Raw genomic sequence first — 576716 nt, 5'->3', positions numbered from 1 at the left:
TTCTAGCAAAAAATGATAAAAATGTGTAAATTTTTTGTTATATTTATGTTCAAAATGTTTATTTTTATGTCAATTGTTAAAAATTATTGTTTTTTAGAAACAATTATTTGATGTGCATTGAAAAATTAATTAACAATATATAAATATGTAGAATATCGAAACTTTAAAATATTGACCTTCTTCTTTAACTATGCAAAAAAATAAAGACCTCACTAATATATATATATATATATATATGAAGAAGAAGATCACTTCAAAAATTGTTAAATATAAAAAATAATTATTCACATTTAGTACATTAGAAAATTTAAAGTAAAAAAAAAAAGTCTTTTAAAAAAACTGCTTTAATGCAGAATCAACACTTTTTAAAATCAGCATGCAAATCACTAACATTCTAAAAACTAATGTACTTAAAAAAATTTAAAGTGCCCAAAACTATGCTAAAAATATATATATATATGTATTCTGCATCACCACTTTTCAAAATCGGTTGATTTTTTTCCTACCTCAACAAAACGGGTAATCGTATCAGTTCCTGTTTTAAAGTTTACATTGTTAAGATTTGAGGATTTCTATGGAAAACTATGTATTGTGTTCTAATATTATGCTTCAGATATGGCTAATGTGGATGTTGTTTTGGGATACCCTTAGATGAAATATTTTGGTACTATAACTATTAATGGGCAGAAGAAATTCTTTAAACTCTGGTATAAAAAGACGAAAATTACATTACAGGATATTTCCATCAATAAACAAGTAGAGTCCAAGGAGGCTGAAGTAGAAACTATTGCAGGTATTGACACATCATATGAGGAGTACGTGGTTGAAGTAATACTAGAAGATAAGAAACAACCACAGGCACCACAATAGGTACCAGAAATCAATCAGGCTCTATTAGGTGGTGAATAAAAGAAAGATACACCTTTGGCTAAAACTTCAGCGTATCACCACCCACATCACCCAACAAGAAAGCAACCAACAAGATGGCAACGGATTAGCAACAAGGATAACAACCCCTACACGACAGATAGAGAAGTGCAACGATCCACCCACAACACATCAACACAGAGGAACCACCAGGATCAACTCCCATCTCAAGCAAGCAAGGCACCAGCTCGATTGAGTAATCAGTTGTCTCTAGGATGGCTAAATGCACGTGCATGGTACCAATGGACTACTCTTTTGAGTAGATCTTATTATTTGTGTTATTCTTATGTTTCGGGGACGAAAAATGTTTAAGTGGGGTGGAATGTAGGATTTTTTTTCTTTGAATCCACAAGCGATATGCTTGCTAATACAATAATCCTTCACATCTTCTGTAAAAATAAAGCAAGGGTTTTGCAGAAAATCACTTACTTTGGCGAAAATTTAAAATGGTGACAACTCGGTCAATATTGTTCAAAATCCTTATTATAACCTATTTTCAGAAATGGAATGGCCTTTTTGCATCTTCTTGTGTGATAAAAATCTCGATATGGACTCCTGGAAACTCATATTCACGTTGCAACTGTCCCGCCCTCATAAAAAAAATTTAAAGAGTTGATTTTATACCAACGATATCTCCCTCATATGAACTTCAATTCGACCGATTTTTTGTCTTTAAATTGGGTAATTTTTCAAAAGGAACTCAGATATGCAAATTGTTTTCTGAAATTCTACACAAAAACTCTGAAAAATTATAGGAGAGTCGTCGTCCATGAATTTTTGTCAGAAAAAATTCTACAACACAGCTGATTTTAAATCAGAGATATCTTCGTCATCTTGACTCCAATTTGACCGAATTTTTTATTTTTTATTTTTTTATTTTTTTATTTTGGTATTTTTCCACAAAGAATCCAGATATGCTATTTGTTTTTTCAAATTTAGCACCAAAAGTTTCAAATCTGATCTGCGAACTCGCCGCCCCAAAGAATTCCTGCAACAATTAAAAAAATATCCCCACTTTGCCTAAGAAAGTGCTCTGATACCACTTGTAATATATCTAAATTGTGGTTTATGGGCCCACCATGCTTCCGCTGCACCACTCTGATACCACTCATAGTAGATCTGACGTACAAATATATGAAAATAGAAAATATGCCCAAAAATAACAAGATTGAAATATAGAAATGCTTCTCTTTATTAATCAAAACCCTTGAGGTAGGGTAACACCATACAATCACTCCTTAAGGAAGGAGAACACTCAACAAGCCATATGCTTGCCAATACAATAATCCTTGACATCCTCAATGGGGTGTCTCTAATCTCTATATAGGCTTCATACATAAAATACCATGGATCATTACCATGGGTCTCTCAACACCATATATACATTACCATGGTCTTATCGCATTATTCCTAACTACTTATGGTCCCTTACATGATGCGGGTTAACCACTTTATTTATTAACTATGGCACATCACATTATTACAGTATTCCCTTAGGTAGCTCCCTCTGTTAATAAGTCAAGAAGATTGGAGATGTGACTGATGATAGGGAATTGAGAGCGGATGGGGGCAAGAGTCGGGCAATATAAAAGGAAGTGTTTTTCATCTTCCACCTTCTTATTATCACATATCTGATAAATTCTATCATCCCAAAGAGTCTTGGCAGTAGACCACTGTCTGGTCTCACTTCAAAGCTCATGAGAGTTAGTTCTAATCCTAGCGATGTTCATTTTCTTCTTAGTGTTAGTCAAGATAGAGAGATAATTTTGGTTATCGAAGGTGGGGTTGATCACCTCCTTATAGTACCTTAGCTTATTTTACCCTCCAAATCCTTAGCGTCCTACATCTTGTCTTTAAAATTGGAGGTTATAGTATCTTTGATATTTTCCTTGCTTACCATGATGACCTCCTCCTTAATCCCCAAAAGGTTGAACCAAGACTGAGCATCCTAATGCCACCCACACTTAAGGCACAAGTGGGGGTTTTGACTAAAGTTAGAAGTAATTTTTGGGAGCCTCTTGGATTCCATATTGTGAAGTTGCTTCTTATACATCATATATCTAAACATGGTCGCACTTTCAATGGGGGACATGCCAACTTTGATCAAGAGGATAGGATAGGGAGTATTTCCCCTGATCTTGAGGTTATATGTTATGACTTACTTCTAGATCATCTCAATATTTCTCCACGACTCCCTAGATATACTGCACCCCCAAACTACAGATCTGTATAAGATAATAGGGGTGACGAGAGTCTCAAAGAGGAACCGTTTTTTACTCCAAATGTAAATATCAACTAACCTACAATTGTTTTCAAGATCATAATAAGCTTTCCAACCTCCAATAACTATTTTCTCAATGTTATAATTCCAATTAAGTTGATGAGGAAAGTCAATACCCAAATATTTATAAGAAGCCTGCTCAAGACAATGGTTATCATAGACGAAAATACCATGGGTGATCTTTTTGGATTTAATGATCATGATTGCAGTCTTGTTGGTATTAACTATCATACCCATCTTGGAGTAGTAGACATGGAGAGTCTTAAGTTTCTTGTCTAGTTCATCGTGGCTCCTTGCAAGAAGAACGATATCATTAACATAAAGGAGAAGAGTAATGATAATATCAGTGAGCTTGGTGCCTTTGCAACCCACAATTTCCAGACACTCCTCTAGTTTATCGATGTAAATACCAAAAAGGGTAGGGGAAAGGGAACAACCTTTCTTAACCCCGATATTACACTTAACATCTTTAGACCACCCTTCATTGGTATTAAGCTTGGCAATGACAATCTCGTAGAGGCGAATCACAACAATCCTCAGTTCATGAGGAACCATGATCTCTTCAATCCTCTCCGAGAGCTTATCTTGGGGGATAATCTCGAAAGGTTTTCTAAAGTCCATAAAACAACAAAAGAGATCGGTTTTATTATTGCAACATTCCTCCGTGATGATCCTAAGGGTGACAAGGTGGTTGATGGTCGAGTGATATCTCCTAAAACCAGTTTGCCCTTTATCTCTTTTACCCTGGTTCTCAAGCCAAAGGCTAAGATCTTTTTCCAAAATAAGCACATAAAGCTTGGCTAGGATGTGGCTAATCATAATGGTCCTATAATAAGAGGAAATCGTTGTTTTTGTTGTTGTTGTTGTTGTTTTTTTTTTTTTTTTTTTTTTTTTTGGGCAGGGTTTGTGTCTATGCTCATCTAGCAACCCGATCCCATTATGTGAAATTTGATATCTGATTTGAAAAATTTGTTATAATGAATCGATTTTGCCCCCACAATGTATCAATTGATGGTTGGTCTTTAAGTTTTCATTACGATGGGTTGAGTTCACCTACACTGTGTGTCAATTTGATGGTTGATTTTTAAATTTTTGTTGCAATGTATCAAGTTGTCTTAGGCTAAGATTTTAAAATCGTTATACATTTAGCATTTAAAAAATAAATTTCTCTTGGTATAATAACTCTTTCATTCAAGTGTTCATTTTTAAAGTTTTTTTAGTCATAAAATTTTTCCATAATGTCATGCTTGAAATATTTTGAAAACTTAAGATTTTTTTGTAGTCATAATCTTTGGTTTTAATTCCATGGTTGAAAAATTGTCGAGATTTTAATGTTTTTCTAAGTCATGATATTTTATCTTTAATGCTATGGTTGAAAACAATGATAAGTATTTTTTCTTAGCACCATGCCTGAAAATTGTTGGAATTTTAAGGTTTTTCAAAGACGTGATATTTTAAATTTAATGTCATGCCTAAAAATCGTTGGAATTTTAAGGCTTTTCAAAGACATGATATTTTATCTTTAATTTCATGCTTGAAAATCATTGGAAATTCATGATATTTTATTTTTAGCGTCATTATTAAACAATGTTGAAAAATTACCCTAAAAAAATAAAAATTAAAAAAGTTATTCCAACATCAACACTTTTCGTTTTAGAATGTTTTTTCATATTTTTTTGGATTTTTTTGCTAGAGTACCTGTTTTGAGGTAATAGTTCCCCTTTGATCAGTAACTATGTTTTCATAGGACTGTGAATAGCCACTTATTATTTATCAATGGGAGGAATATGGATCTTGACTTATTGAGAGCAAAGGAGGTTGCTCCTTTAGAGATAAGTTTTAGACCTCTTATGCTTTGATCGCTAAAAGATTTCCTCGTTTCTTACTCTACACAAATAGATAAGCAAGAGCACATATTTATAACATTACTGGGCATAGGAATGGGAATCCTAAATAGATGTGGGATTCATGGTTTGCTTACGGCTTTCCGACTAAAGGATCGTATTTTCCATCAAAAAATTATCGACTTGAAGGTGATGTAAACCAAAACAAAGAAGAGGGTGATAGATAAGCCAAGGGTTGTGTGTTACTATAACTTGTCATTCACAAATATTAGCCACATCATCTCAAAGCTCAAAATTTACTTTATTAAAAAAAAGGAAAACCAAAATAATAAAATCAAAACATGAAGGATGAAGATACACAACAAGAATGCAATGCATATAACTACATGCAACCTATCCTAACCTAACCTAGACAAGAGGGGGGTTGGGTCACATGAAGTGAAACTTCCAATGCATGCATAGAATCTACTCCTGACCTTTAAAGCATAAGATGTGATCGTGGAGGATCAAAACAAAAAACAGTGCAGTGAACAAATGAAATCATGCAAACATTTGCACAAACAGGAAGTGCAACCACAATGGTGGGTTTCGCTCAACTACTCTTCTAAGAAATAAACTTCACAATAGTAAAAACTACCCAGTTCATGACCATACAATATTTTACGAAGAGCCTGTAAGTGCAGGCCACGAAATATGGATCTGGATTGATAAAAATCTTCTAATGTGTCCACCACGAGATCATGGAAACAACCACTAGGAAAATATAAACAAGAAAGAGTGAATAAGGACATATATGTGTCATAAGCCATGTTATTAGTTTGACCACAATCCATACTATCATGCATGTGATATTCTTTGATAGATGACATAATGGATTCGTTAAGATTCTTCTTTACTTCTACATTACAGATCAAGGATTTCCTTGAGATGGGATGTAGCGATGGAAGATCAATAGTAAAATTAAATTTCCTCCCCTAAGGATTGAAGAATTATATGTGAATAAAATAAGCATCCCTCAGGAGAGAGTCAACATCCCATGTGGTGACCTGAATGATAAAACTTTGTAAAAGAATCATAAACTAACTAAACTCACAATTATCATCATGGTGACAAGAACTTTACATAAACCATCAGCGGAGGCTAAAGTGTCCTACTCATCTTAATTATCATTGAAACCTAGTAAGATTGATAATCAATTTGGGAAAACAAGGGTAACTTCTTATCAAAACAAGATTCGTTGACTAAATCATGAGATTCAGAAGAAGATAGATTTTCAGGATTATTGCAAAAAAAAAACAATGATAATCATATCATTCTCTTGATCAATTGAAGATATACCTAAAAGAAAATGATCAATAATTGTCTCAAACTCCATTCAAAATTACCGCAAATTCAAATCTTCATGTAAGAACAAAGATTCATCTGTATTAATTGAACAATCATCGTCATATAATTCAAAGAGAAGAAAATTATTGGGGTCATGATCATCCAAGGGTTCAATTTGATCAATGGGGAAAAGATCACAGGTGGAATATCAATATCAGAAGGTGGTTAAATGATAAAATCAGGTGTATCACCATCTGTGGAAAGATGTGAAAGAAAAATTAGTTCTTCATCTGCTAGTTGATCTTCCTTTTTAATGATCGGCTGAGGTTTGAAACATGGAACATCAAAACGAGGAGGGCATGGGACAAAAGGCATGTCTAATTCTTCGTCAAGATGCTGAAATTCTTATGGATCAGGAGGACATGAGGAATCAGATTCAGAAGATTTCCTTGACATCCAGACTAAGAAACGAAATTTCTCATCTAAGAACTGTCAGTCCACATCCTCGTCTAGGAACTCACAACAAAGAAGAAGGAATTAATCAACAAAATGTTAAAGAGATTCATTGTGTTCCATTCTGAGTTGATCGATTTCATTAAGAACATCTTGATACTCGTACTTGTCAAAGATGTGACAAGCTTTACTAACCAAATGCTTGAAAGATGTGATAGAAGTAGTGGGTAGAGAATAGCACCATTGCTTCGCACGACCATCCAATGTAAGGGTAAACAACCGCACAAGAATTTCTTTAGAATAAATTCCACTTGAAAAAAAAAATTGAATAAATTCAATCACGTAATCAAGGATGGTTGTCATACCCTTGCCATCAAATTTAATATGTGACAAGTTATGTAAAAATTCTGTGGGGATTGAAAGATTTAAAGCTTCAGTAAAACACCTCGGGATTATGATTTGGGATGAATCCATTAAAGATAACATATTCAAATAGACTTTGCAGGTTCACCTTGTCATATTGCCCTCCTTCTAGTGCCAAAAATGTTGACGATGTTGGATGCTACCAACATTATAAGGGGATCTCCCCAATATGAAGTCCCAATTAGACCTCACACTGTTTGGTGTAGGAGTCCCATCCGGTCGTATGGTCTGACCACCATTAGAATGATTTAAAGATATGCATTGGGTACCAACCAACATAAGAGAACACACACTACTTTGGGACAGCAAGAATGTGAACTTTGTGACACATCGAGTGTAAGGTATATAAGGGAGAATTCCACGGCTATTGAGGGAAACTAGCCAACAATTATAAAATTAATAGTACTATTCTAAGGGGGGACCTGATAATAAGGAGAAAAACTTTTTGAATAACTACAAATTAGTCCATATAGCAAACAAAAAATGTTAAAGCGTAACAGCATTCATTCAATAATACTCATAGATAAGCAACGAATTAGTTCATTAACTTAGTATGTAAATAAAGAAACATATACCATAAACATAAACAAAATAGTCAAACTATATCTACGATAGATGTATGAAGGAATTCTTGATCATGGAGCTTCTTATTAAAAGTGTAAGGTCCCAAGTACATTATTACATGAATGAAACATTGTATCCAATAATGGAACATGAAGCCACAACTTGCTCCTCCAAATAATGATTTGTCTCACATGTCTTACAAGAGAAGCCAAGGCAAGACCTCTAGAATCTAAAGCCTTCCAAAAGCCTGTTGCTTGAGTTATGAGGAGCTATTTACAAAAAAATACCATGACCTTTGAGCTTCCTTATGACTCTTCAATTCCTATGACTCTTCATATTCTATATATGACTCATTACATTCTAATGTATGGCTTTTCATATTCCACTTTTGTCCTTTGGACTCCATTACATCACATTTATTACATAAGACAATTTACAAATGAGACAATGGCATGATAAGTCAAAACTGATAATATGACAAGATACATCAAATGGATAATCATTTACTTCCTCATGGAGTTCACTTGTAATGTAATTGTGCCATGCTCTGCACTCCTTCGTGATGGCTTCGACCTGGGTTGGCAAGTTCCCTTTGTAGCGTATCTTCACCTCCAATGCCTCCATTAGTATGTTCTTGGAGCTTGATTATACATTATTGCACAGCCATGAGATATTCATGGGCGTTTTGACTAGTGCAAAGGCATACTGTTGAATAGTGTCTTTGGCTACCTCCAAGCCTTCCCATTCTATTGCCTGTTTGGTTTGCTCAATAAATTCTCAGATCTCCTAGAAGATGATCTCCTTTCCTCTAATTGCTTCAAGAGATTCGATGGTGGGCATCTTGTGCTTCTGTGTAAGAGACTCAAGCCCATTATGTAGTTAGTTTTAGGTAGCCATAGTGATAACTGACTATGCTCCAAGAGGCGAGTAGTTTTGTAGTTGGAGCCTCAACTGGAATCTATCAATTTTTGCAGCAATCTTATCCGTCTTTTCCAAATGTTGTGGGGCACCCGGATATTGAGCAGTCCACTCCTGCATCTAATCAACTGCTATGTTTGCTATCTTTAGGAGCTTCACCACTTCTTGTGCATTATTTGAATGTCAATGGGAGGAGCCATGACCTACTGTATAAGTATCATCTCATCATATAGTCATGCCACAGTATCCTCCATTGGCCCTACCTCTTATTGCATGGCTTACTTCCATTCTGCGCCATTGAAGTTCTGTGATGATAGTTGTTGGTTCTCCATCATAAGATGTTCTACTTTTTGCTTCATTGTGGCAAGTTATCTTCTCAACTGGGAATTCTCATTCAACAAGTATTTTGAGTTATCTTATGTCATTGTAGCGAATGCAACATTTTCCGCCATAACTTCCATCATATTTCTTCTAGTGTTGGAAAACATCACCTTCTTTGCGGACACTGAGACTGGATTACGAGGATCCTTTACGAAATATCTAAGCCTTCGTTGCATGATCCTCTTCTTCAACTACATACATCCGTGACTCTGTCTGCTGGTGGAGATGTGATCCCCATCTCTCCAAATGGAAGATGATCGCCTGCGAGAGGATGCTCTCCTGGAATACCCAGTTCTTCCTCTCTTGTTTGGATGGTAGCTTCTTCCTCAAACTGCTCCTCTTCCACATCATAAGTAAATTGTTATGCTTCCAATATGTGTGTTGCTTCCTTCTCTTAGGACTACCTCTATTGCTCTTCTTCTATCCTCCTCCTCTCTTCTTCTTCTTCTTCTTGTTCTTCAGGAAACTCATCCTAGAGACTTTTGCTCTCCTCTTCTTCTATTTATCCTCTCACTTGGTCTTCTTGAATAACTTATGGGTTTAAAGGATCAACCTTCCATTTCTTATTGCTTTCGCTTGTCGAGGGATATCTGATCATTTTCTTGGGAGCTAGTTTCCTTACTTTAGGTGTTATCTCCTCCTCCTCCTTCTCTTGCAAATCTTTAGTTGGCAGATCATGGGGTGAATTGGCTTCCATTAGTGGATGTATCTTCATGTTGCTATTGTACCGGTTCTTTATCTTCTCATTTTTTGTTGTGGACATACATGAGTACCTCATATTGTGAAGGATCCTTTGACAATGTTGCTTGACAATTCGCCTAAGATCATATCCATGGAAATTTGTAGTAGCGAAGTGTAGGCAGTTCATCTCATGTATCTCTATTGTCATAGCCTTGAATCTTTAATTGATACAATCTAATCCTTAATGGAAAGATAGGTCAAGCGGATTTTTTCCTCCTGTGAAGAATCCCTGATAATCCCTTGTCCTGTTGATGTGCAACTTCTTGCATGACCACTTTGTTGGTCACATATGGTGGTATAAGATGAGGGGATATCTGACAACTGAAACACCTCATGTATGTACCCTTTGGAGTTGCAAACCAGTTCATGATATCTCGAAGTAACTCCACCTGATCTATCGTGCAAGGAGGATCGATGTCAAAAATCATGTGAAAGATGACTGCAAAGAAGTGTTCATCTAATTTTTCATATACGCCTTTGAAGCTTGCTTCTGATAACATTATGTAGTGGAAATAAATTGATAACTTCCCCTCAGGGGTCTAGTTCCAGTTCATTTATGGGAATGCATACTATGCACAAATTCCATCTAAGAGAAATGTAAACATGTAGAATTATGGTGCCTAGTTCTCCGATAAAGATGCTTTTTCTTTCTCGATTTGACATTGTAACTCAAATGATAAGATATCCACCCGATTGAAAACCTTCCCACAGGTCACTACTTATTGAGCGTGTATATCCAGTTCTCTTGGAACACCTTAAGTGTTCTTAAGCCCATATAACCGACAATACATTGTTATCAAGTACTGATAGACATCTCTGAGGATCCTTGTCAGATAAAATGCAGATGGGAAATGGAAAAACTTGGTAGGTTCTCAACACCATGTTTTGATAACATTAGTAATGGCAAGTGTTGCCCATCTTATGTAAAAAATTTCATTTGCATATTTCATGGGCTTTAGCATCTTGTAACATGTCTACATGTCTTCACTGTAATAGGTGGTGAGTTGTCTTACGCTCTCACTGCGAAGCATAAGGTGAGAGTTATCCATATGCGTAATGATCCATTCAATGACTTCTGTGCATGGCATGACCTAGAATCTGCATGCAATATGTGCATCCTGGACTTCTTGATGTTGATATATGCATGCAAATCTTCTAATTCTCTAGGAAACCTCTTCTACTTGAATTTGTTATATATTTTGCTCCAAGTAACTTATGTATCTTTATCAATGAAGCACTGATTATCTGTGCATATGGGAACATTGGCCATTGTATCTTCTACGGGTTCATCAATGCTTGCTTCTAAAAATTCTTTGAAGATCACTTTGCAAGGCAGCATGTCTCCAATAGATGACGACAAAGTGGTAAAACTTACGACACCAACACCTATTTGGGGCAACACACTCATAGTGATAGTATTAGCTTAAAACAGCCTAACTATGCAACAATACTTGTAAATCACATTCAAAGATCCATTATAGATGATAGATCACAAAAAATTATGAACGACAACCTAAAATAAATTTCATGCAAGAGAAAATAGGCATGCAAACTAGGAGGGCGCACTCTCTAAGCACGAAGGGCACGTGCAAGGTCATTCAGGGCTTCATAGTGCGCTCATGCACTCAAACAAGGGGAGAGGATCCACTAGGGCACATTGTCACACCCTGAAGGATCAAAGGGATGGGAAATGGGCCTTCAGGTCTTCCCTATGTGCCTATGCACTGAAGGAGACAAGGAGGATGCATTATCGCACTTCGAATGGACGAAGGATGAGGTTAACAAGGCTTCGGCCCTTCATCATGTTCCCATGTGCTCAAGGCAAAGGAGGATGCACTATCACATGTTGAAGGGATAAATGATGAGGCTTCGTGATGTGCTTATTCACTCTAAGGAAGACAGGGTGCACTGCAGCACTCTGAAGGGCTAAAGGAAAATTATTCATGCCTTCGTGATGCACTCATGCACTCAGGAAGAAAATTTTATCAAACATGGCACAATTTTTTAGGTTGATGGGGTTTCAAGCTTAAATAGTGCGCTTTGCCTATTGGAAGCTCAAATATGATTTCAATCGATAGGGTTCGATGATAACATGAGGAAGAGGATTTGCAAAGTTTTATAGTGGTTGTTGCATGCATGGTGGAAGATGAAGGGTTTCAATAATGTGAAGAGATTTTACATATTACGGTGGATTTACACTTGCAATGTGAAGATTGATAATAAATGCCAGCAAGAAAACTGAAAAACAAGTGATCGACAGCAAAAAAATCAAGATTTGACAGTCAAATCATGAAAATAAAATAGAAGGATATGACATGCAAAACTTACTTGCAACACTCGTTGATGAAGAGCTTCTTGATTCCCCAGTTGTGCACTCAACTCAGATGAAATGATTATGCAAAGAATTATTAATTGATTATAAGAAGAAATATTTCGGCGTAAATCACATTCAGAAAATCATTTTCGACGTGTTTCGAACCAACCAATGTGGTTCATTATTAATTGAGTTCATTTAAAGGAATTAACATGAAAAATTGATTCATGCATGAGTGCCACTTATCGTTGCATGAAAGGGTTAGTTAAGAGGTGTTAAGGGGGCTCCTATTTTCTAGGAGTACACCTTCATGCAACAAGTTGGCTCATGCATGCAACTAGACAAGGCGCATGTCTTCAACGCAAAGGAGTGTGCCCAGATAGGGCACACTTGCTCAGCATGAAGGTGTGTGCTCAAGTAGGGCGCACTCCTTCAACCCGAGTGCGCTCAACTCAAGTTCATGTGTTTGTCAACTCAAATTGTGCTTTTTCTTTTTGTTAGAAATTTTCTTGCTTATGTTTACTTCTTCGTGATTTTAAGCATTTTTCGAGTCTGTGCATGGCAATAAGGCAAGTTTCTAAGTCTAAAAGTAATATGAGTTCATTAAACCATGGACTCATTCACTCAAGCACTTCTAATGGTTAAGTGACAATGCTTATGAAACATTGACTTACGGGGGTTCGACATTAGGAGAAAACAGATAAATAAGAAATCAAACAACATGACAACTCAAGGGGGCTTGAAACAATAGCTATAGTAGGCTCCAAAATTGACAGAGGAAAAAAATTTGGAGGGTCATTGTTGCAGCAACAACAGTACATTATACCATTGTGATTACAATGTGTCAAGAGCCAATGAAGGGAGAGGTTTTGTGTCATTAACCCATAATTATGTTTGTGGATTACCCATAACCATCATGATTAGAACATGTTGAATACCAATAGAGAGAATGGTTTTGCATGGTTAACACATAACCATAAGTTTGGTGATGAAACATAACCATCATGATTACAATTTTTCAAGTGGCAATGAAGAAAAGGGTTTTGTGCGGTTAACACATAACCATGGGTTTGTGGATGACCCATAACCGAGTTGCCAATGGCAAGCTTGGAGAAGGGCTTTTTGTGGTTCGCTCATAGCCATGGTATCTGTGGTTTTGCAGGTGACCCACAACCAAGTTTGAAATGGAAATCTTGGAAAGGGGTTTGGTGTGGTTAACCAATAATTGTGGGTTTGTGGATGACCCATAACCTTGGTTCCTCCTTTTCTGGCAATGGACCTCTACCTACAATTTTGTTTGTATCTTTTGTTATAGTTATGAAATTAAATTCTATTGAAGACCCATTTGAGGTATCAAACAAGATCTTTCGATTGATATAAGAGACTTCCTCTATTGTATCCCATGGAGAGAGGAAATCCTTCTTGCAACTCAAGGTATACATGACCAATGTTTTTTATAAAATTGTGTTTATTCAATCGATACTATCTCTTAAACTAGGAGACAAACGGAAATTTCAAAAAACCCATTTGATCCAACATATAATCCTTTAAAATGAGCATCATGCACCATTTCAAATAATCTATGGAATTTGTGACACATATGAAGTTTGTTGAAGATGGATTCCTACAATCTGTCCATTGTTGTACTTCAATGGTGGTTGTATAGTTGCAGGTAAGCTGAGAAAGGGTTGAATTGGGATCACCCAAGATTTCAAACATTGCATGAGGCTGCCATGGAGTGATAATGTACTATAATACCAATGTTATAGATCTATGGGATAAGACCATAAGGTTTGAATGTTGAGTGGGGGAGAAGATAAAACATACAAGTCTGCCATGAAACTAATCACAAGAACATTGATGGAATGCATGAATTGAATACACCATGAAAGTATGAAAAGAGAGAGAAAGAGAGAGAGAGAGAGACTTGGATAAGAAAGAGTCCATTTAGTTTGAGACCTCTCCTTCACGAACTTCACTCTATTACTATTTCTTTCTTACAAAGTGTCTTTGTAACATTCATGTAAAAATACATATAAGACCACTATTGATGGGATGCGTATTCCAAGCTGAATGTTGGGCAAGACATCCTAGTATGGGCATTCATTTCGGTTATTATGGCTAAAGGAAATTGGAAAATGAAATGGTAAAGGCTTTGGAAAGGCAAAATGGCATTTTGGCACATTTATTTATGAAAAATAAAGGAAATCAGGAGAAAAGGGAGGTGAAAGGTCATAGGTTGCATGTATGGAGGAAAATGAAGGAAAATAATGGAAAATGAAGAAAATAGAGGCCTCATTAATAAAAAGGCTTCTGAGGATCAATTGGTAGCCTTTTGCCAGTTTAGTTTTGGAGCTCTCTCATTATTCTCTGTCTCTCTCACTCTTGGACACTTAGAGTTTTCTTGGAGCACTTTGGCACTGGAGCAAGAAAGGCAAAGAAGGCAAGAGGAAGCAAAGATCATGCAAGGAAAGGCAAGATCAAGCAACTACAACATGATTCTTTGTAGGTATCGATTTGCATGTGTATTTTCCTTGCTAGATTTGGAATGCATGGTGTTGCATGTGGTTGTTTTCTGTCATGGCATGGGTTTTGCTAGGTGTGTCAATGTTTTCAACCTAGCCTTTCCATTTCCTTATAGCCTTGATGAGATGGGTTCTCATACTTCGATTGAGCTGAATTGCTGGATGGATTCAAAGCTGAGTGGGATGGATATCTAAAATGAAAAATACATGGCCTAGTGGTCCCTGAACCAGATTTTGGATCACGGTAAAGCCACTAGCCTAGTAACCCCCGAGCCAAACTGTGGGTTGTGGTAAAGTCAGGATTGTGTGCCTCGGTGGGCCTAAGAATCCTTGTCAGTGAATGGCGTGATATACGGTAAAGCCAAGAGGTGGATTTCTCTCCGTTGGGCCTATTAGTCCCAGGATCGGATGTACAGTAAAGCCTAGAGAGTGGGTCTCAGTATAGGGCATAGTGATCCCTGGATTAGACTGTGGATTACAATAAAACCTGAGAGACTAGGAGGCACTCAAATTCCTCATGGTGTAGGTGGAGAACTGCGGTAGCATCCATGCTTGTTTGGTTCTTTTTAGTTATTTATGAGTCCCACATTCATGCTTTGAATATGGCATGGGGATGATTGGTTGAAGAGATACTTGGCTCAGCCGACCTATGGTTGGGTGGAACGTGGTAGTCCCATTTCCAGTTGGTTTTTGCATTCATTAATGAGAAATTCATTCCCTTGGTTTTCTTGTGTAAATGTACTGGTTTATAGGTGGATTTTATGGCTGATGTATTTATCGTATTTTTATTGTTACTATGTTGGTTATATGTATGTTTTATGACAACAACTATGTATGGCTCTCGGTATGTTTTTTCTTGTAAATGAATAGACAATGTATATATGACCTAATAGATGATAATGCAATAAAAGACATGAGGGAACAACGGTTCTTAGCGATTCTCAGATAAGTATGAGATTGTTATGCTTAATTATATTGTTTACCCCCAATAGGTTACATGTTGGTGATATGTTTGACGAAATGTCTGTCATGGCTAGTAGGGGTGTCGTTAAGGGCTTGTTTAACTAATTGCTTTTCCATCATTTTTTCCCTATTATTTTACTTCTCTTAAGATGTAATTCCATTCTGTGCAGTGACCTGGGCTCTGGACTTGAAAAAGTGGCTCAAATCCTGGGGACGCTGGCACAGAACTTGACAAATTGGTCCCTGGACACTGGGATGCAGGCATGTGAGAGTGTCAAGAGGTCCCTGGACACTGGCATGCCCATAGCATGAGAGCATCCACATGGAAAGTGATCATAATTTTTAGTGGGACCCAGGGGCAATTTATCTGAAGTGTTGGCATGGTTCTCTGGGGTCCTGTATCTGATGCAGAAGTTTGTTTGTTGTGTTTCCATCGATTCCATTTCCTTAAGGTCACATAGGAGCTTGAATCCAACCATAATAGCCTCTCATCACATGTTTACCCTAGTTGGTCGATTACGTTGGTAGATGTGGGAGGAGGGTGTTATAGTCTTGTTGATGAAGTCAACTTTGATTAGGTTTGACTCCATCAATTACATGTATATCAAGTTCCCTTTTACATAAAATATGAATTTATGACTTATGCATCCAAACTTAGACTATATAGTGAGGAAATCCTTCCTAAAACTCAAGGTTCACATGACCAAGTTTATTTATAGACGTGTGTTACTTCAATTGATGATATCTCTTAAAATAGGAAAAAAACTAAAATTTCATAAACAAAAACCCATTTGAGCCAACAAATAATCCTTTAAAAATGAGCATCATGCACCCTTTCAAACAATCTATGGAATTTGTGATACGTAACAAGTTTTTTGAAGATGGATTCCCTATAATTTGTCCATGATTGTGCTTCAATGGTGTTTGTATAGTTGTAGGTAAGTTGAGAAAGGGTTGAAATGAGATCACCCAAGTTTTCAAATGTTACATGAGGCTCCCATGGAGTGATAACCTACTATGATACCAATGTTATAGATATGGGGGAATAAGATCCAGAAGGTTTGATTGCCAAGAGGGCAAGAGATAAAACATACAAATTTTCCATGAAGCTAATGAATAACTTTGATGAAATGCATGAATTGTATACACCATAAAAATATGAAAAGAGAGAGAGAGTTGGAGAAGAAGGATTCCATTAAGTTTGATACCTCTCCTTCACAACCTTCACCCTATTCTTATTTCTTTATTATAAAGTGTCTTGTTGATGAAGTCAAGCTTTTATTAGGTTTGACTCCATCATTACATGTCTATCAAGTTCCCTTAATACAGCTTTATGACTTATACATCCAAACTTAGACTATAATTCACCTCAAGATTTAGATCATTTTGAACAATATTTCTCGGACGGATACATGCCAACTTCTCTCCCTAAGGGATGGCTAGAGGGATATACATAATCAAAAAAAGTTGAAAAGAAATTGCAATAGTTGCAAAAGAGGAATTGTCCATTTTGGTAGATCAAGTAACATGTTTGTCAACCTGGGAGATTATGGGACACATATAACCTACCATCTCCATGTGGACCTTAACTTAGAGGTTCCTTTTAAATTCTCTCCCATAAATTTCACAGACGAAACTGAACTAGGAAAGGCCTTTCAAAACCTCAAGGGTGATATAAAATTGAGAGATAGTAACCTCAGATGGCTCATAACAATTTACATATATACCACTCATCAGCTCACCGTGTTCACTCAAAGTTCACAGTAGGTTAGGGAACCTACTCAAAGAAGTGAGACATCTAAGAAAAGGAAGAAACAAAAATATCAAAATAACAATATATGGTTCATCTCACATGTGCAACCCTAATTTGTAGCATTATCAATATGCCATGCATTGAATTCATTCTTTCATTCAAAATTTAGGTTATTTTGGGTTAATTAATGGATCAAAAAGTGGGCCTACTTGGACTACAAAGAGGATTTTTAACAATAGAGAAAGGTATCAAGAACTGTGGTATTGTAAAGCTATAGGAATTTATCTAGGATTTTGTGAATCACAGTCTCCAACATTGTTTCCATCCTTTCTTTTTTCTTATTCTCTGTTTGTAAGCACTACTAGGATCCCCATATTGTGAGACGGAAGACAATAGGTTTGTGGTTGAGACTTTATAGTCTCCTTGTAGACTTTATCTTCAATGGTAGACATCAAGGATGTATTGAATTACAAAAAAGTTATTTTAAACAATGGAGTAAATAAAAGTTTTGGGATATTTTAAAAAAGGCAATATCTTGATGAGGTAATGTGTCGAGCTTTTTAACTCTCTACGGCAAAGTTGCACGCACTCCCGGCCCTGGTGAGCTCGAGGAATTCAGTCGCCCTCCCCTGTTGCGACCTCCTGTTGCGCCGATGGAATTGTCGGATCCACCAGAGGATGGTGATCCACACCCAAGTATTAAGTCTGAGCAAGAAGAAATGACAAACGCCTTTGCGTCATTAATCTCCGCTATTGGTCCTCCAAAAACCAGGCCGTCAATATCTAAGTTGTGAAGAAACTTGCAGATATTCCAAAGATATCTCTCCCTCTGTCTCTTCCCCATCGGGAAGCTCTATCTCTAGCTAAAAGGGGATTGGTTGACCAGTTTACAGGACTATGGCCATCCCCTCATTCGGTTCAGAAATGGGTCGAAAGAAACTGGACATCTTCAATAAGTGGAAAAATCTCTATAAGATTTTGTGGAAGAGGCTATTACACTTTTCACTTTCAAACAAAGGAAGATCGAGATTTAATCCTCAGAAACAACCCATACTTCATGGACATGCGAGGGTTACTCTTAAACAGATGGACCCCTGATTTTGATCCCGAAATGGATGTTCCTAGCACAGTGTCGGTATGGGTAAGACTACCACATCTCCCTCTCCATTGTTGGGGAGATGAATCAATCAAAGCCATCGGGAATGCGATGGGGAAGTATATTGATAGATGTGAACCCAAAGAGAAAACGCATGCTTGTGTGAGGATTTGTGTCTAAGTGGATCTAGGTAAAGGACTTCTAGAGGTAGTAAATATCAAAGTAGATCAATGGACGCACATAAGACAGCTGGACTACGAACATATACCGTTCAAATGCAAGGTATGTCATGAATACGTTCATTTTCCAAATAGATGTCCAAAAAACAATAAAGTGAAAATATAGAAGAGTCTGAAGCTAAATGGGAACAAGTCAGAAAGAAAAAATTATCAAATAAACAACCCATCCCCTCATCAAGCCATCCACAAGCTCCCTAGAACCTTCCCCATCTTCTCCCATCTTAGGTAACCCCACCCTGATTCCTTCATCTCTCATCAATCCCAATCCTTTTAGACCCCTTGATGAACCTTCTATCCTTCCTTCCCCCCCCTCCTCCCCCTCTCATCCTTCCCCTTCCCATATTCTCACGCCTTCAATCCCTATAATACATCATAGCCCCCCTCCTCCCTCAGTGGACAGAATACTGACAAGAAACCAATCAAAGGAATCTCTCCAAACTCTAGAACACCAAAAGAAAGCAGGAAGAAAATCTAACAAAGAGCTTAGAGATGAAGCAACAACAAAAGAGATGGCTTTAGGAATGCAACAGCCTATGGATTCCTTCTTTGGGAAAAGTTCTGAGAACAATGAGAAAAATCAAAATCAACAAAGAGGAAAAGGTTCCTCATCCAACCAAATAAATAAGTGATGATTGTGGTCTCCTGGAATTTTCATGGTCTGGGAACACCCTTTAAATTAAATGCAGCAAGATATATTTTAGTAAAGGAAAACCAAGATATCCTTATGCTTCAAGAGACCAAAACAAGTTGCCAAGAATTAGAAAAAATGATTAAAAAAAATTAAAAAATTATGAAGGAATAGCTCAACAAGCCATAGGGGCCTCAGGGGGAATTTTCACACTATGGAGGAAAGGAAAATGGGAAATGCTACAGCAGAAAAAGGAACAATATTGGATCCGAACAGATCTAAAAGAGACACTACTAATGAGAAAATTTGCATCATCAACATATATGCCCCTAATCACTACAGGGAAAAAGAGCAATGTTGGAATATTCAAGAAACCTTAAATGAAACTCACAGCAGAAAATTAATCTTGGGAGGGGATCTCAATCTTGTCCTAAATATAGAGGAGAAATTTGGAGAACCTACCATGCAGACCCATCAAGGGATGCCATTGAAACCATTATGGAAAAAGTTAAGCTAATAGAAATACCTCCAAATAATGGTAAGTACATGTGGATTAACAAAAGGCTAGGAAAAAGCAATATAAAAGAAAGATTGGATCGAATTTTGGTTCAGGACAACATCATCTCCAATTATAATTCAGCAAGATCAAGAATCATTCATTCTATGACTTCTGATCATAAGCCTGTTGTAATCACTTTAGGGTTGATGGACAACCAAAGACCACTACCATTCATATACTACTCAATATGGAACAACAACGAAGAATTCAAAAAAATCATATCGGAAGTATGGTCTCAGAAGGTCACGGGGTCGCCCTACTATGTGTGGGAAACCAAGATTAAAAATCTGAGAAGGGAATTGAAAATATGGGCTAAAGAAAATGAAAAGCAAAAAAAAAAAAAAAGACAGAGCTATTAAAAAAGATGGAGAAATTAGAAGAGGAAAAAGAAAACAAGGAGGAGGACAAAGAGGGTCGTCTTCAGGAAAATGAACTTTTTTGGGAAATATATAGAGAAAACCAGAAAGAAGAGGCGAGACTAAAGTCAAGAAGCCTATGGTTAAAAGCGGGGGATAAAAACACAACATTTTTTCATAACTCTATGAAAATTAGAAGAGCTAGAAATCATATTGATAAAATTCAAGTAGATGGACAGGAAATTAGAGGAGTAGTGGAATTAAAAAAAGAGGCACACAAACATTTTAAAAATCTTCTAACAGCAAACGGAGAAGTAGAAGATTATGACAATTTTTTGTAGCATATCCCAAACAAGATAAATGAAGGGAAAAATGCAGAAATCATGCAAGAAATCTCAGAAGAAGAAATAGAGGTAGCAGTTTGGAGCCTTCATCCGGATAAGGCACTGGGCCCAGAAGGCTTTACAATAGCATTCTATAGGCAGCATTGGCAGATAATAAAAAAGGATTTAGTAAGAATGATAAGAAATGTGTTCAAAAACAAAATATGGGAGGCTCGACCAAATCCTCTTATCTGGCATTAATTCCAAAGGATGTTAGTCCCTCCACTTTCAATAGATTTTGGCCAATTTCCTTATGCAACTCTTCTTATAAAATAGTAACGAAGATCATAGCCAATCGAATAAAGAAAGTTCTCCCAAATATTATTTCAAAAAATCAAGGAGGTTTTGTACCAAACAGACAGATTATAGATAATGTTCTGGTGGTCCAGGAAGCTCTCCATTCAAGCATGCTAAAAAAAGAAAAAGGAATCATTGTAAAATTAGATATGGCCAATGCCTTTGACAGGGTAAGTCTCCCCTATCTCATGGTTGTTTTAAAGAAATTTGGTTTCTCAAGTGAATTCATTGAGGTTATTAGTGCTTGCATAATGGGCCCGTGGATAGCACCGTTGATAAATGGAAGACCTAGCGATTTCTTTCAAAGCTCCAGAGGGTTGAGGCAGGGATGCCCCCTTTCTCCTTTTTTATATATAATAATGGTTGATTCGTTAAGTAGAACTCTGGAAAAGAGAAGGAGAGAAAGAACTTTAACCAGCTTGCAAATCTCTCATGGAGTTAAAAGCATCAATCATTCCCTGTTTGTTGATGATACTTTGTTGTTGGGAGGTGCTTCATGCATAATTTCTCAAAGATTTAAAAAAATCCTTGATAACTTTATGGAGGTCTCTGGTGGCCTCTTAAACAATGCAAAGTGAAGAATATATGGTTGGAACACTACACCCCGCACCATGCAAAGAATATCTCAGATTCTTGAGATTCCTATACAGGCAAGTTGGAACCATTTCTTCTATCTTGGGCTACCCATATCCAAAGAAAATCTTAAGGCTGAGTTGTGGAGCACACAAACTGAAAAAATGAAAGAAAAAATTCAAAATTGGGGAATGATGTGGTTGAACATGGTAGGCAGGGTGACTCTAATTAAAGCTATGCTCACTGCGCTACCAATTTACCAATATGCCACTATTCTGGCTTCGGCCAGTATTCACAAGCAAATGGAATTAATTATCAGAGGTTTTCTTTGGTAGGGAGGGAAAAAAGAGACCAAAAAATTTAGTTTGGTAAAATGGGATCAAGTAACCCTGCCCTATGAGAAAGGAGGTTTATCTATAAGGCTACCCAGTTTGATGAATGTTGCCCTAGGGGCTAAAATCATTTGGAGAATGATAACCAGAAAGGACAGCTGGTGGAAAAAAACCTTGGCTTCGAAGTATATGAACCATCAAAGAACACAATTGTTGGTTGAAAGTGTTCCAATAAGGTCGTGCACGCAAATTTGGAAGCTTGTTAAGAAAATGATACCTACTATCAGCAAACACACCTCGAATATGCCAAACAATGGTAAAAATATCAAGGTATGGGAAGATAGAATCATGGGAAGGAACCTTTAAATTACCTTCCAGGCTGTGAAGAGATAAAAGATTGGATGCAGGACAAAGGGATAACTACTCTACACTCTATATCTCGTTGGGAAAACAGGAATTGGCAAGACTGGTATATACCAAATCTCCCTCCAAACTTAAAAAGTCAATGGGACATCTTAGTGCACCACCTCAAAGGATCAGCCCCAACAAGCATGGAGGAGGAAGATACAATAATATGGGATCCAAGTGGAGGTAGCTACACAGTCAAGTCCGGATATAATGCTCTACAAGCTCAACAAAATGAACAAGATTGGGCACCATGGAAATCCATATGGAAAACAAAAAGTCTCCCTAAAGTTAAAATCTTCAGCTGGACCCTATTAAAAGGAAAAATCCTCACTGCTGAAAACCTCAAAAGAAAAGGATTCTCCAGCCCGTCAAGGTGTCCAATGTGCCTAAATGAAGAAGAATCTATTCAACACCTTTTTTTGGATTGCATATTCACTAGAGAATGCTGGAAGTAGCTATCTAGTCCCCTAGAAGTGGAACTCAATTTTTCCAAGACCTTCAATGATTTCTTTATCGAATGGAAAAAAATATATCCATACTCAATGAAGAATAAGCAAACCATTAAAAGGTTTTGGGAAGGCCTCCCATCTATACTATGTTAGTAGATAAGGCTCTCAAGAAATAAAAGCATTTTCAAAGACCAAGTTCCAAAAATAGGAACAGTCCGATCAAAAACTTGGGGACTCACCTCAGAATTCTTAAATATGAAAGGATTAAAAACAATTGACAATAGTCTTCTACAGCAAGAAGAAAGGAACTAGATCAACAAGGCAACGATAAGAAATAATGGAAATATTAATCCCAGGGATAGGCCTCCAATCCAGAAATGGAAAAACAAACTAAACAAGGAAGAATTTATAAACTGGAAAGGAAACCTGAATAGGTTTTGTCTATTTTTAATGGGGCCTCCAAAAATAATCTTGGCAGAGCAGGAGCTGGAGGGAACATCACTAAGCGGGGGGGGGAATGTTGGTCTCCTATGAGTGGGGTCTGGGGAAAACCTCCAACAATAAGGTAGAGGCATATAGTTTCCTAATGGAATCCAAGATCCTTAAAAAAAAACGAGATTAGAGGCCCAATAATTATGGGGGATTCAACAATTATAATTGAAACCATGGTCAATAGTAGAAACTCCTCAAATGTTGCCATGAACCGAATTTTTAAAAGAATAAGGCACAATCTGGAAGGTTTAGGAAACATTACATTCAAGCACATTCTGTGGGAAAACAATAGCACAGCAGATCACTTTGCAAATATGGCAGTGTCCAGGCCAGAAGGAGAAACAAGAGAAGAGGTGGAGGTGTATCACACAACGATTCCCTAGTGTTTGATCCTTCATGAACATCATGAAAAAAATCACAATTTCCCATGAAAATCTGAAGCCCAAAACAAAGCAGATTCGAAGTATCATTATAAATCTCTGCAAAGATATTTTCCCAGCTAAAAAAGCATGGAAGTCCCGTGATCTCAATCAAAATCTCCTGTGCAAATCATGTCTCAGCCATAGCTCGAAGATCAATGTTGTAAATCCAATAGTGCCTCCCTAGGTATGCACAATTTCTAAGTGGCATGATCCTTACTTTGCTCCCTCCTCGCCTTTATATCTCGAGTCTTCCTTATCCTTTCGCATTCTCAGATTGATCATCGCTCATTCCGCAGACCCTGTCTCTCATCATTCTCCTTGCCTCTCTGATGCTATCATCCATCAAAACAGTCTGGGCACTTCTCTTATTTTCATTCTGGATTTTTTTCAGTGTGATTCCTCTCCTCCTCCTTGCACTCAGATAGTTGATCGATTCCTTCCAATTGCATTCAATTTGTTGGTCAGTCATTCTCCTTTGTTCTGTCTGTATCCAGAGTGCCTGAGCTTCATAAATCTTGATTCTGGTCCCCTCTTTTCCTTCCAATATTTAGCTATCCGTGCAGACAAGTTCCTTTCCCTTTGCTTGTTTATGTTCCTTCCTTCAGGCTATAAAGGGAAGGCAAAATAGCAAGCAGAATCAAAGGTGTCATTCTTACAAGGGCAAGGGAAGCTTAGCAGGGTTTTTTACAAGAAGAAATCTCAGGAAGCATCATCACAACACAGAGAACCAAATTGTGTTTCTCAAGAAATCTGAAGACCCTACAGAAATGGAGTTCAATCTAGTTGAGAGAGCCTCCCAAAACGATAGTTGTGCCACCTGCAGAGCCAATAAGTTTATGATCAGCAAGATAAAAGAAACAATACAAGATCTGAGGTTTGAAATGAAGGTTGAGAATGGCTATCTGAAGAGACAGTTGGAGAGCCAGAAGGCAGAAATTACTTCACTCAAAAACAAATGTACTCACCCGGAGGAGACGGTTACCTATCTCAAAAACATCACGCTGAACCAAGAGGGAGAAAATTCAACTTATCAGAGCAGCAAGCAGAGGTCTTAGCAAGACCATTCAGTGAACCAATACTAATCAGTCTTTAAGTGTTTTAGAAGTATTTTAGAAGTATGTTATGCAAATGTATTTTACTGTTGTCTCAGTTTGTAAGGAAATATGCTAGAGTAGTAATAGGAATCTCTGGAATTTTGGGAATCATGTCTAAAGGCTTCAGGGATTGCGTTCCCATCCTTCTATCCTTTGGCATGAATCTAGTCAGCATCAAATGTAATAGGAGCTTGCTCCTTTTTTTGGAAATATAAAAATATAACCAATCTTGTTAAAAAAAATAATATCTTCAATGGTAGTTATGATTTATCCATAAGTATGCCAAGTTTCCTTGAAAATGGCAGCACTCCATCGAAATAAGTGATCTATTGTCACCGTATATGAACTAAATTCCCAAAATAAGAAAATTATGTAGGCCTCTCCTACCAATAATTTAATGAACACCCCAAGAATGAAAAATGATGGATAAGGTTGTAATAGAAAAACATAGGTCGTTATAACAAACTCTTCAATGATGGAGTAACCTCAAAGTGTGTGTCAGTAGCATTAATTAATGTACAAACAACCAACTCTCCTCAAACTAAGAGTCCAAGATAGGATGACTTAGGAGAATGTGCGTCAAGGGTGCAACATCCCACTATTTCAATATTAATAAAACCCAAAACCATTTGCTACAACATGAAACCTCATACTAATGCCATGGGCTCGAGAAAAGGGTGCTCTAGAAATATGTGAACAAGTGTGGTCACTCCTAAAAATATGTGCCAATATATGTGGATTGACCAACTTTAACCATGAAAGAAACATGAAACAAAGCACTCCCCTAAAACCATGTGCATGGGTGGACATCTCTCACTAAATGACTAACACCCAAAGAATTTTCCAACATACATAGATGTTATAAGGGAGGCATGCTCAGAATGTGTGCCAAGTGTGACACCCTGCAAGAGATGCTTCCTCTCCCCGTCCAAATCATCAAAGATACCAAGTCAACATCCTAGGAAAATGTACCATGGTGAGTGTGCACTTTCTCAAGCAACTATCAATCAAATTGTGAAGCAATAATTTGAATAATATGGTGAGTGTTCACTTTCTCAAGAAGCTATCAATCAAATTGTGAAGAAAAAATTTGAATAATATGCCATGAACCTTAGCAACTCATGTAGACATGTCAGGTAATAAATATGATACATCAAGGAGTAACAAGTACCAATAATGCTCAAGGAATATCTTATTTGATGGCTATCTCTTTTCAAGAATGTGTTGTGAGGCAATGAAGATCTGTGATAATGTATGCATGACCCTTGTCAAGAAATCAATCACCCCCCAAACTTCATACATATTATGTAAGCCTCCACATATGAAATGGTGATGTCCAAAAAGGTTGTAGTCCATGAACAAAATGCAACAAAGCCACAAAAATATGCCCCCCAAGCCAAGATCCTCCAAACACACACTTGATTAGGAAAGGTATTCAACCTAGGACAATCCTTATGCTAAATGAGGGGTGACATGCCTCTTAATTTTGACTACTATGTGAATATATTTCCATCTTTATTTTCTAAACTCTGATAATCGTTCACATACATAGTCATTTATAATTTTAAATATTACTAAGAATGATGTTTTGTTTTCCCTTTATTTTTTTGCCAAAAAGACAACTCGTAATTTGGTAAATCCATCACATAAAGGATAGATAATCTAGCTTATTTTATTAAAGAGATGCAACATTTAAAACAATTTGGAAAACTTCTACCCAATGGGTTTTTACTAGACATAGGTAGTTTTGAATTAACCTCCAACTTTTTTGTAAATATAAAATTCTTGAAATTTTAATACATATCTATAGTTTATTTATTAAAAAGCATACCTCTAACATTCACAATAGTCTCGTAATATGGGTACATGTCATTCCCACTCATGACTTATCAAGCCCTTAGATAGAAACCGTTTGTAAATTATGTCCACATCAATTGTCACAAAAAATGCATATTTGAAAACATAAAACTCATGGATTTAAAAGTTATATGCATTGGTGGTGTGAATATGAGACACTTGGCGATGTTACATTAGAGACACGAACTTTGATACCATTCCACACAATATATCTCTTCTTCTATTTAATACAAACTGAAGCATAGCGTCACAATGGGGGGCACACACCATATTTTGGCACTTCAAGGTCTTAAAATATCGTGCACTAACCTCCAAAAAAAACCAACTAATTCAAGAACGATGTAAAGTATGCAATGGACAATTCTTGTCTTGAACTTCCAAACTCTACACATTTAGAAATCAACTAATTTTTAAGAGCAATATGAAACTACATGACATAAGTACTAGGAATTCGTTGCTTTTACTCTAAATCCTCTATATGTGTGAAATTTCAACCACTATAAAATAAAACCCCTTTGCCATAGAAATTGGTTGCAGAATGGCAAGTCCCATAGCTAGCCAAACATCCCAAGGCATGTGCAAAAGTTTCACAATATACTCAAAATTGGGAGGACACCTCTCCTACATTCCCCTCTCCTCTCATGGCCCAACGTTATGAGGCTTTCGCTACCAACCCACCTTTTTATAATTGTTATGCCTTTAAAATGGCCACATTACCTTGATTAAATATGACACTAGCAATGCTTTGGTTTATGGATACATGACAAAACATGTTGTAGATATTGAACATAAACATGTTCAATTTATCCTCTAGATATTTAATCGCTTTCATCACTTCATTTACGTCATCTTTGTAGAGTTTATCCAATGTTTATAGTATCAACTCAATGTTTCAGAGTATTACAAAGACTTAGTCTCATGTTCTTATGTTAAATTCGATGTCCCTCTCACTTTCATTGTTGTTGGTCTCTATTTCAAATAAATATGACCCAACATTATCCCTTAAAGCCTTATTTTTTTTGTAAGCTTGGTAGGTCATTTTCATTAATTTTCTAACAAAAATCAAGTTATATCCATATGTTTGAAGGTTAGGTAGCCTCAACCTACCCTGTGGGAAACCAGGTATGTTGGCCACCTAACCGCAAAGTATGCCATACAGAAACAAAAAATAATAAGTCGAACAAACCACGCTATATATGTCTGAGAGTCTTTGTTCTTCCTACTTGCTAGATACCTATAAACATAACTGATCATATGCCTAAAATTTTGAAACTGCTTCATACAAAACTATAACTAGGGGTGCACTTCCACTATTCATCATCAATTAAGTCCACCGGAGCAAGGTCCTTCACAGTGGAACATGGCAGCTCCATGTGGGGAATACAAGGGATGTGCTGCTCTATGCGGCTAAGATGCCCCTCTGCTACTACAATTGGGATTAGATCTTTTGAAACTCTTTAGTATAATCTGAATGTCCATGTGAGGACAAATGAATATTAGGTGGAAACTGCTCCAAGGCTTTAGCCAAAATACTCTTCATGATCCAAAATAGGTGGATTGTTTGTTTATATTGGGAGGATCTACCATGGGTATGTCCACAGTCAGGAATCAAATTTTTCCACTCATCAAAATCAATATCCAAACTCTCCTCAGTCTATTGTATCTCTTCTTCCCAATTTGCGATGAGTTGCTTGACTGGAGTCGAACTGCCTGACTGATATGCCTGAGCGACTTCCTAAATAATTTGGGATGTCGATTTATGCCCACGCACTATCCCCTGGGATGAACTGGGTTGGCTAGACTGGGCAGGTGAGGTTATCCTATGTTTCTCACGGCCACAGCCTCCTCAGCCATTCCTTCCTTTACTAGAAGCTCGAACCATATTTCTGCACCTACAAAACAAATATTGGTCTGTGTCGAGATCTGCAGGTCGACCCAAATAGATTCTAAGATTAAAATCATGACGCTGGCGAGGGTCGCTCCAGCCCTGAAGACCTGCCAATGAAATTACAAAATAAACCAACCAAATAAGGAACCAATTTCAAAGCTTGTTGTCAATCGGCACCTAGCACGACGTTACGGTCCCACTTCTACCATTGTTCCACTAGTGCTCACTAACATGCCTAAACTGACATTCAACACCATCAATAGGAAAAACCCCAGAATGGTCCGGGAGAGTTTCATGTTTAATCGAAACAACCAACAAAACTGTGTGTTGAAGAAAGAAAGAACATTTGAGCTGTGAGTTTCCCCTTGGCCAAAACCCACATACAACCTTTTATCGAAACCAAATGTAGTATGCCCTAGTCGTAAAGATGAGACTGTAATGCCCATAGTCAGGCCTATACTGACATAATTTGAGTCGACAGCTGCCCCTTGACCAAGACCCACACACAACCATGTGGAAGAACCAGATACAACATACCCTAGCCTCTAGGGCTGGACTGACACTAAATATTTCCCATAATTTTCCCCAGACCACAACATTGTACCGATTAAGGCCATACTAGTGTTTACAGACAACAGTGGCCCTGTTTCGAACCCATAGATAATCAAAATACCCAATAACTATGCAGAATTGGCTAGAAACCAAAACCATCACAATTCCACAATAATCAAGACAGGGAGTACAACGACACCTAGAGCAGCCTGCGGGCCAAACCCCACATGAGCCCATACACAATAGCCAAATCTCATAGACCATAGACATAGGGACATAGAAAACTAGCGACTCGACACATAGAAATGACCAAACCATGCCACACTCCAGAGACATGTTATTCCAATCTCGCCAACCTACCATAGTACCATGCATCCCAAAGACCGGAGGGCAGAGACAAAGAGCCATATATGCAGAGGAAGCAAAATTAAAAGTGGGGACATACCAGTGACCGAGTCTGAGACAAGAAGGAGACTGAACCAACGTTTTCCCCATAACAAACAACCCAAACCAGATCCACAGCGAACGGAGCACACAGACCAAATTACCCAGTGCAATGGAGGAGGAACTCACCTTCTCGCCTGACTTAATGGCTTTGCCACCTTCCGAGTTGGAAATTAACCTTCGTATGTGCACCACCACCTCTCTAAGTGTTGCATGCATGTGTAGGGTGGCCATAGATTTCTTTGAGATTTGCATTAATTTGTGGGTCGGGGCGTGCCCATTGGGTCCAACTCAACCTTGATCAGGGAGCCCTTAAAGCCTTATGTCAATCTTAAAGGCCCTTTTGATTTATTCATATATGTTTGGATGAAGTGTTAGAGTTAATGGCACCTCTCCATCTCCTACCTCTACTTCGAGTTAATGGCACCTCTCCATATCCTACCTCTACTTCTTCTTGACGAGGAACATATAATCAAACTTAGACAAGGTAATGAAATCTCAATGCAAGACAACACAATGATGTCATCGTCTTCAAGATCAAGCCAACTCCTTGAGGTAAAAATTGCTTCTCTCCACCTACATCTAATTAAAAAAAGGGCTCTAAAAATGGTAAAAAGAATTATCATTACATATAAAATCATAATTATTGAAAGAATGGGGGGCTAATTATTTGGGCCAAACTCTCCCCTTGAAATTTAGTGTCTTTGACTAGAATAGCTAGTTTGGATAATAACATTCCTTCTTATTTTCCATTATTTGGTTAGCTCATGAATCAACTTGTTTGCCAATATTTTGAAGTTTTTGAATTAATATCTTGATCTTCAGTTGTTATTTGTCCCTAATGAACATATATGAGATCTATATTTTCTTAATAAAATGTTAATCATAAGTTTTGAGTCTCCTTCGATCTTCGCTTAGTGGAAACTTTGGAGAAATAAATCTTTATTACTTTGACAAGTGTTATTTCCCTTGTTGGGTTGTTTGACACCTTATCAATATATTGAAGGGATTGCCCATGGTTTTTGAACCCACCTTATATTGCTCATGGAAAACCCATCGAAGTTAAGCTTATGAATTTTATTTTTAGGTGAACCACCCATAGGAGAAAAAATTTCTCCTATTTGTTCAATGTTTATTTCTTTGACAAGTGTTATTTCCCTTGTTTGGTTATTGACACCTTATCAATATATTAAAGTGAAAAATAAATAAATAAATTATATGTGTGTGTCAGTGTGTTACATAAGTCAATCTTCAATATTCCCATGGCTTTTAGCCCACCTTATATTGCTCATGGAAAACCCATCAAAGCCAAGCTTATGAAATTTATTTTTGGGTGAATCCTATTTCCCACCCCATGTGGATCACCCCTATGAGAAAAAAATTATCCTATTTGTTCAATTGGCTAGTCAACACCCGTAGGATGATCCATATATTCTAATCTCAATGGATTTCCATCCATCCTTTGGTCAATGCTTTATTACATCTAGCTTACTCATCAAATGAAGATGGGTCATCTATTATAATGTACACTAACCATCTTTGTATTCAATTTCTTTCATTTAATGTTTAATAACATTTTAGCATGGACCATGGGTTGAATTGGATGATAGATCAATTTGATTGTATCCTTTTTCCCATGCTTCGCCTTGGTGGCTATCCCTTGCCCCTAGTCCAGTGTAACTTTCCTTGAGACCTTTCTTTCTACTATTCAGGAGGGGCACAAGTAGCATTGATTGATGTTGCATGTCCATGGTAATATATACTCAACACTTTCCAATGAACTCATTGCTTTTACTCTAAATCCTCTGTATGTGTGAAATTTCAACCACTATAAAGTAAAACCTGTTTGCCACAAAAATTGGTTGCATAATTGAAACTCCCATAATCAGCGAAACATCCCAATGCATGTACAAAAGTTTCATAGTATACTCAAAATTGGGAGGATGCCTCTCCTATATTCCCCTCTCCTCTCATGGCCCAACATTATGAGGTTTTCGCTACCAACCCGCCTTTTTATAATTTTTATGTCTTTAAAATGACCACATTACCCTGATTAAAGATGGCACTGCCAATGCTTTGGTTTATGGATACATGATAAAATATGTTGTAGATATTCAACATAAACATGTTTAATTTATCATCTAGATCTTTAACCTCTTTCATCACTTCATTTACATCCTATTTGTAGAGTTTATCCAATGTTTATTGTTTCAAATCAATGTTTCAGAGGACTACAAAGACTTAGTCTCATGTTCTTCCGTTAAACTCGATGTCCCTCTCACTTTCATTTTTGTTGATCTCTATTTCAAATAAATATGACCCAACATTATCCCTTAAGGCCTTATTTCAATCTTAAAGGCGCTTTTGATTTATTCATGTATGTTTGGATGAAGTGCTAGAGTTCATGGCACCTCTCCATCTCCTACCCTAGTTCTTCTTGACAAGGAACATATAATCAAACTTCGACAAGGTAATGAAATAGCAATGCAAGACAACACAATGATTTCATCGCCTTCAAGATCAAACCAACTCCTTGAGGTACAAATTTCTCCTCTCCACCTACATCTAATTTAACAAAGGGATCTAAGAATGGTAAAAAAAACTATCATTACATAAAAAATCATAATTATTCAAAGAATGGGGGGCTAATGATTTGGGCCAAACTCTCCCCTTGACATTAAGTGTCTTTAACTAGAATACCTAGCTTGGATAATAACATTCCTTCTCACTTTCCATTGTTTGGTTAGCCCGTGAATCAACTCATTTTCCAATATTTTGGAGTTGTTGAATTAGTATCTTGATCTTAAGTTGTTATTCGTCCCTAATGAACATATATGAGCTTTATGTTTTCTTAATAAAATGTTAATCATAAGTTTTGAGTCTCCTTCGATCTTCGCTTAGTGGAAACTTGGGAGATATAAATATTTATTCCTTCGACGAGTGTTGTTGCCCTTGTTAGGTTGTTTGACACCTTACCAATACATTAAAGGAGTTATCTGTGGTTCTTAACCCACCTTATATTTCTCATGGAAAACCCATCAAAGTCAAGATTATGAATTTTATTTTAGGTGAACCACCCATACGAGAATTTTTTTATATTATTTGTTCAATGTTTATTCCATTGACAAGTGTTATTGCCCTTGCTTGGTTGTTTGACACCTTATCAATATATTGAAGTGAAAAATAAATATATAAATTATGTGTGTGTGAGTGTGTTACATAAGTCAAACCTCAATATTCCCATGGCTTTTAACCAACCTTATATTGCTCATGGAAAACCCATCAAAGTCAAGGCTATGAAAATTATTTTTGGGTGAACCTTGTTACCCACCCATGTGGATCACCCCTATGAGAAAAAAATTATCATATTTTTTCAACTAGCTAGCCAACACCCTTAGGATGATCCATAGATAACTAACCTAAATGGTCTTCCATCCATACTTTGGTCAATTCTTTATTACATCTAGCTTACTCATCAAATGAAGAAGAGTCATCTATTATAAGGTACATTAGTAGGCAGGACAACTTGATTTGCTGGAATTTTGGGCTGAACATTAGAGGGTTTGCGCTAGGGTGATTCAAGGCCTGTGGAAAGCTGGGTGGTCGACTTGCTTTCTAGAGGTAGTTAGGTGCCAAGATTGTTCGGAGAGAGGATAAAATCCATTAGTATATTTTTTCCAATGTTTCTCTTCGATAGAATTTCCAATTTTGCGACATTTTACTGTATTGAAAAATTATCTTGCCGCATCATAATAAAAACCCTCACTGCTGCACTGATTTTCCCACATTGGCTTTTTCCGGAGACAATTGTCCAAAAATAATGGAGTTATAATTTTCTTTTGTGTGCTAGCATTTAGATTTCCACAATATTTATTTTGTCAAGTTTGCAGTGTGATTAATTCATTGTTTCCGGAACAATAAACTACTAAATTAAATTTACAATTAGAAGAATTAATTCCATTTGTTGCAATAAAATTTAAGTAATGAAATTTCCACATGGTATCAGAGCGAGGTTAATCAAAGAAGGAATCTCAGAAGCGAAAGAAGAAAATTTGCAATTATGAGGGAACAACTAGTCAGCTTTTATGAGGGTTGTGCAGTGCCTAGCTAAGCAGTGTGAATTGTTGGGCAGTTCAATTTTTCACTGCAGAGTTGTAGAAAATCTAGCTTGCTAGATTTATGATTCTAGTAGGTAGAGGGAGCACCAGTAGCTCAAATTTTCACTTGGACGATTCCTCGTTTGGGCACAAAATGGTTTTACAACAGTTGCTAGAGAAAATCAATGTTGGGTGGAAGAGGAATAGCACATAAATTTTCCTTAAGTAAATTCTCCAGTAAATCCATGGAAAAAAATTATATTCAGGAGGCTTTAGAATTGTTTTCAAGGTTCGAGGACAAATTTTCTTGTTTATTAGGCTCAAATTCATAGAGTGACTGGTAATATAGATAGTGGAGCATCGACTCACATGACAAGGGTTAGAGAATATTTCTCTAGCGACAGTGAGGAGCAGATGGACTTCTAGATTACAATGGGAAACATAATGAAGTGTACCCCAGTGGTGAGAGGCACCATTGATTTTCAAAGGGATTTAGGAGCAAGAACCAGCGCTACAGATGTTCTATGAACCCAATTTTAGTATCTCAACTACAGGATTAGGGATATGATGTCCACTTCGTATGGGAAGAAGATGTTTGTCAAAACCCAAGCTGGAAGAAGGTGAGGAAGATTGTAGTTTAAAGCAACAACTTGTACAGGTTGTAGCTCGACTCTCCAATGGAACTGATAAGTAGTGACAGTAGCAATGAGAAGGAACTGAATGAGCTATGGTAGAAGAGAATGGGACGTTTACACCATGGAGCACTCAAGATTCTTATGGAGACAGTAACATGGGTTCTAGAACTTGGCACGAAACACAATGATGTGTGCAGAGGGTGCATGCTTAGGAAATATTTTAAGGCAACATTCCCAAGAAGTGACAAGAGAGCAGATGGCGTGATAGGACTTATACACTTAGACATTTGTGGCATGATGTCGAGTAGAGCTCTTAGTGCGGCCAAATACTTCGTCACCTGATCCGGGTGGATATTGGTGGCCACCAGCAAATTCCAATTGGATCCCCACCATTGTTTCTTTCAATTTTTTTAGTTTCCTTAATTGTAGCACAGTTTACTATTTTTAGCAATTTTTCGGGTCCTAAACTTCCGGAGCCATTTTGAGGCCCTAAATAACATTTTTTTGGCAATCTACCGCCAGTGGTTTCCAATAAAAATCATCTTTTCCATCATATTCCTTGAAGATATCTTTCCAACGGTTTATCATGCACGTCAAATGAAGATAATATGACCAAGTCGCGACCTCGGGAAGTTGGCTGTCCAACTCACCCCAATGGGGTCCATAAACTCTTAGTGTTACATCTCCTCGGGTTAGGGTTTTGGTTGTTTGGGGTTTGCCCTTATCGTTCAATAATAAAAAGACCCTTAAGCCTCATTGTAATGCAGTTCAAAGGCATGTAGCTACCACATCTCTTCTCAGATATAAGCTACCATCGCCCGAGCTAGTCTTATTTCCATTTTGTTTGTAAGGATATTTCAGTATTTGATATTAATGAAATGAAGTGTTATTTCTACTACATCTTTGTATTTATGGTTATATTTGTAATTTTTTGCGTTCCTGTTTAAATCTGGATCATCACCTTTATTGATGACCATTCCAGGAAAACCTGGATCTACTTCTTGAAGACCAAAGATGAGGTCTTCGACCGTTTTAGGGAGTTTTAGGCTCTCGTGGAGAATATGATAGCGAAGAAGAACAAGGTGCTTCACTCAGATAATGGTGGAAAGTACATTGATAAAGACTTCACAGATTTTTGTGCGAAGGAAGGCATCATAAGAGAATGGGCAACTTCATACAATCCTCAGCAGAATGGCATAGCGAAGCAAAAAAAATAAAACTATAGTTGGGGTTGCAAAGGTAATGTTATATGACCATGATTTTCCCTAGTTTCTATGGGCATAGGCATGTAACACAACAGTGTATATTCATAACATGACTCCTCATAGAATATTGGGGAATAAACTTCTAGAAGGATTCGTCACAGGGAAGAAGCAAGAAATTAGTCACTTCAAGATCTTCGACAACATTGCTTATTGCCATGTGTCAGATGAGAAGCACACCAAATTTGATCAAACTGCAGAGAAGGGGTTCCTCATTGGATATAGTGAAACCTCAAAGGTATATAGGACCTACATTCCTAGCAATAGGTATATTGCAGTGAGACGAGACGTAAAGTTCATGGAGGATCGAGCTTTCAAGAGATCATGTGAGATGCCTGTAGGTGATTAGAATCAACCAGCTGAAACTCCATTGGTCCAGCAACAGAAACAACCACAGAGGTAGCCAGTGGGACAGTCACAGGGATCTAGTATAGCAACTAGTACTAGAATTTCTTCAGGTGCAGGGGATCTAGTGAGATAACAGCAGATGGAGCAGCAAAGACAAGATGAGGAGGATTTGGTTAAACCTCCCACCAATAGTAGTCAAACCAATAGTGAAATTCATCATTGAGAGATGAAGAGGAGTTCTTTGGAGCTCCTAGGATGGATGAGAGAGAGCATAGACAACCTGACATGTATCAAGCATTGGCGGCTCAGGTTGTTGAACCTTCCAACTTTCAGGAGGTCGCACAACATCAGGTGTGGGTAGATAATGGTACAGGAGTACAACTCTATCATGACAAATTATGTTTGGGAGGTGATGTCGAGGCATAAGGACATGTCATTTGTAGGTTCTCGTTGGATCTACAAGATAAAGTATGTTTCAAATGGTAGCGTGGAGAAGTACAAGGCTAAATTCGTGGCAACGAAGTATGCACAAAAAGAAGGGATATATTATGAGGAGACCTTCACCCCAATTTCTAGATACACTAATATCAGGTTAGATATATCCCTAACAGCTTAGATGGGGTGACAGATTCACCAGATGGACGTCAAGACAACATTCTTGAACAAGGTGATAGAGCAGGAAGTGTACATAGAACATCCAGAGAGCTTTGTGACTCATGAGAGGTGCAATCGTGTGTGAAGACTAAATAAATCTCTATATGGGCTTAATCAGGTTCTTGAGGCATGGTATGGTCAGATTGACAAATACTTGCAACAGATGGGATTTGTTAAGAGTGACTCATATCCCAACCTTTACTATTTGATGGTAGAGGATGAGCCACTCATCTTGGTATTATATGTGGATGATCTCTTCTTGACAGGGTCATCAGGGCTCATAGAGGACTGCAAGAGGAACCTGGTACCAAAGTTTGATATGAATGATTTGGGGTTGATGCACTATTTCATAGGATTGGAAGTGTGGCAGAAGGATAGGGAGATCTTCCTTGGCCAAGGAAGATATGCTACACATATTCCAAATATATTCATAATGCAGGATTGTAGACCCATGTCTACGCCCATGATCACAAACTAGAAGAAAATAGATGCATCAGATGACAAGGATGTTGACCCCACCTTGTAAAGACATCTCATCAGTTCTCTCATGTATCTAGTCAACATTGGGCCAGATATCTGCTTCACGGTCAATACCCTCAGTCACTTTATGGTGGAACTGAAGAGGGTATGTTGGACAACAACGAGGCACATTTTAAGGTATGTGCATGACACAATAAAGTATGGGTTGAAATATACCCGAGGGGATGGCATTAGACTATGTGAGTTCACATATGAAAATTGGTCAGGCAGTTCAGTGGACAAGAAAAGTACCTTTGGTTACTGCTTTAACATTGGATTAGGGATGATTTCTTGATGCAGGAGGAAGTAGAAGTCAATAGCATTGAGCTCTACAGAGGCAGATTATATGGAAGTGAGCATAGCTACATGCGAAGCTATATGGATTCAGAAGTTGTTGGTAATCTTGTTCAGGTAGAGGTTGGAGGTGACCAATGTCTATTGTGATAATCAGAGTCGCATCAATCTCTTTGAGAATCCTATGTTTCATGATAGGTCGAAACACATAGATATTAGATGTCATTTCATAAAAGACTATGTGTAGCGTGGAGCAATCCAACTACAATATGTTCCCACATATGAGAAGGTTTCAAATAAACTCACAAAATCTCTAAGTATAGTTAAGTTCCTTTATTTCAGAGAACATATGGGTACAGTGGATGTTAGGTCCCTATAATACTAGTGATGCCCCCATTGATATTTTAGTTGTATCCCTTATTAATATTGTTGTGCCCCTATTGTCCCCATATTGTTATTACTGTGCCTCATAGAATCTCTCTATTGTTATTTTTGTGCCTTTATATTATTATTGTTAGGTCGGCTTGATTATATTGTGACACCTTAGACTCTTATATATAGAAAGGAGGTTTTTTCATTTGAATCATCCAAGAATTATTCATTTGTGTAATATAAAGGAGGTTGCCCCCTTGAAGAGGTTGAATTCTAAGGCATTCAACTATCTTTTCTATCTTTTTGTGAGCTGGTTTCATAACATTTGGTATCAGAGCTTTGGATTCTAGGGTTTCGCTGCTCCAAATAGGTCATCGTGGCATTTTTGCTATAACTTTTTTTTTCCTGCGACGTTTCAGAAGAAAAAAAAAAAAACCATTTGAGGTGAAATCTCATTGAACCTGGGGTCCAAGTTTCAGAGCTTTTCATGCTATATTTTCGGAGATATGATCTGAGGAAGTTGGTCTTTTTGCAGACTCCTGAATTACATTCCAAACAAGTGACCTAGGTAAAATCGTCATAACTTTCTCTCTGAGCATCAGATTTAAATTTTGTAAGAAGTCACAGAAAGAGGACGGACTGTAGTTTCTTGTATATGTTTTTTAGAGCCAAAGGTTGAAACAGTGACACGTGGCACTTCATACAAGTTCACTCTTCTGGAAAGGTCTATAATCAGGTCATCTTGGGAGATTGTGCATAACTCTTCCTTGGAGAATCCAATTTGGGTCAAACTAGTGGCATTTGAAAGAGGACGCAGAGGGCTACTATAGATCGCAATTTCAGAACCGGATGATTTGATATTATAGAGATACATCAAATTCAATATCAAGCTCCTACAAAGTGAAAAAAGGTGGGTAGTTTTTGTTTTTATTTTTATTTTTGCATAAGCTTGGTTTGAAAAATTAGTTTGAAGGAATTCAAAGGGCATAGTAAGCATTATTATCAGTAATTGATGCCCCTAGGAAAGAAAATGCAAACACCTAGTAAGCAACTTGAAAGCTCTAGCATGACTCATGAAGAAGAGGAAGAAATGCAACATGATATATCAAAATTACGAGACCAAGTGCAACACGTGTCACTTACACAAAAAGATGTAGAAGCTAAGATGGATGGTTTAAATAAAGGCATGGAAGCTAAGATGAATGGCATGGACACTAAAATGGATGGCATGGATGATAAGATGGAAGAATTGAGGATAAAATTGAATAAGTTGCTACAAGAAATGGTCACTGATGGTGAAAGGGTAGTAAAGGAAACTCATGATGAGAACAAAAGAAATGTTAATCATGATTCCATAGACTCTAATATTGGATCGAAGACCCACCATATTCCAAAAATCGATATGAGGAATTTTGATGGCAAGGATCCCGCAACATGGATATTATAGATGGAGCAATTTTTCGATCTCAATAATGTGCAAAACACACAAAAGGTACGTATTGCAACTTTATATTTGGAACCAAACTAGTTTGTATGGTATCAATGGCTTTGCTCTCGTAAACAAATTATCACTTGGGCAATTTTTATAGAAGAATTGATAGCACATTATGAGGATACAAAAAGCAACACTTTTTTTAGCCAATTGATAAGTCTCAAACAAAAGGGTTCAATAATGGAGCACATTGAGGAGTTCCAAAAATTGAACATAAGGGTAAAAAATATTCCAGAGGAGCATAGGATTGATGTGTTCATAGGGACTTTAAAGGATAATATCCAATATGATGTTCGCCTTTGGGAACGTGATTCATTAGAGAAGGCATTCAGGTTAGCAGGAAAAATGGAAAGCAAAATTATGGCAACCAGGAAGCATACCACTCACAACTATAAATATGGAAGTGTTGTTGCCGCTAGCCTTCCAAAACCTATAAGGTTGACACTACAACAATTGGGAGAAAAAAAGAGCAAAAGGGCTTTGTTATAGTTGTGATAGCAAATACACTAAAGGTCATAAGTTTGCTGAGAATAAATTATTCTACATAGATTGTGAAGAGGAAGAAGAAAAAGAGCAAGAAAGGTCAAAAGAAGAGGATATACTCCAGGAACAAAGCCTAGATAAAGAATAAATGAATCCGACCATATCTTGTAATGCATTGGCTGGAATTACCACTCCTCAAACCATCAAGATAGAAGGACAAATCTAGAAGAAAAAGGTAATAGTGTTAATTGATTCAAGAAGTACCCACAATTTTATTCATTGTAAGGTAGCAAAAGAATTGAATTGCTTCCTATATCCAGCACCAAAGTTTCAAGTGATGGTTGCAAATGGAGGAATGATAAATTGCTCTAGGAAGTGCCATAATATCAAGCTATCCATGGGAGAATATGTATTGAAATTCCCAATGCTTTCCATTCCAATGGGAGGTGCTGATGTTGTACTAGGAGTCCAATGGCTACAATCTTTGGGTACAATAGCTTTTAACTTTCAATAATTTTTCATGAAATTTTATGCGGAAGGAAAGGAAGTTGAATTAAGGGGTATTGCAGGGAAACCGGGAAAGATAATAAGATCTAATGGTATGACAAAGCTTCTAAAAAAGGAACAACAAGGTATAATTGCACAATTATGTTCGCTAGATGTTTCCACATCGAAATCATCTATTTCTCCAGATCTCCAAAAAGTCTTGGACAATCATTCCAAGGTATTTGAGACTCCCAAAGTTCTCCCACCTATTCGTGATCATGATCATGCTATTCATTTGATTCCAGGAAGTGTTCCTCCAAACATCAGGCCGTACAGATATCCCTATGCCCAAAAGTGTGAAATTGAACGTATGGTTGCAGAAATGCTTGAGGCCGGTATAATTCAACCTAGCCAAAGTTCTTTCTTTACTCCAGTAGTATTGGTGCACAAGAAGGATGGATCATGGTGCATATGTCCGGATTATAGGGAGCTCAACAAGCTCACTATTAAAGATAAGTTTCTCATTCCTGTCATTGATGAATTATTGGATGAATTACATGGATCAATTTACTTCACCAAGTTAGATCTTCATTCAGGATATCGTCAAATCAGAATGAAGACTCAAGACATTCCGAAAACAGTATTTAGAACTCATGAGGGTCACTGTGAGTTTTTGGTCATGCCTTTTGGCCTTACCAATGCATCTTCTACATTTCAAGGTTTGAGGAATTCCATTTTCAAACCCTTCCTTAGAAAATTTGTGTTAGAATTTTTTGATGATATACTAATCTACAGCAAGTCTTGGAAAGATCATGTTGAACACGTTGACAGGGTGCTACAACTGTTGGAGGAGAAACAATTATATGCAAAAAGATCCAAATGTTTCTTTGGAGTACAAGAGGTGGAATATCTGGGTCATATTGTATCTCATGAAGGAGTTAAGGTAGACCCTAGCAAAATTAAAGCCATTAAGGAATGGGAAATCCCCACATCCATAAAGCATTTGTGAGGATTTCTCGGGTTGACAGGGTATTATCGCAAGTTTGTTAAGAATTATGGGAAAATAGCAGCACCTCTAACAACATTGTTGAATAAAGATGCATTTTCATGGACTCCAGAAGCAACAAAGGCCTTCGAATATCTTAAAGAGGCAATGTGCCAAGCACCGGTCTTAGCTACACCAGACTTCACAAAAACCTTTATTGTGGAATGTGATGCTTTCGGAAATGGAATTGGTGTTGTTTTAATGCAAGATGAAAGACCCATTGCTTTTGAAAGTCGTCCAATCAAGGGAAAGTATTTACACAAAGCTATTTATGAGAAGGAAATATTGGCAATACTACATGCACTTAAGAAATGGCGACCCACCAAATGGGAAGACACTTCAAGGTAAAAACGGATCATGATAGCCTTAAATACTTTTTAGAACAAAGATAATCCTCTGAAGAACAACAAAAATGGGTCACAAAGATGTTGGGTTATGGCTTCGAAATCATATACATTAAAGGGAAGCAAAATGTTGTGGCAGATGCACTCTCAAGAAAGGATGAGGATGTGGAAGCATTGTTGTGCGCCATTTCTATTATCCAACCAGATTGGATAAACGAAGCAAGGGAGGAATGGAAGAATGAAAAATAAGTGTGGGAACTTATTCGAAAGTTACAACAAGATTCCAATACATCTGATACATTTAGCTGGAAAAATGATTCGTTATGGTACAAAGATCGCTTATACCTCTGTAAGAATTCCCAACTCAAACAAAAGATTCTTCTGGAATCGCACGCTTCTCCCTTAGGAGGGCACTCAAGATTTTTAAAAACTTACCACAGGGTTAAGAAGGAATTTTTTTGGGATGGCCTTAAATTGGATATTCAAAAGTTTGTGGCAGAATGTTTGGTATGCCAACAAAATAAAGCTGAAACAATTAAGACACCAAGTCTATTACAACCTTTATCCATTCCAAGCCAACATTAGGAGGAGGTTTCAATGGATTTTATCACAGGTGTACGCAAGTCTGAGGGAAAGAGTTTCATCATGGTGGTAGTTGACAGACTTACCAAGTATGCACACTTTTGTGCATTATCACATCCATTAAAAGCCAGTACAATTTCTACGGCATTTATGGAAACAATTCAAAATCTACATGGAAACCCAAAGATTATTGTAAGTGACAGAGATCCCATTTTTACATGAAATTTTTGGACAGAATTGTTTTCTTGTCTTGGTACTCAATTAGCTCATAGCTCATCTTATCATCCGCAATCTGATGGGCAAACGGAGATAGTAAACAAATGTTTGGAAAGATATCTTTGTTGCTTTGTATCTGATAAACAGACACAATGGGTCAAATGGTTGCCTTTGGTTGAATGGTGGTATAACACTTCCTTCCATACTGCAACAAAAATGACCCCATTTATGGCACTTTATGGATATCAGCCACCATCCATCACATCATATTTAAGAGAAAATTCTAAGGTTCAAGCAGTGGAACATCACATCGAGCATCAACAAAAAGTCTCCAACTCTTAAAGGATAACCTCGTGTTGGCACAGAATAGAATGAAACAACAGGCAAATCAACATCTTAGTGAAAGAAGTTTTGATGTAGGTGATTGGGTATTCCTACGGCTACAACCATATAATGAAATGTCCCTCAAGCAAGCTAAGAAGGATAACAAATTGTCACCAAAGTATTATGGTCCATACAAGGTGTTGCAAAAGATTGGTACTATGGCATACAAATTGGAGCTTCCTGCAACTTCTCGAGTGCACCCAGTTTTCCATGTTTCATGTTTAAAGAAGGTTATAGGCGACAAGCTCCCAGATCAAACAATATTGCCAGAACTTGATGAAAAATCAGTCATAGAAACAAGAACTCGACAACTACGAAATTGATCCATTTCAGAGTATCTCATCAAGTGGAAGAACTTATCCGCTGAAGATTCCACATGGGAGGATGATAATTTTATACAGAAGCATCCAGAACTACTCAAGCGTTGAGGACAACACTTTTTTGAAGGAGAGGGGCATGTTAAGTCCCTATAATACTAGTGATGCCCCCATTAATATTGTAATTGTATCCCTTATTAATATTGTTGTGCCCCTATTGCCCCCATATTGTTATTATTGTGCCCCATAGAATCTCTCTATTGTTATTTTGTGCTTTTATATTATTATTGTTAGGTCGGCTTGGTTATATTGTGACACCTTAGACTCCTATATATAGAAAGGATGTTTTGTCATTTGAATCATCTAAGAATTACTCATTTGTGTAATGCAAAGGAGATTGCCCCCTCGAAGAGGCTGAAGTCTAAGGCGTTCAACTATCTTTTCTATCTTTTTGTGAGCTGGTTTCATAACAGTGGATAACCCGTTTTAGTAGAAGGGACATAATATTTTAGATACTTATCAGTTGTAGTAGTTGCAGTAGCAACAACAAAAATTGAGAGAGAGAGTTGCAATAACAACAACAACAATTGAGAAGGACTTGCAGTGCAGATGCAAAGTTGGAAACAATATAGTAGTGTCATACATCAACAATGTGTATGGGAGGATGATGCAGAGACAAGGTGTTGTGGTAGTACAACACAAGAACACCTTCCTCACTAAGAGGGAGTGTTAGTTTTTGTAGCATCAAATGGTGTTCTAGTATTGAGACTTTGTGGAGAGGTTAAAACACAAGAGTTCTCCCAAACCCATAAATTATTTTTTGAAATTCCATTTAGAGATCGTTCAATTAAATTAACTTACCATAATTAAAAATTTCCTAAGTATAACTTAGGAAAAGTGGTTGATTAATAGGAATTAATTGAGAAAGATATGAATCATCTAGAAACTCGCATGAATTGACCTGGATATGATCTCAACCATCAATTAAGTTTTAATCGTGGCCATTGGAGTCCCAACTGGAGATTATAAGAAGAGGTTGATGGGTAGATGGAGAACACACCAATACAGATACTCAGTGATCTTAGCAATTCGATTTTCCTAGTGCAGGTGATTCTGTAGGATAAATCAAGCTAGTAGATTGAGTAACAAGCAGTAGAGCAATATTCCATAGGAGATTTCAGTTCCAAAGAGTCAAAAAGAGGAGGCTGAAATTATTCTCCAGGAGGTTGCACAAATGCAATGCAGAGCCTCAAGTGAGTAATTCGATTCAACTGAGGAGAAACTCGTTTTCAGTTCTAGAGGTAGGGAATGTTTTCCAGAGTGTCGAAGGGACAATTTCCCAAAAAGAAGCAGGTAGGGTGACTTGATTTGCAGGAGTTTCGGGTTGAGCATGAGAGGGTCTATGCTAGGGTGATGTAGGGCTCGCACAGAGCTAGGTGGACAACTTGCTTTTCAGAGGCAATTAGGTGTCGAGATTTCTCGGAGAGAGAGTAAAATCTCTCAGTATATTTTTGCTAGTGTTTCTCTTGGGTAGAATCGCCAATTTGGTGAAATTTTTACTGTATTATGAAATTCTATTGTTGCATAATAATAAAAAGCCTCATTGATGCACCGATTTTCCCACATAAGGTTTTTTTAGGACAATTGTCCAAAACTAATTGTTAACGGGAAAAGTGTCTATTCAGAACGACCCTATCCCACTGAGGTGTGACAGTGACCTCAGAAACAAACAGGGAAAACTACTTTCGTATTCTTCTTTATGAACTATAAATGAAGAGGAATAGGATGAACCAACCTGTGTCTTGCGCTAGTCCTTTGATCCAATCTCTCTCCTCTTTGACAGCTTCCAGCTACCTGCTCCCTTACTTGCCCAGCGTCACCAAGTTCCTGCAAGATCACAGAAGAAGGAAACTACACAAAGACATGGATTTATATTCATAAATAGCTTAGGATCAGATTTAAGCTAAACATACAAATGTAACAAACATCAATGATACACAAGCATGTAGGAGAAACTCAAATAGTTTTATTGATAAAACAAGAAGATCCAGAGGAGTTACAACCGATGATTCCCGATCCAGCATCAACCTCCCAGCATAGAATCCCCTCTTCACCTCCAACAAAGCATAAATCACCCAATAATCTAATATCTATCTCAAAACCAACAGCAATTCTCTGCAATGTACAAAATTCTAGCCTCTGGATCTCTTGGTGAGGGATCCATATATAGATGTATGCAAAGAGGATGAGTCAGCTCATGAATTGATTAGTGGCTTCTCTCTATCAGTTCTTGCTTCCACTTGGAGACTGAGAGCCCCTTACTCATCACTGGTCGAATTCAGTGAAGCAAGTGTCATTGGGGAAGATTCTGGAAGCTTCCATTGTCTCTCCACCTCGTGGAATGACTCTGCCACTTGTCATTTCCCGCTCAACGCACCCTGGTAGTGCATTTAGGTGCGTTGAAACGCACCTAGCTAGTGTATTTGGGTGATTTGCAACGCAGCTAGCTAGTGGAGCAGCTGAAATGATCCTGATTTGACTAGTTCTGAGCAGTTTCTGGTGGAGAACTTCTAGGAGAAGTTGTAATTTGTTGACCTTGTTTCTTTAGGAGCTGGAACAACACTTTTAGGGACTTAGGATCCCTTGGTTTATGGACATTTCATGCTTAGAGTTGTAAGGCACAAAAATGTCTATAACAGTTGCCCCCTAAAGTATGAGGCCGTTTATCGGGTGAAATGCTTTATTAGGAGGATCCGAAGTTCTTTCAATGCTGGGAGGAGACTTGTAATAAGATACAATACAATACATTATCTTCATACTGTTTTCATGATCTAGCTGAGGCGGGCATTCCCATGCTCAGCTTTATAAATTCATTTTCATGTACATAGGACAGACAATCGTCTGATGGTAGACTGATGATTCTGATGGAGTCATCATCCTTTTGGTAGGGCGATAATCTGTGCTGCAATGTTGTACATTTCAATGTCTTTATTTTTCTTGAATATATATCGCAGCCCGGATGGATGAAACTAGATCCGGGGTCTTCAATCTCGTCTAATTTTCACTCAAAGTACAAGTCGATCCATGTGAGAAATTCTTTGAAGTCGAACATGGAAAGACATCGCTTGATTACCAGTAAATGATGTAAACTGTTAACAAGCGCGAGAGGAATCACCGATAATGATAATGACCCTCAAGGTACTGTAGTACAATTCACGTGGTGTGAATAAAGGACTTGGCGTCGAACACCACGCAAAATCTTTCGGTCGAAGGTCATTGATGTATACCTGTCGCCGGAAGTGAGAAACTTGCCATTGAGGCATGCAAGCTTTAAAGTACTGAATGGGGTGTTCCTAGATCAACTTCTTGGATAATGAGCTGATGTCGACAAGAAGCGATCCGTCAAAGGAGGGCCTTAATGAATCCCACATCAATGACACGGAACGGAGCAAATGATTTTGATGGAGGTGAAAACGATCTGATGATATATGGTTCAGGGTGGCGGTCATGAAAGAATGAAGTATAATGTATGGTAGTGGATGGGACACAGGTGACTTCTCTGGATGACTTCTCTTGAACATGTCGGCGACACTTATGTGATGGATTGGTAGCATTTACCCCAAATATGGATGGTGTGGCGTGACCATGGTGATGTGACCGGTGAATGGAACAACCCAACCTGACTCAGGCATGGAGTGGAAGTGTCATGTTCAAGAGCGACTTGCTACCATTAAAGTTTCTTTGAGTTTTCTTCCCAATTTTTCCCCAGTCATTGATGACCAGTACCTCTTTATTTTTGTCAAGCTTGAGGAGGATAACATATGCTTGTTCTATAATTTGCCCTTCGGGCAAACCCATCGCTATGTTTTAACGAGCCTAGCGATAGTGAAACTCGTTCTCGCCTAAAGACAAGTTTGTCACTATTAATCTTTTTAACAAGTCTAATGACAAATATAACTCGGGTCCTTTTCATTTTTAGAGAGTCTGAAAAGGTACGTAAAGGTAACTCCGAAGTTCCTTTTTCGTCATCTAATCCCTTAAGTCCGAAAAAGTATAAAACAATACAGAAGGGATGAGTTTTCGATAGTTTTAACGAGCCGAACAAAACAAGCGCTCGATCTTTTTATGCAATAATCCCTCAGGTCCAAAAAGATTAAAATCTAGAGGAGTGATAGCACTTCCTATCGCTTTAACGAGCTAGAAGGCCAAAACTCGGCAATCTTTTCATATTTTACGAGTCAGTTGAAAAGAGCTTAAAGAAGACTCGTCTTTTGAGGAACGAGTGATAAAAAAGGGTAGCAGCTGATTCCAGGTAAGGTTTGGAATTTTCCAATCACGGAAGTGTTACAAGGATGGCTAGTGAAATCACTCTTCGCAGCTGTTCCTCAAAATGGGTAAACAATCAAATGGAGGTGAATGATCGGCCAATGGAAAAGTGGAGGTTGACACGAGATAAGAACCATCCTCGAAATCCAAATCCATTAGATATAGAAGGTTTCATATTCCACTGTGGCCACTTCCGCCAGATTACTCGGAGGCGGTAGGGCAAAAGTACCCATTAGGGCAGGGTCTTTTAGGAGACCTACTCCGATATTTTGGAGCGAATGATTGCTTCCATGGATCATTGGAATGCTTGCCGTAACTTGTGAACTGTTGGGGAGAAATGTTTGTTGGTCAACGATTGTAATACCTCCTTGGAAGGGAAATGCAATCTTCCTGAAGTAGGTCGACACAACTGCGGACATGGCATATATCCAGGGCCTTCCTAGTAGGATGTTGTAATCGAGGTTTCCGTCGATTACTTCAACATCAATTTCTACTGTTTTACCCCCCAGTTCAACGTGCAAGTTACTTAAAATCCCGTATGGAGTGTATGATCGTCCATCAAATGCTTTTAACATTGTTGACGATCGCGACAAGGGTGGTGACCCTAAATTTTTTCAGCAACTCATCGACATAATACATGTGGATGCCCCCTCATCAATAATTGTTCGATTAACAATTTTGTTGAGGGCTTTCACTTGAATAAGGAAAGCTAGTTGAGCTGGTAACTGAGGGTCATATCCTTTATGATCAAAGGCCACAAGATTGGAATCCATTGGGTCAATCCCACCTATTGCTGATAATAAAGCTTGCTCTTGGGAGAGGCAATTTTGTGGTACCTCAAGTGTCGACATAGCGGATGGCGATTGGGCCAGGTCCTCTACTATATTATAATTCTGTGCTATTTTTGCACGAGGATTAAATGTCGATTTGTGTACTACTCCCTTTGGCGACTTTATCATTTGTTCAGGAATGATGGGTGGCACAAATTCGGTCAAAGTTGTTGTCGAACTACTGGGTTGTTCATTAGCCTTGTTATTCGACAGTTGTGGATTCCCGTAATCTTTATTCCTTGTCAAAGCATTATTTTGCTGCTTTGAGATAGACAACATAAGCACTTGGGATCGGGAAGCATTTTGATTAGCAACCAGCTTGGTTCCCGGGTTTGGAAACGGATCAGTCAATACTGCTGAGGTTTTTGAACTCTTAAAAAGTTTCTTAACTTCAGCTTTATGCGGACAATCTCTCGTCCGATGATCCTCATCGCATATATGACACCCCGCAGGGGGTTTCCTTTGCCCAGAAGGGTTTGTAGAAGGTTTTCCAGGAGATGACTCATCCTGCTTCTTTTTTCTCCCTTTTTTTTTCTTCTTGTCCCCTGGTTGCTTCAGTTGTTTGCCCTTGTCAGCCGACATGGCATTTACTTCCGAGGCAAGAAGTTCCTCATTTGCATTATGACTAGAAATCTTACAGGCCTTTTTAGATGTAGCCTTTGTCGATTTCATGTCTATTGCGCCAATCACGCCATCGCCGGCATGAGAGTCATTGTTTGATTTAGGAGGAGGAGGAACTGAGAATTCCGGTCTAGGGGCGTCAGGTATTTTATCGTAGAGCGTGCCGGACTGAGTGTAAATCAAGTCCAAATATTGTGCACGAGCGATAACTTGCTCTTCTGTGACGACTCCCCCTTTTGCCACATCTTCCGTGATGGAAGGCAGTAATGACTTAATAAACCATTCAGCTAAAAGTTGATCGGGAACATACATTTTCACCATTCTACGACGACGTCGCCATTCATGTATATGATCAGATATGTGAGTGGCCGTCGTTTGTTAGAAGTTGGAAAGAAGTTCGGTTCCCGTTTCGTACCTTATCGGTAACTGAAAATGGGTTAAAAAGGTTGTGGCTAGGGTACTGAAGTTTTCGAATGAAGCTCTAGGCAATTCGATATACCATTTTGTTTTCGGACCAGTTAACGTCCTCTGAAAAAGGCGAAGCCTAATCGAATCATTGTTTAGGGTGTTTGATGAACACCACAGATGAAAGGTCATCACATGATTCGACGGATCTTCACCCAGATTTCCATTAAATTTAGGAATATCTGATGGAAGTTTATGCAGAATCGCTGGCCACCAAGCGGCATAAGCAATTGGATCATTCGTCAGCCGGTTTAGATCTGGTAATTCTAGAGTTGCTACAAAGGGCAGCTGTTGATTCAGGTTAGGCGAAGCATACCCAGGATAAGATGGAATCGCCTGAGCAGTGGGTCTTTGCATACCAGCATAATGTATTTGATGCTGGCAACTTTGACAAGGTTGATGGGCATAACCATTATAGTATGGTTGTTGATAACCGCTTTGGAAATGTAGTTGCCCATTACTTACAAAGACTTGTTGCTCAGGTCCTTGATATGATTGCTGGAATTGCGGTTGTCGAGATTGAACCAGCCCTCATTGTTGGACCATTTGTTGTTGTCCAATACTGGATGATTGACCAAGATGAGGAGTCATAGTACTTGTTTGAGCCTGAGTCGCTCCAGATAAGGAGGCACTAACCTGAGGTTGTGATTGAGTTGTTGAGACAAGAGGTTGTTGTATTGCAACCTGAGAAATTTGGGGTTGACATACAACAGGTAGCACTTGTACTTGCGACGCAATCACCATACCAGGTATAGTGGGAATATTCGACACAGGGTGGACTGGTTGCATTGAATATGCAACCCTTGGTTGCTGAGGCAGTATTGGTACCCAACCGCTGGATGTAATTCCAGTTTGACCTGAACTTTGTTGTAAACTCCCATATGGTTGTTCTCCGGGAGGGAACAATGAAAAGGCATACTGCCCTCCATATGGTGGAAATCCAGTACTTAAAGGGTATATTGGCCTTTGAAGACACATTGGATTGATTTGTTGATTTCAACATAAGAAATACCAGATGATAATCCGGATGAAGAAATAGGAACTGACCATGTCGTCGAAACAGTCCCTGATTGGACTCCGGCTTGTTGTTGATAACTTGCCGGCACATATGATATACCATCGAACATCGTTGGAGTAGCAGCAGGAGGCTCTGCCGCTGCTATGTCGGATGACACAGTCCTGGATGTCGACGGTTGTTCAGACATATCTAGTCTATCCAAAAGATTTTCTAGCGATTCTACAAGAACTTGCGATGAAAAGAGACTAACTTCGAAGACCAACGAGGGAATGGTGATGATTATTCCGTTTAAAATAAATTTTAGACGCTTTGACACAACTTGTTTTTTCAATTTTTAAGAGTCGAGAAAAAACAAAAGATGACTCTATACTCCTTCGATTTTTAATGAGCCTGAAGTGACAAGTGCTCAGATGGACCTTTTCCGTTAAGGAGTCTGAAAAGGAACGAAAGGGACTGCTCTGGAGGTCTAGGTAGAGGGAGTACCAAACCAATCGCAAAACTGCAGAATACTTTTTATGGTATGGCAGTCAATCTTCCCAAATGCTGTGTTCGGTGCATTGCGATCAGTAGGGCGGCCGACACGGCTTCCTATGGATAAAGGTTTTATGCCTATAGGGGTCTCCCAATATATACTCGACGGTACGTGGGAGCACAAGTCCGTACTGGCACTTATCGTCTCAAAGTGGAGGAATCACCAAACCATCAGTGAGGACAACAGTTACCAGGCTTTACGACGCCGGAATACGTCTCTAGCCTAGACCTCTAAATGTTGTGCGTTAAGTTACAAAGCGTTGTTAAGTTCATTGGATTTATTTTAAGTTGATATTTCTTATGAAGTTTGCCTTTTGGGATCACCATGAGATGTATATGTAATTCCTAAAATGCAATCTAAAGATGATAAACAAGTTTTTATCTCTTTTCAGCAATGAAAATCCTAGCTACAAGGGAAAAGAAAGACACAATCTTTTCGCAAAGAGCAAAGAGCACACTGTAAATGCACTTTTCCTAAATCAAGCCAAACAGACTGTCAATATGCAAATGCACGTGCATGTGTTTTGTTTTTCACTTTCTTAATATTGATGCCTAAAAAGAAAGTTGTTGTACAAATCTGAATTCGCTTTCAAGTGAAAAACACAAACAAGCTTCTTTTCGAAATCAAAAGGTAGAGACGATTACGACACTTTATGATTTTGAAATAAACACTCGTTTCGACACTAGAAATTCACAAATTCAAGCCAAAGGCAAAAGTAAAAGCATAATCGACTGTCAACAGCAAATAAACTTTCTCCTATGATCAAAATCGACACTTGCGACAGATCTAAATCAAAGGACGACAGTATGACTATTCTACTTTTGCAATGGAAAACTGTAAATGACGTAACAAACACAAAAAAACATCTACAGTTTCTTTTATACAACTGAGGCGAAATATCAGCAAAGAAAAGGGGTTTTTAAACAGAAACACACACTGATCACAGGCTGCAAAAATCAGAGACAAAACTGAAAAAATTGAGCAAAGAACCTCAGCTGCACAAGGTCAGGCTGATCAACGCACCTGCTACACAGAGAAACTGGATTGCAACGCAGGTTGCCCTCTTGGGAACTGCGCTGAAATGCAGGAACTCTTCACAGTACCTGCGCTGGGGCAGAAACGAGAATTCTATCCGGGTTCTCGGTCACGGTTTGCAGTTTAATCTATGGTTTTTGGCAGAGTAAAAGCACTCAGTAATGCACAATCAGAGGGTAGATTTAAGAGCTATCACAGAGGGCAATCAGATCATTTGTGGATCAGTTGTTCAAATCATAAACAGATCTAGTGAATGGATTGAAGCAGCAGATGTCTACTTTGCATTTGTTAATGGCAAATGCAGTTCGATTCGCTACTTCTAAGTTTATGAAACAAACAACAAGAGAAACACAAACAAACCAACTAGACGATCGTCCCCAGTGGAGTCACCATTTTGTTAACGGGAAAAGTGTCTATTCATAACGACCCTATCCCACTGAGGTGTGACAGTGACCTCAGAAACAAACAGGGAAAACTACTTTCGTATTCTTCTTTATGAACTATAAACGAAGAGGAATAGGATGAACCAACCTGTGTCTTGCGCTAGTCCTTTGATCCAATCTCTCTCCTCTTTGACAGCTTCCAACTACCTCCTCCCTTACTTTCCCAGTGTCACCAAGTTCCTGCAAGATCACAGAAGAAGGAAACTACACAAAGACATGGATTTATATTCATAAAAAGCTTAGGATCATATTTAAGCTAAACATACAAATGTAACAAACATCAATGATACACAAGCATGTAGGAGAAACTCAAATAGTTTTATTGATAAAACAAGAAGATCCAGGAGGAGTTACAACTGATGATTCCTGATCCAGCATCAACCTCCCAGCATAGAATCCCCTCTTCACCTCCAACAAAGCATAAATCACCCAATACTCTGATATCTATCTCAAAACCAACAGCAATTCTTTGCAATGTACAAAATTCCAACCTCTGGATCTCTTGGTGAGGGATCCATATATAGATGTATGCAAAGAGGATGAGTCAGCTCATGAATTGATTAGTGGCTTCTCTCTGTCAGTTCTTGCTTCCACTTCGAGACTGAGAGCCCCTTACTCATCACTGGTCGAATTCAGTGAGGCAAGTGTCATTGGGGAAGATTCTGGAAGCTTCCATTGTCTCTCCACCTCGTGGAATGACTCTGCCACTTGTCATTTCCCGTTCAACGCACCCTGGTAGTGCATTTAGGTGCATTGCAACGCACCTAGCTAGTGTATTTGGGTGCTTTGCAACGCAGCTAGCTAGTGGAGCAGCTGAAATGATCCTGATTTGACTAGTTCTGAGCAGTTTCTGGTGGAGAACTTATGGGAGAAGCTGTAATTTGTTGACCTTGTTTCTTTAGGAGCTGGAACAACACTTTTAGGGACTTAGGATCCCTTGGTTTATGGACATTTCACGCTTAGAGCTGTAAGGCACAAAAATGTCTATAACACTAATGATGTCATAATTGTCATGTGTCTTCTAGCATTTATATTTCCGTAGTATTTATTTTGTGAAGTACCTCCTCTTCCTTTATTGGTTTTTTTTTGGCCCCCTGAACTTCATAGCCCTCCTCCTACCTTGCTTCTAGTTGCTTCTTCTTCTTCTTCTTCTTCTTCTTCTTCTTCTTCTTCTTCTTCTTCTTCTTCTTCTTCTTCTTCTTCTTCTTCTTCTTCTTCTTCTTCTTCTTCTTCTTCTTCTTCTTCTTCTTCTTCTTCTTCTTCTTCTTCTTCTTCTTCTTCTTCTTCTTCTTCTTCTTCTTCTTCTTCTTCTTCTTCTTCTTCTTTGCATTTATATTCACCACCTACGAAGCACCGATATCCTCCCTCTTCTTCTTCTTCTTCTTCTTCTTCTTCTTCTTCTTTTTTGCATTTATATTCACCACCTACGAAGCACCGATATCCTCCCTCTGTCTCTTATGGATGGGAAATACTTGTCTTAATTTTCGACACCCTCCAATTGACACCCAATCTCAGATTTTGAACCTTCATCACAAAATCCAGTAGCAAGTCAATACCATCTTACACCTAAAAAAGGAATTGCAAAGTTTGAAATTTGAAACGAGTTGGATAGAAGATGAAGTTGGAGCCATTAAAAGCCAACTGACAGAGCCCCAAACTCAGTGGAACACTAGCGATCAACACAAACAAGCTAGCATCACCTCTAGAACTCAGTTTGATAACATGTCTCTTGATCCTTCACCTGAGCAGTGATCTCTTTTTGCGAAATTATATTTATGTATGGTGGATTTTTTTAGATCTATTGTAGTATTTTGGTTAGTAGTATGTACGTTGATTGAAGTTTCATATATGACAAATTTGAATCTCCTCTCATGTACCTCTTTGAAGAACCAACATTTGGGAGCTCATTGTAATTATTTCCCATGTACATTTTTGCGTTCGAGCACATAATTAATACAAAATTTTCTCATTCCTGTAAAAAAAGGTCAAGGAAAGGGGTCACTCGAGTTCCAAAATTGCTCCCTCTTGACATCATAATGCTCAAAGATGATGAAACTTCATAGCTAGTACAAATATTGTGGCATCCTCCATGAAGCAAAACCCTACCATATCAATAACCACTTACACTTGTTGATTAATTGGTTGGCCTAGAAATTGTTCCTTCCCTGGATATTAGAAGCACCTACTAGGGCCTTTTGATAACCCTGCCATATCTAAGAATGGTAACTTGTTTGAAAATCATAAGCTAGAAATACATTTGAAGATGATGCTTGTGTGGATTACATTAGTGGATTTGCATTAGATAGGGCCCACTGTGATCCTCTTATGGTTATTATACCCATGATGATGATCTCACTTGATTTTGAGGGTATGTTTTAGATGCTTACTCCCAAGTACAATGTTCATCCTTTGAGAGATTGTACAACGCTTCTCTAACACTTTAGAGAGGCAATCCAACCTAATTTGATGACCACTGTGGGCACCAAAGTTGGGATGTTGATAAATTTCTAAGGAGCATTGACATTGGAATGTATCTAGCATTGTTGATGACCCTCTCCTCTTGCTCCAAAGTTTGAAACATTGCACATTTGAATGAGGATGTTGCCTGGGAAATCCTAATAGAAGAGTTGCAAAGCTTGAAAGTTCAAGTGAGCATGATAGAAGACAAATTTGGAGCCATTAGAAGCCAACTAATAGAGCCCCAAACTCAATGGAACACTAGTGAGCAACACAAATTAGCTAGCAACGCCTCTAGAACCCATTTTGATAACATGTCTCTCGATCCTCCGCCCAAGAAATGATCTCTTTTTGTGAAATTATATTTCTTTCTGGTCAATTTTGTGAGATCTATTGTAGTAGTTTGGTTAGTAGTGTGTACGTTGATCGAAGTTTCATATATGACAATTTTGAATCTCCTCTCGTGTACCTCTTTGAAGAATTAACATTTGGGAGCTCATTGTAATTATTTCCCGTGTACTTTACTATGTTCAGGCACAAAATTAATGCAAATATTTCTCATTCCTGGAAAAAAAAATGGTCGAGGAAAGGGGTAACTCAATTTCCACCATTTCTCCCTCTTAACATTATAACACTCAAAGATGATGAAATTCATAGCTAGTACAAAGATTGTGGCATCCTCCATGAAGCAAAACCATACCATATGAATAACCACTTGCACTTATTAATTGATGGATTGGCCTACAAATTGTTCCTTCCCTTGGAATTAGAAGCACCTACTAGGGCCTTTTGATAACCCTACTATATCTAAGCATGGTAACATGTTTACAAATCATAAGCTAGAAAGACATTTGAAGATGATGCTTGTGTGGAGTACATTGGTAGATTTTGCATTAGATATGGACCATTATGCTCTTCTTATAGTTATTATACACATGATGATGATTGCACTTGATTTTGGGGGTATGTTTTAGATGCTTACTCCCAAGTCTAGTGGTCATCCTTTGAGAGATCTCAAATTTGACTGGCACAACCAAATAACCCTTGGGTTGTAACAACCTCCTCCCACATCTACCCAAGTAAATGGCCAACCAGGGTAAACATGTGTCGAAAAATTACTATGATATGATTCGACCTCCTAATTCGCCTTAAGGAAGTGGAACCGACAGAAACACACCATACAGACCTTCCACATCAAAACTAGGACTCCCAAGAACCATCCAACCACTCAGGTAACTAGCCACTGGTTCCCACTGAGATTTTAGACCATTAAACCCTTGATATGGAAAAGCATGTGTCCAGGAGGCTCTAGACGCTCCCACAACATGGGTATGCATGCATCCAGGGACTTTTCTGCCCAGTGTTATGCCTACGTCTATGAAATTTGAGCCATTTTTTCAAGCCCAAAGCCCAAGTCACTACCCAAAACTAAATGAAACTTTTAGATCTGAAAGATAACAACAAAACAATGATAAAATTGAAATTACTTGAACAAGGGATTGACTGGTTCCCTACTAGTCATGACAAACATTTCATCAACACATGTCACAATTATGTAATCTACGGGTTTAAACAACAGACTTGAGCATATGGGTCTCATACTCATCTGAGAATTTCTAAGAAGCATTGATGCCTCAACACATTAGCTGCAATTGCATCTATTAGGCCATAGATACATTGTACATCCATTTAAAAGTAAAAACATGATAAGATCCATACATAGCCATCGTCACAATTCATGTGCATAACCAGCATAATAACAACATAAATACCAAGGAAACAACAACCATATACTCCACATATGAGCCAATATAATACTCATGAAATAACAATGAGAAATAACCTCATATTAATGAGGCAAAGGGCAACCAGTTGTGGTACATCGACGAACCACCTAACAATAGACATGGTTGAGCCAAATCTCTCTTCAACCAGACACCCCCGTGCCATATTCCAAGCATGAATGTGGGATCTCATAAAACACATCAATCAAAACCATCAAGGGCTTCCAGAGGACAAATTACCTCAACCCATCAAATAATGATTCCACCTCACGGTCGGACATCTCAAAACCATCATCAGATTTGTCTCTACCCAAGCCTTCCAGAGCTCTAGAGAGTTTGTTCCAACCAAGGTTTCCAGGACTAGTAACTCAACCCACAACTGCCATCGGGCTTCGAGAGCGTTTGTACAACCAAGGCTTCCAAGACTAGTAACTCAACCCACCAAGTGCTTCTAGAGCGTTTGTCCAACCAAGGCTTCCAGAACCAGTAACTCAACCCAAACTGTTACAGGGATTCCAAAGCATTTGTCCAACCAGGGCTTCCAGGAACTAGTAACTCAACCCAAGCTAAAGGAAACAAGAGAACCAACCAGGAAAAAAAATCAAACCATAACACCATGGCTATCCAGGAAATGGCAAGGCTAGGAAAATCCATTGTCAATCCAGGCAATCCTCCATGCTAATGACAGATCATTACCAGTAAACCACATGCATGCCAAAACTAGTGAGGAAGACATACATGCAACTTGGTACCTGCAAGCAAAACCCATTGTAGTTGTTGATCCCGATGTCCACTTGCGCTTTCCTGCTCTTCTTTTGCCTTCTTGCTTCAAGCAGTATGCCACACTCTCCAAGAGTTCTCCAAGGAACTCTAAGTCTCCAAGATAATGAGAGAGAGAGACTAGAATGAGAGCTCTAAAACTAAACTGACAGAAGCTACACTAACCAAGCCTGCCCATTGATCCTCAAAATCCTTTTTATCAATGAGGCCTCTATTTTCTTCATTTTCCTCTTCACATGCAACCTATGACCTTTTGTTGGGTCCCTATAATACTAGTGATTACCCCATTACTATTGTAGTTATACCCCTTATTTATATTGTTGTGCCCCTATTACCCCCATATTGTTATTTCTGTGCCCCATAGAATCCCTCTATTGTTATTTTTGTGGCTTTATATTATTATTGTTAGGTCGGCTGGATTATATTGTGACTCCTTAGACTCCTATATATAGAAAGGAGGTTTTGTCATTTGTATCATCCAAGAATTGTTCATTTATGTAATGTAAAGGAGGTTGGCCCCTCGAAGAGGCTGAATTCTAAGGCGTTGATCTATCTTTTCTATCTTTTCTTGAGCTGGTTTCATAACATTTGGTATCAGAGCTTTGGATTCTAGGGTTTCGCTGCTCCAAACAGGTCATCGTGGAATTTTCGCTATAACTTTTTTTCTGTGACGTTTCAGAAGTCGCAAAAAAAACCCATTTGAGAAGAAATCGCGCTAAACCTTGGGTCCTAATTTCAGATCTTTTGCGCAATATTTGCGGAGATATGATCTGAGGAAGTTGGTCTTTTTGCAGACTCCTGAATTACATTCAAAACAGGTGACGTGGGGGAAATCGTCATAACTCTGGGGATCGGATTGAAATTTCGTAAGAAGGTACAGAAAGAGGATGGACTGTAGTTTCTTGTATCTATGTTTCAGATTCAAAGGTTGAAACAGTGACTCGTGGCACGTCATACAAGTTCGCTCTACTGAACCAGTCTAAAAACAGGTCACTGTGGGAGATTTCACATAACTCTTCCTTGGAGAATCCAATTTGGCTCAGACTTGTGGCATTGGAAAGAGGACGGAGAAGGCTACTACAGGTAGCAATTTCAGAATTGGATGATCCGAAATTACAGAGATACATCAGATTCAATATCAGGCTTCTATAAAGTGAAAAAAGGTGTGTAGTTTTTTTTTTTTTTTTTTTTTTTTTTGTAAGCTTGGTTTAACGAAATTCAAAGGGCATAGTAAAGCATTATTATCGGTAACTGATGCCCCGAGGAAAGAAAATGCAAACACCTAGTAAGGAACCTGAAAGCTCTAGCATGACTCATGAAGAAGAGGAAGAAATGCTACATGATATATCAAAATTACAAGAACAAGTGCAACAAATGTCACGCTCACAAAAGCTAACAGAAGCTAAGATAAGTGGCGTGGAATCTAAGATAAATGGCGTGGAATCTAAGATAAAGGGCATGGAAGCTAAGATGGATGATTCGAAGACAGATTTGAAGAGAGACATGGCAGATTTGAAGATAGATATGAAGACAGACATGGAAGAATTGAAGAAGTTGCTACAAGAAAGGGTCACTAATGGTGAAAAGGTAGTAAAGGAAACTCATGATGAGAACAAAAGAAATGTTAATCATGATTCCATAGACGCTAATGTTGGATCGAAGAATCACCATATTCCAAAAATCGATATGAGGAAGTTTGATGGCAAGGATCCCGCCACATGGATATTACAGATGGAGCAATTCTTCGATCTCAATAATGTGCAAAACACACAAAAGGTACGTATGGCAACTGTATATTTGGAACCAAATCAGTTTGTATGGTATCAATGGCTTTGCTCTCGTAAACAATTTATCACTTGGGCAATTTTTACGGAAGAATTGATAGCACATTATGAAGATACAAAAAGCAACACTTTTTTTAGCCAATTGATAAGTCTCAAACAAAAGGGTTCAATAATGGAGCACATTGAGGAGTTCCAAAAATTGAACATAAGGGTAAAAGATATTCCAGAGGAGCATAGGATTGATGTGTTCATAGGGTCTTTAAAGGATAATATCCAACATGATGTTCGCCTTTGGGAACCTGATTCATTAGAGAAGGCATTCAGGTTAGCAAGAAAAATGGAAAGCAAAATTATGGCAACCAGGAAGCATACCACTCACAACTATAAAGACGGAAGTGTTGTTGCCCCTAGTCTTCCACAACCTATAAGGTTGACACCACAACAATTGGAAGAAAAAAGAGCAAAAGGGCTTTGTTACAGTTGTGATAGCAAATACACTAAAGGTCATAAGTGTGCTGAGAAGAAATTATTCTACATAGATTGTGAAGAGGAAGAAGAAAAGGAGCAAGAAAGGTCAAAAGAAGAAGATATACTCCAGGAACAAAGCCTAGATGAAGAACAAATAAATCCGACCATATCTTGTAATGCATTGGCGGGAATTACCACTCCTCAAACCATCAAGATAGAAGGACAAATCAAGAAGAAAAAGGTAATAGTGTTGATTGATTCAGGAAGCACCCACAATTTTATTCATTGTAGGGTAGCAAAAGAATTGAATTGCTTCCTATATCCAGCACCAGAGTGTCAAGTGATGATTGCAAATGGAGGAACAATAAATTGCTCTGGAAAGTGCCATAATATCAAGCTATCCATGGGAGAATATGTATTGACTAGCCCAATGCTTTCCATTCCAATGGGAGGTGCTGATGTTGTACTAGGAGTCCAATGGCTACAATCCTTGGGTACAATAGCTTTTAATTTTCAAGAACTTTTCATCAAATTTTCTACGGAAGGAAAGGAAGTTGAATTAAGGGGTATTGCAGGGAAACCAGGAAAGATAATCAGCTCTAATGGTATGACAAAGCTTCTAAAAAAGGAGCAAAGAGGTGTAATTGCACAATTATGTTCGCTAGATGTTTCCACATTGGAATCATCTATTTCTCCAGATCTCCAAAAAGTCCTGGACAATCATTCCAAGGTATTTGAGACTCCCAAAGGTCTCCCACCTATGCGTGATCATGATCATGCTATTCATCTGATTCCAGGAAGTGTTCCTCCAAACATCAGGCCGTACAGATATCCCTATGTCCAAAAAAGTGAAATTGAACGTATGGTTGCAGAAATGCTAGAGGCTGGTATAATTCAACCGAGTCAAAGTTCTTTCTCAGCTCCAGTAGTATTGGTGCACAAGAAGGATGGATCATGGCGCATGTGTCCGGATTATAGGGAGCTCAACAAGCTCACTATTAAAGATAAGTTCCCCATTCCTGTCATTGATGAATTACTGGATGAATTGCATGGATCAATTTACTTCACCAAGTTGGATCTTCGTTCGGGATATCATCAAATCAGAATGAAGATTGAAGACATTCCGAAAACGGCATTTAGAACTCATGAGGGTCATTATGAATTTTTGGTCATGCCTTTTGGCCTTACCAATGCACCTTCAACATTTCAAGGTTTGATGAATTCAATTTTCAAACCATTCCTTAGAAAATTTGTGTTAGTATTTTTTGATGATATACTAATCTACAGCAAGTCTTGGAAGGATCATGTTGAACATGTTGACAGGGTGCTACAACTATTGGAGGAGAAACAATTATATGCAAAAAGATCCAAATGTTTCTTTGGAGTCCAGGAGGTGGAATATTTGGGTCATATTGTATCTCATGAAGGAGTTAAGGTAGACCCTAGCAAAATTAAAGCCATTAAGGAATGGAAAATCCCCACATCCATAAAGCATCTGCGAGGATTTCTTGGGTTGACAGGGTATTATCGCAAGTTTGTTAAGAATTATGGGAGAATAGCAGCACCTCTAACAACATTATTGAAGAAAGATTCATTTTCATGGACTCCGGAAGCAACAAAGGCCTTTGAACATCTTAAAGAGGCAATGTGCCAAGCACCGGTCTTAGCTACACCGGACTTCACAAAAACCTTTATTGTGGAATGTGATGCTTCAGGAAATGGAATTGGTGTGTTCTAATGCAAGATGAAAGACCCATTGCTTTTGAAAGTCGTCCAATCAAGGGAAAGTTTTTAAGCAAAGCTATTTATGAGAAGGAAATGTTGGCAATACTCCATGCACTTAAGAAATGGCGACCCTACCTAATGGGAAGACACTTCAAGGTAAAAACGGATCATGATAGCCTTAAATACTTTTTAGAACAAAGATTATCCTCTGAAGAGCAACAAAAGTGGGTCACAAAGATGTTGGGTTATGACTTTGAAATCATCTACAAAAAAGGGAAGCAAAATGTGGTGGCAGATGCACTCTCAAGAAAGGATGAGGATGTGGAAGCATTGTTGTGTGCCATTTCTATTATCCAACCAGATTGGATAAACGAAGCAAGGGAGGAATGGAAGAATGACGAAGAAGTGTGGGCACTTATTCGAAAGCTACAACAAGATTCCAGTACTTCTGATACATTTAGCTGGCAAAATGATTCGTTATGGTACAAAGATCGCTTATACCTCTGTAAGAATTCCCAGCTAAAACAAAAGATTCTTATGGAATTGCACACTTCTCCCTTAGGAGGGCACTCAGGATTTTTAAAAACTTACCACAGGGTTAAGAAGGAATTTTTTTGGGATGGCCTTAAATCAGATATTCAAAAGTTTGTGGCGGAATGTTTGGTTTGCCAACAAAATAAAGTTGAAACAATTAAGACACCGGGTCTATTACAACCTTTATCCATTCCAAGCCAACGTTGGGAGGAGGTTTCAATGGATTTTATCACAGGTTTACCCAAGTCTGAGGGAAAGAGTGTCATCATGGTGGTAGTTGACAGACTTACCAAGTATGCACACTTTTGTGCATTATCACATCCATTTAAAGCCAGTACAGTTTCTACTGCATTTATGGAAACAGTTCAAAAGCTACATGGAAACCCAAAGATTATTGTAAGTGACAGAGATCCCATTTTCACTGGAAATTTTTGGACAGAATTATTTTCTTGTCTTGGTACTCAGTTAGCTCATAGCTCATCTTATCATCCTCAATCTGATGGGCAAACTGAGATAGTAAACAAATGTTTGGAAGGATATCTTCGTTGCTTTGTATCTGATAAACAGACACAATGGGTCAAATGGTTGCCTCTGGCTGAATGGTGGTATAACACTTCCTTCCATACAGCAACAAAAATGACCCCATTTATGGCACTTTATGGGTATCAACCACCATCCATCACATCATATTTAAGAGAAAATTCTAAGGTTCAGGCAGTGGAACATCACATCGAACATCAACAACAAGTCCTCCAACTCTTAAAGGATAACCTCGTGTTGGCACAAAATAGAATGAAACAACAGGCAGATCAACATCGCAGTGAAAGAAGTTTTGATGTAGGTGATTGGGTATTCCTACGGCTACAACCATATAAGCAAATGTCCCTAAAGCAAGCTAAGAAGGATAATAAATTATCACCAAAGTATTATGGTCCGTACAAGGTGTTGCAAAAGATTGGTACTATGGCATACAAATTGGAGCTTCCTGCAGCTTCTCGATTGCACCCAGTTTTCCATGTTTCATGTTTAAAGAAGGTTATAGGTGACAAGCTCCCAATTCAAACAATATTGCCAGAACTTGACGAGGAAGGAAAAATTATATTGGAACCGGAAGCAGTCACAGAAACAAGAACTCGACAGCTACGAAATCGATCAATTTCAGAGTATCTTATCAAGTGGAAGAACTTATCCGCTGAAGATTCCACATGGGAGGATGAGAATTTTATGCAGAAGTATCCAGAACTACTCAAGCGTTGAGGACAACACTTTTTTGAAGGAGAGGGGCATGTTGGGTCCCTATAATAATAGTGATTACCCCATTACTATTGTAGTTATACCCCTTATTTATATTGTTGTGCCCCTATTACCCCCATATTGTTATTTCTGTGCCCCATAGAATCCCTCTATTGTTATTTTTGTGGCTTTATATTATTATTGTTAGGTCGGCTGGATTATATTGTGACTCCCTAGACTCCTATATATAGAAAGGAGGTTTTGTCATTTGTATCATCCAAGAATTGTTCATTTATGTAATGTAAAGGAGGTTGCCCCCTCGAAGAGGCTGAATTCTAAGGCGTTGATCTATCTTTTCTATCTTTTCTTGAGCTGGTTTCATAACACCTTTCACCTTCCTTTTCTCATAATTTCCATCATTTTCATAAATAAATGTACCAAAAAATGCCTCATGCCTTTCCAAAGCCTTTGCCAATTTCCTTAGCAATAATAAACCGAAGTGACACCCCACTAGGATGTTTTTTCCCACCTTTCAGCTTGGAATATGTGTCCCATGGTCATGGTCTTATATAGTTTTCCATCGATTTTTAACTAGGGTTGTTACAAAACCCTCTCCCTTGGGGGATCACCATCCTCAGTGTTCAATGACACTTATAACCAGCAAGACTGCTGAAAACAAAACATATAGCCCATGGAGCTTTATAACATAGCTTGTTGCAGTATTTACAATGACCATATGTTAAAACATGACAAACACACCATTTACTGGAGCTTTATAACACAACTCATTACGATATTTACAATAATAACCACATATACGCACGTACACATTTTCTTCACCCAACAAATAATCATATTGTCTATGGATCTTTATAAATATAGCTCAATACAATATTTATAATAATACACACATATGCACATTTGCACATTTTCTCAACCAACAAATAAAGATGCTTGCATCCGTAACAAGGGAGTCCAGAGGCTCATACCTCCATCCTCAAAGTAAAATCGGGATTCACATCCTTCCCAGGAAGTCCAAAATCCATTGCAAGTTCAAATATGCATCAATGTGCAGCGCTATAATCCTACGCCACTTGTCCTCTCAGTGAACAATTATCAGCTCATTGTTCCAGGGCCCACTCTCAATGTGAATTTGATTCCATCTGGAAATGCTAATGACAAAAACAAATATATCCCAGACCTTCCCTTCTCTGCTACACAGTCCCTCAAGCAATATAATCACCCCCTTCCGTGTAGTCACACAGCTTGCAAGTTTCACTGACACCCCCATCCCGGGCAATCCATCCCTCAGCAAGGTTTCCTCGCATTGGAAGGTCAAAAAAGCAAAGCATATCCCTACATTAAAACCATCATACTGGTCATAACATGCTCATGGAAATCAATGGACACTATTGGGTACCAATGTCCCACAATGGCCTTGCTCTTAAGGTGCTTTACCATCATACTACTGCATGCTCCAGTTGTTGCCAATGCTTGCCATTAATTTTGACCACCCAACCGGGCATTTCATGATTTCCTATACCAAGCACATAATTTCCATTAGATTAAAATTAAAATTAAATAACTGTAGGAATTTACAGGGTAAGTTCCTCAGACAAAACACCAAAGGACACCGCTCACAACCAGATTGCAGATCAATACACCAGTATTTTTGACGCGGTTAAAACCCTCAAAGAGGGAAACAGTCCACGGCCTGAGCCAACGCGGCCACTTCAGGAAATTTATTAATAAAAGAATGAAAATTTACATATGCTTCTCTCATGCATGGATTACCCTACAAATGACCCTCCATGCGCTTTAAATAGAAATCATGGACCAATCGGGTGTCAAGCCACGGATCAAGTGTCGGTAATACCGAGGAGAGAATGAACCGTCGGATCACTACATATCGTGACCATCAGATTGTAAGTTACAAAATGTACAAGGTAAAGAAACACACTTTACCTAACTCTATACTAGACCAAGTTGTACTTAACTATTTCCTATGTGTCGGAATATCCTAACATCCCCCCTTAAGAACAACTTGGGATAAGATTGAAGGATTACAAATATGACACAATAGGAGAAGGAAGGAGGCACTAGAGCCTATCCCCCCCTTAGTGACAACTTCCTGAACTCCAACCATAAATCGAAGTTTAGTGAACTTCGCCTCTGTGAGAGCCTTTGTGAAGATGTCTGCAACTTGATCATCTGTTGAACAATATTGCACTTCAAGAACATGGTCGTTAATGAGCTTTCTGATGAAGTGCATGTGCAGTTCAATGTGTTTGTTGCGCTGATGTTGGACTGGATCTTTGCATAGTTGAATGGCACTTTGATTATCACACCAAAGTGTAGTCGGATGCTGCTGCCGAAAGCCAAACTCAGACAGGATCTGACGAAGCCACAAGGCTTCCTTACTAGCTTCTACGGCACCACGATACTCTGCTTCTGCTGATGAAAGAGAAATGGCACCTTGTTTCTTGCAAGCCCATGTAATAGGTCCTGAACCAAGAGTGAACACATAACTGGTAGTAGACTTCCGATCATCAGGGTCACCAGCCCAATCAGAATCAGTGAAACCAACTAATAGAGGAGCTGCTTCGGCACTGTAATGAATCCCAAACTGAACTGTACCTCGAACATAACGAAGTATTCTTTTAGCTGTTTTCCAATGACTTTCATGCGGGTTTTGCATAAACCGAGCAACAAGGCCAATGGCAAAGGAAAGGTCAGGACGAGTATGGGTTAGATACAAAAGTTTTCCTACAAGTTGACGGTATAAGGTAGCATCAACTTCAGGAGAAGTACAAGTGACTGAAAGTTTGACTCCAGACTGAAAGGGAGAAGGGTCTGGCTTACAGTCTTCCATGTGAAAGTGGCGTAGAATATCACAGGCATACGTGGACTGAGAAAGGGAAATACCCTCCTTGGATTGCAAGACTTGAAGACCGAGAAAATAATGTAAGTGTCCTAAGTCTGTCATTTCAAACTTCTTTTTAAGGCTAGACTTCACATGGTTTATAAGGTTGGGATCACTACCAGTTAGGATAAGATCATCAACATAAAGAACAAGAATGATAAAAGATTTGCCCACTTTCTTGGTGTAGACAGTATTGTCAGAATGACACCTAGAGAAGCCAGATTCTAAAAGAAAGTTATCCATTTTGGCATACCGGGCTCGAGGAGCTTGCTTGAGACCATAAAGGGATTTCTTAAGCCGACATACAAGGCTAGAGTATGTTTGTATAAAGCCAATAGGTTGTTCCATATAGATTTCTTCATGCAAGTCCCCATGCAAGAAGGCGGATTTAACATCCATCTGATGGGCTTCCCATTTGAAAGAAGCAACAAGGGAAAGAACAAGGCGGATATAGTTCATTTTGGTCTCAAATTTGACTGGCACAACCAAATAACCCTTGGGTTGTAACAACCTCCTCCCACATCTACCCAAGTAAATGGCCAACCAGGGTAAACATGTGTCGAAAAATTACTATGATATGATTCGACCTCCTAATTCGCCTTAAGGAAGTGGAACCGACAGAAACACACCATACAGACCTTCCACATCAAAACTAGGACTCCCAAGAACCATCCAACCACTCAGGTAACTAGCCACTGGTTCCCACTGAGATTTTAGACCATTAAACCCTTGATATGGAAAAGCATGTGTCCAGGAGGCTCTAGACGCTCCCACAACATGGGTATGCATGCATCCAGGGACTTTTCTGCCCAGTGTTATGCCTACGTCTATGAAATTTGAGCCATTTTTTCAAGCCCAAAGCCCAAGTCACTACCCAAAACTAAATGAAACTTTTAGATCTGAAAGATAACAACAAAACAATGATAAAATTGAAATTACTTGAACAAGGGATTGACTGGTTCCCTACTAGTCATGACAAACATTTCATCAACACATGTCACAATTATGTAATCTACGGGTTTAAACAACAGACTTGAGCATATGGGTCTCATACTCATCTGAGAATTTCTAAGAAGCATTGATGCCTCAACACATTAGCTGCAATTGCATCTATTAGGCCATAGATACATTGTACATCCATTTAAAAGTAAAAACATGATAAGATCCATACATAGCCATCGTCACAATTCATGTGCATAACCAGCATAATAACAACATAAATACCAAGGAAACAACAACCATATACTCCACATATGAGCCAATATAATACTCATGAAATAACAATGAGAAATAACCTCATATTAATGAGGCAAAGGGCAACCAGTTGTGGTACATCGACGAACCACCTAACAATAGACATGGTTGAGCCAAATCTCTCTTCAACCAGACACCCCCGTGCCATATTCCAAGCATGAATGTGGGATCTCATAAAACACATCAATCAAAACCATCAAGGGCTTCCAGAGGACAAATTACCTCAACCCATCAAATAATGATTCCACCTCACGGTCGGACATCTCAAAACCATCATCAGATTTGTCTCTACCCAAGCCTTCCAGGGCTCTAGAGAGTTTGTTCCAACCAAGGTTTCCAGGACTAGTAACTCAACCCACAACTGCCGTCGGGCTTCGAGAGCGTTTGTACAACCAAGGCTTCCAAGACTAGTAACTCAACCCACCAAGTGCTTCTAGAGCATTTTTCCAACCAAGGCTTCCAGAACCAGTAACTCAACCCAAACTGTTACAGGGATTCCAAAGCATTTGTCCAACCAGGGCTTCCAGGAACTAGTAACTCAACCCAAGCTAAAGGAAACATGAGAACCAACCAGGAAAAAAAATGAAACCATAACACCATGGCTATCCAGGAAATGGCAAGGCTAGGAAAATCCATTGTCAATCCAGGCAATCCTCCATGCTAATGACAGATCATTACCAGTAAACCACATGCATGCCAAAACTAGTGAGGAAGACATACATGCAACTTGGTACCTGCAAGCAAAACCATTGTAGTTGTTGATCCCGATGTCCACTTGCGCTTTCCTGCTCTTCTTTTGCCTTCTTGCTTCAAGCAGTATGCCACACTCTCCAAGAGTTCTCCAAGGAACTCTAAGTCTCCAAGATAATGAGAGAGAGAGACTAGAATGAGAGCTCTAAAACTAAACTGACAGAAGCTACACTAACCAAGCCTGCCCATTGATCCTCAAAATCCTTTTTATCAATGAGGCCTCTATTTTCTTCATTTTTCCTCTTCACATGCAACCTATGACCTTTTGTTGGGTCCCTATAATACTAGTGATTACCCCATTACTATTGTAGTTATACCCCTTATTTATATTGTTGTGCCCCTATTACCCCCATATTGTTATTTCTGTGCCCCATAGAATCCCTCTATTGTTATTTTTGTGGCTTTATATTATTATTGTTAGGTCGGCTGGATTATATTGTGACTCCTTAGACTCCTATATATAGAAAGGAGGTTTTGTCATTTGTATCATCCAAGAATTGTTCATTTATGTAATGTAAAGGAGGTTGCCCCTCGAAGAGGCTGAATTCTAAGGCGTTGATCTATCTTTTCTATCTTTTCTTGAGCTGGTTTCATAACATTTGGTATCAGAGCTTTGGATTCTAGGGTTTCGCTGCTCCAAACAGGTCATCGTGGAATTTTCGCTATAACTTTTTTTCTGTGACGTTTCAGAAGTCGCAAAAAAAACCCATTTGAGAAGAAATCGCGCTGAACCTTGGGTCCGAATTTCAGAGCTTTTGCGCGATATTTGCGGAGATATGATCTGAGGAAGTTGGTCTTTTTGCAGACTCCTGAATTACATTCAAAACAGGTGACCTGGGGAAAATCGTCATAACTCTGGGGATCGGATTGAAATTTCGTAAGAAGGTACAGAAAGAGGACGGACTGTAGTTTCTTGTATGTATGTTTCAGATTCAAAGGTTGAAACAGTGACTCGTGGCACGTCGTACAAGTTCGCTCTACTGAACCAGTCTAAAAGCAAGTCACTGTGGGAGATTTCACATAACTCTTCCTTGGAGAATCCAATTTGGCTCAGACTTGTGGCATTGGAAAGAGGACGCAGAAGGCTACTACAGGTAGCAATTTCAGAATTGGATGATCCGAAATTACAGAGATACATCAGATTCAATATCAGGCTTCTATAAAGTGAAAAAAGGTGTGTAGTTTTTTTTTTTTTTTTTTTTTTTGTAAGCTTGGTTTAACGAAATTCAAAGGGCATAGTAAAGCATTATTATCGGTAACTGATGCCCCGAGGAAAGAAAATGCAAACACCTAGTAAGGAACCTGAAAGCTCTAGCATGACTCATGAAGAAGAGGAAGAAATGCTACATGATATATCAAAATTACAAGAACAAGTGCAACAAATGTCACGCTCACAAAAGCTAACAGAAGCTAAGATAAGTGGCGTGGAATCTAAGATAAATGGCGTGGAATCTAAGATAAAGGGCATGGAAGCTAAGATGGATGATTCGAAGACAGATTTGAAGAGAGACATGGCAGATTTGAAGATAGATTTGAAGACAGACATGGAAGAATTGAAGAAGTTGCTACAAGAAAGGGTCACTAATGGTGAAAAGGTAGTAAAGGAAACTCATGATGAGAACAAAAGAAATGTTAATCATGATTCCATAGACGCTAATGTTGGATCGAAGAATCACCATATTCCAAAAATCGATATGAGGAAGTTTGATGGCAAGGATCCCGCCACATGGATATTACAGATGGAGCAATTCTTCGATCTCAATAATGTGCAAAACACACAAAAGGTACGTATGGCAACTTTATATTTGGAACCAAATCAGTTTGTATGGTATCAATGGCTTTGCTCTCGTAAACAATTTATCACTTGGGCAATTTTTACGGAAGAATTGATAGCACATTATGAGGATACAAAAAGCAACACTTTTTTTAGCCAATTGATAAGTCTCAAACAAAAGGGTTCAATAATGGAGCACATTGAGGAGTTCCAAAAATTGAACATAAGGGTAAAAGATATTCCAGAGGAGCATAGGATTGATGTGTTCATAGGGTCTTTAAAGGATAATATCCAACATGATGTTCGCCTTTGGGAACCTGATTCATTAGAGAAGGCATTCAGGTTAGCAAGAAAAATGGAAAGCAAAATTATGGCAACCAGGAAGCATACCACTCACAACTATAAAGACGGAAGTGTTGTTGCCCCTAGTCTTCCACAACCTATAAGGTTGACACCACAACAATTGGAAGAAAAAAGAGCAAAAGGGCTTTGTTACAGTTGTGATAGCAAATACACTAAAGGTCATAAGTGTGCTGAGAAGAAATTATTCTACATAGATTGTGAAGAGGAAGAAGAAAAGGAGCAAGAAAGGTCAAAAGAAGAAGATATACTTCAGGAACAAAGCCTAGATGAAGAACAAATAAATCCGACCATATCTTGTAATGCATTGGCGGGAATTACCACTCCTCAAACCATCAAGATAGAAGGACAAATCAAGAAGAAAAAGGTAATAGTGTTGATTGATTCAGGAAGCACCCACAATTTTATTCATTGTAGGGTAGCAAAAGAATTGAATTGCTTCCTATATCCAGCACCAGAGTGTCAAGTGATGATTGCAAATGGAGGAACAATAAATTGCTCTGGAAAGTGCCATAATATCAAGCTATCCATGGGAGAATATGTATTGACTAGCCCAATGCTTTCCATTCCAATGGGAGGTGCTGATGTTGTACTAGGAGTCCAATGGCTACAATCCTTGGGTACAATAGCTTTTAATTTTCAAGAACTTTTCATCAAATTTTCTACGGAAGGAAAGGAAGTTGAATTAAGGGGTATTGCAGGGAAACCAGGAAAGATAATCAGCTCTAATGGTATGACAAAGCTTCTAAAAAAGGAGCAAAGAGGTGTAATTGCACAATTATGTTCGCTAGATGTTTCCACATTGGAATCATCTATTTCTCCAGATCTCCAAAAAGTCTTGGACAATCATTCCAAGGTATTTGAGACTCCCAAAGGTCTCCCACCTATGCGTGATCATGATCATGCTATTCATCTGATTCCAGGAAGTGTTCCTCCAAACATCAGGCCGTACAGATATCCCTATGTCCAAAAAAGTGAAATTGAACGTATGGTTGCAGAAATGCTAGAGGCTGGTATAATTCAACCGAGTCAAAGTTCTTTCTCAGCTCCAGTAGTATTGGTGCACAAGAAGGATGGATCATGGCGCATGTGTCCGGATTATAGGGAGCTCAACAAGCTCACTATTAAAGATAAGTTCCCCATTCCTGTTATTGATGAATTACTGGATGAATTGCATGGATCAATTTACTTCACCAAGTTGGATCTTCGTTCGGGATATCATCAAATCAGAATGAAGATTGAAGACATTCCGAAAACGGCATTTAGAACTCATGAGGGTCATTATGAATTTTTGGTCATGCCTTTTGGCCTTACCAATGCACCTTCAACATTTCAAGGTTTGATGAATTCAATTTTCAAACCATTCCTTAGAAAATTTGTGTTAGTATTTTTTGATGATATACTAATCTACAGCAAGTCTTGGAAGGATCATGTTGAACATGTTGACAGGGTGCTACAACTATTGGAGGAGAAACAATTATATGCAAAAAGATCCAAATGTTTCTTTGGAGTCCAGGAGGTGGAATATTTGGGTCATATTGTATCTCATGAAGGAGTTAAGGTAGACCCTAGCAAAATTAAAGCCATTAAGGAATGGAAAATCCCCACATCCATAAAGCATCTGCGAGGATTTCTTGGGTTGACAGGGTATTATCGCAAGTTTGTTAAGAATTATGGGAGAATAGCAGCACCTCTAACAACATTATTGAAGAAAGATTCATTTTCATGGACTTCGGAAGCAACAAAGGCCTTTGAACATCTTAAAGAGGCAATGTGCCAAGCACCGGTCTTAGCTACACCGGACTTCACAAAAACCTTTATTGTGGAATGTGATGCTTCAGGAAATGGAATTGGTGTTGTTCTAATGCAAGATGAAAGACCCATTGCTTTTGAAAGTCGTCCAATCAAGGGAAAGTTTTTAAGCAAAGCTATTTATGAGAAGGAAATGTTGGCAATACTCCATGCACTTAAGAAATGGCGACCCTACCTAATGGGAAGACACTTCAAGGTAAAAACGGATCATGATAGCCTTAAATACTTTTTAGAACAAAGATTATCCTCTGAAGAGCAACAAAAGTGGGTCACAAAGATGTTGGGTTATGACTTTGAAATCATCTACAAAAAAGGGAAGCAAAATGTGGTGGCAGATGCACTCTCAAGAAAGGATGAGGATGTGGAAGCATTGTTGTGTGCCATTTCTATTATCCAACCAGATTGGATAAACGAAGCAAGGGAGGAATGGAAGAATGACGAAGAAGTGTGGGCACTTATTCGAAAGCTACAACAAGATTCCAGTACTTCTGATACATTTAGCTGGCAAAATGATTCGTTATGGTACAAAGATCGCTTATACCTCTGTAAGAATTCCCAGCTAAAACAAAAGATTCTTATGGAATTGCACACTTCTCCCTTAGGAGGGCACTCAGGATTTTTAAAAACTTACCACAGGGTTAAGAAGGAATTTTTTTGGGATGGCCTTAAATCAGATATTCAAAAGTTTGTGGCGGAATGTTTGGTTTGCCAGCAAAATAAAGTTGAAACAATTAAGACACCAGGTCTATTACAACCTTTATCCATTCCAAGCCAACGTTGGGAGGAGGTTTCAATGGATTTTATCACAGGTTTACCCAAGTCTGAGGGAAAGAGTGTCATCATGGTGGTAGTTGACAGACTTACCAAGTATGCACACTTTTGTGCATTATCACATCCATTTAAAGCCAGTACAGTTTCTACTGCATTTATGGAAACAGTTCAAAAGCTACATGGAAACCCAAAGATTATTGTAAGTGACAGAGATCCCATTTTCACTGGAAATTTTTGGACAGAATTATTTTCTTGTCTTGGTACTCAGTTAGCTCATAGCTCATCTTATCATCCTCAATCTGATGGGCAAACTGAGATAGTAAACAAATGTTTGGAAGGATATCTTCGTTGCTTTGTATCTGATAAACAGACACAATGGGTCAAATGGTTGCCTCTGGCTGAATGGTGGTATAACACTTCCTTCCATACAGCAACAAAAATGACCCCATTTATGGCACTTTATGGGTATCAACCACCATCCATCACATCATATTTAAGAGAAAATTCTAAGGTTCAGGCAGTGGAACATCACATCGAACATCAACAACAAGTCCTCCAACTCTTAAAGGATAACCTCGTGTTGGCACAAAATAGAATGAAACAACAGGCAGATCAACATCGCAGTGAAAGAAGTTTTGATGTAGGTGATTGGGTATTCCTACGGCTACAACCATATAAGCAAATGTCCCTAAAGCAAGCTAAGAAGGATAATAAATTATCACCAAAGTATTATGGTCCGTACAAGGTGTTGCAAAAGATTGGTACTATGGCATACAAATTGGAGCTTCCTGCAGCTTCTCGATTGCACCCAGTTTTCCATGTTTCATGTTTAAAGAAGGTTATAGGTGACAAGCTCCCAATTCAAACAATATTGCCAGAACTTGACGAGGAAGGAAAAATTATATTGGAACCGGAAGCAGTCACAGAAACAAGAACTCGACAGCTACGAAATCGATCAATTTCAGAGTATCTTATCAAGTGGAAGAACTTATCCGCTGAAGATTCCACATGGGAGGATGAGAATTTTATGCAGAAGTATCCAGAACTACTCAAGCGTTGAGGACAACACTTTTTTGAAGGAGAGGGGCATGTTGGGTCCCTATAATACTAGTGATTACCCCATTACTATTGTAGTTATACCCCTTATTTATATTGTTGTGCCCCTATTACCCCCATATTGTTATTTCTGTGCCCCATAGAATCCCTCTATTGTTATTTTTGTGGCTTTATATTATTATTGTTAGGTCGGCTGGATTATATTGTGACTCCTTAGACTCCTATATATAGAAAGGAGGTTTTGTCATTTGTATCATCCAAGAATTGTTCATTTATGTAATGTAAAGGAGGTTGCCCCCTCGAAGAGGCTGAATTCTAAGGCGTTGATCTATCTTTTCTATCTTTTCTTGAGCTGGTTTCATAACACCTTTCACCTTCCTTTTCTCATAATTTCCATCATTTTCATAAATAAATGTACCAAAAAATGCCTCATGCCTTTCCAAAGCCTTTGCCAATTTCCTTAGCAATAATAAACCGAAGTGACACCCCACTAGGATGTTTTTTCCCACCTTTCAGCTTGGAATATGTGTCCCATGGTCATGGTCTTATATAGTTTTCCATCGATTTTTAACTAGGGTTGTTACAAAACCCTCTCCCTTGGGGGATCACCATCCTCAGTGTTCAATGACACTTATAACCAGCAAGACTGCTGAAAACAAAACATATAGCCCATGGAGCTTTATAACATAGCTTGTTGCAGTATTTACAATGACCATATGTTAAAACATGACAAACACACCATTTACTGGAGCTTTATAACACAACTCATTACGATATTTACAATAATAACCACATATACGCACGTACACATTTTCTTCACCCAACAAATAATCATATTGTCTATGGATCTTTATAAATATAGCTCAATACAATATTTATAATAATACACACATATGCACATTTGCACATTTTCTCAACCAACAAATAAAGATGCTTGCATCCGTAACAAGGGAGTCCAGAGGCTCATACCTCCATCCTCAAAGTAAAATCGGGATTCACATCCTTCCCAGGAAGTCCAAAATCCATTGCAAGTTCAAATATGCATCAATGTGCAGCGCTATAATCCTACGCCACTTGTCCTCTCAGTGAACAATTATCAGCTCATTGTTCCAGGGCCCACTCTCAATGTGAATTTGATTCCATCTGGAAATGCTAATGACAAAAACAAATATATCCCAGACCTTCCCTTCTCTGCTACACAGTCCCTCAAGCAATATAATCACCCCCTTCCGTGTAGTCACACAGCTTGCAAGTTTCACTGACACCCCCATCCCGGGCAATCCATCCCTCAGCAAGGTTTCCTCGCATTGGAAGGTCAAAAAAGCAAAGCATATCCCTACATTAAAACCATCATACTGGTCATAACATGCTCATGGAAATCAATGGACACTATTGGGTACCAATGTCCCACAATGGCCTTGCTCTTAAGGTGCTTTACCATCATACTACTGCATGCTCCAGTTGTTGCCAATGCTTGCCATTAATTTTGACCACCCAACCGGGCATTTCATGATTTCCTATACCAAGCACATAATTTCCATTAGATTAAAATTAAAATTAAATAACTGTAGGAATTTACAGGGTAAGTTCCTCAGACAAAACACCAAAGGACACCGCTCACAACCAGATTGCAGATCAATACACCAGTATTTTTGACGCGGTTAAAACCCTCAAAGAGGGAAACAGTCCACGGCCTGAGCCAACGCGGCCACTTCAGGAAATTTATTAATAAAAGAATGAAAATTTACATATGCTTCTCTCATGCATGGATTACCCTACAAATGACCCTCCATGCGCTTTAAATAGAAATCATGGACCAATCGGGTGTCAAGCCACGGATCAAGTGTCGGTAATACCGAGGAGAGAATGAACCGTCGGATCACTACATATCGTGACCATCAGATTGTAAGTTACAAAATGTACAAGGTAAAGAAACACACTTTACCTAACTCTATACTAGACCAAGTTGTACTTAACTATTTCCTATGTGTCGGAATATCCTAACATCCCCCCTTAAGAACAACTTGGGATAAGATTGAAGGATTACAAATATGACACAATAGGAGAAGGAAGGAGGCACTAGAGCCTATCCCCCCTTAGTGACAACTTCCTGAACTCCAACCATAAATCGAAGTTTAGTGAACTTCGCCTCTGTGAGAGCCTTTGTGAAGATGTCTGCAACTTGATCATCTGTTGAACAATATTGCACTTCAAGAACATGGTCGTTAATGAGCTTTCTGATGAAGTGCATGTGCAGTTCAATGTGTTTGTTGCGCTGATGTTGGACTGGATCTTTGCATAGTTGAATGGCACTTTGATTATCACACCAAAGTGTAGTCGGATGCTGCTGCCGAAAGCCAAACTCAGACAGGATCTGACGAAGCCACAAGGCTTCCTTACTAGCTTCTACGGCACCACGATACTCTGCTTCTGCTGATGAAAGAGAAATGGCACCTTGTTTCTTGCAAGCCCATGTAATAGGTCCTGAACCAAGAGTGAACACATAACTGGTAGTAGACTTCCGATCATCAGGGTCACCAGCCCAATCAGAATCAGTGAAACCAACCAATAGAGGAGCTGCTTCGGCACTGTAATGAATCCCAAACTGAACTGTACCTCGAACATAACGAAGTATTCTTTTAGCTGCTTTCCAATGACTTTCATGCGGGTTTTGCATAAACCGAGCAACAAGGCCAATGGCAAAGGAAAGGTCAGGACGAGTATGGGTTAGATACAAAAGTTTTCCTACAAGTTGACGGTATAAGGTAGCATCAACTTCAGGAGAAGTACAAGTGACTGAAAGTTTGACTCCAGACTGAAAGGGAGAAGGGTGTGGCTTACAGTCTTCCATGTGAAAGTGGCGTAGAATATCACAGGCATACGTGGACTGAGAAAGGGAAATACCCTCCTTGGATTGCAAGACTTGAAGACCGAGAAAATAATGTAAGTGTCCTAAGTCTGTCATTTCAAACTTCTTTTTAAGGCTAGACTTCACATGGTTTATAAGGTTGGGATCACTACCAGTTAGGATAAGATCATCAACATAAAGAACAAGAATGATAAAAGATTTGCCCACTTTCTTGGTGTAGACAGTATTGTCAGAATGACACCTAGAGAAGCCAGATTCTAAAAGAAAGTTATCCATTTTGGCATACCGGGCTCGAGGAGCTTGCTTGAGACCATAAAGGGATTTCTTAAGCCGACATACAAGGCTAGAGTATGTTTGTATAAAGCCAATAGGTTGTTCCATATAGATTTCTTCATGCAAGTCCCCATGCAAGAAGGCGGATTTAACATCCATCTGATGGGCTTCCCATTTGAAAGAAGCAACAAGGGAAAGAACAAGGCGGATAGAGTTCATTTTGGCAACAGGGGAGAAGGTTTCAGTGTAGTCAATGCCTTCAACCTGTGAAAAACCTTTAGCAACAAGACGAGCTTTATGTTTATCAACTTTCCCATCTGGTCCATACTTGGTTCTGTAAACCCATTTGCATCTAACAAGTTTTCGTCCCTTTGGTAGAGGAACAAGATCCCATGTATCATTTGCCAATAATGAATGATATTCTTCATTCATAGCTGCTTCCCAATCTGGATGGCCTGAAGCTTCTGCAAAGGTGTCAGGATCATAATTTACTGGAGCTTGAGCTAGTAAAGAAGAGGCTCTCTCGAACTGAGAACGTGTACGTCGTTGATTTGTAGGATCACCGGCAAGATCACCTGCTGCATCTCGAGTTGCACGAATCCATTTTGGAAGCTGAGGAGCTGAAGGAGGATCCTGAGATGGTGGGGGAGGATTGTCATCCTCACTTTCATCATCTGAAGAAGAAATGTTTTCAAAAGTAGAAGAGATAGGGAAAGGTGGCACATCCGCCGGACTAGGCTCGCAGGCCGATATATTTTCATCAAATTTTACATCTCTTCTAGTGATAGCATTTTTGGACTTAAATGGAATAAGTCTATAGCCTTTGACATCTTCAGAATATCCAACAAAAGTACATTTTTCACTCTTAGGTTCTAAAGCTTTATGCTTTTCATTTGGAATATGTGCCCACGCTTCACTTCCAAAAACACGAAAGTGACTTACATATGGTTTGATTGAGCTCCATGCTTCTTTTGGAGTGATATTCTTTAAAGCCTTAGTAGGAGTGCGATTTATTATGTAATTTGCACAGTTAATTGCTTCTACCCAAAAACTAAGACCAAGTCCTTTAGATTGTAGCATACAATTAGCCATTTCCTTTAAGGTGCGATTCTTCCTTTCAGTTACACCATTTTGTTGTGGAGTATATGGAACAGTATGTTGCATTTGAATTCCATTCTCAATGCAAAAGTTGATGAATGTGTTTTTAACATATTCTCCACCATTATCAGATCTTAGCTTAAGAATTTGATGTCCAGATTGTTTTTCAACAAAGGCCTTGAAGGCCAAAAATGTGTTAAATACTTCACTCTTGAGTTTTAAGAAGTATACCCAAGTGCGTCTGGAGAAATCATCAATGAAAGTTAAGAAATACTTGCAGCCAGAGAATGACACAACTGGAAGTGGACCACATAAATCACTATGCACAAGCTGTAAAGGGGTTGAGGCGTGCCAAGAGGCACGTTTTTCAAAACTGTCCCGATGATGTTTTCTGAGTACACATCCGGAACAAACACCATCTCTGCAAGATACCATAGGAAGACCTGTCACCATATTTTCTTTACATAGATGCTGAAGGGAGCGTAGTTTAAGTGACCAAATCGCTCATGCCAAAGTTTGCTCACTTCATCGTTATGAGCAACAAATACTGAGGGAAGATTTGATGACCCAAAGTTGTAAAACTTATACAACCTTGTAGAATCATCAACAATGCTAGTAGCTAAAATATTTTTAGGATCTCTTAGGTCCTTGATTACAACATCATGAGGTGAAAATTCAACGATTTTACCTTCACCTGAATGAGTTATCTGATATACAGATAGAAGGTTGCAGGATAAGGTTGGAACACATAATACATCATTAAACTGACCATTGTCTAGATGAACAGTTCCAGTCCCTACAACACTAAGAGATCTATCATCACCAACATATATATTTTTGGTGTTACAATCATTTAAAGAAGAAAACATGGCTTTGTTTTTGGCCATGTGATAAGAAGCTCCAGAATCAATGAGCCACTCATGAGAATGAGAAGAAGAAGATACATTTAGTGCATAGCTAGACCGAGATGCTTGACAACCACATGCAGAAAGTGCCATTCCTTAAGATGAAGTTGAAGTTGAAGATTGCTCCAAATGGATGTTATGTTTCTTCATTGCTGCTTCCAAGACTTCCATCTTCTTAAAGCATTTGGATTCTAAGTGGCCATCTCGATTACAAAAGTTGCAATGTCTATCAGTCTTCTTCCATTTGTTTTTATTTTTCTTATCATTTTGTTGAAATGATTTTTCATTTTGAGGCTGAGATTGCTTAGGACCCTTGTTTGGTTTAGGACCATTCTTTTTAGGATATGACTTCTTAGGATTCTTTGAATTTGGTTGCTGCTGGGCGACTAACGCTTTCTTGGAAGAGTTTCCAAGATTAAGAAGACCAAGGTGTAAGAGTTTTTCTTGTTCTCTTATTAAAGAATCACAAAAAGAGTCAAAGGAAGGGGACTTGTAGTCTGTTCCTTGAGAAATGAAGGCTTCTCTTGTAGAATGGAAGGTGGAAACAAACACAGAGTAGGCTGGTCCCAACTTAGTAAGAATGGAATAGATAAGGTCACTATCTTCTTTCTTAACTTTAACACCTTCCAAGAGATATCTAAGGGTCTTGAACTTGGACAAGAAATCTTCAATGCAAGAAAAATTATTAGGGTCCAATGTAAGCAACTCATTTTCAAGTTGATGGGCTCTAAGTTCATTTTTAATCCCAAAAACTTTATTGATTTGTTTCATTGCTTCATCAGGAGTATCAAGTTCTGCAATATGGAATCTAAGATCTGGAGAAATAGACATCTCTATCAATCCACGTGCTTGATCTTGCCTATTTTCCCATTTAGCAGCCTTATCTTCATCCTTCGGTTTCTTTTCTTGGCCTGAGGCTATTCTGTAGAGACCTTTATTTCTAAGTAAATCCTCAATGTAGGACAACCATTGGAAGTAGTTGGTGCTGTCAAGAGTAACTTGGTATTGACTTTCCATTTCAACGGAAACTGAAGCTAAAGAGGGGGGGTGCTTTGGGTTGCGTGCTTGCTTTGAGAAAGCTCTTTTTCCCTACATAACAAAAAACACAAAACCCAACATGGACATGCAAAGAAAACAAACCTTACGGCTCGAAGTTAGCTTTAGCCGAAAAACTAAATATTTTCAAAAATGAACCTTGCGGCTCAAAGTTAGCTTTAGCCGGAAACTAAATATTTTCCTCAATGTTTCTGATTTTCCGAGATCACACTAAGGCGCAGGGAAAAGAGCATATGCATGAGAAAAATCCTTCCTTTCTGTTTCTGATTTGCCCAGATCGCACAGAGTCGCAGGGCAAAGAGCATACGCAGAAATGAAAGGTATAGATCCGGTAATAAAAAAAGCTAAATAAACCGAAACCGAAATAAATAGAGAGAAAATAACTGTAAACTGCAAATAAACACTGTATACCTCCAGATCTTAAAAATGACGCAGCTAGGGCTACCGGAAACCTTTTCGCGTGAAACGAAAGGGGTTCCTCACTGGAACAGATGATCCCAACACAACAGAGCAGTCCTCTCGGCCCGAAAGCAGCCAGAAACAGTAGATCTAGGAAACGGCAGTCAGATGCAGTTCTACCGGCTTCAGATTTGGATCACCAACGGACGCGGCCCTCAAATAGCTCTGATACCATGTAGGAATTTACAGGGTAAGTTCCTCAGACAGAACACCAAAGGACACCGCTCACAACCAGATCGCAGATCAATACACCAGTATTTTTGACGTGGTTAAAACCCTCAAAGATGGAAACAGTCCACGACCTGAGCCAATGCGGCCACTTCAGGCAATTTATCAATAAAAGAATGAAAATTTACATATGCTTCTCTCATGCACGGATTACCCTACAAATGAACCTCCATGCGCTTTAAATGGAAATCATGGACCAATCGGGTGTCAAGCCACGAATCAAGTGTCGGTAATACCGAGGAGAGAATGAACCGTTGGATCACTACATGTCGTGACCGTCGGATTGTAAGTTACAAAATGTACAAGGTAAAGAAACACACTTTACCTAACTCTATACCTAACTCTATACTAGACCAAGTTGTACTTAACTATTTCCTATGTGTCGAAATATCCTAACAATATCTTCAAAACATACCTCATTGGTGTCCTGTTAACAAGGTACACTTGTAATTTTGTTCTCTTCGTGTCACAACAATTCAAACTAGCATCTTTGACCAAATCATCATGTATAAACATATCACATCAGGTTATAACACAACCATCATAACTTAAAATCATGAATCACGTGTAACCCTCATAAACCAGAATTATAAATCACATGTAATCATCATGGACCAGAATCATAAATCACATGCATAATAAAACTGAAATAAAATATTGATACTTATCCTTTATCGATCCTTACTACTGCCTTTGTTCTTTTTGTACACACACACCGGATCGGTTGCCACACCTAGCAAACACCCAGTGCATTTTCTTTTCTTCAATCACATACACATACACAATGCATACACCTACACCTGATATACAACACAACGCATACAACTATACCCGATGTACAACGCCACACAATACATGTACCTACACCTAGCGTACAACTCAACACAATACATGTACTACATAGAGTACAACACAACGAGTACACATGTCACGATACCACAACTACATAATGCACATACATAGCACCGCATGCCTGCAACACAACATGTATGACATGCACACAACACCACATGTACACCAGTACCATATGTACAACATGTACACAGTACCACCTGTACACAACACCACCTCCATAGTGTGTGCACAACATTACATGTACACAGCACCACCTGCACAACATGTACACAATGCCACATGTACATTGTACCACCTGTACAACATGTACACAACACCAGACGTACACAACACCACATGTACACAACAACATATGCATGACATGTACACAACAACACCTGCACACAACACCATATGTACAACATGTACATGACACCACAGGTTCACAACACCACTTGCACAATTATGCACACAACACCATATGTACATAGCACCATATGTACAACATGCACCCAACACCATATGTACATAGCATTGTATATACAACATGTAGATAACACCTTATGTACACAACACTGCATATCCAACATGTACATAACACCATCTATACCTAGCATTGCATATGCAATATTCGCACAACACTATTTGTACCAGCCTATACATAGCATTGCATAAACAACATGTACACACACTATATATACACAACACCACATGCGCACAACATCACAGATGCAACATGTACAAAATATACAACATATACAACATATGCACAATAGTAGTACCACACATCCAAAACCACACTACCTCTACCAAGCAAACTTGCTTCCAGTGTCTTATCCATGCTTGTTCCAACATGCCACGGACTACACTGCATTCATTTTGTTGATGTGTCCCTCAGAGTTACTTGTCATAACATAAACATAGGCATAATACAAGCATACAATATCAATTCATATCCAGATGACACTGAACTCGTATATTTGTCATGACTACTCTCCCCACTTGATTCTGCATAAGACCAAGAACCTTGTCATGCCATTCACCTGCATAAGCAATCATTCCTACACAAGAATGACACCCTGTTGACCCTGTTAGACAGTGACTAAGATACATGGACACATACATACATATACATAAACATTAGCATAAAACGATCATGATCCTGTCAGACAACGACATACACATACACACATATATACACATATGAAGATTAGCATTAAACAACCATGATCCATGGTGACCTTGTCATACATGACATACATACACACTTATATGTATACATATATAAACATTAGCATAATCATGATCATGACATAATTACCAAATAACATAAGGTCAAGGTTAAGAGAACTCTCTTTATCTATGCACACCATGCACGACATGAGAACAATCGTTTCTAACCTATCCTAGGAATTTGATGCCTCATATCCATTTACTCCACCTTCCTTGATACCTTTCTCATGATTGTCTTGCCATTGTCCATTTACCCGAATGGATCCAACTAATCCAACTGACTGTCATACTCTTGCCTTCTGCTGCCCTTATACATGAACTGAGCTTCATCCAGGCCTTACATCACATGTTGGGTTTCATTTATCTATTCTTGAGCTCCATTAACTTTCCTCTTTCCAAACCAATTCCCAAGACCCTCAAGCATAAAAGGCAAGAACAAGAAACAAACAAGAAGCAAACCATGGAAACCAATAACAATATGACACCACAAATAAAGTGGCATGGCCATGCACAAGGCGCAAACAAAACCACAATCAAGCGCAATAAATCACAAAAGACCAAAAACACCAGACCAACAATAGACACCATGACTTAATCCTCATGGTTCCCAGTGCTTCCAAGGGAAAGCTCAACCTGAGCCTTCTTCAATATTTCACGGCAGTCTCTTTTGCCATGCAATCCCTATCATACTGCCATAAACACATAATTGTCAATGAATAAATAAATATAACAATATGCCAATTAGCTTACCTTGTTATGCCAACACATTTCCTTGTAGCTAAACACATATATGTCGTGTCTCAAGGGACTCCAATTCCCTTGACAGATCTAGCTATAACTAGACACCAACTGTTATACCTATCAAATACATGTCCATGAATATAGAACATATCCACATAATTTCAGAAAAATTAGGGTTAAGAAGACTTCTTGTATGCAAAGCACTCATTCATTTGGAATTGCGGTTTCCAAACATAGCCAAAGGAATTCTCACCCAATTCCTTTCTTGTACCTTTACCTTGTTGCAATTGAGTCTTACGACGTACTGTCACATCACCCAATGGATAGTTATATAAAATAATCAACTATTACCTTGTCATGCTAATACCAAGCATGTTTCCTGTAACTGTTCACACGTGACAATTACATGTTCCAAAGATCAAGACAACATATCTATTACTTGGAAATCAACTTTCACCAAGTCTAACAACCATGTCATAATTAAAATCAACTCACATTCATTAGTCATAATACATAATGTTACACTCAAGTACATATCAGTTGTCTCAACACATATGTGTTAGCATGACCATCTTAAAACAAAATCATTTCTTCATGCAATCTTACAGACACATACTCATATCATGTAATTAATCAAACATTCAAACAAACTATAAATGTACCATGTTAGATGAATCAACTAGACAACATCTAGACGCCAAACACTCAAACACCAAATGTACAACATAAGAAAACTCATACCTTAATGTATCTCAGGAGAGGCTATCTTTTCTACACAATCAAGCTAGATATAACTTCACAACACATCAACTCAACCATAAATAAGGTCATGATATCACTAACATTAACTAGCTAACATGTTCACATCATAAACTCATAAACAATTATCATTCATACAAAATAATCACATCTGCATGGTCGGTCTAGATTAGTATGACATAATATCACAACATATTAACTCATACCAGTATGTCATAACCCTAACCATTTACATAGACCAATCCAAATTAGTATGATACGTATAACACCAAGATCTTAATGAAATAACCCTAATCATCAAGTTACTAACATATAAAAACAAGTTATATATCATGCTCATCAAGAACATATAACCTAATCATCAAGCTAACTATCATATAACAACAACAAGTTAACCTATGACATACTCATCAACAACATATAACATAATTATCAAGTTATCTAACACAAAACAACAATAGCAATGCATACAACCACATGTTATTATCATTCATGACTATCTGACACATGTGCATATGGCTACACTAATAAACTAGCATTTATCATATATGTAACCATAATATTGATAGAATGACAAACATATAAGTAATCCTAATGCTTATAACAACCATTGACCACATACTTGCATGCCAAACATACAATACATGCATGACAGTATGCTCTTACCCCAAGGTCTAATGTGGCAACCTCATTATGATGATTTGCATCTCCTGCTCTATTTCAACCAACACATCAACATCATAACAACCAACAACATCATGATGACCTAAAATGCATACAATTACCTCACAATGCATGTTTCACCTACTATACATGCATAATTATAATCATGACAATGCATGCATAATAACATATGGACACTGACATGCATAACAAATGCATATACAACTAACACGAATTCATGACTAAAGCATCCCAACAACAACATCATCAACCTTCACATGGCAACATAACTACAACTGTAACAACCTCGTAAAAACTCCATGTAATAAAAGTTAAAAACGATAACCACGGTTGATGGGACACTTATTCTAAGCTAAATGTTGGGCAAGACATCCTAGTGTGGGGTGTTCAATTGATTATTTATGACTAAGGAAATTGGCAAAGGCAATGGCTAAGGCTTTGGAAAGGCAAAATGGCATTTTTGGCACATTTATTATGAAAACAATGGAAATTAGGAGAAAAGGGAGGTGAAAGGTCACAGGTTTCATGTGAGGAGAAAATTGAAGGAAAATAACAGAAAATGAATAAAATAGAGGCCTCATTCATAAAAGGGCTTATGAGGATCAGTTGGTAACCTTTTGTCACTTGAGTTTTGGAGCTCTCTCATTATTCTCTCTCTCTTCTCGCTTTTGGACACTTGGAGTTTTCTTGGAGCATTTTGGCGTTGGAGCAAGAAAGGCAAAGAAGGCAAGAGGAAGCAAAGATCAAGCAAGGAAAGGCAAGATCAAGCAGCTACAACAGGCTTCATTGCACATATCGACTTTCATGTGTATTTTCCTTGCTATTTGGCATGCATGGTATTGCATGTGGTTCTTTTCTATCATGGCATGGGTTTTTCCAAGTGTAACAATATTTTCATCCTAGCCTTGCCATTTCCAGATAGCCATTGTGTGATGGGGTTCTCATGTTTTGGTTAAGCTGGATTGTTGGATGGATTCCAAGTTGAGTGAGGTGGATCTCCGAATGATAGAGTACATGGCCTAATGGTCCCTGAACTGGAATGTGGGTCACGGTAAAGCAAATGACCTAATGATCCCTGAGTCGGACTGTGGGTTGCGGTAAAGCCAAGATTGTGTTGCCTCGGTGGGCCTAGGAATCCTTGCCGATGAATGGAAGGATATACGACAAAGCCAAGAGGTGGTTTGCTCTCCATTGGGCCTAGTAATCCCAAGTTTGGGATATGCAGTAGAGCCTGGAGAATGGGTATTGATTTAGGGCCTAGTGATCCGAGTTGGGATTGCGGTAAAGCCTGAGAGACTAGGAGACAAGAAAATTCCTCACGGTGTAGGTGGAGAAATCCGATGGAATTCATGATTGTTTGGCCTAGTGATCAGGTGGAGATCACAGTAAAGCCTGTTATGATGTGTTCATTGTGTTGGCCTAATGATTCGGGATGGATTATGGTAAAGCTTCGTTTCTATTGATGAGGGCAAGGTGGTTTAGCCTCAGTATGCCCTGGTTGGTTCCTTTGGTTTGAATACCACATTCATGCTTGGAATATGGCACAAGGGTGAATGGATGAAGAGAGATTTAGCTCAGCCATTCTATGGTCAGGTGGAACGTGGTAGTCCCATCTCTAGTTGGTTTATTGCATTCATTAATGAGAAATTCATTCCCTTGATTTTCATGTGTAAATGTACTAATGTATATGTGGATTTCATGTCTAATATTCTTATGATATTTATGTCTGTATTATGTTGGTTATATGTATGTTTTATGACAACAACTATGTATGGCTCTCAGCATATTTGTACTTGTGAATGAATGGATAATGTATCTATGGCCTAATAGATGATATTGCGGCAAATGACATGAGGGAACAATGGTTCATAACAATTCTGAGATAAATATGAGATCCCTACACTAAATTTTGTTGTTTACACCTATAGGTTACATGTTGATGATATGTCTGACAAAATGCTTGCCATGCCTAGTAGGGGTCTGGTTAAGGTCTTTTTCAAATTATTTCTTTCACGTCATTATTTCCCTGTACTTTTACAAATTTTAAGCTATCACTCCATTTTGGGCAATGGCATGGACTCTGGATTTGAAAAAGTGGCTTAAATCTTGGGGTCGTTGGCATAGAACTGGCAATTTTAGTCTTTGGTTTTTGGTAGGCAAGTCTGTGAGAGAGGCTTTGGGTTTCTGGACACTTTCTTGCCCATAACATGGGAGTGACTAAAACCTAATACGTCCAGAACATCAGTGGTACCTAGGGACAGGCTGTCTGAGTGGCTGACTTGTATCCTGAGGATTTTGAAGATGATGTTGGATGACTGTGTGTGATGTTTCTGTTGATTCCACTTCCTTAAAGTCACATAGGAGGTCGAATCCAATCATAGTAGCCTCTCGTCTCATGTTTACCCCGATTGGCTAGTTACTTGGGTAGATGTGGGAGGAGGGTGTTATAGAGTGGTATTAGAGCATGGTTCTCCCCTTGGACTAGATGGGCGGTGTGTGTTGGTCATGCATGCATGTCAGTTGCATGTGTGTTTCTTACTCTTGCATTTCATGTGCTTGTTACATTTGTTGTATGATTGATTATGGTTGTAGTACAGTTGCCATGTTGAATTGGATATTGATTTTGTGGAATGCATTTGTCATGAGTATATGACTGGTTACATATTGTTACATGTCACTTACATGTTGATTTTATTTCACTTACTTACATCCTTGTATGTTAGGTTACATTCTTGAATATTTTGATTACTTGTATCAATTTTGTAGGTTGATTACAAGAATTGATTGCTAATACTCGACTACCTGCGCTTATGGGTATGTGTAGTTGATTAGGCATTGCTTATGCATGTTGATAGTTGCATGTGGAAATGGGTACAATGGAGTAATGGTTGTTGTCAAGCATGAGGTCATAGCATGCATGGTTGATATGGTCTTGCAATGATGACTGGATCCTAACTAGAGTGATGTTTTGTGTTGATACATTTATTTGCGTATTCCTATATGCTATTATGTTTATGTTATACATGTATCACATTGATTGTTGATCTTGCAGACAAGGTATCCTCCTCGAATTATGCTAAGGTATGTTGATTTATTGTGATTTGGTTTATCTCACATATTATGCATTACAGGAAAGAGATCAAATGGATAGCAAGGTGGTATACTACATAGGATCTCCCTATGCATCAAATGAGTAACGTGGTGTGGGGCACTCTTCTGATTTGGCAAATACATTGAGAAGCTTGGAGGAAGAGATAAGGAGTTGTAAGGTAGATAATGATCGGATCATACAAGCACAAGAGAAACAAGAAAAGGTTAATGCTATACTCCTTCAGAGTTTGTGAGAATTGCAATGACAAGGGCCGCTTCAGATCAGTCATGGACATGAGGATAGAATTATTGGGGCATATGGTAGTAGACCTCCTGGTAGACACAGGTCGGATAAATCTGATACGGTAAGGGATGGTAGGTTGTTGGACACTCTGGATAGAAGGGGTGATGAGCACAAGTATTATTCTAGTTCTGGTTCTTATAAACATCATGGTCATCATCGTTATCATCCTTACAGGAGGAATGATAGGGGATACTTGCTAGATGAGTTCAAGAAAGAAAAACCACCTAGTTTTGATGGAGATGTGAAGAATCCGGAAAATGCAGAGGCTTGGATACTTGGGATGAACAAATTCTTTGAGTTGCATGAGTACATAAATAAAATGAAGGCTAGAGTAGCTATCTTCAGCTTGAAAAATAAAGCAGACATCTGGTGGGAAGATGTTAAGTGGGTCAGAGACATCAAGACAAATGACTTGAGTTGGTGGGAGTTCAAGAGGCTTTTCAGGAAGAAGTACTTGTCAAAGAGGTACTACAATAGTAAGGCCAAGGAATTATATGAGCTAAAGATGGGATTAATGACAAATGAAGAGTATATGACCAAGTTTCTGGAGCTATTGAGGTATATACCGTATCTTACTGATGAGAAGGCTAAAGTTCAGTGCTTTTTTAGTGGTTTGCCATTAACATTTAGAGATCGGATTGAGTATGACAAGCCTTAGTCACTTGAGAAGTTATTGGGAAATTGAAGTATTGATATGAACAATCAAAGTGTAAGAATGAATCTCAGTAAGGATGGAAGGGAAAAGACAAAGGTAGAGGTAAATGGAAACCTAAGAGGACAAGGCCTCAGCATGCAGATGAAAAAGAGAATGTGGCACCACAAAAGAAGTTTAATGTAGCTAGACAGGGACATGAGTCACAATAATAACATAGAGGTGTGGGTACTAGTCGGTTGGAGTGTTGGACATATGGAAAGGAACATCCTAAGAGATATTGTCCACATAATCAAGGTGGTAGGCCTTAGATATACAATGCATAGGAGGCCTAAATTGTTGGGGATGTTAGGCAGAGCATTCCTCATATCTATGTAGCAGTGGACAATAGATAGGCAGAACAACATGCATCTATCATTGAGATGGACGGTAAGCTTTGTGATCAAGTTATTTCTATTTTGATTTACCCTAGATCTAATTATAGCTATGTTACTCCTGACTTGGTGGATAAGTGTGGTTTGAGTAAAGAGTTGCATGTAGATGACTTGGTCAGTGCAGTTGATTAAAAGTACAAAGAAGCGAGTTTATCATTGGGTAAGAGCTTGTGAATTTGATTTGAATGGTATGCCTACCACAACACATCTAAATGTATTACCGTTGGGATCATACAATATGTTGTTGGGAATGGATTAGTTATATCTTTATAGAACCAAGGTAGACTATTATGATAAAGATATTGAGTGTGTTGATGACAATGGGGAACCAAGAGTCTTGCAGGGTAAGAAGAAAGCCACGTCAATTAGGATGGTGACAACTATGCAAGCAAAGCGTAGCCGTAGGAAAGGGTGTATGCTATTTTCAATACAGATTTCTAGTGATAGGGGTAAGGAGGTTGAGGATGAAGATGTGTTGAGAAGGTACCCAATTTTGCAACAATTTCAAGATGTATTTCCTTAGGACATTAGAGAGTTTCCACCTCACAGGGAGGTAGACTTTTTTATTGAGTTAGTGCCAGGGGCAGCTCTAGCATCAAAAGCACCTTACAGGATGAACACACCTGAGTTGGTTGAGTTAAAGTTGCAACTAAAGGAAATGTTGGACAAGGGGTACATTAGGCCAAGTGTATCACTTTAGGGTGCAACAGTCTTGTTTGTGAAGAAGAAAGACGAAACCCTCAGATTATGCATTAACTACACACAGTTGAACAAAGTGACTATCAAGAACAGGTACCATTTTCTGAGGATTGATGACTTGTTCGATCAGCTGAAGGGAGCAGCAATGTTCTCGAAGATTGATCTGAGATCCAGATACCATCAGGTACACATCAAAGAGGAGGACATTTACAAGATTACGTTCAAGACTAGGTATGGACATTATGAGTTCGTTGTTGTTCCATTTGGCTTGACTAATGCTCCAGCTACATTTATGTGTTTGATGAATAGTGTGTTGCTTCCATATTTGGATAAGTTTGTTATTGTGTTTATTGATGATATATTGGTATATTCTAAAAATGAGGAAGAGCATGTTGAGCATTTAGCAGTAGTGTTGAGGTTGTTGAGATAGCATTAGTTGTATTCTAAGCTCAACAAGTGTAGTTTCTTTCAAACTGAGGTATATTACTTGGGGCATGTTGTCTCCAAGGAGGGTATTGTAGTAGATCCAGCGAAGATAAGGGCCATCATGAAATGGGTAGCTCCGAAGAGTGTGGATGAGGTGAGATCTTTCTTGGGTTTGGTAGGCTATTATCGAAGGTTCATCAGGAACTTCTCGCAAATTTCTTATCCTATCACATCATTGCAGAGGAGAGGTAAGAAGTTTTAATGGACAAAGGAGTGCGAAGCTAGCTTTGAGTAACTTAAGCAGTTGTTGACACATGCACCAATGCTATAGATTGCAGATCCAAACAAAGATTTTGTGGTATGCACATATGCATGCAAGAGAGGGTTTGGTGGAGTCCTTATGCAACATGGACAAGTGGTACGCTACGAGTCTCGGAAACTAAACGAGCATGAGCAGAATTACCTGACACATGATCTTGAGTTAGTAGCGATCATACATGCATTAAAGATAAGGAGGCACTATCTTCTTGGAAGGAGGTTTGTACTTATGAGTGATCACATTAGGTTGAGGTATTTGTTTGACCAACCGAATCTGAATGCTAGGCAGGCTATATGGTTGGCCATGATCAATGAGTTTGATTTCTAGATCAGGTACATCAAAGTTAAGGAGGACAAGGTGGCAGATGTTCTCAACATATGGGTATAAGTAAATCACTTGGCAACTATGAGCTCCTATGGGATAGATCTATAGGATAGGTTCCTGGAGGCAGGTCAGTAGGATGTTAGATATATGGATATTGTGCACAGGTACAGGTACAGGTGATGGTATAGGTTGAGGTACATGTACAAGTGATATTACATGTACATGTACATGTGATGGTACAAGTACATGTATAGGTACACATGATAATGATTATTGTCTTAAGGCAGATGGACTGGTCAGGTTTCGAGACAAGATATATGTGCCAAATAAAAATGAGCTCAAGAAGGTGATCTTGATGGAGTTTCATGCGAAACCATATTCAAGTACCTAGGGTATCAAAAGACACTAACAACAATGAAGAAATTTTATTATTTGTCGAATTTGAAGAGGGATGTAGTAGAGTTTGTGGCTAGATGTTTTGATTGTCAGTGAGTGAAAGCAGAATGTAAGCATCCAGTTGGACTGCTACAGCTGATTGCGATTCCAGAATGGAAATGGGAGGTCATTTCCATGGACTTCATCACAAGGTTTCCAAAGACAGTGAGACAGAATGGTTCTATTATGGTTATTGTGGACAGGTTGACGAAGGTTGCACATTTCATTTCAGTGAAGTCTACATTCTCAGTTAGCGATGTAGCATAGGTATTCATCAGAGATGTGTTCAAATTGCATGGTGTTTTAAAGAAGATTGTGTTAGACAGGGATGTGAAGTTCACTTCCAAGTCTTGGAAGGAATTGTTTGCAGGTTTAGGCACAAATTTGACCTTCAGCACAGCTGATCATCCACTGACGAATGGACAGACAAAGAGGGTCAACAGGATATTGGAGGACACATTGAGGATGTATGTGATGCATCAACAACAGAAATGGGAAGAGTATCTCCCCTTGGTAGAGTTTGCGTACAACAATGGGTATCAGTAATCATTGAGAATGAGTCCTTTTGAGGCATTGTATGGGCATAGTTGTAACACTCCCATTAGTTGGAGTGATTCGGTTAGCAGGGTGTTGATTGGACTAGATATGTTGGCAGACATGGAATAGGAAATGCAAGTTATAAAGAGGAATCTAAAGGCAACATAGGATAGGTAGAAGAGCTATGCAGATCAGAACAGGTTGTTCAAGAAGTTCCAGGTTGGGGAACAAGTGTACTTGCGCATCAAACCGAAGAAGAGCTCCTTGCGGATTGGATCATGTGTCAAGCTAGCACCACAATTTTGTGGACCCTTCAGTATCATTGAGAGGATTGGGCCAGTAACCTATCGACTTGCACTGCCTCCAACAATGAAAGTCCATGATGTTTTCCATGTATCTTTGCTTAAGAAGTATGTTAAGGATGTTGATCATGTGATTGATTGGGCTATATTGTAAGTGGAACCAGATGGAGAATTCCAGCTGAAGGCTCAGTGTATATTGCAGGAAAAGGTGCTCATGCTTTGGAACCGAGAAATCAAGCAATTTAAAGTGCATTGGAAGCACTTTGGGACCGATCAAGCTCATGGGAGATGGTGGATCAGATGTGGGCTATGTATCCTTCCTTGTTTGTCGGTTGAGGCAAAACAACTTTGATATGGTGTTTTGGTATATGATTTGATATGGTGTTTTAGGATATGTTTTGCTACGTTGTTCTGGTATATGGTTTGGTACATGTTTTTGGTACATACTTTGGTGATATTTCTATATGTACATATGTATATGGACGTAAATATCGCCATGAGCTATGTTATAAAGCTCCACTAAGTGGTCTAGGTGTCATGTCATTATGATTATGTTGTCATGTTACTAGGCTATCATGTGGTTATGTAATCATGATGTTATGATGTCATGTGGGTTGGCACTCAGCACGATGATCATTGTAAATACCATAATGAGCTATGTTATAAAGCTCCATGAGCAGTATGTCTTCTTTCAGCGGGTTGCTAAGGTATATGTGTGATTGAACATCGAGGATGGTGTCCTCCAAGGGGGAGGGTTCTGTAACAATCTTGGTAAAATTTCCATGTAATAAAAGTTAAAAACAATAACCATGGTTGATGGGACACTTATTCCAAGCTGAATGTTGGGCAAGAGATCCTAGTGTGGGGTGTTCATTTGATTGTTTATGGCTAAGGGAATTGGCAAAGGCAATGGCTAAGGCTTTGGAAAGGCAAAATGACATTTTTGGCACATTCATTTATGAAAATAATGGAAATTGGGAGAAAAGGTAGGTAAAATGTCACAGGTTGCATGTGAGGAGTAAATTGAAGGAAAATAATGGAAAATGAAGAAAATAGAGGCCTCATTCATAAAAACGCTTATGAGGATCAGTTGGTAACATTTTGTCAGTTAATTTTTGGATCTCTCTCATTATTCTCTCTCTCACTCACTATTGGACACTTAGAGTTTTCTTGGAGCAAGAAAGGTAAAGAAAGCAAGAGGAAGCAAAGATCAAGTAGGGGAAGGCAGGATCAAGCAACTACAACAGGCTTCATTACAGGTATCGACTTCCATGTGTATTTTCCTTGCTAGATTTGGAATGCATGGTATTGCATGTGGTTCTTTTCTATCATGGCATGGATTTTTCCAGGTGTAACAATGTTTTCAGCCCAGCCTTTCCATTTTCAGATAGCCATGGTGTGATGAGGTTCTCACATTTTAGTTGAGCTGGATTGCCGGATGGACTCGAAGTTGAGTGGGGTGGAGCTCCGAATGATATAGCACATGGCCTAGTGGTCCCTAAACCAGACTGTAGATCACGATAAAGCCACTGGCCTAGTGATCCTTGAGCCAGACTGTGGGTTACGGTAAAGCCAGGATTGTGTTGCCTAGGTGGGCCTAGGAATCCTTGCCGGTGAATGGTAGGATATACGGTAAATCCAAGAGGTGGTTTGCTCTTCGTTGGGCCTAGTAATCCAGAGTTTGGGATATGTGGTAAAACCTAGAGAGTGGGTCTCAGTTTAGGGCCTATTGATTCGGGTTGGGATTGTGGTAAAGCCTGAGAGACTAGGAGACAGGAAAATTCCTCAAGGTGTAGGTGGAGAAATATGGTGGCATCCATGCATGTTTGTCTTAGTGATCAGGTGGAGATCACGATAAAGCCTATTATGATGTGTTCATTGTGTTGGCCTAGTGATTCGGGATGGATTATGGTAAAGCCTAGTTTCTGTTGATGAGGGCGAGGTGGTTTAGCCTTGGTATGCCCTGGTTGTTCTTTTGGTTTGAGTCCCACATTCATGCTTGGAATATGGCACGGGGGTGAATGGATGAAGAGAGATTTTGCTTAGCCATTCTATGGACGTGTGGAATGTGGTAGTCCCATCTCAGGTTGTTTTATTACATTCATTAATGAGAAATTCATTCCCTTTATTTTCATGTGTAAATGTATTGGTGTATATGTGGATTTCATGGCTGATATGCTTATGATATTTATGTCCCTATTATGTTGGTTATATGTACGTTTTATGAGAATAGCTATTTATTGCTCTCTGCACGTTTTTACTTGTGAATTAATAGATAATGTATCTATGGTCTAATAGATGATAATGCAATAAATGACATGAGGGAAAAATGGTTCATAGTGATTCTCATATAAGTATGAGATCCCTACACTAAATTTTGTTATTTACACCTGTAGGTTACGTGTTGGTGATATGTTTGATGAAATGCTTGTCATGGATAGTAGCTGTCTGATTAAGGTCTTGTTCAACTTATTGCTTTGGCATCATTATTTCCCTGTACTTTTACTGATTTTAAGCTATCACTCCATTCTGGTCAGTGACTTGGGCTCTGGGCATGAAAAAGTGGCTTAAATACTCCTGTCGCTGGCAAAGAAATGGAAATTTTAGTCTTTGGTCATTGGCAGGCAAGCCTATGAGAGTGACTTTGGGTTTCTGGAAGCTCTCTTGCCAATAACATGGGAGCGACTAAGACCTAAGATGTCCAAAACATTAGTGGGACCCAGGGACAGGCTGTCTGAGTGGTTAAATAGTCTCTTGAGGATTTTGAAGCTAATGTTGGATGACTGTGTGTGATGTTTCCATTGATTCCACTTCCTTAAGGTCACATAGGAGGTTGAATCTAATCATAGTAGCCTCTTGTCTCATGTTTACCCCAATTGGCTAGTTACTTGGGTAGATGTGGGAGGAGGTAACCGGCCAACCAGTGGAAACATGTGACGAGAAGTTACTATGATATGATTCGACCTCCTAAGTCACCTTAAAGAAGTAGAACCAATGAAAACACACCAAACAAACCTTCCACGTCAGCAACATGACTCCCAAGAACCATCCCAACCACTCAAGTAACCAGCCCTTGTATCCCCCTGAGTTTTTAGACCATTAAACCCCTGAATGCTCCCTTGATATGGACAAGCATGCGTCAAGGAGGCTCCAAATTCTCCCACAACATGGGTATGCATGCGTCCAGGGACTTTTCTGCCTAGTGTTATGTCCGCGTCTCTGGGATTTGAGCCACTTTTTCAGACCCAGAGCCGAGGTCACTACCCAGAACTCGATGACACTTTCATAATTGTAAGATAACAAAAAAATAATGATACACATGGAATTACTTGAACAAGGACTTGACTGGACCCCTACTAGCCATGACAGACATTTTGTCAAACATGTCACAAACATGTAATCTACAAGTTTAAACAACAAAACTGAGCATAGGGGTCTCATATTTGTCTGAGAATCGCTAAGAAGCATTGATGCCTCAACACATTAGCTACAATTTAATCTGTTAGGCCACAAATACATTGTTCATCCATTTACAAGTAAAAACATGATGAGATCCATACAAATCCACTGTCATAATACATGTGTATAACCAACATAATAACAACAGAAATACCAAGGAAACAACAAAAATATACTCCACATATAAGCCAATATAATACTCATGAAATAACAAGGAGAAATAACCTCATATTAATGTTGCAAAGGGCAATGAATTGTGGGACTTCCACGAACCACCCGACCATAGACATGGGTGAGCCAAATCTCTCTTCATCCAGTCACCCTTGTGCCATATTTCAAGCATGAATGTGGGATCTCATCAAACACATCAATCAAAACCATCCAAGGCTTCTAGAGGCTGAACCACCTCAACCCATCAAACAGTGATTCCACCTCATGGTCAGACATCACAAAACCATCATTAGATTGGTCTCTACCCAAGCCTTCCAGGGCTCCAGAGAATTTATTCCAACCAAGGCTTCCAAGACTAGTAACTCAACCCACAACTGTCGCCGGGCTTCCAGAGCTTTTGTCCAACCAACGCTTCTGGGACTAGTGACTCAACCCACCAAGGGCTTCCAGAGCGTTATTCTAACTAAGGCTTCTAGGACTAATAACTCAACCCAAGTTGTTACAGGGCTTCCAGAGCGTTTGTCCAACCAGGGTTTCCAGGTACTAGTAACTCAACCTAAGCTAAAGGAAACATGAGAACCAACCAAAAAAACAAATAAATGAACCCACAACACCATGGCTATCCATGAAATGGCAAGGCTAGGCAAATCCACTGTCAATCCAAGTAATCCTCCATGCCAATGACAGACCATGACCATGTAACAACCCTGGTGAAAATTCCATGTAATAAAAAGTAAATAAAGACAAAATAATAACCATAGATGATGACACTTATTCCAAGTTGAATGTTGGGCAAGACATCCTAGGGGGTGTTCATTTGGTTGTTTATGGCTAAGGAAATTGACAAAGGCAATGACTGAGGCTTTGGAAAGGCAAAATGGCATTTTTAGCACATTTATTTATGAAAATAATGGAAATTAGGAGAAAAAGGAGGTGAAAGGTCACAGGTTGCATGTGAGGAGGAAATTGAAGGAAAATAATGGAAAATGAAGAAAATAGAGGCTTCATTCATAAAAAGGCTTTGAGGATCAGTTGGTAACCTTTTGTCAGTTCAGTTTTGGAGCTCTCCCATTATTCTCTCTCTCTCATACTCTTAGAGACTTAGAGTTTTCTTGGAGCACTCTTGGAGGGTGTGGCATACTTGGATTTTTGGAGCAAGAAGGCAAAGGAAGAGCAAGAAAGCACAAGAGGGCATCGGGATCAACAATTACATTAGATTTGCTTTCAGGTACCGATTTGCATGCATGTTTCCTTCACTAGTTTTGGCATGCATGACATATACATGTGGATTTTTGGTTGTGATCTGTCATTGGCATGGAAGATGGTCGAGATTGACAGTGGATTGCTTAGCCTTGCCATTTCCTAGATAACCATGGTGATTGTGGGTTTACTTTCATTATTTTGTTTTTGTTGGTTCTCTTGTTTTCTTAGCTTGGGTTGAATTATTAGTCCTGGAACCTATAATATATATGATCTGCAAAGATATGATAAAGCAAATATACCCATAAATAACAAAATCAACCCAATAATATAACATGAAATTGCTTCTTTATTGATCAAAACCCTTAAGGTAGGATAACACCATACAATCACTCCTTAAGGAAGAGAACACTCTATAAGCCACATGCTTGTCCATACAATATTCATTGACATCTCTTCGAAGGGAGTCTCTAGCCTCTATATAGGCCTCATACATATAATACCATGGGCCATTACCATGGTTCTCTCAATACCATATATCTAATACAATGGGCTTATTACATTATTGCTAACTACTTGTGGTCCCTTACATGATGCGGGTTAACCACTTTATTTATTAACTACGACCCATCCCATTATTACATTATTCCCTTGGGTACCTCCCATTGTACCCCATAATATCCCCCCTACGTATACTACATTCTACCCCCCTTAAACATGTTTCATTCTCGAAACATAAGAAGAGCACAAATAATAAGATCTACTCAAAAGAGTAGTCCATTGGTACCATGCACGTGCATCTAGCCATCCAAGAGAAAGGTGAACCCTCGATCTAGCTCGTGCCTCGCTCGCTTGAGATGGAAGTTGATACTGGTGGTTCCTCTGTGTTGATGTGCTATGGTTGGATCTTCGCACCTCTCTATCTGTCGTGCAGGGGTTGTTGTCCTTGTTGCTAAATTGTTGCCATCGTGTTGGTTGTTTTCTTGCTGGGTGATGTGGGTGGTGATATGCTGAAGTTTTAACCAATGGTGTATCTTTCTTGAATTCACCACCTAATGGAGCCTGATGGGTATCTGGTACATGTTGTGGTGCCTGCAATTGTTGCTTATCTTCCAGTATTACTTCGACCATGGACTCCTCATCTTATGTATCAATACCTATAACATTTTCTGTTTCAGCCTCCTTGGACTCTCCTTGTTTATTGATGGAAATATCTTGTAATGTAATTTTCTTCTTTTTATACCAAAGCTTCAGGAATTTCTTCTACACATTAATATTGATAGTACCAATAGAGTCCATCCAAGGGTATCCCAAAACAACATCCACATTCACCATATCTGAAGCATAAAAATCAGAATGCAATACACACTTATCCATAGAAATATTCAAATCTTTATAAACTTGCACCTGCTCATTATTAACCTGTGTGTGCTCCATTTGTTTGGCTGGGATTTGCAATCTTTTTGTCAAATTAACATTTATAAAATTTTGCTTGCAATTAGGATTTATAGACATAATGATCTTCTCCTTTTGAATACATCCATGAACCTGTAATAAGGAGATACCAGTAGAAAATAACCCCTTACATGCCTCATTCCCCTGTTTTCTAGCATGAGACCATTTGTCCAAAAGGAGTTTTTCAAAATTTTCATCCGAAAGTTTAGACTACTGTTTGTTGTCAAGTGAGTTCCACCATATGGCAGCCTCATCTTTCACATCAAGTCATGCTAAACTTTTCCAATGTTTTGGCCATAATCACTTTTATCTTTCTATGAATTATTCAATAGTAGGACCATTATCTTTCCCTGTAAAATATTTCTTGCTAGAAGCCATGGAGAGGGTTTTGAAAAAAGTCACTTACTTGGCGAAAATTTAAAATGGCCATAGTTCGGTCAATATTTCTTAGAATCCTTATTATGACCTATTTTCGGAAATAGAACGACCATTCTTCATCTTCTCATGTGATAGAAATCATGATCTAGGCACTCTGGAATTTTAGATTTGCGCTGCAACTGTCCCGCCGTCACAAAAATTTCTGGAAAAAAAATAAAAATAAAAATAAAAAAATTCTAATTTTAAATCAACTATATCTCCCTCATCCGGAATCCGATTTTGTCAATTTTTTTTTTTGAAATTGGGTATTTTTTCACAAATAATCCAAATCTGCAATTTAATTATGCAAATTTTGCACTAGAAGTTTCATATATGATCTACAAACTCGCCGCCCCAAAAAATTCCTTCAAAAAATTAAAAAAAAAAATTCTCCTCGCTTTGCCCAAGAAAGTGCTCCGATCCCACTTGTAATATATATCCGATCTGCAAATATATGATAAAGAAAATATACCCAGAAATAATAAGATCAACCCAATAATATAACATGAAACTACTTCTTTATTGATCAAAACCCTTAAGGTACGGTAACACCATACAATCACTCCTTAAGGAAGGAAAACACTCCATAAGCCATATGTTTGTCCATACAATATTCATTGACATCTCTCCAAGGGGAGTCTCTAGCCTCTATATAGGCCTCATACATACAATACCGTGGGTCATTACCATGGTTCTCTCAATACCATATATCTAATACAATGGAATTATTGCATTATTGCTAACAACTTGTGGTCCCTTACATGATGTGGGTTAACCACTTTATTTATTAACTACGACCCATCCCATTATTACATTATTCCCTTGGGTACCTTCCTCTGTACTTCGTAATATCCCCCTAGGTATACTACAGAAGCCCTGGTTGGACAAACGCTCTGAAAACCCTGTAACAGCTTGGGTTGAGTTACTAATCTTGGAAGCCTTGGTTGGAAAAATGCTTTGGAAGCCCTTGGTGGGTTGAGTTACTAGTCCTAGAAGCCCTGGTTGGACAAACGCTATGGAAGCCCTGAATAAGCTGTGGGTTTAGCTACTATTCCTGGAAGCCTTGGTTAGACAAACACTGAGGAAACCCTGGAAATCTTGGATGGAGACCAATCTGATGATGGTTTTGTGATGTTCGAACATGAGCTGGAATCATTGTTTGATGGGTTGAGGTGGATGGCCTATGGAAGCCCTAGATGAGTTTTGATTGATGTGTTCTATGAGATCCCACATTCATGCTTGGAATATGGCACGGGGGTGAATGGTTGAAGAGAGATTTGGCTCAGCCATTCTATGGTCGGGTGGAATGTGGAAGTCCCATCTCGGGTTTGGATTTTTCATCATTAATGAAAGGTTATTTCTCCTTGTATTTCTATGAGCATTTTGATGGATGGTATGTGGTCTATATCGCTGTAATTTCATGAGTATTTATGTCCCTATTATGCTGGTTATGTATGTGTTTTATGACAGCAACCATGTATGCCTTTCCTCATGTTTTTTGCTTGTAATTGAATGATCAATGTATCTATGACCTAATGGATGGAATGATAGTTGATATGTTGAGGCATCAATGGTTCTTAGCAATTCTCAACTAAGTATGAGACCCCTATGCTCATAACTATTAATTACACATGTAGATTACACATTTGCAATATGTTTGACGAAATGCCTGTCATGGCTAGTAGGGTTCCAGTCAAGGTCTTGAACAAGTATTTGCTTTAGTACTATCATTTCCATGTTATTTTACTGATTTGAAGATATGGTTCAATTATGGGCAGTGACCTTGGCTTTGGGCCTGAAAAAGTGGCTTAAAACCTAGAGTCGCTGGCATAACACTAACAATTTTGGTCTCTTGTCGCTGGTAAACAAGCTTGTGAGAGTGACTTTAGGTTGCTAGTCACAACATGCTTATAGCATGGGAGTGACTAAGCCTTAAATTGTCCAAAAGCTCAGTGGGACCCCAAGGCAAGCTGTCTAAAGTATTGGATTGGTTCCTGAGGGTCCTGTAGCTGATGATTAATGTCTGTATGGTGTGTTTCCATTGGTTCCACTTCCTTAACGTGACTTAGGAGGTTGAATCATATCATAATGGCCTCTCGTCGCATGTTTACCTCGACTACTCGGTTGCTTGGGTAGATGTGGGATGAGGGTGTTACAGATCAATAAACCACATGCATGCCAAAACTAGCGAGGAAGACATACATGCAACTTGGTCCCTGCAAACAGCCCGTTGTAGCTGCTGATCTCAATGTCCGATTGCACTTTCCTACTCTTCCTTTGCCTTCTTGCTGCAAGCATCAAAGTATGCCACACTCTCCAAGAGTGCTCCAAGAAATTCTAAGTGTCCAAGAGTATGAGAGAGAGAAAATATAATGAGAGATCCAAAACTGAACTGACAAAAGCTACACTAACCAAGCCTTCCCACTGATCCTCAAAATCCTTTTTATCAATGAGGCCTCTATTTTCTTCATTTTCCTCCTCACATGCAACCTGTGACCTTTCACCTTCCTTTTCTCCCAATTTCCATTCTTTTCATAAATAAATTTGCCAAAAAATGCCTCATGCCTTTCCAAAGCCATTGTCATTGTCTTTGTCAATGTCCTTAGCCATAATAAACCGAAGTGACACCCCGCTAGGATGTTTGTTCCCACCATTTAGCTTGGAATACGTGTTCCATGACTATGGTCTTACATATTTTTACATGGATTCTTAACGAGGGTTGTTACATGGGCACTAATGCATGTGCTCAATTGTTACCGTATGACATCACACCCATCCTTGTTATGGACAATCTTATCCAATTTTGCATTTAACCACTTTGAACATATGGATCCATGTGCAGTTTTCTTTCGACCTTGCCGCTAGGCATTACTACTTCCACCATGATGTAGAATATTTTTTTGGTGTGAGGACACATGCCAAGGCATGGAGTAGAATGTTTAGCTCTAATCACTAAATTTCCACCTTTATACAAGCTTATTCATATAAGTTCACATCTATGAGCTTGACAATGTCTTCATTTTATCCTAACATGGTGTCCCACCTCACCACTATGTGTTGATTCTTCCAACCATGATGCAAAACACTATTTCTCTTATGCCTATTCAATTCTTGCCATACGAGTTCACATCTCTAGATTTAATAATGTCCCTAGTTTGGTCTAACATGATGTCCATTTGTTCATACACCTCCCGATGATTGATTGATTCAAACTTTCAAATCTAATGTTATAAATTGGCTTGGTGAGCTATAACACATACTTAAACCTTTGTACAAAAATGAGGATCAACAATGGTACCTTGCAATGCATAAAAATTATGTATCCTTGACTTTCCCATAAATCACTCACCACCATATTAGTTGATGGTTGTCTTACCTTCAATAGGTGCCTAAAGTTGAGGCAATAACTACTAAATCTAGGTATTGTGAGCTTAAGTGTTTGCAAGTTAGAGTGAACTTAGTAAATGTAGTGGACAATAATATGCCCTATGATAGATTTCCCTTTCTTGTTCAATGCATTGATATAGTCACACTCTCTATGCTTTGCCAATATCAGGAATCAAAGTATTCAATGTATGAACCAAACAAATAGATCATGCTTAATGATTTTTCTTTCTCCCTTGGAAATAGTTGAATTAATTGCAATCACTCAATTCACATTGGATGACCAATCTCATTAATTGTTTTTAGTAGGAGCTCTGTAATGTTTTAAGAAGATGCAATAAATGATGAGGCACCATGGGTTTTAAGGAAAACTGCATGACCAATTGATGAACCAAGAACATTGATCAAATGTTAGTTGTTAACATTTATCCAATCATCAAATATAGTCAAATCCCATTTTCTAACCATTCATATTTGAATTGTGTGAGAGCGTTGTGGGCTTTGGAATTGTGCCAAAACCTTCTCATATATGGGGCTCTCATAGCCTTTAGGGACATTATGGTGGCCTCAATTGTTTATAGGGGGCAAAGAACATTGAATGGTATTCCACATGCATAAATAAACCCTATCACTCTTGCATCCACCTCATTCCTATCACCACCACCAAGGAGATCTTTTATTGTTCTACTTCCACTTTCATCCCTTGTATGTGACTCCTCGTGCTGCTAGCATGAAAGGAAATAGACGTGGCAAAGTTTGAATGACCAAACACTTTTGATGTGGCATTAATTGAAACTTTTATTTTTCATTGCACTTTCTTTATGTCACTCCCTCCAATGTATTATACTATGTCTTCATTTGATATTAGGGGGGAAACTTTGATTCCACTAACAATGGCCTTGTTACATGACACTATCCCAAAAATATGTTTTTTATGCAAGAATACAAATTACTGCATGGTTTTCCCTTGTGACAATTTTTTTGTGCATAAAATTTATGGTTCCAACTCCTCACACCCCTCATGTTTTCTCATGTACCTCCATAAGGGAGTTGACTTAGGTTTGGTTGTGTCTTCACAACAATTTCCACCTTCATTTCTTTCACCCCCCTCCAAATCTTCATCATCTTCAAAGACTGGGTCACTATGAATATCATCCTCTTCTTAGCTATCATAACTATCCCCAATAACACCATGAGAATTAAGAATGAAAACATACACCACATTAAGACATTTTTGATGGAGAAGAGAACATATCCATACCGAACAATACAAAAAATAATAATATTTGTAAAGAACAACGTTTGAGCTTATCTCTTTAGCATTCTAATTGTTAACAATAGTGCAATATGACTATGATATCATTTGTTGTCTTTTACACTTTCATCAACGTCCTTTCCCAAGAATAACAAGCTCCTTTCTCAAAAGGTTAGGATTATAGGCATGTAGATGAGAATGAAGGGGGTTAATGCTTCGAAAGCTTTTGCCCTAACCTCCAATTCCTACCATGGTCTTCCTATGAGCGCCACAACGTCTTAAAAAGGAACTCCCTCTTTGGGATTGTGTATGAGTGTAGGGAAGCATTCCTAATTGAGGCTCTTATAGTGACCCAAGATAATCTTTAAAAGGTATGAAGCACAATTCAAGACCTCTCTTGCAACAAATTCCCATGAAGCATGCCTATGGAGTATATCTCCATCCTCAAGAGATGATTACAATGACTTTATCTATAACACATTATTTTATGGTGTGTTTTTTGATATGCTTTCCACTAAAATTTGGTGGTTGAATGTTGTTCCACCTTGAAAACATGATTTGTTGACTACATTCACTTGTCCAAAACATTTTCACGTGACAAACTCACAATTCTAAATAGGTGTGATTATTATTGGATATACTTGAGCACAAAATATGTGTTTTCCATTGAAATTCGATAGTCAATTGTTGCTCCACCATAGAAACATGATATGCATACACTTCGTTGTCTTTAGTGCGACTTTTTGAAAGCTTTTCTGATATAATTTCTCTAAAATCTGGTAAAATTTATTAAAATCGCAAATTTTTGAACACTTTCTTTTCTTACATCCCCAACTGAAATAAAATGCTTACCGAATAAAAACATAAGTAAATTACAACACAGGTAACTCGCCAAAGAAAAAATTGACCAAAAACCACCTACGTGAAGCTCAAAACACTAAACCGTTCAAGCCAAACATATGTTGGCCATAAAGCAATTGTGAAGCCGCCCAAAGTCTGTATATGAATGGTTTTCGTAATTATCACACACTTTCAATTTAAAACGGGCAGCAACTGGCTTTAGAGTCGTATTGAATTTCGGGAGCTCATTCAACCATATAAAAAATAGTAGGAATTGACAAGGAAAAGAGTAGCAGATTAAACAGAGAGCCTTGCAGATCTCGTCTGCGAGGATGGATTCAGAACTTGCGGAATTGCAGAGGCAATTTCAGGCAGCACAGGAAGCAAAGTCCAGCGTGAGATTGTCGGAGAGAAATGTCGTGGAACTTGTCAATACTCTTCAGCAGCTGGAGCTGCTCGACTCTGATTTGCTCCATACCGTCTCCGGCAAAGAATATATCACTCAGGTTTTCCTCATCTCTAATGGCTTATGCATACGCTAAACAGTCACGGCAGAATAAATCTCGAATGACCTGGTTTTACTTATATCACGCCAATTGTTATGCTGCTTATAAATAATGGTTGCATTGCTTAATTGGGCTGCTGCCAATCGAAGAAATTAGTATAATGAATCTCTTCAATTAATGCCGGGAAATGTTCATTCATGGATACTATCTCAGGTCGAAATCAAGGTCAACACATAAATCCTAATTTAGCCTTCCCTTGCCAAATCGAGTTAGGGCAAGATAAGTTGCATCTGTTTCAAGACATTTAGATGCAGTTACTGTCATTTGATCGTAGGAATTAGGGCAAATTAGAGTGATAAATGAATTAAAATAATTTGAAATTGCGATCATCTTTTGAAATTGTGTCTTCAGTGAGCAATTCGTTAAGCATGCTGCAAGGGTCAAGTCGAAATGTCTGGGTTAAAATAAACTAAAATTTAGTGTAGAGGGCATGGAACTGCATATAAGATCTGCTTGATATTCATGCCATCTTTGGTTAAAAGCGACGGGAATCTGATCTATCAAAGTCACCCAGTACGTGCACCTCTTATCTGTAACGAAGATCATGTTGGCACTGGCAGCAAGCCCACCAGGTTTTCAACCTTTCAAACGCTCCAGCTTGCTGGCAGACCACAGACCGAGGGCCATAATAGAAGTGACTAACATATCCGCTAGTTGGAAGTGGCTCTTGGGTCGTCTTTTCTCCAATCGATCAATTACGATGAATTGAAAAGAAAATATAAATGCATATATCGTTTTGGAGTGCAATTTCTTGATGTTCTAGGTTAAGGTACTAAAAGATACTTGACAGCAGCTGCCTTCTGTACCTTCAGCTGGATGCGGAGTTTATCAATAAGAAAGTTTCCATTGAAGGGTGGAATGTTGACTTTGGCCTCTACTTCAAAGGGATTACTCCTAGCTGGCACGAATGTTTGTCAGTCGGGTTACGAGGATTGAACCACAAATGGAACAAACTGTTGCTATATTGCTTTTAGCCATCCAAGAACTAACTTTAAAGCCGAACAGCCACTAGAACTCGTTGACATCAGTTGCATTAATAAGTTGAACTTTTCTCCAAAAAGGGCTCGCAGGACAATAAACTTCTGTTCTTTTACAAGAAGAGTTTTTCTATCAGTATTCAATAATTTACAGCAGACCAGCTATATTTGTCCACTGTCAGAAAACAAAACTGTTTCAGGCATGTTAAATTTCCATGAAACTCTGCAACTATTTAGTGAATCACTGAAAACAAGGCAACTGAAAAATGAAACCTAATTTACTTTCACCAAGATACAGAGTCTCTTAACAATTTATAAGCAGCGGAATAAAATACCAGTGATAAAAACACATGCACACAAATTGACATGCTTGTTACCCAGGAAACCCAAAAGGAAAACCTGCTTTCTTTGTTGTGTATTTAATTAGTTCTTGAACAATTGGATCTCTTACAAGCAATCTGTCTCTGAGAAAGCATTCTGCAATTGTTCAGTGTTTGATCACAGCCCTCTAGCATGCAACTGTTCCCCTGCTTGAAGCCTTGACTTGCCCTGCCTCTTGCCTGAACCCAGCACCTATTCTCTTGTGCACTGGAGCCCCTATTTCCTTGCACACTTTCTCCTATTTTCTAGCGCACACGAGCTCCTAATTCCTTGGGCAAATCTGCCCCTATTTCCTAGCACACAACTCCCTATTTCCTTGCACACTTGAGGCTCCTATTCTCTCACGCGCTTGTGACTTCCTATTTTTTAGGACAAAAGCTTCTCAAATCTATGCACTCCACAATCAAAGAATGATCTCAGAAAACTTGTGAACAAACTTATGATTTCCTGTGCCGTCCTCCTCCTCTTTATATACCCAATTTGAGCATGCAAGGAAGACCCAATTCAATTTTAGAAGTTGACTTCTAATAGCGAGTTAACTGAGAGTGATAATCTCTCTCCAATCAACACTTGGAGTCTTAGCTCGTTCTTCCTTCAATCAAGATTGAAGACTAACTCGCTTTAACTAAACTTGTAATTGCCACCTCGTACTGTAGTCAAATTGATGAAGACTCCACTTAACTAAAGCTCCAACTCTACGCATGCCATCTTGATTATCATTCTAGTAAACTGGAAATAAACTCATCCTAATTGAAGTTTAACTCATGAGCTCACACTCATGTTCGAGAAAGACAAACCAAGGTTTTCATTGGCTAAGGCACAAGCCAAAAGACTTTTACTCGCTACATTTTCAACATTCCTTCTTAGCGAGGAAGGTACTTTTCTAAGAACCTCCTCCACCTGAATCTGTCTCCAACACCACCACGTTATCTGTTGTTGTAGCTACTCCCTCTGAACTAGAAGAATTCCCTGCTTCCTGCTGCAGAATCTGATTTGAAGACATCCTCCTTCCAACCATGCTCCTAGATCTTGATCCCGTGCATCTAACAATGTCATAGCATACCAACTGAGGCTCCTGACAGTACCTGAAGAATCACTCTTTGTTAATTACATTTACATCATTATTCACCATTTACATATTGAACTCACCCCATAGCTTTAAACGTTATTAGCAATTATATAGAAAGAACAATAACTTCAACATTGCAGTGGAATAAAGGAACACGAGAAGAAAAGCATGCGTACGAGACACCGGGATTTTGGTCAGAGACTAGGGCGAAACCCCACAAGGTGGGAAACCCATCCAAGTTCTTCTTCTTCTATTAGATTGTCATCGAAAGTTCAGTGGACAGGTATAAGGTACAAATATCATAGGCTTGTTCACAACTTCATTTGTGAACAAGTTGTATCGATAATACATCTATTGTCATCATAACTTCATCATGAACTGCATCTATTGTCATCATATATATAACACTGTGATACCAATGATGTGTAATGCGAAGCAATTGTGACTGTGATGCCATGCATACTATAATGCAAAGATGCCATATATGTGATGCTAATATGATGCCAGCTGTGGTGCCCTATATATATATATATATATGCAGAGAAACGAAGCCGTGATGCCATATTCAGAGGTGTCATGTAACCGAGAGACCATACATTGAACAACTATGAATACAACTGTGATTGCCACTTGTAAACAATACAATTGGAACAAACCATATAGAGCAAACACTGAGATGCCAAGGTAGAGATACTAGGCACAAAGATACCATAGTGAACGATGACGTTGTCATATGCTAGCAGACAATGATCATAACAATGCATGATGCCGAAATAGAGATACCATCGAGAAACCAGAATAGTCACCATATAACATATGTGAACTATAGAACAGAGACGCCATAGAGCAAGCTTCAGAATAGAGATATAGGAGCCATCACAGAGATAGAGAGTTATTGTAGATACTAGAGATATAGAAAGCCATTGCAGAGATACAGAGAGCCATCGCACAGATAGAGAGAGCCATTGCAAATATAGATAGAACCATCACAGATATATAGAAAGCCATCGCAAAGATGCAGAGATACATATTACATATGACTAAACACCATCGAATCGTCATACTATAGAGAGACATAGTTTGCACCATCATCCACACCTAAACAAAAATAGAATTCACATCATATTGAGATATGACTTCTGCACTGTAACTGAGAGCAAGTTCTTTGAGATAGAATTGCGAGACACTGTTATTACAAAGGTGTGTGACTGAGATCAAAACAGAGAGATGCCGGACCTTAGAACAATGCCATATGAAATTACCATTTGAGTTAAACCTAACGGGGTATTTATACTTGTTTCCATGGGTGAAAAGTCATGACTCTTGGGAGCGCCGACTTCTACAAATTTGAATTTTCAAATTAACCCTCCAAGTAAAGTGAAGCCCTCTTGATGTCCTTAAAGTAATTTCGTTTATTTGATTCACATTTCATAATTTCAATGTGGGCTAGGGGATTTCTCCCTAGACGCCAAATATAACACTCAGCTAGGGAGGAATTATCATCAACATCGTAAGCTTCGTCTAAGATATCCATCATAGCAGCATCCTGACGAAACTCGAATGAACATCTTTCAATCATAAGGAAGATAGGCAACTATATTACTGATAAGACCCATCTCATATCATCACATAAAATAAGAGGCATTCATAACCAATGGTAGGGGAGATCAACCCTCCAAACCCTACTAGTATCGAAGACATATCCACAGCTATATCAATAAGACATCCATCATATCATATCTCAACATAACTCGATCATCAGCTGAACAAGAAGAAGAATCATCATAGAGAAGCATCCGACTTCCATCCTATATCTAATAATCAACTTGTTCATTTATCACTGACATTAAGCCATATCTTTTGCTCATCTCCATCTACTGAACAATCTCAAGTCTAAAGAAGAACAAGGATCTAACATCATAGGGTAGCCCAACTCAACCCACAACAACATTGGGGAACTTGGCTCAATCCGGAACAACATTAGGGAGCCCTTCTCAACTTGGAACCACATCGGGGAGCCCAGCTGAACCCGAAACATAGGGGAGTCAATCTCAACCCTCAACATCATCAGGGAGCCCAACTCAACCCGAAACATAGGGGAATCAATCTCAACCCTCAATCCAATAGGTGAGATCAACTTACCGCAAGGGCAAGGATCAAACTCTGAGGATCGAAGGAGGGCAACTCACAAGACCGTGCCACCCTCACCAGGAATGACATATGCAAGTCCTCATGTCTGGGGGTAGAACCCCTAGCAGGCTTGATCCCTAGTGATCAAGCTGTTGAACATCATGCATCCTAGTCATAGGAATATAGTAGTACTAGACGCGTCCGTTGGTAGTACTAATTAACCCTAACCACTTTTCCCAAGTCATTGGCCAGATGAGAGGTACTTCCTAGGAGTCCCAAACTGTAAGGGTAGGATGTATGCTAGGGTATCCACAGCGGAAGGTGAACCACTCACCCTATGTTCACATGTTGGTTCCACAGGGGAAGGTGAACCACTCACCCTGTGCTCATATAGCTCCAAGAAGTACCCCAGGCCTGCCCCAGAAGCTCTCCCAGAGCTCAATATTCAACTGGTACCCTCAGGGGAGGGTCTTCCCACGACTCGAAGTCACTCTCTGAATGCTAAGAACTTGGCCTTCCCCAAAGGCTTTGAGAGGATGTTAGCAACCTATTTATTCTTCATGATGTAATGGAGCCTTATTGCTTCTTGTCGTACCATATCTCAGATAAAATGGTACCTGATATCAATATGCTTGGATCGGTCGTGTAACACAGGGTTCTTTGAATGGTGAATCTCACTTTGATTATCTCAATAGATGATGGTGGTATCCAACATGTGCTCAAGTAACTTGTTGGAGAGCTTCCTTAACCAAATGGCTTCACAACAAGCCATGCTAGCTACAATATATTCAACATCAATGGTGCTTAGAGCAACAAACTTTTGTTTTTGGCTCATCCAAGAAATTGAAGCGGACCCCAAAGAGAAGCAACACCTGGATGTACTTTTTCTATCCACCACACTGCCAGCCCAATTGACATTAGTATATCCATTTAGTCTCAGATCCTAGGTAGTGTACCTCAATCCATGGTTGATAGGATTATGAAGATATCTCAGAAGATTCTTTGTAGCAACCCAATGTATATGATGAGGCTCAAGCATAAATTGATTCAATGTATTATCAACAAAGCATATGTTAGGTTGGGTGTTCACCAGGAACTTCAAAGCTCCCACAAGTTGTCTATATTCAGAAGTATTTGCTAAATCCAGACCAACATCTCCACATAACCTAACTTTTGCTAGACTTCTAAGCCTAGGAAGTAGTGCATCAATCCTAGGTCCTTCATCTCAAATTCAAAAGTCAACTCCTTACGTTGATGAATGAGAGGGTTTGCACCATTGTTTTAAGATTTGGTCAGCTCGGAACCAACTCGGCCGAGTTGGTCCGCGCTGGGAAAAAAATTTCAACCTGGCAGAAAATTCGGTTCAGTCGGCCGAGTTATGACTGACCCGGCCAAGTCATAGCATGACTTGGCCGAGTCAGTCATAACTCGGCCGACTCGACTGGATCCGTAACTACTCGGCTGAGTAACTGACAGTGGCCAGTGAACCATAAAAATACGCCTTTTTTTGATTTTTTTTAAATTTTTTTCTAGGTGTGGGGGACTCCAAAGGGGTTTATGAATTAGTTTGCTGGTCTTTGGGGTCAATTCCCCTCTCCCAAACCCTAGTATTTGATCATATTGCCCTACTAAGGCTATGCTCTTCATGGTAATGTTAAATTCTTAAAGTAAAAGTGACATTCTCCTTAATCTTCATTTTCATCCTCTTACTTAAATTTTTAACATTACCATGAAATGACTCAGGATGTTTGAGAGTGGTTCCGGCCTCATTGGATTTCATATGGAGAAAGTAGAATTTTAGATTTCATTCAAAATCCAGCAGACTTATCGGTTTTTTAGGATTTCAGGATTGGGGGATTGCAATGTTTCCATTGAATTTTGTCATGTATTAGGGTATGGAACTCGTATGTAATCAAGAGCACCAATCCCTCTATGTACCTTGATGTTAGTGACATTGGTTGTCGAACTCCACCGGGATTCGCTCCCAAATCGGGAGCTTTCGAAAATGTCGCTCCTGCTCCCGTTTTCGCTCCTGCTCCCAAGTAACACTGAGCCAGATAATGTTGGCAACTCTAGCAGTAGCCAATAGTACTAGTCACAAACTTTTGTTGTAGAGGCCATTTCTAGCCTCATTGGTTATGTGTTTTTGTTTTGATCTCTATATCATCATCGTGTATGTATTGGACAGTGCATTGGGTGCCATTTTGATATAATGGATATATTCATGAGCCTACTTTGATCATATGTTGTCTTCTATCTATATTCTAATGCTGTGTGTTTGGAAACATGAATGAAAATCTTTAAAATTATGTGTTTTTATAAAAAATAAATATTTAATGTATTTTTACAACGATCGAGTCATTGAAATCGAGTCGGCCGAGTCGATATCGAGTCTGAGTCGGAGTCGGAGTAGACCCTCAGTCGAGTCGGAGTTTTAAAACATTGGTCTTCACCAGTCAGAAATAGATCATCAACATATAAGAGCAAAATAACAATATCAGATGATCATTGATCCATGTCCTGAAGAATTGTTTCATTCTGCAATCAAGGGTGACTTATTCATCCATTGCAAATAGGTGTTGGGATCTCATCAAGGGTCTGTCCCTTTGAATGGGAAGCTTCTTTAGTCATTATCAATGTTACTATCATGCATTTAGAAGGCTCTATCAGATCATGGAGTCAAACTATACATATATATATCCTTGTCATGACAAGTCATCATCAACTTATTCAATGTATAAGTCATTAACCATTCATAAGGGTTATACAATATACAATATCAACTCATCAAAGTCTAACATCATCAAGTCAAGGCATCCACAATGTCAAAATTTACAATGTTGTTAAGTTGCCGCATCAGCTTTAACTTATCAAAGCCTTATCAAGATCAACAAGAAGATAGTCAAACATATCCTAAGTATCAATCTCTCAATCATACTATTGCCATCAGGGTTACCATACTCATTACAAGCATTGCCGATAGTAACAACTGTTACTTCTATTATATCACATATACCAGAAATCAAACTCACTCACATATGTATGTGACTGATATGTATCACACAAGAATGTGAATCAAAACTTTACTAAAGGTTTCTTGTCATACTCCATGGCTCAACTTGCCATCTCAATATTACTGCTAAATCGAAACATAACAATTATACATACCTCGTAATATTCATATACCTTTATAGCACATACACTTTGTCATCTTGCAATAAATTAACATCAGGGTGTTGCTTTAGCTTCCTCCTTCCTGTACCATACTACCAACTTCCTTCCTGCACTAGCTCTCATTTCTTGCACCTTTTAGTATTCATATGATCCTTAAGAAGGATCTGCTTATCACATCTTCATCAAGAAGTTAGAACTTAGAAGTATACAACTACTCAAGTATTCGTGCGGGAACAACAATCAAAATGATAAACCTAAACATGAGCGATGTCATAAAGAAATAGGTTTAGAAGATACTTATATTTAATAAGGGTTGAAGGAAGACATCAACTCCCTCTTAGACCTGTCGCTAAGGGTCTTCAGAAGCGATGCAATCATTCACAGAATCCCTGTTCTAAGTCCTTCCCTTTTTAAACACGAGGTAGCACAGTTCATCAACCATATATCACAGATTTCATCAAAGGAGGAGACGTCTCAACTGCCAACAGCCAATCCAAACATGCTATCTCTCTAGAGTGAATCTAGGGTTACACTAAATTTATCATAGATGCTTGTTTAATTTTTCACTAATCATGCTAGGGTTTCAAGACTTCAAGTCTTCATCATATCTAGGTTATACTTCTTCCAAGGGTTTTTTCCAAACCCTAACCCTAATTCCTCTTACTATAACAAGGGTGCTTAGGGTTTCCTTCAAATCCTAGCATTCTTTTAGGTCTCTGCCATTCCTTTCACTTATTCATAGGTGTCCTTACAAGGGTGATCTCAATAACTTTTCTTCAACCCGACTCAGATTCCGTGTTAATTTTCTTAGGGCTTCATTGTTTTTTGTTTTTATAATTGCATTTACATCATTATTCACCATTTACATATTGAATTCATCCCATAGCATTAAACATTATTAACAATTATATAGAAATAACAATAACTCCAACATTGCAGCGGAATAAAAGGAACACAAGAAGAAAATCATGTAGAAGGGACACCAAGATTTTGGTCAAAGACCAGGACAAAACCCCATCCAAGTTCTTTTTCTTTTATTAGATTGTCATTGAAAGTTCAAGAGAGAGGTACAAGGTACAAATAAGGCTTGTTCACAACTTTGTTTGTGAACGATTTGTATCGATATTACATCTATTGTCATCATAACTTCATCATGAACTGCAATGCTACCATATATATAAAACTATGGTACCTATTGTAGCCCAAATTGTACAGGTAAGACGCAACAACGCTCAGGGCGGGGGTTGTCACTATGATCCCCGCCCTCTCCATTCTAGCTGTCTCCCTACAACAAACTATGGGGGTTAGTCCCTATGAAATGTGAAGATGAGAGAGTTGTTGGCAACCAAAAAATCCGGGAGACACAACTGAATGTCCTAGCAACCTGGTTGAATTAACAAGTTAAACTATTGGATTAGATTATCGTGGAATACCAGTGCCTTAAATGGAGTCAATTACTTGTTGAGATTATTTACCAAGTTACCGGATGAACAATTGTTGCTTGAGGATGCTCCACTGTCCTATATGAAATGCAAATCCTACACTCTAGGTGAGATGCAAAATCTTGGTTAATTTTAGATTATATGCCTATTCTAAATGTGCCCTTCCTCTTAATTGTTTTGAAGCTAGTCTCTAGAGTGAGTTGTGAAATAGAAACCGGGGAGAAACCTAGCTGAGGCTTGGTTAACGATATTTCCCCCGGGGTTCTAACCACTTGATGCCTCCAACGCTGTAGAGACTGTGGCTTTAACAACTGCAAGGTCACTGTGTTAACTACTAAAAAGGTGCTGGACTCCTCAAGCTAGATGAGAAAGGTGGGCCTATCTTTGTATCGACCAAACTTATGCTTGGAAGTTAATTTATTAATGCAATAGACTAATCCTAGTATGCAAGTGCAAGAGATGGATGAGTGCTCTTAAGGTGAGATTACTTAATGTTCTTAAGTACTTAGTTATAATGATTTTCAATTAAGAACAATAAGGTACTTAATCAATAATGAAATGACAATCTCAACCGCAAGAGGAAAAATGCTTAAACTTAACGGTGTCAGAAAATGTTGACGGTAAAACCAATAGACAATTTGCTCAAACGATAACTAAGATAAGATCAATGCTAAATAATGATGCCAACTATGATTAAACTTGATCCTCAAGAGATAATCAATTCAACAATGATCAATGTATCCAATTATCCAACAATGTTAATTAGAGCAATTAGCCAATCTTATTAAACACTTATCCACTTGATCACAGCAATTATGTGTGTAAATGAAAGAGTGCAACTAGATGCCAATGGTGCAGAAAGAAATATGGATCAGCCAATAACATATGATTGCAGCAATAAGAAAATCACCCAACTACTCAATTTAACACTTATCTAAGATCCACAAAATGCAAGGAACAAGAGCTAAATGAGATTAGATGACTTTTAACCACTTTATATCACCGCTGTAATTTTTATATCAGACCTTATGCAGTAAATTTCAGACCCTGAAATATTATTACAGCCTTCAGAAAATGATCAAATATGCATAGAGGAGAAAGCCCAATGAGTGCAAGTGACAATATAATGACAAAATATGATCACCAATGAGTTATTATGCCACCTTTATGAAATTTAATCACTGCTGTAGGTATTTTTTATGTGGCTGTAGCAAACATATCAGATCTGAAATTTATCAATCAACCCACAAGAAAACCTCTTATGCACTCAAATTTACGTAGGCTTACTTCTTAATGCTCTAGGTGAATTATTGATGAATTTAGGTTTATTAAAAATGTGTTTAAGGCCTTAAATATGCTGCTGTCATAAAATACTTCATAATTCAAATTTAGAACAGTGGTGAAATTAGAGGGTTGGAGAGAAAACCAAGAGGCCTTAAGGCCTTGTAGATGGATAATGAAGTTCCCAATGGACTTGGCTACTTGCAATCTCCAAGTTAGCTCTAATATTGCTGCAAAATCACAATGTTAGGTCACTAAAATCATACAAAAATCAGAAATGACTGAATACAAGACTAGGGCAAGGGCTAGAAAACCTAAAGACTAATGCTAGAAAGGGCAAATGAAAGGCTAGAAGGGCCAAGCAACGGTTGAATGAGGGAAAGGAAGGCCTTATAAGACCACGACCAAGGAGGAGAAGCCCACAAGGGCTGACGTAGGGCAAGGAAAGGCCCTTTTAGGGCCTGCAACTAAGGGTTAAGCCACTTAGGGGCTGCAGCCAAGGCAAAGGAAGGGGTCTGAGGCCCCTTAAGGCATGCGGCCTAAGGCTACGACCCTAAAAAGGGCTACTGCAAAGCCTAGAGGGTTAGCGGCCTAAGGGAAACCCCCTTAGGGGGCTGTGACTACGCAAAGGAGGGGGGTTGAGGGCCTAGAAAGGCCACTAAGGCTCACAGCTAGGCCCTAGGGCCTAAAAAATTTGAAACCCCCGCAAACACAAAAATTTTGCCACAAAATGCTAATATTAAGCTCAAACTGATGGACGACTTCCCTTCTTTAACTGGGCGTTGAGTTGCTGGAAGTTGGGGAGGTTAGATCTTACTCTCAAGGGCCTAGAACAACCTTCCTTGCTTGGATGAATAGCTCAGAAAAAATTGTTGCTTCAAACCCTTGAACTATTTGTTGGACATTGGATAAACCAACACTCCCCGTGTGTTTCGAGACATAAACTAACCGCTTCTCGTGGATCCTTATCTCTAGTGATGCGATCGTTGACCAACACTTGCGGGTTTTGGCCTAACAACAATCGTGATTCCCAACAAGTGGTATCAGAGCGTAGCTCACGAGTTCGATACACACCTGGCTTGTGTTGGGGGGAGATTGTTGGACATTGGATAAACCAACGCTCCCTGTGTGTTTCGGGACATGGACTAACCGCCTCTCGTGGATCCTTATTTCTGGCGATGCGATCGTTGACTAACACCTGCGGGTTTTGGTCTAATGGAAATCGTGATTCCCAACACTATCACCTGTAAAATGAATAATAGAATTCCAAACCCTAGATATATATACAAAATTATAAAACCCCAAATACCCAAATGTTGCAAAATAACAAGGGTTAGAGAAATAATTTACAAATATTTATAATATTTGCAAATTTAATTTACAAGCTCTCATTAGCAAATTAATTCTTTTTAGCCCCAAAACAAATAATAATTTTGAAAAATATTTTGTTTAGAATAAATGCCAATGGACGAATAATTTCAAAAGATAGATATTGGCCAGAACCCTTTTGCAAAATTAATTACCACAACGAAATCTCAGAGCCCAAACATAGTCGACTCTTCCCCACAGTGTGTGAACTTGGAGCCCAAGGGTTAGCGTACCTGGAAATCTCTATAATTTTTTCAAAATAAAATTGTTAGCTCATATGGTGAATAAAATCACCTAAGATAGCATGTACCAATAGAATGTTCCTATCATCGACAAATGAAATAACAAATTTAAAAATATTCAGCACAATATAGGATAACACATAGCTAACACATACCACAGATTAGCAGAAGAAGAACACCATGAACTAAACACCAAAGTCTTTCTATTATGATATAAAATGTTCCCAACAGAGTAGCAGCTCAATACCAGCGTTACAAATTTTTTCTAATCTAGGGATCATCCAAAGATATTGAATAGAAGCAAAATGATTTCCTTATATAGAGAAACCCCTTCATGTGGAAAATAACGACTAGTTGGCTTGATCCTCATCAAAATAATCTCAATTGTTGAAAATAGTTTGATCATATTTTAATCTCCACTGCTGAATTTTTAATTTTGAGATAAAATCGAATGTTTCTTAAAACCCACGTTTAATTAATCCAAAAATTAATATTTTGGATTAATTTCCTCAAAAAATTGACTTTGACTTAACCACCAAGGTCCAAGGGCTCAAATTTTTTAAAAATATCCATTTTTCCCTTGGTAAGGGACCTCCAAAAATTGATTTTCCTTTGACCCACGAATTTTTTATTTAATTTTCTACTTGGAGAGAAATTAATTTCTTTATAATTATTTTTGACTCAAAATTAATTAATTTTCTGGCTTAGGATTTTAATTTAATATAGTCAGAAAAATTACTTAATTGACACTAGAGGGGATTAATAAATTTTCCACCCTCAAATATTTTAGCCATGACGTCTAAGTATGAGGGACTATGCACTAAAATATTTTTTACATCAAGATATTACAATTAATTCAACCCTCAAAAGGGGAATACACCTTTACACATAGACCCTTATGACATTACCCAATTTTGCGACACAATATGATCTAGTATAAATCAAGTGGTTTGTAATAAAATGATTTAGCCAAATGTGCTTAAATTATTTCCAAACACACTATGACAAAGACTCGACATAACACTAGGTCTCACCTAAAACTTTGTCAAGGAATTCCACCCTAGCTTTGGGGTTTAAGTTGGAAGAAAAAGTTTGCTGATTATCTGTGTTTAGAAACACACATTATTCGGGGAGGTTAAAAAACTTCCTAGGATGAAATCCTTTGCCAAAATGAGAGGCTTACCTAGGTGTTGTTACATAATTAAACGATCATACTAGCATCGTTTACAATATAACTTGCAGAAGTTGGGTTTACAATGATACAATAGTGCTGCCTAATGACTTTGAACTTTGAAAAAATTCTTCATGTCTTCGCATTCTTCTTCCTTGGACTGTTGACAAAGTGTGTTCAACAATACCAATGATGTGTAATGCTAAACAATTGTGACTGTGATGCCAATTGTGGTGACATATATATATATGCAGATGAACGAAGCCATGATGCCATATACAGAGGTGCCATGTAACCGAGAGACCATACATTGAACAATGATGAATACAACTGTGATTGCCACCTGTAAAAAATACAACTAGAACGAACCATATAAAGCGAACACTTAGATGCCACGACAAAGATACTAGGCCCAAAGATACCATAGTGAACGATGAAGTTGTCATATGTGAGCAGACAACGATCATAGCAATGCCATGATGTCGAAACAAAGATACCATCGAGAAACCAAAACAGAGTTACCATATAACATACACAACCTATAGAACAAAGACGACATAGAACAAGCTTTAGAATAGAGATATAGAGAGCCATCCCAGAGATAGATAGTTATCGCAGAGATATAGAAAGCCATCGCAGAGATAGAGAGAGCCATCGCAGAGATATAGAAGGCCATTGCAGAGATAGAGAGAGCCATCGCAGAGATAGAGAGAGCCATCACAGATATTGATAGAACCATCGCAGAGATGCAAATATACATATGACTAAACACTAGCAAATCATCATACTACAAAGAGACATAGTCCATACCATCATCCGCACCTAAACATAAATAGAATTCGCACCATACTGAGATATGGTTTCTGTACTGTAACTGAGAGCAAGACTTGAGTGAGTTTTCTAAGACAGAATTGCAAGAGACTGTTATCACAAAGGTGTGCGGTCGAGATCAAAATAGAGAGATGTTGAACCTCAGAAAAATGCCATCGAACCTCAGAACAATGCCATATGAAATTACCATTTGAGTGAAACCCAGAGGGGTATTTATACTTGCTTCCATGGGTGAAAAGTTGTGACTCTTAAGAGAGCCGACATAACCATTTGAGGTCGACTTCTACAAATTTGAATTTTCAAATTAACATTTTTCGCTCCAAGTAAAGTGAAGCCTTCTTGATGACCTTAATGTAATTTCTTTTATTTGATTCACATTTCATAATTTAAATGCGGGCTAGGGGATTTCTCCCTAGTTGCCAAAATTAACACTCTTCCTTGCCACTTGCCCCCTCTCAGCAACTGACACTGTTCCTGCATCCAAGACACTAGCCTTGTACTTCTCCACACTTCCATCTGCTCCATGCTTCACCTTGTACACCCATCGTGAGCCTACTACTGATTTGCTCTCTTGGCATGGCACAATCTCCCAGACATCATTCTTCATGATGGAGGAAGCTTCCTCCACCATGGCATCCCACGAAACCTGCTAAGAGGCTATCTCCTCATAACAAGAAGGCTTTGAGTCTATCAACTCAGTCATTAGTGCCATATACACGATGTACCTTTGTGGTTGTTTACTTTGTCTGAATGTGGTACTGGGAGGGCCAACTCTCTCATGATCCTCCCTAAACAACTCGTCTACCCACCTGGCTTGAACTCTCCTTGTACTGGAAGTCACTATTGAGTGGTTGCCTCCACTTGTCTTGGTCTTTCCAACTGAGCGACCCTCTTGCCACCTGACTGAGACTCAATTTGTGAAACTGGCTAAGGCTCCTGCTTGGGAGCGAGTAGCTCTTCCTCAGGTACTCTAACATGCTCTTGCTCTAAGGACTACCTCAAAGCTGTACTCTCCTCAAACCCCATGTCTCTACTTTGCGCACTTCTTGCCTTGCTGCTCAAGGTTGCGCTTGTCTCAACCTGCAACCTGTACAAATTCTTTATCCTCACACCTATTTGCTTCATACATCCAGAAGCTAAGTGCTTGAGGTAAGCCTTACCTTTCTTGAAGATGACATCATAACCTTTGTCCTCTAGGGTAGCCATTGAAACAAGGTTCTTCTTTAGGCTTGGAACATAGAGGACATCTTTGAGATGGAGAGAGCTACTTGAATCCCTCTCAAAACTGACAGTATCAACTCCCCTAGTCATGTACTTGCCATCATCTCCTAGCTCAATATGAAACTGCATGTCCTTCTCCTTTAGGTGGCTGAAATTTTCCTTGTTCCTTGTCATATGGAAGGATGCTCCTTAATCGATGTACCATACATTGTTGCTTACTAAGCTTTCCATGCAAGCTATCAATGAGAAATCTTTCTCGAACAGAGAAGAATACTCATCTATCTCAGTTGATGCAGCCACATGGTCCTTACTGGACTCCTTTTGATTAGGACACTTAGTAGCATAGTGCCCAAACTCATGGCAATGGAAGCAGTTGATCTTGCTCAGATCCTTCTTCTTCTTCTCGCCCTTCTAACTGGACTTGGCCTCTCCTTGGTCCTTCTTGCCCTTGGCTTTTCTACCTTTGCCTGCCAGGGCAAAGTTCTCCTCATCCTCTATCGTAGCTGAGCTCCCATCTCTTGTCCCTCTTCGAATTTCTTCTTGTACACAATCTTACCACAACCTTTCCCATCTGGGAATATTCTCTTTGCCAATGATTGCATCTTGAAAATTCTCCCAAGACTTATGAAGTCCCAGAAGTGCAGGACTCACAAGGTCACTGTTTGCTACAGTCACGCCACTCCACCTAGCTCATCCCGAACCTGAGTGAACTTGGAAAGATATGTGATGATGGGCTCTCCTTTGCTCATTTAGATATTTCTTAGCTTGTCCTTAAGAGTAAGCTTCCTGGAATAGCTGGAACCCTAATACAAACCTAATATGACTTTCCACATCTCATATGTTGTCTTCTTCCCATGGAGATGAGGGATAATATGGTCTCTGACCCCCTTGAGAATGATCCTCCTAGCCTTGGTGTCATTCTTGTTATGCTGGATCAACTGTTGGGCATCTTGAGGTGGAGTTATTTTTTGCTTCACAAATTCTAGCACCCCATTATCTTCCAACACCACTGAGATCTGCTCCTTCCATGAGAAGTTCGAGGCTCCCTCTAAATAGCGATATGCCCTTAGTCCTTAGAACGCCATACTGTGATCCAAAGAACTGCTCTTCAAAACTCTAGCGCAAGCTTTCCTAACTGATTTACGCTCTTCACTAACTGATCAACTTGGTGTTGGTCTTTATGCTAATCACTTCTCTGATACCATGTTAAATTTCCATGAAAATTTGCAACTACTTAGTGAATCACTGAAAACAAGGCAATTGAAAACTGAAACCTAATTTACTTTCACCATGATAGAGAGTCTCTTAACAATTGATAAGCAGTGGAATAAAACACCAGAGATAACACATGCACACAAATTGACATGCTTGTTTACCTAGGAAACCTAAAGGGGAAACCTGTTTTTTGTTGTTGTGGTATTTTATTATTTGTTCTTGTGCAATTGGATCTATTACAAAGTAATTTGTCTTTGAGAAAGAATTCTGCTTCTTCTCACTAATCTTAGCTGATACAATTGATCTTGGCCTGCCTTGATCACTACTTGATTTCGACCCTCTGGTATGCAGTTGTTCCCTTGTTGAAGCCCTTGACTTGGCCTGCTCTTGCCTGATCCTAGCTCCTATTCTCTTGTGCATTGGAGCCCCTATTTCCTTGCACACTTTCTCCTATTTTATGGCGCACATCAACTCCTAATTCCTTGCGCAAATCTACCCCTATTTCCTAGCGCACAGGTACCTATTTTCTTGCGCACTTGAGGCTCCTATTCTCTTTCACACTTGTGACTTCCTATTTCTTAGGACACAAGCTTCTCAAATCTGTGCACTCCACAACAAAAGAATGATCTCACAAAACTTGTGAACAAACTTGTGATTTCCTGTGCCTTCGTCTTTCCTCTTTATAGACCCAATTCGAGCATGCAAGACCCAATTTAATTTTAGAAGTCGAGTTCTGATAGCGAGTTAACTGACAGTGATAGTATTTCTCTCTCCAATCAATACTTGGAGTCTTAACTCGTTCTTCCTTCAATCAAGATTGAAGACTAACTCACTCTAACTGAACTTGTAACTGCGACCTCATACTGTAGTCAAATTGATGAAGAGTCCACTTAATTGAAGCTCCAACTGTACACATGCCATCTTGATGATCATTCTAGTGAACTAGAAATAAACTCATCCTAATTGAAGTCTAACTCATGAGTTGGCACTCATGCTCGAGAAAGACAAACCTAGGTCTTCATTGGCTAAGGCACAAGCCAGAAGACTTTTACTTGCTACATTTTCAACAGGCCAAGCAAAAACGTGAATAAAATTTACAAAATTTTGGCCAAGAATACCATCCTCATGAGGGCCTAGTTATGAGATCATTTTCCGTTGTGTTCATAGCCAAGTTTTTGTGCCAAGTTTCCAAATAATTTTTATTAGAAATGAAAGTTGATTTGTACTGTTGCAATAAACACCATGACTGCTAAAACACTGAGGAAAATGGGATAAATACTTTATCATCTAGACCAAAACATTGAGACCATTCCATCATTTATGGGAGCAAGCATTGTGCTCCAAAGGAGCTCTAGCAACCTGATCGAAGCTTCTAATGCTTTGGGTGGAGTCATAATCCATTTGAATACAAGAGTGTTTGGAGGCGGGGAGATAGAGTGAGAGTCAACTGACATCAGAGAGCTTACCATTCTTGGGGTGGAGGAAATTGAAGCAATTTTCCATTCTTTTCTCCATTCTTGTAATCATTTCTTCTAGCTTTGAAAGAGTATGAAGAGTTGATTTGATTGAAGATGATTTCTCTTCCACGCGAGGCTTAAGCACTGTAACTTCTACAGTGATTTTATCGAGGGTGGGCTTAGCACACACTGCTTTTTCCATCTTTTTATTTTTCCTTGGAGCACAAATTGTGACATTGCTCTCTAATTAGGCGGGTTTAGATAACAATGTACTCCTCTTATAGGTATCCACATCATCATCATCAGACTATTTGGGCAACATCATATCTTACCATCTTTGTTAACAAGGTTGATCTGTGAGTGCATGATGAGTGTATTGGAAACCACAAAAGGTATGTTGGCACCCACAAAAATATTTTGTTTCTAAACAGAGGGTGATCATGAGAGTTCACATCATTTTTTGGATGATCCATACATTTAATAAACCCACTTCTAGTCATGATTAGTTGGGACAGATGGTAATGGCTCTCCACATTGGCCATGTTGACTTGGAGGAGCCACCACTGTCCACCTTGACCCAAATAGGTGCCATTTTAGTAGTGATGGGATGTTGCTTCCAAGGTAGAATGTGACAACCTTGTTTTTCTTGTCAAGGGGCGATATAAAACACGACATGGACATGGCGTCTTCATCTTATTGAAATGGGACCGTGATGGATATTGGGACAATGCAAGTTGATTATCGGAAAGCCATGCTGGTCTTACTAGTGTCAGAGTGATTACCCTTATCCTCCTCTTCCCAGTCCTTGTGAATTCCCCTTTTATTACACTTTAGTATATATTATAGTTTTTATACATCTTGCTGCTCGAGAGAGGGGGCCTACAATGTGACATGAGTTGGTGATAGTGGAAGTGGAGTTAGAAGTTTCCCATGTCTTTCCCATTTTTGCCCTTACACTTAGTCACAACTTATCTCAAGACTTCTCCTTGGCACTTAATAATGCCCTAACGAAACTTTGCTTTGTAGCTTGAGGAGGAGAACCCATCTTTTTCTTGGAGAGGTTTTTTAGTGCCTTGACAATCCTCTTAAGTTTCATAGAATTCTTGTTATTTCCATAGTAATACTTGGGCTTGGAATTTCCATGAACAATGGGGGTTCAAGTTGTAAATGGACAAAGGAGTGATCCTGCTTTTGGATTCCTTCTTTAGTGGTTATTGTTAGCATTCCCTAGGAAATGAGGCCTTTCATTTAATTTAGAGTTAGCACCACCATTATACTTCTTGCAGATATGGGTGAGCACAAAAGTTTGAAAGGAGAGAGGCTTCTTTGCTTTAGATATCACTTAGGAGGTTTTGTGATTGCTTAGTTTGGAGAGTCCACTTTGTGTATAATCGATAAGGGAGGAATCATTAATATAGACAACAAGGAGGTAAGGGTAATTATTTGTAGCCCTTCCTAAAGTGCCAAAGCTTTTATGTGATTATTTGTTGTCTTGTCAATGCTTAACACATATTTTATCTTTTTTTTTTTTCCCTTGAGTTATAGATTAGCCCTCCGAATCCTACTGAGCTAGAATGCCCTTTAGTTGTTCCCTCAAAGAAAATATTGTGTTTTATTTTTAAGTAATTCAATTTTTAATACCAACAAGTTTGGAGTTGTTTCATAGTGCAATAAGCCCCATCCTCTCAACTAGTCCCCTTCTTGTGCTTCAATGTTTGTTGTGGATCATTCTCCTTAGTAGGGAGCTATTATGCTTTCTTTCACCAAATTTATTATGGATTCTTTGACTTTGACTTTGTGTTTTTCTCTACCATTGAAATGAAATTGCTACAGGTTACTTGGATTTTCTAGCAAGCAACTCTTGGCAACATGTCCTAGATTTTCTTGAGCAAAGGATTCCTTTTAAAAGTTTTTAGGGTATTTTGAGGATTATTTGCTAAATATTGAGTTCCAACTCAATAGCTCTTGAGTTCTTTGTATTCCAGGCCTATGTCAAGGGAAACCTAGATGTCTCTTACAAGTTTTTATGTTGAGAATGTTGAGAAACCTATAGGGCTGCAATTAGGATGATTTCTCTTATACTTGATCACCGGTTGTGATGTATTTTTACTTTTTCTTACTTATTAGCTTCTTCTTTTATTATTATGTTGTTCTTATCATCAAACAATTACCAAAAACATGAAGATCAATAGTACACAAGAACATAGGATGTATGCTGCAAGCCAGGGCCAAAACCTCTCCACTTGAGAGGAAAAACCCACAAATCCCTTCTCTTCTTATAGATTCTTCAAATGACGAATTCCAAGACCCCAAGACATCTAGACCAAGACCAATACCCTTCCAAGACCAAGCCAAACCTTCCAAATGATGTGCTTCTTTTTGTTGAGAAATCTATAAGGCTACAATTAGAATGATTTCACTTAAACTTGATAACTACTTGTGATGTTATTTTACTTTTCCTTCATTATTAGCTTCTTCTCTTATTATTATGTTGTTTTTGTCGTCAAACAACTACCAAAACAAGAAGATTAACAATACATAAGAACACAGGTTGTAGGCTGCAAGCCAGGGCCAAAACCTCTCCATGTGAGGGGAATACCCACAAATCTCTTCTCGTCTTATAGATTCTTCAAATGACTAATTCCAAGACATCTAGACCAAGATCAATATCCGTTCTAGACCAAGCCAAGCCTTCTTGATGATGTGCTTCCTCTATTCAAGTCAAACCCAGTCACATCTCTTCTAGTTGCACAACTCCGACCCCCAACTACAAAATTTCGGCCTCTACTACAGGTCTGAAATTTTCGGCCCCTACAATAGTTATTGTTTCCACACTTGTGAGCAATTTTGAGGCTTCCAAGGCTTCTTTTGACCTTTACTTGGTTGCTTCTCCTTCTAGGGCTTGTTAGTGACCTAATAGACCATCCTTTGTCCTTCTTTTGGCAACTTCCTTGACTTCGGCCTTGCAATTGCAAAACCCTAGCCTTCTTTTTGCACGTGAGAGAGAGAGAGAGAGAAATAACCCAAACACTTTGTCCTTTGTCCTTCCATCCTTCTTTTCTTGCCTTTCTTCTACTTTTCCTTCGCTTAGATCATGAAAAGAGTGAATGTGTCCATAGGAGGTCGAGTTCCTTCCTATATATAGGCTGACTTGGTCTTGGAGGGTATTTTGACACTTTTAAATACAAAAATAATTCTTTTGACATGTTACAATGTGCCCAATGGGGCCTTCTTCATATGACAATGACTCTAATGACTTCTTGACACTACGACAAACCCTAGAAGCACTCAATGGGTGCTTGCCATCTAAATAAAAGGACCTTGAGCATGAAACCCATGCTACAAAGAAATAACAATAATAGTTTTGCTTTCTTTTTACAATATACAAGAATCAAGAGTACATTTCATATTTATGCCATATGCCTTTGAAGTGTTACTATAGCCAACAAATATTCCATTCTGTTGAAATTTCTAAGTCCATCCGTTAGAAATTTAATCTGTATTCTTCTGGTTTATTTCTTCTAATTGTTAAATATGAACAAGTTATGTAAAACATATAAATAATCGAAATAAACACAATACAATCTCAACCATCTATAGATCAACAGCTGAAAGAAAACAAACACACAAGTGACACCATTATTTTTGGACAACTCGTCCCCGGAAAAACCCAATGCGGGAAAATCGGTGCAACAATTCTGAGGGTTTATTATTATGTAGTATATCCTTGAGTACAACTGGGTGCCAAACTAGCTCACCTGACAAAGAAAAACAACCGACAATAATACCTCTCTATTCGGAAGCAAGTATTCAGAAAATTTGCCCCACGAAACCCTCTCCAGCAACATTGAAGCACTACATTAGCCCTCCTGGCCTCTGTGTCAGCCTCAGAACCCTTTGCGTCAACCCTCTGAGGCACTGTGCAGCCTTTGGGACCCTCTGTGTCACTGCTGTTGCTCTTTGCGTGGATGACGCAGGCCCTCTGGCCTCTGCCCCGTCTCTGCTGGGCTCTGTGTGCCCTGCTTTGGCTTCTGCATCTGCCTCTCTGCCTCTGTGCTGGTCTCTCAGCTCTATCTTTGCCTCTCTGTCCAATACTCACTGCCCCTCGCTGCTGATCACTGATTCGACTTTACTTAGCAAACCCCGCTCTAGTAAATCGAATCACTGATCACTCTGGTGTGTTCTCCAACTGACCCTCAAGCCTCCTCTTATACTTTTCTTGTTGGTCCTTCAACGACCGAGATTACATCTCTAATCAATGACTAAGATTAGATTTGGCTTGATCCATGTCTTTTGCAACCTTCTAACCCAGTTTATATTAAGACCCATTAATATTTTATTTTTCCTAAGTTTAGACTTAGGAACTCCATTAAAAATATTAGTTATTTTAATATCTCCTAAACGGGTAGAATCTACCCAAACCATTTTTGGGTCTTGGAGATTTCATGTGCTTTAGCCTCTCCAGCAATTTTCATGGCTAGAGCAAATCCGATGCTACCCCAAATCAACACTCCCTCTTAGCGAGGACTGTGCTCTAGTAATACTCCACATTGAGCATCCCTTTGATTATACGACACCGATACCTGTGTTGATGCTAGGCCTCCCCGCCCAACATCCTCTGCACTGCTGCATCCTGTACTATTGCCCATGGCTCTGCCACTGCCACTGCTACGTCCGTACATCAACTCCTTTTGCATTTGTGTTGCTGTTGGTCCTTTCTCCCAACACTGCATCTACACTGCAACCCCTTCTCATCATGCTGCATCGTGCTACTGCTAATTGCTACTATACTGCAACTCAGTTATTGAGAAGTAAGTAACTGATCCGCCCAACTATTGACACCCCGGTCAGGCTAGAAACACTCCTGATGCTGAAGCTCTCTCTGCTACTCTCGAGTGCTCCCTCTACCGTCTCTGCGTTGCTGCAACAACTCCCTGCCTCTCGCACCGCTGCAAACCTCTCTGTGCCATCCTACACTGTTGCAACCTCCTCCGCGCCTCTCACACTGCTGTAGCCTGTTAGCTTTGTGCTGACCGAGACTTCTGCACTTCTAGCACTCTCTGCCACTTCATCCGAATCTATTTCTACCAACATTCCCCATCCTGCTACTCTCACTTCGGGGCTCCCGTAGCCAGGTATAATTCGAGAGTTTGGGTATCTCAAGGATCCTGCCCCTCATCGCCTGTAGTCCTCCTGACTATAGCTCGATGTCTCCCCACCTCTTCTCTAGAGGTACATGAGCACTCATGGCACAATCGTCATTCTCTTCTATCTCCTTCTTCACCTTTGCTGGCACTGCCTTGGAGTCAGATGCCTCTCCCTTGTTCTTCTTCCTCGGACACTGATTCGCATAATGAATCAGTTCCCCATAGTTGAAGCATTTGACCTTGGAGAGGTCCTTTTTCTTCCTCTTCTCCTGCTTTCCTGCAGATGCCAGAACTGCATCCTCTTCCTCTTCCTTCTTGATCTAGACTCCTTTGCTGCTACTTCCCGCCTTGCTCAGCCGTCTGATCTCCTCTTGGCGAAGAGCCACCCACAATTCTTCCCAATCTGGAAGATCTGCCCTACCTAGTATGCTCTGGACAAATGTCTCCCACTTCTCAGAGACTGCATTTAGTGCGGTCCTCACCAACATCTCCTCATCCTGCGTGGCCCCTATGGAAGTCAGTTGGTCACAGATCTCCTTCAACCGACCGAGGAAGTGATCTATCTGCTCCCCTTTCTGCATTTGGTATGACCGCAATTGATTCTCAAGTAACATCTTCCTCTGCACAAAAGTATGATGGTACAATTTCTTCAGGGCATCCCACATTTCCTTTGCCGTCTCCTTCTCAGCAATATGTTGGACCACATGATCCTTGACCCCATCAAGGATGATGCATTTTGCCTTGGCCATTGCCTCCTCGTACTTCTCATTATCAGCCGGGTCAACTGGGATCGCCACTGTTCTCAAGGCGAAGGCCTTGATGCGATGTCTATCTAGAATGGACAGGATCTTGGCCTTCCAGACCATAAAGTTGGATGCCTCGTCCAGCCTGTCTTGATCCCTCAGTCCATTCATGGCCATCTCTCTGCTCTTCTTGTCGACTCCTCCGAGTCTCTCTACTTCCCTCTAGAAGTTCTCTCCTCGGCTCTTGTTGAGTCTCTTTACTTCTTGCCTGGAAGTTCTCTGGTAGACTCCCTCTGAGTCACAATTTCCCTTCTGGAAATCCTCCTAACAATCGTCAAGTCGCACCTCTCCGATCTTCTGTGCACCTGCAACATTGATCCAGATTCCTTGGCTAGAAATCCGCCTCGGTAGCGACTCCCTCTACCTTGGTTTTGCCCTGTTAGGTACTGTTTTGCCCACAGTACCCCACCAGCTGTACTCCCGCAAACTGCCCACAGCGTCTTATGCCCCAGTAACTGAAGGATTGAGCCTCTATGCTCTGCGCAATCCCGACACTGTCAAAAGTGCCCCTTCAGCCCACTGTGTCAACCCTCCTGGTCTCTGCGTGGCTCTGCGTGAGCCTTTTTCTGCCCTCCTCAGCCTCTGCGTTGGCCTCTCTCTGGCTCGGATTGATGACGCAATCCCTCTGCGTGAACCCTTCTTTTGTCGCTTTCTGCAAGGATGAACTTCTGTCACTCGGGAGAGTCGATTCCGCTGCAAATGCTCTGCTTTAGCTGATGCCTTCAACTCTCTTGTGATCTGCAACCATGCTCTGATACCATGTTGAAATTTCTAAGCCTATCCGTTAGAAATTTAATCTGTATTCTTCTGGTTTATTTCTTCTACTAGTTAATTACAAACAAGTTATTTAAAACAAATAAATAACGAAATAAACGCAATACAGTCTCAACCATCTACAGATCAACAACTGAAAGAAAACAAACACACAAGTGACACCGTTATTTTTGGACAACTCGTCCCCGGAAAAACCCAATACGGGAAAACCGGTGCAACAGTTCTGAGGGATTATTATTATGCAGTATATCCTTAAGTACAATTGGGTGCCAAACTGCCTCACTCGACAAAGAAAAACAACCGGCAGTAATACCTCTCTATTCGGAAGCAGGTATTCAAAAAACCTGCCCCACGAAACCCTCTCCAGCAACACCAAAGCATTGCGTCAGCCCTCCTGGCCTCTGCGTCAACCTTAGAACCCTTTGCGTCAACCCTCTGAGACACTACGCAGCCTGTGGGACCCTCTGTGTCACTCCTGTTGCTCTCTGCGTGGATGACGCAGGCCCTCTGGTCTCTGCGCTGTCTTTGCTGGGCTCTGCGTGGCCTGCTTTGGCTTCTGCGTCTGCCTCTCTGCCTTTGTGCCGGTCTCTCGGCACTAGCTCTGCCTCTCTGTCCAGTGCTCATTGCCCCTCACTACTGATCACTGATTCGACTTTACTTAGCAAACCCCGCTCTAGTAAATCGAATGACTGATCACTCTAGTGTGTTCTCCAACTGACTCACAAGCCTCCTCTTATACTTTTCTTGTTCTAATCAACGACAAAGATTAGATTTGGCTTGATCCATGTCTTTTGGAACTTTCTAACCCAATTTTATATTAATACCCATTAATACTTTATTTTTCCTAAGTTTAGACTTAGGAACTCCATTAAAAATATTAATTATTTTAGTATCTCCTAAACAGGGTAGAATTTGCCCAAACCATTTCTGGGCCTCGAAGATCTCATGTGCTTTAGCGTTTCCACAAATTTCATGGCTAGAGGACATCCGATGCTACCCCAAATGAACACCTTCATGTGTGTAGGATCCAACTTCTTTCTCTTATCTTTTGGAATGTGAATGTAGACAGGACATCCAAATATTTAGAGATGGTCTACACTTGGTTTCTCCCTAGTGAATGCTTCTTTAGGAGTCATGTTGTCTAGTGATCTGTGAGGACTTCGATTTTGAATGTAGACAATAGTCTTTGTTGCTTCACCCCATAGAAATTTGGGCAAGTCTTGATCATGTAACATGGCCCTAACACTTTCCTCAATCGAGTGATGCTTTCGTTATGCTATTCCATTTTGCTCTGGATTATATGGAACTATCAACTCCCTCTTAATTCTAGCCTCCTTACAGAGAGCTATGATCTCTTTTGAAGTGTATTCCCCTTCATTATTAGATCTTAGTACCTTTGTTCTCCTTTCTGTAAGATTTCCTACTTCTGATTTGAATTCTTGAAATTTTTCGAATACTTTTCTCTTGGACTTCAACAAATAGATCCAAGTTTCCTTGAGTGATCATCAATGAAAGTTACATAATATAAATGACTTCCAAGAGACTTTGTAGACATAGGACCACAAACATCAGAGTGAATGAGATCTAGGATTTCTTTTGATCTTGAAGCACTGCTTCCAAATGGTTTCTTAGCATTTTTTCCTATTGCACATCCCTTACACACACCTTCATGATCCTCCGTGAGTTTGGGGATGCCTTTCACCATTGAATTTAGAGTTGGTAAGATTTTGTAGTGAAGGTGTCCAAACCTTCTATGCCAAAATCCACATGGACTCACTTCAATGTGAACCAAAGCTTGAGATAGAGGTGTGAACAACCTGTAGAGCCTTCCTTCACGAATCCCAATGATTTTTGTATTGTCGATGCTAGAGCCTTTATCCCATACCACAACTTTTCCATCTATAAAAGCGACTCTATCACCCTTATCTTCTAGACATGAAATAGAAAGTAAATCCTTTTGCAAACCTGGTACGAATAGAATGTTATTGAGATGAATGTTTCCTCCATTCTCCGACTCCAACGAGGTTGATCCAATTCCTCTTACAAGATAGCTCTTCTTGTCACCAAGTTCAACAAAGTGGGAAGACTTTCCTTTTGATAACGTTTTTAGTTGTTTGTGCTCACCTATCATATGTTTGGATGCTCCATTGTAAATTACGCATATATTTTCATCTTCACATGTACCTGTAAGTGTTGAGAATAGCCCTTTGTCCCTTAAATAATTCTTAGTCATACAATTCTTGATAGATAATAGGAGATTCCAAAATGCTTTGATGCCGTGCTTGAGATGACTTGCCACCATGACTTCTTCAAAGGTGTAGTGATCTTCATCATGTCCTTAGTCAACCTTAGCTCTGATACCATGTTGAGAAATCTAGAGGGCTACAATTAGGATGATTTCTCTTAAACTTGATAATTGCTTGTGATGTATTTTTACTTTTCCTTGATTATTAGCTTCTTCTCTTATTATTATGTTGTTCTTATCATCAAACAACTACCAAAACAAGAAGATCAACAATACACAAGAACACAGGATGTAGGTTGCAAGCCAGGGCCAAAACCTCTCCACTTGAGAGGAAAACCCACAAATCTCTTCTCTTCTTATAGATTCTTCAAATGACGAATTCCAAGACCTTTAGACCACGACCAATACCCTTCCAGGTCCAAGCCAAGCCTTCTTGATGATGTGCTTCCTCTATTCAAGTCAAACCTAGTCAAATCTCTTCCAACTGCACAACTTTGACCCGCGGCTACAAAATTTCGGCCTCTATTGCAAGCCTGAAATTTTCGGCCCCTGCAACAGTTACCGCTTCCACACGTGTGAGCAATTCTAGGGATTTCAAGGCTTCCTTTGACCTTTGCTTGGGTTGCTTCTCCTTCTAGGGCTTGTGAATGACCTAATAGACCTTCCTTTGTCCTTCTTTCTGTAACTTTTTCAACTTTGATCTTGCGGCTACAAAACCTAGCCTTCTTTTTGCACGAGAGAGAGAGAACCCAAACACTTTGTCCTTTTTCCCTTTATCCTTCTTTGCTTACCTTTCTTTTGCTTCTCCTTACTTAGATGATGAGAAGAGTGAATGTGTCCATAAGAGGTCGATTTTCTTCCTATATATAGGCTTCCAAGGAGGGTGACATGCCTTAAATGAGGCAGAATTCTTAGCTGCCAAACCAACTTGGTCTTGGAGGTTATTTTGACATTTTTAAATACAAAAATAATTCTCTTGACATGTTACAGTGTGCCCAATGGGGTATTCATAGACAATGACTCTATTGACTTCTTGACATTAGTACAAACCCTAGAAGCACTCAAGGGGTGCTTGACATCTAAATAAAAGGACCTTGAGCATGAAGTCCATGCTACAAAAAAATAACAGTAATTTTTCTTTTTACAATATACAAGAATCAGGAGTACGTTTCATATTTATGAAGACTGAACCTAGTTATACATTTCAATACTTTTATCCAAGACAAACCCAGTGAAATCTCTTCCAGCGGCACAATTTTGACCCCTAGCTACAAAATTTCGGCCTCCACTGCAGGTCTGCAATTTTCGGCTCCTGCAACAGTTGATGCTTCCACACTTATGAGCAAATTTAGGGCTTCCAAGGCTTCCTTTGACCTTCACTTGGGTTACTTTTCCTTCTAGGGCTTGTAGGTGACCTAATAGTCCTTTCTTCGACCTTGATTCTGCAATTTTCACAACTTTGACCTTGCAGCTGCAAAACCTTGGCCTTCTCTTCACATGTGTGTGTGTGTGAGAGAAAGAAATAACCCAAACACTTCGTCCTTCGTCCTTCTATCCTTTTTTCGCTTGCCTTTATAAGTTTATTCTGCCTCTTCTTAGCTTGGATGACGAGGAATGAGTGTGTGTCCATAGGAGGTCGAGTTCCCTCCTATATATAGGCTTCCAAGGAGGATGACATGCCCTAATGAGGCCGACTTCTTAGCTGCCAGGTCGACTTGGTCTTGGAGGGTATTTTGACACTTTTAAATACAAAAACAATTCTTTTGACATGTTACAATATGCCCAATGGTGTCTTCTTCATATGACAATGACTTTATTGACTTCTTGAATGTAGACAAGACAACCAAATATCTGGAGATGGTCTACACACGGTTTGTTCCCAGTGAATGTTTCTTCAGGAGTCATGCTGTCTAATGATCTATGAAGACTTCGATTTTGAATGTAAACAACAATTTTGGTTGCTTCACCTCACAAAAATTTAGGCAAGTCTTGATCATGTAACATGGCTCTAACACTTTCTTCAATCGAGTGATTCTTTCGTTCTGCTACTCCATTTTGCTCTGGATTATATGGAACTATCAACTCCCTCTTAATTCCAACCTCTTTACAGAAAGCTATGACCTCCTTTGAAGTGTATTCTCCTCCATTATCAGATCTTAGTACCTTTATCTTTCTTTTTATAAGATTTTCTACTTCTGCTTTGAATTCTTGAAATTTTTCGAATACTTCATCCTTGGATTTCAACAAATAGATCCAAGTTTTCTTGAGTGATCATCAATGAAAGTCACATAATGTAGATGACCTCCAAGAGACTTCGTAGACATAGGACCATAGATATTAGAGTGAATAAGATCCAGGATTTCTTTTGATCTCGAAAAACTGCTTCCAAATGGTTTCTTAACATTTTTACCTAATGCACAACCCTTGCATACTCCTTCATGATCCTCCTTAAGTTTAGGGATGCCATTCACCATTGAATTTAGAGTTGGTAAGATTTTGTAGTGAAGGTGTCCAAACCTTCTATGCAAGTTCACATGGACTAACTTCAACGTGAATCAAAGTTTGAGAGAGATGTGTCAGTACCCTGTAGAGTCTTCCTTCACAATTCCCAATGACATTTGCATTATTGATGCTAGAGCCTTTATCCCATACCATAACCTTTCCATCAATAAAAGTGACTCTATCTCCCTTATCTTCTAGACATCAAATAGAAAGTAAGTTCTTTTGTAAACTTGGTACGAATAAATGTTGTTGAGATGTATGTTTCCTCCATTCTTTGGCGCCAACAAAGTTGATCCAATTCCTCTTATAGGATAGCTCTTATCTCCAAGTTCAACAAAGTAGGGAGTTTTTCCTCTAGATAGGGCCTTTAGTTGTTTGTGCTCACTTGTCATATGTCTGGATGCTCTACTGCTACTTACCCGTATATTTTCATCTTCAAACGTACTTGTTAGTGCTGAGAATAACCCTTTGCCTTTTGTGGGAGAAGTCTTGGTCATATGGTTCTTCATAGATAATAGGAGATTCAAAAATGATTTGATGCCTTGCTTGAGGTGACTTGCCATCATAGAAAACTGCTTCAATGACTTCTTCAACGATGTAGTGATCTTCATCATGCCCTTTGTCAACCTTAGCTCTGATACCATGTTGAGAAATCTATAGGGTTGCAATTAGGATGATTTCTCTTATATTTGATAACAGTTTGTGATGTTTTTTCTTACTTATTAGATTCTTTTATTATTATGTTGTTCTTATCATCAAACAACTACCAAAAACATGAAGATCAATAGTACACAAGAACACAAGATGTATGTTTCAAACCAAGGCCAAAACCTCTCCACTTGAGAAGAAAAACCCACAAATATCTTCTCTTCTTATAAATTCTTCAAATGATGAATTCCAAGACCTCTAGACTAAGACCAATACCCTTCCAAGACCAAGCCAAACCTTCCAAATGATGTGCTTCTTTTATCCATGACAAACCCAGTCAAATCTCTTCTAGCTGCATAATTTTAACCCCTAGCTACAGAATTTCGGCCTTCATTGCAGGTCTGAAATTTTCGGCCCCTGCAACAGTGGCTGCTTCCACACGTGTGAGCAAATTTAGGGCTTCCAAGGCTTCCTTTGACCTTCGCTTGGGTTGCTTCTCCTTCTAGGGCTTGTAGGTGACCTAGTAGTCCTTTCTTCGACCTTATTTTTGCAATTTTCACAACTTCGACCTTGCAGCTGCAAAACCCTAGCCTTGTATTCGCACGTGTGTGAGAGAGATAGAAATAATCCAAACACTTTGTCCTTCACCCTTGTATCCTTCTTTGCTTGCCTTTTTTTTGCCTCTTCTTTGCTTGGATGATGAGGAATGAGTGTCTGTCCATAGGAGGTCGAGTTCCCTCCTATATATAGGCTTCCATGGAGGACGACATCACCTAATGAGGCCGACTTGGTCTTGAAGGGTATTTTGATACTTTTAATACAAAAATAATTCTTTTGACATGTTACAATGTGCCCAATGGGGTCTTTTTCAGATGATAATGACTCTATTGACTTCTTCACACTATGACAAACCCTAGAAGCACTCAATGGGTGCTTGACCTCTAAATAAAATGACCTTGAGCATGAAACCCATGCTACAAAAATAACAATAATAATTTATCTTTCTTTTTATAATATACAAAAATCATGAGTACATTTCACATTTATGAAGACCGAACCTAGTTACACATTTCAACAGAGAAGAAATGAAAGTTGCTTTCTTCATTCTTTGTTCATACAACATAGATCAAGGGGCATGAATGCCTTTCTTTGCTAAATTTCCCATTGTTAATAATTTGTTGTGAGTTAAGACCTAGTAAAAAGCATTCACATTTGGCAAGGATTTTTCGTCAATACAAATTTCACATTTAGAACCATAGATTTGAATTTGGTCGAAGGATCTTGGAGGAGAGAATAGCCTTCATTAACAAAGTATTATGTACTCAAATTTCCCCATATGAAGCGGTCATCAAGCCCAGATTGTGTGGGTTCCAAACCCTTGATGACTCAAATGATAGGTAGATATTCCTGAGAAAAGTAGTGCCTACAATAAGGGAAGTCTTCGGCAAATTTCCATCAAATCTGGTTGAAGGGTTGGTTATTCCTCCATGTTGAGAGGCTAAATGAGGTTCTATTCTTAGTGGATAACTAGTATTTATAGATCTTCTCTAGTCCCTAAAGGGTTGTTGGCCATAATGTTGTGATCCCACAATATGATTTGGGGGCCACTTCTTCAATACCAAGAAGGGTGGCTTTTAATTAGATTATAGGAGTTTTGAATAACTTTTCATATAAGAGATTCTTTAGGGGAGCGACTACAATCCAAAATTCTTTTCTTACCTCCTGTACTTTAGTGCTTTCTAACTAAAGTTGTTTTCTAATAGGAGTTCCCTCTACTCATTAGGTGCTCGAGAAGTAGAGCTTTAAGGGTTGCATTCTTACAAGTCAATTTTCTTATCTATATATCCTCAATGGGAGGATGAAGTTTGGATTTCAATGAGTATTGCTGATAGAATTGAGGTATAGAGGATTGATTGTCCTCCTTTGTGCAAAAGGCTCTTAAGGATGCTCCATTTCATTTAAAAGATGCTTGCAAGGGTGACAAGAATTGAATGAAGGTGAAGTGCAAGAGAGCAGGCGATTGTTTTGATTAAAATCCTTCTGGCATGGACGTTCAACCAATGGGAACTCCATGTCACCTCTCTCTTCTTAATATTGTATGCTATTAGCTACCATCCTACAGTTGTAGTGTAATCCACATAAAACATAGTGCAAAACCCAAGAACACAAGAGAAAAGAGAGATAAAACCTACGAAAGATCTCTTTGATAGTAAAAATTAGAGAGTTATGTTCACTTATCTCTTCAAGGGGGCAACCTCCTAGAGCAATGCTCCAAATACAATATCAATTTTTCACAAAAAATTACATAGCTTTCTACTCAACATTTAGCTATTCATAGAGAATCTTAACTACCTGTGGGCCCATTTATACTGAGAACCCTAAATAATTTGGGCTTTATTAACAAAGAAGACCCTTTTTACAATGAGTGACTATTAGCTAACTTTTTAATGGGCCTTATTCAATGAAGGTGGTTAGGGTAGGACCCTAACATGCCTTCCCCGATCAAAAGTAGCATTGTCCTCAATGTTGAAGGTGAGGAAATTGTTGTAGAATTGTTATTGTTTTGTGACATCTTTTGGTTTCATATCTTTCCATTAGATCAATACTTCCCTAATTGTGGGTCGGTGCAATTGGCACTCTTTGGTATCTAATACTGCTTTTGGATGGAGTTAAATCTAACCTTATTCAACAAGTTCTGGTAGGCTGGTTTGCACTTTGCAATTTGATCCCACGACCTTCTTGAAACAAGACACATTAAAAATGAATCTTGGAGTGGGCTGGGAGAGCCAACTTGTTGGTGACTTGGCCAATGTGTTGTATGATCTGATAGGGATTATAAAACTTAGGAGATAGCTTTTGGGGAAAATTTATATTTGAGTGATGTCTGTTTATAAATATGTAGATGAAGGAAGATTCAATCCTCTTCGACAAAAAGAATGTTCGGATCTTTATTGATGAGCTTGTTTCATTCCATTTTACGTGATTACCAAGCTGTGTGTGAGGATACAGATAATGACTTCTCTAGTGTGAAGCATTCTATTTATCGCATGAATTTTGGATGTGCTTGGTACAGAGGATTCCACTGACAGGGTTTTTGGCCATAAACAACATCATATGGTGTTGTTTTGGTAGCTCCATGATAAGTGATATTATACCACCATTTGGCAAGGGGAAGCCCATGTGCCCATTGGTGTGTACCAACTCCTACCTTAGACACTCTCACTTTGTATCACCTTACCTATGCTATTGTTGTATACACTTACTTTTCTGTCTTAGATAGTCTTCGTGGTTAGCCTTATCAAATATCTACCTAGTTTGTACTTTCAATATTTTTGTATCTTTCTTTTTCTAACTATATATGAGTTGCTTTTGCACTATTACATTGTATACACAATGGATGTATCCTTTAGTCTCATTGCCCTATATTTGTTGTCATTTGTTGGACATTCTTATCTTATCTTATCTTATCTATCAATGCTCAAGCCATCCTACTCAACACCACAACATCCAAAGCTTGTATTATCCTCAATAGATTCATGAAAGTGAGGAAATAACTACCAGATTTGATGTTTGCTATTTTAAGTAGCTACAACCTAGAGTAAGTGCCATAAAAGAAATGGACCCCTATTCTCGGTGACAAATCTGATGAGTTTATTTATCTTTTGTATAAGTTATCAACCCATCGATAGTTTCTATGCTTGACAATATCATATGTCAAAGGTTCAATGTGTGCACCAAACACTTAGACCGAAAGATGTGAGGATGCACTTTTGTAAATGATTTTTTTGCTCCCTTACAATTTATTGCATTATCAGTGTTCACCGGAATCGATATCATTAATGGTTTTTTGTAAGAGGTCTGAAATGTTTTGAGCAAATGTATTGATAGATGAGGAGTCATGCGTTGCAAGAAACACTATAGCACTCGCAGAAACACTGAGGACATTATCAAATGATGGTTTCTAACATTTACATTTGTTAGATATACTGGATGTCTAAATATCCACCCAATCATCTATAAACCATGACAAAGGTTTTTGTTTTTTTCTCTTTATTTATCTAGTAACATGATTCTAGCTTTCTCATGCTCGGGGCTCTTGTATCATTAGGGGGATTTGTTGATGGCCTGAACCATATCATGCCAATAGGGGGAGCAAAGAAAATTGAATTGTATACCACATGCCTAGAGAAAGTGTACCTTTTTTACATCCACCTCATCCCCATCACCAACATCATGGAAATGTGCTATTGGTCTTCTAGATCCACCTCTTGCATGCTTTGTGTTTCAGCTAGCATGAGTGCATGCAAATGTGGTGCCACCAGATCTGGATGATGCATCAAATTGAACATTTTGTTTTTTTACCATGCATTCTTTGTGTAATTTCTTGTATTTTGATGTATTTTCTTTCTATCTTCCTTTGATACATTTGGGCAAATTGAAATTCCAATGGCCCCTTTATTATCATCACTCTCCAATTCCCCACAAATATGCCTCCTTGCATGGGTATATTGTGAAAAACTATTGCAGCAACTGGAAATTATTCTTCTAACTGTAAATTAATAGTTTATTTGCCCACACAAACAACGAATAATTCACAACTACACTTTTCACCAAATTAAATTCTGTGGAAGATAAACTAGAAACTGAGAAAATACGGGTGCGCGCACACAATTAATTTGACACAGTTATTTTTGGACAAAAGTCCCCGAAAAAACCTAACTTGGGCAAACTGGTGCAACAACTCAAGGTTTTTATTATCAAGCAACAGTGAAATAATCCAGTGTTCGACAGGGACGCATCCCCCAGGGTGGTGACACGCCTCAATGCTCTCCCACTCTCCGGGGACAGGGAAACTCCTGGGGAAATGTTTCCCCCACGATCCCTTTTTGGGGAAACTCTGGGGGTACGTTTTTTTGGTGACGAAACGCGACTCCTTTGCAGGGAAGGGGGTCGGGGGGACACATATTTTTTTGTCTAATAATTTTTATAAAACATTAAAATAAAAAAAAAATACAAATTTAAATATATGAAAAAAATTAAAGAAAACAAAAAATAAAAGAAGGAAACTATATTAAAACTTTAAACTTGTTAAATCTTATTAAATTTTTTTTATATTAATATTTAAAACTTAAAAATAAAATAAAAACCATAACAAAAATAAAAAACTTAAAGTATATTAAAACTTAAGACTTAGTATTTATTAATATTATTTAGTACTTTTTGAGAATTTTATTAGTATTTAACTGCTCAGTGCTTTCCATGTTTACTTTTAGTTTAGTATTCTATGGCTATTTTAGACTTCAACATAATGTCAATGTCATTGTCATATGATGAATTTACTTTTTATTGTTTTGAAAATTTGATGTGCATTGCATAATTTCAATTGTTAAATGATGAATTTATTAATTTAATTTAGATGTACCTTGCATCATGACAAATGATGAATTTAGAAGGAACATTGCATAATGTCAAATGATGGATTCAATTTAGTAATTTACTTTTAGATTTACAATGCAGAAATGTCAAATGATAATTCATAAATGATCATATTTAGTCTTTAGATGTACATTTCATAATTATTAAGGCTTTCTATTTAGTTATTGACATATTTTTGGGATTTTTTTTTGTTTTTGTTTTTGTTTTTGTTTTTGTTGTTGTATATATATATATTAAATTTTTAATAATTTATAATTTTTATGACTATGACGTCCCCCCGTTTCCCCGAAAATTCCCTAAATTTTGGGATTGCTTATATACGCCCCCCTTGTGCGTATCCCCGCTCCTGCGTTTCCCCGTCCTGGAAACATAGTGGAACATTGAAATAATTCGAGTACAATCTATGGATCCCTAGCTGGCTATCCAATCAACAAGTATCTGACAAAAGTAGAGAGAAAATTTTCTCACTCCATAAGCAATCTTGACATTGGCTCCAAAAAAACTGGCCGTCCAAACCCTTGTACAGCGGCACACGTGCCTCTGTTCAGCCTCTAATTAAGCTGCCCTGTTTGTCTCTGCTGTTGGAAGTGACTCTTTGGGCCTCTGGAAAACTTTTTCGGTCTCTGGAAGACTTTCCTGGCCTTAGGAACCTGAGTCGATTTTCGCTTCTGCTTCTGCTATCCCGTTGATGCTAGAGCAACGTTCTCCTCCTCCTCCTTGGTCTTTGTGCCACTCCCACTGTTGCCATTGAGGTTGACCTTTACCAGGCCCCTCCTTAATTCTTCCTGTTGAAGAGCTGCCCGCATCTCCTCCCGTGAAGGTAGTCTTTCCCTGCTCAATATGCTTTGGACGAAGACTTGCCATTCATTTGAGACTCCATTCAGGGCCATCCTTACCATCGCGGTAGACTGAGGAGTGGACTCCACTGCAGCAAGTTGGTCTCTGGTGTCCTGAAGACATTGAAGATACGAGTTGACTCCTTCTCCCTTCTGCATCAATGTTCGCTGCGATTTTTGTTCTAGGTACATCTTCCGCTATTTGGAAGAGCCTTTATATAGAGAAGACAAAGCTTCCCACATCACTCGGGTTGTATCTTTGCCCTGCAAGTGTGAGACCACATGATCTCGAACTCCATCGAGTATGAACCTCTTCGCCTTCCCCTGCTCGGCCTTGTACTTCTTCTTTTGATCATTGTTAGTAGGAACAACCACAACACTCTTGACGTAGGCTTCGAGATCGTATTCCTCCAAAATAACTAAGATTTTGGTCTTCCCAGTGTTACTTGGGAGCGGGAGCGACATTTTCAGAAGCTCCTTGTTTGGGAGCGAATCCCAGAGTGATTTTTTAAAAATATATATATATATTTTTATTTATTTTTATATTTTGATAAATATATGTCAACAAAAACATATAGAATGATTAATTAGATATAAAAAACATAAAAAAACATAGATTGATCATTGAACCATATCACATCAATCATCTAGAAGTTATAATCTTCATCAACCATGTCCACAAGTTAGTAACATACATATTACAACTGCAACATATTGAGTCTCGTAAATCATGATTCATCAAATTCAATCTTAAAGTTTCAACTTCAAGCTTTCAAAATTGAAAATTCAATATATAACATTTATCATCATTGATCACCAAAGTTGTACTTGTAAGCTAAGTTTAACCATTACAAGAAATAATATCTAAGTTTCTCACTGTTAACAAGAAATGAAATGTTATAAAATGAATTATGAATTGAAATGAAACAACTTTAGTCTTTCACAAAGCATCATATTCATAATTCACAATCATTACCAATGAGTTATAATTGCCAACTTCAAACTTTCATTGTCACAGTCATATATTGTTTACAGAAAATATCATTATGATATGAAAGAGTCAAGAGTCAAGAGTCAAGGACTCAAGACTCAATAGTTATGAAAACTAATAGAAACTAGAAAAGACAAGTAAACTGTAAATCTATTATCTACTACTGCATGTGGCCCTTGCCATGAGAGTCTATTGCATGAGCAGGTCGTGGTGGTCTTCTAGGAGTCTCCCGCACAGACCGACGACCAGAACTAGAAGGCACATGCCCTCCACGTGAGGGTGTAGATGGAGGTGGCGACAGCAAAGGAACACGACTCAAAACTCGAGCACTGCTACTGGATGGTGGAGGTGGCATGGCTGCTACTGCTGCTTCATCTTCATCCCTTATAAGTTCCTCTTCCAGTTCTTCAAGATGTATAGTGCCATCCTCCAAATTGTCATCCTCTGGGTGGTTGTCCCAAATTTTATATGTTGGATCCTCATAAGCCCGATCACAGTAATGACTCAACAACCTCAAGTTGTAGTGCACATAAACCAAGTGCCCTCCACGTGAGGGTGTAGATGGAGGTGGCGACAGCAAAGGAACACGACTCAAAACTCGAGCACTGCTATTGGATGGTGGAGGTGGCATGGTTGCTGCTGCTGCTTCATCTTCATCCCTTATAACTTCCTCTTCCAGTTCTTCAAGATGTATAGTTCCATCCTCCAAATTGTCATCCTCTAGGTGGTTGTCCCAAATTTTATATGTTGGATCCTCATAAGCCCGATCACAGTAATGACTCAACAACCTCAAGTTGTAGTGCACATAAACCAAGTTTTCTTCTCGGTTTTCATTGAGTCCATTTCTTTTCACATTATGTATGAAGCTGTAGGTGCTCCAACACCTCTCTGTAGAAGAAGTATTTACAACCTGTGATAGAACTTTTTTTGCCAATTTTGGCAAAAGTCCTTGGCCTCCATATGATTCCCACCATGTGAGAGCATCAAATCTGTCTCTGTCTTCCATTGCATGGAAGGTACCAAACAAACTAGTGCCACTGAAGTATCTGCCTATTTCAAGGCGCACACTAGCACATTCCTCCCTGTCAAGTATCAACTTTTCTAATGCATCCAAATATCCTCTAGTTACCTCTTCATCTAAATGGGGTTTGGTCCTAACCCCACCCCCTAGTGCAGGTTGGCCCAACCAAGATGTAGAGTAGTATTTTGGCGTAAGGATATACGCCAAGCAATGTAGTGGAAGATTAAATTTATTCCACTGTACACACACACAATCATGAATCAGTTTGTACAAGTTGGGATCATTGTTATGAACAATATCTTTTATTTGCCCCAACATGGTATCCATCTGCTCATACACCTTGCGAATCACTGGTTTATCTGTATCTGCAAACCAAATCATGTGATAAATGGGCTTGGTGAAATCTAATACTTGCCTCACACTTGCCCAAAACATACCATCAAGAGCGGCCTCCTCCACTAGTTCAAAACCTCGCCTGTCAGCTGCATTTGTAGCCCTTTCCTTTAATACCTGCCAGTGTGGACTTGATACCATGCTAGCCAATGACTCTCTTACCTTCAAAAGGCGCCTGAAGGTGAGGTAATAGCTACCAAATCTAGTCCTCAATCTTCAACAACTTCAATCTTGAGTGACTGCGGAAAAGGCCATGGGTATTGCTATGATTTGTAATAAATTTTATCATTTGTTTGCCTTTCTTGTACAAATCACCAATCCATTTGTATTGTTCATTTTTGTTCTTAACAACATCATGCATCAAAAGGTTCAATGTGTGAACCAAACACCAGACCAAAATATGTTGGGGTATTTATCCTCAATAATTGCTCTCGCTGACTTACAATTAGGAGCATTATCAGTGATGACTTGGATGACATTGTATGGCCCAATACGGTCAATTGTTTCAAGTAATGCTTCTGCAATGTTGATGCCGGTCTTGAACTTCTCTGTGTAATCATATGCATTTAGAAATATGGCACCACTAACAGACACAGCAAGAACACTTATCAATGGCTTGCCTTTTACATTTGTTCATCCATCAGATACAATGGACACCCCATGGTTAGTCCAAGAACTTGTCATTCTATTCAAAGAATGTGATATTTTTGCTTTTTCATGATCAAGTCCAACGGTTCTTGCCTTGTCATACCCAGGGCTCTTGTATCCTTTAGGGGCATCATTTATGGAAGAAACCATTTCGTGCCAATAAGGTGAGCGAAGAACATTGAATGGTATCCCACATGCATAGAGAAACCCGTAAACTTTTGAATCCACATCATTCCTACACCCCTCATCAAGGAAATTTGATATGGTTCTATGCCTTAAAGCTGGTGATCCTATGCCTCCATATCCACTGCCTTGGGAGGATGCTGAAGGAGTTCTTTGTGCTTGTGATTGTGAGCTTGGTTCAAAGAAACCCCTTGATTTTTTAGATTTGTATTGGGCTTTCTCCTCTTCCCTTATGTATTTGGCTCTATTTGCTGCTGACATAGCTACACAAGTTTTGATTCCTATTTGTTTATTTCCATCCCATGGCCTTTTCCCACAGAGGTGTTTTCTGGCATGGGTGTATGAACCTGTGTAATTATTGTTGCAATGGGGGCAATGAAATTTAGTGGTTCCACCACCTTGCCCTGCTTCAGGCTTGTTAACATATTTCCACAATGGGATTTGGTCTTGTTTAGTTTTTTTCAGTTCTTGAATCATGTTCACCCTCCTCCAGCTCCTCCTCACCGGGGTTTTCATCAAATCCACTTTGTCCCCCTTCTTCATCCCCCTCTTCATTTTGACCCCTCCTTTCTTACTCTCCAGCACCATAATAGCTAGAAAAGGAACCAAGAAGAAGAAAATGCCAAGAAATATAACCAAGTCCATGATGTTTGAAATTTGTAGTTTTGAATATGCAAAATTTAATGAGAATGGGAATGAGAAAATTAAAATTGTATTTACTATTTATTAATTTTATTTATTTAGATTCATCATTCTAGAAATAAGTTACTAAGTTATTAATACTAAGTTACTAACCTATTAAATTACTAAGTTGCTAACCTACCTCAAATCCAAGACTCTTTACAGGCTTGCTCCTTGCTCCTCGGTGCTTGCTCCTCGCTCCTCCTCGCTCCTTGGCACAAGCTTCTTGGCTCTCCTCCAACTCTCTCAAGTCACAATGAAGTTACAAAAGCCCTCCAAGCCTTTATATAACAAAAAATTTCTTAAAACAATTTATTTATTTATTTATGTTATCTTATTTTATTTTATTTATTTATTTATTTTTTTCCACTAGTTTTGCTCCCGGCGGCAGCCCGTCGCTCTGGGAGCGAAAAATAAAGCCCGGGAGCGATCGCTCCCTGATCACTCCCGGGATTTATTTTTTGCTCTCGGAGCGACGCTCCTAATTTTTTTTCTTGGGAGTGCGCTCCCGACCCGCTCCCCCCCGGAGCGCGGATTGGGAGCGGGTTCGGGGGGGGGGGGGCTCCCCCGCAACACTGGGTCTTCCATATGACATAGTTGGAAGCTCCTTCCAACCTATCTTGATCTCTGAGCCCATGCGATGCTAGCTCACCCAAATGTCGAACTGACTCCTCTAGTCACTGTTTAGCACTGCTGCCCGGCAAGTGAGAAATTCAAACTTTTTGGCAAAAGTTTCTTTGAGGATAAAATTCCCCTTCTACGTGGCTTCGCTCTTTTCCGACGGATTCTGCCCCGACAGAAACTGTGCCCTTCAAGCACTGTGTTGAGGCTTTGTGTCACTCCCTTTGCCTCTGCAAACTCACGAACCGGATATCGTACCTCTCGTCAACTCTCTTAGAGATAGATTTCCTCCGAATCTCTGCTCCCTGGTAAGGACTGCGCAGAGGCTCTGCGTCACTCCCTTTGCCTCTGCAAACTCATGGATCGGAAATCGTACCTCTCTGTTAACTCTCTCGGAGAGATTTTCTTAGAATCTCTGCTTCCTAGCAAGGACTAGGCAATCCCTTCAAGGGTATTCGAATTGCTGCCAAATGCAGCTATTGGCCTCTCTACTCAACGTTGGATCTACTATTCTTGTTTCAAAATCAATGCTCTGATACCATGTGAAAATTCCTAATCCTCAAGGAACCCCTACTGTAGCAAATTTGAATCTACTTCACCTACTTGATTTTAATGTACATTCATCAAGTTATTCTCTGAATACTTGAGCAAATTACTTCTGCAACCTACACTACTTTAAAAATATTTTATTTGATGAAACAGAGAACTGAGCAAAGAACAAGATACATAGGACACACTTATTTTTGGACAAAAGTCTCCGAAAAAACCGGTGCAGTAGCTCTAAGGGTTTTCTATTATTAAGCTGTAATTCTGAATACAAATGCTGGTTGCCTTCCCGACAAACCTGTGACAGAAAAATACAATGGCGGAAAAACATAGTGAGTTTTACCTCACTTCACTCGGCAAATTCCGGTTGATTCGACAACAAAACTGGCTAACCCCGACTACCTCTGCGCTGGCCCTGCGTTAGCCGTACAGGCTCTGCGTCAGCTCTGCGCTGTCTCTTCTGCCCATTGCGTCAGCTTTCCCGGCTATTCCGGCAGTTCCGACTCTCTGCATGGAGGGAAACTTTAGCTTCTGCGCTGGCCCTTATGGCTTTGTGTCAGGCCTGCGTGGGCCCAGATTGGCCCAACGTTAGTCCTCCTGGCTGTTGCGCTGCCTCCACAAGCTTCTCTCCGCCTCTTTGTCAGTACTCCCAAACTATCCTTGTCCCTCTGCTGCAACTGATCACCTAGTTCGAATTTCTCAGCTTCCTAGCCCCAGAAATCGAACTTCAGATCAATCTGTTCTCTTCGTGTGTTTCTAAATGAACCCAAGCCTCCTTCTTATACTTTTCTCGTTGAGACTTCAAGGACCGAGATTAAGTCTATAATCAATGGCTAAGATTAAAACTTGACTTGATTAGCCTTCTAGATCATTCTCACCCATATTTTGATTAATACCCATTAATATTTTAATTTTCCTAAGTTTAGGCTTTTAGGAGCGCCACTAAAAATATGAATTATTTTAATAAAATACAATCCGGGTGGAATTTCACTTCTGGGTTCTTTAGAACTCACGTGCCTTAGACTCTCCACCAATTTTCATGGCTAGAGCACATCCGATGCTACCAAAAACTAACATTGTGAACACTGTTGAACGCACCTCAGCACATGACTGCAACTAGTTTGCAACTATCATGCCGGAATCTGAGTGCATCAACAGACACTGATTCATCCTACCACTAAATACCATGGGACCCTGTAGCAAGGTAATGATCCATGAAGAAGACACCTCAGTGGACCTTGTACAAATCTATGCAACTCTGGGACTATAGCTCCATATCGCCCCATCTCACTTCTCGAGGTATAATTGCAAACATAGCGAAATATTCCTCTAACCTAGAGGACAACTTATCTATTTTTGCGGACGCTGCTGCCTGGTCCTGCTTCTCCTGCTTGTCCTTCTTCTTGAGAGGACACTATGTATTGTAGTGGCCAAACTCGCCACACATGAAGCACTTCACTTTAGGTACGTCCTTTTTCTTCTCCCATTGTCCTTGACTGGGACCCTTTGATATTAGAGCCACATTCTCCTCTTCCTTCTCAGCCTTTACGCCCTTGCGGTTGCTTTCACTGATGGTGCTCTTTAATAGAGCTCGCCTCAACTCCTCCTATTGTAGGTCTGACCACATCCTGTCCCGTCTAGACAAGTTGTTGCGACCCAAGATACTTTGGACAAAGACTTGCCACTCCTCTGAGACGTTCAGTGCCAACCGTACAAGCTCTGATGGTTGAGGTGCCTCCCCAACGGTTGCAAGATGATCACGAACCTCCTGAATCATGGTGAGGAAGGGATCTATACCTTCACCCTTTTGCATCCTGATGCTTCTCAACTTCTCCTGCATGAACATATACTGTTGCTCTAAAGTATTCTGATATAGCTGGTCGAGAGCATTCCACATCTCCTTGGTAGTGCCTTTGCCAGAGATATGTGAAACTATATGGTCTCGGACTCCATCCAAGATCAATTGGTTTGCCTTCACCATCTCTTTCCTATATTCCTTCAACTGATCAATATCCTAGGGAACTGCCACTACATTATTTACATAGGCTTTCAGGCTATGTTCATCCAGAAGGAAGGGCATCATCGCCTTCCAAATGATAATGTTGGAGGCTCCCTCCAACCTATCCTGATCTCCAAGCCCAACTGTGGCCATCTCTGAATCTGATCGAATTTGCTACTCGCACTCCCTCTTGGAGTGAGAAAAACTGCCTATAGCAACTGCCGACTGCAACAGGAAAAATCAGATTTCTAGGCTAGAAACCCTTTGAGAGAAATTCTTTGTGTGTGCCTTTCTCTTCCACCCAACATTGGTTCTGCTATTGCAAACCGCTGCAAAACCGTCCTGCAACCAAACAAGGAATTTGCCCAACGAAAACACTGGACTACTGCTCCCTCTGTCTATTGGAATCACTTAATATGGCAAGTCTATTTTTTCTGCCCACTTGCACTAAAAAATTGAATTTCTCAACTAATTCGCACTCCTGGCTAGGCATTGCGCAACCCCCAGAAAAATGTCCTGCTGCTGTCCCTGCCTCTGCTTCTGAGCTTCCCCATCTAACAGTGTATTTTCCCACACAAACAACGAATAATTCACAACTGCAATTTTCACCAAATTAAATTTTGGGGAAGATAAACTGGAAACTGAGAAAATACTGGCACACACACAATAAATTTGACATAGTTATTTTTGGACAAAAGTCCCTAGAAAAACCCAACTTGGGAAAACCGGTTTATCAATTGAGTGATTTTATTATTAAGCAACAATGAAGTAATCTGAGTACAATCTATGGATGCCCAGTTGGCTATCCAATCAACAAGTATCTGACAAAAGTAATTAGAGAGAAAATTCTCTCACTCACTAAGCAATCCCAACACTGGTTCCTCCAGAAAAACTGGCTGTCCAAACCCTTGCGTAGGCCCTCTACGTAGTCCTTGCGTCATCTCTCGCACATGTGGCTCTGTTTAGCCTCTGATTAAGCTGTCCTGCTTGTCTCTGCTGCTGGAAGTGACTTTCCGAGCCTCTGGAAGACTTTCCTGTCTTCTGGAAGCTGAATCGACTTCCTCTCCAGCTAAATCGAATTGCTCTGCTGAAGCTTTTGCGCAACCCTTGCGCAACTTTTGCGTGGATTACTTTGTCACTTGCTGCTACCTCTCCGGATCATTGTCCCTGCCCCTCTTTGTCTCTGCGTCCCTTCTCTGGCTCGAACTCTTCCAGCAACTGCTATGTCTCTCTAGAAAATCTAACTGCCCAAGGAAATCGATCTCAAGTGTGTGTTCTCCATCTACCCATCGAACTCCTCTTATAATCTCCAGTTGGGACTTCAACGACCAAGATTAAAATATAATCAATGGCTGAAATCATATTTGGATCAATCTGTGCGAGTTTCTAGATGATTCACACTTTTTTCAATTAATACTGATTAATTAACCCCTTTTCCTAAGTTTAGACTTAGGAAATATTTAAAAATAGGCTAATAATCTAATTGAGACACTTCTAGGTGGAATTTCCAGAAACAATTTTTGGGTTATGGAGAACTCTTGTGTTTTAGCCTCTCCACAAAATTTCGAGACTAGAACACCTCTGATGCTACAAAAACTAGCATATATGATTGGTGTAAGGTGTTCCTTAATGACAATCATGCCTACATAAAAATTTAGTGGTTCCATCCCCTCTCTTGCCCTCATGTTTTGTTAGATGCTTTGACAAAGGTGTTAAGTTGTTAATGAAATTCATCTCTTTCCAAATTTTTTTCATGTTCATATAATGGGTAACTGTGAGTATGACATTTGTCCTCATCTTCTTTTTCATGCCTATTCCCCACCAACACCATTATAATCAAAATGAGAAGCATAAACCATAAGAACACTTTCTTCAAGCCTTACATTCGATTCCCATATGCAGTTTATTTCTTTCCCTTTCTTTCTCCAATTCTATCTTTATGCATTACTACCCACCTTTTGCTTAAGGCATTGTGGAGGGTCACCCCCCTTTGAACGTCTTCCTTTATGTAATGATCAATAGTTCATATATGAGAAAATATCCAACTTAAGGTGGTTGCAAAATTGAAATCCATACAAGATGTAAATATTAGCATAATTGATAATGATTGAATGAGATAATACAATGAGCCTTTTGATGCTACACTCATATGCATTGACTAATCATGATGGTGAAGGGTTGCATCTCTTAGCTTATTAACTATTATTATGATGTAATGTTTAGGGACATGTTCTTTACCCACTTTATCCTCTTTTGCATTATGGGCTTACACTTGTTTATTTGTTGCTAATTAGGAGATGTAAGCCTATTTTAGAATAAGGGAGAAGAAGGAATGGGATAGAATAGGAGAAGAAAAAAAAATCAACAAATGAACAATGCAATGATGTTACAAAAAACTACAACGAATGGGCTTTAGGATCACCTCTCTAGCTCTCTAGCTATTTGTAGTAGTAGAATGTGACTATTGTGCCTTCTTTCTCTCCTCCAAGCTCTCACAAATTTGCCTTCCTAAAAGATTAGCAAGAAGACTAAGACTCCAAACTCGATAACACAGAGATGAATAAAATGAGGAACGTAGAGAGGGAGAAGTGTTTTTGTTTCTCCCTTGTGTTTACCCTAAACCCTAAACTTACCCAAAGGTTCCACCTTTAAAAAATGTCTTTTTCCTGATTTCCTTGTGATGCACATAAACTTTGAGTGTTCAATAAAATAAATTATTTTATAAAAGAATGAATAATGAAAAATGAATGAATGATGTTACAATGAATGGGGCCTGGCTCAATATAGCCCAAGGCACCCTTACGAATAGTCATGACCATTTAGACATGACCCTTTAATTAATATTCGTTATATTTAATTATTATTATTGTTAGTTTTACTATTTATTTATTATTTATTACGTCGATAGGCGTGTCTATTTTGGAATAGGGCTTCTAGAATTTTAATTTAATTATAAAAAAATGTTAAGTGGATGGTAGGGATTTAACCTCCACGGAATATTCTAGAATATCCATAGTAGTATACACAAATCAAAGGTTGAGATTCATCTTCAAAGTAGTTATGCTATTTTTTCTCTAAATTGATTAATTAAAGAAAATGTCATATGAACAAGCGTCATATGAAGTGAGTTGTGGTTTTTTGGGCATGTGGTATTAATAAGACATGGTATTGACCCATGAAATTGTAACAAAACCTATTTATAGATTAAGAATCTCCATGGTAAAGTGGGTGTAAATCTTCACGATTAAGAAACTTGTTCCATGTTTTTTAAATGTATATATGTTTAACTTGTATAATAATAATAAAGTTATTATGTAGTTAGTTTTTATGATTTTTTAAATTTTAACAACATGAGACATATCAAGAAGTAAGTGTTTTTGCTTATTATGGATTGATGCCTATCGACTTTTATATGGATGTGCTAGTTATTAGGTGGATGGTAAAGATTTACTCCATTGAATAATATAGAATATTCTTAATTGTATGGACAAATCAAAGGTTCAGATCTATCTCCAAAGTAGTTATGCCATTTTTTGTGTTTTAACTTTTAATTAAATTGATTAATTAAAAAAATATCAAAAGAAAAAGTGTTACATGAAATGAATTATGGTTTTTTGGGTGTGTTGTATTGATAAGTCATGGTATTGCAACAAAGCCTATTTACAAATTAAGAATCACCATGGTGAAGTTTGGGTGAATCTCCATGGTTAAGAATCTCGTTACATGTTTACTTAAATTTATATATTATTATTATTATTTTTTATTTTTTAATTAATAATAATAATAATTTAAAATAAAGTTATAATTTAGTTAATTTTTATGGTTTTTTAAATTTTAGCAATGTGACATGTATCATGAAGTGTTTTGATGTTTATTATGGATTGATGCCTATCGGCGTTTATCAGTGATTTAATTTATATGGCTGTAGTAGTTTTATATATAACCTCAGGGGTGCACGTGTGGGGTTTGGGAGTGCTTAAAAGTGACAGGAGCATGGGGAGAGTGTGCGAGAGTGGGGGGAGTGTGGGGCATAGTGGGCTGCTCAGAATAGTGGCAGGGAGTGATATCTTAGTTGAAGGATCTTCTGTCAGTTGTGAGATATACTTGTTTCGTTGCACTAAATTACTACATCGGGGAAGGATATGTTGAATGGAAGCATTTATCATCTTTTTCTTAAAGAGATTGAATCAAGTCCCTTTCTGTGGACCGAAGGGAGACTTTTCAACTCCAAGGTAGTTAATTAGTTCCAAGTTCTTTCATTTACAAGAAACCAATTTCAATTACACATAACTACTGCGTTTGCCACTGCAACTAATGCATATCACTGTCACATGTTCACAACAGTTGCGCTTTGCACTAGTTGAAGGCTGCCTTGATTTAGTTGAATTGCAAAGTCAATGTCAAGTTGTTGAGTCACCAAGTCGAGTGAAATTTCTCGAAGGTATTGAAGTCACCAATCTGAATCAAAGTCGGCCTGGGTGTTGGGTCAGCTTGTCGGCATCAATGTTGATCCAGGATTGACTTGAGACAGATCACAACTAATGGATGTTGTATCCATTGTAGACAAGCTGAACCTATAGACTGCACAGAGAACAAAAACATGTAGACTGTTTCACTGTTCTAGATCGAAATGCTAACAAGCTTGCGGGTTGCAGTGACAGCATTGAAACTATATCATTTTCAGTTGTCCATACTGTGATTAACATCTTTCCAATGCTTAGAAGGATAGGTCCCTGTTGTCATGACCAGAAGAATCAGGACACTAAAAATATCGGACTTCTAGTTTACAGGGAATGAAATAAGTCAGCAATAACTGATTGAGAATCAATACATGTCTTATAGTTATAGGCCATGTTTTAAGAACAACAATTCATCAATTCCCTCTTGAATTTTCTTTCTGTTTAAAGATTGATATTAGTTTTGTTGAAGCCTGAAGGGGCTCGTATCCTGTTGAAATGCTGCTACCAGCTTAAAACATTTTGCGAGATCTGCTGATCATGCTAAAGTGAAAGCCATATTAACATCAAACCTGCTTTGACTGTGGGTCTTTCGAAATTATTATGCTTTCTGATACCATGAACAGTTAATGACGTGCAGGATTCAAGGCAAGAGATTGCCCAAAGAAGTATTTATGCTTCTGTTTCTACAGAATTAAATTTTGTAACAATGTTTGGGTGATGTTTTATATGAATTATGTTTGTTGACCCTTATGGGTACAACATATGTTCAGTAAATGCTGTAATTTGTTTTTCAAATATTGCATCTTTTTGTTACAAAGTCCTGATGTCCAATTTTGCAGGATCGTCTGAGAACTGAAATGGAGGCAGAAATAGGCAGATTGGGACGAGTGTCCTTAATTGAGCTTGCAGATATATTAGGAGTGGACTTATATCATGTGGAGAGACAGGCTGAATATATTGTTGCAAAGAATGCAGAACTAATGCTAGTGCAGGGAGAGATATTGTCAATTGTCTATTGGGACTCTGTAGCTGAGGAAATCAACGAAAGATTGCAAGAGTCTAGCCAAATCTCTTTGGCAGAACTTGCTTCCCAACTGCATGTTAGCTCAGAATTGCTAACTAGTATTTTGGAGCCTCGCCTTGGAACAATTGTAAGGCATTCTGTACTTGCATTCTTATTAGATATGAAAACATTAATCAATGACTAAATTAATTTTGCTGCGTATTGTTCTTCAAAAATGTTAATTATGTGCTTTTGCAGAGGAAGTATGTATTGCAGTAGAAGTATCTGTTTGGCAATTTACAGTACTTTGTACAAAGCCTCTATTCAGTTTAATAATATTCATTGGTATTTCTTCAAAATTGGAGGGCCATTTTTGTATTATTTTAAAATGTATTCAAGAAAGTTATGTAAATGCACCAGCGTTTGAATTCATTGACATTATTTGAAAGAAGGGTTTAGCTAGTGCTTGGCTACTGTTACCACTTTTTCTTAACAGATAAATGATTTTTATTAAATCTGAAGAGTGACCACATTAAGTAGGTTGATGGGATTTAAAAAGTATATCCAATGTAAATACATAGTAAGTACATCCAATTTAAATACATAGTGGGAGTTTAAAAGCAGCACTAGTTGCTACTTTATTAAAAGTAGAGAAATATCTAAAGTATCTATCTTAAAGAAGTATAAAAGGACATAAACAGTTCCAAAAAAAAAGTTATAATTTATAACAAGTACAAAGATAGGATGTCAAGGCATGCTGGAACTAGAGGTCAAGGCTGAATGAGGGGAAAGAGAAAGTGGCTCCTCTGTCAAGTCATCAACCACTGTGAATGGGCCATTGCACTCTTCGAGAATGACATCTAGACAATATCAAGGCTGAGGGGTTTGACCAGGGTTGCAGGAATCGCCCCCCCCCGGATCCTAACCCGGAACCGCGACCCGTGCGGAAGCGTTCCGGAATCTCCAAAGGAATCGCGATTCCGAATTTGAGGTGGCGCGCTTCCATGTTTTAAAAACGATTCCTGCCAATAAGGTTGCGTTGCCCCCGGAATCGCGCTTCGGAAGGCGATTCGGGCAAGAGGTGGCGCCACGCAACCTGCCCGGAAGCGCAACCCGCACGCCACCCGGGCGCAACCCGCACGCAACCCGCGGGGCAGCAAAATAAACATATATTTTTTTTAATTTCATTTAAAATTTAACTTAACTAAGCATGAGGGGGTGGGTTAGGGGTGGGTTAGGGTCACTTTAGGGTGAGTTTAGAAAAGAATAAAGCCCCCATTCTCTTCTCATTTTCTCACTTTGAGTTTATGAGAGTTGGAGAAGAGAAGAGAGGAGAGGAGAAGAGAAGAGAGGAAAGGAGAGGAGAAGAGAGGAGAAGAGAGGAGAGCTTGGAGGAGTGAAGAAGGAGGAGCTAGGAGAAGGAGGAGGAGCTTGGAGCAAGAGCTTGGAGGACTTCATCTACAAGAGCTAAAGAGGTAAGTTCAAACCCCAAACTCCCTTGTTTTTTTGAAAAAAAAATTGTATTTTTCTCCTCCCTCTCCTACTCTTTCCCATTGTTTCTACTTGCTCCTTTATTTACAGGTTGTCCACCACCTATATCCATATTCCAAGATGGTGTTCTTTTGGCTTCTATGTATCATTCCACTCTTGGTTTTAATGATGGCAAGGGTGAGGAATAGAGGGGAAGAGGAAGGGGATGAACTTGGTCCTAATAGTAGTGACCCAATGTATGATGAGGAGGAAGGGTTTGAAGAGGAAGGGGATGAACTTGAAGGGGACACTGAAGCACAAGATGGGAAAGGTACATCAAATCCCTTGTGGAACTATGTGACCAAACTTGAAGGGGGAAAGGGTGGTGGATCTTACAAATTTTTGTGCCCTCATGGTTGTCATGGAGGAAAACCATATACGGGTTCATATACCCGTCTGAGGAGGCATCTTTGTGGGGTGCTGGAGAGTGATGAAAAAAAGGGTTCTGTGGGGGTAACCATTTGCCCAAACATTTCAACTGAACAAAGACAAAAATACATCCAAATAGAGATGGCTGCACAACGAAAAAACAAGAAACAAAAAACTCATTCTGAATCAAGTGCAACCTCTAAATTTGGTAGTTGCCCATCTCCTCATGGTACTTTTGCAACCTCTGGAGGTAGAAAAACAATAGGGGATTTCCTTAATGTTGCTGGGAGGGATGATGTGGATGGAAAGATAGTCCGTTTTCTTTGTGCTTGCGGTGTACCATTCAATGTGCTTCGCTCTCCCTATTGGCATGAAATGGTAAAGGCCATCAATGAAGCCCCAAAATGATACAAGGCCCCCAACTATGAGAAAGCTAGAACAGTGTTATTAGAAAGAGAAAAAGCTAAGGTTCAAAGAGCTTTGACACGTTTTACACATGAGTGGGTGGATTCTGGGGTATCCATTGTATCAGATGGGTGGACAAATATTAAAAACCAACATTTGATAAATGTTCTTGGTGTTTCTTCTAGTGGTGCAGTATTTATTGCATCTCATGACTCCTCCTCCATCAGTGCAACTGCACAAAACATTGCAGATCTCCTATTGAAATCAATCAAAGATGTTGGTCCGAATAATGTGGTTCAAGTGATCACAGATAATGCAGCAAATTGTAAGTTAGCAGGAAAAATTATTGAGCGTACTCATCCACACATCTTTTGGTCTGGGTGCCTGGTTCACACATTGAACCTTTTGATGCATGATATTGTGAAACACAAAGATTGTGGGTGGATTGCTGAGGTTTACAGGAAAGGGAAACAGCTCATTAAATTCATCACAGGGCATACAGGGTAAACTACTTCTATGGCACTTACTCCAAGTTGCAATTGCTTAAAATTGCAAAGACAAGATTTGCTAGTTATTACCTCACCTTTAGGCGGCTAGTGAGGGTGAGACAAGCTTTAACTAATCTGGTGTGTGCTGAAACATGGGATGAAATTAACACTGACACAGATGGTGCTAATGAAGTCAAGGACACTGTTCTTGACAGTTACTTTTGGTCACAGGTTAAATATGTTTTGCAATTCACCAAACCAATTTATTACATGATCAAGTTTGCAGATTCAGATCGACCAGTAATTGGGGAGGTGTATGAGCAAATGGATAGCATGTTGGGGCAGATTAAAGACATTGTTGAGCCTAGAGATACCACCTTGTACAATTATATTCGTGAAGAGGTGGAAAACCGATGGGATATGCTAAATGTTCCATTGCATGCATTAGCATATGTTTTGACACCTAAATACTATCATCCATCATGGCTTTCAAAACCAGCACCTGGGGGGGGGAAGCAGGAAAAAACCACACCAAGATAAAGAGGTTCACGAAAAATATATGGCTGCATTGAGTAGATTAATCCCTGATAATGAGGAGGCTACATTGGTACGGAGACAGGTGAGCAACTATACGAGCAACACTGGTCCATTTGGGAGCATGCATGCAATTCAAGATCGAGAGCATTTTTCTGCTCTTGAGTGGTGGAACATGCATGGAGGGCCTACTCCACTTCTACAGAGTTTGGCATTGCGGGTGCTATCACAGGTGGTAAACACTTCTTCTGCAGAGAGGTGTTGGAGCTCTTATTCTTTCATCCACAGTGTTAAAAGGAACAGGTTGAATTTAGACCGGGCAGAGAGCTTGGTTTATGTTCATTACAACTTGCGATTGTTGTCCCATTACTGTGAAGATGCAAAGTCTAATAAAGACTTGTTGACTTGGGACAAGAATCCAGAGGAGCCCAATTTGGAGGATGGAGTGTTGCGACTAGAGCAATTAGAGGATTCTCTTATCCAGGTATGTCCATTGTGGTATGAATTTTCCAATTTTCCCTTATAAAGCATTTCTCTAATTCATGTTTTTAATTTTTTTGTTAACTAGTGTTTTTTTTTTTGCATGAATTTTTTGAGCGATTCTAGGATGATGACACGGGTGTTGATATGCCACAACCCCCACCCCCATCTGGTCCCTTGGTTTCTAGGTTCCATGGTTCAACACCAACGGCAGGGGGTTCTTCTTCATCAGTTCCAGTGCCACGACTTACACAGGGACCATCTTCTTCATTGCCACCACGTGGAGGCCCGCCATCACGTTCTATTCGTGGTGGAAGGAGGAGAGATTAGTAGATATATTCACAATCTACTTCTTTTTGTCATAGATTACTCATTAGACTTGTAGACTTGTGAATTTGAATTTTGAACCTTTTTGGCTTGGCGGTGACCAAGTGACATATTTTGTAAACATTATTATTTGAATTTTGGACATGACAAATGTTGACAGTTGCTCACTTGCTAGATAAATCATAATATGCTCTATGTTTTATGTTTTATAATATGCTTAAATGTTTTATGTTTTATAATATGCTTAAAAATTTGATGTATGTTTGTAATAGCTAGAATATAGATGATTGTTGTACATACTAGTAACTACAATGGAATCATGGATGCCATATCTATCTTGATTTATGCAAAAATATGCATGTTTTCATGTCTTCTACAATTAATTTGGTATTTGGGATGTTTGTTTTGAGTATAAATGCAAAAAAATATAAAAATATATATATATATAGCAGACGCTTCCGTGGACGCTTCGCTTCCTAGATTTTTGGAAAATGACGCTTCCGCGCTCCGCGCTTCCGCTTCGCTCCCGCTTCGTGCAACATTGGGTTTGACTATGTGATCCTAGGAGCACTTGAGAGAGGAGGTACATCATTCCCGACTTCCAATATCGGGGGAAAGAAACTCTGAATGGGGAAGTGGCTGCTTGATTGAACATGGAGATTAGTACTCCATGAGGTGGGACTATAATTTTGGGACCTCCTAGAGATGATATGTTTTATTGTTTGCTGGTGTTTGTATTAGGGTTTGGAGCCAGAGCTCCATAGAAGTCTTGAGAAGGTTAGTTGATCCACTTTGGGGGTTTGAGGGGGATGGTGGGTGAGAGGAGACTTGAGTTCTCACTAATTTGGTTTTTGCAGTGGCATGGTCCTCAATCTACTCTTTGCTACCTTGAGTGGACAAAACAATGACGAAGCAAAAGGTGATTGCCTTGATTGCTTTGGCTAGGGCAATATATGTAGGCATTGCGTTCAATGCCTGGAAGTCTCCCTCATGAAGAGCGTCAAGTATCGTTGGTCTTGATAAAGAAACAATATGGAAAAGGCCTCTTGAGTCCCAGTAAAGGAAGTAATACCCCGCTTTGATCTCATCATATAAGAAACTTGAGAATGAGATGTTCACCCAACTTAGTCTATTGTAGTTTGTAAGCTAAGTCACATGACACGAGGAAACGAAAATACAAGTATCCAACATGTGATGCGGTGATCCCCCGGAACATGACACGAAGGACATGCTATATGCTATATATTAAAAAAATAGTGAATTACACATAAAATATGAAATATATAAAATGTTTACATGATGATGATATAAATTCAATCACACAACTAATGCATATAAGTTTATAACCAAAATTGCATTAAGTCCAATCCATCTCTGAACAAAGAATACATCACTAAAGAGGCCCTAAAAGCCTTGTATAGTACCAAAAAAGTCATGCTACAACAATTAAATAGTACTGCATATCATCAAAATCATTGCCTATATGTAATGTTCCCTTATATTTAATTGCCCCAGAGAGGACGAAGTAGCCTATCCAACCCTGTAAGCTATAGTCATTGATAAAGGGGGAAACCCATTATCCAATGTTTTGGGGCAACATTGGGTACATTTGGGGTAATTGGTGCAAATCTTGTGGAGGAACTGAGAATTGGGGACAAGTGAAGGGAAACTTGTAACCCCTCACACTAAAATAAGGAGAAGAAACCCCATAAGAAATCTATAAATAAGAGAGATGAAATCATTTCATCATCATTGATTGATTGGATATATCTGTCATGTGAGCGGAGGCTCTGAGGGTTTTAAGGCCCCTGCTTCTCTTGATTAGTTTCGGTGGTGATGATTCCACCCTAGCTAATCTTCTCTATCTCTCCAAAATTGTTTGACATAATTCTTTGAGGCTTTTTTTCATTTGGTTTTTGGTGAAGAATAATTTGGTGGGTTATACATTGCAGTATAATACCTTGAGACGTCTCTCATCTGGTTGTGGCAAGCAAGAACATTTTGTGGAGGTTATCCGAGGCATATTTCTTATCTGCGACAATACAAGGGTTTTGAAAAAGACCTTTTTTGTGGCTTGGATAGGGCAGTTTGGAGATTGCTTGTGATTGCATTGAAGGAGGAGCGAGGATTGTCCCTCCCCAAAGCAGATCGAAACTCGGATTTGGGCCTACAACCAACCCTAAAGGGTATGTTTCTGAGGCAACAAGTTATTCATTTCAGCCACAAAACCTTCAAAAGCCAAGATGAGATTATTCCGGGATAACGATCCCTTATCCACTTATAAGTTAGCCTATTCTGTGGCACCAAGAGCTAACCTAGAGTAATCTGGGGCAGTGAGGACCCTCTCTAGGGTTTATCTCTATCTGCATGAGGGTTTGGAAGGGTTGTGAGCAGTATAGAAAGTTCTTGGGGTCCCTTTAGGGCTACAAATCATTACATGGAGGTAGCGGATCTCGTCAACTTACGTGGCTCTTCCAAGCACATCATAGGGTAGCAAAGGGTTGTCTCAAGTAGCTAAAGGGGCGACTCACATCTTGTGGATTAGGAGGTTGGTTGGGACAACAGGTCAAGTCTAACAACTAGTGACAAGTCACAACTAGGAGACAATAAGATGATTGATTTCTGAAGCTGGGTACAAGGTCAGGACGAATTAGTAGGCTAGTAGAATAGCTAGTAATTTAGCAGTTATATGCATGTCAATTGTAGTGTGAATATTGAAGGATTGTGGGCTAAATCCCATATGTATGTAGCCCTAGTTTCATGTTCATGATTTGTGGCTGGTTTGAAATGCAATCTCCGGTATACTACTGCCCCTAGTTGTCCAGTGCTATCACTGCATTAGGGAGTAAACCTGTGAGAGCTATAAATTGGTGTATTCTATTGATGTTGCTTATATATTCATTAGGGAAAATTGTAAATGATGCTATAATTTTAGAGCAATATTCTCTTATGTTCTTAAATCCCTAAGGGAAAAAATTCCCTAAGAACATTGTAGTGGTGCATCCTGTTAGCTTGTGAGCATATGAGCTTTGTATGCTTCCAAAAGATAGGAGTAATGTTACAATAAGGAGGAAAAAGGTTACCCACAGTTCATCCATGGAGGACAAAGGAGATAAAGATCCTACTAACCTCTTGCATGTACTAATTCAAGGGTAGCAACAAATAGCCCAACTGTTAACATAGGGGCAACAACAGATAGCCCAAGGACAACAACAAATGACTTAGTATTTTGCCTAGTTCATGGGAAATCTAAACAACCTAGGTAACAATGCTGCTAATGGAATGAATGTTGGTAATAAGATTGGTGTTGAAAGGAGAAACGACCATAATTCTAGCTCTTTTAATATCTTTGCACAATATAATGTAGGGACAAACAATGGAAGGATTCATAGACCCTTAATTCCCTAATTTTTAGATGGTTAGAGGACGACAACCTAAGGAGAAGCAAAACATAATGGAAATTTTGATTAATGTTTTTTAGGTGTATGCAACACTAGGAGAAAATGTACGGGTAGCCATGACGTTTCAAGAGTTTAGCAACATCAAATACAAGAATAGACCTAGGGCACAACAAAATCATGATCTGATGCGTAAGGTAGGTAAACTGGCCGTCCCCTCTTTCGATGGATCATCCAAGTGCTCAACAAGGGCTTGGGTGCAAAAGCTAGACACCAAAATCCAAATTAATCCAATGTTGGAAGAAAATATTATCAAATTTGCCACATTTCATTTGGAGGAGGGAGCACATGAATGGTGGTACCATGGATTGGTCACCTTAGTGCACTCCAACGTAACCTCATATGTGCACTTTACTCAAATTTTGATTGATTGTTTCGACCAGAAGGATCTTGATATACATTTCAGAGAGCTAGCACAACTGAAGTAGACTGGGACACCAAAGTCCTACATCTTAGAATTCTAGTAGTTAGCAGTCATGGTGACCGATATTTTTGAGCAAAGGTCGATTATGCTCTTCATGGGCTGAACCACTACGTGGGTGGGTCAAGGCTTTCCAAACCCACCACATTGCATGACCGATATTTTTGAGCAAAGGTTGATTATGCTCTTCATGGGCTGAACCACTACATGGGTGGGTCAACGCTTTCAAACCCACCACATTGCATGATGACGTCATCAAGGCACGAGATATAGGAGATGCGACACCAAAGGTGAAACCACTAATCCCTTCAAAGTGATGATTTTTGTAGCATTGAGAGGTATTCCCGCATCCCAAAGAGGTCTCCAATTCGGCCTAAGAATTTTTTTTTTTTTTTTTTTTGGGGCACCATGTTGGCACAAGTAGACAAGTCGGCCCAGTTCATGAAAGGGTGTGTCCCTTGGTTTAATTTACCCCCATTCGACTAGTATATGTAGATGATGTACCTCATTTTATCCACCATGCAAGTGAGTTTCTTCTTCAACTTTATGAGGTCTCTTGGATAGCCGCACGTGTGGAGAAAATGGGGATGAGTTGACTGTTTGACAGAGTTTGACCCGAGCTGATTGAACTATTTTGGGCCAAGTTTGACCAGAGTTGATTGAGTTGAAGGAGGGTCAAACATGTGCAAGAATTTGAATGTAGTTGACAACAGGAGCTGTAGGGCCAAAGTTTGACCGCAAGCTGACTATTTGACTAGCGTTGACTTCTGAGCATTTTGGTTGGTTTGACTAGTCTTAACTTGTTGCTACTTTAACCAGGTTTTGACTATTATTTGGATTTGTACTTGGCACAAAATTCTAGAAAAATTATTGACTTGTATACTTTGCTGAAGAATAATTTCTTCTAAGAAAAGTTGTTGGGTTTTCTCCCAAGGTTGGGTTTTGTAGGATAAAAATATTGTCTCTATTGCGCATGGCTGTCTTTCTATGATATTTATTGTTTCTGCTGCATTTACTATTGATATTTTTTTTAAGTGTAATTGCTTGATGATATCAGTGGCATAAGAACTGTTGTCGCGCAAATTGACACGACAACGCTCAGACCGGGGGCTGTCACTCTGATCCCCGATCCCTCCGTTTAAGCCTGTCTCCCGCGGCTAAGGGGGGTAGTCCCTGTGAGATGATGAGACCAACTGTCGACCAGTTGGTTGGGAGACACGAGATACGATATAAAAAGGACTCGATGGATTTGATTAATTTAGCAGACCAGTGCCTTAAGAGATTATTATTGCAATGATTACTTGTTAAATGATAAGAAAGAATGATCGTGAACAACAATCATTTGTCATCAAAAGGTATCAGCGAAGTCACATAACCAAAACAATATCCAGCGACTGAGAAATGCTTAAAACCACCATGAGAATCATGAATTATTAACCAGACATCATATTCGTATCTCGACTTGAAAAATTTCAGATCTCAGCATGAGAGATATAACATGAAAAACCAGTCGACAGTTGGTCTCATCATCTCACAGGGACTACCCCCCTTAGCCGCGGGAGACAGGCTTAAACGGAGGGATCGGGGATCAGAGTGACAGCCCCCGGTCTGAGGGTTGTCGTGTCAATCCGCGCGACAACAAGAACACTGTGTGAAAATCATTAAGTAGTAATTATTTGGCAGAAAATAGTATTTTGTTGTGCTTTTGTAGAAAAGTTAACATGATTTCAGAGCTTTGTTGAAAGAGCATTCATTGAAGTCATCTTGATTGTTTTTTGGATCTCTTGTCAAAATGGCACCAAGTCTCAGAGTTGAAGACAGGTTAGATGGTGCCATCAACTTCAGATCTTGGAAGACCAGGATACTCCTTATCTTGGAAGAAAATGAGCTTCAGGATCATGTGGAGAAAGTTATTCTAGAGCCAGAGTGAGCCAAGGAGATAAGCAAGTATAAGCATGAAGCCAAGGCAAAGAGATTCTTGGTAGATTCCATAAAGGACCACTTGATTGCTCATGTTGCTACAATGAAGACTGCCAAGGAAGTATATGATGCTCTGTTAGGGTTGTATGAAAGCAACGACACTAATAGGGAGTTAACCTTGAGATATCATCTTTGTAATGTCATGATGACTAGATCAGATTTTGTTGTCTCGTATCTTATGAGAGTCTCCTAGATCAAAGATAAGCTTGTAACTATTGGAGATAACATTGATGATATAGAGCTAGCTATAATGATTGACTCTCAATGGATTTCCTTCCTCATGGGAGCCATTTATTCAGAAAATTTGTGCGCGAGAAAATCTGCCTTCATTTGATAAGTTGTGGACTGATTGTGTCCAAGAGGAGACTAGATTGCTCCTCTAGGAATAACTTGCAGAATCCGCAGGATGAAGAAACTCAAGCTCTTGCAACTCATACAAGGAAAGGAAAAGGAAGAAGGAACTTTGGAAAGTTTGATAAGAAGAATACAGGTAGAAGACCCACTCTTGTTTAGGATCAAAAGAAGAAGGATATGTCAAAGATCAAGTACTTCATTTGTCATGATTTTGGACATTATGCCTCCCAGTGTCTTGAGAAGAAAAGGAAGGGAAAGCAACATGCAACAAAAAATGTTGATTGATGATGATGATGAGCATCCACCTCAGAAGAAGTCAAAGGAATTCTTCCTTTAGGAACTGCTACCAGTAATGTTTGTGGACAGTTGTGCCTCTAGGCACATGACAGGTTTTCGAGTTTCTCTTATAGATTTGTCAGAGAGGGAGTTGACAATTTCTTAGCAGTTTCTTCCTTAATCAAGAGATAAGTACTTCATATTTTTCTCCCTTGATTATTATTATTATTTTTTATTTTTGGTCAACCTCTTGTCTTTGTATTTTTCTTGGTATGATCTTTTCTTCCATGGCCTCTTGAATGGAGTTTGTAGAAAGGAAGAATAGGTACATTGTGGAGGCTTCCAAGGCGATGATTCACGCAACATATGGCAACATAGAAGTGAGTTTTTTTGGCAAGAGGGTTCTCCCAGAAAGGGAGTGGACTATGAGGATATTTTTTCTGCTCCAGTCACCAGATGGTCAGGTTTTTGGGCTCGAGCATAGACGCAACAAGAGTGATTGATGCTCGAAAGGGAGGATTGTATAGATTGTTAAGACATCCAAGATCATGCCAGGTGACCAAAAGAGCTTCCAGTTCCGAGGGAGCAAACAATTAGGTAGAATTGAAGGAGCAACCTTCCAAGAGGATGTCATGGGTTGAGATTGTCAGACTAGATGCTCAAAGACAAGAGGTCTCTAGGAGCAGTATGTCTTCTATGAGGAGACCATGCCAGAGAATAGGATATGCTTCAGTGACAAAGGGAGTAGTGGTGGCAGAGGGGGCAACCACGATTACCACAGGAGGATCTGCTTTAGTGTCAGAGAGAGCACCCAGTTAGGGTGACTCGAAAGCAACTATGGTCATGGATCTAGTAAAAGGAAGCTAGCCAGTTTATGGTTGAGCCAAGACATGCGGTGAAATATTTGTTGAGGTCCCATCGTGGTACAATTGGATATGGTTTGAGATATGTCTCGGGTGGTGAAGTGAGGCTGCAGGGATATAAAGATTCAGATTGGGCCAGAAGTGCAGAGGATAGAAAATGCATCTTGGGGTGCTGCTTTAGCTTGGGATCGATTATGATATCTTGGTTTAGGAAGGAAGCAAACAGTTGTCGCACTTAGTACAATAGAGGCGAGGTATATTGCTGCCAGTGTTGCAGGTTGTGAAGCAATGTGGCTTTGAAGGCTTCTTGCAACAACAAGACTATTTGATTAGGTCAGTTCATCCGAGACATGGTGCAGAGGGAAGTAGTGAAGCTATAGTACATATCCACAGATGAGCAGATTACAGACATTCTCACCAAGCCTCTATCTAGAGCGAAGTTTGTATACTTCAGAGACAAGCTTCGCGTGATGCAAAATGTCTCCCTTGTTGAGAGGGACAGTTGATGTCTTCGCAGGATCCGGCAAACCATCTCCTGAGAATCAAAAATGTGTTGGAAATCAGGAGGTTTTGATTTATTATCAGATTTCCATTACATGATAATTACTTGTGAGACTGTTAGCAATTTAATTATTAAGTTTTTCTTCCTTCATCAAGCAATTACCATAAAACATAAAGATCACAAAAGACAATAGAACACAAAATATAGGCTCCAAGCTAGGGCAAATTCCCTCCAAGCGGAAAACCCATAAAATCTCTTCTTATAGAATCAAATCAATTGAGAAATCCAATGCCCAACACCGCAAAAAATTCCTCCTCTAGATGCCAAGTTAAACCTTCCTTTCTTCTAGCAGAATCATCAACAAGAGACCAACAACAAGAGGCAGCCCGAGACAAATTTTCCACAAACCCTAGCTTCAAGAAGAGATCCATTCTCTCAGACTTAGTCCTCCACTTCTTCGCTGCCCTTCTCTGTGATATTTCAGATCAAAATCCATCCAAGTGTGTCCAAATGAGCTCCATCTACCCCTTATTTATATAGATTAGAGGGGGTGTGAATAAACACGTCCATTGGGGCGGAGCCAACTTGTCATGTAGGGCTGACTTGGCATCTAGAGGGGTTTCTGTCCCAAAATTTACATTTAAAAATTCTTTTTCTTTTTCTTTTACAGTAGGTCCAAAATAGGACTTTGACTCTTTACCTTGGAAACCTAGAAGCATGAAGAACATGCTTGTCTAGAAAAATAATAATAATTTCCTTTTTCTTTCTACATAATGGTACAAATTATGAAGGCTGAACTAGTTACATTCTCCAACAAGACGGACTTGGCTGGGTCATGTGCATTTGACCAGGGACATGGATACATTCACCTGAGTAGCCATGAAGGACTTTGGTTGGGCCATGCTGATTTGGCCAGGGGTGAATGGTCTAGGGGCAGATCCTCTCTTGAGAAGCCATGAAGGACTTTGGCTAGGTCATGTTGATTTGACTAGAGGAGATTGATACATTTACCTAAGGAGCCATAAAGGACTTTGGCTGGGCCATGTTGATTTGGCTCGTGGTAAATGGCCCAAGATACCCACATTCCCTACTTCAGGATGGAATGATTTATAGACATGCATCAACATAGCAAGCTCATGGACTTATCTTATAAAGGAGAAATTTCAGCAAAGGGAAAATCTATTACAGCTAAGGAGAATACCTCCTTCGCTAAGAGGAAGTGTTGATTTTTGTAGCATCAGGAGGTATTCTCGCATGTCAAAGAGGTCTCCTAGTAGGCCTAAGAAAATTAAAATTAAAATTTATTTTTGAAGCACCAAGTCAGTCCAACTCATTAAAGGTGGTGCCCCTTGGGTTAATTTACCCTCATTCGATTAGTATATATAGATGATGTGACATCTTATTTTCTCCACCATGCAAGTGATTTTCTTCTTCACCTTTCTGAGGCCTCTTGGACGATCACATGTGTGGAGAAAGGAGTTGACTGTTTGATGGAGCTGTTTCTCTTTCTATTTGCTTGAGTTTGATTGAATTGTTTTTGGTCGAGTTTGACCAGAGTTGACAGAGCTAGAGGAGGGCCGCATGCGCGCATGAATTTGATTGTAGTTGATCACAAGAGGCGCATGGTTGAGGTTTGACTACATGCTGACTGCTTGACCAGTGTTGAATTCCAAGCTTTTTGGCTAGTTTGACCAATGTTGACTTGGTGCTATTTTGACCAGGTTTTGACTGGTATTTGGATTTGTACTTGGCACATATTTCTAGACAAATTGCTGATTTATAAGCCTTGCTGAAGAGTGATTTCTCCTATGAAAAGTTGTTGGTTTTCTCCAAAGGTTGAGTTTCCCAAGGTAAAATATTTTCTCTATTGTGCATGGCGGTTTTTCTATGTTCTTTACTGTTTTTGCTACATTTACTATTGGTATTTTTTGAAGTGTAATTGCTCGATGATATCAATGGTATAAGAATATTGTGTGAAAATCATTAGGTAGTGATTATTTGGCAGAAAATAGTAGTCTATTGTTCTCTTGTAGAAAAATCAACACAAAGGACAAGGACAAGAAGTCATTTTAGAAAGATGGAACCAGGAAGGATTGGTTGGATGAAGAGACTCGAAATGAATTAAGGAGGAAAAAAATCTGTTTCACTTGCAAGGAACCATGGGAACTTGGTCATAGATGTTTGGGAAAGGGAAAGATTCACTACATTGAAGTGGTGTACAACAGTGACAATGAAGATGATACAACACTGACACCAAGCAAGGAGTCTAGTAGTTCCGGAGAAGAACCATCCCTTGAGGATGCTAAGGGAGACAAGAAGCCACGTACAAGAGTTGAAGTAGGTGTTATCGCCTCTCTCTCTAGAGTTCCTAAATATTACACCTTCAAAATCAAGGGTGTCATATGAGGACAACAAATCATAGCGTCGGTTGATGATGGACTTACTTACAACTTCATTGATGCAACTGTGGTGGTAAGGAGAGGCATTCCTACAAAGGAATTCAGGGGCTTCGAAATAAGGGCAACTGATGGGTATAACATGACATGCACATAGTGTTAGTTTCTATAGCATCGAATGTGTTCTAGCCACAAAATTTGGTGGAGAGGCTAGAATAAATAAGATCTCCAAAACCCAGAAATCGTTTCTCACAATTCCACCCAGAAGAATCTCAATTAGATTAGTAACCGATTTTTAAATATTTCCTAATTCTAAACTCAGGGAATATGGTTAATTAATCAATATTAATTGAGATAAGGTGAGAATAGTCTAGAAACTCACACATATCGACTTCAAGATGATTGTAGCCCTTGATTAAGATTTAATCTTGGCCGTTGGAGACCCAACAGAGGATTATACGAAGAAGTCGATGGGCACTTGGAGAAAATACATCAACAATTTGATTTCCTTGGCAGATCGATTTGCAGAGAGCAACAGTAGTTGTCAGAGAGCCGAAGATTGAAGCAAAGACAATGAGGATTAGAGACAGTGGGCGGGAGGAAGCTTTCTAGATCCGACGAGTGCATTGCAGAGAAGCAGAAAGAGCCACAACGAGGCTGACGCAGAAGCCACTAGAGGGCATTTCGATTTAGTTGGAGGAAGGGTCATTTCAGGTGCTAATGGCTGAAAGAATTTCTAGAGAGCCAAGCCAGAGGATTCCAGACCAGTGATAGTTAGTCAAAAGCAGATTAGAGGTTGTTCCCAGAAAAGCATATTTTAGGCTTGCGTAGAGGTTGACGTAGGGCCCACGAAGAGGCAGTTGGGAAGCTAATTCAATTGGCTTGATTGAGACAGGATTGCCTGTGGGTGTGAGAAAATTTTCTCGCAATATTTCTACTAGTATTTTTCTCTGTTTGGATTGCCAATTGGGCATCCATAGATTGTACTCAAAATTCACTACTGGATAATAATAAAAACCCTGAGCTACTACACCGGTTTTCCCAAGTCGTGTTTTTCAGGGGACATTTGTCCAAAAATAACTGTGTCATTTTTATTGTGTGTGTGTGCTAGAATTTTCTCAGTTTCCAATACTCTTATTTCCGCAATATTTTATTTGTGAAGGTTGCAGTGTAATTTATTTGATATTTTCTATAGCAGATAAATTGTTTTAATAATTAACAATTAGAAGAATAAATCCCAGTTGCTGCAACAAGATTCCAGTTTTGGAATTTTCACATGGTATCAGAGCGTGATTGATCAACTAGGAAACTCAGAATTGGAGGAAAAAATTTCACTGCTAAGTGGGAGGAGCAAGCCGAAATTCTTGAGGCAATGCAATTCCTTGACAGGGAGGCAGAGTTGTTGGGGCAGGAATTCGATTTTCAGTTGCAAGGGTGTAGAAAAGTCTAATTGCCCGAGATTGTGATTCCAACAGTTAGAGGGAGCAGCTGCAACTCATATTTTTCGCTGAGCAGATTTCTAGTTGGATGCAGAGGGTTTTGCAGCAGTAGAACCAGCGTTGGGTGGAAGAGAAAAACACACACAATAGAGGGGAAATTTCTCTCCGGGAACTTCGAGTCTTAGAAGTTCGATTTTTCCAGGCAGATTGGCAGGAGCAACTAGCAGATTTGCGCATTCCAGAAGGGAGTGTGAGTAGCAGAGCAAGCAGAAGGAAAGCGGGGGTTTTCGACAATTTTTGAGATGTAGGGCTTAGAGATTAGGATTGATTGGAGGGTTCCTCCAACTATGTCATTTGGAAGGTCAGGAAGTCCTTTTTGGATTAATATGGCCTGAAGCTCTACATAGATAGTGTTGTGGCAGTTCCCCAGGATGCGGATCAGCTAAAGGAATACATGAAGGAAATGGCGAAGGCATAGCAATTGATATTGGATGGAGCTCGAGACCATATAGTCTCACACATAACTGGCAAGGATATTGCCAAAGAGATGTGGGATGCTCTCTCCATGCTATATCAGGGCACTTCTGAGCAACAGAAGATGTTCTTGGAAGAAATGCTGAGATGCATAAGGATGCGGAAGCGGGAAGACATAGATCCCTTCCTCACCAGGATTTAGGAGGTTTGAGACCAACTTGCAGCTGTTGGGGCAATGCCTCAACCAACAGAGCTTGTGAGATTGGCATTGAACAATGTCTTTGAGGAGTGGCAAGTTTTTGTCCAAAGTATATTGGGCAGAGACAAGCTACCAGAATGGGACAGGATGTGGTCAAACTTGTAGCAGGAGGAGTTGAGGTGAGCTCTGTTAAAGAGCTCCATCAATGGCAGCAGTAGTAGCGGATCGAAGGTGGTGAAGGAGGAGGAGAATGTGGCCCTCGCATCAAAGGGTCCCAGTCAAGGGCAGGGGGAACAAAGAAGGAAGGACCTGTCAAAGGTCAAGTGCTTCAGATGTGGTGAGCCCGATCACTACAACACACAATGTCCTCTCAGGAAGAAGGACAAGTCAGAGAAATAGGACCTGCAGGTAGTGTCAACTGAGATCGACAAGTTGTCCTCTAGGTTGGAGGAAGACTTCGCGATGTTGGCAGACACACCTCCAGGAGATAGGTGGGTTGACTTGGAGTTGTAGCCCCTAGAGAGCTACAGATTTGGGTAGGGTCCTTGAGGAGTCCACCTCATGGATCATTACCTGGCTACTGGGGCCCACAATATTCAGTAGCAAGATGGATCAGTGGCAGTTGATGCAGTCAATATCAGGGTGACAGTTGTAGACTAGTAGCAGTTAGAAGCGGAGGAGCGCAGTGCAGTGTTGACAACAAAGTAGGTGGTTCAGTGCAGAGTTGGCAACAACGCAGATTCTTTAGTGACAGTGTAGATGCTAGTAGCAGTTAGAGGCTCGGGAGACAAATGCATCATACTCAACATAGTTGATTCAATATTTGGATGCTTCTCAGTTGCAGTTGTAGCAATAACAGATGAGAGGTAGTTGCATTGTAGATGCAGTGTTGGTAGTAGTATAGCAGTGTCAACAACAACACAGATACAACATCAGAGTTGCGCAGTAGTTGGTGGGCAGCAGCAGTCAAACATCCATAGCGTGACAAAGGTGATACAAAGACAGGGTGTTTTGGTAGGATGTGTAGCACTAGAGAGAGAACATAGTCCTTGCTAAGAGGGTGTGTTAGTTTCTCTAGTATCGGATATGTTCTAGCCATGAAATTTTTTGGAGAGCCTAAAATACATGAGATCTCCAAAACCCAGAAATTGTTTCTCGCAATTCCACCTAGAAGAATATCAATTAGATTAGTAACCGATTTTTAAATATTTCTTAAGTCTAAACTTAGGGAATATGGTTAATTAATTATTATTAATTGAGATAAAATGAGAATAGTCTAGAAACTCACACGAATTGACTTCAAAATGATCCTAGCCCTTGATTAAGATTTAATCTTGGCTGTTGGAGACCCAACAAAGGATTACAAGAAGAAGTCGATGGGCACTTAGAGAAAATACACTAGCAGTTTGATTTCTAGAGAGCAACAGTAGTTGTCGGAGAGCCAGAGATCGAAGCAGAGACAGTGAGGGGCAGAGATAGTGAGTTGGAGGAAGTTTTCCAGATCCGGCAAGTGCATTGTAGAGAGGCAGAAAGAGCCATAGTGAGGCTGATGCAGAAGCCTCTAGTGGGCATTTCGGTTGAGCTGGAGGAAGGGTAATTTTAGGTGCTAGTGGTTGGGAGAATTTCCAGAGAGCCAAGCCAGAGGATTCTAGACCAACGATAGTCAATTAAAAGCAAATTAGAGTATGTTCCCGGACAAGCATATTTCAATCCTGCGTAGAGGTTGACGCAGGGCCCATGCAGAGGCAGTTGGGGAGCCAGTTCGATTGGCTTGATTGAGCTAGGATTACCTATGGGCGTGAGAAAATTTTCTCACAATATTTCTGCTAGTATTTTTCTCTGTTTGGATTGCGAGTTGGGCATCCATAGATTGTATTTAGAATTCATTGCTGCATAATAATACAAAATCCATAGATTGTACTCAGAATTCATTGCTGCATAATAATAAAAAAACCTCAGCTGCTGCACTGATTTTTCTAAGTTGCGTTTTTTTGGGGACATTTGTCCAAAAATAACGGTGTCATTTTTATTGTGTGCGCTAGAATTTTCTCATTTTCCAACGCTATTATTTCCGCAGTATTTTATTTGTGAAGGTTGCAGTGTGATTTATTTGATATTTTCCATAGCAAATAAATTGTTAAAATAAATAACAATTAGAAAAATAAATTCTAGTTGCTGCAATAGTATTCCAGTTTTGGAATTTTCACACAGGTGGTTCCTTGTTTGAGTGTCACATTGGCTAATTATGCATTCATCAATGATTTTTATGTGATAAAACTGGTAGATACCAATGTTGTGCTAGGAGTATAATGGTTGTACTTGATAGGAAGATTTGCAATGAACTACCAAGTGATGGAAATGGAGTTTTGGGACCCAAATGGGAGCAAGGTAGTATTGAGAGGCATGACCAACGGTGGCATCAAATTATAACAACCAAGAAAATCGAAGTCATACTTAAGTATGAAGATGTAACTTGTAGAGAAACACGTAAGGTTGCAAATCACCAATCACGCTAGCTATAATTCGAGGTGCGTTAAATCTGACAGGGGACCTACGAAAACTCTGTTAATAGCCAGATTTTATTTTTCTCTAATGTTTGATTTAATAAGCACTTAAATTTTCCTAAGTGGGCAACAAATCAATCTTAGACCTTGGATCTTTTGATTCTCAACCATTGAGATCAATTGTGAGGCCCAGGTTGATTTGAGAGAGAAAAAGGGCAGAGCGGGGTTAGTTCGCATCAGATTGTTTTGGTGAACCTACAGAAAATTAGGGCAACACACTACAACAAAGGAAAGCTTCAACAACACAAAAATATCAAAGAAAAATAGCGTGACAACTATGGGAGAGCAGCAAAAGTGCCTAACACTCAACACTTGTGCAAAACAGACATGCGGAGGAAGCTGTATAGCTTGTACACACTGTTACAGGCTTACAGCTCAGCCTACGCAGGAGGGCCATGAGATGGGTTGATTTCCAGTGTGGTTGAGTAGATTTCAAGGAAGAAAAATATTTTTTCTATTATAAGGATGGTCTTCCTTCTAGATGTAATTTTTTTGCTAAAATTTTTCTAATTGATGAGGCCACCCTTATAGAAGCCACCAAACAAGCGAGGTTTCTTGGGTAAATTTTGTGTTTTTAGGGTGATGTGATTGTGTTTTTTTATTTTTGGGGTTCTTGTTAAATTTTTGCTACATGTTGAGTTAGAAATACTCAACTTATTTTTGGAAGAAGTTAAATTTCAGTTTCAGTCATTTACTTGTAGGTTTTAGAAATTAGTTAGCTAGGTTTTGAGAGAAACTAACATGGTATCAGAGGCAAGTTTCTGTATAAAGACCAGTAACAAGTGGAAGAGGAAGCAATGCTGTTGAGATTTGTAGCTTGGGAGGTACTCCAAACCCTAGGGTACAAGGTTGTGGAGGAATTTGACCCAAGTGGGCCTTGTAGGCAAGAGTACCCATGTTGTGGGCTTTGCACCCAAAGTTGTGGGTGTGAATCCAAGATGAATTTTGTTGATTTGACCGTTGGAGCATGTGTGGCACCCTTAGTGGAGCAAGGGGATGCTAAGAAACCCATGGGAGGCTTTGTCAAAATGAGGAAAAGAATTATTTATTTATGTGCAGTGGGTTATTTTGTAAAAGTTGAGGTCGACTTTGCATTAGGAGAGCCACAAAAGAGGGCTACGCATTGAACCTTAAGAGCATATAAATAGAAGATGGATGTTGAAATTTGGTACCGGAGGACAGGTGGTTCCCTTAGGCTTTGATCTTTGGCCTAGGGAAAAGTGTCCAAAAGAATTTAATTTTTCTCCTAAAGTGACTTTATAATTTTATATAGTTAAATCTAAATTAAAAGTGACTTTAAGTGATAAAGTTACTAAGTTTAATTTTAAAGTGACTTTTATAAAGTCAATGAAAAATTAGAAAGGAAAAGTGACTTTGGAAATAAATGACTAAGTGGGTCTTTATTAAAGTGGGGTGAATTAAAAAATAAAAAGTGAGATTTAAATGAGCATTTAATCTCAGCCATTGATCTAAATCTATTTCAGCCATTGGATTTAGAGATCACCCAAAAGTCACTTGGGTCACCCAAAAGTCATTTGGAGTTATATTAAGGGAGGAAAAGGAGGAAAATATCACATTCGATTCAATTCTTTCATGAACAGATTGGGAAAAGGAGAGCAAGAGAGCAAGAGAGATTTCTGAGCAGGGAGGAGAAGGAGACAACAGCTTGGCACACATTCCAAGGCAGCAGTTGAGCAGATTTGTATAGCTGATTCAACACACAGTGAAAGGCAGATTTTGGCACGATTTTCGAGGAGGTTTGCACAAAAATCGAGGAGCAGTTTGCTGGTTTTTCTGCACGCAAAACGAGGGCCATACAGCAGCATTTAATGCTGAAAGTGGGCACGAAATTCGAGGAGACCGTACAACATTTATTGCTGCCCTGTTTGCTGTGAAGCATGGGAAAAGAGATAAGTTGTAAATTTGCTTGCTGATTTTTTTGCTGAAAATTTCTCACTGTAAAAGGCAATTTTCAGAAATAAAGAAGAGCTCTCAAACTGGTTTTCCCCAAGAGTTGTAGGGGGTTTTTCCAGGGTCACATTGACCAAAAATCTCAGTGTTTAAATGTGTTTTAATGGCTGTTTATTATCGCTGATTTTTATTTCTGCAATTTTCAGCATTCTGTAAAATTTTCAGAATTTGTGTTTTCAGCAAATTTTTTTTTTTTAGCTTGTTAAATGTATGGTTATAACTTATGGGAAAGGGCATTTAACTATATGGGAGAAATAAGGAGAAACTAAAAACCGGGGTGGGAAAACAGAAATTTCTACAATGGATGAGATCTCATTTGGAACATCCAAGAGCACAACATCATTGGAGAAGGAGGTCTGAGACAACCGTAGCCTAAGAACCCTAACTGAAGTTGAGAAAATGTATGGTTTTTGGTCTTCTTTCTTGTGATAGGTCTAGGTGTAAGAGTAGATGTTGGCCACAGTTAAGGAGAGCATTTTTGGATGGTTCTGGACGGTTTCTCTGCTAATTTCATGGGCTAACTCCTTGGAGATCAGGCCACAAATCTCTGTGCAGGAGGCCGAGCTCTTGTAGCATAGTTTGGGTGGGCCGTAAAGCCTAATAAGAGGTAGGAAACAAGGCTAGAGTAGCCTCAAATTACAACGTAGAAGTGGGATTGCTAGAGGAAGGAGTGAAGGTATTGTAGCTGATTAAGGTCAACTTTGAAGGGCTGTAGTAGCTGCTACAACAACCCTAACGACAACCGAAGTTGTAGGTCTAAAGTGAAGCACAAGTCTAGAAGAATTGGGACATGAAGATGACATCTCAGGTATGAAGATTTTGCTCCAAGTTTGATGTTGTTTGCTAGGTGATGGTGTCCAGATTTGGATAGATTTGATTGGGCATCTTTAGATTAGATTGGAGGACTATAGTAGGTGTCCAAAGGAGCCCTAAGTGCAGACTTCTGAAGGGCAATAATTCTGCTAGGAGTGGCAAAGGTATTGGCCTAAGTATTGGCTCATTGAAGGACAAAAGATGGCAACCAAGTGGGTTAGTGTATGAGGCCTAGTTCATTGTTGGAGAAGGACATCTTCAGTGACAAGAAGGGCAACCTCTGTGCCCTAGATTTGTCATCATTACAGTGGTAGAGGAAGGCAGAAGTGGGCAGCTAAGGAGCTGTTCACAAACGGCGTTGTGAATAGCTAATATAGGTCCCCCCTATGTGGTGCATCCTTGGTGGACAAAGGAGCAACTAGAGGGAAAAGTTGTTGGAGCCGTGTTCAGTGACCTAAAGGACGTGTGATCATTGATAGAGGCAGATTGGAAGAGCTGTAGATTGGAAGCATACATACTAGCAGTTGTGCTCAAGTTACATGGACTAAAAGGAGCTGAGGAGCTAGCTACATCAACAAGTAAGTCAATGGTACTTTGTGCAAGGTAGATTGGTTGTTAAAGGATTGACACCAAACCCTAGTTGTATTCTTGTATCAGTGATTGTATGAGGGTCATGATCCTTGGTACAGGAGCCCTAGACAGTTGTATTAAAGATTGTTAATATAATGAAGTTGGGTTGAAAAATTAAAAAGTTGTCTATTGTGCACTAGTTGATTTACTATTGTGTTTATTCCGCTGTGCAAAATAGTCTTGTTGTGGCATTTGAGTTGGTTGTGTTAGAGATTGTAAGACCCAAACCTAGATTCTCTAGTGCCATGGAAATTCAATATGGTATCAAAGTGTGCAGAGCGAGTACAGTTCAATAGGGAGTTGGTTCCATTATTGTTGAAGGACTAATAGCAATGACAAAGTTGTTAGTTGGTCTGCAATACGAGGACATGTTAGATGGGTTGTTTAACTACAGTCTGTGGAAGTAGAAGATCTAGTTGGTCATGATGGTCGACAAGATCTATGACATTCTCGACATAGAGGTCAAAAAGCCGACTGGCCTTAAGACCCAAGCTACATGGACTGAAAGTGGCTGAGGAGCTAGCTACATACAATGGCCAAGTTGATCATCCTAGATGGTGTCAAGGATCATTTGATACCTCATATGTTGGGGAAGAGCAATGCCCATCAGATGTGGAAACCTCTTCAGGATCTATTCCAAAACAAGAACGAGAATCGACTGCTGGTATTGAAGGACAAGTTGAAGAGCACCAAGATGATTGATGGAGAAGCGGTGGCGTCATATATGACAATATTGTCTCAGGTTCGAGATGAGCTTGCCACCATCGGTGAGACTACTATAGATTCTGAGGTGGTGGGCATTGCTTTGAAGGGGTTTACTCTAGAATAGAAACCATTCATCAAAGGGATCATTGCGAAAGAGAAGCTACCAGACTGGAACAGGTTGTGGGATAACTTCATTCGGGAAAAATTGCGAGACAAGGATCTTCATTCGAAGAAGGATTTTGATGATGACGTGGCTCTAGCAGCGAGAATGAAGGGTAAGCAAAAGGACTTGAGTAAGCTGAAGTGTTTCAGCTGTGGCGAGTATGGTCATAATTTGACGAACTGTTCGAAGAAGAAGAAGGGAGATAATGAGAAGGGGAAGAGGTTGCAGGTGTCACCACTTCTATTGAGCTAGATGATCTCTATAGGAGATTGGAGAGTGAAGATTTTGCTCTGATTTCTCATTTCTTTCAGGGTGCCATCGACGAGATTGCATGGTACGTGGACAGTGGTGCGTTGAAACTTATGACAAGATTGCGTGATGTGTTCTAGACTCTAGCTGAGTAGGACTCGAAGTTGCACATGATGGTGCGCGAAAAGAGTTAGAAAGAGATCAATGGATCAGGTGTCGTGCCATTCAGAATGGAGTCAGGTTAGTTGATGCAACTTCAAGATTTATTATATGTACCAAAGCTCAAATATAATGTATCGTTTGTCTTAGTGATCAAGCAGAAGGGGTTTGACATGATCTTCTAGAATGGGAAAGCGAAGCTCAGGCCCAAGGGCTCTATCTCTGCTGGAGTGGTCATCACAGTTAGAGAGCATGGTCTATACAGGTTGACGGGCAAGCCTATAGATCGTGAGAAGAAGAAGCAGCAGCAGGTCTAGGTTCTAGAGGTTCATAGGGAGCCAAGTTCTAGCGGGAGTTTGCAAGTTTAGAGGGAGAATGTGCAACCCAAGAAGAGCGCGTAGTTAGTTTTGATTTTCGGTAGCATCGGATGTGCTCTAGCCATGAAATTTGTTGGAGAGGCTAAGGCACATGAGATCTCCAAGACCCATAAATTGTTTGGAGAAATTCCACCTGGATGAAGAGTTATTAAAATAATTAATATTTTTAATGGATTCCTACGTCTAAACTTAGGAAAATAAAAATATTAATGTGTATTAATAAAACATGGGTGAGAAAGTTCTAAGTGACGAGGATCAAGCTAGTTCTAATCTTCACTGTTGATTAGGGACTTAATCTCGGCCGTTGATTCGTCAACAGGAAAAGTATAAGAGGAGGGTTGAGGGTCAGTTGGAGATACACCTGTCACCAAGTGATCAAAGAATTCGATTTTCTGGGGCGAGGTTTGCTGAGGAAATCGAGTTAGTGATCAGAGTTGCAGCGAGGGGAAGTTCAGCAAGGGATTTTCATCCAAAGCTAAAGTATACATAGCAAAGAGGCAGTGCAGTGACGGGAGAGACAGTGCATGCCCTAGAAGGGCTGATGTAAAGGCCGCAACGCTGATGCAGAAGTCGTAGAGGCTGACGCTGGGCCTCAGAGGCAGCGCTGGGGAGATTCTGTGGGGTAGATTGGCAGATTAGCAGGTTCTGAGCCCGGAAGGGATGACGTAGCTCTTGGAGGAGTGACACAGTTCCAGAGCAGTGCTTGGAGCAACTTTCACTATCCATCATAGGGAACAACTAGAGTCGCTGTGGGGTTTGATCATTCGTTTGTTGATTTGCTGGAATATCTGCCTTCGGATAGAGGTACTACTGCCGAGGAAATTCTCTGTTGGGTGAACCATTTCTGGCACCCTAGTTGTATTCATGAAATTTGCTTAATAATACAAACCCTCTATATGCTGCACCGATTTTCCCGAATTGGGTTTTTTCGGGGACGATTGTCCAAAAATAACGGTGTCCCTTGTGTTATTGTCTCTGTTTATTTTAGTGCATGATTTGTATATTTGTGAAGGCTGCAATAGTGTTTACTTTGATGTTTATGCAATTAAATAACTTGTTAATGTAAAGAACAAGTAGGAGATTGTAAACCAGTAATTGCAATAGGGGTTTCTGATGTGTTAGATTCAAGAATTTTCACAGTTAGTGGGGAGCAAGGGTGCTTCTACAACAAGAAAGAAGGAACCATGGGATGGCCTGAAAGCATTTCAGGAGAAAAAGCAGGAGGCTTCTCATGGCAGTGATACTACTGAAAAGGGCGAGATTCATGCTACAGGGTATGTTGCAGTAGCGAATGCCAGGAGTTGGGCTAGTGCCGCCAACAGTGACAGTGATGACAAGTTACTTCCTAGTGTTGGAAGTACCTCCCTTGCTAAGAGGTGCTCCAAACCCTAAGGTACAAGGTTGTGGAGGAATGTGACCCACATGGGCCTTGTAGGCAAGAGTACCCATGTTGTGGGCTTTGCACCCAAAGTTGTGGGTGTGAATCCAAGATGAATTTTGTTGATTTGACCTTTGGAGTAAGTGTGGCGTCCTTAGTGGAGCAAGGCATTGCTGAGAAATCCAAGGGAGGCTTTGTCAAAATGAGGAAAATAATTTTTTACTTAGGTGCAGTGGGTTATTTGGCAAAAGTTCAAGTCGACTTTGCATTAGGAGAGCCCTAAAAGAAGGCTGTAATTTGAACGTTAAGAGCATATAAATAGAAGATTAATGAGACCTCATTAGGCACATCCAAGAGCACAACATTGTAGGAGAAGGAGGTCTGAGGCAGCCGCAACCTAAGAACCCTAGCTGGAGTTGAGAAGAAGTCTGGTTTTTGGTCTTGTTTCTTATGACAGGTCTAGGTGCAAGGGCAGATGTTGGCCGCAGTCAAGGAGAGCATTTCTAAGCGATTTTTGTGCTGGTTTCATGGGCTAACTCCTTCAAGATCAGGCCACAAATCTCTGTGGAGGAGGTAGAGCTCTTGTAGCATAGTTTGGGTGGACCGTAAGGCCTAACAAGAGGTAGGAAATAAGGGCCTAGTAGCCTCAAATTACAACAGAGAAGTAGGCTTGCCAGAGGAAGGAGTGAATGTATCGCAGCTGAATGAAGGGCAAGCAAAAGGTCTTGAGTAAGCTGAAGTGTTTCCGCTGTGGCAAGTATGGTCATTATTTGACGAAATGTCCGAAGAGGTAGGGAGATAATGAGAAGAAGGGGAAGGAAGTTGTAGGTGTCGCCACTTCTACTGAGATAGATGATCTCTCCAGGAGATTGGAGAGTGAAGATTTTGCTCTGATTTCTCATTTCTCTGAGGGTGCCATCGACGAGATTGCATGGTACATGGAAAATGGTGCGTGATAATGAGAAGAAGGGGAAGGAAGTTGTAGGTGTCGCCACTTCTACTGAGATAGATGATCTCTCCAGGAGATTGCAGACTGAAGATTTTGCTTTGATTTCTCATTTCTCTGAGGGTGCTATCGACGACGCTGCATGGTACGTGGAAAATGGTGCGTCGAAGCATATGACAGGATCATGCGATGTGTTCAGGACTCTAGATGAGTGGGACTCGCAGTTGCACATGATGGTGGGTGACAAGAGTCAGAAAGAGTTCAGTGGATCAGGTGTCGTGCCTTTCATAATGGAGTCAGGTCAATTGATGCGAGTTTAGGATATACTGTATGTACCATAGCTGAGATATAATGTATTGTCTACCTCAGTGATTGAGCAAAAGGGGTTTGATGTGATTTTCCTTGATGGGAAAGCAAAGCTCAGGCCCAAAGGCTCTATCTCTGCTGGAGTGGCCATCAGAGTTAGGAGCAAGGTCTTTATAGGCTCATGGAAAAGCCTTACATCATGAGAAGAAGAAGCAGGAGCAGGTGTAGGTTCCAAATGTTCAGAGGGAGCCAAGTTCTAGCGGGAGTTTGCAGGTTTAGAGGGAGAATGTGGAGCCCAAGAAGAGCGCGTGGTCACTAGGGAGAAAGGGTGCTTCTACAACTGGCAAGAAGGAATTGTGGGACGGTCTGAAAGCGTTTAAGGAGAAGAAGTAGCAAGAGGCTTCTAGTGGCAGTGATACTAATGAGAAGGGGGAGATTCAGGCTACAGGGTATGCTGCGGTAGTGAATCCCAGGAGTTGGGCTAGTGTCGCCAACAGTGATAATGATGACGAGTTACTTCCTAGTGTTGGAAGTACCTCCCTCGCTAAGAGGAAGTGTTGAGATTTGCAGCTTAGGAGGTAGTCCAAACCCTAGGGTACAATGTTTTGGAGGAATTTGACCCACATGGGCCTTGTGGGTAAGAGTACTAGAGCTGTGGGATTTGCACCCAAAGTTGTGGGCATGACTCCAAGATGAGTTTTGTTGATTTAAACTTTGGAGCATGTGTGGTACCCTCAGTGGCGAAAGGGGCTGCTAAGAAACCCAAGGGAGGCTTTGGAAAAAGTTTAGGTCAGCTTTGCATTAGGAGAGCCCTAGAAGAGGGCTAGACATTTAACCTTAAGAGCATATAAATAGAAGATGGATGAGACCTCATTTGGCACATCCAAGAGCACAACATCGTAGGAGGAGGTCTGAGGTAGCTGCGGCCTAAGAACTGTAGCCAAAGTTGAGAAGAAGTTTGATTTTTGGTCTTGTTTCTTGTGACACGTCTAGCTGTGAGGGAAAAAACTGGTTGGAGTTAAGGAGAGCATTTTTGGATGGTGTCTGTGCTAGCTTCATGGGCTGACTCCTTGAAGAGCAGGCTGCAAAGCTCTATGCCGGAGGCCGAGCTCCAGTAGCATAGTTTGGGTGGGTCATAATGAATAACAAGAGGCAGGAAATAAGGGTCGAGTAGCCTCAAATTACAGTGCAAAAATGGGCTTGCTAGAGGAAGGAGGAGCGAAGGTATTGCATCTGATTGAGGTCGAGTTTGAAGGGTTGTAGTAGTTGCTAAATTGCTACAACAACCCTAACCATGGCCGAAGTGGCAGAGCAAAAGTGAAGCTCAAGTCTAGAAGAATTGGGACAAGAAAAGATATGAAGATTCTCCTCCATGTTTGATGTTGATTGCTAGCTGATGGTGTCCATATTTGGACAAATTTTATTGGGCATCTTTTGGTCAGACTGGAGGACTGCAGTAGTTGTCTAAAGGAGCTCTTAGTGCAGACTTGTGAAGGACAATAAATTTGTTAGGAGTGGCAGTTATTGGCCTAAGAGTTGGCTCTTTGAAGGACAAAAGAAGGCAACCAAGTGGGTTGTTGTATAAGCTCTGGTTCACTGTTGGAGAAGGACATCTTCAGTGTGAAGAAGGGCAACTTTCGTGCCCTAGATTTGTTATCATTAAAGTATTAGAGGAAGGTAGAAGTGGGCAATCGAGGAGCTGTTCACAAACAAAGTTGTGAACCACTGATAGAAGTCCTTATGTGGTGCATCCTTGGTGGACATAAGAGCAACTAGAGGGAAAAGTTGTTGGAGTTGTGTTCAATGACCCAAAGGACGTGTGATCATTGATAGAGGCAGATTGGAAGCATAAGGACCAACGATTATGTTCAAGGTTCGTGGACTCAAAGGAGTTGAGGAGCCCGCTACATGAGCAAGTTAGTTGTACCTTTTCCATGGTAGATTGGTTATCGAAGGACTAACATCAAGCCCTAGTTGTATTTTTGTATCAATTATTGTTTGAGGGTCATGATCCCTAGTACGAGAGCCCTATACAATTGTTTTAAAGATTGTTAATATAATGAAGTTAGGTTGAAAAAGTAAAAAGTTGTTGATTCTACACTACTTGATTTATAGCTCTGTTTATTCCGCTGTGAAAAGTAGTCTTGTTGTGGCATTGGAGTTGGTTGTGTGAGAGATTGTAAGACCCAAACCTAGATTCCCTAGTGCTGTGGAAATTCAACATGGTATCAGAGCTACTTTGAAGGGCCAGTGGATCAGAGTGTGCACATGGAGTACAGATCAAGAGGGAGTTGGTTCGACTGTTGTTGAAGGACTAATAACAATGGCAAAGTTGTCAGTTGGTTTGCGATATGAGGACATGTTAGATGGGTTGTCTAACTATAGTCCGTGGAAGTAGAGGATCAAGTTGGTCTTCATGGTCAACAAGATCGATGACTTTGTTGACCAAGAGATCAAGAAACTCACTGAACCTAAGGAGCTGGAATTGTATGAGTTGGATACGAAGTCCAACGTGATCATCCTAGATGGTGTCAAGGATCATTTGATACCTCATTTGTCGGGGAAGAGCAATGCCCATGAGATGTGGAAAGCTCTTCAGGATTTGTTCTAGAACAAGAACGAGAATCGATTGTTGGTATTGAATGACATGTTGAAGGGCGCCAAGATGATGGATGGGGAAGCAGTGGCGTCGCATATGATGAGATTGTCTCAGGTTTGGGATGAGCTTGCTACCATCAGTGAGACTGTTGCAGATTTTGAGATGGTGAGGATTGCTTTGAAGGGGTTTACTCTAGAATGGGAATTGTTCGTCAAAGGGATCGTTGCCAGAGAGAAGCTGCTAGACTGGAACAGGTTGTGGGATGACTTTATTTAGGATGAATTGTGAGATGAGGATCTTCATCCGAAGAAGGCGGCTTCTGATGATGACATGGCTCTTACATCGATAATGAAGGACAAGCAAAATGACTTGAGTTAGCTGAAGTGTTTTGGCTGTGGCGAGTATGGTCATTATTTGACAAAGTGTTTGAAGAAGAAGGTGGGAGATAGTGAGAAGAAGAAGGGGAAGGAGGTTGCAGGTGTCGCCACTTCTAATAAGCTAGATGATTTCTCAAGGAGATTAGAGAGTGAAGATTTTGCTCCGATTTCTCATTTGTTTTAGGGTGCCACTAATGAGACTGCATGGTACGTGGATATTGGTGCATCGAAGCATATGAGAGGATCGTGTGATGTGTTTGAGGCACTAGATGAGTGGGACTTGAAGTTGCACATGATGGTGGGCGATAGGAGTAAAAAAGAGATCAATGGATCAGGTGTTGTGCCATTCATAATGGAGTCAAGTCAGTTGATGCGAGTTCATGATGTACTCTATCTACCAGAGCTCATATATAATGTATTGTCTATCTCAATGAGCGAGCATAAGGGGTTTGAGGTGATTTTCTAGGATGGGAAAGTGAAGCTCAGGACCAAAGGCTTTAACTCTGTTGGAGTGGCCATCGGAGTTAGGGAGCATGGTCTATACAGGTTGGCATGCATGCCTATAGACCATAAGAAGAAGCAGGAGTAGGTGCAGGTTACAGAGGTTTAGAGGGAGCCAAGTTCTAATGGGAGTTTGTAGGTTCAGAGGGAGAATGTGTATCCCAAGAAGAGCGCGTGGTCAGTGGGGAGCAAGGGTGCTTCTATTGCTGGCAAGAAGGAACTATGGGATGGCCTGAAAGCATTTATGGAGAAGCAGGAGGGTTCTCATAGCTGTGATACTCCTCAAACGTTGGAGATTCATGCTACAAGGGTATGTTGCAGTAGTGAATTCCAGGAGTTGGGCTAATGTCACCAGCAATGACAGTGATGATGAGTGACTTCCTAGTGTTGGAAATACCTCCCTCGCTAAGAGGGAGTGTTGAGATTTGTAGCTTGGAAGGTACTCAAAACCCTATGGTACAGGGTTGGGGAGGAATTTGACCCATATGGGCCTTGTGGGCAAGAGTACCCAAGTTGTGCGCTTTGCACCCAAAGGTTGTGGGTGTGAATCCAAGATGATTTTGTTGATTTGACCTTTGGAGCATGTGTGGCACCCTTAGTGGAGCAAGGGGCTACTAAGAAACCCAAGGGAGGCGTTGTCAAAATGAGGAAAATATTTTTTTTTTGTGCTGTGGGTTATTTGGCAAAAGTTCAGGTCAACTTTGCATTAGGAGAGCCCTAGAAGAGGGCTAGACATTGAACCTTAAGAGCATATAAATAGAATATGGATGACACCTTATTGGGCACATCCAAGAGCACAACATCGAAGGAAAAGGAGGTCTAAGGCAACCGCAGCGTAAGAACCCTAACCGAAGTTGAGAGGAAGTATGGTTTTTGGTCTTGTTTCTTGTGACATGTCTAGGTGTGAGGGCAAACGCTGGACGCAGTCAAGGATAGCATTTCTAGATAGTTTTTGTGCTAGTTTCATGGGCTAAGTCATTCAAGATCAGACCACAAATATTTGTGCAGGAGTTTGAGCTCCTGTAGCATAGTTTGTGTGGGCCCTAAGATCTAACAAGAGGTAGGAAACAAGGGTTGAGTAGCCTCAAATTACAACGAAAAAGTGGGCTTGCTAAAGGAAGGAGGAGAAAAGGTATTGTGGCTGATTGAGGCCAAGTTTGAAGGGCTGGAACCACTACTACAATAGTCCTAACTAGGGCCAAAGTTGCAAGTATAAAGTGAAGCACAAGTGTAGAGGAGTTGGGAAAGAAGATGACGTCTCAGGTATGAAGATTCTCCTCCATGTTTGGTGTTGTGTGGTAGGTGATGGTGTCCAGATTTAGATAGATTTGATTGGGCATCTTTAGATCAGATTGGAGGACTGTAGTAGGTGTCCAAAGGAGCCCTAAGTGCAGACTTGTGAAGGACAATAAGTTTGCTAGGAGTGGCAGAGGTATTGGCCTAAGGGTTGGCTCTTTGAAGGACAAAAGAAGGTAGCCAAGTGGGATAGTGTATAAACCCTAGTTCACTGTTGGAGAAGGACATCTCAAGTGAGAAGAAGGGCAACCTCCGTGCCGTAGATTTTGTTGAAAATGTAACTATGTTCGGTCTTCATAATTGTCACTGTACTCATGTCATTATGTATATCTTATGTATCTATCAAAAGAAGAAAGAAAAAGAAGAAAGAAAATTATTATTTTAGTTATGAGTTTCATGCTCCATTTAAGTGGTCATCTAGTTCAAGCATGCGTTTCATGCTCCTAGGGTTTTTCAAGTCAATAAGAAATGTGTCATCAGTCAAAAGAGTCTTTGTCCTATGTGTAAGACCCTACTAGACAATTTGTAACAAGAAAGAAGAATTATTTTTGAGTCAATATTGTCAATATTGACCTCCCAGACCAAGTCGCCCCTGCCAGTCTAAGTCGGCCTAGAAGAGGCTATTCGACCCCTTGAAAAGGGTATAAATACAAGTTATTTCGACCTCATTAGCAACCCTCATCACAAGAAGTTCGATCTGAAATAAAAGAGTGCGAAATTCAAGGAAGAAGCCAAGAAAGTCAAGGAGAGAGAAGTTGAAGTAAGGTGGAAGGAAAATCGAAGTTCTGACCTAGTCTCTGGACTATTTTCTCTCACACGTGCGAAATTCTGACATGATGCGAGGGTCTGAAGTGGTAGGCCTACTGCAGGTCTGAAATTTAAATGCCGGTGGCCAAAATTCTGAGTTTGAAACAATTCTGGAAGGGTTTGACCCTTGTTGACTTGGTTTGACTTTGACTAGTTGGAAGGGCTTTTGTTGGAGGGCTGACTTGATGCTTAGATAATGTTTTGGTCTAGGGTTTATGGTCTTGGGTTTTTCATTTAAAGCTGTTTCTATAAGAAGAGAAGAATTTTGATTGGGTTTTCCCCTGAGAGAGTGGTTTTGCCCTAGATGAGAGCCTACATCTTGTGTTCATTGTTTTTGTGATCTTCATTGTTTTATGGTTTTGGTAATTGTTAGATGAATGAGAACATAATAAGAACAAAACAAAGTTAATATAATATTACAAGCAATTATCAAGTAAGAGAAATCAACCTAAGTGTTGCCATATATATTTCTCAATAGATTTGTCATCATTATAGCAACAGAGAAAGGCAGAAGTGGGCAGTTGAGAAGCTGTTCACAAACGAGTTATGAACAACTGGTAGAAGTCCCTATGTGGTGAATCCTTGGTGGATAAAGGAGCAATTAGATGGCAAAGTCATTTGAGCTGTGTTCAGTGACCTAAAGGACATGTGATCATTGATAGAGGTAGATTGGAAGCATAAGGACCAACAATTATGTTCAAGGTATGTGGACTGAAAGGAGTTGAGGAGCCGACTACATCAACAAGTAAGTCAATTGTACTTTGCTCAAGGTAATTGGTTATCGAAGGACTGACACAAAGCCCTAATTGTATTCTTGTATCAATGATTGTATGAGGGTCATGATCGTTGGTACGATAGACCTAGACATTTGATTTAAAGATTGTTAATATAATGATGTTGGGTTGAAAATATAAAGAGTTGTCTATTGTGCACTAGTTGATTTACTGGTGTGTTTATTCTGCTGTGCAAAGTAGTTTTGTTGTGGCATTTGAGTTGGTTGTGTGAGAGATTGTAAGCCCCAAACCTAGATTCTCTAGAGCTTTGGATATTCAACAAGCACTAGGGTTTAAGGTGCAGTTCAAAAATTTTCTAGCCACCGAAAAGTGCGTTTAGCCAGTTAGACCAACAGTAGGGCTCAAGCAGAGGTTGACTAGGAAGATGGCATATTAGGGTTTGAGATTGGAACATAGTTTGGAGGGAGCCTCCAACTAATGTGCGCAGAGAGAAATGATGCTTGTGGTGTTGGAGGACCAAGGGGTCAGTTTGTAGAAAATATCATGGCTCAGCCACAAGACCCTCATTAGTTAGCACAACATAACAAGAGGGATGCTAGGGCAAGGAGAATAAATCTTGAGGGGGTCGAAGACCATGTTATTCCTTTCATAGCAGGCAAGAAAACAACGCATGAGACGTGGACAACAATCTTAAATCTATATCAGTGTTCTAGTGAAGCTAGGAAGCTGGTGTTAAAGGACAAACTCGGGGTAATTCGTATGGCCAAGGGAGAGTCCATTGCGTCCTACTTCACCAAGTTCACCTTGGTTTGGGATGAGTTAGTCGGGGTGAATGAGACTGTTTTAGATAGAGGCCTAGTGAGTCTTGCTTTATCAAGGCTTCACAAGTCGCGAGATAACTTCCATGACACAGTCACAAGGAGAGAAAATCTTACAAATTGGGAGTGGCTGTGGAGTGACTACATGCAGGAAGAAACCATAAGGTAGACAAGGTCAGGGACTCACGTCAAGCAGGAGGACGAAGAGAACTTTTCCCTAGCTAGCAAAAGGGCCAAAGGCAAAGGCAAGAAACATGCAGAACCAACCGAGTCCAGCTCCAAAGGACCAAAGGGGAAGAAAGACCTGTCCAAAATAAAGTGTTTCCTGTGTCATCAATTTGGACACTATGCTACTAAATGTCCACAGAGAAAGAAAGGGTCCAAGAAGGACCAAGTAGCAGCTATTGCTGAAATAGATGAGTTCAATTCTAGATTTGAGAAGGATTTTTCTCTCATTGCATGTATGGCAAGTTCAACATCCAACAATGTATAATTCATAGACAGTGGAGCTTCACGTCATATGAACGGGTGTAATTTTATTTTATTTATTTATTTTTTTCAGCCAGCTTACTGAAAAGGACTAGAGAATCACCATAGAGTTGGGTGATGTGGGCAAGTACTCAGCCATGGGTATAGGCATTGTCAAATTTTAGAGGGATTCAAGCAAACCCCTCTTTCTCAAGGACGTCCTTTATGTACCAGGGCTGAAGAAACACCTTGTTTCAATTTTAGCACTTGATGACAAGGGGTATGATGTCATTTTTAGCAAAGGAAAAGCCTTTTTGAAACCCTCTAACTTAGTAGGTGAGGCCAAGCAAATTGTGGAGAAAGGTTGAAGAGGCTTTGCAAATTGCAGTTTGACACAACAACAACGTTGACCGACAAGGCTAGAAGTGAGCAAAACAAGGACGCAGGGGAACTTTGGCATAGAAGGATGGGGCACTTGCATCATGGGGCATTGAAGATATTGCAGGAGATTGCCACAGGACCATCAAAGTGTAGTGTGGACTAGCATGACGTGTGCAAGGGTTGGAAACTTAGAAAGTAAGCAAAGACTTCCTTCCCTAGCCGAGATAGCATAACAACAACCATACTAGACCAAGTACACTCAGATGTATGTGGCCCTTTCTCTTCTCCTTCTCTCATGGGTTATAGATATTATGTCATTTTTATTGATGATCATTCTAGAAAAACCTGGATATTTTTCATGAAGAAAAGGGAGGAAGTCTTCTCAAAGTTTGTAGAATTCAAGGCCCCGGTTGAAAGCCAATTAGGTAGAAAGATCAAGGCCTTGAGAAGTGACAATGGTTGTGAGTATATCTCAAATTCCTTCAAGGACCTTTGTGCCAAGGAAGGAATTAGGAGAGAACTTACATGACTAGGGGCTGCCTATGTTTATGTGGGCAGAGGTGTGCAACATAGTAGTGTTCCTACAAAATAGGAATCCATACAAAGTTTTGGGATGAGTTACCCAGAGGAGGCATTCACAGGCAAAAAGCTTGATTTATCTCACTTTTGCATCTTTGGCAGTTTTGTGTTTTGCGATGTGCCCAAAGATAGCAAGAAGACGCTGGAGCCCACAATTGAAAAGGGTAATTTTGTGGGCTACAATGAGACATCTCAGGCGTACAGGGTGCAAGTTCCAACACTGAGAAAAATAGTGATTAGACGTGATGTGAAATTTGAGGAGCAAGGGCTCTCAGGAAGTCCTTGAAGTGTGAGCAGTGTGCAAAGTAGGAGCAGCAGGAAGCTCAACCGACTTCTTAGTTGTGGTCACAGTTAGTAGGTGGACACGCCGTACAAAAGGTGAGAGAGTGGAGGCATCCACTCAGCTAGTGTGTTCTAGTTAGGGAGAAGGAGGATCAAGTGGGCTGAGAAGTTGATTCAGGAGGCCCAGGAGAGGGTTGGGGCACCTAGCTCTAGCTTCAAAGTTCAGGGAGAGAAAACAACCACAAAAGTACTCTGTCTACATGACACTTATTATCGAGCGAGTTGACTACAAGGTCCTAGCTTCAAAGAGGCTGAGTCACAACAAGTCCGGAGAGATGCTATGGCTGAGGACTATAACTCCATTATGTAGAATGGTGTTTGGGAAGTTGTGCCAAGACCGAAGCATAAGACGATGATTGGGTTTAGATGGGTCTATAAGATTAAGCATGGAGTAGATGGGAGTGTAGAGAAGTACAAGGCTAGATTTGTGGCCAAAGGCTTCTCCCAGGTAGAGGGTATAGACTATGATGAAATGTTCGCTCCAGTTGCCCGCTACTCATCCATCATTACTATTATTGCCTTGGTAGCATAGATGGGGTGGAAAATCCACCAGATGGACGTTCAAACAACCTTTCTCAATAGAGAAGTTGACAAGGAAATTTACATTGAACAACTAGAGGGGAATGACACACACAACGGGGATTCGCACGATTGTAGGCTCAAACGAGCTCTCTATGGGCTCAAGTAGGTCCCAAGAGCATGGTATTCACCCATAGACAACTATCTTCTTGGATTGGGCTTCAACAAGAGTGAAGTTGACCCTAATTTGTACTTCATTGTGGTTGGGGGCAGCCACTCATTCTTGTACTGTACGATGATAATCTCATCTTGACAAAGGGATGAGAAGCTCATCAAAGAATGCAAGACTGATCTTGCATCAGAGTTTGACATGAAGGATGTAGGACTGATGCACTACTTCCTTGGATTGGAGGTTTGGCAGGGTGATGGGTAGATTTTTCTTGGGACAGGGCAAGTATGCTCTGGAAATTCTCAAGAAATTCAGGATGCAGGATTGCAAGCCTATGGCCACTCCTTTAGTGACAAACTGGAGGAAGATAGATGCTAGCAAGGTAGAACGTGTGGATGCTACACTCTACAGGGAATTGATATGGTCGTTGATGTATCTGGTGAACACATGACCTGATATTTGCTATGTAGTAAACCAACTCTGTCAGTTTTTGCTAGAACCCACAAGAGTGCATTGGGTAGCTGCTAAGCATGTATTGAGGTATTTTAGGGGCACAATTGACTTTGGGCTGTTGTATAGGAGAGTAGATGAAGTGAAGCTGACAGGCTTTGTAGATGCAGATTGGGCAGGGAGTCCAACAGACAGAAAGAGCACTTCAGATTGCTCATTCAACATGGGATCAATAGTTGTTTCCTGGTTCAGCAGGAAGTAAAGATCAACAACACCGAGCTCAGTAGAGGCTGAATACATGTCTGCTAGTATGGCAACTTGTGAGGCCATTTGGCTGAAAAAAGTTACTTGCAGGACCCTTCAGTCAAAGTTTGGAACCAACAATCATTCACTGTGATCATCAACGCTACGTCAAATTCTTTGATAATCCATTGTAACATTGATAATTCAAGACGCAGATTAGCACACTCCTCCTTGTCAGGTACCAACTTGTCTAATGCTTCCATATATCCTGTAGATACCTCTGGATCTGTATGGGGTTTGACCCTAACCCCATCCCCAGGTGCAGGTTGGCCTAACCAAGTTGGAGAGTGGTATTTTGGCATAAGGATATACGCCAAGGCATGTAGTGGAACTTTAAGTTTATTCCACTGTGTACACACACAATTGTGAATCAGTGTATACAAGTTGGGATCATCTTTCTGAACAATATCTTTTATTTGCCCCAACATGGTATCCATCTGCTCATACGCCTCCCCAATCACTGGTTTATCTGTATCTGCAAAACGAATCATGTGATAAATGGGCTTGGTGAATTCCAATACTTGCCTCACATGTGCCTAAAACTGACCATCAAGAGCGGTCTCCTCCACCTGTTCAAAATCTTGCTTGTCAGTTGCATTTGTAGCCCTTTCCTTTAATACCTGCCAGTGTGGAATTGATACCATACTAGCCAATGACTCTCTTACCTTCAAAAGGCGCCTAAAGGTGAGGTAATAGCTAGCAAATCTAGTCTTCGCAATCTTCAACAAATCCAATCTTGAATGACTGCAGAAAAGCTCATGCGTATTGCTATGATTTGTAATAAATTTTATCAATTGTATACCTTTCTTGTACAAATCACCAATCCATTTGTATTGTTGGTTTTTGTTCTTAATAGTATCATGCATCAAAAGGTTCATTTTGTGAACCAAACACCCAGACCAAAATATGTTGGGGTATTTATCCTCATTAATTGCTCCCGTTGCCTTACAATTAGCAGCATTATCAGTGATGACTTGGATGACATTGTATGGCCCAATACGTTCAATTGTTTCAAGTAATGGTTATGCAATGTTGATGCCGGTCTTGAACTTGTCTGAGTAATCATATGCTGAAAGAAAGATGGCACCATTAACAGACATAGCAAGAACACTTATCAATGACTTGCCTTTTATATTTGTCCATCCATCAGATACAATGGACACTCCATGCTCAGTCCAAGATCAGATCGACGGTGGAACAACGATAGGAGATGCAACATGTAGGTGGCCAGTCGAAGAGCAACGTTTGCAGGTTAGTGATGGATATGAAGTGAAGCAACAAAGAAGGATGATGGAGGCGAGGGTAGTGACTGGATGGAGTTGTAGCTGCAGGTATGGAGGATGCGAAAGGATGGGATTTTCGAAATGGACGTGGGTTATGGACTGTTCGTGTGGGGAGTTAGATGAGGCAACTGCAAAGGAAGGACGGGTTGAGTGAGAGTAGAGGGAGTAGATGCGGGCAACAGTGGAAGAGGTTTTGAAGGGCTGCAGATAGAAGAAATGGGGAAATCGCATGCTGAATGAGGGGACTATGCCACAGAGTGAGGGTTTGAGGAGCATAAAAAAAAATGCAGAGAATGAGCCCACGTGGAGAGAAAGCCGCGGATCAATGTAGAGAGAGATATGGCTGCGAGAAGGATGAGGCGGCGAAGGTATATGAGCAACGTATGGGAGAAAACGCAGATGTATGGCAGCAGCAAAAGGCTGTGGGCCTAAAAAGAAAATTTCAATTTTTTTTTGCAGCAAAAATGCAAAACAAAAATCCCAGGCAGCAGACAAAATGGAAAATGGTGGCCCAATAAAACCCATAAATTTTTGATTAAGATGTTATACTTCTGCTTAAGATTTATCAGTGAAACCCTTAAAAATTTGAAGTATTTCCAGATTAATTTTTTTTTTTTAAAACCCTTGGACTGCAAAAATCTGGATAGAATCCCTGCGAAAATGATGTTGATGAACCCCAAAGATCCAGATCTTACCCTCTAGGGCCTAGATCTGGACTCTACACAGATTTCTTCTTCAGATCTGTAGCTGCACGACAACAAGAAAACACCCAAATGGCATATACAATGATAAAAACTAAAACCCAGAAAAACCCAAGTTAGAAAACGAAAAATAATTTTATAGATCTATGCACAGGAATGACAGATCTTTTAGATCTGAGGAGTGTGAGTCCAACTCCGCTCCCATATCTGATAATCTAAGGCTCTCAGCAGCCAGATTCATCAATTTCGCATATATTTTTTTTTGAATTTAAAGGAGGTGCTTAGTTTAATACCCTTAATGCATTACCAATAAAAATCTTATGATAAGCCCGAGATCAAACTAAGCTGGGCTCTTCAGAAAACATTTATCGGGAGTTGGCTGGTCCAACTGAAAACTTCCCTGAACACCCGATGATCTAAAAAAATCAATATTTTCCTGCAAAACTCAATCTAGCTATCAAAATAGAGCGAGAAATGATAATAAAATTCAGATAAATAGAGATACCTGCTATTACATTCAAAATTTAAATAATCACTTAAACCCCAGTGACTGAGCAAGATACTTGTACTCAAATCACTCTTCAGAAACTATCATTAATGGCTAAAAAAAATTTAGCCATGAAAAACGACACATCTTACTGTATTTCTATGAAGAGTAACACTAACGGAAATTAATCCCAAAGTCTTTCTTTATTATTTGAAAAAAATGATTACACGAGCTTTTCGCTTAATACACGGCTCAAAGGTTAGATAGATTGATTGACCAATGACTTCCTATTTAAAGATAAATCATCAAACTATTAGTTTGAGTGATCTTCATTAAACCAATCTAGACCGTTGATGAGGATTAAAATTTCTTTTAATCTCATTTATTGAAATTTTAAATTCTCGAGGAAATTCGAATTTTTTAATTAAATGCATTTTAATTAATTCAAAAATTAAAATTTTGTATTAATTTCCTCAAAAGTTTGACTTTGACTTAATCCTAGGGATCAAAGGCTTAAAATTTATCAAAATAATTAATTTACCCTAGTCCCTCAGGTTTCTTAAAATTTATTTTTTAAGGACTGACGAATGTTGTGTTTGAAGAATTTAAATTTACCGAGGATCTAGAATTAACTAAATTTCTGGCCAGAAAATTCAATTAATTAACCTATAAGGGGATAAATTATTTTTCCAACCCTCATGACACTTTACATCATGATTTTCATATTTTTTACATCTCAAGGGTGAAAACCCATTTGTAAGAGACCCTCACAAATTACCCATTTCTGCGACACAAATATAATCCAGCAGACCAAGCAATTTGTAATAAAATAACTTAATAAAATAGTTAGGATTATTCCCAAATCACTTTTACATAGACTTGATCTAAAACAGTAGGACTCGCCTAAGCTCCCAGTGACAAAATACATTCCGGCTTTGGGGTAAGACTCAAGGAAAACTCTGTCGATCATCTGAGAATGGATTAGTGAGACAAAAAACCTCTCGGAATGTAGATTGTCACTAGAAAAGTAGGTTTATCTAGGCAATTACATGACACAGATCTGCTGAGATTATTTACATCATATACATGCAGAATGGGTTTACATTATAACATGATCCTCAGGCTGATGATGATAGCTGGATAGTATGAACACATCGATCATGCGCTATCCCTTTTGCGAAAAAAGGGACTGTACTGCTATGGGTCGTTGACACATAGTGGTCAACAAGGAGAATGGTCCATTGATGGTAGTCCTACAAAAGGAGGAATCACAAGACATATTGGTTGGAAGAAACATCTTGAAGAGCATGGGAAGAGTTATGTTAAACAACAACACAACAATAGGAAGTTTAATGATCTTCTAACAAACGTGATTTGAAATTAATGAGTAGTTTCTTGGACCATTGTTCAATTTGTCAACAATTTGGAATTTTGCAGTAAATGTTATGAATTTTAAAGATGTAAAACCCATAAGGATGCTTATGGATAACTATGAGGAGCCAACTATCATTTTCATTCAGACCTCATAATAAAGTCGCTGTGTTGGGACCTATGTATCATGCTCATGACAGAAGTCGCTTGCCAAAAATGGAAGCAGGCAGGTGTGCATTATTTAAATTATTTGACTTTTGCTAGGTAAAGAAACAGGAGAAGACTATGTGTCCATACAAGCATGTAGAAGAGGACATTTCCCCAGTCTGGTATAAAAGCCTTACTATTTCAATTGTCAGCGTTTAATAAAGCTATAAGTTATCAAGATGAGATATTTGCTCAGCACAAATTAGTTCGCAAAATTGGTTCAGCTTATTAGGTCTGCCTTACAGAAATTGTTAAGAGGAAGGCTTTGACGAAGTTGCATATAAGGTAGGCAGGCCAGGGGACTGAAAATATGGCTAGAATAAGGGAGACTAAATTATAGGAATAGTTTTTAACAGTGTTGCGAACATTGCGACCGGGATTAAATTGGCGAGGGGAAAAAATAAAAAAAAATCGGGAAAAAATCAGTAAAAATTGAGAAAAAATCGACAAATACAAAAATATTCATTTTTTTTCATTTTTTTAATATTTAAAGCTTCTACAACATAAAATAAATACATTGACACATAAATATGATAAAAGAACTAATATATAAGATGTGTAATATCATTTCTAGTGCTACATCACACATAACAGTGAATCATGTCCTAAATAGTAAGTCCTGACTCTTGAGCCCCAACTCAGCCTCAAAATCTCAACAAAAAATATAATAATGTATCTTATATCATGAGTCATAATGTCATATACAATGAAATGAACCAAATAACTAATACTACTGATTTCTTCTGTCCCCCTTGCGAGAAAATGCAATAGCTTTCCCTTTCCCTCTAGATGTAGATGCTGGTGGAGTTGGCAGTGGACTTTGTTGTGCTCTAGAAGCTAAAGAACTAGGAGCTACAGGAAGTAGACCACGTCCTCTACTGGTGGCAGGCGTAGCCTGGGTAGGTGGTGTCACCTCCTCCTCCTGTTGCTCCTCCTCCTTCGCCCCCTCTACGCCTTCCACTACCTCCTGCTCTAACCAATCATCGACAGACTCAATGAGAGGCCTCTTGGCCTCAATCCTCCATGCAACAGTGGTGTCAATCCCATCCAATGAGACGACCTTCATATCAGGTGTCTTCTCAAGTTGCCTCACCCATAATCGAATATTGTAGTAGACGTAGACCATGTCATTAAGTTGCTAGGACTCCAACCTGTACAGAGATCATAAAATAATAATTATAAAAAAAATATTATTTAATGAATTTAAAAAATTAATTGGAATTTGGAATATTTTATGTTTTAAGTTTAACCTGTTGTGCTTCTTGGTGTGTATTTTTCAAATAAACTCCAATTGCGCTCGCATCCTAAGGAGCTACATGTTTGGTTGAGGATTCGAATAGCAAGCTTTTGCAGATGGGGCACTCTGGCACCATAGCTTCTCCACCATGCATCTACAACAAAATTACAAATAAGATAAACATAAGAAAAAAAATGAAATTTGAAAGTTGAAGCAAAGTATGAAGTTATGAACTTGAAGAGACAATGAAATTTGAAACAAATTAAAAAATCCCTGGCATTTTAGTCTTCATAATAACCACAGCCATATCAAAGCTAAATGTGCCACCTGCCATCCTGTATATCTCCATTTCTTTAGAGATTTTGTACATTTTGCTAGAGATGGCACCATCCTCTGAACACAGGTGAAGAATCCATCCACGACCTCAACATCAAATATGAACCCACAGGGGTAAGAAAATTCAGGGTTCAGGTAGATCCCTGCAGCATGAATGGGACGATGGAGTGTGTTGTTCCATCGTTCATCAATCACTTCCCGTAGGAGGAGTTGTTTCTGAAACCCCTCATCTCCCTTATCATCATAGTAGGCCCGAATGGACTTTTTGGCCCTGCCCATGGCCCCATACAAGTAGCCCATTGCGGACTTGTCACCATCAACTAATCGAAGAACCTTACCAAAGGTTCAGTAACGCTGCACACCTCCTGCACTCCCGCCCAGAAGTTTTCCTGGTATGAAACTAATCTGCATATGGAGCCGTATCACTTTTAAGCTGATGTTAGGAAACATGTCTTAGACTGGAATGATGTCCTGATAATTATATCTCTTCGTAAGTGTGATATGCCATGGTGGCCTCAATTTCTTCCCCTCAAAAGTGGAAGTAGTGGTTGGAGAGAGCACACTTTCATGCTTTGAAGATCTTGATTATAAACATATTAATCATCAACTATCGGATATCATAGAAGTTGGGTAGGGTGTAAATATGTTCCTATTGCCAATTGGGTGAGGGCAAGAGAATCACTTCATTGACAACTAGATGTAAGGAGAGCAAGTTGTGATGTAGAAGGTAATTGTGCTTGTATATGATTCGTAAGAAAAGAATGTGGCTCATTAATGTAAATCCCAAATAGAGTTGAGGAGAGAGCGCACTTGTGTTTGGCCCTATGGAATTGTTGATGAAGTGCAAGACATTGTGGGCATCGTGGAGATGACCAATAATTGACTCATAAATTTTTATGATAACCAAAAGAATCTTTGAAATACCAATGTCAGGTAATCTTTAGAACAAGGCCTCTCTTAGGAGAAAGTTAAATGCCTTTCAAAAGTCCACATAACAACAAAAGACTCACAAATATAGATGATGAGCCTCCTCAATAATGGCACGTAGCATGAAGATGTGGTTAATGGTTTGATACTTTGATTAGAATCTTGCTTGTGCTTTGGCCTTGAGGTGCCTCCTATTGAGTTTATACAATAGTCACAAATGAAGGACTATAGCATAAAATTTGGTGGTGTGCATAGTCATGATGATTTTGTAGTTGTTTGGATTTGAACTATTGCCTGATTTGAAAATCAGGGGGGTAATATGGTGGGACCATGATGGGGGTAACTTGAGCAAACAACATGATTAAACAAATCAACCATGTGGGATCCAAGAGAGTGAATACCATGCTTAAAAACTTGACCTGAAGGCCTTTCTAATGTTCATAATCCCGATGGCTTTCTTGATGTTGTAATGAGAGAATATACAATAAGAGGGGGTATAGGGGACATGGACTATAGATTTCCCAAGGACATCATAATGGGAGGTGCTATGGGAGAACATGGAACAAGGATCTGAATCATGTAGTTGTGTAGTTTTTTTTATGGAAAAGTATGTGATAGAAGGCTTTTGGTGTATGGATGAGGACTTTAGAAAGCTTGCATCTCCTTAAGGGGAGAGATTTGTTGGAGTTCGTGGGACACATCAGCTCTTGATTCAGCGAGTTTGAACTTCCAGGAGGATGCAGGGACATAAATCAAACCACTGAGTTGAGGGAGTTTCAAGGGGAATTATGGCCAGCGAATTTAGGAGAAATTTCATTGAGGGTGGACCAACATTTGTGGAGAATTTGGGGGCTGGAAGTTGCTTTTACTGAGAGAGCCAAACTCACCATTTTAGGGCTTGCGCAGAAGTATTACTGGGCAAAATTTGTGGGGTTGGATTGATCTTATTTGTGTCGGGTTTTGGAAGGAACTTCACTGACATCTTCTGGAGGAAATTTTTAGGGCAATCCTACAATTAATTGAGAAGGAATTGGTGACATATCCAACAGTTTGAATTGTGGGGGATGTAAAAACTGTCAAGGAGGGTGTAGCACCAAATTTGGGTAATTCATGGAGGTCTGAATTAGCCTAAATCATTTGTGGGTTTTGCTGGACTAGCCTCAAGGAGTCTACTCTTAATTTTGCATAATTTTTGGAGGAGTTTTGGTGCGAGAAAACAACAGGATTCTTTAGCAATGAGGAAGGAGGAGTGAGCTTAAAAATTGGGTCCCGGGTGGTCTGTAGAATTTTCCAAAAGTCTTTTTGGGTTCTTCTGGGTTTTTGGCAAGGACCTCAAATCTAATTTTGCAGAATTTTCTAGGCAGATTTGAGGGGTCAAATTAGGGTCTCAACACAACCATTAGTGTAGAATTATTAGGCCAACTCAGTGTTGTCGCACAGATTGTCACGACAACGTTCAGACCGGGGGCTGTCACCCTGATCCCCAATCTCTCCGTTTAAGCCTGTCTCCCGCGGCTAAGGGGGGTAGATCCTACGAGGCAATGGATGACCAACTGGGGACTAGTTGGGTTGGGAGACACGAGGGGAAACAAACACTTAATTGATTTTATTAAGTTAATAGACCAGTGCCTTATGAAATAAATGATTAAACGATCATTTATCAAATGCTGCAGAAATATGAACTCATTAACAATCGTTTACCATCAAATAACTCAAACAAAGGTTAACTTCTGCCAAATGTGAGATAATCAATAAATGCTCAATGGTTCAACAATATTCCAACAATTAAAATTCGAAAGAAAAATAAGTGCTTTAAATAACCACGTAAATTTTAAATGCTAACCAGAGATCGTATTCATATAGCTAATCTTTAAATGATCATTCAAGCATATTTAACCACATGAAAATGATCAAAATTTTAGCCTCAGGAGAAAAAGATATATTGCAAACATGACAAATCCCTGAGCCAAGACTAAAATTGGTAAAATTTTTAAATTAATTTTTTTTTTTTAAATTATTTATTTATTTATTTTTTTTTTTTTTTTTTTTTTCGAATAGAACAAAATTGAGCTAACTAAAGACTAAATAAATGAAACTTAAAATCTAAAATAACACTGAGATCTAAACTAAACTAACTTACATCTATGAAACAAAATATGAATGCTAAATAGAATGAAAACTAAAAAGGAAAGTTTCTAAATCTTTATATATATATATATATTTGTTATATATAATCAAACCAAATAAACAAAATTGGGACTACACTATTGTGAAACAAAAAGAAACAAAATCGATTTTTATTTTATATATTTTTTTATGATTTTTTATTTTATTTTATTATTATTTTTTTTGAAAAGGTTGAAATAAAACAAAATTAAAGTCCTAATCTAAACTAAAGTAAAGTAAACAAAGCTTGAAATTATTAAAATCTAATCTAAATCTAAATTTCAAGTTAAAATTCTCTTATCAAAACCTAAAAGGAATAAATAAAAAAACTAAAATAAAATTGAAAATCTTTGAACTAAAATAAAATTTAATTCTAAAATCTAAAAACACTAACCCTAAGCTAAACTATGATCATAATCTAAATATAACAAAATAAATCTAAAAGGGAAAGAAAAAACAAACTGGACGCTGCTTTTTATTTTTTCATTATATGAAACCAAAACTTAACATAAAATCGTATTTACGTTAAACTAAAAATTGAATTCTGCCTACGCAAAAGACTTACGCATATCAAATCTTCCCTTTAGTTTTGGCTATTGCTTGTACAGGTCAGCGGATGGCGGAAAGAAGGCGAACCTTGAGCAGAGAAACGCAAAGATGGCAGCGTTTTTTGAGTTCTGCTTGCTGCATGAACACAATAAGAAACCCAACGCTTGCCTTGTTGTTTGCGGGTGAGATCCATGGAGGATGCAGGCTACGGAAGAGAGTAGCCACGCAAGGAAATGCTGCGTGAGGGTGCTTTGACGGCAGTGTGGAAGCTTGGGAGCTGGCAGCATTTTGAATTTTGTTCGCTGATGATGTTACACAGGACGGACGAGGGAGAGCAGGGCAGCACGATGGTGATGGCTGCGTATGAAGGAGAGAGAGCCAATAAACGTGGATAGCGGAAAAGATGAGACGCAGGCAGAGAGGGTTTGAATGCTTGCAGTTTGCAGCATAGAATATGCACTGCGTACAGGCAACGTGGAGCTCCAGTAAATGGGCAGTGTAAAAGAAAAAATGGAGCTGTGTAGGGAGGACATAGGGACTGGAGAAGATTGAGTTGTGCGTTGAAAAAATGCTGTGCAATGGCTTCAAGATATGCTTGGTTTTTGGCAGCAATGGCTATGGATGAAGCAGCAATAGGAACTGTGGAACGAAGATGCTGCCTTAAAGGGCTGCGTATAGGCAGTAGAATTACACACAGTTTGGAGGAGACAACACGCAGATGGGGGGCAGCGCTGAATGATGTGACTGCGCAGATTTGCTTAATTTTTTTTTCAAAATGCCCCTGCAACACAAAGAAACTCTGAGAAATAGCAAGAAGCTGATCAAACCCTCGGAAATCTTCAGAAAAAACCCTGCAACCTGTAATGGAACGATACACAGCCATAAAATATATATATATATATATATATATATATATATATATATATATATATATATATATAAACTAAAACCCTACAAACCAGCTACAATTATTTACAACTTTGTGACTCTACAACAGCCAGATTTATCAGTAACTCTCAATAATATTTTCAGAATATCAGATTTACTATGAGATACTTTAGAAATCTCTCATGCAATTCAAAAAAAATAAACTTTAAATGTTAGACCCAGAATCGAAATTGGCTGGGCTCTACAAGAAAATGCTTTGCGGGAGTTGGCTGGTTCAGCCGAGAACTTCCCCAAACGCCCACTGATTTTCTCAATAAGGGTTTCCTGCACAACTCACTTCAACCATCAATAAAGAGGGAAAAAACAGTATTAAATTCCAGATGCAATGGAGATACCTGCCATTATTTCAGAAATTCTATTACCATTCAAACCCTAGTAAGTGAACAAGATACCTGTGTTCAACAATACTCTACATCAAGCTATTACTAATGGCTGAAAATAAAATTATGCAGAAAATAAAACAGCTCACAGCACTTCAGGAGAGTAACACCAGCAAGATTTCAACCCCAAAGTCTTTCTTTATTTGCACCAGAAAAAGTTTACAAGAGAGCTTTCTTCAGCACAAGACTCACAGATCGAATCTTCTCAAATGACCCCTAGCACCCTATTTAAAGGAAAAATTCCCAACGGCTAGTTCGAGTGATCCATGTCAAAATGATCTCGACCGTCGATGAGGATCAAAATATCTTTTAATCTCATTCGTCGAATTTTTAAATGCATTAAAAAATTGAAATTCTGCATTTATTTACTCAAAAATTTGACCTATTATTATTTTATTATTTTGTAAGTTTTTATTTTATTTTATTTTTTAATTATGTTTTAAATTTTAAATTTTATTATTATTTTAAATTTTAAATTATTATTATTATTATATTTTTTTTTTTTTAATTTTAATTTTTTTTTAAATGGACCCTCGAACTTAGCCTTTGGAAAAATCACCTAGGACCTAGGACTTATGAGAGTATTAAAACATTTCTAACCCTTAAGACACTTTACATCATGACTTTTACAATTTTTCATCTCAAGGGGGAAAACCCATTTGACATAGACCCTCATAGACCACCCAGTTTTGCGACACAACTATAATCTAGCAGATCAATGCACTAGGATTCCCCTAAGATTCTAATGACAAAATTCATTCCAGTTTTGGGGTTAGGATGAAGGAAAACTCTGCCGATCATGGATCGGTGAGACAAAAAATCTTCCGGAACGCAGATTATCACTAGAAAATTAGGTCCACCTAGGCAATTTACATACATGACTCAACTCTGCTAAGATTATTTACAATTCACACATGCAGATTGGGTTTACAACATAATATGATCAAGTCGACGATGACTGTCGAATGGCACGGATACATCAATCAAGCACTATCCCTTTTGCGAAGAAAAGGGGGTGTACTGCTATGGGAAGTTGACACGTAGTGGTCAACACGCAGATTTTCTGATAGATAAACTCCAACAGTGGTTGGGCATTGGCATATTGATCACCCGAGGATTGTAGCTTGCCTTGTGCAAGCCCAAGTGCACTCTTTCTATTTCACATTGTACTCTAGCAGTTTATATAATAAAATTGCCCATTTTTGGCGTGTTTGGGAGCATTTATGGGTTGTTGGTGTTTACTGAAAATTTTTATATTGTATTGTCTTGCATGTTTTTGTTATCACTGTAAATTTTTCCGTTAGGAATATTGCAGTGGTATTAGAGCATGATCTTGGCCAACGACGGGGAGGGGCTAGCAAGATCATGGAGGAGTTGATGAGGCAGAGCCAACAATTGGTGAGGCAAAACCAACATATTCTAGAGGGGATGCAATGAATGATACATAACCAACACATACACCAAGCACATACACGCACATCCCAATAATACAACATCCACACATATGGCCAGTTTGATCGTCCCACCATGCCTCATTCCTTGGATGAACAAGAGAAGGAGAAGTATATTTCAGGGGTCTGATCCTCATGTAGAGGTGGGCAGTTAGAGGACGAGACCAAGATGCATTTCTCTTGGTGGAGAGCGAGCTTTAAATGTCAGATGCTCGAGGGGAAGGCTGAGCAGAAGGACTTGCGAGATGGTGAGGGGCACATCGATATACCCAGTGTGGCACAAGAGTCACCATTGTTGGAGACCTCTTTGATAGCATCAGTTGACACCTTGACGGAGAGAGTGGAGCATACACCCATAGAGCCATCTAATGATGTGGTGTTCGTCGTTGATGAGGTGCCATTCGTTGTTGAGGTATCCGTTGATGAGGTGTCTAGGATCGTGTCTGAATTTTTAGGTGATGGCAACCCACAACTGATTAGGGAGGTGTCGAGAGGCACATCCATTAGTGAGGTATTGATGGACATAGAGGCACCCAGAGACACCCAGAGTTGTGACAGAGTTCTCAGACGATAGCTATCTACAACAACATGGAGAGCACCTTGAGGAGTGTGAGCTAGATGAGGATGAGCTACTTGTGGAGGGACAACTTGGGACTCCTGTTGTTCCCATGGTAGAGGAGGAGGAGAAATCATATGTTGGACTAGCCATCGACGAGGAGCAGATAGATGCGCAAGCAACCAACAAAGTTGCAGTACTTCTAGACAATAGCACTCTTCAGGATTATGTAAATGGGGTCCGCAGTATTGTTAGGTTACCTCTGCACGTTGGAGGGAGATTGGCTGGGTTACCTAGACAGGTTGTATATGATGACTGGGCTAGTGAGACGAGGTGACATGAGTTGCGTAGGGCGCAACACTCGCATGATGGACTTGCTACGTACTTGGGGACTCTTGCATTTGATCCCTCTCATGGGGTTGGGTGGCAAGAGGTATTGAGTTGGTACCTGATAAGGCTGACTAGGTTTTTGGATACATCCATGGTTGGGAGCATAGTTCAGCATGGGTCGTGGTTTGCCAGAGGGGCTCGAGGGCTGGATCATCGTGGGACCCAGGTGTGACTACCCACCACTCCATGGATTGGGTTAGTCATGGTATTAGCTGGATGGTGGATTTAGTGATTGGACTCACCCACATTTTCATATTCCCACCAGAGTTTTGGACAACACTCGTGACAAGTCGAGCTGATAGAGGAGCAGGCAAACTCCATGAGTTGTCTTGGCATGTTGGCCGTGTGTGGGGGCATAGGATGATCAATGTACCTTGGCAGGAGGTTGTCAAAGGAGGTGGCATCGAAAGGCCACCAGATAGTTCCTTGTATGGAGAGGAGGATTTCCCATGGATATATGGGGCATAGGGGTCACCGAGGAGCAACACCTTAGGGACACCCCACAGGTACATAGGGAGATTCACATGTTAGATCTCTCAGGGAGGATCAGGAGGGGAGGTCCATTTATGGAAATCATAGTGTATACGGTGATACTAACAGGATGCAGACTAATACTTACTGCCTCTGTTTTAGACCATGGCATCCATAGATTTACAGGGGCATGCAGTAGTGTGCAAGGAAATGTAGAGGGGAATGGAGGTGCATAGTGGTGTGCAGGGTCGCACTGGGGTGTAGCAGGAGCAGTTCACATCGCAGTGCATTTCCTTATAGTGTGATAGACGCATCGATATAGGAGGGATACCAACTGATCCGGGGTGATGTGACAACATGTATCTGGGTCCAGCGGTGCATAAAGATGTGCAACAAGGTGCAGTTGTATGCCAGGGGGCATGAGGATACATGGTTATATGCAACAACATGCAGAGCTGCACTGCAGACCGGGAGAGTGTTGCTAGCAAGGAGACTACTTGGCGAGAGCATTAGGCATACAATTGAGGGGGACAAACCTAGGTTTGAAGAGCGGTTCGGTCACAGGGCCGGTCAGGAGTGTTGACACGGGTTCTCGACCATACCCGCCGGAGCCCAGACATCTCTCACTCATTGGCCTTGCAGGCAGTTGAGGGGACCCTTGTTGTGTCCAATCGAGGCCTACATTGTGGGTAGTAGGACCTGGAAGAATTGCTTGAGACGACTCTATGGGATTCAATGCATTAGGGGCACGATAGGGATTCCTCGGTGGAGGTGTAGGGTCAGTACGCGAGTTGGCAACGACGGGCTAGGAGATGAGATGATCTTTTGCAGGGGTGGTATACTGTTCATCTCTGAGCCCACACTTGGGGAGTTGATCATGGGGGAGACATGTGCCTCTACTTCAGTAGGGCTTGTTGGGATCTTGCATGAGTAAGGGATACCGTGTATAGCTAAGGCAGTTTTCCAGTGGGTATCCAGGCTTTAGACACTGTATTGGCACATTACCGAGGGTGTGGATGGCAGACTTAGTGGTGATGATTAGATGGAGCAGGACAAATCTGCATACACTGTGTCGGTCATGGGTATCAAACATCTGTCTATTAGCAGCATTCAGGGATTAGCTTTATGGCACGTGGGGTTCCCAGTGGACATCGATATTACACAATGGTAGGCAACAAGAATTGGAAGCGATGGGCTTTCAATTTGGCTTTGGGTTCCAGGGACCCATTGGGGTAGTAGACCACCTGTCTCCGAAGGGATCATAGAGATGACAATGACAGGACGACATCTCCCTTGGGAGGTCAAGTTGGGGATCGTTAGGATTATCACTCTGGGCCGAGGAGAGCTTTCCCTGCTATTGTTTCGGCTAGAGACTAGACGAGGATTGGTAGATGATGGCTTTGATGGGATGCCCTGGCAGGATCGTCTTCAACACTATAGAGTTGTCCTTTATTGGGGTTGTGATAGAGGATTACGGGAGTGGATGGATCTGTAGGAGCACGAGGGGGTCGTAGTCATGCCCAGACTAGCGCAACACCTACACGTTGACCTCACTTCGAGATTAGTATGGGGCCATGGAGCTATAGGGCAGAGCAGTTGGGTCACAGACTTAGGAGAGAGGGTTCCCACCAGGGAAGGACATCCAGGTATTCTGTTGGGTCTCAGTTTGGCAACAAGCATGATACCTCTCAAGGACTTCCTGAGATGGGATAACACTTCACATGGGTGGTCTTATGACAAACGGGATGTGCTTGGCCCCCACAGATACTATGCCATCAGGTTCCAGGAGAGGAGGATACAGTATGAGTATTATGGGTAGTTGACCATAGTCAGAGTGGCACAATTTCGACATGGTGGTATCCTTTTGAGATTAGCATGGGACCCTAGTATTATAGGGCTTTGCAGTTCAACCACCTTTAGGGATGAGCTGGTCCCTATAGGGGGAGGTCATACAAATATTCCATTGGGGTTCAGTTCTATGGAGAGTATTTGGTCCCCTAGAGATTCGTTGATGACTCAATGGCACATTTGGGACCCTGGTATTGTTTGCAGTGATAGTTGGGTCAGCAGGGAGAGAGAGCTTGTTTGAATATTCCTTGAGGACAAGCAATTTTGGTAGGTAGGATTGTAATGTCCCCAATTTCGATTTTTCCATCTGAGGAGGTCAATGAAGATTTTGTCGGAGGTGTTAAGCATAGCACAATTTTGAAATTCAAGCATTGGAGGCAATTTTGATATGGAAGGCATGAGGACTTAGGAGAATAGGAGAAATTTCAGCCTTGGTGGAATGTGGGGTCCACCAAGAGAAAGAGGGCCAACTTCTATAAATAATGAAAGGAGGCCTCCATTTGGTATATTTTGACAATCTAACTTTTGAACACAAGTTTTCTTGAGTTGTTTAGCCAAGTAAACCAGTGCTGTTTAGCACAAGGAATTCCCAAGCGGGAATTCCACCTCTACCTTCGGTGAACTTCGAGTGTCACCCTAGGAGAGTATTTCAGAACTTAGTGGGGAGAGATTTGTTGGAGTTCGTGGGACACATTAGCTCTTGCTTCAGCTAGTTCGAACTTCCAGGAGGACGCAGGGACAGAAATCGAACCACTGAGTTGAGGGAGTTTCAAGGGGAATTCTGGCCAGTGAATTTAGGAGAAATTTCATTGAGGGTGGACCAACATTTGTGGAGAATTTTGGGGCTGGAAGTTGCTATTGCTGAGAGAGCCAAACTCACCATTTTAGGGCCTGCACAAAAGTATTACTGGGCAAAATTTGTGGGGTTGGATTCATCTTATTTGTGTTGGGTTTTGGAAGGAATTTCACTCACATCTTCCGGAGGAAATTTGCAGGGAAATCCTACAGCTAATTGAGAAGGAATTGGTGACATATCCAGCAGTTTGAATTTTGGAGGACGCAAAAACTGTCAAGGAGGGCGTAGCACCAAATTTGGGTAATTCCGGGAGATCAGAATTAGCCCAAATCATTTATAGGTTTTGCTGGACTAGCCTCGAGGAGTTTGCTCCAAATTTTGCATAATTTTTGGAGGAGTTTTGGTGCCCCAAAACAACAGGATTCTTTAGCAACGAGTTAGGAGGAGTGAGCTTAAAAATTGGGTCTCGGGTGGTCGGTAGAATTTGCCGAAACCCTTTCTGGGTTTAGGATTCGTTAGCAACGAGTTAGGAGGAGTGAGCTTAAAAATTGGGTCCCGGGTGGTCGGTAGAATTTTCCAAAACCCTTTCTGGTTTTTTGGCAAGGACCTCAAATCTAATTTTGCAGAATTTTCTGGGCAAATTTGAAGGATCAAATCAAGGTCTCAACACTACCAACAATGCAAAATTATTGGGCCAACGTAGATTTTTTAATAGATAAACTCTAGCAGCAGTTGGGCATTAGCATATTGATCACTCGAGGATTGTAGCTTGCCTTGTGCAAGCCCAAGTGCACTCTTTCTATTTCACATTGTACTCCAACAACTTATATAATAAAATTGCCCATTTTCTGTGTGTTTGGGGGCATTTATGGGTTGTTGTTGTTTACTGAAAATTGTTATGTTGTATTGTCTTGCATATTTTTTGTTATCACTGTAAATTTTTCCATTAGGAATATTACACTTTATCATTAATTTGTAAACTAAAGGGAGAGGCCATATGCAACCTAGTTTCATATCAACAGAGCTTTTGGGCAGGAGTGGAGGAGGTGTGTGCCATTAGCGAACCTTTGGTGAAGGTTATTTGATTGGTTGATAGAGACAAACTCACAATGGGCTACTTGTATGAGGCCATGGATAGGGCAATGTAGCCATTCATACCTATTATGAGGATGAGGGGGATGATGGGTTTGAGAAATGACTATTGATATGGAGAGTGATTGATGAGTGATGGAACAACACAATCCATCACCCCATTCATGTTGTAGGGATATACCTCAACCCCACATTTTGTTACTCCTATGGTTTTAGATTTGATGGCGAGGTGATGGATGATTTGTGTTTAGATGATGGTGCCATCTCCACGAGAACGTGTAGAGATTTCTAAAGAAATGGAGGGATATCAGTGTTGCACTAATCGGGAAATAATTGCGATTATATCGTTTAATCGTGATTATTTCAACTAAACAATAAAATCGTGCGTAGTAATCGGATAAAATTTTTTTTGCTCGATTTTTTCAAAAAAATCGCGATTTTTGGGAAAAAATCGTGGGGAAAAATGATTATTATTATTATTATTATTTTTTGAGGAGGAGGAGGTGACCCAAGCTACCCCTGTCACAAGTAGAGGACGTGGTCTACCTCCTGTACCTCCTAATTCTTCAGCGTCTAGAGCACAACAGACTCCATAGTCTGCTGCGGCCTTCCAACTCCACCGACATCTACATCTAGAGGGGCAAAGGAAATCATTAGTATTAGACTTTAGTTATTTGGTTCATTTCATTGTATATGACATTATGACTCATGATATGAGATACATTATTATATTTTTTGTTGATATTTTGAGGTTGAGTTGGGACTCAAGAGTCAGGACTTACTATTCAGGACATGATTCACTGTTATGTGTGATGTTAGCACTAGAAATGATATTAAACATCTTATATATTAGTTCTTTTATCATATTTATGTGTCAATGCATTCATTTTATGTTGTAGATGGTTTAGATATTGAAAAAATTGAAAAAAAATGAATATTTTTGTACCAAACGATTTTTTCCCCGATTATTACCGTTTTTTTCTGATTTTTTCCTCGCGCCGATATTATCCCAATAACGATTAGTGCAACATTGAGGGATATAGGATGGCAGATGGGACATTTGGATTTGACATGGCTATTCACGATAGGAACACCAAAATGATTGGTAAGTCTTATTTTATTTCAAATCTCATTGTCTTTTCGTACATTGTTTCAACTTTCAATGTTTTTTTATGTTTCTCTGAATGCTTTGTATCAAAATCCTTTTGCCGTGGTTTGCTAGATTGAAAACTAGACCAACGGCAATAGTTGATGTCTTTTGTTGCAAATGTCCATATACTAACCATATCAATACAAAAACGCCTACTAATCAAGACTTCATTATGCAAGACATTATGCCACAATATTGGTAAATTCCAAATGAAGTAGAAAAACCATAAGTTAATTGCAACCATCAAGAGGACACGTAAATGTCAATAGTGCGTGGAATGGATGGATTGACTAGAGGTGCAGGTTCTAGTTTGTTGCAGAGCTGCTCCTCAATGCAAGCCAATTCTTACATAGGTTTCCTTTTTTGTACTATAGTTTTTCAGCATTTTCTAGGAGATGCACTTGCACTCCCACATTGTATTCATTGCGCCGAGAGGTGCACATTCTACAACCCAGTGTGAGGGTGATGTGTAATTCCATCCATTCTCAATGTGGAGTCGACACACATCCCTTTTAAAATAAAAATAAAATATTATCTTAAGAAAAACAATCTCGGGTATAATAAAAGCGAAAATGAATAAACTTGTTTAGTGCGTAGGGGTTGTGGTAAAAATATTTCATTCTTACTCGCAGCCATAAATAAAATATTTCAATATCCATGCGAAATAATGTAGTTTTATATTAAATTTAGAGAAAGCTAAAGTAACTAAAAGTAAAAAAATCTTATATTTTCACTTTTGACTATGAGCAAGATATATATATTTTTAAAAATATTTCGAAACATTTAAATAAACTATTTGAATATCTATGCGAACAAATTTATTTCAAGATCTGTTTCATATATATGTATATTTTATTTCAAGATCATCATATATATATATATATATATATATATAGAGAGAGAGAGAGAGAGAGAGAGAGAGAGAGAGAGAGAGAAAAAAATGTTAATGTTGACCATACTAAAATATTTCAATGAGCAAAAATACAAATTATAAAGAGATTTGAATATTAAAATAAATGTATAAATCATAAAGCAATTTAAAATTTGAAAATTTGATTTAGAATTTTGAGTATATTTTTGAATGTACAAATGAATGTATAAACAATAATCAGATTTAAAAATCTGAAAATATTTTTAACGTTCATAAACAGATTTAGGATTTTGAGTATATAAATAGATTTAGAATTCTGAAAATATTTTTGAATGTACAAATGAATTAAAATCATTAAAATTACAATAAATAATAAGTAAACCAGCATAGATCCATCTTAACTCTGTATCTATCAAGCGTTGAGAAGGCTCAAATCTCTTAAGGTGCAAGCCTTTCCTCAAATTTCGTACTAAAAAAGGAGGTTTGCTGCTTGAGAGATTTTACCCCTCGGTGCTGGATAGATCCAGAGTTAAAATGGATCTATGCTGGTACTAGTTGTACTCTTTTGTTCCATTGACCTACTTTTGTGATCACTTTATATTAATAATAAATTTATCATAGTTTATCTTAAGTGTTATAGATGCTTGGAGGACAAGCTATGGTGCAAGGGTACCCAATCTACAAAAACTTTCCATGTGTTGATCCAAACATGTAGCTCGTCTGGATGCAAGTGCAACTGGAGATTTTTGAAAAATACACAGCAGGAAGCACAACAGGTTAAAGTTTCAAATTAATTATTGAATTCATTATAAATTATAATATATTATTTTATGCAATGCCACGCTCCAAATTATGTACTATGATTATTAATTTATAATTTATGACTCTCATACTGGTTTTTTGAAAGATTGTGGGGGAGGCAACTCCTGAAAACACCTGACATGGACAACATCGCATTGCATGGGAGTGATACCATTGCCATATGGAGGGTTGAGATCGAGAGGCTTGTCATGGAATCGATCCCTTATTGGATAAAGGAGGAGGTGGTAGGGGAGAGAGGTAGAGGAGAGAATGTGACTATTGAGTTTGGGAGGAACCAATGCCACCACTTTCAGGGATTCTGACATAGTGAGTTGGTATCAGCAGTAGCATCAGTCCAACGACAGCTCTAGGGCCTTCTTCTTTTAAAGGAAAATCCATTTCTAGAGTCATTACCTTTGCTTGTAAAAGGGGCAGAAAAATCACTAGTTTATATCTTATTCATTGTAGATGACTCATAATGATGAGATACAGTTATTTTTTGTTATTCATATTTTGAGGTTGAGTCAGGAGTTAGGACATGGTTCAATGTTGATGTGCGAAATAGCACTAGAATTCTTATATATTAGTTCTGTTTTCATATTTATGTGACAGTGCATTTATTTGATGTTTTGATTTTGTAGCTTTAGATGTCAGAAAAATTGAAAAAAAAATGATTACTTTTGTATTAATTTAATTCTGCCAATATATTACTATTTGCAATATTTATGATATTTTTCTTCTCAGTTCTGGACCCTTAGAAACTTTTTTGGACATGATGTCAGCAACATTGCTACAAACAGCCCATTTGGCAGACAAGATAGCACACTGTAAACTGAAGTCAATCAGAGCCAAGGCCCCATCTTGTTTGGAATCGTACAGACTTTCCATGGAACTTTGGAAGCCTCTTTTCATCATTAAACATGGACCAAAGATAATTTCTCGATGGTTTTTACAGTTTGCCAAGTCGTCTGCCAGCAGGGAACTGACAAGAAAGATGATGCACATGACTTTGCTTGAAGAATCTTGCTAACCATTATGATCTTACCAGTGAGTTCTAGATCCTGGAAAAACCACCTCTGCAATTTATACTGTAGCTTTCGAAAGCACCAATCCCACATGTTTAGGTACTACTGTTAAATAAACCCGACTTGGATAAAATTCTAGGTACTGCTGTAAAATAAACCCAACTTGGATAAAACACGTGAAATCAAACTCAGATTGAAGACTTACTTTCTGGACCAGCCTTGCTGGAGCTCCAAGCAATGCTTCATCTCCACTTGGGATGGATGAAACAGCAGATCTCCACAATGAGTTTGAGCGAGCAATGGTCAGAGGTGGGGAAGTCTTAGTCCCTTGGCTCTGTTAACATATCAGGATTAATAAAATAGAAACACACTGGAAAGTAGAGTTACCACTACCATGATTAGATGAACACAAGGTTTGTAGGAGAAGAAAACCCTGTCAGGGAAAACTCCACTTCACAAATATAGGCTTTATTGTGTGCCACCATGCTGATTACGAGTATCAAGAGTCTCCCTCTCTCTCTCTCATGCACACACACACACATATGTATGTATATTGCAATTATCTGAAAGACTAACCACCATATTAATTGTGGTCCACCAAGCCACTTTCTAATTACCATGTTTATAAGGAACCGCTAAACCATTTTTGAACTGCTGCATTCATGGAGGACCATTAGAGTCTTTCGTCAAGAAAACTTAATGTCCACAAAGTAAATATTATGCAGTACCCATACTGGTGCATTAATTGCACTAACAGTTTGGAGCTGCGGTGATCTCTTTGTTTGGAGATGCGGAGGGGCATGCAATGCCCCTTAATTCTATTGTTTATATTAATAATTATCATGAGAATAGCTGTGTCTCGCAGGTACTGTATAGATGACAGCTTCTTGACTGGATATCAATTCGTTGTATCTTCACATGTATTAATTATTATTTCTGTCCTTTTGGACGTTATGGGTTTGCCCCTTTTGTTATGAATGCTTGTGTCACTGCCACAAGATATATCACAGAGTTTGGGTTCTCAATCCATGATCTCAGTAGAAAATCCACCACTATTGGAGTAGGCAGTAATGGCAGGAAAGAATTTACTTCATTAGGATTCTTCTGTCTGCTCCATTCTTCTCACCTAGCAGTAGCTTTGCAAGGCTGTCAGTAGACACCACCTTTACATTTTCCCTTTAAGTTTGGGTTTAAATAGTGGTAAGATTGCATTCAAAGGTGTCATCTATCACAATAAAAAGAACACAATGTTAAATAAAAGTGTTTTCTAGTGTTCTTTGTTTATTGATTAAGACTATTGTTTCATGCATTTTATCTAGAATTATTTTTATGTTTATGAGTCAAAGTTGCAAGGTTAATAATTAATCTGTTACTTGTGTTCTTTGCAGTCAAATAGGAATTGGACAATGCCTGTATTGCTTGTCCTTGTGTGAGTGTTTAGATGAGGGGGTGTGCACTGTGTCCATTTGGATTTTAAACCTTTTGTTCATTCTGTCTTAAATTTATCTTGGAAGTGTTGTGGGCATTTCTTTGGTGATTTTGTTTTGTAATCTATGTTTGTATTCAGGTACAAGGGAAATTGGAAGGCGGCCAACTTTATACTCCTTCATATGTTTCTCGTGTTAGGGCCATTGTACGTGGAGCAGCACGAGGAATTATGGTCCCAACCAACTTATCTGCAGTTTGGAGCTCCTTACATCAGTTGCTTCAAGAAATGGACGGAGCAACTGGTGGTTCTACAGAAGGCAATTTTTTCCAGGCCTTACTAAATAGCCTCATTAAAGAAGGGGAAGTTCTTGGTTCACTCCGGTCAGGAATATCTTGGACACCAGCAGTATGTTTTTCTTTGTAGTTCTATTTAGGCATGATGCAAAATGGCTAGTTCATTGAATTACGAGCCTTATTCTAAGAGCATATTTCTAGCTTGCTATGTGGAATAATTCAGTCTATCTTATACCCTGGTCTTTCACCTTTTCAGCTGACACACTTTTAGTTTTTGAATGACAGGTATTTGCTCTTGCACAACGTGAAAGTGTGGAGTCTTTCTTTTCTCAGGTTTGTATTTTGGGACTGTATGCTTTTATGAAAGGTTTTTTCATTTGAGTTGTTTATTAGTGGAGCGGCATGTTGGATTTTTTGAGAATCTTCAATGTGATGCATTGAATGCTAACTTTCAATGCTCAATGTTGGTTTCTAATCTGTTCTATGCAGACTTCTTTGTTTTCCACCTAGTCTCTAGTTTCTATCTGTCTTTTTACTTTAACTGTTGAATCACCATGCCTGAAAAAGACACCGAGCTTTGCTCAGAGGAGGATACATTAACATATCATACTAACTGTAGACCAATGTGCTGACTGGAGATGTACAAGAGAAATAAGCACAGTGAACCCAAGATTAAATAGAATAATGGGTAAGCATTGATACTCATTTGTTATTGTCAACTTATGCTTTTATACAAGAAAAGTGGTAGGATGTGCCTTAAATTGTCAAACAATAAATTTTTATTCATAACCTACTTTTGTTGACTTTGATCAATTTTTAGATCTTCATCTAATTTCTGTTGTCAATGTCTAAATCTTCCAATTATCTTCTCTATACTCCAACATTCCTTCTTGTCCGAGGAATCAAGATAGCTAACATATTACGAACCACACTGAAACAGCTTTAGTCTAAGACTTTGAAAAACAAATATATATGTTGAAATTTCTAAGCCTATCTATTAAAAATTTAATCTGTATTCTTCTGGTTTATTTCTTCTACTTGTTAAATTCGAACAAGTTATTTAAAACATATAAATAACAAAATAAACACAATAAAGTCTCAACATCTACAGATCATCATCTGAAAGAAAACAAACACACAAGTGACACCGTTATTTTTGGACAAATGTCCCCGGAAAAACCCAAAGTTGGAAAACTGGTGCAACTATTCTGAGGGTTTATTATTATGTAGTATTTCCTTGAGTACAACTAGGTGCCAAACTGGCTCAACCGACAGAGAAAAATAGCTGGCAGCAATACCTCTCTATTCGGAAACAGGTATTCATAAAACATGTCCCACGAAACCCTCTCTAGCGACTCTGAAGCACTACGCTGGCCCTTCTGGCCTCTGCATCAGCCCCAAACCTCTCTGCGTCAGCCCTCAAGGTACTGTGCAACCTCTGGGACCCTCTGCGTCACTCCAGCTACTCTCTGCGTGGATGATGCAATGCCTCTGGGCTCTGCGCTGTCTCTGCTGAGCTCTGCATGGCCTACTCTGGCTGTTGCTTCACGCTCTTTGCCTTTGCGCTGGTCTCTCAACACTGTCTCTGCCTCTCTGTCCAGTACTCACTGCTCCTCGCTGCTGATCACTGATTCGACTTTGCTTAGCAACCTCGCTCTAGCAAATCGAATGACGGATCACTCTGGTGTATCTTCTAACTGACCCTCAAGCCTCCTCTTATACTTTTCTCATTGGTCCTTCAATGGCCGATATTACTTCTCTAATCAACGACTAAGATTAGATTTGGCTTGCTCCATGACTTTTGGAACCTTCTAAACCAGTTTTATATTAATACCCATTAATATTTTATTTTTCCTAAGTTTAGACTTAGGAATTCCATTAAAAATATTAATTATTTTAATATCTCCCAAATCGGGTATAATCTATCCAAACCATTTCTGGGTCTTGGAGATCTCATGTGCTTTAGCTTCTCCACTAATTTTCATGGCTAGAGCACATTCGATGCTACCCCAAATTAACACTCCCTCTTAGCGAGTACTGTGCTCTAATAATACTCCACAATGAGCATCACTCTGATTATACGACATTGGTACCTGTGTTGATGCTAGGCCTCCCCGCCCAACATTGTTTGCACTGCTGCCCATGGCCCTGCCACTGCCACCGCTACATTCGTACGACAACTCCCTCTGCATCTGTGCTGCTGCTGGTCCTTTCTCCCAACACTACATCTGCACTGCAACCCCCTCTCATCGTGAAGCATCGCGCTACTGCTAACTGCTACTGCACTGCAACTCAGTTACTGAGAAATAAGTAACTGATCCACCGAAATACTGACATCCCTGCTAGGCTAGAAATGCTCCCGATGCTGAATCTCTCTCTTTCGCTATCAAGTGCTCCCTCTACTGCCTCTACACTACTGCAACAAATCCCTGCCTCACACCGCTAGAAACCTCTCTTTGCTATCCTGCAATGCTGCAACTTCCTCCGTGCCTCTCGCACTGCTGCAGCCTGTTAGCTCTGCGATGTCTGGGACTACTGCACTGTAGCACTCTCTGTTGCTTCATCCACATCCGTTTCTACTGACATCCGCCAGTCCTGCTACTTCTCTCTTCGGGGCTCCCGTAGCAAGGATCTGATCTAAGAGTTTGGGTAACTCAAGGATCCTGCCCCTCATCGCCTGTAGTCTTCCTTACTATAGCTTGATGTATCCCCACCTCTTCTCTAGAGGTACATGAGCACTCATGGCACAATCATCATTCTCCTCGACTTGCTTCTCTGCCTTCGCTGGCGCTGCCTTAGAGTGAGACACCTCTCCCTTGTTCTTCTTCCTCGGACATTGGTTCGCGTAATGACCCAGTTCCCCACAGTGGAAGCACTTGACCTTGGAGAGGTCCTTCTTCCTCTTCTCTGCTTTCCTGCAGATGCCAGAGCTGCATCCTCTTCCAATTCCTTCTTGATCCAGACTCCTCTGCTGCTACTTCCCACCTTGCTCAACCGCTTGATCTCCTCTCGAGGAAGAGCCATCCACAATTCTTCCCAATCTTGAAGATTTGCCCTGCCCAGTATGCTCTGGACAAATGTCTCCCACTCCTCGGAGACTGCGTTAAGTGCGGTCCTTACCATCATCTCTTCATCCGGCGTGGCTCCTATGGAAGTCAGTTGGTCCCGATTCTCCTTAAACCGACCGAGGAAGTGATTTATCTGCTCCCCCTTCTGCATCTAGTATGAACATAGCTGATTCTCAACTTTCAAGTAACATCTTCCTCTTCACGGAAATATGCTGGTACAATGTCTTCAAGATGTCCCACATCTCCTTTGCTGTTTCCTTCTCGGCAATATGTTGGACCACATGATCCTTGACCCCATAAAGGATGATGCATTTTTCCTTGACCATTGCCTCCTTGTACTTCTCATTAGCTATCGGGTCAACTGGGATTGCCATTGTTCTTAAGGCGAAGCCCTTGATGCGATGTCTATCTAGAATGGACAAGATCCTGGCCTTCTAGACCACAAAGTTGGATGCCTCATCCAGCCTGTCCTGATCTTTCAGTCCATTCACGACCATCTCTCTACTCTTCTGTCGACTCCTTCGACTCTCTCTACTTCCCTCTAGAAGTTCTCCTTTCGACTCCTGCTGAGTCTCTCTACTTCTCATCTGGAAGTTCTCTGCTAGACTCCCTCTGAGTCCCGATTTCCCTCCTGGAAATCCCTCTGCCAATCGTCAAATTGCACCTCTTCGATCTTCTGTGCACCTGCAACACTGATCCGGATTCCTTGGCTAGAAATTTGCCTTGGTAGCAACTCACTCTACCTTGGTTTTGCGCTGTTAGGCATTGTTCTGACCATAGTACCCCACCAGCTTCGCTCTCGCAAACTGCCCACAACTTCCTATGCCCTAGCAACTGAAGGACTGAGCCTCTAGGCTCTGCGCAATCCCGACAGTGGCAAAAACAACTCCCTCAGCCCCTACGTTAACCCTCTTGGTCTCTGTGTGGCTCTGCATGAGCCTCTTTTTTCCCTCCTCAGCCTCTGCGCCGACCTCTCTCTGGCCCGCACTGATGACGCAGTCCCTTTGGGTCAACCCTTCCTCTGTCGCTTCTGTAAGGATCAACTTTCTGTCACTCGGGAAAGTTGATTCTACTGCAAATGCTCTGCTTAGCTGACGCCTTCAACTCTCCTGTGATTTGCAACCATGCTCTGATACCATGTTGAAATTTCTAAGTCTATCTCTTAAAAATTTAATTTGTATTCTTCTGGTTTATTTCTTCTACTTGTTAAATTCGAACAAGTTATTTAAAACATATAAATAAGGAAATAAACACAATACAGTCTCAACATCTACAGATCATCTGCTGAAAAAAACAAACACACAAGTGGCACCGTTATTTTAGGACAAATGTCCCCGAAAAAACCCAATGCGGTAAAGTCAGTGCAACTATTCTGAGGGTTTATTATTATGCAGTATTTCCTTGAGTACAACTAGGCGCCAAACTGGCTGACCTGATAGAAAAAATAACTTGCAGCGATACCTCTCTATTCGGAAACAGGTATTCAGAAAACCTGTCCCACAAATCCCTCTCCAGCGACTCTGAAGCATTGCGCTGGCCCTTTTGGCCTCTGCGTCAGCCCTCTAAGGCATTGCGCAGCCTCTGGGACCCTCTAGGTCACTCTAGCTGCTTTCTGCGTGGATGACGCAATCCCTCTGGGCTCTGCGTTGTCTCTGCTGAGCTCTGCGTGGCCTACTCTGGCTGCTACTCTCTCTCTGCGCTGGTCTCTTGACACTATCTGTGCCTCTTTGTTTAGTACTTTGCCTTTGCGCTGGTCTCTCGACACTATCTTTGCCTCTCTGTCTAGTACTCACTGCCTCTCGCTGCTGATCACTAATTTGACTTTGCTTAGCAGCCTCGCTCTAGCAAATTGAATGACTGATCACTCTGGTGTATCTTCTAACTGACCCTCAAACCTCTTCTGATACTTTTCTCGTTGGTCCTTCAACGACCGAGATTAAATCTTTAATGAACGGCTAAGATTAGATTTGGCTTGATCCATGACTTTTGGAACCTTCTAAGTTCTAACCTAATCTTAGACTTATATTAATACCCATTAATATTTTATTTTTCCCAAGTATAGACTTATGAACTCCACTAAAAATATTAATTATTTTAATATCTCCCAAACCGGGTATAATCTGTCCAAACCATTTCCGGGTCTTGGAGATCTCATGTGCTTTAGCCTCTCTACCAATTTTCATGGCTAGAGCACATCCGATGCTACCCCAAATCAACACTCCCTCTTAGTGAGGACTGTGCTCCAGTAATACTTCTCACTAAGCATCACTCTGATTATCGACATCAATACTTGTGCTGATGCTAGGCCTCCCCGCCCAACATCCTTTGCACTGCCGCATGCTGTACTGCTGCCCATGGCCTTGTCACTGCCACTGCTATATTCGTGTTGCTGCAGGTCCATCCTCCCAACACTGCATCTGCACTGCATCCCCCTCTCATCATGCTACATCATGCTATTGCATACTGCACTGCAACTCAGTTACTGAGAAGTAAGTAACTGATCCACCCAACTTCTGACATCCCTGTCAGGCTAGAAACACTACCAATTCTGAAGCTCCCTCTGCCGCTAACAAGTGCTCCCTCTACTGACCTCTGCGCTGCTGCAACAACTCCCTGCATCTCACATAGTTGCACCCGTCTTTGTGCCATCCTGCACCGTTGCAACACTCTCGTGCCTCTCGCACTGTTGCAGCCTGCTAGCCATGCACATCTTGAGTGCTCCATGGTGTAGATGTCCCATTCTCCTATGCCATAACTCATTAAGTTCCTTCCCACTGCTACTGTCACTGCCTATTAGTGCCAATGGAGAATCAATCTGTAATCGGTACAATCTGTTACTTCGAACTCCAATTTGTCTTACCTTTTTCCAGCTTGGGTGTTTGACATACACTTTCTTCCCTACAAAGTGAATATCATACCCCTTATCCTGTAACTGGGATACTGAAATCAAGTTCATACCCAATCCTGGCACATGTAATACATCTGTAGTGCTGATGCTTGCTCCTGTCTCCTTCTGAAAATCTATGGTACCTATCCCTACTAGAGTACATTTCCTCCTGTTTCCCATAGTAATCTCGAAGTCCATCTGCTCCGTGTAGCTAGAGAAACATTCTCTAGCCCCTGTCATGTGAGCTGGTGCTCCACTGTCTATATACCAAACATCTTGTGAAGCTGATCCTGATAAGCAAGCAAAGTCGTCCTCCAATTTGGAAGACAAATCTGAAGTCTCATGAATGTTACTTCTGTCCATGGTTATGCTGAAGAATTTATAGTGTGCTATTCCTCTTTCACTCGACACTGGCTCTGCACTAGAAATCTGCTGCAAAACCTTTTGCGTCTTGCTAGAGATCTGCCCAACGAAATAACTAAGCTGCTCCCTCTGCCTCTGAAATCACTCGAACTGGAAGGATCGAATTTTTCTTCCCCTTTTCTTAGAAAACTCGAACTTCCTCAACCAACTCGGCCTCCTGGCAAAAACACTGTGTTGTCCTTGGGAATTTCGGCTTGCTACCGTTGCTGAGCAATGAAATTCCTCTCCTTCGTTTCTGGGCTCTCCAACTGATCAACTGTGCTATGATACCATGTGAAATTTTTATCTATTGCAGTAATTGGAAATTATTCATCTAACTGTAAATTTAATTATGTAGTTTATTTGCTACGACAAACTTCACAACTACAATTTTCACCATAAAAATACCGTGGAAAATAAAAACACTGAAAACTGAGAAATTCTAGCATACACACAAGAATTTTGACACTGTTATTTTTTGGATAACTGTCCCCAGAAAAACCCAATGCGGGAAAACCGGTGTAGTAGATGAGGGTTTTATTATTATTCTTCAACAACAATTATGAGTACTATAATTTAGATGCCCAACTGACAATCTAATCTGAGGAAAATACTGACAAAATTATTGTGAGAATTTTGTTTCACCCCACAACTAATTTCTACCTCAGAAATTACCTCCTTAGCCTCTGCACTGAGCCTCTTGTGTCACCCTCTGCGCAAAGCTTATGCTGACTTTGTGAGAATTTCGGCCTTCCTTTTTTTGCCTCTTTCGGTGACAGGAAACCTTCCTCCCAGAACGCTGCTAGTCTCCTCTTCCACTTGCTACTCACCCTTTGGTTTTATCTTCTTTGCTGAATTACTGCTGCTGAGAAAATCGAACTGCCTGGGCAATTGAGTATCTGCACTAGTGACTTCTCCATCACCACATCGACCTCCTCTTATAATCCATTCTTGGAGCACCAACGACTAAGATTAAAACTTAATCAATGGATAGGATCATCTCTGGATTGATCTATGTGAGTTTCTAGATGGTTCTCACCTTATCTCAATTAATACTGATTAATTAACTATATTTCCTAAGTTTAGACTTAGGAAATATTTAAAAATAGTTAATAATCTAATTGAGACACCTCTAGACGGAATTTCTAGAAACGATTTCTGGGTTATGGAGATCTCATGTATTCTAGCCTCTTTGCCAAATTTCGTGGCTAGAACACATCCGATGTTACAAAAACTAACAATCTATCCCTTTGTACTCTGTAATCTTATTTTATGTTGTGACTCCATGGCTGAATTGAGCTTTAAGGTTATCAACATTAGTGGATATGGGCATTAGTGTCTTTCGATATTTAACAATTATTTTCCAACTTTTTTCCTTTTGCAAGATTTTTTAATCCATTATGGCTACTATCCGGAGGCGGTCAGACTTTATACCCACACTCTCCACTCTCCTCCTAAGTCGGATCTTGTTCAGTGGATTACCTACTTTATAGTGTTCCATCAGCTAGGGGCACTAAGAGATAGGCTGATGAAAACATTGCTTCTAGCTCCAGATCAGTGCGGACCAGAGGGATCACTCCCCCTCCCCAGAGACCTCAAAGATGTCTCCAGACCAAATCCCTTACCAGTAGGCAGATAAGATCACCTAGACATCAGCAGCAAGTTATAGCGGCTGCGCAGCAGCACAGTAGAGGCTTCAAATCTTCCCCTAGCTCTTCTTCAGGGCATCATCCTATCTTGAGTTTCCTTCATTCGGCCTCTAATGTTTGGAGAGGTAGATCTAGTGTATCATGACCCAGTCCCTAGATCCTTTCCCTCTGCACATCTCCCTCCTATTGTGGCTGCCTACACTTGAATCTGAGGGTTTTCTCGTGTTTTTGCTTATAGATTTCATGTTTCTACATTACTTTCTTTTCTTTATATAGGAGACTTTTTATTACTCCTCCTTTGTATTGACATCATTGTACTTAGCAGTCCCATTGACCTACTTGTGTGGTCATTTATTCGACATTAACATAATTTTCTTATCTTATGTTATCTTATCAGTGCCTTTAGTCCTCTAGTTCAGCCATGTCTGGATTGACAGTTTTTGTTAGTGAGCAGTTCTCCACATTTATTACAGAAGTACAAGTGAGATCACCTGAGTTAGCATCGATGTAAGTTTACGCAAGCACCTAAGTTATGTGATAATTGAATCCAATATTATGTATGCTTTGGGTAGTCCTGCTTCTAGTAAATACTGTATTGCCAGCCAATCCTCTTCCCATTTGGGCCTTTCTCCAATGGATAGCACTGTATAATCAATCATACCCCAACACCATAAGACAACGCCTTTCTTCGTGGCTCCCATATCATTCCACCTTTTCACTTTATAGCACAGTGCACAAGACTATACTTTGGTCCGTCAAAGCTCCTTGCTTGGATGGCAAGCAATAGGGTTATCCTCATAACACACCTTTCTTCCTAGTTGGATTTCCTTGACAAAGGTGAAGCATAGGAAATGAATCAAATAGAGGCAGTTGCCTATCTGATCGCAATGGAAATATCGGGATATATTATTGCACCCTCTTGATTAGTGAGAAACCATGTAACCTACTATGACCCATGTCTTACAGTGTTTTCCTACCTGTATGAGTGGCAGAAAATTGCAGTTGGATCTGCTTGTGACCATTATAACTTGTATGGATATTATTATTTGGGTTTGCTTTCTTCCTGGGCAATATGTAATTATAACTGATGCATAACTTTGACAGATCTTGATTTTTATGTCTATATTCTTGTTTTGGTACTTTTTGGTTCTCTTATATTTAGGGCCACCTCTCATAGTTGTTTCATGCTCTGCCTGTTTTTGCATGGGTGTGTTTTAGCTTCCATATTTATATAGCTTTCATACTTGCTGATATTTATCGTGCAGAACTCATTCATTCATAGTTGTTTCATGCTCTGCCTGTTTTTGCATGGGTTTGTTTTAGCTTCCATCTTTATATAGCTTTCATACTTGCTGATATTTATCATGCAGAACTCATTCATTGGCTATGATGTTCTCAACAAACTTGCAATTCCCCAGCCTAAACAATACTTACAGGTAAGAATTCTTTATTATAATTTTTCTTTGATCAATGCAATTGTTGGCTACTTTGAAGATATCAGTGAGGAAGCTGGAGTATCATCAGACAGTAATCTAAATGGCGCGCCTCTTTTTTCTTGGATCTTAGTCCAAATATACAGAAGGTATATCTCTGGAGAAAATTTTCGTGCATCCTTCAATGGTTGGCATGTTGGATGCTTCTGCAGAGGATGCTATTGAACATGGTGGATGGTAAGGGCCAGAACATGTAACACTTTATAGCATTTTCTAATACCTATTTAAATGCATATGATCTTTTAATATCTATTTTTATTTTCTTGTTGAAAGTTGAAACTTAAAGTGCTTAATTCAATTAATCTTTGTTGTACTGATGGAACAGTTTTTCACATACATTTGTAGTTTAATATTGTTTTTGTTTCTTACAAAATTGTATGCATATGTCTGGCATTATTATAATGTTATTTATGATGCATCAGCCCTATTTTAAGGGGGCGTTGCATGGAGAAGCCTCTAGAATGGCACAGATGTTAAGGAAAAGCAATATTTCAGTGGAGCATTCAGTATTGGAGGGTGACAGTTGGATGGTTTGATTATCTCAAGGTCAAAATGAAGGCTTGCTTAGTGGAGCATCCCACATCTAGGAAATTCTAGAGTACTCATTTAGATTTTATTCCATATAAAGTGTAAATCAAGCCTATAAAAGGATGCCTCCTCTCCATTGGCAAGAGTTCATTGTTGAGAAATTGCGTAGACACTTGTATTTGGGGCTGAAGATAAAATTGCAGGTTTGAAGCTTGATTCTGGAAAAATATTCAGGGCTGATTTGCACCCAAGGTCATTATCATTTCGTTTCAGATTTAGTCCTTCTTGGCTGGGCATCATCATATTGTACTGTTATAGTGGGCTAATGCTAGTTGTTGAGGGGCTGAAAGAGAGGCACATTGAACTTCTTCCCGGCTGTTTATGTTATCAGATTTCAAAAGTATTATTCAAGGCTGGTTATTCAATAGAAAGCTGTTTTCTTTTGCTGCCTATGCCTACATTGATATCTTAAGATTCACTTGGATGATTGATGATTGTATTGGTGTATCTATTGAGCATCTTTGTTTGGCTGTAAAGCAATTTCCGGATATGTTAGACCGGTAGATAGGATAAAATAAGACAAGATAAATGTATTAATGTCCAACAAATGACTACTGAAGTAGGTCAATGGGACTGTTTTAGGTACGATGATGTCCATACAAAGTGGGACCTCCAAAGTGACTCCTATATAAAAGAAAGAGACTGGAAATAAAATAGCAATCAAATCTGAAAACCTAGAAGGTCAACTCCAGAGAGTGGAGAGGCTATCCAGGAGAAAGATGTAAAAGATGATAGGCTCTTCAGCTTATGACTCAAACAGTAAGAGACTATCTTGGTCCACTGGAGCCATTTCTCATGGCATTCAAAACTGAATAGAGAAAACTCAAAATAGATGCTTGTCCAGAAGAAGAGTTGGGCAGGTGCCTGGGAGGAAGGGCCCATCACTTTTGTCTAGAAGATATCATCTGGCAACTGTACTCTCTGCTAGTGTGAGGTTTGTTTTGGCAGCACTGCTAGGGTTACCTTCATGCTTCCAGCTCCATGACTTTCCTTGCATGCTCATGACCATCCTCACATGAGTCATGACTTTCCTTGTGTAGCCATATCTGTCCTCGTATGTGCCGCGACTTCTTTGTACTTGGCCAAGATTTGTCTTGCATTGTGCATGAATGTTCTTGCATGCAACATGACTTTTCTATCATGATCCATGCTTGTCCTTGCAGGATCTACGACATTCCTTGGAACACCATGAATGTTCTCTCATGTTCCGTGACTGTCCTTGCATGGTTTGAAAACTCTTCTATCTCGTTAGAACTTGAAGATTCGAACTTCCATTGGGCAGATGACAATCCTCTGCAGTCCCCCTCTGAAGCTAGACTCCCTCTGAGTCTACACAACCTTCATTGGATCACTTTGCTTCCTGTGCATACTCTGATCCACGTGCTTCTTCAAAGTATCTCTGATAGCATGTTGAATTTTTCCTAGGCCCTAGACCTGGTTTGAGGCTAATCACGCACACGAACACACTAGGAGCCCTCAACTGTAACATGCTAGGGCAATTCTGCCCTAGGGTTTTACTGTAGCAGCAATCCTTCCTTTCTAATTGCAGTAATAATATTTAATACAATTTACAAACAACTTAATGTTTGCCCAAAAAAACAGTGTAATACACTTGACAGAATATAACAATACAAAGTTCAGTCCATCACTATCTATAATAATAGAGTTCGAATCTTAGCAATGCACAGGTTCAACAATTGAAATACAGAATTCAATCTACCATAGTTCCACGATTTTCAACCAAATATATTAATGTACCATTAGAATATGCACGATCCAATAGTAGACTTGGTTTAATCTTGATGATCAAACCAACGTGAATTTGTGCAATTGACTCCTTGCAATGCTTCTCGAACTCCTTTGTGACAGGGCGCGAACCTTAAAAGACCTTGAATTTGCACAAAGAGGCGTTCTAGTCTGCATGCGATGGACTTTTCACCTTATACAGACTCCTTTAACTTCGCTTTTACTCTCAGACTGTGTAGAATGGCATTTGATCAATTGTTGACTTGCTTACCTCCTGTTTCGATCTTAGTCAATTACGATCTTTGTACTTTTTGCTGCCCTAATCTGGATGCTCCCTGAAACAAGCGAGGGTTAGACAGAGTTGGGTATATCTTTTCTAATGCATTGCTTGTGTTCAGGCTAGCTCTTCGGCAGATCCTAACCAAAGTCACAGTGAACAAAAAATTGCGATCTAGTTTGAACAATTAGATAAGACGTCTACGTGCCCAAGTCACAAAACAAATGATCCTTTCACTGTCTCGATAGATTCTTTGTGCTCAAGACTAAGAGATTAAACCCAACAGAAAACTCGTTGTCTCCAAATAATGGTCCTTTGTCCAAAACAAAGAAACCTTGCCTAATAGACTCATTGTTGTAGATAATAGTCCTATGCCCAAATAGAGAGAGATAAAATGGAATGATGTCAACTCGGGTGGAATCTTTCACCATCGAAATTGACAAGAGAAAAGGCGTTCTAAAAGCCTTAGAGATATTGCTCAATAAACAAATGAAATGATTGACATTGATGCTCCAAAATGAATTCAACCCTCTTTTATTTGTAGGTTTCCTTGCGGGGTTTCATCTTCTTAATTGGTTGAGTGAATCTTACTCAAAGCCCCAATTCTGGGTTTCTCCGCTCAACTGCCCCAAAACTTGCCCAGCAATGGGTATTTTGGGGTTTCTCACCTTTTTAGGTGGACTATAGCCTACGAGGATGGATAGGCTAATGAGTTGTTAAAATTGGAAACTAGGGCCAAACTCCATGTGGGTATACTTATTAAGTTATTCATGGCAACTGATATTTTTCTTGGATTCCTCTCGTTGAGAGGTGTAGGATTGATCTAAAGATCATACGATTTCGATAAGTATTCATGGAGATATGTATTTATTTGTGTTATGGGACAATTTGTCAAGGTCAGCTAGCGACCAAATTGGCCACACTTGTGCTAGTCATTTCCACACACACTCTTCTTGTGATCTCTTCCTCTCCACTTGTCTTTGGGTTTTGGTGGGAGGAGAGATCCTAAGAGACAATGCTGCCCTAATGGAGAAGGCTCTATGCTATCATGGAGAAGGATAAATGCTGGGATGAAGCAAGCCCTATCTGCTGGCCTAATGATGCCCTAAACACAGTCATGAAGGCAGAATGCCCTAGCCGCAGGTCTAAAGGGAGTTTATGCAACCGAGGAGATGCCCTAGACCTAGTTGTTGTCATGGATAAGAAGGAGCTACGCTGCCTAATGAAGTTGCTACCTAAACGCAGTCATGAAACAAGGGTTATAACGCTGTTATGCCCTAAACGCAGAGAGACCTAAACTCTGTCCTAGAAGAATCTTAGTTGCAGCCTATCGTTGTCATGGATGTCCCTATGGAGATGACCTTAAGGCCTAAACGCAGTCATGATGAAGCTGCCCTAAACGCAGTTATGGTGAAGACCTAAACGCTGTCCATAAAAGATCTACATGCTGGTCTAAAAGAGACCTCACAACAGTTCTGTGTATGTCTGAATGCACTCTACATGCTGGCTATATTTCACAACAAAAGAAGGGCTCCATGCTGCCCTAACCAAGGAGATCTATTCCGCAGTTTGAAGAGGCTTTCATCTAGCCCTATCTGCAATAAAGGAGGTCCACTCTTAGTTGAATATACGCAGCCCTAGCTGCACTAACCACATGCCTTATCTATGGCTATTGTACAACCCTCACTCTCAGTCCAAACAAGGTGACTACAACACTGTCATATTTGGCCCATCCGTTGTAAGGAACAACACCTAACCTCATCAAGTGAAAGGTCACTTGGTCATAGTAAAGGAGGTTTCAACGTTGAAGTGACCTGAGGCCTCAAGATGCTGTTAAGGGGTTCTAAGTTCACAATAGATGACAATGTTGTACCAAGGTAATGAATAAGCTTGTTCCAAGATTTATCTAGACCTGTTGAAAGAATTTACAAGTTACAACTTGTTGCTTTGCTAGGCTCCAAGCCATAGCAAGCAGCTAAGGCTATCTTGAGGTCACAATGCAGCGTGTATTATATAATGGTGCAACATAGTGCACAGTGATGGGCACAACAATGAATGGTGCAACATAGTGCACAGTGACAGTGGTGCAACACAGTGATGCATAGTGCAGCATGATGAATAGTGCAACATGATGATGAAGAGTAACATGTTGGGTACAACATGATGAGGTACAACTCAGTGATGGTGCAACATGGTGCAACACAGTGATGATGGACATGGTGATGGTGTAGCATGGTGCAACACAGTGATGATGGACATGGTGATGGTGCAACACAGTGATGATGGACATGGTGATGTTGTAGCATGGTGCAACACAGTGATGATGGACATGGTATGATGGTGCAGCACAGTGATAGGTACAGCAAGGTGATGGAATTACTTGAGTCCAGATCAGGTACCTCATGTGACATCTTCTTAGAGAAGATCTCTGCTCTTATTTTGATAAGTCAAAATGTTGACTTCTAATGTATATGTACTATCTCTCTCTCTGCTGAACTATTGAAGAACATATAAGAAGAATTGATCAAGGGTTTCCCCACATTGGGGTTTGTCCTTGGTTGGCGCCACATCTTGTGTCCTCTTGTCTTGGTTTGTCTTTTGCGCTTTATGTTCTATCTGCATTTTACTATCATGCTATATGTAATTGCTAATCTGGAATTAATATTGAGCTAAATGGAAAAAATTGAAGTAAATTGCTCTAAGCATAGAACATAACTAAAATTAACATGAGTCCCATTTGTCCTTAGTTCATAGAGGACATTACAGTTCCCCCTGCCCGAAATTGCTTGCCCTCAAGAAATTGCAAGTTCAGGTGCTACAAAATTCATTCTCCTTTCCGTGTTGCATCTAGTAAATTCTTCCATCTGATGAGGTATTCCGTAATTACTCTTCCCTTTAACTTCTTACAACCATGATTGTTTCCGGAATCAGTTCCAATTGCCCTTCATCTAATGGTGGCAACTTGCTGACCCACAACCTTCTTGAGGCATGACACATGAAATACATTTTGGATTCTGGTGTTACTCAGTAGCTCCAATTCATATGCCACTTCGCCAATTCTATGAAGAACTGTATAAGGCCTGTAAAACCTAGGCTTCAATTTTTTTGCTTTGCTCTTCTTGAGTGTAGACTGTCTATAGGGCTGCAATTTCAAGAAAACAAGATATCCTACCTTAAAATTGCATTCTGTTCGATGCTGGTGTGCATACAACTTTTGCCGATTCTAAGCAACTTGCATATTCTCCTTGAGTACCTTGAGGATGTCCTGACTCTTTTGTATCCGCCTTTGTCAAGGGGTGCCTTGCTGTCTCTAAAATTTTTGTCGATGAAGGACGGTGCATCATATCCATACAAAGCTCTGAAGGGTGTCATCCCAATGGATAAGTGGTAGGTGGTGTTGTAGCAATGCTCCTCAAGGCACAACCACTTAATCCATGCCTTCCGTTGACCTGTCACATAGTTGTGTAAATACCCCTCAATCCACTTATTCACAATTTTTATCTGACTGTTAGTTTGAAGATGATAGCTAGTGCTAGTGGTCAATTTAGTTCCCACTAGATTGAAAACCTCCTGCCAAAATGCACCCATAAATTTACTATCACGATTGCTAACTGTATTCTTTGGAAGCCCATCCAATCTGAAGACCTTTTTGAAAAACAATTTTGTCACTTGTTTGCCGAGTAATCTACTGAGATGGCAAAGAAGTGTGCGGATTTAGTCAACTTATTTGTTGACCATGTACATGTCAACAGTCCAAGAAGCAGAGTATACATCAGTGGAATAATTTTTTTTTGTCAATATCATCATTGTCATCCCAAATTCTGCCTTTGTAATGTAAAAATGATTCTAGTATGACTATTAAGCCATGTAACAACACGTAGGTAAGCCTATGATTCTTCTCAAAGGGTTTCACTCTAGGGACTTTTCTAACCCCACCAAATTATCTGTGCTTGTAAACACGGATAATCGGCAGAGTTTTTCTCATAGATATACACCAAAGCTAGGGCGGAGCTCATTGAGAAGGTCTTAGGTGAGTCCTAGTGTTATAGAGTCTATGTATTTTTATCATAATAGATCACATGTCTTAAGTCGTAGAATTTGGTTGAGTCTTAAGAGTTTGAGTCTATGTATTTCCCCTTCTAAGTGTTGAATTTGTAATATCTTAATGTAAAAGTGTTATCTAGTAATATTTTTGGTGAATGGTTCCTCATAATTAGAACACCATTACCAAAATATTTTTAGATACACTTAGAGGGTGTAAAAAATATTTAATCCCCTCTTGAGTTTGATAATTAAATATCTGACCAAAAAAAATTAGCCAGAGAGTATCAAAAATAAAATGAAGGGAAAATTAATTACCTCTAAGTGGAAAATTCATGAAGAAATTATTTGAGGCTATTTTCAAAGGAAAATATTAAAGTAAAAAATAAAAGCCTGATTTCCAAGGCGAAAGTTATGTCATAGGGTTTGCCGAATTTGAAACTTCAGGTTCAAAATTTGGCGAACCCCAAGTTAAAAATTGAATTCGTTGGGGTTCTGACCATGAAATTCGTGAACCACATTAGTAGATTGCGTTGACTTTAGCCATTCTCTGTTGCAGGTACTACGCATGCTTGCTCCAATAACATGTCAGTGGTATATGTATTTCTTTCCACCCAATAGACAATGTGTATTCATTTTCGTCGGTAGCGGCAAGCTATGGTGGCCATAATTTCCAGCAACGACAAGGTATGGTTACCTCGAAGATGCCAACAATGTGGTAGCCATATTTCTTTACTAGCTAGCGGGAGTCATGTGGTGGCTCGACAATATTTCCTTACGAGAAGGTGGAAATTGTGTGACGACTCTTTTAATCCCAATGGCACATGTCACATCATAGTCACGTGGATTTGAGCGAAGCTGGGTTTTTATAGTCCAGAGTTGCTACCATCTCATTTGTAGTTGTTGTCATGGCCGCATTGGTGCTCATCACTAATCTCAAGATAGAATGAGAATGGATTCATGTTTCACTTACGATGGCTAGAGTGATGTAGAGTTGTTTCTATATATTTATTAATGTGAGAATGTATATAATTTATAGAATGCATTATTTTATAAGTAAAAAGTATGCATTGTGTAATACATCACATTATTTTAAAAAGTATGTAACATATATGTTATTAAGAATGTTTTATATAATATAATATTTAATAAATTATTAAATATGCTTTAATTCTTATAAGATATTTTATATTTAATTATTTTCAATATTAATATATATATATATATATCTATATATATATATCTATATCTATATATATATATGATTATTTTAATATATTATAAAATGTGATTTATATAGTGAAAAATATGTATAAGGACGAACTTAATGGCAAACGCTAGTCGAACTTCATTAGGAAATTTGAATTCGAATTGAATTTTATTGTTGTCGATTTTGAATTTGAACTTGAACCATGTGACATTGGGAAGAAGGAACCAATCCATAAATTCATTGGGCCAAAGAAGACTATTTCCCAGCAAATCAAAATTTTGGAACTGGGAGTTGAATATTTTGCACAAGTAACGATAATTCTATTTTTTGAAGGTCCTCCGATGGTCCATAAGTCAAATTTTGACTCTCCAACATAGTGAAGAAGGAACATCGATTTTTTTTGGAGATTTGTGCCGACTAAGCAAGGGTTTGATTATTTTAAACAAGGATCAAGCCATGAATCGATGCCTACTAGTCGTTATTTCCACTTGAAAGCATTGATCCCTCTCATTTTTCTATATATAGAAGCTTTCAAGCTCCTCATTGTAACCAAAACTTAACCAAGCTTGATGTACTGAGCTGAGCTCTGCTAGATATTTTTCTGCATTAATAAAAGTCTTTGGGGTTTCAATTCAAGGTGTCTCTCTCTTGATGATTCATGTTATGTGTTGAATAATTTTTATGCTCTAATTGTGTTTATTGCTGAAGATTATTGTTCCATAGCTAGTGATTGGATTATCTATTAGCACAGGTATCTTGCTTTAGGTATTGGGCTAGAATAAACACGTTGAAGCTGGTAGATCTAGCAGGTATCTCTAGATCTCTAGTCTATTTGTGTGAATCGAACCCCTTTGGAACTAATAGTCTATCTTTTGTGTAGAGATATTTAGGTATTCAGCGCTTGGGCATTGCTCAAGTTCATGCACTTTGAGGTGACCACACCTTGTTTGGACTTTGAGCTTATCGAACGATTTTTGGGTGCAGGGTTCTGTCTAGTACATTAAAATAAAAGATATTTATCTTCCTTATTTTCAAAATCTACTTGGGCTATAAATGATTCTTTTGTAAATTAGAGCTAATATTTCTCTTGTAGATAATTTGTAAATGATTTTGTAAATAATTTTCCTAACCCTTGTATATTATTTTTCCTTTGTGAATAATATTTTTGGGGTTTTTATTTTGGAATTTTCTAGTTCTTTTGGCTTCGCTCTATTTATTTGTTTTGTAGGTGTAAAATAATCAAATTCTTTAAAGAAAAATTGAAGTGCGAAGATCTTAGACCATACCTAGCTTAGACAACTAGGTTTAGGGCAGTATCCAACATTTGGAGTGGTTGTCCATCCTAAAGAAGGAGGTCGTTCAGCCAAGGAGGCTTGATTTGGGGTCTAGAAACCCTAAGCTACAATACCGAAGTGCCAAATTTGCAACGTCTAGCTTTCTTGAGGAAGCCACTAGCCTTAGAGGGCTAATTCACTACAAAAACTGGGGTTTGCACAAGTTTTTTCTCATCTGAGGATTTCTTTGTAGGGTCATAATCATTTTTTGAGCCTCCATTTAACATTTTATAGCTTGTTTGGCCTAGCCGCAGGGGTTTGAGGGCTTGTAGCCCTAACTACAGGGGTTTGACGGCTTGTAGCCCTAGCTGCAACCTCATTTCAACCTCCAAGAGCTGGCCGCAAACCTATTTTGGCCTAATAGGCCTAGCTGCAGCGCTAGAGGGGCCTAACATCTTAATTACATGTGGTTTGACACTAATATTTGTGATTGCAGGTCTAAATATTATTTTTGGCAAGGGTTTTGACGGTTTTCATTGTTAGATTGACATTGTATCTTTTTGATCTCATTTGGGCTTGAAAGTTGTGAATTTGTGGAATAATATTGGTTTTGCAGGCATTATCCATTGAAGAAGGGTTTCAAGAACTTAAGATTAATTTGTTTCATCATCCAAGTTCTTTGAGGCCTAGCTGTTAGCCTTAAGGCCACTTCTAGGTCTGGCTGCAAGCACTGGAGGGCGTAAATTTGCCCTAGTTGTGGGGTTTCGAGAGTTCCTTTGGTTTTCAGTCTAATCATTGGTGGTTGCTGTTGAAATTTCCAAGTCTATCCATTAGAAATTTAATCTGTATTCTTCTGGTTTATTTCTTCTACTTGTTAAATTCGAACAAGTTATTTAAGACAGCGAAATAAACACAATACAGTCTCAACACCTACAGGTCATCAACTGAAAGAAAACAAACACACAAGTGACACCATTATTTTTGGACAAATGTCCCCAAAAAAACCTAATGCGAGAAAACCAGTGCAACTATTCTGAGGGTATATCATTATGCAGTATTTCCTTGAGTACAATTGGGTGCCAAACTAGCTCACTTGACAAAGAAAAATAACTGGCAGCAATACCTCTCTATTCGGAAATAGGTATTCAAAAACCCTATCCCACGAAACCCTCTCCAACGACTCTGAAGCACTGAGTTGGCCCTTCTGGCCTCTGCGTCAGCCCCAAACCCCTCTGCGTCAACCCTTTGAGGCACTGCGCAACGTTTGAGACCGTTTGCGTCACTCCAGCTACTCTCTGCGTGGATGACATAGTCTCTCTGGGCTCTGCGCTTTCTCTGCTAAGCTTTGCATGGCCTACTCTGGCTGTTGCTTCTCGCTCTTTGTCTCTACGGTGGTCTCTCGGCACTGCCTCTACCTCTTTGTCCAATACTCACTGCCCCTTGTTGCTGATCACTGATTCGACTTTACTTAGCAACCCCGCTCTAGCAAATTGAATGACTGATCACTCTGGTGTATTTTCCAATTGACCCTCAAGCCTCCTCTTATACTTTTCTCGTTGGTCCTTCAATGGCCAAGATTACATCTCTAATCAATGGCTAAGATTAGATTTGGCTTGATCCTTGACTTTTGGAACCTTCTAACCTAGTTTTATATTAATACCCATTAATATTTTATTTTTCCTAAGTTTAGACTTAGGAACTACATTAAAAATATTAATTATTTTAATATCTCCCAAACTGGGTATAATCTGTCCGAACCATTTTTGGGTTTTGGAGATTTCATGTGCTAAAGCCTCTCCACCAATTTTCATGGCTAGAGCACATCCGATGCTACCCCAAATCAACTGTTGCAAGTGTTGGAAGTCTTACACCACTCTTTCAAAGGCAAAATTAGCTTCTTTTGTGCCCCAACAAGACAAATTTGCCATTGAAGCTAGGCTAGGCTGCTAGGCCAAAAGGGTTTGATCCTCTCTCCTTTCCTCCCTTTCGTTGACTGTCATAAATAACCAGATCTGAAGATCAATCTAAACAGTGGCAGAATCAAGTATGAAACACCTCCAAATAAGCCTAATAACTCTAGGAAGTAACACACATCAACTAAAGGCTTAAATATCTTGTTTTCGTAAGCTTCTCATTCAAGTTTTGGGACTGATTTCATGATGAAAGCAATCTGACCTAATTTGTTTAAGTCTAAGTGATAACATTGTATTGAATGTATGAGTCTTGCATCTTGAGGATAACTAATTAATTCATTAACTTGTCTCTTGCATTCTTGAATTTTCATTGCTAAGATAGTACCATTGCTCCTTTGCACTTTGCATCATTGCATGAGCATCTTATTAGTAGTTGAATGCATTTGTTAGTCTTCTATTGCATTGCATATCACTGTTAGCAATCTCATTTTTCCTTATACTTGTTGGTTACATTGCAAATCTTTTCTTGTGCTTTTTTTATTGTGCCTAATTGTTAAGTAACATTAACATAAGAGGACTTGATAAGATCTAATTGACACTTTAATAAGTTCTAATAAGCATCTGGATAATTGGTATTTTTAATCTTGTTTCATTGGGATAATCTCTAAAGTATTCTCTAAAAGTATTTCATTAATTACTCATGTCATCTTGTGTTGAATATTATGGTAAGCATCTCAATCTCAAGTGTTATAATCTTTGATTGGAGCATTTAACATATTTAATAATCTCATTGAAGCAATCATTCATATCTTGCATCTTCATTCTAGGTTTGAAGTGCATCTCTAAAATATACCTCCAAGCATAAGCTCGGTTGTAAGAAAGATAGGACCAACTTCCTCACACAATTTGAGAAGTCTAGACCTTCATTCGCAGTTAACATAGGTGACCTTGCAGTTCTATTGTGGGAAATCCCTTGTAGGAATGGAGACACCTAGGTGGTTAGAACCCCACAAGAGGTATTGTTAATGAGACCTTAGCTTCCTTCCTTTGGGCTTCTCTATGCAACTTGTGTTTGAGACTAGTTTCAAAAGGATTGAGAGGAAAGACACACCTAGACTAGGCATCTAATTAAAATTAACCGAGATCTTGCATCACACATTAGAACTAGGCCCTGCACTTCATTTAGGATAGAATTTGCATCTCGCAACACAATTCATCTGGTAACTTGGAGGATTAATCTATATTGTGAAAGTAATTGATTTAAAGGCACTGGTCTCTTACTTATATCTTAGGAAATCTAATCTCATTGTACTTACAAATTTCACTTGCTACTTAATTTTAAACGAAGTTGCTAGGCCATTTAGTTGTGTCTCCTGGACTTGTTGGTTCCCAACAAGTTTCTCATCACCTCATTCATAGGGACTACCCCTCTTAGCCCACATTTAGGAGACAACATAAACGAAGAGGGTAGGGATCAGAGTGACAACCCCCGCCTTGAGCATTGTCGCAATTCTGTGTACAATTTGAGCGACAACTCTTTCTACCACCGTGTAGGTGCAGTCCTTACCTTGTGCTTTGGGTAACCCTATGATGAAATCCATCGAAATGCTCTCCCATTTCTATTATGGAATTGGTAGAGGTTGGAGAAGACCTGTAAGATGTGTATGATCGACCTTATTCTGTTGACATGTCATACATTCGTTGATGTATTTCATCACAGCTTCCTTGAGCCCTTTCCATGAGAATCATTCCTGAATTTGTCGGTATGTCTTGAAGAATTCTTGATGCCCAACTAAAGGAATATCATGTGTAACCTTCAAAATTTTCTCCTGAGTGTAGATTTAGGAACTAAGTATATCTTGTCTTTATAATAAATGACTCCACCAACTATTTTGTACGTGTCATCTTGGATTATATTGTCAATTAATGCGCAAACGAACTAGTTCTTGGCATACTCCGCGGAAAGATGTTCCTTCCAATCTTCTGTGAGTTCCAGGAGGGGGCATGTTGTTCGTTTCCTAGAAAGTGCATCGGCCACAACGTTCTTCTTCCCCTTCACATATTCAATGACAAAATCGCAAGGTTGGATTTTGCTTACCTATTTTTGCTATCATTCGTTCAGGTCCTTCTATCCCAAGAAATGGCGCAGGTTGTTGTGGTCTGTCCTAACTACAAACCTATTGCTCACTAGATATTGTCTGAACTTTGCCTATATGTGCATGATAGCTAACATCTCCTTGTCATATATGGAGTAAAGTCTTTCTGAATCTTCTAGCTTCTGACTTTCAAATGCGATAGGATGGTCTTTTTGCCTTAGAACAACTTCTGTTCCCTCTTCCGATGCATCACATTTCTAATATGAATGGTTGATGAAAGTCAGAAAGAGCCAGTTCTGGACATGAGCTCATTATTTCTTTGAGCTTGATAAATGCCCTTTCAGATTCCCCTGTCCACTTGAATGCTCCTTTTTTGGGTAAGTCCATTAGAGGTGCACTTAACTAGGAGAATCCTTTAATGAACCTCCGATAGTAGTTGCAAATGCCAAGGAACCCTCATAATTTTGTTAGGGTTTTGGGTGTAGGCCAATCCACTATTGCTTGGATCTTTTCTTGATGAAATTGTACCCCTTTCACACCAATAATATTTCCGAAATAAAGAATTTCCGTCAACTCGAACTCGCATTTTGATGCCTTGGCATAAAGAGATTGTTCCTGCATGATGGTCAAAATTTGATCCTAGTTTCCAAATGATCATTCCACGTCTTACTGTAGATGAGAAGGTCATCAAAGAACAACAACAAAAGCTTCCTTAGCTGCTTGTTAAAAATGTTGTTCATGCAGGATTGGAAGGTAGTGGTGGCATTGGTTAGCCCAAATGGCATACCAGAAATTCAAAGTGTCATCAAAATGATGTTTTTGGCATGTCTTCCTCACAAACTCGTATTTGATGATACCCAGATCGTAAATCGATCTTTGAAAAGTACATTGCCCCATGGAATTCCTCCAACAATTCATCGATCTTGGGAATGGGATACTTGTTTTTAATGGTTTTCTTGTTGAGAGCTTGGTAATCAATACACATTCTCCACGTGCCATCCTTCTTCTTCACCAAAATTACAGATGATGCAAACGAACGCGAGCTGGTTCTAATATGGCCCATGGCTAATAATTCCTGGATGGTTTTTTCTATCTCGTCCTTGAACTTGTTTGGATGTCAGTGTGGTGTGGTGATCACAAGCTTGGCTCCTCCTTCTAATTCAATAGTATGCTCAAATCCTTTTTTGGGAGGTAATCATGGAGGAATGTCACCATCACTAGAGTATGCTTTTCCAACACTTGTTGAGTATCTACCCTGTATTGTGGTTTGTCATTGCCAAGAGTCGTTTGGGTTACAACCTTACATTCTGCTGCATATGCTATATCCCCATGCCTGAATAGGGCTTCCATCCTCTTGGCTGAGACGACCTGTGGATTGCGATTTGACATACCCCTTAATATGACCTTACTACAATTTGGTGCTCCAAATTCCATTTCCAATGCTTGGTAGTCCATCCTGTGTTTGCCCAACGAATACAAGCATTGAACCCCCAATACCATGTTGAGGTCTGCAAGATCTATTACATAGAAATCACTAGTAAAAGTATAGTTAATGAGAGTTACACTCAAACCCGGGATCATTCGTGTGCAATCCAAGTTGTACCCATCCACAACTATCACATCCAAGCCCTCAAACTCTTCGACGAGAAATCCCCTTTTAGCTACTAGTGCTACATCAACGAAGTTGTGTTTGGATCCTCCATTGGTTAGGGCTGTGATGTGTTGTCCCTTGACGACTCAGTTGACCCTGAAGGTGTAATACTTGGGCATGCCTGAAAGGTTTTGCAATTTTAACTTGGGGTCGAGTCTTCTTTTCGCCACAAGCATTTCTTCTTGTGATGGTTCACCTTGGGGATGTTATGCTTTTCTTCTTCCTTTACTCCTTTTTGCAATAGTTCTTCTTCAACATTTGAAGTAGGTTCCTCTCCTTCTTCATCATTAGAGACTACTTCAATGTAGTGAATTCTCCCTTTACCTAAACAACGGTGACCCAGTTCCCACGACTCTCTACATTTGAAACATAGCTTCTTCTACTTGAGTTTGCTTCGTGTTTCTTTGTCTAATCTGTCCTTTCTAGGCCCATCACATTGAAAAGGTTTCTTCTCCTTATCTTTTGGAGGAATGAAAGGCTTGGATGGAGCCTTAGCTTTAGCGGTTGCATTTCCAATGTCTTGAGTTTTCTTGATAGCCTCTTGAAGAGTGGCGGGATTGAATGCATTGACCCATCCTTGTAGGGGCTCAACTAATGCTTCAGTGAAAATCATAATTAGTTGCTCTTCAAATATATCTGTTACCATGATTGCGGTACGTTCAAATTCTGCAATAAACTGTTCATGTGACCCTGTTTGCTTGAGTAGTGCCAATTCTCTGAAATGGATGTCTGGGTTCTTTCGATCAAATCTTTCTATCAACCTTTGTGCAAAATCTTCATAAGAAGTGATATTGGCATGTCCTAGAGTTACTAGACCATGATACCATCACTCATGTGCACTTGCCCTTCTAAATGTAATGTGGCAAATTGGATTGCGTTTGCTTCAGCCATAGGATGGAGCCTAAAGTAGGTGTCCAATTTTTGCATCCAAGCCCTTGTTGTACATTTAGATGATCCATCAAATGAGGGTAAAGGAAGTTTACTCCACCTTGTGTGGTATTTCCCCATTAAGCTGCCCCTGGGGTCTATTCCTGTACCTAAAGTTGCTGTATTCATTGAACGTCATAGCTGCTCGAGTATTCTCATCCAATCTCACATAGTCCTAAATATATGCATTAAGAAGTTGATTTGGATCCACTGTTTCTGGGGTTGTCATCCCTTGATTGTTTGTGAATTGAGGAAGTAATGGCTAGCTGCTCCTTTTGTTTGCATGGTTATTAGGCCCTATTGTTGGCAACAACATTTTGTTGTCCTATAAAATGAGTAATTAGTTGAGCAAGCTGTTGCTGTCTTGAGCCAAAACTTGTGCAATCGCTCATTGCCCTTGAACCATTTGTTGTCCTTGCTGTTGCAACTATTGGTTCATTTGGTGTTTTCCATTTAGTAATTCGTTCATAGAATACCAGGGTCGTGTTCTCCTTGTCTTGCTCTATCCCCCATGGCTAAATGGTGGGTGCCTCCCTTTTTTCTTGCAGTGACATTGCTTGTATCTATAGGAAGCATGCACGACTCATAAACTCACAACTGGCAAGATATTGGTGCTCTGATACCATTGTAACATGCTAGGGCAATTTTTCCCTAGGGTTTTACTGTAGCAGCAATCCTTCCTTTCCAATTACAGTAATAATACTTAATACAATTTACAAACAATTTAATGTTTGCCCAAAAAAACAGTGTAATACACTTGACAAAATATAACAATACGAAGTTTAGTCCACCACAATCTATAATAATAGAGTTCGAATTTTAGCAATACACAGGTTCAACAATTGAAACATGGAATTCAGTCTACCACATTTCCACGATTTCCAACCAAATATATTAATGTACCAACAGAATATGCACGATCCAATAGTCTATAAATTTGCAACGAATCAACAGATTTAAGTGGCTTAAAAACAAAAAGACCTAGTTTAATCTCGATGATCAAACCAGCGTGAATTTGTGCAATCGGCTTCGTGTGATGCTTCTCGAATTCATTTGTGACAAGACACATACTTCATAAAAACCTTGTCTTTGCACAAGGAGATGTTCCAGTTTGCATACGATGGAATTTTCACCTTAGACAGACCCCTTTAACTTTGCTTTTATTCTCAGACTGTGTAGAATGTCATTCGATCAATTGTTGACTCACTTACCTCTTGTTTTGGTCTTAGTCAATTATGATCTCTGTACTTTTTGCTACCCTAATCCGGATCTCCCTAAAACAAGCGAGGGTCAGATAGAGTTGGGTATATCTTTTTTATTGTATTGCTTGTGTCCAGGCTAGCTCTTATGCAGATCGTAACTAAAGTCACGGTGAACAAAAAATTGTGGTCAAGTTCGGACAATTATATAAGACATCTCTATGCCCAAGTCACAAAACAAATGATTCTTTCTCTGTCTTGATATATTCTCTATGCCCAAAACTAAGAGATTAAACCCAACAAAAAACTTGTCTCCAAATAATGGTGTTGCTTCCAAAGCAAAGAAACCTTGCCCAATAGAGACTCGTTGCTTCAGATAATAGTCCTGTGCCCCAATAGAGAGCTAATGCTTAAGAAACAAATGAGATGATTCACCATGATGCTTTAAAATGAATTCAACCCTCCTTTATTTATAGGTTTCCTTGAGGGGTTTCATCTTCGTAATTGGTTGAGTGAATCTTACTCAAAGCCCCAATTCTAGGTTTCTTCGTCCAACAGCCCCAAAACTTGCCCAACAATGGGTATTTTGGGGTTTCTCCCTTTTTGGGTGGACTATAGTCTACGAGGATGGATAGGCTAATGATTCCTATTTGTCCCAATTCGTAGAGGACATTAGATCACACTTTGCATGGCGAAATTCTTCAACAGTTAAATGAATTAAGCACATAGAGATTTGAGCCCAAAGCTTAAATATTTTATTAATCCATCAATAAAAAAATTTGGGGCTCTCGTACTAGGGATCATGACTAATATACATAGTATACAAGACTAGGGATTGTGATATGCTTCTTCAAATCTACAAGTTGCCCAAAAAGAAGACAAGAACAAAACTAACTTACCTGTTGGAGAAGCCCTTCTCCTTTAGCCCTTTCAATACACATTTGCCTTGACACCTGGCAGGTCCATTGCCTCCTTTGACCAAAGAGAAATACTCCTCTGTCCCTTGTGGCTTATAGTGTATGTTCTCCTTCAAATGCACTGTTCATCAACCTCTAAACATCATCATCTCCAAGATCTTGATCCATTAAGATCATTGTTTTATTAGGCATGGAGAACACGTTGTTCTAAATTGCGTTTGTGAACATACTTCTGAATATATAGAGATCTCTTACTGACCATAATATGGCTAGCATACCGATCTCAGATCAACCCCTTCTTGATCTTTGTTGCTTTAGCTAGTCACCAAACTTCCTTGGTCTGCTACTTGCATATTGTCCAGCCAATTTGAGCAATTTGAACATGCTTTAATTGAGCTTAGGACTCTCCATTGCCCTCTTCAAATCCACGATCATCTTATCATTTCTTCCAGCCCTTATTATGTTAGAGATCTGCCTTAAGCAGGGTTCCAGATCTCAGTGCAGGCCCTGGCTACATTCTTTAGCAGTGAATTTGACCCTCGACTCTCCTAAATTAACTCTCGGCCCACTTGATCCGAATCTAGGCTCCTCAGTTTTGGCAATGTTTAGCCATACTATGAAAATTTCTACACTGAAATTGTACTACTGCAACAACTGATTTATTTCACCTACTTATTATTCACAATAAGTTATTTACGAAATCCCTTCAACAAATATCAAAATAAAGTTGTCCCCGAAAAAACCCAATGTGGGAAAACTGGTGCAGCAGATGAGGGCTCTATTAATCTTCAGTAGCAATTGCTTTTACAAGGAATGATTTTACAAAGAAACTGAAAGAAAACACCTGAGACTTTCTAACACTCCTGCGTCATCCCTGCATCACTTTGCGTGGCCCAACGTGGCTCTGCGTCCCTCTGCGTCAGCGTGCGTGAGCTCTGTGTCTCTCCTTTGGATTACGTCTCTCTGCGTTGTCTCCCACTGTCCCTGCGTCACCTCCTTCTTAGTCATTGCTTGCTGCTGATGCCCTCCTCTTCCTCCACCCTACAACTATTCCTCTGAAATCAATCTCCTCTACTTGAGAATCGATTTTCCTTGAGACACTGAGTATCTGCCGGTGTGTCTCCAAATGATCCTCAAGTCTTCTCTTATACTTTTACTGTTGACGAATCAACGGCCGAGATTAAGTCCCTAATCAACGGCTAAGATTAAAACAGATTTGATCCTCGTCTCTTAGAAGCTTCTCACCCTTATCTTCGTTAATACCCATTAATATTTTTATTTTCCTAAGGAACCTATTCAAAATATTGATTATTTTAGTAACTCCTCATCTGGGTGGAATTTCTCAAAATGATTTTTAGGTCTTGGAGATCTCATGTGCCCTAGCCTCTCCTCCAAATTTCAAGGATAGAGCACATCTGATGCTACGAAAAATCAACACATACTAGGCCTTAACCACGTTGCAGCTGCTTTATATGCCCCTTTTCCTATACTCAGCCTTCTCCTTGTAGTTTCTTAAGCCCTTTTCCTAACCATAGACCCTTGTTCTTGCCCTTGGCACATTCAGATGTAAGCCTCGACCTATAGATCTAAGTCTTGTAGGTCTTGACCCTTACTTAACAACCTCAGATTAGGTCTTTCTATCATTTGAGGTAGGCCCTTTTTGCCCCTTTTTGCTACAGGTCAGACCTTTTGTAGGCTGTGACTAATCCATAGTTTCTATTGTGGCTTCCTCCCCTTCTCAACCACAGATAGGATTGTCACATGGCTGCGGTTGGGTCCATTCAACCTCAACACCAAAACTCCTTCCTTTGCAGTCATTGCAGAGAGGAAACTTGGTCATGCTGCAATAGAAATACTCGACCTTCTTCATGGATAGAACTCATCCCTCTCTTAGGGGGTACTCTTGCACAAGAGAGGTCACATCTCTCTTGTACAATGTGTGAGACCTCACCTTAGGTCTCCTCTATTTATCCTTTTCCTTGGGTCACATAGGAAACCTCTGGAATTAAGGTTTTAGCGTCTCGACCCTTTAGAATAAATAAGTATTTCTTTAAGATCCTAATCCCACTGCTTTGTGTCCAAAACCCCAATTTTGGGTAGATCGCCCAACACACTACTTTTTGGTGGGTTTTCCCTCTCAGAACTACCTTCTGAGTTACCTAAAATCTAGTGGGTACTCGACTGTATTATATGCCTTTTGCCTTTTGCCTTTTTATGATTTTCTTTGATTAACTGCTTGGGGCTCAAGGGGTAAGAGCATGATGCATAAGATATAGTAGTGAATACCCCCTTTAAGGTAGGGAGTTTCATTGCCCACCAGGGGTTGGGACAATCATGGGTTCCTTTTTTGGTTATTATGGTGCTGGAGAGTAGAAAAATGAGGGTTGAAATTGAAAATGAAGAAGGCGATGAAGAAGGGGGACATAGTGGATTTGATGAAAACCCGGTGAGGAAGCGCTGGAGGAGAGTGAACATGAATTAGCTCAAAAAACTAAACAAGACCAAACCCCATTGTGGAAATATGTTAATAGGCTTGAAGTAGGGAAAGGGGGTGGATCCACTAAATTTCATTGCCCCCATTGCAACAATAATTACACAAGTTCATACACCTGTGCCAGAAAACACCTCTGCGGGAAAATGCCATGGGATGGAGATAAACAAATAGGAATCAAAACTTGTACACGTGTGTCAGCAGCAGATAGAGACAAATACATAAGGGAAGAGGAGGAAGCCCAATACAAATCTAAAAAATCAAAGGGTTTCTTTGAACCAAGCTCACAATCACATGCACAAAGAACTCCTTCAGCATCCTCGCAAGGCAGTGGATATGGAGGCACAGGGTCACCAGGTTTAAGGCGTAGAAGCATATAAGATTTCCTTGATGAAGGGTGTGGGAATGATGTGGATTCAAGAGTTTACAGGTTTCTCTATGCATTTGGGATACCATTCAATGTTCTTCGCTCACCTTATTGGCACAAAATGGTTTCTGCCATAAATGATGCCCATAAAGGATACAACATGATCATGAAAAAGCAAAAATGTCACATTCTTTGAATAGAATGACAAGTTCTTGGATTAACCATGGGGTGTGCATTGTATCTGATGGATGGACAAATGTAAAAGGCAAGCCATTGATAAATGTTCTTGCTGTGTCTATTAGTGGTGCCATCATTCTTTCAGCATATGATTACTCAGACAAGTTCAAGACCGGCATCAACATTGCAGAACCATTACTTGAAACAATTGACCGTATTGGGCCATACAATGTCATCCAAGTCATCACTGATAATGCTCCTAATTGTAAGGCAGTGGGAGCAATTATTGAGGATAAATACCCCGACATATTTTGGTCTGGGTGTTTGGTTCACACATTGAACCTTTTGATGCATGATATTGTTAAGAACAAAAACGAACAATACAAATGGATTGGTGATTTGTACAAGAAAGGAAAACAAATGATGAAATTTATTACAAATCATAGCAATACCCATGGCCTTTTCCACAGTCACTCAAGATTGGAGTTGTTGAAGATTGAGAGGACTAGATTTGGTAGCTATTAGCTCACCTTCAGGCGCCTTTTGAAGGTAAGAGAGTCGTTGGCTAGCATGGTGTCAAGTCCACACTGGCAGGTATTAAAGGAAAGGGCTACAAATGCAGCTGACAGGCAAGGTTTTGAACAGGGGGAGGAGGCCGCTCTTGATGGTATGTTTTGGGCACGTGTGAGGCAAGTATTGGATTTCACCAAGCCCATTTATCACATGATTCAGTTTGCAGATACAGATAAACTGGTGATTGGCGAGGTGTATGAGTAGATGGATACCATGTTGGGGCAAATAAAAGTTATTGTTCATAACAATGATCCCAACTTGTATACATTGATTCACGATTGTGTGTGTATACGGTGGGATAAACTTAATGTTCCACTACATTGCTAGGCATATATCCTTACGCCAAAATACTACTCTACATCTTGGTTGGGCCAACCTGCACCAGGGGGTGGGGTTAGGGCCAAACCCCATATAGATGAAGAGGTATCTACAGGATATTTGCAAGCATTAGAAAAGTTGATACCTGACAGGGAGGAATGTGCTAGTGTGCGTCTTGAAATAGGCAGATACTTCAGTTGCACTGGTTTGTTTGGTACCTTTCATGCAATGGAAGATAGAGACAAATTTGATGCTCTCACATGGTGGGAATCATATGGCGGCCATGGACTTTTGCCAAAATTGGCAAAAAAAGTTCTCTCACAGGTTGTAAATACTTCTTCTGCAAAGAGGTGTTGGAGCACCTACAACTTCATACATAATGTGAAAAGAAACAGACTCAATGAAAACCAGGCAGAAAGCTTGGTTTATGTGCATTACAACTTGAGGTTGTCGAGTCATTACTGTGATCGGGTTTATGAGGATCCAACATATAAAATTTGGGACGACCACCCAGAGGATGATAATTTGGAGGATGGCACTGTACATCTTGAAGAACTGGAAGCAAAACTTATAAGAGAGGAAGATGAAGCAACAACCATGCCACCTCCACCATCCAGTAGCAGTGCTCGAGTTCTAAGTCTCGTTCCTTTGCTGTTGCCTCCTCCATCTACACCCTCATGTGGAGGGCATGTGCCTTTTGGTTCTGGTCGTCGGTCTATGCGGGAGACTCCTAGAAGACCACCATGACCTGCTCATACATTAGACACTTCTCGTGGCAAGGGCCACATGTAGTAGTAGATAATAGATTTATAGTTTACTTGTCTTTTCTAGTTTATATTAGTTTTCATAATTGTTGAGTCTTGACTCTTTCATATCATAATGATATTTTTTGTAAACAATATATGACTGTGACAATTTAAGTTTGAAGTTGGCAATTATAACTCATTGGTAATGATTCTGAATTATGAATATGATGCTTCGTGAAAGTTGTTTCATTTCATTTCATAATCCATTTTATAACATTTCATTAATGTTAGATATTATTTCTTGTAATGGTTAAAGTTTAACTTAGCTTACAAGTACAACTTTGGTGATCAATGATGATAAATGTTATATATTGTATTTTCAATTTTGAAAGCTTGAAGTTGAAACTTTAAGATTGATGAATCATGATTCACGAGACTCAATATGTTGTATGTTACTAACTTGTGGATGTGGTTGATGAAGATTATAACTTCTATATGATTGATGTTATATGGTTGATGGTTCAATGATCAATATATGTTTTTTTTATGTTTTTAATATCTAATTCATCATTCTACATGTTTTTGTTGACATATTTGTATCAAAATATAAAATATATATATATATATATATATATATATATATATATATATATATTATAAAAATCGCTCTGGGATTCGCTCCCAAACCGGGTGCTTTTGAAAATGTCGCTCCCACTCCCATTTTCGCTCCCGCTCCCCGCTTTTGCTTCCACTCCCAAGTAACACTGTTCTTCGATATATGAGGAATAAGATAGCCTTTGTAGCATTCAATATCATTGACTTGGCATTCACTGTCAACTTGCTATTAGCTGCCAATTATTGCGAATATGTGGGTGGGTACAACATTCTTGTTAGTATCCTAGAGATGATTCTCTTCTAGTAGGAATGTAACCCTCTCCTTCCATGATAAGAAATTCGAGGCACCATCCAATCTATCCTCGAACCTGAAGCTAGCCGATGCCATCTTTGAGATCTGCTGCACAAACTCATGAATCTCAAAATGAGTTTTGAAACCTATAATTGCTCATCATTCTTCCTTGTAATTGATTTACTGCAGCAAATCCCTGAGAATCTAAATTAGAGAAACAAATTTCATACCATGCAAGAATTTCCAAGCCTAGGTGACTGAAGTGCTAATGATCTTGATTAAATAAGTAAATTGTTATATTTATTTGATGCTGCAGTTTAATTTAAACCATAGCATCAATGACACAATAGATGGAAATTAAATAGCAAAAGCATATTATCAATTTCACACATACACGTGTAATTACTCCTTCAAGATCGATGTTTCATTTGTTCGAGGGACTTACAAGAAAACCTTCATAGACTACTAAGAAACAATCGTTGCATGGTTATCAAAGCCACCTTGAACTAAACTTGTACTCCTGTTTGAGAGGTATAGTTTCCAAGAATTAATTGGAAAATAGTATAAAACTATTGTACAACCTGTTGGATAGCTTATACAACCTATTTGTATAACTATACAGACATGTTTCTATGATTTTATGGAACTATTACATATTTCCATATGATTTTTTTTTTGTATGGCTGTACATAACTGTACAATACTTGTATGGAGTTGCTGCTTGATTCCCAAATTTGCCTATGCTTGAATCCTCTCTCCCTCTCTCTCTGTTGCACAATCTGCTGAACTGTTCAACTATTTGTGTGAACTCTCTATCTTGACATGTCTTTATATTTTTTTAGCTAAGACCAAAACCCTCATCTATTTTTGAGTTTACCCTTAGTCTAATTCATGCATGCATGAGATACACTTTTTTAGAGTTAACAACAAAATATACGCTGTTTCATTTTTTTACTAAAGTGAATTACAAAATAGAATAACTATTCCAAAATAAAAATATCTCGAACTACATGTTCCCTCAAAGTGTTTTTCATGGCAAACGAGTTGACCTCTAATTGGGTGCATCCATTAACTAAATGAATGAATAGAGGATCCAATGCGTGAGTATTAATGCAAATTTATAATAGGCTTGATTGCTGTTTAATTAATGAACAATTACGACCATGGTTTCTAGAGCATTGAGCAAAGCAGAAATGCCATATCTCAAAAGATCTCAGCAATGGAGCATCTCGGGAGCCTTATATGCTAATTTCCGTTAAACATGCACCTGATAAATCATTAACCTAGCAGAAAGCAGATCTACTAGATAATTTACACAACTAGCTTCTATACTTAGTGGAAGCAAAACCAATCTCATAAAAAAACGACACATAGATTCTTCCCATCAATGTTTTTCATTATTAAGCCAAACTTATGTGGGCTCCCATTCTGGGATAATGGCCTAACTGAGAAAATATAGAATACAGATAAACCTTGATCTGATCTTGCAGATTTTCCCTAGATGGGTGCTTGATCTTGTCTGCCGATCTAGATATCTTGCTTCCTTGCACTCCCTCGGACCCAACATGCTGTTCAATGAGATGCCTCTCTCAATCCTATGTTGTTGTAGTGTGTCTTTCTCCTGTCCTTAGCCTTGCTTTTATAACTTTACATTGAGCTAAATCCATAGCCCTAACCCTAATCCCCAAAGTGATAAATGACCGAGATTAGTTCTTGCCTTACTTGAGATCAACAACTAAGATTAAAACATAATCATTAAAGTAATTTACTTTATGTTTCCTAAGTTTCTTTAGCTCAATAAGACAACATAATAATATTTGCTTTGTCCTAAGTTAGACTTGGGACAAGTTACATTAGCAATCTTGCTCACACTAGAGCAAGTACCTAAGGAGACTATGGACGAATTTTGCTCACCTAGACACAAGGCCTATGTAGAAGCATCTATTCAAGCTACAAACATCAACATTATATATATATATATATTGCATTTATGTTAAAAAAACATGTGGAATGCCTAATTAGATGTAGAATATTTGAAAACATGCATATTTGTGCTACTTGTTGATGAAAACTACATTATTATGAAGTTAGAAATGGCATCCATACCACATTAATCATAATATTGAAACTTTGGAAGAAAGCATTATGAATAAACAAGCAAGAACATTTAAATGGCTAGCATAAGTGACAAACAATGTTCGACCATCGCATATATTGGGATCTTCATCATTAATATCATTCTTTATCCCTTTGCCTCTACCTTGATCCTCCAGGGGCATTAGTTAGCATCACCTAATTTTGATAAAATTCCATAATCCAAGCCTTGAAATGTCATAGAAAAAGCTTAACATGCAGAATGAGTGATTTGGTTTGCTTGAAAGGCAAATTTTTGGCAAGGCCCTAACAAAAGAGTCAACAATCAACACCATTAACATTGGGGTACATAGAGGGCTTAGTGCCCCTGATTTATTTCCAACCATATACCCTCTTATGTGATAGATTTCAAAGAAAATACTACAATCCTATCCATCCTAAAATGCTAAAAACTATTAAGTTTGTCAAACTCTGAATGGGATATGAAATTTTACTTGTTCCATATGAAGTTTGGCAAGGTTGGAAGCAATCAAACATTCTAAAACAATTAATGGTAATGCTAAAAAGTTAAGTAAAAGTTGGCATTTATTTCAATAATTGAACATTAACATTAATTGCCAACATTTTTGGTCAAACCTACAAAAAACCGTAGTCATGGTTCAATGTGTCCATGGGGCTCCCTTGTGGTATCCAAGGAGTGCTTAGGGAGCACACTCCCTACTTCAGGAGTATCCCTTGGAGCGCATGCTCACCATGGTGGTAGGGGGTGTCTCGGGGAACCTCATACTGTGCTCTTGGTGGTGCTCCTTGTAGACCCACTGTACCTCAAAGGGGGTCATTGTCACCTCACCAACCCTTTTCTTGCTTTTGGCCAACTCTCCTCCCCCTCAAAGGGGGTTCTCCTTGGTAGATATTAGGGATCAATTACCTTGGACTAGACAAGTCAAGAGCCCCTTAAGACTTCTACTTATACTTCAATTAACGAACAAACAGAACAACTAAGGTTTAGGGTGGATAGGATTCTACTTATACTTCCATTAATGAACAAATAGAACAATTAGGGTTTAGGGTCGATAGGATTGCTAGGGCCTTAGGGAAACTTCCATGTTTGAGTTCAAATGGAAAAATAATAGCGAATAAGGTCTTCTTTGACTTGTGCCTTAGTCAAAGAGACCACAAGCAATCTTTCTTTAGCATGCACAAGTTATTATAAGTTAGGACAAGTTCCTAAAAGTTACGACGATTTCCTATCAGTTAGAACGAGTCATGGAGCAGGTTGACTTAAGCGCAAGAGTTGGAGGCTCAAGAGTGCAGAAGCATGAGGCTCAGTTCGAATGAGGAGAAGGAAGAAGAATACAGGGATAAGTTTGGGGTGTTACTAGGAGGCCGATTTGCTGGGAATTGGAGAGGCCAAATTGCTGAAGTTAGAAGGAGGCACATTTGCTAGGGAAGTCGATTTGCCAGGTTAGAGTTGTGAGTGCCCAAAGATTGCATTTTTGGTTAGAGGTGGGCCGATTTTCTTCAAACCGAATTTCTGCAAAGTTGGATTTCCAGTTGGCCAATTTTCCTTGGTTGAAATATTCCTATGGGGCCTAGTTGTAGGTTCCTATCATTGTATTTGCCTTTGTAAATTATTTGTGGGTTGAAACCCTCATTTTCCAGTTTAATAAATGATAAAGAATTGTTATGGGTGAATTATTTCTACTGCAATGTGTGATTGACCTCTCCAATTTATTTCCACTCCATATATTTCTAGATGTTAAAATATCAGTGATTTTATTTTTCGGTAATTCAGGATTTATTTTGTTAATTAAATAAATTGCCACGAGAAAATAAATTTGGGCTGGTATTAAGAGATTTAACACCCCAAAGCGGGGTTTAGCTTGCTGCTTTCTATTTTTTTCAGATCCGAGGGTGCAAAACAACAAGCAACTTTATCTTTACAACCATTTATTAACATTTTTAACAATGTACTTATCTCCCAATTAGTAAGGGATCCTAATACTCAACTTGGTGCATTTGTAAGAACTGTTTCTTGTATTTTGAGTGTCTTTTTCTTTTCTGGTTTGTGTTTTACTGTAGTGATATTTCATTTCTAGATTAGCAATAAAACAATAATTGACTCCTATCTTCACCCTAGACTCCATTATTAGGCCTTTGTTTTTTAATTTCTTTAATGAAGCATGTTTGTAGTGAATCTTCGTTTAGCCTTTCAATAGGAGTTGGGCTTAAAGAGTGGGGATTTATGCCGAGGTGACAATGGGCAGTTGTCTTGTGTAGTACCACGTTAGCTTCTCGTGAAGACCTTGACAAGACCGCTATTTTGGCGCAGTGATAGGAAAATCAAGATCTCAAGAAGAAATTTGACAATAACTTATTAGAAAAAGATGAAAACATTTTTCACCCAAGAGGTCATTGTCAAAAGCTACTTACACAAATTAAGAAGTCAAAAAATACAAAGCGATGCAATTAGAAGCTAGAATAGGAGATTCAAGTTCTAGAGGGGAAATTATTGTAAGAAGATGGGAACTTCTCACTTAAAGAACCTTAATTAGAGGTTGCTTAAACAAATCAAAAGGTTAAAATCTCAGGAACTAAAGGAGCATGATCTAAAAATATAGTTGGTAGGTTAGAAAATATTGGAGAAATTGCATGATTGAGGGATCATGATCAAAGTTTACTTACAAAAATTAAGAAGTTCAAGAATGATAAGAAATCATTGCAAAACAAGTTAGAGTGACTTACCATGAAAGAAGCATCAATTAATAGAGAAACAATGATTGAGGCTATGGAACTAGAAAAGTCTTCAGAAGTAAAATTCCTCCTCATAGAGAAGTGAACTAATGTAGATCCAATGAAAATCACAACTCAAAAAGGTGCAAATCTAGTTGAAGTAAGGATATCTTTAGGTATTGAGTACGAACAAGGGTAAATTCAATTGTACTTACTAATAAACATTCAATGATCAACAAAGTGACACAGGTATGCATGGAAGACATACTACTTGTTACCACGCAAATTAACAACCTTTGTGAAAGTCCCAATAGGGGCAGTATGTTGGAAACACTGAGAGGGGGGATGAATCAATATTTCTTTCAATTGTTATATTATGCCAGTTAAGATTTTTATCACAAGTTAAACCAGAACACAAGAATTATAAATAAATAATTTTATTGATGAATATAGTGAGGACTCCAATCCTCTAAAACAAATCTCAAGCTCCAACTTGTACAACAAAATATCTGACTCCTTCAAGGCTCCAACCTTGAACAAATCCAAGCACCAACTTGGTCAAAATGAGGACTCCAATCCTCTCAACAAATCCAAGCACCAACTTGGTCAAAATAAGGACTCCTATCGTACTAGGTTCCAACCTATCCAAATAGACTTCAAAATCAACTTGTACAAGATGTCTCCAAAATAAGTTCCAAATACACTTCAAAATAGAGCTACAAAGTGTTGAATTTTGTAATTATGGTTGGTCTTCAGTGATTATATTTGGCTGTTAATGTATTTATAGTGATTATTGTAAAACATATTTTAAATGTAAGAGTCAAAAAAGATAAATATATTTTGAGTCAAGTCCTATTTGGACTTTTGAAAGAAGAAAATTTGGATTTTTAAAATTGAAATTTTTGGCTCCAAGTTTGTAATGTCGGCCTCTGTCCAAGTCAAGTTGGCCTAGGAAGAGTCACACCCATTTGACCCAGGGAAATCACTATATATAGATAGTTTGACCTCCTACTCAAGGCACTAATTCACACTCTCTCAAGCAAGACAGTTTCTGGGCATCCTAGCGAAGACCAAGAAGGACAAGGAGGACAAATTACATCTCTTTGTCTCTCTCTCAAGGTCGCCCGTGTGGGTAGACTCTATTTGTAGTTCGCATTTTTCTGGGCAGTTTCTGTTGCAGGGGCCAAAATTTCAGGGATATTGTAGGGGGCTGAAATTAAGAGATTTCGACATTTGTAGGAGGGTCGAAATTCTTGGGAAAATCAATAAGAGCAAAGTGTTGGATTAGATTGGGAGACTTGACGTGGAGGGTTTGACCATGTTTGACCTAGTTAATGACTAGAAGGGCTAGGTGTGTCTCTTCTTGAACAAAATAATTCTCTATTGAAAAGGTTGCTTGATTTTTCCCTTTAGTGGGTTTTCCCAGTGTAATCTTGTGCTCTGTTTGTGCATTGTGATCTCTACTATTCTACTGTTCTTGTATGGTTGAATTTCTGAAATATAATTGCTTAATGATATATTGGAATAATTAAAAGAAGATCAACATCATTGAAAGTAATTATCAGTTTTCAGAAATATTGTGCTAGTATCTATTGCACTTGAAAAATCAACACAATGTCCTCTCAAACCTGCTCCAAGAATGCTTCAAGTCTGCTTCAACAAGGTTTCCAAAGGTTGCTCCAACAAAGGCTTCAATACTTCAACAAGGCTTCTAAAGGCTACTCCAACAAAGGCTTCAAGTCTGCTTCAATAAACTTCTTCACAAACCGCTCCAAAGATGTTGCTACAATAGTCTTCAAAAGCTGCTAAAAGAATATCAAGTTTATCCACAAGGGAGAGGCTCCAACGCACTTTTAAAGTCTGATACTAAACTGTTCCAAGTCTGCTCTCAAACTGGTCTAAAGTTTGCTCCAAATTTAGTTCATAGGCTGATAAAAAATGTCCTCATAAACTGATTCATTTCTGCTCTCAAAACAAGATTAAAAACTCATATATGAAATACTAAAAGGAAGCCACAGTTCGAGTTTTAATTCTGGTACAACTAAGCCATAGTTTAAGGGTGCATGGTGCAAGCCACAGTCGAAGGATTGCAGGAGGCCGAGAATTGCAGGGGGCTGAAGGTTGCAGGAGACTAAGAATTGTGGGAGGCTGGAGTCTGCTAATATAGGCAGAGTTCTGCTCCAATGTTGGCTGAGGTCTGCTCCAAGGAAGGCCGAGATTTCTCCACAAGAAGACCGAATTCTATGCTTTATAGTGTCCAAGTTTTCTACTCCAAGAAGACTATAATATGTGCCAATAAAACTTGATGCAAAAATCAGAGATAAAAACCCAAATAATTTCCATTAATTTGCTTCTTGGTTCATGAGATATGATCCTTATCTCTCTAATTAGGTCCAAGCTCCTTGATCTTGTCTTCCTTGGCCAAGTTGGATGAGCAAATGGTGGAGACATGTTGTTTATTTATTGTTATGTAAAAAATTAGTTAATTTTAGGTTTATTGTTTAATTTTAGGTTTAGTTAGACGAAAGGGCACGATCATAAGATCATGCCCTTTCCCAAAGGGTGCCCATGGCGGTATATAAGCTAGGCAACCCATTGTAAACAATCATCATCTGTCTATTCATTTATTAATAAAATATTTCTATATATATTTCTGTTTATCCAGAGTTTTATGCTTCATCTGGTATCAGAGCAAACGATCTTCTCGCCTGGCAATCAGCAATCTTCATCTTTGTGGCGTCATCCATCAGCACCCCTCCCAATCCACCTCCGCCACCTCTGTTTTCACTGCCAGCGTAGTTGACCAGCATTACTAACCAACCTCGAGCTGCGTATTCCCTCATATTCCCTCCGCTACCTGTCACTGCCGCTTTTGCCCACAGTCCACCATAGTTTTTCTACCCGTCCCTCCGCTGTCTCCGTCTGCCCAAGAGACTGCGGCCTCTGCTACCCCCGTCCGCTGTACGTTTAACCCTCTGCGGTGATAGCTGCGGGTTCCATTGCGGTGAGTGGACGTGTTTGTTCATCACGGTAAAATCCAAAGAGTTATATGCTCGAAGCGTGGTCAACCATATAACGTTATTTACAAAGAGTCGTTCAATATATATTTTTAATATACATAACGTTATATAACATATATATATATATATATATATATAGTTATATATATATATATATATATAATACATATATATTTAATTAATTTAATTAATATATATGTTAATTTAATTAATTAAATTTATTTTAATTGATTAAAATTTATATGTATAAAATTTATTTTAACTAATTAAAAAAAAGAGAGGGATGAAAAATATTTTAGCTGGCGAGCAAATACACGCCCCCACAAACCCGCTCAATGCCGACAATGACAATGGCGGATTTCCAAAAATAATTGTTGGATACAGAGCATAAGATAAATAACAACCACGACGAGGTCAGTAAAAGATTAAATGAATTCCAGATCAAGCTTGGGGAGCACGCTGATGAAATAAAAAATCTTCACGATACGACAAATCGAATAGAAATAAAGATGGAAAATTACCATGTCCAGACAGAAGCAGGCATCAGAGAGGTCTTAACAATGCTGAAAATTCTGTGTAAAAGGTCGAATTGTACACCCGAACAACTACTAAAAGAAGGTGAAGAGAATCAAGAACACATCTCGTCAAGTTCAACTAAGTCCACAGACTCTCATGACAAAGTTGAATCCCCAAAAAAATCAGTGACACCCCACCAAGAAGCGAGTAACACAGCCTTTACAAACAAGCAACTCTGGGATAAATTTACCAATCAACACCCTTTTTTCGCTCAACCAGTAGCAACATACCAGCGAAGGGAAAAAGTCGAGATGCCTAAATTCGATGGAAACGAAAAAAACAATGTTGCATGGATAAATAAAGCAGAAGAATACTTTGAGATATATGACATCAATGACGATGACGAAAATCTCAGGCATGCATCCATGAAAATGGAAGGAGAAGCATATAACTGGTATATGTGGTGGAAAAAGACAACACACGTCATTAGCTGGAGAAAATTTAAAGATGCATTCTTCAAAAGATTCCAAGGTGTAAAGGAAGAAGAATTCTTTTCAAAACTCATCAAATTACGACAAAAAGGAAGTGTGGATGAATACACTCAAGAATGGGAGACCTTAGTAACACGAGTACCTGGGTTATCAGAATCTCGTTTAATTCAGTTGTACATCTCGGGACTCAAAACCCATTTACAAGCAGAACTTGAGATGCATGGCATTACATCTATAGAAGTAGCAAGACGAAAAGCAAAAACAGCCGAAAAGAAATCCGAACCAATATTTTGGTCAAAAGCGGAAAAAACTTATGCAAGACGAAGGATACCCCAGTATGTGGACTCAAATAATACAAGATATGTTCCACCACATCGTCGTGAAGATGAAAAATCTAATGTGGAAGTGCAAAGGATAAAGGAGGGTAAATGCAAGCGCTGTGGTGAGAAGTGGGACCCCAAACATAGTTGTGCTAAAGGAAAAGAACCAAAGAACCTATATAATTGTGAAGCAACCAATGATTCAAACAGTGAAGATTATGACATAGAAGACACAGAAGACGCCCTAGAATTCTCACTAGAATTAGATGACGAAAGTATTCTGCAAGTGTCATTATCAGCTATGACAGGTATATCACAACCTCAGACCTTAAAGTTAAAAGGACACATAAAGAAGAACAACGTAGTGGTTCTCATCGACTCGGGTAGCACACAATTTTTTAGATGCAACCGTGGTGAAGAGACTCAATATTTTTTCATTTCCCTTGCCAAACATGAAAGTGATGGTAGCTAATGGTAAGAAGATTGAAAAGGTAGGGAAATGCCATAAGGTCAATTTGCAAATTCAAGACTTTAATCTAGAGTCTCCATTCTTCACAGTACCGTTAGGAGGAGTAGATGTAGTCTTAGGTATCCAATGGTTACGAACTTTAGGTACTTATGCCGCCAACCATCAAGTACAATTTATAAAATTCAAATGGGGAGGTCAGAAGTACAAGCTACACGGATTCCAAGCACCAGAAAATCAACTTGTATCATCATCTCAGATGATGAAGCTGAGTCGAAGAAGAGCACCTGCTTATGCAATACAGTGTCACCAGTTAGAAATGTTATCTGCAAATATGACCAGAGAAGAGTCACCAGAGATACAAGATATGATTCGGAAGCATGAAAAATTATTTCAAGACCTACCTATGAAGATGTCGCCTAATAGGGAAATTGAGCATACAATAGAAGTCAAGGCAAGATCAGACCCCGTCAACATCAAGCCATATCGATATTCACATCACCAAAAAACAGAAATTGAGAGATTAATCCAAGACCTTTTTAAGTGTGGGACCTTGATCATCTTGGAATATATAATCAAGTGGAAGGACTTACCGAAGAAAACGCTTCCTGGGAGAATGAAGCATTTTGTCAACAACATCCGTCGTTGTGCATGCTTTGAGGACAAAGCATTCTTTCGAGAGGAAGGCAATGTTATGTAAAAAATTAGTTAATTTTAGGTTTAGTTAGACGAAAGGGCACGATCATAAGATCATGCCCTTTCCCAAAGGGTGCCCATGGCGGTATATAAGCCAGGCAACCCATTGTAAACAATCATCATCTGTCTATTCATTTATTAATAAAATATTTCTATATATATTTCTGTTTATCCAGAAGTTTTATGCTTCATTTGTACTAGTCAAGCCACACTTGAACCGTCATGTCTATAGGAGGACTGACTTGATCTCACGGTAGGCTGACTTTAAGAGGGCGGCAAAAATTGATTCCTTCACTTAAAAAATCATTTCCTCATTGGAGAGGAGTGAGGAGGCATGCTATAGCTGATTGGAAAGGGATTAATGTCTTCTTTAAATCTATGGTGTCCTTATCTTCATCAAGTCATCCTTTGAGATCAATAACAAATTATTCTTCCAACAAGCTCCCCCTTTGTTATTGATGGCAAAAATCTCGTCATATGCTACTTTGCCTGTCATTGTGCTGCTCCCCCTGTCATGATGCTGCCCCCTTGTCATATTCTCCCCTTTTGACATCAATAGCAAAGGGATGCTCTAATGGGATGCAAAAGAGATTACCCCCATCTTTTGGCAAAGATATTTAAATGCTTCTTGAGGTAGAGTTTTTGTGAAGATATCTACAATGTGTTCCTTAGTGTTGACATATTCCACTTTGATGTTCTGCTTTGCAACATGTTGTTGAAGAAACTAATATTTGATTGGAATATGTTGTCTTTGAATGCATGACTAGATTTTTTGAGAGACTAATGGCACTGGTATTGTCACAGTAGATGGTGATAGGCTAATTTGTTTCTATATTGACATCCTTCAAGGCTTCCTTCATACATAGGATTTGTGTACAACAATTTGCTATTGGTATATGCTCGACTTCAACTATGGAGAGAGATATAGATGATTGCTTCTTGCATTCCCATTGGTATTCTTTCGATCATTAATGCTTCCTGCCTAAATAGCATCAGTGATGCTGTCAAGGCAAGGTTTGTGCTCTTTGGGTACCATAGTCCAAAATCAAGAGTGCCTTTCAGGTATTTGAGTATTATTTCTACAACTAGCATGTGAGATTCCTTAGGGGTTGACTGGAATCTTGCCACCATTCCTACTGCCTGCATTATATTTGGTCGCGAAGTTATCAGATATAAGAGACCTCCAATCATTGATCTATAAAGAGTTGCATCCACCATAGGAGATTCGTCATCCTTACTTAACTTGCAACTTGTAGTCATAGGTGTGCTCACAATAGCACATTCTTCCATCCAAAATCGCTTAAGCATATCCCTGAGATATTTTGAGCATGATATGAATATTTTTTCTGTAGTTTTAGTTACTTGAAGTCCAATAAAGTAAGACAACTCTCCAATCATCGACATTTCAAATTTTTTTGACATATCTTGGGCAAATTTGTGACTCATTTCATCATTGTTGCTCCCAAAAATTAGATCATCCACGTATACTAGTGTGATTAGTAGATTGTCTTTGTCCATTTTCATGTAAAGGTTGCTTCCTGCAACTCCTCTCTTGAATCCCTGTTGTTGAAGATACTAATCAAGTCTAGCATACCAAGCTCTAGGAGTTTGTTTCAATCCTGTTAAAATTGGCAACTAGGGCCAAACTCCATGTGGGTCATCTTATTTATGGCAGCTGATATTTTTCTTGGATCCCTCTCATCGAGAGGTGTAGGATTGATCTAAAGATCACCCGATTCTAATAAGTATTCATGGAGTTATGAATTTATTTGTGTTATAAGACAATTTGTCAAGGTCGACGAGCAACCAAATAAACCCCACATGTGCTCAACGTTTTAGTATAAAAGGAGATGACTTGAGAGTCATTTCTCACACACACTTCTATCTTGATTTCTCTCCACTTGTCTTGGGTTTTAGTGGAAGAGAAATCTAGGAGTGGAAGCCCTAGACGTTGGAGGATAAGAGGCTCCCTAGCCGCAGTCAAAAAGAAATACACTGCCCTAATCTAGAGGACGCAATCATGAAGAAAAGCCCTAACGCTATCAAGGAGCCCTAAACCTATACGCTGGTCCCTACTAAAACATAGACCTAAAGGCTGCCCTAACACAGACCTAAATGCAGCCCTCACTAAGACCTAAAGGCAGCCCTAACGAAGCTATCCTAAGGCAGCTCAAGAAGAAGGAGGACGTTGATGTGAAGGGTCAAAGGGACAGTGTGGAGGCTGCCCTAGACAACGTGAAGGGCTGTGTGGACAGTGGAGCCTTAGCCGCAGCATGAAGGATCAAAGGGACAGCGTGGAGGCTGCCCTAGACAACATGAAAGGGCTGTAGGGACAACGTGGGGACAGGACGGTTAAGAGCACAATAGGCAAGCAACCAGGCCGAGGAGAATAGAAGCAATATGCTGCTGTTTGTGGATGGATAGCTGGGTGTGTAAGGGCTGCCAGATGCCCTAACCAGTCACCATATAAGCAGCAGTAAAGACAACATTGGAACAACAGTGTTGTGGACAGCAACAAAGTAAATAGGACAGCTGAGCTACATGGTGCTGCTAACTAGTGCAGCAAATGTATGGGACAGCAAGCTAACTAGTGCAGCAAATGTATGGAACAGCAGCTAACTAGTGCAGCAAATCTATGGGACAGCAAGGTAACTAGTGCAGCAAATCTATGGGACAGTAAGCTAACAAGTGCAGCAAATGTATGGGACAGCAAGCTAACTAGTGCAACTAAAATGTATTGGACAGCAAGGTAACTAGTGCAGCTAAAATGCATGGGACAGTAAGCTAACTAGTGCAGCAAATGTATGGGACAGCAAGCTAACTAGTGCAGCTAAAATGCATGGGACAGCAAGGTGACTAGTGAAACTTGGAATGAAGAGTGGAACAGCTGTATGCCGCATAGGACAGTAGTGACTAGCATGTTACAACAAAGGCACATGGGACAGCAGCAAGCATGGACAACAAGGCAAGCATGGCGTAGCATAGCAAGCATGGTGCAACAGTATGATGTGTACGGCATGGTCATGAGGTCCAACATTATGATGATGGGTGCAGCATGGTGCAACACAGTTAGGTGCAGCATGATGACGAGATGCAGTACAATGATAGGTGAAGGAGTCACCTTGGAGAATCAGTTGAAGCAACATGTCTTCAACTGATCTCATGTGTCATCTTCTTAGAGATGATATATGCTCTTATTTGGATAAGTCAAAGTGTAGACTTTTGTTGTAAATGTACTATCTCTTTCTCTTTGCTGAACTATTGAAGAACATATAAGAAGAATTGATCAAGGGTTTCCCCACATCGGGGTTTGTCTCTGGCTAGCGCCACATCTTGTGTCCTCTTGTCTTGGCTTGTCTTTTGCGATTTATGTTTATGTTCTATCTACAGTTTACTTTAATGCTGATTGCTAATCTGGAAAATATATTGAGCTAACTGTGAAAATTGAAATAAATTGCTCTAAGCATAGAACATACCTAAAATTAACAAATCCATACAAAGCCTTCTTTAATTTGCATACGAGGTCTTTATTTTTTGACAAGTCAAACCCTTCTGGTTGTTCCATGTATATTTCTACATTTGGATTTAGAAAGACTGACTTCACGTCCATCTGATAGACTTTGAACCTTGTTGAACAAACAAATGCTAAAAACATCGTTATAGCCTCTAACCGGGCAACAGGGGTGAAAGTCTCTTCAAAGTCAATTCCTTCAATTTGAGTGTACCGCTTGCACACCATTCTTGCCTTGTTTCTGATGACTTGTCCATCTTCATTCATTTTGTTTTTAAACACCCACTTAGTTCCTATGACATTTTTATCTTTGGGACGAGGTACTAGTTCCCATGTTCCATTCTTTTCAATTTGATTAATCTCTTCTTCCTGTGCCTTTATCCAATGAGGATCCTTGGTTGAGTGAAATTATCTAGTTCTATTGTGGATAGCAAGGCAATATCATTCCTTTTTGGTGTGTTTGTCATCTTTCTTTGAGTTTGTATTCCTCCATCCACATCTCCAATGATTTGGTCTTCTGGATGATGTTTTTGTACAAACTTTAACTTTGACAGTGTTTGAGATGGTTCCTCCTTTTGATTTCTGGCTCCTTCTCTTCTTTTGCAACACCTTCCTTTGGATCCGCAAGGATAGGGCCTTCTTCGTTGGTTTGAACTACTTCCTTTTTAGAAAGAGCCTCATCTATCTTTACATTGATGATTTCAACTATCTTCCGCAAATGATTGTTGTAGCATTTGTAGGCCTTACTTCTTAATGAGTATCCAAGGAAAAGTCCTTTGTCAACATGTGAATCAATTTTCCTATTGAATCATCATTAATCTTCATAGAGCATATGCTTGCAAATATTCTGAAGTGTTTCACAAAGGCATGCCTTCCCTTCCATAGTTCATATGAAGTTTTATCATTGTTTTCCCGAAGTTGAGCTCTGTTCATGATATAGACTGTTGCAATCGCAATTCTTTCCCTTTCTTGATGTCTTGGATGCCTTGAATGCAACTTCCTTATTAGTTGAATTTCCTAACCACATCTTGTACGCTATGAGAATTCCATGAAGTTCATCCATAAATAGAGAGTCCAAATCTTTTAGTTCTTCTATGGCAAATACCTTGGACAATCATCTGGAAGAGATCTTAAGGCTTTTTGGACAATCATCTTTTCTTTGACATCTTCACCTAGACCTTTGAGACAATTGACTACCTCATCTACTCAAAGAAAATAAGCAACAATATCTTCTTCATCATTCATTTTGAGTCTTTCAAACCAATGTTTTAAAGAGCTTTGAAGCTTTGCCTTTTTGACGTTGTCATCTCCTTCATAAATGTGGATGAGCTTGTCCCACATCTCTTTAGCTATTTTAATACCCATAACTTTGGTGAATTCTGAATTTGATAGACCACTTGCTATAGAATTCAAGGCCTTTGCATTTGCCACATATACTTTCTTCTCATCCGAATTTGTTGGAAGAGGAGATGGGATCTTATATCCATCTGTGATAGATTATCAAACTTCGGCTCCAAGAGACATTAAGTAGTACTCCATTCTGACCTTCTAGAAAACAAAAATTGTTCCATCAAATTGGGGGACCTTACCATCTATACTGGCCATTGTGATTCAAAAGTCCTTCTTCCAACTGTTAGGCTGATCTCCTTCTTCCAATTGTTAGGCTGATCCTAAAGAAGATGGCTCTGATACCAATTCTGCTCTCAAAACACGATTAAAAACTCAGGTTCAAAATACTACAAGGAAACCACAGTCCGAGCCACAACATAAGGATTGCAAGAATCTGAGAATTGCAGGGGGCTGAAGGTTACAGGAGACTGAGAATTGCAGGAGGTCGAGTTTTTCCAATATAGGTCGAGTTCTGCTCCAATGTAGGTTGAGGTTTGCTCCAAGGAAGGCTAATATTACTCCAAAAGAAGACTGAACTTCTGTGCTTTATAATGTCCAAATTTTCTACTCCAAGATGACTGTACTATGTGCCAATAAGCTTTGATCCAAAAACAAAGATAAAAACCCAAACAATTTCCCTCAATTTGCTTTCTGGTTCATGAGATATGAGCCTTATCTCTCTACCTCAGGTTCGAGCTCCTTGATCTTGTCTTCCTTGGCCGAGTTGGATGAGCAAATGGAGGAGACATGTTGTTTATTTATACTAGTCGAGCCACACTTGAATCGTCATGTCTATAGGAGGGTCAACTTGATCTCAAGGTAGGCGAACTTGAAGAGGGGGACAAAAATTGTTTTCTTCACTTACAAAATTCATTTCTTCTCATTGGAGAGGAGTGAGGAGTTATGCTATAGCTCATTGGAAAGGGCTTAAAGTCTTGATGTACTCTTTGAATCTATGACATACTTATCTTCATCAACTCATTGTTTGACATCAATAACAAATTATTCTTCCAACATGGTATGAGGTTAAGCAAACTTGGGAAACATATCATTGTCACCTTAGCACAATCTCTCCTTCACTTTGGCCAGATCCTTGAAACCACAGGGAGGATCTCAATTAGTGAAACAAACTTGTAATGTATATCATTATAAGCACTAAACAATTCACTTCACCAACAAACACCTCAACATGTAGTTTAGATAGACCATTGCTAATCAAGTGATCAAATACCTTAGGATTATTCAATAAAGAGTTAGGGAATCAATCACCACCCATTAAGGAGGGTTAGTGTGAAAATTCCAAACTGGAATCCTATTGCATCAATTGGTATTATTTCTCGTAATTGTTAATTAATTTAACAATTTATTTGCTACGGCAAATATCGAAATAAATACACTGCAACTTTCACAAATAAATTACTGCGAAAAAATAATGCATTGGAAGCTAAGAAATGCTAGCACACACATAAAATTAACACAATAATTTTTGGATAAAAGTCCCTGGAAAAACGCAATGCGGGAAAACTGGTGAAGCTGCTGAGGGTTTTTATTATTATGCAGAGTGAAATAATCTGAGTACAATGTGGAGGCTGAAAATTGGCAATCTTGCAGAGAAAATATTGGCAAAAATATCTTGAGGGCAATTACCCTCACTCCAAGCAATCCCGACTCTTGACTGCTTATTGAAAATCAAGCCGTCCTCCTTGCTCTGCGTAGCTACTGCATCACCTCTGCGCAATCTGATACATAGTTAGCCTGGAACAACTGAAGATCAATCTATCCTGCCTTCTGTAGAATGGGAAACTAACCCTCCGACACTCTGGAACTGAAAACCAACTTCACCCGAGCAAAATCGAATTGCTCATTGAAGCTTCTACGCTGCCTCTGCACAACGTCCTAGAGAAATCTCGACCTTTCTTTGCAATGCACTTATTGGATCTGGAAATTTTCCTCCGACTTCACTGTCTTTGCCCCTCTCTCACTACTTTGATCTCTAGCTCTCTCATCGACAACTAACTGTTACTACTCTGGAAATCGATCTACTCAAAAATCAAACTGCTCAATTGTATTCTCCATCACCACATCGACCTCCTCTTATAATCCTCTGTTGGAGCACCAACAACCAAGATTAAAACATTATTGATGGCTAGGATCATCTTTGGATATGTCCGTGTGAGTTTCTAGATGATTCTCACCTTGACTTAATTAATATTGATTAATTAACCATATTCCCTAAGTTTAGACTTAGGAAATATTTAAAAACTGGTTAATAATCGAATTAAGTCATTTCTAGGCAGAATTTCCAGAAATAATTTTTGGGTTTTGGAGATCTCATGGATTCTAGCCTCTCCACCAAATTTCTTGGCTAGAACACATTTGATGCTACAAAAACTAACAGTTAGGAGATTAATGAATTTTGAAATTTGTTATGTGATATGCTACAATAGAAATATAAATTAAGTTTCAATACAATGATTTCACTGTTTAAGTTGGAGAAAATATATCTTTTAATGTACAAGAGCGAGATATTATTGCGCAAATCCATAAAAAATGATATTCTAAGATTACCTTTTGATCATGCACTGTAAATTGGACAAGCTTGCTGCCATTCAAACTTTCTGAAATCTGATTTATGACAGAAAATGTAGAAAATGCAGTTTCTGGATGAAGGAAAAGTCAACCCAACAGTGCCTAAAATCTCTTTTAATGTTGGACATTGGATGCTTTAGCTAGGGTAATGAAATATACATGTGAAAACAGTCCAACATTGATAAAATACAAGTTCAAATGATAAAGTAAATATGAAATTAGCACAAATTTGTATGAAAATGGCGTGAATCCCCCTAAGGTTTCACACTAAAATGTCTGAATTACAATATAAGCAATGCAAATTTCTTGGGAGACCTTCAATAACAATCCAACAATGAAATATGAGCTAGGGTAGCGTTAGAGTGCACCTTTTTGGGGTAAATTCTAACATTAAGGTTTCACAAATTTTGATTTATTTTTGCTGTGATTTAATTTCTATAATTAGTAAAACTTTAAATCAGCACACAAATAGTTAAATAAAGCCTTCAAACACAAATTTATGGGGTTACTTTACCTAATTAAAATTCGAAATTAACAATTTATTGCAAATCCTTGGACCAAATTGCCTAGAAAATGAAAATAATCTGTTAACTTCGCACTGGAGAATGAATAAATATTTTTTGATGGTTTATGTTTTCTATCTTTTTGTATTATATATTACATAAAAGAAAGATATTTTAGGGCTTTCTTATTTGGTTGTTGGGAGCACCTTACCTCCACTTAGGGTTTATGAGGTCAAGTAAGTTGTCTCTCCAAAGTTGGTTTTTCTCTTCTTATGGATTAGAATTGGGGATTAGGGTACAAAAAGACCAAGTAATCCTTTGCCGAATCAAGACAAGCTATGAAAACCGTGGCCTCACAAGAAGGGCTTCTGCAAAGGGAATAATCTTCACCAACAAGATCAACAATGGAATGGAAAAGAATACCGCAGCCCTTGTCAAGGAGCATAGAGCTAAGCAAAACAAGAGAGTAAGCACTTACAATACCAAGGAGAATGTGCAATACCAAATCTTAGGTGTCCTTCCAAGTGACAAAACATTGCCCCTCAATGGATCGATCTTGGTAGCTGGTAGAAGTCTTGAATAATTCAAAACATTATCTTGAATGAACCAGGAAAATAACCAAGATTGAGAGAGCTCAAGGGAGTTTTCACTAAAAGTGCCAAATAAAAATCTTCTATTAGTTGCTTATAAAATATTCCCCAACATTTCACAACAATTTGGAATGAGATGAGGATCTTTATTTATGGATGAGGCTCACATCTCCTCATTCTCTATTCCTTAATTTTAGCCTACGAAATTACTCAAAAGTGAATTTTTATCCACACAAGGGGTTGAAGTCAAACATATAAATATGATGCTTTTACATGCATAAAACCCTCACAAGAGAATTGATAAATCTTCCAAAGGGGGTGACTCCTTCAAAATAACTCCATAAAATCCTCAAATAATGCTCACGAACCTTCAAAATATATCCCAAATGATTGTCTGTGACCCCCCATACCTCAAGTGATGGTACTTCCATGAAGCATGAGAATCACTTCCCAAGTCATAAAACGGGTTATTAAACCTCCAACAATCAAGTGATCTCAATATTAGGAGGGCCGATTTGCTTTAGAAGCACAATAGTCCATCTAAAATGCATTTGGGAGGCTGCAAAATAAGGTGAGGAATGATCCTTTCCCACTTAGTTTCCAATGTTTCGCTTGAGCTAGTGGAACAACCTCTACAATGGGTCAAAAATACCTCTCACAAGTGGATACTCTTCTTGTCCCAATCAGTCCTCAAAACATGATTTTAAGTCATTTCACATCATCATAACATCATAACATCACGCTAATACATCACTTAAGTGACATCCACATCATCAAATAAACATAAATTAGCCCCCATGGCTGACATAAAGGCTCACACATGCGGGTTGGCTCTCCTAATTGATGTAAAACAACTCTAAAATGGCCCCAAAATGGGAGTGCTCTATCATGTGATGTGTGATGTGTAGGGGGTGGGTCCATGTGGATGCATCTAGTCAATATGTGTCTCAAAGAGTGACCATTGTCTTGAAAATGTTATACTCCTCGACAATTGTGAGATTTCCTTGGGTAGCATGAAATTGTATAAGCGTGAGTAGAATCACCTCCAAGGGCTCATGGTGAAAATGTGGTACATACATAATAAAAAGGAGTCCATGTGGGGATACTAGGTGTGCTAAACCACTAGTGTGACAACCCTTACAAAGCACAATCATATTTACATAGCAATAAAAATAAGTGAGTAGCTAGGGCTCCCGGAAATTATGTGTCCTTGTAGATCCACCCTAAACTGCCAAAATACCTACCCAAGACATAAATGCGCAACATGATGGGAGTTACCACCATCAAGGGATAGTCAACTAGAGCAATAAACCAAGGCACCTTGAGAGTGGGGACTAAAAGGAACTGCCATGATTGCCCGCCATAGGGGATCTAGGTCACCAACTAGCCAACATTGTACATCAAGTCAATTGGGTTCATCAATGTGGTCACATCTTGTGAAAAAATGTTAGCCACAGCCAAGGATTTGATGTGTAACACTACCGAAGTGAAACAAGAAAGCATTCCAAATATGGCAAGTAAAGTACATATTACAAGAATGTCTTATCGGCATTCTAATTACGAAAGCCAATACTTTAAAGAAAAACAACATTTAAACCATATTTCACAGAAAATTAATTCTAGTACAATTCAGTCTCAAAGTAGAAGTCATCGTGGGAGTTAGAATGCATTGGGTTCATTCTAAGATTCCTATAAATGCGCAGTCCCATGGAGGATCGGATTAGGGTGGTTAGGCCCTTTCACAATTTGACAATTCTGCTGAATGCTTCGAGGATCAGATCATCTTGTATTGTCAACCATGGCGTCTCGAAAGTATAGAGAATCATAAGAAGGCATTACAAGCTAGAACATTAGATCAAGTTTTTCCATTAATATGCGTTGATGACAAAACATTTTTAAAGGAAAGGGAATGTAATTACCATTATATATAGATAGATAGATAGATAGCTTCAAATAATTAGATAATTAAATAGAAAATAAAGAGTAAATGAAGTGACACATCCTAATTAAGAACATGCCCGAATGAAAGGACTTGACATATCAACCTTGTGACCTGTCAATATGCATATATCGTCACACAGGTCATTGTAATCATCAATCTCGTTGTCACTCATCTTATTCAAATATATTTATTTGTTTTATATGGATTTTGTTCTGTCCTTATGTTGGATATTTCTATAGTATATGAACTTTGTTCATTTCAATCAACCAAAAGGTGTAAACACTTTCAGAGCAACCCAAATGCCTACAATAATTATTGATGAAATTTCAGGTTATAGTAATTCCTTACTTATGGCAGCAGTCTAATGATAGGTGTTTATTTAATAATTTGTTATGAAAACATGATTGTTGCATATTTACATTCCTTGAAGCTGCAGTATCCTTTTTAAGGTATGTAAAAATGACTTCTTCAAGGATATGCACATTAAATTTTATGCATGCATTATGAAAATAGAATGAATACCAATTCATTCTGAAGTGAGTTGCATTAATTTCCCTATTATAAAGGAATGTTCCTGGTTGAGTGAGTTTGCCTTCCTCGGATTTAGTGGTTTGGAAGTGTTTTATTGCATTGAGGACATATAGAGTGAAAACATTTTAATGTGCAGCTGGGATTAATTATATTTGGAGCTTTATCTTGAACTAGTTGTCTACTTTTATGAGTTCCCATTGAGGAGTGGATGATTTTACTATCTTTTAGAAATATTTTGTTTTTGATGTCTAATAACTATAAATGATGTAAATTTCAAGCATATGATATGACGAGCTTGTAATATGTACTTCACTTTACAACTCTGTTCTGGTAATACTTATGCCAGGCTTGATTGCCTTTCTATTTTGCCCACATCTATCGGAACTCAGGATGCTGCCAAGTTGTTGACACTTTGTCTTTCTGTGCAAAAAGCTATAAAGGTAATTCTTGACATCAAATACTTTTATCTATGCTTTCTTTGTTACTCAAACCATTATTGGAGTTTTCTCTCAAGATCATGGTTTTTGTGAACTGGTTTGTGTGCAGAGTACAACAGCAACTGTTCTGGCAGATACATGTGTAGTGAGCAGCCAATTCATGAAGGTAAGCGATATAATCTGTATAACTTGATTACTTATCTTATTTTCCATACATAAATAATTATATTTTTACATGGATATAAAAGTTTCAACTAATTGCAATAGAATCACTAAAGTATCCCCAGCTAAACTGATAAGGAAGCACTGGTTAAACTGATAAAGGAAGCACTGGAACATGTGAATGTGAATAGGGCTTAAAGAAACCCAAAGGATTTACACGAGGGGAACCACTCTCCAAATGTATATATCTTCTAATATGGGTTACCTTAACACGTGCCAAGGGGGAGCACTGCCCTCAAGGTATGTTCCAGATGATCATCAAAGTTGCACACTCTAGTGCTTTTTTTTTCTTTCCTTCTTAATAGCAACTTAGGGCATGAGGCCTCAATTAAAGTTTAGAACCTAGCAATAAAAGAGGCCAATAATGTGGCACTTCAACCCTAGTTTTAAAAACCAGTATGGTCAAACCGAAAATTGGTCAAATCGTCTGGTTAGCTCCCTAAGATATCAAACCGGCCAAAAAAATCCGATTGGTTGGTTGGACAGGACTGATTGGGTACCAAATCGGCCGGTTTGACCGGTTTTGTACATGACTAGCTGATTTTTGTAAAAAACTGGCCGATTAGGAAGCCACATGGTTGGGCATGTTGATGGGACTCCCAGGTGGTTTTTGGAGGTGGTTTTTAGCAAACCATGGTAGGTTCCCTTCTAAATCTGCCCCCTAAGCTTATAAAAGGATGCCTAAGCTCCTATTTGCCTCACACATTTGATTTCTAGTGTTTGTGTGCATATGAGAGCTTGGACAGTTCTGCAACAACATTGAGTTTTGGAGCAACAACAAGTTTGGAGGTTCTTTGTCATCTTGGAGCTAGTTTGGAGCTGTCTAGTGGAGTTGGGGGTGTTGATCCCAATGCAGATCTGGTAGTTGAACCAAGAGCTGAAGGAAGTGAACCAACAAGACCAAGCATGGCACATGGTGACTCATGAGGGAAGCAATAGTTGTGCAGCTCGGCGAACTCGTGCTTCTAGTTCTGCTAGTGATGTTGCTCATGCTACTACTAGTACTGCTATTTAGGCTAGTGAGGAGTTTGAGGAGTCCTCAAACTCTAAGCTAGATGATGTTTATGTAGCTGCTGGTGATGATCCCATGTGTAGTAGCGGTGATGAGTTTGATGAGTGATACAATTAGTGATTTGTAGTAGGCTAGTGGCCTAGTAGCTTGAGTTGTAGCATTGTTTTTGGACTCAGTAGGCCATTTAGAGCCTCATTTTAGCATTGTTTTGGGACTCTAGAGGCCATTTAGAGCCTCATTGGTTATGTATTTTGTCAATGATATCATTGATATGTATTGCACTTGGTGCCATTTTGATATATGTAACCTTACATGGTATATAGATGAGAAGACTTTCCATATTTTGTCTCTAATGGTTCGGAATCATGGTTTGTAATCTTAATTTTTTTTTTTTCATTAAAATTAATTATTTTATGTATTTTTTCCAATTCCGGTTTATTGAATCCAGTTCAATCTGGGTTTGATCTGGTTCCGGTTCGAATTACGGTTAGATAGGTGGCCAGTTTGAAACCCGGTTCCGGTTTTTAAAACTATAAATTCAACCATAAGTTTGGGTTTTATTAGTTGATGATAAATTATCTGAAGCTGCTTGGACATGATCACACAAGGAAAAGGTGATATAATGAAATATGCCAAATGAGAGGTTAGTTATAAAGGGAAAAAACTACATGAAAATGGATGAAATGAATCATGTGGCATCTAGGAGTCTGCGTAAATGATGGAATATGATCATAATGTGAATTATGACCAGGCAAAATGAAAGGGTGCAAAATGATGGACAGATAGTGAAAGAGGAATGACATCTAGGCAACCCACTAGGAAAGTGCCACACCAAGCTAGAGGACACAACAAAAACTATAATTAAGAGTTGAGCCTATCATGCAATGACCATGTGAAAGTAATGTCTGGAACACGATGTGCACAAGAGAAAGGCAGTAGTAGGTTTCTCTACCAAGAATCAACCATTGAGTAGCACTTATGACTAGATGAATATACCAGTTATGCCGCTGAAGAAACCTCCACCAATGGTACAAATATGACCAATCAGTTTGATAAGTCATCTTTTAAGAATGCCACCTTCCCCCTTGGTTGGTCAAGGGTTAGGTAAACCATAAGGGTAGCACAAAAATAACATGTGCAATAAGACATTGCCCCCAGATCTGCAACTGGTACATAGGAAGTCCATGGGTGTCATCGTGCAAGGCATCATAAAATGGTCCTCGGACACCCCATAAATTATATGATGTAAAAACTTGTATATAATAGCTTTCTTGATGACTTAAACCAATCTTTGTATTATACATATTACATTCATTAATACATACTTTTATCCTACTGGATATATGGGATTATGCCTTTGTATTCGTGATGGTTTTCTGCAATCAATTGGTCTGTTACATCCCATTTTCATCATTCTTGGCTTTGGCTACCCTCCTGTAATTTGACCAAAAAATGATCTCCAACTTCTTTTACATCTTTAAGCCCATTCTCTATTCTGGATGAATTCTTTTAAGTACTTTGTTCATGTGGTTGTTGATGAGGCTTTTTATCATATCTGGTTCCAAATTGAGGGTGGTATTAATTATTATGCAACAAAATGTGTACGCTTTTTTGTTACTGAAAAGCTAGTATTAATTTTTCATTGTTGTCAGTTTTTGGAGTTATAGGAGTAAGAATTCTGGCTTGCATCCTCATCTTACCTCAGCCTTTTGATTATCAGTGGTTTGCTTGTGCACTTGTTTTTTTTTAATTTTTTTTGCAGATTATAATGTTTTGGTCTATGTGAATTTTGTTCTTCTCAGTTAGATGCTTCTGACAATGTTTTCTTATTGCCTTCTACTTGTGATCAGGTTTTGTTTTCACAATTGGAGAGAGACGTTGAAGACTTCATTAGGGAGAAGATAGTTTCCAGTCAAAAGATACAGAAGTGTCAGCCTTCAAACTTTGAAAGTAATAATGCAGGAAATGAACAATGTCAATTAGCAGAAGTTGATCCTGGTGAGGCTCACCTTACTGTTGTTAATGGAAAGGATGTTTCAGAGAAGGGGGCAAAGAAGAAAAAGGGAAAGGAAGTAAGCCTGTCAAAGGTTACTTTAGCGGAGAATGTTGATGAGAATCAAGCAAGCAAGGGAGGCAAGAGTAAAAAAAAGCAGGGCAAGACCAAGGGAGGCAGCACATTACCAGCAAAAAGTGTAAAATATGGTCAGCATAAAGGATCAGATAAAGTTGGAAATGATGACTTTGATGTGCCATCTGAAGAATGGATGATGGAGAGGCTTTTGAAGTGGCAACCAGATCTCGAAGGTGCAGGAGCAGGTATGGGAGTTCAGAAAAATGAATTTTGTTTGGTTTTCATGTCCATTTGAAGCATACACCTAAACGATACAGCGTGTAAACCTTATCTTACTAAAAGTTATTATTATTGTGCAGGTGAAATAGATGGAAATGGACTGGCAAGATCATTGGTGATGCATTTGAGACCTATGTTGGTTGATTCCTGGAAAGCCAAAAGAAATGCGATAATGGCAGCAAATGCCGAGAAGAGGCGACAGGTCTTAGATAAATTGCAGCAACTTTTAGATGAGGTTAGTTTATTTAATTTGCTATTGTAATTTAGATGAGGTTAGTTTATTTAATTCAGAGCATATTAGAGCATTTTCAGCATAATAAATAGAATAGTATAGAAGTGTGGATGTAAGCAAGATGGTGTGTGTAATTGACCACTTAGTTTCCTTTATTGTATTCCTCTTCCCTGTACTTATCTCTCGATTTGAAGCATGTCACTGTTTTACACAGTTCTCTAAATAATTGTATCATGTTTCAAAATGGGGTTTTGCATATTAGTGTGATTTTATACATTTGCCTTTCTGCTTGTTTCATATTTCATATTCCAATTGAGTAGTTTAGTTCTACAGAGGATAGATGTGCTGATATCTGACATCCAATCTGGTGGCTAGAGTGCCCTAGCCATTGATAACATTCAGGTTCATCTATAGTTAATTTATCTGCTTATGAAACATAGGCCCCATTGGCACAAACACACTGCACCATAGGAAAATGGACATCCATTGTGTGTTGCAGGTTATTTCACTAATTTTTCTGCATGAAAATTGGATGCAATTGTCACCGTCATATGTGCTGTTGCTATTCCCCAGGCTTATTTAAATTTGCAACTTTTTGAAAAGGCTTTGGATTTGTTTCAAGATGACCCTTCAACTTCGGTAAGTCCATCATAAAGTTCCTAGTTTTTAATTCCTGAAACTTGATTATGATAATTATGTCTAAAATTTTATGCTGCAACTTTACCAGGTTATTCTACATAGGCATTTGCTTCGAACTACTGCTACAGAAATAACAGACATGATTCTGTTAGCTCTGGTGAGTTTCCTGTCCTGCGAGTTGAACAATAGATTCATTTTTAGCAAGTTAAGAATAACCTGTTATAAATCATTACAAGTTAAACTGAAAGTCATTTATGTGTTTGTGTCTATTTTCTAAAGAACAGCTAATCAAACACATACAATTTTATTTTGAAAATATCAGCATTTCTGTTCTTAGGTTTGGTTTTCTCTGTTGATGTATCAGGACAGTGTTTAGTTTGGGCAGTTTGGTGCTATAGATGGTTGTAAACAGTTATAGATATGTCCATTGTAAAGCCAGTTTCTTCCACTACAAGGCCGTTGGCATTCTCCTCCTGTAGGCAAGTTGTATAACTTTCATGGTGATTGGCCTTGGATTGTTTGATGTCATTGGTATTCTAATGAGTGCGTACAAATGTCATTACGTTTAGAATTGCGTTTGAATATTGTTATTTATCTCTTGTACATACATGCCAGTTGAATACATTGCTAAATTTTCATTCCTCTGATCCTAGTGGTCATTTAGGTCCAATACTTAAAGAATGGTGTGCAACGTTTAGCACATCCTATACTTCAAAAATAGTACTGAACACTTAGTACATCCAGTAAAATTTATATGTCCATTTGCTTCTTAAATGTTTCTTCCTGGTAGCTAGAACCTGTACATTACTGTTGAGCCCTGAACTTGCATCTTTCCTATACACTTTCCTAGACTCTTTCCATTCACCTGGACCTCCTAAGCTATCAACATCATTGCATATTAATCATAAAAGAGCATTTAAAGTGGTTTTTAACTATGTTTTGTGTCCGCTGTTTGAATTAGATTTTTGCTTATTGAGCTGCGGAATCATGTCACTTTCCACAGCTGCTTCAACTTTCCGTAGCTGTTTTTGTTAAAGTCTACATTGCAGGTGTCACCAGGCAAAGCGAGCCACATGGGCAAGTTGGAAATGACTTGGACATGGACCGAGTCCTATTGGCTCAGTCGGATTCATCAGGGGAGGCCGTGGTCAACGGTGGTCAAGCGGTGGTCAAATAGAAGAGTTCTACGGCAACAGGACTCTGTTTCCAAGCACGTGAAAGATTTTCGTGGCCGTTTCTAGATCTCTGGAGGCACGCTGACACCTGTAGGCTGCCCACGATGTGAATCCAACAAGCCGTTTTCAATAGATTGCATAATCTCGGCAGCCATGATGCTAAATCCATGGACGCCGTTGTTTATGTTGACACCAATCCGAAACCGATGGGTGAACTGGACAGTCATCTAGAAGATGAACTGATCCGTTTTTATTTTTGTATATAAACATGAGTTACCTAATGAATAATATCAATCGGTTTTCTCTCTCGCTCATTCTGGAGTTACCCTGGCCTGACATGGTATCAGAGCACAGGTCCCAGAAATAGCTGTAACTCCTGCCTCTGCCAGGTTTCTGCTGCCTCATGAAACCTCTGTCCTGAGAGACTGCGCATTTTTTTTGTATAAATGTTTGCCTGACACACCTCTGCTCCTCTGCTCCCTGGCGCACCAGCGCTGCATACGCTCTCTGCTCTTCTGACATCTCTGCTCTCCTGACAAATCTGCTCTCTGGAAGGACGAAGAAGCGCCGGCAACTGAGGGCTTTGTTGTCCTCTCCGCCTCCACCTCCAAACGGCAGCACATTGCATGGATTTGCGTTTCTCTATCTGCACAGAGCTGCAAGAGAGATGCGTAAGTATTGGCATTGAATTTTTGATCAATTCTTTGTATCTTTTTCACTCTGCGGACTCCTCATGCAGAAGTGTTTGTGCCTAGATCTTAGAATTTAGTGAGTCCATTCACGTTCCTCGTGCTCACTGTGACGTTGATGTTGTATGATTACTGCTCGTTTGAGAATAGTATTATCACGTGAAAGACTTTCGACTTGCTGCTTCAGCACCACATTTTCTTTTTGCAAGTTTTCAACATGAATAAAATCTCTTCCTGTGCCATCAACTATGGCCTTTTCAAGTCCCTCCATTAATTTTTGAAACACGTGATTTTGCATTATCCATATTTGGTGAACTCTGCATCTCTCGCAAAAGAAACTCGACCCATTGACAACCATTAACTGGATTAGCCGCTGGCGTCGCCGCCGGGGAGCTGCCTGTACTCTCAACACTTGACCCTCTGCGGAAATCTCATCACATCCGATTGCTTCTTCTTCCATAACTCCTCTATGTACTTATACGCACCCATGGATGGATTGCTCTTGGATCTGGATGAGCGGGACTCTTAATGGGAGAAACATGGAGTGTCGAATTAGAAGGGCGGAATTTCTTGGAAGTCGAAAATTCTGTATCTTCTTCATAACAATATGACCTCTTTCGTGACATGGAATTGCTGTAATATGGTTGGTATATGAGCAGAGTATTGTCATCAGTATATACAAATGTTTATACATAATGTCTGTTTGGTTGGTATATGAGCAGAGTATTGTCATCAGTATATACAAATGTTTATACATAATATCTGTTTGGTTGGTATATGAGCAGAGTATTGTCATCAGCATATGTAAGCGTTGTATTTTTATGAGTTGTTGATTTGGCAGCACGAGCTTTTAAATATTACACAGCCTCTTTTTGATTGAGCAGTTTTGGGTCTAAAGCATCTGTAGTATTACATGATATATATTGATATATTGAAGTGATATATTAATACATTGAAGTGATGCCTTGCGCATTTTTTTCAAAACAGTAGTATTGCAGTGATGAAATGCTGATATTTTTTTTAGCAAATATTAGAGGGATTTGAAGGCTGTAACGTAAGGATTTTTTATCAGCAGAAGTATTTTTACAGAATGCATTCAATCATCTCTATGGTCGGAATAGTTCTCACTGGCAAGGAGAACTATTCTGAATGGTCCCGGATGGTAAAACACACCCTCATCTACAATGAGTTGTGGAAAGGAGTGTGTGTCGGAGAAGAAGACAAAGACCCAGTGCAGCCTACATCAGACAAAGAACTCGCCATTTGGGAAAACAAGAACAACAAAGCCTATGCATTGATCGCAACATTTGTAAATGAGGAAGTAAGTCGTCATATTTCATCCTATTCCACTGCCTTTGAAGCTTTACAAAAGCTGAAAGAACTCTATGATACACATTCTGCACTTGAAGTTGTTCAGCTCATGATTAAACTCTTCACTCTTGAACTGAAAAATAATGATCCTCTTGCTCTTGCATCTGAAATAAAGTCTATAATGCATGATATTAAATCCACTAAGGTTGAGCTGGATATCTCTCTTATTGCCTTTCTCAAAGCACTCTATCCTACCTACTCAAATTATCTTGAGTCTTTACAAGCAAATGGAAATCTTAAAGATATAACCTTTGACTCTCTTGTGAAAAAGTTTGCTGAAAGAGAGAAATCCTTTGGAAAGAAAACAGTCCCTGAATCTTCTGAAGAGACTGTTTGCCTTGCTCACAAAGAAAAACATCCTGCTCAAGATTCTACAAGAGGAAGAGGTGGATGAAGAGGAAGAGGAAGATACTTCAGAGGCAGGGGGGGCAGACATTCTCAAGCAGAAAAAGCAGATCTGCATTGCATTCGTTGCAAACGAAATGGATCACATGATGCTTCTACATGCAAGCTACCATGGGACAAAGTTGAGCAGAGAAGAAATCAACAGAAAGGTAAAACTGATGACACAGACAAAGGTAAAGCACCTGAATCCGCTCACTATATTGAGGCACAATGTAACATTGGAGTAAATGAAGATTTGTTTAATGCTTCACTTGCTTCTTCGAAAAATGTCTGGTTGCTTGATTCAGGAGCAACCTGTCTATGACTCATAGAAAAGATTTTTTTGAAGAGTTCACTGACAATGTTGATGGAGCAGTATACTTTGCAGATCAGTCAAAAATCAAGCCATCAGGGCTTGGCACAATCAGGCTTAAACTGCCTGGTCTTCCAGACTTTCTTCTGGATCATGTTCTATATCTCCCACAGCTCAAGAGAAACTTGCTGTCCCTGGTCCACATCCACCAGCAAGGTCACTCCATTCATATGTTTGATGGAAAGCTTGAGGTAAGAAAGGCATCTGACCATTCACTTGTCATGAGGGGTATAGAAGAAGAAAGACTTCTTAAACTGCAAGGAACCTCTGCTCATGCACAACATTTTTCATATATTTCTCATCATAAAGAAGGTACACTTCCATCAAGTTTATTATGGCATGCTAGATTTGGACATTTAAACTATGATAGTCTCCGCTTGTTGAAGAAAAATGGTGTTGCTGGTTTGCCTACAATTCCTAGAAAACATAAGCAATGTGATGCTTGCATTCTAGGAAAGCATAGCAAACAATCTTTTCATGATTCACATTCAAGAGCACATAGGAAGCTTGAACTCATTCATTCAGATTTATGTGGTCCAATGCCTGTTTCTTCTGCAAATGGAAATAAATATATCATGACATTTATTAATGATTACACCAGAATGTGTTGGGTTTATTTATTGAAGAACAAATTTGATGCTTTTCAAACATTCAAGAATTTTCATAAATGGATTGAAAATGATGCACAATCTCATATTGGGTCTATTCGCACTGATAATGGAAAAGAATATACATCAAATGAATTTGAACACTATCTTCGCCAACATGGGATTAAACATCAAACAACTGTGCCTTATAATCCTCAACAGAATGGTGTAGCTGAAAGAATGAACAGAACAATTTTGAATATGGTACGATCCATGCTTTTCTTAAAAAATGTAAAGACAATGTTTTGGGCTGATGCTGTTCTATGTGCTGCATGTATAAAGAATAGATGTCCATCTAGTGCTATAAGAAACAAGACTCCTTATGAATTGTGGTATGGACATGTTCCTTCGGTAAAACATCTCAGGATTTTTGGTTCCACCTGTTATGCTTTAATACCAAAGGTACATAGAAACAAACTTGGTGCTAGAAGTCGTAAGTGTATCTTCCTGGGGTATTCAAACACATCTAAAGCATACCGCCTTTATGATGAAGTAAATAAAAAGTTTGTTTTATCTAGAGATGTCATTTTTCTTGAATCATCCAAATCTGACAGTGTTGTTGAGCGGCAACTTGATCGCTTGGATAGATTCACAAAACCGAAATCATTCCAAGAGTTTGATAATCAGATTCCACATCTTGAAGGGGGGATTCCTATACTAGATCAACATGTGGAATCTTCTTCTGAAGAACAATCTCCCCTGCATGACACTCCAACAACGGATGATGCTTTAAGTGATGTAATTGATAGAATTGGGAGACTCAATCTTGATTCAGACCCAACTCAATCAACAGAACAGCCTGGACCATCTCAGAAAGGTCCCCCAAAATGGCTAACAAAGACACTTGAAAGTGTTCATCCTGATGAAATTGGAAAAACAGGAACCAGAAATACAAACAGACAAGATGGAGGTGATGTAGATAACTCTAATTCACCTGTTGATATGGATGTTACTTATGATTGTGAATTGAACTTGTCTACAGATTTTGAACCAACTTCCTTCAAAGAAGCTGCTTCTCATGATGAATGGAAAGAAGCGATGCAGAAGGAGTATGATGCCCTCATAAAGAATGGCACTTGGAAGCTGGTTGATCCTCCATTTGGAACCAAACCAATTGGCTGCAAGTGGGTCTACAAGAACAAGTACAAAGCTGATGGCTCACTTGACAAGCACAAAGCTAGGCTTGTGGCAAAAGGTTTTGCACAGAAGGAAGGGGTCGATTATGAGGAAACTTTTGCTCCCACAGCAAAATGGGCCACCATCCGGACACTCTTTGCACTAGCTGCTCAGAACGGTTGGAAAGTCCATCAAATGGATGTAAAAACTGCATTCTTGAATGGAGATCTAAAAGAGAATGTTTTTATGTCCCAGCCTGAAGGATTTGCTGTGAAAGGACATGAACACAAAGTATGCAAACTTGTGAAGTCCTTGTATGGCCTCAAACAAGCACCACGAGCCTGGTATGAAAAACTAACTGAGCATCTTCTGAAACTCAACTTCAAACATTTTGATCTTGATGATGCAACTTTATTTGTCAAGAAAGTTGGCAAAACAGTTGTATATCTTGTGGTATATGTAGATGATTTTTTAATGACAGGGAACAATGAAAGCTATATTGCATCCATAAAGAAAGAATTAGGAAATTTTTTTGAAATGACTGATTTGGGCTATGTTCATTACTATCTTGGCATTGAAGTAACCCAACATCCAAAGTCCATATTTCTTTCTCAAAAGAAATACATTGGAGATTTGTTAAACAGATTTGGCATGACAGAGTGCAATCCCCTTTCTACTCCAATGGAACAAAACTTGAAGCTCACATCTATTGAAGGAAAGGAATTTGAGGATGCAACAAAGTATAGACAGCTTGTAGGAAGTCTCATCTACCTCACTACTACCAGACCAAACATTTCATTTGCTGTTGGAATCCTCTCCAGGTTTATGCAAAAGCCTTGTGAGGGACATTGGTCTGCTGCAAAAATAGTTCTAAGGTACTTGAAGGGAACTCAAGACCTTGGAATCAAGTATACACAGGTGGACGACTTCAACTTGATTGGATACTCTGATTCAGACTTCGATGGAGACAAAGAAATTGGGGTATCTACTTCAGGATATGCTATGAGTCTTGGATCAGGAGCTGTCTCCTGGAGATCACGCAAACAATCAGTACCAGCAGATTCCACTACAGAAGCAGAATATGTGGCAGCAGCTGAAGCAACGAAAGAAATTGTGTGGCTCAGGAAAATTCTTGAAGATTTGCAGGTAGAACAAATACAATCAACTCCACTCATGATTGATAACACATCTGCAATAAAGTTGGCCAAGAATCCAAAGTTCCATGATCGTACTAAGCACATCAATACTAAATATCATCTGATCCGACATCATGTTGAGGCCAAAACAATCCATCTCCGTCATTGTTCCACAAACGAGCAAATTGCAGACATCTTCACCAAAGCGCTTGGAAGAGAAAAGCTTGAAAGATTTAGAACGATGCTTGGACTCACCAACATCCCTTCAGATTAAGGGGGGGAATGTTGACACCTAATCCGAAACGGATGGGTGAACTGGACAGTCATCTAGAAGATGAACTGATCCGTTTTTATTTTTGTATATAAACATGAGTTACCTAATGAATAATATCAATCAATTTTCTCTCTCGCTCATTCTGGAGTTACCCTGGCCTGACAGTTTACATGTCCTCTGTCAGCGTAGTTTATAGGAAAACAGTTATGTATCTTTTGTTATAAATAATGCGTTTCTATACGCATAGGAGTTAGTCTTTTGAATATAATTTTGCTGATAAAAAGCCCACTGTGGCGTGACACTAGTTTCATTGTTGTGACTGCGTTTTGAAATATATGAGAAGAGTCTGTTTCTACATGATTGTGTGAAGTGTAATTCTTGATTGATAGCTGTTGCCCGAGGTTGTGCAGAGGGCCCTTGCACACGCCGAGGTTTCGTTTCTTATTGCTGTATAGTTTCATGCTGTGTTTCTTTATGTTTATTGCAATTATGCCATAGTTATTCACTTATGTATATTTCATTTACTATGGTACTAACGCTTCATTCTTGTTCGTAATTTTACATGTTTTGTACATTGCTGTTAACACTGATCAGTGTGCATGTTCCAGATTATAGTAGGCCCGAGCATCTTCATACATTTTCTTTTGCAAAAACTAATGATATGGAATCAGTCTTTCTGCTGACTTGCTTTTCTTAGCTTTTAATTCCAGTTCTGTTTTGTTGATTTCAGTTTAGTTCATTTGCTTTGTTAGACAGTTTAGATATCAGATTGCTCAAGTTGTTGATGATTACCTCCGAAAGCCATAGCTGGACTAACTGGCGAGGGGTTAGATTATGAATTGATGTGATTTGATTTTAGTTTACTTTTCTGCAATTAGATATCAGATTGCTCAATTTGTTGATGATTACCTCCGAAAGCCATAGCTGGACTAACTGGCGAAGGGTCAGACTATGAATTGATGTAATTTGATTTTAGCTTTACTTTACTCGCAATTTTTGGATTTCTTTGAGTGAAGTAGCTTAATTCATTTCTTTTGTATTTAGACAACACCAGGGATAATGGTTTCATGATCAATAGTTCACTGTTTATTTGATTAGAATAGTGGCACATTTTTCATTTTCTTTTAGGAATTAATTTCATCATTAGTATGTTCTAAGACCCTCTGAAGTTTGAAGTTTTGGAAATCATTATAAAGGACATAATTGCCATGAAAATTTAAATCCATACTTGTTTTTTAGAGTAATTTAAAATTCAGGGATAGAATTTCCATTTCACATTGGGAGATAAACGAAGATAAAAACACCCAAAACAAAATAAAAAATCAAAAACGACAAAAAGTAAGAAATAGGTTATCTTGCACATATAGTGTGCCACACTTCAACAGTTTACGACTCCCGGATTGACAATTAATATAGCAATTTAGGACACTCTAAATTGACCAAACAATTACACCAATGGCAAACGTTCTTTTGAAGAGAACATGGTAATCCAAAGTCACAACTGCCCAACGGAAACTTGCTATAGTTTATAGTTTTACATCTTTTGCCTACTAATGGCATGCATAAATTCATGTAATATATGGAAGAAGTTGCTCACAACCAAAACTATTGGTCCACAAACAAGTATTGGCTCATAGTTACAAGCAAGCTTTTGTTCAAGTATAATTGATTTAAAAGCTAGGGAGGTTAGGAAGTGTTGATTTGGGGTAGCGTCAAATGTGCTCTAGCCACGAAAATTGGAGGATAGGCTAAGGCACATGAGATCTCCAATACCTAGAAAGGGTTTGGGCAGATTCTAAACAATGTGGGAGATATTAAAATAATTAATATTTTTAATGGAGTCCTTAAGTCTAAACTTTAGAGAAAATAAAATATTAATGTGAATTAATAAAAAACTGTGTTAGAATGGTCCAAAAGTCATGGATCAAGCCAGATCTAATCTTTAGCCATTGATTAGGGACTTAATCTTGGCTGTTGATTTGTCAACGAGAAAAGTATAAGAGGAGGCTTGAGGGTCACTTGGAGAACACAGTGAGGGAGACCAGTCAGTTCAATTTCTGGAGCGGGGTTAGTTGAGGAATTGGAACTAGTGGTCTGGTGAGTAGTCATGAGGAAGCAAGTATGGAACAGAGAGATGGGATCAGCGATTGGAGATCAGCATTGAGGCAGGAGAGGCAGACGCAGGGCATTTTAGGCAGACCCAGAGGCAGCAAGAGATTGTGTAGTCACTAGTTGGACCTGCATGGGTGACGCAGAGAGGCCCAGGGTTGACGCAACTAAGTAGGGGCTGACGTAGAGTGTTTGGGAGCCATGTAGAGGTCAACCAAGTTGATGTTGGGACTGGGATAGGTGTTGGAGAATTTTTCTCTCTATGGGTAAGCCAATTTGGCACATTGTTGTACTGAAGAATTACTGAATAATAAAATCCTCCCTTGCTTCACCGGTTTTCCCATATTGAGTTTTTCTGGGGATTGTTGTCCAAAATAACTGTGTCAATGTGTTGATTCTTGTGCATGTATTTGTTTCTGTATTACGGTGTGATATCTGCAACATAATTTATTTTAATGTTTATTGAAGGAATTTCATAAATAACTTATTGAAGAATAAGTAGGAAAATTAAATCAGTTTTTGCAGTGACAGAATTTTCACATGGTATCAGAGGGAATAATTAGAGACAGGAAGGGAAAATCAGCTATGGGTCGAGACCACGATGCAGAGGCATCCACGTCAGGGGACTTGCACAAATTTTCAGAAGATTGCATAAGAGAAAGAGATTTCGATTTATGTATGTTGGCTTCCAGGTTGGAGGAAGAAGTGGCTTGTATGACTAGTTCTACATCATCAGAAGTGTGGTATATATACAGTGGAGCCTCGTGGCATATCACAGGAATCAGGGAATGTTTCTCAGAATATCGAGAAGAGAAGATAAACTTTCAGATCACCATGGGGAACAAGGCCTTTGTACTCCAGTAGGGAAGGGTACCATAGTTTTTCAAATTGAATCGGGAAAACGGTTCCGTGCTACAAATGTGCTGCATGTACCAGGATGGGGGATGAACTTACTTTCCGTGTCGCAACTTCAAGGCAAGGGTTATGACGTCTGCTTCATGAAGGAGAAGGTATATGTCAAACACCCGAGCTGGAGAAAGAATGTGCAGATCAGGATCAAAAGTAATAGCTTGTATAGATTACAACTAGAATAACCAATGGCACTAATAGGCAGTCTTGGAGACAAGGACTTGAACGAACTATGGCAGAGAAGAATGGGACATTTGCACCATGGAGCTCTGAGAATTCTCAGGAGCACTGTACAGGAGTTTCAAATTTGAGTACGGAACAAGATGATGTATGCAGGGGATGCGCTCTAGGAAAGTATGCGAAGGCAACATTTCCTAGGAGCAAACACAGGGCCAAGAGTGTACTAGGATTGATACACTCAGATATTTGTGGACTTATGTCTGTAAAAGCTCTCAGTGGTGCCAAGTATTTCCTTACCTTCATTGTTGACCACTCAAGGAAAACTTGGATTTATTTTTTGAAAACCAAGGACGAGGTTTTCCTATCGATTTAAGGAGTTCAAGGCTCTGGTGGAGAATCTGACTGGGAAGAAAATAAAAGTTTTGTGCTCAGATAATGGTGGAGAGTATGTCGGTAAGGACTTCACTGATTTTTGCGCTAAGGAGGGCATCAAAAGAGAGTGGATAACTCCCTACAATCTGGAGTAGAATGGAGTAGCAGAAAGAAAGAACAAGACTATTGTAGAAGCAGCGAGGGCCATGATGTATGATCAGGATATGCCAAAATTCCTCTAGGCGGAAGCGTGCAACACATCAATCCATGTTCAGAATAGGACTCCTCATCGGGCGTTGGGCAAGATTACTCCATAGAAAGTTTTCACAGGGAAGACACCCGAAGTTAGTCATTTCAGAATATTTGGGAGTTTAGCGTATTGCTGCATACCCGAAGAAAAGAGGAAGAAGCTGGATCAAACTAAGGAAAAGGGATGTCTGGTGGGATATAGCGAGAATGCTAAGGCATACAGAATCTATCTTCTAGGGAGCATGAAGGTAGTAGTCCGACGAGATGTAAAGTTCATGGAGGACAGGGCTTTCAGAAAATCTCGTGAGATGCCTTTCGAGGAATAGTCAAAAGAGGAGCCACTGGTTAAGCCTCTTCAACCAACGGAAGTAAAGAATTCTTCCTCGGGTCAGGAAGATTCTCAGGATGAGGAGGAGCTAACAGAAGCACCTGCCGACAGAGGAAGAACTAGCAGGGAACTTCGTCAGATTTTGTGAGATGCAAAGGACTTCATCGGTGCACCAAGAAATAATAAGAGGGAGCGAAAACAACTAGATAGATATCAGGCATTAGTAGCTCAGGATGGAGAGCCTATCAGTCACAAGGAGGTAGCTCAACATCAGGTTTGGCTAGACGCGATGGTAGAGGAGTACAACTCCATAATGGTGAACGATGTTTGAGAGGTGGTGCCAAGGCCTCAAGACAGATCAGTGGTAGGTTCAAGATGGGTTTACAAGATCTAATACGCTGCAGACGACAATGTTGAGAAATACAAGGCCAGGTTTGTGGCTAAGGGATATGCTCAAAAGGAAGGAATTGACTACGAGGAGACCTTCGCCCCGGTAGCCAGGTAGACATCTATTAGGACCATGATATCTCTTAAAGCTAATATGGGATGGGAGATTCATAAGATGGATGTCAAAACGACATTTCTGAATGGGGTAATAGAAGAGGAGGTATACATTGAACAACCAGAGGGCTTTGAGACTCATGAGAAGAAGGCTCATGAATACAGATTGAAGAAAGCCTTGTATGGGTAGAAACAGGCATCGAGAGCATGGTATGGACGAATAGATGGCTACTTGCAGAAGATGGGATTTTTCAAGAGTGACGCGGATCTGAATCTTTACTATCTGGTTGTAGAGAACGAGCCGCTAATATTAGTATTGTATGTGGATGATCTCTTTATGACAGGATCATCCAGGCTCATTGGGGACTGCAAGAAGAATCTAGCCACATAATTCGATATGAAGGATTTGGGACGAATGCATTACTTGCTAGGGTTGGAAGTTTGGCAGCGGAAGGGATAAATCTTCCTTGGGCAAGGGAGGTATGCTACAGAAATCCTGAAAAGATTTAGGATGGAGGACTGTAGACCCATGGCTACGCCAATGATCACCAACTGGAAGAAGATTGATGCTTCAAAAGACAAGGATGTTGATCCCACCCTATACAAGCAACTCATAGGGTCCTTGATGTATCTGGTCAATACAAGGCCAAATATTTGCTACGCTATCAACACCCTCAATTAGTTCATGGTGGAACCAAAGAGGGAACACTGGGCAGCAACCAAACACGTTCTTAGGTATTTACAGGGAACAATTGACTATGGACTTTTGTACACCAATGGTAAGGATATTAGTTTGAGTGGATTTACTGATGAAGATTGGGCAAGAAGTTCAGTGGATCGGAAAAGTACCTCTGGGTACTGTTTCAACATTGGATCAGGAATGACCTCCTAGTGCAATAGGAAACAAAAGTCCGTGGCTCTGAGCTCATTTGAGGCAGAATATATGGCGGTGAGCACAACTTCGTGTGAGGCCATATGGCTTAGAAAACTGCTTGTGAACGTATTCGGAAGGAATATGGAGGCGACTAGGATCATGTGCGATAATCAGAGTTGCATCAAGCTCTTTAAGAATCCAATGTTTCATGATAGGTCGAAGCATATTGATATCCGGTGTCCCTTTGTCAGGGACTGTGTCCAACAAGGAGCTGTACAGTTGAACTACATTCCCACAGGAGAAGAGGTGGCAGACATCCTCACCAAGGCCGTTGGAAGGACAAAGTTTGACTACTTCAGGGAAAAGATGGGGGTGGTAAAGATCCCGTTTCAGTAGCAGAAATGGGAGTGATAACAGCACGGATGCAGTGCAGATGCAGTGTTGGGAGAAAGGACTGGTAGCAACATGGATGCAGAGGGAGTTGTCGTACAAATGCAACAGTGGCAGTGGTAGAGACATGGGAAATAGTACAGGATGAAACAGTGCCGAGGATGTTGAGAAGGGAGGCTTAGCATTAGCACAAGGACCGATGCCGGATGATCAGAGTGATACTCAGTGAGGAGTATTGCTAGAGCACAGTCCTCACTAAGAGGGAGTGTTGATTTGGGGTAGCATTGGATGTGATCTAGCCACAAAAATTGGATGAGAGGCTAAGACACATGAGATCTCCAATACCCAGAAAGGGTTTGGGCAGATTCTAAACAGTTTGGGAGATATTAAATAATGGAGTCCCTAAGTCTAAACTTAGGGAAAATAAAATATTAATGTGAATTAATATATAACTGTGTTAGAATGGTCCAAAAGTCATGGATCAAACCAGATCTAATCTTAGCCGTTGATTAGGGACTTAATCTCGGCAGTTAATTTGTCAACGAGAAAAGTATAAGAGGAGGCTTGAGGGTCACTTGGAGAACACACTGAGGGAGACCAGTCAGTTCAATTTCTGGAGCAGGGTTAGCTGAGGAATTGGAACTAGTGGTCTGGTGAGCAGTCAGGAGGCAACAAGTATGGAACAAAAAGACGAGATTAGCCATTGGAGACCAGTGCTGAGGCAGGAGAGGCAGACGTAGGGCATTTCAGGCAGACGTAGAGGCAGTAGGAGACTGTGCAGTCACTAGCTGGGCCTGCGTGGGTGACGCAGAGAGGCCTAGGGATGACGTAGTCAAGTAGGGGTTGACGCAGAGTATCTGGGAGCCACACAGAGGTCAACCAAGTTGACACTGGGACTAGGAGAGGTGTTGGAGAATTTTTCTCTCTGTGGGTAAGCCAGTTTGGCACCTTGTTGTACTGAAGAATTGCTGAATAATAAAATCCTCGCTTGCGCCACCAGTTTTCCCATATTGGGTTTTTCTGGGGACTGTTGTGCAAAATAACTTTGTCAATATGTTGATTCTTGTGCATGTATTTGTTTCTGCATTACAGTGTGATATCTGCAACATAATTTATTTTAATGTTTATTGAAGGAATTTCATAAATAACTTATTGAAGAATAAGTAGGAAAAATAAATCAGTTGTTGCAGTGATAGAATTTTCACAGGAAGGCACACTTACGGACACATCAGTTGGGTCTCATTAGGGGGTTGTAGTTAAAATTCTCGATGTCATGAAGGCCTCATAGGTGGTGGCATATTATTGCGATGGGGTGGTTGAAGGGTGTCTATGACAAAGAAGTAGGATATATACTCCTTTATTTTTTAATTGTATCATTTATTAATCATTGCTCATATTTTGTCTTAGGCATACTTACCTATCTTTCCCTTGCTATAGTTATGTTGCAGTGTTTGGGAAATATATTTACATTTATGATGAATCAGTGGCATTTATGGCCAAGTATGACATTTATGACTACAATTATTATTGGAAAATCCATAGAGATGGCAGTTAAACAATTTTCCTTATTATGACATTATCTTGTGATGTTTACATTATTATTATTAGGTCTTTCAATTTGTATTTTCTTATCATCAAGACTAATGCCAAATAACGAATAGAAGAGGACACAAGATGTAGGCACAATTCCAAGGCAAAACCCCTCTTTGGGGAAAAATCGGTCAAAATTCTTCCTTCAATAGATTCAAGATGAGACGACCAAGACCCTTACAATCTAGACTCGAGACTTCCTCCATCCATCAAGTCAACCTTGTCATTTTTCAGTTCAATAGCTCCTGTAACAGTCAATCTTCTTCATACTTAAATCCTTGCAATGTCACTGAACTAGTATCACTGTAATAGCACTGAAACACTGGAGAACAAAAACTTCATCACTGTGATAACATCATGACATTCACTGTAGTAGCAATGTGACAACACAAAGATACATCACTGCAATGTGGAAGCTCCGAACTGTGGTAACCCTGAACTTGTTGGAGCATCGAATTGTGATCCCTGTACCCTATCCGATTTGTCGATTACTTTGAAGATTGAGGGTTAGGGATTTTGCTCAATTTGAAGTTATAAAGAGAACATAAGGGAGATGATGAAGACATACATTGTGTTTTTGAGGAAGTGATTTTCTGATGAGTGGGGTTCGAGTGACTATGAAGAAAGAGGAAAAGTGTGTAGCAAAGTTTTGGAAGGAGAATTTGTGTGAGGGTTGAGATTTTTGAGGGGGGCCGGGACTTGCAGAGGAGAGAGAGAGGGAGAAAATTATAAGCAGGCCAATACTGTAAGAGAGGGCTGTTGACCTCTACTGGTCAACTACCCATGCAGTACATCCCCCTTTTCTTGGCAAAAAGGGGCAGCACCTGATCAGCATGTCCGTGCCATCCTGCCATCATCAGCAACTTGATCTTTTTGATTGTAAACCCAGTCTGCATGTATTGATTGTAAATAATCTTAGCAGACATGAGTCATGTATGTAATTTGCCTAGGTGGACCTAACTTTCTGATGATAATCTATATCCCGGAAGGTTTTTCGTCTCACCGATCCACGGATCGGCAGAGTTTTCCTTCAAACCTGACCCCAAAGCCGGGATTGATTTTGTCATTGGAATTTTAGGAGAATCCTAGTGTGTTGATCTGCTAGATTATAGTTGTGTCGCAGAACTGGGTGATTTGTGAGGGTCTATGTTAAAGGGGTTTTCTCCCTTAAGATGTAAATTGTAAAAGTCATGATGTAATGTGTCCTGAGGATCGAAAAATGTTTTAAATCCCCTCATGAGTCCTAAGTCCTAGGTCCTAGGTGATGTTTCCAAAGGCTTAGTTCGATGATCCATTTTAAAATGAATTAAAAAATTAAAAAATGAATAAAAATAATAAAATAATAAAATAAAAAAAAAATAAAAAAATATATATAATAAAGCGAAAACCCTAACTAATAAAATAACAATATTTTAAGTGAATAAATCGACGGATGAGATCAAGAGATGTCTTGATCCTCATCAATGGTCGAGATCATTTCTACATGGATCACTCGAACTAGCCGTTGGAGTCATTTCCTTTAAGTAGGGTGCTAGGGGTCAGTTCAGATCATCTGATCTGTGAGTCTGTACTGAAAAAGCTCTCTTGTAATCTGGTTTTTGGTTAATAAAGGAAGACTTTGGGGTCCAAAAAATCTTGCTGGTGTTACTCTCTGGAATTGCTGTGAGATGTTTATTTTTTTGCATATTTCAGTTTTCAGCCATTAATAATAGCTTGTTTTCAGAGTATTGTGAGCACAGGTATCTTGTTCACTTGCTAGGGTTTGAGTGTTGTTAGGGTTTTTGAAATAATGGCAGGTATCTCCATTATTTCCTGAAATCTAGCAGCATTCTTGCTCTCTTTATTGATGGTTGCTTGAGATGTGCAGGAAATCTTTAGGTGAAGGATATTGGTGGGCATTTGGGGAAGTTCTAGGCTGAACCAGCCGACTCCCACAGGCTTTTCTTTGCAGAGCCCAGCTGATTTTGGCCCTGGGTTAATCATTTAAAGTTTATTTCCTGTTTTGCATGAGAGACTTTCTTTCTGTTCATAGCGAAATTCAATGCCTCTGATATTTTGAAAATATTACTGCAATTATTGTCAAATTTGGCTGTTCTAGAGCTGTAAATTTTTGTGATTCTAGGTTAATTTTGAAATGTTTTTTATTTTGAAGTTTTGCATATATCTGTCGGGCTCTTGTTTTCTAGGGTTATTATTGTGCTGTCTAGAGTTTTGCAGGCTCACGTACTTCTGATCTGAAGCTGTAGAACATGTTCTAAAACTGTGATGGGTATCATTTCATTAGCTGGATGAAGGAGAATGCATCTGATCAGCAAACTAAAGACACCTCAACCCCAGTGACAAATGAAGATTTTTATTTAAATTTTTGAGGGTTACTACAGTTTGGGATACGCCTGGGTTTTTTCACTGAGAGGTAAGCTCCTGAATGGGATCTGCGTGAGAGATCACGCTGTCTTGCTGCCTGCCGCCGTCCATTTGTTTGTCACGCAGGCCAGTCGGTCTCATCACCAAACAATCCAATTCGGATAGTCAGCAAACGCCAGCGTGAAAGTTTTCAGATGAAACAACGGTCGATATTTTGCGTAGAAGCTTCAGTTTGGGCGTTTTACTCATTTGAAAACTGACTGCATGAGACATCAGTTCGCATCCTCAGAAGCATTTCCGCCGTCGACCTGTGCAAGACTGTCGAAGCTGCCCTCCTTTGTCACGGTTTATGCATTCCACGCATACCAGATAATTCACGTGAACAAATTTCTGTGTGTCGTGTGGCATTCTGCGGGTGCTTCAGGGTTTCACGCCAGACGGAACAGCTTGAGACGAAGGTGAGCCTCAATCGTTTTCAGAGTCAAAGCGTATTTCTTTTGAATGAATTCATCGCCAGGGCCACGTCGTTCCAGTGACTATCAGGTAAGGTCGATTTCCATTCCGCCGCAATTTGATTTAGCTCACGAGTTCATTTTTGCGTTTTATTAGGGTTACGTAGCAGTAGTGTTTTAGTTTTATTTTGTATTTAAAATTTAGTTTAGTCATGCTTTAGGTTCAATTAGATTAAGTTTTAGCATAGTTTTAATAATAAAGATTTTCGATACGCTTTGTTTAGTTTCAAAGTTTTAGGATTTTAAAATATATATGAAAAGGCAAAAGAAATGATTTACGATTCTCGTGGTGTTTTAAGGCATTTATCTCTTCAAAATTTTCAGTTGCCAGATATCGTTTGAGCATTATGATTTCGCTGATGATAGATGATTGCTGTTCATGGTTCATGTTTCTATATCATTTAACAAGTAATCGTTTTAATAACAATCTTTTAAGGCACTGGTCTGCTCAATTAATTAAATCATTTTAGTGCTTATCTTGATCGTGTCTCGTGTCTCCCACCCAACTGGTCGACAGTTGGCCTCATCATCTCACAGGGTCTACCCCCCTTAGCCACGGGAGACAGGCTTAAACGGAGGGATCGGGGATCAGAGTGACAGCCCCCGGTCTGAGCGTTGTCATGTCAATTTGCGCGACAACAAGGGCCAAAACTTCTAGCAAGTGGGCTGAGACTTAAAGGCCGAGTTTCCTTGGACAAGTTGAGAATTCTAATGCATAGGATGTACAGCTAGGAGGGCTGAATTTTGTAGGTATAGCTTGAGATTTTCTAGGGCCAATTGATATTCCAGAGAAGACATTTTCAAGGGACCAAATTCTTCTTTGCGTTGAAAATCTTAGGGCCATTTCGAGGTTATAATATTGTTGTATTTTCTGAGTAATTTCTCTATAGGTCTAGGCCCTAATTTTTCTAGATTTCAGTGTCTGCTGAAGGGAGATTTATTGGGCTGAATTTCAGCTGTTGTGGGGTGATTTCCTATTTATTTTTTCATTGCAAATTTATTGTTTGAAATTTGAGAGCACTAGTGTGTTTATTTCAGTGAAGATAACATCAACAATTTTTTGCCAATTTCATAAAAATTGCGACTTTTTATGTTGCCCAGAAAATCACGTTTAAAAAATCACGACTTTTTCGAAAACTAGATGATTTTTCTCAATTTCTCGTGCCGTGATAGATAAAATTGCTGGAATGACGAGCTCGTGGGGTTGTAAGGCTTTTTCTTGCTCATTTTAGTTTTCTTGCTATTGGAGAAGGAAGGAGAAGAGGTTGTGGTCATCTTCAAGGAGGGATTGAGGGCCAAACAAACATCATCATTACCAACAAAGTTTTTCTAGTAGATCAAAAGTTCAAAGATCATTTGCCAAAGCAGCTAATGAACTTCTCATCTTCCATTCACAGGTATGTTCTTAACTACCCCCAGGTTAATGATTTTTTCCATAGATTCATGCATGCTTGCTTGCCTCTTTTCCTACCTACATTTTCCTTTTTTTATGTCATTGAGCCATGATTTTTGTGCCCATAAAGCAATGTAAGGGTTTTTACCATAATGGGACAACAAGCTTGATTTTAATTTTTAACTTTTTGATGCACCCCCTTATTTGCGATTTTCACTGCAAATAATCTAATTTAAATTTCTAAGAGTTTGATTTTTAAATGAGGAGGCAATTATTTTTTGCCTAATGGAGGTTTAGTGCCATGTTTTTGTGTTTTCAGTGCCCCTAGGATTGAATTTTGAAGCTGGCCATTTCCCCTGCAAATGTGCCGAAGGCCTTGGAACCATTTTGGCAATTTGAGGAACTTGAAGATGGGAGAAACCAACAATGAGTAATTGCAAATTGTGTGGCCAACATATGACGAGAGGGGTTGGTAGGTTGAAATTGTTGAAAATTGGGTTCAACGCTCCCCGTGTGTTTCATGACATGGACTAACTGCCTCTCATGGATCCTAATAGTGGCAATTGTAGTGGAAACTAATGCCTGTGGGTTTTAGTCTAATGGTAATCGTGATTCCAACAAGTGGTATTAGAGAGACAGGTCTTGAGTTCGAAACTGACTCGGCTCGCGCTGGGGGGAGTTTGTTGAACATTGGGTTCAACGCTCCCCATTTGTTTCGTGACATGGACTAACCGCCTCTTGTGGATCCTAACTCTGGTGATTGTAGTAGAAACTAACGCCTGTAGGTTTTGGTCTAACGACAATTGTGATTCCTACAGGTCTTACCTGGTTGTGAAGTCAATGATTGGTTTATTGCCTTTGGTTCTTGAAGTTATTCAACTTATACATAATGAGATTGTGGCGAGAATTATTGTCATATATTGACAACTGTAGGTGAATTAATGATAAGGTGTCATGTCAAAACCCTTTGGGGTTTTAGCCCACAAAGCTGGGTCTTCAACTTCAAATGTGAATGTTTCTCAAACCAGGAGGAACCACGTGGTGTACCACATACCACGAGAAACATCTTTCCAAGGAGAATCCAATGATGTGGGTTTCCATCCCAAACTCAATAATTTTCCATGCCAAAAACCCTTGACAAAGTCGGGGTATGTCCTTAGTGCAAGGAACCCAAACCCTAGGACTTGGGTTTTCAACCATCCAATAGTGGAGCTGCCATCTTGATGTAATCCGACAATTACTAAGAAGCGTTCATCAACAAATTGACATCAATGATTGGTGTTTTTAGTCAAAGTCAAACCCAATCAATTCCATGGGTAGACATCAATGACAACATCATCCAACAGGACCATGCACTAAGCTAATCATTGACTTCAAATTTTAGTAGAGCTTAAGGCAAAGCATGTTATAAAGAAAAATAATAATAATTAAATATTTCAAAATAATTAAAGATCCTGAAGTTTTCTCCAACATTCGTTAAGGAAGTCCTCTTTAAAATACTATATTACATTGACCTAAGGCTTTTCAAAACATAGTCAACATCTTAAAAAGAAGCTTATGCCCCTAAAAATGTGAAAATTTCGTCTATTGCAGTAATTGGAAATTATTCTCCTAATTGTAAATTTAATTATGTAGTTTATTTGCTATGACAAACAACGAATAAATCACTACTGCAATTTTCACCATAAAAAATACTGTGGAAAATAAAATAAATCATTGCTCATACATTAGCTAGGGATTGGGTGACAACTAATGAGGGGGGTAGAGGTCAAGCTAGGATTTTGTCGACCATACACTTTATTACATCCCAATGAATATTTGCATTTTATCATTATGGGTCTTGCTCTTTCCTTTCTTTTTGCTGCATCAACCACTTAGGGCAAAGTTTCCGGGCCATTGCTCAAGAATGAGTAAAACAGGGAGCCAATATTAGTGAGAGATGGCAGTCAACCCAAAGATGGGATGTGGATAAGGGGACAGATGGAAGGTGTGAAGTATGGATTACCATGGACACAACACCAATTAATGCCTCCTATTTGTGCCCCTCTTGGACAGTGGAAGGGAATGCCTCAAGGAAGGTCACATTGGACTAGAGGCAAGGGATACCACCAAGGTGAATCATGGGAACATGAATACAATCAAAAGTGGTCTATCATCCAATTCAACTTGTGATCTGTACTATAATTTCCTTAAACATTAAATGAAGGAACTTGATTACACAAATGATTAATGTACGTTATAATAGATGAACCATCTTAATTTGAGCTAGATGAAATAAAGCACTACCCAGTGGAAGGCCTTTGAGGCTAGCTATCTGTTAATTATCATAGGGTTGTTGGATGGCAAGCTAAACAAATGGGATAAAACTTTTCTCCTAGGGTTTACCCACTTGGGTGGGTAACAGGAACTTCATACAATATAAGTTGGAACACACCCCATAGTAGGTTCTAGCCCATAGTGTGATGGTTTATCAGTTGGTCTGTAGCCCACCATATAACTCCTGATGTTTACTTTTTGAAAATTTAATGTAAAATGGGATCTGCTTTCTACAAGATGAAATGCCATCTGCCTAATTTGGTTATATATTACTAATTCCATGATATATTGAAAACCTTTGAGTTCATTTTTCACTGTCATGCCATCTGCCTAATTTGGTTATATATTACTAATTCCATGACATACTGAACATTATTGGTACTATCCTATTTTATTGGTCAACTCACATTTGGACCTTTTTTTCTGTCATTTTAGGGGCTCCTACCATTAGAGTTCCTAGTTCTAGTGTCTCTTAGTAGATTTGGCAGTTGTTGCAAACAATTTGCCATGAGTTCAAGTGGTCATACAAAAGCAAACAATTGGATGCATTGTCTTGCCTTGTTACAAGGAATTGCAACTTTTATAACATACCAATATACAATGCTTCAAATAAAGTAACCAATAGAACAAGAATCTTTTATTCTATTAACAACTTGAAATATAAGTTGTGGTCAAATAAATCAGTAACACGTTCATAAAAATATGATCAGTATGATGACATTTCTTGCCTATGATGGTGATGGTTTTTCAGTTGGTCTGTAGCCCACCATGTAACTCCTGATGTTTTCTTTCTGAAAATTTAATGTAAAATGAGATCTGCTTTCTGACAACATGAAATGCCATCTGCCTAATCTGGTTATATATTACTAATTCCATGACATATTGAAAACCTTTTAATTCATTTTTCACTGCCATTCCATCCGCCTGATTTGGCTATATATTACTAATTCTACGACATACTGAACATTATCGGTAATATCCTATTTTATTGGTCAACTCACAACTGTATGGAAATAGCTATGCATTTATGGAAATAGATACACTTTTGGACTTTGTTCTGTCATTTTAGGGGCTCCTACCATTAGAGTTCCTAGTTCTAGTGCCTCTTAGTAGATTTGGTAGTTGTGGCAAACAATTTGCCATGAGTTCAAGTGGTCATACGAAAGCAAATAATTGGATGCATTGTCTTGCTTTGTTACAAGGAGTCACAAGAATCTTTCATTCTATAAACTCCATGAAATATAAGTTGTGTCAAATAAATCAGTATCCCATTCATAAAAATATGATCAGTATGATGACACTTCTTGCCTATGTTGTTGATGGTTTATCAGTCGGTCTGTAGCCCACCATGTAACTCCTGATGTTTTCTTTCTGAAAATTTAATGTAAAATGAAATCTGCTTTCTCCAGATAAAAGGATGAAGGAATGGAAATAAACTATGAAGTTGTATTGATGGGCCATGTCCTAAATATACATAATGCAAGCTACTTGATGCAATAGCAATTTGGTTATGATTTTTTTACTTGCCTTCTTTTTCATATATTATGTGAAATGAATGAAATATTGACTTTATTGTGCAGGACTTTCATAGGAGGCTTCAAGATGGAATTGATGGAGATGTATCCAAGGACATTGAATTTGCTCCTTTGAATTCTGGGCAAAGGATATCTCTGGTATAATCTTTCTTGTCTTCTTTTACGATTTCATTTTCTCAAGCTGAGTGCCATGTTATATACATATATAAGTTGGTTAGGAACACTGGAAGGATTTAGAAAATAGCTGCTAATGATGGGTTCATTTTTCTAAGATGAAACTGTATTTTCTTCGTGCTGTACCATTTACACATATGCTATGATTATTTTGCAGGCAAAAGGTTTGCCTGGTTCTATGTCAACAAAGGCTATTTTAATGGTTGAAACATTGGAAGGGAAGGTAAATTCTTAATCATACCCAATACTGTCTAGACGAGTACGAGTGTTTATCCTGATGCTTGGTATGGTCTGCTATTTTGTGAGGAAAGATTATTGTTTGCATGCCAAGCTTCTCGTGATGAGAGCTTTATTTAAGATTGGCATCTGAAGAGCTTCACCCCTTTGAAATTTTCTACTGAGTGTGGTATATAAAGAACAATTTGTGAAACTGCAGCATGGAGTTACTCCAAACTCTATTATGTAACTCAAGTTAATAGCCCAATTTACATTTGTCTTCCTCTTGTGAACATCCCAATTCTTATATTATTCATGGTAGAGAACAATGCACAGCTTGTCATTTTAGTAGGATTCCATAAACCATAAGTATATGATTATCGTGATGCTTATATTGAATGTTTGAGTTTTTAGTGTTGAAATTCTAGGATACCTGCTAGAATTAGGTTTTTCTTCAACTGATAACTACTTCAATGATCAATTAAACATTAGATTTCACATAGTATTAAATTCCATATCATTTAGGAAGTTATACAGAAGAAGACCATCAACTAATAAACATGAAAGGGAAGTAAAGTAACCATGAAATAATGAGAAAAGAGACACATAAATTAGGCACACAGCCAGGGCAAAACCCACAAGGGGAAAACCCAGAAAATATTCTTCCTTATGAGAGAGAGAGAGTTTCCAGATTCATCTATACATCATAAATAATAATAGTAGAATAATAACCAAACCAGTAACCAAAATCATGATGAAATGCCATGTCAAAAATCATGTCCCTAAAATTTCGGCCTCCTAAAATTTTGGCCCTCCTATAATTTCGTTGGATCAGAGATGCATAAGACCAAATTGATGTTTTTAAATCAGGAGAAATGATCTCCTTTATATAGCCTTCAAGTGGGGGTTGAATGGGTGCCTCTTAGGGGCCCAACTGACCTAATAATTTTGAAGGCAAATTTAAAGATTCAAATTTCTGTTTATTTTTCAAGATGAAAATACCAACCATGGCTACCATATTTTTCAACACTCCCTCTTAGCCAGGGAGGTACTTTTCATTCTCTCTCTCAAGATCAATCTTCCCGACCAATCATAGGTCTCACAACCCACAACCTAAGGAAGAGATCACAAATACAAATCTCTCTCTCTGTCAGGATCAATCTCCCCAACCAATTATAGGTCTCACAACCCACAACCTAAGGGAGAGATCATTAGTCTCATCATAAGGAAAGATACATAGCATCCATCTCAAATCATCTCCCCAACCAAGAGGTCTCATGGCACACAACCTAAGGGAGGAACCAACAATACATCTCCCGGACCATAAGGTCTCATAGCACACGACCTACAGGAGGAATCAACAATACATCTCTCGGACCACAAGGTCTCACGGAACACAACATACATGAAGAATCAACAATACATCTCTCGGACCACAAGGTCTCATGGCACACAACCTATAGGAGGAATCAACAATACATCTCCCAGACCACAAGGTCTCACGACACACAACCTATAGGAGGAATCAACAATACATCTCCCAGACCACAAGGTCTCACGACACACAACCTACAGGAGGAATCAACAATACATCTCCCGGACCATAAGGTCTCATAGCACAACCTATAGGAGGAATCAACAATACATCTCTCGGACCATAAGGTCTCATGGCACACAACCTACAGGAGATGGTCCATAATATGATGCTATGTAATTAGTGCTCCTTCTTCAAGGGGATTCTCAGTCATTCTAGTTTCTTCACATCAACAACCAGTTCAACATTAAAAATGTAGCCATGGTGGATCTCAACATTCAATTGTTCATTCAGCTTCAGCCAAGGCTTCTCTCAGAAGCAAACATCAACAACTATCAACAAACAATAATAGACTTCAATAGTGGCTTCTCACAGAAGCAACCATTGCAACAATAGAAGTGAATATCAATGTCCATAGTCAAATCCAATAGATAATAAATGGGTTCTCATATAAGCAGGGATCAACAATAATAGTAGAATCCAACAAACCATAATCGAATCTAACAAATAATAAGTGGCTTCTCAGAAAAGCAGACACCAACAACCATAGTAGAATCTAGTAGACCATAATCGAATCCGGAAAATAATAAGTGGCTTCAACATAAACAATCATCAAATAGATCAACGAACCAGTCAATATCAGAGTCTTGAAGCTTCTTCAAATCATTCATTAGGGAGATGTAGATGGACCTGTAGTCCATTGTGCCAAGGATATCACTAAGTTCATGTCCCAAAAAACAACTCCCTCTTACACATAAGTCTCTTCATAGAAACGTGCTTGATCTTGTCTGCTCCCTCTAAGTACAAAGCTTATCACGCGTCCTTTTGTCACATTGTTCTTCCGTCATTTCCAATGATTGCCACACCTCGACAATCTTCATTATGTACCTGCAATCCTCACTAGAAGGCTATGGAAGAACAAAAACAACCAAGCAAGCCAAGAGACTCATAATAAAATAATCAACAAAATTAATCAAGATAATACTTATCTTTTGAGAGTGTATCAACTCCCTCTTGATCTTAGCCTCCTCAGATTGAGTCAATCTCATCACATCATCAAGGAGTCCATAAAGAATTCAAATCATTAAGGAGTCAACATCATCAAGGAGTCCATAAAGAATTCAAATTATTAAGGAGTCAACATCATCAAGGAGTCCATGTTATCAAGGAATCCACATCATCATCAAAGAGTTCATATCATCATTAAGGATTTCCAAGTCTTTAAGGAGGCCATATCATCATCATCATTAAGGAGTCTACGTTATCAACGAGTTCATATCATCATCGTCAAGGAGTCTACATCATCAACGAGTCCATATCATCATCATCATCATCATCATCATCAAGGAGTCTACATCATCAACGAGTCCACATCATCATCATCATCATCATCATCATCAAGGAGTCTAGTCCAATTCATCATCAACAAGTCTGTTATGTGTAAAATTATTGTATAAATTAATTTATTTTAATTTCTAACTAAGGGGCACGATCAAAGATCATGCCCTCTCATGTAATGGCTCCTGGGCTGTATTCAAAGCCAGGGCCTTCCTTCATTGTAATCATCATTTTCAATCAATATATATATATATATATATATATATATATATATTTCTTTTATCAAATACTAACCGTGTTTGCTCCATATGGTATCAGAGCGTTCCTCTGAGTTTACGAAATTTGTTTGTTACTCTAGTATCAGAGCTGGCTTCGGCTGCCTACTCTGTTAGCAATCAATTGCCATCCACCGCCTCATCGAACTGTCCATTTCTTGTGTGTTCATTGCTGATATATTTCGTCTGTTGCTCTTTGATTGTTTTGACCAAGCTACCTAGTGTCGTTCTTCTGCTGTCACCCCGTTCCATGTCCTACGTCTAGTCTCACTGCCAATTCCTTGCTGTTGTCTCCGCTATCTCCCTGCTGTATCTATGCCTGTCCCCTTGTTTTTCTCGTGCCTCAATTGACATGTCCGCTAGTTCCGCCAATTAATCGTGCTCGCCTCCCTTCGATACGTCATCGTCCATCGTTGCCCACAATGCCCTGACATTCCAGCCCCACTGTTTTTGTCATGTCGCTTCCGTGTGTCTGCCCTAACTGTTGATTGTGTTGTCTGTTGTACATTTGCTAATCTGACGCGTCCCATTCCGCTCCATCGTGCATGCACCCTACTGCCATACATTCTTTTCGACACCCTTGTCCCCCCACTTCACCTTATTCCTTCACTAATATCATCTTAACCCACACCAATTCATAACAATTGAAATAATTAGTTATTTGATTATATAATTGTTGATTAATGATTAAATAATTATATATTAATTATAATTATTATATGGTATTTAGTCAATTATTAATTATTATATAATTAATAATATAACTAATTAATTAATTAGCTATTTATTATAATTTTTTTCCTAAAGAGATATCTGGGCAGATCCAGTCGAAGGGATTACTTCCCATCAGCTTATTAGCAGAGCCTAGCCTCGAGGGTGTCAAGGAAAATTGACCCCGTGAGCCCCATTAGCGAGGTGCCTTAACGAAAAGAACTTAACCAATTGAGCTAACCCTCGAGGCTAGCTATTTATTATGATTATTATATAGTTATTAATTATTTATATATTTAAAAATTCTGTTATATTATAATTTTTTATTTTTATTTTCTTTGTTTGAGTTAAGCTAGATAAATATACTCCACCACACACTCGATTAATGTCTTCATCAATGGCGATGGCTGGTTTTAATAAAAAAATGATTGATCTTGAGAATAAGGTTACCAAACATGTTGAAGAAATCAAGGAACTCCAGGAAACAATAAAGAGAATAGAGAATTAGCTCAAGAAGAATCATAACGAATTTAAAAGGGATCATGCAATCCTTTCAAATAAGGTGGATCGAAATCATAATGCAACAATAATGGCTCATAATGAAGCAATGGTGGCGTTGAACTTTATTTGTGAAAAGTTGAAAATTACAACTGATCAACTACCCCAGAATAATGAAGCTACTCAACACCTAGATCCTTCAGATACATCAAACTCATCAGACTCGCATTAGACCCCTAAGCCTCCAAAAACAAATTCCATGCCCAATCAATAAAATAGTAACACGAATTTTCAAAATATGCAGCTCTCAAACCAACACCCCTTCTTCGTTCCACCAATTGCTACATGTTAATGAAGGGAAAAACTTGAGCTTTCCATATTTGATAGTAACAAGAAATACAATGTTGCATGGTTCAATAAAGCAGAAAAATATTTCGAGATTTACAGTATTGTCAATGACGATGAAAAGATCAGGTATGCATCCATGCAAATGGAAGGGAAAGCATATAATTGGAATGTGTGGTGGAAGAAAACGACACATGCTATCATTTGGAGGAAATTCGAAAATGCATTCTTTCAGAGGCTCCAAGGTGTCATAGAAGAAGAGTTCTTCTCGACACTCACCAGGCTACAACAAAAAGGAGATATGGACGAATATATCAGAAAATGGGAAACTCTAACGACACGAGTACTTGTGTTATCAGAGACTCGTCTTATTCAATCATACATCACAGGACTCAAACCACACCTCCAAGATGAGCTTAAATTTCATGACATCACCACTATGGAAGATGCAAGGCAAAAAGTAAAAGTCGCAGAAAAGAAGCTTGAAAGAATACAACTGCCAAAAATTGAAAGAGTATATTTGAGATGAAGATTTCCCCAAACTTCTAACGTAGAGAATGCAAAATATGTTCCACCATAGCTATGTGAATGAGGAAAACAAATTTGGAAATGCAAAGAATAAAAAGAGGGTAAGTGTAAACGTTGTGGCGAAAAATGGGATTCCAAACATAATTGTGTTAAAGGAAAAGACCAGTATAAATGTGAGCAACCAATGATTCGGATAGTGAAGAATAAAACATAGAAGAAGTTGAAGATTTTCCACAATTGTCTCCAGAATCAAACAACGAAAATATTCTGCAACTATCATTATTGGCTATGACAAGAATATTCCAGCCCCAGACCTTGAAGTTAAAAGGACATATCAAAAAGAGTAATGTAACAGTTCTAATAGATACAGGGAGCACTGTTAAATTTGGAAACTAGGGCCAAATTCCACTTTGGACAACTCCTTTGGGGAAGATAATTATGGCGTTAAATTCCTCTTTTCGAGAGGACCAAAATCGACCTAAAGATCATTCAATTTGGTTAAGGAGAAGTGTGATTTTGAATTTATGTAAAATTAACAAGGTCAACCTCTCCTATGTGTCGGTTCAATAAACCCAAAATTCACGTCTCTTCAACCCCATCGAATTGTATATATAGAGGAGCCTTCTCCCTCATTTTGGACACATCAACTTGCAGGAAAATATGTCTTGGAGGCAACGTGGTCTTGCAAGAGGTCGAAGGATTGTTTGCGGGCTATCTTTTGCTATAGGGTTGAGTCTCTCCAAGTAGGACAGCTGTAGGTTTGAGGAAGGTTTGTTTTTGGGTTACTCTTTGCATAAGGGTCGAGTTCCCTCAGATAATTAGCTGCAGGTTTTTCAAGACTATTTGTATGGGTAAATTCTAGATCTGGTCATGTTTATTTAAGGAATAATATCTCCTTTCTGTGTCCGCACTTCAGAGCCATCTCCACAGATAAGTTCGCAGGTATGCATCAGGTGAGAATCGAGAGCCCGAGGAGGGTCAGGTCAACCACAAAAGGATCAGATCAACCACCTATGGACAACCTGATCAGATCAACCACCTATGGACAACCTCTTGCTTGACAAGGGTAGCCGCAATTGAAAGGAGGGTTTCTAGGTCAATTGAATGAAACTAGAGTGGACTATAAGAAACCCTAACTTACCATTGTTGATAGAATGATAACATTACAATTTTGGGCTGCTCTCTTGTCCAAAGATATTCATTCTGGATCCTCAAATTGGCAAGGCATTTTGTCTCTAATCATTGTAATTTCTCTCTTTGCTGAACATTTGATATTAATAATAAGATGAATTGATCAAGGGTTTTCCCCGTCTTGGGGTTTTTCTCTGGCTTGAGCCATATCCATGTGTACTCTTGTCTTGGCATGGCTTCTGCTTCTTTTGTCTATGTTCTTTCTTCAGTGACTATTATGATAAGAATGTCTTATGTGACTGCTAATGAAAATTGGGTTAATATGGATCCCTGAAGTAACTCTACTATGCAAAGAACATGTTAACTCAAAAATTAACAAGCACTCACAATTTTGTGGACACAAACATGGCAAAAAGGCTTAACATCTTCACATATCCAATGCCTAATATGAAAGTAATGGTAATAGATGGAAAGAAAATAAAAAAGGTAGGAAAATGCCATAAAGTTAAATTGCAGATTCAGGACTACAATCTGCAATCCCCATTCTACACAGTACCATTGGGAGGAGTGGATCTGGTCCTAGGAATCCAATGGCTACTAACCCTGGGTAGTTACTCTGCCAACCATCAAAAGCAATTTAGAAAGTGTAGATGGGAGGGGCAAAAATACAAGTTATATGATTTTCAACCTCGTCAAAATCAAATGGTATCATCCTATCAGATGATGAAGCTGATTTGAAAAGGAGCACCAACGTATGTAGTGTAGTGTCATCAAATGGAAATGCTGGCTTCGAAATTGGTTAGCAAAGAACCACTTGAAGTTCAAGAACTAATTCAAAAACACAAAAAGGTGTTCCAAGATCTTCCAATGAAGATGCCCCTTGAAAGAGAAATCAAGCACATAATCGAAGTTAAATCAGGGTCAAACCCTGTCAACATCAAGCCGTATAGGTATCCACATCATCAAAAAACTAAAATTGAAAGATTAGTCTAAGATCTTTTAAAATGTGGAATCATCACAAAAAGTAGAAGCCCTTACGCTGCTCTGGTGGTTCTAGTTTGAAAGAAGGATGGATCCTTTAGACTATGCGTAGATTATCGAGGGCTGAACAAGATAACAATTAAGAACAAGTTCCCGATCCCCTGTATAGACGAAATGCTAGATGAACTTAATGGAGTCCAATATTTTTTAAATTTGGACTTGAGATCGGGATACTACCAAATCAAAATAAGGCTAGAGGATATAGCGAAGACTTCCTTTCGAATGCATGAAAGTTGTTATGAATTTAAGGTAATGCCCTTTAGATTAACTAATGATCCAGCAACCTTCCAGGCTGCCATGAATGCGATATTCTGTCCATATCTAAGGAAGTTTGTGTTAGTATTCTTTGATGACATTCTAATCTATAGTAAAACATGGAAGGAGCATCTACAACATCTGGAGCAAGTTCTCCCTATATTAGAAGAACATCAATTTTATCCAAAGATGTCCAAGTCCACCTTTGGAAAGGAAGAGGTAGAGTACCTCGGGCACATAATATCCAAAGGAGTAAAAGTAGATCCTAATAAGATCAAAATTATAGAAGAATGGCCTAGAGCAGTTAACCTCTCAAATTAAGAGGATTCTCAAGTTGATGGGATACTATCGAAGGTTTATTCGAAACTATGCTCATGTATCCGCACCCCTAACAAACCTTTTGAAAAAGAACTCTTTTCAATGGGATGATAAAGCAGAAAAGTGTTTTGAAGACTTAAAGGAAATTATGACCAATGCACCTGTATTAGCAACTCTAGACTTTTGAAAGCCCTTTATAATTGAATGTGACGCTTCAAGCTTTGGAATAGGAGCAACATTGATGCAGGATGGTAACAAGGGAGAAAATTCCCTTTTATCACAAGAGAATGCTCGATCACCCTCCACCCAAATCAATTCCCCTTCCTGCACACTGGATCTGCAAATTCCTGCGCAGATCAACAAATCTACCCACATGTGCTAGAACAAAGCTCCTCTCCTATTTGCACGTGTCCTAGAATCGGGATACAATGGACTCGTTTCCCAGACATTACTAGACACAGTCGGGACATGATCATACTATTAGTTTTTGGTAGCATCGAGTGCGCTCTAGCCTTGAAAATTGGTAGAGAGGTTAAGGCACATGAGTTCCAAAGAACCCAGAAACTGTTTGGTGAAATACCACCCAGATTGTATTTTATTAAAATAATTAATATTTTTAATGGGGTTCCTAAGTCTAAACTTAGGGAAATTAAAATATTAATGGGCATCAATCAAAATATGGGTGAGAATGATCTAGAAGGCAGATCAAGTCATGTTTTAATCTTAGCCGTTGATTAGAGACTTGATCTCGGCCGTTGAAGACTCAATATGAAAAGTATAAAATGGAGGCTTGGGGTTCATTTGCAAACACACATAGAGAGATTGAGGAAATTGATCTTTTGAGGTGAGAAGTTCTCAGGAGGAAAACCGATTGGGGAGATCTTGCAGCCAATGTTTTAAAACTCCGACTCGGACTCCGACTCAGCTGAGGGTCGACTTTGACTCCGACTCCGACTCGGTATCGACTCGGCAGGCTCGATTTCAATGACTCAGTTGTTGTAAAAAATAGATTAAATATTTATTTTTTATAAAAAGACATAATTTTAAAGATTTTCATTCATGTTTCCAAACACACAACATTAGAATATAGATAGAAGACAACATATGATCAAAGTAGGCTCATGAATATATCCATTATATCAAAATGGCACCCAGTGCACTGTCCAATACATACACGATGATAATATAGAGATCAAAACAAAAACACATAACCAAGGAGGCTAGAAATGGCCTCTACAACTAAAGTTTGTGACCAGTACTACTGGTTACTGCTAGAGTTGCCAACATCATCTGGCTTAGTGTTACTTGGGAGCGGGAGCGACATTTTTGGAAGCTCCCGGTTTGGGAGTGAATCTCGAAGGAGTTCGACAACCAATGTCACTAACATCAAGGTACATAGAGGGATTGATGCTCTTGATTAAATACGAGTTCCATACCCTAATACAAGACAAAATTCAATGGAAACATTGCAATCCCCCAATCCTGAAATCCTGAAAAACCGATAAGTCTGCTGGATTTTGAATGAAATCTAAAATTCTACTTTCTCCATATGAAATCCAATGAGGTCGGAACCACTCTCAAACATCCTGAGTCATTTCATGGTAATGTTAAAAATTTAAGACCATCAAATTAATTCATAAACCCCTTTGGAGTCCCCCACACCTAAAAAAATAAAAAAAAATAAAAAAAGGCGTGTTTTTATGGTTCACTGGCCACTGTCAGCTACCCGACCGAGTAGTTACGGATTTGGCCGACCGAACTGAATTTTCTGCCAGGTTGAACTTTTTTTTTTTCTTTGTTTCCGGCGCGGACCAACTTAGCCAAGTCGGTTCTGAGTCGGCCGGATCTTAAAACAATGCTTGCAGCTGAGGGGTAGAGAGAATCTGGGAGGACTTTCTGGAAAATACAGAACGGAGAGGCGGAGAGAGCTTGCAGAGAGGCAGTGTAGTAGTCGGGAGAGTTGACGTAGAAAAGCTGCCTGTCACGTAGAATCCAGAACTGCTGGAACAGTCGAAACTGCCGGGGACTGCCAAAACTGCCGAGATTGCCAGGAGCTGCCGGAACAGTCGGGAGAGCAGACGCAGTAGCCGGGAGAGCTGATGTAGAAAAGCTGCCTATCACACAGAATCCAGAATTGTTGGAACAATCGAAACTATCGGAACAACCGAGAGAGCTAATGCAAAAGGCAGAGAAGGTGATGCAGGGTTGATGCAGAGCCAACACAGAAATAGCAGGGGCCAACCAGTCTTATGCAGGATCAACCGGAATTCTGCCGAGTGAAGTGAGGTAAAACTCACTCAGATTTTCCACCAGTATTTTCTTTGTAAACTATTGCTAGATGAGCATCCTAGATTTGTATTCAGATATTTCTCCTGCATAATAATAAACCCTCAGAACTGCTGCACCGATTTTCCTGCATTGGGATTTTCTAGGGACTATTGTGTCATAAAATAAGTGTGTCTTATGTATCTTGTTCTTTGCTCTGTTTTCTATTTCGTGAGATCGAATATTTAATTAGTGTAGGCGACAGAAGTAATTTTCTTTAGTATTTAGAAGAATAACTTGATAATGTATGTTAAAAATCAAATAGGTGAAGTAGATTCAGGTTTGTTGCAGTAGGGGTTCCTTCAAGTGTAGGAATTTTCACATGGTATCAAAGCATTGATTTTTAAACAGGAAGAGCAAATCTAGTGCCGAGCAATGAGGGAGAAAGCTGCACTTGGCAACAATTCGAATCCCCTTGAAGGGATTGTGCAGTCCTTGCCGGGAAGCAGATCTGAGGAAATCTCTCTGAGTGAGACGACAGATAGGTACGATTTCCAGTTCAAGAGTTTGCAGAGGCAGTGGGAGTGACATAGAGCCTCAGCGTAGTGCTTGAAGGTCGCAGTTTCTGCCGAGGCAGAAATCTGCTGGAAAAGAACGAAGACACATAGAAGGGGAATTTTCTCCTTAGAGAACTTTCCGCTAGAAAGTTCAAATTTCTCATTTGCTGAGCAATTGAGTAGTGTTACGCAGTGACTAGAGGAGTCAGTTCGACAGTTGAGTGGGATGGCATCCAATGGGCTCAGAGATCAGGATAGATTGGAAGGTGCTTTCAACTATGTCATATGGAAGAACAAAATCTTAGCTGTTCTGGAGGAATATGATCTCGAGACCTACGTCAATAGTGTTGTAGCTGTACCTGCTGACAATGATCAAAAGAAGAAGTAAAAGGCCAAGCAGGGGAAGGCAAAAAGAGGCTCATTCTTGATGGAGTTCGATATCATGTGGTCTCACAATTGCAGGGCAAGGATACAACCCGAGAGATGTGGGAAGTCTTCTCTTCTATGTATGAAGGCTCTTCGGAACAATGGAAGATGTATTTGGAGTAGAAGTTGCAACGAACTTTGATGTAGAAAGGAGAAGGGGTGAACCTCTATCTTCAGTGTCTTCAGGGCACTAGAGACCAGCTTGCTGTAGTGGCGTCCATTCCTCAGCCAACTGCGATGGTGAGGAGAGCCCTGAATGGAGTCTCAGATGAATGGCAAGTTTTTGTCCAAACCATATTGGGCAGAGTCAAACTACCTTCATGGGAGATGATGTGGGTGACTCTTCAACATAAGGAGTTAAGGAGGGACCTAGTGAAGGTCAACCTTAGTGGAAACAGTGGGAGTGGCACAAAGATTAAGGAGGAGGAGGAGAACGCAACCCTGGCATCGAAGGGACAATAGAAGTCGAAGCAGAAGAAGGACATTTCGACGGTGAAATGTTTTAGTTGTGGTGAGTTGGGCCACTATGCATCCCGATGTCCTTTGAAGAAAAAGGACAAGGATGAGAAACGTAATCCTAAGGCTGCTTCAACAAAGATTGATGAGGATGAATTTGCCATGAGTGCCCACGCATATCCAGGCCGGAGATGGGGCGATATTGAGCTGTAGTCGGGAGGACTACATGTGGGCAGGATCCTTGAGGGGTCCACCTCTTGGATCAATTCCTTGCTATGGGAGCCCAAGATTCAACAATAGCGAGATGGACTTAGTGTCAGATGATACAATGGAGTATTGGGAGGACAAATCCAGTGGCTTGGGACCATAGATTGATCAACACAGAGCAAGGTTGGCAGTAGTGCAGTTGGCACAATGCAGAAGTCAGCAGCAACGTAGAAGATTCAAAGGGTCAGAGACTAGAGTAGTCAGATTCCAACATTCATGGTATTATGATGAATATAGTTAAGTTAAGTTAATTTTGGATGTTTTTCAACTACTTCTCTCAGCAATTGAGTTGCAATACGAATGCAGTGTTAACAGTGGCAGTGCTAGCAGCATAGCAGATATAGCATTTGAGAGGGAGTTGTAGTACAGATGAAGCAGTGGCAGTGTCACGGGTAACAGTACAGTAGCAACAGCAGCACAATGTTGGTGGCAACAACAGTGCGAAAAGGATATGCTTTAGAGACAAAGCAACATGCAGGTGGACGTTGTTGCTAGAGCACTTTCTTCGCTAAGAGGGAGTGTTAGCTTTTGGTAGTGTTGACCTCTACTGGTCAACTACCCATGCAGTGCACCCCGTTTTTATTGACAGAAAGAAGCAGCGCCTGATCAGCATGTCCGTGCCATCCTGCCATCATCAGCAGCTTGATCTTTTTGATTGTAAACCCAGTGTTCATGTATTAATTGTAAATAATCTTAGCAGACATGAGTCATGTATGTATTTTGCCTAGGTGGACCTAACTTTCTGATGATAATCTACGTCCCGGAAGGTTTTTCGTCTCACCGATCCATGGATCGGCAGAGTTTTCCTATAAACCTGACCCCAAAGCCGGGATTGATTTTGTCATTAGAACTTTAGGAGAATCCTAGTGTGTTGACCTGCTAGATTATCGTGGTGTCGCAGAGCTGGGTGATTTATGAGGCTCTGTATTAAGTGGGCTTGTCCCCTTGAGATGTAAATTGTAAAAGTCATGATGTAATGTGTCCTGAGGGTCGAGAAATGTTTTAAAACCCCTCATGAGTCCTGAGTCCTAGGTCCTAGGTGATGTTTCCGAAAGCTTAGTTCAGTGATCCGTGTTAAATGAATTAAAAAATTAAAAAATGAATAAAAATAATAAAATAATAAAAAATAATAAAAAATTAAAAAAATGAAGCAAAAAACCCTAACTAATAAAATAATAATATTTTAAGTTAATAAATCGACGGATGAGATCAAGAGATGTCTTGATCCTCATCAACGGTCGAGATCACTCGAACTAGCCGTTAGGATCATTTCCTTTATATAGGGTCTTAGGGGGTCATTTCAAGGCATTCGATCTGTGAGTCAAAGACTGAAGAAGCTCTCTTGTAAATTTGTTTCTGGTTAATAAAGAAGACTTTGGGGTCCATATCTTGCTGGTGTTACTCTCTTGAAATGCTGTGAGATTGTTTTAATTTTCTGCATATGTTATTTTCAGCTGTTAATAATAGCTTTTGTAGAGTATTGTGGGTACAGGTATCTTGCTCACTTGCTAGGGTTTGGGTGCTGTTAGGGTTTCTGAAGTAATAGCAGGTATCTCCATTACTTCCTGAGATCTAGCAGCATTCTTGCCCTCTTTACTGATGGTTGTTTATGAGCTGTGCAGAAAAACCCTTGCTGAAGAAGATTTGGTGGGCGTTAGGGGAAGTTCTCGGCTGAACCAGCCAACTCCCACAAGCATTTTCTGCTGAGCCCAGTGGATTTGATCCTGGGTCTATCATTCGGTTTTATTTTTCTGATCTGCATGAGAGAATTTCTGAAGTTTTTTTCACAGTGACAATCTGAAATTTCTTTTCTTTAAAATTTTCCGGTTCTTATTGTTAAATCTGGCTGTGAAAGGGGCTAAATCTGTACATAAATTAGCTGATCTAGGGTTTCAAATTTTTTTTTATACAGTTTTCATTAGGGTTTTGTTGTCTTGAAATTGCAGGTACAGGGCCTCTTTTCAGTGGTTTATGAGCAGAAAGTTTTGTGATCACCTCCCAGCCTCTGCCTGCTTTCAAGTGGTTCATACGAGGATATTCACGCGAGTTCATTTGGATTAGAACTAAGTCACGGTCAAGAGCTTCATCGAAAATTTCAGGTCCTTGAGATAACAGCTGTGCGTTCCTGCGGTGAAATCTTGCGCTCCCAACAAAAAAAAAAAAAAGGGCCCGGCTTCAATCGACGTGTTTCCAGCCAGAAACTCTCAATAAAAAACGATTTTCAGTTGTCTGATTGGTGTAATTGTCTCAATGCGTAGCAGTGGCGTGTAGCATTGTGGTTTTCGATTGCTGTTGGATTGCATTGCTCAGGGCGTATGTACACACGGTGGTCCTCAACGCTGTTAGTTTCTTCTGCCGCCGACAAGCTCCCTGCGTCAAAATCCGTCCTGATCTCCACGTTGGTCTTACTAAGATCACGCTTTCTTTATTCAGTCGCTGTCTGGTCTGAACAAAATGCCAAATCCGTCCACGCACATATAAGAAAGAGAAAGCGTTGAAACCCCAGGCCTATGCATAAATGGCTCATTTCGATACTGCTATTCGATTTTAAAAGTTTTGATTCAGTCATTTCTTCCTATGCAATCGTTGAAATGCAATATTCGTTCATCATAGACGTGAATCGTTCACAAGCTCAGGTGAAATTTGATTTATACGAAAGGGCATCTTCAGGTTTATCATTTCATACGCAAGCTATCCAGGCAAGAGAACCGACTGCAAACTCCCATGCGTAAAACATTTTGCTCCAGACAAACAGTGGCTTCAACATTCGTCAATGTATAATCCTCACGGCGTCAAGTCTCATTTACGTGCGGTAACAGGTAATCAAACTTTTCCGTAACAGGTAAATCGAATTTTCGTTGCACATATTTGAGCTTTGCGTGGTTACAGTTTGCGTGGTTATATTTGAGTTTTGCGTGGTTTTAGTCTAGGATTTAGTTGTAGTTTCGTTTTTCATTTCTTAAATGTATTTTAAATAGGTTTGATTTGTTTTTTTGGGCTTTTGTTATTTAATGGTAAAGGTTTTTGATATATATTAAAATTGTTTTAGGGGATTTTCGTTTTATTTAGTTTAGTTCAGGTTTTATTTTAGTTAGATTTTATTTTGTTTTAATTTTAAATGTGTTAGCTTTAGTTTTATTTTATAGTTAGATTTTAGATTTGTAATGTTTTAATTAGATTTGTACATATTTTAAATTTTAGCTTTTTTATGGTTAGATTTAAAAAAAAAAAAAAAAAAAAAAGGATTTATTTAGGGTTTGTTTTCTATAGTTTAGTTTTAATATAATTTAGTTTTAGAATAGATTTGAAGTTTTAAATTTTTGGATTTTTTAATTTTCATTTTTATAATATCGAAAAAAAAAAAAATTTAAAAAAATATAAAAATTTTTGTGGAAATTTATTTTTACCAGTCTCAGTGGTTTTCATGTATATCTTTCATGCTGGGATCTAAGTTTTCAAACCGAGATGCGAAATATGATATCTGGTTAATAATTTACGATTCTCGTGGTGGTTTTAAGCATTCTTCTTTTCGAAGTTTTCAATTGCTGGATATCGTTTTGGTCATGTGATTTAGCTGATGATAGATGGTTGCTGTTCATGGTCCATGTTTTTTATATCATTTAACAAGTAATCGTCTTATCCGCAATCTCTTAAGACACTGGTCTGCTCAATTAATTAAATCTTTTTAGTGCTTATCCTAATCGCGTCTCGTGTCTCCCAACCAACTGGTCGACAGTTGGCCTCATCATTTCACAGGGACTACCCCCCTTAGCCGTGGGAGACAGGCTTAAACGGAGGGATCGGGGATCAGAGTGACAGCCCCCGGTCTGAGCGTTGTCGTGTCAATCCGCGCGACAACATTTTTTGGCGCCGTTGCCGGGGACACTTTTTCTCGGTGTTTTCAAACGACTTTTCATTCATCTTCTCATCTTTCTCATCTCTCATTTGAGCTGGCAGATTCGACCTTTAAGGTTATCATTTGGATCTTTTATTGCCTTATTTTTCGCCATATCATCAGCATATCTTCGGTGTGATTCTTGTTTGGGTGGCGACTCCATTTTCTTATTTATTTCCAGACAAGAAGCCTCCCGCAGATCTGTTCGTTGATTACTTCTTGGATCTTAGAATCAGTTTTATTGTTCAAGTGGCGACTCCACTTCTTTCATCTTTGATTTTCTTGAGCAAAGAGCTAGTTCTATCATCCATCTGATCCCTTATTGTTCATCATGGATTATTCATTTAAACCATGTCGTTTTACTCACCGTCTCCATGATCTTCCGGAGGAGGCCATTCCTGAATTACCTATTTTTTCAGATGGTGATCCAATCGCTGCTAAAAGGCATACAGACTTGTTTATTCGCATCATGATCATATATTGCAGACCCCCTCAGTTTAGTCATGGTGATATCAAAATCCGTCTATTTGCCCTTTCTTTAAAAGATGATGCTTTGAATTGGTTTAACAATTTTCCTAAGGATTCTTTTACTTCTTTAAATGACATTGTAAATGCTTTTGAAGATAGATATGGTTATCCAAACAGCTTGCCTTCTGCCTCTAAAATTGTGCGACAGAATAAAAATAGTTTAATAAGAGGTCCAATGGATGGTGAAAGATCCCAAGACGACTCTTCATGTCAGAATGTGTCATCCACCGGAAATATTGCAGATCAAGTTCATAACAATGAAAAGGAGGAGCAAAAGCAAATAATACAAGATTTAATGATGCTGGTGAAAAATATGGAAAGCAATCAAACTAATTACGTCAATGATGTCAAAACTTTATGCACCCATCTGGAAAAACGTAATAGGGAGATTGAGGTCACGCAAAATCAGCATGCTAAGGAAATTGAGGCCATAAAAACTAAATGTGAAATAGAAATTAGAAGCATACAAAGCAAGATGTCAGTCTTAGAGGAAAATATGGTGACCATGAAAACTGATCATGATAGGGAAATTGACTCTATGCAAAATAAGTTATTCACTATGGATGAGGAAATGACTATCATGACATTCAATCATAATAATCAGTTGGCTGACATGCAAGCGAATCACAGAGAAGAAATAAATTCCATACAGCATTGCTTGATGAACATAAAGGAAGGAAATGTTAAAGTAATAAAAGATATGCAAGAACACCATGCCAGACAGATTAGTGCTATAAAGGTTGAACACTCTAGTCAGATAGATGCATATAAAATACAAGTTCAAAGGTTTCAGCAATTGGAAAATGAGAGAAACCAGGTGACATCAATAGATCAGGAGCCTTCTCACGGGTTGCAACAAGCTCCATCTTATTATGAGGAGGTCATTGGTTCAATTGAAAGATGGTTGATTGAAGGTGATCCAGATAAGCTTAAAAACGATAAAAATCAGATGCAAGACACAAAAAGACTTAGCATGCATATCTTACACACTTCATCTGATAGTTTTGAAACAGAAAGTACCAGATCATCAGTAATTCAACCTGCCAGAAAGAAAAAGCGTAAGAGAAAGAAGATGAGACGAAGATTTGATACATCAGACGGCCGTGAGCAGCTTGATTTTCGGATAGGAAAAATTCCTACCATATGCAAAATTGGACATGGCACATCCGACAAGCAGCCCACAGATTTGCCTGAAAGCAGGCAAATGCTCAGTATGCACTATATTGAACACATCTGATGCCGTAGGGCATCCTTTGTATCGTATTTCTAACTCTACTCCTTGTTTTTCTCGCATTTTCGTTTCTGCTTTAGATAGTTAATAAATGAAGAGCTTTTTATCTTTATTGTGCTTAACGTATATGCTGATTTTTGGATGGACGCTACTTATTTTTTGCGTTGTATGGATGCAGTTTCTGGATTCTCACATTCCTGCAAGCAGCAACGTGTCCCCAAGTAGAGCCAGATGTTGACCTCTACTGGTCAACTACCCATGCAGTGCACCCTGTTTTTCTTGACAGAAAGAAGCAGCACCTGATCAGCATGTCCGTGCCATCCTGCCATCATCAGCAGCTTGATCTTTTTGATTGTAAACCCAGTCTGCATGTATTAATTGTAAATAATCTTAGCAGACATGAGTCATGTATGTATTTTGCCTAGGTGGACCTAACTTTCTGATGATAATCTACGTCCCGGAAGGTTTTTCGTCTCACCGATCCACGGATCGGCAGAGTTTTCCTTCAAACCTGACCCCAAAGCCGGGATTGATTTTGTCATTAGAACTTTAGGAGAATCCTAGTGTGTTGATCTGCTAGATTATCGTGGTGTCGCAGAGCTGGGTGATTTATGAGGGTCTGTATTAAGTGGGCTTGTCCCCTTGAGATGTAAATTGTAAAAGTCATGATGTAATGTGTCCTGAGGGTCGAGAAATGTTTTAAAACCCCTCATGAGTCCTAAGTCCTAGGTCCTAGGTGATGTTTCCGAAAGCTTAGTTCAGTGATCCGTGTTAAATGAATTAAAAAATTAAAAAATGAATAAAAATAATAAAATAATAAAAAATAATAAAAAATTAAAAAAATGAAGCAAAAAACCCTAACTAATAAAATAATAATATTTTAAGTTAATAAATCGACGGATGAGATCAAGAGATGTCTTGATCCTCATCAATGGTCGAGATCATTTCTACATGGATCACTCGAACTAGCCGTTAGGATCATTTCCTTTATATAGGGTCTTAGGGGGTCATTTCAAGGCATTCGATCTGTGAGTCAAAGACTGAAGAAGCTCTCTTGTAAATTTGTTTCTGGTTAATAAAGAAGACTTTGGGGTCCATATCTTGCTGGTGTTACTCTCTTGAAATGCTGTGAGATTGTTTTAATTTTCTGCATATGTTATTTTCAGCTGTTAATAATAGCTTTTGTAGAGTATTGTGGGTACAGGTATCTTGCTCACTTGCTAGGGTTTGGGTGCTGTTAGGGTTTCTGAAGTAATAGCAGGTATCTCCATTACTTCCTGAGATCTAGCAGCATTCTTGCCCTCTTTACTGATGGTTGTTTCTGAGCTGTGCAGAAAAACCCTTGCTGAAGAAGATTTGGTGGGCCTTAGGGGAAGTTCTCGGCTGAACCAGCCAACTCCCACAAGCATTTTCTGCTGAGCCCAGTGGATTTGATCCTGGGTCTATCATTCGGTTTTATTTTTCTGATCTGCATGAGAGAATTTCTGAAGTTTTTTTCACAGTGACAATCTGAAATTTCTTTTCTTTAAAATTTTCTGGTTCTTATTGTTAAATCTGGCTGTGAAAGGGGCTAAATCTGTACATAAATTAGCTGATCTAGGGTTTCAAATTTTTTTTATACAGTTTTCATTAGGGTTTTGTTGTCTTGAAATTGCAGGTACAGGGCCTCTTTTCAGGGGTTTATGAGCAGAAAGTTTTGTGATCACCTCCCAGCCTCTGCCTGCTTTCAAGTGGTTCATACGAGGATATTCACGCGAGTTCATTTGGATTAGAACTAAGTCACGGTCAAGAGCTTCATCGAAAATTTCAGGTCCTTGAGATAACAGCTGTGCGTTCCTGCGGTGAAATCTTGCGCTCCCAACAAAAAAAAAAGGGCCCGGCTTCAATCGACGTGTTTCCAGCCAGAAACTCTCAATAAAAAACGATTTTCAGTTGTCCGATTGGTGTAATTGTCTCAATGCGTAGCAGTGGTGTGTAGCATTGTGGTTTTCGATTGCTGTTGGATCGCATTGCTCAGGGCGTATGTACACACGGTGGTCCTCAACGCTGTTAGTTTCTTCTGCCGCCGACAAGCTCCCTGCGTCAAAATCCGTCCTGATCTCCACGTTGGTCTTACTAAGATCACGCTTTCTTTATTCAGTCGCTGTCTGGTCTGAACAAAATGCCAAATCCGTCCACGCACATATAAGAAAGAGAAAGCGTTGAAACCCCAGGCCTACGCACAAATGGCTCATTTCGATACTGCTGTTCGATTTTAAAAGTTTTGATTCAGTCATTTCTTCCTACGCAATCGTTGAAATGCAATATACGTTCATCATAGACGTGAATCGTTCACAAGCTCAGGTGAAATTTGATTTATACGAAAGGGCATCTTCAGGTTTATCATTTCATACGCAAGCTATCCAGGCAAGAGAACCGACTGCAAACTCCCATGCGTAAAACATTTTGCTCCAGACAAACAGTGGCTTCAGCATTCGTCAATGTATAATCCTCACGGCGTCAAGTCTCATTTACGTGCGGTAACAGGTAATCAAACTTTTCCGTAACAGGTAAATCGAATTTTCGTTGCACATATTTGAGCTTTGCGTGGTTATATTTGAGTTTTGCGTGGTTTTAGTCTAGGATTTAGTTGTAGTTTCGTTTTTCATTTCTTAAATGTATTTTAAATAGGTTTGATTTGTTTTTTTGGGCTTTTGTTATTTAATGGTAAAGGTTTTTGATATATATTAAAATTGTTTTAGGGGATTTTCATTTTGTATAGTTTAGTTCAGGTTTTATTTTAGTTAGATTTTATTTTGTTTTAATTTTAAATGTGTTAGCTTTAGTTTTATTTTATAGTTAGATTTTAGATTTATAATGTTTTAATTAGATTTGTACATATTTTAAATTTTAGCTTTTTTATGGTTAGATTTAAAAAAAAAAAAAAAGGATTTATTTAGGGTTTGTTTTGTATAGTTTAGTTTTAATATAATTTAGTTTTAGAATAGATTTGAAGTTTTAAATTTTTGGATTTTTTAATTTTCATTTTTATAATATCGAAAAAAAAAAAAAAATTTAAAAAAATATAAAAATTTTTGTGGAAATTTATTTTTACCAGTCTCAGTGGTTTTCATGTATATCTTTCATGCTGGGATCTAAGTTTTCAAGCCGAGATGCGAAATATGATATCTGGTTAATAATTTACGATTCTCGTGGTGGTTTTAAGCATTCATCTTTTCGAAGTTTTCAATTGCTGGATATCGTTTTGGTCATGTGATTTAGCTGATGATAGATGGTTGCTGTTCATGGTCCATGTTTTTTATATCATTTAACAAGTAATCGTCTTATCCGCAATCTCTTAAGGCACTGGTCTGCTCAATTAATTAAATCTTTTTAGTGCTTATCCTAATCGTGTCTCGTGTCTCCCAACCAACTGGTCGACAGTTGGCCTCATCATTTCACAGGGACTACCCCCCTTAGCCGTGGGAGACAGGCTTAAACGGAGGGATCGGGGATCAGAGTGACAGCCCCCGGTCTGAGCGTTGTCGTGTCAATCCGCGCGACAACAGGTAGCATTGATTGTGCTCTAGCCTTGAAAATTGGTAGAGAGGCTAAGGCACGTGAGTTCTAAAGAATTCAGAAACCATTTGGTGAAATTCCACTTGGATGTATTTTATTAAAATAATTAATATTTTTAATAGGGTTCCTAAGTCTAAACTTAGGAAAATTAAAATATTAATGGACACTAATCAAAATATTGGTGAGAATGATCTAGAAGGTGGATCAAGTCATGTTTTAATCTTAGCCGTTGATTAGAGACTTAATCTCGGTCGTTGAAGACTCAACAAGAAAAGTATAAAATGGAGGCTTGGGGTTCCTTTGAAAACACACACAAAGAGATTGAGGAAATCGATTTTCTAAGGTGCAAAGTTCTTAGGAGGAAAGTTGATTCGGGAGATCTTACAACTGAGGGGTAGAGAGAATCCGGGAGAAGGCCTTTCTAGAAAATACGAAACAGAGAGGCAGAGAGAGGTTGCAGAGAGGTAACGCAGTAGCCGGGAGAGATGACGCAGAAAAGCTGTCTATCACGCAGAATCCAGAACTGCTGGAATAGTCGAAACTGCTGGAATTGCCGGGAACTGCCAGAACAATCGGGAGAGCTGATGTAGAGGCAAAGCAGTAGTCAGGAGAGCTGACATAGAAAAGCTGCTTGTCACACAGAATCCAAAACTGTCAGAACAATTGAAACTGCCGGAACTGCCAAAATAGCCGGGAGAGCTAACACAGAAGGCAAAGAAGGTGATGCCAGGCTGACGCAAAAATTGCTGGGGCCAACTAGTCTTGTGTCGGATTTGTCAGAATTCTGCCGGGTGAAGTGAGGTAAAACTCACTTAGATTTTCCGCCAGTATTTTCTCTGTAAAGGATTGCTAGATGAGCATCCTAGATTTGTATTCAAATATTTCTCCTGCATAATAATAAACCCTCAGAACTGCTGCACTGGTTTTCCCGCATTGGGTTTTTTCGAGGACTATTGTGTCCAAAAATAAGTGTGTCCTATGTATCTTTTTCTTTGCTCTGTTTTCTGTTTCATGATATCAATATTTAGTTAGTGTAGTCTACAGAAGTAATTTGCTTCAGTATTCAGAAGAATAACTTGATAATGTATGTTAAAAATCAAGTAGGGGAAGTAGATTCAGATTTGCTGCAGTGGGGGTTCCTTCAAGTGTGGGAATTTTCACACAGACACGATTGGAGGATTTGTGTCCCACCAAATTGTGTCCGATTCGACTGATTTGGGACACACATAGGGTTTAGGACAAATATGGTTTCTTAGGTGTAAAATATAGGCTTCAAGGAGTAATTTGATAACTTCAAATTGTTGAGTTCACAAGTATTTTTTCCAATGATGAAACTTATTTAATATTCTTCATTGGAATTTGTCATTGATTTGCTAAATTGATGCAGCTATTTTTTTTTCTTTTTTGGGTCAATTGCAATAAAAATGTAATCAGTTTGTAAACAAATTTCCACACAAAATGTAATACATTGCTTCATTAATCACCGTCTTGTAATATTTTAGAAATAGATCTTACTTTCAATTTTACTAAGTAATGTCTTATTTTATTTTATTTATTTGTTAAATTTAAAATAAAAACACCAAACTCTCTTACATCACCATTTTAAACTCTAAAATTGTCCTTCATAAAAAGGCAATACTAAAATACAATTATATAAATATATAGTATACATTACGATGATAAGATTATATATATATATATAGAAACACACACTATTTCAATTTTTTATTTAAAAAAAAAAACCTTACTCGCTTACATCGCCGTCGCTGACCACAACTTGGCATTACCTCACAATTCTGAATCATGGGACTAGTCCTAACAAGAATGGATGCTTGTCTCCTTCTCTTGGCTATGGGGTTTTTAAGAACGGGGCACTTTTGGGTAGCTTTAGGATATTTAAATACTAAAAATTGTTATTCCTATTTCTAGAGTTGCTAAGATGATTTGAAAGTTTTCATTGACCAGCTTTGGTTGGTGAGATGGTCGGTTTTGATGATTGGCAAACTCTTTTTCACCTGGCGAGAATATATCTATCTTTCTATCTAATTCAATTTGTTGTAAGATCATTCTACATATCAGTTGGATGAGAAGATTACAACCATAAGGTTTGACCTTGGCGATGGTCTGATCTGTACACTATAAATTGGTAAGGAATCTACTTGACATCTAGTTAATAATCTCATTTTTTGTTATTCACACCCTTCTGCACTATGAAAACTAAGTGCTTTATTTTTTCTTTGTAGTGGTGATGCCAGTGGCATGTAGGGATGGCTCTTGCTCTGAACTGTACAGTGTAGAGTCTAGACACATGTCAGAATGTAGATGCGGCTTTTATTGAGATGTTGCTTGAATACAGATGTGGTGAAATGGAACTTTGAATGTTGGACTAGATTAGGTCGATGTCAAATCTCTTAGGTTTTAATTCTATGCACAGGTAAATTTTGTTTATGTATGGCAAAGTGTCGATGCTTGTCAAGGAACTTGGGAGTTGAATAAGATAGCTTGCCAATTGTAATTTGTTTTCTCCTTGGCAAGCATCTTGATGCAAAAATCTTGTGAATTATTCTAATGTTGTTTTTCATGTTATTCATGTATCTTGGATGTACAAAAAGTTGCTTGAGTCTTCTGCATGTGCATCTCAACATATGTGTGTGTGTCTGTATTTAAGGGTTTTTTCATCCTATATCATGCTAATAAGTAATGTTTCTCACTAGAAAATATATAGTAGTTTCTTAGTCTGTTTTTCCATGTTTCAGGTTGTGGAATCATTCAACACTGCTCTAAAAGATACAGCAGAAGAAAGGTGAGGATCATTAAAGCACGCGAGTTAGCTTATTAATTGCACGCTGCTAAAGTTATTATCCCTTTCAATGCATTTAGTTTACCCTTGATGAGGCACATTTATATATTTATTATTATTCGGGTTTATCTTGTAGTGGACTATGGCTAAAGAAGCTGGACAAGAAAATTGAGAGAACACTTATTCATTCTTATCGCAAGGTATGCAGTTCTTTGATGTACTCTCTCTGTGTCTCTCTATCACTTCCCTCTGTCCCTTCAACTCAAACACACTTTGTTTTATCCATAACATATATATTACAAATTCTTATATATGTTGTAAATATCATTACAGCAGCATTGAAATCTCTTGAAAAATAGTGCTTTCTTGAATTCTCATCTTAGTTTATTTATTTTTGTTGATGGCAAGATTGAATATTTAAGATATACATATTTCTATTTTTTTTTAATTGATATATTATTGCGTGACATTGAAATATTGAAAAACTATTCATTTCATTTTGAAGTGAAGTGCACTATACATGCTAGTATGGATGAGATGTGTGATGTAATGTAACTCTATTAAACTAAATTAAAAGAAAAATTGAGGCCTGTAAAATAAAAGTGAAAAAAAAAACTGAACTATAATAATTAAAAAAGCAATCCAATAATATAATAAACCAGCGTATATTCATCTTAACCCTGATTTTTTAAGCATTGAGAGTTTTATGTCCCAGTTGCTTTTTCATCCCTTTTGGTGCATAACAGATCTGGGGTTAGAATGGATCTTAGTGCTGATGATGAATCTTGTTTATGATTCAAAATGTCGACTGCAACAATGGACACTGTGGTTCATACTCTGGTTCCACATTCTACAAGATCCGGGTTTAGAATGTATCTATTCTGGTTTATTACAATGAAATAGATGGAGTTTTCTTTTTTTGAAATATTATTTGCTACAAGGAATTAGTGGGAAAGTTAATTCAAAGAAAGTAGAGAGTTTTTCTACTTTCAATATCAAGGTGAAAGGCAGGATCAATCTTGATGGCCTCTATCTTTGCACTAAATCAGCTTCCTTTTTCCGAAAAAATCATGCTCTTCTTCAGTTGCGAGATCTCCTTCATGCTGTAATGATATTTCAGCTTCAAAATCAAAACAATTATTGGGAAAAGTCTGTATTTCAAGGTGAAAACTTTGCTCTTCATGAGATATACTATCAACTGAAATAGTCACGTCTTCATTAACTTTCTAAACCTTAAGAACTCCTTCCTGAGCATCTTCAGTTGATTCAAATTTAACAACCGAAGACTCTGCATACCAGAGTCATCCACATCATCAGATCTACAATGAATGGAAAGCATACCATCATTGGTTTCCAGAGCCTCTTGAAGTGCTTTGTGTTCTTCTTGAACTAACAGCGTAACAGGAAAGGGCAGACTTCATTAACAACAAATCAGCCAAGCTTCTCAATTGCTCTGTATATCTGGCGCTAGATTTTCAAGTAATGATTGCAGAAGGATGTACCATAATTTTTCAGGGAATTCTCATATTATTAAGCTCACTAATTTATGGTGCTTCTTGCCTATTCAATTAGCCATGGCTGCTTTGTTGCATCTCCTCTTCAAATGTGAAAAGCATATAGCGAAGGGTCAACAACTCATGCTCTAAATTCGGCTATTCTTCATTTGTCTGGTAATCCTGATCTTCATCGTCAATCACTGAAAATTTCTCACATCACTCTTGATCTTTTTCATAGTTTTCAGAGATTTACTTGTTTAGATGTCAAATTAGCATTATCTGTTAGTAAATTTGCAATAATATACTTGAGATATGCAGCAAACAGTAGAAGTTCTGCAAGTAAAACACGCAAAATTGGTAAAAATATTGTTCTTTTAATTTTTGTTTTTTGATTGATACAGTTAATCCAATGGGTGTGTTACAGAAAAATATAGCACCTAGTGCAGGGCCTCACTAGATGACCTAGACAAGTTGGTGGAATTGTTCTTTGTAAGTACAGCAGGAGAAATAATATTGCTAAGAACTGAATTATTCAATATGAAAGTTTCAAGGGAAGAAGTGGTAGCTTCATATCTCATGAAGGTATCTCAAATAAGAGATTAACTACAAGAGCTAGGAGAAACAATGTTAGATCCAGAGATGACCACTCTTGTACTCAATGCATTACCAAATGAATGGGGCAACTTTGTATCAAACATCTATGAAAAAAAGGAAGCCACTCCATTCAGTGATCTGTGGTCATTATGTAAGATTGAAGAAACCAGATTAAAGACAAAGAATGATGTTGGATCACATGAACAAACACAAGCATATGCAGCTTATGCAGCTGTGACAAGGAAGAAAGGGAAGTGTGGAAAGTTTGAACCTCGAAAGAAATTTCAAAAGAAAACTGACATGTCTAAAATTCAGTGTTATGAATGTAATGAATATGGGCACTTCAAAAGGAATTGTCCTAAACTCAAGAAGGGCAACAAAAAAAGGAAAGGAAGAAGTGAAGCTGTTAAATTTAGTTAACAATGGTATGTTCTATGCTTAGCACAATTACTTCAATGTTCCTTTAGCAGCCCAATGACAATTTCAATTTAGTTTTCCAATAGCAATCACATTAACCATAAATCACATTGACAATAACTGTAGATAGAACATAAAATAAAATGCAGAAGAGAAGCCAAGATAAGAGGACACCAGATTTGGCGGATGCCAGGGAAAAACCCTAATGTGGGGAAAACCCTCTAATCAATTCTTATTATTATATCAAAATGTTAAGCAGAGAGATAGAGTACAAAAGGTCAAAGTTGACTTGCCAAATCCAAGTGAAAACAGCCCTGTCAAATCTGCAGTCGACTGCAGTCAAATTCAGCCCTAACCAAAAAGTCAAAGATGGTTAGTGCAACAACAAATCTTCTTCTTTGGAGCTCGGTCATACCCAGCCAATCTTGGCCTGATAAGGTGTTCAAAGTCAGCCCAAAACAGTCTTGAAAACTGTGGTCAAACTTGGTCAATTCTATGGTCAACCCTGCAGTCAAAGTGCCGAAAAATTCCCGGTTATTGTGCCAAACTGTACAGCCCGCAAAAAACAGAATTTTCCCACAAAAATTGCAGTCAAAGTATGAGTCAAAGTGCTCGGTCAATGCTGGTCAAACTCTTGCAACGGTCCTGAAATTCTGCCCTGCGATTTGCCCAGAAAATTCGTCCTTTTGCCACACGTGTGAGAGAAAGAAGATCTGCCCAATAGTTGTACAAACCAATGAGAAAAGAGAGAAGAAATGTGTGTGATGATGATGCCAAATGAGGTGAGAGGGCACTTGTATTTATACAAGTCGTTGAGGGTGAAGAGTCACGTCCATTGGGCTTCATGAGTCTACATGATGATGTGGCCGACATGAACAATTGGCACATATGTGGGAATAAATTCAAAAACACACTTCTGTTTGTTCAAATTGGATGATATTTATATCAATTTTGGTCATCTCGAAAAGAGGAATTTAATGCAATCATCATCTCTATCAAATGAGTTGTCCCAAGGTAGAATTTGGCCCTAGTTGCCAATTTTAACAGAAGCCCATGTGACCGAAGAAGTAGAAGAACTGGAAGACAAGAAGTCAAAGAGGGAAGAAGTAAAAGAACTCTACTATTAAAAGATCCCTCACATACATTTAGTTTATTTTTAGTATATAGCAGTGTAGCACGACTCTTATAAGACTCGCGAGTACCTGTGGGTCTTGACGGGTTTTATAGCGAGACAGGTCACTTGCATAGAACCTGGGGTTTCTACTTGTACCCGCCAAAACCCGCATAAAACTTGGCTACCTACATTGAACTCGTGAAGTACCACATATGGCCCGCATACGACCCGCATAAGACCCTTGGAGATCCTCAAAATTTAATTTTTTGTTTTTGATTTGGAGATTCTGTGGAGGGAATATTTTTTCCGAGTCTTATATGGGTCGTGCCCAAGTCTTATGCGGGTCACTGAATCAATAGCCAGACGAGTCTTATATGAGTACGAGTCGTGCAAAATTGGTAATACAGAAGTTAGCAAGTCATGGTAGGGAACCTTACAATCATAATAAGATGCAGTATAATAGTATTGAGATGACATCATATTAGAAGTATGAAAGGATAACAGAAGTAGCAGTTCGAATGGTTAAAGCAAGTCATCTAGCAAGATAGAAAGAGAAGATTATCATCACACCTCATCATCATTAGGAAGAAACACTTGCAGAATAAGGATCATCGAGATCCTCCATCAGAATCTTTGTTAAAAGATTCACCTCCACTTAGAAGAAGCAAGTGTCACATTCCACCTAGTGTGGAATCCACAATTTAGATGGATGAAGGTATGGTGACTAAGAAGTGCAACATGACAATTTAGTTGAAGCATTTTCATCTTCAAGAAAAGAAAGTGAAGCTATTGAAGGAATCCCAGATGATCACATGAAGGAAGAGGTATGCATATATTTGTTAAATTTGACAGATGGATAAAGCCATGTCATTGCTTAATTGTAGATAGAATGGTTAGAAGGAGCATGATTGAAGAAGAAGGTACTCTTCCTTATGCATGATACATGAAGGCATAAATACAATATGCCTTGAACTCTTTTATATGATGACATGATGAAATCAACATTTCATGACCTCATGAAGAATATGAGCTGGTTGGAAACTTTTGTTCCTATGATGAAGGAACTATGTATTGAGATCCTGAGGAAGTAGTATGTGATGAAGCTGGAAGAAGAGTTTGTAAATATGTACCTATAGTCACTTGAGATGAGATGAGTAATCAACCTTTGATAACAATAAGGATTAGCTATGACATCTCCATGAAGAAGTTATGAAGACCCTAATAAGTGTGAAGGAGAAGGAGAACCTTGGTAATAAATGTCCTGGAGATGGGTCTGAATAGCATGTAGGATTTGATGTTGCAGAAGCTGATATTATGACGAAGGGCCATCATAAAGAGGTAACTTTATTTGATGTTCATTTTTTGATTTTTGAAAGAAAATAGTTGGTTGGGTTGGAACAAAGCTACCAAAAGAGGGTTGTAGAAATTCAACTAGAACTAGTTCACATAGACTTGGATGGAAAATCTTTGGAAGGAACATGACTTGGAAGAGGTAGCAGTATGAAGGATAGCTCGATGATGACAAAGGCCACTTTCCAATGAAGAGAAGGATGACATGACTATTGATTTTGCTATCTCTCCAGGAAACTCTCCTAGGTTGTAGCTTGGAGATGCCTGGTAACATATAATTTTCAATATTGTTCTCTGAACTATTGGAATGGATAATGGTTTGGATCAAGTCAGATAACCATTTCAGCTCTATCCTCACTCAATACATGCATGAACACCCTCAACAATATGAGGCTTTAGACCACTAATGCTCAATAGTTTATAGATTCAATGGATAGATGGAGAATACTAACTATACCAGCAGATGCATACATAAACACATATGAATGGCCAGCTACAGGAAATAAATGAAACTTGCAAATCTAATTTATCAATGCAGAGATAAGATGATAGTTATCTTGCATTAGACACAACAGAAAACATGAATAACCTATTCAAGTGCAAGCATAGAATAGCAGAGAAAATGGGAATTGAACATGTAATAGCAAAAGAAGCTTATATTGCTAGATTGAAGAGGAGAAGCTTCAGTAGCAAATTATCAATAGTCTCCAGGAGTTGAACCCCTGTTACATTTAGCTTTCAGCCTTTTATAGGCCTTTTACAATGCTCCTCTCGAGCCTTCTTAGGCTCAAGAGGTCTTTATCTATTCCTCCGTCTCTTTAACTGCTTGATGCCGTGACTAGGCAAGCGTGGCTCGGAGGTTTCTTCTTCTGACAGAAGAGTAACTGCATTTGGGTAGTTCGCTGCGCTGTCTGGGAGCTCTCTCGTGCCAGAGATGCCCCACAATCACTTCTGTTGCTTGGATATGTTGCGTTGTTGATGATCCATGATGTTTCTGTTGTTTTGGATGAGCTGCGCTGTCGCCTTTCCCTTTCTGGCCTTCTGTTAGGTGATGGAATGGGTCCATGTGCCTTTTGAAATCGTTTCAACTGATAGACATGATTGTTTTCCGTTTCATACAGAAAAAGCTGCAACACTGTAAAAATCCCACCCATCTCTTTATTTCGGACTTCAAAAGTCCTTAAACATGGCTTATTCCTCTATCGGGTCCGCCCTTAGGGTCACTATCGCATGTTGCAGACGATCTGTTCCTGTGTTCCCTTTGTATTTTGAAACTATGTAAAAAACATTGAAAACTATGAAAAATCGGCTTTGGCGGACCTGAAATTCTATACATTTCATTCTCGCACCCTTTCGGGTCTGGGACCTATCGCATCGGCGCTGCCCAAGGCTCCCTTTGTATTTCGTTAAACAATGAAGTACACGAAAAATGCATTGAAAATGGCTTTTTGGCGGACCTCAAATATTATGAAATTATACTTATAATGCCGTCGGGTCTGCTAATCGGGTCGCACACAGATATATGTGAAGGCCCCGCCCTTTGGTGCTACTCCACTACAATACAGCGATGCGATCTGATCGCAATCGCATATCGCTCGTGCCCTAGGATCATGGTTAGCGTTTTTTGTTTTTCCTGATAGCGATCTTGCAAGGCGATGTGGGCTGTCGATCTGTGTCGCTTGATCGACGGTCTACATTGCATTGCTAATCGCAATCGCCAGTCCCACTTTGTCTGCTCCGATACCCGCCGGTTGTCTCCTCCGATAGCGACCCACCGATTGCGACCCGCTGATCCGATCATCGGAGATCGTTGATCGGGGGTGTCTTCCGCTACAACTTAAGTCCTCTGTGTTAGCTGATTTGCGATTCGCCGCTTAGATCTGGGCCGTTGATCGGCCAGATCTAACGGCTGCTGTGCATTGCACTGTCTATGTTTGCGATACATGGTCTTTTATGATTTTCTATGGTTTTTGCCCCTCGATAGTGCTTTTCCGCCACTCCAAGGGTTCTTCTAGTGTGCTGGCTTTGGTCTTTGGCATGATTTTGCTGGCCTTGAGGACTTAAAGAGCATTTTTGGACCCATTTGGAGATGCGAGAGTAATATTTGGAAGTCTGGCTTATGGCCAAAGCGGAGCAAGAGGAGATGTGGCCTTCAGAGCTGAAACAGGGGACATTTCTGCTGAAAATAGTAGCGCTGCACCTCAGGGGCTAACAGATTCAACACTATGTTTTGTTGAAAGGAAGTGATGTAGAAGATGGCCGAAGCCCTACGAAGAAGTTATGAAGAAGATGGCTCGATGATGAAGAAGTTGAAGTTCATCCATGACATGATGATGTGAAAAGGTGGAGCCCTACTAGTAGCTGATAGTACCATGATCTCCACCAAAGAGTAGATAATCGTTGTTGGAAGCAAGTCCCTAGTTAAGAGGGAGCTTGGGTATATTCCTTTCATGCTATGAAACCAGATTTGTCATATTTTCCTCAAGTGTCCGTATCCTACGAATCAGACACGATTCGCAAGAATTCGAATCCTAAATTCGGGACACATCATGTCCTAACGGGACACGCTTGAATCCGGGTCGTGTCTTGTTAGGACACCACCTGTCCCGAAAATCAGATTCGAATTTGGCGAAAATGAAATCTGCGGGCTTTAAAAACAACACATTCCTATTTTTATTTACCATTTTCTCTCATTCCTTTTGCAAACAGTGAGCTGTGGGTTTGTTGTTAGAAGTTTGGAGCAAGGAGCCAAGGGTTTGGAGCGCTCGGCAAGGAGATTCAAGCACCAGGTAAGTGCATTTCATCTCTATTTTTTTGCATTTGTATTACAACAGTTTGTATATGCATTTCTTTTACAAATTTGTGCATGTTTTGTTTTTTTTTTTTACAGTATTCATGGCTCAATCAAGGGCAACAGGTAGGGGGCAAAGGAAGGGGAAGAATGTCCCCATTGGAGATGCCCCTCCTCCCCCAATATCATCAGAGTCTGCTGCAAGTAATGTTGAGGGAAGACTTCCTCCTAAAGACAACATTGAGAAATATCCCTTGTGGAAATATGTCACAAGAGAGGATGGGCCAAGCACCAAGGGGAAGGGAGGAGGCAATGTGCATTGGAGATGCAAATTTTGCCACAATACTTTCACAATCACATATTTTCGTGTGAAAGGCCATTTGTTGGCTTTACTAGGTTGTGGAGTTGGAGCTTGTAAAGCTGTTCCTTTACAAAAGAGGAAAGAAATGGAAAAAAAATTTCACTGTTGGTATGGCAAATGTGGCTGCAAAATCAAGAAAAACCAAGAATGATGACCCCCTTCCATTTTTGAGGAAACCACCAAATTTCCATTTGAGAGTTCTATTGGGGGACAAGTAGCAAAAAGAAAGGCAATTTCACTTGGTCCAGAGGACAAGATTTTTCAAAAAGAGAAACAGGAAGAGCTTGATCTCACCATTGCCTTCTTTTTCTAACAAACTTCATATCCTTTAATGTTGCACGCTCACCTTTGTTTATTGAGATGTGCCGAGCTCTAATTCACGGGTCTCCATCATGGTATCTGCCTCCTGGTTTAGAGAAGCTTAGAACCACATTGTTGACGAAGGTAATAAAAGAGGTGCAAAAAATGCTGAGCCTATTAAAGCATCATGGCCAACATCTGGGGTTAGCATTGTTTTTGATGGGTGGACAGATCCAGCACGACACCCACTCATCAACCTCATGGTGTCTTCCTTGAACGGTCCAATTTTCTTGAATGCAGTGGATACACTTGGAGAATACAAGGATGCACAATTTATGGGTGAGTTATTTATTAAAGTTATTGAAGATGTAGGTGTTGATTCTTGTGTGCAAATCATTACAGATAATGCACTTGTTTGCAAGGCTGATGGCATGATTGTGGAAGCTAAATATCCACGAGTGTTTTGGACACCTTGCATAGCTCCTTCATTGAACTTAGCACTGAAATCCATTGCTTCTGATGTGCTTTGGATTGGTAACATTATTGAGGATGCACGACATATACGTAACTTTGTGCAAAATCATACAAATGCCCTCGCTATCTACAAGGAGTACAACAATCTATCATTGTTGAAGATTGCTGATACACGGTTTTCCTCTTCATTCATCATGTTGAAGAGGTTGAGGGAGGTCAAGACCGCTCTTGGGGCCATGGTTATTTTTGAGTTTTGGTCTTTTTGGAGAAAGACAGATCAAGTAGCCTCTAAAAGAGTGAAGGACACAGTGCTAGATGATGCTTGGTGGGAGAGGATAGATCTAATTATTCAGATCAGGGACCCTATCATTTCTTTGCTTCGATTAGCAGATACAGACAAACCCATCCTAGGAGTGGTTTATGAGGGATGGGATTCCATGATTGAGTCTCTGAGGAGCATTATTCTACAGAGTGAGTGCCTCGAGTGTAAGACATCACCAGAGGCCTTCTGTGGTACTATACATGATATTCTTGTCAGCAGATGGGACAAGAATTGCACACCTTTACATTGTCTGGCTCTCTTAGTGAACCCAAAATACTACAACCATGAGTGGCTGAATGGTGGAACTTCTTGTAGATTCCCTCCTCACATGGATGGTGAAATCTCACAGGGGAGGAAAGATGCATTCAGGCAGGTTTTTCAGGATCGAGCATTGCTTGATGAGGTGGAGGATGCCTTTGCAGAGTTTTCCACTGGGACTGGTCAATTTGCAGGATATGATGTGATTAGAGACAGCGGGTTTAAGAAGCCCTATTCTTGGTGGGCAAATCATGGGGCAACAAGCTTTCCTCCTTAGTAGTTAGCCATGAGGCTCCTCTCTCACGTGACTTCATCCTCTTGTTGCGAGAGAAATTGGAGCACATATCGGAATTTGTATAGTGTGAAGAAGAGCAAGCTTGAGCAGTCCAGAGCAGAGATAATGGTGTATGTGCACACCAACCTTCGTCTTATTTACAGACAGAGGGAAGAGTGGTTGAAGGGAAAGACAAAGATGTGTGATGCCTTTCCTAATGATATGGGTTTGGACAATAGTGTTGAGTTGGCATTGGCCAACATGGATCTCAATGATCCAGTGCTAGAGCCTATTAGATTTGATGACTGTGATATTGTAGAGGGGTCATCCTCCACACTGGCAGATGCAAAGACGACTATGGACACAGGGGAGGAGGAGGATGCGGAGGAGGGCAATGGTGACCATGATGATGAGGACATTGATGCTGATTCTGATGATGACTATGAGGATTGATGACTCATGAGTCATGGGCTACCTACTGCCTTGAGGCTTGTATATATGTAGTTGTTTTATATTTTCTATTTCTATTTTCCATTGGAATTGCACTACCTATGTAACACATTTTGATTTGATGACTTAATGAGAAAACTATAGTTGTCAGTGTCTTTATCTTACTATCTTGTCTTTCTCCTATTGGATCATTGATGAATTGAATATGTATTATGATTTATGATTTATGAATTTAGAATTTATGATTCATTGATTTATCATTTATGATTTATGTGACAGTGACATGTATTTAAATTTTGTATGTACTGTGCATGCTATAATGTTACTAACTTACTTTGTAAACAATAAAACTAACATCTAGATGAAGATCTATGTTTGAAATCAATGAATTTGTATAATTAATGAGAACTTGTGTAAGAAATATCTAATTTTTAATATATATATATATATATATATATATATATATATATATATATCTATTTAATAAAAGAATATATAAGGAATCCTACGTGTCCTGTTTCAAGAGGTCAACATGTCCGAATCTGACACTTGAATCCTCATATCCTATGAATCCCGAATCCCCGTGTCAGGTTTCTTAGCTTTCATGTAAAGGAATGAGCATATCCTCCTTAGTTGAGAGGGAGAAATAGACACATCATTCTTGTCTTCACATTATGAAGAAAGAATGGAGGATTGGGTAAACATCTGAGACTTATACCGATACTCTTTGAAGACAAGTTCATCCAATAGGCAAGAGTTGTCGAAGACGAGATTCCATCAGGATGTGTAAATCCAAGATGGGAATGGTCCTAAAAGGACATACCTTGTGAACATCCGGATGAGGTATGTGCCTTGAGAGACAATGATAAAGGTGTCTATAAATCATTGTCTTCCCAACACTGTGGTCTAATCTAGTGGAGAGATAGAGCTGTTAGTCAAGGCCTTGCTATATGACAATGCTCCTTGATATGATGAGATGGATTGATATAAGCTGAATAGATAGCTTATGAGATGGCTTGCCAATCCGACTCTTCTTCTAAGAATTCTTCAGTATGAGAATGTCCGTGTACCTTGTATGTATTATGAATACCTCCTTGGTTCAAAGGGAGTGTTGAAATATGTAACTAGGTTCGGTCTTCATAATATTTTACAGTGTTGATAATATCGCCGATATAGTGACGATATTTGAAAATATCGCGATATTTTCGGAAAAATGATATATTGCCGATTAAATATCGCAATATTTTTCCATTTTGAAAATATCGGCTAAATATCGCCATATTTGGGAAATATCGACTATGTTTAAAAATCTGAAAAAAATTGATTTTTTATGTTTGCTGATGTTTTCTGATATCGCTAATAAGATGTTTTCAAGACCCTTGCTGATATTTTGCCAATACCGATATTTTCAACACTGATATTTTATGTACTATTGATTTTATGTATTTGATGTAAAAGAGAAAAGAAAATTATTATTGTTATTTTTATAGCATGGGTTTCATGCTCAAGGTCATTTTATTTATAGGTGATGCACCCATTATGTGCTTCTAGGTTTTTGTCATAGAGTCAAGAAAGCATAAGAGTCATTGTCATATGTAATAGACCCTATTGGGCATTTTGTATCATGTAAAAATAATTTATTATGAGTCAGAAAGAGTCAAAAGTCTCCCTCTAAGACCAAGTCGGCCTGCAAGAAGACAAGTCGGTCTATAGAGATGAAGTCGGCCTCATTAGGGCTATTCGAGCCTCACGAGAAGCCTATATATAAGTACAATCGACCTCATTTGAAGAAGATATCCAAGCAAGTTTGATCTCAAGGAGAAGAGAAGGAAAGAAGGGCGAAGTACAAGACAAGGACTAGAACGCAACAAATCTGAATTTTTTGGGTCAAATTCTCTCACATGTGTGAAGGAATTAGGGCATCATTTTGTTACAACAAGACCAAATTGAAGTCATTTCAAGGAGCCGAAGTTAGGTGTTAAGAAGATCAATTTTGGAAGCCAAATATCTAAGGAGAAAAAAGCACCCTAAGCGAAGGAGAGAGAAGGTATAATTTACCCTCTATCACCCACATGTGCGAAATTAGAGTTGCTGCAAGAGGGCCTAAAGGTCGCAAACCTGAAGCGTTGAAATTTTGCAATAGAGGCCAAAGTCTGAAGTTTGAAGTTGTTTGAATAGCGTTGACTTTGTGGAAAGGAAGCTCATCTACAAAGAAGGTTGACTTTGTCTTGGAGGGGTCTTTGTCTTGGGTTTAAAAGGTCTTGGAATTTGTCATTTGAAGATTCTATAAGAAGAGGAGAATTCTTGGGGGTTTTCCTCTCTAGGAGAGGTTTTGGCCCTGGCTAGCAACCTATATCTTGTTTTCGTTTTTCTTATTGATCTTCATAATTCGATAGCTGTTTGATGATAAGAACATTATAATAATCAAGTGAAGAAGTAGCTAATTACAAGTGCATCAAGTTTAAGTAAAAGATCATCTCAAGTAGTGATCAAAGTAAAGAGAAATCACCCTAAACTAGCTGCCCTAGATTTCTTAACACTACCATCATCTCCCTATACAAATTTGACATCTTTCTTCAAAAGACTCTGCATAGGCTTTGCGATCTTTGCATAATTTGGGATGAACCTCCTAAGAAAATCGATCTTTTGTAGGAATGATTAGAGGGATTTAATATTCTGAGGCAATGGAATCTTTTGAATTTCCTCAACTCTCTTAGGATCAATCTTGGTCTCATCCTTATAAATGATGTGACCAAGTAACTTTCCCTCAGTCACCCCAAAAATAGACTTCGCAGGATTTAGGGAAATCCCATACTTTTTGCATTTGTCAAATATCTGCCTTAGATAATATGAGCAATTCCATCCTTGAAAGACACAGTTAGATCATCCTGATTTATCTCAATGATATTTCCAATTAAGCCCTTGAAGGAATAATCCATGGCCCTTTGAAAAGTGTCCCTAGCATTGGTCAACCCAAAAGGCATCATCAAATACTTGAAAGTCCCCCATGGTGTGGTGAAATTCGTCTAATGTCTATACTCTTTCTTTACCATGACTTGGTTGTACCCAAAGGAACCATCTAACCAGGACATCATGCCTGACCCAGTTACCCTTTGCAGCAAAGTCTCCATGTTAGGGAAAGGATAATTATCTTTTTGACAGGCTAAGTTTAGGTTTCTAAAGTCAACACAAAATCTAATTGATCCATTCTTCTTCCTAACAATCACCAAATTGGATCAGTGTAGAATGATGTGTATGCAGAATAATTCCAGCTGCAAGCATCTTTTGAATATCCTTCTGAACCAAAGTGGCCTACTTAAGTTAATCTGCCTAAGTTTCTGCTGAAATGGTTAAGCATTTTCATCCTTAAGAGGGATACTATGTTCCATAATATTCCTCCCTATTCCCTTCATCATAAGAAAATGCCAACACATCTCTATATTCAAGAAGTAAATTAACTAATAACTTCCTTTCCTCTTCAGTGGTACCCTTACCAATCTTAATAATCATTGGATCATGTGTAGTACCAATGTTTACTTATATGCAATCCCCTCGATCAATCTTTTTCTCTTCTTTCCTCTTTGTAGCATCATGCCTATCAAAGAGTCGCTCAAGGCTACAAGATTCCTAGGAGGGGATTTGTCACATCTTTACACTCTGTATAATTGCATCCTTCGTCCTTGTAGCCAACTTGAAAATTTGCAAATTCCTCCATATTATTCAAAAAACGAATCACTTGACTTTCATTGTTAAATACTTGGCTATGCTCAACATTATCAGGAATTGGTGGTCTAAAGATTACTTCCATTTTTACATTAACATCCACCAAGTTGTCTGCAAACTGTAAAGTAGATGTTGATACTGCTAGCTCATAAGCTTGACTATTCTTCTCTCTAGGAATTGTTTGAATCTTCAATGCATCAAAAAATTTCATATTGTCGCAAACAACACTGCGATATTTATTCAATTTATCATTCTTACAAGCAAATTGATTCTTCACATCGTGAAATAATACTGTTATCAGCTTTTAAATGGACTAGATCAGCTGCAAATAAATCATATTTTCAATGGGTAGATGAGCATTGTAAGACACAAATTGCAAGTGCTAAATTAGCCCATTAAAAGCACAGATAAGTGAGGAACTTGAGCAAGTAAATGAGTGAAATGAAATGGATCTAGGCCACTTGCAAAATTGAAAGAGAACTTGAAAGTACAAAGCAAGAAACCAATCACCAATGTAACGTCGTACTAAATGAGGAGATTGGATGCCAAGGGGAAATCCCCAAGCTCCCTCAAGACGAAAGATTTACTTTTATTATTTAGACAAGAAGACCCGTTATAGAGAAATGAGGGACTTTGAGGCTTGAGGAGAGTTTACAACAAGCTCAAGGGAGTAAACTACTCTTCCAAAAGATAGAATACAAAATACAAATAATGAGAAACTATAATTTTATTGCAAAGTTACAACTCAAGAGTGCCTCAAAGAGGCAACTTGTATTCCTCAAGGGGATCATGCTTAATGGTTCAAATTCTCAAACTTCTAGAGGAATCCTTGTGCAATGGAAGAGGGTAAGAGTGTGGTTCAATCCTCCACCTACAAGTCCCTTCAATAGATGCCTCGAAGCACGTCTTCAAGCCTCCATTAGGACTGCACAAGCATAGAACATAAGAGAATTAGATCAAGAGATGAATATAAGTCACAATAAGAGAATATACAACTAGAGTACAACTTGCAAGAGACAAGAGGGGAACTCACATTCGCCCCTTGCGCAAGCAAGAAGGACTAAGTCCTTCAACAAGCCCTCAAAGGTAGATACAATCAATGATAGTGCATAAGTCGTAACAAATAGAATTTGATTTGAGAGTAAAATATGCTAGAGAGCAAGGGTAGGGGGCTCCCTTTGAATTTGTTGGATCAGCCTTTAAGAGACTTGATTTGATGTTGGTTCTTACACCTTTTGCCTTGAGAGTGAGTTCATCCAACCGAAGACTTACCCCACGCTCAAGCTTTGCTCAAAAACATCAAATTTTCTACTCACTTGAAAGAAATTGTTAGCTTCACAAGGGACTAGACTACACAATGAAAGAAGAGGCTAGAGGTTCAACCAAAAAACCTTCTAGAGCTCTTCAACCAAGAGTGGTCCTCTAGGCCAAAAATTAATGGAAGATAGCTCACACCAATTAATCCAAGAGTATGGAAAATGAAATAACAAATTCGAATTCAACAAGCATAGAACATGAAGCACTTAATTGAAACAATATTACCTCAAAAGAGAGGAATAACACCACATCAATGTAACCCCCAAAGTCTTGCTTTATTGATCAATGAAAATACTTTTGGTACAAAATTCAGCAGAGCTTTTGCTCGCCCAATAACTCATCTAAGAATGATCTAATAAGGAGCCCAAAGCTCATTTAAATGGAAGAATGGGAGAAGATCCAAATGGAAAACCCAAATGACAAGTGGAGAAAGATGGAAATCCCAAGAGAAATTCGACTTGCAAGTGTATGAGACTCATTGTCAAGTGTCGAAATCTGGACTATGCACAGCATATTCCCTCCTTATCGCATGTGCCAAATTTGAATTTCTTTCTGCTGTGCCATGTGCGGATGTTGGTAGGTGGAGAGGGAAGCATATTCCCATGAAATCCCCAACCAAGAAGCCAAGAATTGACACTTCTGCAAATCGTGTTCCAAACTGTCCTCAAATGCTGCGTATATAGTATATACTGCTGTTCATGCTTTGTGTGGGTGCCAAATCTGTTCTGCGTGTAGCTGGAATAGGAGGCTGCGTACAAGTGTAATGTTTGGTAATGTTGGTGGAGACATATCTGTCCAAATCTCTCCATCAAATGTTTCTAATAATAGTCCTTTGTCATGAGTTGATTTCCCTTGAGATATTCGACTTGCCACATGGGAAATCTATCCCTTAATTCTGTCCCACCAAATGATACTCCCATGTGCCATAATTCCTTGATGATGTGGGTGCCCACTCACCCTTTGACTTGCTTCTTGACTTAAGTTTAATTTCCAAGTCATTTCCACCTCATTCTAGCATGTGGAAATTTTTAAATTTTCTCCACCTTTAATCTCTGGTTATTTTATTACCACATTTTCCCTTAGGCTTAGGAAAAATGGGTATGAGGGGTAAAACACATTTTATGACCCCCAAAATGTGTCTTAGTAGAAAGATGAGATGTAGAGGTCCAATTTTGATTACTCATACCCCCTAAAACTTCTCTAGACATCACTTATTACAATTCACTTTAAAATTTTATTAAAAATCCCGTTCTGTGGGAAATTTTTAATAATTAAAAAATGACCTCTAGACTTAACTGAATTCTGCAAAATTTAACAAATGATCTAGCATGGTAATAAATTGACTGTAGACACTAGGACCCCCTCAAAGCTCTACCATCAAGCCACACTCTAGCTTTGGGAGTATATCTGGGAGAAAAATTCAACTAGTTATTCAGTGTTGAAAAACACGAATAATTAGTTAAGTGAAAAAAGCTCCCTAGAGTGGACTCACTTGATAGTAAAGTCCTAATCTACCTAGGTCTGTTTCATGGGTATATTCATCATGCTAGTATCATGTTTAAAATATCCCTGCAGGGTTGCAAATTTGAGTATAGAATGAAAAGAGAGAGAAGGAAAGGGTTTAAAACCCCTGATGAAATCTAGAACATTGAATGATGTTGGAACTTGGAACACTATGAAATGGACTTTGGGCATGGAATCTTCAAAAAAATCTTCAAAATGTTTCCCTCCAAATCAAGTCAGCCCCGGCTAAGAGACCAGTCCATTCACCCTAGAGAGACAACTATATGAAGGCAAATTGACCTCCTCATTTTGGCAATTCACATTCCACACACAAGACAATTTCTGGGCAAGTGAGCGAAAGAGAAGAAGGACAAAGAAGGACGAAAAGAAGGTTTAGTTTTTTTGTTTCCTCTCTCTTTGTTAGAAAATCATAAAGGTAGAAAGATTTTCTTATGTTGATAATTACTTGTGATATCTTTGTGTCCTTATTAATTTTCTTATGTTCTTCTTTTATCTTTGTTTCATCAAGAAATCATCAAAACTAAACACGAAGATCAATGACACTAGATGTAGGCTTTTAGCTAAGGCTAAAACCCCCCTATAGGGGAAAATCCAGTCAAACTCTTCTGCTAGCAAAATCAAGTTGAGATAGACCAAGACCCTATACCGAAAGACCTTCCTCCTCCACCAAGTCAACCCTCCCTTCCAATAGATGATCTCTCCCAAAGTAAGTGTCAGCTACTCAAATGCAACTTCAATCTAGAATTTTGACCCCCTAGCTTTAGAACTTTGACCCCCAGCTTCAGAATTTTGGCCTAGCGTCAGGACTGCAGTTTCGACCCTTCCAGCAGCTAAGTAGCTTCGCACATGTGAGAGAAAGAGAGAAAATTTCGAGTTCTTATGCTCGACAAAGTCCTCCTTTTTCGCTAGCCCTTTCCTCCTTGTTCCTTGAATTTCGCACTTTTTCTTCTCCCATAAATTGCAGATCAAACTTGATGAGTGAGTGCTCCAAATGAGGTCGAGTTGCTTCCTTTATATAGGAGATTTTTCCACTCAATTAGGCCAACTTGTACAGTTTGAGGCTGACTTGGTGGCCTAGAACATCTAATTTACATCAAAATAAATTTGTTTCTTGATTGACAATGCCCAAGAAGGGTCTATTACATTATGACATGGACACAGACACTTGACATAAACCCTAGAAGCCTACAATGGAGGCTTTGACGTATAAAGCATTCACCCAAGCATGAAACACATGTTTTGATAAGTCAATTTCTTTTATAATAAAATTCCTTTTTATTTCTTTTGACACATACATTACATCATCACTCAAATACAAGTATGAAGATTGATATTAGTTACATTCTTCAACACTCCTGCTTAACTAGGGAGGTATTCATAATTACATGGAAGATCTCAAAATGATATGAACCATGAAGATTTTTAGCACACACAATGTTACATATTAGATACCTGACCAAGGTACTCTAATCGGGTGGGACGAAGGTGAACTCAACCTCTAGCCACTTTAGGTACCATCAGGCTTTTAAGTTTTATCACCAACCCAGGGATCTAGGTGCATATCCAAGGTCAAAGCTCCATTACCAATGCCACCCTCCCTAGTTCGGGATCTAGACATCAACACATAGGCCAGCTAGATGTCCTCCCAAGCATCTTGCCATTAGATGCTTCATTTCTCTTTTAAATCAGATTTATAGCCACCACTTCCAAGCATGGTTCAAACTTTCAATCTATTTATGGAGAGATTCCGCATAATTACAACCCCAATCAGTTATAAATTTTCAAATAGATATGTAAGTAAACACAAACCTTCGGGGTCCTCAATCATCCTGATGCTACTTATATCGTTATCCAAATACAGCTTGTCGGAGGCTTTCTTCTTCTTTAATTTTTTAAATAGCACCAAATACAACCTCGGTACTTCTCAAGTCTTTGTGAACATCTATCTGTAGCACTTTCATTCTTCGGTTTCATTCTTACTTCAAGGTATTCATTATGACTGTCACAATATGCCCTCCCTTTCAATTGGGGAGATATACCCTATCTTCTATCTAGGCTCCCTCTCAACTTTAGGGAGTTCAACAATTTAATAACATCGGAGAAACTTCAACCCTTCAATGTTTCATTCTTTCTTATGGCATCAAAGTTATCTTGATCATCATCATTCTGAGAGTTTTCTGTTGGAAATAGTACCAAGGAGAGGTGTTACTAGGCATTTATCCCTTTTAGCTTAGTAGACTTATTAATTACTTTTGTCTTGGTGACATTTATGAGTTATGTTAATATCATGGGTGGAAAAAGTACTTAAAAGTGTTGTACCATGTACTTTAAAGTCACTTGTACTTTATAAAGTGACTTTATGTCTAAAGTACATAGTGCACATTTCTAATATTAAAGTCACTTGTATTTTATAAGATGACTTTATGTGTAAAGTATTTAGTGTACATTTCTAATATTAAAGCGAGTTGACAAATCACTTCATGAGAAAAATAGAAAACGATACACAACTTGGAAAGGTACTAGGCGGCTGGCCAATGTGTGAGGGGGGTCAATTGGGAGAGTTAATCTCAACCACACATCTTCACATCTTGAGATTTGGAGATTAAATCTCATCCATTGCATCCTAGGTTTAGGGATTCAATCTTTTTAAGAGACAAAAAGAGAAAAGGGAGGCTCATTTTTCATTTTACACTTGAGAGAGCATGAGGAGAAAAGGAGAGGAGAACTTCAAGGACAATTTGTTGCAAGAGAAGGAGCTCGATTTTCTAGGAGGGAGACAGCCATAGTAGGCACGAATTCTTAGGAGAGGAGCACGAAAATCAAGGAGAAAGTCATCATGAATTTGAAGGCAAATAACATCACATAAATCAAGGGTGGTAACATGAATTTTGTGGCTGTTGGGCATGAATTTTGAGGTTTGCTCTAGCGTTGACTTGGCCTGAAAATCGAGGAGGAATTTTTGGGTTTGTTGCTACAAGCAGTGTGATTTTTGAGGAGGGTCCCTACCAACGTTGCACAAAGCGAGGACGCAAAAGCGTCATTTCCAAAAAATCTAGGAAGCGAAGTGTCTATTTTATATATATATATATATATATATATATATTTTGCATTTATATTAAAAAAACATCCCAAATACCAAATTAGTTGTAGAAGACATGAAAACAAGCATATTTTTACATAAATCAAGATAAATATGGCATCCATGATTCCATTGTACATCAATGATTAATTATTCAACCATCAACCATCTAGATTCTGGCAATGACAAACATAGAATCAATTTTTTAAGCATATCTTAAAACATAAAACATTTAGAAGATAAAATCATCAAACATTCAAGTAACTTATCTAGCAAGTGAACAATTGTCAACATGTGTCATGTCCAAAATTCAAATAATAATGTTTACAAAATAGGCCACTTGGCCACCACCAAGACTCAAGTACACACTGAACTAGGAAGAGTAAGAAAAAAAAGGTTCAAATTCACAACAAGCCTACAAGTCTAATGATTAATCTATGACAAAAGTAGTAAATTGTGAATATATCTAATAATCTCTCTTCCTTCCGCCATGAATAGTATGTGGCGGTGGGCCTCCACATGGTGGCAATGAAGAAGATGGCACCTGCGGAAGTTGTGGCACTGAAACTGATGAAGATGAAGCCCCTACTGTTGGTGTTGAAGCATTGAACCTGGGAACCATGGTACTAGATGGGGGTGGCATCTCATGTCGATCATCATCACCCTGGATAAGGGCATCGTCTAATTGCTCTAATCACAACACTCCAACCCCCAAATTGGGCTCCTCTGGATTTTTGTCCCAAACCTTAAGGTCTTTATTAGTCTTTGCATCATCACAGTAATGGGACAACAATCGCAAGTTGTAGTGAACATAAAGCAAGCTCTCTACCCGGTCTAAACTCACTTGTTCCTTTTAATGTGAAAATTCCTAGTCCTTAAGAAACCCCTACAACAAATTTGAATCTACTTCATCTACTTGATTTTTAAATTACATTCATCAAGTTATTCTTCTGAACACTGAAGAAAATTACTTCTGCAGCCTACACTAATTATATATTTGATCTCATGAAACAAAAAATAGAGCAAAGAAAACGATACATAGGACACATTTATTTTTGGACACAATAGGCCCCGAAAAAACCCAATGCGGGAAAGCCGGTGCAGCAGCTCTGAGGGTTTTATTATTATGCAGGAGAAATGTCTGAATACAAATCTAGGATGCTCACCTAGCAATCCTTTACAGAGAGAATACTGGCGGAAAATTTGAGTGAGTTTTATCTCACTTCACCCTGCAGAATTCCGGTTGATTCGGCACAAGACTGGCTAACTCCGACTATTTCTGCATTGGCTCTGCGTTAGCCTTGCGTCACCTTCTCTGCCCTTTGTGTCAGCTCTCCCGACTATTCTAGCAGTTCTTGGCAGTTCCGACAGTTCCCGACAGTTTCAACTATTCCGACAGCTCTAGATTCTATGTGACAGACAACTTTTTTGCGTCAACTCTCTCGACTGCTGCACTGCTTTTGCGTCAATTCTCTCGGCTATTCCAACAGTTCCTGATAGTTCTAGCAGTTTCGGTTGTTCCGACAGTTCTAGATTCTAAGTGACAAGCAACTTTTCTGTGTCAACTCTCCCAGCTATTGGGTTGCCTCTTTGCAAGCTCTCTCCGCCTCTCTGTTCTGTATTCTCCGGAAAGTCCTTCTCTCGGATTCCCTCTGCCCCTTAGCTGCAAGATTTTCCCAATCGATTTTCCTCCTGAGAACTTCTCACCTTAGAAAATCGATTTCCTCAATCTCTTTGTGTGTGTTTCCAAATGAACCCCAAGCCTCCATTATATACTTTTCTTGTTGAGTCTTCAACAGCCGAGATTAAGTCTCTAATCAACGGCTAAGATTAAAACATGATTTGATCCGCCTTCTAGATCAATCTCACCCATATTTTGATTAATACCCATTAATATTTTAATTTCCCTAAGTTTAGACTTAGGAACTCCATTAAAGATATTAATTATTTTAATAAAATACAATCCGGGTGGAATTTCACCAAACAGTTTCTGGGTTATTTAGAACTCATGCGCCTTAGCCTCTCCACCAATTTTCAAGGCTAGAGCACTTTCGATGCTACCAAAAAATAACACTCCCTCTTAGAGAGGAAAGTGCTCTAGCAACAACGTCCACCTGCATGCTGCTCTGTTTCTGAAGCACCTCCTTTCTACATTGCTACTGCCACCAACACTGTGTTGCTACTGCTACTGTACTGCTGCCCATGACACTGCCACTACTGCATCTGTACTACATCTCCCTCTCAAACACTGCATCTGCTATGCTGCTAGCACTGCCACTGCTAACACTACATCCGTACTGCAACTCAGTTGCTGAGAGAAGCAACTGAAAAACATCCAAAATTAGTTGAACTTAACTGTGTTCAACATAATACAATGAATGTTGGAATCTGACTGCTGTTGATTCTGACCCTCTGAATCTTTTGCGCTGCTACTGACTCCTACATTGTGCCAACTACACTGCTGCCAACCTTGCTCTGTGTTGATCAGTCTCTGGTCCCTAGCTACTGCAACTGTCCTCCAAACGCTCCACTGCATCATCTGACACTAAGTCCATCTTACTGCTGCTGAATCTTGGGCTCCCGTAGCAAGGAATTGATCCAAGAGTTGGACTCCTTATGGAACCTGCCCATATGTAGCTCTTTCGAACTACAACTCTAAATTTCCCCACCTCCCTCCTAGAGATGTGGCTGCCATCTCTGGAAAATGTCGAATGACATCCTCTCTCCTCTGCACAACACTAGACCGGGCTACACACTCCCTACTAAAGCTTGTAGATCTGCCCCTCTCCGCTGCTGTTCAGCGAGTGAAGATTCAAACTCCTTGGTTGGAAGTCCTTTGAGGAGAAAATTCCCCTTCTACATGTATTTGTTCTTTTCTAACGGATTTTTGCCCCAGTCGAGACTGCGCCCTTCAAGCATTGCGTTGAGGCTCTGCATCACTCCCTCTGCCTCTACAAACTGACGAACTGGAAATCGTACCTCTCTATTATCTCACTCAGAGAGAGATTTCTTCGGATCTGCTTCCCGGCAAGGACTGCGCAATCCCTTCAAGGGGATTCGAATTGTTGCCAAGTGCAACTTTTGGCCTCACTGCTCAACACTTGATTTGCTCTTTCTGTTTCAAAATCAATGCTTTGATACCATGTGAAAATTTGTAGTCCTCAAGAAACCCCTACTGCTGCAAATATGAATCTACTTCATCACTTGATTTTTAAATTACATTCATCAAGTTATTCTTCTGAACACTGAAGAAAATTACTTTTGCAGCCTACACTAATTATATATTTGATCTCATGAAACAGAAAACAGAGCAAAGAACAAGATACATAGGACACTTATTTTTGGACACAATAGTCCCCGGAAAAATCCAATACGGGAAAACCGGTGCAACAACGCAGAGGGTGTTATTATTATGCAGGAGAAATATCTAAATACAAATCTAGGATGCTCATCTAGCAATCCTTTACAGAGAAAATATTGACGGAAAATTTGAGTGAGTTTTACCTCACTTCACCTAGCAGAATTCTGACTAATTTGACACAAGACTGGCTAACCCCGACTATTTCTGCGCTTTCTCTGCGTCACCTTCTTTGCCCTCTGCGTCAGGTCTCCGGACTGTTCTGGTAGTTCCTGACAATTCTCGACAGTTCTGACAGTTCCCAGTAGTTCTGACAGTTCCCGACAGTTTCGGCTGTTCGGACAATGCTGGATTCTATGTGATAGGTAGCTTTTCTGCGTCAGCTCTCCCGTTTACTGCGCTGCTTCTGCGTCAGCTCTCCCGACAGTTCCTGGCAGTTCCGACAGTTTCGGCAGTTCTGGATTCTGTGTGATAGACAACTTTTCTGCGTCAGCTCTCCCAACTACTATGCTGCCTCTCTGCAAGCTCTCTTCACCTTTCTGTCTGTATTCTTCGGAAAGTCCTCCTAGGCAATTCACACCCCTTGCTTGGCCTGCACATATCTAGAATTATTTTGCTTGTATCTTGCTCTAAAACTGCACAATCTCACTTTCTTCGCTTTTGAGCCTATGATCAACAATTCTCTGATACCATGTGATATTTACTTAAATGCACCAACTGAAGTTTATTCTTTTAATTGATTAGCAATTTATTTGTTTATGACAAATAACGTATAAATTATTGATGCATTTTTCACAATAAAAATACGCTACGGAATATAAAATCAGGATCTGAGAAATAGATGCACGCACATAGAAATAAACACCAATATTTTTGGACTAAATGTCCTCGGAAAAACCCTGAAGGGAAAACCGATGCAACATATGAGTGTTTATATCATCATGCAACAAATATGGAGAATTACAATCATTGGCCTTCCTAGCTCAGCTCCAACAATTTTCCTTAACTAGAAAATATATTGGGAGAATCTTTTCCCTCACAACAATTGTTTGGCCGCTCATCAGCAAACTCGCACTTCCCAGCTAATTCGCACAACTGGTTTGGACATGAGCACTGCTTGTTCTTCTGAGTTAGATCTATGTTAGGAACTCCTCCATATGAGCTATCCTGCCTGTCTTTGCCTCTAGAAGCAATTCGCTAGGCCTCTTGGGACTTGATCTGGGCACTAGCAATTGAATCGATCCCTCTCCCTGAAACTCGCACTGCAGAATTTGGCCTCCCTGTTGGATAATTAGGCCTTCCTTCCATGAATCTGGAAACTGGAAATCCACTTGAGAATTTCTCTAGAAATTATCCCTGTTGCAAACCATTGCTACGCTACTTGCCTAGCTCAAATTCTTCCCTCGCTGAATATTGCAAACTGGGTAATTCACACTGCCTTGCTCCCTTGCTTCACAACTGTATCTCTCTCCATCCCATCGACTTGCTCTTATAATCTCTCGTTGGAGCTTCAACAACTAAGATCAAATCATGATCGATGGCTCAGATCATCTTAGACTTCATCAAGTCACTTTCTGGAAGTATTTAGAGAAAAAATCGAAATACCTGTTAATTAATCAATTTTTCTAAGTTAGACTTAGAAACTTTTTAATTATTGATCAATTAATTTAATTGAGAGGTTTCTAAGTGTTTTCTCTCGAAACCTTTTTTAGGTTTTGGAGATCTCATGTTCCTTAGCCTTTCTGACACCTTAGATACTAAACACTTGTCTAATGCTATTCGAAATCCATAAACTACTAGGAAGACAAATCCATATTAACCTGGTCTTTGAATTTTTCTGCAACCATCTTTGGAAAATCTTTGCGAACTCAAATACACTGGAGAAATTAATAATCTGGGTTATGAAACCCTCATGTGCTTTCTCTTCCAGGCCTTGCGTTGATCTGCTGCTGCAAAACCCTTTTGTTGCAAATCCGTTGCGCTAGATCTGCTTTGTGATATTTGATTTTCCTTTGGAAGTCCTTTCCGACAACCTCACTACCTACTACCACTCACTGAGACAACTTGCACTTCCTCTGGATCACCTCCGTAGACTGAAAATCGAGCTGCCGCCTTTTCTATATGCATTGGTTGAATGGCCTGTGCAGATCCGCTCTCCAGTGCTTTGGATCTCCCTCTGATCTGATCTGCTTTGATATTGTTGTCGCCTTGTTTGCACAACTGGGTTAGTATGGGGAAAATCCTCAACCCCACAAGGTGTGACTTAGTGGAAACCACTGTTGATAATATCGGTGATATATCGGGGATATTCGGAAATATTGCGATATTTTCGGCAAAACGATATATCGCCGAGAAAATATCGCGATATTTTCAAAATATCGGCAAATATCGGCAAAATATCGCGATATTTTGAAAATATCGGCAAAATATTGGCTATATTTAAAAATTTGAAAAAATTATTTTTTATGCTTGCCGATATTTGCCGATATTTTCGATAAGATATTTTTTGGACCCTCGCCGATATTTTGCCGATACCGATATTATCAGCAGTGGTGGAAACCCAGGAGATGGGGCTATCACCTATTCCCAACTCTTTCCATTAAAGCTCTCTCCTAGTTAAATCTAAGGGTGGTGGTCCCTAAATGAAGGTTAGATGAAATGCAATTTTCTAGGAGACTAAGGTTAGGGGAACTACTTCAAGATATGAGCAAGCTTATGAATATATGAGCAATATAAAGATGTGTATTCAATGATAATCAATACAACATTCAAGAGATAAGCATATAAACCATTGCCTTGTGAATAATTGCTCAAAATCAAATAATAAATACTTGCTCAAATGGACATTCAAAATAAAATGACAAGTAGCCCTGCAAAAGAGAACAGTCTTAGATGAAGTATGAAATATCACTTGCAAGATACAAATGGAATGATATGATTGTAAAGAAATGTTCAAGTAAAAATAATATCATTACATGAGCATAAGCATAAACATCAAGCACATGTAAGAGCAATTTGACAAGTGAAGATGGCAAGATGAAAATCTACACTACTTGCAATATGCTACTTGCAAATGAGATTCAATGGATGCAAAGTATTACTTGCAAAAGTAGATATTGCACTTGCTAAATGAAATACTCAACAACAAAAGATCATAACTTCAATAGTTAGTAAATTTGAAAATGCTTTAAAGTAAGTAAATTACAATGATATGCAAACTAGCTAAAGTGAGATGCAATTATGTTGGTTAATTTTAATCTATATGCCTCTTTTAAGTGAGATTATCCCTTCAACCTCTTGCCAAGGGGTCAAGATTGGGGTGATCTACAAGGAAGAGGGCTGAGGAGGCACAAAGTTCGTTGTTAACGATACCCTTCCCCTCATCCTTACAAATAATTTGTGCCGTCATTCCTACAAGGGGACAAAACCACTTTCATAACTCCAGGATCACACACTTTACCTTACTCCATATCAAATGGAATAAGTTTTCAAGGAAAGCTTTGTCCTATTATGTCTTTACAACCAAGCTTATGCTTAGAGGTAAATTTTTAATGTGCAAGTCTAAAGTAGAATGCCTAATATGAGATGCTTGAATGTTATTGCTTTCCAAATAGAAGTGTTGATAGAAATGCTTCAAAAATAAGTAAAATGCCCAAAATGAATTGCACCAATAACTTCAAATGGAAAAATAGAGTGGAGCTAGCTCAATATTACTTCACAAGTGTTGCATGTGCTTCACCAATTGTTTGCAATTAAATGAGCTAAATGAAATGAGACAAGGAAGTTGCTTAAAGTAAATTGCTTCAAGTAAATGATGACAATGTAATACTCCAAGGAATATCAACAATTATCAAAATAACATGTAGCATAAGTTGACAAAATGATGAAGCATGTACCCAAATAATTATGAAACAATTCACCAAGTTGAGTAAAAATGGATTAGTGAACAAATCAAAGCTTGCCAAAAAATGTAAAGTGCTTGCACATAAAATGAGTTTCTCAAAAGTAAATTGCAGATCTTGTAACTTAAGCGACAATAAATTGAACAATGCAAGAGCTCAAGTAGCAAAACTTGATTAGTCTAAATTATAAAATGAAAGAAAATGTGATTGTTGTGTTAATTTTAAACATTAACCACATGTGAGTTAGATTAGAAAATTAAAAATGCATTCAAGTAAACTAGGTGTGAAAGTCAAGAACTAGAACATGCAAATCAATCCACCCAATAGAGTCCTCCTAAATGAGGAGGTGGGATACCACGGGAAAATTCCCCAAGCTCCCTCAAGCCAAAAAGATGATTTTATTAGAGTTGTGTTACAATGAGGAGAAGTCTCTCAAAGGCTGCCAAATGAATGAAGGAGAAACTTTACAAAAGTGTGACTCGTAAGAGCTAAATCTCTTCCTTAAGCAAGGTAAAACTTAGCAACCAAATTTACAAATGGAACTTCCCAAAATCTGAAATACAAGGGGCTATTATTGCAACAACATATCACCCTTTAAAGAGTGAAAATTTTTGCTTGGACAAGGGAGGATGAGCCTCCTAAATCCCACAGCCTAGTCAAAAATATTGCTGCCCTCAAGTGCAACTCAGCCTTGCAGCAAATAGATATCTTTAGATACCCAGGACCTCCTTAAAATGCATCCCCAAACATGTGCCAAGGTCCTGCAAACAATTTGTTAGTAGTTTCAAGTGATAACTCTCTCAAGCTGCCACACAAATGAGTTAGCAAACACTTCAAACAAGGGCTGCAAGACAAGAGAAATGTTAGTGAAAGTTGGTCCAGAAAAATGCAATACATATATACAAAATCTAATCTACAATAGCCAAGCTAAAGAGTATGAGTAAACTCTCCTTTTTGCTTGGCCATTATCAAGCTCTTGAAATAACAAATTTGAAACATTGAAGCACGAGATTTGGGAAAATGATTTGAATTTGAGAATACTTGGCTTGTATACAAGCTATGGCTAACACCCTTTCAAAACCACTTGTAAGATTAGACTATGAGGCTCAAAGAACAAATTAGAGTTCCTTGAAGAGTTTATCAAGAGTGGGTTGGTCTCTCCAAAGACCTTCCCTCACGCTTGGTCTTTGATCCAAACATGATGTTCGTTCTACAAAACTTTAACCAAAGATTAAAGCCCATATAGCTTTAGCAATAAACAATGATAAGAAATTCTAGAGATTTATGTGAAACCAACTAGAGCATTCTATATCTAGAGAACTTCTAAATCATATATCAATGCAAGATAACTCTACATCAACATATTTCTAAGAATATATGGAAACAAATTAGATCATAACATAAGTAGAAGGAAATAATAGCAACGATAAAAAATTCATACCACATTCAAGGAGGAAGAACACCTCATGAATGAAACCCCAAGGTCTTTATTGATATTTTGAAAGTGTACAAGGCAGCAGTGCTTCCGCAAGCACAATAGCTAGTATCAGGAATACATAATGAGAGCCCATTGGGTCCCTTTATACATATTTGGGAGGAAATCCCAATGAAAAACCATGTGACAAGTGGAGTTGGAGAAGATCCCTAGAAGAGCAAGTTGAATTCCAAGTGGAGAGAAGCTATGACACGTGCTCTTCACCCAAATCAATTCCTCTAGCTGGCCCAACACATCTCCAAGAAATTTGAACTCTCCATGTGTGAATTCAAGAAATGCCAAGTGTAGAACATGAGTTTTATCTCTCACATGATCTCAACCTCTAAACCAAAAGATGACACCTCTCCTCCAAGGAAAGTGTAGTGCTGCCACAAGGAATGCGTGGGCTTCCTCTGGAGATTCGTGGATCCTCGAACTCGAAGTGTGGTTGCGATGTGTAGGAGTCAAGTGTAGTGAGAGTGGAGACAAGACTCCCCTGATCTCCCTTTACAAATTCGTTGACCTCAACAAAAGATCCTCCAAGAAAATTGAAATGTCAAGTCACCCAATCAAATTCCTTGATTGTAGCCGAGAGTTCAATTTCCCCATGTGCTCAATGCTTTAATAATGTCTTGTGTGAAATGATCTTCCACTTGTGCTTTGACTTAACTCTTGACTTGAGATAATTTCCAAGTCATTTTGTCGTATGGAGTCTTTTATTTTTCTCCATTTATTCAATTTTTGGGTTAATTTGTTGCCACATTTTCAACTAAACTTAGGTAAAGTGGATTTTGAGGGTCTAGAACTTAATTTTTACCCCTCAAACTGTGTCTTCGTAGAAAGTTGAGGGTGAGAGGTGTAATTTTGGGCAAACATACCCCATACAACTTCTCTATTCATTACTTCTTACACTTTACAATCAGAATTTATTAAAATTTCTAGCCAGCGGGAAGCTTACAAAAATTAAAAAACTGACCTCTAGACCCAATCAAATTCCGCAAAATTTTATGAGTGATCTAGTATGGTAATATACAATGACTCGAGACACTAGGACTCACCCAAAGCCTCGCCATCAAACCACACTTCGGCTTTGGGGTTATGCTTAGGGGAAAAAACTCAATTAATTATTAAGTCACCTAATAACTAACAAAGTAAAGAAAATCTCCCATAGTAAACTCACTTGATGACAACATCCTAAGTTACCTAGGCCTATTACATGAATCATTTCATCACACCAGCATCAGTTTACATCATCCCCACAGGGTTTGTAGAATCTGAGTACAACATAAAAGAAGATGAGAAGAAGAAGTTAGAGTTAAAAGCTATGATGATATATGAACATCTGATGGTACATGAGGCCTCTGACATACCCTCGGGGATGGAATCTTCAAAAGATTTTAGGTGCAACTTTTAGTGGTCAACAAATACCATGTGAAATTTCCACGAATTGTAGCGATTAGAAATCTATCTCCTAACTTATGCAATTTATTTATCTTCTGTTAAATATTAGTGGCTAATATCGATAAACTCACTGTAATTCTTCACAAACAAAATACGCCGAGGAAAAATACAATATTGGAGCTTAGAAAATAATGCACACTCACAATAATTTTGACACTGTTATTTTTGGACAAATTGTCCTTGGAAAAACCTTGAAGGGAAAAGTAGTGCAACAAATGAGGGTTTTATTATTATCTTCAACAAATAGAGAATTACAGCTATTTGCCTTTCTGGCAAAGCTCCAACAATTTATGTCAATGGAAAGTTACTGGGAAATCCCTTTTCCCTCTAGCAAATCGATTTGGCCTCCTCTTGGCCACTCGCATTGTTTGCTAGGAATGCGCACTTCAGTCTCTAGAAAATTCACACAGCCTTCGGGACTGCTCCCTGCAAGTCGTTCTGCCTCCCTCTACCTCTTGAAGCTACTTGCACCTCCTTCCAGCAACTCTCCCGGTAACGGGAAGTGATATACTACTCCTGCAACTCACATTGGGGAATTGGCTAATCGCACTAGCTGAATCGACTTCCTTTGCTAGAAATCTCGGCTCCATTTCTTGACTCTGGAACATTGGAAACCTCTTGAGAATTTCTTCCGAACTTCTCAATGTTTAATATGTCGCTATTGGTGTCTCCATAGCTTCAACTGTGCCCTTGTTGAATCACTGCAACTGGATAATCGAACTGGTCAACTGTTTTCTTTGTCTTCTCGAAACCCCATCGACTTTCTCTTATAATCTTCTATTGGACAACCAATGACCATGATCACATCTCAATCGATGGCTCAGATCATCTTGATTCCATCATTTAACTTCTTTTGATGTCGCTAGAGCAAAATCGATTTCCCTCAGTTATTCTGATTTAATTAACCAATTTTCTTACGTTAGACTTAAGAAATATTTAATTAATTGGTCAATTAATCTAATTGAGGTGTTTCTAAGGCCTTTTTGACAAATTTTTTTTCTGGGTTTGGAGATTTCATGTTCCTTAGCCTCTTAGACACCATAAAGACTAGACCATCTGTCTGTTGCTACCAAAAACTAACAACATGTCCCTAGTACATCCTTCAATCAATAGATGGCATGCGAATAATGTTGATTTGGGGTAGCATTGGACGTGCTCTAGCCACAAAATTTGGTGGAGAGGATGGGGCACATGAGATCTCCAATACCCAGAAAGGGTTTGGGTAGATTCTAAACAGATCAGGAGATATTAAAATAATTAATATTTTAAATGGAGTCCCTAAGTCTAAAATTAGGGAAAATAAAATATTAATGTGTATTAATATGAATCTGTGTTAGAGTGGTCCAAAAGGTCCAAAAGACATGGATTGAGTCAGATCTAATCTTAGCCGTTGATTAGGGACTTAATCTTGGTCGTTGATATGTCAACAGGAAAAGTATAAGAGGAGGCTTGAGGGTCACTTGGAGAACACACCAGAGTGATAAGTTATTTTATTCTCTAGAGAGGGGTTTACTAAGAGAGATAGATTTAGTGATCGGGAGAGCAGCTGAGGGGCATTGAGTACAGAGAAATAAAGAAGGCATAGATTGTGCTGGGAGAGCAGCGCAACAGCCAAGGAGAGTGATGGAGAACCAACAAGGGCTCACGCAAAGCACTAGAGAGGCCAGCGTGTTAGATGCAGAGGCCCATAAAGTTGACGCAGGGTCTCCTGGGGCTGATGTATGCCAAGAAAGGTTGATGCAGGTTCAGCGTGAGACAGAGAGGGGTTGATGCAGTCCAGTTTGGGTAGACACAGGTTCAGTATGAGACAGAGAGGGGTTGATGCAGTCCAGTTTGGGCAGACGCTGGGGTTGCAGAGCAGTTTTGTGCTGAGGAGCTATCGGAAGGATTTTCCGAGGTTTCAACCAGGAGATTTCTCTCAAACTGTGAGGTATAGTTGCTAAGGAAATTCTTTGTTGGGTAGGCTAGTTTCGGCACCCAGATTGTACTCTGATATTGCTTAATAAGAAAACCCTCAGATAGTTGCACTAGTTTTCCCACATTGGGTTTTTCCGGGGACATTGGTCCAAAAATAATGGTGTCATGTGGTGTATTTGTTCTTGTTTCTTTTAGTTGCTGATCTATAATATGCTGAGCATGCATTGGTGTTTATTTTCAGTACTTACTTTGTAAATAACTTGTTAAATAAAAATAACAAGTAGGTAGGAATAAATCATAATAAGTGCATGAAGGGTTTCTAAACTAAGTAAACTTAGAAACTCGAACAAATAATGATGGAACGGATGGGGATAAGGGGGTCTTAGAGCCAAATGTCATGGGAAAAGGGGGGAGGAAGTCCACATATTGAGTGTATAGATGTGAGGAGGGAGCAATTGTGGATGCATGAAATACCTCAACCTTTGTTTTTCCACTTGTCTTTATTTTCCTTTTTCATTTTCTTGATGTTTCTTTGTATTACTACTCGAAATTCTAGGAAATGAGAGCATACTGTGAATGATGTATAACAATTATTACCCCCTTAATGATGGGGCAATTCATCGCCCATCGAGGGTTGGGACGTGCATGGGTTCCTTTTATGATGTGATGGAGCAATCATTGGCCTAGGAATCAGGGTGATGGCCATATTGATAAGGGGTAGAGCTCTTGCTTGGCTTTTGCCCACATGTTATTATTAATGTCCCTACCATCTTATGCATTTTATGATTTTCTTTTTCTTTTATTTCTTGCTTGTGGCCATGATATGCTTTAAACTTCTTTTTCGCTGCATCAACCTCTCGAGCAATGTTTCCAGGCCCGACCCAGATATGTGGAGAAGGGGAGGGGTATGCGAGCACCTTATGGACCCAATGGTCATGTGGACCCAAAGAAGGGAGATAGTGAATAGGGCTTGTAATGTGCGAGGGGGGAGTAATAAATATGGAATGGGAAAAGTAGAGCACGCTACCAAAATCGGGGTTTCCCAAGTAGTGCCCTTCCTAAAGCTATAGGCCAATAGGGGAGATCCCACTGGACTAGGGTTGAAGATTAACCCCCCATTTAAGATGAGGGGACAAAACCACCGTCAAAACCATTCCTTCTTCTAAGTCACCCAATTAATCCCCGATTTAAGGTGAGGGAACAAAACCACAGTCAAAACCATTCCTTCTTCCAAGTCACCCAATAATCCATGCCAAAATGCTCAAATGAAAAACAAGCATAAGCACTTGATTGCACAATGAAAACCATACCTTTTGGGTCGGATTGCCCAATTCTAACATGTGCTCTTGACAAATGGGTGAGGAAACATACAATTGATCTAGATGGTAGAGACAAAGTGGCACATCATATTGGCTGCAAGGTGGCTGTCAGGGGTTGCTGGTTGTTGGCTGGAAGGAGGTGATTAGGAGAAATGCTCTCCCAGGGGTTCCTGCTTTTGGTGGGTAAAAGGACCTAAGAGTCCTACAGATTGGGATTTGTGAAGTGCCTCAGGAACTATGAATTCTGCTGTGAATTGTGGGACTACCATGTGGAGAACTAAACTTATTATACCATGGCCAAAGGGATGCATATGGACTCTATAACACATGACCATGTTGTTGAGAAATCAATGTTAGTAGAATTAGGGTTAGATTTCTCTTTCTTGATAATTACTTGAGAATTATGTTGGCTTCTTTTACTTATCTGTTATATTATTTTTCATCAAGCAATTACTAAATTATGTGTGTATGAAGATCACAAAAACACAAGACACAAAATGTAGGCACTCTGCCAGGGAAAAACCGCTATCTAGGCGAAAACCCAGTCAAAATACCTTCCTTCAATAGTTTTCCTTGAGACTCTTCAACCTAGACAAAGACCTCCTCCACACCAAGCCAACCTCTCCTTCTTCAATCCAACCTTCGACCTAGCGGCAGCAACACTTCGACCCTAGCAACGTCGACTTGGAAGCATTCGGCATCAACAACAACTTCAACCTTTACTAGGAGACCTCGATTTCCTAAACCAGCCTACATGAGAGAGAGAGAGAGAGAGAGAGAGAGAGAGAGACCAAAACTTCGATTTTCTTATTCCCTTCCTCCTTAGTCAAACTTGCACAACTTTTAGCCTCTTGTATGATCGTGCTCATGATGGTCAGGTATCCCTGATACCTGTTAAGTTTCTTACTTTGATGGAAGGTTCCTCAGGGTGCAGCATGTCCTTCAGCATCATTAAGTATCCCCCTAAGCCATGAAGGCCTCTTCCTAGAAGAGGAAGGCTCATGTGAATGAGGATCAATCAGATCCATGGGTTCTTCTACATCAGGCATTGATTCATCATCCTTTTCTTTCGGTTCCCTGGTATCAGCTTCTTAAGAGCTATTCAAAGTCAGCAGATTGTCCACCTTGCTGAGAGCCATATATTTGTCAAAGGTGACATCATGACTAATCACGACTTCCCTTTGACCGGTGGTGAACATTTCTTCAGGAGTTTAGGAACCCAATGCTTGATTAGGGCATCAATTTTGTACTAGTTTCAGCCCATAGAAACTTTGGAAGTCTTTGATCATGTAGCATGGCCCGGACAACTTCCATCATCGTGTGGTTCTTCCTTCCTGCCACACCATTCTGCTCAAGAGTATGTGGTGTAGTAGTCTCCCTCTTAATGCCAGCCTCAGATATGCCTGAGTGAACCAACTGTAATACATCGGAGGTCTTGCTTTGGCTTGAGGGGAACGGTCCCCTTTTGAGCTTTCCTTCGACACATCCCGGACATACACCTTCTTTCTCTACTTGGAATTCGGGCATCCCTGTCACCATTTGTTTTACACCAAGTAGAGCTTTGTAATGAAGGTGGGCAAACCTCTGATGCCAAAGTTCGGACTGAAGAGTTGTGTCACAAGACATGACACCTAGCGGACTTCCATCGACCTGATATGATGAATCAACACTAAACCCAAGAGTAAAGGCATTTCCATATACATACCTTGCCATTGCTTAAGGTTACCTTGTAGCCTTTGTCTTCCATTGCCGAGATGGACACTAGGTTCTTTTTGAGGTTAGGTGCATTTAATACATCTTGGACTTTCTAGCGTTCTTGAATGGTTGTCCTCTTCCTCGATCCCCAACTCTCCTCTTACCTTTGCTGTTGAATTTGTCATTCCTTTGATTTGCCATCAGAGGGATTTTGATCATTGTCCCGGTGTGAGTCCTTTCTATCAGGGCACTCCCTTGCATAGTGACCTGCTTTATTGCAGATGTAACATCATCCTTTTCTTCCACCCTTAGGTCTAGCGGCTAGCCTTTCCTTTTGATTTAGACCCAGAATTATTTCTTTTCTTAGCATGAGAAGAAAATGCTGCAGGAGGACCTTTAGGCAAGGGCATTTCTTTCTCTTCTACCCTTGTTTGTTCTTGAATGCATCTAGCCATTTATTCCTCGAAACTAGGAATTACATTATTGTTCAGAAGAGTAGTCCTGAACACATACCATTCAGATGGTAATCCTCCGAGAGTTGTGAGTGCCATTTCTCTGTCAGTAATTGTTTCCCCAATAGATAGGAGATCGTTCTTGATCTCGGTGATTCTTAAGAAGTATGCTTGCATACTTTCATTTTTACCCTTCTTGATTTCCCTCAACTTATTTCTAAGAAACAAAGCTTGATTTGCATCATTAACTTTAAATAAACTCACCAGTCTGTCGTAGATTTCCTTGGAGGTGTCTAGATCAGAGATGTAGGCCACCAAGCGCTTGTCGATAGAGTCTTGGATGATCTTCTTTGTTTTGACTTCTCCACTTTTCCATTTGTTCCAGGCAGCAGCAGATGCATTTGATGAAGGCTCAACAATATTGCCTCTTACATGGTCCAGCACTCCTTGATCTTCAAGGGTTAGATCGATAGACATCTTCCATCCGTGATAGTCAGCTTTCTCACGGAGCTTGTCTTTGGCAGGAAAGAGTGTTGCGGACCCCATAGTTCTTTTAGGATAGCCTTGCCAATCTTCTCTTCAATGATTGCTCTTGCTCTTGCTCGGGCTTTGTCTTCTCCTCAGCTCTGATACCATGTTAAGTTATGGTATGTTCTATGCTTATAACAGTTTACTTATTTTTCTTATTATATTCCACCGATTAGCAATCACATGTACATAAAGTAAAGTGCAGATAGAACATTAAACGATCGACAGAAAACAAGCCAAGACAAGAGACATAAGATGTGGCGGCTAGCCAGGGACAAACCCCACAATGTGTGGGGAAACCCTTTGATCAAATCTTCTTTTATCTTCAATAATTCAGCAGAGAGAAATAGTACAATAAATCTGATTCATATCAGCAGTAACAAACCCTAGATCAGTAGCATCAACATTAGCGACTTCATTATCAAACTAGGGCAGACCATATCTCACAAACCGACCGTCGGATTGACTTCATTCCACCACCAAAAGTTTCGGCTTCCAGAGGAGGTTCAGATGAACCTACAGCGCAGTTCAGATGAGGAGATCTTCTAGGCCACGCAAGTCAATCTTTACTTCTGCAATTGCAGCTTCAGTTTCAGCAGTTTCTGGCTTCAAACTAGGGCAGTCGATATCTTGAAAACCTTTCGTCGGATTGACTTCATTCCACCACCAAAAGTTGCGGCTTTCAAAGGAGATTCAGATGAACCTACAGTGCAGTTCCAAAGAGGAGATCTTCTAGGCCACGCAAGTCAATCTTTACTTCTGCAGTTGCAGCTTCTGTTTCAGCAGTTTCCGGCTTCACATGTGTGAGAAAGAGAGACCCATTTCAGCATAGTAGAGAAGAGACTCATATCTGTGCAGTAGAGAGAGAGTGATGTGATGAGATGAGTGAGTCTAAATGAGGAAAAGTCCTCTTATATTTATATCAGTGTTGATAATATCGGTATCGGGAAAATATCGGCGAGGGTCCAGAAAATATCTTATCGGCAATATCGGCAAAAATATCGGCAAAATATCGGCAAATATCGGCAAGCATAAAAAATAATTTTTTCAAATTTTTAAATATAGCCGATATTTTGCCGATATTTTCAAAATATCGCGATATTTTGCCGATATTTTCCGATATTTGCCGATATTTGCCGATATTTGCCGATATTTTCAAAACAGAAAATATCGCGATATTTTCTCGGCGATATATCGTTTTGCCGAAAATATCGCGATATTTCCGAATATCGCCGATATATCGCCGATATTATCAACAGTGATTTATATACAACGTTGGTGGGTGAATAGATGCGACTGTTGGGCTTCTGAGCCTACATGAGTTGTAGGTCGGCTTGATAATAATTCCATAATCAAAATAAATTCATATCTCCATGAATACTTATCGGAATTGGATGATCTTTATATCAATCCTACACCTCTCGACGAGAGGAATCTAATAAAAATATTATCAGCCATGAATAAGATGACCCACATGAAGCTTTGCCTTGGTTGCCAATTTTAACATGTTGTATCTGTTTTGTGCCTCTCGCACTGCTCAACATTCTATTGCGCTGTTTCAGACTTTGGCACTCTAGCTCTGCCACTGTTGCTCCATTGTCCCTCGCACCAATTGATTTCTGTCATTCTTTTATTGTCATTAAGGGCTCCCGTAGCCTCATGTGATCCAAGAGTTTGGGCACCTCAAGAATCTTGCCCGCTCTGTAGTCCTCCCGACTACAGCTCAATATCGCCCCACCTCTTCTTTAGAGGTGCATGAGCACTCTTGGCGCAATCCTCATCATCGTCCTCTTTGTCAGCTTTTGTTGGAGCAGCCTTTGCGTCAGACTTCTCTTCCTTGCCCTTCTTCTGAGGGCACTGTGTGGCGAAATGAACCATTTCTCCACATCTGAAGCATATGACTTTGGATATGTCCTTTTTCTTTCTCTTCTGTTGCCCTTGCTGTCCTGCTAATGTGAGAGCTGCATCCTCCTCTTCCTCCTTCTTGACTCTGATCCCTTTATTGTTGCTTCCTGCCTTGGTCAACCCTCTGATATCTTCCTGTCAAAGAGCTGCCCACATCTCTTGCCAACTGTGAAGAGAAGACCTGTCCAAGATGCTTTGGACAAAGGTTTCCCAGTCTTCAGTGATTGCATTTAGGGTAGTCCTGACCATAAATTCAAGATCTGGTGTAGTCCCTATGGAAGTTAGCTGGTCATGGATCCCTTGCAACTTGAGAAGGAAGGGATCAATTTCTTCTCCTTTCTGCATATGAAATTGTCTCAGCTGAATCTCAAGCAACATCTTCCTTTGAACGAAAGTTCCCTCGTACAAGGTGGTCAAGGCCTCGCACACTTCCCTTGCTGTGTCTTTCTCAGCAATATGTGGTATCACATGATCTTTGACCGTGTCTAAGATCATGCACTTCGCTTTAGCCTGAGCCTCCTCATACTTTTTGAGAGGATTAACATCAATCGGAACAACAACCATCTTCAAGGCATAATCCTTGATGCGATTTTTATCCAAAACTGCCAGGATCTTGGCCTTCCAGATGACGAAGTTGGATGCTCCATCCAACCTGTCTTGATCCCTCAGTCTGTTAACGACCATCTCTGCTGAAATGAATGTCGAACTGGTTCTCTTCTCCTTATTTCGCTGTTGCCCCAACAAAACTCGGATCTGGATTTCTTTGGCGCTAGAAATTCTCTAAGGAACAAGCTCCCTCTGAATTTCGATTTCCTTCACCGAAATCCTTCTGCCAACCACTGTCGAACCACCCCTCTCTCATCTCTCTTTGCTGTTGCTCAACACTAGATCTAGATCTCTTGGTAAGAAATCATATGAGGAAATGATTCCCTCTACTTTGCTTCTGCTCCACTAGGTACTGTTATGTACCAACAGAATTAACACCCCACCAGCGACTCCAGATGAAGTTTGTGCTACACCTCTAGCCTCGGAAACCGAAAAAAACTGAGACTCAACAGTCTCTGCGATGGCCTAGTAATCCCTGTGCTGCCCTCTGTAGCAACAACGTCACCCAATCAGGCTGACGCAGGCTCTGCGTGAGCCTCCCTTGGTGACTGTGTCACCCTTCCTCTACTCTCTTGGCCTGAAACTGCGCTGTCTCTCGGGACAACTGTCTTCACACACAGATTTTCCTCTGTCCTTTCGCTGATGGCTTCAATCCTCCTTGATCTGCAATCGCTCTGATACCATGTGAAAATTTCTGAATCTAACAAATCAGAAATCCTACTGCAGTAAACTGGTTTGCATTACCTACTTGTGTTTTTCATTTTAACAAGTTATTTTCAGAAACACTCAGAAAATATTAATGCATATACACTGCAACCTACACCAATATACAAATCCAGTAGTAAAAAAAATAAGTGAAACAACCACATAAAGGACACACTTATTTTTGGAATAAACGTCCCCGAAAAAATCTAGTGTGGGAAAATCGGTGTAGTAGATATGAGGGTTTTATTATTAAGTAGATTTCTGAATACAACTAGGGTGCCAAATCGGGCTCACCCAACAAAGAATAAACCCAGCAGAAGTACCTCTATCTGGAGACAGATATTTTGACAGATCCAACAACTAGATGAACAAACCCCACAGGTGACTGCGCTATCCCTAGCGCTGTGTAGTGATGGATGCTCCCAGCTCTGCTGGCACTGCATCACCTCCTCTAGGAGCTGCGTCACCCTCCCGGTGAGCCTTCTCAGCTCAAAAATCGATGTGCTGAATTGATGCCCAATCTGCCTCACAGAAACCCCAACGTTGCCTTCTGCGTGGCTGCGTCAACCCTCCAGCCTCTGTGTCAACCTTTTGGAGCTGTGTTGTCTCTCCTTGGTGCTGCACTGCCTCTTTGTTATGTATTCTCTACCTTGGACGAAAGTCTTGCTGCTGAACTGCCCCTCTCTACACTAGAAGCTTACTCCGAAATTCTTAGCAAACCACGACCCAAAATTTCGATCTAGCTCAAGAGTTGCTCTCACTATGTGTTCTCTCCAACTGACCCCAAGCCTCTATTTATACTTTTCTTGTTGAGAAATCAATGATCGAGATTAAGTCTCTAATCAACAGCTAAGATTAAACTAGACTTCATCCTCGTCTCTTAGAAGCTTCTCATCCGTATTTTCATTAATACCCATTAATATTTTATTTTTCCTAAGTTTAGACTTAGGAAGCCCATTAAAAATATTAATTGTTTTAATAAAATACAATCCGGGTGGAATTTCACCAAACGATCTGGGTCATGGAGATCCCATGTGTTCTAGCCCCTCCACAAATTTCGTAGCTAGAGCACATCTGATGCTACCCAAAAATCAATAATATGTTGTTGAGATGTAGTTTTGCTCCATTCCGCAGCTTCAAAGATGTTGATCCTAGACCTCTAACAACATAGCTTTTGTTCTCTCCCAATACCACTTCATGGGAAGATGGTTCCTTTGATAGAGTTTGTAGTTCAGTTTCCCCTGTCATATGCCTTGATGCTCCACTATCAATGATCCATGCATTATCATCTAGTGATCATGTAAGTGCAGCTAGGAACCCTTGACTTTTGACCTTGTTGAATAAGTAGTAGATGTTGATTTGGGGTAGCATCGAATGTGCTCTAGCCATGAAATTTGGTGTAGAGGTTGGAACACATGAGATCTCCAATACCCAGAAAGGGTTTGGGCAGATTCTAAACAGTTTGATAAATATTAAAATAATTAATATTTTTAATGGAGTCCTTAAGTCTAAACTTAGGGAAATTAAAATATTAATGTGGATTAATATGAAACTGTGTTAGAATGGTCCAAAAGTCATGGATCAAGCCAGATATAATTTTAGCCATTGATTAGGGACTTAATCTCGACCGTTGGTATGTCGACGAGAAAAATATAAGAGGAGGCTTGAGGGTCACTTGGAGAACACACCGGATAATCAATCATTCTATTTTTTAGAGCGGGGTTTGCTAAGAGAGTTAGAATTAATGATTGGAGTTGCAGTTGAGGGGCAGTGAGTACAGAGAGACAGAGAGGCAGAGATAATACCGGGAGATCAGCGCAGGAGCTAGAGGGAGTGACGCATTAGCAGCCAGGGCTCACGCAGCGCCACGTAGAGGCAGCCAGGAGTTGCGTAGTGCTTCAGAAAGGCCAGCGTAGCTGACGCAAAGGGCCAAAAGGTTGACACAGGGCCTCCTGAGGCTGATGCATGCCCATTCAGGGTGACGCAGGGCTAGCGCTGGGCAGAGAGAGGCTAACACAATCCAGAAAGGCAGACACTTGGGTTTCTGGGGCAGATTGGAGCTGAGGAGCTGCCTGAGGGTTTATCTGGGGTTTCAGCAGGGACATTTGTCTCAGACTGAGAGGTACTACGAGTCTACTGCCAAGGGCATTCTCTGTTGGGTAAGACAGATTTGGCACCCAAATTGTACTCTGAAATTGCTTAATAAGAAAACCCTCAGATAGTTGCACTGGTTTTTCTGCATTGGGTTTTTTCGGGGACATTGGTCCAAAAATAATGGTAGCATTTTGTGTGCTTGTTTTTGTTTCCTTCAGTTGGTGATCTGTAATATGTTGAGCATGCACTAGTGTTTATTTTCAGTATTTACATTGTAAGTAACTTGTTAAGTAACAGAACAAGTAGGTAGGAATAAATCAGTAAAGTGCATGGAGGGTTTCTAATTGGTAGACTTAGAAACTTCAACATGGTATTGAAGCATGGTTGCAAATCACAGGAGAATTGAGGACATCAGTCAAGCGGAGCAATAACAACAGAAAACAACTGTCCCGAGTGACAGAAGCTATTCCTAGCAGAGTAGCAACAAGGGAAGGGTGACGCAGTGCTTGCATCATCAAGGGTGAGCCAGGAAGAGGCAATGTAGAGGCTAAGGGAGGCAAAGGCTCACGCAAAGCCCTCGCAGAAGCTAGGAGGGATGACACAGTTGGCTGAGGAGGCCAAGTTATTGGTGCCGGGATTGTGCAGAGCCTAGGAGCTCTCACCTTCAGTTTGCTGGGGTTTAGGAGGCTATGGGTAAGTTGCAGAGTGGAGCTGGTGGGGTTACTGTAGTCAAAACAATGCCTAATAGGGCAAGGCCAAGGAGGAGGGAATTGTTACTGAGGGTTTCTAGCCGAGAAATCCGGATCAGTGGTGCAGTTGCACAAACGATCAGAGTAGGGGGCATCTCGACATCGGCAGAAGGATTTCCAATAGGGAAATCGAGACTCGGAGGGAGTCACATCAAGAACTTCCAGGAGGGACGTAGAAGAGCAACATGGCACTACATGGAGTAATAGACTAGGAAAGACTGGATGGAGCCTCAAACTTCGCAGTTTCGAAGGCCAAAATCTTATCCATACTTGACAGAAATCGTGCCAAGCACTTCGCCTTGAGGATGATAACGATCCCAATTGGCCCAGCTGATAAGGACAAGTATGAAGAGGCAATGGCGAGGGCCAAGAGCATCATCCTTGACGGGGTCAAGAACCATGTAGTACCACACATTGCCGAGAAGGAAACGACAAATGAGATGTGGGAGGCCCTAAAGAAATTGTACAAGCATACTTTTGTGCAAAGAAGGATGTTACTAGAAAATCAGATGAGGTCATATCAGATGAAGAAGGGAGAACTGATCGACACCTTCCCCAGAGGACTGAATGAGATCTGAGATCAGTTGACTTCCATAGGAACCACGCCGGATCAGGAATTGATGGTGAGGACAACCCTGAATGCAGTCTCAAAAGACTGGGAGGTATTTGTCCAGAGTATGATGGGCAGAGGGACCCTTCCACCTTGGGAGGAGATGTGGGCGGTTCTTTGCCAAGAAGAGATCAGACGGCAAACCAAGGTAGGAAGCAGTAGTAAAGGGATCATAATCAAAAAGGAGGAGGAGGAAGATGTTGCCCTAGCATCTGAGGGAAAGCAAGAAAAACGGAAGAAGAAGGATCTCTCCAAGATCAAGTGCTTCCACTATGGGGAGTTGGGTCATTATGCGACCCAGTGTCCAAGGAAGAAGAGTAAGGGAAAGTCTTCCGAGACTAAGGTAGCGCTAGCAAGGGCAAAGAAGGAAGTGGAGACAGACGATGGCTGTGCCATGAGTGCACACGCACCACTTGAGCGGAAGTGGGGAGACATCGAGCTGTAGTTAGACGGACTACAGGCGATGAGGGGCAGGATCCTTGAGGTACCCAACGTCTTGGATTAGACCATGCTACGGGAGTCCCGAAGAGGAGTAGCAGGACTAGCAGATGTGGGTAGAGATGGATGCAGATGAAGTGGCAGAGAGAGCTACAGTGCAGGATTCCCATGACAGCGCGAGGCTAGCAGGTTGCAACAGTGCGAGAGGCATGAAAGTGTTGCACTAGTGTAAGATGGCACATAGAGGTGTGCAATGGTGCGAGATGCAGGGAGTTGTTGCAGCAACGCAAAGGTTAGAGAGGGAGCACTTGTCAGTGATAGAGGGAGCTTTATCATCATCGGGTGTCTCTAGCCCAACATAGAGGTCAGAGTTGGGAGATCAATTACTTACTTCTCAGTAACTGAGTTGGAGTGCAGTAGTGGGCAGCACGATGCAACATGATGAGAGGAGATGCAGTGCGGATGCAGTGTTGGGAGAAAGGACTAGCAACAACACAGATGCAGAGGGAGTTGTAGTACGGATGCAAAAGTGGCAGTGGCAGGGCCATGGGTAGCAGTACAGGATGCAGTAGTGCAGAGGATGTTGGGCAGCAGGCCTAGCATCAACATAGGGACTGATGCCAGATGATCAGGGTGATACTCAATGAGGAGTATGGCTAGAGCACAGTGCTCGCTAAGAGGGAGTGTTGATTTGGGGTAGCATCAGATGTGCTCTAGCCACTAAATTTGGTGGAGAGGTTGGGGCACATGAGATCTCCAATACCCAGAAAGGGTTTGGGCAGATTCTAAACAGTTTGAGAAATATTAAAATAATTAATATTTTGAATGGAGTTTCTAAGTCTAAACTTAGAGAAATTAAAATATTAATGTGGATTAATATAAAACTGTGTTAGAATGGTCCAAAAAACATGGATCAAGCCAGATCTAATCTTAGTCGTTGATTAGGGACTTAATCTCAGCTGTTGATATGTCAACGAGAAAAGTATAAGAGGAGGCTTGAGGGTCCTTTGGAGAACACACCAGATGATCTGTCATTCTATTCTCTAGAGTGGGGTTTGCTAAGATAAATAGAATCAGTGATCGGAGTTGCAGCTGAGGGGAGGTGAGTACAGAGAGACAGAGAGGCAAAGATAGTACCGAGAGATCAACGCAGGAGCCAGAGAGAGTGACGCAATAGTAGCCAGGGCTCACGTAGAGCCACGCAGAGGCGGCCAGGAGCTGCGTAGTGCTTCAGAGAGGCCAACGTAGTTGATGTATAGGGCCAAAAGGTTGACGCAGGGCCAACACTGGGCAGAGAGGGGTTGATGTAGTCCAAAAAGGCAGACGCTGGGGTTATTGGGGCAAATTGGGGGGTTTCAGCTGGGACATTTGTCTCAGACTGAGACGTACTACTGCCAAGGGCATTCTCTGTTGGGTAAGCCGGACTTGGCACCCAGATTGTACTCTGAAATTGCTTAATAAGAAAACCCTTAGATAGCTGCATTGGTTTTCCTGTATTGGGTTTTTCCGGTGACATTGGTCCAAAAATAACGGTGTCATTTTGTGTGCTTGTTTATGGTTCCTTCAGTTGATGATCTGCAATATGTTGAGCATGCAATAGTGTTTATTTTCAGTATTTAAATTGTAAATAACTTGTCAAGTAACGGAACAAGTGGGTAGGAAGAAATCAGTAAAGTGCATGGAGGGTTTCTAACTGGTAGACATAGAAACTTCAACAGTAGACAATCTTCTTCATCCATTTTCCCGTAGAATTGAACCCTATTCTTATCATACAGCGAGTTATCATTTCCTTCAAGCCAACGAAGTGATCTTCAATCTTCTTTGACCTTAGAATTAGGGTTAGATTTCTCTTTCTTGATAATTACTTGTGAATTATGTTGGATTCTTTTACTTATTTGTTATATTATCTTTCCTCAAGCAATTACCAAATTATGTGTGCATGAAGATCACAAAAACACAAGACACAGATGTAGACACTTTGCCAGCGCAAAACCCCTATCTAGTGGAAAAGCCATTTAAAATCTCTACCTTCAATAGTTTTCGTTGAGACTCTTCAACCTAGACAAAGACCTCTTCCACACCAAGCCAACCTTTCCTTCTACGATCCAACCTTCGACCTAGTAGCAACAACACTTCGACCCTAGCAACTTCACCTTGGCAACATTAGAAATCAGCAACAATTTCGAATTTTACTAGGAGACTTCGATCTCCTAAACCAGCCCACATGAGAGAGAGAGAGAGAGAGAGAGAGAGACCAAAACTTCGATTTTCTTCTTCCCTTCCTCCTTGACTAAACTCACACTCCTTTTAGCCGCTTGCTCCAATCTTGTACTTTTCCCTGCTTCCAGCTTCCAGCTTCAGATATCAAATTATGTGTGAGAGAGTGAGATTCTCCAAATGAAGTCGAACTGCCTTGTATATATATCCTTCCAATGAGGTCGAATTGCCTTCCTTGAGGTCGGCTTGATCTTCTTGAGGCCGACTTGGTGTGGAGGTTACATAATTAATTTTTGACTCAAAAATAATTCCTTTTACATTGTTTGAAAGCCCAAGAAGGGTCTCATAAAATATATAATGATTCTAATGACTCTTTATTAATCCTTGGAGTCCACAATGAGGACTTTGACTAATAAAATGATGACCCAAGCATGAAACCCATGCTTTAATAAGTCATTGTAACAATAATAAAAATTCTTTTGCCAAATTCATTTTATGAAGAACGAACCTAGTTACATTTTTCCACACATGTGGGAAAGACACATGCTTAAGACATCAGTTGGACAAAACCTACATAGTGCAATCACCCCCACAAAACCAATGAGTCCTATAAGCCATGTATGCCAGTAGTTCCATCTCAAGGTCCCCAATCCTATCTGGGATGAAAGGAATTGAGGGTCGGGAGTAAAGGGACTGGGCATGGCCAACCAGAAGATGCCTAGGATACCATATACATAATCATTACATGGCCTACAGGGCTTTGGGATTTGCGTCTCATTGGTCTTACAATGGTGTTGCCATGGAAAAAGTATATAGCACCACCCAGGAGATAACAGACCCAATCTATTCTGTCATATCCTATAAATGTTGTCTCTAATTTAGTTTTTTGGCATCCAATAATTCTGTTTTATTTGTATGATTTAAATTTTGAGGTTTTACATGCATAGTTGGCCACAGTTTATTTTATAGTATTTTTTGAATCAGGTGTGGTTATGTTTTTCAATGATGAAATTATGTATTTTTTATCAGGCTCTTGCATCCCAAATTGAAGAAGAAAGAGACCATGTAGCTCTTTTGCCGAAAGTTGTAGCCTTGCTTTATGTGCAGGTTAGTTAAAGTAACCTATCTGGTTTCCAAAGTCATGAGTTTTTCTTTTAATGTATGTAATTATTTATACAGTAATGTAACCTTTCGAATTATTTACATTCAGGTCCACAACAAGGCATTGCAAATCCCAGGAAGAGCCATTGCCATAGCTATTTCTCGACTAAAGGTATGATTTTGCTTGTGTTCTGTTATATGATCTTTGTGAATACTTAGACTACAGATTTTCAAACTCTCTTATTGTGACCAGGTGATTTCTAGTTTTCTTTTTATATATCAACCTCTTTGGGCTTGTTGAATTTCTACAGCCTATGCAGGGTATGTAGTTAGTGGAGACTGGCATTAGACTTAAGTTGGATTATGTACAGGGACAGTAAAGTAGAAAGTTGAAATGAGTTTCAAAGATCAAGAAGAGGAGACATGGCAAGTTTTCACATCTAAAGTGAATTAACCATAGCAAAATAAGACAGGAAACATGACTACTGTCACACTAGTTTTTCTTCAGAAAGAGACTCATTATCTATACAAAGCTAGATACCTTTTTAATTAGTTCAATTTTAAAGCTTTTTAGCTGATTGTCTGGTATGAGTTAGCATGGGGCTAATGGTATCATGTGTGTTCTTTTCAAATGTTTGAGGTTGTTGACTTCCTTGCATGGCATGAGATTTTGATAAATGCTGTCTGTTGACCTCTACTGGTCAACTACCCATGCAGTACACCCCCCTTTTGCTGGCAAAAAGGGGCAGCACCTGATCAGCATGTCCGTGCCATCCTGCCATCATCAACAACTTGATCTTTTTGATTGTAAACCCAGTCTGCATGTATTAATTGTAAATAATCTTAGCAGACATGAGTCATGTATGTAATTTGCCTAGGTGGACCTAACTTTCTGATGATAATCTACGTCCCGGAAGGTTTTTCGTCTCACCGATCCACGGATCAGCAGAGTTTTCCTTCAAACCTGACCCCAAAGCCGGGATGCATTTTGTCATTAGAACTTTAGGAGAATCCTAGTGTGTTGATCTGCTAGATTATAGTTGTGTCGTAGAACTGGGTGATTTGTGAGGGTCTGTATTAAGTGAGTTTGTCCCCTTAAGATGTAAATTTGTAAAAGTCATCATGAAATGTGTCTTGAGGGTTGAAAATGTTTTAAATCCCCTCATGAGTCCTAAGTCCTAGGTCCTAGGTGATGTTTCCGAAGGCTTAGTTCGGTGATCCATAATAAAATGAATTAAAAAATTAAAAAAATGAATAAAAATAATAAAATAATAATAAAAAAATTAAAAAATAGAGCAAAAACCCTAACTAATAAAATAATAATATTTTAAGTGAATGCATTTTTTAATAATAAATCGACGGATGAGATCAAGAGATGTTTTGATCTTCATCAACGGTCGAGATCATTTCAGCATGGATCACTCGAACTAGCCGTTGGAGACATTTCCTTTAAGTAGGGTGCTAGGGGTCATTTTCAGATCATCTGATCTGTGAGTCTGTACTGAAAAAGCTCTCTTGTAATCTGATTTTCTGGTTAATAAAAAGACTTTGGGGTCCAAAAATCTTGCTGGTGTTACTCTCTGGAATTGCTATGAGATGTTTATTTTTCCGCATATTTCAGTTTTCAGCCTTTAATAATAGCTTGTTTTCAGAGTATTGTGAGCACAGGTATCTTGTTCACTTGCTAGGGTTTGAGTGCTGTTAGGGTTTCTGAAATAATGGCAAGTATCTCCATTATTTCCTGAAATCTAGCAGCATTCTTGCTCTCTTTATTGATGGTTGCTTGAGATGTGCAGGAAATCTTTAGGTGAAGGATATTGGTGGGCGTTTGGGGAAGTTCAAGGCTGAACCAGCCGACTCCCACAGGATTTTCTTTGCAGAGCCCAGCTGATTTTGGGCCCTGGGTTAATCATTTAAAGTTTATTTCCTGTTTTGCATGAGAGACTTTCTTTCTGTTCACAGCAAAGTTCAAATTTCTGTTCTTTGAAATATTTCTGTGCTTACTGTTAAATCTCGCTGCTAAGGGGCTAAATCTGTACATTAATAAGCTGTTCTAGGGTTTCAAGATTAGCTGATCTAGGGTTTTAAGTTTCTGCTTTGTACAGATTTTCATTAAGGTTCTTTTTTGTACATGGATTTTTTGAGGTTTCATCAGATCTAATCATTCCATTTACAAGCACTCAGATTTCTGAATGTTCGATGATCATTTTCCTCCACCAAAAGCAAAAGGCAATAAAACGAATCTCCATTTGCACGTCTCAGACAGTTCACGTGGGTCAAGAATATCGTAAGTTCTGCACAAGGTGGTTCCTGAAGATACGTTAACGTGTGGGCATCAGCACGTGCATCACGCCGTTTTTCTTACGTATCTGGTCAGCTCTAAACGCCAGACTCTTTGGTAATACGCGTGGAAGTTTCTCTGTCCGGTGTCGAAGATCTCCGGCTTTGCTCATCCGTCGTCCAGAACTGGAAAACCGCAGCGTTTTTGCCAGCGTTAATTTTTTTTTTGGTTACGTTCGTCAAATAGCATAATCAAGGCGCATTTTCGAAAGTCTTCTGAAGCATCGTTGTCAACTGGTTCACGATTCTGACCTGGGCATTTGCGTTCTTCAATTTTCTCGATTCTTCTCTCAGCTCAGCGCAGGGATTGAGGTCAGTTCGCCGGGTGCACCATGGCAAACGCGATCAGGTAAGTTCAACTACGTTCCATGTTTCCATTCGACTCCATTTTCTAAAAGAAACGTGTCTCAATTTTCTCTTTGGCATTCGAAATTGCAATGAACCTGTCTGCGTAATCTCCTTCAGGGCATTCACACGGTTGTAGTTTAGCTTCCGATCTTGCTCTTAGACAACGCATTGAAATTTTCATTCTGGTCGGTCGCGTCTCATCGTTCAGCATTTTAGATATGCATTTGCCTGCGTTTTTTGTTTTTTGTTGACGGCTAGGGTTTCCATCAAATATTCGTGCCCAAATTTCGAATGCATTTTGATGCAGTTCCGTCGTTCGTAGTCTTCACGGTGATATTGTTACAATTTTGTTTTTCTTTTGATCACAAGGTTAAATCGTATTGCTCTCATGTGTATATAGAAAACGTAAAGCATAGTTCCTTTAATTTAGATGAGTTTTATATATTTTGAATTTTAATTTTCATAGCTTTGTTTTTTTTTTTTTTATTTATGTTATAGTTTCGTTTAATATAGATTTTGATATTTAGTTTTCGTTTAGATTTAATGTTTTAGATTTTTTAGATTTAAATTTTTGTTTTTTATGGTTTTAAAAAGAAAAATGAGTAAATAAATAAATATAAAGAATAAAAAAGAAATAAAAATAAAAAGATTTTATTTAGTCTTTTTTAGACTTAGGTTTATTTTTGGTATAGTTAATTTTTTTTAGATTTTAGAATAGATTTTAATTTTATGTTCTAGATTTAATTAGATTTTAAATAGATTTTAAAATTTTGTTTTATTTTGATTTTAAAATAAAATAAAAATACAAAAAATATTTCTTGAAGGGATTTTTAGGGTTTAGGTTTAGATTTAGAATTTTGCTTTTTAGTTAAAAAAAAAAAATAAAATTGTGGAAAATTATTTTTGCCAGATTCAGTGGTTTTCATGTTATATCTTTCGTGCTGAATTTTCAAGTCAAGATGCGAAGTTGATATCTGGTTAATGGTTAATGATTCTTAATTTCACTATTGTTTAAGGCGTTGATCAAAGTTGCTGGATATCGTTATTTGATGAACTTTGTGTTTTACTGGATATTTAAAGCATTGTTCTCATTATCTAATGATAAATGATTGCTGTTTATGGTTCATTTTCTTTTATCGTCCTACAAGTAATCATTTAAGCACCAAAATCATAAGGCACTGGTCTATCAAATTAATAAAATCATCCTAGTGCATCTCGTCTCCCAGCCCAACTGGTCGATAGTTGGTCTCATCATCTCACAGGGACTACCCCCCTTAGCCGCGGGAGACAGGCTTAAACGGAGGGATCGGGGATCAGAGTGACAACCCCCGGTCTGAGCGTTGTCGTGTCAATCTGCGCGACAACATTTTTTGGCGCCGTTGCCGGGGACACTTTGTTCTCGGTGTTTCAAACGACAATCATTCATCTTCTCATCTTTCTCATCTCTCAGTTGAGCTGGCAGATTCAATATTTTGGCATCTTTTCATCACATCTCAGCAGCGCCTCTTGGGTTTGTTTCCTGTTTGGGTGGCGACTCCACTTTCTCATTTTTCCCAGACAAGAAGCTTTCCTCATATCTGCTTGTGGTTACTTTTTGGATCCTAGAATCAGATTTATTGTTCAAGTGGCGACTCCACTTCTTTCATCTTTTGATTTTCTTGAGCAGAAATCTCTTTCTATCATCCATTTGATCCCTTACTGTTCATCATGGATTATTCATGTAAACCATGTCATTTTACTGATAATCTCCATGATCTTCCGAAAGAGGCCATTGCTAAATTATTTAAGTTCTCGGGTGGTGATTCGGTCGTTGTTAGACATCATTTAAACATGTTTACTTGTGTAATGATCATATATTGTAGACTTCCTCAATATAATCATGAAGATTTCAAGATGCGTCTATTTGTCCATTCTTTAGAGGGTGATGCCTTGAATTGGTTTAATAATTTTCCTAATGATTTTTTCACTTCTTTACAAGACATTCTCAATGCTTTTAAAGATAGATATGATAGTCCAAACAGCTTGCCTTCTACCTCTAAAATTGTGCAAAAGGAAGAAAGTAATCATATTAAAGGTCAAGCTGTTGAAGAAAGATTTCAAGATCAAAATGTGTCATCCACCAGTACTAATGCAGATCAAGTTCATGATAGTGAAAAATCAGGGACAAATGACAATGAAAAGGAAGAGCAAAAGCAAATTATACAAGATCTAATGGAGGCTAATCAAACTAATTATGTCAATGACGTGAGAACTTTGTGCACCCACCTTGAAAAACGTAATAGGGAGATAGAGATTATGCAAAATCAGCATGCTAGGGAAATTGAGGCCATGAAAATTAAATATGAAACAGAAATTAGAAGCATGCAAAGCAAGATGTCAGTCTTAGAGGAAAATATGGTGACCATGAAAGCTGATCATGATAGGGAAATTGACTCTATGACGTTCAATCATAACAATCAGTTGGCTGACATGCAAGCGAATCATAAAGAAGAAATAAATTTCATGCAACATTGCTTGATGGACATAAAGGAAAAGAATGATAAAGTAATAAAACACATGCAAGAACACCATGCCATGCAAATCAGTGCTATAAGGGATGAATGCTCTAGTCAGATGGATGCCATTAGAATACAGGTTCAAAAGTTTCAGCAATTGGAAGATGAAAGAAACCAGATGACATCAATAGATCAGGAACCTTCTCATTTGTTGCAACAAGCTCCATCTTATTATGAGGAGGTTATTAGTTCAGTTGAAAGATGGTTGATTGAAGATGGACTTAAGAATGATAAAGATCAGATGCGGGCTAAAGAAAGACATATCACGCATACTTCATCTGATAGTTTTGAGACAGAAAGTTCCAGATCATCAGTAATTCATCCTGCCAGAAAGAAAAAGCGCAAGAGAAAGAAAATGAGAAGAAGATTTGACGCATCAGACGGCCGCGAGCAGCTTGATTTTCGGATAGGAAAAAGTCCCACCATATGCAAAATTGGACATGGCACATCCGACAAGCAGCCGACAGATTTGCCTGAAAGCAGGCAAATGCTCAGTATGCACTATATTGAACACATCTGATGCCGTGGGGCATTTTTTGTATTGTATTTCTAACTCTAATCCTCGTCTTTTCAGCATTTCATTTCTGTTTTAGGATTAGATTTACTTTTCATGTTATTAGATAGTTAATAAGTGAAGAGCTTTTATCTTTCCTGTGCTTAATGTATATGCTGATTTTTTGGATGGACGCTACTTATTTTTGTGTTGTATGGATGCAGATTCTGGATTCTCACATTCCTGCAAGCAGCAACGTGTCCCCAAGTAGAGCCAGATGTTGACCTCTACTGGTCAACTACCCATGCAGTACACCCCCCTTTTGCTGGCAAAAAGGGGCAGCACCTGATCAGCATGTCCGTGCCATCCTGCCATCATCAGCAACTTGATCTTTTTGATTGTAAACCCAGTCTGCATGTATTAATTGTAAATAATCTTAGCAGACATGAGTCATGTATGTAATTTGCCTAGGTGGACCTAACTTTCTGATGATAATCTACGTCCTGGAAGGTTTTTCGTCTCACCGATCCACAGATCGGCAGAGTTTTGCTTCAAACCTGACCCCAAAGCCGGGATGCATTTTGTCATTAGAACTTTAGGAGAATCCTAGTGTGTTGATTTGCTAGATTATAGTTGTGTCGCAGAACTGGGTGATTTGTGAGGGTCTGTATTAAGTGAGTTTGTCCCCTTAAGATGTAAATTTGTAAAAGTCATCATGAAATGTGTCTTGGGGGTTGAAAATGTTTTAAATCCCCTCATGAGTCCTAAGTCCTAGGTCCTAGGTGATGTTTCCAAAGGCTTAGTTCGGTGATCCATAATAAAATGAATTAAAAAATAAAAAAAATGAATAAAATAATAAAATAATAATAAAAAAATTAAAAAATAGAGCAAAAACTCTAACTAATAAAATAATAATATTTTAAGTGAATGCATTTTTTAATAATAAATCGACGGATGAGATCAAGAGATGTTTTGATCCTCATCAACGGTCGAGATCATTTCAGCATGGATCACTCGAACTAGCCGTTGGAGACATTTCCTTTAAGTAGGGTGCTAGGGGTCATTTTCAGATCATCTGATCTGTGAGTCTGTACTGAAAAAGCTCTCTTGTAATCTGATTTTCTGGTTAATAAAAAGACTTTGGGGTCCAAAAATCTTGCTGGTGTTACTCTCTGGAATTGCTGTGAGATGTTTATTTTTCCGCATATTTCAGTTTTCAGCCTTTAATAATAGCTTGTTTTCAGAGTATTGTGAGCACAGGTATCTTGTTCACTTTCTAGGGTTTGAGTGCTGTTAGGGTTTCTGAAATAATGGCAGGTATCTCCATTATTTCCTGAAATCTAGCAGCATTCTTGCTCTCTTTATTGATGGTTGCTTGAGATGTGCAAGAAATCTTTAGGTGAAGGATATTGGTGGGCGTTTGGGGAAGTTCAAGGCTGAACCAGCCGACTCCCACAGGCTTTTCTTTGCAGAGCCCAGCTGATTTTGGGCCCTGGGTTAATCATTTAAAGTTTATTTCCTGTTTTGCATGAGAGACTTTCTTTCTATTCACAGCAAAGTTCAAATTTCTGTTCTTTGAAATATTTCTGTGCTTACTGTTAAATCTGGCTGCTAAGGGGCTAAATCTGTACATTAATCAGCTGTTCTAGGGTTTCAAGATTAGCTGATCTAGGGTTTTAAGTTTCTGCTTTGTACAGATTTTCATTAGGGTTCTTTTTTGTACAGGGATTTTTTGAGGTTTCATCAGATCTGATCATTCCATTTACAAGCACTCAGATTTCTGAATGTTCGATGATCATTTTCCTCCACCAAAAGCAAAAGGCAATAAAACGAATCTCCATTTGCACGTCTCAGACAGTTCACGTGGGTCAAGAATATCGTAAGTTCTGCACAAGGTGGTTCCTGAAGATACGTTAACGTGTGGGCATCAGCACGTGCATCACGCCGTTTTTCTTACGTATCTGGTCAGCTCTAAACGCCAGACTCTTTGGTAATACGCGTGGAAGGTTCTCTGTCCGCTGTCAAAGATCTCCGGCTTTGCTCATCCGTCGTCCAGAACTGGAAAACCGCATCGTTTTGCCAGCGTTAAAATTTTTTTTTGGTTACGTTCGTCAAATAGCATAATCAAGGCGTATTTTCGAAAGTCTTCTGAAGCATCGTCGTCAACTGGTTCACGATTCTGACCTGGGCATTTGCGTTCTTCAATTTTCTCGATTCTTCTCTCAGCTCAGCGCAGGGATTGAGGTCAGTTCACCGGGTGCACCATGGCAAACGCGATCAGGTAAGTTCAACTACGTTCCACGTTTCCATTCGACTCCATTTTCTAAAAGAAACGTGTCTCAATTTTCTCTTTGGCATTCGAAATTGCAATGAACCTGTCTGCGTAATCCCCTTCAGGGCATTCACACGGTTGTAGTTTAGCTTCCGATCTTGCTCTTAGACAACGCATTGAAATTTTCATTCTGGTCGGTCGCGTCTCATCGTTCATTATTTTAGATATGCATTTGCCTGCGTTTTTTGTTTTTTGTTGACGGCTAGGGTTTCCATCAAATATTCGTGCCCAAATTTCGAATGCATTTTGATGCAGTTCCGTCGTTCGTAGTCTTCACGGTGATATTGTTACAGTTTTGTTTTTCTTTTGATCACAGGTTAAATCGTATTGCTCTGATGTATATATAGAAAACGTAAAGCGTAGTTCCTTTAATTTAGATGAGTTTTATATATTTTGAATTTTAATTTTCATAGCTTTGTTTTTTTTATTTATTTATTTATGTTATAGTTTCGTTTAATATAGATTTTGATATTTAGTTTTCGTTTAGATTTAATGCTTTAGATTTTTTTAGATTTAAATTTTTGTTTTTTATGGTTTAAAAAAAAATGAATAAATAAATAAATATAAAGAATAAAAAAGAAATAAAAATAAAAAGATTTTATTTAGTCTTTTTTAGACTTAGGTTTATTTTTGGTATAGTTAATTTTTTTTAGATTTTAGAATAGATTTTAATTTTATGTTCTAGATTAAATTTTAATTAGATTTTAAATAGATTTTAAAATTTTGTTTTATTTTGGTTTTAAAATAAAATAAAAATACAAAAAATATTTCTTAAAGGGATTTTTAGGGTTTAGGTTTAGATTTAGAATTTTGCTTTTTAGTTAAAAAAAAAAAAAAAAAATTGTGGAAAATTATTTTTGCCAGATTCAGTGGTTTTCATGTTATATCTTTCGCGCTGAATTTTCAAGTCAAGATGCGAAGTTGATATCTGGTTAATGGTTAATGATTCTTAATTTCACTATTGTTTAAGGCGTTGATCAAAGTTGCTGGATATCGTTATTTGATGAACTTTGTGTTTTACTGGATATTTAAAGCATTGTTCTCATTATCTAATGATAAATGATTGCTGTTTATGGTTCATTTTCTTTTATCGTCCTACAAGTAATCATTTAAGCACCAATATCATAAGGCACTGGTCTATCAAATTAATAAAATCATCCTAGTGCATCTCGTCTCCCAGCCCAACTGGTCGATAGTTGGTCTCATCATCTCACAGGGACTACCCCCCTTAGCCGCGGGAGACAGGCTTAAACGGAGGGATCGGGGATCAGAGTGACAGCCCCCGTTCTGAGCGTTGTCGTGTCAATCTGCGCGACAACACTGTCTAGTTGATGTAAATTTGTATTGGAAGCAATTCTTCTCATTCTTTCCTGGATAGGTGAGCCACTATTAAGTAAAGGGAAATGGGTGTAGATAGTGCTCCATGAGAAGAAGATAAACCCATGAATTGAAATCGACTCTGCCAAAATTGCCTTATAGAAGAAGACCAAAGTTGTCATGGTTCAGATCAGAGGGAGAGTGAAGGAAACATACAAGGTTGACATTGTGCATAGCATTGTAAGTCACTTGAGCTTTTCTTGTTGAAACCACTTAGCAGTGGAAGCAAAAAGAGTTCTCCAACGTAACCATAGTCTTAACCCATTTTAAAAAGCATCTACACCTACCTTATGATATGAGAAAAGTATGATATATTAATTGCATATCTTGACACATATTTCATTGCAACTTAAGTGTTTGATTGAAGAATCACCACAATAAAATTTCCCCAAATGCATCCATGAGCCCCCTACTTTATAATATGAGAAAAGTATGGTATATTAATTGCATATCTTGATTCTTGACATATATTTCAAAGCAAAATTTCCCCAAATACATCCATGAACCCCCACTCCTTTATACTTTAATATAAACATTGAAGGACAATTTCTGTAGAAATTTCAAGAATCCGGCAATTAATGCAATTCTGAAATTTCACCACTCAACGGAGGCGTCCCATATCTAATTCTTGGGAGATTTCAGCCTTAGGGATGATCTGAAATATATAATTACAGCAGTGAAGAGTAGCAAATACTTCAGTTCACTTCAGGCTAACTGGAGAGAAAAAACACCGAACAAGTGGACTTCAAATACAACATGCCAACAAGTTATAGCACTTGCGGCACACTTGTTCATGTATATGAAAGATCTCAAATAGTTTAATTACAGAAGGTTTTATGGAAGAAAATATTCTCCCTTATCTTCTATATGTGTGTCAAATCACTTAAAAATTTCTGCAATAGGTTATGTCAAATCAGCATGACAACGAATGTTGGAATCCATCCAGACAAATTGATAACAGAAGCTGGAATGAAATCTGCGAGTGCGCAATATTTGGACTGCTGGATAGTTCACACACACACGAAATGAAGTACATACTGCAGCTTTATCACAAAGCTTATACAAGTTTAGCTACCGAGGAAAACCATGAAAACCCTTGCCACCAATTCCTCCTATCTAGGAATCACTCCCAACCAAAGCTGGTCAATCCACCAAAGATTCTCAACATTCTAGCATCAACACTGCCAAGTCCTCCTTGGCACATACAACAAGGTTGTATTACACAAGTTGTCCTGTAATATTCCTAATGGAAATTTTACGATGATAACAAAGACATGCAAATATAGTAACACATAAATTTTCAGAAATGCATACACATAAACCAGAAATTTCTACAAATCCACAAACTGACCAAGATTTTATTAATAATATTTGCTGTGATACAAATGAGTCGGAGAAAGTGCACCTAGGCTTGCACAAAGCAAGCTACACGCACTAGGTGATGAATACAAAAAAGCCCAACCACTGCAATAACAAGCTCCTCCAGAAAACTATGCTGCTGCTCCAAAGCTACACTGTTGCCTGACTACGCCCCTTGATTTTCCCACTCTAGAGTGCCCAGAAAATTTTGGGAATTTGGGATCGTGATCGTTGCCCAAAACCTAGAAAAACCTAGATGAAAGGGTTTCCCTTGGTTCCAACTTTAAAAAATTGACCCTTCACAGCTTGACCCTCCAATTTCGAATTTTATTGCTGTGGCTGATGCTGCCAATGTTTACTCTCCCAGCGCCAACAATCCTCCTCAAATGTCCCTCCAAATGATCTCCCAGCACCCCAACTCCAAACTCCCCCGGATAATGTTGCCCCACAAGAGTCTCACTCCAATGACTGCACAGTCATGGAGGAGATGATGCAATCCTGCATGTGATGAAGTGAAAGTTGCGTGTAGGCTAGCCCTCTTGTCTGTAGATACCCTCCATACTCCTGAAAATTATGGAAGAATACTCCTGTAGCTCCTCCAGACAATTCCCCTAAAACACTGCTCTACAAATAACTAGTGAATTCTCCCTTTGCGCAGTGGTGGCTCCTGGATTGTGTGCTTTTCCCCAGATATGCGTGGGACTTGTAGCTGATGCTTCTTCCGGTCTCGGTGATGAAGGAAAGCCTTTCTTGTGTTGAAGAGTCTAGGGCAGTTAGCATTAGATAGATTCTTCTATACTTGATAACAATTTGTGAAATGCTTTTACTATTTATCTTATCTTGATCTTCTTCTTATTATGAGTGTGTGTGTTTACATCATGAAATTGCCACCAAAACAAAGAGACAAGAACACAAGAAGTTGGCATTCTGCCGGGGCCAAAACCTGTCCCTCTTAGACAGGAAAAACCGCACAGAATTCTTCTTATAGAGATTCTAATTGACGAACACCAAGACCATTATACCTGACCCTGTAAGCCACTCCAAGACCAAGACACCAATCCTCTTCTGTTGTTACTAAAAATAACAACACCTAGGATATTCTCATGTTCACTGCTGAAGATGACTTCTTCAAGGTACTCTTTTTTGTTGATTTTTGATCGCATGGGATGTGCTGTGCTCTAGCCATGAAAATTGGTGGAGAGGCTAAGGCAAATGAGATCTCCAAGACCTAGAAATCGTTTGGAGAAATTCCACCCGGATGAAGAGATATTAAAATAATTAATATTTTTGATGGGGTTCCTAAGTCTAAACTTAGGAAAATTAAAATATTAATGTGTATTAATATAATATGGGTGAGAAAGTTCTAAATAACAAGGATCAAGTCATATCTAATCTTAGCTGTTGATTAGGGACTTAATCTCGGCCGTTGAATTGTCAATAGGAAAAGTATAAGAGGAGGCTTGAAGGTCAGTTGGAGACACACCAAGAGAGATCAGTCAGTTCAATTTTCTGGGGTGAGGTTTGCTGAGGAAATCAAACAAGTGATCAGTTGCAGTGAGGGGTAGCTCGAAAAGAGGTCGAAGAATACATATCAGAGAGGCAGCGTAGAGCCTAGGAGGGTGGACGCAAAGGCTAAGGAGGCTAACACAGAGGACGTAGAAGCTGCAGAGGCAGACATAGGGGATTTAGAAAGATGTGAGGCTGACACAAACAACACAAAGGTGTGTAGAGGTCGATGTTGGGCTGAAGAGGTTGCGCTAAGGAAATTTGTGGGGCAAACAGAGAGCAGATTAGCCAGGAGAGGGTGACACAGTTCCATAGAGGGTGACATAGTTCCAGAGGAGTGCTTGGAGTAGCTTTCGCTATCCAGCTCAAGGAACAGTCAGAGTCACTATGGGGTTGTTCATCCGGGTGCTGATTTGCCGGAATATCTGTCTCCAGAAAGAGGTGCTACTGCCAAGGATATTCTCTGAAGGGTGAGCCATTTCTGGCACCCTAGTTATCTTCAGAAATTTGCTTAATAATAAAACCCTCATATCTGCTGCACCTGTTTTCCCGAATTGGGTTTTTCTGAGGACGATTGTCCAAAAATAACGGTGTCCCTTGTGTGATTACCTCTGTTTATTTCAGTACATGATCTGTATCTCTGTGAAGACTAAATTTGTGTTTACTTCGATGTTTATGAAATTAAATAACTTGTTAATGTAAAGAACAAGTAAGACATAGTAAACCAAACATTGCAGTAGAGGTTTTTGATGTGTTAGATTCAAGAATTTTCACATGGTATCAGAGTGATTGCAAATCATAAGAGATTGAAGGCACCAGCTGGAAAATCTGAGAGTTTGCAGCAGAGAAGTAGCTATCCCGAGAGACAACGATATTCCAGAGCCAGAGACATAGAAGGAAGAGTGACTCAGTGCAGAGAAGGTGACGCAGAGGCTCACGCACTACCTGCATCATCATTCTGAGCCATGAGGGAAAGATGCAGTAGTCGTGTCAGTAGTCCAGGCCAGCGCAAAGGTAGAGTGGGGGGGGGGAATCAAGGCTACGCAGTGCCCGACCATCTTTCTCAGCTAGGAAGGATTGACGCTATGGTTAGGAGGAGTTGATCCAACTCTCACTGTGATTGCGCAAAGCCAAAAGGGCTCAGATTCTTCAATTGCCAGGGCTAAGGGAGCTGTGCAGATTTTGATTTGAGGAGCTGGTGGGACGCTGTTGTTGTTTTGGGGTAGCATTGGATGTGCTCTAGCCACAAGAATTAGTGGAGAGGCTAAAGCACATGAGATCAATGTTGCACGAAGCGCGCCCCCACGGTTCCAAGCCCCGAAGCGCGTCTCGTACGGAAGCGCCGCTTCCGATTTTTTTGCCGCTTCCTGGAAATTCAGAAGCGTGGTACGGAAGCGCCGAAGCGCGCTTCGGGCGTCGGAAGCGTGGCGCTTCGGAGGAGGAAGTGTATGCTTCCGGAAAAGTGTTTAGAAAATCGTTTTTTTTTTCAATTTTTTTTTTTTTTTTTTTTTTTTAATTTTAGGTGAGGTTGCTTGTTGGGAGTGGGTCCACCTTGGGTTAGGGTGACGAATGAAGGCAAAAAAAATATAAATATAGCAGATGCTCCCTCATGGTAATGTTAAATTCTTAAAATAAAAGTGACATTCTCCTTTATTTTCATTTTCATCCTTTTACTTAAATTTTTAACATTACCATGAAATGACTCAGGATGTTTGAGAGTGGTTCTGGCCTCATTAGACTTCATATGGAGAAAATAGAATTTCATATCCTATTCAAAATTTAGCAGACTTAACAGTTTTCAGGAATTTAGGATCAATGGGATTATGGCATTTCATTAGATTATATCAAGTATGAAGGTATGCGATTGGCATTTAATCAAGAGCACCAAGCCGTATATGTACCCTAGTGTTGGTGGTGTTAATTGTTGAACTCCTTTGTCATGCGGCACGCCCTTGGCAAAAAATTACCTTTCAATCAAGTCAAAATCATTGATCAAGCATGTTAAGCTTTTTCTACCATATTTTAAGTCTTGAATTAGGTAGTTTGATCAAAATTGGGCAATGTTGACTAATATCCCTAGACAATCGAGGTAGAGGCAAAGGCTAGACAAGAGGAGAAGAATCTAGATTCTAGATGGTTGATGCTCGAATAATTAATCATTAATGTACAATGGATGTTATATCTATCTTGATTTATGCAAAAATATGCATGTTTTCATGTCTTCTACAATTAATTTTCTATTTGGGATGTTTGTTTTGAGTATAAATGCAAATATATATATATATATATATATATATATATATAGCAGACGCTTCGCTTCCTAGATTTTTGGAAAATGACGCTTCCGCGTCCCTGCTTCCAAAAAACGCTTCCGCTTCACCCCCGCTTCGTGCAACATTGCATGAGATCTCCAAGACCCAGAAATGGTTTGGGCAGATTCTACCCGATTAAGGAGATATTAAAATAATTAATATTTTTAATGGAGTTCCTAAGTCTAAACTTAGGAAAAATAAAATATTAATGGGTATTAATATAAAATTGGGTTAGAAGGTTCTAAAAGACATAGATGAAGCCAAATCTAATCTTAACCATTGATTGGAGATGTAATCTTGGCCATTGAAGGACCAACAGGAAAAGTATAAGAGGAGGCTTGAAGGTCAGTTGGAGAAGTCACTAGAGTGACCAGTCATTCATTTTTCTAGAGCGGGGTTGCTAAGCAAAGTTGAATCAGTGATTAGCAACGATGGGCAGTGAGTACGAGGCAGAGAGGCAGAGATAATACTGAGAGACCAGTGTAGAAGCAAAGAGAGCGAGAGCAACAACTAGTGCAGGCTACGCAGAGCCCAACAAAGACAACGCAAAGGCCAGAGGGACTGCGTCATCCATGCAGAGGCTGCTGGAGTGACGTAGAGGGTCCCAGAGGTTGTGTAGTGCCTCAGAGAGCTGACGTAGAGGGTCCTGGGGTTGAAGGGTTCCTAAGTCTAAACTTAGGAAAATTAAAATATTAATGGGTATTAATGAAAATATGGGTGAGAAGCTTCCAAGAGACGAGGATCAAGTCTAATTTAATATTAGCTGTTGATTAGAGACTTTATCTCGACCATTGATTTCTCAACAGGAAAAGTATAAATGGAGACTTGGGGTCAGTTGGAGAAGATACACAGAGCGATTGAGGAAATCGATTTTTTGAGGTGAGAAGTTTTCAGGAGGGAAATCGATTGGGGAGATCTTGCAGCTAAGGGGCAGTGATAGTTCAGGAATATAGACAGAGAGGCAGAGAAAAGCTTGTGGAGGCAGCACAGTAGCCAGGAGAGCTGACGCTGGGCCAGTCCGGGCCTAGGCAAACTTGACGCAGAGCCAGAAGGGTCAGCGTAGAGGGAGAGAGTTGCCTTCCACCTAGAGCACCAGAACAACCGAGGAAAGATGATGCAATGGGAAGAAGAGTTGACACATAGCCTCAGAGAGGTCTACGCAGTTACTACGGAGGGGCAACGCTTGTAGTCGGGGCCAGCCAGATTTGCTGCTGGATCCACCAGAATCTGCTGGGTGAAGTGAGGTAAAACTCACTCAGTTTTTCTGCCATTGTATTTCTCTGTCACTGGTTTGTTGGGAAGGAAACCAACATTTGAATTCAAAACTTTTGCTTAATAATAGAAAACCCTCAGAGCTGTTGCACCGATTTTCCCACATTGGGTTTTTACGGGGACGTTTAGTCCAAAAATAAGTGTGTCCCTTGCATGATTGTCTTATTTATTTTTCAGTATTTGATCTGTATATTGGTGTAGGCTGTAGTGTATTTGCATCTAATATTTTTTGAATATTTCTTAAAATAACTTGTTAAATGAAGAATACAAGTAGGTTATGCAAATCAGTTTACTGCAGTAGAATTTTTGACTTGTTCAATTCAGAAATTTTCACAAATTCGTTACCCTATATATAGACATTTTTCAATATTAATCAATATGTATACTACTGCAGTATCGACGATGCATGCATATGTAGCTATCATATGCATGCATATGCATGCTTCGTGTGCATGCTAATATCCCTATGCTCCCTTTAATTTGAGATAGGTCATTACAATTGCATATATGATATACTGTTCTATCTACAATTGATCGTTGTTATTGGAAGATTAAATTTATTTAAAAGTGATTGCTAATAGAAGAAAGAATTGGGATAAGTAATTGTGCTAGCATAGAGTAGTGGAAAATTAACATATTTTTCTGAGACTTTGAATGAACTTGGAGGCTGAGTTCATTTGTGATTCGTTGACTAATTTGATCGAAGTTTGACTCTATTTCTGGGCCATTGAACACATGTTTGACTATAGGTCAAAATCAAAGCTTTGACCGAACTTATGAGGTGATTTCAAGACCAAATTTTGGCGCTTTTGTTCAGCTACCTCACGGCGAGATTTGGCCCTTCTATTGTAGACATTGACTTGGACCAATGTTGACTATTTTCTCTCTCCTTTGGCTAGTTTTACTTGGATAATATTGAGGTAAAAAATTGGAATCTTGTTTGCAATATTTTGATGTACATTTTGATGAACTAAATTCTCTCTCATAAAAAAAGATTCGTTGGGTTTTCCCTTTGTGGGTTTTACCTTGGCCGCTGGCCTATATTTTGGTGTCTTTTGTCTTATTGTTTACTGTGATCTCTACTTCTACGCTATTGTTAATGGTGTTAATCAATGCTGTCATTGATGCCAATATGGCATTGGTCGAGATGGCAAATATTCTTGAGATGCCTAATGAATATCATGAAACCTTAGAATGAGATGATAAGGTTGAAGACAATAGATGCCTGATGATGATGTCTAGCTCTTGTTTGATAAGAACGTCATCAATTAATATGTCAAGTCACTAATGGAAAAGTCTTAAGAAGTGCCAAGTTCCAAGTATTTAGAAGTCCTTGATGACATATGGAGGACTACATTTGATGATGTCATACTCTTGATGAATGACCAAAATTGATGATGGCACTTGATGAGGTCTTTATAACATGGTTGGAGATAATTTGATGGTTGGAAGACTATATTGGGGTTCTCCTAATGACGTTGCACTATGACTGCACTAGTATATGATGACATTGTTGATGTGTTATGCTACATGGATGCTGCAATCCTACATAATGACTCTATGATCCTATGATGACATTGATAACTATGAAGAAGCCATGCTGTCCCAAACTTTTTATGCATAAAATATAAGGGCAGTCACAAAGAAAAGTTATTTTGGACACCTTGGAGACATCCTTTCAAAATGGATCCTAGACCATCTTAAAGAGGATTTTTTCCTCTTTCTAATGAGCCTTTATTTGCCCCGCAACTCCCAATAGTTTGTGAGATATTGAATTTTTAAGTTAAGGAAATTATTCCTAGCAATGAGCTGACCTACACTCTGTCATACAAGTTGGCGTCACTTAAAATAGACGTGTCCCTCTAGTTATAAACGAAATCATTATAAATATAAACCTAAATTTGTCCATTCAAGCTCAGATTTGTTGGTGGAGACAAGACAAGAGGTAGAGAAGAAGCTTGTGGAATTGTTCTTGGGTTAAATAGTCTCCCACAGGTTCGAGCTAGGAGTAGAGAAGCTGCCGTAGTTGAAGCTGTTGTAGTTGCCGTGGTTGAAGTTGCTGTAGTTGTTGTGGTCGAAGTTGTCGCAACCGCCGTGGTTGAAGTTGCCGTGGTTGAATCTACCATGGTCGAAGTTGCTGTAGTTGCCGTGGTCGAAGCTGCCGTAGTTGCCGTGGTTGAAGCTGCTGTAGTTGCTGTGGTTGAAGCTGTCATGGTCAAATTTTCATAGTTGTCGTGGTCAAAGTGTTGATTTATTGGGATTGGACAAATAGAGCTTGTTGAAGTCTTCTCTTGAGAACAAAATAGGGTAGAGATGGAGAACTTTGTGAAGTAGTGTATTGAAGATTTGCGGAGATCATTGAAGACCATGATGCATTGAAGCCATCATGAGGTGAACTTGAAGAAGTTTTGTTTGGGTAACATGAAGAGCAGTGGTGACACCTGCATGTGAAGAACAAGGTTGTCATTGATGATGTGATGTGAAGACTAAGTGAAGGGATAACTAAAGGTTGATAGGGTTTGTTGAAGAAGACATTGGGAGCCGTGAAGTATAATCAAATACATCTTGACGAAGTAAAGTAAGGGTTAGAGCCGAAGAGGTTGGGGCCTTGAAAAGACAAGGTTGGTGCCTTGGAGGATAGGGTTGGAGCCCTAGAGGATCAAAGTTCTCAAAAAACCAGGTCGGAGCCTGAACTAGATATAGGGTTGGAGCCCTTGGGGTTGGTGCCTCAGAATTGACAAAGTTGGAGCATTGGAAGTCCAAGTTGGTGCTTGGCAAATACAGGTTGGAGTGTGGGAGATTGAAGATTAGTGTCTTCATTTAGGGTTGGAGCCTTACATATATTGTACTTGATTTATTAAAGAAATTAATAAAAGCATTTATTCTTATTGTTGTTCATTTTGTGTTCTAAATATAAGTGATATAACTGGTAAAAGTAACAATTGAAAAGGAATACTAATTCACCCCTCTCAGTATTTCCAACAAATGGTTGAAATTTTTCATGTGTAACTCCTTGATGATTGGAATGCTCTAGAGAAGTAATATTGTATCATTGGAAGTAGTCGTCAGATTTAAAAATTGTACTAGTTGTGATTGCACTAGAAAATCAACAATGGCCATATGAGAGAGGTGGAGCTCATGCTTGGCTATTGCCCACATGCTAATTTGTAAGTCCCGACCATCTTTTGCATTTTGATTTTTCTCTTGTTTTTCTTGTGGCCATCGTATGCTCTTTCTTTTTCTTTTAGCTACATCAACCTCCCAAGGTACATTTCTAGGCCCTACCTTTTGAATTTTGTAGCTATGGTTAGTCTTCAGATGAATATATTTTTATCATTGATGTACTTGTAACATTAAATGTTTATGTAAAGCATGTTCTTCATGTTCAAAAGAAAGTTATATTATTCATGTATTTGTCAAAAGAAAAATACAAGGCATGTTCTTCACGACCTTGTCAAAAGAAGGAATTAAATTTTGAATTTTGTTTTTGGCTCCACAAGATGTCCAAGTTGGCCCAACCCCCAATGGCACCCATTCAGCCTATTGGATCACTATATATGTGAGGCATTCAACCTCTTCTCCAAGACCATTTGATCTCATCCTCAAGACATAATTTCTTTAGCCATATGAAGAATATTAAGGAGTAGGACTTGTTACCCACCATTTTGTGGGTGATATCCCTAGTAGAATTTTTTGTCCAAGATGGTCCTCACCCGGCAACTAGTAGCCCCTTGCAGCCACCAACTAGCTCATTCTGCCATTTTTCCGCCACCTGAACCAACCATGTTGTCCCTCGCCCATCTATCATGATTATATGTTTGAAGGTGGGCCTCCTGAATGTAAAGGTATGCATTGTCATTTGGTAATTGAGTATTGTAGTTTGCTTATCATGGTTACTTATGGGCATGGACTAATGGGGGATTTGGCAGAAAGAGTGGGCTAGATCTGTGCCTAAACCTCTTTTGGATGTTACCCTTGGATCTTAGTCCCGTGAGATCTCTTTTACTGACCTTTGGGTTTTAGGGTGGTTCTACATGGGAAACCTTGATTTTGGTTGCATGGTCATGTGAAAATTCGGAAACCCGAATCCTATTGCAGCAACTGGAAATAATTCTCCTAATTGTTAAATTAATTTTTAACAAATTATTTACTATTTTCTATAGCAAATAATGAATCAATCACACTACAACCTACACAAATAAAACTGCAGAAGAAATAAACGCTGGAAGAAATGCTAGGGCGCATAGATAAGTTTACACAATTATTTTTGGACCAATGTCCCCAGAAAAACCCAAATTGGGAAAACTGGTGCAGCAACGAAGGTTTATTTTATTATGCAATAGTGAAATCTGAGTACATATATGGATGCCCAACTGGCAATTAAAACAAGAAGAAAATCTGAGTAAAATACTAAAAGGAATTACCCTTCTCGCACAGGAAATCTTTGGTTGGAATTTCCCTATCAAAACTCTGCCTCGTGGAGCAATGCGTTAGCCTTTGCGCTGCTTTGCGTAGCTGGCTGGGTGACTTGATTTGGACTAGGCTCAGATGAAGTCGTTTTTTTCCCAGAGGCTGAGAAAATTGTCTCTTTGGTCCTCCGGGACTCCTTCTCGGCCTATGGAACTGAGAATGAATTTTTCTCCTCACCAAATTGATCTGCGTGACTGAAGCACTGCACAATCCCTTAGCACTGCCTCTTTGGGATAATTCGACTCACTTGCTACTGCCTCCCTGGATTTGGAAAAACTTTCCTTCAATGCATTGTCCTTGCTCCTCAATCACTGCTTCAATCTCATTGGATCTCTCTCTGACAATTGATTGCTGCTACTCTGGAAATCGATTTGCTAATGAAATCGAACTGCTCAAGTGTCTTCTCCAAGCCCCATCGACTTCTTCTTATAATCCTTTGTTGAGACTTCAAAGCCCAAGATTAGATCTTAATCGATGGCTAGGATTAACTTGAAGTCGATCTGTGTGAGTTTTTAGAACATTCACACCTTGACTTAATTAATTCTGATTAATTAGCCATATTCCCTAAATATTTAAAAATTGACTAATAATCTAATTAAGTCATTTCTAGGCGGAGTTTCCAGAAACGATTTATGTGTTTTGGAGATCTCATGCATTCTAACCTCTTCACAAAATTTCAATGCTAGAACACATTCGATGCTACAAAAACTAACAGGTCTCGCTCCCTCATCTGCATACATTACTCCCCTTCCATTCATTACAACCCCATTCAGTATTCTTTCCACCTGGGTCCACATTTCCCCATTGGGTCCACATAGGGTTGGCCTCCCCTTCCCCTTGCCCAGACCTTGGGTCGGGCTTGAAACGATGCCCCTAAGGTTGATGCAGCTGAAAAGAAAAGTAAAAGCATAATTGGCCACATTCAACGGGAAAATTTACTTCAAAACACAAAAGATGGCTGGGACAAACACATTTATCATGTGGGCAAAAGCCAACTGCATGAGCTCTACCTGATACCCATGGCCACCACCCTAGTTCCTATACGCCCTAGATGAGCCTCCTTTATCATTCTTGAACCCATGATTGTCCCAACTCTTGGTGGGCAATGAACCACCCTACCTTAAAAGGGGTATTCATTGCCATACCTTACACATCATGCTCTTATGCTTTGAGCCCTAAGCAGTTAATGAAAGAAAAATCATGAAAGGCAAAGGGCATATAAAGAAGGGTGGAAAAATCAAGGCTGGGGTATCTTGCGCACCCCGATTGCTCTCTCCTATACATTATATACCCAAGTGTGGGTTTCCCTTTATTAAGTACCCTTGTACCTTGACATGTGGCCCAGGATTGCCCTTCTTATTTCCTATTCCATTTATCTCTTTATCACATGCTACCACCTTTTGAGGGATGTACCTTGGACATACTATGCCCACTAAGGGTAGAAACCACCTAATAGGATACTTGGTTAACCCCCTTTAGAGCTTGGAGACATTAGCACATGCCAAAACCCACTATGGAAGGGCATGCCATTATGAAGTGCCCATTTGTTGTCCATGGTTTGTAAGCTCTTTAACTCGATCCCTTTAAATAATTGGTTGTACTAGAAGGCTAGGGGACACATTGGATCTTATGCAGGATTGTAGATGGTCTCCATTTTGGGTTTTGTCTTCTTATGCGGGGTCCTAACCCTTTAGAGGGTTACATTGGCACATGTAGGGTGTATGTAGAGAGCCATGGGCCTCCATAATAGTAGACAACATTCCATGGATCCCTAGAGATGTTCAGAGATTGCTCGAGATTCACCTATTGGACGAGGAAGATGCACCTGGTTCACCATGCCCAACCGACCCTACAGTTGTACCATGCACTTGGCAGTTGTCCACCATAAGGTGATCACCTTAAACCTAAGAAACCAGATTCGTCCCCAAGGCCGACGTGTCACGAATCCAGCGAATCGGACACGATTTGTGTTTGAAAATAGGGACATGTCGTGTCTGATCAATGATTGAATTCGGATCGTGTCCCAATTGGGACATGACGTGTGTCGATTTTCGGACACGAATCCAAAAAATAGTGACCGGCGTAGTGTTAAAAGGCAACTTCTCTCCCTTATTTTTTCACATTCACTTGTTTACTTTGCTGTGGGTGTTTGGGAGCAAGGAGCAAAGGGTGTGGGAGCATTTTCAAGGAGATTCAAGCAACAGGTACGTGCATTTTATCTCTATTATTTTGCATTTTTATTACAACAGTTTGCATATGCATTTATTTTACAAATTTGTGCATTTTTTGTTTATTTTTTTTTACAACATTCATGGCTCAATCAAGGGCAACAGGGAAGGGGCAAAGGAAGGGGAAAAATGTCCCCATTGGAGATGCCCCTCCTCTCCTCATTTCATTAGAGTCTGATGCAAGTATTCCCTCTATTGCAAGTAATGTTGAGGGAAGACTTCCTTCTCAATGTAACATTGACAAACACCCCTTGTGGAAATATGTCACAGTAGAGCAAGGGCCACCTAGCAAGGTGAAGGGAGGAGGCAATGTGAGTTGGAAATGCAACTATTGCCACAATACTTTTAGGAGCACATATTTCCGTGTGAAAGGTCATTTGTTGGCTTTACCATGTTATGGAATTGGAGCTTGTGTAAATGTGCCTTTACCAAAGAGGAAAGAAATGCTAAGATAGTCCAATGTTGGTATAACAAATGTGGCTGCAAAATAAAAGAAAACCTTGAATAATGACGCCCTTCCATTCTTGAGGAAAAGTGGCAACAATTTCCCATTTGAGAGTTCTGGTGGGGGACAAGCAGCAAAAAGAAAGGCAATTTCACTTGGTCCAATGGACAAAATTTTTCAGAAGGAGAAGCGGGAAGAGCTTGATCTCACCATTGCCTTTTTTTCTATCAAAACTTCATATCCTTTAATGTTGCACGCTCACCTCTATTTATTGAGATGTGCCAAGCTCTAACTCAAGGGGCTCCATCAAGGTATGTGCCTCCTGGGTCAGAGAAGCTTAGAACCACATTGTTGATGATGGCAAAAAAATAGGTGGAAAAAATGCTTGAGCCTATTAAAGCATCATGGCCAACATCTGGGGTTAGCAATGTTTTTGATGGATGGACAAATCTAGCATGACATCCACTCTTCAACTTCATGGTGTCTTCCTTGAATGGTCCAATTTTCTTGAAAGCAGTGGATTCACTTATACAAGGATGCACAATATATAGGTGAGTTGTTTATTAAAGTTATTGAAGATGTAGGTGTTGATTCTTCTGTGCAAATCATTATAGATAATGCACCTATTTGCAACGCTGTTGGCATGGTTGTGGAAGCTAAATATCCACAAGTGTATTGGACACCTTACATTGTCCATTCATTGAACTTAGCACTGAAATTCATTGCTTTTGATGTGCTTTGGATTCATAACGTTATTGAGGATGCACGATAATGCCCTCAGTATCTACAAGGAGTACAACAATCTATCATTGTTGAAGATTGCGGATACACGGTTTGCCTCTTCATTCATCATGTTGAAGAGGTTGAGGGAGGTCAAGGCCGCTCTTGGGGCCATGGTTATTTCATATTTTTGGTCTTTTTGGAGAAAGACAGATCAGGTAGCCTTTAAAAGAGTGAAGGAAAAAATGTTAGATGATGTTTGGTGGGAGAGGGTAGATCTACTTATTCAGATCATGGACCCTATCATTTCTTTGCTTCGATTTGCAAAACCAACCCATCCTAGGAGAGGTTTATGAGGGATGAGATTCCATGATTGAGTCTGTGAGGAGCATTATTCTACAGAGTGAGTGCCCCGAGTATGAGACATCACCAGAGGCCTTCTTCACCACTATACAGGATATTCTTGTCAGCAGATGGGACAAGAATTGGACACCTTTACATTGTTTGTCTCACTCATTGAACCCAAAATACTATAGCCATGAGTGGTTGAATGGTGGACCTTCTTGCAAATTCCCTCCTCACATGGATGGTGAAATCTCAGAGGGGATGAAAGATGCATCTAGGCGGGTTTTTCAAGATAGAGCATCCCTTGATGAGGTGGAGGATGCCTTTGCAGAGTTTTCTAATGGCACTGGTCGATTTGCAGGGTATGATCTGATTAGAGATAGGGGAGCTAAGAAGCTCTATTCTTGGTGGGCAAAGCATGGGGCAACAAGCCCTCCTCTACGGTAGTTAGCCATGAGGCTCTTCTCTCAGGTGACTTCATCCTCTTGTTGCGAGAGGAATTGGATCACATATGGGAATTTGTATAGTGTTAAGAAGAACAGGCTTGAGCAGTCCATGGCAGAGACAATGGTGTATGTGCACACCAACCTTCGTCTTATTTACAGGTAGAGAGATGAGTGGTTGAAGGGAAAGACAAAGGTGTGGGATGTCTTTCCTGATGATACGGGTCTGGACAACAGTGTTGAGTTGGCATTGGCCAACTTGGATTTCAATGATCTAGTGATAGAGCTTGTCAGATTTGATGATGGTGATATTGTAGAGGCGTCATCCTCCACACCAGCAGATGCAGAGATGACTTTAAATATAGAGGAGGATGCAACAGAGGAGAGCAGTGGTGACCATGATGATTAGGACAACGATATTGATTTTGATGATGACTGTGAGGATTGATGACTCACGAGTCATGAGCTACCTACTGCCTTGAGGCTTGTATAGTTGTAGTTGTTTTGTATATGCTATTTCTATTTGCCATTGGCGTTGCACTACCTATGTAACACATTTTGATTTTGATGACTTAATGAGAAAACTACAATATCTTTATCTTACTATCTTGTTTTTCTCCTATTGGATTTGTTGTCGCACAGATTGTCACGACAACGCTCAGATCAGGGGCTGTCACCCTGATCCCCGATCTCTCCGTTTAAGCCTGTCTCCCATGGCTAAGGGGGGTAGACCCTTTGGGAAAATGGATGACCAACTGAGGACCAGTTGGGTTGGGAGACACGAGGGGGAACAAGCACTTAATTGATTTTACTAAGTTAATAGACCAGTGCCTTATAGAGTTAATGACTGAATGATTATTTACCAAATTCTTGCAGAAATATGAGTTCATTAACAATCAAATAACTCAAACAAAAGTTAACCTTTTGCTAAATGCGAGATAATCGATAAATGCTCAATGGCTCAACAATACTCTAGCAAATAAAATTCGAAAAATTAAGTGCTTTAAATAACCACGTAATTTTAAATGCTAACTAGAGATCACATTCATATAGCTAATTTTTATTTTTGATCATTCAAGCATATTTAACCACATGGAAATGATAAACATTAATCAAAATTTTAGCCTCAGCAGGAAAGATATATTGTAATCATGACAAATCCCTGAGCCAAGACTGAAACTGACAAAGAATTTCCAAAAATATTTTTATATTTTCAAATAAAATGAGACTAAGCTAACTAAAGTCTAAATGAAACTTTAGATCTAAAATTTGAATAACATAAAAAAATCTAATCTAAGTTAAAAGAAAACTTTTTGTTTTTATTATTATTTTTTAAATCAGAAATTTAAACAAAACTAAATAAATTAAAATGTAATCTAAAGTCTAAAATCTAAGAAAAGAAAAGCTTTTTGATCTTTTATGAATTTATATTTTTTTTTATTTGATTTTTGATTTATAAAATAAAACTAAACCCCTTTTTTATTTTAGAAAAAATAAAATAAAATCTAAACTAAAATCTAAAACTCAAACTTCTATATGAAAACAAAAATTTAAAATTTTTCCTTTTGAAACATAACTAAAGGACAAACATATCTAAATAAGAAATAACAATCTAAACTAAAATCTAAAATCTAGAATATACATCGGAGCACCTAAGTTAAAATAAAAATTTAAATGAAAGTCAAATTCTTTTTATTTTAAATATTTTTTATTTTTTATGATTTTTGGATTTACTTTAAAATTAAAACAAAGCTAAACGTTAAACATTCTAAACATGAAAACTAAACTAAAAGACAAATCGAATATCCAAACTAAAAAGAAAATGGAACCTACGCTAAAGTGAAAATGCGTTCATAAAATCTTAAGCAACGTAGGCATCAACGCATATAACAAAACCACGCTAACCCTAGCCCAGAAATAAGCCACCGTACGCATAAAAAAACTTACGATTAAACCTGTTATCAAAGAGATGAGTGCGTGTGTAGGTACAACAACGGCTGAGGAGACTGAGCAATGGATGACGGAGGGAGTCTGCATAGGAGTGAAGTGTGAGAAGAATACTGAACGCTGAGCGTAAAAGAAGCAGCGTCTTGTTTTTTTTTTGTTTGCAGCTGAGAACCCTTGAGCGTGGAATCAATGCAGGGATGGCAGCATCTTGAGTTTTTTTTTTTTGCTTGCTGCATCAACACAATAAGGAAACCAACGCTTGCTTGTTGTTTGCAGGTGCCTGCAATACGCAGATCTGGCAACGTGGAGAGATGAAGGAGCTAGACGCAGGCAGAGGGGGGATGTGATGAAACTGCAGCAGCAAGGAGGGAGAAGAGAGCTGCGTGAGAGTGTTGATGGAGAAACGTGCTGCAGAAACCAACGATTGAGCAAGGGAAAAGCCACGGGAGGAGCTAATATGAAGGCTGAGCAACAGGGGTAATAAAAATGATTACAGGGATTGATACGTTGAGTGCTAAAGTGAAAACGCAGGGAGAAAAGATGACACTGCGACAGAGGGATGTGAGTGCATCGATTTATTTTTTGCAGCAGCGTACAGGCAGCGGGCAAAGCGGCAAGGGCTTTGCCCAGGTCATAATTTTTTTTTTGAGAAATTTCTTCCTGCAATACAATCAAAACCCTCCAGATCTGGAAACAACAGAAATTGAAATCCTTGGACAGCAAAACAGCTTGGACAAACCCTCAGAAATCTTTAGAAAACCCTGCAACCTGTAATGTAAAGACAAACACCCAAAAATAATATGTGCAGAAAATGAAACTAAAACCCTAAATCAGCTAAATAATTACAACATTTACAACTTTTCGACTCTTAAGCAGCCAGATCTGTCAGTAATCCACAGTAATATTATCAGAATTTAATTTTAATGTGAGATACTTCAGAAAACCCTGCATGCATTCATAAAAAATTTCAGATGATGAGCCTGGGATTAAAACTAGCTGGGCTGTTTCAGAAAACACAATCCGGGAGTTGGCTAGTCTAGCCGAGAACTTCCCCTAATGCCCGGTAAACTCAAAACTAAGATTTCCTGCACAGCTTAAAATCAACCATTAACATAGAGGGAAAAAACAATAGTGAAATCCAGATCAAATGGAGATCCCTGCCATTATATTTCAAAATCTAAACTATTATTCAAACCCTAAAGATCAGACAAGATACTGTGCCTGAATCAATCTTTATCAAGCTATTATCGATGACTGAAAATAAAATTATGCAGAAAAATGAAACAATCTTACAACATTTTAAGAAGAATAACACTAGCAAGATTTTTAACCCCAAAGTCTTTCTTTATTGCACAAAAAATGACTACAAGAGAGCTTTCTTTAGCACCAGACTCTCAGATCCAATCTAATCTCAAATGACCCCTAGCACCCTATTTAAAGGAAAATAGCCCAACGGCTAATTCGAGTGATCCATGTCAAAATGATCTCGACCGTCGATGAGGATCAAGATATCTTTTAATCTCATCCGTCGAATTTTTAAATGCATTTAATATATTAAAAATTGAAATTCTGCATTTATTTACTCAAAAAATTTGACTTATTATTATTTTTTTAAATTATTATTTTATTATTATTATTATTATTATTTAATTACTTTTAAATTTTATTATTATTTTTATTTCTTTTTAATTTTATATAGTTTTTTATTTTTTTTTATTTTTAAATGGATCCTCGAATTTAGCCTTTGGAAAAATCACCTAGGACCTAGGACTTAGGACTTATGAGGGGATTAAAACATTTCCTAACCCTTAAGACACTTTACATCATGACTTTTACAATTTTACATCCGAAGGGGGAAAACCCATTTGACATGGATCCTCATGGACCACCCAGTTCTGCGACTGAATATAATCTAGCAGATCAACACACTAGGATTCCCCTAAGATTCTAATGACAAAATTCATTTCGGCTTTGGGGTTAGGCTGAAGGAAAACTCTGCCGATCATGGATCGGTGAGACAAAAAACCTTCCAGAACGTAGATTATCACTAGAAAATTAGGTCCACCTAGGCAATTTACATACATGACTCAACTCTGCTAAGATTATTTACAATTCACACATGCAGACTGGGTTTACAACATAAATTGATCAAGTTGACAAAGACTGTCGAATGGCACGGACACGTCGATCCAGCGCTGCTCCTTTTGCGAAGAAAATGGGGTGTACTGCTATGGGTAGTTGACACGTAGTGGTCAACAAGATCATTGATGAATTGAATATGTATTATGATTTATCATTTATGTCACAATTGTATTTGTATGCATAATGTTAATTTGTAAATCTTACATCTAGATGAAGATCTATGTTTGAAATCAATGAATTTGTATCATGAATGAGAATTTTTGTAAGAAATATCTAATTTTTAATATATATATATATATATATATATATATTTTAATAAAATAATAAACTAATATGTAATGTATTCGAACTTGTCCTGTTCCGGGGGGTCAACATGTTCGTATCCGACATTCGAATCCCGAATCCTCATGTCAAGTGACTTAGCCTTAAACCTATTTTCCTTCTTCCTTCTCCTCTTCTCTAGGTCTAGTTCTCTAGGTCACCTAAGGAATCAATTATCTCACGATCTAGCTATTCAAATACATCTATTTTTGGTCCACAACTGTGCTAGTGTGTTCTCAAGAAGTCCTTCAAATTTCATGAGATTCTAATGGTGGGATCTTGAGATATTGCAAGCCCTAGATCGAAGACCAATTCTTGCCCTTGGTTTCCTTGAGGCTAGAAACCTCACCGGGATCCTTACATTGCCTTGCATTGAAAATTCGTTCCTTGATCCCTTTCCCCTCCCTAATTTGGTCAAACATATTTCATTAGTTGCTGAATCGTATCCCCTTGATCTAACTTCGGGTCCACTTGGTCCTGTGTGGTCCCATGAACTATCAAGGTTAATTCTTCAAAGATCACTTGGAACCCAAGTTTCCACAAGAATTCTAGGGCTTAGGGATCTCCTTTATAAGACACATACTCAAAACCTAACCCTTGAAATTCTCCCCAAGCGCTTCCTTGAGAGTTTTCTATCTTGTCTTCCAAGACAAGCAAGCCACATATTTGAGCCTCTCTTGTGAATAGGCTTCCATGGTCACCTGTCGCCCTATCATTAGTCCATCCATTTCATGATCCTTATCATAACGGGTCTCCTCACATCGGTGAAAGTCCTTAAATAGTTGGGAGCCTTAGGCAAGGTGACAATGGGCTATCGCTTCATTGTTTCCCTTAGCCTAGTAGTAGCCCTTAAAGGATCCCCTTTTAGAACCTTGCTAATTTGAGCAGTAATGGGACAAAGAGATTCAGGAGCAGGTCGACGACATTAACGGAGTAGGATGAATCTCTGTGAAGAGGCCGTAAATTCCTTTGGTATATTCTCTATGAAAGGACTAGGACTTCTATGATATATTCTTTGTGAAAGGGGCAAAACTTCTGTGATATATTCTCTGTGAAAGGGCCGAAACTTCTGTGATATAATTTTTGTGAAAGGACCAAAAGTTTTCTATGTATCTCTCTGTGGTCAAGTCCGAACTCCTGTGGAAGATGAGCAAAATTTCAGACCTCTGTTGCAGACCCTTGACTAAGTTGGATAGGGTAGATTGTGAGGGCTTTAACTTGGATTCTTGGTGGACAGTATTGCTGTTGTTTTTCTACAACACTGGAATCTAGGTTAGGGTCTTAGAATCTCTGAGATTACCAATCCAAATACCACAACAAACTACTTTGCACAACGGAATATAAACAACAGTAAATCAACTAGTGCATAAAATAGATAACTTTTTACAATATTCTATAACCCAACTTCGTTATATTAACAAATTGTAATACAACTATCTAGGGCTCTTGTACCAGGGATAATGGCCCTCATACATCAACTAAGACAAGAATACAAACGAGGGCTTGTTGTCAACAACTATGACAACCAAATTGCCTTGAACAAGATACATTAATCGTCTAGTCAATGTAGTCGACTTCCCAATTGCCTTGATCTTACCTTGAACATATTTGCTGGTCCGTCTGCTCCCAATATGCAACTTTTCCTCTATCAATGGTTTTGCTCCTTTAGGTCATTGAACACCACCCCAATCTTCCCTCTAGCTGATCATTCGTCCATCAATGACTCAACACTTAGGGTCTTCAATAACTGCCTAGTTGTTGCACTTTAGTCCTTCAAGAAGCCAACACACTTTGGGACTTCTTGCCCACTAACTTTTCCTTAGTCTTTCAAGGACACAACTCTTAGGGACTCTTTCCCACGCCTTCCTGTGCTGCTTGATGAAGACAAACTTAGGGCACGGAGGGCTGCCACCTATCACTACAAGATGTCCTTCTCCAACAATGAACTTTGGTTGATCCAGTCTGCTTACTTGATTGTCCTTTGTCCTTTAAGGCGTCAACACTTGAGCTCTCCAAAGTTCACCCTCCTTACAACTGTCAATGTCCTTCTTGTCAACTGATCTAAGGCTACTTTGAGCACCTACTTGTTGCTCTCTAACAACCTTAAGATGCCCAATACAAAATGTCTTATACTAGGATAACCATCCTCTAACATTAAAACAACTTGAAGACATCAAACAACATACCTCTGGACTTGTGCATACTGCTGTATCTTCACAATCTGGTTAGGGCATCCAACAATTTTGTTTATACGAAATTTTCTACTACCAACAGTCCTTCAAAAGATGTAACCTTCCTCAATCTTTAGTCTGCTCCTACTCATTGCCTTCTAGGACTGATTCCAGGCCTTGTTCAAGCCTTACGACCCCCTTCCAAGTTGAGGTACAGGGCTCAACCCTTCTCCAAACAATCGCACAGAGCTCGACCTATAAAGAAGAGAGATGCCACCAAAACATGTACAATGAACTCGGAAATGTCCTCGTGCTCCTCGAACGTGCTGCTAATCTCTTCAATCCTCAAGACAACCACAAAACGAACAAAGCCAGTCCTCCTTTCCTTCGCTTGAGCTGTTCCAGGTCCGCGACCAAGTTCAAATGTCTTATCTATGAATTGATGCACCTTGGATGTGCTCTTTTGAGGTCTCTCCACTCCTTTATTTATATGTTATCTTAGGCTAAACGACCAACCCATCAAGTGACACCATACTAGGCAAGGTGACCTACTTTTTGTGCCACTTTTGCCCACACATACAAACAAAAGTGATTATCTTCATTAGCAGACCTCCTCTCTTGGTGCTTGAATTTTCCCCTTGCTCCTCTAAGGGTCCTCTTCCATCTCCAAGGGTTATATGTCCAAAACGCCTTGTGGTTACACACCCACAACCTTGGTTGCAAAACCCACTTGCTTGGGTTCTTAGCCCAAAGTCTATTTGTGGTGGTAATTCCTCCAAAACCCCGAACCCTAGGGCTTGGAGTACATCCTAAGCTAGCAATCTCAACACTCCCTCTTAGCGAGGGAGGTACTTCCAAGGCTAGGAAGTAACACATCATCACTGTCACTGCTTGCGACACTAGAATGACTCCTAGCGCCCACAACTCTAGCAAACCCTGAAGAATGAACTGCACCCTTCTCGGAAGTGTCGTTGCCATTGGAAGCCTCCTGCTTCTTCTTCTCCTGAAATTCTTTAAGGCCATTCTACGATTCCTTCTTGCTAGTTGTAGAAGCACCCTTGCTCTCCATTGACTATGCGCTCTGCTTGGGTTGCATATTCTCCCTCTTACCGACGAACCTCCATCGGATCTTGGCTCCCTCTGAACGTCTGGAATGTGGACCTTCTCTTCCTTCTCCTTCTCATGATCTATAGGCTTGTCCGTCAGCCTATATAGATCATGCTCTCTAACTCCAATCATAACTCTTGCAGAGCTAGAGCCTCTGGGCCTGAGTCCCACCTTTCCACCTTAGAACAACACATCAAACCCCTTCTGCTCGATCGCTGAGACGGACAACACATTATATCTGAGATTTGGTACAAACAGTACGTCCTGAAATCGCATCAACTGGCTTGACTTCATCCTGAATGGCATGACGCTTGATCCTCTGATCTCTTTCTGACTCTTATCACCCAACACCATGTGCAACTTTAAGTCCCACTTAGCAGAATTTCAGACCTCTATTGTAGACCCTTGTCTAAGTTGGCTAGGGCAGATTGTGAGGGCTTTAACTTGGACTCTTGGTGGACAGTCTTGTTGTTGTTTTTCCACGACATTGGAATCTAGGTTAGGGTCTTAGAATCTCTGACACTACCAATCCAAATACCACAACAGACTACTTTGCACAACAGAATATAAACAACAATAAATCAACTAATGCACAAAATAAACAACTTTTTACAATTTTCTATAACCCAACTTTGTTATATTAAGAAACTGTAATACAACTATCTAGGGCTCCCGTACTAGGGATAGTTTCCCTCATACATCGATTGATACAAGAATACAAACTAGGGCTTGTTGTCAACAACTATGAAAACCAAACCGCCTTAAACAAGGTACACTGATCATCTAGCTGATGTAGTCAACTTCACAACTACCTTGATCGTACCCTGAACACATTTGCTAGTATGTCTGCTCCCAATTTGCAACTCTACCTCTATTAATGGTCCTGCTCCTTTAGGTCACTGAACATGGCTCCAATCTGCCCTCTAGTTGATCATTCCTCCATCAATGAATCAACACCTAGGGTCTTCAACAATTACGCACTTGTTGCTCCTTAGTCGTTGAAGAAGCCAACACACTTTGGGACTTCTTGCCCACGAGCTGCTCCTTTGTCTTTCATGGACACAACTCTTAGGGACTTCTTCCCACTATTGCCTTCCTGTGTTGCCTGATGAAGACAAACTTAGGGCATGGAGGGCTGCCACCTATCATTGCAAGATGTCCTCCTCCAAAAATGCACTTGGGCTGATCCATTCTACTCACTTAGTTGTTCTTTGTCCTTCAAGGCGTCAACACTTGAGTTCTCCAAACTTCACCCTCCTTACAGTTGTCCATGTCCTTCTTGTTAATTGATTTAGGGCTACATTGAGCACGTAGACCACGTATGGGACTAGTCATTTGATGGTGAACCAAGACTATGTATACTGGTCAATGCATGTATGTCAGGAGTACCATGACTATAAGTCTGAGGTGTCGACTACTTGATTGATGATGATGGTATTGATATTGATAATGATGCTTATCTTAATCTTTCCTTAGAGAATCTATCAACTTGAGAACATCGTGATAGTCATTATGAATACCTCCCTAGCTAAGAGGGAGTGTTGAATTTTGTAGCTATGGTTGGTCTTCATATTAATATATTTTTATCACTGATGTACTCATAACATTAAATGTTTATGTAAAGGATGTTCTTCATGCTAAAAAAAATTCATATTATTCATGTATTTGTCAACAGAAAAATACAAGGCATTTTCTTTGTCAAACATAAATGGAATGTAAACAATAGATGTGAAAGATAAGCATTGAGTTGCCTCTATTATTCACAATGATACGTATAAATAGTACATTGGTGCGACCCTTGGATTCATATTCCAAGTGGTCTCTTGGACTCCGATAGCTGTTCACATTCGACACCAACCGATTGAGATGTTGATTTTGGGTAGCATCGGATGTGCTCTAGCCATGACATTTGGTGGAGAGGCTAAGGCACATGAGATCTACAAGACCCAGAAATTGTTTGGAGAAATTCCACTCGGATGAAAAGATATTAAAATAATTAATATCTTTAATGGGTCCCTACGTCTAAACTTAGGAAAATAAAAATATTAATGTGTACTAATATAAAATGGGAGAAAAAGTTCTAAGTGACGAGGATCAAGCTAGTTCTAATCCTATCTATTGATTAGGGACTTAATCTCAGCCCTTGAATTGTCAACAGAAAAAAGTATAAGAGGAGGCTTGAGGGTTAGTTGGAGACACACCAAGAGAGATCAAGAATTAGATTTTATGGGGTAGGGTTTGCTGAGGAAATCGAGTTACTGATTAGTTGCAGTGAGGGGCAGTTCAACAAGTGATTTCCATCTGAAGTTGAAGAATACATATCATAGAGGCAGTGAAGTACCGGGAGAGACAACACAAACCCTAGAAGGGTTGACGCAGAGGTCGTAGAGCTAACACAGAGGACCGAGAGGCTGACATAGAGGACGCAGAGGCTGATGCAGGCAGCAGAGGCTGACGATGGGCCTCAGAGGCAGCGCTAGGGAGATTCTATGGGGCAGATTGGGAGCAAATCAACAGATTCAGAGCTGGGAGAGGGTGACGCAGTTCCTGGAAGAGTGACGTAGTTCTTAAGCAATGCTTGGAGCAGCGTTCGCTGTCCAGCATAGGGAATAGCCAGAGTTACTATGGGGTTTGATCATCCTATTGCTGATTTGCTGGAATATCTGTCTGCAGATAGAGGTACTACTGTGAAAGACATTCTTTGTTGGGTGAGTCATTTCTGGCACCCTAGTTGTATTCATGAAATCTGCTTAATAATACAAACCCTCTATATGCTACACAAGTTTTGTCGAATTGGGTTTTTCTAGGGATGATTGTCCAAAAATAACAGTGCCCCTTGTGTTATTGTCTCAATTTATTTCAGTGCATGATCTGTATATTTGTGAAGGCTGCAATAGTGTCTACTTCGATGTTTATGCAATTAAATAACTTGTTAATGTAAAGAACAAGTAGGAGATTGTAAACCAATAATTGTAGTAGGCGTTTCTAATGTGTTAGATTCAGAAATTTTCACATGGTATCAGAGTGATTGTAGATCATAGAAGATTGAAGACACCAGCCAAGAAATCCAGAGAATTTGCAGCAGAGATGCAACTGTCCCGAGTGACAGTGCTGTTCTAGAGCCATAGACGCAGCGGGAGTGACACACTGCAAAGAAGGTGACACAGAGGCTCACGCAGTGCCCGCGTCAACAATCTAAGCCAGGTGAAGGTGATGCAGTAGCTGGGAGGAGCCCACGCAGTAGTTGCATTAGCTGTCTAGACCAGCGCAGAGGCAGAGGGGAGCAGATCAAGCGTATGCAGTGCCAAGTCATCTTTTTGAGCTAGGAAGGATTGACACAGTGGGCAAGAGGCGTTGATCCAATTCTCACTGTGATTGCGCAGAGCCATAAGGGCTCAGATTCTTCAGTTACCAGGGCTAAGGGAGCTGAGCATATTTCGATTTGAGGCGCTGGTGGGATGTTGTTTCTGTTAGTGTAGAACAGTGTCTAAGGAGACTGAACCAAGGTAGATGGAAGCACTACCTCGAAAAATTTCTAGCCAAGAAATCTAGATCTGTGTTGCAATGGCAAAGGAGGATTGGAGAGGAGTGATTCCATAGATGGTCGGAGGATTTCCAAGAGGGAAATCAGGACTCAGAGGGAGTCTAGAGAAGAGGAGCAGAGATGGCAGTGAACGGATTGAGGGATCAGGACAAATTGGACGGGCTTCCGATTTTGTCATCTGGAAGGCCAGGATCCTGGCAATCCTGGATAAACATCGCATCAAGGAATATGCCTTGAGAATAGTAGCTGTCCCAGTTGACCCTGATGCAAATGAGAAGTATGAGGAGGCCCAGGCGTAGGTGAAATGCATGATCCTAGACGGGGTCAAGGATCATGTAATAGCACATATTGCTGAGAAGAACACAAGAAGGGAGATGTGGCAGACCCTGACCACCTTATACTTCTTTCATGCAGTGAAAAATGTTATTAGAGAATCAACTGAGGTCATATCAGATGCAGAAAGGAGAGGAGATAAATCCCTTCCTTCTTAGGTTACAAGGGATTCGAGACCAGCTTACTTTCGTGGGGTCTACACTAGATCTAGAGTTCATGGTCAGGACTGCCTTGAAAGCAGTTTCCGAGGAGTGGGAGTCATTTGTCCAAAGCATTTTGGGCAGAGCGACTCTCCCCAGTTGGGAGGAGATATGGGCAGCTCTTCGACAAGAAGAGCTCAGGAGAATGACCAAGGCGAGGAGTAGTGGTAAGGGAGTTCGAATCAAGATGGAGGAGGAGGAGGATACATTTCTCGCATCTGCGGGATAACAAGGGGTTCAGAAGAGGAAGAAAGACATCTCCAAGGTCAAGTGCTTCAACTGTGGGGAGCTGGCACATTATGCCTCTCAGTGCCTCAAGAAGAAAGGCAAGGGAGAAGCTTTCGACTCAAAGGCTACTCTAGCAAAGGCAGAGAAGGATGTCGAGACTGATGACGATTGTGCCATGAGTGCTCATGCGCCTCTAGAGAAGAGGTGGGGAGACATAGAGCTGTAGTCAAGAGGACTATAATGAATGACATGATCCTAGAGGTGCCCAAACTCTTGGATCGCATCCGACTACCGGAGCCCTTAAAGACAGTAACATGATGACAGGTGCCAGGAGGAGAAAAATGTGATGGAGCAGCAAGGTAGGGCTAGAGTGCAGAAATCTGAGGCACCGCAATGGAGGTTGCAACAGTGCGAGAGGCACAGAAGAGGTTGCAACAGTGCAGTGGCAACAGAGGGAGCACAAGATAGTAGCAGAGGTAGCTTTAGCATCTTGAGGCTTTCCAACTGACTAGGATGTCACTGTTTGGGTGAAGTAAGTTACTTACTTCTCAATAACTGAGTTGCAGTGCAGTAGATAGTAGTGGCAGTGCTATGGGCAGCATGTGGCAACATTTTGAGAGGGAGCTGCAGTATAGATGTAGCAGTGGCAGTGGCAGTGTCATGGGCAGCAGTACAGGAAGCAACAATGCAGTGGATGTGGGGCAGCAGGCCAAGCATCAACACAGAGGACCGTTGTGGAAGATCAATGTGATGCTTCTATGGTGAAGCATTGTTAGAGCACATTCCTCGTTAAGAGGGAGTGTTGATTTTGGGTAGCATCGAATGTGCTTTAGCCATGAAATTTAGTGGAGAGGCTAAGGCACATGAGATCTCCAGGACCCAAAAGTCGTTTGGAGAAATTCCACCTGGATGAAGAGATATTAAAATAATTAATATTTTTAGTGGGTCCCTAAGTCGAAACTTAGGAAAATAAAAATATTAATGTGTATTAATATAAAATGGGTGAGAAAGTTCTAAGTGATAAGGATCAAGCCAATTCTAATCCTAGCCGTTGATTAGGGACTTAATCTCGGCCGTTGAATCGTCACCAAGAAAAGTATAAGAGAAGGCTTGAAGGTCAGTTGGAGATACACCAAGAGAGATCAAGAATTCGATTTTCTGGGGCAGGGTTTTATGAGGAAATCGAGTCAGTGATTAGTTGTAGTGAGGGGCAGTTCAGTAAGGGATTTCCATTCGAGGCTGAAGAATACATAGGAGAGAGGCAGTGAAGCACTGGGAGAGACAATGCAGACCCTAGAAGGGCTGACGCAGAGGTTGTAGAGTTGACGCAGAGGATGTAGAGGCTGACATAGGCAATGTAGATGCAGCAGAGGCTGATGCTGGGCCTCAGAGGCAACGTTGGAGAGATTATGTGGGGTAGACTAGGAGCAAATCAACAGATTCTGAGCAAGGAGGGGGTGATTAAGCTCTTGGAAGAGTGATGCAGTTCCTGAGTAGTGCTTGGAGAAACTTTCGTTGTCTGGCATAGGGAACAATCGGAGTCACTGTGGGGTTTGATCATCCAGTTGCTGATTTGCTGGAATATCTGTCTCCGGATAGAGGTACTACTGCCGAGGACATTCTCTATTGGTTGAGCCATTTCTGGCACCTTAGTTGTATTCATGAAATCTTCTTAATAATACAAATCCTCTATATGCTGCACCGGTTTTCCCGAATTTGGTTTTTTCGGGGACGATTGTCTAAAAATAATGGTGCCCCTTGTGTTATTGTGTCAGTTTATTTCAGTGCACGATCTGTATATTTGTGAAGGCTGCAATAGTGTTTACTTTGATGTTTATGCAATTAAATAACTTGTTAATGTAAAGAACAAGTAGGAGATTGTAAACTAGTAATTGCAGTAGGGGTTTATGATGTGTTCGATTCAGGAATTTTCACAAGAGGATTAGATGTCCAACATTCCCCCCCTAATCCAGAGGGGTATGTATGAGTCCAAGAAGAGAGTTGTAATACAAAATGTGCAAAGAATGCATGGCAACACTGAGCTGAATGTGCTCTCTGAAGTGTTGGCATAAGGGGGTGGTTTAAGGATGACCACCAACACTAGAATGTTTAGTGCAGTTTCGGGAACTCTTCCAAATATGGCATGAAGTTGAGGTCTTCTGCTAGAGGAAGTGTTCATGTTTTGAAGAGAAAAACCTTCAACCTTGAAAGGGAAGTCTCACCCCGCATGAAAAGGGAGAACCTCAACCTGAAAAGGGAGGTCTCACCCTGTGATGGTTTAAGAATGACCACCAATGCTGGAATGCTTAGTGCAATTCTTGGAACTCTTCCAAAACTGGCAAGAAGCTGCAGTCTGCTGCTAGAGCGAATGTCCCCAAATCTTTGAAGAGATGTCTCATCCCCGCATAGATGGTTTAGGGCTGATCACCAACCGAGGGCATGCTCAGGGACATCTTTGTCTTTGGCTACAACTCTGAATCTAGTATGGCAGGTTGTGGCTCAGGGTCGCTTGATGTGGCTTTGATGCTTGTATATGACCATCATATCCTGCCCTATAAGATACAAGGTGAGATGATGGAGAAAACTCAACTGCAAGACCTTTTAATATTCTAGAAGAATTTCTGACATATGACTAAAATATCTTCTTGGCTATTGAAGCCCATTGCCAAGGAGCGATCCATACAAGATGAATCTTTGTTCTTGCAGGAGGCTTGTTTTTGAAGCATCTGTTTGAAGAATGATTGGTTTTATGAGAGTGCTCACATGGATGAAGATCAAAACAATGATCTTTCATATGGCCAACTCGGTCACAGTGTTGGCATTTAACAAATTTTGGTTGTGAATGTGGAGGAGTAGGATCTGGAACAGGGGAAGGTGAACTGTCATGAAGGAATCCATCACTTTGAAATTGGATAGGCTTTGAGTAATTTGGAATGTGAAAGAAAAATTCCTTATCATATCCAAGACCTGTTCTGTGCTTGTTATGGACAAGCTCTTCCCAAGGTGTGATAATCGGCTTGAGAAGTGAACACTGAATTTCTGCATGGACATGCAAATGTGCTTCTGGAATGAGCACTTGATCTGAATCAACATTATTGACTTGATGACTTGCTGGCTGCTGATAGGATCCTGTTTCAAAGTCAGATAGGGGATCGTTATGAAGAAAAACAAGTTCAGAATGATGCCTTTTCTGCTATAACTCATCTGACTGAAGTTGAGATTCAAGCTGCAAAAAATCAATCTTTTCTTGTGCATTTAGCAAGTAAGTTCGAATCTCTGTGAGAGTGATTTTCCCAATTTCAATTGTATCATGAACATTGGAGTGCAGAAAAGTATTTAGCAACTCTAATAACTCAATAATTCTGACCATTTTTCTAGCTCAACCAATAAGTGCAAGTAAGAACTCTGGCCTCAAAGATGGAAAATGATACCAACACAGAGTTTTTAGGTGTATAATTCAACTCACCAAAGATGTGAGAGGGAGATATTACTGCCTTCTACAGGTCATGTGATCATATATTGTTGCTAAGGAGGATTATAGAAATATTATTCACAATAAAACTCACAACTAGGACTTCAAATTCCACCCTCTTACACCAACAAAAACTCAATCAATGTGGTCAAATTCAAACATCTCAAAATGAGGCACCACTTCAAAGGTTTTGAGCTTTTGTTGGTTTCCTTGGAGCAATTTGAGTTTCAACCTCCTTCCTTTTGAAACAATATCAAGTCTATAAAAGAAATTCAGTAAACCTTCCAGAAACTCAGTTCACTATACGTAGATGTTTGCTGCTGGCAGTGGCACATATAAATGGCTTGACTTCAAATCTCAACACACATGGATGCTTTGGCATTCAGTACATTAACAAACATATAATTCAAACCATCTTATTGTAATTCAACACATCGAATTGAGGCACATATAAATCAACACGTAAATGAATCAACGTTGGAGCTTTGGCAACAAATACAATATACAAATAACGTTGACTGCAACATATAATTAACTAACACATATGTATTGAATCTCGAATCACAAGTATTCAAATAGCTCGAACATAATACCTAATCAACCTCGACCAAGATATATGAATCACCTCTCAGCATCTGAATGGAACCCATAAGGCGCATATATATAAATGTTTGAAGACATTAATTAAACAACTTTCGAACACCATTGCAATGCGCACACATAATTTACTGTTCAAAGCATGTAGTCCACGCTCACTGCACCATTTCTACGCACATAATAAAGTGTCCATTCCAATGTAGATAACTAAGCCCATATATCACAATCCCTCGCGTAGGCATGAGCGCAAGGAGCAATATATTCAACGCTCCAACAATGCATTCAATGCTGTATTCAAACTATGATATCATGGAACAAGAATTCCACCAAGAATTCAATAATTCTGTAATGATTCTAAGAAGAGGCCAAACAATGCCTTGCCCCTCCTAAACAACCTTACGAATCCCAACATCAACATCTTTATTCTCGAGCAATGTATTTAACATGGAATTTGTCTTAACCTCCTCAAGGTTTTCTATCTTTACTATCCGGTGCCATTTTGCTTGATAGGTTTTGTTGCCGCCATAGGGTCAGTTACCACAATTACTACTCACCAAACACACTTTCATGTAATTGAATTGAAATCTCTTTGTACTAGAGTAGCTAATGCAATGACATTGGAAAAATTCCCCTCAACGCACATATATAAATCAGCCATGGTCAGGCCTCCACATACAACATATGCAATGTCAAGGTTGGTCCTCAAACTACGCACATATAACCTTAGCATTATTAGCACACCATTCACGACATTCAACACAAAGGGTTCAACGCTTCAACACAGAGGACTCAACACACTTAGATTAATAGTTGACCAATGCACCATAATTTTCAGAGCGGCTCAAATCAATGCACCATGGGCTCTGGACACTTCTCTCAACATCGTCCATCATAGAGAATATACAACCATTTTGACCCAACACACAGTCTTTAAAAAAAGGGATTAACATAGAGAAAGTTACCAACACACACCATCATATGGCATTCAAATTTATGTAAGCACTAATCCAATGCTCAAATCATCCATATCACCACTGCACCATCTCCTTTCAACGCTGCTTCAATGTTGCTTCTTTGAATAGGATCTATGCAGAGGGACAAAGCGAAGGAATAATGGAAAAGTTCTGGAACCAAGAGTTAAACACACATTCTAAGCTTCAATCAATGATTTTCAGTGAATTTGACATACCAACACATACTGAGACGACCATCGAGACCTTTTGATATCCCACAAGGAGGTGGCTTACAAGAGAATGGGCATTACTACGCCATCGTTCATTCAAAAGTGAGAATTTTATGTATGCTGGTTTGGTGAGTAAAAGAAACGCTTCTGCAAGAGTAGGTAACATCTGACATGCAAGGAATGTTTTCTATGGCTACAACATAATTGATGGGTGAAGCAACAGTGAGATAGAAGAGTTATAAGGAACCATGTATAAACTTAGCTCTGACAAGTTCAGGATGGCAAAAAGTTCAAGATGGAAGAATGAGAAATTCATTTCTACAAGGACAAATCTTCTCACAATAGAGGAATGGCAGAGTTGATAAAGATAATGACCTCTATTCTAACGAATGCTCATAAAGGAATAGAATCCATAGGGAGAAGAGCGCTAGTTTACAAAGGACACAAAAATAGGTAGTTCACACTTGAGCAGGGCAGGAGATTGCCTGCAGCTTTCATACCATGTTAAACATACATGGAATGTAAACAACGAATGTGAAAGATAAGCATTGAGTTGCCTCTATTATTCACAATGATACATATATATAGTACATTTGTGTGACCCTTGGATTCATATTCCAAGTGGTCTCTTGGACTTCGGTGGCTGTTCACATTCCACACCAACCCATAGAGGATTAGGTGTCCAACATTCTTCATGACCTTTTCAAAAGAAAAATTTAAATTTTGAATTTTGCTTTTGGTTGCACAAGATGTCCAAGTCGACCCTCAAGTCATCAAGTCGGCCCAACCCCTAATGGCACCCATTCGACCCTATTGGATCACTATATATGTGAGGCATTCAACCTCTTCTCCAATGCCATTCAATCTCATCATCAAGACATAGTTTCTTCTAGCCATACAAAGAAGATTAAGGTGCAAGATGAAGAGATTAAGAAGTAGGTTGAAGACATTAAAGGAGCTAAACAAATCTCAGTGAAGAGGCTGCAAATTCCTGTGGTATATTCTTTGTGAAAGGGCCAAAACTTCTGTGATATATTCCTTGGGAAAGGGCTGGAAATTTTATGTAGTATCTCTCTGTGGTCAACTCCGAACTCATGTGAAGATAGGCTAAATTTCAGACCTTTGTTGCAAATCCTTGATCGAGTTGACTAGGGCAGATTTTGATGGCTTTGAGTTGGACTCTTGGTGGATAGTCTTGCTGGTTATTTTGTATATTGACTTGACATTGATGTCTCTCTTGTTGAATTGATTCTCTAAGGGAAGGTTTGCTAGGTTTTTACTCCAAGTGGGTTATCCCAAGGTAAACTTTGTGTTGATTTTGTGCATTGTGATCTCTATTGTTGCTTCTAATTTTTATGGTTAGATTTCTGAAGTGTAATTGCTTGATGAATAAATTGTGAATGCTAAAAGAATATATAATTCATCAAAAATAATTATCAGTGTTCAAAAATTAGTGCTAGTCTATGTTGCACTTGAATTTTCAACACTACCTAGGTATGAGGATGTGTGGATGCCAAATCCCAATGAACAAATGGTCAGTTGAACTCGAGGTTTTCTGTCTTTACTATCCGGTGCCATTTTGCTTGATAGGTTTTGTTGCTGCCATACGGTCAGTTACCACAATTACTACTCACCAAACACATTTTCATGTAATTGAATTGAAATCTGTGTGTACTAGAGTAGCTAATTCAATGACATTGGCAAAATTCCGCTCAACGCACATATATAAATCAGCCATGGTCAGGCCTCCACATACAACATATGCAATGTCAAGGTTGGTCCTCAAACTACGCACATATAACCTTAGCATTATTAGCACACCATTCACGACATTCAACACAAAGGGTTCAACGCTTCAACACAGAGGACTCAACACACTTAGATTAATAGTTGACCAATGCACCATAATTTTCAGAGCGGCTCAAATCAATGCACCATGGGCTCTGGACTCTTCTCTCAACATCGTCCATCATAGAGAATATACAACCATTTTGACCCAACGCACAGTCTTTTAAAAAAGGGATTAACATAGAGAAAGTTACCAACACACACCGACATATGGCATTCAAATTTATGTAAGCGTTAATCCAATGCTCAAATCATCCATATCACCACTGCATCATCTCCTTTCAACGCTGCTTGAATGTTGCTTCTTTGAATAGGATCTATGCAGAGGGACAAAGCAAAGGAATAATGGAAAAGTTCTGCAACCAAGAGTTAAACACACATTCTAAGCTTCAATCAATGATTTTCAGTGAATTTGACATACCAACACATACTAAGACGACCATCGAGACCTTTTGATATCCCACAAGGAGGTGGCTTACAAGAGAATGGGCATTACTACGCCATCGTTCATTCAAAAAGTGAGAATTTTATGTATGCTGGTTTGGTGAGTAAAAGAAACGCTTCTGCAAGAGTAGGTAACATCTGACATGCAAGGAATGTTTTCTATGGCTACAACATAATTGATGGGTGAAGCAACAGTCAGATAGAAGAGTTATAAGGAACCATGTATAAACTTATCTCTGACAAGTTCAGGATGGCAAAAAGTTCAAGATGGCAGAATGAGAAATTCATTTCTACAAGGACAGATCTTCTCACAACAGAGGAATGGCAGAGTTGATAAAGATAATGACCTCTATTCTAACGAATGCTCATAAAGGAATAGAATCCATAGGGAGAAGAGCGCTAGTTTACAAAGGACACAAAAATAGGTAGTTCACACTTGAGCAGGGCAGGAGATTGCCTGCAGCTTTCATACCATGTTAAACATACATGGAATGTAAACAACGAATGTGAAAGATAAGCATTGAGTTGCCTCTATTATTCACAATGATACATATATATATAGTACATTTGTGTGACCCTTGGATTCATATTCCAAGTGGTCTCTTGGACTTCGGTGGCTGTTCACATTTCACACCAACCCATAGAGGATTAGGTGTCCAACATTCTTCATGACCTTTTCAAAAGAAAAATTTAAATTTTGAATTTTGCTTTTGGTTGCACAAGATGTCCAAGTCGACCCTCAAGTCATCAAGTCGGCCCAACCCCTAATGGCACCCATTCGACCCTATTGGATCACTATATATGTGAGGCATTAAACCTCTTCTCCAATGCCATTCGATCTCATCATCAAGACATAGTTTCTTCTAGCCATACAAAGAAGATTAAGGTGCAAGATGAAGAGATTAAGAAGTAGGTCGAAGACATTAAAGGAGCTAAACAAATCTCAGTGAAGAGGCTGCAAATTCCTGTGGTATATTCTTTGTGAAAGGGCCAAAACTTCTGTGATATATTCCTTGGGAAAGGGCTGGAAATTTTATGTAGTATCTCTCTGTGGTCAACTCCGATCTCATGTGAAGATAGGCCAAATTTCAGACCTTTGTTGCAAATCCTTGATCGAGTTGACTAGGGCAGATTTTGATGGCTTTGAGTTGGACTCTTGGTGGATAGTCTTGCTGGTTATTTTGTATATTGACTTGGCATTGATGTCTCTCTTGTTGAATTGATTCTCTAAGGGAAGGTTTGCTAGGTTTTTATTCCAAGTGGGTTATCCCAAGGTAAACTTTGTGTTGATTTTGTGCATTGTGATCTCTATTGTTGCTTCTAATTTTTATGGTTAGATTTCTGAAGTGTAATTGCTTGATGAATAAATTGTGAATGCTAAAAGAATATATAATTCATCAAAAATAATTATCAGTGTTCAAAAATTAGTGCTAGTCTATGTTGCACTTGAATTTTCAACACTACCTAGGTATGAGGATGTGTGGATGCCAAATCCCAATGAACAAATGGTCAGTTGAACTCGAAGAAGGGAGGTGGAATAGGGACTCATAATGTAAGATGGAAAGTGGTATGGATTAGGGGGAGATGGCGCTATGCTATCTCAATCATGGTTTCCCATGTAGTGCCCTTTCCTAAATCCATGGGCCATTAGGGGAGGTCCCACTGGACTAATATTGAAAGTTAACCCCCCATTTAAGGTGAGCAAACAAGACTACGACCAAAATCCTCCTTTCTTCCAAGTTACCCCATAATCCATGTCAAAATTCCCAAATACAAACATGCATACACTCCCAATTGCAAAATGAATGAAGTACCTTTTGATTAGAAGTCCACCTTCCAACTTGGGCTCTTGGAAAATGGGCGAGGGAACATATTGTTATGAATATAATATATATATAAATAATATAAATATGAATAATAATAATATTCATAATAATGACTAATTAAATAATGATTAATATAGAAGAGGTATGTCTCTAACTATGTTGCCAAGAAACGTGGGTTTGGGGATGGGTACGAGGATGGGTAGATCATTTTTTGAAACAGGGTGTGTGGGTTCGTTGGGGGTATATTATAATTTATATATATAATATGTAAATATTATATTTTATAAATTATAATATATATGAATTTGTATATTTTTCAACTTTAAACAAGAAAACTAAAATATTTATGATTTAAACTTTAAATATTTAAACGTGCACATTATTGGACATTCAACATTCACAATGAAATTTCAAAATTTTTAGTTCGATATCAAGTGCAAATTGGAGTTTACATATTAATAAGAATCATGATATATGTCCATTGTCATACTACATTCAAAATTTGCCTTAAGGCATCTCCAAACAAAAACTAGGAAATTTTAAAATACTAAAATAAAAATAGCTAATAGAGAACAATGGCTTCCTCAAGCCATGTCATCAGCATCACTCAGATCTTGAGTTAGCATGCTCTCCAGGTAGGAATCACTCTCATCTTGAGGTTCTTGCTCATCCATAGCAACTGGAGGTAGCTCAATAAGGCCATCTGGTTGTATCTTCTTATGCACACACATAACATCATCTGTGTATTGGTCCCATCTATTGAAAGGACCCTCCTTGTACCCAGGGTCTTTTTGAGATATGAGACAAAGTGTGCTATGAATGTACGCTAAGTTCCTTGCCTTCTTTGAGCCCAACCTATTTCTATTTATTGAATGGATAAAGGCATAAGTACTCCAATTCCTCTTGCAAGATGAAGGACTAGCTACCTGGAATATTAGGGGAAGCCCATTAAATTAATTAAAAATTAAAAAATAAAAACTAAAATAAACCCCAAAGAACCCTAAAGAACCTGATTTTGGGGTTCCAAGTACCCATCATCAGGGTTCTCTGTACTCGTTAAGACAAAAGAACCCAATTGTTTTTAACAGAGAACCCGGTTCTTCATAGAGGAACCCAATCCTTATTGGTTTTTCTCAAAAGCAACCTTACCCGAATCTGGTACTTGGGGACGAGAACCCCACCCCTGGGTTCGGGAACCCGTGCAACATAGGTCTCTTAGGACATGACCATTCATGAAGGGGCACTTGCCTATGTATATAAGTGGGCCCTCATTTGTAATAATCGTATATCATATCTCTTGTATTCAAGCATTCACATATATATATATATATATATATATATATATATATATATATATATATATATATATATCTGTGTGTGTGTATATGTATATTGTTCTACAATGAATACTTTTATATTTAAGATATTCTAAATATTTCCACTATGTATACGAACCCTATTCGTTACATAGGTATCAGAGTTGCTTCTCTGATCCTAGCATTTGGCCATCAACTCTTCATCAAGTTCATTTCCGTTGCAATTGAAACCTTTCACTAAATAGCTTTTGGAGTTTCTCCGTTCTGGTTTCGTCATTCAGCGCTTTGGTCGTTAAAAATAATATATATATATATATATATATATATATATATATATATATAAGAGAGAGAGGAAAAAAACAATAATTTAAAAGAAAGGTGAGAAAAATAAAAAAACTAAATAAAAAGAAGGGATTATAAAAAAAGTGGGTGGGGGGAGTTCTAAATCTTCTATATATATATATATATATATATAGTTGTATAATATAAAATAAATAATAAAAATAAATTAAAATGGACATTACAATTTGGCTACCCAATATAAGTTTCAGAGTTTCTCTAATTTCACTCTAGCTTGAAATTCCATTACCAATACCATTTTCAAGAAATCAAAGAAAAAACATTAGGCAAAACAATGATCACAATTTAGAACAACTTGCAATTAATTCGTATACTACCATTGTTTGACTCAGCCGTACATTGTCGCCAATCCACCAGTGCTATTGGATCGAGTAGGATTGTGTAGTATAGGTGTCATGTGTTGATCAGTGGTTGTCATTGATGTCAACTGAAGCAACACCAGGAGCTACCCTGATATTGCATGGGCATTTTGACTTGACAACTCATTATTTTGCATTAATGATCTTCTCGACGGATTCTACTCGTCGAAATGTTTATGTTGATATATGATACAACTCCCAATTCTTCACGGTTTGAGAGTTATTTGCGTTTGAAGTTAGTAACCCCAGTTAGTGGGCTAAAACCCTATGGGGTTGTGGTATGGCACTCATAATTGGTTGTGGTCATTGAATAGTCAATAATTAATAATATTTTTTGCTCCTAAAATCCCTCCAACGTTCACTTGTTGAGGACCCTCTCAACTCAAGACATTCATATAAATAATGACCCTTATATCCTCCACTTGTAGGGATTTTGTGGCTTAAAACAGGTCATTGTGGCATTTTTGCTGTAACCTTTTTTCTGCGAAACTGAAATTAAAATCCATTTTAGCCGAAATCTTGATGAACCTTGTGACCGAATTTCAGATCTTGGTTCGCTATATTTTTAGAGATATGATTTGAGGAAGTTAGGTTTTTTGCTGGCTCCGGAATTCCATGTCAAACAGGGGATGTTGGGAAAATCGTCATAACTTTCTCTCTGAGCATTGGATTCAAATTTCGTAAATAGTCACAGAAAGAGGACATATTGTAGTTTGTTCAGTAGCATTTTCAGGACCTAAGGTCACAACAGTGACATGTGGCACTTCGTACAAGTTTGCTCTACTGAACTAGGCTATAATCAAGTCATCGTGGGAGATTGGGCATAACTCTTTCTTGAAGAATCCAATCTTGATCAGATCTGTGGGGTTGCAAAGAGGACTCAGAGGGTTACCACAAGACGAAATTTCAGACCTTGGAGATCTGAAATTACATAGATACAACAGATTCAATATTGAGCTCCTAGAAGGCAAGAAAAAACATGCATTCAAGGATCATTGTAGTAAGGACCACACATCAGGGTAAGTCTCCTACATCAAGGTGTGCATGATTAAGTGTTTACATTTGAATTTTGAGTATCGTCTCTAACATATGTTTTTGTAGGACAACGTAAGTATATACATGGTCTTGGTTATATCTCTGTCTCTATATGTCACAATTAGTTTTAATATCACGTTTCGGATGTCTTATTCTCGATACTACACATTTGATGCTACACCAAGTCTGCTAAATCTATATGATGTTGTATGTTCATGTTACTTGTCTTGTCATAGTTGATAGAATGGTCTCTGTTGTTGTACTTAGAACTTGGTTCATCACAAGTCTAGGGTTTGTCATCAGTTTCTATTGTATATATCTTTAGGTCAGTTTTGGATATAGTCTTGCATAGAGTCTAGGCCTATATCAAGAGTGGGAGTCTTTGTCTACTGCTGCAACAAGTCAACAACAAAAGTGACAAGAACATTTCAGGTACACATTGTAATTTTAATTTGTATTTATTCATTATTATGCACTTACATGTGTTTTGTAGGCAGAGGTAAGTTGAAGGGTATTTTGTTTTTCCTTTTGAGATTGGGTTTTGCTGGACAAATTTGCATGCAGGTAGAAGAAGATTCAAGGATAGCATCAAGCGAGCATTCAAGAGTTGAAGTATCAAATCAAAGGAAGCATTGCAGCGGGACATCCTTTAAAGACATGACAACCATCCGTATATTGTGAAGAAGTGTTAAGGCCAAGAGTCATCATTGTAAAGTTGTAAAAGAGTCATTTGTAAAAGTGTCATCATTGGAAGAGTCATTATTGTAAAAGAATCAATCTGCCTAGAGTCGAAAAGGCATTGTTGGGAGGTATAGGAGTCTCTGTGGGGATAATGTCATAGTTGGGTTGCAGGTCATAGTGTGATTGGGTGTTCGGTCAAAATCATTGTAAACCATATCGTATCATGAATCATTGTCCATGGTACGGGAATCCACATTCTTGTCTCATTTCAATCATTATAGGGTGGCAGGGAGGTGCTAGGCAGGTGCATGAAGTCACCTACAGGTTGGAGCCTGTGAACACTTCAGGGTGGTAGGTTGGTCTAGCGTGTTGGGGCATCCATTCAGTTGATTACTGAAGAAACTAGGGCGTTGGGGCGCCCTTCCAGTGGGAGCTGGAGAGGAATGCTTTTCTAGAATTCTAGAAAGTTGTTGCTTTCATTTCAGTTGGGGTTGAAGATTAAAGAATTTATTAGAAAAACGTGCGATGGTTTTTTGACCTGGAGGGGGTTTTCCACCTAAAAATTTTGTGCCTCTTGTGTTCTCTTATTTACTGTTATTACTGCATAAACATTAATGATAATTGAATATTAACTAATGCTTTGAAAAGATTTAAAAGTGCTAATTGCTAAGGAATACTGATTCTCCCCCCCCCCCCTCAGTGTTTTCCAACATCATGTACTGTGAACGACCGCCATATAGCCACCAATTCACTAATGTGGAGAACCTCCACCGCCATTGCAATCATCAACAAAGACACAACCGTCGCCGAGACATTGCTGCTGCCACTGCCAACAAATGTGCTGCTTGGTATCGGCCATCTCTGCATCACTGTACAACAATCCATTGACCGCCCCTCTGCTGGCATCAAACCATCGCTACCGACCTCAAGCTGCCACTATTGACTTTTACCCAACTTGCATTTACACCAATGTCTCTATATATTTGAGAGTGTGTCCATCCATTCCATGTGAATAGTCGTGTCCATATGGTGCTATCAATCGCCACTCATTAGAAGGTTCGTGACCTTCCATATTACGTTGACCATATTAAAGAAAAGTTTAAGCACTCCATTAAAGTTATATAAAAATTAAAGGTATTTTCGGGATGAAAGTTAATTTATTTTTTAATAAAAGTGGTTTGAAGTTAAAAAAAAGGTTACGTTCAAACCCTAAAGCTCATCCCGAAAATGTAAAATGGAAATGAGTAATGGAAGATTTTTAGAAACCTCACATAACTCCGCTTCAGTGCTATATAAAATTAAAGGGACTCTTGCAGGAAAATATGCCACTATTTCTATCTTGCCTGCAAAAGACAAAAAATATATAATGTTGGAAATATTGAGAAGGGGGTGAATCAATATTTTCTTAATTTTTTCACAATTGGTTAGTTTTCTTAAACATTTAGAGTATCAAACAGAACATGAAAACATCACCACATTAGTACACGAGATTTTACTCAACAAGCTTTGGTTATGTATGGTTTACATACAACTCTACTAGTTGAACTAGAAGGAAGTACAAGACTCCCCAAGGGGTTTTACCAGCAAGATTGGAAGGAAGCAAATGTTCCCTGAATGATTTTGGGCTCCCGTACCAGGGATAATGGCCCAATTACGATCCAATATTTCAACTGCTCCTACTTTTCACTGTCACTACTGTGCACTACTACCTCTGCTGCCACCATCCACTGCTGCCACTGCTTCCCACAGTTGTCCACTGCTGACACTGTTGTCCACTACTATCCACTACTGCCACTATTGTCACTACTGCTAGCACTTACTGCTGTCACAGTCTTTCACAAGGTCACTGTTATATATGTGTCATACAATCTCACAATCATAAGGTTGTTTCCATCACAAGATCATTGTCAGAACAGCAAGGTCATAGCATGAAGACTCTCAATCATAAGTCCATATCACTTTCATAGATAATTGTTACTACATACATCATTCGGTCACTGCCTTAATAGTTCATAAGGGATGCTTCCGTACAAGGGTACATCAAGATCATTGTTAGGCATCTTTGTGGAATGCTGCAACAAGGTCGCAAGGTTACTGTTATAAGGATACTACCGCAATATCATTGTCATCATAGTGCTATCACCAAATTCACTGCCATATATTGCTCAGTCATTACTGCCATATCTAGATTCTATATATCATTCACTGCCATAAACAAACACGCTTCGCTGCCATACATCAAGATTCTTTGCTGTCACTGTCACATAAATTGCTTCTTCACTATCATATGGATCATGTCTCACTGTCATTTCTTTAAATCACCATCACTGTCAAATGGATCACTGTTATATTTCCAAGTTACCGTCACTGTCCAGTATCAAGATTATTCATACATTCCAGATACACTGTTGTATAATAATGTGTAACTGTCATACAACAAGGGTTAGTGATATGCAAGATTTCTGTCATGTTAAAGGTCATAGTGATGTTAAGGACACACTGCTACACATCAGAGAATGTCATCACTGTCAAGGAGGGATCATAAATGAGATACAGTCACACTCGTCCTGGTCATACACAACTCTATGTCTTTCTTTGCACAAGGATCAATCAACAACATTCAAACACTTTGATGGCACCCGATTCAGCTTGGTACAAACTACGCGATCATACACACCTGATCTCGGTGCGTTCACGTTCCAACTTCATGTTTGAATCACTTATGGATCATTCACCCATCTCAAAGCTAATTTAAATGCTCACTCAAATATAATAAAATATGAGAGCATCTATTCTCTCTCTAAGTACTAACTATCTCACCCACTGTTGATAATATCGGCGATATTCAAACATATTGCGGTATTTTCGGCGAAGTGGTATATTGCCGAGAAAATTTTGCGATCTTTTCTGTTTTGAAAATATCGCAATATTTTCAAAATATCGGCAAATATTTTCAAAATATCGCAATATTTTGAAAATATTGGCAAAATATCGGCTATGTTTAAAAATTTGAAAAAATTGTTTTTTATGCTTGTCGATATTTGCCGATATTTTTGCCGATATTGCCGATAAGATGTTTTCTGGCCCTCGCTGATATTTTGCCAATATAGATATTATCAACACTGATCTCACCTAAGTTTATTCATACGTTTTCCTCCATAGGATGGGTAATTCTATTAATTTTATAAGAAATTCTACAGAGAGTTACAACTTCACCTTTGAATTCAGAATCTCACTCAATGCCCACGTCCCCTTTGAAATTCAACCTCCCAACACATCTCTGGTTCATAATTCCCTTAAACACACACAACTTCAAAGCCAATTTTCAACATTTGATGATTGTGGCTAATGCTACATTAGATCACAGTTGCAATAGGGTTTTCTAGAATGTAGAACCCAAGCAATCTCCAGCAACAATTTCTGTTTCCACGCCTATCAAGTCGATGTTGAATCAGATTGCATTTTCCAGGGTAATCGAGCCTCAACACACTCATAAGGAACTGTTGAATGATAAGTGCTGGGCATTATGAGTTTGTTTCAGAATTAGCATTAATCCAGAATCTTTGTACATGATCTACTCTAGGCCGCAGAGGATAAGTTAATTAAGCTACAGGGAATGAATTAATTAGTCTCTGTCGCAGATATCAATGAGCCTGCAAGAGATGCCGTTGCAATCAACCAAGTAGTGACATTACACTTGTTGCTTCACTGGTTTTGTCTTATGTCTGTGGAAGATTAAGTAACGCTTAGAAAGGCTAGGCCGAAGACCAATTTGCACAATGAATCTGGAACTTGATGACCGCTGGGTTAGTATAGATAACCCTCTATACTAATCTGGAATATCAGTTCAATAGACCTCGGTCCCTTTTCTAAGGGATGGAAATCAAAATAGATCCTTCGTTCGACTATAATGCTATAAAGACAAGAGGCCGAGCCTCAGAAACAACTCTCTTCCTGCAGGATGAAACAAAGAATCCAAAAAAGAGATCCCGACGATATCTCAGAGAGGGATGAAAATTATGTTTCACTTGCACAGATAAGACCAGCAGAATACTGAAACCGTTGGGCCCAAACAAACAAGTTATAATGTCTGGATCTGCACTTTCAGGAGGGCCAAAGTGCCTGGACAATTCACTGAGAATCCAACGACAAAACAATTACCCAGGTGAAAAATACAACCCAAGAACCTTCAAATTTCGACCTCTATTTTGGATCTGCCCACAAATGACTTTTAGAAGGATCAACGAATTGTGTCCTTATCTTCATGAGGATCATACTAGCCTATATATATAGTTTTTGAAGGATGTCTAAGCGGGTAGCCAATTTAAACATCAAGGAGGGAAAAGCTTTTAGTTTCGAAATTCAAAATTCCATCTCATTTTTTGACCACAACCAGATTTGAATTTTATTTTTCTCCAAGATTTTGTACTATGAAGACTTTGAGATTTTATTATTAAGTTTGTTGCTATATAGCTACACTAGGCAGCATAATATTTCAACATCATCATCAACTTGTTTCCTTAGTCAATTTGAAGTGCCACATCAGCATGCTTTGGGGTTTTTGCCCTCAAATTGGGTCTTCAAATTCAAACTATCATATCTCTCAAACTGTAAAGGCCCACGAAATGCTCCACATATCAACAAAATCCGCGTGGCAAGTAGAATCCATTGGCGAGGGTTTTCAAGAGGAACTCAGTGATCAACATCATCAAAATCTTCAACAATTGCAGGGTATGATCATTGTCCAGGGAAATCAAACCCTAGAGCTATGGTTTCATCACTGCAACATCTCATCCATGACAACTTGCATACTGAGGACATCAATGACAACATCCTGCACCTGTTGCACTCACTTTGACATCAATAACAACATACTCAACATATAAACCCTGAAATTGCAAATCAATTGGTGATTCCCGAGTCAAATATAATAAAAAAATTAGACTTCTGGGATAAAAACCAATATGACAACAAATCTACAATTAAACATTGGGGACTATACATTTACATCGCAATTCTCTGTTTAATCCTATGGAGCGATCAAGGTGACATTATTTTGGGTTCACCCTAGATGGAAACACTAGGGCTCTTCATTTTAAATATGAATAAAAAATTTCTAACTTTTCCATACAAAAATAAAAAATAACGTAGAGGACGTTACATTGAAACCAGAGGACAAAAGATAACTCAAAAGTAATTCTTCAAGAAAACTAGAAGGTAATGCGGAATATACAGAAGGAAGTTGAAAAGATTATCACATACAAAAATGAATAAGTTACTTGCCTCAAGGACCACAACGAGAAATTACCAATGTTCCATGGGGACGCATCCCCAAGGTTGGGAAGCGCACCCCCTAGCTTCCCCACGCTCTTAGGATGAGGAAACTACTAGGGAAACGTTTTCCCACGCCCCCCTTTTGAGGAAATGGGGAAATGCTAGGGGAAATGTTTCACCAGTGAGGGAACACATTTCCCTTATAGGGGACTTTGGGGGACACAAGGAGGATGCAGGGGGGGATGCCCAAACGCTTTTCATGGTTCCAATTTTGAACATTTGACTCTAGATATTGATGACTAAGCCCTTGATTCCTTTAATATTTATTATTTAGTAGTTTTTGAGAAATTTATTGTTTCACTGCTTTCTATGTCTACTTTTAGTTTAGTATTCTATGGCTATTTTAGACTTCAACATAATGTCATTGTCATATGGTGAATTTAGTTTTAAATGTGCATTGCATAATTTCAATTTTCAAATGATGAATTTAATTTAGATGTACCTTGCATAATGCCAAATGATGAATTTAGTTGGAACATTGCATAATGTTAAATGATGGATTCAATTTACTTCTAGATGTACATTTCATAAATGATAATTCATAATAGTTTAATACAAAATGATGAATTTCAATTTAGATGTATATTTCATAATTATTAAGATTTACTATTTAGTTATTAAAATATTGTTTGAAGTCTGTCGTTTTTTTTTATATATTAAATTTTTGTGACTCCCACATCCCCCTGTTTTGTTGGAAAATCCATATAGGTGGCAGTTAAAATGATTTTTCCTGCTAATGACATTAACTTGTGATATTTTTATTATTAGTATTTGATCTCTCAGTTATCTTTCTTATCATCAAGATTAATGCCAAGCAACAAATAAAAGAGAACACAAGATATAGGCACGCTGTCGGGGCAAAACCCCCGAGGGGAAAACCCAGTCACAAAATTCTTCCTTCAGTAAATTCAAGATGAGACGACCAAGCCCCTTATACTCTAGACTATAGACTTCCTCCATCAAGTCATCCAAGTGCCATGTCGCTGTGATTGGATTGAGACATTATCACTTTGTTTGCACTGAGACCTCTTCATTGTCATGGCACTGAGATCTCCTTATTGTAATATCCCTGAGATCTCATCATGACATCGAGATCTTATTTCTGAGGTAGCAACGATTCTTCCTTACTGTGATGACAACGAAATTGAGAGACCTCCTTTTTGTGATGATATTGAAGTTACTTGCTGTAGAGACAACGAATTCTACTCACTGTAGTGATACCGAAAACCGAGAGAGCTTCTTCCCGTGAAGATATCGAACCTTTATCTTTGTAATACCAAACCTCTATCTCTTCATTGTAATGAATTTCTTTTCTGAGATGTTCTGAGCTTCTTCACCGAAATGCCTATCTCTGAAACAACCATCTGAACTTGTCTGTGATCACCGAAACCATCATCACCAAAACTTCTCAAAATGCGAGTTCTGAAATTGGTGAGATGTGAATATCTCAGTTGGGTATATATAGTGGTTCGTCCATAGAAAATAAGCTGAAATGAATAATATGAAGAGATGCATCTATTATATTAGGCTGACATGAATATATTGAGGAAAACCAACTTGTAGATAACTTCTTTGAGGCCGATTGGAAGAATTTGTTGGAGAGGATGACTGACTTGATGGAGGATTACAAACATTGAATTGACTTTGACTCAAACCTATAGCCAACAACGGAGGCTTGACCTATAACCATTGACCCAAGCATGAAACCGATGCTTTAATAAGTCAATTCAATTTAATAATAAAATTCTTTTCACTTTCTTTTGACAAATAAATTACATTTTGACTTCAAGTACAATAATGAAGACCGAACCTAGTTACATTTTCCAACGCTCCCTCTTAACTAGGGAGGTATTCATATTTACATATAACCCAAGAGGTGCATGGAAGATCTCAAACAACATCATCTATGAAGAAGTTTAGGCACCACAATGCCATGGACTAGATTCCTGACCAGGGCAATCTACCCATTGTATTCTCAACAATTTAGGCACCGTAATGCCATGGACTAGATTCCTGACCAGGGCATTCTATCTGGGTGGGACTAAGATGGACTCAAGCTTTCAACCTTTCTAGGTACCATCAGGCTTACTTGCCAACCACCAACCCAAAGATCCAGGTGTGTATCCAAAAACAAAGCTCTATAATCAACACCACCTTTTCCAACTTCATGACCTAGACATCAGCACAAAGTGTCGCCCAGATGTCCTCCCAGGCAATGCTTCACTCAGAAAGCCTCAACACTCCTTGATCCAGTAGATCAAGGATAACCAGTCTCTTCCAATCAAACCGATTGGTAACCAACATGCTATCAAAACCTATGGGAGATTCACTTGTACAAACACAACCCCAATCAATAATATACTTTCATATGTACATAATCAAATACAAACCTTCAGGTTCTTCCAGATAACTTGATGTTGCTTCTCAACTTTTCATGGTAGGACTACCAACTGAATCTTTGACAAAAGATTCCTCAATCATACACTTTTCTTTCCTACTTTATATGAAAAAACATATTCTTCAATCTGATCCTGCTTTCCTTCTTTCAACACCTCAAAAATGCATTCTCAAATTTCCTTCTCCTACTCGTGGCCTTCACTAAAACTTACGACTATTAGTCTTGGTCTAGTGCATGACACATGAAGTAGAAAACCATATCTACCACTCCCTCTTAATCAGAGAGGATTTAATCGTTCCTGTACAAAGAATATTATCAACCATCCTCTTATCCTAGGGAGATTTCATCCAGACTCCCACTTAACTTGGGGAGTTTTACTTCTTCTTTATGTCATCAAAGAATCTTTCATGGCTTCCATCCTTCTTATCAGAGTCATTCATATATCATGCTTATTGTATCAATTTTATTTACGATCATCTTCACCAACATGAAGATGATGTACTTGCACAACTTAGATAGCAAGTACAACCAAAAATTATAGAAGCATGAAGTTAGCCATATCAAAAACTTATAACAAGAGAAGCATTTAGACTTTACAAACATAATCAACAAGAGACTATACTTTCAATTTCTTGTCCAGGTTTAGTTACAAACCCTAAATCACATTCATAGCCCATCAAGAAATCATATTCATTATTTCTAGGGTTTCAATAATTTTTCAATGACAAGTTCCTTCATATAGCAAACCCTAGAAACAAATCAAATCAATGGATCTAACAACTTTCATAATACATATGTTAGACTTCTCACCTAGTTTTCATACATGAGCTTCAAAAACCATTCACAGCTTAATCAACATCATGACTAGCATCTACTAGATTTCTATTTACAAATTCTCAACAATCACTATATAAATTCCAGATTGTCATATCACACATACCAGAGTATTTAATTCCTACTAGGGTTTAGCTACAAAACCCTAGATTTCCAAATATCATCTTAGAATCTTAGACAAGGACTTATATTAAATCCTAAGACTTATGACCATCAATAACTAGGTCAACACGCATATCTAGGAATTCATAAGCATGGATAAGCATATCATATGTCCGACAACATTAATACAATAGACGTACACTGACCTAGACTGAGCTAGGGTTTCCACCAAATGTACACATATGCCTAGGGTTTCATTCCTAGGATCTTAATTTAAACACATAACCAAGGTTTTGCTTATAGGCCCAACCAAACCCTACTATACCAAAAATTTTGAAGGTTCGAGATCTCAGACAACCATCATTCAATCTTAACAAGTTAAGATTTCATGATCATACCGAAATCCCAAACAAGACATCATTAACAAAAACTTCAAATAGCATTTCACAATAACCCTAAGCAGGCTAGGGTTTCACACATTGTCAACATACCCTTAGGTTAGGGTTTTCCAAAGAACTTATCCAGGGTTCTACAAAATCAATTAAGAATATGAGGGGTAGATTTATCAAGTGATAAATCACCCAGAACAAGAATCATTATGATTCAAGGCTAGACATAATGATGTTAGTCATGTAATGCAAACTTTCAAAATAAGATAAATAGAATTTTATAGTCTAAGACATACCTGGAGATGTTTCTTGACAAACCTTGTAGGAAGTGTAAGCCATGATCTTCTATACCTGTAATGCATACTTTCAAGCAGAACATGTGATACCAAGGACATGATTTGACTTCTTAAGTTAGATCTATAATCATGGAGGATGGAATCCTATGATAAGTTGTTCATACTTTCAATCAACGGTAGGACCTTTTATTTGACATCCTAGAAGATTTTCAAACTCTAAAAAAAAAGTGTTAAGGTTCTAATCTAGGGATTACTATCTTCATCCTAGTCTAGTCATAAGCAAGAATCATTTAATGTTAAATCTAAAAACTCATGAACATACGTACCTTGTAATTACATACCTCTGAGTTTGATAACTTGTTGTAGTAACAATAATTACTTGGTTCCTTGTACTTTGGATCCCCAAAGAATCCTCTCTTCAGGCTGGTTCCTTGGACTATCAATTTCAATTTTCATTAAGGTATCTTATACTTTTGTTCTTCACTCCTGAGATTTCTGCACTGTGATAACACCAATCCCTTCTTACCAAGGTGACACAAAACCCTTATTTGCATCGAGACTGAGTTATTGCAATAGTACCAAAATTGTGGTAGTATTGAATTGTAGGAGCACCAAATCTGTGTGGTTGGCATAGCGTCGAACTGTAGTTTGACCTGACATACCGCACTGTAGACTTTGTCTATTGAGATTTTACCAACATCCCATGAATGCATTACTGCAGACATACTGAGATCCTTTACCACTGTAATTATACTGATACCTGTGATAATCTTTGAGACTTTAATGACATCAAACTAGCTCAAAACTTCTGAGATTGTAATAGCCCGAAATTTCTGAGATTGTAATAGCCTCTTTCTTGTAAAGGTACTGAAAACATGTTTCTCTGAATTCTTTTCTGAACTTCTACGAATTCATCATCCTTATATATAGGGTGAAGTTATACTAGTGCCATTTTCATCGAAATTCTGAGACTGCATCTTTACTGGAATATAGAGCCTGTGCCATCAACGAATTGATTTGGAACCTATTCTCTAAAAAGACCAAATTGATTCTCTTTGTGGAAGCACTGGGATATCACTGTGTTGTCACCTTGAGAGATCTTGGCAGAACTGAGAATGCTTCAAGGAAGTATACATGTTCTTCAAACCAGTGTTGATAATATCGGTATTGGCAAAATATCGGCGAGGGTCCAGAAAACATCTTATTGGCAATATCGGCGAAAATATCGGCAAAATATCAGCGAATATCGCTAAGCATAAAAAATGCATAATATATTCCTTTTTTTTTTTAATTTTTCAGATTTTTAGACATATAAAGAAATAACAATATGAAATAAACACATTGGCACATAAATATGAAGAAAGCATTGATATATATGATGTCAAATAGAAATGATACATCAAAGGCGATACCAAATCCCGTTGATCCTTGATAATTGTCCAATCAAGGACTCAAATGTGGAGAACAATACAAAATAACATCACATATATAAAAGTATCTCATCATCATGAGTTATATGTAGCAAAACAAATAAAACTAACAGCTATCTATATGAAATCAGTGCCTTCTCCCCCTTTTACGGGAAAACATGATGGGATGTTTTCCAGGCCTGCTCCTAGCAATAAAAGGCCCTAGCCTTGGCCCTGCACCTAATGTCAAATAATGAGTGCTAGGTATGGAGCTGTGCTCTCCTATATCTATAGCAGATGGTGTTGATGCTGATGCTCCCACAGTCTCTTCCTCGTCCTCTGCCTCGTGCTCCTCCTCCTTGTGCTCTTCCTCCTTTGAGTCCTCCTCCTCTTGCTGCCCCTGTTCTAATGGATCATCTGGCTCTAACCATGAAGGTGACTCCTCCAAGATGGGCTCCCCAGACTCCACCCTTCACTGAGACAATACATCAATATTGTCTAAGGAAATGGCATCTAGATCCATTGGTGCTTCTATTTGCTTCACTCGAAGTCGGATATTGTAATGCACATACACTAAATCTTTGAGGTGTGCGAACTCCAACCTGTAAGAGTGTCAAAAAAATTAATGAGTCTTGAGTCATGACTCTTGACACTTGAGGGTCATACCTGTTGCGCTTTTTTGTGTGTATTTTCTCAAATAAGTTGCAATTGCGCTCACACCCTGAAGAGCTACATGTTTGAATCAGGATTCTTATGGTCAATTTCTGCAAATTTGGTGCCCCTGCACCATAGCTTCGCCACCAAATATCTACAACAAAATAAAGAAATAAAAAGGTCAAAAACTTAAAACATAATTAAATTTTCAAATAAAAGTTACATAATTGAATTTTAAAAATCTAGAATTATAAGTAAGGAAATTCTAAATTGAAAATTCTAATCTCTAATGAGTGATGACTTTTCACTTACGTGGCATGAAGAGGGTCCTTTCCCTAATAGCATCATCAAAGCCAAATAGGCCAACACAATCCCAATAAAACTGTATCTCACGATTGATTTTGCTACAAAGCTCAGGATCAGGTACCATCCTATGAATGCAGGAATGGAGCCCTTCCATCACCTCGCCATCAAAATCAAAGCCGCATTTGTATGAAAATGCGGGGTTGAGGAAGAGTGCTGTTGCATGAATGGGTCAATGAATAATTCTTGTCCAATGACTAGCAGTCACATCCCATAACGTCATATGCCTATCAAGCCTAGCAGAACCCTTGTCTGCATAATAAGAACGAATAGCCTCCTTGGTCCTATCCATGGCCTTATACAAATAAACCATTGCAGGCTTCTCCCCATCTACCAATCTCAGAACCTTTACTATAGGTTCACTAACTGAGCATGCTTCTTCTACTCCGTGCCAAAACGTGTTAGAGTACTCTATTTTTGCAATGGCTCTCCTGTCCTCTCTCCTGCTATATCTATAATGACGCCACTCGTCAGAAACAAACATTTGCTTTAACTCGAACTAGCACCGAAGCAAAGACTGAAGAGTAATAAAGTTTGTGGCAAAATGTGTGATTGCAGGACGCCGCAACTCCTTGTTTCTAGTGTACCTCCTCATGAAGCTATGAACAAAAGCATGGTTATAAACAAATTTGGGGATGCTCCCAGCCATATCAACCACCTCCTTGATGAAGGAGAGTTTCCCCATATCCTCAAGTAGCAAATCGATACAATGTGCTGCACACAGAGTCCAGAATAATGTGCGATGCCTCTCCATAAGCATCCTGTCGACAGACACATAATTAGCTGCATTGTCTGTTATGACTTGCACCACATTCTGCACACCAATCTCTCGAATGAAGCCATCTAACAACTCACATATCGTTGTTGCATATTTGATATGTGCTGATGCATCCACTGATTTAATAGACATGGCAGCTTTAGGACAATGTACCAAGAAATTTAAAAGGGTCCTACCCTTCCTATCTGTCCAACCATCAAACATCACTGTGCATCCAAAAACTTCCCACGTTTTTTTCAACTCCGCCAATCTAAAGTTGATCTCTTGCTTTTCTGCTTGAAGAATTGGCCCCTGCAACTCCTCATATGTAGCACTTTTGTACCCTGCGCCCACAACATCAATAACATCATACATTGGCTGCCAAAATGGATTGGTTTTGGTGATGCTGATAGATAAGTTGCTCCAGAAAAGACACCTCCCCATGACTTTATTTGCTTCGTGCTTCTCCTTTTTTTTTAATAATTGATTTTATGGAAGGTTGTGCTCCATGTCCTGTTCGTGGAACAAAAAATGATGACTTCGCACTAGCAATAGTAGGTGATGCTATGGAGCCCCTCCTACTACCCTTAGCCTCAAAATCATAAGAAGATATCCCGAAAGATCTACTTGCATGTTCAACCTTGTTTCTTTCTACCTCTTCCTTCTTTCTTTCTTTTTCGTCAATTGCTTCAAGAGATTTTTGTTTAAGATCTGGACTAGAAGCTCTACAAATCCCAACATCATGTCTAGTGAGTCTAGCCAGATGGTATTTCAATCACGTAACTCCTCTTGTCATCTTGGCCCCACACAATTTCCATGATAGATATGCCCGATTTGTCCCACCATCAGGCTCTCCCCATACTCCCAAAATGGGTCCAAGGCTTTTGGCATATTTGAATTTTGTAGTGAGCTAACTCAAACCTAGGGCACCAAAAAATAAAATTGGAATTAATGATTAAAGTTACTCCACCCATACACAAAAAATAATAAGTAATAACCACCTCATTTTACAAAATAATTTTTTGCTACATTATTTGCAATGTGAATTCAATGAAAAATGACAATAAGAGGGTGCATTTGAAAGTTAAAAAAAGAAATGGAGTTTGCTGTCCAAATATGGAGAAAACCCTTGCATTGGCTCATGGGCATGAAATCATAGCAGATGGAAAAAAAAGAAGAAGCAAAATGGTAGGCAAAGAGGCAAGCAAGAATAACCCTAAATCTATCAAAAAAATAATTAACATGGATTTTTTAGAACATCCCTGTTAATGGAAGAAATGAAGATTGTCTCGTTGTTCTTCAATCTTTGATCAACAAAAAATTCGTTGTTGGTGGCGATAATGGCTATTCAACCCTCAATTCCTCCTTGACAACAAGCGCAATACTCTCCCCTTGCTTCTCCAACAATCAGAAAACAAAAATGATAAAAGAAATAAGAATTTGGCCTTTTTTAGCCGTGGCCCAATCGACCTGACGATTTTTTCGATCATTGCGCGATATTTTCGCTCCCCAAAAATATCGCGATATGTCCTCGACGATATTTTGGCTCCCCGAAAATATCGCGATATTTGCGAAAATTGCTGATATTTCACCGATATTATATACATTGCTTCAAACTACCTTTGACTTTGACCATAGCTTTGATACCATGTTGGAAAGTCCATATAGGTAGCAGTTAAAACGATTTTTCCTCTTAATGACATTAACTTGTGATATTTTTATTATTAGTATTTGGTCTCTTAGTTATCTTTCTTATCATCAAGATTAATGCCAAGCAACACATAAAAAAGAACACAAGATATAGGCACGCTGCCAGGGCAAAACCCCCCTTGAGGGGAAACCCCAGTCACAAAATTCTTCCTTTAGTAGATTCAAGATGAGACGACCGAGACCCTTATACTCTAGACTATAGACTTCGTCCATCAAGTCATCCAAGTTCCATGTCATTGTGATTGGACTGATACATTATCACTGTGTTTGCACCGAGACCTCTTCATTGTCATGGCACCGAGAGCTCCTTACTGTAATATCATTGAGATCTCTTCATGACACCGAGATCTTATTTCTGAGGTAGCATCGATTCTTTCTTACTGTGATCATAATGAAACTGAGAGACCTCTTTTCTGTGATGATATTGAATTTACTTGCTGTAGAGACAACGAATCCTACTCACTGTAGTGATACCGAAAACAGAGAGAGCTTCTTCCTGTGAAGATACCTAACCTCTATCTCTGTAATATCGAACCTCTATGTCTTCACTATAATGAATTTCTTTTTTGAGATGTTCTGAGCTCCTTCACCGAAATGCCTATCTTTGAAACAACCATCCAAACTTATCTCTGATCACCGAAACCATCATCATCATCGAAACTTCTCAAAATGCAAGTTCTGAAATTGGTGAAATGCGAATATCTCAGCTGGGTATATATATTGGTTCGTCCATAGAAAATAAGCTGACATGACTCATATGAAGAGATGCGTCTATTATATTAGGCCGACATGAATATATTGAGGGAAACCAACTTGTAGATAACTTATTTGAAGCCGAATTGAAGAATTTGCTGGAGAGGATGACTTGATAGAGGAGTACAAACATCAAATTGACTTTAACTCAAACCTATAGCCTACAATGGAGGATTGACCTATAACCATTGACCCAAGCTTGAAACCCATTCTTTAATAAATCAATTCAATTTAATAATAAAATTCTTTTCACTTTCTTTTGACAAATAAATTACATTTTGATTTCAAGTACAATATTGAAGACCAAACCTAGTTACATTTTTCAACACACCCTCTTATCTAGGGAGGTATTCATATTTACATATAACCCAAGAGGTACATGGAAGGTCTCAAACCCCTTGTGCATATCCCTTGTGTGTGTCCCTGCTCCCATGCTTCCCTATCCCAGAAACTTGGTGGAACATTGGAAATTATTGACACAAATTAAGAAGCTTAAGAAGGACAAAGAGTTGTTGGAAAATGAAGTAAAACAATTTATCAAGAAGGAAGCATCAAAATCTTTAGATGTTCAAGTCAAAGAAAAAGGAACAAATACTGATCTAGTCAATATCACAACTCAAGAAAATGACAAACCCATTGAAGTAAAAACATATTCAAATATTGCAGTTTAGACAATGAAAATTCCAAGTGAAGATTCTGTAACCAACTCAACAACATTAGTACCTGAATTAAATCAGGGAATTTCCAAACACATGATAATGGAAGATCAAATCAGAAGAGCTCCTTTTCGACATCTGAATCACATGAGTAGGCATCTCAATCAGTTTTCTTATGTATATCGCTCAAAACCGCAACAACAAACGTATGTTCCAAAGAATACTGATGTCTGCACAATCTAGTCTTATGATAACAATTTATCCCGATGATCAAATAATTGCAAATGTCCACATAAGATTATTTAAGATGGTCAAATCCCTTTTCAGTTCGACAATTTTGTTTATCACTCAGAGGATCGTATTATCTTGTATCATCAATGATGACAAATTGAAGAAATTCGAAAAAATGCAAATGGATTACAAGACAAAGAAACAATTGACATGCCTTGTCAGTGATAAGCTTTGAAGACAAAGCTTTTTGAAGAGAAAGACAATGTTATGAATATAATATATATAAAAATAATATAATTATAAATAACAATAATAATCATAATAATGACTAATTAAATAATGATTAATATAGAAGAGGCATGCTTCTAAGGACATGACCATTCATGAAGGGGCCCCTGCCTAGGTATATAAGTGGCCCCTCATTTGTAACAATCATACATCATATCTCTTGTATTCAAACATTCATATATATATATATATTTATAATTTTATTATCCTACGATGGATAATTTTATATTCCAGAATCCAGATATTTTGAATATTTCCGTTGCATATATGAACCTTGTTCGTTACAAAGGTATTAGAGCGTAAATGAACTTTGTTTGTTACACATGACTGACATAGGGGGCAGAGATATTAATGGCATGTCACATTTGCTACTCGGTGGCTATCAAGGGCTGCTGGCTTCCGGCTGGAAGAGATAAATAGGAAAGTTTCTCTGGGGGTCACCCACTTTTGGTGGGTAACAGGGCCTTCTTCACCTTGCAAACATGGGTCTCACACCCATGCACCTAAAAACCTCTTGGCTGGTTTATGTCTTTGTCCTCGTCAGTCAATCTATTAAGAAATCCTAATTTAATATAAGCACAAATCAAAAACTGCTGCTAATTGTTGGAGTTGTAACTAGGTTCGGTCTTCATAATTGTCATTGCACTTATATCAATATGTATTTCATGTAAAAAAAATAAAAAATAAAAAGAAGAAAAATTGTTATTTTTATTTCAAGCGTGTTCTTCATGCTTTATTGTGGTCAAAATGGTCGAAAGAAAAAAGTATAAGGGTATGTTCTTCATGATCTTATGAAAGGAAAGAATACTATAATTTTTGTAATTTGTCCCTCCAAGTTGCCAAGTTGGCCCTCTGGATGACAAGTGAGCCTGCCCAAGAGTCGTGTCCTTTCGCATGAGGAAACAACTATATATTGGCATCATTCGTCCACCATTTGGCTAGCAATTTTAGTCTCCTTCTGTTGAAGATAACTCGGGTCTGTGGCATGGAATCTGAAGCATATAAAGAAAGATTTCTGTGGCAACTTCTATCTCTGTACTACGAGCTGCAGGATGACACTAACCGCTCTGTGATGCAAGCTACAATATGTCTGCAATACGAGCTACGGGATGACACAAACCTCTCTAATGCGAGCTACAATATCTCTGTAATACGAGCTACACTATTTCTGAAGTATACAAGTTCACTGAGGCAATATATCACTGAAGTATGCGAGTTCTCTGACGCTATCTATCTCTGAAGTTTCTGAGGCAAGTCGAAGTCACACATCCATCATACTTATAGGAAACTCTGAACAGGCTTCTGAAGCAGGTTTAAACTTAGGGACTGAAATTTTTATGCCAAATTCTGAGGGTTGTCTGTGATGATGAAGTTCTGAAGGACAGACATTGTGACATCTTGAGAGGGCTGACTTGATACTTGGCAATTGGTCTACTGGTTAGTTTGACTTGGATTTCTCTTGTTGATGAAGAATCTTTAAGGAAAGGATTGATGGGTTTTGCCCTGGCCTCTGGCCTAATCTCTCTGTCTCGTCTCTTGTGCACTTTGATCTCTATTTTTTTGAATGGTAATTGTTTGATGAATAATAACAAAAATCTAAGAATAACATTATATATTTTCACAAGTAATTATGATGTTAAAGAAATTCTCTATTGTGTTGGAATTTCAACACTAATGACATAATAAATCTAACAGAGCTATATCTGGTAACTGGACCAATAGTCTCCTCAGTCACAAGCCACAAACCGAGATTTTTATTTTTCTATGCTGCCATTTGCTGCATGCTTCACCTTTTCTATTGAAGATAGAATATGATGCAAATGGCCTTTCGAATATACATGATTACAACACAAAGTAGTGTTTCTATACTTATCCTTTTAGGCTTTTTGCCAGTATTTACAGTAGCATAGTTTGAGCTTGCTGTGGAACAAATTTCTCCTGAAATCTTCAAACCTAATCATGATTGATTGTTTGTTGTTCTGTTTTGGTAATTATGATTGTATGAGTCTTCCATTACATTATTTCTTGAACTGTTCATATCTCCAAATCTGCAGAAAAGAGTGAAAATATCAATTCAAGTTTGTTTGTAAGAACTCAAAGAATCGTTTATGTATGTGTGCACAGCTAACCTAGAAAAAAAATTGACTTAAATAGAGAAAAAAACAATGACTTGATAATAGTAAGATAATCAAATTATATTTCTGAACCAGTTTAATGGTTTTGCAAGGGTTTATAAAGGTGAAAATTGTTTTTAGATTCATTATGATCTACTGTGATATACTAACTTCATTGATCATGTCATGAATTTCTTGGTGATATAGGATCACATTCCTGAGACTGGATACACAACTTTGATGGAGTATCATTCAGCAACGGTTAAACTCATAGCACTATTATCAACTGGAAGCTATAGTGTAAGAGTAGCAAATTTCTTTTGCATTAATCCTTTGATTAGTGAAATGATATTATCTAGTCTAACGAAAACTTTGATCAGGTACTTCTTATATATATATAGATATATTATGTGGACTTTGCTTTTGTTTTCTGCTTTCTGTCACTCTTCGATTGGGAAGTTCTGTAACCATGAAAAGCATTTAGAATTTTCTTGTTTAATTTAATATCTGTACCATCAGAGTGTGGTTGACTCCTATGAGCATCTTTCTGTTATTTCTAATTCCATGTTCTCATTATTTAGAAGAACATGTATTGCATTCAAACAAAACATCAAGCTAGAAATAGTTGGCTAACGGAGATCTTCTTAGAAATATCTTTGCTCTGTATAACAGGCTTGTACTTGAATGGGTTTAAAAAAGATGTATACCCTTGGGCCTTGACCACTACTAACTTGTTGACAATGGTTGGTGTCTCATGGATGTTCCTTATGTTACTGAGATCTTTTATGTAATTATCAGCACATGGGATTTCTCACTAGCAGGATGTATGTTCTGCATAGCTAACTTGTACTTTTATTGGCTTGAGATCACATGGATCCTTTTGATAACAGTCAGGGTGCCAATGATGGTTGGTGTTTCAGAGATGTTTCTTATGATTATGAAATCTCTTATATCCTACAGCCCATTATATTATTAAGCATTGTAAGTACTAAACATAATATATAAGACCATGTATAAAGAATGTGCTTAATATTGCTGGAATTAGCTCCTACGTGGAGGGGCAGCTGTATACAATAAGATTAGAGTAGAATGAGAAGGGCTTTAATCTGACGCTTGTGACCATTGCTTAGCGGAATGAATTGAACAGACTAGACTTAAGTGATTTTATCAGGCATATATTAAATCTAACATTTATAAAACTTTTGCTAAGATTCAATGAACTGACCAAATTGATAGAATAAAACCTATGTTAAACAGTAATCTAATTGGGTACATTCTGAGAGTAAGTTTGTTTGGAAACTGGTAGCAAATGCAATCAGCTGTGATGTCATATTTACTGTTGCATCATAACAGTAAATATGGTAGAGTAGCAAATTACGTTATTGAGCAGTTCTTATGGGTGAAAGAGCCTTGCTATAACTTCCTACATATATGATATCAGTACAGCATCATATTTATCACAGACTTTCTGTAAAGCTGAATGTAATTTTGGGTAATTCCTGCAGGAAGATGATTGTACAGCAGACAGAATAATGACTAAAAGGGAACTGTTGGAAAGCAAAATGCCGCAATTAAAGTCACTTCCAATGTCCTTGTCTTCTGGCACCACAGTTGCAGCTGGTAATACTTAGATTGGACATGTTAATATGCAGATTTGTCCTACTACAGAAACTGTTAACATGCAGATTTGGCACAACCATAGACATTCATTGATACTTCTTGTAGTACCTCTTTCTTTGTCTATTCTATTGCGTTGGCTTCCTCAAGTTGGAAAGTTGGATGCACATGATTGGATGCTTTGATGTAAGCAAATTTGTTTTTGTTATAATATATATTTGCTATGCGTATTCAAGAACCAGCTGTTTATAATTGTATTGCAATCCTATTTTACATGTTAATTTAGTTCAATTTGCTTGCCCATCAATCTTAGAATATGTTTGATGACGACAATAGTTTTGATCTCGCATCACTTTACTAAATCATAACCATTGATTTCGTCAGCTTATTTTGCCCATTTTTTTTGTAGTAAATACTTCATTTAACTACTAAGAAATCACAATATGTACGTGAGCACAAAAAAATGTGGGTTGCAGGGGAAGCCACCTCTAGCACTAACCTTGAGAGCATTAGAAACTCCAATATCTAAATCAAAACTGTTCTAAGTTCTAACTACCGAATCTAAGCCAAAAGTATCTAGCACTACCTGGCGTGATGTTGAAAAGTGTAACTAGGTTCGGTCTTCATAATGGCATGTAATTGTGACTCTTGTAAATAATGTAATGAAGAAAAATAAAATTATTATTGTAAGCCTTGCTTCACAGGTTTCATGAGCAAGTTATTTTATTTTAGATGGCTCCCATTGAGAGCCTTAGGATTTGTCATTAAGGTCAAATAATTAATGTCATGTATGAAGAGCTCTTCTTGAGCATGTGTAAAATGTATTTGAGTCATTAAGAAAGTCTATTAGCCCTCCAAGACAAGCACATGCCTCTCCTCCTGAAGTTGGCCTCAAAAGAAGATGGAAAACTCAAGTTGGCTCAACAATTGGAAGACACACCTATTCACAAGTTCATGTCAGCCCCAGTGTAGGGACAGACTACTATATATACCCAGCTCGACTGCCATTTGGAGACAGAATTTCGGTCAAGGTTTTTCTGTAATTCTGAAGTGCGAAAGTCACATTGAGAAGCACATATACCAGCAAAGAAGAAGGGAAGAAGAGTGAAGTTGTAGGGTCATTGTTTTGGGACTGTTTTGTGATATTCCTCCTCCCACATGTGCGAAGAATTGCAGGTCTGCAATCTGCAATAGGAGGCCGAAGTTGCAGCAGTACAAGGGTGCTACATTGAGTGAATTGCAGTCATATAAGTGTGGAAGACTTCACAAAAGGAAGGCCGAATACAAGGAAGAGCACTCTCTCTAAAGGGAGGGCTAAACAAGGGTTAAGAGGCTAATCTAGGGTCGCTGTCCTAAAGGAACAAGTTGCAGATCTACAAGAGAGTCGGAATTCTGAAGTAGGCCGAGAAGACAAAGAAGAGGAGCAGCATCATCTGGAAGCAGAAAGAAGAGGAGCAGTATTGGGTCAAGGGTGAAGAGGAGGCATTGTGTCTTCGTCTTGGAAGGGCTCTAAGGTCAAGGGTCTTAGTCAAGGTCTTGGTATTTGTCAAAGAAAAGCTTTCTATAAGAAGAATTTGTTTGGGTTTTCCTCCCAAGGAGTGGGAGGTTTTGGCCCTGGCTAACAGCCTACACACTGTGCCTCTTGTCTCTTTTATTGTTCACACATCAGTAATTGTCTTGATGAAAAGAACACTATAATAACATAAGTAAGAGAAGATATTAACCAAAGAAGTAAAATCTCTCTCAAGCAATTATCAAAGTAGAGAAATCACTTGTTCATATCTGCCCTAGATTTTTCAACATGGTATCAGAGCTAAGGTGACAAGGACAAGAAGGGCCATCTTATCAAGAGACACACAAGGATCAAGTTTCAAGGAAGACATTAAAAGCAAAGTCGAGATCTACAAAGAAGGAGAAGGTCTTGGGATCACCGATCAAATGAAAGCATCAAGAAGTTTATGCCAACAAAAGTCTTGCGACCCCTTATCAAGTTCAAGATCTATATTATACTAGATTGAAGAAACCTACTTCAGTAAAAGGTTGTGAAGTTATCCTCAAGAAAGCATATCTAAACCCTAGAAGCATTACCGAGATCTTCACTCAAGGAGGAAAAGCATCTCTAAGGCAAGCTCCAGAATCAAGAGGGCTAGATCGAAGAACATCATCATCATCTTCAAAAGGATTTGTAAGGAAAGTACCCTCTCATCGTTGAAGCAAGGTACTAACCTTGTAGAACTCCATCAAAAGGAATTCATCATTTTGTGTGAAAATTCCTGAATCTAACAGATCAGAAACCCGTATTGCAATTACTGGTTTACAATCTACTACTTGTTCTTTACATTAACAAGTTATTTAATTGCATAAACATCGAATATTGCAGCCTTCACAAATATACATATCATGCACTGAAATAAACTGAGACAATAACACAAGGGACATTATTATTTTTGGACAATCGTCCCCAGAAAAACCCAATTTGGGAAAACCGGTGCAACATATAGAGGGTTTGTATTATTAAGCAGATTTCGTGAATACAACTAGGGTGCCAAAAATGGCTCACCCAACAGAGAATATCCTCGATAGTAGTCCTCTATCCGGAGACAAATATTCCGGAAAATCAACAATTGGATGATCAAACCCCACAACGACTCTGGATGCTCCCTATGCTGGACAACAAAAGCTGCTCCAAGCACTGCTCTGGAACTGCGTCACTCCTCTAGGAGTTGCGTTACCCTCTCCCAGCTTAGAATTTGCTGATCTGCTCCCAGTTTGCCCCACAGAATCTCCCCAGCGTTGCCTTTGAGGCCCAACATCAGCCTCTGTGGCTTCTACGTCTCAATGCGTCAGACCTCTGCGTCCTCTGCATCAGCTTTACGGCCTCTGCATCAGCCCTTCTAGGGCTTGCGTTGTCTCTCCCGACACTGTATTGCCTCTCTGCTATTTATTCTTCAGCGTCGCATGAAAATCCCTTGTTGAATCGCCCCTCACTACAACTCTAATCACTAACTCGATTTCCTTAGCAAACCTTACCCTAGAAAATTGAATGCTTTGATCACTTGGTGTGTCTCCAACTGACCCTCAAGCCTCCTCTTATACTTTTCCTGTTGAGTCTTCAACAATCGAGATTAAGTCCCTAATCAACGACTAAGATTAGAACTGGCTTGATTCTCATCAGTTAGAATTTTCTCACCCATATTTTATCAATACACATTAATATTTTTATTTTCCCAAGTTGAGACTTAGTAGCTCATTAAAAATATTAATTATTTTCAGAACTCTTCGTCTGGGTGGAATTTCTCCAAACGATTCTGGGTCTTGGAGATCTCATGTGACTTAGCCTCTCCACCAAATTTCATGGCTAGAGCACATCCGATGCTACCCAAAATCAACACTCCCTCTAAGCGAGGAATGTGCTCTAGCAATGCTTCACCATAGAAGCATCACACTGATCTTCTGCGTCGATCCTCTGTGTTGATGGTTGGCCTGCTACCCCACATCCACTGCACTGCTGCCCATGACACTGCCACTATCACTGCTACATCTGTACTGCAGCTCCCTCTCAAAATGCTGCCTCATGCTGCCCATAGCACTGCCATTACTAACTGCTACACTACAACTCAGTTACTGTGAAGTAAGTAACTGACTTCACCCAAACACTGATATCCTGGTCAGTTTGGAAGCCTCGTGATGCTGAAGCTACCTCTGCTGCTATCCTGTGCTCCCTCTGCTACCACTGCGCTGCTGCAACCTCTTCTATGCCTCTCACACTACTATAACCTCCACTGTGCTGCTACAGACTTCTGCACTCTAGCACTGCCTTGTCGCTCCATCACACCATGCTCCACCCGACACCTATCATCATGTTACTATTTTTAAGGGCTCTCGTAGCCGGATGTGATCCAAGAGTTTGGGCACCTCAAGGATCCTGACTCAATCATGTAGTCCTCCTGACTACAACTCAATGTCACCCCACCTCTTTTGCAGAGGCACATGAGCACTCATGGCACAATCGTCATCAGTCTCAACATTCTTCTCCACCTTTGCTGGGGTAGCCTTTGGGTCGGAAGCTTATCCATTTACTTTCTTCCTGGGGCAGTGAGAGGCATAATGTCCCAACTATCCACAGTTGAAGCACTTGACCTTGGAGATGTCTTTCTTCTTCCTCTTTTGTAGCCCTTGCTGTCCCGCTGATGTGAGAGCTTCATCCTCCTCCTCCTCCTTCTTGATTCAAACTCCCTTACCGCTACTCCCTACCTTGGTCATTCTCTTGAGCTCTTCCTATTGAAGAGCTGCCCACATCTCCTCCCAACTGGGGAGAGTTGCTCTTCCCAAAATGCTTTGGACAAATGTCTTCCACTCCTCAGATACTGCATTGAGGGCAGTCCTGACTAAGAACTGTGGATCTGGAGTAGACCCCATAGAAGTAAGCTGGTCGCGAATCCCCTACAACCTGAGAAGGAAGGGATTTATCTCCTCCCCTTTCTGCATCTGATATGACCTTAGTTGATTCTCCAATAGCATCTTTCACTGCACGGAAGAGCCCTGGTATAAGGTGGTCAGGCCGTCCCACATCTCCTTTGCTGTCTTTTTCTCAACAATATGTGGTATGACATGATCCTTGACCTCATCTAGGATCATGCATTTCGCCTTCGCTTGGGCATCCTCATACTTCTCAGCTGCATCAACGTCAATTGGGACAACTACTACTTTCAAGGCATAGTCCTTGATGCGATGTTTATCTAGGATTGCCAAGATATTGGCCTTCCAGATGACAAAATTGGAACCCCCATCCAATCTCTCCTGATCCCTCAATCTGTTCACTGCCATCTCTGCTCCTCTTCTCTAGACTCCCTTTGAGTCCTGATTTACCTCTCGGAAATCCTCTGGCCAATCGTCGAATCACTCCTCTCCAATCTTCCTTTGTCCATGTAACCCGGATCTAGATTTCTTGGCTAGAAATCTGTCGAGGTAGTGCTTCCCTCTACCTTGGTTCAATCAACTTAGGCACTGTTCTGCACTGACAGAAACAACATCCCACTAGCTCCGTAAATCAAAATCTGCACAACTCCTTAGCTCTGACAACTCGAAGAATTTGAGCCCTTTAGGCTTTACACAATCCTGCATGGGTTGAATCTGCTCCTCTCGACCCACTGTGTCAATCCTTCCTGGCTTAGAAGGATGATGTGGCTCTGCGTGAGCCTGATCAACCCTCCTCTGCCCTTGCACTGGCCCTGATGGCTGACACAACTACTGCGTGGGCTCCTCCCAGCTACTACGTCTTCCTCCCTTGGCTCAAAATGTTGATGCAGGCACTACATGAGCCTCTGCGTCGCACTCTTTGCACTGCATCACTCCTCCTCTTACCTCTTCAACTCTGGAACAATGTTGTCTCTCGGGACAGCTACTTCTCTGCTGCAAATTTTCAAATTTCTCGGCTTGTGTCTTCAATTGCGTATGATCTGCAATCGCTCTGATACCATGTGAAAATACCTGAATCTAACACATCAAAAACCCCTACTGCAATTATTGGTATACAATCTCAAACTTGTTCTTTACATTAACAAGTTATTGAATTGCATAAACATCAAAGTAAACGCTATTGCAACCTTCACAAATATACAGATCATGCACTAAAATAAACTGAGACAATAACACGAGGGACATCGTTATTTTTGGAAAATCATCCCAAGAAAACCCAATTCGGGAAAACCGGTGCAGCATATAGAAGGTTTGTATTATTAAGCAGATTTCATGAATACAACTTGGGTGCCAGAAATGGCTCACCCAACAGAGAATATCCTCGACAGTAGTACCTCTATCCAGAGACAGATATTCCGGCAAATCAACAACCGGATGATCAAATCCCACAACGACTTCGACTGTTCCCTATGTTGGACAATGAAAGATGCTCCAAGCACAACTTTGGAATTGCGTCACTCCTCCAAAAGCTACGTCACCCTCTCCCGACTCATAATCGACTGATCTTCCTCTTCTTATTTTTTGAGATAGTTTGTTTTCATAATTCGCTGATTTGCTCCTAGTCTGTCCGTTAGCCTCTACAACTTCTGCATCAGCCCTTTGCGTCCTCTGTGTCAGCTTTACGGCCTCTGCGTCAGCCCTTCTAGGGCCTATGCTATCTCTCTCGGCACTATACTACCTCTCTGCTATGTACTCTTCAGCCTCAGATGAAAATCCATCACTGAACTGCCCCCCACTGCAACTTTGATCACTAACTTAGTTTCCTCAACAAACCTCACCCCTAAAATCGAATTCTTTGATCACTTGGTGTGTCTCCAACTAACCCTAAAGCCTCCTCTTATACTTTTCCTGTTGAGTCTTCAACAGCCAAGATTAAGTCCCTAATTAACAACTAAGATTAGAACTGACTTGATCTTCATCACTTAGAATTTTCTCACCCATATTTTATTAATACACATTAATATTTTTATTTTTCTAAGTTTAGACTTAGGAACTCATTAAAAATATTAATTATTTTAATAACTCTTCATCCAGGTGGAATTTCTCCAAACGATTATGGGTCTTGGAGATCTCATGTGCCTTAGCCTTTCCACCAAATTTCATGGCTAGAGCACATCCGATGCTACCCAAAATCAACATCTTGGTGATCTCTCTCAAAGGGATCAAGGACTACTCTTGAAGATCTAATCTATCAAGATCTAGTCATGATCTGGTTTTAAACAGGAATGCAACAGATTACAGAGATAACCACAAACATGGAGATGCAGCATAAATAATACTTCATTTCATTAATGTAAAATACTGAAATATGCTTAGAAACAGTAATGGAAATAAACTAGCTAGGGAGATGGTAGCTTATCTTTGAGAAGAGGTGGCAGCTACATGCCTCTGAACTGTGTTACAATGAGGCTCAAAGGCCTATTTATTGTTGAGAAACAATGGAAACCCTAAACATCCAAAAACCTAACCCTAGAAGATGAAATGCCAAACTGTGGGCCCCGTTTGGGTAAATTGGTACATCAACTTCCCGGGGTCGTAACTTTGGGATACGATCTCCGTTTGACGCGCACAGTATCTCCTTAGAAAGATCTATCCGAGAACTACAACTTTGGGAAGAGCAACATCGGTCCATGGACCCATGTTGCTTCCAAGTTTCCCAAAAAAACGTTGTTTAGGGCCTGAAAATGGCTCTAGAAGTTCAAGGCTCGAAAAACTGCTAAAAATAGTAAACTGTGCTACAATTAAGGAAACTGAAATGCTGAAACAAACAATGGTGGGTGTCCAAGTGGACTTGGTAGGTGGCCACCAATATCCACTTGGATCATTCCTCCCCCCTTAGGAAGCAATGGTTCGCATTGCGTTGAGTTCCTCCATGAGATGAGGAAACTTCTGCTAAACTTGGTCCTTGGTGAGCCACTTGCCCTAATGAAGGATTTGGCCTGCTTTGACAACTTGATACAGTGGGATATTCTGCTGGTGACTGTGCTTGATCTGTGTGTCCATGATTCGATTAGTTGCAGCTTGTTCCATGTAATTTGGATTTAACTCTGTGGGTGTGAACTGTTCTGCAATGTTGGATGTGTCTAGTAATGGTGGAAAGTATGGCTGAAGGCGGTCCACATTGAACACTGGGTGTAGGCCAAGGTATGGGGGAATGTTGAGCTCAAATGCATTGTCTCCTACAGCCTTGGTAATGGTGTAAGGACCATATCGAAGTGGTCTGAGTTTCCGATAGGCTCTGGTAAGGCGTTCCTTTTGCAAATGCAACCAAACTTTGTCGCCCACCTGAAACTTGTGTGGCACTCGATGTTGATCATGTCAATGCTTGTACTTGGCATTTGATTTCTCCATAATGTCATGGACCTGCTGGCGAATATGTTGGATGTGCTCAATGAAGCTGTTTGCCTGCTCTGTTTTGGACTTTACATGAGCCAAATCTGCGTGAGTAGCTGCAAATGGTATGGCCACATCAATGGGACATAGTGGCTGGAATCCCAAGCCCACCTGAAAAGGGTTGTGGCCAGTCGAGCTGTGGAGAGCCCGGTTGTAGTTGTGCTAAACATAAGGGAGGCTCTCATCCCATGTGCGTGGATGCTTTGAGTTGTACATGCGCAGAATGCGTACGATCATCCTGTTGACAACCTCTGTTTGGCCATCAGTTTGAGGATGGAAGCTATGGACTTAGTGAGGTTGGTGTCGAGCATCGACCAGAGAGTGGACCAAAATGTACTGAAGAACCTGCTGTCGTGATCTGAGATGATAGACTGTGGGATCCCAAAGTGTACCCACACTCGTTCAAAGAAGAGTTTAGCAGTGGCTTCCATTATGATATTCTTCTTGCAGGCAGCCATAATGGCCATCTTCGAGAACATGTCGATGATCACAAAAACACAGTTGTTTCCATGCTTAATGGAAGGAAGGTCTAACATGTAATCCATGGAGATGGATTCTCAAGGTCGACTAGGGGTAGGCAGCGGGGTATAGAGGCCTTGCTTCTTGATGGTCGGTTTGGCAATGGCGCAGGCAATGCATGATTTGATGTACTTCCCAACATCCTGTCAGAGATTCAACCAATAAAAATACTTTTGCAGTACTGCCACCATTTTCGCGACCCCGAAATGTCCAGCAGCCTGACTGTTGTGTGCTTCCCAAATCATCCTGGCATGCTTGCTTGAAGGAACACAAAGGTGACCCAGGTGGCATAACAGGGCATCCTGGAGGTGAAAATCTGGAACATGCTAACCCTCCAAGAGTGTCTTGTATGTGTGGCCGATTTCTGGGTCGCTTTTATAGAGAAGTGGCCAATCAGAAGTCTCGTGCCCACAAGTGCTGAGCATAGTGGTTAACGCCAAGATCGGTGGTTGACTGAGGCAATCTGCAACATTATTGGTGCTACCCTTCTTATACTTGATATTCAAATGGAACTGTTGTAGGTATGTGGACCACTCTGATGGTGATCATTCTGTAATTTTCCTTGTGTTTGTATGAACTGCAGGGGTCGGTGGTCTGTGTGGATGATCGTTTCCTTCCCCAAAATGTAATGCTTCCATTGTCGGCAGGCCTGCACAATGGAATACATCTCTTTGTCATAAGTGGGATACTTTCGCACTGTGTCTGAAATTGTCTCACTGTGATATGCCACTGGATGCCCGTGTTGAGTAAGGACTGCCCCAATAGCATAGTCTGAGGCATCTGTCTCGACCTCAAATGGTTGTTGCAAGTCTGGTAATGCGAGCATTGGTGCCGTGTAGAGGCGATCTTTCAACTCTGTGAATGCTTTTTGTTGAGATTCAGACCAAAAGAATTTTGTTTTTGCTCCTCCCTTGGTGACTTGACTCAAGGGCCAAGTGATATGAGAAAATACCATCACGAACCTGCGGTAGAAGTTGGCAAGACCTAGAAAGCTGCGGAGCTCTGTCAGAGTGGTTGGAGATGGCCAATCTCGAATGACTTGGATCTTGGCTGGATCCACATGCACCCCCTATTCATTAATAATGTATCCCAGATACTGAACCTGGGTCATGCTAAAAGTGCATTTCTCCAATTTGGCACATAACTTGTGTTGCTGCAGTGTTTGGAGAACCTATTGGATGTGGTGGAGGTGCTCTTCCCAACTCTGGTTGAAGATTAGGATGTCATCCAAGTATACCACTACAAATGAGTTGGTGAATGGCCGCAAGATGTCATCCATTAGCCTCATGAAGGTTGCAGGAGCATTCGTCAATCCAAAAGGCATAACCAACCATTCGAAAAGGCCCTCCTTGGCTTTGAAGGCAGTCTTCTACACATCGAAGGGTTCGATTGGTACTTGGTGATATCTTGACTTCAAATCGATCTTGCTGAAATATTTTGCCCCCTTCAGTTGGTCCAAGAGGTCATCAATCTGCGGGATCGGGTACCTATTACAAACAATGATTTTGTTCAGCGCTTGATATTCAATATAGAGTCTCCAAGTCCCATCCTTCTTCTGTACCAACACGATCGGGCTCCTACAGGGCGATGAAATCGGACGGATGTGACCTTTCTACAACAACTCTTGAATCTGCCTCTTTATTTCATCATTCTCCAAGACAGAGCGCCGATAGATTGGTCCATTGGGCAACGGCGCACTTGGGGTCGGATCGATGGAGTGCTTGACCTGACAATGCAGAGGAACCCTTGCGAGGGAGGTGAAGATGTCCTTGTACTCCTCCACGACCTTGTCCATCTGTAGTTTTCGTGTGGAGGGGCCTTGTCTAGAGGTCGTGGCCACTGTCTTCTTCTTTCCTTGAGGGTGTATCATCAGGAAAACAAATTTCTTGGTTTTGGAAACGAGCTTACTGCATTGTTTTGCAGTAATCAAAGAGATGGTGGTAGGCGGTGCTACCTCCGGTATCTTGTACAACTTATTTCCCAAAGTAACAATAACAGCATGGGGCCTTGGTCCATACACATCATGTCGCTTCCACAAGTATGGTTGTCCTAATAATACATCACAAACTTCAAGGGGAGCAATGTCACACAATACCTCATCTGTGAAGGGCTTGATGTTGCATGGAAGGCGACACTGCTGGCTCATGCAAAGATCCCGTCCTTGGTGAAGCCACCCGATGGTGTACGGTTGTGGATGTGCTATGGTCAGTAAGCCCAGCCACTTCACGACCTTTGCCGAAATGAGGTTATTTTGGCTCCCACTGTCGACAATGACCTGTAGCAGGGAGCCCTTTACCCACATCTGGGAGTGGAAGAGACGCTCCTCCTCCTCTGGATTTTCGGGTTCCTCCCTCTGGATCTTTGTGGTGGCAATGGTGGCGTTGGGCTCCGCTTCGATAATCTGTTTCCCCTTGTCATTCCCCTTGTCGGGTTCTGACTCAGAGTCGGAACATGCATCTGATTCTGAAACCTTTAGCTCGGCCACCAATGACTGCTTGGCTCGACACTCACTTGTGTTGTGAGTGGAGCTCTTATGGAACTCACACCACTTTCCTGTGTCCTTTTTCGACTTCATGGCGCTGTTCTTTGCTTGCAGCTTTGGCGGGTTTTCTTGCGCTGCCCCGCCTTGGCTTTGTTCTTTGTTTTGCGGTTTGGGGGCACCTTTCCCTTGCTTCAGATTTGCATATCCAAAGTCTCGCTTCTTTTGTTTAAACTTTTGCTCGACCTTGATGGCATATCGATATGCCGTGCCGAGCTAGGGGATGTTCAGGAATTCTATTTCTTCCTGAATGTACTTGTGCAGGCAGCCGTGGTATTTGAGTACCAAATGCTGCTTCAAATCCTTGATGCCCAACTTTGTGCAAAGGGTATTGAAAATATTGGTAAACTCTGGGATGTCTTGGTCCCTTCCCTGCTGCAGCGTGGTCCACTTTATGTATTGATCCTCATAGCTTCCGACAGGGTAGTACTGCTCCTTGATGGCATCCTGGAATGAATCCCAAGTGGGCGTGGCTGAAAATAGTGAGCCTGTACTTTCATCCTTTTGCTCACAGTAGGTTTCCCACCAGTCCTTGACGTGGGGGGTTGCTTTGAGAAGAGCGAAAATAATCTTTTCTTGACTGGAAAAATCATGAAGAGAAAAATAACCCTCTAGCAGATTTAACCATTTATCGACAGCATCTGCGTCTATTTGACCCTCGAATATGGGGATCTTAAACGGTGTGGCGTTTCCAGAGTAGCTGTTGGAAGCCGATGTGTCGCCCATAGGTAGCCGCTGAAGGATTTGGGAAAAGCTATCCATCATCGCATTCCTTTGTCGCTCGAGGGCTTCTTCGAGCAAGATTTTGAGAGGATCTCCTACCCCCTCATCTTTCTTTCCATCCGCCATGGGAGGCCATCGGGATTTGCGAGGCTGGTCTTGCAACGGTTCGACCAGTTCAAGCCCTAACTCCTTATATCCCAACCTTGTTGGGGACATGCAAAGAAAACAGAGAAAAAGCATACTGCTCTGATACCACTGATCCAGATTTAAACAGGAACACAACAGATTACAAAGATAACCATAAACACAGAGATGCAGCGGAAATAATACTTCATTTCATTAATGTAAAATACTGAAATATGCTTACAAACAGTAATGGAAATAAACCAGCTAGGGCGATGGTAGCTTATCTCTGAGAAGAGATGTGGCAGCTACATGCCTTTGAACTGTGTTACAATGAGGCTTGAAGGCCTATTTATTGTTGAGAAACAATGGAAAACCCTAAACATCCAAAAACCTAACCCTAGAAGATGAAACACCAAACTGTGGGCCCCATTTGGGTAAATTGGTACATCAACTTCCCGGGGTCGTAACTTTGGCATACGATCTCCATTTGACGCGCACAATATCTCGTTAGAAAGATCTATCCGAGAACTACAACTTTGGGAAGAGCAACATCAGTCCATGGACCCATGTTGCTCCCAATTTTCCCAAAAAACGTCGTTTAGGGCCTTAAAATGGCTCCAGAAGTTCAGGACCCAAAAAACTGCTAAAAATAGTAAACTGTGCTACAATTAAGGAAACTGAAAAGCTGAAACAAACAATGGTGGGGGTCCAAGTGGACTCGGCAAGTGGCCACCAATATCCACCTGGATCAAGTCATCTACTATCTATATCACTATTAAAGCAAAGGAGGTAGCAAGTGGAGAAGGCAACATCTACTCAAGTAAGTATATCTATGACTTCATCTGAACCTATTAAAGTGTCGTTTTGCAAGGAGAGCAACAAATTGGTTGGGGCTGCAAATTTCCTTGAATGGAAGAAAAGAATAGATCTGAACCTTATTGAAAATGAAGTCATGGAGCACATCAAGGGCATTATCTCTAAGCCTACAAAAGAAGATTCTCCAACATTTGCTAAATACATGGAAGGGGAAGTGAGAGCTCAGAGGGTTCTCATAGAATCCATCAAGGACTCCCTCATACCATATGTATTGAAACTAAACACTTCAAAAGAAATATATGACAAATTGGTAGAGTTGTTTTCCGTAAGTATTGCAGGAGAAGTAATCTCTCTAAGGCAAGAACTCTACAAATTAAAGATCTCCAAGGAAGAAGGAATAACCTCATACTTCATGAGGATTTCTGAAATAAGAGATCAACTTCAAGATCTGGGTGAAATAATGTCTGACAGAGAGATGACCAAAGTAGTGTTAAATGCACTACCAGAGGAATAGGGCAACTTCACTTCATGCATTTATGGGAAGAAAGAAGCCACTGCATTCCATGATCTATTGTCTCTCTGCAAAATTGAAGAAACCAGATTGAAGGCAAAGATGGATGTGGGATCAAACAAACAAAACCAAGCATATGCTACTTTGGCAAAGAAAAGGACAAAATTTGGAAAGTTTGGTCCTCAAGGAAAAATGAAGGACATATTAAAGATTAAGTGCTATGGGTGTCAAGAATATGGGCACTATAAGAGAAATAGTTGAAAGTTAAAGAAGGGCAACAAGGGAAATAAGGAAGAGGCCCATATTACTAAAGAAGTTGAAGAACCTGAAAAGAAGAAACAAACGCAGGAGGATGTAAGAGACCTATACTATGACAAAGAGAGTCTCCTCCACTAAGTACTTTTCAGGTCTATAATAGTAAGTAGGAAGCATTGCAAGTAAGGTAGGATGTATCATATTAGAAGATGACATCATGGTAGAACCATTAGAAGCAAGAACTCGAGACATCATTGTAGGAACCATGAAGGATCTCTGGCACAAAATCTACTACAGTCAATTATGAAGGATATAGCTCTTGGAAACCTCATCAAAAGCTCAAGTTATACTTATGGGAAAAGAAGAAGAAGTCATCCAGAACAAGTCTCATCATACATTTATAAAAAGGAAACATTTGTGGGATATGCAGTATTTCAAGATTCTTTGATGGAATCCTCATCAGAGGGTTCACCAATCTAGAGAGGAAGCAAGTGTTTCATTAGGAACTCCAACTTGTGGAGTTCATGGGATGATGCTATGATGACTTAAGAGATGAAGCAGATCAGGGGGTTGAAGATATTTTCAATCAAGGAAGTTGCTGAAAGAAGCCTAGATGACATAAAGGTAAATAAGGTATGTATGCTTGTGTTTAATATTATAATGTCATGTTGTATGGTTGCAGATCACTACTCCTATCTTGAGAAGCATGATCAAGGGAAAAGGATCTCCTTCTTTGAAAGGATGCAGGAAGGCATAAGTCACACTAGATGAAATCAACATAATATGTCCTTATATGAAGTATGAGGTGGTTGACTACAATTAAGGAACTCTGATTGGAAGCTCATGGGAATGAAATGAAAATGTGAAGAAAGGAAGGAAGAAATTGTGAAATGTGCAACCATGCTAAAGGCTATCAACATCCGTAAGACTAAGAAAGATTTGACTATGACATCTCCCATAAAGATGTAAAGACTTTGATGGAAGTCTGATAACGATAGAGACCCTTGATAATAGAAATCTTTGGGAGATATGCTAACATGTATGTAGGACGCTGATGCAAACGGGAAGATGTCACGGTGAAGGACCATCACAAAGGTAATTTTGACTTAAGTATTCATTTCATTTTGAACATAATATCTGGATGGGCTTATGCAGGACTGTCAAGGGAAGATCAGTGAATAGAAGAACCTTTCAAAGAAGGCATCATGACATGAAGCAATGCCAGATACATATCACTTTCAGATGGAAGGAATGATGACATGGCTGACTCGTGAAAGTGATGGATGGTCTGTGCCCTATAAAGAAGTTCCAAAAGATGAAGACTCCATGACGAAGAAGAAATTCATGACATTGAAGGAAGGAGCTCTTCAAGCAACTGGTTATTCCATGATCTCCAAACGAGGAGCTGTTGTATGTCCCTAGCTAAGAGGGAACCTGGAAACAAGTTTTCTTGATTGATAGAAACTTGGTATCCTCCCTAATTGACAACGAGAGATAGACAGGGCATTTCGGTCTTCACTTGGGAAGACAGAATGGAGGATTAGGTAATCATCTAGCATTCGATACTCTTTGAGAATGAGATATGGCATCCAAGATAAGAGTAGTCGTGAGGACCAATATTCTTTGAGGACTAGGGAATCCAAGGTAAGAATAGTCCTGTTGGAACACACCTTGTGAACCTGGGTGGGTATGTTCTAGAGGAGAGACAATGATTATGGTGTCTATAAATCATTGGTCTTGCCATCATTGTGCTCTGATCTTGTGGAAATATAGAGTTGTTAGTCAAGGCCTTGCTATGTGACAATGCTGGTTGATATGATGCTAGATAGATGGGTTACCAATCCGATTCTTCTTATGAGAAATTCTTCAGATTGAAAATAACCAAGTACCATTATTAATACCTCCCTAGTTAAGAGGGAGTGTTGAGAAGTGTAACTAGTTTCGATCTTCATAATGACAAGTAATTGTGGCTCTTGTAAATAATGTAATGAAGAAACAATAAAATTATTATTGTAAGCCTTGCTTCATGGGTTTCATAAGCAAGTGATTTTATTTGAGATGGCTCCCATTGAGAACCTTCAGATTTGTCATTAATGTCAAAGAATTAATGTCATGTATGAAGAGCTCTTCTTGAGCATGTGTAAAATGTATTTGAGTCACTAAGAAAGTCTATTAGCCCTCCAAGACAAGCACATGCCTCTCCTCTTGAAGTTGGCCTCAAAAGAAGATGGAAAAATCAAGTCAGCTCAACAATTGGAAGACACACCAATTCACAAGTTCATGTCGGCCCCGGTGTAGGGACAAACTACTATATATACCGAGCTCGACTGCCATTTGGAGACAGAATTTCGGTCAAGGTTTTTCTGTAATTCTGAAGTGCGAAAGTCATATTGAGAAGCACATATATCAGCGAAGAAGAAGGGAAGAAGAGCGATGTTGTAGGTTCTTTGTTTTGGGACTTTTTTGTGATATTCCTCCTCCCACATGTGCAAATAATTGCAGGTCTGCAATCTGTGATAGGAGGCCGAAGTTGTAGCAGCAGAAGGGTGCTACATTGAGTGAATTTCAGTCATATAAGTGTGGAAGACTTCGCAGAAGGAAGGCCGAATACAAGGAAGAACACTCTCTCTAAACAAAGGGCTAAACAAGGGTTAAGAGGCTAATCTAGAGTCGCTGTCCTAAAGGAACAAGTTGCAGATCTACAGGAGAAAGTCAGAATTCTGAAGTAGGCCAAGAAGACAAAGAAGAGGAGCAGCATCATCTGGAAGTAGAAAGAAGAGGAGCAGTATTGGGTCAAGGGGGAAGATAAGGCATTGTTTCTTGGTCTTGGAAGGGCTCTAATGTCAAGGGTCTTAGTCAAGGTCTTGGTATTTGTCAAAGAGAAGCTTTCTATAAGAAGAATTTGTTTGGTTTTCCTCCCAAGGAGTGGGAGGTTTGGCCCTGGCTAACAACTTACATACTTGTCTCTTGTCTCTTTTATTGTTCATGCATTGGTAATTGTCTTGATGAAAAGAACACTATAATAACATAAGCAAGGGAAGTTCTTAATGAAAGAAGTAAAATCTCTCACAAGCAATTATCGAAGTATAGAGATCACTTGTTCATTGATGCCCTAGATTTCTCAACACATGAGATTTCATTCACTATTAATTTTAGGATGTTAAGTGATTCAGTTTACAATTGTTTCCATGGAGAGAGATATTGCTTTGAAGTTCTAGGAGCCGACCTTGTTTTGGAGCTCCAATGGTTGATTAGGAACTACCTACTGTCACTTTGGTAGTGCTTTTCTCTCATTTTAGGCTGGATTTCCTCCAGCACAAAGGGGGCTTGAGTAAGTTAGCTAAGTCTGGTGAGGTATAACAAATAAAAGGGGTTTCAAGTCTTAGTGTTAATCTGGTTTCTCAATTCTAGATTTACAAAGCAAAAAATTAAGCCTATTAAAATAGGGTCAAATGCATGTTTTCTTAGACTTAGAGCAAATCTAATCTTTAATTAAATCGGCTGTAATTTTTCCAGACTACAAACAAAAAACAAATGAAGAATTTTTTGTATTTTTAGGAGGTTGAAGGGGAGAACAAGTGCCTAGATTATAGATTGGGTAAGTGGGGTCTGTTACACCTCATATTGTATGAGGCTCCACTTTGTGATTTTCAAAACATTTATGAAGATTTACAGATGATACCTTGGAGCATTGGACTGACATGGCTGATTCATCTTCATGGATCCCCTTATCTTCATTGCATTGGATCATTTCGTTGAGGTCTTCTGGTTTGGAGGAGTCTCACTTCTTCTTGGTTAGATGATTATGCCTGCTGATTTAGTGGTCTTCTTGCATGTGCTTGCCTTGTTGATCACCCTTGCTTGCTTGTTATGAAGCATGCTATCACATTAATATGTATATGTATATATATATATATATATATATATATATATATATGCTTGTCTTGGGTGTGCTACATCTTGTTCTTGGATGATTGTTCTAGCATCCCAAAGGGTTAGATGATGATATTAGGAGATGGATGCTTCATGACATTGTAGGAGTTTACTAGTGGCTTTTGCATGATGATGGTGTATTATTGGATCACAAGGAGGGTGTTCTACATGGGTCTCTTTTGTTAATGTGGTGGGGACATGATGATTTGATCGTTAGCATTTCTATTGTCCCCTTCACTTATGATGTTGATGTATTTAGATGGTAGATGTGTTGTGTGTAATGTCCTCTTCTAATTAAATTTCCCAAGGGAGGACAAAGTCGCCTATCTAACCTCGTAGGCTATAGTCATTTGTAAAGGGGAGAACCCATTTTTTAATGTTATTAGGGTAACATTAGATAAATTGGGGTAAATGGAGGAAAACTTGCAATAAAAGTCAAATTTGGGCCAAATGGAGGGAAAATTGTTAGCCACTCAAATTAAAATTAGGAGGGAAACCCCAAAGGGAGAGAGGAGATTCATTTTAATCATCATGGATTGTTGATCTTTCTGATTTTTGAGCTAAGGCTCTTTGAGGGTTTTAAGACCCCTTTTTCCTTGGTTGGTTTCAATGGTGAAAGATTGTATTGAAATATATAACTAGGTTTGGTCTTCATAATGACATGTGTAATAATGCTTTTATGTAATTAATGTAAAGAAGAAAATAAAATTATTTTTTTATGCTTGAGTCATGCGTTTCATGCTCAAGGAATTTTATTTTATAAATAAAGCTCCCATTGTGAGCAATTAGGTTTAGTCATCAAGTCATAAAGTCTATTGAGTCAGTGTCATGGATTAAAGGCCCATTTGGGCATCTTACATATTGTAAAAAGAGAATTTATGGGTCACAAACCCTCCAAGACCTTGTCACAAGTACTATTTCAAGTTGGCCCTCAAAAGAAGATGGAGATCATTTTAAAAGAGCATGTCGGCCTACACACTTGCACAAGTCGTCTTATTTCATGGGCAAACTACTGTATATATAGAGGACTTGACCTCACTTGGAAGGCACTCAATCAAGCATCTAAAATAGGAGAAAAAGTGTGAGGAACACAAGAGAAGAAGCCTTCCATCAAGCGAAGAAAAGGAGGAGAAGAAACCGAAGTAGTTCTGATTTTTTTTGGGCAAATATCTTTCACATGTGCGAGGAAGACTAGTGTTCTCTACTGCAGAAGAAGCCGAAGTTATCACTTCCATCTTAGGAGGTCGAATTAAGGAAGGTAGCTAGTCAAGAATAAAAGCCAAATTGCAGAAGAAGGAGACTCCATCCAAGTGAAGGGAACCAAGGGACAAAATTGGTGTTGGTCCCTCACACATGCTGCAACTAAGATTTCTGAAGAGGTTGAGAGTTCCATATTTGAACCAATAGGGCGAAATTTGAAGGGTGGCCATGATCTAAGGTGAAGCAAGCAGTGTGACTAATGTTGACACAAGGAAAAAGAATTCGCTCAAAGAAGCCTTGTGACTTGGTCTTGGAATTCGTCTCTTGAAGATTCTATAAGAAGAAGAATTCGTTTGGGTTTTTCTCTCAAGTTGGAGAGGTTTTGGCCCTGGCTGATAGCCTATATTTTGTGTCCCTTGTCTCATGCTTATTTATGATTTGGTAGTTGTTTGATGATAGGAGACATTAACATAGTCAAGAGAAAGAAAGAATCTAATGAAAGACTAAGAAAAGTTGCATCACAAGCAGTTATCATTCAAGAGAAATCACCTAATCCCTATGCCCTAAATTTATCAACTTGGTATCAGAGCTAAGGTGACAAGTCAAGGAAGGGCGGCTCAATAAGGGACTCTCAAGCACTTAAATGCTGAAGTTCTAGAAAGGCATCAAGGGCATCAAAGAATCAAGAAGATCCTCTCATCTCCAAGAAGACAAGGTTTACATCATCTTCTTAAAGGAAGTGTCAAAACCCTAGATCGGTCAAAGAAGAAGTCTACACTAAAAAAATTCCTTAGATCCTCGCTCATCATCATCAAGGAAAGAGACCACAAAGGCCCTACCTCTACTCAAGTTGAAGAGATCTACGAATCAAAGTAACTTGAAGTCTACTCATCCAAAGAGAAGCAAGATCAAGAACATTTTCATCATCATCAAAGGATCCAAATTGATCTCCCTCTCTTTGGAGTCAAGGATCACTCTTAAAGAAAAGCATCTGCATCAAGGAGAAGTTTTCAATTACATATATTATCATCAAATTCAAGAAGGCAACAGGTTGGAAGAGCAACTTCCCATGTAAGTATCAATGTTATCAGAATCGAACTGGTCATCGGACCAGAAAACTTGTGGACTGGGAACCAGAAAAAAAACTGGGGAAAAAACCGGTTTACCAAAAACAGATAAAATATTCAAATTTTAAAGAAAAAACAGATATATTCATGTGCATCCATATGAATCCAAACCATTTATACACAAATATGCAAATGTTCTCATTTATATAGCAAGTAATAGTGCATATAACCAAAATAACACTTAGTGCAAAACATTTTTGAACCAAAAATTTTACAAACATCAAGAAGTAGGCTCTAAAAGGCCTTTATAGTCCAAAATAACATAATAGATCATAGTGTTATACTACAACCTACGATACTACAAGCTGCAACTACATTATCAGAATCATCATCCGATTCCTGACCATCCTCATCGTCATTTGAAGATGAGTAGCATCCAAGTCTTCCACCAGCTCCAAAAACCACTAAAGAAAACCCAAAGATATTTGGGAAAAAACAAATCTTTGAAGTAGCTCAAAAATCTGCCAACCCAACAACTCTCTAAGACTCCAATCAACGCTTCAAATCTACAAAAAACCTCCCTAAGAACAACCCTGCAAAAAACTCTCTGAATTCTCCTCACCAAACTCAGCTCAAGAATTGCAAGAGACTCGAATGAATAGTGTGAGTGAAATTGAGGGGGTGGGGGTGTTTAAATAGCTTTAGGGTGGGGGCTAGAGTAGTGTTAGAAACTAGGAAAAATAATAAAAATAAAAATAAAAATAAAATTTTAATGTCGAATCGGTCTTTTCCGGTTCAGACTGGTTTTGCCCATAAACCGGTCGGACCAACTGGTTTCGCCGAAACCGGTTCGGTTCTGATAACATTGGTAAGTATATTTATGTCTACATTTGAATCTGTTAAAATGTCTTTTTGCAAGGAAAACAACAAGTTGGTTGGGGCTTCAAATTTTCTTGCATGGAAGAAAAGGACATATCTAAACCTCATAGAAAATGAGGTCATGGAACATGTTAGGGGCCCAATGACCAAACCTCCAAAAGAAGATGCTCAAGCACTTGAAAAGTATATGAAAGGGGAAGTAAGGGCCCAAAGGATTCTCATAGAATGCATCAAGGATCCCCTCATTCCCTATGTGTCTGAACTTGAAACTTCAAAAGAAATTTATGACAAACTTGCAGAGTTGTTTTCCGTAAGCACTGTAGGAGAAATCATCTCGTTAAGACAAGAACTCTACACGCTGTGGATATCGAAAGAAGAAGGAATAAAGTCATACTTTATGAGGATATTTGAAGTAAGGGATCAACTCCAAGATCTGGGAGAAATTATGTCTGACAAAGAGATGACTACCATAGTACTTAATGCACTACCTGTGGAATGGGGCAACTTTAGAACGAGCATTTATGCGAAGAAGGAAGCTACACCATTCAAGGATCTACCATGGAAATTTGAAGAAACTGGGTTGAAGGCAAAATTTGATGTAGGATCAAATGAGAAAACTCAAGCATATGTTGCTATGGCAAAGAGAAAAGGGAAGTTTGGAAAATTTGGTCCTCAAAAAGGAAAGAAGAATATGGCAAAGATTCAATAGTAATACTATGGATGTCAAGAATATGGGTAGTACAAGAGAGATTGTCTTAAACTCAAGAAGGACAACAATAAAAAAGGAAGAGAAGAAGCCCATATCTCTGAAGAAATGGAAGCTGAAAAGAAGAAATCTAAGTAAAATATCTCTACTATGGTTAATATAGTCTTCCTCACTTAGTTCTTTTCAAGTTTCTATTTTTAAGTTGCTCTGTTGTATTTCTATCATGGTAGGAAGTACTAAGAAGAAGCATGCGAGGATGCATCATGGCATCATAGAAGCATACGATTGAAAGTAAGAGCTCATGGCATTATCTTAGAAGAAGTATGAAAGAGAGGTCTATGGCAGCCACCTATAGAGAGATGTAGCTCTTCGTAACCTCATTCGAAGCATAAGTAACACTTATGGAAAGAAGAAAGTCATCTGGTATAAAAAGCTCATCATACATCATTCAAGAGGAACATCTGCCGGATGAGGATAATCAAGATCCTCCATTGGAATCTTCATTGGAAGGTTCACCTATTGAAAGGAGCAAGTGTTTCAGTAATTCCACCTTGTATGGGATTCATGGAATAAGGGTATGACGCGAATCAGGTCAACATGACTGGAGCTCTTTCAATCAAGGAAGCTGCTGAAGTAAGTCTAGATGATCTAAAGAAAGAAATGAGGTATGTATGTATATATTTAATTAAGTCATGTCGTATGGTTGCATATATCATGAATGAATGCTCTACCTCGAGAGCATGATCAAAAGAAAGGATCTCCACCCTTGGAAGGATGCTAGAAGGCATGATTCACACATTGACAAGATAAAATCAACATAATATGTCCTCGTATGAAATATGAGGTGGTTGAAAAAATTGGAGGAACTATAATTAGAAGTTTTTGGAAAGAAATGTGTGAAAAAAGAAAGGAAGAGATCATGAAAAATGCAACTATGGAGAAGACAATCAACATCCAAGGATTAAAAGATTTGACTATAATATCTCCATGGGAAAGATATGAAGTCTGAAAAAGAAAGAGACCCTTGACATTATACATCTTTTTGGAGATGTGTCAATATGTATGCAGGATGTTGATGCAAACAAGGAGATATCATGATGGAATACTATCACAAAGGTAATTTTGATGCTCATTTTCTATTTTTGAACAATATTTGGAGGGGCTTATGCAGGGATGCCAAGGGAAGAGCAGTGGATGTCTTTTACAATTGATGCTCATGTGGCAAGATGAAAGGTCCTTAAGGAAACATGACATGAAGAAGGCAACAAGGCATGAAGGAAGGCCAAATATGGACTGGATCACTTTTCGATGAAAAGAAGGATGACATGATTGTCATGATTCATGAATGAAAGTGATGGATGGTCTGTGCCCTACAAAGAAGTCCCAAAAGTTGTAGGCTTCATATTAAAGAAAAAGTTCATGAAATCAAATGAAGTCCTACAAGCAACTGGTTGTCCCATGTTCTCCATCTAAAGAGCCGCTGGAAGCAAGTCCCTGGTCAAGAGGGAGCTTGGTTGAGTCCCTGATTAAGAGGGAGATTGGATACATTCATTTTATAGGAGTGGGTATATCCTCCCTAGTTGAGAGGGAGAGATAGACATATCATTATTGTCTTCACTTGGGAAGATAGAATGGAGGATTGGGTAAGCATCTGATATCTAATACTCTTTGAGGATGTGGTAGGGCATCCAAAATAAGAGTAGTCATAGAGGACCGATATTTTTTGAGGACTAGGAATCCAAGATAAGAAGTCCTGGTGGAACATACTCTAAGAGAACCTGGGTAGGGTATGCTTCGAGAGAGACAATGATGAGGGTGTCTATAAATCATTGGTATTGCCAACATTGTGCTCTAGTCTTGTAGAGAGATAGAGCGGTTAGTCAAGGCCTTGCTATGTGACAATGTTGGATGATATGATGCTAAACAAATGGGTTACCAATCCAACTCTTCTTGTGAGAATTCTTCAGATTGAGAATGTCCACGTACCTTTTATGGATTATGAATATCTCTTTAGTTAAGAGGGAGTATTGAAATATTTAACTACGTCTGGTCTTTGTAATGATATGTGTAATCATGATTATATGTAATTGATGTAAAGAAGAAGAATAAAATTATTTATGTTATGCTTGAGTCATGGGTTTCATGCTCAAGGAATTTTATTTTATAGATAAAGCTCCCATTGTGAGCTATGAGATTTAGTCATCAAGCCATAAAGTCTATTGAGTTAGTGTCATGGATTTAAGACCCATTTGGGCATCTTACATACTGTAAAAAGAGAATTTATTTGTGTGACAAACCCTCCAAGACCTTTTCACAAGTACTATTCAAGTCGGCCCTCAAAAGAAGATGGAGATCATTCTAGAAGAGCATGTCGGCCTACACACTTGCACAAGTCAGCGTATTTCATGGGCAGACCACTGTATATATAGAGGACTCAACCTCACTTAAAAGGCACTCGATCAAGCATTTGATACAAGAGAAAAAGTGCAGAAACACAAGAGAAGAAGCCTCCCATCAAGCGAAGAACAGGAGGAGAAGAAACAGAAGTAGTTCTGATATGTTTTAGGAAAATTACTCTCACATGTGCGAGGAAGACTAGTGTTCTCTGCTGTAGAAGAAGCCGAAGTTATGATTGCCATCTTAGGAGGCCGAATTAAGGAAGGAAGCAAGTCAAGAATACAAGCCGAATCGCAGAAGGAGACTCCATCCAAGCGAAGGGAATCAAGGGACAAAATTGGTGTTGGTCCCTCACACGTGTTGCAACTAGGATTTCTGAAGAGGCTGAGAGTTGTAGATTTGAACCAACAAGCTGAAATATGAAGGGTGGCCGAGATTTAAGGAGAAGCAGGCAATTTGACTAATGTTCACTGAAGGAAGAAGAACCGGTCAAAGAAGCCTTGTGACTTGGTCTTGAAGAGGTTAATTGGTCAAGGTCTTGGTCTTGGAATTTGTGTTTTGAAGATTCTATAAGAAGAAGAATTCGTTTGGGCTTTCCTCTCAAGTTGGAGAGGTTTTGGCCTTGGCTGATAGCCTATATTTTGTGTCCCTTGTCTCATGCTTATTTATGATTTGTAGATCTTTGATGATAGAAGACACTAGCATAATCAGGACTCTAATAAAAGACTAAGAAAAGTTGCATCAAAAGCGATTATCATTCACGAGAAATCACCTAATCCATATGCCCTAGATTTCTCAACAGATTCCACCCTAGCCAATCGACCTTTCTCTCTGTTCTCTTAACATAATCTCTGAGGCTAAATTTGTGGCAACAAGGGTTTCTTAAAGCTTAACATGTAGCAATGAGGGTTTTTGAGTCTACTTCTATGGCAACAAGTCTTTTTTGAGGCTTAATCTACGACAACGAGGGCTTCTTAGGCTAAATGTGTGGCAACAAGTGTTTTCTAAAGCTTAACCTGTAGCAACGAGGGTTTCTATAGCTAAATTTGTGGTATCGCATTAAGTCTAGGGCATTATCTGGGCAGTGAACCATCCCTGAGCCATTAATTGAATAGTAAGAACCTACCTGTAAGGTGCTTCTATTACAATGCATTAATTCCGTGGCACTATCTGGGCAGTGAATCACCCCCTATGACATTATCTGAGGCAACTTGTGGCAGCACATTAGTTCTGAGGCATAACTGAGGCAAACATCGGTCTAAGAAACCATTCTGAGACAACCAGGTCCCATTGAGGTTCTGATAGTGTCCACGGAAAACCCTAGAGGCATCAATTGTAGCAATGGATCCTTTTTTAGGGGTCGACTGTGGTAGCACATGAATTCCAAGGCACTATCTTGGTAGTAGATTATCTTTGTGATAACAGATCCATTTCTAAAGTAGGTTTGTTGTAGCGAGTTGTTCCTGAGACAAGTTGTTCATGATTTGTGCCTTTGAGGCAAATGAAATTTGGTGCAGTTGACTATGGTGGCGAGGAGGCAACATATTACTGTTTTGAGTAGTGTGCAAGGTGAAATCTCTCTGTCTTTGTGACATTAAGGTTTAGACCTCTCCCTGATGTGACAAAGAACCATTTGTGACTACAAACATATCCCACAGGCCAGTATAAGTCCCCTGCATAATGGAAGTCAAGGTGTTGTTACTGAAGCTGGTTGTAATGTTAGATTAATAGTTTTAGTACAGTAGGGTTTGCTAATGCAACAACATTAGTTGTGAATCTAAGCTATAATGTGATATTGGAAGAGTAGTGGATTTAAAAACCTCTTGTGTACTGTTGAATTGGCCTTATTTGTATGAGTTGTTGGTGAAGTCAACTATCTTGGTTATGTTATTTGAGGAATCAATATTATCTTTGTTTGACAAATTGAAGAAATACTGTGATATGGGTTTAGGGTACAATTTGTCATGTGCTCTTTTCAACCCTGTTACCACTCAAACCAGTAGGGGACTAAAAGGGGCTCCTAAGAGGGCAACTGCTAGGTTAAGGGCAACAGTGGAGGCTTAGCCCACTGTCACCACAACTAAGTCTCCCTGCTCTTTACGAACTTTCACTAGTGGGAGGAGTCCTGGTAGTGTAGGGATCCCTTGTAAATTATATGTCAATGGATAGGTGGAAGGTGACCCTGGAAACCCTTTCCCAAGGAGGGAGTGAAGAATGGAACTTGCTTTCTCTTTAAGCAAGGGACTTGGTCCTCCATGGGTAAGGGGTGAGGATTGGAGGGTTGAGGGAGACAGAATAGGCTTATAGACAAGGTTCTTAATCCCTATAATCCTTGGAAAACTTGGATTCCCAAATGGTCCTTGAAAAATAATCTTTTTTTAGAAGTGGGACCACACGGGGCTGTGGACCCAGCCCAGGCTTGGGGATGGAGTGCAACAACCAATGGTGTTCCTATCCTGGACAAGGTGAAGGGAAAGGACTAAACAAGAATATGTACTTCAAAAGGTTGAATTGATCCTGTTGAGGTCTAGCCTTGGGGATGTCTAGGCAAAATTCGATCCTAGATCTAGGGCTTGGGATTCCCGGAGATTCCACCATTAGAATTGCCTCAAATTTGGAGAGGGAGGGGACCCACAAGTGCAGTAGATTGTAGGAGATCAAAGTGTTTTCTTGGGTAAATTCCTAGGAAATTGATGCCCTAGGTGACGTTTGAGGGCTAGACCTCAGAAAAAATGGTAAAAGGTGAAGGAGATGACTATCCTTTTTAGGGATCAGTGCCTAATTCACTTGGGGATATGGAGTCAAGGATGATGATGAGTAAGAACTTGGTTTCTTGATCATGGAGGCCCGAAAAATCAGCTTCATCCAATGTTGGGAGAAAGAAAGGGAAAGAACTTCAAGCATTTATACTTCGAAGCAAATGTGCAAGCTTATTGAGACAAATAATATCTAGGACATTTCATTCATATAACATTGACCCATACATTAAATTAGCTAAAACATGCTTAATTCCACATTTCAATTATGCAGTAACTAGCCCTAGTTTTAGCAGTATGCAACAACAAGAATAACAACATTAAAATTTACTTCCAACATTATAGAGTATATCCAACTAGAATTTCGTTTGCAAGACAAAGCTCCAGGACAAGAAAAATAGCCCAAATCCATACATCAAAATTCATCCATCTCCAAAAATATCCTCCAAGGAAAAAAATACGAAGTTCTTTATGATTAGAGAGATCCCATGTCAAGTGACGACCCAAATGAATGTATCTAACATCAATATATAACCTTCTAGGGAGCTTGAATTAGCCTTTGGGCCTGCATTAGCCCCTAATGATAAAATAATGTGCAAATAAAACCCTATTGGTGACAAGCCCACCAAACTAGCTCACAAGTGGAAAAATAAGACTCACAAAGGGCCAAATAATAATATGTACATGTCGTGGGGCCCTCTAAAGGCCTAATAATCTGAAGTACCATGCTGAGGAATAAATTCCTCAGAATATGATGGACAAGGGGGTGGCCCCTTGTTCTCCAAGTAGTAGACCTGCAGTGCTCCCAGTGGGTGATGACACATAAATGACCCTATGGGTCTCCATATGAATTGGAGATATCTGTAGATCCTCCACAAGGGCCCAAGTGGTGGAATGAATGCTTCCATGACATCGTACAAGTCCTGGGACACCTGCCAAGAGTGTGGGGTTCTTGTGGGGGCTTGCTGGGCATAATGTATCAAGCATATCACCATCATCCCAAAAGTGGATCGCTAGTAGTCTCTGAGCATCGATGAAGATCCGTGGAGTGTTGTGTGCTGCTGTGGAGGCCAATGGCTCTCTATGCACACCCTATATGTGCCAACGTAGACATCTGTGGGTGAGGATACCGTATAGGGAGACTAAATCGAAATGGAAACCACCTGTAATCTGCATAAGATCCAATGTGTCCCCTAGGCTTCCAATACAATGAACCATTAAAATAATCTTATAAAATATTTTACAAACCATGGATAACAAAGTGGGCACTTCATATTGACATGCCTTTCAGTAGTGGGCTTGGGCATGTGCTAGTGTCTCCAAGCTCCAAAGGGGGTTAACCAAGTACCTTATTAGGTGGTTTCAACCCTTAAAGGGGATAGTATGTCCAAGGTACTGTGAAAATTTATGAATCTTTTAATTTAGAAACCCCTACTGCAATATCTGGTTTATTATCTCCTACTTGTTCTTTACATTAAAAAAGTTATTTATATGCATAAATATCGAAATAAACACAATTGCAACCTTAACAAACATACAGATCAACAACTGAAATAAACTGAGACAACACAAGGGACACTGTTATTTTTGGACAATCGTTCCCAGAAAGACCCAAAATGGGAAAACTGGTGCTACAGATATGAGGGTTTTATTATTATGCAGTTTTCTGAATACAACTAGGGTGCCAGAAATGGCTCACCCTTTAGAGATTTTCCTTGGCAAAAGTACCTTTCTTCGGAGACAGATATTCTGGCTAATCAACAACCGGATGAATAGCCTCACAATGACTTTGACTGTTCCCTTAGCTGGACAGTGAAAGTTGCTCCAAGATACCTTCAGCAATTGCATCACCCTTCAAAGATTGTGTCACCCTCTACAGCTCTGCGTTAGCTAACTAGCTCTCAGTCCACCCCACGAAAATTCCTCAGCGCTGCTCTTCAGCCTAGCATTAGCTCTGCAGCCCTCTGCACTGCCTATGTCAGCCTCTGCTGCCTTTGTGTCAACCTCTTGGCCCTCTATGTCCTCTACGCTAGCCTCCTCAACCTCTGCGTCTGTCCTGGCTGCCTCTGTGTTAACCTTCCTAGGCTCTGTGTTGTCTCTTCGACACTCTCCCCGCCTCTCTGCTATGTATTTTCGACCTTTTGCCGAACTGCCCCTCGCTGCAACAGATCACTAACTCGATTTCTTAGCAAACCCTGCCCCAGAAAATTGAATTGACTGATCAACTTGTTGTATCTCCGACTGATCCTCAAGCCTCTTCTTATACTTTAAGTGTTGATGATTCAACGACCGAGATTAGGTCCCTAATCAATGGATAAGATTAGATTTGGCTTGATCCTTGTTATTTAGAACTTTCTCACCCATATTATAGTAATACACATTAATATTTTAATTTTTCTAAGTTTAGACTTAGGGTCTCATTAAAAATATTAATTATTTTAATATCTCTCCATTTGGGTGGAATTTCCCTAAATTATTTATGGGTCTTGGAGATCTCATGCGCCTTAGCCTCTCCACCAAATTTCATGGCTAGAGCACATCCAGTGCTACCAAAAATCAACACTCCCTCTTAGCAAGGAGTGTGCTCTAGTAATACTTCACCATTGAAACATCACACTGATCCTCCGCATCGGGACCTGTGTTGATGCTTGGCTTGCTGCCTCAAATCCCTTGCACTACTGTTTCTTGTACTGCTGCCCATGACACTGCCACTGCCACTACTACATCTATACTACTGCTCCCTCTCAACATGCTGCATCATGCTACCCATAGCACTGCCACTACAACTCAGTTACTAAGAAGTAAGTAACTGACTTCTCCCAAATATTGACATCCCAGTCAGTCTAGAAGCCTTGTGATGCTGAAGCTGCCTCTACTGCTATCCTGTGCTCCCTTTGCTACCACTGCACTGCTGCATACACCTTTGTGCCTCTCGCATTGCTATAACTTTTACTGTGTTGCCTCATATTTCTGCACTCAAGCATTGCCTTGCTGCTCCACTACACTTTTCTCCACCTGACATATGTCATCATGCTACTGTCATTAAGGGCTCCAGTAGCCGGATGTGATCCAAGAGTTTGGGCACCTCAAGGATCCTGCCCCTAGTGTGTAGTCCTCATGAATACAACTTGATGTCTCCCCACCTCTTCTCTAGAGGTGCATGAGCACTCATGGCACAATTGTCATCAGTCTCAACTTCTTTCTCCGCCTTAGCTGGAGTTGCCTTTGAATCAGAAGCCTCTCCCTTGCTTTTCTTCCTGGGACACTGGGATGCATAATTTCCCAGCTCCCCACAATGGAAGCACTTTACCTTGGAGATGTCCTTCTTCTTCCTCTCCCTTTTTGTCCCGTAGATGCTAAAGCCACATCCTCCTCCTCCTCTTTCTTGACTCGAACTCCCTTACCACTACTCCCTGCCTTGGTCAACCTCCTGATCTCTTCCTGTCAAAGAGCCGCCCACATCTCCTCCCAACTGGGGAGAGTCTTTCTGCCCAAGATTCTTTGGACAAACGTCTCTCAATCCTCAGAGACTGCATTCAGAGCAGTCCTTACCATAAACTCTGGATCCAGTGTAGACCCCACGAAAGTAAGTTGGTCCTACATTTCTCGCAACCTGAGGATGTAGGGATCTATCTCCTCTCCCTTCTGCATCTGATATGACGCAACTGTTTCTCCAATAGCATCTCTTCTACTGCACGAAAGAGCCTTGGTATAAGGTTGTCAAAGTGTCCCACATCTCTTTTGCTGTGTTCTTCTCAGCAATATGTGGTATGACATGATGTTTGACACTGTCAAGGATCATGCACTTCGCCCTCCACTGGGCATCCTCATACTTCTCGTTCTCAGTTGGGTCAACTGGGATAGCCACTACTTGCAAGGCATAGTCCTTGATGTGATGTCGATCCAAGACTGCTAGGATCTTGGCTTTTTAGATGACAAAGTTAGAAGCCCGTCCAACCTGTCCTGATCCCTCAGTCCATTCATTGATATTTCAGCTCCTCTTCTGGACTCCCTTTGAGTCCTGGTTTCCCTCCTAGAAATCCTCTGGTCAACTGTCGAACTGCTCCTCTCCAATCCTCCTTTGTGACTGCAACTCGGATCTGGATTCCTTGGCTAGAAATCAATCGAGGTAGTGATTCCCTCTACCTTGGTTCTGTCTCCTTAGACACTATTCTGCACAGACAGAAACAACCTCCCACCAGCTCCTCAAATCACAATCTGCACAACTCCCTTTGCCTCAACAACTGAAGAATCTAAGCCCCTCAGACTTTGCATAATCACGTCTTGGGTTGAATATGCTCCTCTTGGCCACAACGTCGATCCTTCTTGGCTGAGAAAGTTGACCAGGCACTGCGTAGGCCTGATCTTCCCTTCTTTGCCACTGTTTTGGCCGCTTTCCTGGCTCGAAATGCTAACACAGGCTCTGCATGAACCTCTGCGTCACCCTTTAAGCACCGCGTCACCTCTTCTCATGCCGCTTAAACTCTGGAACAACGCTCTCTCAGGACAACTGCTTCTATTGCAATTTTTTAGTTTTCTTCCACGGGCGTCTTTAGTCCTCTTGTGATCTGCAATCCCTCTGATACCATGTGAAAATTTCTGAATCTAATATATCAGAAACCCCTACTGCAATATCTGGTTTAGTATCTCCTACTAGTTCTTTACATTAACAAGTTATTTATATGCATAAATATCGAAATAAACACAATTACAACCTTCAAAAACATGCAGATCAACAACTGAAATAAACTGAGACAACACAAGGGACACCGTTATTTTTGGACAATCGTTTCCAGAAAATCCCAATGCGGGAAAACCGGTTCAGTAGATATGAGGGTTTTATTATTATGCAGTTTTCTGAATACAACTAGGTTGACAGAAATGGCTCACCCTTTAGTGATTTTCCTTGGCAGAAGTACTTTTCTTCAGAGACAAATATTCCGGCTAATCATCAACCGGATGAATAGCCTCACAGTGACTTAGACTGTTCCCTTAGCTGGACAACGAAAGTTGCTCCAAGCTACCCCCAGGAATTGCGTCACCCTCCAGAGACTACATCACCTTCTACAGCTCTACGTTAGCTAACTAGCTCTAAGTCTGTTATGAGCCCAGCTCACAAAAAGATGAAAAGCTAGATCAACGCTTTAGAATTCAGCCTCTTCGAGGGTGCAACCTACTTTACATTACATAAATGAACAATTCTTGGATGATACAAATGAAAAGACCTCCTTTCTATATATAGGAGTTTAAGGGGTCATAACATAATCAAAGCCAACATAACAATAATAATGTAAGGGCACAATAATAACAATAGTGGGCTTCTATGTGGCACAATAGTAACAAAATGGATACTACATGGGTACATCAATATAATAAGTGGGTTGTACTAATAACAATAAGGAGTTACACTAGTAGTATAGGGGCCTAACATGCCCCTCTCCTTCAAAAAGCGTTGTCCTCAACGCTTGAGTGGTTCTTGATGCTTCTGTATAAAATTCTTGTCCTCTCATGTGGAATCTTCAGCCGGTAAGTTCTTCCACTTGATGAGATACTCTGAAATTGATCGATTTCATAGCTGTCGGGTTCTTGTTTTTGTGACTGCTCCAGGTTCCAATATGATTTTTCCTTCCTCTTCAATTTCTGGCAATATTGTTTGAATTGGGATCTTTTGCAACTTTTGAATAAGTGGCCATACTTCTTCGTCCTTCTTCCATTCATCCCTTGCTTCGTTTATCCAATTTGGTTGGATAATGTGCTATCATTTCCTTCATGAAAATTGACCACGTAACAAGTTGTTTACGAGAACAAAGCCCTTCATACCATAAAAATTGATCCGGTTCTAAATATGAAGATGCAATACACACCTTTTGTAACAATGGTACACCATGTAGATCAAAATATTGCTCCATCTGAAGTATCAAATTTACCGGATTCTTGCCATCCGGATAGCTGTCGGGTTCTTGTTTCTGTGACTGCTCCAGGTTCCAATATGATTTTTCCTTCCTCTTCAATTTCTGGAAATATTGTTTGAATTGGGATCTTTTGCAACTTTTGAATAAGTGGCCATACTTCTTCGTCCTTCTTCTATTCATCCCTTGCTTCGTTTATCCAATTTGGCTGGAGAATGTGCTATCATTTCCTTCGTGAAAATTGACCACGTAACAAGTTGTTTACGAGAACAAAGCCCTTCATACCATAAAAATTGACCCAGTTCTAAATATGAAGATGCAATACACACCTTTTGTAACAATGGTACACCATGTAGATCAAAATATTGCTCCATCTGAAGTATCAAATTTACCGGATCCTTGCCATCAAACTTCCTCATATTGCTTTTTCTTGATTTTAGGAGCTCGATCTTGAAACAAATGTAACTCTGTACTTTAGAATCTTTAAGTTTTGAAATTGCGACCTATAGTAGCCCTTTGCGTCCTCTTTCCAATGCCACCAGTCTGATCCAAATTGGATTCTCCAAGAAAGAGTTATGCACAATCTCGCAAGATGACCTGATTATAGACCTTTCTAGAAGAGCGAACTTTTATGAAGTGCCACGTGTCACTGTTTCGACCTTTGGCTCTGAAAAATATACACAAGAAACTACAGTCCGTCCTCTTTCTGTACCTTCTTCCGAAATTTCAATCCAATGCTCAGAGAGAAAGTTATGACGATTTTCCCCAGGTCACCTGTTTGGAATGTAATTCAGGAGTCTGCAAAAAGACCAACTTCCTTAGATCATATCTCCGCAAATATAGCGCGAAACGCTCTGAAATTGGGACCCGAGATTCAACGCGATGTCTTCTCAAATGGGTTTGTTTTTTAGCTTCTGAAACATCGCAGAAAAAAAGTTATAGCAAAAATGCCACGATGACCTGTTTGGAGCAGCGAAACCCTAAAATCCAAAGCTCTGATACCAAATGTTATGAACCCAACTCACAAAAAGATAGAAAAGATAGATCAACGCCTTAGAATTCAGCCTCTTCGAGGGGGAAACCTCCTTTACATTACATAAATGAACAATTCTTGGATGATACAAATGAAAATACCTCCTTTCTATATATAGGAGTTTAAGGGGTCATAACATAGTCAAAGCCGACATAACAATAATAATGTAAGGGCACAATAATAACAATAGTGGGCTTCTATGTGGCACAATAGTAACAAAATGGGCACTACATGGGTACATCAATATAATAAGTGGGTTGTACTAATAAAATAAGGGGTTACACTAGTAGTGTAGTGGCCTAACAAAGTCTGCCCCACGAAAATTCCTCAATGCTGCCTCTTCAGCCCAACGTCAACTCTGTAGCTCTCTGTGCTACCTGTGTCAGATTCCGCTGCTTGTCCGTCAGCCTCGTGGCCCTCTGTGTCCTCTACTTTGGCCTCCTCAGCCTCTGCGTTAGTGCTGGCTACCTCTACATTAGCCTTCCTAGGCTATGCGGTGTCTCTCCAGCACTCTCCTTGCCTCTATATATAGGAGTTTAAGGGGTCATAACATAATCAGAGCCGACATAACAATAATAATTTAAGGGCACAATAATAACAATAGTTGGCTTCTATGTGGCACAATAGTAACGAAATGGGCACTACATGGGTACATCAATATAATAAGTGGGTTGTACTAATAACAATAAGGGGTTACACTAGTAGTATAGGGGCCTAACAAAGTTTGCCCCACGAAAATTCCTCAATGCTACCTCTTTAGCCCAACGTCAGCTCTGAAACTCTCTGCGCTACCTATGTCAGCTTCCGTTGCTTGTTTGTCAGCCTCTTGGCCATCTGTGTCCTCTACGCTGGCCTCCTCAACCTCTGCGTTAGTGCTGGCTACCTCTACATTAGCCTTCCTAGGCTCTGCGGTGTCTCTCCAACACTCTCCCTGCCTCTCTGCTATGTATTCTCTGTCGTCTGCCGAACTGTCCCTCGCTGCAACAGATTGCTAACTCGATTTCTCAGCAAACCCTGCACCAGAAAATCGAACTGAATGATCAACTTGCTATATCTTCGACTGACCCTCAAGCCTCTTTTTATACTTTTCCTATTGACGATTCAATGACTGAGATTAAGTCCCTAATCAATGGCTAAGATTAGATTTGGCTTGATCCTTGTTATTTAGAACTTTCTCACCCATATTATATTAATACTCATTAATATTTTAATTTTCCTAAGTTTAGACTAAGGGTATCATTAAAAATATTAATTATTTTAATATCTGTCCATTCGGGTGGAATTTCCCCAAACGATATCTGGGTCTTGGAGATCTCATGTGCCTTAGCCTCTCCACAAATTTTCATGGCTAGAGCACATCTGATACTACCATAAATCAACAGGTACATCCCTCTAATGGGCGTGACAAGTGATAAATAAGTGGAATGGAGTAGGGAATGGGAGGGGCAATCCTGGGTCACATATTTGGTTATAGGGGTAGCTAGATAAGGGGAAGCCCACATCTGGGTATGTAATGTGTAGGAGGGAGCAATTATGTTACATGAGGTGCTCCAACCTTGATTTTTCCACCCTTCTTTATATACCTTTTGCCTTTTGTGATTTTTCTTTAATTAACTACTCGGGGTTCAAAGGAAAATAGGATGATGTGTAAGGTATAGCAGTGAGTACCCCCTTTTAGGTAGGGTAGTTCATTTCCCTCCATGGGTTGGGACAATCGTGGTTTACTGAATGATAAAGGAGGCTCATGTAGGGCCTATGGAGCCAAGGTGATGACCATGGATTGGGGTAGAGCTCCTGTATTGGCTTTTGGCCATGCGCTAATTATTTTGTCTCGACCATATTTTGCATTTTGTGGTACAATTTCCTGTGAAATGGGGTGAATTATACTTTTTTCTTTTTGTTTTAACTGCTTCAACCTCTAAGGCATCATTCCATGCTTGACCTAAAGTAGGGGCAAGGGGATAGGGAGGCTGGCCCTATGTGATCCCAGAATAGAAATGTGGACCCAAATGGGAGAAATGATGAATGGGGTATAGTGAGTGGAAAGGGAGTAATATATGCAGATAAAGGAGTGGGGCCACGCACCCAAAGCTGGGGTTTCCCAGGTAGTACCACCTTAGAACCTACTGGTCAATAAGGGAGATCCCATGGGACAAAGATCCAACGGTAACATCCAAAAGAGATCAAGTGGACAAGAGCACAAACTAATCCCACCCTTTTTGCCAAATCGCCCCATCAATCCATACCTAGAAGCATCCATGATAAGTAAGCCCAATACTCAATTACCAAATGACTAGACATACCTTTAGATTCGGGAGGCCCACCTTCAAACATACTATTAATACAGGTGGGTGAGGGACCACGTGGCTAGCTCAGGATTCAAAGAAATGGCACAACGAGCTAGTAGGAGGATGGAAGGGGCTGCTCGCTGTCGGCTGAGGTTCATCATGGAGAAAAATTTCTCATGGGGATATCATCCATGAAGTGGTGGGTAACATCTGGCTCCAACTGGGATGTGATCTCTCGAAGAAGTGGACGAGGTTGCTCGAACGAGAGGTCACGAGAACTCCAACAATCTCTTGGTCGTCGTAGATCCATTGTCTGCACATGTCAAAGATCAAAGCCACGAGGCAACATGTTTTTCACAATGTATTAAGATCACGCATGCTTAATGTTAGCCCATAAACCAACAAGAAATAAAATATGCAACTTTTTTTTAACCTAAATGCAATATAATTTATCATGAGAAACATCATATGCGGTTAGTTCTAATGCAAAATTCATCATGCAATGCATCCTACCCTAACATGCATATGTCGAAGCTATTATTAAGTGTAATCATAAAGCCAATGCAAGTAACATATCATCAAGTCAATATAAATATGCCTTCTTATATGATTACTCATGTAGAAAATCCCAAAGCGAATGCAAACCAAAACACATGGAGGATTCTGTGGGTGGGAGGTGGGAAAATATGATGCCCATGTGAGAAGAGGTAAGAAAAGGATGCATATCACTTCCACCATTGTCCTTATTATTTACGTCATGGATTATGGCCTTCATCGGATTATGATTAGTAGGAAAGGGAGGTTGACGAGATGGAGAAACACAAGTAGGTTGCACATGATGATCACAATGGAGGGGGAATATTGTGGAGTGATTAAAACCCTGAGGATACATCCAAGGAGGAAAAGTATAATCAATGAAGGGCTCTTCCTTGACACTTCATGAAGACTCAAGATGATGATGAATAGGAAAAAGGGAGGAAGAAGTATGGAAGTTTTTCTTTCCCAAGATCATAATCTAAAGGCTCAAATGATTTTAACATAGAATCACACTCATGAAAAGTGGGAGCCTTATCAATTTCCTTATTATAAAAAGTAGGGTTTCTTCTAAAAGGAAAATTTATCACTTCCAACTGTCCCTCTTTATACAAAGGAAATTCAAGATTTTCCCCCCCAAGGGTATCAATGGGTATGTCATCACAAATAGTGCCCAAGGGGAAAACAAGACCAATCCCATTCTCATCCTCATTGTCAGTGTCGTAAATGGGAGCACCATCAAATTGAGGACCAACAATTTCCCATTTCTCCCTTTCAATGTGGAAATAATCTTCAATGTCATCTTTCAAGGGGCTAATGGGGTAATCCCCCTTAAGGTTTTCAAAAGAGGATTCATTAGGAGTAATATCCTTGAGAAAGGTAAGGTTGGTCTCAATTTCACTTTCCATAAACTCATCCTTCCCAGGACATGTGTCATCAAAATCATCATTTTCATCATGTGGATGCAAGAAGGGGTCGACTTCTTGCTCATTACCTAGACTCTTAATGTCTTGATGATGCTCAATGAAGGCTTCCTCTTGGATGATTAATGCAGGGTGTACTTGAAAATGTCTAAGAAAGACATCAATGAACTCTTCAATAGATAACATGCTCCTAGGTTCATGATCACGTAGCCATGAGTTGTGACCACTGAGAGATCCCATGAATAATAACATAAGGACATCTTGGTGGACAACCTTCTCTCTTGAAGCATGTGCATTAAATATTTCTACGTGTTTAATTGCGGAGAGTGGATTGCCATCAAACACAGGCATCCCATGTAGCATCCTTCCCGCAACATGATTAGGATGTCCAGGGACATTAGCAATGTCCAAAGAGGGAAATTTGGGAAATTTACGAAAGAATGACAACCTATTTGGGGTTTACATGAAACATATGTAGGAGTCGCCAAGGTGAAATTAAGGACACCTAAAAAAATGCTTGTTTCACCCTACAAGCATCAACCTTAAAGTTCAATGAAGAACTAGGGCTTCTTTCTTTCAATGGAGTCGCCGATAATGATATGTCAATATGTCGTATGGCGAACAAAACACACATTTCATGTCCTCGACAACAACACCAAAAATATTACCACTCAAACCAGCAGGGGATTTAAAAGCGGTTCCTAAGAGGGAAACTACTAGGTTAAGGGAAACGGTGGAGGCTTAGCCCACTGTCACCACAACTAAGTCTCTCTACTCTTTACATACTTTCACCGATTGGAGGAGTTCGGGTAGTGTATGTCAATGGATAGGTGGAAAGTGACCCTGGAAACCCTTTCCCAAGGATGGAGTGAAGAATGGAACTTGCTTGCTCTTTAAGTAAGGGACTTGGTCCTCCAAGGGTAAGGGGTGAGGATTGGAGGGTTGAGGGAGAAGGAATAGGCTTATGGACGAGGTTATCAATCCCTATAATCCTTAGGAAACTTGGATTCCCAAATGGTCCTTGGCAAACAATCTTTATTGAGAAGTGGGACCACATGGGGCTAAGTGGACCCAGCCCAGGCTTAGGGATGGAGTGCAACAACCAATGATGTTCCTATCTTGGAAAAGGTGAAGGGAAAGGATCAAACAAGAATATGTACTTCAAAAGGTTGAATTTATCCTATTGAGGTCTAGCCTTGGGGATGCCTAGGCAAAAGTTGATCCTAGAGCTAGGGCTTGGGATTCTCGAAGATTACAGCATTAGAATTGCCTCAAATTTGGAGGAGAGATTGGGGACCCACCAACGCAGTAGCCTGTAGGAGATCGAAGTTTTTTCTTGGGTCACTTCCCGGGATATTGATGCCCTAGGTGACCTTTGAGGGCTAGACTTGGGAAAAAGTGGTAAAAGGTGAAAAAGGTGAAGGAGATGACCACCCTTTTTAGGGATCAATGCCTAATTCACTTGGGGATATGGAGTCAAGGATGATGATGAGTAAGAACTTGGTTTTTTGATCAAGTAGGCCCAGAAAGTCAGCTTCATCCAATGTTGAGAGAAAGTAAAGAAAGTTACATTCAAACATTTATACTTCAAAGAAAATTATGCAAGCTTATCGAGACAAATAATCTGTTGGAAGTTTCATTGATATAACCTTGGCGCATACATCAAATTAGCTAAAACGTGCTTGATTCCACTTTTCAATTATGTAGCAACTAGCCCTAGTTTTAGCAATATGCAACAAAAAGAATAAACACTTTAAAATTTACTTACAATGTTATAGAGTATATCCAACCAGTATTTTGTTTGCAAGACAAAGCTCCAAGATAAGAAAAGTAGACCAAATCTAGACATCAAAATTCATCCATCTCCAAAATATTCTCCAAGGAAAGAAATGTGAAGTTCTCTATGATTAGAGAGATCCCAAGTCAAGTTATGATCCAAATGAATGTATCTAACATCAATATATAGCTTCCTTAGGAGTTTGAATTAGCATATGGGTGTAGATTAGCCCCTAATGATAAAATAATGTGCAAATTGTTAATTTTTGGTATGTTCTATGCTTAGAGCAATTTACTTTAATTTTTCCATTTAGCTCAATATCAATTCCAGATTAGCAATCACATTTAGCATGATAGTAAAATGTAGATAGAACATACACATAAATCACAGAAAACAAGCCAAGACAAGAGGACACAAGATGAGGTGCCAGCCAGGGACAAACCCCAATGTGGGGAAACCCTTGATCAATTCTTCTTATGTTCTTCAATAGTTCAGCAGAGAGAGAGATAGTACATATACATCAAAAGTCAACACTTTGACTTGTCAAAATAAGAGCAGAGATCTTCTCTAAGAAGATGTCACATGAGGAAGCTGATCTAAACACAGATGATTCCATCACCTTGTTGTACCTATCACTGTGCTGCACCATCATACCAGGTCCATCATCACTGTGTTGCACCATGTTGCACCATCACCACGTCCATCATCATTGTGTTGCACCATGTGCACCATGCACCATGTGCACACCATGCTGCACCACGTCCATCATCACTGTGTTGCGCCATGTGTTGCACCATCACTGCTGCACCATCACCATGCTGTCCACTCATCACTGCACTGCTGCACCATGCTGCACACACTTCACCATGCTGCTCCATGCACCTTACTGTGCTGCCATCACCATCACCACGCTGCACCTGCTGCGCACCATCATACACCATACTGTCCATACATCACCATGTTGCTTGCACCATCATGAATAGTTCAGTAGTACATTACATCATGTTGTCACCTTCAAGAAGATGTCACATGAGGCTGATCTGATGATTCATTGTCATGTGCTGCACCATCATACCAGGTCCATCACACTGTGTTGCACCATGCACCATCTGTGTTGCACCATGCTGCACCATGTCACATCACTGTGTTGCACCATGCTGCACCATCGCACCATCATCACCGTCTGCGCCATGTCTGCTTCATGAGCTGTACCTTATCATGTTGTACCCAACATGCTGCTGTTCATCATCATGCTGCACTATGCATCACTGTGTTGCACCACTGTCACTATGCACTATGCTGCACCATTCATCATGCTGCTTCATGCACCTTACTTCACCATGCTGCTCCATGCACCTTACTGCACCATGCTGCCATACACCATAATGCACCACGCTTCTCCATGCACCTTATTGCACCATGTTGTCCATACACCATACTGCACCATCACTGCACTACAATACTATATCTTACCAGCCTTAGTTGCTTGCTATGGCTTGCAGCCTAGTAGAGTAGCTAGGTTATAGTTAGCACTCTTCATGATACTTAAGGACATCGTATAATGGTTGTATATATAAGTGTCCCTTCTTGCTGCCTTAAGTGCTGTGGCTATGTGATCGAGATTACTTCCTTACTGCGGCTAGGGTAGGATAGATCCTCCATGACAATGTTTAGCATTAGACTTCATGACAATGTTTAGGATAGACTTCATGACAACGTTTAGGATTATATTTCATGACAACCTTTAGCATTAGACTTCATGATAGCGTTCTTCATGACAACATTTAGGATGGACTTCATGACAACGTTTAGGATTAGACTTCAAGACAACCTTTAGCATTAGACTTCATGACATCGTTTAGGATTAGACTTCATGACAGCATTTAGTTCATGACAACGTTTAGTTAGACTTCATGACAACATTTAACATTAGACTTCATGAAAACGTTTAACATTAGACTTCATAACAGTGTTTAGGATAGACTTCATGACAACGTTTAGCATTAGAATTCACGACAATGTTCTTCATGACAACGTTTAAGATAAAATTCATGACAATGTTTAGGATTAGACTTCATCATAGGTTGTGAGAAGGCTTCTCCATAGGGCAGCATATCACCTAGGGCACTCTCTCTAGATCTCATGTTCATCAAACCCAAAACAGAATGAAGAGAGATCACAAGGGTGTGTGTGTCCAAATTACTAACAAGCCACCTTTTTTTATACTAAAATGTTGAGCACAACTGGGGGCAATTTGGTTGTTGGCTGACCTTGACGAATTGTCCCATAACACAAATAAATTCATATCTCCATGAATACATTGTCAGAATCGGATGATCTTTAGATCAATCCTACACCTCTCGACAAGAGGAATCCAAGAAAAATATTAGGTGCCATGGATAAGTAGACCCACATGGAGTTTGGCCCTAGTTTCCAATTTTAACACAAATAAAACCCCTATTGGTGACAAGCCCACCAACTAGCTCACAAGTGGAAAAATAAGCCTCACAAGGGGCCAAATAATAATATCTACATGTTGTGGGGCCCTCCAAAGGCTTAATAATGTCATGAAGTGCCATACTGAGTAATAAATTCCTCAGAATATGATGTGGACAAGGGGGTGGTCCCTTGTTCTCCAAGTAGTAGACTTGCAGTGCTCCCAGTGGGTCTAACGACGCATAAATGACCCTATGGGTCTCCATAAGAATCAAAGATATATGTAGATCCTCTACAAGGGTCCAAGTGGTGGAAGGAATGTTTTCATGACATCGTACAAGTCCTGGGACACCTGCCAAGAGTGTGGGGTTCCTGTAGGGGTTGCTGGGCATAATGTACCAAGCATATCACCATCATCCCAAAAGTGGATCACTAGTAGTCTCTGAGCATCGATGAATATCCGTGTAGTGTTGTCTGCTGCTGTGGAGGTCAATGGCTTTCCATGCACACCCTATATGTGCCAATGTAGACATATGGGGTGAGGATATTGTATAGGGACACTAATCAAGCCTTTTTCTAAGGTCTAATGAGATTTTATCATGTTATAATGCTTTGGAGGTGCACCCTAGCTTCAAATGTAGATGGGGCTTTTATTTTTTCATTACATTGTTATCATGGTGGTCTTTGCTAGGAGATACATCTTATTTCTTGTTGTAATTTCTAAGTCTAACTGTTAGAAACCCTTCATGTACTTTAATAATTTATTCCTACCTACTTGTTCTGTTAATTAACAAGTTATTTACCATGTAAATACTGGAAATAAATACAAGTACATGCTCAACACATTACAGGACATCAACTGAAAGAAACAAAACAGGCACACAAGTGACACCGTTGTTTTTGGACCAATGTCCATGGAAAAACCCAATGCGGGAAAATCGATGCAACTATCTGAGGGTTTTATTATTATGTAGTTTCTGAATACAATCTGGGTGCCAAAACTGGCTTACCCAACAAAGAATAATCTCGATAGTAGTACCTCTCAATTTGAGACAGATGTTCTGGTTGAAACCTTGGATAATCACTGCGGCAGCTTCAAAGCTCCAATTTTCCCCACGAAACCCCAATGTTAGCCTCTAGGGTAGCGTCAACCCTTTCTGGCCCAACGTTTACCCAGTGCCACTCTGGCTTGGCTTGCGTCAGCCTCTAGAGGCACTTCATCAACCCTCTAACCCTCTACGTCACCCACGTTGTTCCTCTGAGGCACTGCACAACTCCTTGTTGCCTCTGCGTGAGCCTTGGTTGGCTCTGCATGAACCCCTAGATGGTTTTGCGTCCCTCACTCTCGGCTACAACGTTGATCCTCCTAGTGCTATCTCTGCCTCTCTGCTTCTGCATTCACTGCCGCTCAGCTGCAACTCTGATCACTCGCTCAACTTTCTTAGGAAACCTAGCCCCAGAAAGTCGAAATCTTGATCTCTTAGTGTGTCCTCCAAGTGACCCTCAAGCCTCCTCTTATAATTTTCTCGTTGACAAGTCAACGGCCGAGATTAAGTCCCTATTCAACGGCTAAGATTAGATCTGGCTTGATCCATGACTTTTGGACCATTCTAACACAGTTTTATGTTAATTCACACTAATATTTTATTTTTCCCGAGTTTAGACTTAGGGACTCCATTAAAAATATTAATTATTTTATTATCTCCAAAATTGTTTAGAATCCGCCCAATCCCTTTTTAGGTATTAGAGATCTTATGTGCCTTAGCCTCTCCACCAATTTTCGTGGCTAGAGCACATCCGATGCTACCCCAAATCAACATTCCCTCTTAGCGAGGACTGTGCTCTAGTGATACTCCTAACTGAGCATCACCTTGATCGTCTAGCATCGGTCCTTATGCTGATGCTAACCCTGCTACCCAAGATCCTCTGAAGTTGTTGCATCACGTACTGCTACCCATGGCCCTGCCATTGCCACCGCTGCATCTATATGACAACTCCCTCTGCATCTGTGTTGCTGCCCATGGCCCTGTCACTGCCACTGCAACATCTGCACTGCAACCCCTCTCATCATGCTGCCCATAGCATTGTCACTGCTAACTGCTGCACTAAAATCCAGTTACTGAGAAGTAAGTAATTGATCTCCCAACTCTGACATCTCCGTCAGGCTAGAGACACTCCCGACATTGAAGCTCCCTCTGTCGCTGACAAGTGCTGCCTCTCTGACCTCTGTGATACTGCAGCGATTCCATGCATCTCGCACCGTTGCACACCTCTCTGTGCCATCTTTCACTAGTGCAACACTCCCATGCTTCTCGCACTGCTGCCTCACACTTGTAGGAATTTACAGGGTAAGTTCCTCAGATAGAACACCAAAGGACACCTTTGACAAACAGATCACAGATCAATATACCGGTATTGTTAACGTGGTTAAAACCCTCAAAGAGGGAAACTGTCCATGGCCTGAGCCACGCGGCCACTTCATGCAATTTATTAATAAAAGAATGAAAATTTACATAAGATTCTCTCATGAACTGTTACCCTACAAATGACCCTCCATGCTCTTTAAATAGAGATCATGGACCAATTGGGTGTTAAGCCACAGATCAAGTGTTGGTAATACCTAGGAGAGAATGAACCGTCAGATCACTACATATCGTGACCGTCAGATTGTAAGTTACAAAACTACATAGTAAAGAAGCACATTTTACCTAACTCTACACTAGACCAAGTTATACTTAACTATTTCCTATGTGTCGGAATATCCTAACATCCCCCCCATAAGAACAACTTGGGATAGGATTGAAGGATGTACAAATATGACACAATAAGAGAAGGAAGGAGGCATTAAAGCCTATCCCCCCCTTAGTGACAACCTCCTAAATTCCAATCGTAAATTGAAGTTTAGTAAACTTCGCCTCTATGAGAGCCTTTGTAAAGATGTCTGCAACTTGATCCTCTGTTGAACAATTTTGCACTTCAAGAACATGGTCGTGAATGAGCTTTCTGATGAAGTGCATGTGCAGCTCAATGTGCTTGCTGCACTGAAGTTGGACTGGATCTTTGCATATTTGAATGGAACTTTGATTATCACACCAAAGTGTAGTCGGATGCTGCCGCTGAAAGCCAAACTCTGACAGGATCTGATGAAGCCACAGGGCTTCCTTACTAGCTTCTACGACACCACTATACTTTGCTTCTGCTAAAGAAAGAGAAATGAAACTTTGTTTCTTGCAAGCCCATGTAATAGGTCCTGAGCCAAGAGTGAACACATAACCTGCAGTAGACTTCTGATCATCAGGGTCACCAGTCCAATCAGAATCAGTGAAACCAACCAATAGAGGAGATGATTGATTTTGCATTGTAATGAATCCCAAACTGAACTGTACCTCAAACATAGCAAAGTATTCTTTTATTTGCTTTCCAATGACTTTCATGTGGGTTTTGCATAAACCGAGCAATAAGGTCAACATCAAAGGAAAGGTCAAGACAAGTATGGGTCAGATACCAAAGTTTTCCTACAAGTTAACGGTATAAGGTAGCATTAACTTCAGGAGAAGTACAAGTGATTGAAAGTTTGGCTCCAGACTAAAAGGGCGAAGGGGCTGGCTTATAGTCTTCCATGTGAAAATGGCGTAGAAGATCACATGCATACTTGGACTGGGAAAGGGAAATACTTTCCTTGGATTGCAAGACTTGAAGACCAAGAAAATAATGCAAGTGTCCTAAGTCTGTGTTTTCAAACTTCTTTTTAAGGCTGGACTTCACATGGTTTATAAGGTTGGGATCACTACCAATAAGGATAAGATCATCAACATAAAGAACAAGAATGATAAGAGACTTGCCCACTTTCTTGGTGTAGACAATATTGTCAGAATGAAACCTAGAAAATCTAGTTTCTAAGAGAAAGCTATCCATTTTGGCATACGAAACTCGAGGGGCTTGCTTGAGACCATAAAGGGATTTCTTAAGCCGACATACAAAGCTAGAGTCTGTTTTTATAAAGCCAGTAGGTTGTTCCATATAGATTTCTTCATGCAAGTCCCCATGCAAGAAGGCAGATTTAACATCCATTTGATGGACTTCCCATTTGAAAGAGGCAACAAGGGAAAGAATAAGGCAGATAGAGTTCATTTTAGCATCAGGGGAGAAGGTTTCAGTATAGTCAATGCCTTCGACTTGTGAAAAACCCTGAGCAACAAGACGAGCTTTATGTTTATCAACTTTTCCATCTGGTCCATACTTGGTTCTGTAAACCCATTTGCATCTAATAAGTTTTCATCCCTTTGGTAGAGGAACAAGATCCCATCTATCATTTGCCAATAATGAACAATATTCTTCATTCATCGCTGCATCCCAATCTGGGTGGCCTAAATCTTCTGCAAAGGTGTTAGGATCATAATTAGCTGAAGCTTGAGCCAGTAAAGAAGAGGCTATATCAAATTGAGAACGTGTACGTCGCTGATCTGTAGGATCACCGGTAAGAGCACCTGCTGCATCCCGAGTAGCACGGACCCATTTTGGAAACTGAGAAGCTGAAGGAGGATCCTAAGAAGGTGGGGGAGGATTGTCATCCTTGCTGTCATCATCCGAAGAAGAAATATTTTCAGAAGTAGAAGGGATAGAGAGAGGTGGCACATCCGCCAAACTAGGCTCATAGGACGATATATTTTCAACAAACTTTACATCTTTTCTAATGATAACATTTTTGGACTTAAGTGGAATAAGTATGTATCCTTTGACATCTTCAGAATATCCAACAAAAATACATTTTTCACTCTTAGATTCTAAAGCTTTATGTTTCTCATCTGGAATATGGGCCCATGCTTCACTTCCAAAAACACGAAAGTGACTTACATCTGGTTTAATTGAGCTCCATGCTTCTTCTAGAGTGATATTCTTTAAAACCTTAGTAGGAGTGTGAGTTATTATATAAATTGCACAGTTAATTTCTTCTGCCCAAAAATTGAGACTAAGCCCTTTAGATTGAAGCATACAATTAGCCATTTCCTTTAAGGTGCGATTCTTCCTTTTAGCTATACCATTTTGTTGTGGAGTATATGGAACAATATGTTTCATTTGAATTCCATTCTCAGTGCAAAAGTTGATGAATTTGTTGTTAACATATTCTCTGCCATTATCAGATTTTAGCTTAAGAATTCGATGTCCAGATTGTTTTTCAACAAAGCCCTTAAAGGCCAAGAACATGTTAAATACTTCACTCTTGAGTTTTAAAGTATACCCAAGTGCGTATGGAGAAATCATCAATTAAGAAATACTTGTAGCCAAAGAATGAAACAATTGGAAGTGGACCACATAAATCACTATGCGCAAGCTGTAAAGGGGCCGAGGCATGCCAAGAGGCACATTTTTCAAAACTATCCCGACGATGTTTTACGAGTACACATCTGGAACAAACACCATCTCTGCAAGATACCATTGTAAGACCTGTCACCATATTTCCTTTACATAGATTCTGAAGCGAGCGATAGTTTAAGTGACCAAATCGCTCATGCCAAAGTTTTCTCACTTCATCATTATGAGCAACAAATACCGAGGGAAGATTTGATGACCCAAAGTTGTTAAACTTATACAACCTTATAGAATCATCAGCAATGGCAGTAGCTAAAATTTGTCTAGGATCTCTTAGGTCCTTAATTACAACATCGTGAGGTGAAAATTCAACGATTTTATCTTCACGTGAATGAGTTATCTGATGTACAGATATAAGGTTGCAGGATAAGGTTGGAATACATAATACATCATTAAATTGACCACTATCTATATGAACAGTTTCAATCCCTACAACACTAAGAGATCTATCATCACTAACATATATATTTTCGTTGTTACAATCATTTAAAGAAGAAAACATGGCTTTGTTTTTGGCCATGTGATAAGAAGCTCCAGAATCAATGAGCCACTCATGAGAATTAGAAGAAGAAGATACATTTATTGCATATCCAGACCAAGATGTTTGACAACCACATGTAGAAAGAGCTATTCCTGAAGATGAAGTCGAAGTTGAAGAGTGCTCCAAATGGATGTTATGCTTCTTCATTGCTGCTTCCAAGGCTTCCATCTTCTTAAAGCATTTGGATTCAAGTGGCCATCTTGATTACAAAAGCTGCAATGTCTATCAGTCTTCTTCCCTTTGTTTTTATTTTCCTTATCATTTTGTTGAAGTGATTTTTCATTTTGAGACTGAAATTGCTTAGGACCCTTGTTTGGTTTAGGACCATTCTTTTTAGGATAAAACTTCTTAGGATTTTTTGAATTTTGTTGCTGCTGGGCGGCTAAGGCTTTCTTGGAAAAGTTTCCAAGATTAAGAAGACCAAGGTGTAAGAGTTTTTCTTGTTTTCTTATTAAAGAATCACAAAAGGCATCAAAGAAAGGGGACTTGTAGTCCTGTCCTTGAGAAATGAAGGCTTCTCTTGTAGAATGGAAGGTGGAAACAAACACAGAGTAGGCTGGTCCCAACTTAGTAAGAATGGAATATATAAGGTTACCATCTTCTTTCTTAACCTCAACACCTTCCAAGAGAAGTCTAAGGGTCTTGAACTTGGACCAAAAACCTTCATTGGAAGAAAAATTATTGGGGTCCAATGTAAGCAAATCATTTTCGAGTTGATGGGCTCTAAGCTCATTTTTAATTCCAAAAACTTTAGTGATCTGTTTCATTGCTTCATTAGGAGTATCAAGTTCTGCGATATGGAATCTAAGGTTTGGAGAAATAGACATCCCTATCAACCCACGTGCTTGATCTTACCTATTTTCCCATTTGGCTGCCTTATCTTCATCTTTCGGTTTGGTTTCTTGGCCTAAGGCTATTCTGTAAAGACCTTTACTTCTAAGTAAATCCACAATGTAGGACCACCATTGGAAGTAGTTGGTGCTGTCAAGAATAACTTGGCATGGACTTTCCATTTTAATAGAAACTGAAGTTATAAATGTTGAAACTAAGTGTTCCAATGGAAAGATCTCGAAAAATTAGGCTGATTAAAAAAAATGGCTCTAAAAACGGCTTTCGGATGAAGAAGTTATGGCTTTTTGAAGAAAAGTTGTTGAAGATTCCAACAGTGTGGGAATGTGCGGAAATGAATGATAATGTTATATTTAAAAAATCCGCCCCTTTTCCAAACTTAATCTAATTAGCACACTTTTTAACACAAAATTATATGACTCACTTTTATAAATAAGTGAAAGTCACTTTTACAATGGTACTTTATGAGCTACCTACTAAATTGTAACTTAAATAAAAGATAAAGAGACTTTAGAATTATAAGTGACTCACTTTTTATAATGGGTGAGAAAACTTTTACATAAAGTAACTTTAAAACGTAATTTACATGTGCTTTTTGAAAAAGTAACTCAACAAAAAGAAAGTCTTGAAGTCAAGACCTCTATTCTCATAAAGTAACTTTGGACCAAGTGAGTTAGTTTAAAAGGTTAGTAATTTTTAGAAAAGAGGAAGGGTTTTTTTTTTTTTAGGTCATTGAAGATTTGGGGTGCGTGCTTACTTGAGAAAGCTCTTTTTTTCCTATAAAACAAAAACCACAAAACCCAAAACGAACATACAAAAATCATAAACCTTATGGTTTGAAGTTAGCTTTACCCGGAAACTAACAATTTTCCTCAATGTTTCTGATTTTCTGAGATCACACTAAGGTGCGATAGAAAAGAGCATACTCATGAGAAAAAAAACTTCCTTTCTGTTTCTGATTTGTCCAGATCGCACAGATTCGCGTGGAAAAGAGCATATGCAGAAATGAAAGGTGTAGATCTGGTATTAAAAAACAAAGAAATAAATAAACCGAAATAAACATAGAGAAAATAACTAAAAACTGCAAATAAACACTGTATATCTCCAGATCTTAAAAATGACGTAGCTAGGGCTACCGGAAACCTTTTCGCGTGAAACGAAAGGGGTTCCTCACTAGTACAAATGCTCCTAACACAATAGAGCAGTCCTCTTAGCCCAAAAGCAGTCAGAAATAGTAGATTTAGGAAACGCTAGTTGGATGTAGTTCTATCGGCTTCAGATTTGGATCACCAACGGATGCGGCCCTCAACTTGGATCTAATACCATGTAGGAATTTACAAGGTAAGTTCCTTAGACAGAACACCAAAGGACACCACTCACAAATAGATCACAGATCAATACACCAGTATTGTTGACGTGGTTAAAACCCTCAAAGAGGGAAACAATGCACGACTTGAGCCAACGCGGCTGTTATAGACATTTTTGTGCCTAACAGCATGGAGCATGAAATGTCAATAATCTGAGGGATCCAAAGTCCCTAAACATGTTGTTCTTACCCCTAGAGGAACAAGGTCAGCGAACCACAACACTGAAAATCAGTTCTCCACCTGAAAACACTAAAAAACAAGCAGTTTCTGGATCATGTCAGCTGCTCCACTGAGCATCTGCGCTGAATGTCAACTGCTCCACTCTGTACTTGCACTGAATGTCAAAACTAATGAAGGCTACGTGCGCTGGGCGAGATTGGCCAAGTGGCATAGTCATTCTGCAAGGTGTCAACTGCCCAGGAAGCTTCCAAACTGACACTTGGGTCAAGGAATTCGCCTTGTGATGAGTAAGAGGGTCTTGATCTCCAAGTGGAAGCAAGAATCTCCAAGTGGACTCAAGAACTGAAGATTAACTAAAGTGGGAGAGGACACTAGTTAGCTTCATGCCAGTCTCAAGATGACTCATCCTTTCTCCAAAACCCTATATATAGAGCTCTCTCATGAGGTCTAGGGAGGCTGGAATTTTGTGCAAGTAAGGAAGTGTTGTTGGTTTGTGTATAGAACTATTGGGTGATTGCTTGAAGGAGGTGAAGAGGAGATTTCTTTCTGCTGGGAGGTGTTGCTGGATTGGGCCTATTATGGTTGTAACTCTCTCAGAACTTTGCTTCTTCTATTAATAAAGTATTTGAGGTTCTTCTATATGCATGTGTCTTTATGGTGAATAAATGCTTGTATATTTGACTTATGCTAATCCCTGAATAGATTATGGATGTATGCTTCTTGTAGTTTCCTTTTCTTGTGCTTTTACAGGATCTTTGTGTAGCTGGGCCGGTGAAAGAGCAAGGATCTGGGAGCAAGCAGCAAGGAGTGAAGACTGGATCGACTATTAAGCGCAAGATAACGGTTAGTAGATCATCCCTCTCTTCCCTCTCTCATCCCATAAAGAAGTAATCTTGAATAGCTTTGCATTCAGTTGTTGCTGAGGTACTATCACCCTTAGAGTGGGATACCAGAGGTAGCCCCACCTACTGCCACATCCTTGATCACTACCAAGAAAGGCAGCAAGCTCATATCACAGACCAGGAAATTCATCTGTCTGGTTCACTCCCAAAATAAGGGGAAGATCGTTGCTACATCCATGACCCTTGCAAAGGGTTCCTCCACGCAGCAGCAACAACAAAGGGATACGGTCATGACAGAACACAGGAACAACTTCTCCTCACCCACAGGGGTACCACATAAGTTTCAAGTGGGCCACAAAGTTTGGTTACATCTACAGAAAGAACGCCTTACAAGAGCCCATCAGAAGCTCCGACTACTCCGACATGGTCCTTACAGCAGTACCAAGGCTATGGGCAACAATGCTTTGAAGCACAACATTCCTCCATTCCTTCACTTGCACCGAGTATTCAATGTGGACCATTGTCGACCATGCTTCCCACCATCACTGGACACATCAGAGATTGCAGGACAAGTTCAGCAGATGGAGGAACTCAACGCAATGGGGACCATTGCTTCCTAAGGGGGGAGGAATGATCCAGGTGGATGTTGGTGGCCACCCACCAACCCATTTGGACCCCCACAACTGTCTCTTTCAGTCTTTTCAGTTTCCTAAATTGTAGCACAGTTTACTATTTTTAGCAGTTTTTCGGGTCCTGAACTTCCGGAGTCGTTTTGAGGCCCTAAACGACGTTTTTTTGGGATTCTGGGGCAACATGGGTCCATGGACCGATGTTGCCTCCCAAAGTGGTAGTACTCGGATAGATCTTTCTAACGAGCTATCGTACGCGTCAAACGGAGATCGTATGCCAAAGTTACGACCCCGGGAAATTGATGTACCAATTTACCCAAACGGGGCCCACAATTTGGCGTTTCATCTTCTAGGGTTAGGTTTCGGGATGTGAAGGGTTTTCCATTGTTTCTCAACAATAAATAGGCCTTCGAGCCTCATTGTAATACAGTTCGGAACAGTTCAGAGGCATGTAGCCGCCACATCTCTTCTCAGAGATAAGCTACCATCGCCCTAGCTGGTTTCTTTCCATTTCTGTTTGTAAGCATATTTCAGTATTTTACAGTAATGAAATGAAGTATTATTTCCGCTGCATCTTTGTGTATATGGCTATCGCATCTCTGTATTTATGGTTATCTCTATAATCTATTGTGTTCCTGTTTAAATCCGGATCAAGGGTCATTCCGTATTGGATACTTTTCCCAACAACAGCGGCCACTTCAGGCAATTTATTAATAAAAGAATGAAAATTTACATAAGCTTCTCTCATGAACGGTTACCCTACAAATGACCCTCCATGCTCTTTAAATAGAGATCATGGACCAATCGGGTGTTAATCCACAGATCAAGTGTCAGTAATACCGAGGAGAGAATGAACCGTCAGATCACTACATATCGTGACCGTCGGATTGTAAGTTACAAAAGTACATAGTAAAGAAACACACTTTAACTAACTCTACACTAGACCAAGTTATACTTAACTATTTCCTATGTGTTAGAATGTCCTAACATCCCCCCTTAAGAACAACTTGGGATAGGATTGAAGGATGTACAAATATGAGACAATAGGAGAAAGAAGGAGGCATTAGAGCCTAGGTTATGGGCCCACCATTAAGCCAGAGTGACGCTGGGCCCATAACCACTATAGCTCCCTCTGTTGCTCCATCCACATCGGTCTCTACTGACATCCGCCAGTACTGCTACTCCTCTTTGGTGTTCCCGTAGCAAGGTCTAATACAAGAGGCTGGGTACCTCTAGGATTCTACCCCTCATCACCTGTAGTCCGTCTGACTACAGCTCAATGTCTCCCCACTTCCACCCAAGTGGTGTGTGCGCACTTATGGCACAATCATCATCTGTCTCCACTTCCTTCTCTGCCATTGCTGGCGCAGCCTTGGTCTCAGAGGCCTCTCCCTTGCTCTTCTTCCTTGGACATTGGGTTGCATAATGACCCAGCTCCCCAAAGTGGAAGCATTTGACCTTAGAGAGGTCCTTCTTCTTCCTTTTCTCCTGCTTTCCCTTAGATGCTAGGGCAACATCCACCTCCTCCCTTTCTTGATTCTGATCCCCTTGCCACTGCTTCCCGTCTTGCTCAACATTCTGATCTCTTCTTGGCGAAGAGTAGCCCGCATTTCCTCCCAATCTAGAAGGGTCGCCATGCCCACTATGCTCTGGACAAACACCTCTTAGTCTTCTGAGACTGCATTCAAGGCTGTTTTCACCATCAATTCTTGATCCGGCGTGGCCCCTATGGAATTCAACTAATCCCGGATCTCCTTCAATCAACTGAGGAAGTGGTCGATCTGCTCTCCATTCTGCATCTGGTATGATTGCAATTGATTTTTTTAGTAACATCCTTCTTTGCATAGAAGTATGCTGGTACAATTTCTTTAAGGCATCCCACATCTCATTTGTCGTGCCCTTTTCGGTAATATGTGGTACTACATGGTCCTTAACCCTGTCAAGAATGATGCTCTTGGCCCTCACCATTGCTTCCTCGTACTTGTTGTTATTAGCTGGGTCAACTGGGATAGCTATCGTCCTCAAGGCGAAGTGCGTGACACTATTCCTGTCTAAAATGGATAAGATTTTGGCCTTCCAGACTATGAAGTTTGAGGCTCCGTCTAGTCTGTCTTGGTCTCTTACCCCGTTCACTGCCATCTCGTTGCTCCTCTACTTCCCTTTTGGAAGTTCTCGGTGTGATTCCCTCTGAGCCTTGATTTCCCTCTTGGAAACCCTTCTGCCAATGTCGAGATGCTCCCACTCCGATCGTTAGTGTCGTTGCACTACTGATCTAGATTTCTTGGCTAGAAACCCTCGGTAGCAACTCCCTCCTCCTTGGCCTTGCCCTGTTAGGTACTGTTTTTACTATAGTGCCCCGCCAACTCCACTCTGCAGCTTACCCACAGCCTCCTAAACCCTAACAAAATGAAGGTTAGAGCTCCTAGGCTCTACGCAATCAGGCACTAGCTGAAATTCTCCCCTAGGCAACTGTGTCAACCCTCTTGGTCTCTGTGTGGCTCTTCGTGAGTCTTTTCTGCCTTCCTCAGTCTCTGCGCTGGCCTCTTCCTAGCTCAATCTCGATGACGTAGGCACTGCATCACCCCTTCCTTGTTGCTACTCTGCTAGGAACAACTTCTGTCACTCGGGACAACTGTTTTCTTCTGCTGCTGCTCTACTCGGTTGATGTCCTCAATTCTCCTGTGATCTGCAACCACCCTCTGATACCATGTTGGAATTTCTAAGTATAACTGTTAGAAACCCTTCATGTACTTTACTGATTTATTCCTACCCACTTGTTCTGTTAATTAACAAGTTATTTACCATGTAAAACTGGAAATAAATACAAGTACATGCTCAACACATTCCATATCATCAACTAAATGACACAAAACAAGCACACAAGTGACACCGTTGTTTTTGGACCAATGTCCCCAGAAAAACCCAATGCGGGAAAACTGGTGCAGCTATCTGAGGGTTTTATTATAATGCAGTCCCTGAATACAATATGGGTGCCAAAACCGGCTCACCCAACAGAGAATAATCTCAGCAGTAGTACCTCTTAGTGAGAGACAAATGTTCCAGCTAAAACCTTGGATAATCACTTCGGCAGCTTCATAGCTCCAATCTGCACCACGAAACCCCAACATCAGCCTCTAGGGATAGCGTCAGCCCTTTTTGGCCTAGCGTTTGACCAACGTCACTCTGGATTAACCTGTGTCAGCCTCTGGAGGCACTGCGTCAGCCCTCTGGCCCTCTACGTCACCCACGCTGGCCCTCTAAGGCACTGCGCAGCTCCTGGCTGGCTCTGAGTGCGCCCTGGCTGGTTCTGCGTGAACCCTTGGATGGTTTTGTGTCCCTCACTCTCGACTACTGCACTGATCCTCCTAGTGCTACCTCTGCCTCTCTGCTTCTATATTCACTACCCCTCAGTGGAAACTCTAATTACTCTCTCAACCTTCTCAGCAAACCCAGCCCCAGAAAGTCAAAATCTTGATCTCTTAGTGTGTCCTCCAAGTGACCCTCAAGCCTCCTCTTATATTTTTCTCGTTGATATATCAACCACTGAGATTAAGTCCCTAATCAACAACTAAGATTAGATTTGGCTTGATCCATGACTTTTGGACCATTCTAACATAGTTTTATATTAATTCACATTAATATTTTATTTTCCCTAAGTTTAGACTTAGGGACTCCAGTAAAAATATTAATTATTTTAATATCTCCCAAATTGTTTAGAATCTGCCCAAACCCTTTGTGGGTATTGGAGATCTTATGTGCCTTAACCTCTCCACCAATTTTCATGGCTAAAGCACATCCGATGCTATCCCAAATCAACATTTCCAATGTACACCACTTGTTGGAGTGTGACCCCTCATTAGCACACATGTTGATGTTGATTTAATTAGTTGGTGACTATTTGGAGATTAAACTATTCTTTTAATTTAGCATTAAACTTTGTGCACACATGTTGAGGTTGATTTTGAGCTACGAAATTGGAACTTTTGCTACAAATCATCCATGCTAGTTTGACCAATTATCCCTCTTTCCATTTAAAAATACTTTTGAAGTCCTAATGTTTAGCATGGGCAACTAAGGTATGAAATGTGTTTATTAGATTTCTTATTCATGTTTGAAATTAGAGCTAAGGAGTAGTTTAAAGGGTAACTTTGATATTTTAGTTATATGTTTGAAATAAACATGAGGCGCTAATTCAAGTATGTCCAAGGCATGCAGATAAAACGATTTGATGCAGCTGCAAACGACTTGCGAGGAAATAGGTGGCATATTGGATGTTTGATGGAACGCTATAAAAGTGGAGCAAATGGATGCACATCTCTCAGGATTGTTGGATGTTCTATTCATATGTTATCCTTCAGTCATTGCTCATAGAACAATCAAGATTGTGCTCGCTTCTTGGATCCTCTCCAAGACCGAAAATGACAATATATGTCTCATAAACCAATGCATTGACAACTGAAGAACAATCGAGATGCCTTGGTGCGCAAGAGTCGTTGCATCGCCGAGGTCAAACTTGACATTTTTCATAAATTGATACCATTGTGTCTGGTTGTATTTAGAATTGAGGCAAACTATTTTGGATAATGAAGTCTCCAAATTTAGATATTTTGTCGGGATGTAGATTCCCCTGTTTATTATACATATGTATGTGTGAACTCAGAACACAGTATGTTGAACTTGTTGAATGGTGTTGTCATTGATACCTGTTGAGAAATCTAGGGGCAGCTAGATTATGTGATTTCTCTTACTTTGATAACTGCTTTGATGTATTTTTGCTTATCTTGATTAGATCCTTTTTCACCTTATCTATTATTGTGTTCGTTTCATCAAACAACTACCAAACCATGAAGAACAATGAGACAAAAGGACACAAGATATAGGTGATCAGCCAGGGTCCAAACCTCTCCACTTGAGAAGAAAACCCAAAATAATTCTTCTCTTCTTATAGAATCTTCAATTGACAAATTCCAAGACCTATGACCCTTGACCAAGACCATCCAAGACCAAGTCCCTTGACGAGCTTTCCTTCTACCAATTCATTATCAATTACTGCAATTTCGACCTCCTATAAATTTGTCTTCCCAACAAATTCTTACACAATTTGACCGACAAATTAGGCTGCAACATCGACCTCTCTATTGTACTTTCGAAGATAATTCTAGGTTAGGAATTATGTCAGAGCATCTAAAATATTTTGTTTGTTTTTTAAAATGTTTGGATGACCAATGTTCTAAACTAATTCAAACAGGTGTTGAATCTTAATTAATCATGATATAAATAAAGGTTTGGTTCTCCACCTCTTGACAAAAATTTAGTTTAAAAGAGGTGTAAGGAAGAAATCAAAAAGTCTATGGTCTATTAAAAATCAGATAGATTATTTAATTAAGCATATGGAAAAGATGCATGTAACCAATGTTTATAGCCCAACATAAATATATTAAAATTGATGAAGAAGTGACAATTTAAACATGTAGAGGAGTTATTTCAAACAAACAGTCCAATAAACTAATCTTTGTAATATATTATAACTTCAAAGGGGATTTCAGACAGGTTGATACTCAACCTTATCTTACCCAGATTTCTTCATTCAAAATTAAATATATGCAGAAATTTACAATATGAAATGAAATAACAACAAATAACTCACAAGAACACAACCTTTTAAAGGCAAATTCAGAATCGTTTCATTAAAATTAAAGAACTTCAGATGAATACAATTCTACTTGATAGCTTATCCCAAGGGTTCAACCCTTTATACTTTGATATATGAAGTATTTATACAATTTGCCTCAAAATATCTTGCTAAACTAATTTATCTCCCATCCCCTAAAACCTGGAAGTCCTTTTTGATGCAGTATATTGAACTTTCTGTGGAATTTTTGAATGCTGGCCTGCAGATTATGACATTTATTCTCTAACTATAGCATTAAATTTATTTTAGTAAGAACTCTTCTCACCTCGACAATTGTCTCAGTTCTATCTGCAATCTCATATTCTTCTAGTTCTTTTTGTGTCTTTGAATTTAAAATTCTTATTAAGGCAATAGTGTCACCTGGTTTCTGTCCCAAATTTTCCTTTACATCTTCTATGACTTCTTTTGATTTCTATACCAACTCTTTTTTCTCGAAAATAATTTCAATTGAAGGCCAAATTTCAGTCATTTCTTCATTAATCTCTATGCAAATATTATCCTTTGCTTGTGGAATTGTCTGTGCCATAGCAGATTATTTCTCTAGAAATTCAATCCTCTCAGTTAATCTATGAGTTTTCTGAAGCTCTGACAAATACAGATTATCAATTTTTAATTTTGTTCTTGGAGATTATTAAGCTGAGCTTTCAATTTTTGAATCTCTTGCCCTCTGATAGATAAATCTTCCTTAGCTTTGATTAATTCAATTGATGTATCTGTACACCGTGTCTCCATTGTTGTAGTAGCTGCTGAAGTAGAAGCCCCCACTGTTGATGTACCTGTGATTGGAACTGTTGTAAGAGGAATAACTGCTAATTGAGTTGATTGTTGTTCTTTCTCTTTTAGCAGTTTTTCTATTTTAGTCTCCATTTCCTTAATCTATCCATTTTGTTCAATGATGATTTTGATCATATCTTCTTTTTCCTTTTCCAGTTAACTAACTTCCTTTATTTGTAGATCTTCAGTAGATGGAAGTTTGAGCTGCTTCTTTAATGCTGCAATATCAACATTTTTTCTTTTAATTATCTCCTCAACAACTTTTACATTACTAGGATCATATCCCAGTTTAATCACCAAATCCTCTAAAAACTTTATCTTCATGTATTTTGCCAAAGAAGATATTTTTTCTAATTTTAATTGAGACTGGATATTGTTAACTGAAACCTAGAGTTTGGATGCTGCCATTGCTGAATTTATTAGAGTAGAATACAACATTTCATCTCTCTTTATGCAAATTCATTTGATCAATAGGATGGATTTGATCGATGTTAAAAGAAAAAATGGACTTTTTGTAGTCATCTACAATCATTGGAAAATGAACTTTGGCTTTAAGGAAAACTATTTTCCTTTTTCCTTTCTTAGTATCAAAAGCAGAGAGAAGTTTGTGCGGTGATGATGTTGTTTGCTTCTAGAACTGAGAATAGGTTGTGGCTTTTAAGCTTTCATTCTTCTTTTTGATTTCCTTATATCTTGCGAATATACTTGGTTCAACTTGATCATGGACACATTCTCTTGATTGAGATGTTTCCAATGGCTTTTGAGAAACTAAAGATGTTGGTGACCCTATAAAGATTCTTCATTTCGAAGGAAGGTAGTAGCATAAGGACCTGTTAAGACTATTGTATTCTGTGTATTTTCTTCTTGCCAAGACTCTTCTGCTGGATTAATTTTATGCCTATTTTGTATATTTGGAATTCTTTCCCTTGAATTTCTGAGTCTAGAGGGGAAACAATTTCCCTTGGTCTTTTATCATGCTTTTCTTGTGGCACTGGAGTCTATGATGTTGTAGAAGAAAGTACATGTTCCTCTGCTTCTTGCAATGTATTTTCTTGCCATTCATCTTGATTCATATATTGCTCAATTTCAGGTCTAGGAGTGTGAGCATAAGGAGTAGTTTTCTTCTCTACTCTCAACTTTGACACAATTCCTAAAGGATCATATGACTTAGTAAAATTGAGTTTAAATTTCATTTGTTTAAGGAGGAGATTTGCTTCTTTTGTTGTTGTCCTAGCATTACAAATTAAAGGTCCAACCTGTGTTTTGATCTTAAACTGAGATTTCTTTTTGGCTGAAACAAAGTGTAGTTCATCCATATTTATCATTTGCCTAATATATTCTAATGCAAAAGGGTACAAATTTAGGCAATTTATATGGAGACAATTCACATCCATACACTCTGATCTCAGTGTAGTTTTGATACAAGTGCTAGTCACCTGTTTTTGTCTATCCATTTAGATGTAGAATTCTTTTAATCTCAGGTCCAATTCTAGATTCAACATCACTGTTAAGTAGGCAAGAAACTCTGTATAAAAACTAATCCATATAATCATTGAATGTGAATTCATTGGTATTCTTCCTTACTAAGGAAGTCCAATGAATCACAGGCTGTGGATTTCCTTGTTCATCTAGTTTCTGTAGTGGAAATTGAAATTTATCTGCTTGATGAAATAAGAACAAGTAAACTAAGACTGAAACATGCTTGAAAACTCCTTCAGTAGAAAATTTAAGAAATTGTTCATGGATGACCTCTACCACAAATTCACTATAATGAAAAATAATTGAAGGCTTTTCTCTTGCTGAGAACACTGATAGAAAACCTATAATTGCTTCATCAACCCATTGATCGATTTGATAGCCCAACAAACAAGAAACTATAGAAATAATTTGTTTTGTCATTTCTGGAAACATTGAGGATGGGTAAGGTGGGTTTGTTTTTGGCAATTGGACATTTTCAAGCAGAAATATCTAAAAGTTTTTGGCTATGGAGGGAAAAGCAGGGTTTTTGTAGAGTTCCATGAGGGAGTCTATAGAGAAGGGGTGCAAAGAGGTTTAATTTTGGATTTGGAGCATTTGACATATGGATTCAGGGGTAATTGTCAACAGGATGTCATTGTTCTGGGCAACAATATCTCTTTGATTGGGTATGTACCTGAAATGGTACCATGAGACAAATTTTGGGAAATGATGGGTTTGTGGAAAAACGAATTGAGGTAGGAAGGAGTCACACAGACTCAATTCGTCGCTGAGATCAACAATTTTTTTTTTAATCAATTGTGGAGTTCATAAAGAACCAACTCACAATTGGTTTCAAAGATTTATAATGTTGATCTACTAAGGGTTGGTGATCAAGGTCAATTACAGGGGGAAGCATAGGATTTTCCACTACGGCTTTAGATTTACCCTTTGAAGACATTTTGAAAAGAAATGAAACAGAAGACTGTAATTACCCAGGAGTTGGTTGGTTGAAAAACTATTTGGCTTGATTCTTGGTTGCAATAGCAGGCTCAGTCGCTCAACATCGTAGAATAGTAGAGAAAAGGACAGTTGAACGAGGTTTTATTTTATTTTATGGGCGAGAGCATTTACCATTGAAAAATGTCCTTTAATGGAGTGGGTTCATTAATTTTGGAAACGATTATATTCTTGGAACGAATAATTAATGGTAATATAATATTTGAAATAGGAACGTGACACTTGGCAAAGGAGGATTGGATTGGCGGGAACGAGATTGATACTTATTATTTATGCGGGAATTAGGGAAGGCGGATTTCAGGGGGGGTCAGTAGTAAATTGCTTAGGTGGGGCGGGGGTCCGAAATCGATGAGGGAGTAAGACGTACACAAAGTGGGATGGGCAGAATCCGCTTTTTAGACCTCCCCCCGCCCTTTGATTAACTGTCGGAGGGGAAAACGGGGTCTGAAGTTGTTGAGGGCCATCGATCTTGGCAGAATAAATCGTGGCGCTTTATTGTAGCGCAATTACTATCACATATGAAAAACAAGTCATATCAACCAAAACTTTATTAACAATTAACTAATCATGGTTAAATTTGCGATTAAAAGTTATTAAATTAAATTGATTTAATATCTAATGCGACATTTGAGCTAGCTCACACATTTTGTTTTTTGTAAGGGTTTTCATCACTCTTTTTTTATTTTGATTTTCTATTTTTTCTTTAAATACCCTATTCATTTTTTATTTTCTTTTTCTTTATATATATATATATATATATATATTTTGACAATAAAAGTAAAATGCAAAATAATGTTACAACATCAGCTCCATCTGGGGACTGTGTTTCCCTGTGAGATGTAGAGAACATGCAGATCCATGTGCCTTCTCCTTGGGCTATGGAGTCTTTGTTGTGAAAATCACACTTGCCGTGAAAAATGGATAAAACCGGAAACGTACTATGATTTATGGCTGTAACATCTTTCAGTACTGAATATAGTGCTTGAGATATTGTCTATTGACAAGCAATGGAGAGTACCTCCCTTCCATGTTTTGTAAAATGAAAGTATTGTTTTCTTTGACCTCTACAATGCTGAATGCCCCAACTAAAAGTTATCAAACTTTCCATGTTTACCCTTTTGTTCTCTTGGGGCATCCCATTTCTAAACCAGATCCCCTTCTCTGAAATCTCTTTCTCTAGCTTTCCTATCAAACAATGTTTTCATCTTGTTTTGATATTGACGAAGTTTATATTGAAGTTCATCTTTATTTTCATTCAATTCTATAATCTAATTAATTCTCTTAGAAAAATCATTAGGCTCTTCATTTGATTCTTTTAAAAACTTCATGACAGGAAAAACTAGCTGTATTGGAAGAATGGCCTTAGTGCCATAGACAAGCTGAAAAGGGGATTGACCTATTGACCTTTTGGGTGAAACTCTGTCAGCCCAAATTGCATATTTAGATTGTTGTCCCAATTTCTCGTATGGTCTCCAAGTACCTTTTTGATTACCTTTACCAAGATTTTATTTGATGACTCTGCCACTCCATTCCCTTGAGGGTAATATGGAGTAGAATGATGCAATAGAATCTGATATTTCTGGCAAAATTCTATCATTTTAACACTACTACATGCATGCGCATTATCTGTAACTATTTGTTGAGTTTAACCAAATCTAGATAACATATTTTCCTCAATAAATTTAATGACAATAGTATCTGTAGAATTTTTTACTAGGATAGCTTCTACCCATTTTGTAAAATAATTTGTGGCAGTTAAAATCCATCTGTGCTGATTGTTGGATGCTGGATGTATTTCTCCAATGAAATCAAGTCCCCACTATAAAAAGGGTGCCTGAATCAAAACTGGAACAAGAGGGAGTGCTGGCAATCTTTGCTTACTAGCAAAAATCTGACATGGAATGCAACTTTTGACTTTTGCTCCAACCTATGAAAACAACTTTGGCCAGTAGAAACCTGCTGTCAAAATATTATGTGATGTTGCTCTCCAAGTATAATGACCTCCAGATATTCCTTCATGAAACTGATCAATAACACCCTCTGTTTCACTCTCAGTCAAGCATAGAAGTAAGATATTTAATGGATCTTTCCAATAAAGGTTGAAATTGAGAATACAATACTTCATAGCCTTCAATTTAAGAGTTCTCCATTGATTTTTGGCAAAATTAGCAGGGTATTCGAAATTATGAAGAAAATGTACAATATTAGCATACCATCAAGATAACAAGAACTTTTCCTCAAGGTGAAGTAGAAGAGGAGCTAAGTCTGTAGAAGAGGAAGGTTCTTGTGGATTCTTATCTGGTGAACCAGAGGAAGGTTCTTGTGGATTCTTCTCTCCTGATATCTGCATAATAGTGTTTATTCCCAGAACTTTGCAGTTAGATTCAACCAAGAGCTTGGCTAAACCCTGTCCTTTTACCAACTTAGTAATTTGATGTCTAGATCAAATTCAAGAATTTTAGCTATCCATCTCCCTCTTCTACCATCTTTATCAAGTTGGGTCAAAATGGTTTTGACAACATTATTTGGGACATAGGTAGTAATAGGGGAATGAAGGACATAAGTTCTGAAAGCTTTTAGAGCTTGTAAAAGGGCATAAGCTTGTTTTTCAATGATGTCCCCATCTGGCGTTTTCCTCATATAACTACTTCTTTCAAGTCGTGTTTCCTCCAGGATCTTTCATCCAACGACATGAATGCTAGTTGTAGGTGACATCTACAACTCTCTTTTCAGTAGCCCTGTATCAACCCATGTAGATGTCGTTCAAAAATAAAAAAATGAACATCAAATCAATGTTACCTTTTGTGATGGCCTTTAATCATGACATCTTGCTTGCCTGCGACATCTTGCACATTCATAAACAAATATCCAAGACTTCATATGTCAAGGGTCTCCTTCCTTTACAAACCTTATCATAGTCTTCTTCTCTATAGAGATGCCATGATCAATTCTTCTAGTCGTCAGATGTTGACTTCCTATGACTGTAGTTGGATCTTTCACGACCTCTTCTTTCTTTCTTCACATATTTCTTCGCATGAACTTTCCATACATAGTTCCTTAATCTTTGTCAACTATCTCATATTCCATATGAGAACATATTATGTTGATTTCATCTTATCAATATGTGAACCATGCCTTCATGCCTCTTTTCAAAAGAAGATACCCTTGATCATGCTCACGAGGTAGAGCATTTACGCATGCTATATGTAACTATATGATGACATGACTTAATTTGTGGCAGTTAAAATCCATCTGTGCTGATTGCTTGATGTTGGATGTATCTCTCCAATGAAATCAAGTCCCCACTATATAAAAAGGTCCCTGAATCAAAAATGGAACAAGAGGGAGTGCTGGCAATCTTTGCTTACCAGCAAAAATTTGACATGGAATGCAACTTCTGACTTTTTCTCCAACCTGTGAAAACAACTTTGGCCAGTAGAAACCTGCTCTCAAAATCTTATGCGCGGTTGCTCTCTAAGTATAATGACCTCCACATATTCCTTCATGAAACTAATCAATAACACCTTCTGTTTCACTCTCAGTCAAGCATAGAAGTAAGATATTTAATGGATCTTTACAATAAAGGTTGGCATTGAGAATACAATACTTGATAGCCTTCAATTTAAGAGTTCTGCATTGATTTTTGGTGATTAGCAGGGTATTTGAAATTACAAAGAAAATGTACAATATCAACATACCATTCAAATAACAAGAACGTTTCCTCAATGTGAAGTAGAAGAGGAGTTGAGTCTGTAGAAGAGGAAGGTTCTTATGGATTCTTCTCTGGTGAACTAGAGGAAGGTTCTTGTGGATTCTTCTCTGGTGAACTAGAGGAAGGTTCTTGTGGATTCTTCTCTCCTGATATCTGCATAATAGTGTTTATTCCCAGAATTTTGCAGTTAGATTCAGCCAAGAGCTTGGCTATACCCTGTCCTTTTACCAACTTAGGAGATTTGTGGTCTTCTTTGCTTGAATTCGGTCCTTGTGAATGTTTTCTTGATGGTACAATGTCAATATTTTTGCTCTTTCTTGATACTCCTTTTTAGCATCCTTCTAGTCCTTCAGCTTTTGAGTGTCCTTTTAGTTGCCTTTCCTTGTCTTGTCACCTTAGCTTTGAAACCATGTTGAGAAATCTAGGGGCAGCTAGATTATGTGATTTATCTTACTTTGATAACTGCTTGTGATGAATTTTTTCTTATCTTGATTAGATTCTTTTTCACCTTAATTATTATTGTTTTGTTTTCATCAAACAACTACCAAACCATAAATAACAACGAGACAAAATGACACAAGATATAGGCGATCAGACAGGGCCAAAACCTCTCCACTTGAGAGGAAGACCCACAAGAATTCTTCTCTTCTTATAGAATCTTCAATTAACGAATTCCAAGATCTATGACCCTTGACCAAGACCCTCCAAGACCAAGTCCCTTGACGAGCTTTCCTTCTAGCAGGTCCCTAGCAACTATTGCAATTTTGACCTCTAGAAAATTCTTCTTCGCAACAAATTATTCTGCAACTTCGACCAATAGATTCTACTGCAATTTCGACCAACAGATTCTACTGCAACTTCGACCTCTCCAGCCGATTCATAGTTTCAACTTAGCTGCAACTTCACAACTTCGATGTAGCTTCACAACTTCAATGCAGCTTCAGAATTTCATCTTGCCCAATAACTGTAGAAAGCCTAACAAGAGAGAGAGAGAAAGAGGTCCAAAACTTTGATCTTGTTCTTATTCTTCTTCATCCTTTTCCAGCTTCTATCTTGAGGTCCAAAACTTTGATCTTGTTCTTGATCTTGATCGAACTTGCTTGTGATTGTGTCCAAATGAGGTGTTAATTTTAGGTATGTTCTATGCTAAGAGCAATTTACTTCAATTTTTCATTTTTATCTTAATATCAATTCGAGATTAGCAATAACATCATCAAGATAGTAAAGTGCAGATAGAATATAAACATAAACATCAGAAGACAAGCCAAGACAAGAGGACACAAGATGTGGTGCCAGCCACGGACAAACCCCAATGTGGGGAAACCCTTGATCAAATCTTCTTATAATCTTCAATAGTTCAGCAGAGAGAGAGAGAGAGAGAGAGAGAGATAATACATATACATCAGAACTCAACAATTTGATTTGACAAGATAGAAGATCAGACATCTAAGATCTTCACCATGAAAATGGCACTAAAGTTCTTATGTCAAGGATTGCAGATCTAAACTGAAGTGAAGGCATACTTCTTCAACTGATTCTCCAAGGTGATTCCATCACCATCCTACATTCACTATGCTGCACCTATCATCACTATGCAGCACTTCATTACAATGCATCACCCAACATGCTACATCCTACTGATTTGGGGTAGCATTGGATGTGCTTTAGCCATGAAAATTGGTGCAGAGGCTAAAACACATGAGATATCGAAGACCGAAAAATGGTTTGGATAGATTGTACTTGGTTTGGGAGATATTAAAATAATTAATATTTTTAGTGGAGTTCCTAAATCTAAACTTAGGAAAAACAAAAGTATTAATATTAAACTGGGTTAGAAGGTTCCAAAAGTCATGGATCAAGCCAAATCTAATCTTAGCCATTGATTAGAGATTTAATCTCGGTCGTTGATGGACCAACGAGAAAAGTATAAGAAGAGGCTTGAGGGTAAGTTGGACAACGCACTGAGGGAGACGAGTTAGTTCGATTTTTGGAGCGAGGTTAGTTGATAAATACAAACTAGTGGTCTGCAGAGCAGCAGGAGGCAGTGAGTACAGAACAGAGAGTCGGGAACAATACGAGAAGATTAGTGCAGAGGTTGGAGAGGCAGACACAGAGCCTCTCAGTCAGATGCAGATGCAACAGACTACGCAGTCATTGGAGGGCCTCCATGGGTGATGTAGAGAGGCCCGGTGCTGATGCAGAGAGGTAGGGGTTGACACAAAGGTTCTAGGAGCTACACAGAGGTCAGCCAGGCTGACGCTGAGACTAGGAGAAGTGTTGGAGAGTTTTCTCTCTGTTGGGTAAACCAGTTTGGCACCCAGTTGTACTAAAGAATTTCTAAATAATATAATCCTCCATTGCTGCACCGGTTTTCCCACATTGGGTTTATCTGGGGAATATTGTCCAAAATATTTGTGTCGATGTGTTAATTCTTCTGCATGTGTTTGTTTCTGTATTATGGTGTGATATCTACAACAAAATTTATTTTAATGTCTATAGAAGGATTTTCATAAATAACTTATTACGAAAATAAGTAGGTAAAATAAATTAGTTGTTGTAGTGATAGAATTTTCATATGGTATTAGAGCAAGTATTCAGAGATAGGAAGGGAAAATCAATTATGGGTCGAGACCATGATGCAGAGGCATCTACGTCAGGACACTCGCACAAATTTTCAAAAAATTGCACAAGAGAGTGATTTCGATTTCTTTATGTTGGCTTTCCGGCTGGAAGAAGAAGTGGCTTGTGTGCCTAGCTCTACATCATCAGAGGTGTGGTATATAGATAGTGGAGCCTCTTGCCATATGACTGGAATCCGAGAATGTTTCTCAGATTATCTGGAGGAGAAGATGAACTTTCAGGTCACCATGGGGAACAAGGCAAAGTGTACTCTAGTAGGGAGGGGTGCCATAGTTTTTCAAACAGAAACTGGAGAGTGGTACCGTGCTACAAGTGTGGTGCATGTACCAGGATTGGGGATGAATTTACTTTCTGCGTCACAACTTTAAGGTAAAGGCTATGATGTTTTCTTCATCAAGGAGAAAGTATACGTCAAATACCTGAGCTAGAAAAGGAAAGTGCAGATCGGGATCAAAAGTAACAGGTTGTACAAACTACAACTAGAATCACCAATGGTAGTAATAGGCAATCATGGAGACAAGGATTTGAACGAACTATGGCACAGAAGAATGGGACATTTGCACCATGGGGCTTTGATAATTCTCAGGAGCATTGTAACAGGAGTTTTGGATCTTAGTACAGAACGAGATGATGTATGCAAATGATGTGCTCTAGGAAAGTATGCCAAAGTAGCATTTCTTAGAGGTAAAAACAGGGCCAAGAGTGTGTACTAGGATTGATACACTGAGATATCTACGGACCCATGTCCACTAAATCTCTTAGTGGTGCTGAGTACTTCCTCACCTTCATTGACGACCACTCGAGGAAAACTTGGATTTATTTTCTGAAAACCAAGGATGAGGTTTTCTATCGATTCAAAGAGTTCAAGGCTCTGGTGGAGAATTTGTCTAGGAAGAAAATAATAGTTTTGTGCTCAGATAATGGTGGAGAGTATGCCGATAAGGGCTTCACTAATTTTTGTGCTAAGGAGGGCATCAGAAGAGAGTGGACAACTCCTTAGAATCTGGAGCAGAATGGAGTAGCAGAAAGAAAGAACAAGACTATTGTAGAAGCATTTAGGGTCATGATGTATGATCAGGATATGGAAAAATTCCTGTGGGCAGAAGTATGCAACACAACAGTCTATGTTCAAAATAGAACTCCTCATCGGGCATTGGGCAAGATTACTCTAGAGAAAGTCTTCATAGGGAAGACTCCTCAAGTTAGTGATTTCAGGATATTTGGGAGGTTAGCATATTGCCGCATACCCGAGGAAAAGAGGAAGAAGCTGGATCAAACTACAGAGAAAGGATATCTAGTGGGATATAGTGAGAACGCTAAGGCATACTGAATGTATCTTCCAGGGAGTAGGAAGGTAGTAGTTCGACGAGATGTGAAGTTCATGGAGGACATGGCTTTGAGAAAATCTCAAGAATTGCCTTCCGAGGAGCAGTCAAAAGAGAAACCATTGGTCAAACCTCTTAAACCAACGGAAAAAAAGAATTCTTCCTTGGTCCAGGAGGAATCACAGGATGAGGAGGAGATAACAGAAGCACCTGCTGGCAAAGGAAGAATGAGCAGGTAACTTTGTCAGATTCTGCAAGATGCAGAGTACTTCATCGGTGCGCCAAGGAATAAAAAGAGGGAGCGTAAACACTCTTATAGATATCAGACATTAGTAGCTCAGGATGGGGAGCCTGGCAGTTTTCAGGAGGCAGCTCAAGGTCAAGTTTGGCTGGATGTGATGGTAGAGGAGTACAACTCCATAATGGTGAACAATGTTTTGGAGGTAGTGACAAGGCCTCAAGAAAGATCAATGGTAGGTTCGAGATGGATCTACAAGATGAAATACGCTGCAGACGGTAGTGTTGAGAAATACAAAGCCATGTTTGTGTCTAAGGGGTATTCTCAGAAGGAAGGAATTGACTACGAAGAGACCTTTGCCTCGGTAGCTAGATATACATCTATTAGAACCGTGATATCTCTTGCAGCATAGATGGGGTGGGAGATTCATCAGATGGATGTGAAAACGAAATTTTTGAATGGAGTGATAGAAGAGTAGTTATACATTTAACAACTAGAGGGCTTTGAGACACATGAGAAGAAGTCTCATGTACGCAGATTGAAGAAAGCCTTGTATGGGCTGAAACAAACACCTAGAGCATGGTATGGTCGAATCGATGGCTACTTGTAGAAAATGGGATTTGTGAAGAGTGACGCAAATCCAAATCTCTACTATCTGGATGCGGAGAATGAGCCTCTAATCTTAGTATTATATGTAGATGATCTCTTCCTGATAGGATCATTTAGGCTCATAGGGGACTGCAAGAAGATTCTAGCCACAGAATTTGACATGAAGGATTTGGGACGAATGCATTATTTCCTGGGGTTGGAAGTTTGGCAGCAAAAGGGGGAGATCTTCCTTGAGCAAGGGAGACCAACGCAGAAGGATGAACCACTCATCATTCCTACATGTCTCCAGGGGTATCCTAGGGGAAGGCTGAATCACTCACCCTGTACACAACAAATCACTAGGGGAAGGCTAAACCACTCACCCTATGATTGTATCTCGGCAGGAGAAGGATGAACCACTCATCCTGCCTACATAGCAGACCACTAGGGGAAGGGTGAACCACTCACCCTATGGTTGCTCATCGCTCCATGAAGTACTCCCAAGCCCCCTGGAGCTCCCAGAGCTTAATCTCCATATTATACTGGACCTTTAGGAGAGAGTCTCTCCACAACTCCTAGTCGTTCTTGGAAAGGCAAGAATTTGACCTTTCCCAGGGGCTTCGTTAGAATATCGGCGACCTGCACATCAGTCCCAATGTGATGGAGCCTTTTTGCTCCTTGTTGTACTTGTACCATATCCCAGATAAAGTGGTACTTGATGTCTGTGTGCTTGGAGCGATCATAGAACACAAGATTCCTCAATAATCGAATCCCTCTCTAGTTGTCACAGAAGATCACGATGGTATCCAACACGTGTCCAAACAGCTCACTGAAGAGCTTCCACAACGAGACATCGTCACATGAGGCCATACTCGCAACTATGTATTCGGCCTTAGCGGTGCTAAAAGCAACCGAATTTTGCTTCCCGCTCATCCAGGATATCGAGGCAGAATCAAAAGAGAACCAACACCCATAGGTGCTCTTGCGATCCTCCACACTGTTGATTTGGTGTAGCATCGGATGTGCTCTAGCCATGAAAATTGGTGGAGAGGCTAAAGCACATGAGATTTCCAAGACCCAGAAATGGTTTGGATAGATTGTACCCGGTTTGGGAGATATTAAAATAATTAATATTTTTAATGGAGTTTCTAAGTCTAAACTTAGGAAAAATAAAATATTAATGGGTATTAATATAAAACTGGATTAGAAGGTTCCAAAAGTCATGGATCAAACAAATCTAATCTTAGTCGTTGATTAGAGATTTAATATCGGTCGTTGAAGGACCAATGAGAAAAGTATAAGAGGAGGCTTGAGGGTCAGCTGGAGAACATGCCAGAGTGATCAATTATTCATTTTGCTAGAGTGGGGTTTCTAAGCAAAGTTGAATCAATGATCAGCAGCGAGGGGCAGTGAGTACGGGGCAGAGAGGGATAGATAGTACTGGGAGACTAGCACAGAAGCAGAGAGAGCGAGAGAAGCAATCAGTCTAGGCTACGTAGAGCCCAACAGAGTGATCGCAGAGGCCATAGGGACTGCATCATCCATCCAGAGGCTGTTGGAGTGACGTAGAGGGTCCTAGAGGTTGCACAATGTCTCAGAGGGATGACAGAGAGGGTCCTGGGGCTAACACAGGTCAGCAGGAGGCTGACACAGACGCTAGAAGGGCCAGTGTTGAGCTTCAGTTGTGCTGAAGAGGGTTTCGTGGGACAAGTTTTCTGAATACCTGTTTCCAAATATAGAGGTATTGATATCGTTTATTTTTCTCTGTCGGATGAGGTGGTTAGGCATCCTGTTGTACTCAGAAAGACTGCATAATAATATAACCCTCAGAATAGTTGCACTGGTTTTCCCTTATTGGGTTTTTCCGGGGACATTTATCCAAAAATAACAGTGTCATTTGTGTGCTTGTTTTCTTTTAGTTGATGATCTGTAGATGTTGCGACTGTATTGTGTTTATTTAGGTATTTAAATGTTTTAAATAACTTGTTCGAATTTGAACAAGTAGAAGAAATAAAACAACAGAATACAGATTAATTTTCTAACGGATAGACTTAGAAAATTCAACACGCACTGTCTGCCCAATCAACATTGGAATGACCATGCAACTTCACATTTTCGACAGTGTATCTCAATATGTGAGAGATTGTGCCCTGAAGATATCTCAAATGATTCTTGCCACTAATCCAGTGAGGCTCAACCATATATCAGCTCAACATGCTGACTGCAAAACATATATTCGGACGGGAGTTCACCAAGAACATCAATGGTAGTATGAGTTTATGAAACTCAGAGGCATTTCCCAAATCAGGTATGATGTCATTACCATATAACTTCTTAAAGTTAAGCTCCATCGAGGTAGTCACGGGCTTGCAGTTCATCATTCCAAATTTGGAATCCACTCCCTCTTACTTTTGCAAATGAGAGGGTTTGTACCTATCAGAAGGAGGTCGTCCTCATAAGGTACCAGTACGAGAGGTCTATCATCCACAACCTTCAAGCAATGGTTTGGATTGGCTTCAGTCCTAGTGAATCTCATTTTTCATCAGATAGTTTTCTATCCTCTCATACCAAGCCCGAGGTGCTTGCTTCAAGCCATAGAGAGATTTCTTCCACTTGCATACATGAGATTCTCGATCATGAATCTCAAACCCCTCGGGTTGTTGTTCCAAATCTGTGGACTGGTACATGAGGGGAATGGTCCCATTGTAAATTTTCCTTTGGTACATCTCGGACATGTACCTCCATGCTCTTCTTGAATTCAGGCATCCCTGTCACCATCTTACTCACATCGGGGAGGGCCCCATAATGAGCATACCTCCAGTACTATAGAAGAGATGTGTCAACCGACATGGTCCCCAATGGACTTCTTGCAACTTGATACAAATTTCCAACCCTCAACTCAAAAGCATCTTTTAAAAATATATACCTTTCCATTGATGGATGCCACCTTGAAACCTTTGTCTTCCATTGCCGAAATGGACCCTAGGTTCTTCTTGAGATTAGGTACACCACCTTGATCCAATTGAAGAGTAACATTCCCTACACTCTTTACAGGATAGGTGGCATTGTCTCTAAGAATAATCTCCAAGTTTGTTTCCTTCTCTCTTAGATTAGAGAGAGCTTCCCTGTGTCTAGTGAAGTGCCTTGAGGCACCACTATCAATATACCACTTTTCCAAAGTGTCCAGAGGAGAGGTGGTGAAGAGGGATTACTCCTCTTGTTTATCCGAAACAACATTTGATTCCTCATACCTGGAGATCCTTGAAGAGTTGGCAATTTTCTTGATGACCTTTATTCCTTTTGCCTTTTCCATTGTATGTGTCATTCCTTCGATCATTGAAGATGCCCCTGGAATGATTGTTGTTAGAAAATTATATATTACAGAGCAATGGAACACATAAAATATTGCAGAAATATAAACACAGAAAATGCACAAAACAAGAGAGACACAGATATACGTGGTTCACCCAGTTTGGGCTACGTCCACCCCGAACAGCCAGTCCTTCCTTTCTATTATCCAGCAAAATGAAGAGACAACCTACAACAGATCTGCTGTAATATCCTCTCTTTTTTCTCAAAGTCTCACCTCTCTGTTTCTCGCTTAAAGAATACATATCTATTACACAACCTCAAATACAATGCCCTCATACAAAGAGAGGGGTTGCCTTCTAGGGCAAAAAACCCTAAACTAAACATAAGTTCTACTGTCAGTTCATCCGCCTAATGAACGACCCAGATTGACTAGAAATTACTATACTTTTACAAGGCAATTTTACAGCTGTTTTTAGCTTCGGGGGCGCTGCCCTCGAAATCCCCTTGGACCCCCCCTGCAGCGAATATTTTACGGGTGGCGTTGCCACCCCCATTTCGAACTGGGGTCCAATGTGGCGATACCTTTGAATATAGAAGATAATCAGGCTCCACACCCAACAATTGTTACCATCATCAGATGATGTGTCACTTCTATTTGGACACTCCTTTGCATAATGGCTGAATTTATTGTAAGCAAGGCATCTGCCTCTTCTTCCACCCTTAGTGTATTTTTTCTTTGTAGCTGGTGCATTTTATGGAGGCTCAAGGATTTTACCCTTCACGTAATCCAATACTTCTTGCTCTTCCAATGTGAGATTGAGAGACATCTTCCATCCATGATCAGAGCTTGTCTTCAGTCGGGAAGAGGGATGAGGAACCCATTGAGCCTTTGACCTTGTCCAACTGTCTTCGGTGATTGCTCTTTCACTCTTGCTAGGGTTTTGTCTTCACCTTAGCTCTGGAACCATGTTAATTTTAGATATGTTCTATGCTAAAAGCAATTTACCTCAATTTTTTTTTTTTATCTTAATATCAATTCCAGATTAGCAATCACATCAGCAAGATAGTAAAGTGCAGATATAATATAAACATAAACATCAAAAGACAATCCAAGACAAGAGGACACAAGATGTGGCGCTAGCCAGGGACAAACCCCAATGTGGAGAAACCCTTGATCAAATCTTCTTATATTCTTCAATATTTTAGTAGAGAGAGAGAGATAATACATATACATCAAAAGTCAACAATTGGACTTGACAAGATAGAGGATCAGACATCTGAGATCTTCACCATGAAGATGGCACTAAAGTTATGATGTCAAACTGTAGATCTGAACTCAAGTGAAGGCATACTTCTTCAACTGATTCTCCAAGGTGATTCCATCACCATGCTACACCTTTCATCACTATGCAACACTTTATTACAATGTTGCACCCAACATGTTGCATCCATCATCACTATGCTACATGAGTCATGTTGCACTTCGTCATTACTATGTTGCACCATTCATGTTGCACTTCATCATCACTATGCTGCACCATTCATGCTACACTTCATCATCACTATTGTTAGGAATATTAATGTCCTTAAATAGGAGTTGACTGACCTTGCTTGATTAGAGAGACATGTCCCTTGGGGACTGATGTCTCTTCATTTAACTAATTATTTCCTAATTAATCGATTATAATTAATAATTATTTATTTAAACATTTTAATATTTTATTTAATTGTTATGATTTTAAGTTCATAACATTACCTTTCCCTTAAGATTCTTTGTCCTCAAAGCATAGGTAGGCCTGGGTGCTAATGCACGAAACGTTCTGATTCCCAAGACGAATCATTCTCTGGTAACCTCTTCCATTTGATGAGGTATTACTTTATTGTCTTAGATTGTAAAACCTTCTCTCGAGTAGCGAGTATACCTTCAAGTTCAAGGACTATTCTACCTTCTTCATCGGCCTTTGGTATTTCTATTTGTGTTGTTTGATTTTGCCCTAATACTTTTTTGAGACTTGATACCTGAAAGGTATTATGGATTTGACAGTTATCTGGTAACTTTAACCCATAAGCTACGCTACTTATCCTTTTAATTATCTGGTACGGTCCATAATATTTAGGTGACAATTTATTCTTCCCTTGTTGTTTTAGTGATAGTTGCTTATAAGGTTGGAGTCTAACAAAGACCAAATCTCCCTCCTCGAACTCTCTTTCAGAATGGTGTTGGTCGGCTTGTTGTTTCATTCCATTACAGGCCATGGTTAGATTTTTTTTCAGTAAGTTGATGATTCTTTGACTTTCTCCTAAGTGGTCTTTAACTGCTAGTACCCTAGAATCAAGGAGTGCAAAGTCCTTCCACATGGGTGGCTCGTAACCATATAAGGCTTGGAAGGGTGTCATCTTAGCTGACGTGTGGTATGTGGTGTTATATCACCATGCGTCCAGGTGAAGCCACTGCGTCCTTCTGTTTTGTTTATCTGTAACGAAACAACGAAGATATGTTTCCAAGCATTTATTAACGATTTCGGTTTGCCCATCTGTTTGGGGGTGATAGGCCGAACTCATGTTAAGGGATATTCTTGCTTGATAGCAGAAATCCTTCCAAAATTTCCCTTTTAAACCTTACATCTTTATTGCTAACTATGACCTTAGGAAATCCGTGTAGTTTGTAAATGTTTTTACAAAACACATCATCGATTTGTTTGGTTGTGCCAGTGTTTTTAATAGCCATAAAGTGGGCATATTTAGTGAGCTTGTCAACTACTACAAATTTTTTATCCTTTCTGTCAGATGCAGGTAGACCTTCAATAAAATCCATCAAAATCTCTTCCCACTTGTAATTTGGAATGTGTAGTGGATGTAGCAATCTTGGAGTTGGAACATTTTCGCTCTTATTTCTTTGACAAATATCACATTCTGCAACATATTTCTGAATTTCCTTGCTCATACCCTTCCAGTAGAATCACTGTCGGACATTGTAGTAAGTCTTCTAGAATCCGACATGTTTGGCTGTTGGTGAATTGTGAGACTCCTTCAGTATTTTCACCTTAAATTTGGATGCAGGTGTTAGGTAAATTCTCCCCTTGTACCATAAGATGGCATTTTTCCTCTTGAAGTTGGTATATTGACTGATATTGTTAATCATGTAGTCAAAATCCTTATCCTTGGCATATTCGACTCGTATTTCGTCCAACCATTCCGGAACGATTATCATGGCGGCACATGTTGTGTGATCATCATCTTTACGTGAGAGTGCATCAGCTATGACATTCTCCTTTCCCTTCTTGTGTAATATTTCTAAATCGAAAGCTGGCAACTTCTACATCCACTTCTGTTGTTCTGTTGATAATGTCTTTTGCTGAAGTAAGTATTGAAGTCTATTGTGGTCAGTTCGAATTGAGAATTTACTTCCAAGAAAATAGTGGCGCCATTTTTTCAGAGCGTGTATGATGGCGAGCATCTCCTTTTGGTATGTTGATTTTAAGCCTTCTTGTTTATTAAGTTTCCTGCTCTCAAATGCTATAGGGTGGTTGTCCTGCATCAATACAGGTTCAATTCCAAACCTAGAAGCATCACATTCGAATACGAATGGTTTGGAGAAGTCAGGGAGTTGCTAGTACTGGTGTGGTTGACATCACTCCTTTAATTTCTCAAAACACTTGTCTGCTTGGTCATCCCACTTAAAAGCATATTTTTTTTAACAAATTCGTCAGGGGTGTTGTCAAACGTGTGTAGTTTTTTATAAATATTTTGTAATACCCTGTTATACCCAAAAATCCCCTTAACTTAGATCTGTTCTTGGGTTTCGCCATTCTTTGATTTCCTTGAATTTGTTGGGATCCACTTGGACTCCTTCCCTTGATATAATATGGCCTAGGTATTCAACTTCCTTTTGCCCAAACGTACATTTTGATAGCTTGGTGTAAAACTGGTTCTTTTCCAAAACAGACAATACTTCTTCTAGATGTTTGAGATGTTCTTTCCACGTCTCACTGTAGACTAAAATATCATCGAAGAAAACTAGTACAAACTTCCTAAGGTAAGAGTGAAAGAGCTCATTCATGGTTGCTTGGAAGGTGGCTGGTGCATTTGTTAACCCAAATGGCATGACCTTGAACTCGTAATGCCCTTCATGAGTCCTGAATGCTGTCTTTTCGATGTCTTCTAACCTTAATCGTATTTGGTAGTAACCTAATCTTAGATCTAACTTGGAAAAATATTTTGCACCGTGTAATTCATCTAACATTTCATCAATGAATGGAATCAGAAACTTATGCTTAATAGTGATTTTTTTTAAGCCTCTGTAATCTATACATAATCGGAAAGATCCGTCCTTCTTTCTGACCAAAACTATGGGTGTAGCGTATGGAATTCTACTCTTCGTAATGATTCCATGCTTCAGCAGGTCATGAATTAAGTGTTCTATTTCTGTCTTGTGGTGATGGGGATAACGACATGTCTTGACATTAACTGGAGTTGAGTCGGTTTTGACTTCGATAATGTGTTCAATTTGCCTTTTCGGAGGTAACTTCATTGGTAGATCTTGGAAAACCTTCTCGTATCTCTGGATCAAGGATGAAATCTCCGATGTTTTGTAATATCCCGTTTCTGGGATGTCCCTTAAACCGAAGCAAACTCCAACCCAACACATCCAAATGATATAGTAACCAGGAAGCTCAAAGTGATAAAAATAATAATGGTGCAACATATAATAATGTAAACATGAAATATAAGCAGATACTCAAGAAATGCACAGAGAAATGCTAAGCCATTTTATTATACTGAGTAATGGAATGAGTAGAGGAGGTGATCAGAAAGATGGCACCTCAACTTGCACAAGGCAAGTGAAGAAATACACTCAGAATAGCAAAGGAATGGTCTCTCTCTGAATTGCGTCCAAGAACTGTCGCGCTACTACTACTACTAGAAATCAAATGAAGATTTGGGGCTGTTCCCCTCCTTAGAAAATGCTAAAACTCTGGAATCAGACTCTACTCAAGAAATCCAGAAAAACCCAAAAAGATTTCCTGAAATAGTCGACCCCCGAAAATCACCCCTTTGGGGATCTACGTTGTCCCTCAAGGCTTTGCGCTACCACTGAATAGAATCCACCAAAACTCAGCCCGAAACTCTGCCAAAATCCTCCAATATGCAAGAGCTGATCTCTTGCTCAATCTCCTAGCTCAAATCCTCCACAAACCCTCAATCAGGAACTCCCACCAAAAGAACTGCGTCCCTCTCTCTCAAGACTGCGCAGTCCTTAAATGATCAGCTCCTCCACAATGCCAAAGATCAATCCTACTACAAAAGATTGTTGGAAATTACCTTGCCTGAGTAGGCACTCGAAGTCCCTCGGGGCTAAGGGTGAGATCTCCGAGCGGAGACACTCAATGCACTAAATAGTGCTGCAAACAGGCTAAACAACCAGCGTGCTCCAAGTTGAAGTGACCATCTCAAATGCATATAATCGAATGACAAAATGAGAAGGCTCCTCTCTCCTTTATAGCGTTGGCCTATCTTAATCCCAAGGCCCACCTCCTCCAATGTAGCCCCTCTCTTGCCATGTGTTCCTTTCCATCTGCACAGTCTCTCCAAGTGTCTGTGTGGGCCCCATCTCTACGTGGTCCTTTGGTCCCCTTGGCTCCCCTTTAAGTCACAACGTTGTGCTACTAGGGAGTGAATTTATTCTAAAAGTGAGTTATGTCCCCCTTTCCTCACCTTTTTATTTACAAATAACAATAGAAGGAAAAATTGAGCAAAATCGAATATTCCAATTAGCAATGGCTAATTAGGAATATTACAGTCTCCCCTGGCAAAATGTTGCTTGTCCTGAGTAGGCACTCGAAGTCCCCCGGGGCCAAGGGTGAGATCTCCGAACGAAGACACTCAATGCACTAAATAGTGCTACAAACAGGCTAAACAGCCAGCGTGCTCCAAGTCGAAGTGACCATCTCAAATGCATATAATCGAATGAAAAAATGAGAAGGCTCCTCTCACCTTTATAGCGTTGGCCTATCTTAATCCCAAGGCCCACCTCCTCCAATGTAGCCCCTCTCTTGCCATGTGTTCCTTTCCATCTGTACAGTCTCTCCAAGTGTCTGCGTGGGCCCCATCTCTACGTGGTCCTTTGGTCCCCTTGGCTCCCCTTTAAGTCACAACGTTGTGCTACTAGGGAGTGACTTTATTCTAAAAGTGAGTTATGTCCCCCTTTCCTCACCTTTTTATTTACAAATAACTATAGAAGGAAAAATTTAGCAAAATCGAATATTCCAATTAGCCATGGCTAATTAGGAATATTACAGTCTCCCCTGGCAAATGTTGCTTGTCCTCAAGCAACTGAAGTGATGGATGCTGCAAGATCTTCTCACTCCCAAGTGGCATCCTCATCTGGTAAATTCTTCCACCTCACCAAGAATTCTCAGATCGTCCTGCTTCACAACTGCCTTTCCCTGGTATCAATAATAGCCTTTGGCTGCAACACCAAATGCCCCTCATCATCTGTGGGTGGTAGCGCATCTGTCACTGTCACATGCTGCCCCATCGCCTTCTTCAGGCATGATACATGTAAAACGTTGTGAATCTTGCTACCTTGGGGCAACTCCAAATCATATCCAACCTGTCCAATTCCGCGTATACCCTGTATGACCTGTAAAAGCGGGGCTTGAGCTTTTCAGCCCCCTTCTGCTTCAGTGACGATTGTCGGTATGGCTGTAATCGTAGGTAGACCAAGTCCCCTACCTCAAATTGTCTCTCCACCCGACCCCTTTCAGCATATAGTTTCTGCTAGTTCTGTGCAGTAGCCATATTATCCTTGAGAGCTCAGAGAATATCTCGACTCTCTTAGATCTAGATCTTGGCTCTCGGGGCCTTGCTAGCACCAAACATCACGTCAGCGAAAGATAAAGGATGATATCCATACAAAGCATAAAATGGTGACATACCAATGGACATGTGATGCGTAGTGTTGTAGCAGTACTCCCCCAGATGCAGCCACTTCAACCATGCTCGCTGTTGCCCACTGACATAGTTACGTAAGTAGCCCTCCAGCCACTTGTTAACTATCTTTGTCTGCCCATTCGTCTGTGGGTGATAACTGGTACTCGGTGTCAACTTCGTCCCCACCAACCGGAAAAGCTCCTGCCAAAATCCGCCCATGAAACGGCTGTCCCTGTCACTGGTGATGGTCTTGGGAAGACCATGTAACTTGAAGATCTCTTTGAAGAACAGCTCGGCCACCTGTGCTGTTGTGTAGTGTGCAGATATGGCGAAAAAGTGTGAGTACTTTGTCAGTCGATCAACGACGACAAAGATGCAATCCTTGCCCTGTACCAGTGGAAACCCTGTGATGAAGTCCATCGAAGTACACTCCCATTTCCCCTCCGAAATGGGAAGAGGCTGCAATAATCTTGCTGGATGGTTCATCTCCCCCTTGTTCCTCTGGCAAACATCGCACTCCCGGACATGCTGGAGTACGTCCTCCTTGAGGCCCTTCCATGGGAACCTCTCTCTAATGGCCCTGTAGGTTTTGGTAAACCCCTGATGGCCTGCCAATGGTGAATCATGTGACGCCTGAAGTATCTTCTTCCTGAGCTGAGACCTCTCAGTCAAGAAGATCCGGTCCCTGAAGTAGATGTTCTCATCGACCACCCTGTACCTGTCATCCGCCACTTGCCCATCCATATCCTCACATGCAAATCTGTCCTTGAAGTACTCTACTAAGAGTTGAGCCCTCCTGTCTGCGTCCAAGCTCATAAGAGACAACGTGGCTGGTCTACGTGAAAGGGCATCTGCTACCACATTGTTTTTACCCTTGACATACTCAATGTCAAAGTCATACGCTTGGATCTTATTGATCCACTTCTACTGCCTCTCCTGTAGCTGCTTCTGCTCCAAAAAGAACCTGAGGCTGTTGTGATCAGTCCTCACCCTGAACCTGTTACCCACTAAATACTACCAGTACTTGGCTAATGCATGCATGATGGCCAGCATTTCCTTGTTGTATATAGAATACAACCTCTCAAGCGGAAGGAGCTTCCGGCTCTCAAAGGCTAAAGGGTGACCTCCCTGCATTAACACTGCGCCGATCCCCTCTCCTGATGCATCACACTCCAAAACAAATGGCTGCGTAAAATCTGGCAATGCAAGCACTGGGCAGCTGCTCATAACCTCCTTGATCCTATCAAAGGCTCGTTGTGCTGTATCCGACCAACTGAATGCCTCCTTCCTCGTCAAATTTATGAGGGGCGCAGCAAGCTGTGAGAAACCCTTGACGAACTTTTGGTAGTAAGTACAAATGCCAATGAATCCTCGAAGTTCTATCACGTTTCTTGGCTCCGGCCAATCTCTGATGGCCTTGATCTTCTCCTCGTGGACCCTCACTCCGTCCACCCCTATGATGTGTCCCAAGTATAACATCTCCGTCAATCCAAACTCACACTTGGAGAGTTTGTCATAGAACTGCTACTCCTCCAAGATGCGCAATACTATCTCAATGTGCTGGAGATGCTCCTCCCAAGTCTTGCTGTAGATGAGGATATCATCAAAGAACATCAACACAAACTTCCTTAAGTTACTACAGAAGACGTGATTCATGCAAGACTGGAATGTGGCTGGGGCGTTGGTTAGCCCAAAGGGCATCACCAAAAACTCAAAGTGCACATAGTGACACCTGAAGGCGGTCTTGGGAATGTCTTGTTCCCTCATGTGAATCTGATGGTACCCATATCTCAAATCAATCTTTGAGAAGAACCATGCTCCTCTCAACTCATCCATCAATTCATCGATCCTGGGTATGGGGTGCCTGTTCTTTAGTGTCTTCTTGTTCAGGGCCCTGTAGTCAATGCACATCCTCAATGTGCAGTCCTTCTTCTTCACCAACACCACGGAAGAAGCAAAAGGACTCGTGCTCGGCCGAATGTGCCCAAGAGCGAGCAAGTCCTGAATGGCTCGTTCAATCTCATCTCAATAGGCCTTGGGATGCCTATAGGGGGTAGTAATCACTGCCTGTATGCCCTGCTCAAGCTCAATGGTGTGCTCAAACCCCCGGTCCGGTGGTTGTCTTGGGAGAATCTCCCCAAATATTGTGGCATACAGATCAAGGATGGACTGTATCTCCGAGTGCACCGTCTGCCCTATAGTTCCTGCCTCTGATGCATGCAGCTCTACTGCCCACTCTGTGTCTCCCTTCCGGAAGACTGCCTCCATCCGATGAGCCGAAATAGTTTAAGGCGAATATGTGTGCTATCCCTGTATCTTCTCATGCCTCCCTGTCTTCTCATCATCACACTCCATCTCTAGGGCCTTCTAATCTGTAGTGACCTTCCCTAGAGTGATAAGCCACTGAACACCCAATACTATGTTGGTGTCCAGAATGTTGACTACGAAAAAGTGGTCAGTCACTGTGTAGGTGCCCATTGTCACTGATAACTCTGGGACATAACGAGTACACACCATGGTCTAATCTCTTGGGACCAAAACTGAAAATCCATCGAAGCTCTCTGTTTGTATGCCTCTCCTCTCAACCATCTGTGCATCGATGAAATTGTGGGTTTCCCCACTGTCAACAAAAACTAATAATCGTTGGCCACGCACTGTCCCCTATACTCGCAACGTCAAATACTTGGGAACTCCTCGCAATGTTGCAAGGGCTCCTCTGGTAGGTGCAAAAGCTGAACCACCTGCTGCTGGTGGTGGAGGTGGTAAGGGACCCTGCATGGCATGACTATCTCCTTCCCCCACATCATCCTCCTCATCCTCTTCCCCACTGCTCTCGAAGAAGACCTCAATAAAGTGTGCTTTGCCAGCCACACATCTATGTCCTAGTGCTCACGGCTCCTGATAGGTAAAGCACAACCGCTTCTTCTTCAACTCCCTCCTGGCGTCATCATCGATCTGTGCTCGTCTTAGATTCCCCTTTGGAGGTGGAATCCTCACGTCCTTCCCCTTAGGCTAGAAAGTCTGTCTCTGGGGTTAAGGTGTCTGGGTCCTGGGTAAGGAATCCTGTAAGTCCCGGGTCCTGCTGATAGCATCCTGGAGGGTGGCTCGTCTAGCGGACCTGACTAGACCCCGAAGTGGCTCTGCTAACCCCTCGACAAACATGTAGACCCTCCGTGCCGTGGATAGATCTAGCACCATCACCAAAATCCTCAAGAAGTCTGCAATGTAGGTCTCTGGGCTCCCTGTCTGTTTGAGCCTCGTCAACTCAACAAAGTGCTGTTCTGAATCCCTCTAGTCAAATCTTTCCATCAATCTCCTGGTGAAATTGGCATATGTCGTCACTGTGGAGTGTCCGAGTGTAACCATCCCATGGAACCACCAATCCTGTGCCTCACCATCCAAATGTAATATCACCACCTTGATGGCCTCTGCCTCCGACATTTGGTTAAGCTGGAAATAGATGTCTAGCTTCTCCACCCAAGACATTGCCGAACTATTTGATGAACCATCAAACATAGGCAAGTGGAATCTCCTAGTTGTGTGGTGGGTGTCTCCATCGTGATAATGCCGGTGTCCTCTATGATGGTTGCGGGGTCTACTATTCCGCTGGAGCTGAACAAAGTCTCTGAATGAGAGAGCGTCCCTGAACTCTTGCGCATAGGCTTGGTACTCTGCAAAATAATTGCCCATGTGACTAGGCTCTACCTCCTGCTGGGCTCCAGCCCCCGTGTCTGCTCCTAGGAAAGTGGGCATGGTAGAGCGTGTAGGGGCATGTGAGGCCATCTATTGAGTAGTATCACACTGAGTGGCACCCTGATCTAGGAAATGGTGGGATGTACCCGATGCCTCACCAACCTAAAAAACCCATGGGTTCTCATGCTGTCTAGCCTCTACCGCTGTGAATCTCTGCCCCATCACCTCGATTTACCTCGACAGATCCTGCACTGATTTGAGGAGAATGTCCGCAAATCTCTTCCCATCCTCATCTGCCATCGGATCCTCTTGCTCTGCGTCCACCACAGGTTCCTTCTGTTCTGCGTCCACCACATGCTACTCCTGTTCTGCATCCACCACCAAAACACAGTCTCCGTCTCTGTAGGTGTTCTCCAACCTACGCCCAGTGTCTTTGTATCTCCTACCTCTATAACAGATGTAGGGCTTTTCCCTTGGTGTCATAGATTGCTAGCTCCACAGGCTAAGCCAGATCTATGCTCTGATACCATTGTAATATCCCGTTTCTGGGATGTCCCTCAAACCCAAGCAAATTCCAATCCAACACATCCAAATGATATAGTAACCGGGAAGCTCAAAGTGATAAAAATAACAGTGGTGCAACATATAATAATGTAAACATGAAATATAAGCAGATACTCAAGAAACGCAGAGAGAAATGCTAAGCCATTTTATTATACTGAGTAATGGAATGAGTACATGAGGTGATCAAAAAGATGGCACCTCGACCTGCACAAGGCAAGTGAAGAAATACACTTAGAATAGCAAAGGAATGGCCTCTCTTTGAACTGTGTCCAAGCTGTTGGAGAACTGCCGTGCTGCTGCTACTACTGGAAATCAAAAGAGGATTTTGGGTTGTTCCCCTCATCAGAAATTGCTGAAACTCTGGAATCAGACTCTACTCAAGAAAACCAGAAAAACCCAGAAATCTTTCATGAAATAGCCGACCCCCGAAAATCACCCCCTTGGGGATCTACACTATCCCTCAAGGCTCTACAATGCCATTGAATAGAATCCACCAAAACTTAGCCCGAAACTTTGCCAAAATCCTCCAATATGTAAGAGTTGATCTCTTGCTCAATCTCCTAGCTCAAATCCTCCACAAACCCTCAATCCGGAATTCCCACCAAAAGAACTGCGTCCCTCTCTCTCAAGACTACGCAGTCCTCAAACGCTCAGCTCCTCCACAACGCCAAAGATCAATCCTACTGCAAAAGACTGCTGGAAATTACCTTGCCTGAGTAGGCACTTGAAGTCCCCTGGGGCTAAGGGTGAGATCTCCGAACGGAGACACTCAATACACTAAACAGTGCTGCAGACAGGCTAAACAGCTAGCGTGCTCCAAGTCGAAGTGACTATCTCAAATGCACATAATCGAGTGACAAAATGTGGAGTCTCCTCTCTCCTTTATAGCGTTGGCCTCTCTTAATCCAAGGCCCACCTCCTCCAACGTAGCCCCTCTCTTGCCATGTGTTCCTTTCCATCTGCACAGTCTCTCCAGGTGTCTGCGTGGGCCCCATCTCTACGTGGTCCTTTGGCCCCCTTGGCTCCCCTTTAAGTCACAACATTGTGCTACTAGGGAGTGACTTTATTCTAAAAGTGAATTATGTCCCCCTTTCCTCACCTTTTTATTTACAAATAACTATAGAAGGAAAAATTGAGCAAAATCGAATATTCCAATTAGCCATGGCTAATCAGGAATATTACATGTTTGATGAGTCCCTTTTGTCGATAATAATTCCAAGTGCTGACATTGTGCAACAAATGTTGGTGCCCCCTTGTGAATAAGCTTCTTCATCTGTTGAGCAGAGATGACTTGTGTTGGTGGTGCCTGAAACCCAAACAACTAATATTTCCGTCCATCCCATTTGAATCTAATGAATTGTTTTATGTGATTTGCTGAATAAGTGCCTAGTGCTCTTAACCATTGTAAACTTAAAACAACATCTACTCCTCCTAGGGGAATTGTATAAAAACTGGACTCCATTGCATAGTCACTTAATTGAAATTTAACTTTATGGCACTTGCCAACTCCATCTATTTGCTTTCCATCTGCTACCATAACTTTTAAGTCTGCTACCAGGTAAGCAAAGATGTTCAATCTTTTTGCAACATTGACAGCTACAAAGTTGTGCGTACTTCCTAAGTCCACCATCACAATAACGCTTTGCTTCTTGATGTAACTTTTAAGCTCCAGTGTCTGTGATTGAGCTATCCTTGTGATGGCTACTATGGAAATTCGTGGCCTATTGTCTTTTGATTCTGGACTAGGGTTTGCATTTTCTTCATTTTCCTCTTCGTCGAGGTTGTCTTCTGAGGATTCCTCTTCTTGTTTAGCTTCACAAATGTACAATTTTTATGTTGCGCATTTGTGTCCTGGATGATACTTGTCTCCGCACTTCCAACATTTGCCATCCTTTTTTCTTTCGACATTAAATTGTTGTTTTCCTTCACTTCGTAATGGTGGTGGAACGTACTTACTAGTATTTTTTGACTAGATTTTACCTGCCTTTCCCTTGAAATCGCTGTTAGTCATGTCGTTAGTGACATATGGTGGTTTGTAAAGTTTATATTTTCACTCAATAATTATGGCTGCATGTCTGGCCTCCTCAATAGTTTTAGGTTTATGCAATTTTAATTCTTCGCGAATGTAATCTTTTAGGACACAATGGTACATTTTTAGCAGCTCCTCTTCTAAAAACCCTCTCTGCCTTACTGCTAATACTTTCCATTCGTGAGTGTATTCACTCATTGATCCTTTTTGCTTCTAGTGAGCAAATCTCTCATAGACATCATCCTCCTCCTCGTCATGAAACCTTTTTAACAAAGCATTTTTAAGGTTTTTCCAATTGAATGAGCAACCCATGCATTTAGATGACCACCACAAAAACCAATCGTATGCTTCTGCTTCTATGTAATTGGATGCAGTCACGACTTTTTCTTGTTCACCAAGCGGAGGGTTTGCTAAAAAAACTGCATCCATCTTATTTACCCATACGACAACGTGTTTAAAGTTAGTACCATCATACTTCGGTAATTCATTTTTTATTTTAAGATGGTTCTTTCCTAAAGAATGAGTATAATATTGGCTTCCTTCGAAGTGAATTTGGGGTATTTGTTGCTTCTCACGCCTCATGAAGTCCTGCTCTAGATAATTCTCCCCTTCTGGAGTCTTGGGACTCTGTGTACCTAAAGGTGGATCGGTCTCTTTGAAGCGTTGACTCATCAAAGTTTGTAAAAAAAGAGATATCGTCGGCCATCTAGTCTTGCTTACTAATTGACTTTTCGACATTATCCATGCGTTTATTTAGCTTGTTGATGTCCTCTTGGATCTTTTCATATCGTCATTGTTGTCGCTTGTCATTTTGTTCCGATTTTTTTTGAAGACCCAATTTTTTATTTATTAATTAATTAAATTAAAGTTGCGTATATATAGTTTCTATATGATTAATATATATGTATGTTATATCATACCATAACGCCCACTCACTGAACGGTCACGTTTGATTCGGTCCGACGGTTGACCCTCTGTGCGGATATCACCATGACGGAAGCCCAATGACAACCTAACTCAGCCTAGCTATCAATGGTAGTCGCAAGTCAAACCACCACAACTACAACGAATTCAACACCCTTAATTTTGACTCCCTTGTAGCGTTAATTTGACTGCACATGCAGATGTTTTTCCACGGCAGCGGAAACTGATAGCGGATCTCGAGGCCTCGCTTTGACAACATCCTGATTGCAATTCCATGGGCTGTTAACTTGCAGGCTTGCAGGCATATGCTATTGTACATTGATCACCACATAGAATCAGGCAGACAACGGATCTTAGGGAACGGTTGTTCTAGAACCTGAGCCATGCCCCACACACAGCCTGCACCACTATTCCGTGAGCACCCTATTGCACAATGAAATGTAGGGCATTGATTGAAGGCCTGTCGGGCCTGATGGCCAGCAGAAGCTCGTGGGTGTCACTAGATTAGTTCTGCTCTGATACCACTGTTAGGAATTTTAATGTTTAATTTGTTGTAACTGATAATAAGACATCAAATAAGATTCTGAATGTAATATGTTTATATATTTATTGATAAAAATTGAATGATGATTTACAAAGCTGAGGTGGTGCTCCTTTAATAGTAGTTGACTGGCCTTGCTTGATCAGAGAGACATGTCCCTTGGGGACTGATGTCTCTTCATTTAACTAATTATTTGCTAATTAATTGATTATAATTAATAATTTATTTATTTAAATAACATTTTAATATTTTATTTAATTGTTATGATTTTAAGTTCATAACAACTATGCTGCACCATTCATGCTGCATACTGCAATACTGTCATGGAACAACCTTAGCTGTTTGCTATGGCTTGTAGCCTAGCAAAGCAACTAGCTGTAACTTGTAAATATGATATAGCAGAGGCACCTTACTGTACCTCATCCGAGATATCAAACCTTTGAGAAGGACATCCTAAACTGTCCTCTATAACGCAGATCTTTGCTCCATCCATGACTGCATTAGTCACCGAGATCTTACACCCAAGACTGTAGCTATGTCGAGACTGTACTACTTCTTGTTACAGGTCTTAAGGCCTTCTGCTCCATCCATTTGATTTTGAGACAAGACAACACCTATAGGTATGTTGTCTATACAGATGCCAAAATAGGATACTACTTGTCATGCATGGTTTAACTTATCATTGATGCCGAGGTTGACAACAAGAAGTCAGATCCTTTCAAGAATGTATCCAAACTTGTTCTGCACATTCGAGTTTGTGACTGATCTTAGGGCATCTCCTTACTTGTGTTAAAGCGTCTCCTATGACTATGATAAGCCTTCTTATCAATGTGATGATCATCCTCTATTAGGGCAGCGTTTATAGAGCTCTTTCCTTGACAACGAAGAGCCCTCATTATTATCTGCGGCTAGGGTATATCCTCTTATTAGGACTGCATCTAACTGTGTAAGAAGAAGACTATAGCTAGGGCTCCTTTTGGAGCATCCATTGGCAGCGTATATAGGCTTCTCCTTGCTCTGTAGAAAGATCTCCTTTAGGACAGCGTAGGAACCTTTCTTAGACTTCTCCATGACCATGTTAAGGGCTATCCTCCATGACACTGTTAAGGTTACTTCATTGATTGCGTTTGGACTTTTACACTAGGGCAGCGTAGAGCCTAGGGCACTCCCTCTAGGGCAATGTATGCTCTTGGTGACTCCGCCTTCCACCAAAACCCAAACGAGTGGAGAGGATGAAATCACAAGAGATGAGTAACTAAATGACTTGAAGGCCACCTCTATTTATGTTGATTTGGGGTAGCATCAGATGTGCTCTAGCCATGAAAATTGGTGGAGAAGCTAAAGCACATGGGATCTCCAAGACCCAGAAATGGTTTGGACAAATTGTACCCGATTTGGGAGGTATTAAAATAATTAATATTTTTAATGGAGTTCTAAGTCTAAACTTAAGAAAAATAAAATATTAATGGGTATTAATATAAAAATGGGTTAGAAGGTTCCAAAAGTCATGGAACAAGCCAAATCTAATCTTTGACGTTGATTAGAGATTTAATCTTGGTCGTTGATGGACCAACGAGAAAGGTATAAGAAGAGGCTTGAGGGTTAGTTGGAGAACACACTGAGGGAGACCAATAAGTTCATTTTTGGAGTGGAGTTAGTTGAGAAATTCGAACTAGTGGTCTGGAGAGCTACGAGTACAGAAGAGAGAGTCGGGAACAACATCAGAAGACCAGTGTAGAGGTTGGAGAGGTAGACGCAGAGGCAGCAGACTTCGTAGTCACTGGAGGGCCTGCGTGGGTGATTGAGAGAGGCCCAGTGCTGACGCGGAGAGGCAAGAGCTAACACAGAGGGTCTAGGAGCTATGCAGAGATCAGCCAGGCTGACGCTGAGATTGGGAGAAGTGCTGGAGAATTTTCTTTCTGTTGGGTAAGCCAGTTTGGCACCCATTTGTACTAAAGAATCGCTGAATAATAAAATCCTCCCTTGCTACACTGGTTTTCCCAGATTGGGTTTTTCCGGGGACTGTTGTCCAAAATATCTGTGTCAATGTGTTGAGAGAGAGTGAGTGAGTGAGAGAGAGAAGAGTGCAAATCCATCATGATGCTAATCAACATATTATAAACTCAATCCCAACTCTACAAGAAACACAATTACCAATCAAACGGGAATTGAACTAAGTTCACACTTTTTTAGAGGTAGCAAAAAATCTTCCGATTTTGAAAAGTGTTTATCGAGAATAGACTTTTTTTTTAGGATATTTTTGATACTTTAATTTTTTTTCACATTATTTTTAAATGTTAGTGACTTTCATGCCAATTATGAAAAGTGTTATGAAACATCAACCCTCTTTCTTTTGGCTTATTTTTTACTCTTTCAATTTCTGATATATTAAATATGGAATTTTTTTTAATATTGTTGATTTTCATGCAGATTTTGAAAAGCATCAGACATATTTTTGACACTTCAAATTGTTTTTGTCTAAGGTATGATTTATTTATTTATTTTTAAATATATATATATATATATATATATATATATATATATATATATATATATATATAAGTTGCATGAAATGGGGAAACGGGTATGATTTTCCGAAATGGGCACGAGTATGAAATGTGACACGCCCCCCTACCCCTCCCCCTCCTCCTAAATTTTGGAAACGAAGCAATGCGATATATATATATATATATATATATATATATATATAGGACATTTAAGAAATATGTGCAATCATAAAGCATATATGATACATTCTAATTTATTACGTTATGATTAAATTGTCAATTGTCAATGCATAAACTATAAGTCTCTAAATTTACATCATAGTTACTCATGAATGATCACATAATGAAAATAGAAATATCCAAAATCAACCACAAGAAATTTCTTATTTCTTGTCTCGTTCTTGATTGGGAGTCTCCTCCTACATAGTCGAATGACCTTAGTGCCCTAGTACCCTACATGCTCTTGATTATTGGGAGTCTCCCCTACATAGAGGGCTTGGTTCTCTTGATTAAATACAAGTTCTATACCCTAGTACATGACAAAATCCAATGGAAACATTGCAATCCCCCCAATCCTGAAATCCTGAAAAACAAATAAATTTGTTGGATTTTGAGTGAGATCTAAAATTCTACTTTCTCCATATGAAATCCAATGAGGGCGAAACCACTCTCAAACATCCTGAGTCATTTCATGGTAATGTTAAAAATTTGGTTGCCCCACTCAAAAAACTCTTCTTTTTTTTAATATAACTTGAGAGACATCTAGAAGCATCTAGAGGATATTTGAGTCACCCAATAAAAAATTAGAAGCGAAAAAAAAAATACAACAAAAAGTCAAGTTACAAGAGGAATCTCCGACGTACGTCCCAGAAACTTGTTTCTGGTCGTACTGGCCATGTTTCATCTTCGATAAACGAGCCAATACGGCCGAAAACAAGTTTCTGAGTCGTACCTATGGGTTTCCTTGTTTCCGTACAGAAACGGACCCTAGACCCCGTTATATATATAATTGTATTAAGAAAAACCAAAAAAAAAAGACATAAAATATTTTAAAAAATAACCCATAAAACGATGAAAAATTAAGCATGAAAAAGAAGGGGAATATATATATATATATATATATATATATATATATAAAAATAATAAATAAAATTGGACTACCACCCTCGCTTAATGGTTAAGGGGCCATGGGCCATGGTGGGCACCTCACCCCCGCCTAGTGGCTAAGGGGTTGTGCATTGGGGCAAGCACCCCCACCTAGTGGCCAACAACCTTGCCCAACCCACGACTCCTTGGCAGTTGGGCAAGGGGCGTGCACCTTGGCCCACGACGCCCTTGGCAGTATTGGAAATGTAACTAGTTTGGGTCTTCATAATTGTTGTTGTACTCATTTCAATATGTATATCTTATGTAACAAACAAAAGAAGAAAGAAAAGTTATTATTTTAAAACATGGGTTTCATACTTGTCATTGATGGTCTTCTAGGTAAAAACATGTTCTTTATGCTTCTAGGGTTTGTTAGGTCTAAGATTTATTATCATGAGTCAAGAGAGTCAACATCATATTTATAACACCCTTATGGGAAAGATGTAACTTGTAAAAGGCTTTATTTTGAGTCTAGAAGGTCCTGGAAACCTCCAAAGTACATGTTAGTCCTGACAGCGTCAAGTCGCCCTAAGAGAGGGAATTTGAGTTGCCCTAAGAGGGGGAATTTGAGCCCTTGGAAATGTTATAAATACAGAAAGATTCGACCTCATTTGACACATTCACTCGCACAAGTTTGATCTGAAGTTGGGAGAGGCAAGAAAAGTAGAGCGAAGGTCTCGAAGATAAGGAGAATCCAAGGAGGAGAAAAGATTTTTTTTTGTGCCCTATCTCTTTGACACATATAAAATCTAGGGTTTCTGCAATTTCCATGAAGGTTGAAATTGCAGCTCCGAATTGCAGGATCAAGTCACTGGAAGATCAAAATACCTTGTTTTGATTTGGTTATCCTTGGGAAAGATTGTTTGCTCAAAGGAGGATTTCTTGAAGCATTGTCTTAAGGTTTCTGCAGCAACTATAAGATCGAAGTTGCAAGGTCGTATGTTATGAATAAAATATTCATAACTCTATATATATTAAATTAATTTAAAAAATGATAAATACATATTAATAATTAATAAATTAATTAAATTTCCCAATTAATTATGAAAGGGCACTTATGTCAGAAGACATGTCTTTAACCCTTGTGGCTAGTCAGATCCTATAAAGGAGAACCGCCCAAGGTCTTGTAATACATCATCTGAATTTGAAAAAGAAAATATACAAATGTGTCATCCATTGGAAAATTACTGTGAAAAGCATTTTCCCCGTATCAGTCGTAATAGTGGTATCAGAGCATGTTCGATCTTCTCACCGGCTACATAATCACTCAATCACTCACTGTTGATGTTCACCAATCGCTCTTGCCACTATGATTCCCACCACGTTCATCATATGTCCGCTCATTCTCCTTTATTAGCCCTTGTTCCCTTCGTTGCCCAAAGTACGTCAAGCATGACTCATAGTTTTCACCACTTCTTACCAATTCATCAATTGTGTCGCCAACTGTTTACGTTGTTCCATACCAGTTCGTCGACTGTCTCTGTTGAACCCTGACTCACGTATCGGCACACCTCCGTAGTAGCCAAACCATCGTCCTCCGTCCACTGACTCGCCGTCATCCCTGTCGCAAATTCCCATTGGCCAACCACCGCCAGCATTCCTTCTCCATTCCGAAGGTCCCATCAACCTTATCCGTTAGGTCAACGCAACATCCATTCGGCCACGTCCCTTCATTGGGTTATGTTATTTCATTGCGTTGGATTTATAAAAAAAATAATTATACAACTACACTTATATATATATATATATATATATATATATATATATATATTATTTAAAAAAGTCCTACGAATATCGAATAAACAGTTACAAGGAAGTCAATATTATACAAAATTCCCCGAAAGTGACTACCACAAAATTAAATGAGAATTACCCAAGTACGATGGTAAGGATCATAAAGGCGGCACTGTGTAGGTAAATAAAATGGACGACATCTTTGGATCAAACCCACCAATAGGTGAATGGGAGAAGGTCATGACCACATCCAATAACCTGGAAGCGGAAGCATATGGTTGGTTCCTATGGTGGTCCAACATATGTGAAGCTCGTTCGTTCAATTGAAAAAAAATTGTAAATGCTTTGCTCAAAAAGTTCTGTTGTCGCACAAAGTGCCTAGGCACCGCGACAATGCTCAGAGTAAGGGTTGTCACTCTAATCCTTACTCACTCCGTTTAAACTCTCTTCTAGACAAGTCAAGGGGGGTAGTTCCTAAGGTGAATACATGAGAATAGCCTGCAAAACACAGGCTCTAGGACACTTGAAGATGGAAAACCTTATGAATTTAGGACAAATCTTGGTTGTGAGATGAATAGATTAAATACAAGACACATCAACAGGATAGAAATGATTAATGATTATAGACCAGTGTCTTCATATTCGATTAACCATAGATTAAGTAAAAACAAGTTATCCAAAACAATTTACAAATGTGACGAATAATGACAATCATGAATGATAAATGTAAATGCCCAAAATTTTATCATTCAAGAGATCATAGATTTAAAATGATTTTCATTAATGACCCAGATCTAGAATTTAATTAACTTTCTCCTATAGCCAATATAAATTTTAAAACATTAATCGCACTTGACAATAGGGAAATATTACCACAGAGTAACACCAAGGAAATTTATGTAATTAATTCAATTGTTCCTTAGGAAATTAATTTAATGTGATAAATGAAGAAATTAAATTTTTAATATGACAAAGGTAAATTAAAGGGTTATTAAATCGAAATTTTAAGGGGCCATGGACCACATTAAAATTTTAGTGTGAAAGAGCAAATCCTCTTTTAATTTAATTCCTTAGTCACCAGATTTTTTTTTTTTTTGAAATGTTTTAGATTTTAAGAAATTTTAATTTTTTTTAAATGTTTTAGATTTTTTTTTTGTAATGTTTTGGATTTCTAAAATTTTTAGATTTTTTTTTTTTTTTTTTTTTATGATTTTTCAAATTTTTACTTTTTCATGTTTTTAAATTTTTAGATTTTTTTTTTAAGTTTTTAAGTTTTTTAGGTTTTTAATTTTTTTTTTAAATAGAATTTTTAGAAAATTTTAAAGTTTTTTTTAATGAAAATAAAAAATTTAATCAAAACCATAAATCAAATTAGAAAATAAAATGAAAAAGGGAAATCGAAAATTAATAAACAAAAATTTAAAACTTAAAATTGAATAGGGCTAAATTAAAGCAAAGAATAAAAATCAAACTTTAAACTAACCTAACTCATAAATGAAAATAAAAAAAGAAATGCTGCTAACCCTTACAAACTAACCTAAAACACGCTTAAAAAAAATGGAATGTTTGCTTCATGTGTTTTGTGTGTATGCAGGTCGACGAAGATGAGGGCAACGACAGGAGGTGGAATGTTCATTTGCTCATGTTTGCAGAGGATGAGGTGTGGAGTTGCAGATTGCAGTGTAGGAGATGCAGCAAGGAAGAAGAGTCACGAAGGGCTAGCAGTTTGGATGATGAAGGATGGGCAGAGAGGGACGAGGGATGAATTTGCATGTCCGAAGGTATGATGGCAGTAGAAGGGTTTGCAGGAGAGAGGTGCGCGAGACAACGAGGAGAGGATGTGGGTTGCAGGTTTGGATTGATGAAGAAGCAATAGATGAGGGCAGCGATTTAGGAATGATGCAGCAGTAAGTGAAGGAAGCAAAGATGGTTGTGGAAATGTTTACCAGCGATGGTTTGAAGGAGGAAAACACAGGTTTGTGGGTTGGCAGAGGGAGAATAAAAAAACAATCTTGAATTTTCCAGAGAGGGAAAATTGTAGCAGAAAGGAGAGGATCAACAAGGCATAAGACAGGAGAAAATGGTAGCCTAAGAAATCCCAAGAAATAAACCCAGAAAATTATATATTAATTAAAATGATCTGCTTCAAATTTATCAGTGGAATGCTTTAAAGAAAAAAATCCAGATTTAAAAAATTTCAAACCCTTTCTGCAAAAATAATTCCCTTGCAAAAATTGGTTTTGAGGCTAGATCTTACCCTCCAGGGTTTACATCTAGCTTCAAATCAAACTTCACCTTCAGATCTACAACTTGTACCTGAAAATAAAAACACCCAGAATCTAGATATATAAAAAATAAATAAAACCCCAGAAACCCAAGTCAGAAAACCCAAAAACCTTACAGATCTATACACAAGAATGACAGATCTATCATATCTTGGGAGTGTGCGTCCAACTCCGCTCTTAGATTTGATAATCTAAGACTCTTAACAACCAGATTCATCAATTTCGCACATAAAAAATTAAATTTTTAAATTTTAAAGGAGGTGCTTAGCTCAAAACCCTTCATTCATCACCAATAAAAAATCTTATGATAAGCCCGGGATCCAATTAAGTTAGGCTCTTCAGAAAACAAGGATCGGGAGTTGGCTGGTCCCACTGGAAACTTCCCTTAATGCCCAATGATCTAAAAATCAAGACTTTCCTACAAAACTCAATCCAACTATTAAAATAGAGTGAGAAAATGATAATAACATTCAGATAAATAGAGATACATGTTATTACATTCAAAATTTAGATTATCACTTAAACCCCAACGGCTAAGCAAGATAACTGTACGCAAATCACTCTTCAGAAGCTATCATCAATGGCTAAAAAAAAATTATGCATGAAAACAACACATTTTACAATATTCCATGAAGAGTAACACCGGTGAAAATTAACCCCAAAGTCTTTCTTTATTATTCAAAAAAATATTACACAAAAGCTTTTCACTTAGCACATGACTCAAAGGTTGAATGAATTGACTGACGAATGACTTTCTATTTAAAAATAAATCCTCCAACATCTAGTTCGAGTGATTATCGTCAAAGCAATCTCGACCGTTGATGAAGATTAAAATTCTTTTTAATCTCATCTATCGAAATATTTAAATATTTGGGGAATTTCGAAATTTTCAATTAAATGCATTTTAATTAATTCAAAAATTAAAATTTTGAATTAATTTCCTCAAAATTTTGACTTTGACCTAACCCCATGGATCAAAAGCTTAAAATTTATCAAAATAAATAATTTACCTTAGTCTTTGGACATCTTAAATTTTATTTTAAGGACCGACGAATTTTGCCTTTCGAGAATTTAAATTTACCTATGACCTAGATTTAATTAAATTTCTAGAATTAATTTTTGACAAGAAAATTTAATTAATTAACCTATGAGAGGATAAATTATTTTGTTAACCCTTAAGACACTTTACATCATTATTTTCATATTTTTTACATCTCAAGGGGGAAATCCCATTTGTAAAAGACCCTTACAATCTACCCATTTTTGCGACACAAATATAATCCAGCATACCAAACAATCTGTAATAAAATAACCTAAAAAAATAGCTAGGATTATTCCCAAATCACTTCTACATAGACTTGATCTAGAACACTAGGACTCACCTATGATCCTAGTGACAAAATCCATTCCGGCTTTGGGGTAAGATTGAAGGAAAATTCTGTTGACCATCTGAGAATGGATCGGTGAGACAAAAACCTCCTAAAATATAGATCGTCACCAGAAAAGTAGGTTTACCTAGGCAATTACATAGATGACATGGATCTGTTGAGATTATTTATATTATATGCATGCAGAATGGTTTACATTATAATATGATGATTAGGCTGGTGATGATAGCTGAACGGCACAGACACGTCGATTATGCACTATCCCTTTTGTGGAAAAAGCAGGGTGTACTACTGTGGGTCATTGACACGTAGTGGTCAATAGGTTCCATGACAAAGAAGAAGACAATGCTTACGAAAAATTTGTTCACCTTAAACAAAAATGATTTGTAAGAAAATACACCCACGAGTGGGAAGTATTAGCTATAAGACAAAAAGGGTTCTTTGACGAAGTGCTGCTAAAAATGTATAGATGTGGGCTTAAAGAGTATATTCGGGAAGAATTAAAACTATATAAACCCAAAACCATTGAAGAAGTTAGACATGCAACATTAATTATTGAGGAAAAATATAAGCTTCGTAAAACACCATATGCCAGTAATGAAATATCAAACAAATACTCAAAAGGTCTTGATAGTGCTGGACCCACCAACATTCAGGGAATCTCCCCGATATGAAGTTCCAACTAGACCTCACACCGTTTGGAGTAGGAGCCCCAATAGTTGGTGGTAGTGTAATGCCTTGACCGTAGTAGGGTGTAGAGGAAGGTATGATAACTTTGGGTGAGAGCAAGTGTGTGACCTTGCAGAGACTCAAGTGTGATGCATGAAGGTTCTAACACAAGAAGGGGAAAATGAAGTGTGCCCCTTAGAAGCCTGTAATAGTACACAACTTGATAGGAACACACGAGCAAAATCGCATCACAAGCTAAAATGCAGAATAGTCCACAAATTAAAGTGATGAGTTAATCCAACAAAACACGTTCAACAAGATTCGTACAAATGCATACAAAGTAATTCATAAGCATGTGCGTAAATTAAATAACATACATTTCCAACACAACCAGAATAGTCCAACTACATTAACAACATATGCATGAAAGCGTGTTTGCTTTGATATTATTATTATAAGTGAAAGTTCCATCCATACATACACCATTGACGACCACTAGTCCCAATGGTTGAACATTACAATCAAGAACACATGCTCCTCCAAAGAAGTATACTCGCTCTACGCTATGGAGAAGCCAAGGTTGTTCAAAATACTCCCAAGCCTTTTCTAAGCATAAGCCTAGCCAAAAGTTTGGCTCCCAAAAGGTTGTTCTATGAGTTATGAGGTTCTATTTATAACAAATGGCGGGGTGACCCTTGACACTCCCCTTTGTGACTCTTTGCATCACGACTCTTTAACTTATTCACTAAATGACACATTACATTACATGATGACTTTTCATATTCCAATATTGACACTTGGAATTTCACTTACAACATATTTACAAATAATATTACATTTTCCACATGTACCCATATAAGACAAAATAGACTAGAGACAGCATAACAAGACACAACACTATGATTCTAGAATTTGGGGAATGTCCAGCTTGGTACTGTGTGATGGTGTCCGCAAATTGTTTGATAGTGTCTTTCTGAAAGTAGACTCTTGCCTCCATGGCATTTGAGTATATGGTCTTGGAACCTGTATCCAACTCGTTTTGATGCATGAGCAACATGGTGTTGACCTTGACAGGGCCACTGATGTACCTTCTGCAAATTGTGGGTGTTCAACACCAAGTCTTCGTTGGTGGTCTCTTGTCTTAGCTACTCCACGTACTTATCGATCTCTAGCTGGACTTGATTCTTGGGTTTAGCATTGGTGAGGGAACCGATTGATAGGATCTTGTGCTTTCTCACCATGACATCCAAGCTATTGTACAATCGTGCATATGAGGCTTGTATGATGTTGATGAATTGGGCGAGTTGCTTGTAGTTCTAGATCAACATTCATACCTTTGTTTTCTCCAGCTCTACCTGTGGCTTCATCTTCTTTGATAAGTCAAGCGGGGCCCCTTTGTACCACATTGTCCACCCTTGTACATGGGCGATGACAGCATGTATGTTCTTGAGAGTTTGAACAAACTCCTTGCTCCGCTGCTGCAGACCATGCACACAGACAACTGCTTTATGCACGATGACAAATCCGTCATAGAGCTTCCACATGGTACCATCAAATGTTGATACTTTAGTAGGTATCGATGTCATCATCTCCCCCAATGCAGAAATTGCATTATGCGCTGATGCTTAGAGCTGCTCTGCCTCTTTCCTGGTAGCTTGCAAGTTCTTTGCCAATTGTTCATTCTCGGTCATCAGGTATTTAACATTTGAGCTTGTTGCTCCTGCATAGGCCAAGCTGGCTTCGGTAAGCGCTATTGGATGCTTCCTAGTGTTTGACACTATCACCCTTTCCTTGATGAATGCAGGTGATGCGTCATCATCTAGAAAGTGCTTCCTCCGTGCATGTACACTCTTCTTCTGCAACTTGTTAAATGATAGATTGCACACATCCATGACCAGATCACCATCAAGGAGAACAACATCTCCTTGCTCGCTCGAGTTTGGTTTTGACACTGGAGGTGGTGGAGACTGAGAGATGACTTGTGGTGCTCTCGACATCATGTCAATGTTGTAGCTCCTATTCCAACTCCATATATGTCACTTCAATCAATTGTTCAATCTACTGAGCAAGTTCCCGATCCTGCATTTGTTCACCCTCCTCCTCAACTTCTGGTTGTTCTGGCTCATCAACCTGTATTGGCATTGTTTCCTTTGTCATCGTGCATTGTCTTTGTTCTTCTTCCCACTTCTGCTTGTCTTCTCTTTCTCTCCTCCCCAACTCTTGTTCCTCCTTCAACTTCTTCTCTGTCTCCTGCAGCTTCAGTTCTACTTCCTATAGCCTCTGCTTTTCTCTCTTCCTTCGCTTTGTTCCCTTCATCTATTGCTTCCTCTTTGCTTCCGTTGCTAAAGATGCCTTATCTAGGATAGGATCTGCCTTCATTTTACAGGTTTTCTCTCCCTTTGGGTTCTCAACAACCTTCCTCTTTCCCTTCTCCTTTGATGGATTGCTGCCTTATGCTGTTGTTGTTGTTGCTTCCGAAGCTACTGTTGTCTGTAGAGAAACCTTCCAAGCTTTTACTATACCGATCAGCTCATTGAGTTTTGAGGCATTGTAGCAGTACCTCCAAGGGTCCTCCTCTGACTAATGAAATGTCTCGTGGATCCATGAAAAGTAAACTCTCGCACAGTGGTCCTTGAGAATACCATGGGGATCATACAGATTAAAGTCATTAGTGCCGAACTTGAATTTCACTGTCCTTAGCCTCGACATATACATCTTTCAAGCTCTTAATCTCATATAACTCAATCCGTAAAGGAAGAGTGGGCCATGGCACTTTCTTCTTCTTATGAATACCTACTGACAACCTTGTTGCGAGGTGGCATGAGACCTCTTGTATGATCAACTTGTCAGTGCCATACCTTGGTAGAACATGTAGAGGCTTATCTCTGCCAAACACTCTGATGAAGGTGTTACCTGGTGAGGCATACCAATCCGTAATGTTTACTATCACCTCAATTGCGTCTCGGGCCATGCAAGGTGGATCATGTTCAAAGAAAAGCTTGTACAATGAGATAATAAAATGGTCAGTTAGCCTTGCCATCACTCCTTGATAGCTGCAGTCAGAAAGAAACTTGTAATAGATGTTGATGACAATCTCTTTTGGTGTTTGTGTCCAACTCATGCCAAGGAACTGTTATTGGGCACAGATTGCATCAAATAAGTATGCAGACATGGAAAACCTTTCTTGCTTATTCTTGGGAATATTCCGAGCCTTAGCCACATGGACCTTCAACTAGTGAGCCAATAAATCCAACCAGTTGAATGGCCTCCCATCATTCACCAATTGGTCCAATAACACTACCTACCCTTCAGGAAAGGTTTATGTTTTCTCTTGACCATATATTTTGCAGAAAAAGATGATCAAGAACTAGTAAGCCAAGGAAAAAGATGATCCAGAACATGGGTAGGTGTCCGTCTAAACTTTGACGGCTCTTTCACCTAGGCTTAACAATATCTCTCATGTTCACGTAGCTATGGGTGGCATAGAAGAGTGAGTCCATGCACTTCACCGACTCGAGCAAGTGTTACATTTGCTGAAAGTTATTTGCCCTGAAGGTGGAAAGATCTCTCCCGCTGTCATTGCTAAATGTCATAGTCTGTTCATCCGTGTGTGAGACAATCCGGCTGATGATATCCGCACATGGGAAGGTGGGGTATCTGCATGCAACCTTGTATAACCCTAACCGCTGGATGCTAAGATAACCTTGTCGATCCTCTATGTCTTCCTTGAAGTCCTTTGCAAAAGTGTCTTTGATCTACTTCCATGTCAATGTTGTACCCTTCTCAATGAACAATTGAGTATCTGCATATACTAGCAAATCCACTAATATTTTCTCAACTGCTTCCCTAATACTGCTCTCGGTGGTTTCCTTTGATGCAACTCTCTTGGATGCCATGTTAACTGTAACTGCTAGAGAGATGTTCAACAATTGTTGTACATGTGGGACAAAGAGGACACTCATGGCAAGAAAATGTCTGCTTAAAAATCCAAAGCAACTTCAAGGCAAGATCAAGAAGCAAGTCGGGCTCATGATGGGAAGGATTGCATAGTTTTGGCTGACAGAGGTGACTAGTTGACTATGGGAACTGCGCATTGCGCAGTCCTAACAGTCAGTCGGGAAGCTTGATGACTGAAACTGCGGAATGCGCAGTTCAGTCTGGGCCAAGGCCAGGAGAGATTTCGCATTGCACAATCTCAGTGGCCAAGCTGGGAGGCTGGCTCCTGGAAACACAAAGTGCACAATTGGAGCCAACCCAGACCAAGCTTTGCACAATTCCAGAAGCGAAGGAAGAGACCTTGAGCTCCCAAATTGTGCAGTGCAAGCAGTGAAGTGTGAGATCTAGGAAAGAGGACCAAGGTCATCCCATGGGGAGTGTGAAAAACAAGAGGATATGAAGGATAGTGTGATGCTGAGTGTAGATCTGACTAAGTGTTGATGCATGCATATGAAACAAGTGCAGAAATTGATTAAATTGAAGGAAAACGAAGCATGTGAAGAGAGTCATCGCATGGGCAACCTTCGGTGCAAAAACAGGAAACTCATGCGAGACTTGGGAAAGGCAATCTACAACTTGAAACAACACTTGTACAAGCTAAAGCAAGTTAAAACATCAGTGACCGTTCAAAGAAACAAGTGAAACAACATTCTCACAAGATAAACAACAAAAAAGTGATAAAAGACTAGAAAAGAAATACTCACTTGGAAAAGCAACAACGATCACACCAAAGGCTCCTTGATCTCCTCGGGAATGCTAGAGATCCAAGATTTAGTGTGCATATGAGCTCTAATAGCATCGATTAAATAGATTTGGTCAAGTTAGGGTTTATGACGCGCATGCCTAAAATCAAGGAAAAAAGACACTTGGCGACAATTTCTAAAAATAATGCAAGTGCCTCCTTCGAGTTACTAAAAATAAGCCCCTACTTTTTAGGTATTCTTTTTGCTTATTCTTTTTTCAAGAAAACTATCATGCACTTCCCAGAAAAATTACGTAGTTCTGGGAAGGATTGGGCAACTCTCCGGCTCATGCACTGTGCAATTTCTGAGCACGGTGAGGTCTGCGTAACTTCTGGGCTCAGTGGCTCTGGGTTGCCTCTCTTGTTTGCACAATTTCCCAACTCAATGTTGGTCGTCATTCAGTACTGCGCATTTTTTGAGCTCAAGGCTCACTGGCAGTCAGGACTACACAATTCTCGAGAGCAAGGCCAGTTGCCCTCAAGAATTGCGTAGTTCTTTGAGGCAAGCCCGAAACTATCACAGGACCAAGTCAAGACATCGACTTGTGGGTTAGAAAATGAACTAAGTGAGCAAACAAAAACCAAGATGAAAAGAATAAGCTCAGTCAAAGCACAAGTACCTGGATTAGTGCAAGATGAGTTGTCGTGGTTTAAAAGGAAGGCTCCAAAATTGAAGCATAGGCAAAATTTTGGAGGGTGGTTGTAGTCGCTACAACTTTGGTGAGACATTGGTAGAACTCCAGTTATCTGTATGGACCTTGTCTCGTGCAAAGCGAGTCTAACTCTTCCACAAGTATTGTTCAGTTCATCGATTATCATAACTTCTTCACTTGCTTGATTTAAAGATGTAGCCCCTACCATTCTCTTTATTGACAACACACATACCAAGCCAAGTCAAACTAAGTTGTTTCGATTGGGGATGAGGGGCATATAGATGCACAAGTAAAATAGGCTGTCAGAGTTTTAGTTTCATCTTTGGTGTTGCTCCGCTGCCAGTATGCCTGGACAGTACCCCGGTGGAGTCACTTCAGGAACAAAACCATTTCTCTGCTGCTAGTGAGCCTGGACAATACCCCGACAAAGTTACTTGTCACACCTCTCTATGCATAAAGCCTTTCTCTTCTTTCACCCTTTTTTTTTTTTTCAGTTTTCAAGGAACTGTGCATAGGCACTTATTTATTTCATGAAGCGGAAGTGGGATCTCGACTTATTGAGAGCAGAAGAGGTTGTCTCTTCAGAGAAGGATATTTATATATACCTTTGACATATTTGTTAAGGTTTTTCCCCTCTCCTTACTCTACTTGACTGATTTGACAATGGTTAACCGAAAATAGAAAACCGATTAGCATAGGCAGTGCTAGTTAATAGTGCAAGCATTGTGATTTCATCATGACTCTCTTCGAAAGGAACATATTTTTCATTAGGGTATCATTGACTAGAAGAAATGTAAGACTCACAAAGAGAGGGAATATACAGATAACCAAGTGGTTATAGATGTACAAGTTCCTCTTAGATTTCGCCTTCCTTGTCTAAGAAGCCAAACACGGTTTCATGCGAAAACTAACCTATAGGTGTGAAAGATAACAAAGGAAAGAAGCAAGACAAAGTAAACAAAGTATGAAAATCGGGAAACAAACAAGAAAAACAAACACTACTCCTACTCCTAACCTAAGTAGAACATAGGATAACTCACGTGAAGTGATACTTCCAATGCAACCATCAGCGCATTGGTTGGCCCATGTAGGCGAGAGCATGGTCGACAAGAAAGATATGCAAGCAAACCAACCAACAAGAAAGATGAAACAATGGAAACCAATACGTTCAAAGCTTGAATGTATCCGCAACAAAGTAAAAATAGAAAGCACATGCAAGGCATTCTCCGGATGTCCTATCACATTGCAAGTAGAAGACAAGCATGTAAACACCTTCGAACTTGAAAAACAAGAAAACATAAAGAAAGAAGAAAACTTGTGTTTCGCAGCAGTGCTTTCTATGTACAACTCCTCCAATGCTTGAACAATATGATCATGTGATTCTAGTGGAGGATGCGAAAGCTGTAACGTAGATTGATTTTTAATGTGAACAACAGAGTGATAAGGAGTCTGGAAAGATTCAATAGATTTCTGATCCGAAGTGGAACTAACCTCAAGGCTATGAAAACCTGACATAACCATCAACTTGTGTTGAAGCGCCTTGACAACTTGAGGAGTTTCCAATTCATCAAAAGATGGATCATCAAAGACTGGTGGCCTAGGGAGATCAATAATGGAAAAATCAGAATCATAATCGAATGAATGAATGAAAAGATCATGACAACCATGATTAGAAAGTTCAAGATGATGGACAAAGGCATCCTCATGATCTGACGAATCATACAAAGGGGATGATGAAAATCGAGAAATTTCACCCTCTATGTTTCTGGAAAGGTAAGACGAGAGATTGGGCAAATTAGGGAAGATAGATTTTTCCTCTCCGCAATCAAATGAAAATCTGGCATTCCATGTGTTCTACTAATGATCGAAAATAGAAACATCTAGGAATGAATTTTCACAAGATGGAACAAAACTGACAGAATTGTGGAAGTTGTCAGGATAAAGCAAACGAGGTGTGGATAGAAGGAGGTCATCCTTCACTGCAGATCCTTGTTCAGATTCCCACACATACTTATAAAAATGATATCGCAGGGTGGTTGTTCATCACCAACCCTGCCTAGAATTTGATCCTCGTGAACATCACATGTGAGATCCGATATGGATGAACACAACACACCAAACTCTGGAGGATCAAAGGGACCAAAGGACAGATGGTGAGGAGATAAGACCACATGACGACCATCAAGGTTACAGTGCAAATCTACGCAAAATTCCTGAGCATGTGGGGTAGGAGGAGACAAAGATAGATAAACAGGTGGATTCTCAACTTCTCCCACCTCAACCTGCGAAGCTAAAGTTGGTTGATGGGAAGGGGACAGAGGGTCACTTGGGACAATAACCTCGTTCGTCTTAGATTTAGAAGATCTAACACCGAGGTATGTTGGGAGAGGTTCAAAAGATTCTAACTCATGTGGATTCTCATAAATGTGAACAAGATATTGAAATATTTCATCCAAGAATTCCTAGTCAACTTCATCTTCAGGAAATTCAAAACAGTAGTGAAGAAAATGATCGTGAAAATCTTGAAGAGATTCATCAGGTGATTTTCGCAATTTTAAGATTTTTCTGTTAAGGGTTTTATGGTCATAAAGAAAGAAAGCATGACATGATTCTATAAAAAAATGACCAAAGGAGTGTAAGGTTGCGGGCAATGTGTGACACCATTGCTTTTGGAGCCCTTCGAACATGAAAGCGAACAACCCACATGGAATATCATCAAGCGAGACATCATGCCTGTCACAGAAACCAACAAAAGCAATTGTGTGCTTGAACAAGGTTGTTCCACCCTCGCCATTAAACTTATATTTGGACAAGTCATCTAAAATGTTTGTTGACACCTCAAAATGAGCAGAGTTAGAAAAACATGTCGAAGATTAGATTTCGACAGAAATGAATTATATGCAGAAATTCAAAACAAACTTCAAGGGCACAAGTCATCTGGCCCTCCTTCTAGCGTCAGAAACATTGACGGTGTTGGGCCCACCAACATTCAAAGGATCTCCCCGATATGAAGTCCCAACTAGACCTCACATCGTTTTTAGTAGGAGTCCCAATAGTATGATAACTTTGGATGAGAGAGTGTGTGACCATGCGGAGAGTCAAGTGTGATGCATGAAGGTTCTAACACATGGAGGGGAAAAGGAAGTGTGCCCCTTAGAATCCTGTAATAGTATGCAACTTGAAAGGAACACACGAGTGAAATGAAATCACAAGCTAAAATGCATAATAGTCCACAAATTAAAGTGATGAGTTAATCCAACAACACACATTCAACATGATTCGTACAAATGTATACAAAGTAGTTCATAAGCATATGCGTAAGTTAAATAACATACATTGCTAACGCAACCAGAATAGTCCAACTACATTAACAACATATATATGAAAGTGTGTTGGCTCTGATATTATTATTATAAGTGAAAGTTCCATCCATACATACACCATTGATTACCACTAGCCCCAATAGTCGAACATTATAGTCAAGAACACCTGCTCCTCCAAAAAAGTATACTCACTTTATGCTATGGAGAAGCCAAGGCTCTTTACAATACTCCCAAGCATTTTCTAAGCCTAAGCTTAGCCAAAAGCTTGGCTCCCAAAATCCTGTTCTATGAGTTATGAGGTTTTATTTATAACAAATGGTGGGGTGACCCTTGACATTCCCCTTTGTGACTCTTTGACTTCCCTCATGACTCTTCAACTTCTTCACTAAATGACACATTACATTACATGATGACCTTAGGGTTCTGCAACAGCTACATGATCAAAGTTGCAGGGTTGAAGTTGGGGATCGAAGTTACAACTAGAATTTGGTTGATGCGAGATTGAGCCTTAGCGATCTGATCATATTGGAAGGGTTTATTGAAGGTCTAACTTGGTACTTGAAGGAGGACTTGATCTAGGGTTTGGGTCTTGATTGTCTCATTTGAAGCAGATATTATAAGAAAATAAGAGATTTTATGGGTTTTCCCCTTGGAGGGGTTTTGCCCTGGCTTGGAGCCTAACTTTTGTGTCATTTGTCTATTTTGATTTTGATAATTGTTTGACAAAGAACTAATAAAGAAAACACAAGAATATAAAGAAAGTTCACAAGTGATTATTAAGGTTAAGGAAAATCATAATTAATAGTTGCCATATTGCATTTTCCAACAGGCAACTGGGTGTCGGTGGTAGGTTGATTCTCACCTTGGCCCGCAACCCCTTAATAGTGGGGCGAGGGTGGTATGGCCGATTTATTTATTATTTTTTAATGCGTTTATATATATATACACACACTCTTTTCTTATTTTTTATGTTTGAATTTTAATTGTTTTATAGGTTATTTTTTGTTTTTTTTTTTGGTATTTTTTTATACAAATTTTTTACATTTGATTTTTTTTTTTTTTTGTCATTTTTAATTTCAAATTTCAAAATTTTCAATGTTTTAACTTTTTTTTTTTTGGTTTATGATTTATTTATTTATAGTTGTAAGGGTTGTGTCGATGTTTGACTAGCAACTTGACCCAATATGTGTCAATTTGATAGTTGATTTTTCAATTTTCGTTACAATGAGTCAAGTTCACCTCCATTATGTGTTAATTTGATGGTTGATGTTTAAGTTTCAATTGCAATGAGTCAAGCATGCCCCCACTTTGTGTCAATTTAATGGTTGTTTTTTAAGTTTTCGTTACAATGTGCCAAGTTGTCTAGGCTAAGATTTTAAAAGAACTATATTTTTAACATTTGGTATGTTGACTTTTTGATTTAGATATTTATTTTTAAGGTTTAATTTAGTCACAATATTTTGATCTCGAAATATGTTGAAAATCTAAGGTTTGTTATAGTCATGATATTTGTTTTTAATTCCATGGCTGAAAAATGTTGAAATTTTAAGGTTTTTTTTGGAGTCGTGATATTCTATCTTTAACGCCATAGTTGAACAATGTCAAAATTATAATGTTTTTCAGAGTCATAACGCCATGGTTGGAAATTGTTATAAATTTTAGGTTTTTTAGAGTCGTGATATTTTATCTTCAACGCATTGTTGAAAACTGTTGGAATTTTAATGATTTTTAGAGTCATGGTATTTTATTTTTAATGTCATTACTAAAAAAGGTTTGAATTTTAGCCAAAGAAAAGTTTGATGCTAACATCAACTCTTTTTGTTTTCTTAGTGTTTTTGCATAAAAAAAAATTGTTTTTATTGTCATTTTTAAAAAATGTTGAAATTTACCAAAAAAAATCCATTCCAGCATAAACAATTTTTGTTTTTGGGTTGTTTGTTCATGTTTGTTTGGGGGGTTTTCAGCTAGAGTTCTCATTTTGAGGTTACAATTCTCGTTTTATTGGTAGCTTTGTTAAGAGCACTGACATAACCTAATAAGATTTCAATGACCACTAGAGGGTGATGAGTGTCACCACAACTAGGTCACCATCATAATGTTAATGTCCATTCTTTGAGGCCATAGTCCAGCCACTAGAGGTGTTGACAAATAATCGTTGAATATTTCAATAAGTAAACATTACATCCGATCATCCTCTTTAATATTCACTAAGGAAACATGTAAAAATGGATAAATAGACAATACATAACATCTTCCATTGATGTTTATTTGGGATAATAAACATTAGAACGACATCTTCCATCAATCTTTCTTTGGGATAGACTTGAATACATGACCAATAATAACAATATGTTGACCTTTAACAATGTGCAAACATGCTACAAATATAGAACCCTTCAAAACTTAACTTGCACGGAACTCCAAACTATCACATGGACCTATTTGTAATTAATGAAGCTAGCAAAGGCTTTTGCAAGTGAACTTATGCATGCACAATGAGAGTTATCAAATAGTAGTTTCCAAAAAAAAAGACATTGACAATGACAAATAACATGTTGAGAGTGATTTAATAAAGATGCTACTAAGGTGAGGGTGTCAAAGATCAATAAGAGTGCACTCTAAGCAAACATTCCATGAGATTTGACCAAGTGCTTTTTAAGTAAGAGGGTTGAAGGCCCAACAAGTTCTCCAAACATCACATTCAACAAGATGTTCTTCCCTCACCAATGTGTTGTTCAACATGCACATGTGAAAAAAAATAATTAATAAAGATAATCTATCATTTGTAGCCAAGGAGAGAATATTGCTATGGTGAATCAATCATCTCATAAAAAATTAACCTATCTCGAGGACGAAAAGATGGTGTAGTTAAGGGAACTTGACAATTTGATGTCGTCAAAGAACTCAAATTTGGAAATGACCAATCATCAATCCAACCATAGTCTTGATAGTGGGAATTTATCTAAAAATTTTCAATCTATATTTCTTCACCATTGCACTTTAAGAAGTGTCATCATACCAATAAGTGTGGCACCTAGATTGATAACAAGAATGCCTCCTATCATTGTGATGAGAATGCCAATATGATTAAGATGTGGATGGTGAATGTTTTAGTTCAAGCAAACCTACAGTAGTTGAAGAATTAGTTCATGCAAATCTACAATAATAGAAGAATTAGATTGTAAAGGATTTAGTTCTTGTGGATCAATAGTGATAGAGGAATTATGTGGCATAGGATTGTGTTCATGTAGATGAGTAGTAAAAAATTCAAGGTAGCTCTCATATGTCATTGCAGTCTCATAGTGATGCCTACTCTCATTGTTCACGTCTTAGGCTCAATAGGAGTGATAATACCTTATTTATGTTTACCCAGTCTACCACTTATGTAACTCATTTTCCTAAGTAATTTGGAACCTTTTCACTTAGATTTCTCATATGAGTTGCCAATAGGGAATGTGAAGATGCATTAGAAGAAAATGACTTCTATGTCAAAGTAATAATAGTATCTTGCAATTTGTTGAGTAATTCTTCATCCTTGAGCTTTTGAAAATAGAAAATATTGACATCTTTCATTTGTTTAATATGAAGTGTCCAACTATAAACTTTTTCATCATACCTAAGCATACGATCCAAAAGGTTATAATTTACCAATACAATCCTCTAGTTTCACTTAGTCATCTTTTAATTCTCTTACTTACACTCACTTACCTTTGGCACTTCTTAATTCACTTATTTTGCAAGATTTTTAGGGAGGTGACATATATGTTGAATGGACTTGTCCTACTTATCCAATCTATGAATAAGGGACTATAATAATTTTTCAATGCTTGATAACATTATCATTTTAAAGCAAAGGAACCTTCTCATAATTCTTAGCATTAGTTTCATCTGATGAAGCAACCTCTTCATGAAGCTTCTCATTAAAATTTTGCAACGAAGTAACTTGATGAAGTTTGGCATTAGTATTTTGCAATAAAATATCTTCGTACAACATTGTTGGAAGAGAAAGTATGTTTGATAGCAAACATAGATCACAAAAAATATGATCCAAAAACTGCTATCAAATAAATGCAAACAAATCTTAACTAATGCCACCAAATATTTAAGTAGATTACTTAGAGTGCAAAAGCCATTGAAAGGGAGTGTAAAAGGTATATTACTTAGTGTTGAAAAAGGTAATGCACAAATATATATAGTGACATTTTGTGTAAAGTTTTGTTTTGTTGGAAAAATAATTTCATTTTAAGGGATTAAGTTCCTTTTCAAAAATATGCCCCAACAACCATTGTTACACCCTTCCTAGCCCCTCCAAGGCGTTCGAGTGCCATCTCCGAGTGGTAATTTTGAAAAATAACCCTTAAAAAGGTGTGAATTTTTAAAATCATGTATCATAAATGTCAAAAGAAAGGTCAGATTTTCATTAACCAATCAATGCCCCCACTTCAATGCTTGGTTGGTCAATGGATAATGGTTCATCACACAATATTTTCATTTAGCATTTAAAGGCATAATTCATCTCTATTTTAGTTGGATTTTATATATTCCTTAATATAGTGTACCCTTACTCGATGTGCCCTTCTAGACAATTAAATCCATCACATAACTCACAACTAGATAAATATATTACCACCATCTTGGTGTATGAAGTATTTTATGTGTCATTTAATGTAAACTTTCCATAGAAGCTTATATATCTTTGTGAATCCCCACTTGATTCACATGTTATAAGAATTGTTGATTCTTGTCACTTTGGAAATTGACATCACATTTAGTTTACATACTTCATGATTTTTAATGTAACACGTGTCATAATTCCATTTCCTTTGTTCTCTTTTCCTCCACTCTTGGCTCTGTGAAAAGCCAAAATGATTTGAAAGAGGTTGTGGATGTAAGTTACAATGATATTGAGCTTGGTAATAATATTAGCTATAAATGAATTGTTGAATGCTAATTTTGAATAGAAAACAATAAACTTTGAGAAACCAGGTCATCTAATTTTTCTTTAATGTTCACATATTTCATATGACTAATAGTATCTACCATTGATATTTATGGTTGTTTATTGCATTCATAATGCCTTGTGTGTTTTTGTAAAAATTTATGACATGGTTATAGCTTTGGTATCTAATGTGATTGTTATTTAAGCACATTGAAATGCTATCAACCATGTAGTATGTAATTCATGGTAGTCCTCCCCAATACAATAGTAATGGGAACAAAACACATAACTAAGAACTGAATGTAATTCTCTAAACAATCTCCAATGTTGTACAAGTTTTTTCAAGTTCCTTATAAACATAACGCATTGCTTTTATTTGTTTCATATAAAACTATTTATAACTCTCTTAAGCTTAGTAAGATCTTCTAACTTTTATTTTCTTGATTAATGATTGAACTTTCACAAAATGAACCTTGTCAACATCATCAAATTTAAAATTGGGATTACAACAATGAGAATTGTGCCTCAATTCATTCAATTATTCAGTTTTTAGCATGACCAAATATTGATTTCTTTGTTCTCCAAAATAATCATTCCCCTTTTCTTGATTCCATGCATATTTATTTATCATATTGTTTCAACTTCTTGTTGTTTTTAGCGACATTGACTTCATTGTGACAATACTTTGCATATGTTTTGATATTGTTCTATTGTTATTTTTCTCCTGAGGCTTATTCTAAGCCCAAGATCAATGAAATGCATTCTTTGTAGGAATAATTCTCTCAACATTTATGAAGTTGGGTGGGTTCTTAAGAAAACTAAGGAGAATGTAACATCATTTTTATTATTATCAATCTTACACATTAGGGTTATGCTCTATCATACCACTTTTCGTGCTTCTTTGCGTGGTATGACCGATGAGAGATAAACTGAAAAATCAATATCCTCAATAAATACAACACACTTGGTTGACTTGATGAGTAATTTCACGCAATGGAGGGTCTTGGCTTTAAATACAACCTAGGAGCCATTGCATGGGGGGCATGATCTTTGACCTTGCCCCATAGCTTAGAAATTAAATTAAATAAATTTATACAATAATTATATACATAAAAAAATTTCATGGTATGATAGATAAAGCAAACAATTAATACCCTCAATAAAATAACATATGTGGTCAAATTAATTTCCTTTAGTTCCATGTTTCTATGGATGTTGAAAAGCTCTAATCATCAACATCTTAACCTAAATAATAAGTAATGAATGTAGTTAGGCGAAATTGTCATGTTCCTAGAAACCTATAACGCAAGTAGGGTCTCTTCATTACTTTTATAATATTTTGATATGATTATTTCCGTTCAACAAAGGCCTCAAGGTCTATTATAATTTCTTATTTTTGAAAGAGATATAGAATGAACATGGCTCCCATTGTTAATTATGATTGAGTTATGCTCAAAATATAAATATGTGATGCAATGTGCATTCATCATTTGGGTACATAGTTTACATCGTCTCTAATCTGGGTATCACAAAAATTTCCAATTTTGTGATTGTCTAAAGTTTTATTTCATCATTTTAACACTTTTGTAGTTCCTTCTAAAAAAACATGGGTCAATGGTTATGAAGTTATATTATTATTAATGTATATATAACTTGTAAAAAGGCTATATTCAAAATGACAAAGTATGTTTATTATTACTTTTATTAAAATTTCGAGTTATCTATTTGATTGTTCATTAATTTTTAAAATTTTAAATAATGGAAGAACAATATTTTATTTAGAATGCATTTTTAAACTATATATTTAGTTTAGTCTTGTTAATTATATAATTCTTGGATTTTTGGTCGAATACATGGGGAATACATGGGGTGCAGAGATTTAGAACTTGAAGGTTCTATCATAATTCGATAAAAATGAAATAACATATATGGTAGGACTAATAAAGTTATTGTGTGATGTTTCCACAATGTCGCATAAATTGGAGAATGGTACATGGAAAAAATGACTATTAATTGATTGTAATCATGAAAGGGTCGAATGAATATATACCCTTCAACTTGAAATTGAGAGTAAACCTTCAAATTTGATCATTGATTTCAACATTGTTTTTCTTTGAAAAATCAAAAGATGAGGAGCTCTGAAATTAAACTTCTTGCCCCAATTTAGGATTCTTATTCAAATCCCCTCTTGCTTAGTGGAATTTCTTTTTAATATTATGATTCAGTGCCCAACCAACTGTTGAAATTCAAGTGCAATCTAGAAGTTCTAATCAAGATAATTACTTGTGACTTATTTATATGTTTCCTTACAACATTTACTTCACTCAATTATGTCATCAATCAATTATACATTCAAATGTGCAAGAAAGTAGAGATCACAGTACACAAGGAACAAGAGACACAAGAAATTAGGTCAGCAACCAAGGCAAACCCCATAAGGGGAAAACCCATTAATCCTTGAATCCTTATAGAACCAATTCAACAAGAGACATCTAAGTTAGACAAATTGACTAGTATAATAAACCTCCAAGTGCCAAGTCAACTCTCCAAAGTTTCGAAGACAAGATGCCTCAAATCTATTCGCAAATAGGTCTACAATAATGTCTGCTTTAAGTCTCGAAGAGGGTCAAATTATGACCTCCATCTCAACCACAGAATACATATGTCATCATAGAATATAATTCTTTAGAACTTATCTTTGAATTTACATATTTTTGCTTTAAAACTTTGTATTAGGATCAAATGTTTGTGCCTCAAAACTTCACATTATGATCAAATATTTGTGCCTCAAAACTTCACATTGGGATCAGATATTTTTGCCTTAAAACTTCACCTTTCATAGCCTCATATAGGCCTCACATTTCATAGATGTCTATGCATATTCGAAGTTCCAGATTGGTAGGATATGCCTAGGCTATTTATAGCCTTCTTGGTCATGTGAATGGGTTCCAAATGAAGTTGAGATGACCTTACACTTGAAGAATTGAATTGGAAATTTGGAGGTCTATAAAATTCATTTTTCCTTTTCTTTAAATGTCTAAATAGAACATGAAAAATATAACTTTTATTTTACATAATTTTTTCTTTTTGACTCGTTACAAAATCATGATTATGAAGGCTGAAGCTAGTTACAACTTCAACACCAAAAACAAAATAATTCAAACAAGTTATTTCACAGAAAAATAATAAATCAAGTTTGATACATTCAAAAACTTGGATGCATATTTTCCTCCATATATATGTTTAAGCATTGAAGTAATTTGGGAATGGTTGTTGCGGATCATGGATGCATGGACCAAGATCAATTTGCAAGATTTAGGGTTGCATGGGTAGCAAAGGGTAGTGAAGATGGACTGCATGTAGTGGATTGCAGAGGCACCAAAAAGGAAATGAAGGGTGAGGATTAGCTTATGAGGTCTAATTGTGTGAGTAGCAAACTATTACCAGGAATTTTGAGAAGCCAGAAGGGGAAATACATTACATGATATTTAGAAAAGATACCTGTGTGGTGTAGCTACTACAACAACATCCTAAAATTTAGCCTACCACTCAAATTTTGATTATCCCACTGCTTTTCAAGGCTCCGATGGTTGTCTATAACAATGTAAACTTTGAAACAGGGTTTGTATTGAGTACCCATTTTTTTGAGGTAGCAAACAATCATCCGATTTTGAAAAATGTTGTTTCAAAATACACTTTTATTTTAGCATATTTTTGTCACTTTAAATTTTCTTATGTATCAAATATGAACAATTGTTCTAAAATGTTGGTGATTTTCATACTGATTTTGAAAAGTGTTGATGCAACATCAACCACTTCTTTTATAGGGCTTATTTTTTGCACTTTGTATTTTTTAATGTATTAATTGTGGATATTTTTTTAAATATTGGTGATTTTCATGGGGATTTTGAAAAGTGTCAACAAATTTAAGGCATGCTTTTGACATTTTATTTTTTCTTATATCTTAATTATGCAAAATTTTCGTTTTAAATGTTGATTATTTAACCATTTTTTAAGTTGACTTATTCTTCTTCTTGTTTTTTCTCCTAACATGTTTGTTTTTCAGGTTTTTTAAACATGTGATTTTTGTTTTTCTTTGCAATGTTTTTTATAATGAAAATTTTAATTTTTTTTGCACAAAAAAATAATTACATTTATATTTTGGGATTATGATTTTTTATATATTTATATATCATTAATTAATACTTCAATACACATAAAATAATTGTCAATAAAAAATAATAATTTTAAACACTGGACAAAAAATATACATTTTGCGTATAGACATAATTAAAAAAATGCGCATTTCAAGATCTTTTCATTAAAAATGACATGTCAATTAAAATAAAATTATGAAAACATTGAATAAAAAAATTGGACAAGTAGGAAAATTTATGATATTTTTATGAATATTATATCAAAAAGTGATAACATTTGAAGTATTAAAAAAAAAATTCAAATAAAATTTAAGTAAAAATAAAAAATAAAATGTTAAAATAAAAAATAAAACATACAATTTGAAAAAGAAAAAACCTTAAAAAATGCAATTAAATTTAAAAAGAAAAAGAAAAAATATTAAAAATTAAAAATAATAAAAACATTAGAAAAAATCATAAATAGAAGAACATTTAAACTATTTTCCTTTTAAAAGAAAAAAAAAAAAACAAATGAAAAAAATTAATGCGAGTAAAGAAACATTAAAATAAAAATAAAATAACATTAAAAAACACACATTAAAATCAATAAAAAAATTAATCAAAAATTAAATTTAAAAAACACACATTTATTAAAAAAAACTTTAAATAAAAATAAAAATTACTCTCTCTCTCTCTCTCTCTATATATATATATATAAGTAAAAATAAATTAAAAATTATGGCCAAATGGGCCCACGGTAGGGGTGGGCCGATTCTGAGAATCGATCCTTCCCCACCCTGGGCCCATCTGGCCACTAGGGTGGATGGGGGTTGCACCACGCAGCCTTGCCCCCCCACACCTTGGTGCAACCTCGCCCCCTGCCCACCCCTATAGCTAGATAGATGGGTGGACAGGTCTCGTTTAGCTGTGAGGGTGGGCGCTTGATGGGGTTGCGACCACGTAGCTCCGCGCCCCTCCTCACCCTGACGGCTAAACGGGCCTAGCGCAAGGAAGGTAGATTCTCATAATCGGCCCTCCCCGCCCTCGGCCCATTTGACTGTAGAGGTGGGCAGGGCTATAGAACCTCCCCACCCTAGCTCCATAGGGCCATAATTTATTTATTTATTTTAATGTTTTATATTTTTTTACTTTATTAATTTATTTTAATTATTTATTTTAATTGGTGTTTTTTTTAAATGTTTATATATTTTTTTAATTTAATTTACTTTTATTGTTTTTTTATTAATTTTATGTGCTTTTAAATGGTTTTTTTTAATCCTTAAGGTTTAAAATCCTTTTATATTTAAATTTGAATGTTTTGTATTTTAATTTAATCGTATTTTCTATTGTTTGTTTTTTCTTCTCTTTTCTCTCTCTTTTTTTTTTCCTTAAATTTTAATGCTTTCTAATTTTATTTTTTAAGTAACTTTTTATTATTTTTATATGTTTTTAATCTTATTATAATGTATTATTTGTTTATTTATTTTTTATTCTTTAAAATATCTTTTGTTATCTTTTATAAACAAAAAAATTTTCATCTTTTAAATTGATTTCTTTTCTTAAATTAATTTTTTTTATTAGTTTTTCTTTTTCTTTCTTTTCTTTTAATTTTTTATGGGTTAATTTTGTTTTTAATTTTACATTTTATGTTTGATTTTTTTGTTTCTTTTTTAATATTTTTTTTTTTATTTTGCTATATTTTTTTTTAAATAATTTTTTTAATTTAGTTGTTATTATTTCTAGTTATTTTTGTGCTTTAATATATTTTTTTATTTACCTCTTATTTTATTTTATTTTATTGTTTTATTTTTTGTGTTTTTGTTTTTTTCAATATTTAAATTTTTGTTTTCTTTTGTATTTTTCATTTTTATTTATCTATATATTTATTTATTATTTCGTTTTATTTCATTTTTTCTGTAAGGTCCATGTCAATCCTCGACTAACAATTGAGTTCCATTATGTGTCAATTTGATAGTTGAAAATTTGAAGTTTTTTGTAGTCATTTGATTTTAATTCAATAGTTGAAAATTTGTCGAAAGTTTAAGGTTTTTGTGAGTCTTGATATTTTATCTTTAATGCTATGGTTGAAAATAGTTATAAATATTTTATCTTTAACACCATGGTTAACAATTGTTGGATTTTTAAGGCTTTTCAGAGATATTTTAACTTAATGTCATACCTAAAAATTGTTGGAATTTTAAGGTTTTCTAGAGCCATGATATTTTATCCTTATTGTGATTGCTAAAAAATTTTGAGAATCTACCTCAAAAAAAATGATGTTATTTCAACATTAACACTTTTTGTTTTCAAGGTGTTTTTCGCACCAAAAAAATTGGTTTTTATTGGTTCTTATTGCCATGTTTAAACAATGTTGGAAAATTACTTTGGAAAAGAAAAGGAAAAAATGTTATTCCAACATTGATACTTTTGTTTTTGTGTTGTTTTTCATGGCTTTTTACAGTTTTTTGCCTAGAGTTCTAGTTTTGAGTTTAACACTTTTTGTTTTCAAGGTGTTTTCGCACCAAAAGAATTGGCTTTTATTGGTTCTTATTGCCATGTTTAAACAATGTTGAAAAATTACCTTGGAAAAGAAAAGGAAAAAATGTTATTCCAACATTGACACTTTCCTTTTTGTGTTGTTTTTCATGGTTTTTTTAGAGTTTTTTGCCTAGAGTTCTAGTTTTGCGTTTACATTTCTCTTCAAAGTTTACATGTTCTATGTTCTAGATTGATCAGATCTTTCAATGACATAGCCACCATCAAATCCTATGGTTTCTTGTGGGTGTGCATTCAGTTTTTACTGTTAGTCATATTCTTTTCTTGGTCAACCTGCTGACAACTCTAACTGCATGTGAAATGTCAGGTCTTGTAGATACCATTGCATACATTAAGTTTCCTACAACATTTGCATATGGTACATGAGACATATACTGCTTTTCTTCACCAGTTCTAGGACTCAAAAATGAAGAAAACTTAAAATGGGAAGCTAATGGAACATTAACAAGTTTCACATTGTTCATACATAACTTTTCAAGTACTTTCTCCACATACTTCTGTTGTGATAACCAATTCTTATCATTTTTCCTGTCTCTGTGTATCTCCATGCCTAAGATATGTTTTGCTGCTCCAAGATCCTTCATATCAAACATCCTAGAAAGCTGAGCCTTTAACTTGTTGATCTCTTCCATGCTTTTGCTTGCAATAAGCATATCGTCAACATACAAAACTAAGATAATGAATATACCATTGAAAATTTTGAAGTATACACAATGATCATTCTCACTTCTTATAAAGTTCTGGCTCGCCATGAAGGAATCAAACTTCTTGTACCATTGTTTGGGAGACTACCTCAGACCATACAATGATTTCTTGAGCTTGCAAAGTAATCTTCTGCGGCGACCTTGTACAAAACCTTCTGGTTGTTCCATATATATCTCTTCATTCAAATCACATGTATAAAATCTGTTTTAACATTTAACTGTTCTAACTCAAGGTTAAGTAATGCAGTTAGTGTGAACATAGTACGAATAGAAACAAGTTTTACAAGTGGAGAAAAAATCTGATGAAAGTTTATACCTTCAACCTGATAATACCCTTTTGATACCAGTCTTGCCTTATACCTTTCGATACTTCCATGAACTTTCCGTTTTAGTTTGAAGACCCACTTGCATCCAACAACACTTCTCCCTTCAAGAAGTTCTACAAGATCCCAAGTATTGTTCTTGGCTAAGGAATCTATTTCTTCTTTCATAGTCGTTTTCCATTTTTCGCTATCTGTATCATCTACTGCTTCCTGATAACAAGAAGGTTCCCCATATTCAGTAATCAAAGCAAAAGATGAAGCAGAATCTTCATAACTTTTGGGAGTTTTTCTTTCCCTTGTAGACCTTCTTAGAGTGACTGGTTGCTAAACTGGTTCAGAAACTTCAACAACTTCCTTTGTATCTTCAACACCTTTTTCTCCAGAAGTCTCTCCTTCCTTTTGATTGTCACTGAAAGGTCTAGCCTCCAACTGAACTTATTGATTTGGCGATACCTGTTCAACATTTGATTTTAAAAGAGAAGTTTCATCAAATGTTACATCTCTACTAATGACTATCTTCCGCAATGTAGGATCCCACAACTTGTATCCTTTCATTGCATGGTCATACCCAACAAAGACATAGCATTTCGATTTTGGATCTAATTTTGAACGCTGATTTTTAGGAATAAGAGAATAAGCATCACAACCAAATATCCTCAAATGTGAATAATCACAAGACTGACCTGTCCAAACTTCTTTAGGAATTTTACAATTAATTGCTACTAAAGGTGATCTGTTAACTAAGTAACAAGCAGTGGATATTGCTCTGCCCACAACTCCTTTTGCAAGTTAGCATTGCTGATCATGCTTCTGGCTCTTTCCATAAGAGTCTGATTCATATGTTCAACAACACCATTTTACTGAGGAGTATAAACAACAATTTTGTGTCTAATGATTCCTTCATCCTTACAGTATTGTTCAAATTCTATTGAAGTGAATTCACCACCATTGTCAGTTCTTAAACATTTAATTGATTTCCCTGTTATTTTCTCTACCATTGCTTTAAATTGTTTAAAGACATTAAATACATCAGCTTTCCTTTTTAGCATATGGATCCAAACTTTACAGGAGAAATCATCAATAAAAGTTAAAAAAATATAGAGCACCTCCATATGGTATAACAGGAGATGGTCTGCACAGATCATAATGAATATAGTCTAAAATATCTTTACTATTATGATTTCTAGTTTTAAATCTCTGTTTACACTGTTTTCCATACACACAATGTTTACAAAAATCTAACTTCAAAGATTTCAAGTTGGGAAGAGATTCACGTTTCATCAGTATCTGAAGACCTTTCTCGCTCATGTGACCCAATCGCTGATGCCATAGACGAGTACCTGCTTCTTCCTTTTCTAATGCAACTGCTGCTTCACTGACCTGAGTACTTCCTTTTAACCTGTAAAGATTTCCGACCTTTTTTGCTTTCATAACAACTAGGGTGCCTTTAAAAACTTTTAGCACACCATTCTGACCTGTAAACTTATAACCATCTGAATCCAAAACTCCCAAAGAATTCAAATTTTTCTTCAAATCAAGTACATTTCTAACACTAGTTAATGTTCTAACTGTGTTATCATACATTTTAATCCTGATATTTCCTATCCAAACAGTCTGACATGATATATTATTACCCATAAACGCAAAACTACCATTTACATTTTCATACGAAGTAAACAATTTTCTATGTGGACACATGTGATGAGAAGCACCAGAGTGTAACACCCAGCTTTCTTAACCCTGAGAGACATTACATTCAAGTGAAGTTTCATCTATCATACATAATTCTTCAGTAGATAAAACTTCGTCTATCATACCTGAATCGACCTGCTTTGCTTCCTTCTTCAGGTTATCAGATTCTTTTCGTTTCCAACAATCTTTCTTCAGGTGTCCAATTTTATTGTAGTGCCAACATTTTACCTTACACTTCTTTCCCTTTTGAACCCTCTTTCATTCGAAGACTGTACAATTGTCTTTTGAGATAAATTCTATTGGTTAATGACTTTGTCATATAGAGTTTTTCCAAATTTTCCCATAAACCTGAAGCTATACTCTCTTCAACAATGTTGAAGAGAACCTCATCCGCCAGGCATAACCTAATGGTACTGAGAGCTTGGGCATCCAAGTCGTCCCAGTCTGAATCAGTCATAGTTGCAGGTTTCTTAGTTGTCCCATCCAATGCCTTGTGCAACCCTTGTTGCACAAGCAGATCCCTAACTTTCAGTTTCCAAACAACAAAATTGCTCTTGCCGGTGAATTTCTCCACCTCAAATTTTGCATTCAACATCTTGGGCATTTTTTTTTAGGGTTTCAGTCTTCAGTATTTCAACTAGGGTTTATATTTTTAAAAATAATTCCCCCAAAACAACCCTTGTACAGATTTTTATTTTCAAATCCTTTGTTTTCCTTTTTTCTTCAAATTAAATGAAATATTTCCTTCAAAAAAAAAACTTTGATTTTTTTTTCCTTCCTTCAATTTAAACAAATCCACCCCTTTTTTTTCCAAACAATTTCTGAAAAAAAAATTGGAAAAATTTCTGGGGAAAAAAAAATTCTCTCAAAATAAAAAATTACCCGGATCCACAAGCCAGGCCTCTAGCAGCATGCAGGCTCTGCTCTAGCAGCTGGAAGCACTTCTGGGAGCACGCAGACTCCTCTACCGAATCAGTGTTTCCCTTCACGGAAGGGCAACCTTCATATGCTCCTTCACACGCAGGTCCTTCACGTAGGCACTATCTCCTTAAAACAAAAATGGCAGACACCCAACATGCAAACCTCTGGACAACAGCACGCAGAGGGTTTGGCCACTGCAACTACTCCACGCTTCTCACCCAACAACCATGCAGAGGTAACTTTGGACAATACGCAGAGGGTTTGGACGGCTCCATGCTTCTACTCCACGCTGCTCACCCAACCAACACATGGAGGGGACTCCAGATAGCACCCAGAGGGTTTGGCATGCCTTCACGTAGAGACGCACAACCTTCACGCTGAGAGCTTTCTCAACTTCCTCCCTTTCACACAGTAATTGCTCTGTCCCTTTTTTTAATATGCAGCGCTCATCAACATTTGTCTTCCAGCACTCCACGACGGCTCCGCTTCAGTGTTGGAGAGGCCTTTATGCAGCACTCCTGGGCTCCAGACTCAACTCACTTGCTCTGATACCATTTATAGTTTGAATAGGTGAATAATTAAAGAAAGAAGGTTATACAGATATACATTGACCAAGAAAAGAATATAACTAACAGTAAAAACTGAATGCACACCCACAAGAAACAACACAAGATTTACGTGGTAAAACCTTGACAGGGTGTCAAGGAAACATCCACGGGGCAAGGGATTGGAATCTCTATTCAATCAATAATGATTCTCCATACAATAGTTCAGGCATTCATTTGGTTTTACATGTGCCTCCTCAGTTACATAACTGATGATTCGGTATAAAACGAACTTGTTACATTTTACCCAAATTTACATAATTAGTTGTCAAACTTCCAACAAACTCCACCTTGACAACAATTTTCCCAATCCCTTGCCCCGTGGATGTTTCCTTGATTGTATGGAGAATCATTAGACACAAAATTGTTGTTTATACTCTCAGCAAAATGGTGTTGTTGAACGTATGAATTAGACTCTTATGGAAAGAGCCAAAAGCATGATTAGCAATGCTAACTTGCAAAAGGAGTTGTGGGCAGAAGCAGTATCCACTGCTTGTTACTTAGTTAACAAATCATCTTCAGTAGCAATTAATTGTAAAATTCCTAAATAAGTTTGGACAGGTCAGTCTTGTGATTATTCACATTTGAGGATATTTGGTTGTGATGCTTATTCTCTTATTCCTAAAAATCAGCGTTTAAAATTAGATCCAAAATCAAAATGTTATGTCTTTGTTGGGTATGACTATGCAGTGAAAGGATACAGGTTGTGGGATCCTACATTGCGAAAGATAGTCATTAGTAGAGTTGTAACATTTGATGAAACTTCTCTTTTAAAATCAAATGTTGAAAGAATTGAACAGGAACAAGTATCGCCAAATCAACAAGTTCAATTGGAGGCTAGACCTTTCGGTGACAATCAAAAGGAAGGAGAGACTTTTGGAGAAAAAGGTGTTGAAGATACAAAGGAAGTTGTTGAAGTTTCTAAACCAATTCAAGTTTCTGAACCAGTTCAGCAACCAGTCACTCTAAGAAGGTCTACAAGGGAAAGAAAAACTCCCAAAAGGTATGAAGATTCTGCTTCATATTTTGCTTTGATTATTGAAGATGGGGAACCTTCTTGTTATCAGGAAGCAATAGATGATACAGTTAACGAAAAATGGAAAATTACTATGAAAGAAGAAATGGATTCCTTAGCCAAGAACAATCCCTGGGATCTTATAGAACTTCCTGAAGGGAAAAGTGTTGTTGGATGCAAGTGGGTCTTCAAACTGAAATGGAAAGTTGATGGAAGTATCGAAAGGTATAAGGCGAGACTGGTAGCAAAAGGGTATTATCAGGTTGAAGGTATAGACTTTCATGAGATTTTTTCTCCAGTTGTAAAACTTGTTTCTATTCGTACTGTGTTGGCACTAACTGCATTACTTAACCTTGAGTTAGAACAGTTAAATGTTAAAACAACTTTTCTACATGGTGATTTGAAATAAGAGATATATATGGAACAACCGGAAGGTTTTGTACAAGATTACAGTAGAAGATTAGTTTGCAAGCTCAGAAAATCATTGTATGGTCTGAGGCAGTCTCCTAGACAATGGTACAAGAAGTTTGATTCCTTCATGGTGAGCCAGAACTTTATAAGAAGTGAGTATGATCACTGTGTATACTTCAAAAGTTTCAACGGTATATTCATTATCTTAGCTTTGTATGTTGACGATATGCTTATTGCAAGAAAAAGCATGGAAGAGATCAACAGGTTAAAGGCTCACCTTTCTAGGACGATTGACATGAAGGATCTTGGAGCAACAAAACATATCTTGGGCATGGAGATACACAGAGACAGGAAACATGGTAAGCTTTGGTTATCACAGTAGAAGTATGTGGAGAAAGTACTTGAAAAGTTCTGTATGAACAATGTGAAACTTGTTAATGTTGCATTAGCTCCCCATTTTAAGCTTTCTTCGGTTTTGAGTCCTAGAACTGATGAAGAAAAGCAGTATATGTCTAATGTACCATATGAAAATGTTGTAGGCAACTTAATGTATGCGATGGTATCTACAAGACTTGACATTTCACATGCAGTTGGAGTTGTCCGCAGGCTCATGGCAAATCTAGGAGAAAATTTTGAATGTCGAATTTTAGGGATAAGAGAATAAGCATCACAGCCAAATATCCTTAAATGTGAATAATCACAAGACTGACCTTTCCAAACTTCTTGAGAATTTTACAATTAATTTCCATTGAAGGTGAACAACAAATTAAATAACAAGTAGTGGATATTGATTCTGCCCACAACTCCTTTTTCAAGTTAGCATTGTTGATCATGCTTCTAGCTCTTTCCATAAGAGTCCAATTCATACGTTCAACAACACCATTTTGCTGAGGAGTATAAACAACAGTCTTTTGTCTAATAATTCCTTCATCCTTCGAGTATTTTTCAATTTCTATTGAAGTGAATTCACCACCATTGTGAGTTCTTAAACATTTAATTGATTTGTCTGTTCTTTTCTCTACCATTCCTTTAAATTGTTTAAAGATATTGAATACATTAGCTTTCTTTTTTAGCATAAAGACCCAAACTTTGTGAGAAAAATCATCAATAAACATTAAAAAATATAGAGCACCTCATATGATACAACAAGAGATGGTTCCCACGGATCAGAATGAATATAGTCTAAGATATCTTTACTATTATGATTTCCAGTTTTAAATCTTTGTTTACACTGTTTTCCATACACACAATGTTTATAGAAATCTAACTTCAAAGATTTCAGATTGGGAAGAGATTACGTTTCATCATTATCTGAAGACATTTCTTGCTCATGTGACCCAGTCGCTGATGCCATAGATGAGTACTTGCTTCTTCCTTTTCTGACACAACCGCTGCTTCACTGACCTAATTACTTCCTTTTGACCTTTAAAGATTTCCGACCTTTTCTGCTTTCATAACAACTAGGGCGCCTTTAAAAACTTTCAACACACCATTCTGACCTGTAAACTTATAACCATCCAAATCCAACACTCCCAAAGAAATCAAAATTTTCTTCAAATCAGGTACATGTCTAACACTAGTTAATGTTTTAACTATGTTATCATACATCTTAATCCTGATATTTCCCATCCCAATAGTCTGACATGATTCATTATTACCCATAAACACAGAACTACCATTTACATTTTCATACGAAGTAAACCAATTTATGTGTGAACACATGTGATGAGAAGCACCAGAGTCTAACAGCCAGCTTTCTAAACCCTGAGAGACATTACATTCAGGTGAAGTTTCATCTATCATACATAATTCTTCAGTAGATAAAACTTCGTCTATCATACCTGAATCGACCTGATTTGCTTCCTTCTTCAGGTTATCAGATTCTTTTCGTTTCCAACAATCTTTCTTCAGGTGTCCAATTTTATTGCAGTGCCAACATTTTTCCTTACACTTCTTTCCCTTTGATTTATATATGGAAGACCCCCTTGTCTTTTCTCCTCTTTCCTTTGACCATCCTCTAGCTATCATGGCTTCTGATGCAGTTGTTTCAGTACTGGATTTCCTTCGTACTTCTTCAGACAAGAGAGCTCCCACGACTGATTCAAACTTCAAAGAATCAGCAATGCTCAAGCTGATTGAAGTTACGAAGTGATCCCATGATTCGAGCAGAGAACACAACAAGGTTATGGCTTTATCTTCTTCTTGAATTTTAACTTCCATATTTGTTAATTGGCATATAAGCGTATTAAAAACATTCAAATGTTTTGCAACTTTTGAACCCTCTTTCATTCGAAGACTGTATAGTTGTCTTTTCAGATAAATTCTATTGGTTAACGACTTTGTCATATAGAGTTTTTCCAGTTTTTGCCATAAACCTGAAGCTGTACTCTCTTCAACAATGTTGAAGAGAACCTCATCCGCCAGGCATAACCTGATGGTACTGAGGGCTCAGGCATCTAGGTCCTCACAGTCTGAAGTCAGTGATAGTTGCAGGTTTCTTAGTTTCCTATCCAATGCCTTGTGCAACCCTTGTTGCACTAGCAGATCCCTAACTTTCAGTTTCCAAATAGCAAAATTGCTCTTGCCGGTGAATTTCTCCACCTCGAATTTTGCATTCGACATCTTGGCCATTTTTCTTTTAGGGTTTCAGTCTTCATTCTTTCAACTAGGGTTTATATTTTTCCTTTCTTCAAAAACTTTTTATGAAAAAAAAATAGTTTCCCCAAAACGACCCATGTACAAATTTTTATTTTCAAATCCTTTGTTTTCCTTTTTTCTTCAAATTAAATGAAAATTTTCCTTCAATTTAAACAAATCCACACCTTTGTATTTTAAAAAAAAAAATCTGAAAATTTTTTTGGGAAAATTTCTCGGGAAAAAAATATCTCTCAAAATGAAAAATTTACCCAGATCGACAAGCCAGGCCTCTGGCAGCACGCAAGCTTTGCTCTGGCAGCTAGCAGCACTTATGGAAGCACGCAAAAGTAGAGCCGTCGTGGAGTGCTGAAAGACAAATGTTGATGAGTGCTGCATATTAAAAAAAGGGACGAGCCATTGCTACGTGAAAGGAAGTCGAGAAAGCTCTTAGCGTGAAAGCTGCGTGTCTCTGTGTGCTGTCCAAAGTCCCCTCTACATGTTGGTTGGGTGAGAAGCGTGGACAGGTCAGTCTTGTGATTATTCACATTTGAGGATATTTGGTTGTGATGCTTATTCTCTTATTCTTAAAAATCAGCGTTTAAAATTAGATCCAAAATCAAAATGTTATGTCTTTGTTGGGTATGACTATGCAATGAAAGGATATAGGTTGTGGGATCCTACATTGTGGAAGATAGTCATTAGTAGAGATGTAACATTTGATGAAACTTCTCTTTTAAAATCAAATGTTGAAAGAATTGAACAGGAACAGGTATCGCCAAATCAACAAGTTCAGTTGGAGGCTAGACCTTTCGGTGACAGTCAAAAGGAAGGAGAGACTTTTGGAGAAAAAGGTGTTGAAGATACAAAGGAAGCTGTTGAAGTTTTTGAACCAGTTCAAGTTTCTGAACCAGTTCAGCAACCAGTCACTCTAAGAAGGTCTACAAGGGAAAGAAAAACTCCCAAAAGGTATGAAGATTCTGCTTCATCTTTTGCTTTGATTACTGAATATGGGGAACCTTCTTGTTATCAGGAAGCAGTAGATGATACAGATAGCGAAAAATGGAAAACAGATATGAAAGAAGAAATGGATTCCTTAGCCAAGAACAATACCTGGGATCTTGTAGAACTTCCTGAAGGGAGAAGTGTTGTTGGATGCAAGTGGGTCTTCAAACTGAAACGAAAAGTTGATGGAAGTATCGAAAGATATAAGGCAAGACTGGTAGCAAAAGGGTATTCTCAGGTTGAAGGTATAGACTTTCATGAGATTTTTTCTCTAATTGTAAAACTTGTTTCTATTTGTACTGTGTTGGCACTAACTACATTACTTAACCTTGAGTTAGAATAGTTAGATGTTAAAACAACTTTTCTACATGGTGATTTGAATGAAGAGATATATATGGAACAACCATAAGGTTTTGTACAAGGTCGCAACAGGAGATTAGTTTGCAAGCTCAGGAAATCATTGTATGGTCTAAGGCAGTCTCCCAGACAATGGTACAAGAAGTTTTATTCCTTCATGGTGAGCCAGAACTTTATAAGAAGTGAGTATGATCATTGTTATACTTCAAAAGTTTCAATGGTATATTCATTATATTAGCTTTGTATGTTGACAATATGCTTATTGCAACCAAAAGCATGGAAGAGATCAACAGTTTAAAGGCTCAACTTTCTAGGATGTTTGATATGAAGGATCTTGGAGCAACAAAACATATCTTGGGCATGGAGATACAAAGAGATAGGAAAAATGGTAAGCTTTGGTTATCACAGCAGAAGTATGTGGAGAAAGTACTTGAAAAGTTCTGTATGAACAATGTGAAACCTGTTAATGTTCCATTAGCTTCCCATTTTAAGCTTTCTTCGGTTTTGAGTCCTAAAACTGATAAAGAAAAGCAATATATGTCTCATGTACCATATGAAAATGTTGTAGGAAACTTAATGTATGCGATGGTATCTACAAAACCTGACATTTCACATGTAGTTGGAGTTGTCAGCAGGTTCATGGCAAATCCAGGAGAAGAACATTGGCGAGCAGTGAAATGGGGGCTTCGATATCTAAGAGGCACAAGTGACCATTACATCATCTTAAGTGGTAGTGAAGGATCAGTTTGTGGATATGTGGATGCTGATTATGTAGGTGATTTGGATAAAATAAGATCTACTACAAGTTATGTCTTTACTCTTGCAGGTGGAGCAATTAGTTGGATGTCAAAGCTTCAAGAAACAGTTGCATTGTCCACTACCGAAGCTGAATATATAACTTCTTCAGATGCCAGTAAAGAAGAAATCTGGTTAAAGGGTCTGCTTGATGAGATTGGAAGGACGCAGGAGAAAGTGAATGTACTTTGTGACAGTCAAAGTGCTATTCATTTGGCCACAAATCCTGCTTATCACATCAGAACCAAGCACATTGATGTAAGGTATCATTTTCATAGACATGTGATCGATGGCGGAAATGTAGCTCTTCAAAAGGTCCATACGCAAGAGAATTGTGTAGATATATTCACAAAGCTAGTTATAATAGAGAAGCTGCAATGGTGTTTGGCTTCTCTTGGCTTGCAGAAAGGATGATGAATGGGCATGGGCAAGGGATTAAGAAAATTGTTGTCAAGGTGGATTTTGTTAGAAGTTTGACAACTAATTATGTAAATTTGGGTAAAATGTAACAAGTTAGCTTTATACCGAATCATCGGTTATGTAACTGAGGAGGCACATATAAAACCAAATGAATGCCCAAACTATTGTATGGAGAATCATTATTGATTGAATAGAGATTCCAATCCCTTGCCCCGTGGATGTTTCCTTGACACCATGTCAAGGTTTTAACACGTAAATCCTGTGTTGTTTCTTGTGGGTGTGCATTCAATTTCTACTGTTAGTTATATACTTTTCTTGGTCAATGTTTTTCTTTCCCTTGTAGACCTTCTTAGAGTCACTGCTTGCTGAACTGGTTTAGAAACTTCAACAGTTTCCTTTGTATCTTCAACAACTTTTTCTCCAGAAGTCTCTCCTTCCTTTTGACTGCCACCGAAAGGTCTAGCCTCCAGCTGAACTTGTTGATTTGGCGATACCTGTTCCTGTTCAATTCTTTCAACATTTGATTTTAAAAGAGAAGACTCATCAAATGTTACATCTCTACTAATGACTATCTTCCGCAATGTAGGATCCCACAACCTGTATCCTTTCACTGCATAGTCATACCCAACAAAGACTAAATATAATAATCAAGAAACACACATTCAAACCATGTACACCATGATTGCCTGGAAAACCCCAATTGGGGAAACAACCAACCAAAAATAGATCTATTATTGTCCAACCAAGCCGGCCAACAACCTTAGCTTTCACCGCTCAACCATGGCTCACTACAATGGAGAATACACAAGCCTTTTAAGGGCTTTAACTACATGTAATACCATGATCTCAATACCATGAGTCACCAATACTAGGTGCCCAAAACCACAACTGTTAACCATAACTGTTGACATAACCTCAACTCCACCATACGGTCAAGTTTATCTAACAATCCCCCCTTTAAACTTGACTTTAGGTTTTCCTTATCCAAATCTAGCCAAATCTACCAAGTGAGCCAGCCACCACTCACCTCTAGGCCCTACCAAGCCAATGTCAAGGTGTTTAAGAATTTCACATGTTGTCCTAGCTCAACATGCTTCCACATGCTCCCCTATATCACCTAGGTCTATATCCAAACTTTACCAGTGATTATTTACTGGGGTACACATGCCATATCAGGTCTTACAGTCATATGCCCATTTACATTTGAAAAAAATTAATAGTCATACCCAACAAAGACATAACATTTCGATTTTGGATCTAATTTTGAACGCTGATTTTTAGGAATAAGAGTATAAGCATCACAGTGAAATATCCTCAAATGTGAATAATCACAACACTGACCTGTCCAAACTTCTTCAGGAGTTTTACAATTAATTGCTACTGAAGGTGATTTGTTAACTAAGTAACAAGCAGTGGATATTGCTTCTACCCACAACTCCTTTTGCAAGTTAGCATCGCTGATCATGCTTCTGGCTCTTCCATAAGAGTCCGATTCATATGTTCAGCAACACCATTTTTCTAAGGAGTATAAACAACAACTTTGTGTCTAATGATTCCTACATCCTTACAGTATTGTTCAAATTCTATTGAAGTGAATTCACCACCATTGTCAGTTCTTAAACATTTAATTGATTTGCATGTTCTTTTCTCTACCATTGCTTTAAATTGTTTAAAGACATTGAATACATCAGCTTTCCTTTTTAGCATATAGATCCAAAATCAATATGTTATGTCTTTGTTGGGTATAACTATGCAGTGAAAGGATACAGGTTGTGGGATCCTACATTGCGGAAGATAGTCATTAGTAAAGATGTAACATTTGATGAAACTTCTCTTTTAAAATCAAATGTTGAAAGAATTGAACAGGAATAGGTATCGCCAAATCAACAAGTTCAGTTGGAGGCTAGACCTTTCGATGACAGTTAAAAGGAAGGAGAGACTTTTGGAGAAAAAGATGTTGAAGATACAAAGGAAGTTGTTGAAGTTTCTGAACCAATTCAGCAACCAGTCACTCTAAGAAGGTCTATAAGGTAAAGAAAAACTCCCAGAAGGTATGAAGATTCTGCTTCATCTTTTGCTTTGATTACTGAAGATGGGGAACCTTCTTGTTATCAGGAAGTAGTAGATGATACAGATAGCGAAAAATGGAAAACGGCTATGAAAGGAGAAATGGATTCCTTAGCCAAGAACAATACCTTGGATCTTGTAGAACTTCCTGAAGGGAGAAGTGTTGTTGGATGCAATTGGGTCTTCAAACTGAAATGGAAAGTTGATGGAAGTATCGAAAGGTATAAGGAGAGACTGGTAGCAAAAGGGTATTCTCAGGTTGAAGGTATAGACTTTCATGAGATTTTTTCTCCAGTTATAAAACTTGTTTCTATTCATACTGTGTTGGCACTAACTGCATTACTTAACCTTGACTTAGAACAGTTAGATGTTAAAACAACTTTCTACATGGTGATTTGAATGAAGAGATATATATGGAATAGCCAGAAGGTTTTGTACAAGGTCACATCAGAAGATTAATTTGCAAGCTCAGGAAATCATTGTATGGTCTAAGGCAGTCTCCCAAACAATGGTACAAGAAGTTTGATTCCTTCATGGTGAGCCATAACTTTAAGTGAGTATGATCATTGTGTATACTTCAAAAGTTTCAATGGTATATTCATTATCTTAGCTTTGTATGTTGATGATATACTTATTGCAAACAAAAGAATGGAAGAGATCAATAGGTTAAAGGATCAGCTTTCTAGGACGTTTGATATGAAGGATCTTGGAGCAACAAAACATATCTTGGGCATGGAGATACACGGAGACAGGAAAAATGGTAAGCTTTGGTTATCACAGCAGAAGTATGTGGAGAAAGTACTTGAAAAGTTCTGTATGAACAATGTGAAACATGTTAATGTTCCATTAGCTTCCCATTTTAAGCTTTCTTCGGTTTTGAGTCCTAGAACTATTGAAAAAAATCAGTATATGTCTCATGTACCATATGCAAATGTTGTATGCAACTTAATGTATGTGATGGTATCTACAAGACCTGACATTTGACATGCAGTTGGAGTTGTCAGTAGGTTCATGGAAAATCTGGGAGAAGAACATTGGCGAGCAATGAAATGGGTGCTTCGATATCTAAGAGGCACAAGTGACCATTGCATCATCTTTAATGGTAGTGAAGGATCAATCTGCGGATATGTAGATGTTGATTATGCAGGTGATTTGGACAAAAGAAGATCTACTACAGGTTATGTCTTTACTCTTGCAGGTGGAGCAATTAGTTGGATGTCAAAGCTTCAAGAAACAGTTGCATTGTCCACTACCGAAGCTGAATATATAGCTACTTCAGATGCCAGTAAAGAAGCAATCTGGTTAAAGGGTTTGCTTGATGAGATTGGAAGGACACGGGAGAAAGTGATTTTACTTTGTGACAGTCAAAGTGCTATTCATTTGGCCACAAATCCTGCTTATCACAGCACAACCAAGCACATTGATGTAAGGTATCATTTTCTGAGACATGTGATCGATGGTGGAAAAGTAGCTCTTCAAAAGGTCCATACATGAGAGAATTGTGCAGAAATATTCACAAAGCTAGTAGTAGAGAAGCTGCGATGGTGTTTGGCTTCTCTTGGCTTGCATAAAAGATGATGAATGGGCATAGGCAAGGGATTAGGAAAATTGTTGTCAAGGTGGAGTTTGTTGGAAGTTTGACAACTAATTATGTAAATTTGGGTAAAATGTAACAAGTTAGTTTTATACCGAATCATCGGTTATGTAATTGAGGAGGCACATATAAAACCAAATGAATGCTTGAACTATTGTATGGAGAATCATTCTTGATTGAATAGAGATTCGAATCCCTTGCCTAGTGGATGTTTCCTTGACACCCTGTCAAGGTTTTACCATGTAAATCCTGTGTTGTTTCTTGTGGGTGTGCATTTAGTTTTTACTGTTAGTTCTATTCTTTTCTTGGTCAATGTATATCTATATAACCTTCTTTCTTTACTTATTCACCTATTCAAACTACAAAACCAATACATAATGTTGTAATATCACAAGCTGTGTTGAACTATTACATTGTGTTCTAGAGAGATAATACAATGCTAGTGTGTGGAATGAATATTACACAATAAGTTAAGGGATATGATTAAAATACAATGCATTGAAGTAAAATATATTAGCGCAATCAAAGGTATAATAAAACATTGTTAAAGGTGAAAAATAATGCTGGAAATGTTTATTAAATGTGTTGCAAAGATGACATGACAAGTACATTGTTAAATATAATAATACAAGTGTGTTGCTAAAGGTAAAAATACAAGTGCATTTAAAGGAAACAATAATGCTTTGAGAAGTAATAAAATGTTTCCTTGAAAACTATTCAAAGAATGTGTTGGGAGATAAAGCAAGGGATAATGTGTTACAATAAAATATCAAATTGTGCCTTGAATATAAAATGGTTGAAGGGATGTACCAAGAGTGCGTTGAAATGGTATTGCATGGTTTGAATAGGTTTATAGCGGCATTGAAGGCAATGTAGAGGTGATGATAGAATATTAAAGCGATACAGGAGAATATATTACCAAGATGTGTTGCAAGGATTTATGTTATATGTATAAGGGAGATATTATCAAACAGGTAGTTTACAAAAGATAATATAATGCCATGAATATATTAAATAATGTTATCAAAGACTATATCAAATTATTCCTCTTCTTATGCTCAACACATTACATTTTAGGGTTTCTCATGCTAAAAGACAAAATAGCTAAGTTTTCCACTAAGTTATTGATCAAACTAATTTCATAATGATCTCATGGATGAGTATTGACAATAGTGAAGCAATTTTGAATATTGATCATGTTTCTACAATGTAAATGAATTTACTTTTATGATTCTTTACCTAATTCTTCTTGTTGTATTGTGAAGGATCCACATTTTGGAAGACATTTTGAGACCTATTAGATATATGGTGATTTTTCTCATTTACATTTTGTGCATGCTTATGCCTCTCCTATGTATATTGCATCTAAATGATTTCACTTCTTTATGGCACAATAGATTAGGCCACTAGACCTAGGTATACACACTCACAAGCAAGGAGAAACTTTGGAGGTGATGATTGTATTAGATTCCAAAATTTTCTTCACTATTTTACAAATGCATTAATTTGATATGATATTATTTAAAATATATGTTGAAAAATTTAGGGTCTCTTTCATTATTTCTCCCAGATACTAACCTATGATGCACTAGGGTTTCTATTCTAATTAGTGCCTTGAGTTCTCACACATGTTCTATACCATTTGTGAAAGAAAAAAAAGTGAAAAGGGATTAAAACATAATAGTGCAGGAAGCCTTGGCAAGTTTTTTTACCAAATGGATGAAAGGGTTATTCAACTTTGACCTCAAAATGGAGAATGAATTCGACATACCAAGGATGTAAATTATTTTTGAATTCCTTGTGCAAGCTATGTTTATTCTACAATTCAATATGTAAATAAAGCAATACACTTAGTCATTTTGTATATTGCAAACTAATATTTTGATTATGGTCACTTGCTTGTAGGAATGAAGCTAGATGGAGCTGGTTGGAGGAGTATTTTATTATATAAATTCATGGCATTGAATCCATTGTGCTTAAGTTCCCCTATTTTAGATACTATTTTGTTCTAATGGTTGATTTGAGTGTGAAGAATGTTATTAACCATAAGATCATAGGCATAGGAGTGTGTAAAGAAGTAATGAATTACTTTTATAAATCTAACACTCCTTTAAAAATGATTGAAGGATAGTAAGTCATTATAGAGTCTACACCTTAGCATGTGACAACAATCATTTTCATGTCCTATTTTTCTTTCGGGTTCTTAGATTTGGGTTTATTCATTTATGAAACAACAATATGAGTATATTTAAATATGAACTTATGCAGTAGTAAGATTATCTCTGATGAATAAACTAATAATATGTAATTTTTGCATGAATATTGCAAATAAATGCACATATGGCTCTGGTTCACATATTGAATTTGTTTCTCATATAATCTCTAATGTTACAAATATCTAGGAAACTAATAATATTTAATTGTTATGCAGGAATATTGCAAAGACATGTGCATATTTCTCTCGTTCACATACTAAAGTTGTTTCTCATATAATCTCTAATGTTACAAATCCCTAGAAAGCTGAACCAAGTACCATTTGGTAGGAAACATTGCTAGGATTATTGTCGGTCATAGTGATTTACATGTTGAGGCTTCAAAGCCTATTTAATCTCCTTTATTATATTGTAATTTTCATGTTAATAATAAATAATAATGGTCATCCAAGAGTTACTTGGAATGTAAGGAGTTGTAGAGTTTCATGGGCTATGAGGGGATTTGAAAGGTCATGGGAGAGGTGAACAATCACCCACCCACTTGTATAAATACCCCTCATGCCTCATTGGTAAGGGGATTGTGGCATTTGAATGTTGTAGCATAGTTGCAGAATTCTAGGGTTTAAGCGCGTATCCTCTTGTTAGTTGATAGGCTCACATATTGTGAGGTTAGGGCTTATGTTTTAGAGGCAATATGAATTACCCTCATTTGACTATTGGATTTTGAGAGGTTTGTAGTCCATGTGCTTGGATTTATCAACATTTAATGAGAACTTCTTGAGTTATTGCATTGATTACCATGCATGTTAATGGTACTTGTAATGGTTATGCATGCTTTCCTTGTTTTTGCATGCATATTTACATATTGGGTGTATGTTCATGAACTACTCTGTTGCATGCAACTTTTTTTTTCTTTGAATCTCTACTCTTCATTCATTGTTGATGCTAGTAATTAATTGCGAACTAATTTGCATTTGGTTCCTAACACTTTCTTGTGTATGTCTTAGTTAGTCTCAACTAACTGATTCTTTCTTAAGGCATGCACTTTCTCATTGTTTTATTGTTAGGTTTGTATATTACGTTTTGGGAGCTATCAATTAAGGGTTGATTTCATCCCCATTCTTTAGGAGTTTTACACTTGGTCTCACATTTACTTCTCTGCATTCGAAAGCCAAGAGTAACACACACACAAAACGTGGCATTCAGTCTCACAAACCATATGAGGCTCCTATCCCAAATGGTGTGAGGTCTAATTGGGACTTCACATTGGGGAGACCCCCTACTGTTGGAAGAACATCCAACACCGTAAACATATTTGGCACTAGAAGGAGGGCAGATGACAAGTTGAACTTATGGAGTTTGGTTTTAAGTCTTTGATCTTGAAATGGCTCATTCCCGAATTTTTATCTTGGTTTTTCTTTCTAAAAGACTATATCTTTCAATTCCCACATAAATAGTTCATCACTTGTCGTAAAATAAGTTTTATGGCAAGGGTGAAATATCTATATTATGACATATGTTTCAATTCTTTCAATTTTTTTAATTTTAATGAAATATATTGTAAAGATGTCAAAGATTGGTGCAACACCTTACCAATTGCTTCTATGCATTCTTTTCAGAAGCTTATTAAGGTTCTTCATCAAGCTTTTGACAAGCATGATTATCAAAGTTTGTTGAAAAAAATCAATGACCTTAGAATGAAACTAGATGAATCATTGGAAGATTTTGCTAACATATTTCTCCATCTTTGTTATGAATTTCCTAAAAGATATGTGGACTGGGATCATTTTCCTAAGAAATTTCGATGATTGGTTTATATTTCTATGAAACAACTTAAATTTGAACCGAATATTGACAATCAAACATAAAAAAATTATAGTATTCGATTCCCTAATTTTATTATGCATACTTTTGTTTTGGGTCAAAATCAAAGAAAACCTTATGTTTCAGAGGTGGAAATGGTTCTCCTTGATTTCCCTTTTCCACCTTCATCTTCCTTGTCAATTGAACTTGATTCTTGTATTAACATGCAAATCTTTGTTGATAATGAATCAGGTAATGAGGAAATGTTTCATGGAAAGGAGCAGAGTTGTCTCAATTCAGAAGTTCAAATAAACTCTGTTGAGGTGGAGCAAGCTCAAACTAAAAATCATATTGGTATACCATCCTTTGATTCTCATATTGATGAATTTTATGTTGATTTAGTTAACCCTCCATCTTCCCATGATGTACTCTTACCTTTTCCTGCCTTCCATGACCAAGGAATTGTTTTGGGTGACAATGGATGTTGAAATGATTCCTTAGAGTATAACATGCATGCTTATCCCTCGATTCCTTAGGATGATATTAATGTGTAGGATGTGAGTTTTTAATTAGATTTAGTTGGAATTGATTTTTCTTCACCTGACTCTTTTCATCTTCCTTCATCCTTAACATATTATTCATTGTACCCGGATTTATTTGATGAATCTGTTACACCAATGATGTCTTCAAATCATTTAGAGCTTTATGTTTCTAGTCTTCATTGCAATCAGTTACATGATGGTGTGGTTTCACAATTTGAATATAGAAAGAATGAATTCAATCCTTATGATCTATTTAATATGAAATCTTAAGCAGATGAAGAAGAAAATTCTATATCTATGAAAGCTCAAGAAATTCATTTGATTAATTCATCCTCATTCTTAATCCATGAAGAGTCTCATGTGTTAAATGTCAAATTTGATCAAATTGATAGCTTTAATAGTTGTCATCTTATTGATAATATCTTCATTGATACCTCTAATGATAGTTGTTCACATTCAATTCTTGATTTTGCTAAGCCACCAAAAATTGATGATCCATAATTTGAGAGTTTAGAGACTTGTCGGTAGGTTGAGGCACTTCAGTTTCCTCTGATGTTTATGTCGGGTTCTAACGATCTTGACAAAATCCCTTAACAAGATCATATTAGAATTTTTTCACAAGATTATTTCCATTATTTCACTAAATGAATCCTCATCTTTGAATGCTTTGTAGATTTTTCTGTTGGCATTATGATTCAAGTATTGTCCTTGATGGCAACTCACTCAGAGGTTGGTACAGTTGCTCAGAGGTTGGTACAGGTGATGGCACTTAATCAGAAGACAGATCTTAGTACAGCAGGCCAAGAAAGTTCATACACGCAGTTTCATTAAGCCCAAGTCGCGTGTACACGCAGGTTGGCTTCAGTAAAAGCGCGTGTATGTGAAAACGTACCTTTGGTCCATGGCGGTTAATCCTTGGAAGTTGTGCCTATGGTTTTGGACCATGGCGTCTCGACGGACGTGTTGATCCCTAGTTTTGAAGTTGATGGTATTGTGTTACTATGGTTTTGGACCGTGGTATTGTAAAGGGCCTAAGGCTATATAAGGAGAAGATCATTAGGCAAATGAATGTAAGCAAGGTGAAGGAGTGTAAGTGATGAAGATCTGAGAAAGGGTGTGATCCAAGTGCTGGTTATGGGTTGGTGATCTGAACCAAGGTTTCACCCATGTGGAGGATGATGAATGATGGAACGAGATCTCAAGGCTTGGAATGATTATCTTCATATGGTTTGACTCTGGATAGACTAGATCTACTGACGCATGTTTATTATTATGATCTGGGTATGTTTTGATGTCTGATATAGCTGCAGAGTTTTAAGGTTGAATTTATAGATCTGTACGCGAGTTAGTTTTGGTAAAAGAGCGTATACACGCAGGTTGGGTTCATCCAAGTAGCGTATACTATGTGAAGTATGATATTTGAATATGGAGCTGGATCTGGTTGTTGCTATGATTGTCTGGTTATTGTTGACAGGGTTACAGTGATTCAGAATTGGGTGTTTCAGTGATTGATGATGCAAGTTGTACTACAATGATGATTGTCTTATGGATCCAGTATGAAAATGTATGAAACGTGGTCCCGGGTAGATCGTAGGCCGGCACCTACGTACTGGTAAACATATCAGCCAGTACAAGAGCCAGGGGGTTGTAGCTCCCTTCCACTAGCAGCTGGAAAACGAGTAAAGAAGCATTCTGTAGGTAGGCACCTACGTACTAGTAAATGGATCGGCTAGTACAAGAGCTAAGAGGGTTGTAGCCCTCTGCAGGTTGTAGCCTGCGTGCTGGTAAAGGACTGCACCAGTACATTGTAAAAGAAGTTCTCATTAAAGAAGAAAGAGACAAATTGCAGCAGGTGGTTTTCACCCACATTGGGTTTCCACCTTATATCATGGTGTTCATGTGTGTGGCTTTTGTGTGATGATCTGTTCTGTTATACTGCACCTGTTTACTGTTAATATGCTTAATAATGTTCTGATGCATTTACTGAAGATAAGATTAACTGAATCATAAGATCTCTGGATATACGCTAGTTGCATTAGACACAGTCGCGTGTACACGCGGGTTCACTTAACTGAAGTCGCGTATATGTTTCTGAGTATGAAATTGAAAAGTTTTATCTGATCTGATAATACTGATTCACCCCCCCTCTCAGTATTATTTCCAACAATTGGTATCAGAGCAGGTCCTTCAGAGAAGCTTGATCGCTTGAAGGAGATTCGTAGAACAATGGGGAAGAAAGCACGTCAGAAGAAGAAGACAGCTCAAAAGAAAAATGACAACCTGTCGTTGAGTGGAAGCAAGTGTTCAGATCCTGAAGCATCTCAGATTGAAGATGGACAAGCAAATGAAGCATCAGATCAAATCATAGATCAACAAGATCTACCTAGCAAAAGGGAGAATGTCCTCAAGGAAGAAATCATCAGATTAGAAGATCAGTTAGAATGTGCCTCCAGAATTCGAGAAATGCTGCTAGCACTGAATAAAGAGCAAGAAAACGAGATCCTCAAACTAAGGCATCAGTTGGATGAAGGAAGGAAAGCTGAAGAGACCTTGGAGAAGCAATATCTTGAAAAGGAAGAACAACATCAAGTTGAGGTAAATATCTTGAAAGGTAAAATAGAAGAAAAGGATAAGCTTTTACGATTTCAAGATAGTACTAAAGTCTTGGATGATATTCTTAATAGTCAAAGATCTCCTGCTATCAAGACTGGTCTTGGTTTTCGTGGTTATGTTGAAGGTGAATCTAGTTCACAAGGTGAGGCAAGAAACTCTAATGAGAAATCTGAAATGCCCAACAAGGAACAACCAAGGAAAGAAATTCCTCAAGGAAGATTCTTTACTCCTAACTATGGACGTGATAGACGATTATTTCCTCCACTGAATAATATTGAATGTTATGTATGTCATAATCTTGGACATGTTGCAGCCATATGTAGAAGAAAAAGGTTTCAAGACCATCATGTAGAAAGATCATCACATTCAAGGTACTTTAATGGATATTGTTTTTCTTGCAATATGTTTGGCCACAAAGCTGCTGATTGCTACAGGAGGAATATGAAACATGTAAGATGCTATGCATGTAACAAGTTTGGACATAAAGCAAGAGATTGCAGGAACAAAGCTCATGATAAGAAGAAATCATCAACATGCTTGAAGATATGGAAGAAAAAGGAAGTTCAGTCAGAAAAATATGCCACAGCACAGGGTACTCAGCACAGCACAGACATAACAAACTCAGGGGGAGCTGAAGGTGTAAAACTTCAGTGTTCTAATTCTCATACGCAAGTTTCATGAAGGAAAGCCGCGTATATACGCGAGTTACAGGCTGCAAAGTCGCGTATATGGAGAAAGGGCAGCAGAACAGACCCAGGTTCAGTCATGGTTGGCTCAGGCTCAGGGGGAGCAGAACAGACTCAGGAAATGGTTCAAACATGGTTGGCTCACACTCAGGGGGAGCAGATTCTTCAAATAATTCATTGTTGGCATTATGGTTAGAAGTTGTTGATAAAGTCTATGAAGCTAAATGATACATCTTGCTGTTTAGGAATGGTATTGCAGGCTGATGCTTATGGTACAGATCATGATGCTGCTGGTGGCTTTCATAAGTCTTGGTCTAGATATCTCATCACTATGTCATGTATCTCTTTGTGATATCTCTTTTATGATGTCAAGGTCATGTAACGGCCTATGTTGGTTTCCCCACTATGCCTGGGATGAATGATGAAATGTTTATGTATTGTCATGAGTAAACTCTTAATGTATCTCCACATGGTTAGGTGGATGAGTCAATATTGGTATATCCCCACTAGGTTGGGTGATGAATGTATGTATTGAGTCTTTTGGTGATAGGAAGGTCTTCTATGATGTATAAGTCCTTGTTCTTCTTGAAGAACATCTTTTGCAGATCTTGCCTACAGACAAGGGGAGCATGAACAGCACAATTCAGCAAGAGCAGGATGGATAGATTGGTACACTTTGGCATACACAAATGGGGAGCACATTTGGAGATTGCAGCAGGTACTCAGGGGGAGTATGGACAGCAGAAGGTATACCAAAGAAGAGGATATCCTGGTATGCCCTTTGCCCTTGATGTCAAAGGGGGAGAGTGACTTGGTGTGGTGGTTGCCATCAAGTCCAAAGGGGGAGATTGTTGGCATTATGATTCAAGTATTGTCCTTGATGGCAACTCACTCAGAGGTTGGTACAGTTGCTCAGAGGTTGGTACAGGTGATGGCACTTAATCAGAAGACAGATCTTAGTACAGCAGGCCAAGAAAGTTCATACACGCAGTTTCATTAAGCCCAAGTCGCGTGTACACGCAGGTTGGCTTCAGTAAAAGCGCGTGTATGTGAAAACGTACCTTTGGTCCATGGCGGTTAATCCTTGGAAGTTGTGCCTATGGTTTTGGACCATGGCGTCTCGACGGACGTGTTGATCCCTAGTTTTGAAGTTGATGGTATTGTGTTACTATGGTTTTGGACCGTGGTATTGTAAAGGGCCTAAGGCTATATAAGGAGAAGATCATTAGGCAAATGAATGTAAGCAAGGTGAAGGAGTGTAAGTGATGAAGATCTGAGAAAGGGTGTGATCCAAGTGCTGGTTATGGGTTGGTGATCTGAACCAAGGTTTCACCCATGTGGAGGATGATGAATGATGGAACGAGATCTCAAGGCTTGGAATGATTATCTTCATATGGTTTGACTCTGGATAGACTAGATCTACTGACGCATGTTTATTATTATGATCTGGGTATGTTTTGATGTCTGATATAGCTGCAGAGTTTTAAGGTTGAATTTATAGATCTGTACGCGAGTTGGTTTTGGTAAAAGAGCGTATACACGCAGGTTGGGTTCATCCAAGTAGCGTATACTATGTGAAGTATGATATTTGAATATGGAGCTGGATCTGGTTGTTGCTATGATTGTCTGGTTATTGT

At 39.1% G+C, this 576716-nt stretch overlaps 2 protein-coding genes across 2 annotated transcripts; both read left to right on the top strand.

Moving 5' to 3' along the window:
- Positions 1-104788: 104788 nt before the first annotated feature.
- Positions 104789-436429, top strand: LOC149189565 (E3 UFM1-protein ligase-like protein). Its single transcript, XM_089411846.1, has 20 exons — positions 104789-105095; positions 153888-154199; positions 213761-214027; positions 214201-214248; positions 223292-223357; positions 223488-223591; positions 268570-268663; positions 268770-268826; positions 271745-272210; positions 272325-272479; positions 273050-273115; positions 273204-273272; positions 295948-296040; positions 296234-296299; positions 320206-320252; positions 320386-320449; positions 366553-366630; positions 366734-366796; positions 434779-434871; positions 436077-436429. Exons 1-20 carry the CDS (start codon positions 104922-104924, stop codon positions 436200-436202), a joined length of 2508 nt encoding a protein of 835 aa, XP_089267972.1. The 5' UTR covers positions 104789-104921; the 3' UTR covers positions 436203-436429.
- LOC149189566 (uncharacterized) lies at positions 156110-158336 on the top strand. The gene is made up of 2 exons (XM_089413236.1): positions 156110-157861; positions 157984-158336. Exons 1-2 carry the CDS (start codon positions 157403-157405, stop codon positions 158185-158187), a joined length of 663 nt encoding a protein of 220 aa, XP_089269362.1. The 5' UTR covers positions 156110-157402; the 3' UTR covers positions 158188-158336.
- Positions 436430-576716: the final 140287 nt, after the last annotated feature.

The sequence above is a fragment of the Pinus tabuliformis genome, chromosome 3_1 (assembly GCF_031772625.1).
Source record: "Pinus tabuliformis cultivar Carrire ecotype Pingquan chromosome 3_1, CPIR1, whole genome shotgun sequence".
Taxonomy (NCBI): Eukaryota; Viridiplantae; Streptophyta; class Pinopsida; order Pinales; family Pinaceae; genus Pinus; species Pinus tabuliformis.
Note: the sequence above shows the minus strand (reverse complement) of the source record. Positions and strands in the feature narration are given on the sequence as shown.

Excerpts from the sequence above, each read along its gene's own strand:
- LOC149189565 (XM_089411846.1), top strand. The coding sequence starts at position 104,922 with ATGGATTCAGAACTTGCGGAATTGCAGAGGCAATTTCAGGCAGCACAG. Across the intron at positions 105,096-153,887 it reads GCAAAGAATATATCACTCAG|GATCGTCTGAGAACTGAAAT; the intron begins GTTTTCCTCATC and ends CCAATTTTGCAG. Across the intron at positions 154,200-213,760 it reads AGCCTCGCCTTGGAACAATT|GTACAAGGGAAATTGGAAGG; the intron begins GTAAGGCATTCT and ends GTTTGTATTCAG.
- LOC149189566 (XM_089413236.1), top strand. The coding sequence starts at position 157,403 with ATGGCTGCATTGAGTAGATTAATCCCTGATAATGAGGAGGCTACATTG. Across the intron at positions 157,862-157,983 it reads TAGAGGATTCTCTTATCCAG|GATGATGACACGGGTGTTGA; the intron begins GTATGTCCATTG and ends GAGCGATTCTAG.